At 43.7% G+C, this 561118-nt stretch overlaps 10 protein-coding genes and 7 long non-coding RNA genes across 27 annotated transcripts; 8 read left to right on the top strand and 9 right to left on the bottom strand.

The window, feature by feature from the left end:
- The first annotated feature begins 33694 nt into the window (after positions 1-33694).
- Positions 33695-41016, top strand: LOC310743817. Its single transcript, XR_014539247.1, has 3 exons — positions 33695-33735; positions 35084-35200; positions 40112-41016. It is a non-coding gene; the product is annotated as an uncharacterized lncRNA (long non-coding RNA).
- A 5122-nt stretch (positions 41017-46138) lies between these two features.
- Positions 46139-57013, top strand: ASNSD1 (asparagine synthetase domain containing 1). 2 transcript variants are annotated; one of them, XM_083629620.1, is made up of 6 exons: positions 46139-46291; positions 47854-48036; positions 49513-49566; positions 51351-52911; positions 53844-54025; positions 56437-57013. In XM_083629620.1, the coding sequence occupies exons 4-6, from the start codon at positions 51448-51450 to the stop codon at positions 56690-56692; spliced, it is 1902 nt and encodes a 633-aa protein (XP_083485746.1). In that variant the 5' UTR covers positions 46139-46291; positions 47854-48036; positions 49513-49566; positions 51351-51447; the 3' UTR covers positions 56693-57013. The 2 variants fall into 2 exon arrangements, with proteins under 2 accessions (XP_083485746.1, XP_083485747.1); XM_083629621.1 differs by lacking the exons at positions 46139-46291; positions 47854-48036; positions 49513-49566 and adding an exon at positions 50100-50175.
- LOC310743545 lies at positions 56847-60548 on the bottom strand. The gene is made up of 3 exons (XR_014539085.1): positions 60388-60548; positions 58899-59187; positions 56847-56957 (listed from the first exon to the last, which is right to left on the bottom strand). It is a non-coding gene; the product is annotated as an uncharacterized lncRNA (long non-coding RNA).
- Positions 60549-60604: 56 nt separating this feature from the next.
- Positions 60605-104975, top strand: ANKAR (ankyrin and armadillo repeat containing). Of its 3 annotated transcripts, none has more exons than XM_083626230.1 (25): positions 60605-60751; positions 62489-63124; positions 64168-64605; positions 66750-66913; positions 68842-68957; positions 71294-71471; positions 73806-74025; positions 74788-74817; positions 75352-75396; positions 76856-77063; positions 78871-79079; positions 81045-81149; positions 83071-83315; positions 84541-84709; positions 85846-86087; positions 86298-86451; positions 87142-87303; positions 87949-88055; positions 91120-91242; positions 94529-94687; positions 96081-96198; positions 97164-97273; positions 99602-99798; positions 101090-101136; positions 104546-104975. In XM_083626230.1, the coding sequence occupies exons 2-25, from the start codon at positions 62524-62526 to the stop codon at positions 104788-104790; spliced, it is 4392 nt and encodes a 1463-aa protein (XP_083482356.1). In that variant the 5' UTR covers positions 60605-60751; positions 62489-62523; the 3' UTR covers positions 104791-104975. The 3 variants fall into 3 exon arrangements, with proteins under 3 accessions (XP_083482356.1, XP_083482358.1, XP_083482357.1); XM_083626231.1 differs by having other exon boundaries at positions 60609-60751; positions 62496-63124; XM_083626232.1 differs by lacking the exon at positions 64168-64605 and having other exon boundaries at positions 60607-60751.
- Positions 104976-107558: 2583 nt separating this feature from the next.
- On the bottom strand, positions 107559-123476 carry OSGEPL1 (O-sialoglycoprotein endopeptidase like 1). 2 transcript variants are annotated; one of them, XM_083571033.1, is made up of 9 exons: positions 123345-123476; positions 116962-117055; positions 114860-115110; positions 113310-113697; positions 112333-112537; positions 112099-112247; positions 111027-111157; positions 110027-110098; positions 107559-108052 (listed from the first exon to the last, which is right to left on the bottom strand). In XM_083571033.1, exons 2-9 carry the CDS (start codon positions 116974-116976, stop codon positions 107977-107979), a joined length of 1287 nt encoding a protein of 428 aa, XP_083427159.1. In that variant the 5' UTR covers positions 116977-117055; positions 123345-123476; the 3' UTR covers positions 107559-107976. The 2 variants fall into 2 exon arrangements, with proteins under 2 accessions (XP_083427159.1, XP_083427160.1); XM_083571034.1 differs by lacking the exon at positions 123345-123476 and adding an exon at positions 123018-123039.
- Positions 123477-129982: 6506 nt separating this feature from the next.
- Positions 129983-140886, bottom strand: ORMDL1 (ORMDL sphingolipid biosynthesis regulator 1). 2 transcript variants are annotated; one of them, XM_083573368.1, is made up of 5 exons: positions 140780-140886; positions 138127-138314; positions 133714-133865; positions 131525-132113; positions 129983-131379 (listed from the first exon to the last, which is right to left on the bottom strand). In XM_083573368.1, exons 2-4 carry the CDS (start codon positions 138298-138300, stop codon positions 131978-131980), a joined length of 462 nt encoding a protein of 153 aa, XP_083429494.1. In that variant the 5' UTR covers positions 138301-138314; positions 140780-140886; the 3' UTR covers positions 129983-131379; positions 131525-131977. The 2 variants fall into 2 exon arrangements, with proteins under 2 accessions (XP_083429494.1, XP_083429493.1); XM_083573367.1 differs by having other exon boundaries at positions 140744-140879.
- Positions 140887-140941: 55 nt separating this feature from the next.
- PMS1 (PMS1 homolog 1, mismatch repair system component) lies at positions 140942-196837 on the top strand. Its single transcript, XM_083628553.1, has 13 exons — positions 140942-141063; positions 146957-147110; positions 149845-150027; positions 151820-151922; positions 159861-160024; positions 179862-179978; positions 181446-181568; positions 182936-183079; positions 183307-184187; positions 185185-185643; positions 187337-187467; positions 193985-194136; positions 196172-196837. Exons 2-13 carry the CDS (start codon positions 146979-146981, stop codon positions 196328-196330), a joined length of 2748 nt encoding a protein of 915 aa, XP_083484679.1. The 5' UTR covers positions 140942-141063; positions 146957-146978; the 3' UTR covers positions 196331-196837.
- On the bottom strand, positions 179408-188012 carry LOC310743446. Its single transcript, XR_014539025.1, has 3 exons — positions 187967-188012; positions 183287-183397; positions 179408-179644 (listed from the first exon to the last, which is right to left on the bottom strand). It is a non-coding gene; the product is annotated as an uncharacterized lncRNA (long non-coding RNA).
- A 4070-nt stretch (positions 196838-200907) lies between the features above and the next one.
- LOC310743394 lies at positions 200908-267635 on the top strand. Its single transcript, XR_014538991.1, has 5 exons — positions 200908-201468; positions 204075-204149; positions 217761-217869; positions 261604-261678; positions 267165-267635. It is a non-coding gene; the product is annotated as an uncharacterized lncRNA (long non-coding RNA).
- Positions 231391-240588, bottom strand: MSTN (myostatin). Its single transcript, XM_083572160.1, has 3 exons — positions 239998-240588; positions 235037-235410; positions 231391-234122 (listed from the first exon to the last, which is right to left on the bottom strand). Exons 1-3 carry the CDS (start codon positions 240353-240355, stop codon positions 233742-233744), a joined length of 1113 nt encoding a protein of 370 aa, XP_083428286.1. The 5' UTR covers positions 240356-240588; the 3' UTR covers positions 231391-233741.
- LOC310743758 lies at positions 243237-249393 on the bottom strand. Its single transcript, XR_014539213.1, has 2 exons — positions 249279-249393; positions 243237-243539 (listed from the first exon to the last, which is right to left on the bottom strand). It is a non-coding gene; the product is annotated as an uncharacterized lncRNA (long non-coding RNA).
- Positions 267636-271605: 3970 nt separating the features above from the next.
- Positions 271606-331541, bottom strand: HIBCH (3-hydroxyisobutyryl-CoA hydrolase). The gene is made up of 14 exons (XM_083571497.1): positions 331335-331541; positions 329498-329540; positions 328375-328515; positions 326843-326927; positions 324606-324686; positions 322067-322119; positions 301099-301177; positions 300036-300181; positions 299281-299367; positions 296910-296968; positions 295685-295766; positions 277163-277282; positions 275411-275444; positions 271606-272403 (listed from the first exon to the last, which is right to left on the bottom strand). Exons 1-14 carry the CDS (start codon positions 331379-331381, stop codon positions 272288-272290), a joined length of 1173 nt encoding a protein of 390 aa, XP_083427623.1. The 5' UTR covers positions 331382-331541; the 3' UTR covers positions 271606-272287.
- A 17546-nt stretch (positions 331542-349087) lies between these two features.
- LOC310743515 lies at positions 349088-353926 on the bottom strand. The gene is made up of 3 exons (XR_014539057.1): positions 353803-353926; positions 352348-352399; positions 349088-349727 (listed from the first exon to the last, which is right to left on the bottom strand). It is a non-coding gene; the product is annotated as an uncharacterized lncRNA (long non-coding RNA).
- MFSD6 (major facilitator superfamily domain containing 6) lies at positions 353757-397491 on the top strand. Of its 4 annotated transcripts, XM_083628659.1 has the most exons (8): positions 353826-354147; positions 366559-368131; positions 377789-377886; positions 386483-386644; positions 388337-388435; positions 390838-391118; positions 394137-394158; positions 394388-397491. In XM_083628659.1, the coding sequence occupies exons 2-8, from the start codon at positions 366615-366617 to the stop codon at positions 394399-394401; spliced, it is 2193 nt and encodes a 730-aa protein (XP_083484785.1). In that variant the 5' UTR covers positions 353826-354147; positions 366559-366614; the 3' UTR covers positions 394402-397491. The 4 variants fall into 4 exon arrangements, with proteins under 4 accessions (XP_083484782.1, XP_083484785.1, XP_083484784.1 ...); XM_083628656.1 differs by lacking the exon at positions 394137-394158 and having other exon boundaries at positions 353757-354147; XM_083628658.1 differs by lacking the exon at positions 394137-394158 and having other exon boundaries at positions 353837-354147; positions 396373-397491.
- A 1418-nt stretch (positions 397492-398909) lies between these two features.
- On the bottom strand, positions 398910-420441 carry NEMP2 (nuclear envelope integral membrane protein 2). Of its 3 annotated transcripts, none has more exons than XM_083631422.1 (9): positions 420022-420435; positions 416439-416554; positions 412722-412950; positions 412517-412589; positions 411520-411613; positions 409161-409275; positions 406441-406666; positions 404838-405014; positions 398910-400388 (listed from the first exon to the last, which is right to left on the bottom strand). In XM_083631422.1, exons 1-9 carry the CDS (start codon positions 420143-420145, stop codon positions 400172-400174), a joined length of 1371 nt encoding a protein of 456 aa, XP_083487548.1. In that variant the 5' UTR covers positions 420146-420435; the 3' UTR covers positions 398910-400171. The 3 variants fall into 3 exon arrangements, 2 of the variants coding, with proteins under 2 accessions (XP_083487548.1, XP_083487549.1); XR_014552196.1 differs by lacking the exon at positions 398910-400388 and adding an exon at positions 401432-403459 and having other exon boundaries at positions 404635-405014; positions 420022-420441; XM_083631423.1 differs by lacking the exon at positions 416439-416554 and having other exon boundaries at positions 420022-420428.
- A 13638-nt stretch (positions 420442-434079) lies between these two features.
- Positions 434080-439314, top strand: LOC310743716. The gene is made up of 3 exons (XR_014539184.1): positions 434080-434821; positions 435678-436285; positions 439221-439314. It is a non-coding gene; the product is annotated as an uncharacterized lncRNA (long non-coding RNA).
- Positions 439315-491275: 51961 nt separating this feature from the next.
- NAB1 (NGFI-A binding protein 1) lies at positions 491276-542340 on the top strand. The gene is made up of 8 exons (XM_083630820.1): positions 491276-491680; positions 505728-506561; positions 520867-521000; positions 521884-521935; positions 531550-531666; positions 536322-536463; positions 537940-538089; positions 538781-542340. The coding sequence occupies exons 2-8, from the start codon at positions 505743-505745 to the stop codon at positions 538870-538872; spliced, it is 1506 nt and encodes a 501-aa protein (XP_083486946.1). The 5' UTR covers positions 491276-491680; positions 505728-505742; the 3' UTR covers positions 538873-542340.
- The last annotated feature ends 18778 nt before the right edge of the window (positions 542341-561118 follow it).

Here is a 561118-nt window from a genome sequence, read left to right as displayed (position 1 = left end):
GGAGGGGGGACACACCAGGATTTTAGAGATGCTTAGGTGGGGCATGGACAAAAAAAAAAAGGTTGGGAACTACTGCTCTAAAGCAAACGGCCACCACTGAAAAGATGGCACCTTCGTTCTTTCTCGCTCAAAAGCCCCATCATTCCTGCTGGTTTCCCATAATTTTTTTTAAAATATAATTTTTATTTGATTTTATAAATATAAAATTATAACAGTACAGCCATGCACATCCACATTTAAAGATTCTTCCGAATCTCTAGACTTCCCACCTTCCCCCCTCCATGGGTCCTTTTTATTAACCTTTTCTACTGCATCTTTTTCAGTGATCCACATTTTATATCACTCCATTATCTCCGTAGTACTTGCTACATTACAAGTGTTATTGCAGTCCTGCTAATGTTTTCATCTGCTTACAGTGGTCTCCAAGATAAATTATAATTTCCCCCCATTCTTTGTTTTGTTTTATTTTAATTAAATATTTTCTTGGTTTACAAAAGTATGAGCAATGTCTCTCTCTCTTTTTTCCCCAAGTTACATTTTTACAGATCAGTTTCCCCCCATTCTTTGTTAAAGTTTTGGTCTTCTTGGTTCCTGAGCTTTCCGGTCAGTTTCGCTATTTCGGCATAGTCCAACAGTTTCATTTTCCATTCTTCTCTGGTAGGGACAGGTTTCCCAAAATTTTACTCAGGTCCCCCTCTGGGTTTCATTCATGCCCTTCTTTCCTGGTCTGGAAACTTCAGCGTTCAGCTCTCCCTTCTGAAAGGCTGCCATCTCTCCTTTGCCATGTGCCATTTCATAGATTTTTCCAATGAGGGCCCTGCATGCCACCAAGGATACCAATATCACCATTCCGCTTCTAATAGTGGTTGAGTGCCAATACATTTGGAAGCAAAAGACGGTCCTTTCCACACACTAAAACTGAGTGCTTTCTACAAGCTCAAGAGACATCGTTGTTAAAGATTGGATTTGAGGATGGAAGACTATGTTTGTTTACAGAAAGTGGCTTTGTTGGGTGTTATATGGGAGCGGATGAAGTGAATATTGTTTGTGTGTGTGTGTGTGTGTGTGTGTGTGTGTGTGTGTATCATGGACAGAAGAAGAATTGGAAGTCCCTTCTGAGTTTTATTTATTTCTCTCTTAACATCATCAACAACAACAAATTTTTATTACGGTCGTAGACCATCATAAGGACGGAGGGATACAATCATTTAACATCTAAAAAATGTTTTAAAAAAGTAAAAGGAGTTAAAACAGAAAGTATATATAAAACAAAAATTTTTTTCCCCTTCCAGTAGCACCTTAAAGACCAACTAAGTTAGTTCTTGGTAAGTTAGTTCTTGGCACACTTCGTGTGCATGCACACGAAAGCTCATACCAAGAACTAACTTAGTTGGTCTTTAAGGTGCTACTGGAAGGAAAAAAATTTTTTTGTTTTGACTATGGCAGACCAACACGGCTACCTATCTGTAACAGAAAGTATATATAAAAATCTAAAAGAAGCTCTCTTAACATCTTTTCTATTTCTTTTTCTTTGTTTCCCTCTCTTTCTTTATTCCCCTTTTCTTTTTATTGTATTCAAATCGAAGTCTTAGCTGAGACAAAAAGAGAGAGGAAAAGGTACTTGATACTAACTTTGTATTTTTCCTCTATAAGCACTAATAAAATCTATTTCAAAAGTGAGAGACATCGTAGGTACGATGAGGGATATCACTTTGTAAATTTAAAAGATTTAAAAACAAAAACCACACGTCCCTACAAGCACCTGTGGGACCCCAAGACTTATGAATACCGATGGCATTTTTGCTTATATTGAGCATCCTGGAGCTGGAGGTGGGCAGTTAATGGAGTTTATGGAAGCATGCTGAGAACAAACTTCAACAATAACAGGATGTTTCAGGGGGAACGAAAGGGAAAGATCCAACTTTCGCATTTTCCAAAATACTCAGGTTCAAGGCTGGCAGCCCTTTGAGCTGGAGTCAGCAAACTTTTTCAGCAGGGGGCCAGTCCACTGTCCCTCAGACCTTGTGGGGGGGTCAGACTATATTGGGGGGGGGGAATGAACGAATTCCTACGCTCCACAAGGCAAGCCCCACAAATAACCCAGAGGTGCATTTTAAATAAAAGCACACATTCTACTCATGTAAAAATATGCTGATTCCCGGACTGTCTGCGGGCCGGATTTAGAAAGCGATTGGGCTAGATCCGGCCCCCGGACCTTAGTTTGCCTACCCATGCTTTAGAGCTATAAAGAAAACATGTCCTTCTTCTCGCCGCCCAAAAATTCCTATCTGTTCCGTGAGGCCATAACCAGGACTATCAGCTTCCTATTCCAGACTGGCTGGAATCCCAAACAGAGTCACATAATTGTAGAGTTGGAAGGGTCCCAAGGGTCATCTAGTCCAACCCCCTGCAATGCAGGCATCTTCTGCACAACACGAGGATTGAACCCACAACCCTGAGATTAAGAGTCTCCTGCTCCACTGAATGAGCTATTCCAGTATTTGCCGGGCCCAGAGATCCTGAGCCCCATGACTTTTGTGCCAGATTCCAGATCTCTGGCCTCTTTCCCTCCCTTTTCAAAATAAAACAAAATAATATTTTTTTTGCTGATGGGGTTCCTGGTTGTACTGCACAGCAAAGTGCAGGTAAGATTCTAGCCAACCACCATCTGTTTTTGCACAGAGACATCTATGCACATCCATATGCAATTTTTATGTGAGTCTGTGTTTGGCCCTGTGCCCCTGAATACTTTAAATATCAATGTCCTCTCAGGCATTCTTTGGGATACACCACACCATTTTGTTGCAGGACCCGCTTGAATACAGTAGAAACAAACTCAGGTGGTTGAATGTCCTGTTGGCTTGAAAAGCACTCAGAAATAAACTAGTGTTTTCTATATACTTGAGGGACTTCCTAAGTAAGCGGAAGTCCGTAAGTTTGTAAATTAAAGCAAAAATTAAAAATTAAAAACAAACCAAAGCCTGATAAATGACTTGTGGCCTTCCAGGATGTAGTCGTCATCGCCATAACAACTTATTACCTGCCCTTCACTCTAAGTCCCAGGGCGGGTTGAAACCATTTAAAATACCATATTAAAAACAGTTTAAAACATGCAGAATGTTGATGTGCCTGTGGGAGAGGATGCTTAAGCCGCTAGCAGCTTATAAGAAGCATCCTGAAGTTTTTTGTTCTTCTGTCACTCACATTAGCATGCACCCTGTTCAGGTCCACCCATTTCTTTAAATTCGTTTCTTGTGTTTTATGTAATTTGCTCTGGTTTGTCCTTTGGGATGTGAAAAGGGAACTTTCTGCATGCTGCTATAGTGATTGGTTGCTCCTGTCCCCTGTGTGTGTATGTGTGTGTGTGTGTGTGTGTGTGTGTGTGTATATATATATATATATATATATATATATATATCTCCCAGCGCTAGCCATTTTGAGAATCCCTGTGATTGAGAAGCACTGGTGGATACAAACAGATAAATACTGTATTTTTCTGTGTATAACATGCCTCCATGTATAAAAGGTAAAGATAAAGGTACCCCTGCCCGTACGGGCCAGTCATGACAGACTCTAGGGTTGTGCGCTCATCTCACTCTAGAGGCCGGGAGCCAGCGCTGTCCGAAGACAACCGCTATTTTTTTGGACCACAACAAAAAAAATTGTGGGGGGAAATTGCCCAAAGTTGTTGAGGGTTGTTTTTTTGGGGGGTCACCTCCGCCAATCTACAGCCTGCCCGACAATGCAACTCACATGCATCACCGCAGCCAACAATTGTCTGCACGCTTGCTGCCAAAGGCCCACCTGCATGCTAGATGCAACCACAGCCGATTGCACACACGCCTCGCCGCTGCTGTAAATAGCCCGCCCAATTGCTGCAGCCCCAGGTCAATCGTCAGCAGGTCTTGCCACAGCAACCAATCACATGCCCAATCACCGCTGCCAATCTCCTGCTGGCTGCTGACACTGATCGCCCGTCCCCCCTCTGCTATCTGTGTATAAGACGACCCGAATTTTTTGCCTATTATTTCTAAGGAAAAAATATGGTCTTATACATGGAAAAATACAGTAAGTGCACAGTGTAAATGTTTCTCACCAAGGAGATTTGGTGCCTTTTCTAGGCAGTTCAGTGGCACTTTGTGATGAGCAACTATTCTGTTGAAAGGGGTCCTAGTTTTCCTCAAATAATGGGCACACACAAAAGAGTAAATGCCCAAGAGATAACCCTAGTTCTGCAATATGGAAAGAGACAGTACAGAAAAATGCATGTGATTTCTGTAATCACTAACAACCAGTGCCTTTTTTTTTTTGTTGGGTACTCAAGGGAACGCAGTACCATCGCCTGTTTGTTTTTTCTAGAAGGAGAGCACTGGTTAAAAATGTGGCACTTACTGTAACAACTTCATGGTGAGTACCACTTCTTTTTCTAGAAGAAAAGCACTGGTGACAACAGTCTTTCCCAGGCCGAAGTTCTGGCTGCTCAAGATGCAGTATAATTCCTCATTTCGAGAATGAATGAATTTTGGTCACTGACCAGTTCCAGCTCACATACAATATCAGGGAAGTCATAAAACTCAATAGGGATACATTTGAATTTGCAATTAGGTATAACAGGGTTAGGGTTAAAATATAACCTAAAATTGTCATTTAAGGCCTTAGTCATTATGGTAGCACAGCTTGTTCCCTAAGTTTTGCGGCAGTCGCACAGAATTTGGCCACCCTTAGCGTGAACTCTGGATCCTTGTCCTCTGACCTCAGTTTGAGAGTTCATGAGAGATCATTTCTTGTGCAACAAAGTTCAGTTTAATAAAATGGGAAAGAACAAGGTTAAGGCAATGCCGTCTCTGCTGCCTTTCCCCCTTCTGAAATTTAGTCCTGATGCAATGGGTGCATGTATTATCAACAGATGCCCACAAGAAAAAGGACTTAGCGAAGCCCTTTCCCTAGACAGATAGAATAACAGAAAAGAAGCAAGGCACAGAAAGAGAAGTCAGCTACAGAGTCCATGCACAAAATGATTTTTACTTAAGTTTTAGTTTCCTTGGGTGACCCTTTGGGCTCTGTCATTGATAAGATGCATGTAGATCAGGCCTGGGTCTTGGAATTGTCCCATCTCTGACCAAGCCACTTGCATGCACCTTTCTGATACTTGTAATTCATCAACCTTAAACCGCACAGATTCTTTGGTTTGGCAACAGAGTTCTAGACTTCCACTTTGGTCATGGGAAGTGATGGATTCTCCATGGATGCCTCACCTTGAAATGTGTCAATCCATTCTAGCAAGGAAGGCCCTGCATGGACCCATTAGAGAAGCCCGCAGCCTTAAGCACACTTGTTAGTAGGCTAGAACCACTGAAATCACTGTCTTCTTGTACCAAGTTAATGTGCTTGGGATGGTGGTATATTCATGTTTGAACATGCAGGTCACAATTTTAGCATCCGTCGTGAGAATAAAATAAGGGGAAACTGGTACTTATGAAAGAAAATGAAGTCTACGGTTTCTAATGTGCGATAAGGTCATATACTGTATGTCAATGTGTCAAAATAACAAAGAATCTGGAGGTGGCGCCTAATAGTGTAGGAAATTTATTGGACATCATTTTTCATGCGCCAGAGATGACCTATAAAGAATGATCGAAATAGCTGGGGAAACTGAGGCCCGACAAGAGGTAATTAAGGTGTCTTCATACGTCCGAAGACCTCCAGGAGATGGAGCAGACTTGTTGTCAGTTGCTCTAGAGCACAAAACTTGGAGTGTGTGTACACTGCAAGGAAGCAGCTTTTTTGGAGATACTTCCTAATAGTGAAAGCTGCCTGGCAGTGGGACATAGACTGCCTTGAGAGGCGATTCAAGCAGAAGTTGGGTGGCTAGCCATCAGGGAAGCTGTAGTTGAAGAGATTAGACCAGATGCGGGGCTTTTTTAAAAAAGCCGGAACTCGCCGGAACTCAGTTCTGGCACCTTTCAGGTGGGCGCCATTGCCACTATAAGAGAACAAGGGAAGTGTTCATAGTGAGTTCTGGCACCTCTTTTTCTAGAAAAATTGTTGTTGTTTAGTCATTTAGTCATCTCCGACTCTTCGTGACCCCATGGACCAGAGCACGCCAGGCACTCCTGTCTTCCACTGCCTCCCGCAGTTTGGTCAAACTCATGCTGGTAGCTTCAAGAACACTGTCCAACCATCTCGTCCTCTGTCGTCCCCTTCTCCTTGTGCCCTCCATCTTTCCCAACATCAGGGTCTTTTCCAAGGAGTCTTCTCTTCTCATCTCATGAGGTGGCCAAGGTATTGAAGTCTCAGCTTCAGGATCTGTCCTTCCAGTGAGCACTCAGGACTGATTTCCTTCAGAATGGAGAGGTTTGATCTTCTTGCAGTCCATGGGACTCTCAAGAGTCTCCTCCAGACCATAATTCAAAAGCATCAATTCTTCGGTGATCAGCCTTCTTTATGGTTCAGCTCTCACTTCCATACATCACTACTGGGAAAATCATAGATTTAACTATACGGACCTTTGTCGGCAAGGTGATGTCTCTGCTTTTTAAGATGCTGTCTAGGTTTGCCATTGCTTTTCTCCCAAGAAGCAGGCGCCTTTTAATTTCGTGACTGCTGTCACCATCTGCAGTAATCATGGAACCCAAGAAAGTAAAATCTCTCACTGTCTCCAGTTCTTCCCCTTCTATTTGTCAGGAGGTGATGGGACGAGTGGCCATGATCTTCGTTTTTTTGATGTTGATGTTTTGCGCTCTCCTCTTTCACCCTCATTAAAAGGTTCTAGAAATCTGGTGGTGGTTCCAGTACTACACAGAAAGCACGTAAAACAAGATGTGATCAGGGCCATATTCCAGCGAGCTCCACTTTTTAGTGTTCTACCAAAGTAACTCTTAATAAGGAGGGGCAGGTTTTATTTTGTATTTCTCCAGCATGATATTGCTAAGCTGGCATCATTTGTGGAAGGGCATCTTTTGCCGAATTAGGTTTATAGGTCATTGCTAGAGGCACAGCTACAAAAGCGTATGGACCACTAATTTGCTCTGCTTAGGGAAGCTCTTGTTTAAAACATTTCTGCCATTAAGCTGGCGCCTACATTTAGTATTGATGAATCACACAAATGTTATTTGCCATGAGAAGAACCTTCCCTGCTAAAGAACTTTAGCATTGGTAGGAAAGCAGCGCTTAATCGGCATTTCTATCGATACTGAACAACGCTAAATATTGTGACGTGAATTCAGTATCATATTTAAATAAAGCAAACACACACATGTTCGCAACCTTTTTCTCTGGGACTGGGATCATATTAACCATTTCGAAAAGTTATGTACATTTTGTGCCACTGTAAAGAGACAGGTCAGTCCTGTTTCATTTTGGTCTGTTCAGCCCCATTTTGTGCGTTTAAAAAAAATGTACGAGAAATTCACTTTGTTATACTCATTATTGTGTGCATTTTTTCCTCAGTGCTTTCCTCCATAAAATAAGCATTTTACACACATTTTGATGGAAAATATGTCCTGCTAAATCTGGAGAAGTGTCTGATCCAATCTGGAGCTGCATTGTAATCCACAACCAAGTTTTGGGATGACTGAATGGGGTCAAACTTTCCTCACAGCATTTTTGTGGGGCGTAATGCGTTTGCTTCCTGTGTGAGCTATACATTCTCAAGCTGCACATTAAGGCAACTCACACATTCAAATGGCTTGCGTATTATACTACCCTAAATCACACCATCCTGTGCTGGGAGTCATTGTCCCATTCATGAGCTTTCTTTCCATTTTGAGGACTCAAAAGCTGCCATTTAATTGTCATTGCGAGCACGCTTGGAATACAGTGTACCGTTCTGGCCAGCTCACCTCAGAAAGGTTATTATATAGAGCTTGAAAAGGTTCAGAAGAAGGCAAGCGAGCCTTTTCTGCATGATCTGCAAAAGTATTTTAATTTAAGGAAATCGCGAGCAGGAGTTGGGTTATCAACAGTGGACGTAAATAAAAAATAATGTTATGAGAGGGATTTTTGGACAGGTAACAGTATGATATATGAGGCAGTAGAAAACGGCGGGAACAAAAAGACCATGGAGGAAGGGTGGAAAGTTAATATATAAGGTAACGATGTAGTGAATTGGGAAGGTCATTTGTTAAAAATAACATGTTTAAATTTGAATTTGAAGTCAATTTGTTATAAAAAAGAAAATTAATAAAAAATAATTATAAAAAAGGGCAAACAAAAAGGGGATGGACCATCTCCCCTGTGAGGAAAGGTTATATCATTCATTTTAGTCCCCATGCCTCAGTACCCACATCAGAAGTACATTACGGTATAATCACTCAGGACTGGTATCTTGATATTATTTTCACAGGGAAGGAGGCTTCCATCCCAGTAGATATATCTCAGTTTCGTTTCATACATTATGAAGCCTAGCAAATCCAGCAAACATTCTCGTTAGGTCAGTACAGATCTAGTCCTCCCACAGATCTGCCATCTCAGCACTTGAGCATGTTTCTTGTCTTTCGAACCACCGAGAGTCTTCCAGATGCCTATCTCATCTCGCTGCTGGGTCATGAGTTCAATGCGCTCTTCGCAACCTCCAATTTGCAATTTCGATTTCATCCAAGGAGGAGACAATTGCTGGAAGTTGGACGAGGTGAACTTCCTGTTTTGCTTAGCGCAAGCAAGGTACAGTAAGGAGTCTTGCGACAACCATTATTTGCACAATGTTGGTACACCGCAACGGCATGTGAGTGCAGCAGGGTGGGTCCTTGGATGAGACACCCGCATGGCTTTCGATTTATATCAACCTCAATAATTCAAAGGAAACCAAGGGAGAATTCCAGCCTCCTTGGGAAGGAAGGTCCAACCCTTGTTGTGGGTGCAGGATACCACATTAGTAACAAAAAAGCTGCACACTTTAATTTATGGACTGCTGTCATGTGAGCGCTGTTGTTTTTGTTCATGAGAAGACAATTTGCACCATTTCCAAGAAGGGAAGTTTAACTATGGTTACATCCCCTTCAAAAGAAAGAAAGAAAGAAAAGAAAAGAAAAGAAACTTAGGAGCTGTAGTTTGTTAAGAGTACTGGGAATTATAATTCTGCGAGGAGTAAATTACAGTTCCCAGGATTATTGGGAGGAAACCATGGGCTTTAAATGTGTGTTAAATGTGTTTTAAAATAATGGTGTGGAAAGTAGTTGTGGACCTGGGAGACAGATTGCTAACTCTGACCAAGGACATACACTTGGTGATCTTAGGTAAAGCATAATAATAATAATAATAATAATAATAATAATAATTCATTATTTATACCCCACCCATCCGGCTGGGTTTCCCCAGCCACTCTGGGTGGCTCCCAACAGAATACTAAAAACACAATAAAACATCAAACATTAAAAACTTCCCTAAACAGGGCTGCCTTCAGATGTCTTCTAGCAGTCAGATAGTTATTTATTTCATTGATATCTGATTGAAGGGCGTTCCACAGGGCGGGCACCACTACCAAGAAGGCCCTCTGCTCCATAAGGCAGCCTTCCCATAAAAGATAACTATAGTGTACATCATCTTCTTTTTAAAAATTGGCTTTAAAATTTATTTTATCCGTTTGTATTTTGCTTAGTTGCTTTGAGACATTTCTCTCTTTTTTTGCATACAGCACCTAGCAAATACAAATGCAAATAATATTAATAATTCTGACACACTGACATGTTGTGAGGTAAATGTTGTCATGTGGTTTCAGGCTGAGGTGGTATATAAGATCACAATAAGACCTTCAGCTGAAGGGAAGCATGTACATTTAATAAATAAATTAATATTAGATATTTATTACATTAGCATCCTCCCCTTTCTCCAAGAAACTTGAGGTGGCATAGATGGGTGTTTCCCCTCCATTTTATCTAGGCTGAGAGAGAACGATTAGCCCAAGGGGGTCCCTTAAGCTTTGCGACTGAATAAATGTTCCAAACTCAGGTTCAGCTGTAACACTTAAGTCACCACATTACATTAATTCTCACATAACATTCAGATTCACAGTTTTGTTTTTGTTATTTAGGCAGTGTCTTTAATATTCAAGATTTCAGTGTGTTGTTTTTTCAAAGAGCTAGCCTTAATCTGATTAAACCATATGCACTTGTTTTATGACACAAACACATAGATACAAAACATGTGTACCGCATAATATCAAGCACTGGCATGTTTTGTGAGCATAGCTTAGCTCTCTAGAAAAGCAAGCCTCTTTACGCTAACTAAATACTTGGAAGTTTCCATGTCTTTTACGCCCATAAAATTATTTGTTTTTGTAGCACCAGTGCTGGCGCACCACAATGAAAAGCAGAGTTCCTAATATCATGCAAAATCTTTCTGAATCCCTTTTTAATCCTTGCACCTGCACTGGTCAGGTTGGGTATTTAAAACAAATCCCCTCCAGTTCTCTGAATTTGTTAAAGTTGCAAGTTCACAGCAAGCACACATAGGAATTGCTGCTGAACTGCTGTCTGCTTAAATTGACTGATTTTCTGGAAGTCATGTGACCTCGGGCTTTATTCATCCTTAGTTGTTTGTTTTCCCCCCAATCTATTGCTCAAGGATTCAGTTTCAGGACAGGAATGTTAATATCCTGCCTTATCATCAGGGATCTTGTTTTCATTACTGTACTGTCCATAATTTGCTTAGCACAACTCGGTCACTCCCTTAAACTGCACTCCATGTTGCAACACCACATCCTTTCTCCCTAAGGATGCTCACGTGTGTCGCTCCCATGTGATATATTCTGGTATTTATTTATATTCTGATATATTCTGGTATTTCTTTATTTATTATAAAAAAGGCTGTCAAAGAAACAAGAAGAAAAATCTAACAGTGTCCATGTGAAGACAAATAGCGTCTCCTCAGAAGTTAGCTCCGTTGAGTTCAATGGGACTTATGTCTAGATTAGTAGAAGGTGGGAGCTAACCTAGTGCCCTCTGCACATTGTTGGACTCCAACTCCCATCAGCCCCAGTCATTGGTCAAGGATCATGGGAGCTGGAGTCCATCACCATCTGGATGGCACATTAGTAACCCTTGACATAAAGGTTGACATCATCAACTACATTTTAACAGGTCAGAGGCGTACCTAGGTGTCAGGAGTCCAGGATCGTGGCTTGATAACACAGTAAGTGTAGGTAATTAAAAAGGAGGATTTATTGCAAAAAAAAGACACATATAGCTCCAGAAAGCTCTAACCAAGCCACCGGCATTATCACTCAAAATGACCCTTCTGAAGACTCCTTCCGGTTCCTACAGAATATATTGAACCGTCGCCCCTTACGTCTCTTGTTTTGCTTCCTGTCTAGCAGCCCTCCCATTCGCCGACTCTTCGGACTTATTGCATCAGCTCCAGCCTCCTCCTGTTCCGAAAGACTGTCTCTGTGTCTGTTCGCGCCTGTTTGAGCTTCCTGAGAGCTTCCTTCCATCCCGCTCTCAGTTGTTCCCTTGGCAATGGGGAGTTACTGCTGGCCTCTGCTCATCCTGCACCAGATCTACACCTCTCTGTTCTGCAGCCGGCTGTAAAGTTCCATTAGGAGCTGGCTCATTCCAGACACTAGGGGTTGGTGAAACTGTTGTGCAGGCCCAGGGGCACACACAAAAATCACCTATCAGAATATGGAGTGTATGACGTACATTGGTGCGGGGATGCAACACCACTGCTGCGGTGTGGTCAAAATGTGGGGGAGGCTTCCTGTCCTTCTTGCATCGCAGCACAAAGGTGTGTGTTGTTGTTTTGCCTTTCCTCCTCACCTTGCCCTCACACCAAACGATTCGAGTACCTGGGTCAGGCATCATTTCTAATGTGACTATTGCGGCAGAGGGATTTCTCATGTTGGGGTGCCTATACAGCTCCATGCCAAGGGCACAAGGGGCCCGAGATGCTGTTCTGTAACAGTCCACTCCATCTATGACCAAGCTAATATCGTACACAAAGATAAAGCTGTTGTGTCCGCTAAAACAATGGCGGTAAGTTCACTGCTGAACTTACTCCAAACCTGCTGGCATGCGAACATGTTTACAATAATTTTAAAAATAATCTACAAATACTTTCCATTCCTCCTTGAAAACTGTTTCTTTTGCTCTCTGATATTACTAGTTAAAACTTGCTAATTCTGCATATTCCATCAATTTCAACTGCCACTCCTCTTTCATGGGCATTGCCTCTTCACACCATTTGGGGGCATATAATACTTTCGCTGCAGTAGTCGCATACATAAACAAATTCCTTTGGGGTTTTTTGGTACATTTGATCCAGTTACCCCTAAAAGAAAGGATTCTGATCTTTTGGGGGGAGATATCTTAAATACCGTATTTTTCCATGTTTAACACGCCCCTCTGTATAAGACGCCCCCTATTTTTGGGGACTCAAATTTAAGAAAATGGAGGGAGATGGCCCAGAGTTTTTGAGCTTTTTTTGGGGGGGGGGGATGCAGAAAATCACTAACCCAACTGATAAATGCTGACAATTGTTTACGCTGCAGAAGCCAACAAGCGCCTGCTCACTCGCCAACAGCAGCCGGCAACTGCAGGCCCAATTGCTGCAGCGGCAGCCAATCCTAAGCAGCCCTTGCCGCAGCAACCAATCACCCACCAAATCTCCGCTGACAAGCTGCAGCTCACAGATGCAACCAATCACCCGTCCCCCGTCCCCCATGCACTATCTGTGTATAAGACGACCCCAGTTTTTTAACATTATTTTAGAGTAAAAAAAACCTCGTCTTATACACGGAAAAGTACGGTATATATTTTCTAACTAATTGTTTTTCTATAATACATTTTATTGATTTTAACATATAAATTATAATATGTACCACAAAACTTTATCACTTATACAATCTTTTTGGACTTCCATCAGCACCTCTGATGATCCACCATTTTAACCACTTCTTATGCATTTCTTAAATTTATATTACCTTTAAATTTCTTAACTAATCATCCTCCCCCTTATCCATTTTTGCAATAATTCCAATAATACTCCTCACAAAACTTCTTGCAAACCTACAAACGCCGCCTGATCTTCACAAATACTCTTCAAATAATCCGTAAATTTACTCCAGTCTTCTGTGAATCTCTGGTCCCCCCAATTTCAAATCCTTCCTGTTAGTTTATCCAGTTCTGCATAGTCCATTAATTTCGTCCTCCATTCTTCTTTCGTCGGTAATTCTTCTTGCTTCCATTTTTGGGCCAATAATATTCTTGCTGCCGTTGTTGCATATAAAAAGAGCTTACATTCCTTTCTATTTATATCACTCCCTACAATGCCCAGTAAAAATGCTTCTGGTTTCTTTATAAATGTATATTTCAACATTTTTTTCATCTCATTATATATCATCTCCCAGAAGCTTTTCACCTTTTTACATTCCCACCACATATGATAAAATGTTCCTTCTTTTTCTTTACATTTCCAACATTTATTACTAACTTTATACATTTTAGCTAACTTGATGGGTGTAATATATCATCTATACATCATTTTCATTATATTTTCTTTTAAGACATTGCATGCAGTAAATTTTAAACCTTCTTTCCATAGTTTTACCCAGTCACTCAGCTGTATATTGTCTCCCAGTATCCCTTGGCTACTTTACAGGTCCACCACATACGATGGTTTCACAAGAACTTCAAATCAGCCTTAATTGCACAGCCTGCATTTGCTGGGATGTGATTAAATCCCACCCGAAAACGGTGACAACCTGGGAACACCCTGAGACGCTGTTGTTCTGCTGCAGATCAGGTTAGCAGTGGTGGAATGTGGAATTAATTATAGACGGAAACCAGCAGGAAGAGCCTTGAAAAAGAAGAAGGGGGAAACAGCCACAAGGAACACCCACACCTGTTACATTCTTTTCTCTTGTTTTAAAGTCAGGTTTTCTGTGGGAGGAAAACAGGACGGCCACACCACGTCAACCCTCCCGTCGGATGCGAGTAAACACGACATGGTCATTCAATAAATGCCTTATCTGGAGCATTCCACGCTAAACACCTCAAGCAAGATATGCTGAGTCGTAGCACAGCACAATGGTGTTCCCAGAGTGCATTAGGACTCCACGCCATGTGCAAACCCTCCAGTCAGCGAGCGATGGGTTGGAATTATCACCTCTTTGATGCATCAGAGGCCCAGCGGGATGCAAAACAGAGAAGCAATGCAGTCCCTGTGTATTGCACAAATTCCGCTTACCACCCTAGATCTGCATTCAGGGTATTCAGACGATTTTTGTAGGATCTGACTATTTATATTCCGTAATATTGTCCCCATAGGATGCGGGTTCCCCCCCCCCTTACTGCACATTGAATTTTGGAATCTATTTTAGTAAAAAATAAATAAATTTGAATAGTTGTGGGGTTTTTTAAAGCTCTTTTGAGGGGGGCGGGGTGATGAACCAACGAGGAACATTTTTAGGATACAGTGGTACCTCAGGTTAAGAACTTAATTCATTCTGGAGGTGCATTCTTAACCTGAAACTGTTCTTAACCTGAGGTACCACTTTAGCTAATGGGGCCTCCCGCTGATGCAGCACTGCCACCGCGCGATTTCTGTTCTCAACCTGAAGCAAAGTTCTTAACCCGAGGTACTATTTCTGAGTTAGCGGAGCCTGTAACCTGAAGCGTCTGTAACCCGAAGCATCTGTAACCCGAGGTACCACTGTACTGGTCTTTTCACATTTCTTGGGATATGTAAAGCCTGGCTGGCATTTCATTAAACCTGGGTTTCAAAACTTCTCTTTTAAATGCCAGATCAATATGTGAGTACATTTTGAGGATTACAGTGGTACCTCAGGTTACAGATGCTTCAAGTTACAGACGCTTCAGGTTACAGGCTCCGCTAACTCAGAAATAGTACCTCGGGTTAAGAACTTTGCTTCAGGATGAGAACAGAAATTGCGCGGTGGCGGCAGTGGGAGGCCCCATTAGATAAAGTGGTACCTCAGGTTAAGAACAGTTTCAGGTTAAGAATGCACCTCCAGAATGAATTAAGTTCTTAACCCGAGGTACCACTGTATTACCAAAAAGCAAAGTGTTAGTGGTACAGACACTCTCTGAACATCCGTTTCTAAAAGACAAAAAGCCACCATCTTTTATTCAGGAACAGTTGGTGATTCTAGTGCCAAATGTCTTCCCAGAAGTCCTTTTTATTTTGTATTTGTTATGAATTGTGTACATGATGGTATCAGGGCAGTTATATGCAAAGCTGCTTTTAATACTGTTTGTACCTGCAGGCATACGGCTTTGTTTCCAGTTAGTCCATGTCCCATAACTTCTTGCTGAAATCCTGCAACTTTTTATGCTACAAATGTTCTGGTAGGGAACTGGGTTCCACTTTTATCAAGCTGTAGCACAAGAGTGAGCTATCAGACAGCAATTATGCAATCATATTAAGGAAGCCTTGCAGAACAACAAAGAAAGTTGCAGGGACGCTAACTATAGGGGGCCCTGGGTACAATAAATTTGTTGTGGGTGCTCAGCACCCACACCACAGAGCCTTCGATGCAACTTCAATGCTTCGCGAAACACCAAAAGTCACGTTCCAAGGCCGCAGGGCGCATGACGTCATATTCTGGAGGGGCCCTAAGTCAACAAGGCTGGCCTGAAACATTTTGCTCCCTGAGGTAAAACAAAAGAGCATTTTCAATTCCACACACATAAAAGTACTAGAGTGGCAGTTTGAATCTTACTTCAGCGTTGGCAATGAGACAATGTCCGCCGGCACAGCTGAAGGCAACAGGTTTCCTTCGAAGGCACCGTGTAGTACACACAGTTCTGTCCTCCAACACCTTACCACACAGCATCTGCCACCTGAGGCAGCTCCCTCACTCTGCCTTATGGTAGGGCCATGCCTGACTCTTGAAAAGACATCCCACATTGCCGATAAGAATCTGGTCTCAGATGGTAATGGTAGTTCTGAAAGTGGATCTTTTTCTCAACGCAGCCTAAAAACAGTAACACAAAGGAGTACACAATTTCTTTGGAGAGCCACAAAAGCGTATGAATACCAACAGGAATCCAGGTGCAATCCTTTTCCATTTTGTTCTTTGTTCTTTCCTCTTGGATAAAACTTGCTGCAATATGTTGCCTAAAGGGCATAACTGAATCATAGCCCTGAGCAATACAGTGTTTTAAAGTCCCAGTGTTTTAAAGGCCTTTTATGTGATGAATGCTTCTCTCAAGTGATGGAAATAGCTTCATTTTGAAAGGAACTTCTATCTGAACATACACTGGAAGAACCAGGAGGCTGTTCTCCATTCTTATCTGTTTAAAAAGTCAATGTTCTACTTTGAATGCTAATTAATTGCTCAGGGACTTTAGTATTAATAAAAAAAAAAGTATCTCCATAAAAAAGCACCTCCTTTATTAACAAAAGGAGGAAGGCTAAATTTCTACATAGCAAGTACTGCTACTGTCTCTCTGCTTATGGGGAGCCTAGGGCTGGCCAGCTTATTGGGCAGGGTAGTCCAGGTGCCAAAATTAAGTCCTAGAAGATGCCTTGTGGCTGACTGCTATATTCCCTTGACTACTATCACTGACAGCCCTTTTAAAATGTATTTGGGGGGGGGTGTTTTTGTTTTGATTATGTATTCTGTGTTTTTATATCATGATTTTATCCTGTGAACTGCCCCGAGACATAAAAATTAATAAATAACAACAACAAACAATGCTACAAAGCACCCACACCATTCTAAGCAACACCCCTGCCTTCTGAAGTTAGGGAGCCGTAAGTAACACAAAGGGTTTTGTTCCAGTAGTGGCACCTCCAAATGATATAATTCCCTCTGCCTGGCATCTTCATTATTATCTTTCAGGTACCAGTTGTTTGATATCTTTCAACAATATCAGTTGAAACAATTTACAGTCAGAAGAATATGATAGATCTTAAGATCTTTGTGTGCGTGTGTGTGAACGAGAGAGAGACAGCTGCAAGCAACTCCCAAGGTCGTTTGCCCGGGAATGTACAAAGACAAGGAAAGTGTCTTACCGTCCACTTTACATTCAGTATTTACAGAGAGAGAGAGACTTTGGAACACAGCCTCTTGGATAATGCCGTTGTCCCAAGGGAATTTCCACCACCACCCCATCTCTCCTACTTCCCCATTCATTGTCATCATCACCTCCTCTACGGGTACTGCTTAGGGCCCTCTGTCTTTGAGTTCTTTGCTCTCCTACCTTCAAGGCTCGCTGGGTTCTGGGAGAGGGTGGGGGTCTGGAATGCTTTCTAAAGACACTGTGCCCATCAGCTGTCGCTCCCCTGGTGCTGCTTCTTCTTCCTCCTCCTCTCCCATTATTTCCCAACTTTTCCTCTCGTCTGCCTCTGAGCTGTGATCTCCTTCAAACCCCTGTTGTAATTCTGAACTGTCTTCCTCTTCTCTGGAAGGGTCAGGCTGGGGAGGTGGTCTCCACCATTCATCCTCTGCCCTGTCCCTGACAGTGACAGTGTGTGTGTGAGAGAGAGAGTCAGGTGTCAAAAGAGGTGCATCTCCAACATACAGCAAAAGCTGTGCAATGAAAATGGCAGGTGCACCTCTGTGGGGAGGGAATTCCACAACTTACTTGGTGGATGCCAGTGGATTAAAAATTAAGAACCAGTGCTTTATCTAACCCCCTTTCAGGCATTCAAGTAGTATAATAATGCAGAAAAGGTTCCGCCTTCCCGGCCCTTTATTTTTACTTTCTTATGCCTGTCCTTCCCTCTGTTTCCTTGAGCAGAGTAATATAATAATAATAATAATAATAATAATAATAATAATAATAATAATAATAATATTTACACCCCGCCCATCTGGCTGGGCTTCCCCAGCCACTCTGGGCAGCTTCCAACAAAATATTAAAATACAGTAATCCATCAAACATTGAAAGCTTCCTTAAACAGGGCTGCCTTCAGATGTCTTCTAAAAGTCTGGTAGTTGTTGTTCTCTTTGACATCTGGTGGGAGGGCGTTCCACAGGGTGGGCGCCACTACCGAGAAGGCCCTCTGCCTGGTTTCCTGTAACTTGGCTTCTCGCAGTGAGGGAACTGCCAGAAGGCCCTCGGCGCTGGACCTCAATGTCCGGGTAGAACGATGGGGGTGGAGACGCTCCTTCAGATATAATGGACCGAGGCCGTTTAGGGCTTTAAAGGTCAGCACCAACACTTTGAATTGTGCTCAGAAACGTACTGGGAGCCAATGTAGGTCTTTCAAGACCGGTGTTATGTGGTCTCGGCAGCCGCTCCCAGTCACCAGTCTAGCTGCCGCATTCTGGATTAGTTGTAGTTTCCAGTTCATGAGGCATATGAGACCATTTTTGACCTTGGCCCAGCATACCCTTCAACAGTTCTCTGATGAAAATAGATATGTCCTATTCCATACCCTCCAAAGTTTCTCTGATAAAAATAGGGATATCCTAAGGATCAGAAACCGGGACGGCTTCTGTAAATCCAGGACTGTCCCTGGAAAACAGAGACACTTGGAGAGTCTGGCCCAGTTCAAAGAGGGATTGAGCCAAACATGAGCAGGAGGTTAACTATTCCAAGTGGTGAGGTCCCGTTTTCTAATCCTCTTGTTTCTAATGGTCAGCCCCTCTCTATTTATGTTTCCTATCATGAAACAGACTAGGGTGTGGTAAAAGGCAGGCATGCTAATATCTGTGCCTGGGTGTCCTGTATGATGCATATAGCATTTGATTATGATTGCTGCTACATATCCACAATGATATAAAACATTCCATGGGCAGAAAGAGTATGAGATAAGTTATTCCGCAGACGTTTGAGATTTGCAGGCGCACGGTAATAACGTTAAGCTGCTATTAAGCAGTTAGTTGTCATTGTGAAATTACCAATACAAAGCGGACAAGAAATGTCGTATCCGCCATCACATAGGAGGATTATTATAGGGTTCGTCCTAAAAGGGAAGAGACTGTCCCAGGGTGGTTAGAGGAAAGGGAGGAAATGAATGAATGATGCAACTTTGCTCTTCAGGATGGACTGAAGCAAACCTGAATTAGTGGGGAGATGAGCCAGAGAAAATATCTTCTCTCATAATTATATGTTGCTTTAAGCTTTGTGTTTGCTTGAGGTTAAATGCATCACTATGCCTCCTGCTCCAGTCCGACACTCTGGTTATAGCATTGCCTGGTAAACATTCTCTGCTTGTGTTTATCTGGGATCAGTTCACACCCGTTCAGACTTCCCTATATATATTTATAATCAAGATAGACTCCTACCCAGCAGAAACTCACATCTGCCTGAAAAACAAGACTGAACAAAACAATCCTCTCCTGTATTGCAGGAATTGGACCACAGATTGTTTAGCATCCCTTACTTTTCATAGCGATGTCTTTGGGTTCAGAAAGGCAATCGAGAGGCTGACCTTCCTTTAGTTGCCAAAGACTGAAAGCAAAATAAATCATTTACTTAAATGGGGGGGGGGAGTATTTGCGTGCCCAGGCTGAGACTCCCGTGAGACCACCAGAAGGAATAATCCCTCATGACAACGTGTTATGGAATTAAAAATTGGCCACAACTTTATTAAACCTTTCAGATGTAGAAAGACCTTGGCTTACGCATTGAGTATTGGGTTGCCATGTATCCCTCCCAGCCCCCCAGCCGGGAGAACTGGGGTTCCTCAGGGTGGATGGGATATGGGAGGGTGCACAGCAAGATGCTTGTGTACACTGGCAGCCCACCCCATATCCCCGCAACACAGGGGAGTTCACTGAAAACCTTTCAGTGTATAACAACAACAAAACAACAATTTATTATTTATACCCCGCCCATCTGGCTGGGCTTCCCCAGCCACTCTGGGCAGCTTCCAACAAAATATTAAAATACAGTAATCCATCAAACATTAAAAGCTTCCCTAAACAGGGCTGCCTTCAGATGTCTTCTAAAAGTCTGGTAGATGTTCTCTTTGACTTCTGGTGGGAGGGCGTTCCACAGGGCAGGTGCCACTACCAAGAAGGCCCTCTGCCTGGTTCCCTGTAACTTGGCTTCTCGCAGTGAGGGAACTGCCAGAAGGCCCTCGGTGCTGGACCTCAGTGTCTGGGTAGAACGATGGGGGTGGAGACGCTCCCTCAGTGACTCTTATATACAACCCAGAGGGGACCCTGGAATCGCCGCCGTGGGGGGGAGGTGAGTCACCACTTCACACACACCCCCATTTAGGGAAGATAGACTAAAGGATTCCGCTCAAGGCCTAAAACCACCACCCGAGACCACAAAATCGCGGTCTCATCGCCAAGACTACCTACACCTGAAAAAGAAAAACCCTTTAGGAAACTGGCAACCAATCCTGTAGGCCTTCCTTTATTTGCCAAAGACTGAAAGCAAAATAAATCATTTACTTAAATGCGGGGGGGGGGGGGGATATTTTTGGCCTTATCAGTCTAAAACTGTCTAGACCAAACTCCACATTAGGCTTAGAGCACAAAGATGGCAAGAATGTCTTAGAAACATTTTTGAGGCGGAAGCTGCTTGTTCAGAGTTAAACCACTGGTTCATCCAGCTCAGTAGTCTAGCAGTGACTCTATACAGGAGTCAGGAAACTTTTTCAGCAGGGGGCGGTCCACTGTCCTTCAGAAATTGTGGGGGGCCAGACTATATTTGGGGGGAGGAGTGAATGAATTTCTATGCCCCACAAATAACCCAGGGATGCATTTTAAATAAAAGGACACATTCTACTCGTGTAAAAACACGCTGATTCTAGGACCGTCTGTGGGCCGGATTGAGAAGGCGATTGGGCCAGAAGTGGCCCCTGGGCCTTAGTTTGCCTACCCATGCTCTATGAAGTCTTGGGCAGCAATTTTCCCCAGCCCTACTTGGAGATGCCAAGGATTGAAACTGGACCTTTTGCGTGAAAAAGCCTGTGCTCTGTCATAGAATCATAGAATTATTGAGTTGGAAGGGTCCCTGAGGATCATCTAGTCCAACCCCTGTAATGCAGCTGTCCCACACGGGGACTGAACCTGCAACCTTGGGGTTATTAGCACCACACTCTAACCAACTGAGCTGCCACCGTGCTACAGCCCATCTCCTTTAGAAGAACTTGGAACCACTTCCACTAACTAGTCAGCCAGTCAGATTTTGTTGTTTTAGGTAATGTCAACTATGATAAAAAAATCACACACGCACACACACACCCAAAAAAGATACAGTCCAACAGTAAGCTAACAGAGTATACGCTTTACATGAAGAAGTTCCTACAGCCGGTCTCTGACAGCTCTAGTTAACAGGCTTAGGTAGCAAATGAAGGACCTTGGAGATCCTTTGCTAATAGAAACAAACCACTGAGCTAGGTGGACCAATTGAGGGTGTGCACACACTATACTTCTGAAGCCCATTCACAGCCCCTCCAAGTGTCTGTATTTTTCAGGGTCAGTCTGGGATTCACAGAAGCTGTCCTGGTTTCTGTTTGGCTCCCAGAGTGTCCCACTTTTCTTCAGGACATCCCTATTTTCATCGGAGAAATGTTGGAGGGCATTGAGTTATGCAACCCCCGACCAAGGAGATAAGTACAGTCATACCTCATGTTACATTTGCTTCATGTTACGTTCTTTTAGGTTATGTCCCGTGGCAACCCGGAAGTACCGGAAAGGGTTACTTCCGGGTTTCGCCGCTCGCCACACGCATGTGCAGAAGCTGTGAATTGCAACCCGTGCATGCACAGACGCGCCGCTGCAGGTTGCGCTCTTTTTATGATGTGAACGGGCCTCCGGAACGGATCCCGTTCGCAACCAGAGGTACCATTGTAACTATACAACCTTTAGAAGACATCTGAGGGCAGCTCTGTATAGGGAAGTTTTTTTTTAATGTTTAATGTTTTATTTGTCTTATTATGTGCATTTGTTTTATTATTTGGTTTTTTTAAAAAAAAACATATGTTGGAAGCCAGCCAGAGTAGCTGGGGCAACCCAGTCAAATGGGCGGGGTATAAATAGTAAAATTGTTGTTGTTGAATAGGACATCCCTATTTTCATTGGAGAAATGTTGGAGGGTATGCATTCAAAGTGCGCGCACACATACGCACCCTCACAAAGAATTATGGGCACTGTAGTTTTAAGGGCTGCTGGGAATTGTGAGGAGTGAACTGTACCGCTCAGAATTCTTTGAGAGAAGGAATGTGTTTTGAATGTGCTTTAAAGGTATAGGCTAAACAAAGCAAGGCAGCAGCCTATATTTCAAATCTGATATATAATGATTGCCACTTGGCAAACGACACGTGAATCCAGATCACATTCTTAGCAATGTCAGTGAAGAAGCACCAACCATTAACCATTGCACGACAAACATTAGGAAAACATGGCCTATGCTAGTCATACACAACTGGGTGGTGGCCAATTACAGTCTCCGCTAATCCTATGCCTTTTTAATGTGCCTCCTGACTAGCAGTGATAAAGTTACAGGTCACTTTTTTTGCCCCCAAACACTGTTGACTGCCGAGTGGATTTAGGAAACATTACAACATTCTAATAATTTTCAGTTCTGAAAACAGAGATGTTCCCAGATGTTCTTTCCTCCATATATACAACAGTGTTATATACAGCAGACCTAAAGTAATTTCCCCCCCAATTTAAATAGGTATGTGAAGCTCAGACTCGTTATTAACCCACTGTCCCATCTGCTGCCTTGACTCCAGATAACGAAATCTCCAAAGTTATTTTTTACTGTCCTTTTCTATGCTCTTAAGAGTTAAGGCTCAGGCCTCTGCAGAAGATGGGAGTCTGTTTGGTAAAACACCTGCATTAAGGGGGCGGACTGTCTGTAAAGATCTTTGTGCACACAGCATGGCAAGAAAGAAAGAAAGGAAGGAAGGAAGGAAGGAAGGAAGGAAGGAAGGAAGGAAGGAGGAAAGAAAGAAAGAAAGAAAGAAAGAAAGAAAGAAAGAAAGAAAGAAAGAAAGAAAGAAAGAGCAAGCAAGCAAGCAAGCAAGCAAGCAAGCAAGCTGCATTATCAGATCAATGCTTGTTTCCCTGTAGACTGCAATGTGATAAAGCGTGTTCTCCTTCATGGAGCGCACGTGTTGCGGTGAGGGCCGCCAGGACACTCCAAAGTTGTGGGGCGGGCTAATTGATCGTTGGCCACTGATCCGATTGGGCTTCCCTTGTTGCTGGGATGAAGTTCATGTTGCCATTGGTTGATTGACAGCCAGAAATGCTAAAACTCTTTGCACGAGGCTAGGGCTTCCTCTTTTCGCCCATGCATCGGATTGCCCGTCCCCCCCTCCCTAGAATTAGGGTTGTTCGCTTTGACCTTGCTATGCCTGTCATGGGGTCGTCTGCTCTTGAGGCAGGGGCCTGGTAGGAATTTTGTCCATCTGGCAGATTGGCTGGGACAGTTGGTTTTTTGCCTACTGCGTAGCAATTCGTCACAACTTGTAAGGTTGCGGTTAGGCATTGGTTTATGGTTTGGTTGGTTGAGGGGCATGGATTGGCTGTGCCTGCCCCTCTAATGCTGCTGCTGCGAGGGATTCCGTTAAAGGAATCGGGGGCTAACTATTGCTTGTCCACCCTGTCAAGGGGGCTCGGGCCACTGCAAGAGCTCCTGGCTGCATTTGGGGTGGGCTGAAGGCAGGTTCCCTGCTCCGTCGCTAGCCTCAAGTGTATTCCCCTTTTCTGACTTTCGTGTGCATGCGGAATGTCAGACTGTCCCCCATGGTGGGGGCAGCTAGTCGCAACCAATGCCTAAGCAACCACTCACATGTTTGTATTTTAATAAAGTTGTGGCCAAAATTATGCCAAAACCTTAAACTAAAATTTTGGTGTGATGTGTGAGTTATTTGGGGTGGCCCTGGGGACCTCGACATGCAATTGCTGTTGACATGAGCAGGGGACACAGATATGGATGTGGAGAGAGGGACTGAAGAGCTCAGTCCATAAAAGAGGAGTTAAACAAATTATTAAGGGGCTATAATTGGTTTAAGATGTTTCTTGAGACCCAAATATAATCCTAGTCCCAGGACATGCTACTGAACGTTTGTGGGTTAACTTGTTAGTCTTCATACATTCTTCTGTTGATCTTACTATACTGTTTTGCTGACAAAACTAATTTTCTGACAGCGCTACGTTATTAGATGACTTAATTACTGCAAGATAGCATAGGGAGTGGTTTGCAGATCTGCAGGCTGGCCTTGCTGGAAATCATGTAAGTTAGGGACAACTAGCAGAAGGACACCTCTAGGCGAGAACTTTCTAACACAACTAGCTCCACTTGTAATGGTGAAGACAAGATGACACCAAGGCGTTTAATGAAGACCTCCTCTCAAGGCAGCTACAGGATAGCCTGTCTATTCCATCAACAAAGACTTGGTCAGGGCAGACTAAGAAAAGTCCAGGTTTCACTTCCATCTGAAGATCATAGGAACCAGCCTCCCCCCTTTATTTAAGACATTAAATAAAGGCCCTATATGGCCTAGGACCCTCGTACCTACAGGACTGCCTCCTGGTATGTCCCACGGAGGACCTTACGGTCTTCAAATAAAAGCATCTTGGAGAGCCCAGGCCACAGGGAGGTTAGGCTGGCCTCAACCGGAATCAGGGCTTCTTCGGCCGTGGCCCCGATCTGGTGGAACGCTCTGTCACAAGAGACTTGGACCCTGCGGGACTTGACATCTTTCCGCAGGGCATGCAAGACAGAGCTATTCCACCAGACCTTTGGCCAAGGCACAGTCTGACCCCCTCCTGTAATCCTCATAGAACTCTAGCCCAATGGTTGCCATTAATTTGACTCTGAATTGATTTTAGAATGAATTGATTTTAGAATGTATTTAATTGATTGTGATTTTATGGAAACTGTGTTATTTTTACTGTTATTAGCCGCTCTGAGCCCAGCTTCGGCTGGGGAGGGCGGGATATAAATAAAATTATTAGTATTATTATTATTATTAATTGTGCCCACAAGCAGAGGACCATCGTTGCTTGTTAATTATATTATGTTATGGTTGGAATGTGTGTTTATTTTACGGTTTAATAAAACTGAGTTGTATCTTCCTCCCTTTTATGGTCTGAATTTCTGTCTATTTCTGTTGAACCCACAGGCTGACACATGTCCATGCTTACAAGAACACACACGCCCCACTTCCTTCAGCTCCATGTCTCTGGGCTCCCATTTTCTTAGGTTCCTGACTGCCTGGATGACGAAGAGTGGTGGGTGGCACCAGCTGGGAACCCTCTAAGTCCACAGCTCAGAGCCTGGGGAGTGGTGGTGGGACACTGAGGACTGGTCCAAGGGTGAAGGCAGGGAGGAATGACTGGATACTGAAGAAGCAACAAGCTTAAGCGAGGAAGAAGAGCCAGGTGCAGAAAGCAGTGCAGACACGTGAGATGAAGCAGAAGAGGAGGGGACAGTGTCTGCAGAAGCAGCCCAGGAGCTTGCCGTTCCTACTGTTCTAAGCTCCCCTCCCCTCGTGTCTCCAAAGTCATGAGGGCTATGCGTGTAGCAGAACAAAGAGCACAGGTTCCCTCCTCTCCCCCCGACATAGTTTAAGGCTGCTTAGGAAACGTGTGGCTGAGAAGAAGGAGGAGACTTAGAGGAGAGGAGATGGTAGAGATCTTCAGTCCTAGCAACTGTTCAGTTGGAGCAGGTCCAGCCAGGAGTCATTGCTGAGCTGCCTGCCATTTTCCTGAATAAAGAATTAAATGTACTGCTGAGCTGTATTTGACACTGCCTCAGTCGTTCTAGCTCAGCTTCCTAACCTTCAGCCTCCCACACTGCCTGCTTCCGTTCCCTCACATCTATTTTACCCAACTGTACATGACAACCATCTTTTCCCTTACAGAATCTGCAATTTGTAGGCATTCTGGCTGTGAGATTTTCAGCCTGAGCAGTTGGAATATGCAAGAATATTCCATGACATTAGAGCTGCTCGTTCACAAAAAGGCAAGCTGCAATTTTTAGCCTATGACATATGCATTTAAAGAGTATATAGAAGACACCTTCCTTTGAAAGCTGCCGTTGCTTTTAATGCAAATGAGTGAAATAACATACAATGCAAACAAACAACTTAGCTATAAATGCACTAGTCACAGAATTGCAATTACGTTTAATGCAAAGGAAATGCCGAAAGGATGGTTAAGGAGGTCAGCACAACAAATGGTCCTCAAAATAACAGTCTCAACAAGAAACATGCAACGGGAAGAGTATTATAAAAACCTGATGATGAGATCATTAAGAAAGAATGAAGAAATGGTATATTATAAACCCAGTGCAGCAGAACCCAAACAGAAAGAAACTGAAGATGCATGGAAAGGGCAGATCCTGGGAACATTGAGGGAGGGAGGAAGAGGTTTGTCCTAATGATAGACCAAAGGGCAATGAGCCAGACACTCCCTAAATTTTGATTCTGGATCTGAGTGATTCATTGTGCTTGACTTGGGAGACTTGCTTAACTTCTCTCTTATTAAAATTTGTAAACAAAGATAATATTTACCCACAAGTTTTTCATCAATTAATAAGCTGATTCTAAGACTCCTTAAAGATGGGAGTTGAAATTCACCAATGATTAACAGTCCGTCGTGTTGGTATGCTCACCTGAGCACTTGGCACAATAAATGTGCAAATAAGTCAATAAATCAAGCGCACGGCATTACTGTAGAGGAACACAGGTGCTGTGTTACCCATATCTTGCTTTATTGTCCTTTTCAAGTCATTGGGCATGTTCACCTAAACCCGTTGAGTGCCCTCACGCAGGGCTGAATTAATCACTGAGCTAAACAGAGGCGCCGAGTTCCGCCCGACATTGGAGGGGCTCGGCCCGTGCGTGTGATGTCACACGTGCGACACACCAGCCCGGCCCTCCACCACCACGGGGAAGCCTGGTGGGGCCCTCTGCCAACATGGGGAGACTGGGCAGGGCCCCTCAAGATTGGGGGGAGCTCAGCCCCATCCCCACATACTTTGGGGGTGGGGTGTCCTCAGAGTTGGTGTGTATGGTGCTAAATGCATAGCAGGGGTGGGGATCCTGTGGAACACAGGCCAAATTTGACCTGCCAGGTGATTTCCCCTAAACTATACCCACCTGCCCTATGTACCTACATAGCTACAAAGCAACGACTGGGAGCTTAAATCCCGATTGCCTTCCCCTTTGCTGGAATGTGACTTGCTAGTGCTGTGGGATGGGAGCAGCACTAAGTACGGTAATCTAGCCTGTGCCGCCTAAGTCAGCTTGCTAAATCAGACGTAGGGAGGAAAGCTAACCCATCATCAGCGCTGAATCAAGGTTCAACTGCACCTCCAGTTTTTATTGTTTGGTTTTATGCTGTAAACTCTCTCTCTTTCTCTCTCTCTGTGGTATACAGTGGTACCTCAGGTTAAGTACTTAATTCGTTCCGGAGGTCCGTAATTAACCTGAAACTGTTCTTAACCTGAAGCACCACTTTAGCTAATGGGGCCTCCTGCTGCCGCTGTGCTGCCAGAGCCCGATTTCTGTTCTTATGCTGAAGCAAAGTTCTTAACCCGAGGTAATATTTCTGGGTTAGCGGAGTCTGTAACCTGAAGCATATGTAACCTGAAGCGTATGTAACCTGAGGTACCACTGTATAAATATTTTTCTTTTTAAAAAACAAAAACAAAACACCTTGTCCCATGTTCCATCTCCTGTACCCTGGAGATCTTTGCCTGCTCACAGAACTGGGGAAAACAGTTGTTGCCAGTCAGAGTAGGCATTACTAGTTTAGACAGACCAATGAGCCAGCACCGTACAGGACAACTTCATTAAGTCTGTAGGTTCTGCCATCCAAAACAAATACAGTTAATGGGGGGGGGGAGTATTCCCTTTTTTATTTAAAAGGGATTTATATTGGTAAAATGACCAATGTAAGTTTGAGGTGCAGAGTTATAGTTGCATGTTAACTGTTCAAGTTTTATTTGTAATGAATTTTACTTTCGTAAAATATTCCATTCTGCCTTCAAGAACTCAGAGCATGACATATTGGGAATCTCCCGTTCTGAGAAGGAACTCAGAGATCCTTCTCTGCCTATTGGGACATCCTTTATTTTTGTATTTCTCGCTCTTTTATTTTGAGATGCCATTCATTCATTTAAACATCCTTATTCCAAAACATAATAGCTCCTAATTCTGAAACATCATAGCTCCATAGAACCTATTTGGAATGTCTTCTTTCAGAATGAATGCACTATTTCAATTGACTAGAATTTACATTTGAGTCATCTTCCACAACCTGTCCAGCACTTAACAACAATGACACATATTTGAGATCTTAATCATATATGGAAATAAACACAACCTCCTCATAGATCACAACAAGTTGAAGAAGAACTGAAAGCAAAGCACTTGGATAAAGCTATAGTAGGTTTGTGGTGAGAGTTATTAAATGCAGCTCAGCTGTTCAGAAAGCTTATCTCTGTTTACTCAGCTTGTCTGCAAAACTGGAAAAAAAGTGGTCTGGTCCACAACAGGAATAGACACACTTCCTTGTGAATAAGTAGCGTTGAACTCAGTAGGAACAAGCACAGGATCAAGTTGCAAATCAAATTATAAAACTAACAACTTTTCTAGGTAGTTCTTTATTGGGCTGCTATAAGAAAATAGCTTCCCTATCATTCTTTTGTAAACTGTTTAGATTTTCTTTTATTAAGCAGTATATAAATCTTGTTAAATAAATAACGTGTACATCTTAACAAGAAAGAGGAGAGTGATTTGAATTAGAAGAAATTACGACACTGCACATATCGAAAATATTTGCTTCTCCTGAGTAGCTGCCAAGCCTCTCCTGAGTCTGTTTCACTGAAAAGGGGAAAAGTCCATATATGTGCACACAATTGCAAATATTGCTAATAATAGCATAGCTACTGTTTCTTCATTTATTTATAAAAGATGATAAAGCAGCTATTTTATAGGACTAGCAGAGGTTTAAAATTGACTAATCTTGATGAATCGCTTTGGAAATTTGCGAAGAAGTTTCCTGTGAGAGACTGAAGAATTATTAATCGCATTCAGGTCACATAAAGCTCAACTTTACAATAGAGATGCAGAGCAGAAACAGAAAGGGAAACAGTGAGGCCATTGTGCGAAACGCATTGCCTTAAACAATGGTCGTTATAAACAGACAAAAGAATATTAACAGACGCAAGCATCAGCAGCATCCATTGTAATATTAATGATGGCAATATACATATCGGAGTCAGCTTAGGTTTCTAGGTTATTTCCCATGCTTTCCCTCACAAAATGCATACACCCTTGTGCTAATTAACTGAAACAAACAATGTAGTTTATTGTACAAAGCTCACATATACGTGTACAAAACTCACATATACTTACATTAGTAACGGATATGACCTCCGCTATTTTAAAGAAGCATTTGAATAGAGTTTGTCATGGAGTCTACTAGTTTCGAACAGTTACTGTTGATTTTCAGATCCCTGTACCACCCTTGAATCAGCGCCTGAATGAGCTTCTCCATAGTCGTACAGTCTACAGCACGGAGGCAACTTTTGCATATAGCCCACAAATTCTCAATGGGATTTACATCTAGGGAATTCCCTGGCCAATCAAGTACCTGTATTTGCTGCTCTGCCATGAATTTCTTCACCACTTTCGATGTGTGACAGGGGGCAATATCCCAGTACCGTCAGGATACCTCTTTTCCAGCTCTGGAATAACTCTTTCGTAGAACCTCAATATATTGCGGCGAGCGCATCATTTCTTCTATTGACTGCAGGCTTCCGACACCATAATGATCAACTGACTTTTCGTGTTCGTTTTGAGTACAGGATTATGAGTAAGGTAGAAAACATGCTTTGTTTCAGTTAATTTGCACAAGGGTGTAAAGCCAAAAATTCTGAGACCAGGAGGCATAATATATATTACTGTGTCATCGCAGCTGGATAAAAGCTTCTATCAGTCACGCTATTCTAAAAGGCTGCAGTATACGCATTCTAAGTAAGGCCAAATGAACAGTGTGAGACTTATTTCAGAGTACAGTGGTACCTCGGGTTAAGTACTTAATCCGTTCCGGAGGTCTGTTCTTAACCTGAAACTGTTCTTAACCTGAAGCACCACTTTAGCTAATGGGGCCTCCTGCTGCTGCCGTGCTGCCAGAGCACAATTTCTGTTCTCATCCTGAAGCAAAGTTCTTAACCCAAGGTAATATTTCTGGGTTAGCGGAGTCTGTAACCTGAAGCGTATGTAACCTGAAGCGTATGTAACCCGAGATACCACTGTAAACATGTACAGTGTTATCTATACTGACTAAGGCAAACCCTCCAAGTGTACCCATTTTCCAGGGACAGTCCTGGATTTACAGAATTTGATCTCAGAACGTCCTGCTTTTCCTTAGGACTTCCCTATTTTCAGTGGAGAAATGTTGGAGGGTATGGAGTTATGTGACGCCTGAGCCAAGGAGATAAGTAACTATACAACTGTTAGAAGATGTCAGAAGGCAGCACTGTTTTTTTAAATGTTTAATGTTTTATTGTGTTTTTATATATATTGGAAGCTGTCCAGATGGGTGAGTAATATTAATAATAATATTATTAATAATAGAATAGGTAAAGGTAAAGGGACCCCTGACCATTAGGTCTAGTCGTGGCCGACTCTGGGGTTGCAGCGCTCATCTCACTTTATTGGCCGAGGGAGCCGGCGTACAGCTTCCAGGTCATGTGGCCAGCGTGACTAAGCCGCTTCTGGCGAACCAGAGCAGCGCACGGAAACGCCGTTTACCTTCCTGCCGGAGCGGTACCTTTTTATCTACTTGCACTTTGACGTGCTTTCGAACTGCTTAGGTGGGCAGGAGCAGGGACCGAGCAACAGGAGCTCACCCCGTTGCAGGGATTTGAACCGCCGACCTTCTGATCGGCAAGTCCTAGGCTACCCGCGCAGTGGCGTAGCGTGGGGGGTGCAGGGGGGGCCGGCCGCACCGGGCGCAAAATCTGGGGTTAGGGCAAATCCATGGGTTAGGGGGCGCAAATCCACGGGTTAGGGGGCGCAAATTTCTTGCCTTGCCCCGGGTGCTGACAACCCACACTACGCCACTGTACCCGCGTCCCAATAATAGAACAGGACATCCCTATTTTCATCACCAAAATGCTAAGGGGCTTGTCTACTCTTCTGCCTAGAAAGCACTGATTTGAGCAGTTTCCCACTAGTCTCTAGGCATGGGTCGAACCATTTTTACCTTTTCACTGCCACTCCCCGCCCCCCCAAAAAGCCACTCTTTAGCACTCAATCGAGAGATTGTTTCAACAAACAAAACTACAATTCTGCAAGGGAACCCCCTGAAAGGCTCAGGACAAGTCTGTGATGAAAGTCATTTCCCCCTTTTAATCAGCCTGCATTTATTGATATTTATTTGTTTTAATGATGTTTTAATAGCTCTGTTGTTGATTTCATCCTAATATGTTGCATTCCACCCCCCTTGCTGTGTATTTATGAATGTAGGGATTTATAGATTTAAAAATACAAAAAGAAACGAGGCAGCATGGACACAATTGCCAAGGAGTTCAACATTTGCAGTTGCCAAGGGAGCACAGCAGGACAAACCGGCTTGACCTGTCAATCACAGGATGTTGATGTAGCAATGTGGACCCAAGTATCCCTGCCACAGCTACACACCTATCCATGATATTCCTATGCGGACATTTCAGGTCAGAGCTGAGAGTACAAAAGAATGAGGAGAAACAGGCAGAGTATTTTTAATATTATGATCCAGATTTCCCCTTATCACAGAAAATACAGATAGTAACAATAACCTGCTCTGCATCTTCAAGCACGGCTGGTGTAGAAGCTCATTTGTGCATTTTATTGAGAGGTGTGTGTTGTGACACTTCGATGAGTGTTCTCTGCCACCACTTTCGTTTCTTCCTCACCTGAGCACAACCTAGTCATTTTGTTTCCAGCGACTCCCAATACCAAACAATACCTATCCCCACAGATTGCTGAACGCCAAAGGCACACCCAGTTTGTAGGCGCTATTGGCCTAGTTCGCACAAGATACCAAGCCAAACTAGGGCTCGCCTGGAATCCACAAAACATGCAGGCTCCGGGAGATGAACTTGCAGCTGTTTTGTTCCTCCCTGATTGTTTTTGGTTCTACTGAGTGTGTCATACAAATCCAGTTTGATCTTGGCTACAGCTTGCGGTTGGTGAGCACAGAGCTTCACTGTGAGTCTGTTTGGACAACACAATCTGTGTTCACACTCTCATTTACTGCGCACTCACCGTGTTTCCAGTGCCGGGTTTTTACTCTGTGTTCACATGATGTTCTCCAAAATGCATCTGCACCCTGTACTTTGTTGTGAAATACTACTGCACAGTGCACTGTTTTTCGCACCAGCTTCACACAGAGTGCTGTTTTGCGCTTTGCCTCAGGTGCCAAAATGTCTTGGACTGGCCCGAGATTGGAGTCTTCCTAATTTGTCTGCAGCCAAGGCATGAGCACCTTGGTATAAGGATAAAGACACCCCCACCCTGTCAATGCCCCCTGGTGTGTATACAAACTGAAACAGCACCTGACACTAATTTGTGTTAATGTGAACAGCTGGGGGGGAGGGTTAAGTGCTGTGAAACCGGTAAAAAAACAACTTCGCTGCACTTTAAGGTGGTAATGTGAACACGCCTTAAGTCAAACGTTGGCTTAGCTCAGTGTGTCGTGGGACAAAAAAGGACTAAGGACATAAGAACTGCAAACACCTCTCCGGGAGTCTGCATGTTTGTGCAGTCCTGGTAGACATGGTTTGGCTTACATAAGAGGGCCTTCTGGTGGTTCCCTCACTGCGAGAAGTACAGTGGTACCTCTGGATGCGAAAGGGATCCGTTCTGGAGCCCCGTTCGCATCCTGAAGCGAACGCAACTCGCGTCTGCGCGTGTCGCAATTCGCCGCTTCCGCACATGCACGTGGTGTCATTTTGAGCATCTGCACATGCCCGAGTGGCGAAACCAGGAAGTAACGCGCTCCGTTACTTTCGGGTCGCCACAAAGCGCAACCCGAAAACGCTCAACCTGAAGCTACTTCAACCTGAGGTATGACTGTAAAGCTACAGGGAACCAGGCAGAGGGTTTTCTCGGTAGTGGCGCCCATCGTGTGGAACGCCCTTCCATCAGATGTCAAGGAAATAAACAACTATCTGGCTTTTAGAAGACATCTGAAGGCAGCCCTGTTTAGGGAAGTTTTTAATGTTTGATGTTTTATCACATTTTTAATATTATTATTAATATTCTGTTGGGACTATCGAAGGCTTTTCACCAAAGCCAGACTAAACGTCTTTTCTTCTGCAGTGTTGGATGGCAGGTTGAGAGGAGTTCCCTACCAGGACAGACTTTGCTCGTGTGCTCAAGACATCCATTCCATAAAACATATTTTGTTGCATTGTGCAAAATATGAGCAAGCCAGGGCTGAACTAACGCTACCCTTGCTGGTACCTTTCCCAGGAAAATCAGAGGCTCACTATGTCAGGTTCCTATTGGAAGACCGGACAAATGCTAGAACATTAGCAGTGGCAAAGTTTTTATCGGTGGTTGCAAGAACAAATGATCCCTATATTCTGAACAAAATGCTTGTTTAACCTGGAGGTAGGCTGTATGAATTGTGTATTGCTTTGTAATGATTTGTTGGGTCTCTGGACCGTAATAAAGATTGGTGATGATATTCTGTTGGGAGTCACCCAGAGTGGCTGAGGAAACCAAGCCAGATGGGCAGGGTATAAATAATAATTATTGTTGTTGTTGTTGTTGTTGTTGTTGTTGTTGTTGTTGTTGTTGTTGTTATATTACAGACTTGTGCGAATCATGCCATCCTCTCAAGATCTCTACATGGTAAGTGTGGGGGATTATCTTGGAGGTTGTAATCACACAACAAACATCAGGCTTGATTTTTTAAAAAGTACTGAAGATTTGTGCAGGGCTTACTTATCACTCATGTGAAAGCCTTATAGCATCCCGATTACCTATTTACTGAGCGTTCGTCCCAGTTTGCTTGCACAAAGTTTGCATGGAGGTGAGATTGTCCGACGAAAATAGGGATGTCCTAAGGAAAAGCAGGATATTCTGGGATCAAATCAGAAACCGGGATGGCGTCTGTATTTTCCGGGACTTTTCCCTGGAAAATAGGGACACTTGGAAGGGCTTTTCTGAGTGACCTGCTTGAGATGTAAGGCCCCAGTCTGCATACTCTCCAACATTTATCCAATGAAAATAGGGACATCCTATTCCGTACCTTCCAACATTCTCTGATGAAAATAGGGACGTCCTAAGGAAAAGCAAGGAACACGGGTGGCACTGTGGGTTAAACCACAGAGCCTAGGACTTGCCGATCAGAAGGTCAGCGGTTCGAATCCCCGCGACAGAGTGAGCTCCCGTTGCTCGGTCCCTGCTCCTGCCAACCTAGCAGTTCGAAAGCACGTCAAAGTGCAAGTAGATAAATAGGTACTGCTCCGGCGGGAAGGTAAACGGTGTTTCCGTGCGCTTCTCTGGTTCACCAGAAGCGGCTTAGTCATGCTGGCCGCATGACCCGGAAGCTGTATGCCGGCTCCCTCAGCCAATAAAACGAGATGAGCGCCGCAACCCCAGAGTTGGTCACGACTGGACCTAATGGTCAGGGGTCCCTTTACCCTTTACCTTAAGGAAAAGCAGGACATTCTGGGATCAAATCAGAAACCAGGCTGGCTTCTGTAAATCTGGGACTATCCCTGGAAAATAGGGCAGTTGGGGGTGTCTGTGTCTGTAAGCACCTTAATGGAGACCCCCTTTCCATGCTGCTGCTCTCTTGACCCAATTTTTTCTCATAACTAATGTCCAGAACTTTGATCTGCCCTTCATGAATGTTAATGATAGCAAGCAGGCAGCGCATACTTGATTGTTCTTGTATCCTGACCTGACTCACACGTTGTAAATGAAAGAACAGCTGAAAGGTAAGCTTCCCCTCAGCCTTTCTGGGGCATGGGGCAGTGTGCAGCCAAAGCAGCCAAGAAGCTACTTTATGAGGAGGACACAGAGGAAGGTAGGAGCATGGTGTTATTGAAATGCCCTACTTCTCACGCCCAAGCAATGGAAAATTTAAAGCGCTGCTTTTTGTGCTGTAGTAAATTGTCTCAGTCTTTGGTGAAGTATATGTCTTGGTTTGATGGTAAGTTACCTAGATAGTCACATCGTTCTGTTTATGCAGACAGATCCAGGCTACGTTGCAGTATTCAGCTTGAAGAAGAAGAAAACTGCTCATACAATCATTTGCTCCATACATCCTGCTGTCCTATTCATCAGTGTCAGTTCCTACCTGTCTCTGGTAAACCACTGTATCTTTTTCATTGTTGTTGTTATAATAATAATAATAATAATACAATGGTACTTCTAGATACGAACAGTGTCCGTTCCAGAGCCCCGTTCGCATCCTGAAGTAAACGTAAGACGTGACTGCGCGTCTGGGCGTGCCGCGTTTTGCCACTTCCGCGCATGCGCGTGACGTCATTTTGAGCGTCTGCGCATGCGCAAGCAGCAAAACCTGGAAGTAACGCGCTCCGTTAATTCCGGGTCGCTGCAGAGCGCAACCTGAAAATACTTAACTTGAAGCTACTTCAACCCGAGGTATGACTGTAATAATAATAATAATATATTATTGTCATCATCATCATCATTATTATTTATACCCCGCCCATCTGGCTTGGTTTCCCCAGCCACTCTGGGCAGCTCCCAACAGAATATTAAAAACACAATTGTTGTGTTGTGAAATCCCACTATTCAATGCATGGTTATTCAAACCAGCTTCACGCCAACTGGAGCAGGGCCGGCCTACCCATTAGGCAAGGTGAGGCAACCGCCTCAGACAGCAGGATCCGCAAGGGCAGAAGATCCCAATGTATATATCTTTCTTTTTTTAAAAAAGTGAGGTCTCTACAAGTTAAATCTCAACCATGGAAGGCACTTGTATTTTGACTCTAGTGCACATGCGTGTAAATTTATGCCGCCCATGGACAAAACACGCAATCTCTGTAAACGTTGCTGGATGGGTGTCAGAGAGCCTAGGATAACTACAACCAGATCTTTTTTGGACGTTGTGCCTGAAAAAGTGCTTTTTAAAGGGGGGGGCTTGGGTGCAAAATGGCAACTGTGCTCTCTCAATAAAAAAAACGGGAAGATGGCGTCTCAGGTCTTGGCTTCAAAGTGTTGGAGGGTATGAGATTTGGGGGTGCGATTTCCCCCACACCTGGTTGTAACTTCAAAGTAACTTCAAAGCAACCCATTACAATCCATTACAGCCTAACAGCATGGCCCTTCTGGAATTTGGCACACGCACACACACCTAAACATAAATTTGTAAATCTGTCTGTGCTTTGCTACCCAGAGCTGAAATTCATGACTTTCCACATAACTCTTTTTGTGCACATGCAGTACTGTACAGCAGTACATGTAGGTCGGGGCAAAAAATAAATAAATAGGAGGGCACATTCTGCTGAGGCAGCCTTTCTCAACCTGTGGGTCCCCAGATGTTGTTGAACTACAACTCCCATCACCCCTAGCTAGCAAGGCCAGAGGTCAGGGATGATGGGAGTTGTAGTCCAACAACATCTGGGGACCCACAGGTTGAGAACCACTGTGAGGGACAAACTTTGTTCCACATGCTAAATTTCTGAAAGAGAGGAAAAGAAAGATTAGGTGGTGGGGAGGAGGATAATAATAATAATAATAATAATAATAATAATAATAATAATAATAATATATTATTTGTACCCCGCCCATCTGGCTGGGTTTCCCCAGCCACTCTGGGCAGCTTCCAACAAAACACTAAAATACAATAACCTGTTAAACATTAAAAGCTTCCCTAAACAGAGCTGCCTTTAGATGTCTTCTAAAAGTTTGGTAGTTACTTTTCTCTTTGACATCGGGTGGGAGGGCGTTCCACAGGGCGGGTGCCACTACCGAGAAGGCCCTCTGCCTGGTTCCCTGTAACTTGGCTTCTCGCAGCAAGGGAACTGCCAGAAGGCCCTCGGCACTGGATCTCATTGTCCGGGCAGAACGATGGAGGTGGAGACACTCCTTCAGGTATACTGGACCGAGGCCGTTTAGGGCTTTAAAGGTCAGCACCAACACTTTGAATTGTGCTCGGAAACATACTGGGAGCCAGTGTAGGTCTTTCAAGACCGGTGTTATATGGTCTCGGCGGCCACTCCCAGTCACCAGTCTAGCTGCTGCATTCTGGATTAGTTGTAGTTTCCGGGTCACCTTCAAAGGTAGCCCCACGTAGAGCGCGTTGCAGTAGTCCAAGCGAGAGATAACCAGAGTATGCACCATTCTGGCGAGACAGTCCGCGGGCAGGTAGGGTCTCAGCCTGCGTACTAGGTGGAGCTGATAAACAGCTGCCCTGGACACAGAATTGACCTGTGCCTCCATGGACAGCTGTGAGTCCAGAATGACTCCCAGGCTGCGCACCTGGTCCTTCAGGCCTTGTGGGAAGCTACTTCTCTCCCCCACCTTCCTCTCTCAACTACTATGCAGATAACTATGCTCATAATGGGGGCTTCTGGGCTACACTGGCACAAAACTGCTTGATTCTGGAGCCCCAGAACCTGTTGACTTCTGAGGGCTGGGGCTAAGTGTTCCCATGCTACATCTCTGTGGATGGGAACTATAAGCGACGACATGAAATCCTTGCCCTGGTTTGCTCCTCCTTGGGGGCAGGATGAGGAGAGATAGGAGGTGGGGGGGAGAGAAAAGAAAGAAGCAAGAAGGGGTTTCTCCAGCCAAGTCAGGAGCTGGGGTGGGCATTTGGAGAGGATTTCCAACTTGGCAGAAAGAGAGAGCGTCGGGAGAGGGAAAGAAGCAGCAAAATGGAAATACAGGACAAACTGCATCCTGTATTTGACTCAGTACAGGACATAGTACTTTACATTGAAATACGGGACAATCCTGTATTATACAGGACAGGTGGCAACCCTATAGCCCCTGTTGTATTACCAACACCTATATGAAACCTGGATGAGTAACGATGGTTCAACACACTATGGTCCTGAAATTATACCTACAGAAGGGGGACAGGGTGACTTAATAGCACAGTTGCACGTGTGTTGCATTGACTCATATCCTACTTAAATGGAGGGTGTGTACGGCCGCCTTAAGGCTCAAGGCCTAGAAAGGAGAAACCACTTTGCTTCAACATTGCCCTGTAGCTCAGGGAACTCTACTTGGTTATATATTGTATTTAAATAAAAAGAAGACCATTAGCTTATCACGGCTGTTTGAGGTGTGGTGATTTATGACATTTAGTCACTCATTAGAAATGCATTTATTTTAAAGACTTTCCAACCTTCCCTCTGCACTCGGAACTGTTGGAAACATCAATAAATGTGGGAATGGGAGAGACGTTAAACGACTCCTTCTCAGGTCCAGAGTCTTCGTTCCGCTTGCGGTTTGGTCATTTTTATCAGCGATGATTTATCCATTAATACACATGGGTGATGTTTATTGCCGCATGGGCGAAGAATAATGACTTGAGAAATTATACTTGGCTCCGTTGCTCCGTGGGCAACCTTTGTCATGTTTCAGCAGCAGAGCAATTCAAATACGGTAAGCCGCCGGCACAGCACGGCACATAATTGTGCCGAACACTGCCTTGGATTGACATTTCTTCCCTCAGATGCTGGTTCCATCGCTTCCAAGTCCTCTGAGGTAACCGGGGAGTGTGCAGCCACTGAATCGTCCATTCTGTTCTCTTTGCCAACCTTCTTGTCCCACACAGGTTTCTACTTCCCCATCCTCATCCCCAAACACACAGGGGAGTAGAATGGATGAAGGCACAGGAGGACAGGATGGGCAAATTCGCCCCACTTCCTTGGCACAGGAGAAAGGGCCTGCCACATTGAAGGCATAGTCCCTGGTGGTCACCATCCAAACCTCAGGGGCATCAGGGATCACGAAAAGTGCCTCAGCAGATCTTGCTGATCAAGTCAGAGCATAGGGAACCAGGGTCCCAGTTGTTTATGGCTTTGTACATAGTATCTGACATTGAAATACAGGACAATCCTGTATTATTATTATTCTGCTACTGCTACTACTACTACTACTACTACTACTAATAATAATAATAATAATAATACAGTGGTACCTCAGGTTAAGTACTTAATTCGTTCCAGAGGTCCGTCCTTAACCTGAAACTGTTCTTAACCTGAACCACCACTTTAGCTAATGGGGCCTCCTGCTGCTGCCGCACTGCCGGAGCACGATTTCTGTTCTCATCCTGAAGCAAAGTTCTTAACCCGAGGCACTATTTCTGGGTTAGCGGAGTCTGTAACCTGAAGTGTATGTAACCTGAAGTGTATGTAACCCAAGGTACTACTGTAATGACTGCTCCCCACATAAAACGGGGGGCGCCCTTTGCGTGGACGCGCGCAGCCCCTGGATCTGGAGCGGCTCCATCAGCATAGGCTTGGCTTTGCCTTCCCTCAGGTGGGATACCTGGAGGTCTCCGCCTACCTCAGTCAGTTGTCCAATCCCACCTGGGGGAAGCGTTGCCAAGGAGACCAGGCCAGGTAGGGGAGGGATTACCTGTCCACACAATACAGGGAGGATCTTACCTGGGAATCCTCACTTGGCTCCAGAGCTTCCAGAGCTGTATGTAACCTGAAGTGTATGTAACCCAAGGTACCACTGTAATAATTTATTTATACCCCACCCATCTGGCTGGGTTTCCCCAGCCACTCTGGGCAGCTTCCAACAAAAGATTAAAACTACATTAACACTTCAGTCATTAAAAACTTCCCTAAACAGGGCTGCCTTCAGATGTCTTCTCAGTCAGATGGTTGCTTATTTATTTGACAGCTGATGGTAGGGCGTTCCACAGGGCAGGCGCCTCTACTGAGAAGGCCTTCTGCCTGGTTCTCTGTAACTTTGTTTCTCGCAGAAGGCCCTCTGCACTGCACCTCACTGTCTGGGCTGAACGATGGGGTTGGAGACGCTCCTTCAGGTATACTTCAGGTATATAAATAGAATAAAGCCTTGAACTTGGACAAGCTGCAAATCAGCAACCAGTTATATTTATTGTTACAGATTTTCAGCCTTATGAGAAGTCAGGGAGATGGAGCCCGTCTCGGACAGCAGATTTAGCGTAACATTAAAGGACAACGTGGTCAGTTGTTTAATTGATTTGTTTATTTATACCACTAAGCAGGGTGCCATTAGGGTTTTATTTTTATTTTCCTCACAGGCACCAAAACACCCTCAGGATATGAAACCTCACTATAAGACATAGCCAACTGCCTCATACCAGATCAGAACATTGGTCCATTCCTAGCACAACAGTCTTTACAGAACTGACAGCAGCTCTTCAGACAGCCCTACCTGGACCCAGAGATGTCAACCTGAAGATGCTGAATATAAGACTTGAGACCTTTTCCGTTGCAATATAGATGCTCTAGTGTGGCGGTTCTACAGTCCCGTTCTTAATGTGGTTCAACATACAGCCCCGAAGTCTTTGCTTTCTCTGTTTTGCCCGAGGTTTAAATGTCTGAGTCAAGTGCTTAAATGGCAAAGTAAGGTCCATTATAGAATTTAAAACGAATTAAAGTCCTTCCTATTAGAAAGGCAAATAATCCCTTGCAAATGTGGCATGGAAACTTGTTTCTTTGCTGAGACGTTTTCTTCCACTTGACTCAAAGAAATAGATGTGTTGTTGTGAAGTTGATTTTAGCAGATCAACAACTAGTCACTGAATGATGCACTTTTCAGTTTACAAAAAAAGCTCTTAACGATATTAGATTTGCAAAGCTCCTGTAGCCTGAGAGAAAATAAAATCTAAACAGTCATCTACACTTAATTCCAGTTGTGAATAACATTATCAGAAAACCACAAAGGGTATAAATTAATCATGCTATTTTTCTTGCTGTGATTGCATAATTTCAGCGACCTGGTTCAATGTTGAACTAGAAAACTACCAGCTTTCAAAATATGTATTTTAACTTTTTGACTGTTTTGAGTGACTCTTGAAAGTATTTGCTAAGCTTTTAGATTTAAACATCATTTTCTAATTTGCAACATGAGAAGGAATTGTGTAGCTGTGTGAAAATCAACTATTCATCTGATTTGTTTTCTTTGATGCCTTACATGCCATTTTTATTTCTGTATGCTGTTTGTTCAATAAAGCTGGGGGTGGGTAAAGGTAAAGGTACCCCTGCCCGTACGGGCCAGTCTTGTCAGACTCTAGGGTTGTGCGCTCATCTCACTCTAGAGGCCGGGAGCCGGCGCCATCCGCAGACACTTCCGGGTCACGTGGCCAGTGTGACATCGCTGCTCTGGCGAGCCTGCACCAGCGCAGCACACGGAACGCCGTTTACCTTCCCGCTATAAAGCGGTACCTATTTATCTACTTGCACTTAAGGGTGCTTTCGAACTGCTAGGTGGGCAGGAGCTGGAACCGAAAGACGGGAGCTCACCCCGCCGCGGGGATTCGAACTGCCGACCATACGATCGGCAAGTCCTAGGCACTGTGGTTTTACCCACAGCGCCACCCGCGTCCCTGGGTGGGTGGGTACAATCCATTAAATGGCAGCTGTTTGCTTAATAATGCAGAACCCAGCCTTATTTTACATCCTTTTTAGTATGCTTGTTATTGCTATTTATGCTGCAAGAAGTGCTTTTTTTTTTTTTTTTAAAAACAGAAAGGCAAGGTTCTTTTTTCTTTTTTAAAATAAATTTATTTGGTTTTTCAGATTAAAATTTTACTGTCACATATCGAACATACAACATAAAAACAAGATTCCAAAGAATCTCCTGGACTTCCCTTTTCTCCTTTGTGAGTCCTATTGTTAATCATTTCCTCCTGCATCTTTTATAATAACCCAAATCTTTTACCTCTCCACTGTGTCCAAAATTCACCATTAAACCACAGGTGATATTCCAATCCTACTAACGATTTTAACTGTTTACAATAGTTTTTAAGATAAATTATAAATTTCCCCCATTCCTTATTAAAATTTTTGTCTTCCTGATTTCTGAGTCTTCCGGTCATTCTAGCCATTTCGGCATAATCCATCAACTTGATCTGCCGTTCTTCTTTGGTAGAGACTTTATCTTCTTTCCATCTCTGAGCCAATTACATCCACGCAGCCGTGGTCACATACATAAATAGTCTTTTCTGCTCCCTTGGAATTTCGGCCCCTAGAATTCCTAAAAGAAAGGCTTCGGGTTTTTTAGAAACAGAAAGGCAAGGTAAATAATAATAAATATGTCAAGTTTCCAGTTTCATAAAAGAAATAAAAAAATGGAAATACAGGGCCACACCACCACCCCTTACACAGGGGTTCTCCTCCTGGCTGTTGCAGACGTCAGCTCTGTCCCTAATAACCGAGAAGAAACTATCTAGCTGGTTGTGGCTAGGTTTCTTTCTACAAAAAGTGCAACCATCTGTACTGATATAACCTTTATGTTATATCAGTTAATTTGGATATGCAGAAGATATTAAAAATGAATTTAAGGAACTGCAGAAAGAGGGCGAAGGAAGTCAAGTTCTGAAATGTCAGAATGATTGTAAAATTAGTGGAATGTTTAAACCTGAAAAATAATAAAAAATTAAAAATCAAGACATTAAAAAAAAACAACCCATTACATTGTAATTATGTTGTAATGTTGAAATAACCACTGGTGATGCTAAATGTTTTCATCATATAAAACCAGTGCAGGAAAAACATTATGCCATGCTTAATAATATATGAATCCATAATGGGACCACCCATAAAAAGGGAGGTATCAAGTGGCTTAAGGAAACGCCTAGATTTTAAGAATAGTGTTGCACGCCACCTTAATATCTGAGTGGGGCAAGATTCCCGGCGTTCCAGGCACTTACCCATCATTTCCTTTTGGAAATGAGGCACAGCAGAGACCGTGGTGTCTTTATGATATATGGTTTATTTACACATATATACATCCTGAGCCTACGATGGAGGGGTTCACAGCATCAACACCCAAGATGGTCTTGTTGGTCCCATAGCTGCAGCCTTAGATTCAGATATGTCAACCATCTTGTTCTGACCCTCTTTCCAGCTTGCTGCCCTTTACCAGCCTGCAACCTTTTCCCCTCTAGGTCTCATCACAGCCAACCTGAAAGACATTAATTCAAGCTCTGGCTTTGTCTTCTAACTAACTCTGAGTTGATCTGTCGTCTGCCACAGGGTCTTTGATTTCTCAGTCGCTCATTACCTTTCCTTTGTTCTCGTAATGGCCCATTTCTCTGAACACAGAAAGCTGGGTCTAGCATCCAGTTTAACTCCCCAAGCCTTCTGAATTCTAACACCTACTGGACCCAGGAATTTAGGAGAGTCTGGCATCCACAAACTCATAGCAATGAAAAAAGGAGGGGGGACTAAGTCCCATCCCACTGCTAAAAAACCCATTCGAAAGAGGATTGAGCTCAGTCCCCACAGAATGTTGACTGACTGTTGAGGGAAGGAAACTGAAAACCAGAGGGTGGAGGAAGAATGGACTGGGTTGGCAGAATCCTGAACAGGGGTTAATTATGCCGCATTGCAGCACTTAAAACTTGATGTTAAGTTTGCGATACTTCGGAGTGTTGATGGAGTGGTTTTTATGTAGGTGTTTTTGGACTTTTACATGTGGTATGTTGCCTCCAAGAATGCAGTCTACTGACATTCCAGGAATCATGTTGAATAATCATTAGTTCTTAGTGTGTGTGTGTGTGTGTGTGTGTGTGTGTGTATAGATATATACACACACATACACACACGCATATATGTATATATATTACCATTAATGTGCTGGGAACTGTACAGCTTAACAACAAAAGACAGATCCTTTTTCTGAGGAATACTCTCTCTCTCTCTCTCTCTCTCACACACACACACACACACACCCCATATATAGCTTTCTTTTTCAGTGCATTCAAACTCTGTTGATGCACAGATGCCAGAACTCCCCAAAAAGGGGACATGCAGCAAGTTTCAGGGCTATGCTGAAAATAAGTAGTAACCGTACTTGCTAAAAAGAAAACCAAGATGTGTTTGATTTTGGGACAGTTTCGCTTCCACCCTTAAAGCCCCACCCATCCATCATGGCTTCGTTGCAAAGATCTCCAAGAACTTCAAGCCCAGCCTTAAGAGCTAAAATCTGACCAGATGACCACACACAAAAACACTATTAGAGAAAAGAAACGGGTCAAGTATTCTACCTGAAGTATGGGTTACACGGGCGAAGAGGCAAACGATTTAGAGCCTGCGTGTTTCCCTTGAGGGGAAGAGAGGAGAAGCAGAACTTATCCACCCTGCGTCAGAAAAAAACTCAAAAGCTTTCCTGTTTTTAGGTATGCCTGCGCACAGCTCTAAAGTTGACAGCCTGGCATGATCCCAAGGCGTCCACTAGACGGCACTGCACACTTGTATTAAGAGACGGCTAGGGATTCCTGAGCTAACTTTTCAAGTGGTTGGAAAAGGGACTTCTGCTAGCTAATTATCCCACTCCCCAAATGCTGATAGAATGCCATTAAAATCAATTAGGTACTTTAGTAGTCCTAGACTCTTTAATGATTCTTGATATCTTATTTGTAAAAGGACCCCCAAGAGAATGTTTCGTGGAACAGCACACCTGTCGAAACACAGCTGCCTCCTATTTGTAATTTCCAGGAAAAAAATTAAAAACCATTTTCTTCTGACAAACTTTTTCAGCAGGATTGGGGAGGAAAGAGTCTCTGCCTCGGGTGTTTATTTGTATTATTCCTAAACTTATTTTTAGGTGTTTTATTGTATGGTTATAAATTGCCTCGAAATGTATATGAAGTGCGATTTATTCATATTCCAAACCTCGCTCTCTTTCAAATGGTAAGCCTGTGTTTGGCTGTACCATTTCAGCCCACAGGAACACGCAGGATGCTTCACACAGAATTATAGGTGTCAGGGAGAAGGGCTTTTGCTTAGCCTGGAGGTTCAAAATATTGTTCGTACTTTATCTTTGAATTATGCTGGCTACTTTCACCGAACAAAACAGCCCACCCGCCACAACGCGTTGCGTTGCTCAAGCCTCGGGGTGGTCAGATTAAGCCTCTTCCAACTCTACGATTCCACAGCGGTTGTTTGGGATTTGCAGCCCCTACCCACCCAAAAGAGTCCCTCGCACGAAAACACACAGAAGCTAGAGCAACAAACGAATCCATTTAAAAAAGCGAAATCCGCAAGAAACCAGAGGCCTTTCTCCTGGGCATGGTGGGCCAATTGGTGGCAAGGAAAGATAGGACGTTCTTTATGTATGCTACAACAGCAGCAAGAGTTCTTTTAGCAAAGTATTGGAAGACACAAGAACTACCCACGCTGGAAGAGTGGCAGACGAAGGTGATAGACTATATGGGACTGGCTGAGATGACTGGCAGAATCCGTGACCAAGGGAAAGAGACGGTGGAAGAAGATTGGAAGAAATTTAAAGTTTATCTTAAGAACTGTTGTAAAATTAATGAGTGCTAAAATGTCATGGGTAATGTAAAACAGAATTGCAGTGATAAATAATTGGGTAAGAGGAAAAAGATTAAAGAAATTGAATTATAAGTAATTGAAATTAGGGGTTGCTGGAAAGGTTTAAAACAGGGATGCAGAAAAGGGAGGTATGGGGAAGTCGTTGAAATAAGGTTTAAGAAAAAGAGGTTAAGAAATTATACGTGTTTATATGTTTGTTTGTTTATGTGTTGTTAGTTGTTAGTTGTATTGTGTTTTAATATATGTTGGAAAATTAATAAAAATTTAATAAAAATAAATAAAAATAAAAAGGCGAAATCCGGAGCGAAGCAGCGTCAGCCACCGATTTGCATGCAAAACGCGCCGGGGTTTTTTTCCAGTAGGAAAAGCAACCCAATGTAAACGGCAGCCTGCAAGCCGGCCACATTGAAGGCGGGGATTCCTTGCAATCATCTAATCTAAAGCGAAATCCGGAGCGCTGCAGCCTTAGCCACTGATTTCCATGCAAAAACGTGCCGGGGTTTGTTCCAGAAGGAAAAGCAACCCAATGTAAACGGCAGCCTGCAAGCCGGCCACATTGCAGGCCAGGATTCCCGGCAATCATCCATCTAAAAGTCTTATAAACTGGTCCCCTCCCCAACCAGCCTGCCGCTTCCTAGCTGCGTCTCGTGCGTAAAAGCGCAGCGACCCTTTGCAGTCCTTCCTTCCGTTTGCATATTTTCTCCCTCCCTTCTCCCCCCCCCCGCTCCCTTGAGCAGATTTAAGCCGTCTTCATAGGTTCTCCAACACGCCCGTCATCCCTCCGACCCAATCGGAAGAACCACCGCGATGGCCCCACCCTGCTTCCGAGCCCAAGGAAAGAAGCGCGTCGCTGTGGGCGGAGAGGGTCGTTGGATGGCGGAAGAAGTCGAGCGCCGGGTACTCTGCACGTGTGAAAGGTAAGGTGCCCGAGGGGAAACCCTAGGGAGGTCTCAGGCCACCCTGAGCTCCTCGGATCAGATTGTGAGTTCAAGTGGGACTTGTTCCCTAGTTAACTGGGCGCAATAGGTTTGCAGCCATAGACATCAGAATCATTTGATATTGTGAGGGCTGCTGCCTCCAGCGCTCCACTCATCTGCCAAAGGCACCCGGGTTTTCCAGTGGGTTGCCCCAATTCTGCCTCCTGAGGCAGCCGCTTCAGTGTGCCTCATGGGAGGGCCGGCCCTGTGATGGAGTCCGGAAGCGATCCGGAGTTTTAGCCTGGAAGGGGAGGTGGAAAATGGATGTTCAACCTGCGGGACTGTCTCCATCCCCATCATGCAGCCTGGACACTGAGGTTCACCTACAAGGGCCTTCTGGCGGTCCCCTCACTACGAGAAGTGAAGCTACAGGGAATCAGGTGGAGGGCCTCCTTGGTAGTGGCACCCATCCTGGGGAACACCCATCAGATGTCAAGGAAATAAATAACTATACAACTTTTAGAAGACATCTGAAGACAGCCCTGTTCAGGAGGGTTTTCAATGGTGGATGTTTTATTGTGTTTTTAATATTTTGTTGGGGGCCGCCCAGAGTGGCTGGGGCAACTCAGTCAGATGGGCAGCATATAAATCATAAAATTGTTATTATTCAAAGAGCTGCATTGCCTTACTTTCCACCATGTGCAAAAAACAGTGTCATTTTCCACAGATCCAGCTTGTATAAATTGATGGGGCTACGGGGGCGGGGTCTCTTTTTGAATGTAAGAAAGGGAGCCTTAACCCATTTCTACCATAAACCAAAGTCCTCCTGCTTAATATCATCAACGGACTTTGGGCTTTCAAATTTCAGCAGCACCCTGTGCAATGCCAAAATTTGGTGCCCCCTGCCCTCACTTTCTCTTCTATATTATTGTTGCAGTGCCACCCCCCCCCCCCCCCGGCTTGGCACCCAATGTGGGTGAACCATTCACACTCCCCTAAATCTGCCTCTGTTAATCTAGTGAAGAGTTCCCGAAACTTGGGCCTCTAGCTGTCTTTTGGACTACAACTCCCATTATCCCTAGAAAGCAGGATCCGTGGTCAGGGATGATGGGAATTATAGTCCAAAAACAGCCGGAGGCCCAGGTTTTGGAAACCCTGACCTCATGGCATGAGTGCCTCTTACATCTCGTCCTTCTAGTTTAATTTTATCTTGCGTTAGTTGGCGAACTTTACTTCCCCTCAGAATTTGGGTGATACTGCTTACTTGGCCTCCCCGACACCCCTTACGGAGGCAGGAGGGGAAGAAGTGGGGCTGAGGCAGCAGCGAGGTCACTGCAGTCCAGATGCCCCTTTTGGTAACCCATCTCCCCATCCCACTGGGGGGCGCATTGTGACTCTTAAGTACCAGTTGCTGTGATTCACAGGTGTGGAGAGCGCTGCGCTGCTCGGGTCTTGCTTGTGGATTTCCTACAGGAATCTGTTTGGCCGCTGTGAGAATAGGATGCTGGACTACATGGGCCTCTGGCCTGATCCTGAAGCTTTTCCCCCTCCTTTCCCTTCAGATCTCATGATCCTGGCTGGTTTTGAGGCGCGATTTTCATCCATCGAAAAAGCAACTGCTGATCGCACTGAAAAAGAAGTGTGGGTGGCCTTGGAATAGCACGGACTTGCAGCAAATGTTGAGCCAAATACCACAAAAGGCAGAGGAGATGAAGCTGTATGACAAAGAGGAGCTCAACAGAAAGGTGAATGGGAAAGGCATAACCTTAACAGAGGGAGATGGTCATCCAACACTTTGGTTTATTATGGAATCGGTGCTGTTCATGGATGCAAGTGGGGTTTGGGGATGTGGGTTTGTTTGGTTTTGGTTTTGGTTTATTTATTTGCAGCTTTTCCCCATTTAATCAGAATTTAGCATTTTCGTTGTTGTTTTGTTTTTTGCTGCTGTTTTGAAACTTGCTGGGATTTCTGTGCAAATGGTAAACTCAGATTAAATGAGGAAATAATGAGGGGCATCATGAAGACAGCGTTGTGTGGTTCTTGCGTAAAACTTGCGTGCAGCTTCATTTCATGCCTCTGTAACAACCATGTTCTTTATAAATATATCGTGGCAATTTTCCATTGTGAGGTGGCCAGCTGCAATGGTCAGCTACCTCCACTGGTATGAATATGGCTTGAGATAGCATATTGGTGCAATATTTGTGCTCTGCTGTTTCTCTACACTTGGTTGATGTTATATTGTTAGTGGAAAACAATAACAGTTCTTTTTACAAAATAAAACTTGCATGCATGAGCAGTGTTTGAAACTCCCATTGTTCTGGGCACAATTTGCGACAGGGAAGTTCATTAGCACCAGCGGTTTCTGAGCTCTGGGCGCAGTACTGCACCTAAGATTTCAGATTAAAACTGCACAGTGTCTGCCTCCTCACTTCCAGCTACTGTCTGTAGACTGGAGAAGAGACCCTCTTAAGAATAATAGGGGGGTGGGCAGGAGAAGGACTAGACCATGTGAAAAATGAACATAATATTTTAACCGCAGTTCATTCATTTTCAGGTTTGTAAGCACACCTAGACATTTGTTTGTTGCACCCATAACCTAGGTTTAAGGTGCCATTTAGCTCCTAGCTCTTATATCTCAGTTTCTAATGCTGTTCATGAGCAGCACCAAGTCCATGGGAAACTGCCACACAGAGGCGCCCTAAATTGTTGCTGTGTTTGCATTGTTTCTGGTGGAAGAATCTTGAGCAAGCATTAAGTTCTGCTCTCAAGAGAGAGATAAAAGAACTTGCTGTGACATTTTAACGTAGTGATGTCAACAGTTTGTTATCTTACAACTGAATCCCTAAACACACATTAGAAAGAAAGCTCTGTTGTACACAGTGGGATTTACTTCTGAGGAAACATGCACTTGTGCCATCCTGTTTATGCAGCAACTATGTCTTGCAAATCATGAGAGTCTAATTCGTGGAGTTGTTAATTCTCAAGGCATAGCTGCTGCCTTCAACACAGAAACACATCAATAAAGCAGAATTTCTATTACTGTGCATTTGCAGAAAGTGCAACCACGTTGCTTCTTCCCATTAATGCTGTAAGGAAAATCAAAAGTTTGCCTTCAAGACCAGCCACATGCTGTGCTCCTGTAATGGTCAAGTGTATTGGTGGTATTGAATTTAGTAGCAGAACATTTGCATTTTCTCAGTTTCTTTTCCCTTTTGTTGCAGATTAAAGAGCAAAAAGTTGTAGTTGATGAAGTTTCCAACTTAAAGAAGAACCGGGTAATTCCTTTTGCTAAATTATAACTAACTGTATATGAAGAAACCTAGGGAGCTTTGAAAATGTGGTGTTCAGATTTGCGCATAACTGCAGCAGTGCACAGAGTAAACTGAGCTGTGTTAGCTTTCGTACCTTCCACTTTTGTTCTGAAAGATATCTGCAATGTACGTGCAAAGCGGCAACTACTTCATGGGTCCCTAGAAATGTCGAAACAGGAAATTTAATCACGCATGCATCCTTTGTGCCCGCTGAATGAGTGGGATCCTAATCAATGAAAACCATGACACGCTACTCTTGTGTCAAAGCTTTGTAAAAAAAAATAAGATAAACCTGCTTTTCGATTTCTATAATCTAGCAAGATACCCCTCCCTGAAAAATGGTAGAGAAAGAAGGTGATTTCTGATTTTATTTTTTTAAAAAAAATCAATTGTAATTTAAGACCAGAATTCAAAAACAATAACAAAAACCTCAGAAATAAGAACACTTATTTTTTCCCAGTGTAGTTAAACCTACTTGTTTTCTTCTTGTTTTGCAGAAAGTTTACAGGCAGCAGCCCAACAGCAACATATTTTTTCTAGCAGACAGAACCCAAACACTATCCGAATGCAAAAGTATGTTCCTTGGCTCTCTTAATTTTTTATTTGTGATTGGATGTAGAGAAGTTGCATGATGTTACATAGTACGGATTTTACATGGTATTACACTTGTACAGATAGCGTTCCTTTATATATGCCCAATTATGTCCTTAATATAAGTAATCATCATCATCATTAGAATGTAGGCAACCATCCAGAAATATTTATGATGATTAGTTCTATGGGGCCTGTTTTGCATGAACCAGTTAGGAATTTTTGGTCCTTGGACCCTTATAAAGTGTGTCATGCGATGGTGGGAAGCATATCACTAGTCTGAAAATAGCCATAGATAGATAAGATAGATCAGAAAGCTCAGGTTTACTGAGGATCAAAGTTGTATATTTACGGGGTTTCTGATATTAAGAAGGAAAGAAGATTAAAATATTCTTCATATGTGGTTGAGATTAAGGTTAAATCAATTAGAATGATGTTTAAATGTAGATTTAAGAAGCCAGCTTACCTCAACAAAATAAAAAGGGTGAATTGATGGATGGGTTTCGTTATAAAATGTAAATTCTTATGTAAAAGAAGCTACTGTCTTCATATCAGTTTTTAGCATGGGGGTGTGATCATAAATCATCTGAAAGGAGTTCATTACTGTAATACAGAAATATCAGTATTTGGAATATGGCAGGCTCAGATACTGCTGTTGCTAAATTTTACAGAAGTGAAATTAAACAGCTATATCTGGTGGAAAAAAATATGCTATGAAGTTATGTGATACAAGTTCCTGTTTTCCTATCCTCTTTTTTTTATTCATACCTTCGCCATGTGTTCAAAAGAGTTCTGTAACCCACAGCTCTCAATTTTCAGGTTCTGGTGTAGATGCCCATGAGAATGCTAGCAGAATGAGTCTTCTGTTGCGACTATTGTGTTACCTTCCCTGCTGTTAGCTGGGACATAGATTACATATTGGCACCCCCCCCCCATTTCCTGCTCCTACCCAGTCCATTTGATTGGAGGAGTTGTTCCCCTACTTGTTATTGCAGATTTCTGGATCATGGACGCAGTTTAAAGTGTTCATTTTAAATTTGGCAATAAGTGGACTTCTAGAGCATGCAGTTATGGACTGTTTAGAATACTTTATAACGCTTTTATTTTGCAGTTTTTAACTGATGTGCTAAATACAGGTTTTCCTCTCTTTTTTACAGACACATTAGATGAACTGAAGAAGGCACATCAGGAAATGGAGAATTTGGAGAAAGTCAAAATCAAGAAATAAGCTAAGGCCTCAAACACGCCTTTACAATGTGTGGAATTTGCTGTGTGGTCAGCTTGTCTGTACGTCCCCCTGACGGCTGTTTCTTGAAAGAGGATATTTTATGTAATCTTAGGAGAAGAGGACCCAATAGTAGTCAACAACTGATAAAGACTGTACCCCAGCTTCCATACCACTGCTTATTTTCTGGCCACGTGCTTCACTTAAGGGGACAGTTGACTCCACAGCCTATGGAAGATCCTACAAGTGGCAATGTGTTTCTTTGGAATGGGGAAATTTTCAACGGTGTTCCTGTAACGGCTGAAGAGAACGACACTCAAATTATTTTTCGGCAACTTTGCACGTGCAGCCGTGAATCGGATGTTTTGTCAGTGTTATCTTCCATTCAGGGTCCATGGTCTTTTGTTTTTTATCAGGCGTCAGAGCATTGCTTGTGGTTCGGCAGAGACTTCTTTGGCCGCCGCAGTCTGCTGTGGCAGTTCAATAAAGAGGTAGACAAAGTTCTCGTGCTTTCTTCCGTAAGTGCCGTCTCTCGTAATCCGTGGCAGGAAGTTCCAGCATCGGGAATCTTCAGATTGGATCTCAAGGCCTGCGCTGCATCCGAAGCGGTGACTTTAACGCTGTATCCTTGGAAATACCCTTCCAGACAGAATGCTACCGAGAAAACAGTCCTGGGTGACTTAAATATGGCTTCCAAATATTCCCCAAGTTATGTGTCTCTTGTGGTGAATGACTCACACACGTTGGTAGCGCCTGTCATTCCGTTAAATAAGGAGTCCCTTAACACACAGGAGGAGTCCTGGTTATTTGATTTTACCAACAATGTAGCAGATGTGGAAGTTCTGCAGATGTTTCTTGCAGAGCACCATAAGAAGGAACTCGTTCGCCAGTTTATTGACGTGTTGAGTAGAGCAGTCGAGAGACGAGTTTTATGTCTGGCTAGAGAGGCCGATCATTTAAGAGGAGAAATGTCAGGAGCAGCTCTGAGGAAACCCCATGTTGCGGTGCTGTTTTCTGGGGGCATTGATTCCATTCTCATAGCAGCCCTTGCTGACAGGCACGTTCCTTCAGAAGAACCCATTGATCTTCTCAATGTGGCCTTCAAGGTAGCAGACAAAGGAAGGCAAAGCAGTTCCACCAAGAAACACAGCAAGGAACAGAAACAGTCGCCCCCTAGTCAGGGATGCTTCGATGACACCGGTATTGTGAAATGTGGCTCTTCGTCATCTTTTAACGTGCCTGACAGGATTACCGGCAAGGCAGGGCTGGAAGAACTGAAAACCGTCAGTCCTTCCCGATCGTGGAATTTCGTGGAAATCAACGTTACGCTTGAGGAGTTAAAAGCAATGAGACGACAACACATAAGTCATTTAGTTTATCCCTTGGGCACTGTTCTGGATGATAGCATCGGTTGTGCTGTGTGGTTTGCTTCCAGAGGAGAAGGCCTGATTACCAGTCAGGGAGATATAAGGCCATATAAAAGCGTTGCGAAGGTATAAAGCTAGCTATCGATTTATGACTTAACGACTCTCTCACACACATCTATTTTTACTCCATAGTTGGTATTGCAATCCTAAGCCTACAAGGGAGTGAGCCCTCCTTATACTCCAGGCATAACTGTGCAGTTCCTTTTTATTTTATTAGCTCTTTTGCCACACATGTAAAATTGAATGTGGACAAATTAGATATGTGAAAGTAAGTTACAGGCTTACTGTCACTGATAGAAACTGAGATACGAAAGTTAGGAGCTAAATGGCACCTTAAACCTAAGTTAATGGGTACACCATCGGAATGTCTAGGCATACTTTTTTATAACAAGAATACAAACTGAAAATGAATGAACTGCAGTTAAAATACGTTCATTTTTCACATGGTTGAGTCCTTCTCCTGCCCACCCCCCGAATATTCTTAAGAGGGTCTCTTCTATATTCTTCAGAAAGTGGCTGGAAGTGGGGAGGCAGAAAAAGGCCCTCCTTTCCTTCCACTGTGCAGTTTTAATCTGAGATCTTAGGTGCAATACTGTGCCCAGAACTCAGAATCTGCTTGTGCTAATGAAATTCCCAGTTGCACCTAGAGCAATGGGAGTTTTGAACACTGCTTACTGTATTCTTTTTGTAACGATGATGGCTCTATGATTTAAATGGGATGAAAATCTGGCACAGTCATAATAGTCATCTTCTGCATATTTCCAGCTGAATAAAATGCAGTTCTGCTCCTGTCTAAATAGATTGCCAGTTGTTCATTGGAACAGAATTGAACCTTATAAAACTCTTTATTTGTAGCTCCCTTATCTAAAAAGATTTGTATGTAGCTATAATTAGATTTACCAAAGTAGATGCAAAATATTGCGGAGCAAAAGTGTTTTTTTAGGGTACAGCGGGTTAAGTAAATAAATGCTAAGACTGCATGTTGTGCTCTGTTGCAGATTGTACTTACTGGAATTGGAGCAGATGAGCAGCTTGCCGGCTATTCTAGGCACCGGGCTTGCTTTGAAAAACATGGTTTGGAGGGATTGAATGAAGAACTGGAAATGGAACTGGGGCGAATTTCATCTAGGAACCTTGGCCGAGATGATAGAGTTATTGGGGATCATGGCAAAGAAGCTAGGTAAGCTGTTTGGGGGGAGAAGTTACTGGGCTATTTCTTTTAAAATCATGATAACTGAGGATATTTTGTTAGCATTATGTCATTCAGGTGCAGCAAGTTGAAGTGATGGTGATGATGTTGATTTATTAAATTTCTATACTGCCCTTCATCTGAGGATCACAAGGCAGTTTTCAATATAAAAAGAAAAAAAATACATACCATAATAACAAACGAAATCAATTCCCCACCCCCACCAGTTTAAAAGGCCATAGATTATTTCATTAGCCAAAGGTCTGGGAGAAGAGGAATGTTTTTGCCTGGCACCTAAATACATGCGGGAACTTGTGGCGCTGTGATCTAAACCACTGAGCCTCTTGGGCTTGGCTTGCCGATTGGAAGGTTGGTGGTTTGAATCCCCATGATGGAGTGAGCTCCCGTTGCTCTGTCCCAGCTCCTGCCAACCTAGCAATTCGAAAGCAGACCAGTGCAAGTAGATAAATGGGTACTGCTGCAGCGGGAAGGTAAATGGCGTTTCTGTGCCCTCTGGTTTCCATCACAGTGTTGTGTTGCGCCAGAAGTAGTTTAGTCCTGTTGGCCACATGACCCAGAAAGCTGTCTGCGGACAAACGCTGGCTCCCTCGGCCTGTAAAGCAAGATAAGCGCCACAACCCCATAGTCAAGTTTGACTGGACTTTTACTTTTACTAACTACAGTCATACCTCGGGTTACAGACACTTGAGGTTGCGTTTTTTCAGGTTGCGAACCGCCAAAACCCAGAAGTACCGGGACGGGTTACTTCCAGGTTTTGGTGCTCGCGCATGCGCAGAAGCGCTGAATTGCAGCTCGCGCATGCGCAGACGCGCCACTGCTGGTTGCGAACATGCATCCCGCATGGATCACTTTTGCAACCCGAGCGTCCACTGTACAGTGGTAGCTTGGGTTATACGCTTCAGGTTACATACGCTTCAGGTTACAGACTCTGCTCAGCCAGAAATAGTACCTCGGGTTAAGAACTTTGCTTCAGGATGAGAACAGAAATCGCATAGTGGCGGCGCAGTAACAGTGGGAGGCCCCATTAGCTAAAGTGGTGTCTCAGATTAAGAACAGTTTCAGGTTATGAACGGACCTCCGGAACGAATTAAGTATGTAACCAGAGGTACCACTCTATATGCAATGAGGGCATCGGCTGAACCTCCTCCAGGAGAGTATTCCACAGACAGGGAGCCACCACAGAAAAAGCCTGTTCTCATGTTGCCGTCTTCCAGACCTGTTGTGAAGGAGGCACACGAAGATTGCAGGGTTCAAGATTGGTTCATATGGGGAGAGGTACCATGGTCCTGAGCCGTTTAAGGCTTTATAGGTCAAAACCAGCACACTTAATTGAACCCAGAAACTTCATTCCAGGATCAGTGTAACCATCTTGCCCTGTTGAGCAACCTGCTGCAGAATTCTGCACTAGCTGAAGTTTCCGATCCATCTTCGGAGGCAGCACCACGTATAATGTGTTGCAGTAATCTATCCTAAAGTTTACCAGAGCATGGGTGACAGAAATTAAGCTATCCCTTTCCAGATAAGGGCACAGCTGGGCCACCAGCTGAAGCTGATGGAAGGTGCTGTATGTCATCAAGACCACCTGAGCCTCAAGCAACAGAATCCAGACGTACCCCCCCCCAAACTGCGTACCCGCTCCTTAAATGGCGTGTGACTCCATCAAAAGCAGGCAATCTCCCATCCATCCGGTCTAAGGAACCGCCCACTCACAGTGCCTCTGTCTTATCTGGATTGACCTTCAGTTTACACATCTCAGAAGGATGTGTCTCTCCACAGTTTCCCACAGTATGCTTGTCTAGCTCTGAGCTGCCTGGCTTTTTTTATAGGTGTATGTATGAATACACGGGTGGTGCTGAAGTCTAAACCACTGAGCCTCTTGGGCTTGCCGATCAGAAGGTCGGCGGTTCGAATCCCTGCAACGGGATGAACGCCCGTTGCTCGGTCCCAGCTCCTGCCAACCTAGCAGTTCAAAAGCACGCCCAAAAGTGCAAGGAGATAAATAGGTACCACTTTGGTGGGAAGGTAAACGGCATTTCCATGCGCTGCTCTGGTTTCGGTGTTCCATTGCGCCAGAAGCAGCTTAGTCATTCTGGCCACATGACCTGGAAAAACTGTCTGCGGACAAACGCCAGCTCCCTCAGCCTGTAAAGCGAGATGAGTGCCGCAACCCCAGAATCGTCCGCAACTGGATTTAACTGTCATGGGTCCTTTACCTTTATGAATAATTCACACATTTGGATACTTATAGGAAACTACTAATTAGCTCTGATTGTAACCGCCAAATAAGTCGATTCAAGGATTTTTCCAAAAATATTCTTAGCAATTTATTTTTGAATTCTCTTGAAAAATAAATTTTGCTTGGCGTTCTTTTTTCGTTTTAGGTTTCCGTTTCTTGACGAAGAAGTAGTATCTTTTCTCAATTCTCTTCCCATCTGGGAGAAAGCAAACTTGACTCTACGTCGAGGCATCGGGGAGAAATTGCTTCTCCGCCTGGCAGCGGCTGAGCTTGGCTTGACAGCCTCGTCGGTCCTGCCAAAGAGGGCCATGCAGTTTGGTTCCAGGATTGCAAAAATGGAAAACAGCAGCGAAAAGGCATCTGACAAATGCACGAGACTCCAGTCACTTCCAGTCGAGTAGCTGCGTACAGGATTCTGGGAAGCCTGTTACGAACTCAATCACACGGTAGTCACAATCCAGGAAATGCCAGATACAGCCAGTGTGCTTAATTGGGAGTCAGCCCCGGTGGGATCAGCATTGGGAAATACTTTTGAGTTAATGTGTGCAGGATCAGTGCTAGAGATCCCGCTGAGAACAAACGTATGAAGTCTCACAACCCACGACGTTCTGTTGGCTTCAGTGGAACGTTGTCATGGCTAGCTAGCTAGATGGTCCCTGGTTTGTTCTGCAAGATGATTCTGTGTCATGAAAAATGAAAGAAAATAAAGGTTTTTTTAAAAAGTCTCGGACTCTGTATATTTGTTAATGTAGTCGTACATCTTAGCCAAGGGCATTGAAGTAGACACACGAGTAGATTCCTCAAAGGGAACCAGCAAGTAGTTGAAAGGTTATAGAGCTGCTCTGTGTGCAAACAGTTTAAGCTGTACCCTTGTAAAAAAAGTGTTACACAATGCCAGTGTATTAGCTCCCAAGTATCCATAAGGAGCCATTGGTCAATGCTGGCTCTGTACACTTGTACAGTTATTCCCAGTTGTCAGAGCTGCCCGAGGTCCCAGCTCACAAAGGACCAACGCCGCTTCGTTGTTAAGTACGAAAGTCTTTATTGAAGTTCAGTTCCACTTCCAGAGCCGCAGCGTGCAGCTCTACGTCTCAAACTCTAGATCGCTGATGCTCCGTCTGAATCTCCTCCCCCCAGACACCAGTTTAAGACTCTAGCCTTGCTCCACCTCTTCCTCTGTTCTTTCCGCCTCTGGTTCCGCCTGTCCGTCGGGGTCTCGCCCTTTCTAGACTCTTCTGACGCTGAATCCCCTGAGCCTTCCCCCTCCCTCCGGCGGGCTTTAGGAGCTGGTTCCCAATCCGGGTCTCCTGCTGTCCCCCGCGCCTGTACATTTGAACTTGGCGCGCGCGCCCAGCCAGCAACTTTCCTCCTGACTGTTTCACTGCTGCTGTCACTGCTTCCCCCTTCGGGGAGGCTAGCTGCAACTGACCTCCCCTCCGTTCCCCCACTCTCCGATGGAGGCGTGGTCAGCCCTGACTCATCTTCTCTCCCCGCTGGAGGAGACGCTGGTCCTGACACATGTGACTCTTCCCCCCCCCTACGCTCTGGTGGGGAAACTGGTCCTGATCCCCCGCTGCTGCTTTGGGGTTCCCCGCTGGCTCCTTGTTTCTGGTGCGTCCCCCCTGGGACCCCCCCTTGCCCTGACCATCGGCGCCCCCTTCTGGGAATCTTCTGATTCGCTGGAGAAGCTCATGGAATCTCTCGGGTCACTGTCATACTCCCCTACGCTGCCCTCGGATTCTTCCCCTTCGCTCTCCATTTCCTCTCTCCCCTGTGCTCCTGCTCCCGAGCCCCTGACATCAGTGCACATTTTTTGTTCCTGCAGAATATGTCTTTCACATAGAGCAGAGGTTTTTAACCTTTTTGAGTCCACAGCTCCCTTGACCAGCTGGCAGCCTCTCACCCTTTTTCAAACACCCTTGTGGAGTGTTCCCTCAGCCTCTCCCCTCTCCTTAGGAGTCCTCCAGGCAGTTGCTGCTGCTGTCCCTGGTCTCTGAGCTGCCCCTTCTCCAAAGAGAGGTGCCTCCCAAAGTCACCATTTGCCTAGGGAGCTTGTAGCCAGGGCTGCTTCAACAAACAACTGTGCAAGCCTTTGGGAGGCAGAGATGCAAGAGGGCATCAGAGGAGGGACCCGTGGCACCCTGACCATCCTTCAAGGCACCCCAGGGTGCCACTGGCAGAAAATACTTTTCATTTATGCAGCGGCGGCCACACGGATGCTATGAGCCCAGAGGTGGAAAGAAGATGAAAGTCCCTAGCAGATAAGAATGGCAAACTAAGCTGTTGGACTATGCCGAAATGGCAAAACTGACCGGAACACTCGGGAACCAAGAAGGCAAAAGTTTTAAGAAATAATGGAAAAGATTTATAATGTATTTAAGAGACCACTGTAAGCAAATGAAAACTCTAGGATTTTAACAACGCTTGTAACAAATACATTGGATAACATGGAGACACTTAAAATACGGATGAAGAAATAAGATGCAGTTGAAAAATATGACAGTAGTGTGTATTTGATATTGTTATAATTTTACAGTTGTAAAATCAAATAAAAATTACGAAAACCACTGGCATAAATACTTCTGTGAGTGTAGGAGCAGCATGTACCTGTGTGAAAAAGCCTATAGAGCGGGTGTGCTGAATTTTCCAATAGGACCAAAACTGCTTAGCATCTTTGCTAAAGTATACTGCCTGTAAATTTGGGCAGCCGCCCTCAGGGGCGCTAGAGGAGAAGAGTCTGATGATGGGCAGTTGCATTTTCTTCCTCTTCTCAAGGACATCATAGCTGCTTGCTGTCTTGCTCCCACCAGTTTCCTTTGCATAAGAGGGGAAGGATGGTGTTGTGGCCCGAGATCAGAGTGCATTTTTATTGGGTAGATCCATACTGCAGCTGCACCTGAAATAAAGATATGGTGCAGTTGCTGGCAGAGATGTTGATGTAAATGACAACAGAACTGGTTCAGATGCCAAGAAAACCTCAATAGAATGAATATATCAGCAAAGGTTTGCTGCAGTCATCGTATTGTTCAATGTGGATAATAAATTACTGTGATCAGGTGCCAAAATCTCTTTCCAGGTTGTTTGACCCACACTTATCCCTAAACTCCCCACTTGAGCTGGAAGAAAATTATGCAACTGATGTTTGAAGAGCAGCACAAAGGCAACTGAAAGCAGAGTTAAGAATTCCACTGTAGTAACTAATTCCAGAAGTAACCTACTAGCTAACGCAAATTCACTACAAAGCCGAGTCCAGTGTGGGCCTTGGGGGAAACACAAAGCAGATCACAACCTTTTTGTGTGCAAATGAATGCAATCTTGAATTCAAGAATTGAAAGCTACTGTTACCATACCATAGGAATAATCACTTTTGGAGGAGAGGGAATCCTGAAATGAAATTAAGATTACTCCTGATTGCAGAAACGTTTCTCTTTAAATTGTGGAATGGTTGTAAGTAATCTGAAGAGATTTGTTGATCGTAATAAAATGAATGGTTGTAAAACTGCTCATGGAACATGCTGACCCGAAGTTCTTAATATTTTTAAATGGCAGATCTGGAGTTGTTTTGTAGAACGGATTGCAATGCAGGAGGTGAAATAGGAAGAAATGCCTTGAGGATGAAGGAAATTTGCTTTTTTGTCTAGCATGAGCGGGATGGCTCCTTGCCGAAAGCTCGGGACTCCTCTGATTTTAATTTCTTGGGATTAATTTTTCAGCTTGCTAACAACAACAGTGCATTTGTTGACAGAACCACTAAGAATTTGAAGTATAAATACTGACTAGGCCAGGCATAGGCAAACTCTGCCCTCCAGATGTTTTGAGACTACAATTCCCATCATCCCTGACCACTGGTCCTGTTAGCTAGGGATGATGGGAGTTGTAGTCCCAAAACATCTGGAGGGCAGAGTTTGCCTATGCCTGGACTAGGCTGCCTAGATTAGGCCACGGAAAGTTCTAGTATGGCCACGAATATCCCTCTATTTGGAAAGGCGAGCTGTTTGGTGTGAAATAGGGAAGGGGGCATCCTTTCAGAGTCAGAAATCCCATTGGATGCAGGCAGACAAGCACAGTGAAGTTCCTTATCATACTTATTTCATACTGAACTGTGGAAGGGACACTCAGAAACAGCACATAATACCATCGACGTTGTCTGGGTTCACTGAAGAGCTGTCTGCCCCCACAGAAAAGGTGGAAATTGCCCAGTAAAAATAGTCTTTTTACTGACTCCATCCCACAGGCTCCCTCACTGTTGACTTCCCTCATTGTTCTTTGGTTTCCATGGCTACCACATCTAGTCAGCAGCCTCTCTTCCCACATTGTCTACTACACAACAGCTGAGGGAAACAAAAGTGGGTGTTCCCTAGACCTGGGTCAAGAGACAAGGCCTCACAGTTGCTGGCTGTGGTACCTGCGCAAGCTTGTCTTTTGAATGCACCGCCTGGATTTGGAAAAGCATTTTTCTGGTGATGCTTCTATTTTTCCTTCTGAGATTTTGGCAATATTGCACTTTCTCTCTAACTACGGCAATCTTCCATTTCTCTCCCCCTCTACATCAACCTCCCGCAATCCAGAAAACATACAGTTTAGAATGGGTGTTCAAGATCGCAGGTGGTTTTTTCCCTTAAGGCTTTTCAATACCTTCCTGTTCCAGTGTGGGTAGTTTAAAAACAAAAAAAACAGTAACTTTTCCTTTACCCTTACTTTTCAGGTCATGCTTAAATAGAAATGGTGATAATAATAATATTATTGTGGTAGCTTTCATAAGGGCCCAATTCAAAATGGTGTCAGGGCTAGGATTGTCATAGTTGTTGACGTATTTTTTGGAGCAGGGGGGGCAAAGTTGTCAAGCTTTTTAAAGTTTTGCCCCAAGTTGTTGAGACATTTTTTAGGTATTTTTAAGAAAGTTCGCCAAAATCTACAATACCAACAAGGCAGTTGCCTTACCTCCAGATTTTCCAGGACATTTTTGGTGATTTCTGCCTGGACGCAGTTTTTGACAGCCAAATCCCAGCTATCTAGACGTATGGCAACCCTAGTCAGGGCAGGATATCTAAGGGGACTTTCTTGTCCCATAAGAAATTGCTTAGTTATTGCAAACTTCTATTATTTATTTACTAATTGCCTGCTATCCACCCTAAACCCCCAGTGCAGATTACAGCAATTAAAAGGCAATATTGAATATTCAAATTAAAATATTAAAAACAGGTTTGTTTGTTTTTTTAAAAAAACCTTACCATCAAAGAAATAAGGTGGGGCCAAAGCTAAAGAAATGCACCTCTAGAGAGGCATTCTTCTCTAGTCTTATCTGAGTGTCCAGCTTCACCTGGCAGTAATTTCTACACTTTTATTGTTTATATGCCGCCCATCTGGCTGGGTTGCCCCAGCCACTCTGGGCAGCTCCCAACAAAGTATTAAAAGCAGGACTGTCTTAAGCATATGCGGTGCTGGGGTGCAAAGATCCGCCTGCCCCCCCCCCCCGGTTGCTCAGTCCTAGGCGCGCAGGAAGGTGGAGCTGGCCGGCCGCCTCAGCGTCTCGCAGCCTTGGTCCCCCCAAACTCACGGCACAGAGCCGCTCACAGCAGAAAAGCCCCTCGTGGCGCTCCGACTGACAGATGGGCTCTTCCCCAGACTCAACTCTCGGGCCCCGGACTCTCGGCCTGGCGCCCCTGAGAGCCCGGCGCCCGGGTGCCCTGCACCCTTAGAGCCTTTGGGTAAGACGGCCCTGATTAAAAGCACAATAAAACGTCAACCATTAAAAACCTTCCCTAAATAGGGCTGCCTTCAGATGTCTTCTAAAAGTTGTATAGTTATCTATCTCCTTGACATCTGATGGGAGGATGTTCCACAGGGTGGGTGCCACTACCAAGAAGGCCTTCTGCCTGGTTTCCTGTAGCTTCACATCTCACAGTGAGGGAACTGCCAGAAGGCCCTCAGAGGTGGACCTCAGCATCCGGGCTGGACGATGGAGGTGGAGACACTCCTTCAGGCATACTGGCCTGAGGCAGTTCAGGGCTTTAAAGGTCAACACCAACACTTTGAATTGTGCTTGGAAACGTGCCTTGTTAAAGGTCAAGGAATATACTACTCAGGCTCTGTGTTTTAGTCCTATCTTCACAGCAATATTTCTGTTCCAACAACCCATAAACCACTTGATTAACTCACATGCATTACATATTCTCTCTCCCTCTTTTTTTTTAAAGTATTTAGGAAACAATAGAACAGAAAAAGAGGCAATATGATGCTGAGACCACTGAAAAAGCAAGTGCTTAGGAATGAGCAAGCAGATGAGGCAACTTATTTAGCCCATCTAGCTGCGCAGAGAAACGCAAGTGCCTTCTTTGAGAAGTACGAGCGAAGCGAGCTTCAGGAACTACTGACCACTTCGTTTTGTAGCTGGCTGGCAACCAAAGATAACTTGCGCCAAACGTTGGACCTCCCCACTGGGCTGCTGAGACAAATGAAAAGCATAAATGTCCCAACGGCTATTTTTCTAACACCCGTGGAGCCCGACTTAGAGTTGGACTGCAGAGAAATCCATCAGATCATCAGAGAGTTGTCTGTTGGGATTTACTGTCTGAACCAAATTCCGTCCATCAGTTTGGATGCTAATTACGACCAAAGTACTTCTTGCTCCCTCCCTCCAGCATACTTTGACACGCGAATCGGACAAATGTTGATCGCCGTGGATTACATGCTGAAAGCCTTGTGGCATGGGGCATACATGCCCAAAGAAAAACGTGTCAGATTCTCTGAACTGTGGCGTTCTAGCATGGATATTGACGCAGACGGCATCCCTCAAACAGAAAGAACTGCCTGTGCAGAGTTCTGTCAAGCTGGTAAGATAGGTTGCCATATTTCAGGAGGTGAAAATCCAAAGCCCGGACAAAAAAGTTGCTGCCTAAAGTAGAAAATTGTACCTACTCATACTAGTTATAAGCCCTGTGGCACAGATGAGGAGCATCCAAATTCTTATCTGCGTTGGCAACACCCACCAAAGGGTGCCTTGGAATACTGCTTGCTAAATTTGGCTGCCTGTATTTAAAACAGAAGTAAATGGGAATTTAATAGTTTCCAAATTTCTTCTTGACGAAAATCAGCACTATTTCTCTAGAAACAGAGGTTCCAGAACTCCCCATGAATGCCTCCCTTGTTCTCTTATAATGGCAATGGCGCCCATCTGAGAGGTGCCAGAACTGAATTCTGGTGAGTTCCGGCTGAAAAAAAGCCCTGACAAAAATTAAAGTAAGGATGAGTAAGGAGTTCTCTTGACGTGCAAAGTTATCCTGTATGATTTAAAAAGCCACTTCTGTGAACTTTTATTTGTGTTAGATTTTTTTTTACATACTAATTACAGTTGTTTCACTTGCGCGCATATATATATATATACACATGTGTGTGTATATACATGTAGGTAAAAAGGTATGCGGGTGGCGCTGTGGTCTAAACCACTGAGTCTCTTGGGCTTGTCAATCAGAAGGTTGGCGGTTCGAATCCCCGCAATGGAGTGAGCTCCCATTGCTCTGTCCCAGCCCCTGCCAACCTAGCAGTTCGAAAGCACGTCAGTGCGAGTAGATAAATAGGTACCGCTGCGGCAGGAAGCTAAACGGCATTTCCGTGCGCTCTGGTTTCCATCACAGTGTTTCGTTGTGCCAGAAGCAGTTTAGTCATGCTGGCCACATAACCCGGAAAGCCATCTGTGGACAAACGCCAGCTCCCTCGGCCTGAAAGCGAGATGAGCGCCGCAACCCCATAGTCGCCTTTGACTGGACTTAACTGTCTGGTCCTTATCCATGTAGGACAGGGAATATCTGTAGTTTAACTGATCTGTTTTTATTTCATATATTTATATATCTTTTTTGTGTACATATGTATGATATAGGTCTAATGGATATTTCAAAAGAACCAGATTTCCAAGGAATCTATGAGGAAAACCTGAATGAAGATCCAACGTATGACCCTAACAGTCCAGAGGAAAAAGCATTCTTTATGCAGTTTGCAGACTACATATTTCTTAAGTTGACTTTTGCCACCACAGAGGTTCAGCAGTATGAAAATGTGTTCAAGTTTGATGCAGCATACAACCTTTGTAATGCAATAAGGATGACTGAGGACAGCCTCAGTATGCATGGATACCAGAGGCTGCAGCAGAGGCTAGCTCTTCAACAAAAACTTGTGAAGAAATACCTAGAAAAAAAGGTCGAGATCCGGAAAAACATTGCATATCTAAAGCTAATGAGTTTTCTTATTCCATTTATTATCAATTTAAAAAGGAAAAATAAAATCCCGAATTTAAGTCGGCTTCTTCAGCCATATTCAGGTAAGACTATGTTCTATCCTTTTGCTGAGAGATTGCTTTTAATCCATGAACAAGTTATAGGCCATATCTGTAAGAACAATCATACGAGCCCCTTAGGTAAAGGTAAAGGTAAAGGGACCCCTGACCATTAGGTCCAGTTGTGACCGACTCTGGGGTTGCGGAGCTCATCTCGCTTTATTGGCCGAGGGAGCCGGCGTACAGCTTCCAGGTCATGTGGCCAGCATGACAAAGCCGCTTCTGGAGAACCAGAGCAGGGCACGGAAATGCCATTTACCTTCCCGCCAGAGCGGTACCTCTTTATCTACTTGCACTTTGACGTGCTTTCGAACTGCTAGGTGGGCAGGAGCAGGGACCGAGCAACGGGAGCTCACATCGCGGGGATTTGAACTGCCGACCTTCTGATCGGCAAGCCCTATGCTCTGTGGTTTAACCCACAGTGCCACCCACGTCCCTTTACGAGCCCCTTACCAGTTGTCTAAAATGGTACAGTCCTGATTCAGGTTTAACAGCTCATTGAGAACTAGAACCGCTTTTTTAAAACAAACAAACAAACAAACAACTTTACAATCAGTCCAGCCAGCAATGATACATCACACACAATCCACATTAGACAACAGTAGCAAAAATGCAAGGAACGCTTAGTAAACAAAAACAAAAAGCCAGGCAATCGACATGACATGCTTGTATACCCTGCAGTGGACTAAAACAAATGAAATTTTGTGTTAACAAAAGCATACAAGAGGCAATGCACCTGGAACGTACCCTCCAACATTTCTCTGATAAAAGCAGGGACGTCCTTTTCCATAATAATAATTCTACTATTTATTAACCAGGCAGAGGGCCTTCACGATAGTGGTGCCTGCCCTGTGGAATGCCCTCCCATCAGATGTCAAGGAAATAAGCAACTATCTTACTTTTAAAAGACATCTGAAGGCAGCCCTGTTTAGGGAAGTTTTTAATGTTTAATGCTGTATTGTGTTTTTAATATTCGGTTGGGAGCTGCCCAGAGTGGCTGGGGAAACCCAGCCAGATGGACGGGGTAGAAATAATAAATTATTATACCCCACCCATCTGACTGCCTTGCTCCAGTCACTCTGGGCAGCTTCCAACGTATATAAAAATATATAAAAACATAAAACATTAAAAAAAACACTTCCCTATACAGGGATTTCTTCGGATGGCTCAGGGGCTGGATAACTCCAGATCCTCAAACATTTCTCTGTTGACAATAGGGACATTCTAAGGAAAAGCAGGACATTCCAAGATCAGATCAGAAACTGGGACAGTTTTCTGTAAATCCAGGACTGTACCTTGAAAATAGGGACAGTTGGAGGGTCTGCTAAAATTAAGACACCAGACTCCCTCCAAATGAATGAATAACAGTTGATTGGGGTTCCATGTGGCAAGAATTAATAAAGGAAATAAAAGGGAACCAGTCACCATGGAATTTGTTCCTAACGAACAAGAACTGGAACTACTTCTTAATCCAAAATGTCAATCTTAATGTCAAAAGAGTACACTATGGCTCTATCTCCACCATACATTTAAAGCAATATTATACCACTTCAGATAGCCATGGTTTTCCCCAAAGAATAATCAGAATTGTAGTTTGTGAAGGGTTTTGTGAGGAGACCCACGTTCCTCTCATGGAGATACAGAGTGGTTTAACAATCAACTCTTCCCAGGGAACTCTTACGTAGCATACTCTTTTTGTTAAGTTGTGGGTGAACATATCAGACGACACAGCGATTCTTCAAACAGCTCTTGTTTATTCACAGGCCAGGACAGAACTGAACTGAAGGGCTCGATCAGCCTGCTTATATAGAGCTCCAGTACCATGTTACTGTAACAACTTTCTAAAACTATCCAAACACTGAACGTCACTTTCGATCCTTCATTTGCATAACTATCTACAGTATCCCCCTGCTGGCCCAGGGTGAGAACTTCAGTACTTAACACTTTTGACACCAACCAGTCCTTATTATGTGATGAAACTACGGGAAATCTGCATTTTTGAAAGTGCTGCTTAAAGTTTGGGCATATAATTTTATATTATTAGTAATGTCATTCATTCATGTCATTCGCTGAGAGCAGTGGCAGCTGCCTTCTCCTCTGTGTTAAAAACCAGTTCTTCCTTTTTGTAGATGACAAAGTCAAAACGGAACGTGAGCTGCCTCCAATTTTGCTCGGACCAGATTTTAAGTGCCAGCATTTTGTATACACCCAGAATCAGTATTTCCATCTCCACGGTGGCATTGAATATGATGTTGGTACTCCTTCAGTTGAAGACCTTTCAGATGAGATTAAGGTACTAAATCAGAATTTTTGAAATAATTTAGCCTGCGATAAGGAGAGATTGTAGGGGTTGGGGATTTACAGCATACGCACTATACCTTTTAAAGCTCATTCGAAGCAGAGTCTCCCTCAAAAGAATTCTGGGCACTGTAGATAATGTTAAAGTTCAGCAGCTACAACCTCTCCAGAAGACAGGCCATCTAACCAGTCATCTATGCCCTGGTACCTCTTTTTCAGATTTCTGTAAAATGTTCCATCTGGGGCCGCCTTTGAAGCTGGTTTGGATGCTTCCCTTGGTACTTTCTTGTTCAGATTGTACCTCAGAAAAATGTCAGAACGGATCGGCTAGTTGCCAATTCACTTTGGAGCCTGCTTGAAAGTACTAGTGCTCCCTTTTAAAGCCCTAAGTATAACTGAAGGAGCGTCTCCACCGCCATCGTTCTGCCCAGACACTGAGGTCCAGCGCCGAGGGCCTTCTGGCGGTTCCCTCACTGCGAGAAGTGAAGTTACAGGGAACCAGGCAGAGGGCTTTCTCGGTAGTGGCACGCGCCCTGTGGAATGCCCTCCCATCAGATGTCAAGGAGATAAATAATTACACAACATTTAGAAGATATCTGATGGCAGCTCTGTTTAGGGAAGGTTTTTAATGGTTGATGTTTTATTGTGCTTTTAATACTTTGTTGGGAGCTGCCCAGAGTCAGATAGGCAGCATATAAACAATAAAATAAAGATTATTGTGGGGGCCTTCTCTCAATGCATGCAGAGGGGCCAGGGTGGTGTGCAACGGTAGATGTAGAAATTACTGCCAGTTAAAGCGGGACACTCAAATAGGACAAAAGAAGAGTGCCTATCTAGAGTTGCATTTCTTTACCCAGGGGTATAAATGAATTATTATTATTATTATTATTATTATTATTATTATTATTATTACTATTATTAGCACCTAGGATGGGTGAAAGGAACAGCTTCTCCTATATCCAACAGCCTGTACTTTGAAGTAAGCCACCGAGGCCCATTTCTCTGCACCTTCCTTGTTATATTTAGGCATTTGGCAAGTAGAGAAGGGCCTTTTGTTGTGGTGGCCCCATGATGGAAAGCATGCACATCCTCTCCTGCTAGCAACTTTACATTTTTTCAGGCATTAAGCAAAACAAAAACAAAAAAACACCTCTCAGAGATTTGAAGGGACTCTCTAAGCATTTTAAACCTTTTAGATCTGAGTACCATTTTGTCTGCTAGTTTATTATGATTATTGTTATTGTTTATTGCAATTAATTGCTTTCAGTATCAGCATTGTAAACTCCCCTGGTGTCATTCTCAAGCAAAGGCAGTATAAACATATTTAAAGTGCATAAATAATTATTAAATGACACAATGAAAGGTAAATTGTAGGGAGTGATTGTCAGCTTCCTTTTACTCAGAGCAGATCCATTGAAATTAATGGGTCTAACTTAGTCGTGTTCATGAATGCCAATGAGCCTGAGAAAAAAATAGTTTAATACCACCCTTCAGTTCTGATTTGTTTCAAGAAAATGTATTTTACAAGGGAATACATTTATTTTTATCTGTATTATTTTATTTTAAAGAGCATTTACTTTGAAGAAATTCAGCGTGTAATCAGCATGTAATCGCAAGAACAGGACTGTTGTAGAATTGTAACCTCACATGTTATGGGTTGGTAGTCAAATAACTTTGGTTCTTTGATTTTATGAAACTAAAAACCTGTTTCCACCATGTGCCCAGACAGGATTTGAACTTGTGTTTCTCTACCCATTGGGTTTTTCAGCTCTTCTCAGCTCTTAGCAGATTTTGAGCCTGCATATTTTACTGAAAATTGACAAGATGCTTTAACTACTTAAAGCAGTGCTTGGTCTTGATACAGGAAGTTTTAAGGGCTTTGCAAGCATAAATAGGGTCTGTTGTTTTTAACATTAAATATAGGCTGCCTATGACGAAATGCATACATGTGCAGCAAATCACCTCGCTCAACTGTTGGACCCAGATGCACCCTATAGAGAACATTACCCCATACCAATAATGGATTTTCAAGGCAAGAGGTAAAGAGCATGTGAGATGCTTTCGATTGAGTTTTTGGAAACGTAACACTAGTTAATGGTTGAGAGTCAAAAAGTAGCTCATACCTAAGTGCCAGTAAACACTTGTGTACGTGCAGCAGATGTTACAGTATGCAAAATAATAATTGATTAGAAATAAGTTTGCTTTAAAGACATACTGACGACTGAGCACGGATGTTTATTATTTATTCATCGAGATTTTTTAATCTGAATGCAGAATTGAGCTTTGCTGCTTTTAAAAAACAAATTATTTTGACCATAGCTCATTGTCCACTGTGCATTATCATAAAGGGAATCCAGTCACGTAGTGAAAATCTTGTAGATGGAATCCAGTCTGGCATAAAGCATGACACAATCATATTTTCTGTGCTTCCTCTTAGTCCTTTAGTCTAAACTAGGCATAGGCAAACTTGGCCCTCCAGATGTTTTGAGACTACAATTCCCATCATCCCTGACCACGGGTCCTGTTAGCTAGGGATCATGGGAGTTGTAGTCCCAAAACATCTGGAGGGCCGAGTTTGCCTACAGTGCACTTCTACTCTATCAAATGTTTCCACCCCACCCCCCAGACCCCAGCACCACCTTTGTTCCATCTTTTATGCCTAGGTTCTATTCTTTCAGGCTTAGGGAGACATAACAGAGATCTTTACAGTGCCCAGATACTAAATGGTAAAGGTAAAGGTAAAGGGACCCCTGATCATTAGGATCGACTCTGGGGTTACGGCACTCATCTTGCTTTATTGGCCGAGGGAGCTGGCGTACAGCTTCCGGGTCATGTGGCCAGCATGACTAAGCATAGCTGTCAACGTTTCCCTTTTTCCGAACGTTTATTCCGAATAGGATTTCCCTTAAAAAAAGGGAAAAGTTGACAGCTATGTGACTAAGCCACTTCTGGCGAACCAGAGCAGTGCACGGAAACACCATTTACCTTCCCACCAGAGCAGTACCTATTTATCTACCTGCACTTTGACATGCTAGGTTGGCAGGAGCTGGGACCAAGCAACGGGAGCTCACCCCGTCGAGCGGATTCGAACTGCCAAGTCCTAGGCTCTGTGGTTTAGACCACAGCGCCACCCGCGTCCCTTTTGCCCAGATACTAGAGCAATGTTAAAAGGATACTACAGTGGTACCTTGGTTCTCAAACTTAATCCATTCCGGAAGTCTGTTCCAAAACCAAAGCGTTCCAAAACCAAGGCGCGCTTTCCCATAGAAAGTAATGCAAAATGGATCAATCCGTTCCAGACTTTTAAAAACAACCGCTAAAACAGCAATTTAACGTGAATTTTACTATCTAATGAGATCATTGATCCATAAAACGAAAGCAACAAACAATGTACTGCAGTCACACAATCAATCAATCAGTAGCTGAACTGGGTTCCACACAGTCACAAAAACAAAACAAAAAGAGATGCAAAACCAAAAACACAAAATAAATACCAAAAACAGACAGACCTCAGCATAACACTCAAAACGGAAGCCTAACACTCAAAACGGAGCACATTCGGCTTCCGAAAAAAGTTCCCAAACCAGAACACTTACTCCTGGGTTTGCAGTGTTTGGGTTCCAAGTTGTTTGAGTACCAAGGCGTTCGAGAACCAAGGTACCACTGTACAAATAGTGTGGTGCAGTGGGTTGAGCGTTGGGCTAGGATGATTGTGAGACCCAAACTGACACTTTACCCATGAAGCTCACTGGGGGACCTTGGACCAGTCACACTCTCTTACCCAAACAACCAGGGCTGTTGCGAGGATAATGTTTGGGGAGGGTATGCTGCTGTATGCCATCCTGAGCTACTTAGAGGAAAGGCAGGATTAAAATGAATTATAATGGTATGCCATGGTCCAATTTAGACAGGTGTACACAACCTGCAGTCCACTGAGCTAAATGCAGCTACTACTACTTGATTTTTTTTAATAAAGTCCTATACATAAGAACCTGCTGAACCAGGTCAAAGTTGTCCACCTAGTCCAGTATCCTGTTCTCACAGTGGCTAACCAGATACCCATGGGAAGCCTGTAAACAGAACATGAGTGCAACAGCACTTGTGTCTCCCAGCAACTGATTTTGTGTATTGTGGCCTGCCTAGTGTTTAACCACGATCCCAATTTTGCAGTCTCAGAGACAGCAATAAATATATATTTATAAGCCCCTGATGGACCACCGTATTAAGCGATTGGGATGTCTTTGATTTGGTGGGTCAGAAGATTCTCAGGCTCACTTTACAGGCATTGTGAAATATAGGCTACAAAATAATGTGTTAAAATATTCCAGTTTCTACTGTGCGTGTGTGTGTTCCTCCCACCCCCTGCATTTTCCAGCTATTATGTAATCGGGATCGAACTTGAACCATTTTATCTGCTTTTTAAGAGCCAGTGGTGGGGAGCCATAAACGAAGTAGTAAGCACACTTAAACCCAAAAGGCTCCCATTAACTGATATTCAAGCAATGGACCAATTCAAGAAAAGATTTGGCTATAAGAAGGCTATTAAATGCAAGGTATGGTTTTTGGTTTTTTTTAAGGGAATGGACCCTGTGAGGTCCACCACATTTATGGTCATCTTCCTTTAAACAGCGCTTTCAGAACAGTTTTTCTCCTCTCCCTCTGTCGCTCAAAATCATGCTTCATTCCAGTTAGAGCAGCCTTTGTGGATGGAGTCAACCCGCCTGCCCTGCTTCTCAGGCCAGGTGGGAAATTTAAGGTTTCCAACCACCCTGTATGAAGCACAGGTTCCCACAAGGCAAGAAACAACGATAACAGCAAGAACATTTATTGAACTAATAGAATTGAACAGCAGGGGCAAACAACTGCTTATATACATTTCTGAAGGCCTGGGCCGCTCCCACTCCCAACGTGATTGGCTATCTAAACTTCCAAGCTGCGAATCATGACTCAGAGTTTAAGGGCCAATGGCAGAGGCCCAAATCCTGAAATGTTCTGTGATTGGATATCATGTATTGAATCAGAACACAGGAGCTCAAAATCCTTAGTCCAGACTCAAGCTCAGGCAAACACAGAACACTGAATACATAACACTGTATAATACAGGATCATCCCATATGATAGTGCAAAATACTATGCCCTGTGCTGATTCAATACAGGATGCAGTTTGTCCCGTATTTCCACTCCCCTGCCCCCCCTTTCTCTCTGCCAAGTTAGGGCTCCTCTCCAAATCTATCTATGTGAAAGGGTGTGTGAAAAGTCATGTATTTAAGCTACGGGTAGCAAAGCTCAGACAGATTTACAAGTTCATGCATATCTGTCTCTGTGCTTGTGACAAATTCCAGAGGGGCCATCCTGTTAGGCTGCCACAGATTGTAATGGATTGCTTGAGTTATGCACCAGGTGGAAAAGAAAATCGCTCCAATGCCTCTCTCTCCCCCACCCTACCCTGCCCAGTATTTTGCCAGAACAAAGGTGGCAACCTTAGAGGAAATGGCCCAAACAGCCCATTCTCCATTACTTCCCTATTTATCAGACTCCTTGCCGCTTGCCTTTGAGCTTTCTTCTCTGCTATCCTCAGCGAACGCCTGGTTTTGGAGGCGGGTACGTTTTCTGGGAGACACTCCAGTGACAGCGTCTCATTCAACTGCTGCTCAAGCTTTGCCTGTTGAATGCTTTCAAAGTCCTCCTCCTCATCTCCCATCATCTCCCAACTTTTGCCCTCATCTTCCTCTGGAATGTGCCCTCTACCAAACCACTACCGGAATATGAGGCCTCTCCCTCCGATAACAGGACTCTCATGAAGAGTTCGGCAGCAGTCCTGTATCTCAGCGACTCATATCTGCTCATATGAGCATGCAAACAGCAGAGTAAACAAAACCTTGGCTGCGGAAGTATGTAGCATCGCTAATTTTATTGCTATACGTCAAATCAAACCAAATCATAATAAGGAAAATAACAACAGCGTGAGGAGCAGCTCACACAAACATCCTGTCTGTCTGGGAGACAGAACAAAGAGCCTAAAACAAAAGCACAGAGAACGGAAATGCGGTGTCTGAGTTTCCGTTCTCACACTTCCAGAAGAATGGAATGTAAACAGTGTGGATCACGAGATCCAACAGCAATGGGGGGGATGAAAAATACTAACATGGAGGTCTAGACTAAATGCCCCTTCATCCTCTCTGGAAGACTCCTGGGGAAGTGGTCTCCACCACTTTCCTTCATCTGCCCAGTCCCTGACAGCCAGGCAGAAGCTTCCTGGGCTTTGAGAAGGATGCTGGAGCCCTGCTGCCTCCGTGATGGGAGGACTCTTGGACGTGGTCAGAGCATCATTTCTTCCACCTTAAGCTGGGCAGAAGCTTCCCAGGCTTTGAGAAGCAGGCACCAGAGTATTAATACTTTAATACTCTAATTTACTGGGAACATTTAGGGGACTAGCCTAGTCCCCCTAGTCCACTGACCACATGCCACTGGCAGGATAATAATTTGGCTAAAATTTGCTGAGGGAGGCGGGTATCTTGAAGATTCCATTAAGGGCCTCTCTACATTTCCCCCTATAATTTGAGTACCGAAACTGGCACCCAGTGGTTGGGGCCAAGTCTTCAGTGGCCTGTATACATCCTTGCCCATTCAATCTAACGAACCAGGATGGAACACATGATACAGAACAAGTACAAAATTATATAATGCAATGCAGAATAAGAGAGACCCTGTGTTTTTCCGCAGTCAGCTGGCCTCAGGAGTCAATTTATCTTGGTACAGAGTTTTAACTGTTCTCTTTCTTTCAGGACATGGTACACACAGCCCAAATCAAAGTAGCTGGAGTGTAAAATCACTGTATTACTATTCTTGTTGTTTTTCTATGTGCCTTTTGCGCGTGTGACATTTAGAGCCTGCCATTTGGCATGAGGGCTGCTGCTGAAAGAGGGTTGGCTGCCATCTTCCTCACCTTCTGCCGCAAGACATCCCTCTCCAGCCTTGCTCTTTCAGACGATCATGGCTACGGTCTTATCCACTATGCTGCTATCTACAACCGTGTGTCAATCATATGTCAGCTGATTAAATCATATCTGACAATCAACCAGAGGCGCAGCATCCCAGTTAGCCAAGGTAAGAAATAGTATCTGCTGAGAAGTTATTAGAATCACAACTCCCAGCGGTCCTTCCCACAAGGAAAGCATCTCCCCTGTCCCCTTTCTTGGTTGTAGAAAAGACTCTGTGCAAGAACCAGAGATATCTAAATCAGGCTTCCTCAAACTTGGCCCTCCAGATGTTTTGAGACTACAATTCCCATCATCCCTGGCCACTGGTCCTGCTAGCTGGGGATCATGGGAGTTGTAGGCCAAAAACATCTGGAGGGCCAAGTTTGAGGAAGCCTTCATTCACCTTTGTGGAGATCCCTCTTGATTCCAATTTTCTTTTCTGAAGTGTGTGAGCTACTTTATTGCTCCAGACATCACTGTTAGCCCTCATCTGACCTGTTACCGACTCCAGTTCAGATACCTGTGTGGGTGAGCAGGCAGAGCAATGTGGCCCCACTTGGCTCCAGTGGGGGGTCACTTTGGGCTGGGCTGGAGCAGCGGGCTCTGTCCCCCGCCTGGCATATGTGCCCACCCACCCTGGGCATCGGCAACCCACGTTATGCTGCTGTGCTGGACAACAGCTCCCACTGCAGGCTGAAATCCAGCAACATCTGGAGAGGAGAACCACAGATTCTTCATCTCTGAAATAACTGTTTGGAGGAGGCTTTTATCAATAGAGTGAGAAGCAGGATAGTGTATACCGAAAGAAAGAAAGAAAGAAAGAAAGAAAGAAAGAAAGAAAGAAAGAAAGATGCAATAGCCAAATCATAATAAATACATTTTGTTCTAGGGAAACGTCCCCAGAAATCTGATCCAAAGGGTAAGTGATAAATAATTTGTTGTCCTCTGACTTTTGTAATATATATAAGTATACGAAATAAAGTTGTGCTAGCTTTAGGAAAACTAGGGGCTATAAGTTTAAGAGCAAAGGCTTGCAGCTTCTGTAAGAGATAATGCTCTATAGTGTAACTAGAACGGTTCATTCAATGAAATATTTGAGTTAGTGGGAGCTTTGCTCTTGCCATTAAGGGGTGCACAGGTAAGCCCATTCGGAAGAAAATCTCTTCGGAATCCATTAAGGATGTTGCAGTTTTGTAATTTTGTTCCGGGAGTAAATTTAATGCAGAGATTACACTGTAAACACACACACACACACATACATATAAAATAATAATAATTAAAAAGATTGATTGCACTGAAGTCAATAGTATTTCGTCACTGGAAATTCTGCATAGCCAAGAGCTTTGGAACCTATGATATAATTAATCTTAAAATAAGAACCTATGTCTATATATCACACTGGCATGTCAGGATGTCATGCTTGGAGTGATTAAATAAATATGCTTTGTTTCAGGAACAACCAGCTTCCAAGATAAGGATATTGCAGGAGAGAAAAGTGGTGAGTTGCAAAAAACCACAGCATTACTTTTTTATAGTCTATGCTGATGAAAATTATTTAGTTTGTTGCCATTGATTTCTCTTTCTCTCTCCACTAAGGCTGGGCTATATGCTGTTCATATTCAGGGGTGGGCAGAGATTTTGCTATGTTTTCCATTTTGAATGCTACAATGCATGGCATGTTCGATGCTTGTTAAAAAATCTGATAAATTCACATGCTATTTTTCTAGTGCTGGAAAGAGAAACAATATTGATTCTGTGAAAATTCAGCGTGGTGGGGAGGTGAGAGTGTGAAACTAGGACCTTAGAGAGACTAGGTTTCAAGCTTAGTGGGTGACCTTGGGCCAGCCCCTGCCTCTCAGACTAACCTACCTTACAGGGTTGTTGTGGTTTTTAAACGAGGCGGGGAGCAAGGACATCACCTTGAGCTTTTTGGAGAAAAGGGCTATAAATTCAACACATACATACATATACAGTCGTACCTTGGAAGTCGAACAGAATCCATTCTGGAAGTCCGTTCGACTTCCAAAACATTCGGAAACCAAAGTACGGCTTCTGGTTGACTGGAGGAAGCTCCTGCAGCCAATCAGAAGCCGCCGAAGCTGCGCTGGACGTTCGGCTTCTGAAAATCGTTTGAAAACCAGAACACTCACTTCCCATTTTCAATTGTCCAGGAGCTGCAACGTATGAGTTCCAAGGCATTCAGCAACCAAGGTACGACTGTACACATAAAATAATAAAGGGGTGTTGTAGAAACAGCACTAATATAAAACTAGCAAATAATTATTCAAACACTGGGGGCTCTGCCTTAGATTTTGCCAGCTGAAGTGTACCATGTTATGTACTGAAGTTCTCACCCTGGGCCAACAGGGGGATACTGTAGATAGTTATGCAAATAAGGGATCGAAAGTGACGTTCAGTGATTGGATAGTTTTAGAAAATTGTTACAGTTACATTGTACTGGAGCTCTATATAAGCAGGCTGACTGAACCCTTCAGTTCAGTTCTGTCCTGGCCTGTGAATAAACAAGAACTGTTTGAAGAATCGCTGTGTCTTCTGATATGTTCACCCACAACTTAACATACCATGTCTGTGTAGTTCAGGGGTAGGCAACCTAAGGCCCGGGGACTGGATGCGGCCCGATTGCCTTCTAAATTCGAGCCGCAGACGGTCCAGGAATCAGTGTGTTTTTACATGAGTAGAATGTGTCCTTTGATTTAAAATGCATCTCTGGGTTATTTGTGGGGCCTGCCTGGTGTTTTTACATGAGTAGAATGTGTGCTTTTATTTAAAATGCATCTCTGGCTTATTTGTGGGGCATAGGAATTTGTTCATATTTTTTTTTCCAAAATATAGTCCGGCCCACCACATGGTCTGAGAGACGGTGGACCGTCCCACGGCTGAAAAAGGTTGCTGACCCCGGTGTAGTTCATTCTATTGCGTCTTGTTCCCTCTGTCAGGTTTTGGTCCCACTGCTTTGCACCTATCGGCTCAGTGCTCCTCCGTCGAAGCCCTCCATTTCCTCCTGGCCTTGAAAGCAGATTACGAAATACCCGATGAACATGGGTGGCTGCCTATACATTACGCTGCCTTCTATGACAATGTTACCTGCTTCACAATTCTCTACCGAAAACACCCAGCTTCGTTAGAGTCTGAAACACGAAATGAGTAAGTAAGCAGAAAACAGCATGGGAATTTACGCCGCCTTGTTTCCTTTTGGAATTCAAGTAAGGAACTCTAAGTATTGTCAAGTTTCAGAGTTCGAAGGTTAGCAATTATGCATAATGTAACACCAAATTGCCCGATCTTGGGTCAATCAATTTGAGACAAGGGTTCCTAATGTGCCCGTCAGCTGGCTACATAACTACATTTGCCTGCAAGGGAACTGGCTATTCTAGGGTGTGATCATGTTCTGAAATGTTTGCTATGTCAACTTCTAATCAATCTAAAGGTGTACTGTCCCATATCAATCCAATCCTCCTGGAAGAGTCAACTAGGAGCGTGGAGGACCTTCAGATAGCCTAAGAATGCAGTCTAGACCAACACTCACCTTCATGTTCTGGGTTCAAGCCTGGAATCCTTGATAAGAGTCCTTTTTAGAGCAATCAACTTTGCAAAGTGGGAAGGTAAAGAGAGCAAGATAGGCAGGCAAAGAAACTATCCCACCACGGTCCGGTTCAGCTCAGCTGCATTTCTTTTACATGCAATTTGTCTGGAAGGATAAAATAACAATAAATCCTATATTCCAAACAAAAAAAATTTTTTTTTCCTTCCAGTAGCACCTTAAAAGACCAACTAAGTTAGTTCTTGGTATGAGCTTTCGTGTGCATGCACACTTCTTCAGATACACACTTCTTCAGATACATACTTCAGATCCTATATTCCAGTGAGTAGATCCCAATGAACATTAGGGCTGGCCAGCATATGGTTTTCAACACTGTGATATATCCCCAGTTAAACATCACAATATACCAATATATCATGATGTCTGAAATAAGGGTGGAGCTATGTAGAGGCATTGGCTGGCTTCACGGTTTCCCCCACATTGTGATTTTCCCATCGCACACGCACACATCAAGATCCGCAATATGTTGCCAGGTCAAAAATTATGAAACCAGTATCATGATACGGACTTGAAACCAGTTTTGAGTGATATATTGCCCAGCCCTAACACATTTCGTGATTTGCAATATATTGCCAGGTCAAGAACGATGAACCCGATATCATGATATGGACCTCAGACCAGTTTTGGATGATATATCGATATCTCACCAAGCCCTAATGAACATGACAGGGCTTTCCTTATTAGAGAACATAGGGAGAGGTGCATACTTTTATTTGTTTGTTTTTGGCCACAATTCTTCATCTACTTTTCTGGGAGTGAATCTCATTGAACTCAGTAGGGCTTGCTTCTAAATAGATGTGTGCAGCATTCCACTGTCACTCAGCAGCTAACTTGCAGAAACAATGCCCTGGCTTGCACATAGCTTAGCATGAACACATGGATGTGCAGAGAGCCAGTGTGGTGTAGTGGTTAAGAGCGGTGGACTTGTAAGCTGGTGAACCGGGTTCGCTTCCCTGCTCCTCCACATGCAGCTGCTGGGTGACCTTGGGCTAGTCACACTTCTCTGAAGTCTCTCAGCCTCACTCACCTCACAGAGTGTTTGTTGTGGGGAAGGAAGGGAAAGGAGATTGTTAGCCGCTTTGAGACTCCTTTGGGTAGTGATAAAGCAGGATATCAAATCCAAACTCTTCTTCTTCTTCTTTGGGAAAGGGATCATAGCCAATTTGCTCTTCTACACTCATAGTTTGGCTTAGCATCTTGTATGACTCCAGGCCAATGGTTTAGCTCTCTCTGGACTAACCGTGAACTATGACCAAGGCTTGTCCTGTATATGAAATAAAATCCATTTCATCATCCTATTTCGCTGAGTATTTATCTGCATCGCAGTGATGTTTCTCCTCTCTCCTACAGAAAATGCTCCACCCCACTTTTGCTTGCGGCTACATCTGGGGCATTAGATACGATCCAGTATTTGTTTTCTCTCAAAGCCAACTGGTTGAAAAAGGACAGCGAAGGAAATAATATCATTCATTTGGCAGTGCTGAACTTTCACACGGAGGTTCTGAAGCATCTGGTTGAGCTGCACAACCCTGATCTTCCGGTTTGGAAAACTCTTGTTGGTAAGCACATCAGTTTGTCTCCCTGCAAAGTGGTTCTAGGTGGCCCTAACTCACTGGGATGTTTCAGTTCATGAGGATGCAACAAGGTAGCCCATGGATGCAACAGGAGGATGCAACAGCCCCCATAGCCCAGTGATAACACATCTGAAGCTGTATTATCTAGAGGCAGGATAGGAAGCTGGAGGGAACTCTGGAAAGACTTGTCCTATAGCAGCCCCCACACCATAACAGATTTGTCAGAAGGAACTTTGAACTACCACATGGTGGCAGCATAGGACTCAACAGGCTGACAAGGAAATATTGGCAGACTAAATGCTTTCTATTAACCCACTCCACCTTTTGAGGTAAAGGTAAAGGTAAAGGACCCCTGGATGGTAAAGGTAAAGGACCCCTGGACGCTTAAGTACAGTCAAAGGAGACTATGGGGTTGCGGCGCTCATCTCGCTTTCAGGCCGAGGGAGCCGGCGTTTATCCTCAGACAGCTTTCCGGGTTATGTGGCCAGCAGGACTAAACCGCAACACTTCCAAAAGTAAAACAAAATAAAAATAAAAGCACACAGTTTTAGCTGTTGAATATGTTGGCCATCAAGTCCTAAAGACCTGGGTATACTAAAATGTTGTTTGAATGAGCTGTACCGCTTCAGGATAATGGTGAAGAGGGCTCCCTCTTTTGAATGCCTCCAAGTTTTTAAAGCTTGCTCCAAGTAGAAAAGGAGCTTTATTTTAATGAAGGGGGATATTAAAAAGAAATAAAATCTGCCAACTGTAGTCTGAAATGGTATAATCTAGAGGTTTTCAGTCTGAGTCCATGGCTCCCTAAACCGACTACATTTTTTTCTGCGGCAACCCTTTAGGGCTCAGGAGCCCAGTTACGTCACCCCTTGCCTGCAGAGCTGCCAGCCTCTCACCCTTTTTCGAACACCCTCCCTTGTGGAGTGTTCCCTCAGCCTGTTCTCCCCTCTCCTTGGGAGTCCTTCAGGCAGCTGCAGCTGCAGCCCCTGGTCTCTGAACTGCCCCGCCCCTGCCCCAAAGAGAGGTGCCTCCCAGAGGCACCATTTGCCTGGGGAGCTTGTACCCAGGGCTGCTGCAATAAACAGCCGTGCAAGCCTTTGGGAGGCAGAAACACGAAAGGGCATCAGAGGAGGGAGGGAACGAAAGAGGAACAGCGGCCAGTGTTGCTCGCGGCACCCCTGACCATCATTCAGGGCAAAATGCAAAAAATAAAAAATTCACTGTTGATACCTCATTCTCGAATTGCCCCTCTGAAATATACTACGAGTCGAGAGTGGATTTCATGCTCTTTATTCAGCTCATAGTGGTGAGGAGGAATGCAAATTCCCCCAGAATGTCTGCTTTATATACATTATTTACACAATGGGCCCCACGTGATTGGCTAATTCCGGGATTCTCCTGTGGGCCAATCAGGTTGTGGATTCACTTCCACCTGGAGCTGGATTGGATGGCTCCTGTGGACCAATCAGACTGTTGCATTCTGAATCCTATTGTTCTAGGAGCAATCAGACTGCTGCATTTTGGTGTAGTGGTTAAGAGCGGTGGACTCGTAATCTGGGGAACTGGGTTCACTTCCCCGCTCCTCCACATGCAGCTGCTGGGTGACCTTGGGCCAGTCACATTTCTTTGAAGTCTCTCAGCCCCACTCACCTCACAGAGTGTTTGTTGTGGGGGAGGAAGGGAAAGGAGAATGTTAGCCGCTTTGAGACTCCTTAGGGTAGTGATAAAGCGGGATATAAAATCCAAACTCTTCTTCTCAGTACATAACAAATCCATTCTACCTAGAGCTGCGCCAGAGTTTTGAAAATGTGTTTCCTGGCCATTTATTGGCTGGATAAACTCCAACGAAAAACAATTCTGCAAACTGGAGTTATTGCAAAAAGGTTCAGCTTGGATACATCCTTTGCGGGTAACCAGCAAGTGTCTTCAAATTGCTTTGGGGATTCTCAACAGGTATGCTGGATTGCAAAGAGCAGAAAAGGAAAGAAATGGCCATACGGTGTTTGGAAGTCCTTTGTCTCGCCAAAGATAATTACTGGAAGTGCATTTTGGATGCAGGTGAGATAAGCAGAAGAAGATATGTTGCTGTCTTTATTCTATAGGTTGGGGTGGGCAGATATTGTTGAAAGACAGTTCCAGTGGTCCCTCCCACCACTGGCCTGTCTGGCTAGGGCAGATGGAGTCCAACAACAACTTGGGGTGCCAGAGGTTCCCCATTCCTGCTGTAGGTTTTCATATAAGTATCTGTGCACCAGCTACTAAATGCCCATATAAGGTGATCTCAAGCCTTATGAGGAACAGTTGAGGGAGTTGGGTATGTTTGGCCTGGATAAGAGCAGATAATGACAGCCACCTACAAATATCTAAAGAACTGTCACATGGAAGAGGGAGCAGGCTTGTCTTCTCCTGTTCTGGAGGCTAAGACCTAAAACCAATGGCTTCAAGCTATGAGAAAGGACACTCTGACTAAGCATCAGGAAGAACTTTCTGATGGTGGGAGCTGTCTGACAGTGAAATGGACTCCCTTGGAAGGGGGTGGAGGTTTTTAAGCAGAGGTTGGATGGCTATCTGCCATTGATGCTTCAGTTGAGATTCCTGCATTGCAGGGGGTTGGACTAGATGACCCTTCCAACTCTACTGTTCTACGATTCTAATAACAAGGGGGGTAACCAATAAAAGAGATTAATCCAAGCCTGATGTGAATGCATAGGAAGACATAGTACCTCTTCCTTGCATCCTTGCCTTTTTAAAGCAAACTGTACACACAGGGTTGGATCCAGACAAATGTGGTTCCCACTAAAAATCATCTATCTATCTATCTATCTATCATCTATTCTTTTCAAGTTTATACATTTCACTAATTTTACAATCATTTTGACATTTCAAAACTTGACTTCCTTCCCCCTCTTTCTGCGGTTCCTTAAATTTTGTTTTTAATATCTTCTGCAGTTCCAAATTAACTTAATTTGCTCATTTACTCATCTTCTTTAAATATATACTCTTATAAAACTGCAGGTTATCTGCCAATGTTTTCATCTGTTTATAATTTATCTAGTTCCCACTAAAAATCAAAGGACTTGAAGCTATGACAAACTTGCCCCATTGCTTTCGGTGCTATACCTAAGCCGCGTTCGGATGACTTATTTTTAAACTGTTATTTATGCAGCACCATCCGTTGCAAATCCCACAAGGGTGTACTCTAGGAAAGTTCTCTGCTCCTTTGCTCCTGGGAGTAGATCAGCTTTAAATAAAGCAAACTGTTGGAGGCAGCTCTTAACATGTTGGAAGCATCCTCTTCAAATACATTTTTAAATGAAATTGTGAAAGACTGAATGTACTTGCTGACAGAGACCACTGGGGGCAGGATTCAGCAGAATTAACAGTAGATGATAAAGCCCCAGTTCATAACTGTATGGGGGCTGTAGTATCCTCACTTTTTTGTAGATACCAGCCACATTCAGATGTAACAGTAAACCATAGTTTAGTGCTACTCTATAGTTTTCTCCTCCTCTGGCACAGCCTCCCCTAAAACCTTGCTGCTGGGAGGAGATTGGCTTGATGGATTTAAAATGGCATGACAATGGATTGAAAAGGATGTTCAAAATAACTTTTATTCAAAAAACAAAACAGAAGCTTTTCTTTTGGGAATTATAGGGACAGAACTACCTAAGTTGTATAGAAATTTATTTACGTATGCTACTACCGCAGCAGGAAACCTCCATGGGTTTGAGAGCGAGAAGTATGGTGAGGTTAGGGGTGTGAGGAGCATAAAGATCTCAATCCTACCCTGTCTTGCTCACGTGTAGGATTACATGCACAAGTAGGGCTTTTGTGATCTTCCGTACATCCCTCCCCTGCCAACACATACAGATTCTCCTATTCTCTTCTAAACAAGTCAGAAACTTTCAAGTGATTCACAGGATGTTGTGTTTGTGAAAGAAAACTGTAACTGACCCTTCGTTTGCGCTCTGCACCGCAGGTACCATACCCTCGTTAATCAACTTGTTAAAAAGTGGCATCATCTACCTGGAGTGCATCACTGTGGGAGTTCTGAGTAACATCTCAATCCACGAGTCCATCGCCAAAGCTTTTGTAGAAGCAGGAGGCATCACAGTATTAATTAAGCTACTGGCAACTCATGAACCTGAATTGCTTTCCCGTTGTGCTGTCCTTTTATATGATATTGCCCAGTTGGATAACAATCAGGTCATAATTGCTGAACAGGTAAGCCTAACCCTAAAAAAAAACACCAACCTTAGTATTGTCTTTCATTCCCTCCTTTTTAAAATGTACTATAATAATAAAAAAATGTGTTTGCTTTTACTTCAGGTGTGTTCAATTTGTAAAAGTATCCTAAGTTAGAGACCCCCCTTTCTTCCTTTGAATCATAAAACTGTAGACCTGTAAGGGACCCTGAGGATCATCTAGGTACATTGAAACTAATCTTAATTGTGCTTAAGGTTCCTAATAGTAATGTCAGGAGTCCAGGTTCCCAACTTGATAACACAGTAAGCATAGGTAATTAAAAAGGAGGATTCATTGCAAAAACAAACAGATAGCTTCGGACAGCTCTGAGAAACCTCTGGCATCATTACTCAAGATGACCCTTCTGAAGACTTCTTCCGGCGTTGACAGAAGATATTGAACTTATGACCCTTAAGTCTCTTGTGTTGCTTCCTACCTAGCAGCCCTCCCATTCGCCGACTCTTCAGACTTAGTGGATCAGATCCAACCTCTTCCTGTTCAGCGAGGCTGACTCTGAGTCTTTTCGCGCCTATTTGTTCTTCCTGCGAGCTTTGGCTGTGTTCCAGCCTGCTCTCAGCTACTACCTTATCAGCCTGCTCATCAAGGTCAGGAAGAGCCGGTCTGCAGCTGCCAGCTCTCCCCTGCCTCACTAACATCTAAGCCCCTCTGTTCCTGGCTGCTTTCTGCAGTTGGCTGCAAACCTTCGCTTGGAGCTGGCTCATTCCTGACAAGTAACTAGAGTTCTCCTCAGTGGTGGAAGCTGTTCCGACATTCTGCCGTGTTCCACCACCATGCTCCCTGGCCTCTTCCTCCTTAGTCTCAGTGTTGCCTTTGTAGAATTCAGTAGGGGGAATGGGGTCAAAACCAGAATTAGTTGGCTCTGCCTATTTCTGTCTCTGGCTCCACCTTTTGCTGTATTCCCTGCCTTCTGCCCTACCAGCCCCTATGAGCACCAGTCTCCTCTGTTCCTAAACTCAGGATTAGGAACCCATGTCAAGCCAAGAGATTCAGATCCCAGGTTAAGAGAAGTACTGGTTAGCCTTGAGAGGGGGTGAAGATGTATTTACTAATTGTGGCTAGATAAAGAGGGAACATTCTCAAAGTTGGCTTCTGATGAACAGAGAACAAGAGTTGTGTCTGCACTATTGACAGTTTGATATATGCTTTCTTCAACACTATTTTTCTTTCTTTCTTTTTCCTGCAGGGTGGAATTCCTGCGCTTGTCAATCTGTTGCAGTACAACATAGAAGACCTGCTTGTGAACGTAATAAATTGCATTCGAGTAATGTGCATTAACAACCATGAGAACCAGCTGAAAGTGAAAGATGCCAGGGGCATCGAGCCACTTGTCAACTTCTTGCAGTCGGATTCAGGTAGAGCAAAGGAACAAAATGCAGAATCACAAGTACTGCTATCCATACACAGGGGAGTGGGCACAGTGCATGTTCTCCTGGGCCCCCTTTTTGGAGGAGGGCAACAGACCATCTAAGCTGCAAGGAGTGGATACTGGGGGTACAGCAAGGGCAGATTTGGGGCAGTCCAATTGGTGCAGTCACACCAGGCGTTCAGTTGAGAAGGGTGCCTTCTCAAAGCCTGCTAAATGCTTGCCTGGCTTTGGGAAGGAGGTGTGAGGGCTCTGGCAGGGCCCTAGAATCCTCCTGTGAGCCAGCATGGTGTAGTGGTTAAGAGCGGTGGACTCGTAATCTGGTGAACCAGGTTCGCTTCCCCGCTCCTCCACATGCAGCTGCTGGGTGACCTTGGGCCAGTCACACTTCTCTGAAGTCTCTCAGCCTCACTCACCTCACAGAGTGTTTGTTGTGGGAGAGGAAGGGAAAGGAGATTGTTAGCCACTTTGAGATTCCTTAAGGGGAGTGAAAGGTGGGGTATCAAGTCCAAACACCTCCTCCTCCTCCTCTTCTTCTTCCTGCCTCCTTCCCAAAGCTGGACAAGTACTTACCGGACTTTGGGAAGGTGGGAGGAGGGCCCGAGGACCATGCCAGAACCTCGTGCCTCTTTTCTAAAGCCCAGCTTAAGCCGGTGAATGGCCTCACAGAGGGTGGCATATTACCAAGGTCTGCCCCTGAGCACAGATATAGAACTTCTAGAGAGGCTGCTTTTTAGAGGAGGGGCAAATCAAGGAGGGGTGAGGCCCAAGTAGCAAGTTTGGGTTACACATGGACATGGTTTATGGATTTTCTGGCTCGGTTGAGAGCCTAGATTGCAGGGATAAGGAACCTGTGACCTTCCATATGCTGTCAGACTACAACTCCCATCATTCTTACCATTGGCCTATCTGGTTGGGACCAATGAGAACTCCCCCATCCCTGCAGTATTGCTTAACAAACATTGTCTTAGGTAACAGAAAACTAGACGTTTGTTACTACATCAAATCTCTCATCTGCAAATGAAACGTAAAATAATAACAGCGAAAACAGTAACAGGGCTGTTATTTGCTGTGGTCTTACATGTGGCTGGCTCTTACTGTTTCGTGATCTTTTTCTGCATAAAGATGTGCTGCTGGCTGTGGCTTCGGCAGCGATTGCAGAACTTGCTCGAGGGAATTTTAGAATGCAGAACGCCATTGCTGATGCGCAAGTCATTGCCCCTCTAGTTGAACTTCTCAGAGGAAGGAAAATCAGTGTCCAAGTGAAAGGAGCAATGGCGATTGAGGCACTCGCTGAAAGGAACACTAACATCCAGATGAGATTTCTATCCAAGTCTGTGACCAAATTCCTTTTAAAGCTCCTGAAGGCAAGTATCTTCCCATCTTTTCTCTGGGATTTGTAGAGCAGCTGAGGAGGCGGATATCTGACCTCACCGGATAACTTTGTAGCTTGGTCCTTCTGAGTTCAGTGGAGCTTATTGACGATGAAGCCTGCTTGGGATTGCATCCTCTCAGACGTTAACGCTTTGAAATATAACCAGGAACATTTTTTCATTATTATTTTGCCCAATCTGCAGGCTTTTCACCTGAAAGTTAAAGAACAAGGTGCTGCCACACTTTGGGCCCTGGCAGGGCAAACCTTGAAGCAGCAGAAATACATGGCAGAACAGATTGGATACAACCTTATTATCGATATGCTGCTATCACCCTCTGATAAAATGCAGTGTGTTGGTAAGTCAACTGTCAGGTGGCTGTTGTGGTTGCTCGAGAGTAACCAGGCAGGACTCCAACCTGTGTTTTACAGGCTTTATTTTGGTGCAAACAGAAGCGGCTTAGTCATGCTTACCACATGACCCGGAAGCTGTACGCCGGCTCCCTCAGCCAATAAAGTGAGATGAGCGCCGCAACCCCAGAGTTGGTCACCACTGGACCTAATGGTCAGGGGTCCCTTTACCTTTACCTTATTTACAGTGAAGAGCCCCAAAGTTCATGTCTGGCTCAATCGCTAGCAGAATCCGGGAGTGGTCTTTTTTTGGACCTCCCCCAACATAAGAGTTTTGTTACCCTCAACCGTCTCCTCCCCTCTCTGCGCCTCAGACTACTGCACAGGATGGGCAATGGCAAGGGCATGTTTTCCTTCTGACCGGCTTGCCCAGAAGCGGTGTTAAGGCTCCCACCAGCATCCTCTGGCCCTTGCACCTCTTCCCCACTGGGGGTGGGTCTTTCCTCCTCCCCGGAAGAGGAACTGCTTCGCAAGATTGTCGGAGGCTCCCTGTAACACAACTGCCCTTCTATTCCTCGCCTCTGAGCCGATGGCAGTTCCCTGACATGACATCAACCTTTTCCATTACATTTCTGAAAGAAAAACTGGGCATGGGGCTGAAGGTTGCTAAATGTGTGTTGCTGTGGTTGTTTTGGAAGGAGGTGAAGCCGTCATAGCTCTTAGCAAGGAGAGCGAAATTCACCAGAACCAGATCTGCGAAGGGAACGGAATTTCCCCTTTGGTTCGGCTGCTAAGGAGTGGAAGGATAGCAGAGGGCACACTGCTCAGTGTCATCAGAGCCTTGGGGACCATTTGTATTGGTTTGTAGTTCCTTTTCTGTTGTACTTAGGTTATGTTATAAGAAAAAAGTCAAAGTTACAGCCTCCGTACTGTTTGCCCGTTTTGCATTTTCCAAATATGTAGGGAGGAGATAATGTAGAAAAATAAAAGCAGCAAAACACACAATGAAAGCCTAATTTTGCTATTTTGGGGAGGAAGAGAGGGCTCGTTTACACTTCACTTGTCCTGAAAGCACGGGTCAGGGCGGTTTTCTGCTTTCCCCAGGAAAACCTGCTCTTTACCGCTAAATCAGAGCAAACAGCAATTCCCAGAAAACCTGATTGACGTTTGTTCTGATTCAGCGGTAAAGAGCAGGTTTTCCCGAGCGAAAGTGGCTGGACAAGGGGAAGTATGGATGAGGCCAGGGTTTCATATGTCTGAATTCTACATAAGAAATGAAATCCCACCAAACGGCACAGAAATGTTCCAGGTCTTCCACATTCTGTGATAATGCTCCCTAGATTTGAGGTAGCCGTTTGGAACATGTTCTTGTCTAAAGAGTTAAGAACACAGAATAGTTACAAATATGAGGTTTGCTTGTACTGACATTACATTTTCTGATTATCTTTTCAATTTTTCCTGTGCTCCTTATGTGGGGCTCTCTGCCTGACTTGTTGGACCTTCAGGTGAAGCCAACATAAACAATCCGGTCAGTCAAGACAACGTAGTAGATGAAGGAGCCTTGCCAATATTGGTCCACTTACTGAAACATCATAGTTCTCTTCACATAAAGGTGGGTTTTAAGTGGTAGCCTTATTCAGTATAGAGATGAACTCCTCCAAAGCATTTCTTGAGTAGGTTTAAGTGCTGGCATCTGTCTTTCTCAGAGGACAGTGGAAAAGTGTGCCATCGGAGGAGAAGTCAAACCGTTGGAGAATTACAGCGCCTGCTGTGGCTGTAGAAACGTGTTTTGTTGCAGCTGGAGAAGATGAAGGCGTCTGATTGTGCTGCTGCAGATGAACTATGGTTTTTCTTCTCTCTGCGCTCCCCCAGTAGTCATTTTCCCTCTGGTTACTGCTGGGGATATGTGACCTGTCTATCTCCAGGCACTTTGGTCATCTGCAATGAATTCCCAGATGGTGGGGTTGATGTTGCCAGCTTTCATGTCACATTTGAAACATCTTTGTAACACAGAGTTGGTCTGCCAACAGGCCTGGTACCTGAAGCCATAAAGCAAATCCTTGGGGATAGAACACTTTTTGACAGTGCTATTTTTCTAGAAAAAGCAGTGCCAGAACTCACCATAAACTCTCTTATAATGGCAATGGCACCCATCTGAGAAGTGCCAGAACTGAGTTCCATTGAGTTCCAGCAGGGGGGGCAGGGAAAGCCCTGATTCTTGAGTAGGTTTAAGTAGTCCTTTCAGTTCAGCACATAATATAAGCTAATACATCTTTGCGCGATGCTAAAGGGCTGCAGCTCAGTCGTGACAAAGCTGGTGCTTTGCATGCAAACGCTCCCCGTAGGGTTTGGAAGCACCCTTACCTGAAACCCTGGTGAGATGCTGCCAGTCCGTGTTGGCAATGAGGATCTAGATAGACCAAGGGTCTGACTTCGTATAAGGTAGCTTCTTATGTTCCTATACAAAGAAACTAGCATGGCCGAAATATTGGGAAATATTGGAACAAGAAGGAGACAAATTGAAATTGCAGAGTTTTGAGAAATTAAAAGATAAAGTGCGAGACTGGCTTCATTATTATCAAATAAGAGAGGCCTATAATTTGGATAAAAAAATTGGCTTCCAGGTGGAAAAATCAAAATTGGAAACAGAACTGTTAGATCCCAAAACTAAGATACTTTCAAGAATGTATAACTTGCTGTTAAAATGGAATACGCAGGATGAAACGGTTAAATCTGCTATGATCAAATGGGCACAAAATATTGGTCACAACATTATGTTTGCTGACTGGGAACAGTTGTGGACCACCGGTATGAAATTTACGGCATGTAATGCCTTAAGAGAGAATATTATGAAAATGATATACAGGTGGTACATGACACCAGTCAAGCTTGCAAAAATCTATCATTTGCCCAATAATAAATGTTGGAAATGCAAAGAAAATGAAGGTACATTCTTTCACCTTTGGTGGACGTGCCCAAAGATTAAGGCTTTCTGGGAGATGATCTATAATGAAATGAAAAAGGTATTTAAATATACCTTCCTGAAGAAACCAGAGGCCTTTCTCCTGGGCATAGTCGGCCAATTGGTGCCAAAGAAGGATAGAACTTTCTTTATGTATGCAACAACAGCAGCAAGAATACTTATTGCAAAGTATTGGAAGACACAAGAGTTACCCACCCTGGAAGAGTGGCAGATGAAAATGATGGACTATATGGAATTGGTGGAAATGACTGGCAGAATCCGAGACCTGGGAGAAGAGTTGGTGGAAGAAGACTGGAAGAAATTTAAAGATTATCTTCAGAAATACTGTAAAATTAATGAATGTTAAAATGATGTTGGATTGAAAATAAGTGGCATTAGCAACAAAGTTAATAAGAATATGCAAAAATGAATTGATAATGGATGAAAATATAGAGTTATAATATGATAAGATACAGAGTTAAGATAAACGAAAGAGGGTAAGGATTTGCTGATTTGATTATTTAAATGGGAATACAAAAAGGGGAGGTGTGAGGAGGCCAAGGAAATAAGCTAATGAGTTCAAAGTTACAAAAAACGGATTTGTTTTTACTTTTTTTTTAGCTATTTGTCTTTTGTCTTTTGTATTTTTATTCTTCTTTTTTCTTTTTCATGTATTTTTCTATGTTCTCTTTTTTGTATCTTTTTCTTTTTATATGACCTTTTTTATTTTGTAAACTTATGTTTTTGTAAAACTTCAATAAATATCTTTTAAAAAAAATATACAAAGAAACTAGCTGCTGGTCACAGCCAGTTTGGAAACTGGCACCTAATTGGTTAGAGTTGTATGACGCTGACTTCACAAAAGTAACACGGCTATAATAATTTTGTTTGCTACATTCCAGTTCCTAAAAACTGGAACGGGATGTTATTGTAGACAAGGAGCTGCCAACAGCAACATCCCCATATCTGGCTTGATATCCTCACATCTTCTCTCCCCTATAATATCTAACATCTCCCCTGTGACCTCTAATCATACAACTCAACCACTAGTGGCACCCAGTTATGTGGAGTAAGGATGGGGAGATTTGCATTTTGATGACCATGTGATGACCATTTCACTAGAGGTTATGGGGAGGTTGTGGGGAGAGGGAGAGAATAAGGTACTAGGATGCTGTTTGGGGCATTGGCTATTTGGCTGGCAAAAGCCTAATTGCGTGGACAAGGAGGATACAGTTAGGGGAAGGAGAACTATGTTTATCAGTAAATATATTTGGAAACCTCAGGGCAAGACAAAAATATCCATTAAGCATTGTGGAACTGTGAGGTACAGAAAGAGTCCAGTTTGTTATATATTAAGTGCACATATTATAACAACTCTGGATGAGATTGTGGCTTTTTATGGTGTAAATATCATTGCACTGCAGCTACATGTTACTTAAAGGGATTGTTCATTGGGGACTGAGGGATAGTCAGCAAGCTCTGAAGGACGTTTGGAATGGGGCTGAAAATTTGGAATTGGGCTAAAAATAATTGAATTTAACCAGTGTGTTGAAGATCACTATTAAATCAGTAAAAATATTCTTTATATGCAGTGTATATGTCTGAATCCCATTCTGAACTTTGATGTGAATAGGATAGGATATGATCTATTATATAAAACTGATATTTTCTCTCTTTTTTTAACTTTTGCTTTTCCATCCAACTGATTGTTTAGGTTGAAGTTGCATATTCTTTGGCTTGCATTGTTCTAAAGAATGATAACCTGCAGAGTGTGTTGCGAGAGAAGGAAGGCTTTAGTTATTCTGACGTCCTTGGGCTCCTTTACGCACCAGAGAAGGTACTGGCTTTACTGGAGAACATCATTGTGCCCATTTAAGAGAAAAGATTAAATACGCTTCATGCTGTAATAAGGCACTGACATTCTTTCTTTCTTTCTTTCTTTCTTTCTTTCTTTCTTTCTTTCTTTCAATAAACGTCAGTGCCTGATTACAGGAATGGATCCTTTCCCCAAAGCTGTGAGCAAATACTCCTTTCCATGTACAGACCTGCTCCCGCCATTAGAATGGAAGAGCCAGTGTACACATACAAGAGATTAAAGGGACCTCCGAGCTCACATATGGATCAAATCAGGCTGTTTTGCAAGCACAGCATGAGAACAGTTGGCAGTTACTTGTTAATTGCACAGTTACTTGTTAATTGCACAGAATCACCTTAGAACTACACCAAAAGCTGGAGAGCCAATGAGTATATTCACTGGCCAAATGTGATGCAGCTAGGTAAATTTTAGATCCAAACTTGGGTCTCCAGCTGCTTTTGGACTATAAATCCCATCATCCCTGACCACTTTTCCTGCTAGCTATGGATGATGGTAGTTGTAGTCCAAAAACTGCTGGAGACACAAGTTTTGAGAAACCCTTTCCTAGACCCCGGGCTTAACGGTGTGGGGAACAGAGGCCTTACATGATTGTGTGTGTGTGTTAGTTCAGTTATGAAGTGCACAATTAACAAATAACCTCCACCTATGCTTTACAACTGCATCTACATTCCTGATACACTTGAGCCACAAACCATTTTAAAAACCCCAACTCTGAGCATGTGCCATTATTATTCCAATCTCACTTAAATCTCACCTGGCAGCTTCATTATACACCTTTTAGGCACCAGGCAAAAACATTCCTCTTTGACCATGCCTTTGGCTGACTGACATCCAATGCCCTTTTAAAATGTGAGTGTGTGTGGAGGGGGGTGTTGTTGGGGGTTGTTGTTGATTGTGTATTTTGTGTTTTCGTACTGTGATTTTATGTTGCAACCACCCTGAGACCTGCGGGTACAGGGCGGTATACAAGTTTTAATAATGAGGTGGTTGTTGTTGTTGTTGATGATGATGATGATGATACAGTGGTACCTCGGGTTACATACGCTTCAGGTTACAGACGCTTCAGGTTACAGACTCCGCTAACCCAGAAATATTACCTCGGGTTAAGAACTTTGCTTCAGGATGAGAACAGAAATCGTGCAGCAGCAGCGCAGCGGCAGCAGGAGACCCCATTAGCTAAAGTGGTGCTTCAGGTTAAGAACAGTTTCAGGTTAAGAACAGACCTCCAGAACGAATTAAGTTCTTAACCTGAGGTACCACTGTACATTCATCCTGACCCATAGTTTCTTAGTGAGCATGGAATTTCATGGCCTCATTTCGCCTCTTCCTTCTCCCTATCAAACTAGCTACAGACAACACTGACACACTCTAGCCATATTCAGGTGTGCTGCATTTGTATTAACACGAGTGGGAGCACTGGGGACAAGAGAGCTAGCTCTGCCCACTCCCTGCCAGCACCAGTCAAATTGCCCTCCGTGAGGGCAAACTTAAGAAGTGGGCAACCTTCTGTGCTTATGGAGGTTCCCTGTCTATTTAGGAATGCTGGAAATTTATAGTTCTGCAATGACCGCTCCCCACATCAAATGGGGGCGCCTTTTGCGTGGTCGTGCGCAGCCACCCAGATCCCAGTGCGACTCCTGGTAGTTTGGGCTGGCTTCATCCTCCCCAGGCTGGATACCTGAAGGTCTCCGCCTACCTCAGCCAATCGCCCAATCCCGCCTGGGGAGGCGTTGCCAGGGGATTGGCCAGGTAAGGGGCGGGACCGTCCTGCCCACACAACAGAAGGTGAATCTTATCTGCGAAGTGGCAGGCGGCTCCAGAGCTTCTCCACTTTCCAGGAATGCTGGAAATTTATAGTTCTGCAACATGGGCTTGCCAGTCAGAAGGTCAGTGGTTTGAATCCCCGCGACGGGGTGAGCTCCCGTTGCTCTGTCCCTGCTCCTGCCAACCTAGCAGTCCGAAAGCACATCAAAGTGCAAGGAGATAAATAGGTGCCGCTCCATCGGGAAGGTAAACGGCGTTTCCGTGTGCTGCTCTGTTTCGCCAGAAGTGGCTTAGTCATTTTGGCCACATGACCCGGAAGCTGTACACCGGCTCCCTCAGCCAATAAAGCGAGATGAGCGCCATAACCCCAGAGTCGGTCACGACTGGACCTAATGGTCAAGGGTCCCTTTACCTTTAACATGCAGATAGCCTTCACAAGCCTGCTCATTTCAGAAGATTGCCTTCCAAGTCCTGAAGGGGAATGGGGGCAGAGCTACCATGCTTGTCACCACTGTCCCTTCCCTGATGTGTAAACACAGGTACAGGATTGCCTGAAGAGCCACCGAAAAACAAACAAGTGAAACCTTATGCCGCAATAAATGTGTCAGCTTTTAAGGGTGTGCAAGATTCCATTCTTCATACTGCAACAAATTTACCCAGCCACCCTCTGGATTTTATTTTATTTTATTTTTTTATTTCAAAAAAAAAAATTATAAACATCAAATTCAAAATCCATATTCATTTTCTAACATAAGCCTATTACATAGATTACCTAAATTAAAATATATCTAATTGCTCTAGGCTTCCCTTTGCTATATGTAAATACAACACAATTAACAAATTATATTATAAATGATATTATAGGTTCCCATATACCCCCCCATTCCCCTTCACCCATGTGTGATCTCAATATTTTACTTCTTCCATCTTGTTGTGTTGTTATAATTTAATAAGTATTCAATTGATTCTTCATGCTTACCCCTGAACGTTTTACACATTCTCTATTAATATTTCAATTCCGGAACCATATTTTTTCATGTATTCCTTCACTCCATACCACTCCCTAATTATTCTCAATTTTGCCATTTCTACAAACTCACAGAGTTTGTTTTGCCATTCTAATAGTGATGGGATTTTCTCCCCCTTCCAGTTTTTTGCAATCAATATTCTGGCAGCTGCTGTTGCGTAATTCCACCCTCTGGAATTTAATAATACCACATGGAAAGTGCACCCCCTAAATCTGTCCTAAAGGTTCCCCCAATCCTCTGGAGCAGATCTGGGTATGGTGTGGGGTGCGTCCTTGAGTGTGTGTGTGTTTGTATGTCTCCCACTGCACAAGCAGAAATTCTTGCACTGACAGGACTTGTTAGCTGAATACCACCCATGGTTGTGTGTGTGTATGTGTGTTTGTGTGTACCTTATCTTTTATGTACTTTATATTTCACGGTCAATACAATTTACTTGTTTCTCTGATTGCTTTAAGGATATCTGTTTGCGAGCAGGAAATGCTATCGCCCTTTTTGCATATAATAATCCCAGCCAGCAGTTACTGATTTTAGAGAGCGGACCAATATCTGTGTCTATATTTGAACCTTTCCTGGAATCAGAAGTAGAGACAGACAGAGCAATGGCTGCCTTTCAGGTACAAAACCAGAGATCTCGCTCATAGTTCACCCAGAATGCATAAGCACGCGTGTGCCATTTTTGAAAATAGAGTTTTCCATAAAGGACTGTTTGAATGCTATGCCTCTGTCTTCTTGCTCAAATACAAAGGACTCTGCTCAGTCTACTACATTGGAGAAGGAGAGTTTCATCTTCTCCCTTTCGGCAGCAGCTTCTGATCCTTGTGGGTGTTCCATAAACATCTGGTTTGCCGCTGTGAGAATAGGGTCCTGGAAGAGAGATGGACCGTTTTCCTGATCTACAAGGGTTCTTCTTATGTTAGTTTTCTAGTATAGATTCCGTTTCTCAAATCTCTGGAAAAAATGATATATCTATCATTTTGAATACCTTTGAAAAGTTTTCAGGTGTCCTAGGTACAACCTGACACCTGCGTAGTACCCAAAAGAGCCTCATTAGACTACCTGCTACCTCCTCCCACATTTCAAGATTGTCGCAATTAAATAAAGACTCCATAGTTTCTATATGAGTCAACTTTCCCCTCCTGAATCCTACTCTGTTTACCATCTAGCCTGGTGAAGGGTTCTGGAGAGCTTGAAAACTTGCAGACTATTTTGTGACCTCTTCATTGGCCTAAGAAAGGTATATGTAGTGTGGATTTTGGATTTTTTCTTAAAGGCCACCATGGCTATTTTTGCTTTTTCTGTTATCAATGACTTGTGTCAACGTAGCCTGTCCAATTGTTCCTTCAACCATTCATCTATTGTGAAGAGTCATTTTTGCCCGAGAGGTTCAAGGCATTGCTTGGGAACCTGTGATCTCAACATTTTTAAAGTTGTGCCCAATGTCTCAATCTGTGCCCACTTCAAATACTTCTGCTATTGTTACTTCATCGGTTGCAGTTTCATATTTTTAGTTTGCAGAGAAACCTGTATACGCTAACAAGAGCATATGTACATAAACACAATAGCATATCTTTGTAAAATATAAAGAATATAGGAAAAGTGCAAGCAAGAATTTTTTTAAAGAATTGGGTTGAAATATGGAAAAAGGTGTCGTGTTTTTACTTGCAAAATGTGTATGCATGTCTTAATTTCTTGTGTAAATTCTCCCATGTATGTCTGCATATGTTTGCATCATAGACCAACAAATGCTTCTGCAAACTCAGAAGTGTAAGGGCTGAGCTTTTGTGCTTTGTCTCCATCCGCAGGTAACACAAACATATTCTCTTCCATTCCTATGATTGTGTAGCCATAAACCACATTCTCATTAAAATATGCTTGCTTTGTACTGGGACAAAAAAATAATAATAACAATTTTTGCTGGAAGCAGGAAATGCAGAGAAATGGGGGGGGGGAGTGTGAGACCTGATTAATATATTAACGCATTGTGTAAAAATGTTTCTTTTGTTTCAGATAGTTATACTAGCCAGAATTATAGTTGATAAGGATAAAGTCAGTCTGTCTGCAAAAGGAGTTTCTATTTTGGTCGACCTGCTATGTTCGGAAAAGACAGCGACTCTGGTGTTAATAGGCAAGTAATGATGCAAAGAAAAGCACTGTTTTTCAAGGCAGCATGCTTATACAACACTGAAATAGTGCAAAATCTTAAAATAGTAGGATGTGATTGTTGATATGCCTTGTCTTGGTTTCTATTACTCTCTAGAGGCAGGTGTTTATTCTGTCAAGACTATTATTATTATTATTATTATTATTATTATTATTATTATTATTGCTGTGCCACCTATCTGACTGGGTTGCCCCAGCTGACAATACAGCAAAGGGTCTTGCTTCATTTAAATTACCATATTTTTCGCTCCATAAGATGCACCTGACCATAAGACATACCTAGTTTTTAGAGGAGGAAAACAAGAAAAAAAAAATATTCTGAACAAAACAGTGGATGTATGATTTTTGTGGTTCATGCTGTGGCCACAGACATGATATGTGATTTGATGGTGAGTTTGGGGTGGCCCAATGCAAAAATCCTGAGGATCCATGTGCTTTTACCTCCCCCCTCCCAGGCAGCCTCCTTTATCGCTAGAGTCCCTTATCTCCCTCCAATCGCTTGCCGATCAGCTGCTCAGTGGCTTCATTTCAACACCCCCTTCCCTCTTTCTAAAAAAAAAAAAAAAAAAAGCACAATCTGCTTTTCGCCCCTGGGCAATTCGGCTCCAAGGACCACACATTTGATCCATAAGAAGCACAGACATTTCCCCTTACTATTTAGGAGGAGAAAAGTGTGTCTTATGGAGCAAAAAATACGGTAATTGCACATTGGAGCACACATTTTACTTAAAGCCATAAGTGTCAATATGTTCCAAGAGTGCAATAAAAAGAATACTGAAAAGTGTGGCTATAGAAATTGTACTGGGGTTCTTGAAATGTTTCAGAAATGGACACCTGCCTGCTGAATTTAATTGTACCAAAAAGCTTTTTTGTATAATTTTAGCTCAATTTACTAGTAACATCTAATCTCAGTTATCTAATTCTCTATAGGGAAGCTATTGGCTAGTTTGGCTCACACAAGAGCAGGTATCCCAGAAGCAATTACATGCTTAGGAACTGTCCAGCGTCTTTGTTATCATTTATACGCAAAGGAAGAAGAGGTACAGCTATTTTATTTTTGCAGTTCCCCCACACACATTTGATCCATTCAGTCTAACTTTCTAATGCAGCTAAACTGGCAAAATATAAAACAGCATGAAAATAAGCAATGTGGACCCTTTAATAGTATCAAAATATCATCACCTCCTTTTACCCTGAGATTATTAATCCAAAATGAACGCCATATACAGTATTGGTTTTTCAATAATGCACATTGGAAGACATATTTTGCCAATATGCGTACATTAGACGGGTGGCAGTGATGGTGAGGGAAACCCAACTTTTAAAGCCATTATTTAGCCGCTCTGCGTTAATTTCATAAAAACAAGAAATAATTAATGGGAAAGGATGGAGGGTTTTTTTTGTATATATGCTCTCAGGGTGCTTCCAGACTGTTGCTATTTTGGATTGATATTCAGTCACATAGTAGCAAATTCAGATTGCTCAATTAACGACCATCTTTTTTGTAACACGGCTTTTTAAGAAAAGAGAGATCCAGGGGAGATCATGGACTCGACAGGCTGGTTGTATTGCCGTCTTTTCCTGTAAAATTGGTGAAAACGCTGGTGTAAATACAACAACCATAAATTGTAATTAAAATATCACTGCAGCAGGAACTGTTCAATGATTAATTGTTCATTTTAAATATATCACCTCCCTCAGTTGGATGGACCCTGAGGCTACCTTGGCGGAGGAGCAAGCTGGATTTAGTCAAGGCAGATCTAGCATAGATCACTGATTTGTTTTAGCACATCTTTTTGACAAATACGCCAAGAAAACCTGTGGGGTCTTATATGCAGCCTTCATTGATTTGAAGGCTGCCTTTGATTCAATTTCACGAGTAAGACTCTGGGCCAAATTGAATACATCCAGTATAGATAAAAGATTATTATTTTTGATTAATGGCCTATATAAAGATACTGTGTTGTACGTAAGATCCTCCACAAATGGCCAACTCATAGGCCCTGTACCAGCCACCAAAGGGGTTAAGCAAGGCTGCATTTTAGCCCCAGCTTTTTTTAACCTATATCACCTTCCACCACCACTTTAAGTAGAAAACAGGTACTATGGAAGGTGGACCTCCCAGACACCATGACAGAGAATACAAGAACAGACCAGATCCAACATGGATCACACATTCCAGGGTGTGGCGTGCAAGTCTTTTGATGCAGTAAACAGGGATCTGGAAGGTCTGAATTCCCATCACTTTAATTGACTGAATATAATAATTCACCAAGGGTAGCTAGAAACCTACAAGGGACTCAGGTACATTAGTAAAAAAAAAAAAAAAAGGTTTTGAATGCATTATAAACATGCAACACCAGATGGCTCCAGAGAGCAAAAGAATTTCTATGCTATTTTTACATAGTGCTTTGTTTTGTCTTTAGTTATTACAATTTAATTTCTGACTTACTTATAGCATTTTTCCCACCCAAGGTCTCACCTTTCTTAAGAAGAACCCTGTTGGATGTCCTAGGCATCCCCAGCCAAGTCTGATAGTTAATTCTTTATTGGGAAAACATGCACTAACGGCAATTTCCATAACGCCCTAGATACAAACACACACGTGCTTCTAGGCAGCTGTTCCTGGGTCTGTGTTCTGCAGAGAAATTGTAGCAATAGTGGGACCACACACCCTCCAGGTTATGTACCCTCATCTGATGGGGTGCACCCATGCAACCTGAGGCTTCTCTTAAGTGGAAGCCATCACTGCTCTTTCCTCTTTCAAGCCCCTCAGGCCTAGAAGACAGCGGGGCAGGGGGTGGCAGGGATCCGACTGGCCTGTCCCTTACCTGAGCAGCCTCTTCCTTTGACTTGTCCTGCACACCCATCTCCATCTCTGACCATTCCTCTTACACACACACACCTGCTCAGGCTCCAGCCTTGTAGGCAGTGCCAAACCCCATAAATCTCTGGCCCCTCTCCTGGGTCAATCCCCTGGCCTCTTTCTTCTGCCCACAAAAGTCATCAGAGGCCTGCCAGTTCCTGACACTGGATCTGGCCAAAGGCCTATCTAGCCCAGTATCCTGTTCCCACATGGGCAGGGAAGTGAAGATCTCCCAGGTGAGACGGTGGGAGTCTGGAAGCAGAAAGGAAATCTCCCAGGTGAGAGCTGGGAGGATCCACCATTTAAAAAAAAAATTAAAAATTATTAGATTTTCTAATTTAATAATCCAATCAAATCTCATTAAATATTCCAAATTATACATCTACATATCAAATAGTTCAAATATTCTGCCGAATTATAAACTTTCTGTGGCGTGACAAGTTCTACTTTTGAGAGAGAACTCTCCATTTTAATTTCTCTGAAAGTGAGGTTCTTTTTTCAGGTTCGTTCATCTATGGCATGTGCTCTGGGATATTTAACATTCAACCGAACTGCATATCGCCATTTGCTAGTACAATGTAGGAATAAGCCCAAGTTGTTCAAGAGGCTAATACTGAACCTTAGCAAGGATGCAAGAATAAATTCAGACTTTGTGAGAGAATTTAAGAGGCAAAAAAGAGTTGGGCTTCCAGCTCTCAGGTAACAATTAGCAACCTTTCAATTATCTTATGGTTTGTTTGTTTTTTAAGGTTTTGAGTCCCTTACTTTTCACGTACTGAAAATCTTATTGATTTCTATTCAGTACCCCATGCAAATATCGATCAAAATATCAGTTGACTTCAAGGTAACATTGATTCCACAAATACCCCCTTTTGGGGGACAGTGGTGGAGAGGATTTTGGTGGAGCAGCTGCAAGCATTATTGAATGACACAGATTATTGGGATCAATTTCAATCTGGGTTCAGGCATGGACACAGGACTAAGGAGCTTTGGTCCCCATGGTCTCTTTCCAGAGCAGGACAGGCAGAACGCAACCTGCTTCTTGATTTCTCATGAGTTGTTGCAATTCTCTTTTAAATCCATTCAATTTGTATTGATGCTCTTAATTATGTTTTTATGGACCCTTTTTGAGTTTGTTTTTATATTCCACCTTACTGTTGTTTTTTAATGACAGTGCAGCTTATAAATTAATAAATAAATATTTTTGGGTAATCTCCAAAACCTTCAGGGAGTTTTATATTCAGTTGTATAGAGACTTGTTCCCAAAGAAATTTTTTTGTGTGAAGGGTTATTTCCTTCACAAAGTTCTCAAACTGAGAGGTATATATCAGCAATATTTGGATGTTTCTGCTTTATTTTTATCTCATTGGACACCCTCAATGTTGAAGTTTTGTGAAAATCTGTTGAAGAACAACATTCTTGTTTCCCAGAAATAGTGGGGGGGGGGAGCTATGCCCCGTAAAATGAAAACATTTTTTAATTTCCCAGTACAACCACAGAAAAAATCATAAACACAACAGCGTATTTCTAGTTTGTGTGGAAGACGATTACAGTCTAGCGCGACAATTACATATCATGATATAAATAGGAAATGGCTGTTACATAACAAGCCGTGCATAAGATTTCTTCTTTTTCTCCTGAGGTGAGGAACCTGTGGCCCTCCAGATGTTTTTGGACTACAACTCCCATCATCCCTAGCTAGCAGGACCAGTGGTCAGGGATGATGGGAGTTGTAATCCAAAAACAGCTGGAGCTTCAAGTTTGGGAAACCCTGGTCTAGATCCTTAATATATTCCCCAGCAAGAAACTCATTTAAGTAAGCAAAGTTTCTGCCATCCCAGCTGTTTGGAAATCAGAGCTGAGGTACAACATTCCGCATTTAATTGTTTAAATGCCTATTGCTTAATTGTAACACAGATCCTTTGTTGTCCTCGCTGCTTGTCATTATATGTCAAGACTACTACTAACATTCTGCCTTTTTAATTTTCAGTTTGGAGATAAACGGAGGGCCACCTGCAGTTCCTGTACACATACGAGGTAATTTATTCAGAAATAACTCTCGTTGGCTAGACAGCTCTGCCCTTTTAGCTCAGCTATATACCGTATTTTTCGCTCTATAGGACGCACCGGACCACAAGACGCACCTAGTTTTTAGAGGGGGAAATCAATTTTAAAAATATTAAAGAGGAAGCAAAGACAGCCAGCGGGATGGATCCCGCTCGCTGTTTCGGCTTCTTTAGCCGTGCGCAGCCTCTCCGGCCGGGAGAGGCTGCGCGCGGCTATGGCAATTCCCCCACCTCCCGCAAAAGCCCACAGGAGCTGCGACCCTTTCAGGAGCGCGCGGCTCCTGCGGGCTTTTCTACGAGGAGGGAGAAGGGACTGACGCGGCCAGTCAGTCCCTTCTCCCTCCTGGGGAAAAGCCCGCAAGAGCCGCGCGGAGCTTGTGTGCGGCTCTTGGGGGCTTTTCCTGCCTGCCTCCCCCCTGCATTCGCTCCATAAGCCGCACACACATTTCCCCTTACTTTTTAGGAGGGAAAAGGTCCGTCTTATGGAGCGAAAAATACGGTAATATACAGTATTATGACAAATGAAGGAAGTTCTGAATTACCCATAAAGAGCAAAGTGCAGGAGAAGCCGAGCATGTTAAATCTCACTGTATGTGTGGCAGGGGGTTGCTGATATCTATTAGCTCATCAAATACATAAAATAAAAGTTTGATTATATCTGGACAGAATCCAGAGAATTGAGGGGCCCATTCTGCCATCCAGTGGCAATCCCTCACACTTCACAAGCTGTTGTTCTGGGAGGGCCTTGATCTTTAGACATTACGTGAAGGGGACAGACACATTACCTGCGTGTAGACCAGACTTCAGGTGTGTCAGATTTTCTTTGTTTTTTCTTTAGAAACACAAGTTCTACCAAACCGAGGCAGATGCAAAAAGCCATTAAAGAACTGGGTGCAGTATGCTTGGGCTGCATCTCAATCCAAACAGTGTGTCTAAAGTAGTGTTTCCCAAACCTGGGTCTCCAGCTGTATTAGGGGTGGGGGACTACAACTCCCATCATCCCTAGCTAGCAAGACCAGCAGCCAGGGATGATGGGAATTGTAGTCCGAAAACAGCTGGAGACCCAAGTTTGGTCTGAAGCAAAGCAGTTATTTTTTTGCAAGTGAGGGGCAGTTTTTGTATGGCAAGGGTGCCAACTGCTCAGAGGGGGAAAGACAAAGACTCTCCTCTCTGGAAGAGAGGGGAGTGGTTGTGGGCGGGAGCCCGAGCACCGCCCCTAGCAGGGGGCATCAGCCCCCTGCCTCCACCTCACCTGGCTGGCGCCCACCCCCCTCGGCAGGCACCCAACCAGGTGCCTCAGAGGGGGCGTGTTCAGCAGCCTTTTGCTGCAGCGCCAGCCTTTCCCCGGCCTCATTCTTCGCCGTCGTCTCGTCGCGAGTCACCCACCCTCCACTCCCTTTGAGTTAGGGCTTAGGTCATTGGCCTTGCTATGGACCTTAGGTTGGTCGCCCTGGTTGTCCAGGGGGCCTGGTAGGAGTTTTTCCATTTGGCATTAGGCTTTTTGGTTTTTTCGCCTACCTCGTAGCAATCGTCACAACTTTTGTGGTATTGGGGGTAGGTTAGGCATTGGAATAATGTGTTGTGGTGTGTCGAAGGGCTAGGTGTGGCTATCGCCTATGCCTTCAATTTTTGGGTATTCCGTTAAAGGAATCTGGCGGTCGTGTATTCTGTCCAATGCCAGCTTGGCGGGAGGCCATAGCACGACCCTCGGTGACATCAGGGGAGAGCCTATAGTTGGATTAGCATCAACAGGCTCCACCTACTGGTGAATAAACCCACTTGTTTTAGAGATCCAATGCCTAAGCCAATACCTTTTCACTGCTGTAATCAATAAAGTTGTGGCCTTTCCTTGCCCATTAACCTTACATCACGTGTCCTTGTGTATTCATTTCACACTGCGGGGGTCGGGTCCTCGAACCACAAACAAACGCTTTACTTATGTAAGCTTAAGAATCCCTCTGTTCCATGGACTGTTAGGCTGCTGAACGGAAAATATTATAGTGCAACTGACTTTCGGGGCTGGTGTGTTGTGTGACAAGCACACAGAGTGCAATGAGATTGAGTTTTTGGAGGGTGGAGGTACACAGGTTGTACATTGACAATAAAGGTATTATTATTATTATTATTATTATACTTGCCAGTGCATAACAAGGATGCCAACTTGAATAAAATATTGGAGGGTCCCAGGTAAGCCCTGCGCCCCACAAAACTGACCACAAGACAGGGGCACACACACCATTTGAGTGGCAACGGCCATCAACCGGGTGTTGGAAAAACCCCTGGGAAGGCCGCCAACTTCCCAAGACTGTGGGGTGTCTCTCCAGTGGTCCTCCCTGGCTATAAATTTCCTTCAGTCCAGAGAGACTGGTGATAAGTGACCCCTCCCTCCTGAGAGGAACACACTCGTCTTCTGGTATATCATAGCAGAAGAAAGAATCAATCAGTAGCTCTAAACCACTTTATTTTACAGTCTATATACAGAGACTTCATCAGCATGTCTGTGCTCTCTCAGCACCAGTACAGAACAGCATCACAAACAGAAATGAAACTAACATCCAACAGTACTCCAACAGTACTGAGACTTCCTGTCTCACGCTCTCTCAGACACTCACATGATATACACAAAACTCAGGAACTTTCTACCATATGTGGTGGATATGTAGGAAAATACAGGTGTTCTGGGAGAGTATCCATGCAGAACTGCAAAAAATGCTGAAGATCTCTTTCAATAAAAAACCAGAGGCCTACCTCCTGGGAATAACTGATTTGCATATTCCGCAAAAGAGGAAGGGTATCTTTTTATATGTGACGGCGGTAGCAAGAGCTCTGATCGCGCAAAATGGAAGAGTAATGAAATCCCCTCTATACAAGATTGGATCCAAAAGCTAACAGAATATGCCGAATTAGATGGTCTATCAGAAAAAAATAAAGAATAAATCAAAACAGGAATTTGTTTCAAAATGGGAGGTTTTCAAAGAATATCTGAAAAATAAATATACTAGTTTAAATTCTGTTGCAGCATTCGAGGAACTTCAGTAATAGTTGCAAGGTAGATAAACGAAATTAGATATATTAAGATTAAGTTTGATTATGATAAAAGTGTGCATTGGCAATAAGTATTACGAAATCGAAATATGGAATAGACGGGAGGTCGGGTCTTTAGTGTGAAGACCAATATATGTTATATTGTTTGCTAAGAAAATTATGTGTTTATAGTAATACACACACACACACACACACACACAAAACATAGTGCTACTGCTGGAGCAGCACAAATGGATAAAAATCCTAACACCGGGAGCGGGGAAAGTGTAACTCCCTCAAATATTCTAGGAGTCGACTCCTCTGGTGCATAAGAAAGCAATGTTTTCATTTTGCAGACAAGTCACAGACTAGTGGCGTCAAGATATACAAAACAAAGTGTCGCCCAAAGGATTCTCTCTTCTTGGTGCCCACGGCGACTCACCTAATGGGAAGGTTCAAAACACCGGAAAAGCCCCGCGTCCCAGTATCCGGCCACATTCCCTTTCCGCACGCCACGACATCGGACCTCATTCAAGTTTCGAGACCGAGAATTGTCGATGTCTCCGCGCTCCTCAGCAACTTGTCGGGAAAGAAAGCTTGACTTTAGTGCCTGCACTGGGGCAGCAACAAAGACAGTAGTGTTTCTGCTAATACCTTTCAGATAATTAGGGTAAATATTACTGCTCTGTCCGTAACAGATTTGCACAATGAAAGTTTGTCTATTAGTAATGCAAAAAAATAAAATAATTGCTGCTGTGGTAGAGAATAGAAAGGCTGGCAATTAACTGTAAGCATTCATGTTTGATAAGAAACTTAGGTGCCGTATTGAAACAGAAGTGTTTTTTCTTGCCTCCATTGTGGCCTAGAGAAACCTAAGAGAACATTCACAATATCTCTCAATGTTGGTATCTTTTATAATAATTTAATAATAATAATTTATTATTTGTACCCCGCCCACCTGGCTGGGTTTCCCCAGCCACTCTGGGCGGCTTCCACAGAGACCAAAAATACACTAAAATGTCACACATTAAAAACTTCCCTGAACAGGGCTGCCTTAAGATGTCTTCTGAATGTCAGGTAGTTGTTTATCGCTTTGACATCTGATGGGAGGGCGTTCCACAGGGTGGGCGCCACTACCAAGAAGGCCCTCTTCCTGGTTCCCTGTAGCTTTGCGTCTCGCAATGAGGGAACTGCCAGAAGGCCCTCGGCGCTGGACCTCAGCGTCCGGGCAGAACGATGGGGGTGGAGACGCTCCTTCAGGTATACTGGGCCAAGGCCGTTTAGGTCAACACCAACACTTTGAATTGTGCTCAGAAACGTACTGGGAGCCAATGTAGCTCTTTCAAGACCGGTGTTATGTGGTCTCGGTGGCCACCCCCAGTCACCAGTCTAGCTGCCGCATTCTGGATTAGTTGTAGTTTCTGGTTCACCTTCAAAGGTAGCCCCACATAGAGCGCATTGCAGTAGTCCATATTTTAATCTTGAAATCCTAAGCACACTTGCTAGGGAGAAAGACCTTGGAAGAAAGACCTGGTGGACCTTACTGTTGGTGCCAAAACACACTCATCAAGTGTTTGGAATATGGGGAAGTTGGCAAGTTAAGATAGGCAGCCGCGCTAAGCATACTGGATCAGCCCCATTTCCTTCCAGTTGTTTTTCCAGGGTTCCAAGAGGTGCGGGGAGCCCACCCCCGAGATAAAGACAGCCCCCTGCTTATATACGCACCTTCTTCAAGCTGGAAGGCAACAGAAATAGTAAGTGTGTAGCACCATTCAGCCGCAGCCAAGCACTTTCTAAAGCATAATTGACTTCAGTGGGAGACCATCAGCACATCCTTAACCATTAGACTTAAAAGAGCTAAATGATGGCTGGATTGCACACCACATGATAATTCCAGCCTTTGCCCAATTTAACTAGTATAGCATGTGTTCAAGAGGTTGCATTTCATGTTAGAAAAATCCCAATTTTGGGAGCTGGGCTGTCTGAAGCCTTCCAGGCATGGCTAAGAAAGCGGGGGATCATTCATCGCAAATCAAACCCATTTTCACCCCAAGAAAACTCCGTTGCAGAATGCAAAATTAGATCTTTGCAGACAATGCAAGATTCTATGCTGTGCGATTCTGGTTTACCCCAGAATGTTCTGGGAAAACCAAGATCCTACAAAGCACTGTCAAGATATCCATTCCAATTTCTAACAGATTGCCGAAGCCCACAAAGCCATCTTGGGCTTTGACAATCTGCTTGGAATTGGAATGAATGTCTTGACGGTGCTTTGAAGAATATTGGTTTCAATAGAAGTATAGCTCATAATTGTATGTACACCAAAGGTACAGGTGATAAACGTGAACTGTGTCTTTCGTATGATGATGCTTCCAGTCTTGCCTCTGTGTTAACTCTCACATTTCAAGCGATCACGTTAAAATTAATTTTATGTCTTTTCTATACGGGCGTAGTAGAAGGGATGCTGGGACATCTACTGTAATAATTCAAGTCTTCTTCATAGAAAGTATCTGTCCGTGGTATGTTTTAAGGTAAGATAAAAAGGTAAAGGACCCCTGGACGGTTAAGTCCAGTCGAAATCGACTATGGGGTCTGGCGCTCATCTCCGCTTTTAGGCCGAGGGAGCCGGCGTTCGTCCGCAGACAGCTTTCCGGGTCATGTGGCCAGCATGACTAAACCACTTCTAGTGCAACGGAACACAGTGACGGAGGCCAGAGGTAAACGGCGGTATGTTTTACATCCTTCCCTTCACCTTGAAAACTGGTTTAAGCAGATGTTTTAACTTAAAATAGAGAATTACACTGTAAATGTGCTTATTAAACTACAGTGAGGTAGCTCGGTTAAATAGGGATGTATCCTATTACAGTGATTCCCCCATCTTTCTTGGTCCGTTTGAAAAGGGCTGCAGGGCCAAGAACTGTATTCCATTTGAAAGGGGCTGCAGGGCCTGCATTCCTGGATGCAATATATCAACTTTAATATCAATAACCTTCAAGGCAGGTATAACATTTCTCCCCCACTTGCAAACAGGTGGTTACTGAGTTACAAAGGGACTAAACCAAAGGACTTACTTCACTGGGTCATGATCTTAAGCAAAAGATGGTGACAGCATGCTAAAGATAAACTATACAGTAGTATCTCGGGTTAAGAACTTAATTCGTTCTGGAGGTCTGTTCTTAACCTGCAACTGTTCTTAACCTGAAGAACCACTTTAGCTAATGGGGCCTGCTGCTGCGGCGCCACTGCACGATTTCTGTTCTCATCCTGAAGCAAAGTTCTTAACCTGAGGTAATATTTCTGTGTTAGTGGAGTCTGTAACCTGAAGTGTATGTAACCCGAGGTACCATTGTATTAACAAACAGAGTAAAATTATAAACAAGTTCAGAAGGGGATTTATTCCAATTCACTTTGGTGTAGGTAGCCTCACAATCAAGAAGAGCAACTGTATTCAAGTATGCAACCACTTGGGAAAGAAAATGGCATTATCTGTCATGCAGAAACCCTTCTGCTTTTACTTCTTCTTTCCACTGGTCCTTTTGGAAACCAAAAGCCTTGTTTAACTGTTGGCAAGGGTCGATGTTGAAATTTACAGAACAGGGTAGAAAGCTTAGAAATATCTTCTTCATTTATGGCTTATAAGAAGGCCTATGCTGTTCTTGGTTTATTTTTTCATTTTGATATCCCCAGCGTAGTAATGAAAAATCTCAGCAATGGCACATTGTCATACAGAGGCTGGGGCAAATGGCATGGAGCTCCCATTGAAATGGATGGTGGCAGAATTCACTTTTCACATCTGATTTGGTGCTGGCATTTTGATGGAAGCTTTTTGGACTTCTTCTGAGATATCAGTCCCAAGCAGAGCTCTAATAAATAAGAATTAAAAAAAAATACATTTAAGACACAAGCATAGGCATACCATTATAAATTCACTATCATACAAAATAATTAGCCAGCATTATAAACCGCATACGTATTTGGCTCCTGTAGGTAATAATGAATTCTATGCTCAGTATCTGCTTTATACCATTCTTAATCTTAATTCCCATAATGAAGACTGTTGTACTATGCAAAACAATGCAGCTATAGTTTAGTATTACTACATTGTGCAGACTAACACCAAGCAGAAGTATTTGGGTTTTCTTGATCCGTATAAACAGATTTGACCTTTCGTATCTCATCTAGAATTTAAACATCTGCTAATAAATTTTAAGTTTCCTCATAAGTCTTCGGACAATTCCTCTCATAACAGTGACGTCTCTTCATAGGATTTTTGAGTTCAGTATACTTTCTTCAGGAAAAGAATTATACATTTTCCACAAGGATAAAATTATTATTTGCCCTCACCCTTCTTTTGTTCCCAAGACAAATATCAGCAGTTCATTTCCCCCCCCCTTTCTCTCCTCAACCCCAAAGAGAGGAGGAGCTACACCACAGAGATTTACTAAGTCCTGAAAGACCATATAAATAGGACAGAGAACGTCCATAAGCGGAGCACTTTGTTTATTTCCTTCAGGGCAGCAGCCACGTGAGAAATGGTAAGTTGACACTATAGCTAAAGGAACGTATTTACATGTCTTTTCTTTTCCCCACTCCCCAAATTTCTATTTCGGAAGAAATTCAGTGAGAAGGGTGGCTACTTCTGTTGCTTTTTGGGAAGAACTGTCCTCCCCAGAAATATAGAGGCTCTGAAAGTACAGTTGGAAGAGGAAGAAATTTGTTGTCCAAGCCAAAAGCTGTAGACAAAGTCACAGGGACTCGGACACAGCCATTTGTGAGTGAAAAAATTAGATACATGGCTGAGAGCCCGGAAGAGGGCATTGACAACAGCACATAGCTCAAATTCTGATGAAAAGCCAAGATGAATTTGGTCCTTAGGAAAGTGTAACTCAGTCTATGTTTAGAATTGGGATTGCAGCTGAGCCTAAAGAAAAAAAGATGCCAAGCTACAGCAAAAGAAAACAACAACACGCGACTAGTATTGCTGAACGAAATGCCACTTATTCTTTCTTTTTTATATATTAATTTAAACAATTTAAGGACCGCCCACTATATAATATCAGCAGTAGTGTGTACCCCCAAATCCAGTGAGAGGAATTATGTGCTGTCTATAATATGAAAAGGGTCAACACTGATATGGAAATCATCCATAAAAAAGCACAGCGGTGAACAAACCTGTTGAAATATCTGAGCACTGTAATTAAAATTTAAAGACATTCTTTCTGTCTCTATGAAACCCCTGATGGATTCTGAGGTCCTATAACACCTTATCCAAGGACGAATAACAGAATTCAAAAAGCTCTATGTATCCATTCAACCTCCAACATGTCAATCAGTGTGGGCCAGCTGGAATTTGCCATCAATTTTTGTTCACTACAGTGATTTCCAATGGACAGGAAATCATATTCCCAAATTTTGAGAAGAACACCTGGGTAACGTTAAAAACCTGAAATGGTCAGAGATTGGTGTTTTCTCTGTCAATATGTCCAATTTTATTCCCAACGATTGTGCAACATTTTCCTATTGTGCATTTCCCACACCTACACCCACCCACACCCACACACCCAATATATTATATTTTGCAAGGTTAAATACTACTGAACTGATTTGGGCTGCTATACAGCAAGGAAGAATACAGAGGTATAATCCTGGATATAAGGAACAAAGGAGAGGAACACAAAACTATGGCATGGGACTTCTGCCCCACCTCTCCACTCTCTCTAGGTCTCGTAAGATTTTAAAGCACTCAACAGATATTGTCTCTGTTTTTCTGGAGTGCTACAGAGATAACAGAACACAGTATATAAAACTGAGGGGAAAATATAATAAATACTACTTACTTTGGTTCGTATCTTATGCCTTCTGTGCTATATAAAACACCCAGTCCTGCACAAAGCCTTTCAATGCCATTCCTAAAGAGAGAATAATTGTGTAAAGTGTTTTCCATAAACTAGTTCATTCCCCCCCCCCCATTACAGTGAACTAAATGCAGTATTGTTGATGTAAGCTCAGCAAAGAGATTTCAGACAGAGATAATTTCTGCTAGCCTAAGAAGACTGGAGAAAACGTGGTTTGGCTGTGCTCTTTCTTCTTCTTCTTCTTCTTCTTCTTCTTCTTCTTCTTCTTCTTCTCCTCCTCCTCCTCCTCCTCCTCCTCCTCCTCCTCCTCCTCCTCCTCCTCCTCCTCCTTCTTCTTCACCCAACAATAACAGGCAGTTTTCTCTCCAAAGGACAATGCTACCAGGGTGGTTCACACTTAATGAACTTCCATGTAAGAAAGGTCAAGGTCAAGGTACCCCTGACCGTTAGGTCCAGTCGCGGACAACTCTGGGGTTGCGGCGCTCATCTCGCTTTACTGGCCAAGGGAGCCGATGTTTGTCCACAGACAGCTTCCGGGTCATGTGGCCAGCATGACTAAGCCGCTTCTGGCGAACCAGAGCAGTGCACGGAAACCCCATTTACCTTCCCACCAGAGCATTTATCTACTTGCACTTTGACGTGTTTTCGAACTGCTAGGTTGACAGGAGCAGGGACCGAGCAGCGAGAGCTCACCCCGTTGCGGGGATTCAAACTGCCGACCTTCTGATCAGCAAGCCCTAGGCTCTGTGGTTTAGACCACAGCACCACCCGCGTCCTGTAAGAAAGGTATGTGCCCCAAATATACAACGCCATCACATATACAAAACGTATACATTTATTGGCAACTAACTCCCATGGGGCTATATACAACTACACACAAACTATGTTTAGATATACCAACAAAGTGTTTTCCAATTAACTATGTTGCATTATAATTCAGAACAGAATTCCAAACAGAAGAAAAAAACACATATTTGCTTACCATGCAATCATAACACCGTTGTCAGTGCACAGTCTGGGAGGCGGACATACCAGGGCGAAATCGGTGGCATCTGTTAAAACCTGCAGAGCTTTCCGGATATACTGGTTACTTGCAACACCCCCCGAAGCCACCTGAAACCAGTGTTCGAAAGTCATGTTTATGGGAAGTCTGAGGAAGTAGGGCGGCAGGATTATGCTTATAGCAATCTGGCTCACCTTGCTGGCAGTAATCCCTGCACAGGGCAGAAACATGCCCTCTCCCCCTCTGCCATTTTGAAATTCATATAAAGATATTTGAGTAGGCACCATTAGGTATTACATACAATGGGTGTGGCAAAGCCATAGCCCCCCATGACATGTTGACTTTCCCCAAGTACATGCAAAGTCGTGTGCTCTTGGATTCAGATTTTATTTTATTTCCTTCGTGTAGTTAATAATATTTGTTACTAATTTGTGTCTCTTTGTTGATCAGGTCACCACTTCCTGGACCTAAAGGTGCAAGCGATTAATACAACTAAGCTGCTGGCCACATTGTTGGAGCTTAGGATAAGTTAACTGTGCAACACACACGTTGGGATTTCATTCCTCCCCACTGCTGATGTGTGATTGTTTTCATCACATGTCTGTGTTGACATTCCACACTGTTAAGAGTCATGAGAACGGAAGTTCGGTTACACTGTTCCGTTATGTTATGCTTCCGCATTTTCTGTTCTCTCTCAGACGAGAAGGAGAGAGAAGCCTTGATTTCTTCGTTCTGCAACACTTGATCTTGTACATAATAAATTAGCTGAGTATTCTACACCTCAAGTCCAGCTTCTGCTTTGAACTCTGCATTTGTGTGTGCAGATATCTTCGGACATATGTCGCAGTAGCAACTCAGGACAGAAGAGTGATGAATCATCCCAAGGGGTGCTTCGGAGGGAAAGACGCAGTTCCCTGGTTTGTTTTCCTGACAATACACACACACACACTGAAGAAGTGTGCATGCGCACAAAAGCTCATTCCAATAACAAACTTAGTTGGTCTCTAAGGTGCTACTGGAAGGAATTTTTAAATTTTGTTTTGACACTTACCAAAGTTGCCTTCCTCTGTGGCAAGATACCCTTCCTTCTACAGAAATGAATGGCTCGGTGTGTTCGAGCAACAATATGAGCAGTTACCGTGTGCTGGACTGCTGCAGCAAGGTCTGGTATGCAGGACAGGAGTTGTCCTTCCTGACGCCCTGCAGAAATTACAATCAAATAGGTTTCCCAAGCCTATGTGAAGCTCTTAGGCACAATTTGTATCCGTCGTATTTTGGTAAATACCTTCCTCCTTTTCTTTTTCTGCGATCGCTCTAGTGACCTGGGACTGAAGTCCAGCAAAGGAAAAGTTGCAGTTGTGATGTTGCCCCATGGGGACTTTGAATTCATAACGCCGTCTATTTCCCTGCTGAGCCAAACGTTCTATCGCTTTTCCACCGCTCAGGCCAGAGCACTCTGGGTGCTTTCGTAAAGAAAGCCTTCTGGCTACCTAAACAATCCAAATGGAAGCAGAAAATAAAGAAATGTGAACATATATTTTAAAAGTCACTGGAAAAGGCAAATGAGCACAAGGAATAGCTTTATGATTCTGAAGGACCCCAAGTCACACCTCAAATCCTTGTTGTTATGTGCTGAGGCTTGACACTGAGCCAGCCGCATGGCAGCCACATCGTTATGGTTTTATCCCAATTAGCTAAATGATCACCAAGTAAGTGGGACAATTGCACAGGGCTTTCCTCATTGGCCCTATCCTGTGGGCTGTTCTGCCAACAGAGATTCAGCAGGGGCCTTCTGTGCCAACCTTTAAACGCCTGCTGAAAACTTATCTATTCCACCAGGCCTATGCAGGCGATTAGGAATACTCAATCAAACTCAATCTGTTCCTGTAGTCCATTCAACTCCTGAAACTGTTCGAAAACCAAGGCGTGGCTTCCGATTGACTGCAGGAGCTTCCTGCACTCAAGCAGAAGCTGTGGAAGCTGTGTCGGATGTTTGGCTTCCGAAAAACGTTCACAAACTGGAACACTTCCGGGTTTATGGCGTTCGGGAGCTGATTTGTTTGGGAGCCAAGCCGTTCGAGTACCAAGGTACCACTGAACATCCTTCCACAATGGTTAATTGATGTCTGTTTTTAACTTTATAGCTGTATTGTATTGTATTGCTTTGTGTTTTTATTGTTGTAAACTGCTTTGATAGATATATATTTAGGATATAGCAGCATACAACTGTTTTAATAAATAAACACTAATTAAAAGGATTACCTTATCCAACATGTCCCCAGGTGCAATGTCCAATGTCTGTCCAAGGAGAAGGAAATCTGAAACTCCTTGCACTACCGCTAGTATACAGTGACCCCCTGAGAGCAAAAGTACCAGGAACGGGAAGTCCACACGATTGGTCAACCTAACGGTAAGAGCATGCGCCTCCATATGATGGATGGGAATGAAAGGCTTCTTGCATTTCTCCACCAGTTCCAGACTATAGGCCAACCCAACTCCGAGGCTCAAAGCAAGTCCTGGCTTCACAGTTGTTGCAATGGCTGAGAGTCCATCTGCGCTAACTCTGCTGACGGCAAGTGCTTCTTGCACTACCCTTGCAATGTTTTCTTGGTGAAGCTGTTGTGCCACCGAAGGAATAATTCCACCTGTTCTGATGAGAAACAAACATGTACATGATGCTTACATGAAAGGATAAGAAAGAGGGATTTATATCTAGATGTTAGGATAGAGATGATAACAGGAGGGCACAATGAGAGCTAAAGGAGGTGCTGTGGGATTGGTGGAAGTCAATGTCTTGTAGTTGTTGTTTTAGTGTTTATAGTATTAACTTGTAAAATATGGATTTTTTTTGTTTTTTTTTTAGTTGTTGCTTTCTTTAGTTTTTGAATGTTGGTTTTTGTGTGTTGTGTATTGTTATTTTTCGATATTTTTTGTGTTGTTGTTGTTGTGCGGAAAATACTAATAAAATTTATTTTTAAAAAAAAAAAAAAAAAAAGGTACATGATGCTTACGTTAAATCTGTTTGGCCTAGCTCAAAAACTCAAATGCAGAAGTTGATGTTCTGGCTAGTCAGCACTTCTTTCTTTTTTGGCAACCCGCAGGTCTGGCTTCCAACACAGCTGTAGTAGCAACACTAGAGATCAATTTTGTGTGTGTGTGTGTGTGTGTGTGTGTGTTTTTAAGAAATCAAAGAGATCTACCTTTCTGGGGGTTTTCCCAGACTTTTAGGAGCTTTTTGACACCACTGATCTTGGATTGTTGATACTGTGGCAGCGATCTAGATGCACTTACAGATACTGTGGCGTGACACGTGATGACAAAACAACAACATGATATTCAACGTACGTAGTGTATGGAAGTGAGAGCTGGACCATAAAGAAGGCTGATCGCCGAAGAATGGATGCTTTTGAATTATGGTGCTGGAGGAGACTCTTGAGAGTCCCATGGACTGCAAGAAGATCAAACCTATCCATTCATAAGGAAATCAGCCCTGAGTGCTCACTAGAAGGACAGATCATGAAGCTGAGGCTCCAATACTTTGGCCACCTCATGAGAAGAGAAGACTCCCTGGAAAAGACCCTGATGTTGGGAAAGATGGAGGGCACAAGGAGAAGGGGACGACAGAGGACGAGATGGCTGGACAGTGTTCTCGAAGCTACCAGCATGAGTTTGACCAAACTGCGGGAGGCAGTGGAAGACAGGAGTGCCTGGCATGTTCTGGTCCATGAGGTCACGAAGAGTCGGACATGACTAAACAACTAAACAACAAAGTACCTAAAACTATGTTTTCACCAACTGTAAGAATTACTTACTTCAAATGAACCGCACTTTGAGAATGCAGGGCTTCTCCTAAAATGTTGCCAGCTTCATCCACCACAGCTGCGGCTGTATCATCGCAGCTAGTTTCGATACCCAGAACTATTTTGGTAGAAAAGCATTTGCCACGGCAAACAGAAACTCTTCTTAAACAATAGATCCAGCAAGGTTCAGGAGGTTTCGAAATTGCTCCCCCAAAACCGCTCACTGCGAAAGATTTCTGTAGACAGGCATACCTACAAAGAAACTGTACAATAACAAAATTTAGAATTTAGAATTTAACATCTTGTAGTCACTACCATGACTAGGCTCTCTATTTTCACCCTACAGCATAACTTATGAGGGAAGCAAGTGCCTCAGTTGGCCATTTAGATGATTTTCCAAGTGAAACTAATTGGTTTTTCCCCCGTTCTCAGTGGGACATCTTGGCTGAGCTGACATTTAACCCCAAATCACCAGAACTGAGATCCTACATTCTGTTCCCTATGGACTACAAGCTATGGTTCAATGTGAACACTCAACATCCTGGAACACACTGTTCAAAAATTCCCATGGTGCTCCTCTGCTGCTTCTGCTGTTCCCATACCACTGATGAAATGAGCCAGGATCCGGCCTGTTGTGTTGTTCAAACCTGGGCTGCTGTGGACTGTTTTCCCCAAACCAACCATGAGTGGAAATCAAGGTTTGTTCTTAGATTACTGCTTGCTGTTTGTTTGGGGGAAAGCAACTGTGAGCCCTTTGAAGACGTTGTGATAAGCCAAGCTCAGGGTTCTTTCATACACGTTGTCAGTGCTTTTCTTCTAGGAAAAAATGGTACTGCATACCTTTGAGAAAACCCCAGGGGTGAAAAACACTGCATGGTGTGGCAACAGCTGGAGCAGGGGACATATACCCTGGGAATTTTTGAGCACGCTACATGCTCACATTAAAACATAGTTTAAATTTGTTTAATGCAATTTAACAATACAGCCCCCCCCCACTATTGTTTGTATACGTGTATGTGATATACACCCCCACATGTTATTTAATGCATATAGGCTTGAACAAATTCTGTTCTCTAAGCATCAAGCAACATGACAATACTTTTGCCAAGGTTTATCTATTTATTCAAAAACAAAGGCGGCCATGTTGGCCAACAAGAAAAGAATAAAAAATTCACATTAATAAAGATGTTGACCTAATATTCCCGCCCCCCCCAATATGGATTTGAAAACCTTTGGGGTGGGGGGGGGAAGAAATTGGTAAGCCTTATAATTCTCTTTATCAAAGCTGGGGTTCCAAATAAGAGCTAGATGATTATTTAAAACAAATTTAAACTGCAATACATCTTGGGGTATTTCAAAAACCCAGTGGATTCACACAATTACTCATTTGTTGGGAAAGATTCAGGCGTCTTTCCTTAACGTTTCTGGAATATCGGTTTCCTTGCACTCAGCAGTGCACTATTTTTCTACCAGGGCAAAAGCAACCCTCCTTTCTCCTAGCACAGGCATGTCCAAAGTCCTTTTCAGGGGCATAATCTGGCCCCCATGGCAGTATATGTCCTGGGGTAAAATCCTTTAAAAAGCTCAACAACTTTGGGGTTAAATCCTAAGAACCTAAGAAAAGCTCAGTAACTTTGGTCGGCCCTCATGCATGTTCACTTCATCAAATCTGGCCCCTTTTGAAAAAAAATTGGGCACCCCTGTCCTAGCACATTAATTGATTTTGAGGAATCTGTCACAGGCCTTTCATAAGCAGCACAAAGCAAACATATCCATTCTCTTGCGGTTCTGCAAACTTTTAATTTTAACAGGTTTTTTTTAATGTCTTGCCTATGTGTATAACTTGTTGGCGTATGCTGAATTAAGGGCAGCGTGAGGCTAGTGAACTATGAATAAATGTCATCGAACTATTTGGAAAACACCAATACTGTCTAGAATGACAGTCATGCTGAAGGTCAAACACTGACAGAAGAAAACAAAACACATTCTGAGGTAATGTAATGGGCTAGACATCTGGAAGCAAAGAAAGTGATCAATGTATATATATATATATACACACACACACACATACACACATACACAGAGAGAGAGAGAGTATGGGGAATGATTTTTACCTGTTTCAAAAACATTGTGTTGAAAGAGTGTTCTTTCTTTATCAATTCAGGCGTCACATTTCACAGTTTCCAAAGACACACAGTTTGAATAAATCTGGAATAAATAGAAATCATGTTTTGGTTTAATAATAATAAGAATAATAAGCCAAGATAAAAAGTAGGCCTTTGGGTAATGCTACATGTTTTGGGATTGGCTGCAGCTCTTTGCTCCTTCTCTCTTTCCACAAGCCAGCAAATATCTGCCAGCAAATGATGAAGTCTTTGATTAACTATAGTTTCCTGTTTCGTCTGAACTGGGAAACCGTGGCTAATTATTTCAGAAACAAGTCAGGATCTCAAACAATGGTTTGAAGCTGTCTTAATACCATGGATTGTTCCAAAGCCACTGACCAATGTTTCAACAAGCCAAGATTCTGGGTTGGTTTGTTGGCTTGTGCAAAGGGAAAAGCACATGAACAGACACGAGGCCCTGAATTCCTTGTGCTATTGTGTAGTACAATGCTAGGGGCTAACGGACAGAAGGGGAGGTTTCTGCTGGGGGTTTTTTTCTGCTGGGTCTTTTACTGTAGTTAAGCATAGGGCTCATTTTCACAAGAACCTTCTCTGCCCACGGCAGGCGTCAGTTACGGATAACAGGTGTTTATGAAACATAAAGTAGCTGTGTGAGTGTGGGACGTGGGTGGCGCTGTGGTCTAAACCACTGAGTCTTTTGGGCTTGCCGATCAGAAGGTTGGTGGTTCGAATCCCCACGACGGGGTGAGCTCCCATTGCTCGGTCCCAGTTCCTGCCAACCAGTTCAAAAGCACGCCAAAAAAAGTGCAAGTAGATAAATAGGTACCACTCCAACGGGAAGGTAAACGGCGTTTCCATGCGCTGCTCTGGTTTCGGCGTTCCGTTGTGCCAGAAGCAGCTTAGTCATGCTGGCCACATGACCTGGAAAAACTGTCTGCAGACAAACGCCGGCTCCCTCAGCCTGTAAAGCGAGATGAGCGCCGCAACCCCAGAGTCGTCCGCAACTGGACTTAACTGTCAGGGGTCCTTTATCTTTACCTTTTTAAAGCATAGGGCTCATTTTCACAACAACCTTCTCTGCCCATGGCAGGCATCAGTTACGGGTAACTGCTGTTTATGCAACATAAAGTAGCTGTATGAGTGTGGATGATACACAGAGAACTGAAAACAGTTTGATTCTTGGAATGCTGCAAACAAGAAGTGTGTGGCAAAAGCTAGACAGTGGTGAATTCTGTGCATTTCTTCAGGATTCATGTGACCAGTGTATTCAGATGTAGCTGGAAGTCAGTATCAATTGCCCCAAAAGTGGGAGAATAGTGAAACTGGATATTTGAGTCTTCAGCCACCTTCATTTTATGAATAAAGAATATGCCAGTGTGTTGTTTCCAAAGAATCCTCAAGATTTAAGAAAGCTAAGCGTTATGGATGGCTTCGTATGCCAAAACTAAGAGAGATGTGCTTTTGAAAGCTTTCAAACACTGAGAAATCTGTTGCGGACAACAACAGAAGGATTAAATAATTGGACAAAACTCTGTTGGCAGGTTACAGAAGGGAACACAGGTGAATGAAACGTGAGCATCTGCGTTAATCCTTTATTATAGGGATTTTCCTTCATCGCTTCTCAATAAATAATGAAAAGCTTCTAAACCTTCAGCAGTGCATCATGAACCTTACTCTTGGCTGATTTGGAGAGTCGGAAAGGCACTCAGAGAGAGGGTCCCCAGAGCCAAACCTCTGCTATAGAACATCTCAACAAATAGCACTGTGCTCTGGCAGAGCTCCCATTCATTTAAGAAAGGCTTATGCAGGAGAGCTCAGAGCAACCAGAGGCAATTTCTGCAGAGACTTCTGGTAGGTCTCTGAGTGATTTGCAGGCGATTGGAAAGAGCTTCTGGCTCTCAGTTGTCTTAACAACAGCTGCAGCTAAACAGCTCCCTCCTCTTCCACTCCCCGCCAAATTAGATTGTTCAAACAGGAATCCTGAAGGAAAGCCAGGAATGGATTTTTCATGTGAAAGGCCTTGTGAACTTGGAGAGGTCTCCAATGAAGTACCGTATTATTCGCCCTATAGGACGCACCGGCCCATAGGACGCACCTAGATTTTGGGGGGGGGGGGAAATAAAGGGGAAAAAATTATTCCCCCCCCCCACACCCAGGCACAGGGCTGGGGAAGCCCAAGCTTCCCCCGACCCCAGAATGGGTCCCAGAGCGATGCCGAAGCTGGGCGCAGCTTCGGCATTGCTTTGGGAGCTTGCGCGGCTGGGGGCGGGGGAAGCCCGAGCTTCCCCCGACCCCAGCCCCCAGAACGGGAGCCAGAGCGATATCGAAGCTGAGCGCAGCTTCAGCATCGCTCTGGGAGCTTGCGCTACCTTCGGGAGCCCGGCGCGGCTCCGCGCCAGGCTCTGGGGGGTTGCGCGGAGCTGCGCCGAGCCCGGGAGTGCAGGCAGCTCTGCACAACCTTCGGGAGCCCGGCGCGGCTTCACGCCGGGCTCCCTAGGGCTGCGCAGAGCTTTCTGAAGCCTGGAGAGGGAGAGGGGTCGGTGCGCACTGACCCCTATCGCTCACCAGGCTTCAGCAAAAGCCTGTATTCGCCCCATAGGACGCACACACATTTCCCCTTCATTTTTGGAGGGGAAAAAGTGTGTCCTATAGGGCGAAAAATATGGTAGTTCTGTTAGTGCAAGGGTTTCCATTTGCACAACAGAACTTCCTCTTCTCCCTCCCTCTCCTCTCCTTTTCTCATGTGCCCCTTTAATTGGCTCAAAGAGGTTTAAGGAGACCCACAGAACATATATACAGAATGCACAGGGAGGGGAGAGGGAGAGGAAGTTCCACTTCATAGGCAAAAGTCCTTGTGCTAACAGAACTACTCTATTGGATGCTGCCCTTGGTCCTGGTCCTGGTCCAGGTCACAAATTCCTGGGGTTTGAGCATGATCCTTAGAGCCACCTGGCTAAAGCACTACAGTCGTATCTCGGAAGTCGAACGGAACCCGTCTGGAAATCCGTTCGACTTCCAAAATATTTGGAAACCAAGGCGCAGCTTCCGATTGGCAGGAAGCCAATAGGAAGCTGCGGAACCCATGTCGGACGTTCGGATTCTTTGGAATCCGAACTTCCGGGTTTGCGACGTTAGGGAGCCAAAACGTTCGACTCGCAAGGCGTTCGACTTGCAAGGTTATGACTGTATTTCTGAAGCAACTGGAGGACCTCAAAAGCTTTAGATATCACAAGACTGGTCTGCCTATCCCGCTCCTAGAAGGGCCTAATCTAACACCCACAGGGCAGGTGTAAGGTTTAACAATGCAAAAGCAAATACACAGCCATCATTTGGATTGTAGTGGCAGCAGAACATAAAGGCCAAACAAGGGGAAAATACTTAGAAGTACTCTGATACCGTTTGTTAATTTTTTTACATTCATTTCCTTCTGTGCTGCGTCTTTATTGTTCAGCGTTACGAAGCGACAAAAGGAATGTAATATTATCTCTTCTGGTTAGTCAAGATAAGAGATTAAAATCTTGCGGAACAAGGTTTATTCTCCTTGTTGAATATGTTGCCAAACATAGCTCATGCAAAGTAAACAGTATGGCTCACAAGAAGTTATTTTGAAATACAGATGAGATGTCAATAGAAAAAGAAAGACTAGAGTAACCATAATCAGTCATTGTTCCAAGCCATATTCTGCAAATTGATTATTCATTTATTTGTTAGATTTATATACCGCCTTCCATTCAAAGATCTCAAGGTAGTTCACAAAATTGATGATTATCTGTTTGAGGATTTGAAAATAAGAAGTAGTTCTCCCTCCCGCAATTCTAGCTTACTTCCTGATCAACATGCTTAGGATCATGCTATAAGTCTGTTTTAATGCATAATCTTGTTTATAACTTCGAATGTAAATTTGGCTGTAGGTTTGACAAAATGGTGTGTTGTGACTTAAAAGACTCTGGAAGTTTGTAAGTAGCATCCCTGGAAGGTTTGATGCAGAGTTATATGAAACTCAGGTTACATATTTGTAATCTGTCATAAATAAGCCAGATAAAAAAAAGTCAGCATACATTTAGTACTATTTCCTAGAAACTGCTATTAAAATTTGGGCTGCCCTTGAAGAATGCTTAGAAGTTTCAACAGAGGCAGAATACCAGAATGTTTAACTGCCTACTGCTAGATGGAATCATATTACGCCAATTCTGAAATATCTTTTGCTTCCCACCCTAATTCAAGGGGCTGGTGCTGACCTTTAAAGCCATAAAAGTCTTAGAACCCAAATACCTAAAGGAGTGCCTCTTCCTAAACCACCTGCCCATGTCTTAAGGGATCTTTTATTTGTCCTGATGTCAGGGGAAATTCATCATGCAGCAACAATGTCATGGTGTTCCATTTGTGGAATGGAGAACGACTGGTGCCAACATTACCATCATCCCAATGCTGGGTTAAAAGCTTATTTGACCAAGCATTTGAAAGTTCAAAACCTGTTTATTATTTAGTTTCTTCTGTTTGTTTTTATATGCCTCTGTTTGTTCCTGATGACTTTTTTCAGCACGACTCTTTTATTCCATGCCTTTTGTCTTCTGCCCGGGTGTGTAGATGAAGAGCGGTTTAAAAATATTTGCCATAAAAAAATTATTTATTATTATTAAACAATCCTGAGGATGTTTTCCTGTAGAAACTGTGCACCCACCACTGAGCTGCAAGGCTTCTGCTCAATGTTTGAAACTCCCATTGTTCTAGGCACATTTTGCGATGGGGAATTTCATTAGCGCAAGCAGTTTCTGAGCTCTGGGACCGTAGAGTGGAAGGAAAGGAGGACCTTTTTCTGCCTCCCCACTTCCAGCTACTCTCTGAAGCCTGGAGAAGAGACCCTTTAAAGAATATTAGTGGGGTGAGCAGGAGAACGACTAGACCATGTGAAAAATGAACATAATATTTTAGCTGCAGTTCATTCCTTTTTTTTTATAAATATTTATTGAATTTTCCAATTTTATGCAAACACAAAAAGCAAAAGAAAAAGAAAAATATTAAAAACAAATCAATTTCAATAACAGTTTTTCAATAACATGTTTCTTTGACTTCCTCATACCTCCCCTTCTCGTTTTCTAGTTCAAATTGTTAATCCAGCAAATCCTAATCTCTTAACATTCCTTTTAATTAACACCTTATTTTCCAATCAACTTTTTAAATTTTATGACTTAAACAATTTTAATCCCTGTTTTCTTTATCATAACAGCTAGAGACCACAAAAGTTCAATCCAGCATCTTTTCAGAGTTCATTAATTTTGTAGTATTTCTGTAAATAGTCCTTAAATTTCTTCCAGTCTTCTTCTGCCGACTCTTCTCCCTGGTCGCGGATTCTACCGGTCATTTCTGCCAATCCCATACAGTCAATCAACTTCATCTGCCATTCTTCCAGAGTGGGTAGATCTTGGGTCTTCCAGTGCTTTGCTATAAGTATTCTTGCTGCCGTTGTAGCACATTCCTTTTCAGCTTTGTATCCTTGTTATTAAAAAAGCGCGCCTGGACATTCTGTTGTGGCGCCCACAACCCAGGTTTAAGGTGCTATTTAGCTCCTAGTTTTCATACCTGTTTCTAACACTACTTCTGCTGGGGAAAGCATCCAATTTACCAGCACTCAAATCAAATCGCAAACGATATCCCTGAGGTCGCAAATTGTACCCGTGACTTAATGATATACACAAAGTCACGCAGAAAACTGCCTTATGCCAAACCATTGCGGACAAGAGACAAGGCCCAGTGCTAGCACCTGGCACAGAGAGGCAAAATGGGAAACCAGTTTCTCCTATCTGCTTTTAGATATTTCACATTTTGTGACTTTCTGTTTTGTGGTTGGTGAACCCTAAGCAAATAACATCACCATTCGTACAAGGCACATTGCACACCACACTGGGGTTGTTAGTGTTGTAGGACAACATGCGTTTTCCTTTTTGTCTTTCTATGCACATCTTAGAATTGCTGCTCCTAAGTATGCACGCACAGAGAAGCAACTTTAAATAATTTTGATTTAGGCACTGCATCATTGCCATAACCTCGCCCCTTTCTTTCTGCATTTGGTTTTGGCGGCTCCGTCCACAAAAATCATAGAACTGCAGAGCTGGGTGGGATCCCGCGGGTCATCTAGTCCAACCCTCTTGCAATGCAGGAAACTCAATCTGAAGAAGTGTGCATGCACACGAAAGCTCATACCAATAACAAACTTAGTTGGTCTCTAAGGTGCTACTGGAAGGATTATTTTTTATTTTGAAGCATCCATGACAGGTAACCCCCCAAATTAAACAAGGTCCCTGCAGAGAAGGTTCCCCCACCCCTTCCCTTAATCTAAAATAACCTCCCCTTTTCCCCAGGACGAGAGTTACCTTCCGTTCGCTACCCGCCAATCGGGTACTGTACGTGTCTACGAACGGGCAACAAACAGCCTCTCCCCCATTCAAGGGCGTGCAAAGGAGCCCCCGAAAGGGTTAAACTGGCGAAATGACGCTTGGGATGGCTGTCCCCCCCCTCTCTCGCGCGGTTGGCGGGACCACGTGAGCGAGGGTAAACCAATCGAATTGGCGGGAGAGGCGGGCGCCTGCAACAACCACGTCGCTGCAGACGAGCGAAAGGGTAGAGCAGCGAGCGCCCCTCGATTTCCGGGTCGCTTTTTGAACCCTCCATTTTGGAGGGCATGGGGCCTGCGGGAGTTAGGGTTATTCTTTGTTTTCTGTGCTGTGTTTTGCATGCATGGCGCTTTTTTCTTTTTTCTTTTGGTAGGGAATCAAACAGGGAATTAAAAAGGGGGAAAACATTTCCCCCACCCTTGCTTTCTATAATGAGGGCTTTTCCAAACAATCATGCAAATTTTATAGTAGATGGTCCTAACTGCATAATAACGTTGGCCCTAATTTTATTTTATTTTTTAATCCAAAAATGGGGTATAGTTTTGGGGCAGCCAAAAATGCACACCATAATGTGCAAACCTTTGACTTCTTGAGGGCTCTTAATCAGACTATGGCAAACAAAATCATGGACGGGGGGGGGAGGGGGGAATCATCGGGTTGAAGAATTCTGGGGAACTGGAAAGCTTGCATCCTGCACCCTCATGTTAATTGGTTGGGGCAGCCACCGGACCTGAAAGAAAACTTCCCTTTTCTACAAAATAGGAACTCTGCCTTCCTTTGCCCTCTGCTTCACCCCACTCCCACAGCCATGACATTAAAAAAAACCCAAAAGCCTATGAGGTGACTCAGCATCTTTTGGAACAAAAGAGTCCATCAAGCAGCAGTCAGGAGCCCATGAATCAGAATGGTTCTGTTCTTAATCATGATGTGCGAGTCTGTAGTGTGGAGTGGTATATGCTGCTTTCTAAAATAATTCAGAGATATTCCTGGTCTCAATGCAAGCCTTGTCCTGTCCCTTTCACTCACCAAATCTTTGCCCAACAGTAAACATTGGACTAGATGAGCCTTGAACCAACAGACTCTTATATTACATTCACATGCATTGCAGGGGATTGATCGATCAACCCTATGATTTGATGATTCTATCTGTCCTTATTAAAAACTTTTTCCCCCTTTAGGCTGCATATACGCCATACACTTCGAGCATGTTTCAAGTTTCATTATGCTTTTATATGTGCTGGAAGCCGCCCAGAGTGGTTGAGGAAACCCCGTCAGATGGGCAGTGTATAAATGATAATTATTAACATAATTATTAAATTGTTATGAGCACACACACACACCCATAGAAGCCTGTGAAATGTCCAACATCCTTAATGAACCGGTTACCAGGATGGTTGGAGGTAAGTGATGCGCTCGCAATGTATGGTGGCTTTGCAGTTAGTCTGGATTTGCACAGCTGTTATCTTTTCCTTAGGAATATTATTTAAGAGGGGAAAAGAAGCTAAATGAGGCTGTTATATGATTCTTCTTTGGTCCTCCCCCTCCCATATTGCATGTACACCCTGTTATAGGAATTCATATGTTCATAAATGTACAAGGCAAACACATACGGTACATACATGTCTGAAATAGTACAGGAGAGCAATCCTGAAACCATGTTGACTCTCCCAAACTGACCTCAAATATTTCTTGGTGAGGAGGAAGGAAATGGGAAAGCCTCTCCATTGTCTTTTGCTTACTGTCTTAAGGATGTATTTGTGCATGAATAGGGTGAACCTGTGACCTGGATTCAGGAACTAAGTATTTAGCATCTCAAAAGGAATGGCCAGTCTGCCCAGTTAGAGGAATCAGTGGCTATTATCAGGTATCCTGACAAAACAGGAATTTTGTTGGAGGCCACCTCCTTCTGTGATGTACAGTGGTACCTCGGGTTAAGTACTTAATTCGTTCTGGAGGTCTGTTCTTAACCTGAAACTGTTCTTAACCTGAAACACCACTTTAGATAATGGGGCCTCCCGCTGCCGCCACGTCGCCGGAGCACAATTCTGTTCTCATCCTGAAGCAAAGTTCTTAACCTGAGGTAATATTTCTGGGTTAGCGGAGTCTGTAACCTGAAGCGTATGTAACCTGAAGCATATGTAACCCAAGGTACCACTGTATGTATGATGTTTTGGGGTTGCGGTCTTGAGCTACAGGGTGGGCAATTTTAAGTGTCTATATAAGGGCTTGTGCACCATTGCTCTGGGTTCCTCCTGCCTCCTGCGTGTGGTAGTGAGCGTAGGGATGCGGGTGGTGCTGTGGTCTAACCACTGAGCCTCTTGGACTTGCCGATCAGAAGGTTGGCAGTTCGAATCCCCGCGACCAAGTGAGCTCCCGTCGTTCTGTCCCAGCTCCTGCCAACCTAGCAGTTCTAAAGCATGCCAGTGCAAGTAGATAAATAGGTACCACTGCAGCAGGAAGGTAAATGGCGTTTCTGTGCGCTCTGGTTTCCGTCACGGTGTCCTGTTGCGCCAGAAGCAGTTTAGTCATGCTGGCCACATGACCTGGAAAGCTGTCTGTGGACAAACACCGGCTCCCTCAGACTGAAAGTGAGATAGGCGCTGCAACCCCATAGTCTCCTTTGACTGGACTTAACCGTCCAGGGGTCCTTTACCTTTTTACCTGGTAGTGAGCACTCTGTTGCAACAGTTAATAAATATCAGGCTTACTAGCTGCCTTGCTTCTCAATATTCTCTGGTTGCCTTCTGTTATTTTCTCCTTCTGCTAGGCGACCTCCTTAAGGACTCCATACAGGCTCTTGGATACCCCATAAGGGAAAAGGAGCAGTATTTTCTTATAACAACCCAAATGTCAGTTTTTTAGTACCTACTTTTTCCGTTACAGAAAAACAATATGCATATGCAAAAAACACACCCCGATACAGTATCAGAGCAAAAGCAGATTGAAAGGAATTAAGCCACAGCAGTGTAAGAAACTTCAAGAGATGGATGCAAGCGTTCAAACTCTGTTAAGTCAGGTAAGCTGTCACATGATCTCCCAAACATGAAGCTGCATAATATTCTATTTCTGGATATTTGGAAAGAAGATGTCTTGGACAAAATGAGTCACTTTGTATCCAAAATCCAGGCCAGTTCTGAATGTTGTCGCTTTCCTTGTGTTATCTCAGTGATTCAGTAGAGTCAAAAGCCTTAACAACAGCAACTGATTTAAAAACAACAACGTGGCTGTACAAAGCTTCTGTCACTCATTTTTAAAGCGTTGCTGACATTTAGCACTCGGGCACATTTCTTCCATTAAATCCTCTTTATTGATCAAACTGAAGGTAAACATTCCTTAGATATGTGTATGTATCTGGGTGGCTTAGCGTCTAATTCTAAAACCAGCTACTCCCATTTATTTTGTCCAGCTGAAACAATTGTTTAGTCCTTAAAAGGGCTTGGAATAACTTGCCCCAGAAAATACAGGAGCATGATGCATGCCACATGAAAGGGCAATCAATTGTTCCTCTAATAATTTTTAGTTACACAATTCTTGCTATGTAATTATTTAGTAAGTAAAGAATCATCCTGCATTCAAACCGGTAGTCATATTTACAGTTAACACAGTATCTGATCCACTATTGTCTAATATTGAGCTTGTGGCCGCAATGTTTTGTCTGCTTTTTTCTTTAAAAATCTTTTAATATAACTACTATAAAACTTCCTTTGAAATTTGCAGCAACTTAAAAGTGGGAACAGTATTTTAGAATTTAATTTTAAAATCAGTTGTTAGGGTTAGGAGGTATAGCCACTAAATGACTGATTTATGTCTTTAGAAATTTAATAATAATAATAATAATAATAATAATAATAATAATAATAATACCAGCCTACCCATCTGGCTGGGTTTCCCCAGCCACTCTGGGCGGCTCCCAACAGAATTAATGATAATAATATAAAAGCGATGAATCATCAGACATTAAAAACTTCCCTAAACAGTTCTTTAGAAATTACACGGAAGGCAGAATTTCATCAGGTTTGGCTCTCTCCCCATCCCCAATGGGCTATACAAGTTCTCTAGGCAACCCTAGTTGAACTATAGTCAGAAAAATTGAAAAGTTTGTCATTTGGAATATTATGCAAAAAGTTACTTCATTTAATGCTAGAAAAGTGTTATCGTATCAGATTTAAATATTGCAGTGGCTGATAATGAAACAATGTTTGCATTTAGGATCTTTTAGTCCTTAACTGCTAATTTTAAACAAACTGGTAAAGTGCACATCCAACGAATGGGCAGGAGGACATTCCCATCTGCTCCCTATTTCTGTTAGCAACTTAGTTGGTAGAGATAGGATATAGGCCAGGGGTAAGCAACTGAAGGCCCGGGGGCTGGATGCAGCCTGATCACCTTCTAAATCCGGCCCACGGACGGTCTGGGAATCAGCGTGTTTTTACAAGTAGAATGTGTCCTTTCATTTAAAATGCATCTCTGGGTTATTTGTGGGGCCTGCCTGTTTTTACATGAGTAGAATGTATGTTTTTATTTAAAATTCATCTCTGGGTTATTTGTGGGGCATAGGAATTTGTTCATATTTTTTTCCAAAATTTAGTCCGGCCCCCCACATGGTCTGAGGGACGGTGGACCGGCCCAAGGCTGAAAAAGGATGCTGACCCCTGATAATAGGCCTAGAGATGAAGGCAAAGTGCAGGCAACTTCTTACTTCATATTTCCCCCTTCAACTCTGCATGGTTACTGGGAAGGAAGGGAAAGACTACTGGTATTCAGTTCATGATCTGCCCATCACGTCTTATACTATGTATTTTGGAATAAGTTCAGCATGTTGTGCATGACCTGGACTACTTTGCCTTAAGCTTCTCAGCTTTTATTTAAATGGAATATGACTATGCAAACCAAACCCAGTGACCCAGGTTAGCTGTCTGGTTAAGAGTCACTTGATGCATGAGTAATTTCAGTGGGGTAATAGTTACTCTCCACTTCAGCTTTCATTAGTCACAGTGGAATCAAAAGCAAAATACAAGTGAAACATGGAAGAGGCAAGCCTAAATGATGACTTAAAAAGGTAAAGGGATCCCTGACCATTAGGTCCACTCGTGACCGACTCTGGGGTTGCGGCGCTCATCTCACTTTACTGGCCAAGGGAGCCGGCGTACAGTTTCTGGGTCATGCGGCCAGCATGACTAAGCCGCTTCTGGCAAACCAGAGCAGCGCACGGAAACGCTGTTTACCCTCCCACCGGAGCGGTACCTATTTATCTACTTGCACTGCCGTGCTTTCGAACTGTTAGGTTGGCAGGAGCAGGGAGTGAGAAATGGGAACTCACCCCGTCGTGGGGATTGGAACCGCCAACCTTCCGATCAGCAAGCCCTAGGCTCTGTGGCTTAACCCGCAGCGCCACCCGTGTCCCTAAATGATGACTTAAAAAGGTAAAGGGATCCCTGACCATTAGGTCTAGTAATGGACAACTCTGGGGTTGCAGCGCTCATCTCGCTTTATTGGCCAAGGGAGCCAGCGTACAGCTTCCAGGTCATGTGGCCAGCATGACTAAGCATTTACCTTCCCGCCGGAGCGGTACCTATTTATCTACTTGCACTCTGACATGCTTTTGAATTGCTAGGTTGGCAGGAGCTGGGACCGAGCAACAGGAGCTCACCCCGTCGTGGGGATTCGAACCACCGACCTTCTGATTGGCAAGTCGTAGGCTCTGTGGTTTAACCCACAGCACCAAAATGACTTAAAAGGTAAAGGTAAAGGTACCCCTGCCCGTACGGGCCAGTCGTGTCCGACTCTAGGGTTGTGCGCCCATCTCACTTAAGAGGCCGGGGGCCAGCGCTGTCCGGAGACACTTCCGGGTCACGTGGCCAGCGTGACGAAGCTGCTCTGGCGAGCCGGCACCAGCGCAGCACACGGAAACGCCGTTTACCTTCCCGCTATAAAGCGGTACCTATTTATCTACTTGCACTTAAGGGTGCTTTCGAACTGGTAGGTGGGCAGGAGCTGGGACCGAAAGACGGGAGCTCACCCCGCCGCGGGGATTCGAACCGCCAACCATGCGATCGGCAAGCCCTAGGCACTGAGGTTTTACCCACAGCGCCACCCGCGTCCCGTGCAACCCTAAAAAAAGGAGTTAAGTCATCTGTCTCCTTCTCGGGAAAATTTACTATGTAAATAAGCTACACATGCCTGGCAGAAATAAATGGGAGCATAGGAACTGTAGTGCCTGAAGACTGTAAGAAAGGTTGTGCATGAATAGCAGTAACTAGAGGGGGAAATGACTGCTGGGAGGAATGCAGAGAGAAGAGACACCGTGGTATATCTGCCCTAGCTGCAACGAAACCTATCTCTCCCTTATCAGTCTCTGCTGCCACAGCAGGCGCCGTAACCTTCCAAGAGTTTGACTTCAACCCCAAAGGCGCATTCCTCCATTGTCTCCCGAGGCAGATGGATGCTAATAGTGACCCATATCTTTCTTGCAACATCATAGGTCATCTAACATGACAATTTTCACATAAGATCAGGCATCTCACATTGTGTAAGCAAGTCTTAACCTGCCATGTTAGCTTATGGAAGGTAAGCAAAATGGTGCGTTGATTAATTCATTTTTAAAACAAATGAAAGACTTCTTAGGGCATTTTTTCTTTAATCTGAATAAATCACAGAAATCAGATTTGAGGGGAAATGTCAAAAGGCAGACAGAAAACCCTTAACACATCAATGTCTTAGATAATTGTTGAAAATGCTTCTTACTCAACTCTTCATACATTTTTAGTACGTAGTGTTTCAAACACTCGCCCTACATTACAACTATAATTCTATTTACAATTCGTTATGCTTGCTTCTTCTTATTTTGGTACAGTGAACTGTACTTAACAATGCACTGTACTGATATGATCAGTCTCAAAGTCATTCACTTTATTAATATAAAACATTGATATTTTAACAGACATTTCCAGAGTCCAAGGAAAGTATAGTTTATTGAAAGTAGCCCATTAGTGCATAATCACTACTAGCTTGAATTCACACGTCTCTGTGGGCAAGAGGCAGAGTCTTAATTGAAGCAAGGTGCTTTTCTTTGCTACCAAGTCACAGCCATTCCCCGTTCAACAGGGGGAAACACATGCCTCTTCCTTGGGTTGCACAAAATGATTTATCCAAGAGGTATTTGCCACATCAGGTTGTTTGTGCATATGCTGATACAGGGTGTGGTAGTACCAAACACTGAAACAAAGACCTTAAGCTCTTAAGGCAAAAAACCCCCCAATCCACACAGTTCTAATCAAGCCTGCAGTCCACCCTTAATTTTCACAACTTGCGTAAAGCACAAGGGGGTGGATGCGGAAATCTGGAGGCAACACATCATGGTGTCATTTGTTTCCCACCGCATGGCAATTTCCAGCCGAGTACAGGCAATGAATGTTTTGCACGTGTCCAATATGTGTGTGACTGCACACGTGCGACAAGGAAGTATCCGGAAAAGGGGGCATGGGCACAACAGAGCAGAGCGGGCTTATGCGAACTCGGCCGACGCACACTGGGGTCAGGCCCACGACCCCTGTGCAAAATGGTTGTTGCCTGTACAAGGCCAGATATTCTACTGGAGACAGCGTTTCTACTAGCTGAAACAGGGCTCTCATTTTTGCGAGCCATCTCTGGGAGTGAAAAATTATTTAGCAGTTTGCACTGAAGGCGCAATATCTCTGTCTTAATGAACCCAGCCACTAAGGTCAGCCAAAGCGGAAAAGAACCCAGTTCTACAGATCATTTTGTAAGTTTAGATACTCTGGACGTTTTAGAACGATCAGCTTTGTCTGGAAAACATTATTGATTGGTTTAAATTGGTATGAAACAAAGACTTTAAATTTGACCTCAGCCCCCTGAACCGATAAGGCATGAAATCCATTACAATGGAGTCACAGCACTTGCTAGTATAATATTAACCTGGCAACTCCTGCAGCTGGAGATAAAAGCCTGGATGTAAAATAATAACATTAAAAAACACCCAAAAAGCATTAACTGGCTACTTTACAGCAGCCTTTCTCAACCTTGGGTCCCCAGAGGTTTTTGGCCTACAACTCCCATCATCCCTGACCACTGGTCCTGTGAGCCAGGGATCATGGGAGTTGTAGGCCAAAAACATCCGGGGACCCAAGGTTGAGAACCACTGCTTTACAGCATTTAAACCATACTCATCTCTTACAATGGAGAACTTGGGCAATTCCCCTTCTTTTCCTAATGCACTTTGCATTACCACAGCTGTCTTAAGCTTGTGAAACATTATGCCTATGCTTCAATCAAATTACTCATTCTCCTTTTGAGACTCATTTATGCTAGCTTGGCATATATCCTGCCAGTGCACCTAACATAATAGAACTAGGCCTGCCTAGCTCCTTATGCAAAGCCTTTCCTCCAAAGATATACCACTTAAGTTTGATACGTCTTGAGAAAGTCTTATTCCTCTCCCGCATAGCTTTGAAAGAATAGCACACATCTTGGGAGTAGAAAGTCTTGTTGTAGATTGTTAGATAAGTGGCACTGCAAACTGTTCCTTCCGCCAAGGGAAACAAGCAGTCAATGCCACGTTTTGGTCAGATTGCTCGTAGTTTCGTTTCTCCTGCTTAATACTTGTTGATCCCAAAGATTCTGACTCCATGCAGCTGTGGCAACTTCGGAATAAGTACACTTAAGAGAGAAGCTGTGTTTAGGATGAAATGTGCCGGATCATATTTTGTGTAGAAGCTTGCCAAGAAATACCTGCAGAAAAACAAAGGGGGAGTGAATACAGGGCAGAAGGAAAGAAATTTCTTTTTAATGAAGGGCATGCATAAAGTTACCGCTTCAGAACTGACAACTGGTTCAAGGGGCAAATCTCAGCAAAGAAGATGCATTTATTACAAAATATTTCCAACTGCAGAAGTCACAGGAACTTTTAAGAGATTAGACCAGGTGTAGGACGCAGGTGGCGCTGTGGGTTAAACCACAGAGCCTAGGACTTGACGATCAGAAGGTCGGCGGTTTGAATCCCGCAATGGGGTGAGCTCCCGTTGCTTGGTCCCTGCTCCTGCCAATCTAGCAGTTCGAAAGCACGTCAAAGTGCAAATAGATAAAATAGGTACCACTCTGGCGGGAAGGTAAACGGCGTTTCCGTGCGCTGCTCTGGTTCACCAGAAGCGGCTTAGTACTCCTGTCCACATGACCCGAAAGCTGTGCGCTGGCTCCCTTGGCCAATAAAGCAAGATTAGCGCCGCAACCCCAGAGTTGGTCACGACTGGACCTAATGGTCAGGGGTCCCTTTACCTTTGGCAACCTAAGGCTCAGGGGCTGGATCGCCTTCTAAATCTGGCCCGTGGACAGTCTGGGAATCAGCGTGTTTTTACATGAGTAGAATGTGTCCTTTTATTAAAAATGCATCTCTGGGTTCTTTGTGTGGCATAGGAATTCGTTCATTTTTATTTTTATTTTTAAAATATAGTCCGGCCCACCACATGGTCTGAGGGACGGTGGACCGGCCCATGGCTGAAAAAGGTTGCTGACCGCTGGGTTAGACTTTCTGGTATGTGGCTTGCAAGACAATTTGAATCCATTCACAAAAGCACTTTCCCAAAGCACTCAAACCATCATATACAATATCTCATAAATCATTACAACGAGTAAGAAGCTAAGGGAGTGGGGATGCAGACAGACAGTGACTTACCTACAACAAATTGCAATGTTTATACTAAACGGTTTATATACTGTAGCTGAATGCCAGCAGTCTCCTTGAGCTATTTCAGGTTGTTGCATAACCTTATTTGCAATACCTACTGAGCTGCCAATGGACCAATGCATTCCTCTGTATAGTTCATGTTTCACAATCTAGGTTGCTACCTTGCTTGTTTCAGAAAACAGATGATCAACAGAGTGCCCACAGGCCATGCTTAATACTTGTGAGCATTACCAACTGTTGTAATAAGGTTGCTCAAAGTTTGACTCTGGCTTAGAATACCATGGATACTGCATTAGTTGGTGGAAACGAAAGATCCAAGAAGAGGAAAAAGCAATTAAGAGAGTCTTCACTACAGTAGGTGTGTGTATCCTGAGGGCAGGAACAGCAATAAGATTATGTTTCTAAGCAGCTAAACAGAAAAAAATGAGTTCTTTCGTTGGAGGAATTACTGAACTCAGTGGGACTTACTTCTGAGTAGACAAGTAAAGGATTGTGTAAAACATATGTGACCCCAATATTATTTTTTGCAGATTTCACACGTTGTTACCCTATGCAATAACTGATTTTTCGCACCAAATATTACTGTTTCACAATTTCCATACTACAAATACTGCCATAGTTGAACTTGAAAAAAACAAAGAAACCTACAAAATAATTGGAGAGATTGTGAAGAATTTCCGGGAAGATGTAAACTGCACGCCGTAGTCCAGCTGCTCCCAGTGCGTCAGCAGTCTTGCTTTACCTTGGTCAGGTGTTTCAAATGGTGTCCCCTTTACAGCATGCAAAAATACATACATTCCCTGTGGAAAAAAAATAAGATAAAAGAAGGCATTATTAGAAAACCACACAGAATCTCTGCGAGAAATAATCATGCCACATTAAGTACTGCTATTGAACGGAAAGAGGAATTTGTTCTGTGTTTGCATATGTACCCATGCTCGACAAATGGCGATTGTCCTCAGTGGCTGGCCTCTATGTGACACACCCCTTAGCTTATTATTTTGGAAAAGTTGAATAGTTGATAAAGAAACGGCCTGTGTGGTCTTTCTTGAAACTGTATGAGTGGGGGTGGCTAACTTCAGCCAAAGCAAAATTTTTGGCCCTGCAAGACTCCTCTGATTTTGAGCAACAACAAAAAAGGGGGGGATTAAAGTACACATAACACTGGATGAGGCGAAGGGGAGAGGTTTAAAGTTCTCTACTCTATTTAGGGTTTAATGGGGATCCAGATTGCTACTTCCTTGCCCATCAGACTGAACATGTGATGATCCCTTCTCTTCAGCTGATCTGCACAGAGGGGGGCACCTACACTAACGTTGGAAGGCAGCAATGTTAAGTACTGTATTTTTTGCTTTATAAGACTCACTTTTTCCCTCCTAAAAAGTAAGGGGAAATGTGTGTGCGTCTTATGGAGCGAATGCAGGCTGCGCAGCTATCCCAGAAGCCAGAACAGCAAGAGGGATTGCTGCTTTCACTGCGCAGCGATCCCTCTTGCTGTTCTGGCTTCTGAGATTCAGAATATTTATTTTCTTGTTTTCCTCCTCCAAAAACTAGGTGCGTCTTGTGGTCTGGTGCGTCTTATAGAGCGAAAAATACGGTAAATCCCAGGCCTTGTTTCTGAATAGAACTGCCCAGGATTGAGCTGAAAGTCACACCAATGTTGGAGAAATTCACAACTGGGGGTGCGACCCAAATAAGCTGATTTAAAGGCAATTTGAGGTAGGGGTAGTGATGCACCAGTGAGTTTCACAATAGGAGCTCTCAAGTAACAAGTCGTTTATTTATCAAGTATGTCTCTTAAGGTGTCAAGGGTGTTGAGTGTCCTCTACATTGCACTCCCTTCAATTGAAGGAGAACATAGCATTCCAACCGCCCATTTTCCAGGGGTTTCAAAGTCAAAATGGTTTTGTAAGGTTCTCCCTTCAATTTCTGTATTGGTTGTGTACAAAACAGGTTGAATTCCCAGGCTGGACCCAGTTGGGAAATTTCTGAAACGTTAAGCAGCATGTAAATGTTTTCAATAAATAAAATAATCAAGTCTGTGATACCTAAAGGGCATGGCAGGACAAGGTGGCTCCTGAATCTTCACTCTAAATCACCTTTTCCCCCTCAACCACAAACTGAAGGTGCAAATTGAAGGCAGGGCCCGAAATATGACTTTGCTGTTGTGGTCTCCCCACATGAACTCCCTTTCTTCATATATCATTTGTTCCCTTTTCAACATCAAAAAGTACAGGAAGACTATTTTAATGCTCCAGGTGCTTTTAGGAGCAGCCCTGGAGGTTTTTTTCCTCAGAGAAGAGCAAAAGAAAAGGTAGTCTATAAGCTGGTACTAGAAAGCAATAATTTTTAAAATAATGGCCAGTGTGTTTCTGGAGCTTTGTGTGTTACTCCAGTACAGTAAAAGCAGCTCACTTAAAATTATTTCCTTTCCCTACAACCTATAGGTTAATTAATAGCAGATAATGTGCAAATTATCTGAAGTCTAACATCTCACAGTTCTCCATTCATAGTGCCTGAAATTGAGCAAGTTATCTGCTTGTCACAATCGACACTTAATTCTCCAGGCAGCATTAATACTGGCCAGGAGTAATTCATCAGAGCTGAGATGTTTTATAGGTACAGCACTTAGTAATATTCCCCAAGATGCCTCTTGTGTCAGAAGTTATAAATTTGACTCTTTAAATGTGACATTTAAGGTAAACAAAATAAGAAGCCACTTTGGTTTGCTTTAATCAACCAAATGCCTCCCTGCATAACATTATTCAGAGATTTGCCTGCATCAACTAATTCTCTTGGTCCTTTCTAATGACCCCAGAGGCCTAGGCCCTGAGGAGGCACTTTGTTTATCCAGGGGAATATGGCAGTCATAGCATTTCTCATTAAGATTTTACTGCATCCTTAACCTGTTGTGCCAAACAACTGCAAAGCGTTTGCAAAATTAAACACAAGGATCAAAGCTCATCTATATGAAGGTGGTTGCTTCAGTAATGTATGGCTTGCAACCTAACCCCATCTCTGTGAAGTTAGCGCTGGACAGTCGAGAAGGAGAATGCAACAACAACAACAACAACAATTTCTTATTTATACCCTGCCCATCTGGCTGGGTTTCCCCAGCCACTCTGGGCGGCTTCCAACAAAATATTAAAATCCGTCAAACATTAAAAGCTTCCCTAAACAGGGCTGCCTTCAGATGTCTTCTAAAAGTCTGGTAGTTGTTTTTCTCTTTGACATCTGATAGGAGGGCATTCCACAGAGTGGGCACCACTACTGAGAAGGCCCTCTGCCTGGTTCCCTGTAACTTGGCTTCTCGCAGTGAGGGAACTGCCAGAAGGCCCTCGGCGCTGGACCTCAATGTCCGGGCAGAATGATGGGGGGGAGACGCTCCTTCAGATCTACTGGACCGAGGCCGTTTAGGGCTTTAAAGGTCAGCACCAACACTTTGAATTGTGCTCGGAAACGTACTGGGAGCCAATGTAGGCCTTTCAAGACTGGTGTTACATGGTCTCCACTTGCTGTCTCTGTCTAACTGATGTCCTTTCCACAAAGAATGGGAAATTATTAACCCAGAGCCCCATTATCTTCACCGAGACCTCTGCAGAACTCTCCCATTCCTCTATAGAGGAGCTAGTTGGAGAGCAGGCTTCTTTTCTTGCAGTGGTTAAGTGCCTACTCCTTCAAGAAATGCAAGAGGACCCCAGAAGCCCCCCTGGCCATTTTCAAAGGGAGAAGCGCATGCAGGCCAGTAGGGAAGTGGCCCATAGGTTCTTGAAGGACTCTATAGACTCTGCCAGTTGTGGGCAGCAAAGCGGGTTCTCCTTCATGAAGAGCATGTGTTGCGGTGGGGGCAACCATGACATCCCCTGTTGCTGGGCCATGAATTTGATAGGAAACCTCCAATTGTTGCTGGGGGGAATTTAATGTTGCAAAATTGTTTGATTGATGGGGGTGCTGTTTATTCCCTGTGTGCAGCATTGCGCTTCCTCTTTTCGCTGCGCACATCGGATTACCCGTCCACCCTCCCTATATTTAGAGTTTGTTCGTGCTGACCTTGCTATGCCTGTCATGGGGTTGTCTGCTTTGCAGCAGGGGCCTGGTAGGAATTTTTACCATTTGGCTGATTGGCTGCTGCCATTTTGAGTTTTTGCCTACCGCATAGCAAATGGTCACAACTTGTAAGGCTGCGGTTAGGCATTGGTTAATTTTGGTTGGTGGAGGGGATGGGTTGGTTGTGCATGTCCCTCCAATGCTGCTGCTGCAAGGGTCAAGGAATCGAGGGGCTCGCCACGCTCTCGTCCGCACCCCTGGCTAGGGCCACGCAAGAGCCCCTGGGAGCATTTGGGGAGAGGTGAGAGCCTGGCGCCCAGCTCTATTCTCTCCCCAAAAATGTTTACCCTTACTGACTTCCGCAGGTTTGTGGTTGTCAGTTCTGTTCCTACCTCTATATGGGAACAGATAGTCGCTAACCAATGCCTAAGCAACCACTCACATACTGTAATTCAGTATTTACATACTGCAATTTAGTTGTGGCCAAAATTATGCCAAAAACCAAAACACAGATGCTGTGTGAACTGTGTCTTTATTTGGGGTTGTCCTGGGGGGGCTCAACACGCAAGTAACGCCACCATCAGGAGGGGACCTACAACCCTCAAGCAGTTTAGCTGGGGAGAATCCAGCGCCCTGGATTGAACGCAGTTGTTGCTCTAGAGGTCCAATGAAGTCATTTAAATTCCTCACGAGTTTTCAGATGAGCAAGAGTGCTTTCAACAGCCATCTTATTTGAATATTCCTAATGTTTATTTTTGTTCCTGTTTTATGTCCTCGGGTGCGTTTAAGAGCCCGCCCCCAAATAGATCATTCTGCATCCAGACGATGAGATTAAACATTTTATTTATCGTCTTGGGAACGATTTACTCCAATGACATTTCTGTTTTGACGAATTTCAAGACAATATTCGACAGCCTCAATTGTTATCTGGGAAAGGAGCCTTGCCGGGCCTCTACCTCGTAACAGGTATCTTAGTATCACCTTTCTTTCTCCGTTGCTTTGTAGGGTACTTACCAAATTGTGAATAACATTGGTTAAGGTCCATGCAACCGGAACACTGAAGAACGGGATGCTCAGCAAGACAATATGGAGCAAGCCAACCCCAAGAGCGTACGTGAGCCACATTCCTCTGCTGTTCATTACTCTTGTGTTGGGATTTACTTCACTGTGGGCAACCCCGACGTTCATCTTCTTTTCTTATTCTGAAAAATAATATTGCGGAAAGGTTGAAAGAAAGTATGCTTTGTCAGGGATACCTGTTACATTCTACATACAGACTACAGACGTGACCATAACAAGTAATTGCTGCACGAAACACCTTTAGCATCTTTCTCATAGGTTAAAACGATATATGGCATTTCAAAACAGTGTATCACCAACTTCTGGCTTGCTTTTTAACTGTGCTGCAAAATTACATGCACAGTATCTCCATTTTTACAAGTAGACCAACCCCTACCTGGCAGCAATGTTTGTGGCTTAGTGTATAAGAAGTGCTCGAGTTCAGAGGCACTTTAGTTTCAACAGACTTTAGTTTCATTTGCCTTCAAGGCAACAAAAATTCCACATATATCACACACACACACACACCTCCCCTGCAAACAAAGAGTTAAGAATGATGGAAGTTAAATAAGTTTTTTGAATGTTTATAAGCTGTCAGTTTTAGAGGTTGCTGCAATTTTATGCAGTTAGTCAATCACAGATCAATTTTATGACCTTCCATAGAAGAAATGTCCCCCCCCCCCCCAAATTAGGGAGGGAAATAAGTTTTGCAAGGCTATTCTAGAAAGTGTAGTCAATTCCCTACACAGAAATACTCAGAATTTAAGCATAAAATGTCAACAGTAGTTAACATCACCTAAACATCAGGCTTAAAAACACACACTGAATGCTTATTTCAATGCACTTTACGCAATGTAAAATCAGTCACAGAATTCTGTACACACAAAAAGGTCAAGGACCCCTAGATTTGTTTATATTTTGGATGAAAGAAAATGAGAGGGTGTAAGATAGTCAATTTCCTAAAACTCAGCCTTCTTTTTTTAAAAAGAGAGTTCAATTGCATCTTCTTAATAATGGGATCCAGTTTTGTCATTCAAGAAATGACTGACACCAAGGATGAGAATAATTTGCATTATGTTGGGAATAGAGACTTTGTGGAAAGCCTGTGTCAGGTCCAAGTCTTATTTCCAAGGAGACACTAGCAAGTGTGTTGTCAATTTTAAGCAGAACGTTCACTCCATTTTCCCTTTTGCATTTTCCTTATTGTACTAGGAGACGCGTAATACCTGACTGGTGAAGGATGCCTCATTGAAAACAATGTTCAGTTATGCTGTGGTCCCTCCTATATGTGCACACTCACCTACCTGAGTCCCCAAATGAGAATATAGTTTAATGTAAATTGACTGCACACACACACACACACACACACACACACACAGTAACAATTATTCTCAAGACCAGGCTTCCTCAGCCCTCCAGATGTTTTTTGAGACTACATTTCCCAGCATCCCTGACTACTGGTTCTGCTAGCTAGGGATCATGGGAGTTGTAGGCCACAAAAATCTGGAGGGCCGAGGTTGAGGAAGCTGTGGGAGCAAGATCCTCAAGAAGAATGAGTACAAGACCGAAGCCACATCAGCACATAGACTTAGGGCGTTAAAAAAAATGTGCATACTTGAAAATTAATCACCGTCCCAGTAAATCAACCAGGCTCATCTAGCAATAAAACTGCATACTTTCTCGAGAGTTGAACTTTTTAGGACTGGAGATGTTTGGGTTACTAGCTCCACTAAACCCAAAGCTCTAAAACGGCTTTAGTGGCAAGTATACGGGCATGTCGCTTGCAAACAACATCTGACTATAAAAGAAAGCGGAGAAGAACTCTTTCCCAATAGTTTGCTTCCAGGGCGAGAGGCCATTATTTCACCACGTTCTTAAAATGTGCACGCCTCGGGGTGCATTCCTGCTTTGCAACAGGATACACAACTACTGTACGTCTCTCTCTATGGGGTGCAGTATATATGGGGAAAAGGTAAAGATTGTTTCCTCCTCCTCCTCCGGTTCATACCCGTGTGGGCCAAGCAAAACTGCACGCCTATTTCACACACACACACACACACACACACACACACACCCACCCAGCTCCGCACAGCTCAAGCCACTTTTTGCGTTCAGCAACTACGCACTAGCAACCACCACCACCGTGCATTTGCTTCGGCAACATCTGCATCTATTTCTCTCCCTCCTTGCCAGCAGCACACCATCGCCACCAGCCCCGACACCCTGATCAAGGCAGATGCAACGGGCTCGGCCCGAGACATGACGGCAGCTTACTGAGGATCCTTTGTCTCGAAGCGGAGAGGTGCGCCTTTGCTAAAAAAGAAGGGGCACACGCCTCTAAAGCAATTCCTGCATTTAAATACCAGCAGCAAGAAGAGGCCTCCGTGCAATGCCTATAGGACGCAGACGCAGCAGCAGCAGGGCTCTCTGCATTGTTCCCCGAAGGGTGCAGCCGCCTTTTGTTGCGCAGAGGAGCCGCGCTTGCACGGAGCGCACGGCCCCGCGCACCGCCACCAGTTGCATAACGACGGCCTTGGCGCGCGCACACACACAAAACCATCCATTCACCTACCCGCCCCGCGGCACAGCGCGCCTTCTTCGCCCTTACCGGGAGGGGAGATGCACTCGGCGACGGACCCTCCTCGGCAGCTCCGGCTCGCTTGCAAACGCTGCCCGCCCCTTCTGGCCACCGCCGTGGAACGTTGCCCTGGGAGCAGGCGGAGCAGCTGATTGGCCGGCGCGTCTCGGCCCCGCCCCCGCCGCTCCTCCGGCCGAGGTGTGCGCGCGCGTGTGCGCGAGCGGTGTGGGGAGCGGCTCGGAGCGCGCCTCGTTCCCGGAGGCGGAGAGAAGGGGGAGTTTCTTCGGCCGGCTTGCGTGGCCGCCCCGGAACAGGTAGCGGAGGGCCGGCCTGACGAGCTGCTTTTTTTGGGTGCAGGGGGGGCTGCTTCTTTGTTTGTTTGTTTTCCCTCGCCTTCCTCTGGCCTCGCGGCGCTGCATAGGAGACAGTTCCTGGGGATCGAGGTCCCTTCGCCCCAACAGCCCCCACCCCCCATATAAAATATTGCAATATCAGAGGCACTGCAATTCAGTCCGCGTGCATGCACCGCGTCATGCGATCGGTTATCTGGGGTGGGACTTAACTCCCCCCCCCCAATATTTTATTCCAGTTGGCACCCCTGCTCCGAGGACCTTCCTGCGCTTTGCTCTAGGCCTGGATTGTGGCACCGGATGCAAGCGAAGGAAGAAGTTGCGCCTTGGCGGAGAGATTATATGGAGGGTGGGTTTCGAAGCTTTCTGGGGCTAAGAAACTTCAGGTTCTGTTACTTTTGCCACATACACCCCCAGTCCAGTGGCATCTAAAAACTGACCAGCATGCAAATACAGTATTGCACATAGAATCACAGAATTGTAAAGTTGGGAGGGATCCACCAGGGTCATCTAGACCAACCCTGCAACGCACCTATCCTGCCCACAGTTGTCGCTTGAGCCATCAATTTTCTGGTTGTAGGAGTCAACTCCTAGGAGCCGAGGTCCTCTTCAGCACACCCCCCCCCCAACATGGATGTAGCCAGGAGGGGCAAGTCCGTAAATAAAAATGCTTAACTAATAATAAATAAATAAAAATACTTAACCATTGGAGATAACTCGGTTCCGCCCATCCCGCAACATAATCCTGAATATGCCCATGCCCCCCCATAAAATATTTGAGGGGGCCACCCCATTCCAATTTGATGGGCATTGCCATTCAAATGGTATGCATGCACCGTGTCTTGTGGTCAATTATGCAGGGCAGGGTTTACCTGAGCCCCCCCCCCCACCTTAGCTTCTGGTTAACAGACAGGCGCACTGACTCACTGCGCCGCGACGACCACCTTCACCTTTTTAATTTCTCTGTTGAAGGGCGGGAGGTGGAATGCCCTTTCCACATTTTTTTAAAAATGTGCTTCTAGGTAAAAGAGAGCAAAAAAGGGGAAATTTATTGTGTAGTGAACATCCAGAGCGCTGTGGGATGCTGACCTTTAAAGCCCTAAACGGCCTCGGCCCAGTATACCTGAAGGAGCGTCTCCACCTCCATCATTCTGCTCGGACACTGAGGTCCAGCGCCGAGGACCTCCTGGTGGTTCCCTCGCTACGAGAAGCCAAGTTACAGGGAACCAGGCAGAGGGTCTTCTCGGTAGTGGCACCCTCCCTGCAGAACGCCCTCCCACCAGATGTCAAAGAGAAAAACAACTACTAGACTTTTAGAAGACATCTGAAGGCTTCTTTCCTTCCCAGAGTAATAGCCCAGTTGCAAAGCATGTGCAAGTAGGGAGAAAGGGGCGCTCATCGCATGGCGTGGGTCTTGCTGTCAACAGGATTTCTTTAACAGGAGTGTTAAATTGTGCTTAGGTGCCGTTTTGGGACTTTCCATAGGCACCTGGTTGGTCACTGTGAGACCAGAATGCTGGACTAGATGGGCTGTTGGCCTGATCCAGTGGGCTCTTCTTGTGTTCTTATGCAATATCATCTGTAGATCGTAGAGTAGGCAGGGACCGCAATGGTCATCTAGTTCAACCCCCTGCAATGCAGGAATATTTTGCCCAATGTGGGGCTGGAACCAACAGCCCCGAGATTAAGAGGCTCGTTCTCTACCGTAGAGGTTTCCAACCTTTTTGAGCCCACAGCTCCCTTGACCAACTACATTCTTTCCAGTGTTAGAAACTGAGATATGAAAGCTAGAAGCTAAATGGCACCTTATACCTAGGTTATGTGCGCAACAACGGAATGTCTAGGCGTGGCTTTTTTTTAATAACAAGAATGCAAAGCTGAAAATGAATGAACTGCAGCTAAAATCTTAGGTTCATTTTTCACATGGTCTAAGTCCTCATCTGGAGACGGCAAAAACAAAACAAAACCATGTTTCCCCTGCCTGCCCCCCTAATATTCTTAAGAGGGTCTCTGGTGCTGGTTTTAACCTTTAAAGCCCTATACGGCCTAGGACCCTCGTTCCTACGGGACCGCCTCTCCTCGTATGTCCCACAGAGAAATTTACGGTCTGCAAATAAAAACATCCTGAAGATCCCAGGCCACAGAGAGGTTAGGCTGGCCTCAACTAGAGCCAGGGCTTTTTCGGCTGCGGCTCCAATCTGGTGGAACGCTCTGTCACAAGAGACTAGGGCCCTGCAGGACCTGACATCTTTCTGCAGGGCCTGCAAGACAGAGCTGTTCCACCAGGCCTTTGGTCAGGGCGCAGCCTGACTCCCTCTGGCAACCTGCACAGAATTTTGCTTAATGGTTGCCATCAACTTGATTTTAATTTGATTTTAATTAATTTTATAATGAATGTTTTTAGAATGTTGGATTATTTTTATTGTTGTTAGCCGCCCTGAGCCCAGCTTCGGCTGGGGAGGGCGGGATATAAATAAAATTTATTATTATTATTATTATTCTACCGTATTTTTCGCACTATAAGACGCACCAGACCATAAGACGCACCTAGTTTTTGGAGGAGGAAAACAAGAAAAAAAATATTCTGAATAACAGAAGCCAGAACAGCAAGAGGGATCCCTGCACAGCGAAAGCAGCGATCCCTCTTGCTGTTCTGGCTTCTGGGATAGCCGTGCAGCCTGCATTCGCTCCATAAGACGCACACACATTTCCCCTTTTTAGGAGGGAAAAAGTGCACCTTATAGAGCGAAAAATATGGTATATTCTTCAGAGAGTGGCTGGAAGTGGGGAGGCAGAAGAAGGTCCTCTTTTCCTTCCAGTGTGCAGTTTTAATCTGAAATCTTAGGCACAGTACTGCACCCAGAGCTCAGAAACTGCTCGTGCTAATAAAATTCCTTGTCGCAAAATGCACCTAGAACAAGGGGAGTTTCGAACGGTGATTCTTTCTGTGGCTCCCCTGTGGAAAAACGTGCTCTGAGTCTCAGGAGCTCAGTTATGTCACCCGAGGCCTGCCGGGCCGTCATCTCTTCACCCCTTTTTTGGGACACCCTCCCTTGTGGAGGGTTCCCTCAGCCCTGTCTCCTCTCCCCTCTCCTTGGGAATCCTCACCTGCTTACTCCAAGGCCACCTTAGCTCCTGGCCGCTGGCACCCACTGGCCAGCCGCAGAGGCACAATTTGCCAACAAACTGCTGTGCGTGCATCTAGAGGCAGAGACATGAGAGGGCAGAGGAGGAAGGGAAGGAAGGAGGGAGGGACAGAGGGACAGAGGCCGGTGCTGCTTGTGGCGCACTTGTCCAACATTCAAGGCACCCCAGGGTGCCACGGCTCACTGGTTAGAAACCACTGTTCTGCCAGCTAAGCTAATCAGGTAAAGAAAGCTAGGAAAGCAGCTTCTGGGGAGAGAGGCAAAGGTTAACCAACACTGTTCCAGGCCAGTACCAGGAGTGTGGGCAACACCTTTGAACCAGTGTGGTTGCATTCAGTCATTGGCTGGTCCAGTTTTTGCATTTAACAAGCACACAGAGGGCTGTCCTCTTCATAGAGCCAGGTTTAGGGACCTGCTATACAAAGGGTGTGTGGGTTAAACCACAGAGCCTAGGACTTGCCGATCAAAAGGTTGGCGGTTCGAATCCCCATGACGGGGTGAGCTCCCGTTTCTCGGTCCCTGCTCCTGCCAACCTAGCAGTTGGAAAGCACATCCAAGTGCAAGTAGATCAATAGGTACCGCTCCGGCGGGAAGGCAAACGGCGTTTCCGTGTGCTGCTCTGGTTCGCCAGAAGCAGCTTAGTCATGCTGACCACATGACCTGGAAGCTGTACACAATAAAGCGAGATGAGCGCCGCAACCCCAGAGTCGGTCACGACTGGACCTATTGGTCAGGGTTCCCTTTACCTATACCTATACAAGGGTGTGCTGTAAGGTTGCCCCACAGGACACCGGGCACTCATCACCCGGTCAGACACAAGGGCCACACATTGTAAGAGCACCACTGGATCAGGCCAGAGGCTCATCGAGTCCAGTAGCCAACCAGATTCCAATGCAAGCAGGAGCTGAGAGCAACAGTGCCTTGCTCTCCCCACTGATGGTTCCCAGGAGATGTTCTTCAGAGGCGTGTTGCTTCTAATACTGTCCTTCCATAGTGTTCAAATAATGGCTCCCAGCAGACAGCCCCCTCCAACTTTGCCCAACATTGGACCACTTCTGTATAGCAGGAAGGCTTGATAGCCTCGCTGTGAAAAAAAGTGGAACATGTTTCTTTTTTAGCAACCCAACCAAGATCACACTACTCATACAAAACGAGAATATAGTGCATATTCCTTCAGGGATATTCCTTCCATGTTCAGTCTAAATCACTCACCTCAACGGATGAGCTTTGTTAACTACTTTGGATTGACTGCCGGACGTCAGTGGGATTTTTTTGTGGGGGGTTGAATATACCGAAATCAGTGTTTTGTAGATCACGGTCTATAAATAATAAATTTATATTGTGATTCTGCTCTTGAAAATATAGGTAAAGGTACCCCTGCCCGACTCTAGGGTTGTGCGCTCATCTCACTTAAGAGGCCAGGAGCCAGCGCTGTCCGGAGACACTTCCGGGTCATGTGGCCAGCGTGACGAAGCTGCTCTGGCGAGCCAGTACCAGCGCAGCACACGGAAACGCCGTTTACCTTCCCGCTGTAAAGCGGTACCTATTTATCTACTTGCACTTAGGGGTGCTTTTGAACTGCTAGGTGGGTAGGAGCTGGGACCGAACGACGGGAGCTCACCCCGCCACGGGGATTCGAACCGCCGACCATACGATCAGCAAGTCCTAGGCTCTGTGGCTTTACCCACAGTGCCACCCGCGTCCCCTTGAAAATATATCTATACATTAAAATATATCTACACATTAAAAAACACCCGTACATAATCTCAGTGTCTCCAGTTACAACTGAACACAGTTGTCTCTGGGGTCTCACGCTCATGTTAACCCATGGTTTGGCTTAGCACAGGGGTTGGCAACGTTTACTGGCCATGGGGCAGATCACTCTCATGGAGATCGTCTGTGGGCCAGACTGGTGCATCACAATGCCGGAAATCGCGTCTGTACATGTCCACGGCGCCGGAAATTGCTTCTGCACATGCCTAGATGCTGAAAATTGCACCCTCGCAGACGCGATTTTCTGCATCTGGACATGCACATATGAGATTTCCGGTATCTGTGCATGCGCAGACGCGATTTCCGGCACCGCGGAAACGAGTCCCTGCGCTGGTTTAGTGCAGCGCACGGGGGACTTACCAAGTGGGTGACTTGGTTCGGGGGTGGCTCGTGTGCCAGTAAAACGGTCTTCGTGGGCTGCATCCAGCCAATGGGCCTAGCGTATCATGCAGACTGGGTCACAGTCACATTCTTAAAATGTTAAGCTATGTCTGAACTAGTCTATCAACGACAAAAGAACAGTGTGCTCTTAAAATACACAGGCTTTTTTTTTTTTTGCAACGCAAGCTTGAAAATATTCAGCAGTGGGTCTTTGGGTCATTTAACCTTTCCCTCCCCATCGGCCCACTTCCCTCAAAACCTGAAATTGGTCCCTGAAGATAAACCAAGTGTTACAAGAACACAGCTGTCTATATTTGAATGGGATGGCCTACATTTTTTCCACTAACAAATTGATATTTACTGAAGTAGGCTCTGATTATACATGCAATATGCAACAGGTACTGAGTTCAATAAAACAACACCTGCAATTTAACATCGTTCTATGCTTCTATCTTATTTTATATTTTACCCTAGTCACTTCTGTATTGGAAATGAGCAATTTTTTTTAAAAAAAAGCTATGTTCATAAAATTGTGCTATTTATATTTCCCCGTTCAGATTTGATCCTGAAAGCCTGGAAATGAAGCAATTGGCAGCAGAAACTATCCGGCTGGTTTCGAGTTCGCAGGTGATAACGTCTGTTGTCAGTGTGGTTAAAGAACTATTAGAGAATTCTTTGGATGCTAATGCAACAAATGTTGATGTTAAATTGGTAAGTCATATTAAGCTAAAACTGGAACGTGGATGGGAATACAATAATACTCATTTGTTGTTGCATGAAGGTTTGAATAGTGCATTCTTTTATATAGTTGTGCTTTAAAATTTCACAAACACATTTCTGTCAACATCTGATAATCTTTGGCGGGTTATATGGATGTATAGCTTGAATTCACGCAGGCACCATATAAATCATTCTGAAGTTTCTTAAACCTGCCAAGCGCAAGGAAATTGAACTTTGCTGAAATGCAGATCCCTTGGTTTGTGTCTATGATCTAGAGATGTTGGGTTTTGGCTGGTAAGTTCTTGATTGAAAATGTGTGCATATAATTGTAGAGCTCCCAATTGAACTCAAGATTTCATTTTGAAAGGAAATCATATTTTTGCATATGACTATTCATGTGGAGTAATTACTAACATTCAGTACATACCAAAAATAGTAATTGTTCCACTGAGTGTGCTAGAATATGATTTTCAAATTTATTTTTTTAATTCAAAGTTCCAGATGATATCAAGTCATTGAAACAAGTTTTTGGACTGGTTCTATGACTTCTGTGGGGTTAATCATTTGTTTGTTTGAGGATTACAATTTACATTTTACAGACTTTGCTCACTTGAACGCTGTTTACTTGAAGAAAGCTTCTGGTAACCTATTTAAAAACGGAGGGAGTGAATGGTTTTAGGAAGGGGTTGACAATAAATGTTTTCTGAAACATAGAGGTCTCTGCTTTGCCTAAAACATATTTTATTTTCATTTTTTAAAAAAATTCCTTGCAGCAGCAGCAACAGAATTCCTCTTAAAATACTGCACCCAGTAAGATCAAATGCTCTATTTTCTGAAGGACATATGAGGAGTCTCTATGCAGAGGCGGTAGATTTGTTGAATATTCAACTATAAAGCATAGATTTATCTCTTATTGCTTCTTTTGTCTTCCAAAACACTATTTTCAGGTTGTTTGCACTCCTCAAATACTGGAAGGGGGGGTCATATAGAACAAGGCAACGAGTTGCTGTCTGCTGCGCCATAGGTCTGGACTAGATCCAATGGGCTTACATTACAGGACGGTGGATTTTAGTTGCAAGCTGGGAGGAACATCTTGATGGCAATTTGGAAATGAACCAGTTGTCTGGATGGGGTGATGGGCTCTTCATTGCTGAAGGTCTTTAAGAAGATGTTGGATAGCTGTGTGTTGAAATTATGGCCCTTGAACCGAACAGGGTTTAGGATCAGGATGAAAGCCATGGGACCCATGTACCCGGAAAAGGGTAGCATAGAGTCCAGGCGCAAATCTACAAGGCACAGTGCGGTAACCGTGTGCCACCAGATTCTCTGCATATCTCTCTATGTTTCATAAGTAGGCAGTAGGCTTTCATGTGGGATTGATTAGCAAGGGAATACCAGTGTCAACAAATATAATGTGGAAAACAGCCCTGAGGAATTACAGATTTTGGACCCAAGGTATATACACGTGAACCTCTACAAAGAGCAGGTTTTCCAAGATTTCTCTTGTATGTTGCTGCTCCTTTTGACAATGTGGATAATCTGGTTTAACTTGCCTTCAGGACTAGCAATCGAAACCAAAGGGGATTGTTTGAGAACGCAGAAGTCTTTCCAGATACAGTGCCGGCTGATAATTTTCTGAACTTACCTTGCAGTCTTTTGCTTTGTTGAAACATTTAATAGATCGCACTTCTGCAAAAAAAAACAAGGGAAAAAAACCAAACACCTGAAGTGGGATGCAAAGCATTCTAAGAAGCACTAATGGTTTGTGTATGATTTATAATATAGGTCGTCAACCTTATTGGGCCCATGGGCCTTTTTGCAAACTGAAAAATACGTTGTGGCTACTGCCTACATGTTGCAGCCTTGTACACACAAACGCACTACAATATGCGCACTCACCTAAGCCATAAGGCTTGGAAAAACTGTTTTTGTTTCCCCCCTTCCCAAGTTTAATTAGAGGGAGTGGTTGATATTCCTGAAGAGTATGCGTGAGGAGGCAACTGCACTCTGACCACACACACACACACACACTGCAACAGTTAGACTGGGGGGGGGGGACCTTCTACTGGAACCAATTCAGTCTTACCTTGGTTGATGAATGCCTTGCGACTCAAACATTTTGGCTCCCGAACGCCGCAAACCCGGAAGTGAGTTCTCCGGTTTGCGAATGTTCTTTGGAACCCGAACGTCCTCTGCGGCTTCCGATTGGCTGCAGGAGCTTCCTGCAGCCAATCGGAAGCCACGCCTTGGTTTGCAAGCATTTTGGAAGTCCAACGACTTCGAGAACGGATTCCGTTCAACTTCCAAGGTACAACTGTATAGGACTCTCCCCAAGCCTAATTGTGGCAGGAGAGTGGTGATTTCGGGGGGGGGGGATGGGTCATATCTGGGGAGGAAAGGGTTAATTGTGACCCCCCCCCCCAATTGTCCCTCTGCAGTTGTATTTGGGTTTGGAAAACTGTTATTTTGGTTCCAGTAGAAGGATGTTGTTGTTGTTTTTTTAAAAAAAAAATTCTTGTGGAAACGGGCTAAAATTTCATCAGAATTAATGTCCGTAGAATTTGTGGTACACCATAAATTGTGTGCATGCTTACAGGCCCTGTAGCCTATAAAAGTACACATATTTTTGGAGCTCTTTGACAATTATGGATATGATATGTATTGAGAAGAGTTAAACAGTGTCCGGTTACACACCTGACGTGTTTGTGTGTGTTCTTTTAACTAGGAAAACTATGGTTTTGATAAGATTGAAATTCGAGATAACGGTGATGGGATCAAGGCAGTGGATGTTCCTGTTGCGGCAGTGAAACACTACACTTCAAAAATAAGCTCATCTGAGGACCTTGAAAACTTGGCAACATACGGTTTCCGTGGTGAAGCTTTGGGTTCAATTTGTAGCATGTCTGAGGTAAAAGCCTAACATAGTTTCAGGTGCTTATTTGTCTGTAAATTATTCTGGATTGGCCTGAGTGCAAGTGTTTCAGGTAAGGTTCTTTTAGGTTCAAATAATCCATAGTACCTTATCACATTTCTACATTTCACTCCGGGTACCATGTGTTGCCTTCAAACCTAAACTTCTGGATTCAATGTAGTAATTTAGAAGATGCTAACAAGGACACACCCATAAATGTACAACATCCGTCAACGGAACTTAACCTCCTCGCACAAAACAAGCCGACAGACTTGCTCTTAAGATTCTGTTTGTCTTAAACGACCTCAGCCCAGTGTACCTGAAGGAGCGTCTCCACCCCCATCGTTCATCCCAGACACTCAGGTCCAGCTCCGAGGGCCTTCTGGCGGTTCCCTCCACTGCGAGAAGTGAGGTTATGGGGAACCAGGCAGAGGGCCTTCTCGGTAGTGGCACCCACCCTGTGGAATGCCCTCCCACCAGATTTCAAGGAAGTAAACAACTATCTGGCTTTGAGAAGACATCTGAAAGCAGCCCTGTTTAGGGAAGTTTTTAATGTTTGATGTTTTATCATGTTTTTAATATTCTTTTGGGAGCTGCCCAGAGTGGCTGGGGAGGCCCAGCCAGATGGGCAGGGTATAAGTAATTTATTATTATTATTATTATTATTATTATTGACAAAGTAGCACGGATTAGTACATGGTGTGTGCACAAGGATGCTAAAGGAGGAGAGGAGGCGGCGGCAAGAAAATGGGTATGGTGTTTTGTGTGGAAGGGAGAGTGAGGAGAACGGAGGAGGACGGAAAAGGGGCAAAGAGGATAATGTGTGCACGTAAAAGAGTGCTGCACAAAAGCAGAGAGAATATGACTCGGACTGGGGTGATATATCAGTGTTTTGTCCAAAACTGGTTTGAAGTCCATATTGTGATGCCAGTTTTGTAATTTTTGACTTGGCAATATATCGTGAATCGTGATTTTTGCATAACACACACACACAGTGTGAGAAAAGGCTTCTCTCGATTCCTGCAGCCCCCATTAACTCTAACGGCTCAGTTCTCCCCTCCTGCCTCATGCAAGAGGCAGCAAATCACAAGAGGAGGCGCTGGCAAAAATCACGATGCAGGAAAAACCGCAAGCCCAGCCAATGTTCCGTCCTTATTGCAGACATGGTGATATATCGGTATATTGCGTCTTTTGGTTGGCAACATATTGTGAGGTTGAAAACCAGATCTCTCCCAGCCCTAGATAAGACACGGAAATAGGGGGTGATCAATGTGCATGGGAGAATTGAGGAAAACTGAGGAGGAGGGTAGAGGAAAAAGGAGTGAAGGTGAAAATGGGGCAGGGGGGAGAGGGAATAGGAGGCATGGGATTGGGTTCAAAGATAAAAGGGTCTGCGGAAGAGGAGGTGGGGGGCGACCTCACAGCTACGCAGAAGGTGAGAAGGGTGCTTAGCAGCTGCAATGTGTGGGGAGAGAAGGAGGTGGAGGATACAGGAAGCTACCATAAGGGTGGTTTGGGTGCAAGGAGGGTTGCACAGAAAGAGGGGGAGCACATGGGTATTGGCGTGAAGGCGAAAACAAGTGCACAGTGGGGCTGCAATATGGAAGAGAGAAATCGCTTTGGGATTGGCAGGGGCCAAGTGAGCTGAGTTGTTGTATGGGGTAGCCAAGGGGAAGCTCCAGGCGATTAATATGTGGGAAGATGGCAGCAGGGGTTGGCGAGCAGGAGAGCAGCCTCTACCAAATGATTTTGGAAGCTTCCGTTTGACGCCAGCACCTTCTGCTTCTAGGTCCTGATTACAACCAAGACCGCTTCTGACGATTTCAGCACCCAGTACCTGCTGGATAGAAGCGGTCACGTGACTTCTCAAAAGCCGTCTCATCTCGGTCAAGGTAGGGCCGTTAACAGCATTTATGGGGAGGAATTCAGTATCGCACTCTTTGGACCATTCCATCTGCAGGAGCGTTTCAGCTGGCCAGAGAAAACAGTCCGTTCGCTCTCTTCCCATCGCGGGCTGCCCATGAGAGGATTCTCTCAATCCTCTGGCGTGCATGGGGGGGTGGTTGCGGGAGGAGGAGATGGGGGGGAGCTATGTTGTCCTAGTGGGAGCCCTTGGGCTGGCTTCCACTTGCACTGGGTTAAATGAACCCAGGCCATTTTCTTTTTTTTTTTTTAATAAATTTTTATTGGTTTTACAACATATATTAACACACAAAAACTAACAATTCACAACATAACACATTAACAGACAAACATATAAACACGTATAATTTCTTAACCTTTTTTTCTTAGACCTTATTTCAACGACTTCCCCATACCTCCCTTTTCTGCATCCCTGTTTTAAACTTTTTCAGCAACCCCTAATTTCAATTACTTATAATTCAATTTCATTGGTCCTTTTTCTCTTACCCAATCATTTGTCGCTGCAATTCTGTTTTACACTACCCATGACATTTTAGCACTCATTAATTTTACAACAGTTCTTAAGGTAAACTTTAAATTTCTTCCAGTCTTCTTCCACCGTCTCTTTCCCTTGGTCACGGATTCTGCCAGTCATCTCAGCCAGTCCCATATAGTCAATCACCTTCGTCTGCCACTCTTCCAGCGTGGGTAGTTCTTGTGTCTTCCAATACTTTGCTAAAAGAACTCTTGCTGCTGTTGTAGCATACATGAACCCAGGCCATTTTCAATACCGTGTTGGCCTTGAATATAAGCCGCACTTTTTACCCCCAAATTCCAACCGTGAAAAGTGAAAAAGTGCAGCTTAAATTCGCGACCTTACCAAAATTGGCTTTTACGACATCGCTGCTGAAACATACATACGGTAAAACGGAACAAAATAATGTTTTGTTGCCGATTTGCGAGCTTGATGCTGTTGTGCAGTTAATTCTAATGTCCTTCATCGCTTTCAATTGCGGGTCCTCTATAGGACCCGTAGGATTTTCTTCTACATTTGCCATTTACGGGTGTGAGTGCCTGATATAAGGAGCGGCTTATATCCGGGTATTGACTTTTTTTCTCCCTCACCCACTTGAATTTTAAAGGTGAGGGCTTATTTACGGGTGTGGCTTATATTCAGGCCAATACGGTATTTGAAGGGTTCTCTCCCCATATAATAATGGTAATAATAGTAGTATCAGTAGCAGTAGTAACAACAACAACAACAACATTTGTATTTTTTTTAAAGAAATATTTATTAAGATTTTACAAAAACAGATATACAAAGACACATTAAAAAAAATAAGAATAAACACACAGAAAAAATACAAAAAATTAAAAACAATTCTTTTTCATAACTTAAAACTCATTTGCTTGTTTCTTTGACTTCCTCACACCTCCCCTTCTTGTATTCCCATTTAAATAATCAAATCAGCAAATCCTTACCCTCATTCTTTTATCTTATATATATAATTTAACATTTTATAACTCAGTATTTTCATCCGTTATCAATTCATTTTTGCATATTCTTATTAACTTTGTTACAAATACCACTTATTTCCAATCCAACATCATTTTAATTATGTTTTAACCTATTTATACCCTTTTTCCATATTCTTGAAGCATTACAGCAGGAAACCACTTAATTTCTATCCAACATCATTCTAACTTTCATTAATTTTACAATATTTCTGTAGATAGTCTTTAAATTTCTTCCAATCTTCTTCCACCGCCTCTTCTCCCTGGTCCCGGATTCTGCCAGTCATTTCTGCCAATCCCATATAGTCCATCACCTTCATCTGCCATTCTTCCAAAGTGGGTAGATCTTGTGTCTTCCTACAACAACAACATTTGTATGCCGCCCATCTGACTGAACCTATCCGAACTCTGACATCATCTTCTGAGACCCTTCTTCACGTGAGGTCTGGAGGGTGGCAACACAATAACGGGCCTTTTCTGCAGTGGCTCCCCGTCTGTGAAATGCTCTCCCCAGGGAAGTCCGCCTGGCAATTTCATTATACACTGTTAGGCACCAGGCAGAAACGTTCCTCTTTCACCAGGCCTTTGGCTGATTGACATCCAATGCCCTTTTAAAATGTGATGGGGAGAAGGGGATATTAGGTTCTTCTTTTTTTATTATTTTCATAATGTCTTTTGTGTTTTTATACAGTGGTACTTCGGGTTAAGAACTTAATTTGTTCTGGAGGACTGTTCTTAACCTGAAACTGTTCTTAACCTGAGGTACCACTTTAGAAGAGAAGAAGAAGAGTTTGGATTTGATATCCTGCTTTATCACTACCCTAAGGAGTCTCAAAGTGGCTAACATTCTCCTTTCCCTTTCTCCCCCACAACAAACACTCTGTGAGGTGAGTGGGGCTGAGAGACTTCAGAGAAGTGTGACTAGCCCAAGGTCACCCAGCAGCTGCATGTGGAGGAGTGGGGCATTGAACCCGGTTCACCAGATTATGAGTCCACCGCTCTTAACCACTACACCACACTGGCTCTCCTAGCTATAGGGGCCTCCCACTGCCACCGTGCCACCGGAACATGATTTCTATTCTCATCCTGAAGCAAAGTTCTTAACCTGAGGTACTATTTCTGGGTTAGCGGAGTCTGTAACCTGAAGCGTCTGTAACCTGAGGTACCACTGCATTGCGATTCTATCTTGTGAACTACCCTGAGACCTGCAGATCTAAGGCAGTTTGCAAATTTTAATAATCATAATCATAAAGATGTCTCCAATCTGGCATGGCTGTCATGCTGGTGGAGCTGTGCCAGTTTAGCTGCCATAAGTTTGTGCTTGTGTATCTCATGTAGTGGTAGCATTGTATCTTATGATTTCATTGGCAGAGAGGGCACTGGCGTGAGGGACTTCTGCCATATCCCATAGCCCCTCAGTCGGTGCAGCTTAAGCACAGGAGTGAAACCGTATTTTAAAATCCAGGTGCCCCCTCAACTAGTTTTTAGGGACGCAGGTGGTGCTGTGGGTTAAACCACAGAGCCTAGGGCTTGCTGATCAGAAGGTCGGCGGTTCGAATCCCCGCGACGGGGTGAGCTCCCGTTGTTTGGTCCCAGCTCCTGCCAACCTAGCAGTTCGAAAGCACGCCAGTGCAAGTAGATAAATAGGTACCGCTCCGGCGGGAAGGTAAACAGCGTTTCTGTGCGCTGCTCTGGTTCACCAGAAGCAGCTTAGTCATGCTGGCCACATGACCCGGAAGCTGTACGCCGGCTCCCTCGGCCAGTAAAGTGAGATGAGCGCCGCAACCCCAGAGTCGTCCGCGACTGGACCTAACGGTCAGGAGTCCCTTTACCTTTACCCAGGGTAAGCTAGGTGCATCTTAGTTAATAAGATGTATTCTGATAATAGCAATCAGTCATCAATCATTTCATTTCCTATGATTGTTTAATAATAATAATAGTAAAAAAACTGGCAGGATTATACTCTAAAGATGTAACGTTTGTCATCGTGTTTCTGCTACATAATCTAAATCTAAATAGATGTGTTTTGATGGCACAACACTTTGATTTTATTACTGATTGCTGGTAAAGTACCTTTTTAACAAATGAAAACCTCACCATGGTGCAATCCTAAATGTAACTTTATACATTGCATCTATAAAGGGTAGGACTTTTAAGCTGGTACAGCGTGTACTTCGTAAAATAGAGTACCATGCTGGAATTTAATCATGGTGCGTGGAGAGTCGCCTAAACAGAAATCAGAGCAGTTAAATCTTAAGAATCTTCTTGTTAAATATGATAGTGTCTCTCCTATTTTGCTTGTAAATATGTTATCGCTCTGATCATAAAACACTTGTGCAGTCATATCTGCTTGCACCTCAACTGTAAAGTCACTTATATAGCATCATGTTTTGGGGTGTTGTGCTAGCATTGCAAATGTTATCCCCCCTCCCTGAAAGATTTTCACCTGATACAGCAGTTTTAAAGATCGGCAAGTTGTTTGCTGCTTTGGAAAATTAGGACATTTTTATATCCCTTTTTTATATATAAAAGGGGGGGGGTTAAATCTTCCAAACTCTAAAATAATTGCACATTATTGCATTTAATCACGGATTTTGTAGATTTTATGCCACTCTGTTCCTAGATATTGCACTTAACATTTGATTATGCCATGGTGTTGGGATGCCAACTTTCATCTATATTTGACTTTTATAGGGGTTTGTAAAATATATAAGGCTTTGGGTCCTAAGATGTGTAAGTGAAACTTGTACAGAAATTGAATGGGGGGGATTTTGCATGAGATGTTTGACATGCACAAGGGCACATGTAAATTCAAGTCAAGATCAGTTACTGTATTAATTGTATTTCCTTTTGGTGCAGCAAATTTGAGCAACGTTTATCTCTCTCTCTCCCCCTCCCCCGCCCCTGAGCCCTATGGGCTCAAATGAGCATATAATCTCTTTAATAAGATCTGTTTTACATTCTGAATACTTTAGTCGTGTCACGAAGTTTTCCATATTATTGTTGCTTGCCGTTAACATGAAAAATAATGAGATTTAATTATATGAGACAGAGCAACCCAATATGCGTCTACACAGTTCAATGGGGCTTATTCCCAGGTGAGTCTAGAATTACAGCCCAAGATGCTATAACTCTTTGCGGCGTCAAGTCATTTGAACGTACCTGGAGACAAAGGATGGTTGTTGTTGTTGTTGTTGTTGTTTAGTCGTTTAGTCGTGTCCGACTCTTCGTGACCCCATGGACCAGAGCACGCCAGGCACTTCTGTCTTCCACTGCCTCCCGCAGTTTGGTCAGACTCATGTTTGTAGCTTCGAAGACACTATCCAACCATCTCGTCCTCTGTCGTCCCCTTCTTCTTGTGCCCTCCATCTTTCCCAACATCAGGGTCTTTTCCAGGGAGTCTTCTCTTCTCATGAGGTGGCCAAAGTATTGGAGCCTCAGCTTCAGGATCTGTCCTTCCAGTGAGCACTCAGGGCTGATTTCCTTCAGAATGGATACGTTTGATCTTCTTGCAGTCCATGGGACTCTCAAGAGTCTCCTCCAGCACCAGAATTCAAAAGCATCAATTCTTCGACGATCAGCCTTCTTTATGGTCCAGCTCTCACTTCCATACATCACTACTGGGAAAACCATAGCTTTTACTATACGGACCTTTGTTGGCAAGGTGATGTCTCTACTTTTTAAGATGCTGTCTAGGTTGGTCATTGCTTTCCTCCCAAGAAGCAGGCGTCTCTTAATTTCGTGGCTGCTGTCACCATCTGCCGTGATCATGGAGCCCAAGAAAGTAAAATCTCTCACTGCCTCCATTTCTTCTCCTTCTATTTGCCAGGAGGTGATGGGACCAGTGGCCACGATCTTTGTTTTTTTGATGTTGAGCTTCAGACCATATTTTGCGCTCTCCTCTTTTACCCTCAATAAAAGGTTCTTTAATTCCTCCTCACTTTCTGCCATCAAGGTTGTGTCATCTGCATATCTGAGGTTGTTGATATTTCTTCCAGCAATCTTAATTCCGGCTAGGGATTCATCCAGCCCAGCCTTTCGCATGATGAATTCTGCATATAAGTTAAATAACCAGGGAGACAATATACAGCCTTGTCGTACTCCTTTCCCAATTTTGAACCAATCAGTTGTTCCATATCCAGTTCTAACTGTAGCTTCTTGTCCCACATAGAGATTTCTCAGGAGACAGATGAGGTGATCAGGCACTCCCATTTCTTTAAGAACTTGCCATAGTTTGCTGTGGTCGACACAGTCAAAGGCTTTTGCATAGTCAATGAAGCAGAAGTAGATGTCTTTCTGGAACTCTCTGGCTTTCTCCATAATCCAGCGCATGTTTGCAATTTGGTCTCTGGTTCCTCTGCCTCTTCTAAATCCAGCTTGCACTTCTGGGAGTTCTCGGTCTACATACTGCTTGAGCCTTCCTTGTAGAATTTTAAGCATAACCTTGCTAGCATGTGAAATGAGTGCAATTGTGCGGTAGTTGGAGCATTCTTTAGCACTGCCCTTCTTTGGGATTGGGATGTAGACTGATCTTCTCCAATCCTCTGGCCACTGCTGAGTTTTCCAAACTTGCTGGCATATTGAGTGTAGCACCTTAACAGCATCATCTTTTAAAATTTTAAATAGCTCAGCTGGAATACCATCACTTCCACTGGCCTTGTTATTTGCAGTGCTTTCTAAGGCCCATTTGACTTCACTCTCCTCTAAGGCCCATTTGACTTCACTCTAGGTCCATTTAACTTGAGTTATGTTCATTAATTCCAATGGATCACCTCTGGAGTAAAACCCAGTTGAATACCTGCAAAGGAATTCAACATCATGCTAAAATCATTGTTCTGTCAAGGAAAGATGTTCAAACTGCCAGAAGGAATGATCCTCTCTCTTGCCTCTAGCCCTTACCCCCCCACATGCTGTTCTGGGGGTTCTCCGAACCCCTACAGCTAATTTTGGGGGGTGGGGTGGGGTGGGAGGAAGCCCTGTTGCACAAGCAAAAGTCTTTGCGCAGGGCTTCCTCTGACAGGACTCATCAATTAAATCCCCCCGAAGATAAGCACATAGCTACATAGTCTAGGTGACCTGGTCTATAGCAGGGACAGCCAACGTAGTCCGATATCTGAAGGTACCACAACTCCTGTTAAACCTGGTCAAGGATGGAGGAAATTGTTGTCCATCAACAACGAGCAGGCACCAAGTAGGTGGGCCCTGGTTTAGAGAATGCAATTGTCAGGAACTGGGCAGAGGAGGAATGGTGGAGACTGCCTCCCCATCCTGACCCTTCCAGGGAGGAGGAAGACAGTATAGATTTACAACAGGGGGTCGAGGGAGGTCACCGCTCAGAGGTAGATGAGGGGGAAAGTTGGGAAATCGTGGGAGAGCCAGAGCAGCTGGCTAACACGTTATCACTAGAAAGCATTCCAGACCCACCATCTTCCAGAACCCGGCGAGCCTTAAAAGTAGGAGAGCAAAAAGCTCAGAGACAGAGGGCACCCGTAGAGAGAGGCGATGATGATGAGGGAGAGACGGGGGGTGGGGGTGGAGATGCATTCAGGACAACGCCATTATCCAAGAGGCTGGGTTCTATAGCCTCTCTCTGTAAAGGTTGAAATAAAGGAGTATAAGAAACTTTTCCTTGTCTTTATACTTTCCTGGGCGACCAGCCAGGAGCCGCTGACAGCATCCTGATAGTCATGCTGCCTTTGCTAAGATGTTTGCTTAGCCCTAATACTGATAATCTGCGGTTCGAATCCCCGCGACGGGATGAGCTCCCGTTGCTCGGTCCCTGCTCCTGCCAACCTAGCAGTTCGAAAGCACCTCAAAGTGCAAGTAGATAAATAGGTACCGCTCCGGCGGGAAGGTAAAGGGCGTTTCCGTGCGCTGCTCTGGTTCGCCAGAAGCGGCTTAGTCATGCTGGCCACATGACCCAGAAGCTGTATGCCAGCTCCCTCGGCCAATAAAGCGAGATGAGTGCTGCAACCCCAGAGTCGGTCAGGGGTCCCTTTAATACTTTAATACTTTAATACTAATACTAATACTAATACTAATACTAATACTAATACAGTAGTACCTCAGGTTACAGACGCTTCAGGTTACAGACTCCGCTAACCCAGAAATAGTACCTCAGGTTAAGAACTTTGCTTCAGGATGAGAACAGAAATTGTGCGGCGGCGGCGCAGTGGCAGTGGGAGGCCCCATTAGCTAAAGTGGTACCTCAGGTTAAGAACAGTTGCAGATTAAGAACGGACCTCCAGAACGAATTAGGTTCTTAACCCGAGGTACCACTGTACTAATATGGGTACCAGTGGGAGGGAAATAGCATACATTGGTAGAACCATGAGCACTTGGTCATCTTTGGCTTACGTCATATATCAAGTTAATCTTACTCTGTGGTTTTCCCCCCTTTCTCCTTCTGGTAGGTACAACTGTAACTGTTCTGAAGCTGTTCAAGAATCTGCCTGTGAGAAAGCAGTTTTACTCAACAGATAAAAAACGTAAGGAAGAAATTAAAAAAATCCAGAAACTTCTGATGGCCTACGGCATCATAAAACCAGAACTGAGGATCACATTTACACACAACAAGGTAACAAACGCATTGTCTTCGAAATGACTAAGATGGCTGCACTATTACGGTTGTATTTTTCAAACCTGGAGTTCTCCAAAGTTTAGATACGGTCAGATTTCCGTGGCCCAAATCCAAAGAAAGTTAAATTAGGCACCTTATGATTTCAGCAGAGCTTGAGCACAGCAAGGTTTCCCATTTGGGCACCTATCGCCCCCATTTTGAGATGGTGGCTTGCAATCCTGGCCGGAATAAAGGGGAGAAAGGCTATTTTAATGGCTCTCTGGAGATGCAGCTGCCTTTGGTCTCTAGCACTACCCGTTTGGTCAAGCTTTGGCAATCCGGGTTGTTGCTGGGCTGCTGCCAACTCAAGAGTTTCCCCAACCTGTTGTGTTTCTTCATGCTAGCATACTATTGCCAGGAATTTGCCGCTACTTGTTGTTGTTGTTGTTTAGTCGTTTAGTCGTGTCCGACTCTTCGTGACCCCATGGACCAGAGCACGCCAGGCACTCCTGTCTTCCACTGCCTCCCGCAGTTTGGTCAGACTCATGTTTGTAGCTTCAAGAACACCGTCCAACCATCTCGCCCTCTGCGTCCCCTTCTCCGTGTGCCCTCCATCTTTCCCAACATCAGGGTCTTTTCCAGGGAGTCTTCTCTTCTCATGAGGTGGCCAAAGTATTGGAGCCTCAGCTTCAGGATCTGTCCTTCCAGTGCGCACTCAGGGCTGATTTCCTGAAGAATGGATACGTTTGATCTTCTTGCAGTCCATGCAGTCTCAAGAGTCTCCTCCAGCACCAGAATTCAAAAGCATGAATTCTTTGGCGATCAGCCTTCTTTATGGTCCAGCTCTCACTTCCATACATCACTACTGGGAAAACCATGGCTTTAACTATATGGACCTTTGTTGGTAAGGTGATGTCTTTGCTTTTTAAGATACTGTCTAGGTTTGCCATCGCCTTTCTCCCAAGGAGCAGGCGTCTTTTAATTTCGTGACTGCTGTCACCATCTGCAGTGATCATGGAGCCCAAGAGTTGCCGCTGCTACTCTTCCCTTAATATATTTTTATTATCCAAAATTTATTGTTAAAAAACAAAACACCTCTAAGCAACTGAAAATGATGCACTGCTCATACACTGCTGCTGTCCTTAACTTTCTGCAAATCTGTGCAAAGCATTTCTTAGACTTGGTACCATTTTTTAAAGGGGATTGAGATTGTGGTGTGTTTTCGGAGGGGTTATTTCTGAATAGGTAGAGGTGCCCTACCTGTAGTCCATGACCGTCACCTTTCTGGGCTTTGGTGAAGTTTTAAATAATCTTATTCTAGAATGGTAAAAGTTGCCCACAACTATCCTTGGATCTATCTTGCGTTTGGAGGAAAGAACCTTCCTGGAAATAACTGCACTGTTATTTCCAAGACGAGAGTGACATCTAATGGTCAAGCTGAATTTGTCAAAGCAACTTGATGATGTTTGGGTTATTCCTTCAGAGAAGCTGAGTGCAGCTGGCTTAAACTGGTTCTATTATCTCTTCTGTCAAGGGCATGCCAAGAGTAGGGCCAGAAGGATCCAGAGTTTCTCTTTCTGTCTCTCTTTCCTTCTGGTGTGGGGTTCTGTACATAGTTTGCTTAGTGTTAAGGTTTAGACTTATTATAAGTTATTGTAAGCTTAAGTTAAGTCTGCCACAACTGGATTTCTTATGGACAGTGCCAAACCTGAATGTATTGGATTTGTGACCATTCTGCTCATTTGCCTTCAGTAGCAGCAAAGCTCTGCTGGGTGAAATACAATTGCTTCCGGTCTATTTTGGGGGGAATACTACAATGTATTTTAAGTTTTTACTCCGCTAACTAGATGTTGGAGTTCTGCTCTGGATCGCAATTGAGTAGAATTTCATGACAGATAAATTACGATGTTGCAAATCAGGTATCGCCCAGCTCTAGCAGCCGGGCTGCCCCTATGCTTTACAAATGAGTTCTCCCCGAAGCACAGCAGTGCTAATGGGTGGCAGTCACAGCAGGTGGTGGGTTGTGTGGTTTTGTTTTGTTTTTTGATTCGCTAGCATGGCCTGGTGGTACACAGCAAGCTGGTAGCAAAAGTACAGATTGCTTTATCACTCCTTTGCCATTTCTGTTCTGACTGTAGAGGCCACGGGACTTCACTTTCTCTGCAGCCAGTGTGGATTTATGTTCTTTTTAGGGACACGGGTGGCGCGGTGGGTTAAACCACAGAGCCTAGGACTTGCCGATCAGAAGGTCGGCGGTTAGAAACCCCGCGACGGGGTGAGCTCCCGTTGCTCGCTCCCTGTTCCTGCCCACCTAGCAGTTCGAAAGCACATCAAAGTGCAAGTAGATAAATAGGTACCACTCCGGCGGGAAGGTAAACGGCATTTCCGTGCGCTGCTCTGGTTCGCCAGAAGCGGCTTAGTCATGCTGGCCACATGACCTGGAAGCTGTACGCCGGCTCCCTCGGCCAATAAAGCGAGATGAGCGCCGCAACCCCAGAGTCGGCCGCGACTGGACCTAATGGTCAGGGGTCCCTTGACCTTTACCTGTGTTCTTTTTATTTATTTTTATCATTAAAAAACATTTATAAACCGCTTAATATTTTTTAAAAATCTATTAAACGGTTATACGAGCTGCTACAATTGTGTAAAAGTAGATGCCTGCATTGAATTCCTCGTTGCCAATGGGGACCAGGTAAGTACCGTATTTTTCGCTCTATAAGACGCACCAGACCACAAGACGCACCTAATTTTTGGAGGAGGAAAACAAGAAAAAAAATATTCTGAATTTCAGAAGCCAGAACAGCAAGAGGGATCGCTGCACAGTGAAAGCAGCAATCCCTCTTGCTGTTCTGGCTTCTGGGATAGCTGTGCAGCCTGCATTCGCTCCATAAGACGCACACACATTTCCCCTTACTTTTTAGGAGGGAAAAAGTGAGTCTTATAAAGCAAAAAATACGGTAGTTAAATTCAAGACGAGAGACTCTTATTTTTCCCCACTCTTGTTTGATTACTCATACTTCTGTATGAGTAAATTGGAGTTATTTATAATAAGAAATCCTATCTGTGGGGGGAAGACATTGTACATGTTTATTGAGAGCCAAGGGGTCTTTTAAGACAAGAGTACAGCTACTCACAATTGTTTGGGGATTTTTCTGTGGTGTTGACTCACCCCAAGTGATTTCTTGGTGTGTTTGTGTGTGTGTGTGTCACAGCGTGTGAAAATCACCACTTGTTCATTTACTTTGGTCGCTTTGCGCTTGCTCTTATTGAATTTGTTTGACTCACCTGAGTAGTTGTGTAATGTCATCTGATGTGTGAACAATGGTAATTAATCGTGGACAAAGAGAAAATATTTATCCATATTGAAAGGGTTGGAATGTGTCTGTGCTAGCGGGGGGAAGCAATTGAAGTGAACGCTATTGGAATAAGGTGAATATTTTCCCAATTGAGACATTTTAGGGAAATGGCTTAACAAAAATGTCCACGTTGACCATTTCAGCTCAAAAATTTAAACCAGGGAGTATCGGATACAGCCATAACCTTCATGATAATCTTGCAGAATTGCATCCTTCTAAAATGTTGAGAATAAAACAAGCTATCTATAACAATCCTTGTCCAAATATATTTATAATGAGGGAAATCCTATATAAATCAAGAACCAGTAAGAAGGAATGTTTTCAAACAGTGATTTGCAGCAAAGTACTAAGACTCAAAATGTTTTCACAGGTCAATAGATTCTGTAACAGGGTCTAAGCAAAAAGCCACATAATATGAATTCAGCTCTCTGTGGTGAGAATTGCATTTCTAAGTGTTAAATTGGAACTTTTGACAGGGCAGCTGTTAGTATTCAAAGCATTGCCCTTGAGACTTTTCAGCACTAGAGGGCAATCATTAGCTACAGCATGAGTGGGAACAAGGCAAAAACAAATCACTAGAATCCACTGGCCTCTTCATTAGCCAGTACATATATATATATTGTAAGGTAAAGGTAAGGTAAAGGTACCCCTGCCCTTACGGGCCAGTCTTGCCAGACTCTAGGGTTGTGCGCTCATCTCACTCTATAGGCCGAGAGCCAGCGCTGTCCGCAGACACTTCCGGGTCACGTGGCCAGTGTGACAAGCTGCATCTGGCGAGCCAGCGCAGCACACGGAAACGCCGTTTACCTTCCCGCTGGTAAGCGGTCCCTATTTATCTACTTGCACCCGGGGGTGCTTTCGAACTGCTAGGTTGGCAGGTGCTGGGACCGAACGACCGGAGCGCACCCCGCCGCGGGGATTCAAACCGCCAACCTTTCGATCGGCAAGCCCTAGTCGCTGAGGTTTTACCCACAGCGCCACCCTATATATATTTTACATATATATATATATATATTGAGACAGGTGTGCAGCCTAAAAGCCTATCCTGAAGGCCAAGGAATCTATAAAGGTTGAGAGGGTGCTATTGGGAGAATCAGCAGGTGCACAGACCTCAATCTTTGGATTCTCATGTTTAAAACCAGCCTCATTTTTCATATACTTTGGTTCTCAAATGCCTTGCGACTCGAACATTTGGGCTCCCAAATGCCACAAACTCGGAAGTAAGTGTTCCGGTTTGCAAACTTTTTGGGGAAGCTGAACGTCCGACGTGGCTTCTGCGGCTTCCAGTTGATTGCAGGATGCTCCTGCAGCCTATCAGAAGCCGCGCCTTGGTTTCCGAACATTTTCGGAAGTCGAACGGACTTCCAGAACGGATTCCGTTCAAGAACCAAGGTACGACTGTGTTAGGAAGTTTTGTGTGCAGTGAATAATTCCGTTGTGGGCCACAGGAGCTGTGAGAGATACAGAAAAATGCCACTAGCAGTAAGCTCAAATTCCAGGCAAGAATAAGTGATTATGTTGAGCTGCCTTTGTGTATTGATTATTGATTGGCTTTATGTGTTGTGTCTTGTCCATGATTGCGACAGAAGAGTCCCGTGAGCTCGGGGAGGCAGCTTCTAAAAACTAAAGAGCAGGAAGAAATGGCTTATGAGATAAATTATGAGGTGAAACAGGTAGCATAAAGTATTTTCAGGTAATGGGTACTTTAATAGCTAACTGAGGTGGTAGCCTGGTAGAAACCTTTAGCCCAGGGGTCAGCAGCGTGCGGCCTATGGGCCAGATGTGGCCCAGGAAGACCGTTTTACTGGCCTACTCGGCGAGTCCCCTGTGCGCTGCACTAAACCAGCACAGCACGGGACTCGCTGAGGGGTGCTGGAAATCACGTCTGCGCATGTGCAGATACTGGAATTCGCGTCAGCGCATGTCCAGACGCCGGAAATCGCTTCTGCGGAGGCGCAATTTTTGGCGCCTGGGCATGCGCAGAAGCGATTTCCGGTATCTGGACATGCGCAGATGCCATTTCCGGCATCGTGCTGCTCCAGTCCGGCCCCCGGATGATCTCCGTGAGAGTGATCCAGCCCATGGCCGGTAAACCTTGCCGACCCCTGCTTTAGCCCAAAAACTTAGTGATTGTGTGAAGAAAATTAATAAATTCACTTGTTGAAGCGTTATGAGAGAAGCGTGAGGGAATCCTTCCTTAAACAGTGAGGCTCCCCATAGAAACCTTGTGGGTTTTGAAGAATGAGGTCTCTCTGGAATAACATGGGAGAATTGGAAGAATTTGGGGGGTTGCTTTGTGTGACCAGAAGTGCCTTTCTGCTCTGCTCAAACATCACGCCTTCAGACCCATCCCTATAACTACTGTGAAAATTTATCACAGCTCTTTTAAAAGGATTTCCCACCCCCATCCTGTGGTCAAAGATATTCTGGTAAGAAAGTCTCTTTTTGGGTGTCTAATCGTACAGTGGCATCTGAGCTCAATGCAAATAAGTAGGTGCAGTGCTTTTTCCCCTAAAAAAAATATTTAGGGGTACTCTCATTTTCCTACTCATATTGAAATACTGCCCTTCAATGAGGCCAAACTTAGATTCACAAAATGTTTAGGGGTATGCGAACCCCTGCATACCCCCCAGAGAAAAAGCACTGAGTAGGTGTATTTTATAACACGCTGAAAATAACGACAAGAAAATTAACAAACCTCTTGGTTCTTTTCAACCCCCCTGCGCATTTTCTGTGTTGCCGAACAATATCAGTCAAATTACCTCTTTCATTTCTTGACATTTTATTGTCACGTACTGAAAGAACCGTCCGTTTTGTTTACGTGTTCAATGAAGACTTTATATTTTTGCACAATCAATCGGTGTTGCCACATGCTTACATTTTATTTATTTATTTCCAGACAAAAGTGGATATATAGGCTTAGCAGTCTTCCTTGGAAGTTTCCTGATCGCTGCCCTTTACAAACTTAGGATGATTTTTCATTTTGTTTTTGTTTGAAATGTTTTGTTTGCATTAGCAGTAAATAATGGCTTGCTTAACAGATCAACCCTTGACGGGACTATTGCTATTTTGACAACTTGGATTAGCTTGTGCCTCATGTGTTTATGAAGGTTTATCCTGCCAAGACATTCTTTGAATGCTGATAATGTTGATACTCCTGCCAGTATGGTTATGTTAGAAAGAGGTATTTTCCCTCTTTCGTCACCATGTTCCTTGAAAGCCAACTGAATATTGAGGTGGCCACAGGGAGATAATTTACTGAAGTAATTGTTAGTTAGTTTGTGGTTTTTTTTTTTTTAAAAAAATCGATGTTCTTGTGGACAACAGAAAGTTGAGAATATTGGGTGTTTAAAAGGCAAGAATTAAAGAATGTTAAAAAAAATTAGCTTGCCATGTTCTAGATACCTGGAAATGACTAATTTAACCCTATGAAAGAGTGCTGCACCTTGAAATCTGAGCTCTCTCATTGGTTTTTGGTAAAAATAGCTTCAAATTCTTTGCTATTTAAAATCTTTGGAATAATTTATGCACATCTACTATATTAGCTATGTAGGCATTTTAGTTCTAATGGTATTTATTTTGTTGTCTTGTGACCGTTGTAGTGAATGGCAGCATGGAAGTAACTTCCGTCAGTCCATCTCAAATCTTCGGTCTGCAGAATTCTTTAATCTGCTGTAAGGAAATACTATATATAGCACACATAGCACAAACTCTAATTGATAATTCCATTCCAGCTATTTGTAACACTTCAGAAATAGCACTGAAAATAATACGAGATTGTGTTGCTACCTAGGAAGCGCTAACAGTTGTAGAGGCATTTGGAAAGTGATAATGAGCTGTCGCCTGTGCCAACCTGCTCACATTTTGCAGTAAAACATCTTCGGGAAATAAATTAGACCACTCAGTAGCTGGAAAGTTTGAGCTCCTGTTGCCTGTGTTTACCAGGTGTAAGGTAAAAGGTAAAGGACCCCTTGACAGTTAAGTCCAGTCAAAGGTGACTATGGGGTTGCGGCGCTCATCTCGCTTTCAGGCTGAAGGAGCCAGCGTTTGTTCACAGACAGCTTTCCAGGTCATGTGGCCAGCATGACTAAACCGCTTCTGGCGCAACAGGACACCGTGACGGAAACCAGAGCGCACGGAAACGCAGTTTACCTTCCCACCGGAGCGGTACCTATTTATCTACAGTGGTACCTCGGGTTAAGAACTTAATTCGTTCTGGAGGTCCGTTCTTAACCTGAAACTGTTCTTAACCTGAAGCACCATTTTAGCTAATGGGGTCTCCCGCTGCCGCTGCACTGCTGCCACACGATTTTTGTTCTCATCCTGAAGCAAAGTTCTTAACCCGAGGTACTATTTCTGGGTTAGCAGAGTCTGTAACCTGAAGCGTCTGTAACCCGAGGTACCACTGTACTTGCACTTTGGCGTGCTTTTGAACTGCTAGGTTGGCAGGAGCTGGGACGGAGCCAACGGGAGCTCACCCCGTTGCGGGGATTCGAACTGCCAACCTTCCAATCGGCAAGCCCAAGAGGCTTAGTGGTTTAGACCACAGCGCCATCCATGTCCTACCAGGTGTATGGGGTGTTAGGGGAAGGGTAGTACCTCTGGTGGGGGACATGTCATGGTCCTTCTGGGATAGTTCGTCCTCCTTTCATCCCCACCCTGCCCTCAGCTCTCACCTGTGGCTCCTAGAAGCTGTGAGCATGTGATAGTAGCCACACCCTGGGAAACAGCTTCGACTGGCTGCCTACACCAGGTGAGGTTAGCTGATGGGTGTCAACCCCTCAGTGAGTTAGGGACTTACCCTGCATGGGAAGATAGGCTTTGGTGGATTGAGTGGACGAGATTGATAGTGGGCTCAACGGTCAGGAAAGAAGCTTCTGCTCGTGTGTAGAGGGAAGTGAGGGGGAGGTTGGGCTCATCAACCTAGGAGAAGGTGTAGTGGTTAAGAGCGGTAGACTCGTAATCTGGTGAACCGGGTTTGCCTCCCCGCTCCTCCACATGCAGCTGCTGAGTGACCTTGGGCCAGTCACACTTCTCTGAAGTCTCTCAGCCCCACTCACCTCACAGAGTGTTTGTTATGGGGGAGGAAGGGAAAGGAGAATGTTAGCCACTTTGAGACTCCTTCGGGTAGTGATAAAGCGGGATATCAAATCCAAACTCTTCACATCCTAAACCTCCACTGCGTGGCGTGATATCTCTGGGAGAAGAAAGGCCAAGGAGGAAACCCTACACAAATCTGGAGCAAAGTCCCCTAAGAGGGTTGGGTGGCACCTTGTACGCTTCCTTCCAGCAACTCCTGCCACCAAGCTGGTGCCAAACGTATCGCTCTGCTTTCCTTTGGATCGACATCAGTGAGGTGAGGCCTTGTCGTCTGGGGAGGCCAGGACCTCCATACAAACTGCCCAGGCTTGTGCCTCACGGAGGTCCCTTTGGTGCTGTTTGACTTCACCCCTGGAGGTGCACTCCATTTTTATCTTAAGGCAGTTTAAGTGCAAGGAACTGACTTTGAAGAGGTGGAGAGAACAAGGAAGGGCCTGTTCATACAATTCGCTGGCCCTGTAAGCAAGTGACCAGAGGAGGCTGCTGAGCTGAAGGCCAGAAACAAACATGTCTACCTGAGGAGTAAAGGTAAAGGGAACCCTGACCATTAGGTCCAGTCGTGGCCGACTCTGGGGTTGTGGCGCTCATCTCGCTTTATTGGCCGCGGGAGCCGGTGTACAGCTTCTGGGTCATGTGGCCAGCATGACTAAGCTGCTTCTGGCGAACCAGAGCAGTGCACGGAAACGCTGTTTACCTTCCCGCCGGAGCGGTACCTATTTATCTACTTGCACTTTGACGTGCTTTTGAACTGCTAGGTTGGGGGGAGCTCATCCCGTCACGGGGATTTGAACCGCTGACCTTCTGATCGGCAAGTCCTAGGCTCTGTGGTTTAACCCACAGCGCCACCTGCGTCCCACCTGAGGAGTAGTTTGTGCTAGTATGGCAGATTAGAAAAATGCCTCCATAATGGCCGCACCCTGGCAGCTGCATGTACAGACTCCTCCTACATGCGTGCAATAGTTCATCCACATAGCATCTCTGTGGGCGTTTTCTGGTTTCATTCTTGGTGAAACCTCTGGCTAGCCTGAAGAGGCCTATCTTAGCAATCTTGCTGAAGCTAAGCAGCCCTGGATCTGCTCAGTCACCTGGCTAGTGAACTGCTTGGAGGCCACATGTGTGCTGTCTTGGCTTCGATGGCAGAAGGGCGGTGGGATAAAGAACATGTAAAAACAGTACAAGCATTGGCTCTCAAAGGCTGCACAGCTATATATCTAGCAGCTTTTGTTGGTTGATGGTTGGTTTGACAAAAACAGGATACTTTCACTGCATTGTGGTTATTGAGGACCGTGAATGTCGCAATTCCCTTCAACTTCATGCTCAATAGGACTTCCAATTGTTTCATTCTTTCTTTCTTTTAGCATTATTCTTTTTATTTGTTTATTTAGATTGTTTCTTAGGAGAGCTGAGGTGGAGAAACTAGGTGCTCTGGAACATCTGCCTCTCTGTGTGGCTTCTTTTAACTCTGCCATTTCTCATATTAGCATGTTCCGATCTTTTGGACCTTTTCACTCCCCTCTCTCGAGTTTGTGAAGAAAGGAGGCGATCATTTCTTGACGCCCAGGAGTGGCTCATTTTCCCTGCAGCAGGGGAGCAGACTGTTTTCAGCCAATGTTTCTGCCTTGGAACTTGCTCTGCAAAGGTCCCTTCCAAGGCAGTATGAATGGAGGGAAATGTTTTGCGTAGGAAAAAAAGACCTGTGCATACCCATGTGAAAAAGGAGAAAGGGAGCATGTTTAATAGAACCAGAAAATAACTTATTGATTGGTTAGTAAATGTGCGAGAGATGGGCACCTGTCTACTAGGAAATGACTGAGACCAACTCATCTTACTCTCCCAGCTGTTCAATATTCGATGTAACAACTCCCCCCACCCCCACCCAAAAAACAGGTTGAATTTGAAGTGCTGACCTAAAGGTGGAATGTTTTGTATCATGTTACCAATTCCTTGAGTCATCTAGTTTCTCATCCATTGCATTTTTCAGATGACAGCACATCATTTATAGCAGAAATGTGGTATCAGCTGCTTGCATATATAGTATGCGGTACCTGTTGAAATTCTTGTCTCCAGGTCTTATAGGTCATAGTCAGACATGACGGGCAGGGACTGCGTAGATTTGAGTCCTGTGAGTGGGTTTTGCAATTTTGCGAAAGGGAGCGGACTCGCTTTCCATCAGTGTCCAGGAGAATCGGAGGGAGCTGCAGAAACGTCCAATGACGCCTTTGTTTTACTGCTTGCTTGCTTGCTTGCAGTGTCACTGCTGGACACAAAGATCTGTCCTCCATTGCTCCCCCAGAAAACAAAACAGTTGCTCTCGGAGTGGTTGAGGCAAAGCTCAGTTGCTGTGTTGGCTGCCCATTTAAAAAACCCAATCAGTATGCATGACATGAGTGCTTCTTCCCCCTTTGTGCAGGAAAATGCAAGCAGCAAACTATCTTGCCCCTCTACATTTTCCCTGTTCTTTCTGATTTTACTGGATCCTATTCTGTAGGAGTCCAAATTGTTTCTCCTTCCCACAGATGCACACCATGTATAGGCTAATGTGAATCCGCACACACCTCTTGCCTGTTTTCAGCTATAGAGTTATTTGGGGACATTCAGGAAATGTTTTAAAAAAGACAAATGGACCAGGGCAGTATTTCCTTGGACACAAGCGGCACTTAGGGTAGAGCGCAAAGCATCTAAATGGGTTGGGTTCAGACATTCACCATTTGGACTTTCAGCTTGGGCCAGATTGTTCTTTCCTCTGGCAATTCCACTAAAAGTAGTAGAATTATAGAGTTGGAAAGGGGCCACTAGGCTCATCTATTCCAAACCCCCTGAAATGTGGGAATATTTTGCTCAGTGTGGGGCTCAAACCCACAACCCTGAAATTAAGAGAGTCTCATGCTCTTATTAGCTGAGCTAATAATAATAATGATAATAATAATAATAATAATAATAATAATAATAATACAGTGGTACCTCGGGTTACATACGCTTCAGGTTACAGACTCCGCTAACCCAGAAATAGTGCTTCAGGTTAAGAACTTTGCTTCAGGATAAGAACAGAAATCAGGCTCCGGTGGCGTGGCGGCAGCAGAAGGCCCCATTAGCTAAAGTGGTGCTTCAGGTTAAGAACAGTTTCAGGTTAAGTACGGACCTCCGGAACGAATTAAGTACTTAACCCGAGGTACCACTGTAATCAAATCTTCTTCATCTTATCAGAAGAATGAAACCTGACACCTAACAATACAACCTGCTTTTGAACTGTATGATCTTCAGTGGCAGATACATAATAATTGGCAGAAATTGCGGGTCATCTTATACACAGAAAGCAGAGGTGTGACGGGCGATTGGTGGCATCAGGAGATTTGCAGCAGCGATTGGTCGTGTGATTTGTTGCTGTGGCAAGGCCTGCTGGCGATTGGCTGTGGTGTGCAGATGATTGGTGGTTGTGGCGATCTCCCCCCCCCAAAAAAAAAGCTCAACAACTTTGCTGACCCCCAAAATAGGGGTCATCTTATACATGGGGGCATGTTATACACGAACAAATATGGTATATGCACACTTTCTCTCACACTTCTTTGCAGATTTGAGATGCTTGCATAGATTTGTCAGACTGTGTCTCTTGCATTTCGTGACTTGTTTACAATTCCCTGCTGTAAGCCCATAGGTGCATTATTTAATATATTATCTGCTAACTAAGCAAAACTCTTTGTGCATCCGGGGGGTGGTGGTGGTCTTTAATCCATGAAAGCTAATGCCACAGAAAGACTGTTAGTCTTTTAAAATGCCGCAAGATGCTTCACCGTTCAAAATAAGAAATGTCTTTAGCTAACTCAAACAAGCGGACGTGTGGAGGGAAACCTTTTTCGTGTCGTGTTCTTCAGTCTGTTTCATATGTAGTGGAACAAGGGAATCATAGCTTCCTTGCTAAGATTTGTATGGTTGGGCTTTTTTTTGCTAAACTTCGCTAGAGGGAAGACCTCGCTGTCTGGAGGCTCAGTACTCTCCCAACACTTCATTTTCAGATTTTTGGCAGTCCCTTTCAGTAGCTAGCTACCCTGCCAAAGGCTTCTCCGTCACCTGCTCCCCCAGAATACCTCCCCCTTTGAGAGGAAAGGTTTAGATGAGCAAGGAGAAATTTGAGTATGACAATGTTGACAGAATTTGCTCTGAAGACTGACAGTGGGGAAATCTAATAGAAAACAGATCTTCCCGAGGCCTGCAAGAGAGTGCGGGTGATGCTGAGAAGGTGTCCATAAAGAATAAAATGTGACTCACCTGATTAGTAATGCACTCTTCAGTGAGCTGGGATTTGTAATTGAGCACCATTCAGGTAAACAACAAATAATTTTTTAAAAAGCAACCACTGCTTGTTAATTGAGGGTGCGGAATTCCTTATCTCTGGAATTTACAAGTACTTTCAGTGCTTCTGTAGGACCAAGCAAACTCCTGATGGAGGTATTATTTTTCACCCGGCATTAGCTTTCAGTACTAGACATGGCTGCATCTGCTTGTAACTTTTTAACACAGGATTCTAAAGTTAGGCTCTTTAAAACAGGGGAGGCCATCTGGCAAGCCCGTAAGCCAGATCCTGGGCCCTGAAGCGGCCTACCTTGGCTAGAAACGGTGGTCGTCCCCCCCATGTAAATGTGTGAAGGTATTTTTACACTGGAACTCCTTGCAGGCTGAGGAGGGTTCAGCGTTCATACAATTATTTGCATTTGCATAATGGGCCTACAGGACGAAGTAAGCCGTACAAAAAAAAAGTCTCTGCAAACGTTTGTTCGTCTTCTGTGGAACCACTCACGGGACAATGATCTATGTGGAGATAGAACGACTGCCAAAATCATTTCCTTAAGGGAGAGGCAACAGTTGATCTTCCATGTTTGTGTTCAGTAGTAGCATACATATCCTGAAACAAATTCGTTTTACAGTGGTACCTCAGGTTACATATGCTTCAGGTTACATTCGCTTCAGGTTACAGACTCTGCTAACCCAGAAATAGTGCTTCAGGTTAAGAACTTTGCTTCAGGATGAGAACAGAATTTGTGCTCCGGCGGCAGCGGGAGGCCCCATTAGCAAAGTGGTGCTTCAGGTTAAGAACAGTTTCAGGTTAAGTATGGACCTCGGAATGAATTAAGTACTTAACCTGAGATACCACTATACTTGAACAAGTATAGAGTTCCATGAGGTAAAAGGTAAAGGTAAATGACCCCTGGACGGTTAAGTGGATTCAAAGGCGACAGTGGGGTTGCGGCGCTCATCTCGCTTTCAGGCTGAGGGAGCCGACGTTTATCCACAGAGAACTTTCTGGGTCATGTGGCCAGCAGGACTAAACCGCTTCTGGCACAACGGAACACAATGACGGAAACCAGAGTGCACGGAAACACCGTTTACCTTCCTGTCACAGTGGTACCTATTTATCTATTTGCACTGGCGAGCCTTTGAACTGCAGGAGCTGGGACAGAGCAATGGGAGCTCCCTCCATCACAGGGATTCAAACTGATGGCCTTCCAATCGGCACACCCAAGTGGCTCAGTGTTTTAGACCACAGCACCACCCGCTCCTGGAGAATTCCATGAATTGTGACATGATTAAGGGGAAGACACATTTTACATAATGAATAAGCGAACGAGCTGTGCTTTCTCTTCTTACACTTCCAAGGTTTCTTCAGATATGCAGAGTAATTCATCTCCCCTCTGGAGAAAAGTATGAACGCATGATGCAATTTTCTATGCACTAGCGTGATGTTTACCTGGGATAGATTTACTGCATGGGAAAAGCTAGATTTTTCTGTCTGGGGAGAAAACTAACAAATGAATTAGGCCTAGCAGGAGATATTAACACAGCCTCTTCTATAATTGTTTTCTCAATGCATAGGACATTGAGCTTGTTTACACATACAGTGCTACTTTAGTTTACAACCATAATCCGTTCCAGAGGTCTGTTTGTAAACCAAAACAGGTTGTAACCTAAGGTGTGCTTTCGCCAATGGGGCTTCCAAAATAAATTTGTTCATAATCCAAAAAAAAAAGGCTTGTAATCCAAAAAAAGGTTGCAAACTGGGACACACACTTTTGGGTTTGATGTGTTTGTAATCCAAAACGTATGCAAACCAAGGTACTACTGTACTGCTAACCATGGTTTAGCAGCTAAACGTTAGCACTACATAGACAAGACTCAGGGGGCCTAGACAAAGTGTTCTTGTACACAATCCCTTCCTTCTGCTGTCTGTGAAGATTACTTTCAGTTTCAAGGGCACTTTGTTTGTTGTGTACAAACCAAGAATCCTGGTTTCAAACAAGCAATAGTTAAGCCAGCTCTATAACCTGTGATTTGTAACTTGGGTTTAGTAACTAAACATTGTTCGTTTTAAATCAGGATTCTTAGTTTACCCACTATTAAACCATGATTCTTTGAAACTGGAGGTAATTTTGGCAGAAGGTCCTCATTTATATAGGAAGAAGGAAGAACATGCAACCCTGATGTTTTCTGTCTCACTGAGGGTTGTCCATTAAACCATGGCTTAGTGCTACTTGAGACCCGGCCATTGCCACAGAAACAAATACTTGATAGGCAACGAAAACTGAATTGTGCAAGTAATATAAAGAAACGAGAATAGATTCTATTCTGTCATTCAGTACTGAACAGTTAGCATTGCCTCAGTGGCCTGGTATGCACCTAATACTAAGCCAAACTTTGACTTATTGTGAACAAGCAAGCGTGCTGGTGCACATGGAGAAAATTGCAGCTGTTTTGCTCCTTCCCTGCTCTTGGTACTGCCATGCAACCATGAGCTAAGCCATGGTTTGCCTTAATGTTGTGCCCAAACTTGCTTGTAGTGAGACAAACCATACATCCAGGTTTGGACATAGCACTTAAGTAAACTATGGCTCAGCTTTTGCGAACATGGCAGCAGGAGAGAGGGAAGAGGAGACTTGTGACAGTTTTTTCCCTGTGCACAAGTAAGCTTGCTTGTTCATGGTAAACCATACTTTGATTTTGTGTTACATGTGAACTAGGCCTTTGTATATGCTTTTGCTTTTAATATGGGTTTTTCTAATATTATATCAGTGTTTGCTTCTTCAGAGCATGATTCTGGTACTTGCAAATTCCTTGCAGAAGTCATAATTGGTTCCCATTTTTCTCTGTTATTTCCATTTTTTATGTTATTATTATATATTTACATTTCATGCCACTTACTCAAAAATGTCTTCTGGGTGGTTCACAAAGCATGTGTACTCAAACCACAAAGCTTACATAAAAATTATATTAAGACAAACCAGGACACCTGGAAACAAAGTCTTACGAAGGGCAGTTGAGGGAGTTGGGTATGTTTAGCTTGGAAAAGACGAAGAGGTGGTAGCCATCTTCAAATAACTGAAGGGCTGCCACATGGAAGATGGAGCAAGCTTGTTTTCTACTGCTCCAGAGTGCAGGACCTGGGCCAATGGATTCAAATTACAAGAAATGAGATTCTGACTAAACATTAGAAAGAACTTTCTGACAGTAAGAGCTGTCAAAACAGGGGAATGGTCTACCTTGGAAAGTCTACCTTTGAAAGTTTTTAAGCAAAGGTTGAGAGGGACGCGGGTGGCGCTGTGGGTTAAACCACAGAGCCTAGGACTTGCCGATCAGAAGGTTGGCGGTTCGAATCCCCGCGACGGGGTGAGCTCCCGTTGCTCGATCCCTGCTCCTGCCAACCTAGCAGTTCGAAAGCACATCAAAGTGCAAGTAGATAAATAGGTACCGCTCTGGCGGGAAGGTAAACTGCATTTCCATGCACTGCTCTGGTTCACCAGAAGCGGCTTAGGAATGTTGTCCACATGACCCGGAAGCTCCCTTGGCCAATAAAGCGAGATGAGTGCCGCAACCCCAGAGTCGGCCACAACTGGACCTAATGGTCAGGGGTCCCTTTACCTTTACCTTAAGCAAAGGTTGGATAACCATCTGTCAGGGATTCCTTAGCTGTGATTCTTGCATTGTGGGGGACTGGACTAGATGACTCTTGAGGTCATTTCCAACACTACATTCTATCAGAAATAAGCATCAGCATAAAAATAGTTCAATCCCCACAAGACATCCTCCTTTTCACAAGTGTGAAGTTGTGTCTGTTTTGAGATGAACTTCCATGCTCATCTCTAAGATTTTGTTTTACAATGTTTGCATCTACTTAAGGATCTAAAATTGAATTCCGCCAGGACACAGTTGTCCTAGGTGGCAAGCATCTCTCTCTTTTTGCCCTGCTTGTAAATATACTATTTCTTTATCTCCTCTCTTGTTATTATTTTAGTCTCCTTAATCTAGGAAGGAAGAGTGCAGTGCCTACAAAATATAGTTCGGTTATTCTCTTCTGGATTGAAAAGGGACAGACAAATAACTTTGATATGTCAAACAAGTGCAAAACAGTTTATGCTGTTAACTAATTGGCAGCTTAAAAAACGTACTTTGAAACAGCAAAAGTTTTCAAGGGGTGGAGGGAACAGCTGGAAAACGGAACATTACTGGTTTGTATCATGGGAGTTCACCAGCCCTGGAATCACCGCTCTGTGTATATATTTTTTTTAAAGCAAATTTTCTCAGTGGCAGCCCATAGGAAGCAGTATCATTCGAATAGGTCTAGCAGGCATTTGTTCTGTGTAAGGTGGGCTGGTTCTCCAGCACCCCACATAGAACAGATCTGGGCAAAAGCGATGTCAAAGACTTCGTAGTCTTTCGATTCATGCAGTACTCTTCAATGAAACAGAGAGGAGTCAAGATATATTTGGCCAGCTCTGTCAAAACCTAAGATGGTCTGTATGTAATAATATATTTTGATAGGGTACTTTCGCAGTGTCATCATACTGCCCAGAGTCATATTCTTTCTTGGCTCATCCTAGGCCCCAGGTTTATGTGACCTAGAAAATACATGGGGGTGTGTGATATATTTATAGCACGATTTCAGAGTATAATCAAGATTATAAAGTAGTGCAAGGAAGCTTGCTTGGGAAATCAAGTTGCTTTCAGAAGTAAAGAAATGTAAAAGTTAACAAGGCTTTTTGGGCTTGGTGCATTTGATTTTTTAAAAAATCAGTTTGGGAGGTTTCCCCTACTGATTCCAGTTCCTAAGGAAAAGTAAATAAGAAATTCCTCCGGTGATTAGCTGTTACCTGCTTTTACAAACTTTGCATTTAGTAAGTTCTCATGTTCCAGAGCTCTCTTAAAACTTTTTTTAACTGATCTTTTGAAGAGTTATGTATATCAGACATTCAGCAGGTCAGGCAATGTAATAACATCCTTGCATTAATCAGCAACTAAGATTTATATCTGCGGCGTCACATTGATAGAAGCTAAAATAAGCACCGTGATGTTTATATCAGTTGTGTCAAAAGCATCTTGGTCTAGATGTAATCATTTGCTTTAAATGTTTAAAAAAATACTTTTTAACAAAACTAGTGAAAATAATGCCTTGCAAATATAACCTCTCTCTTTTTTTAAATGCTATTAAAAAACTGCTTTGTTGGAAGAAACAAGACCCAATCAGAAAAGTGAAAAACTATTGAAAGTGTCTCTACAAACAACAATTCCACAATTTGGGGGACAACAGTGTTTGGGTCTCTGGTTGATTTCTTAGGCACTGTTTGCAGTCACATTACGGGGAATGTAGGTCTGGGAAAGATACTTTCAGAGGATATTTAGCTTCTCTGCGGTCTGTAGAACATAGACTTTTAATCTCAGGGCTGTGGATTTTGGCCCCATGTCGTAGTTCCCTTCTAGCACTACAATTCTGTGATTCTATGTGCAGCACTGCATTTGCATACTGAAGTCAGCTTTTAGATGCCATTGCATTGGGTGGGGGGCAGAAATAACAGAACCAGAAGTTTGTCCTTTGTGTATATTCTGGACGGTGCTGTGTGCAGGAAAACTGCTTGGATTGATCAGGTCCACTAGACTCCGTAGATGCAACTATTGCCAAACCCATTGAATTTGCGGACCTCTGAACATAATATAGTTATGTTGCTCCTGAATCCGGGTGTAATTTTCCAATCCATCTCTGAGTGTGGGTACAAGTGCAGAGCCGTAGCTAATACAGTGGTACCTGAGGTTACAAACACTTCGGGTTACAGACTCCACTAACCCAGAAGTAGTACCTTGGGTTAAGAACTTTACCTCAGGAAAAGAACAGAAATCGCGTGGCGGCAGCGAGAGACCCCATTAGCTATAGTGGTACCTCAAGTTAAGAACAAATTTAGGTTAAGAACGGACTTCCAGAACAAATTAAGTTTGTAACCAGAGGTACCACTGTAACTGCTGCTGTGAATGGAACATACTGCAGTAAGCAGCCTTTTATATGCATATCTAGATAAAGGCCGTTTTCTGTTCTCTCTGCAGCGGTAGGTTAATTGAGCATTTTAAAGTTTGATGGAAAGTGCCTATTTTGAACAGGATTATAATGAGGTAAAGGTAAAGAACCCCTGGACGGTTAAGTCCAGTCAAAAGCGACTATTGGGTTGCGGCGCTCATGTCGCTTTCAGGCTGAGGGAGCTGGCGCTTGCCACAGACAGCTTTCCGGGTCATGTGGCCAGCATGACTAAACCGCTTCTGGCGCAACAGGACACCGTGACAGAAACCAGAGCGAATGGAAACGCCGTTTACCTTCCCGCCACAGTGGTACCTGTTTATCTACTTGCACTGGCATGCTTTCAAACTGCAGGAGCTGGCAGGAGCTGGGATTGAGCAACAGGAGCTCACCCCATCACGACAATTTGAACTGCCAATCTTCCGATCAGCAAGCCCAAGAGGCTCAGTGGTTTAGACCACAGCGTCACCCGCTTCTCTAGGATTATAATGAACACTTAAAGGAAGAATGGATTCTAATGCTCCTGTGTCTTCGCTAATTGCTGCTTTAGTTATTTTATACTTTTTGGGGAAAGGTTTTATAAAGATAACCAATAACTTCCTACTTACATACATACATACATGTATCCCATATGCACCAGTGAGCCTATTTATTAACCTGTTTTGCAACTTTCCCTTAAGTCTGTTAATTGCATTGTTGGGCTTTGTGAGTGAAGAAGCAGATATCAGTGGTAGAATCCTGCATTTTCATATTTCACAGTGGTTAAAAATAAAGCCCAAATCCTCAATCTGGAAGACAGGCAGCTCAGCCAGTCATGCCCCCTGCACTCAGATAGACAGCCCAGTTGCTTCAGCATAGCTCATTGTGTACAAAAGAAGAAAGAAAGTGTTCTGTATTAGATACTAAATCATAAGAAAATAATGGGTTCACATTGGTGTCTAGGAACAGAATGTTAAACACACTGTTTGAAGTGTAGTGTTGCGCACAAATATCTGTGGGCATGTCATGTCCCTGTTGAATAAATCTAAACCTAATGTCAAAATTTTGACACAAAGTCTATGCTATATTGTTTCAGACAGTTATGTGGCAGAAGACCAGGGTGTCCGATCACAAAATGGCTTTCATGGCAGTAGTGGGAACGGCCGTTATGAGTGGCATGGTACCTTTTCAACACCATAGTGAAGATCCTGAGGTAAGTTTCTAATTATCTATATGTTTCCCCCACCTGTTATTTCATCAGTTGAACCAGCATGAGTTCTTCACTTTTTAAATAAGGATATAAAATCGAGCACCGTGCTTCTATTTTGGGTTGCTATTGTGTTAAATTCCATTCCTTTCCGTCTGCATGTGTTTTGTTTCGACAACAAAAAACACGCTTAATTTTTCTCTCAGTAAGGTGTAGTTTATAGCTAAAGAACTTTTTATGCTTGGACCATCAATGGGTATATCATAAGAATGGCTTTGGAGTTTACCTGTTTGTCACTGGTTCACACAGTGAATTTCTAACATCACATTAAAGGGGAACAAAGTTCGCACTTCTTAGACTATAATCCTAACTAGATTTCCATGACAGTACAGGGGTACCTCGGTTTTCGAACGTCTCCATTGACAAACATTTCGGTTTTCGAACGCTGTAAACCTGGAAGTAAATGCTTCGGTTTTTGAACGCACCTCGGAAGTTGAACATGCCACGCGATTTCTGCTGAGTGCAAGATCCTGAGGCCTAGCTGTCGGCTATTGAGTTTTCGGTTTTCGAACGTTTCAGAACTCAAATGGACTTCCAGAATGGATTACATTCGAAAACCGAGGTACCACTGTACATTCCCATTAAATCAATATGGCTACCTTCCAAGTAACTGTAATTAGGAATGAGGTAAAGATATTCCTATAAAAAGGATGTAAAAATACTTAAGTGCTTCACATGCAGTGCTTTTGTGATTGTGGTTGGTTTGCTCTGTATCTTTTAAGGATTCTTCATTGCTTCTTTTTAACATTAGTGGAGGTGGGTGAGATCTCTCTCACCTGCCTTGGATTAGCTTGGAAATTATCCGAGTCCCTCCCTCCCTCAGTTGAGAAGAACTTGATTGTTTCTTGAATTATCTTAGCAGGGCTGTTCTTCAAAACGCCCCATTAGGCAGAGCAGCGGAAAAATTACTGGGGGGTGGGGTGCAAAAGAACATTTTTGTAGAAGGCCCTTAGGACAGGAAGAGCTACTGTGGGGGCTTCGAGCCTCCAGCAGCTTTTCAAATTCAGGCTTAACTCCAGAAATCTACGCTAGTTCAGAATTAAATCTCAGTTGGAGATGAATTCATGGTTAACTTCAATGTCTGGTAAGTGCTGACCAGGAGAGAGAGAGAACCACCTGGTGAGGTTATGAATGACATCTAGGGTTACCCGGTGACCTTCAAACCTGGATGAGATTTGAACTTGGCTTTTCAACATCCAAATTTAGTGCTCTGTCGACAGCCTCACACTAACTCTTGATCTCATTCATCGTCATCTGCCTTGATTTAATTTCAATGAAAGCGAAGCAGGAGACTTCTAAATGCCATGAAAATCTGGAGTCATTTCTTCTTTCTGATCTGAACCTTCTAGTTTTTGTGAACCGATTGTCATGGGAAACGGTGGTTTTTAATGGCCAGTTTAATTGCAATTCTAGGTGTTTCTCAGCGGCTTTCTTCCAAAGCCCAGTTCAGATGGTTGTTTGACAAGTCATTCAAGTGCAGAAAGGAGCTTCATCTTTGTAAACAATCGACCAGTGCACCAGAAGGAAATTCTAAAGGTACGGTTTTTCTCAGCTCCTTGTCCCAGCAGATTATAAAATATTTGCCAGGTTTGAAAGAGCTTCATTAGCTGCACACAATGGCTAGGTTGCGCCAGCAGGGTTTTTAATTTTGTCAAGCAGGCCACATCATTTGAAATTCCCTTCAGTTTCAGAGTTGGTTAGTATGAGATAGAGATGGCAATGCCAAATCCCACTCTAAATGTAAAGGACCCCTGACAGTTAAGTCTAGTCGTGAACGACTTTGGGGTTGCGGCGCTCATCTCGCTTTACTGGCTGTGGGAGCCGACATTTGTCCGCAGACAGTTTTTCTGGGTCATGTGGCCAGCATGACTAAGCAGCTTCTGGCGAAACCAGAGCAGTGCACGGAAACGCCGTTTACCTTCCCGCCGGAGCGGTACCTGTTTATCTACTTGCACTTTGACTTGCTTTCAAACTGCTAGGTTGGGAGGAGCTGCGACTGAGCAATGGGAGCTCACCCCGTCGCGGGGATTTGAACCGCCGACCTTCTCATTGGCAAGCCCAAGGCTCAGTGGTTTAAACCACAGCACCACCGCGTCCTAGTTTGTGTAATTAGTTGCATGGCTTTTTGGATCCTGGCCATGAATTTTTGCCTTTTATATATCATAAAATTGAGAGAGATGCAATCTTTGTTAATAAGATAACGATAAAGGACCCCTGGACGGTTAAGTCCAGTCAAAGGCGACTATGGGGTTGTGGTGCTCATGTCACTTTCAGGCTGAGGGAGCTGGCATTTGTCCACAGACAGCTTTCTGGGTCATGTTGCCAGCAGGTGCAGCAGAACACCATGACGGAAACCAGAGTGCACGGAAACGCCATTTACCTTCCCGCCGCACCAGTACCTACTTATCTACTTGCACTGGCGAGCTTTCGAACTGCTAGGTTGGCAGGAGCTGGGTTCAGAGCAACGGGAGCTCACCCCGTTGCAGGGATTCGAACCGTTGACCTTCTGATCGGCAAACCGAAGAGACTACTAATGGACAATTAATTAGTGCATTAGTTAACTCTTGTAAGTGTAGAATAGTAATGAGCCAATTTTATTGACTCTCACATCCATTTACAATGCTTAAAGAAAAATTGTAGGTCAATACCGTTGTGTTATGGTAACATTTCAACAATTCTGGTAACAAGGTTTTTTACAAAAATTTCACAACTCTTTGAAAGCTGATTTCTTCCTACTAATGGGGGACTCCCCGCAAGATGTTATAGAAAAATTCATGCTCTGCATGCACATAAAATGTTGCTACTTGCACACATAGAAGATAAGTATATGTCATATTAAAGTTTTGTATTGTATTCATTTCTAATTGGAAAGTAAATTTAAATGCTATTCTTTTTGGTTTTAGCTGGTTCAACAATACTATAACCAGAAGTCAAACAAGGATTCTAATCGTTCACACCCTGTTTTCTTTATCAACATTGCTGTTCCTCCATCTGCTGTGGATGTCAATTTAACACCAGATAAATCTCAAGTGTTTCTGCATAATAAGGTACAGCGTGTCCATTTATATATAAATGAGCAGTCTAATAATGTTGTTTTGCTACAATTACAGTTAAAAATATGTTTAGATTTTTTTAAAATAATAATGCTTCTATGCATAACTTTAGGTTTAAAAATAAGCTTAGCAGAATCCATTTTCAATTGACTTAATTATGCTGTAGCTAGCTAGCATAAGTTATTTATCACAATAATGTACTTACCATTTTTCTGCTTTAGGAGTCAGTCTGTCTTGCTGTTGAAAATGTCTTGACCTCACTCTATGGACCTCTACCTGGGACTGCTTCTTGTGAAACTGATTCATCAGGTGCTGCTTCAGGAGACATCTTTGTTAATGAAGCAGAACAAATGAATGTGTCTGTAAATGAAGCTGAACCCAGGAACATTGGTTCACATGCACGCACTCAATTGATTTCATTGAGTAATGCACAAAATAGTGGAATGGAAAAACCCACAGAGGTTTGTTTGGAGAATCAAATGTTGTATAATAATTCAGCTGTAGGATTTTCTACCAAAAATGAGCTATCTGGCTGCGAGACAGCTGCATCTGATAGATTTTTGTGTGAGCACCAACAGAATAAGTCTAAGGTGATATTTAACCTAGATGGCAATCCCTTAGTGAACACAAATTCTAAAAATGGCCTTGATGATGATTTGAGAAATGACCATGTCCAGGAAGCAATAGAGAGAACAACAACCCTGAAAGCTTCTTCTGAAGTAACTGCTGACAAATGGAGTTTGGGGAACGCATTTAGGAATACCAGAGGAGAGAACATTGAACCTGTTCGGATTTTGGTTCCTGAAATGGAACGTGCAAGGCCTCAAGAGAGAAGAAATGATGATGGCCAACAAACATTTCAAGAGGGAAGTAGCATTCAAAGTCTGAAAAAAACAAACGTGGTAAATGATAAACTGGGACAGATTACAGCCTATGACATAATAAAAAATCGGATAATAAAGAAAGCCATGTCAGCATTTGACTTTTTTACTCAAGACCATCGCCCACGATTGTTAGCTGAAAATACCAAAGTGAGCATGGAAGAACTAATGCTGAAATTGGAAGAAATGTGGGAAACACTGAATGAAGAAGAGAAAAAGAAGTAAGTTTGTAAACTTCACTTCTGCTCACTAAAACTGGACTGTAGTTTCCATCTTGTGTGTGACTCATGTTCAAAAACAAGTTTTATCCATATTAATTTCAAAACCAGAATGGGAAATGCTTTTGGCTTGATAAGTGTAACATCTTGCATAGATCATTTAATTCTAATTATCTACCGCTTGCTGATTTATAAACTTAGATGTTGCTCCCTCCGTCCCCTGGTTTTCCATTAAATGTATTCACAAATCTGTATGGAACAGCTTAATGCCTGTACAGCTCATAAATTCCCATAATCTTGTATACAGTGCATATAGTTTGTATATCATATTTTGCATTTGGCGTTAATACTTGCCAGATTAAAGGACACGGGTGGCGCTGTGGGTTAAACCACAGAGCCTAGGACTTGCCGATCAGAAGGTCGGCGGTTCGAATCCCCGCGACGGGGTGAGCTCCCGTTGCTCAGTCCCTGCTCCTGCCAACCTAGCAGTTCAATAGCACATCAAAGTGCAAGTAGATAAATAGGTACTGCTCCGGTGGGAAGGTAGACGGCGTTTCCGTGCACTGCTCTGGTTCGCCAAAAGCGGCTTAGTCATGCTGGCCACATGACCCAGAAGCTGTACGCCGGCTCCCTCGGCCAATAAAGCGAGATGAGCGCCGCAACCCCAGAGTCGGCCACGACTGGACCTAATGGTCAGGGGTCCCTTTACCTTTACCTTTACTTGCCGGATTAGTAGTGGTAAACAATACAAACATCAGATCTGTAAAGTAATGTGTTGATAAGCACTACTACAAACAGAACTGGCTGCTGAATATGGGGTACTTATAAGAGACAATATATTAACTAAGATGATAAAATAGCGTGGGAGAATGACATTTATTTTTCTTCCAACAATTAATTTTGAGAGAAAACATATTTTATAGGTGGATATATAATGACTGAAACATTGCTAGTTTTTCATATGTTCCTTCTCTTCCCCCTTCTTCCCCTCTTCATTAAGATATGAAGAAAAGGCTGAAAGAGACTTGGAGCGATACAACAAGCAGAGCAGAAAAGCTGCAGATCAGAGTATACAAAGATCAACAAGGGAGAGAGAGAGAAAACATAAGTCCAAACTTAAAGACTGTCTAATTAATCAGCAGAAACTTGATAAACTTTTTCATTCTCAAATGGAGGAGAAACCAAATAGTTGCAAAGCAATAAAAATTGTTCAAGTGCCCTTCTCTATGGATTCATTCAGACATAAACTTCATGTGCTTAAACAGAAAGAGGCTGTTAAGGATGATCCTTGCCTAATTCGTCTTCCGAATTTTCCTGATGCGTGGATAATTGCCTCTGAGAAAAAGATAATGATGTTGAATCCGTACAGAGTAGAAGAATCCCTTCTGTTTAAAAAACTGCTTGAAAACCATAAACTTCCTATAAAGAAACTGGACAACCCGATTATGTTAACTGATAGGTAAGGTGAAAGCCATTTCAAAAGCAGATCATATAAAGGACCACAAGCAAATGACTGGTTTTATTTTACTTTTTATTTTACGACAGTGTAATAAAAGTGATTCCACCTTCCTGTGTTCCCTCCCAAATCCAGTACAGACCCAGCTTATGTAGTTACAATCTAACAGAGATCCTAAGTTCTCCAGCTTCATTTTGCTTGTTCTAAATGTGCCTGTGGCCTATTTTGGACATTACATTCCAAGCTTCCCAAACCGTGGTTTTATTAAACTCAAAATGCGCCTCAGGCCTGCTCACCAGCTTCTACACTGCCGGCCTGGTCTCTTCCCCGTTATGTCTGAAATAGGAAACCGTTGTTTAATACCGTTTCCCTCATCAGGGTCCTTAGTCCATGGCTTGACCCTGGTTGGTAAATTGACAGCAAACCATGGTCCTGTGTTTCAGACACAATAGGAATCAATGTTGAAGCCAGAAAATAACAGACGGCAGGGTACTGGACATTAAAGCTTGACATTACAGCTGAATTGGCCCTATGATTGTCGTATGCATTGAGGTATAATTATATTCCAGTATCAAACAAATTCAGTTAAGGAGATTTGATAAGTATAAGATATGTATAGATACCTACAGAGACTACTGGTTCAGACAGCCAGTACAAGACACATGTAGTCCAAGAGTTAGACCAGATTTTATTTACCCTTGAATGCCAAAAGCGCCCTGGTGATTTTTTGAAAGCCTACTACCTATACAAACAAAATATGGCAGTCTTAGTAAATATCAGTGGTGGGGGTATGAAATATGACATCATCAATATGGCCACCATTTTGTGAATCGCCTTTTAGCTGTGCTGTGCTTTCTCCAAGGAAAGGCTTGCTGTTGCCTGGTCGCCATAATGTTTTGACTGAGTAGAGGGAACAAGGAAACCTTTGCTTTCCTTGCTTTCTCTAGCATTGTCTGTTCTTGTCTTAAGTTGAGAGGGGAAAGAGCAGGAAACACTGGATGCCAGAGAGAAAAGAACTGTGCAGTTACTTCCTTTGTTCCTGTGGGCCTTTGCTCTTCGCCCAACTATATGTGACGGCATTTAAATATCTTTAATATTAGGGGGGTGATTTCTAGCAGGATTTCTGCATGCGGGGAAGGGAGGTTTTGTCCTTCTCTCCTCAGCTGTGATCCCAATGGGAAAGCCCCACATGTGCTTCAGTTGGCAAAAATAAAAGTATCTCGATGGTTTTCCCTACATCACTTAACTAGAAGAATTAAGATTGCAACTGCAATGATTTAAAATGGACAGCAGCTACTGTGGCTCTCTCCTTGTGGGGTAACACAGGACAATGGATAGCTGGGAAGATGTGTTCTAACAGTGTATATGTTTTTGTAGTTGCTATCTGAGCTGGCATCCTCAGAAATACAGTGGTACCTCGGGTTACATACGCTTCAGGTTACATATGCTTCAGGTTACAGACTCCGCTAACCCACAAATATTACCTCGGGTTAAGAACTTTGCTTCAGGATGAGAACAGAAATCATGCTCAGGCGACGCGGCTAAGGTTAAGAACGGACCTCCGGAACGAATTAAGTACTTAACCCGAGGCACCACTGTAAAGCAGTTCTAAAATTTCATTGACGTGTGCTTTGATTGTGGGACACTATTAAAATTTGATTCTGTCTCATAAAAGTGATTAATGATTGATTTTCAGTCTTTTTAGTGATTCACGTTATAAAGAAGTTCTTTGCAATATGCCCAAGGAAAGCATAAGATTTGATGGGTCATCCTATTTGTCGGATACAAGACTTACAGCAAACGGATTTCAGATAAAGATAATACCAGGTATGGTGTGGCTTCATATTTTGTTTTAATTCAGCACCTGTAGTTCTCATTACTTGCTTGCCTCTTTTTCATAGTACTGTATATCAAAAACAATACTTGTGTTTCATTACCACATTTGTGTCTAGAAAAAAACAGCCCCTATTATCCACTATGGGCCCCTCCGGACTTCCCTTTTACTGAGCATTCATTATGATTTTTTGCTTATATCGTAGGTAATTGAGCAGGTTATATGCAACCAGTTGTGCCTGCAGAAGTTTTGGGCTTGTCGTAGTCCTTCGTTTGCAATCAGTGCATATCCTGTTACTTCCTGCGAAAATCCTGTAACGTTTCATACCACAAATGTTCTGCCCTGAGCCCAGTTTTAAAGAGGAAGAATGGACTCTCTCTCTTGAAAAGGACATATGAATTGGTGCCGCCTCATAGCTTGACCAATCACAGCTTGCAAGCAGCTCGTAGCTAGGTCAAACCATAGATTTTTTTAAAAATAGTGTAGACTCACACACCAGCCAGCTTCCATTTTGACTTGAAATGCTCATTTTGGGCTTTAATTGTTATTATTATTATTATTATTATTATTATTATTATTATTAATACCCTGCACTCCCCAGCCAAGGCCGGGCTCAGGGCGGCTAACAAGCAGTAATAAAAACAAGTTGAATGAATACAACTTAAAAACAAGATTAAAATATTGAAACATTAAAATATTAAAATGCAGCCTCATCACAGGAGGAGAAAGGAAAAAGAAAGAGGGGGAGGGAATCAAATTGGCTCCAAGCCAAAGGCCAGGTGGAACAACTCTGTCTTACAGGCCCTGCGGAAAGAAATCAGATCCTGCAGGGCCCTGGTCTCATGAGGCAGAGCGTTCCACCAGGCCGGAGCCAGAGTTGAAAAGGCCCTGGCTCTGGTTGAGGCCAATCTAACTTCCTTAGGGCCCGGGACCTCTAGGGTGTTGTTATTTATGGACCTTGAGGCTCTCCGTGGGGCATACCAGGAGAGGCGGTCCCATAGGTACGAGGGTCCCAGGCCGTGAAGGGCTTTAAAGGTTGAAAGCAGCACCTTAAATCTGACCCTGTGCTCCACCGGGAGCCACTGCAGCTTGAAAAGCACTGGGTGAATATGCTCCCATGGCAGAGACCCCGTGAGGAGCCTCGCTGCAGCATTCTGCACCCGCTGCAGTTTCTGGGACAGCTTCAAGGGCAGCCCCGCGTAGAGCGAATTACAGTAGTCAAGCCTAGAGGTGACTGTAGTCATGACTCTGAAATACATAAAGACAAGAAGCAGACAGGGGGAGCGCTGGCCTGCAATGGCACCCTTTAGAGAGGTGCTGGAACTATGCTCTGGCTGAGAAAAAGCACTGATTTTAAGTACTTAATATTGATTGGATTATTTCCACTGTTCACAGAGGTACGCATAGCATGAAGCAGAGTCTTCAAATGTAAGGACTTGGAGAAATAAACCAGCAGGTCTCTTGGGTGACCAGCAACCCTTGCCCTGCTCATCTTCATTCACTCAAAATCATTTAATTTCTCAGGGTTGTATTCTATACTATTCCTACTCAGAGTAGACCCATTGGAATTAATGCGTGACTAATTTAGGACCATTAATTCCAGTGGTTCTACTCTGAAAAGGGCTAGCATTGACTACAACCCTCATTTTCCATGAAATTTTGCTGGCCTCCTTTTTAAATTCATCTCTGTAATCCTGCGGATTAGAGAATAGGGAGAAAAGAAGGTGTCATGCAGTATGAAGGAGACATGTGGCACACCCGAGCTTAGCACATAATTCATGCTCTCATTTAGATGTTCAGAGAATATAATGTTACGTTCCCAGTGGCACAAATGTGTTGACATATTTTGCTAGTCTCTAATAAGTAAGGCCCACATAGGCCATGTGTGATTAGTTTCCTGTGTAAAAACTTCCTTGTTTGTGAATAAAAGTAATTTCTGTTTGTTTACACATTTCAAGCTTTTTTCATAATAATAATAATAATAATAATAATAATAATAATAATAATAATAATAATAATTCTATTATTTATACCCCACCCATCTGGCTGGGTTGCCCCAAACACCCTGGGTAGCTTTCAACACAAAATAAAACATGAAACATTAAAAACTTCTTGATACAGGGGTGTCTTCAGGTGTCTTCTAAAATTTGTGTAGTTTTTTTTTTTTATCACCTTGACATCTGATGGGAGGGCATTCCACAGGGAGGGCGCCCCTATCGAGAATGCCTCTGCCTGGATCCCACTAAGTTCACTTCTCACAGTGAGGGAGCCGTCAGGAGGTCCTCAGAGCTGGACCTCAGTGTCTGGGCTGAATGATGGGCGTGGAGACGCTCCTTCAGGTATACAGGTATTGCTTACCTCACAAAGTCAAGAAATGGATTGTACCACTCAAAGAATTGTAGAGTTCGAAGGTACCCCAAGGTTCATCTAACCCAGGCATGGCCAAACTTGGCCCTCCAGCTGTTTTGGGACTACAGTTCGCACCATCCCTGACCACTGGTCCTGTTAGCTAGGGATGATGGGTGTTGTAGTGCTAAAACAGCTGGAGGGCCAAGTTTGGCCATGCCTGATCTAACCCAACCTCCTGCTATTCAGGTATCTCAACTAGAGCATCCAGGACAGATGGCCATCCAACCTCTGCTGAAAAATCTCCAATGAAGAAGAGACCACCACCTTCCATGACAGTCCGTTCCGCTATTGAACCGCTCTTACCCTCAGTGCTGTACAATAATATTCAGTTCTCCTCATCTTAGTGTGGTTTTGCCTAGATTGCTAAACTGGTGGAAGAGTGGCATTGTCCAGAGTGCAAGCCGGACATTGTCACAGCCAGGCCTTTGGGCTGTCCTGCTCTTACACCAGACGTGCTGAAGACCTTCTGCTTGTGCCTTAGATTAGCCACATGTTTTAACAGCCTCTCATTGTTTTAACAGCTAAAGTACAAATAAGATGTGTCGGTCAGTATTGTGGGGAAGCGAGCTTTAATTGCAATATGATGCCAAGCTGGTAATTCGCTAGGTCCAAGCAAAGATTTGCTGTGACTTTTGAGAAACGCTATAGCTTCATGTGTTACCATTTCAGCCTCGTATGTAGAGGACTGCTGACAGATCTGCCATAACATATGGGCATCTCAAAGGATAGGTCTTTAAAAAGAAAAAGGGCGGGGGAAAGATAGAACCTTGGAACCGTGTCTTGATGAAAAACCAATTCCCTCCAAGAAGAGTGTTTTCCTTTCTTAACCACCCACAAGTCTGGTGAATGCAGGCTGATTTTAAATTCAGTTTATAAATAAGTCTCCAATTAGCATATTCTGTAATCCCAACTACATGTGTTGCTGTAGAAACACAGTTTGTGTTTGATTTTAAACTCTTTAGCTTGACTTCCCAAATGTCTATCCCTGCATCAAAGTTTATAGTTTCTGATCAATACTCTCTTGTACTTCTGGGGAGCGGAACCTGTTTTTGGGTGCCAAGATTTATACCCAGAAAAACAGGATACGGTATAGAGCACAATTTATCTACTGGCGCTTGTCCCACTCCAAGGGGGGAAATGATGTTAACGTATATGCAGTTTTAGGGACGTGGGTGGCGCTGTGGGTTAAACCACAGAGCCTAGGACTTGCCGATCAGAAGGTCGGCGGTTCGAATCTCCGTGACGGGGTGAGCTCCCGTTGCTCGGTCCCTGCTCCTGCCTACCTAGCAGTTCGAAAGCACGTCAAGTGCAAGTAGATAAATAGGTACCACTCCGGCGGGAAGGTAAACGGTGTTTCCGTGCGCTGCTCTGGTTCGCCAGAAGCGGCTTAGTCATGCTGGCCACATGACCCGGAAGCTGTACGCCGGCTCCCTCAGCCAATAAAGCGAGATGAGCGCTGCAACCCCAGAGTCGGCCACGACTGGACCTAATGGTCAGGAGTCCCTTACCTATATGGAGTTTTGTTAAATGCTATATAACAATAATAAAAAAGAACAGTGCCTGCTCAAAAGCAAAACCTGTTAAGTTCAGTTTGTCTTACTGCCAGGTAAGTAGGTATAGGATTACAGCTTTAATTATTGTAGAATCCTTCCTCCTGATCAGGAAGCTGTAAGGTGGAAAGGCGGTTCTTTCTTGTTTGTTTTTTGCTGTGCCAGCTCCAGACAGATCAGTGGGTTACCCAACTCCCATAATCTCCCCGACTCCCATAATACTCTGTTTTGGGGTAATCCAGCACAAGTAGGGTTGCCTCCACTTCACTCATCTGTAGCTGGAGACTTTCCTATGGTGGAAGCCAGCGGACAGGGATATCTCCTGACTGCTACCCTCTCAGAAGTGCTGATCGGAGGATGAGATATAATTCAGGGTTGACTACGTACACACTGACCCAGACTACTTTGCTCCCCTGCCAGCACGTGAGAAAAACAAAACTGCGACCCCTAGCTTAGATGTCCAGACTTGGGGGATCATTGTATGTTTTGCTCGAAATAAGAGAATCATATTGGCTCCTAGTACGTTTCCGAGCACAATTCAAAGTGTTGGTGCTGACCTTTAAAGCCCTAAATGGCCTCGGTCCAGTATACCTGAAGGAGCGTCTCCACCCCCATCATTCTGCCCGGACACTGAGGTCCAGCGCCGAGGGCCTTCTGGCGGTTCCCTCATTGCGAGAAGCAAAGCTACAGGGAACCAGGCAGAGGGCCTTCTCGGTAGTGGTGCCCGCCCTGTGGAACGCCCTTCCAGCAGATGTCAAAGCGATAAACAACTACCTGACATTCAGAAGACATCTTAAGGCAGCCCTGTTCAGGGACGTTTTTAACGTGTGATATTTTACTGTATTTTTGGTTTCTATGGAAGCCGTCCAGAGTGGCTGGGGAGGCCCAGCCAGATGGGCGGGGTATAAATAATAAATTATTATTATTATTATAGAATTGTAGTTGGAAGGGGCCACATCTAGTCCAACCCCCCACAAGGCAGGAATCTTTCTCCCAATCTGAGGCTCGAACCCATGTCCCTGGGATTAAGAGTCTCATGCTCAAACCATTTGAGCTATAAGCTACAATGTGTAGCCAAGTAGTGCTAGTGAAGGGGAAGGGATTCTCCTCCCCATACGTACCATTTCCCCTACCTATCATCTGCAGAACTCTTTTTAGCTCTATGCTGCATAAATTTGTATAGATTGTCCCGCTTTGCAGTGGTGTACATTGGGTCAAGGCTGTCATTCTGTTGCCGGTTGCTACCTCCCTGTTCATCCCAGATATGTTATGGATAGTATCAGCCTTAGTATAAATAATTGTGGGGATCCCAACAGCTTTATTCTCTCCATTATGAAAACTATCTTTTTGCTCTACCCTATGTGATTCTTATTTATATCTATCATCTATCTGTCTATCTATCTACACACACACACACACACACACACACACGTAAAAGGACTGGCATTAAGAGATTGAAGGTTTAATTGTGATCTAAATTTAGCACAGGATCTGGAAGGTTAATAAAGTTCAGTACTTGAGCATTTGGAGAATTAGGGAAGTTTTTAATGCTTGATGTTTGATCGCATTATTACTACTATTATTAATATTCTATTGGAAGCTGCCCATAGTGGCTGGGGAAACCCAGTCAGATGGGCAGGGTATAAATATGTTGTTGTTGTTGTTATTTTATTAAGTGATTGATTGATTGATTATGAACCAATGTAGTGCAAGCAGTGTTGACTTGTGCAACTGGGCTTCTTCATTCCAAAATATTTTACTGATATATCTGCAAGATAATTTTTTTAAGATAAAATGTATTCATGTATTTTACACCTTTTAGACTGCAGAACTGTACAAGCTGTCAAATGTTGAAGGTGCGGTTGGGATTAGGCTTATATGGTAGATGTGTTACTTTTTAAAAAAATGATAATTGGGACCATTTTGAACATAATGGGATTTATGTTACCTTGAGAACCTATGACTCCTTTATTAGAGAGGCTGGTAAATAAATAAAGCAAAAACCAAATCCATGTTGTTAGCACATTAGACTTTAGAGGCCAAATGCCAGGAGGGGGGCTTTTCAAAATAGGCATCAAGCATTCTACAGAAAAGAGCTAGGTACCATATGAAATTATTCTAACATCATTTTTCACTCATACATATATATATAGGATTAAAGCTTTGTTTCAAACATTGAAATACTAACAAAAATTTAAATAAGCATTTAGCCAGTGCTTTCCAAAGTTGAACTTGAATAAACTGAAGCACTCTCACTGTGCAAGTAACTAATAATGGAATATTTTAAGTTGTGTTTTTCATTTTAAGAAAATTAAAAATGTGTAGCTCTGGGGATCTATAATTGCAACTTTACAGCACAGTTCTATGCATGTTTACTCAAAAGTAAGTCTCGATGAGCTTAGCCCCTAGCGTGTCTAGGATTGCAGCTGCAACAACAATTTTCAATGTGAATATTTTGTTGTGTAAATCAAAACAGTATTTAAAACACACTCGGTAACTCCAGGTATCATTGTGTTCAGTTTATTCATTTGTTTACTATTTGGTGTTTCAGCTATGGGAAATCGGCTGGAAATAGAAGGAATGGCAAACTGCCTGCCGTACTATGGGATACCTGATCTGAAAGAAATTCTGAGTGCTGTGGTAGATTGCAATGCAAAAGAAGTTCATGAGTGTCGACCTCTTAAAGTCATGAACTACCTGGAGGTAAGTATTGCTTTATGGTTTGCAAGCTCTTCTTTAGCATGCTGCTTTTAATGCCACTGTCCTATCAAAAGATACAGCTTGATGCTTAAATATAAAGCATTGCTACCTAAAAGGAGAAATTAATACCAGACGCAATCACAATACAGATCAGGCCTGGATGACTGTTATTTGCATTACAATAAAAGGTTCCATTGGCACAAATGGGTGCCCTTCTTCCAATACAGTTAGCAGATTTGGGTTTCCTGATCTGGAACGCACAAGCGGTCAGAGTGTTTAAAGCTCTACTCCTGTGCCCCAGTCCAGATCGCTTTCCTCCACCACCCATCTGGTGGTTGTTGTTTAGTCGTGTCCGACTCTTCGTGACCCCATGGACCAGAGCACGCCAGGCACTCCTGTCTTCCACTGCCTCCTGCAGTTTGGCAAGCTCCTGCTGGTAGCTTCGAGAACACTGTCCAACCATCTCGTCCTCTGTCATCCCCTTCTCCTTGTGCCCTCCATCTTTCCCAACATCAGGGTCTTTTCCAGGGAGTCTTCTCTTCTCATGAGGTGGCCAAAGTATTGGAGCCTCAGCTTCAGGATCTGTCCTTCCAGTGAGCACTCAGGGCTGATTTCCTTAAGAATGGATAGGTTTGATCTTCTTGCAGTCCATGGGACTCTCAAGCGTCTCCTCCAGCACCATAATTCAAAAGCATCAATTCTTCGGCGATCAGCCTTCTTTATGGTCCAGCTCTCACTTCCATACATCACTACTGGGAAAACCCATCTGGTATCAACTTCTAAAAAGCTATTCATGTAGTTGCTAAGCCAGGAGTGCCCAAACTGTGGTCTGCAAAATGTCTGGATTTGTGGTGGAAGATGGAAGATGGCCCATCAGATACCCATATAGATTTTAAAACTGTGTTTTTAATGGCCATTTTTATTTCTTATATATTGCATTTTATTGTTTTACAGTTTGAATCCTGTGGAATTGAAACGGTAAGACAATAAAATGCAACGCGTAAGAAATGAAACAACAAAAATATAGTTAGAAATCATACGGCCTCTAAAATAGAGCATTGCAATCAGAAAAATCTTTAAGTGGTCCATCGAGACACTCAGCAATTTTCAAGTGTTCTGTGGAGGAGAAAGTTTTGGAGCCACTGCCCTGAGCCATTTGAGTCTCCAGAATGTGGAATATATGAGCTAAAGGAAGGGAGGAGAGTGAAGAAAGGTCCCTTTCTTAATTTGAGCCAGCTCATGTATCAAATTCCATTCCTGCCTCTTTCCTTCAATGGCAACTTCTGAGCAGAATAATTTAGCTGCAGTATATCTGTAGGTCACCTATCTGAATCTGTACAGTGGTACCTTGGATTACATACGCTTCAGGTTACATACGCTTCAGGTTACAGACTCTGCTAATCCAGAAATAGAACCTTGGGTTAAGAACTTTGCTTCAGGATGAGAACAGAAATCATGCTCTGGCGGCGCGGCAGCAGCAGCCGGAAGCCCCATTAGCTAAAGTAGTGTTTCAGGTTAAGAACAGTTTCAGGTTAAGAACAGACCTCCAGAACGAATTAAGTACTTAACCTGAGGTACCACTGTACTTCAATTTATGGCAGGATCTTTTCCACACAGAAAAGTAACCTACTTACACATTGGGATTTGGGAAACTGGACTGCAGGGCAAATTTGTTCTAAAGTAAGCCTCACTGAGCTTGTTTCTGAATAACAGCCTGATCTTATTTCTGCAGCAAAAAGGAAAAAAAGAATGTGGTTAAGAATGAGCCACTCCTTAAGCCCTTCTTATGATGGTTAACTGTTGCTTGGGAGCTGCACCACATTTTGTTGGCAAAATTTCTTCTTTCATGGATTAGATTTGGGAAAAACCAAAGATACCTAATTCAGTTGCTTGGCCAAAGAAGATTGGAATATGATTTTCTATGAGAAAGTATAGTAGTAAAAAATGTTCAGTGGAGAAGTTTGCACCCTATATAATTTATTGGATTTTATTGTGGCCTCAGGTTAATGTCTAAATGTAAACATTTTTGTTCCCATAGGGAGAAGCAGTAAGACTGTGTCGGCAGCTACCTTTGTATATATCCAAGGAAGATGTACAAGACACCATCCACAAAATGGAGACACAACTTGGAAATCAACATAAAGGCTGTGTTCATGGTCGTCCATTTCTTCATTATTTAACAAATATTCCAGAGTAACTAGCAAGGAAAAACCTCGTCCTGCAGTCACATTTCACACGATTACAAACAAAACTACTTTTTTTGCATAATTTATTAAGAAATTATTTGTAACTGTCTTGTGTTTTGATCTCTAGGAAGTGGAAGATTGCTATTTTTTTAAATGAACATGAGCATTGAATTAATGGTATTGAAATGTGTTTTTGAATAATTCATTGTTTCTAAGAAAATATACTGAAGGACAATCCACGTTCTGAAAGTGTAAGATCAGCTGATGGAAATTGATTTCCAAATAACTATTTTTACATTATTTTTCTACTGGACAAGTTTGTAGTTCATGATAAAAAAGTACAAAAGAAGACCGCTCACAGCAAGAAGAAAATGGAATATAATGTTTAATGCTGATTTGTCTCCATTAAACTAAATGGATACTCAGGGTTGAAGTGTATGGCTCTATTTACAGATGCATTTTCTACAAGTGAACAATATGTGGATACATCCAAATAAAAATTTGTATTTCTCTTGTGTTATTTCTTATTCTAATTTCTCAAAATTTATGAGATGGCTATTACTCAAAGCCACTGAAGCATGTGCAGAATCTGCTTCTGCTTGGGGATTGTTTTGCTGAATTAGGAGCTCTACAGATAATATTCAGATGTATATTCAAACATGAAACCTGGGCTGGATCTAGACACATCAAAGAAGTGTTTCAGTTAAGCGCATTGTAAACCTTGCATGAGAAACCCGTTTGGCAAAAATGAAACTCCACAGTGCCAACTGTTGTCACCGTGTTGTAATGAATATACAGGACACAGGTGGTTCTGTGGTCTAAACCACTGAGCCTCTTGGACTTGCTGATCAGAAGGTCGGCGGTTTGAATCCCCATGATGGGGTGACCTCCTGTTGCTCTGCCCAAGCTCCTGCCAACCTAGCAGTTCAAAAGCATGCCAGTGCAAGTAGATAAACAGGCAGCGCTGCGGCCGGAAAGTAAATGGTGTTTACATGCGCTCTGGTTTCCATCAACGGGGTTCTGTTGCGCCAGAAGCGATTTAGTCATGCTGGCCACATGACCCGGAAAGCTGTTTGTGGACAAACGCCAGCTTCCTCGGCCTGAAGCTCAACCCCGTAGTCATCTTTCACTGGACTTAACCGTCCAGGGGTCCTTTATTTTTTACCTAATGCATATACAACACATACGGTATATCTTTATCTAGCTGAGTCCTTGTTGAGTCTTCACTGGTGTAGTGCTTTGAAAAATTAATCTGTGGACTCTTGCACTCAGCATAAGGTTCACAAGATCCAGTTTTAATATTTCAAATTATAGTAGTGAACTAACATTGCAGCATGTGGCTGTTTTTAAGAAAATACAGCCATCTGAGAAATGCACATTAGCAATCGAAGCAGCTGATTTGTGAACAATGGCAAAGTAGTCATTGCAGTCGATATGTTGCAATAGATTTTTATGTCGCTAATCAGTTCCGCAGTAATCATGAGACACACCAGACATAATCAGATTTCACTGCCTTTTCCATAACTTCAGAATCTGGATATGACATTCTGGGCCACATTTGAAAGATAGGACTTTTGGTTATTGCCACAGGCCAGGCTTGCTTGTGTAGAGGATCTGCAGTGCTCTATGACTTCCCTTTATCTTGACACTATACTTCTGTTGATGCAGCCTAGAATAGCATTAGCTTTTTTTTTTTGCTGCTGCATCACACTGTTGACCAGGCTTCCTCAACTTTGGCCCTCCAGATGTTTTGAGACTACAATTCCCATCATCCTTAACCACTGGTCCTGCTAGCTAGGGATCATGGGAGTTGTAGGCCAAAAACATCTGGAGGGCCGAGGTTGAGGAAGCCTGCTGTTGACGATGCCTTATGAGAAACGGCTAAGGGAGCTGGACATGTTTAGCCTGGAGAAGAGGAGGTTAAGGGGTGATATGATAGCCATGTTCAAATATATAAAAGGATGTCACATAGAGGAGGGAGAAAGGTTGTTTTCTGCTGCTCCAGAGAAGCGGACACGGAGCAATGGATCCAAACTACAAGAAAGAAGATTCCACCTAAACATTAGGAAGAACTTCCTGACAGTAAGAGCTGTTCGACAGTGGAATTTGCTGCCAAGGAGTGTGGTGGAGTCTCCTTCTTTGGAGGTCTTTAAGCAGAGGCTTGACAACCATATGTCAGGAGTGCTCTGATGGTGTTTCCTGCTTGGCAGGGGGTTGGACTCGATGGCCCTTGTGGTCTCTTCCAACTCTATGATTCTATGATTCTATGACTCATATTAAGCTTGTCTACGAAGACTCCTAGATCCTTTTCACACATACTACTGGAAGCCAGATGGCCCTATCTTATATTTCATAGAATTGTGGAATTGTAGACTTGGAAGTGACCATGAGGATCATTTAGTCCAACTCCCTGCAATGAATGCATCTTTTGCCCAACATGGGGCTTGAACCCACAACCGTGAGATTAAAAGTTGCATGCTCTACATTTGTGCAGCTGGTTCTTCCTGCCTAAATATGTCCCGCAAGGCAGCGGGTCTGGATTTTTCCTTGGGGGTTTATTTCCGAAGCCGCCTAATGTATGAGTAGAGCTGCAAAGCAGTGGAGGTTTAGGATGAGAGTTTTCCTTTTAGATGAGTGCAAAACAACAACTACTACTGTTTTTGTAATAATGTGAAGTTTCAACGAGCCTGTTGACAAGATCCATTAAAAAAGCAACTGTACCAAAAGGAATTATATAGAAAATAAGGATTTGGGGTGGGGGCAATTTTTTGCCCTCTCTCAAAGTGCCAACAAAGCTGGTGGGGCTTTCCTCTGGCTAAATTCTGCAAACATACGAGGTCACGGAGACCCCCAAGTGTCCCTATTTTCCAGGGACTGTCCCAGATTTACAGAAATCGTGCCGGTCTCTGATTTGATCCCAGAATGTCCCACTTTTCCTTAAGATGCCCCTATTTTCACTGGAGAAATGTTGGAGGGTATGGAGTTATGTGACTCCAGAGTCAAGGAGATGTAACTATACAGTCTTTAGAAAACACCTGAAGGCAGCCCTGTATAGGGAAGTTTAATGTTTTATTATGTTTTTATTTATTTTGGAAGCCACCCAGAGTGGCTGGGGCAACCTAGTCATGAAGGAAGGTGAGGACAGGTGACCTCACCTAGGCCCGAAGTCACCCCCCACCAAAGCAGGCTCAAAGCTTCTCAAAGCTTTCCAAAATCATTTTCTCAGCAGCTAAGCATCAGAAACATTCTGCTCTGCTGTAACAAAGGTAGAGAACAGCCCATTGTTTCTCAGGCCTTTCTCATGCCTTCTGGCCTTGCTAAAGAACCACATTGCAACTTGCTTTCTGTCCGGGAACCATGCCAGAACAAGAGATTGAAACATATCTGAACACTCTGAAACCCCTTTCCTGGGAAGGGCGCCAAGAGTCCAATAGTCCCAAGACAGCTTTCTGTTCATGCTCAGAGGAACTCATGGGCAGGACTCCTGAGGGAGGAGAAAAGGGGAGGGATCTGGAAGGCTATATATGTTTGTGCACATGACTGTGAACTTTGTGCATGCTTTTGTGGACTTATCACACTTGCTCCTTCTACCAGTTCATGGATGGTAGAAATAAAACCTTTTTCTCCAAAACTATTCCTTGAGTGTCTGTTGACTCCCACTTCCCTTTCCCAGGCGCAATATTTTTCCCACCCAAGGGCAAAGCCTCATAAGGCTACAGTCAGATGGGTGGGGTATAAAGATGGTGATGATTACGAAATAGGACATCCCTAGTTTCATTGGAGAAATGTTGGATGGTATGGAGTTATGCAAGCTGGAGCCAAGGAGATAAGTAACTATACAACCTGTAGAAGGCAGCCCCAAATAGGGAAGTTTTTTTAAAAAAAATGTTTAATGTTTTATTCTGTTTTTTATGGTTCCCATATTTCAAAAGTAAAATTCCTGACACCCCACGCAAAGTTGTTGAGCTTTTTTAAGGAAACTGCCAAAGTTTTGGGAATAAACCCAAAATTGTTGAGCTTTTTTGGGGATAACTAACCTCCAAATAGTGATTTTTAAGCTTTTGGAGCGCTTTCTGCTGGTTTTTCCCATCCATCCAAGTTTTCCCAGACATTTAAGCAAAATTCCTGCCTGACACCCATATTTACACCCCAAAAGCCTACCTCCTTATATATGTTGGAAGCCGCCCAGAGTGGCTGGGGCAACCCAGTCAAACAGATGGGGTATAAATAATAAAATGATGATGTTACCATGGTCAATATGGTCAAATACAAAATACGGATTATGCAATAATATGCCGTTGAAAATGTTGACAATAGGACCCATGAAGGGGGGGGAGGGAGTCCCGAGATTCAGAGTAACCTCTAGATATGGAAATGCATTTGGATTGTTATAACTTTATATTTGTAAAATCAAATAAAAATGATTTTAACAAATAATACTAATAAGATGATGATAGAATAGGATGCCCCTATTTTCACGGGATAAATGTTGGAGGATATGCACACAAGTGTCACCCCCCCCATCCCACCCACACACCGAAGGTCTCTCGCTCTCTCACAGTCCCCCCGCCTCGGTTCCTTCCGTTGTGACTCCAACCGCCATTCCAACGGCCGCAGAACGTTGCCTCCGTTCGAAACGAGCTCGTGGCCCCAGCTTGGCCAGAGAGCGAGTAAGAGAGCGAGAGAGAGGCGCGTCGCGGCCTTCCTCATCCCCTCACCATCATCCTCCTCTCTCCTCTCCCGGCGGGGGAAAAAAAAAAAACCTCTCTCCGTCCCCCAATAAATACTTAAAGGAACACCGACGAAAAGCGGGAAAAAGAAGGGAATGTTGTATGGAAACGTTGCGCTGGGGCGCCTAGATCCGAGTCCTGCCCGGCTTTCCCGCCTCGTTTGTGCGCCTCGAGTCCCGCCGAGTTGACTCGGGTTGCCTCCTCAGGCCTTGCTGGCGGTGATTGTAGTTGTGGTGTGTATGTTTTTAACAACGACACACGCACACACCCCGTCCGCTTTAACTCATTGCCTCAGTCTCTCAGCAAGTGAAGGAGAAGGGCGCCGATAGGAACCCCCGCCATTTTCTCTAAAAACGGGCAAACGGGCTTAGTCGGGTTTCGAAAAAGCAGAGATGCCATTTCGGGTTTGGGAGCAGGAGGTGAGAGTCGCAGAAATGTCCCCAGGTTAAATTGCAAACACCCACCCACACCCAAACCAGCCTGTTTTAAGAGCCTATGCTCTTAAACCACCAAAAATACTCATTATAATTAGAAATAAGTTCTTGGTTCATGAATTGGTTTAAACAAGAAGAAGAAGAAAGGGGGGAAGAGGGGGACATTGACCACTAATAATGAAACATACGTTGTAGATATTTTTTCCACATTTATTATGCTATTTTTGGGATATACAGATGACATGAGAAAACTTGGTGCACTTATTTGTACAACATTCTTCTTGTTTATAGAACCCAGTAAATAATAATAATAATAAATAAATTAGGCCCTGAGGAATAATGCATGCGCGGCTCTAAAACACACCTTTCTAAATCGGTGCGATTTGCAAACCGCTTTGGGAGTGGCTACTTTATTACTATTATTTATTGCATTTATATACCGCCCTATACCCGGGGGTCTCAGGGTGGTTCACAGAATACATAATAAAAATAAAAACAACAACAACAACCCAATAACCCCCCCCCCCATTGGCAGTGCCTCTCTCAGGCAGCACTTGTCTGCCTGTTGAGGCCTAAGCTTGCCAAAAGAAGCCTTTGGAGACCTGCTTCTTAATTATGTGTTTTTATGATATTAGTGCTGTGGTTGCAGTCTTAGGTCAGATTTAGGCCCTATGATGGGTTCTGCCAGTGTCTTAGGGGTACCCCCCGGGTATTTCTGCCATTACCTTTCATCCTGAGGTCCCAGGCAGGTTGCTTAATAGAGTCTGAGGAGGTTAGAAGAGTTGCTTCTAAAATTTCTTTTAAAAATACTGTGATGCAGTGGGGAAATGAACAAGGACTGGAAAATCCCTTGTATTGCATAGTACAGTGGTACCTTGGGATGCAAATGGGATCCGTTCCGGAGCCCCGTTCGCATCCCGAACAGAACACAAGATGCGACGGCGCGTGCGCGGGTCGCGTTTTGCCGCTTCCGCGCATGCGCATGACGTCATTTTGAGCGTTCGCGCATGCACGAGCGGCGAAACCTGGAAGTAACGCGCTCCGTTGCTTCCGGGTTGCCGCGGAGCGCAACTCGAACATGCTCAACCCAAAGCACATTCAACTCGAGGTATGACTGTAGTAGCATGTGACGGCTGAGGTCTAGCCCTGAGCATCAGCAAAGCAACTCCAGCACAGTGGTACCTAGGCTCTCGAACGTAATCCTTTCCAGAAGTCCACTCGACTTCAGAAACGTTCGAAAACCAAGGCGCAGCTTCTGATTGGCGCAGGCGCCCCAGAAACAATAGCTGGCAGCTGCATCCGACATTCATCTTCCGAAAAATGTTTGAAAACCGGAACCCTTAGTTCCGGGTTTTCGGCGTTTGGGAGCTGAAATGCTCGAGTACCAGGGCTTCAAAACCAAGGTTCCACTGTACTGTACATTGTTATGAACAGAAATTTAGCTAGTATTTCTGTAATAATATTTGTATTAGAAGAAGGAAAAAGTGTAATATAGCATGGCTTGATTTCAACAAGGCTTCTGACAAGTTCTTCCATATTTTTGCCAGCAAGTTGGTACAATGTGGGCTAGATGATGTTTATATTAGGTGGATTTGTAGCTGGCAGGTGAGCCATACTAAAGGGTGCTAGCCAATGGCTGCTCATCAACCTGAAGAAAAGGGACTGATGGGATGTCCCTGGGTTGTGTCCTGGACCTGGTGTTGTTTAACACATTTATAAATTGTTTGGTTAAGGAGCAAATGGCACCAAACTGAGTCAGCGAACACCGACAGAAACAGGATCCAAGATGATTTTGACATAATGGGAGACCTGGGCCAAAACTAACAAAATGAATTTCAATGTTATGTGTAAGTTCTGTATTTATATGGCAACTTAAAAAGTAGCTGCTGTTTGAACTTTTATGTTGGACCTTTGGAATTAGTTCCACTGAATGCAAAACCAGCAAATTTGGTATGTATTGGCTTAGGTCAGTGTTCTTAAACTCAGTAAGTATGGCAGTACAGTGGTACCTCGCAAGACGAATGCCTCGTAAGACGAAAAACTCGCAAGACGAAAGAGTTTTTCGTTTTTTGAGTTGCTTCGCAAGACGAATTTCCCTATGGGCTTGCTTCGCAAGACGAAAACATCTTGCAAGTTTGTTTCCTTTTTCTTAAAACCGTTAATACCCAGGTGCATTGCTTGAAGAGGTGCAGTTCCGTGCTTCGCAAGACGAAAAAACTCGCAGAACGAATTAATTTCGTCTTGCGAGGCACCACTGTACAGTGGTACCTCGGGTTAAGTACTTAATTTGTTCCGGAGGTCTGTTCTTAACCTGAAACTGTTCTTAACCTGAAGTACCACTTTAGCTAATGGGGCCTCCTGCTGCCGCTGTGCCGCCGGAGCACAATTTCTGTTCTCATCCTGAAGCAAAGTTCTTAATCCAAGGTACTATTTCTGGGTTAGCGGAGTCTGTAGCCTGAAGTGAATGTAACCTGAAGCATATGTAACCCGAGGTACCACTGTCCCTTCTTTAACAGGCTTCCAGCTTAACTTATATAAAATGAATAACCATTTCTTGATATAAAATAGTTTAATTTTACTTTCAATTGCAGGAGACTTATATTGCAAGAAAAAGCTTGATATATGACGTCTCTGTGTGTAAAGTTGAGGCCCGTTAAGTAATTGAAGTAAGTGGAATTATCACATCTGTTAAAAAATACTTATAAGCATTTTCATACTGATAAGTGGATTTCTTTTTACTCTTTAAAAGGATACCCAGAGGAGTTCATAATTATTACAAGTAATATGATTTATTGCTTAATACAAATCATTCTATGGCATTTCTTTAACCAAAGCCAGCCACTGCTTAGATTAGTTTAAAGGATTTTCTTTTTACTTTTGTTCAAGTGCTGTAAGACCTAGAGTCGTGATAATACGTTTAGCACTACTGAGTGTTTAAAAGTGAAAATATTTATCACATTTTGCGAAGCGCACATCGTTGCAAATGATACAGAAAACTGATTTTAAATAAATATACGATTTCAAGCTTGATGATCATTTATAGCTTAACTAAGATAGAGATATATTACTGCTATGAATTTGATCCTCTGTTACTTCATAATTATCATGGTTTTCTGCAGTGAATTTGATATATAACAGTTGGCGAAGAAAAGCTGCTCAGTTGTGTGACTAAAGATTTTATAGAAAACATCTGACATAATTAGTTCAGCATGTGCACAGTATAAGCATAAGATTTTGAATTAAACTTTGAAGAAAAGTTATTTCATATATGTTACATATGAATCAAAGTCCATACAAATTAACTGTTTATAATATTGTAAATGGTGTTTGGAATATAATTTCAAAACATTCAACAAGGAAATTGAATTTAGCTTCTGTTTAAAGGCTTGAATGAACTGTTCGCACCTGTTAGTTTAAAACAGCTGCTTCTTTTATTATCAGTAAGCAGATGCAGAAAGTAATGGAATGTAATAAGATAATCCTCACTACAAAATATCCTCAGAGCATAATGATTCAGTATTTAAATGTAATGCAGCTGTAATTTACAATTGTAGAATTTATGCCTTTTTCTTTTTATTCAAAATGCATATATAGTTGACAACCATTTCTCATGGGGGTTCTGTTCCTGGCTCCTGCAGACGCTGGCAGAGCGCGTATAAGCATATTCCTCCCTGCCCCCGTTCCGCCCTTTTAGTGATGCATTCAGTGACGTTTTTGGGTAATTTCTGGGTTTGGCACCATGCATGCTTGTGCAATTGCACGTCATTCAGACGTGTGTTAATCAGCCGTTGCCTGTACTTGAAGTCTAAAAATGTAAGCAATCCTATTGGATTCTTTTTCATATCCTCCAGGCCTGATCCTGCATCTATTGTGCATATGACTTTGCTTTTAAGTTCATGTGACAGGATAACTGACTGAATAACTGCTGCATCGGCTCTGGATCCATTCCAGTCCGGCTTCCGCGCTGGTCATGGGACCGAGACGGCTCTGGTCGCCCTAACAGATGATCTCCGCAGGCAGCTGGATCGAGGCGGGTCGGGGCTGCTGATTCTTCTAGACCTGTTAGCAGCCTTCGACACGGTCGATCACGAACTCCTGGACCACCGCCTTGCCGACGTGGGGATCCAGGGCACAGTCCTTCAATGGCTGCGCTCGTTTCTCTCTGGTCGGGGACAGAGGGTGGCGCTTGGGGGGAATTGTCATCCCGCCATTCCTTGGTGTGTGGAGTGCCCCAGGGTGTGATACTCTCCCCGATGCTTTTTAACATCTTTATGCGCCCCCTCGCCCAGCTTGTCCGGAGTTTTGGGCTGGGCTGCCATCAGTATGCTGATGACACCCAACTCTATCTGTTGATGGATGGCCATCCTGACTCAGCCCCAGACACACTGATCAGATGCTTGGAAGCTGTGGCTGGATGGTTACGTGGGAGCCGGTTGAAGTTAAATCCTTCGAAGACAGAGGTCCTCTGGCTGGGACGGGACGATATGGGATTGAGGGGGCAACTCCCATCTCTTGCGGGGGTGCAATTAGTGCCAGCACCGTCCGTTAAGAGTTTGGGTGTAATCTTCAATACCTCCCTTTCCATGGAGGCGCAGATTGCAGCTATAACAAAGGCGGCATTTTTTCATCTCCGCCAAGCTAAGCAGTTGGCTCCTTACCTCTCTCGCCCTGACCTAGCCACTGTGATCCACGCGACGGTCACCTCCAGACTGGATTATTGTAACTCGCTCTACGTGGGGCTGCCCTTGAGACTGACCCAGAAACTCCAGCGGGTGTAGAATGCCGCAGCGAGACTCCTTACGGGGTCTTCGCTGCGAGGTCACATTCATCCGGTGCTATACCAGCTGCACTGGCTCCCGGTGGAGTACAGGATCAGGTTTAAGGTGCTGGTTTTAACCTTCAAAGCCCTATACGGCCTAGGACCCTCGTACCTACGGGACCGCCTCTCCTGGTATGCCCCACAGAGGGACTTACGGTCTTCAAATAAAAACATCTTGAAGGTCCCAGGCCACAGAGAGGTTAGGCTGGCCTCAACTAGAGCCAGGGCTTTTTCGGCTGTGGCTCCAACCTGGTGGAACGCTCTGTCACAAGAGACAAGGGCCCTGCAGGACTTGACATCTTTCCGCAGGGCCTGCAAGACAGAGCTGTTCCACCAGGCCTTTGGTCAGGGCGCAGCCTGACTCCCTCCTTTGGCAATCTTTACAAAACTTTAGTTTATGGTTGCCATCAATTTTGATTTTAATTAATTTTTATAATGTTTTTATAATGTTGCACTATTTTAGTTAGCCGCCCTGAGCCCGGCTTCTGCTGGGGAGGGCGGGATTTACATAAAATTTATTATTATTATTATTATTATTATTATTATTATTATTATTATTATTTTCTCTGTTTATTGTAGTTTTATGTTTCAAAGTGGGCTTTCAACTATTGAGTCCCATAAGCGGAAGCCCTGTGCAAAGACTTTTGCCTGCCCAATAAGGTTCTCCCCTCCAGCCAATTGAATCTGTGGGGGTCTGGAGAACCCCTGGAATATATACTGTGGGTGGGAAAAGGGAGATTGTTTTGGTAAGCCAAAATGCTTGTGCTGATCGAACATTCGGAAGAGCACAGTGTTGAATTCTTCCCAACAAACGGACATTTTAGAGAAAAAATATTATCCTAGAGTAGGAGCAAGCCAGAAATATATGCTTTGACTGTGCACAGTATTCATGAGAATACATTCAAGGTGAAGCAAGATGTTAAAGTGGTAGTCTGTGACCCAATCCAGATTTTGTCAAGAAGATAATAGGAAAGTGGGAAGGGCAGAAGGCACTTTAAAGGATGGATTTACAGATAGGAGTGACAGTGTTTAATCTGCAAATTCCATCCCAAGGTTAATTTTTCCTCAGCTGAGTTTACTTGGAGTTTTGGCATTTTCTTGGTGGTGGGAATGTTGTAAAACTGTTTGAACAGCATTTGCACAGGGAACTAATGGAGCTGGGGGTATATCTAAGCACTGCTTTCCAGCCAGAAAATTCTTTCCTACAAGGAGGGCTATTCAAATATATTTAACTGCCTGAGAACAGCAAATAGCACCACACTAGTCAAGGTGTGTAGTACCTGAGGCGGCCAAGATAGCATGGCATCCATATCAGAAAAAACCCACAAGCTCCTCTCCCTAGGAATGAAAATACTTTAAGTAACATTTTGTTGCTTTTTCATGACTTCTGAATTCAGCCGATAAAGGGAGCCACCTTGTTCTGTCTAATGGTAACACTAGCCCTGTGCCCCCCAGCAGTAGCATTACCATGGAAATACAAGTTAGAAACTCTGTATTTCCTTCTAGCTTTGCTTAGACTAAGTAGAAGTGGAATGGAGTAGCCAAGTACCGTAGTTAAATAATTTCATTTTGCTCTGCATGTTGTAGATTGACTTGAAGTCCAATCCTTAACATATTATGTGAAGATACATTTCTGTTATTGAATAAATTTGATGATTAGCTCTGGATCCAAGTGGGTGTGTTTGGAAATAAGGATTATGTAAAAAAAAATTTATACTATACAAGTAATAATGGTCTATTATATTAGTATATTTATGGCATGCCAATCACTGTTCCTCTGGTATGGGAGCCTCAGCCAAGCAACAGAGGCTTTCTCCATGCTAGTGTTGCTTCAGATTTAGGAAAGGATGATGTTTTTTGGCGTGGAACTGGAGTAGATGCATTTTAGGCTTTTCCCATATGGGTCAAGCTACATGTCTGATGTTATCAGAGTATGATGAAAGGTAGCTAATGCTGTTAAGATATAACTGCAGGCACATTTGATTTACTTTGGCTTCATTATGGCTTGAGGTGGAAAAAGGTTTTGTTCCATAATTAAGAGGGATGAACACTATTGCACTCCCCTTATAAACTGCAGGTGGGGGACCTGGTGGCAGATATTTTTTCTTCCTAGGGAATTGCCTCATACTGTGATACCATGTTTAGCTTCCTGGAGTCAAGCATGCATTTCATTTCACAGTGTCCCTAGGAAAATGACATTGTCTAGAGCAGGCATAGGCAAATTCGGCCCTCCAGATGTTTTGGGACTGCAACTCCCATGATCCCTAGCTAACAGGACCAGTGGTCAGGGATGATGGGAATTGTAGTCCCAAAACATCTGGTGGGCTGAGTTTGCCTATGCCTGGTCTAGAGATGTCTTAATATAAAAAAGAAAGATGACCCCCCCCACCCGATACCACTCATCCTTAGCATTGTGAGAATGCAGTGATTAACTTGGATTGCTTGAAAAGAGGATCCAGAGAAGTGTGTTCAGAATTCAGCTTGCAGGGTGAGGATTTTGTGTCTCCTCTCCCTTCATAGCCTTTTTGCTTCATAGCCTTTTGAGTTTAAGTAGGGTGAGGAAATAAGAATTCAGTGGAGCTACCTTGTACAAGCAGAAGTATATTTCCTTTTGTACAATACATCCTTGGATTGCTTTAAACACTGAATTACATAACTTTCATTTGTCACTATTGTCTGTTCATTTGTCACGACAATCTTATCAGGTATAATGTATTTAGACTGTTATGTCGGCTACACTATAACTGAATGTAATTTAAGCATAAAGTGTTGATGTTATGTTATAAATTGAATTAGGTATTCATTAGCATTGCATTAAGAACCCTTGTATGAACATGCAATCATAATTTACTTATAAAACAGCATTTATTCATTTTAATTTGGGATATTGGCAGATATTTTCATATTTTAAGTAGCGTTGTTAATGAAATGTCATGCAACTGTGAAGCATTATTAAGTCATCACTCAGAACAGAATAGAAGCATAGTAGTTGAGTGTTGTAACTTACGTAGGAGATTAGTTTCCGGAAACATAGAGACTAATGAACATGGCAGCTGCATTATTAAAATATTGTACTCCAGCCCAGAACAGTTTCTTAATTCATGCATACAGGAATTTAACATTAATTCATTCACTGTGTTTTTTGAGTCATCTATCTTCCATGTTTTTAGCAAATTGTGAGCGGAAGCCCTGGCCTATGAGGAACTAACATCTGGCTGCTTCAGCCATTTCCAGGCCAGGAGATTCAGCTGCAGAGTAAAAATTGAAATGCTAGAGAACTTCTTCTAACACCATTGCTTCCCCCAATCTCCTTTTGCAGCTGCCAGCAGATGCAAAAGGCAAGGAGACATCAGCAGTAGCCCAGTGACAAAATCCCTGGCCTGTCTGCTTCTGTAGACATATCCAGGCTGGGAGTTTCAGCTGCAGAGTGTTAATTAGAATATCAGAGGGCAAGGGGAAGACCTCTAACACCATGACTCTCCATCACATTCTGCATCTACCACCAGTACCAGTAGCTCAGCAATGGCCCAGTGGGAAAGCCATGGCTTGTTAATTATTTTCATCCATCTGCTTTGGTACCATAGTAGAAAAGGCGCTTTCCTGTGACTTAACTAGCTGGCTCTCTAAAGGAGGTGCAACACACATCCAAGTCCTTTGAGCACAGTGGACAGGCAGAATCATATGGGAGGGCACAATATTCTTCAAATATCCTGATCCTGTACTATTTAGGACTTTATAGGTAAGAAGCTGCACTTTAAATTGTGCCAGGAAATTAATTGGAAGCCATTGTTGATGCAATCAGGAAAGTAGAAAAGAGAGCAATTTGGCCACTCCAGTTTGCAGTGACTAAAATGTCTAAATTCTTTTCAAGGGTTACTCTATGTAGAGTACATTACAGTAATCCAGTTGGCTGTGACAAAGGCATGCATGGCAGTGGCAATATCTGCTTTATCACAGTCAAAGCTCTACAAAAGCACCTTCCTAGCTATGGCAGCCACCTGGGAATCCAGCAGCAATGGCAGATACAGAAACACCCCCAAACTACAGACCCTGGTTTTCAAAAAGGAGTGCAGCCCCATTCAAGACAGAACAAATTCCCACTTTAGTTTCAGCTCTCCTGCTGGCTAACAGCACCTCTATCCTTTCTGATTTAAAGCTGAATTTATAAACTTGATCCAATCTGTGATGGCACAACTGCACCCTTATAACACTTCAAAACCTCCACTGCTTCCTTGTCATTTGATGGAAAATATCTATATAGAGAAATTGTTAAAACAGATTTAAGGATAATTATTTTGTTAAGCTGTTTTCTGGTTATCCAGCCTTTCAGCCATAGTTTTAAAAAAAATCCAGAGCAACTATTTTGGCATAGGACAGTTTGTTGGAAGGAAGATTTCATAGCTTGTTATGCTCTATTTATACAAACATAAGTCACTTGGAGTTCAGGAGATATATTTAGGATCAGCATTTGTGCATGGTGTTGCAGCTAAATAAAGTAATGCTAGAGCAGCTTATTAGAAATGCATGAAACCAGAAATGCAAAATTGTCATTTATTAGTAATCAAATATAATTTGAAGATTCAATAATGGAATCTGAATAAATAGACCATACCTAGACTTCGTATTTTGTTCATTTAAAAAATGATAAATATCATTTACAAACAATTACCACAATCAATATATTCATATAATATAATATTTATTTACAGATACTACTGTGCAATGTTTCTCTGTTATCATATGTAATTACATTGGTTCTGTTATTGTAGTTTCTAGGCAAATCCTGTGTAATTGTGAGAATTTGCCAGAAGGATTAACATTTTGAGAGGTCTGTTATGCTTTATGCATGATGTATCAGACTGTTAACAGAGATTACAGAATGATTTCTAATCTGTTTTCTGATTTGAAGACTTAGTGTCTATAATATCTGAAAAAGTATGCTAACCTGTCAGTTTATCATATGAATTTTATAGCATATGGTAAACTAAAACCATATTGACCTTTTGGTCTTGTTGATCACATGGATGAAGATGATCATCTGATGATCTGTACTAATCACTTTGAAATAACACCTGTGCAGAAGGCACCATAATACTGTTTGTTTCTGCTGTATTTCCTCTTCTAGAAATCCTTTATATTTAAAAACAATTTAGTGCACCTAGCTTAATATAAAAAGAATCAGAATATGCTTAATGCAGTGGTTTTATTTTATATTTGACTGTAATTTAAATTCATTTTATAATCATTTTAATTATTTATTTTAACATTTATATCCCGTCTTTCCTCCAAGTAGTTGAAGGTGGCATACATAGTTCTTTCACCTCCTATGAGATAGGTTTGGCTGGGAAACTGTGAACAGCCCAAGTCACCCAGTCAGCTTCATGGCTGAGTGGGAATTAGAATGCTGCTTTCCCAAATTCTAGCCTGACACTAATCCTAGGACACTTTACATTCTTAATACAAAAATCCTTAAAAATACAACATCTGATGGGAGGGCAGGCGCCACTACCGAGAAGGCACTCTGCCTGGTTCCTGGTAACCTTACTTCTTGTGGTGAGGGAACCACCAGAAGGCCCTCGAAGCTGGACCTCACTGTCTGGGCAGAACGATAGTTACACTACATTATGCTTTTTGTAAAGGGAAAAACAGGTAGTTGGGCTATGGCACTGTGTACATACTGTTATGAGTTTGGTCAGTCTGGATGATACCTGTGGGTACCTTCCACATCTGTATATGTGGAGGTAGAGGAGACAAATGAGTGGATGTTGGGTGATCCCAGGATGAAAAGTAAACACCAGCCAGTAGCTCATGGACTAGAGGAGCAGGGAAGGCTGAGAAATGGGGGAATAAGGGTTGAAGGGTGTGCAACTCAAGATCAAGAGACAGAAAGACTGATGATGGCGGACCATTATAGATTTTGGTGCTGAACCTTAAAAACTTTCATTTGAGCTTCTAAACTTAATGGATGCTAATGCATTAATGGTATTGTTCTACCAGAGGGTTTCATGGTGCTCCCTGCACGGTGCCTTCTACCTCTAAAATGCCATGTGACTTGACCTAAGTAGAAAAGTTTCGATTGTAAGGAGTAAGGCATTTACTCATTCTCAGTGCTTTTTTTCTAGAAAAATAGATGCCGGTACCATGAAGTTGTTACAGTAAGTGCCACACTTTTTAACAACAAAAAGAGGTGCCATTACTGCGTACATTTGAGTACCCCCTGAAAAAAGCACGCTCATTCTGGAAGTCCAGATGCTTGGTGGGGAAATTCTTCCTGTCCATTCCAAAAGAGGACAGGTATACTTTTCTGCTGTTTGTAACCACTCCTAGATTCCCTCACCTTCCAAAGCAAAACAAAGGTTTTGAAGTAAAGGTGCTGGGAAAACCTCTCAAAACAGCAATGAGACATGCTCCTTAGGCTAAAGCAGTTTCTGTTTCATATGTTCCAAGCCATGTACAGCTATTTTTCCACACTTACAGTCTTGGAAGACAACATTTCAATAATGCTAAACTTACATCCTGAGATACAAATGTTTCTATTGACAAATGACTTTTGTAGGATTTTGCTGAGTAAAGCTATTCTTGTATATGAGCAATTGGCCACCTGCAACTGTTTGTCATATAGCCTTGTTTGGGAAATACTGGTAGTAACTGAAAACTTAGGAATGTGTGAAAGCTAGAAGCCAGCTGTGCCTTCCTCAGCTTCTTCCAGGTGTTAAGATACATGGTTACTTTGCTTCACTTTTGGCTATGTAGGCATAATAAACTCTTAACCCTTTCATTGATGTGGAATTGTTTTGGTCAAATATAGGGCAGTAATGGGTGAAATAAAAAGCAATTGGATGCCCAGATAACTTCGCTACCTCCTGTACCCTCAATGTACTCATTGATTCATTCCTTTGTGTGGCAGAAACAGGATGCAACTTCTTGGGGTGGCAGGAATAAGTAAATCCAAGCACAGTCTTGTATAGGTCAAAATGGGACATGGAGGGGGAAACTGGCTCCTCAAGTACCACACTGCATTTAGCATGCATTTTCTTAACTAAAAGAATAGGTTTGCTGATTTTGAAACCCTTGTTTAAAAAGCCACATGCAGAATAAGAATTTGAGGGACTAGGGCCAAGAATGGGGAAAGGCGGCTGCATGGAACATCTGCATGAACCTGGCTGGTTCAGTTAGTAGAACATGGCACTCTTTATCCTAGAGTGTTGGGTTCTCTGCCCTATGTTGGATGTATATGATTTTCCATATGATTGTAACTTTTTTTCTAACAACAAAAACAAAAAAAACCTTACGCTGATTGTTGAGACAATCCTGCATAAACTCTTTTGTGAGTTCTGCGAACTGCCCTGAGACCTCTGGGTATAGGATGGTATATAAATTCAAATAATAATAATTTAAGATGGTAATAGATTGTTTGGGTTTGGGTGAATCCTATGAATATTAAGGTTGTTATGTTCTTCTATGTATCCACATCACACATTTTGACATATGATACCATCTTGATGAAATGTTATGCAGCCTGCTTAGATGTTTATACACTAATGTTGTATCTACATGATTCACACAAACTCCTGTACTTTGTACTTGCTACAGAACATTTTTTTCAACACTGAAGCATCAGCCACTAAATCAGTAACTCAAACTATTGTCTAGAAGGTTGCTAATCCTTCATTTCACATAGCTGCTTAGATCCTTGTAGACCTTTGCACTCTTTATGTTAAGCTAATATAATATAGAAGCAAAAGGCTTTGTCTTGATGACAGATAGTTGGATGGTAAACCTCTAAGGAATAATCTAAATGGTGTAGGAACTTGTGAGGCATATCTCACCCTTCCATTTAATTCCTGCATAAGCCAAAGCCAAGCCTTATGTTTTAGAGCTTCTGTAGACTGAGATGTAAAACCAAGGTCCTGACCACTTGTAGCTGTTAAAATTCCTATGGGACTCATCATAGAAGTATAAGATGTTAATCTTAATATCCTGGCCAAATTCCAAAAGGGATAATTGCATTCTTCCTACCTAAATTCTCCCTGCAATTTCAATTAGTTCTGGTATTCTTCTTCACTTCCTTTTCTATGATGGGATGCATTCTATACTATGAAGCAGTTGTTGCATTTCATTCCAGAAGTGGCTGTATTTCAGTAACTGATTAAGTGATCACTGTGTATAAACTGTAGGCACTATTGAAGGAAGTGGAACATTTGATTATACAGCTGTAAATTATTTACATTTTCAAGTAAAAGAACAAGGTAGCAATGATAAAGTGCAAAATTAGCAGTAGCAGATAAAACAATAGAGTGGGAGTAAGAAACTGTTTTATAGTTCCATCCTCCTCATTTGCTTGCTGCTAGCTGGACCAAGCAGGATAGCCAGCAGGAATCAGTGTACATAACACCACCTGGATAAGATGGAGGTACTATTCCTGCTGTAAAAAATATGTCTTATTTTTAAGCACTGCTGACTTTAATTCACCTGTCCTGCCACCCATTTCTCCTTCTTGCAGCTACCAGCAAAACTTGAGCTACTGTGCTTTGAGGTGGGAATTGCCCTCTGACAATGTGGTGCTAAACTGCTCACTTTTACAAACTCAACGTAGAAAGCTGAAATTAGACAAGCAACCCTCCTCACTGCTGGTCATAAGTTTGAAAGGCCTAAAAGCGATCAAGAGATACAAGAAACAGTTACTCATTTTAAATAATGTGTGTGTGCATGTGCATATGTTTTAGAAAGCCACGGACTGGTAATCTCACAGTGCTCAGAATACAGTAGTGCAAGAATCCTAAGCTCCAGGGGGAGATGGATAACTTACTGCTCACTCAACCTTGTGCAACAGCACACTTGTCCTGTAGCGCTGACTTTGTTCCAATCTTGCCATGTATGGCAACATCCACAGGTTTTGGTGTTACACTTGGGAGGCAAAGATTTGGGGTTATTGAAGGGCCCTTAGTCTTACAAGCCGCATGGACATCATGTTGATTCAGCAGTGATGACCTGGGGTGGTCATCTTAAGGTTGAAAATGTCTCCCCTAGAGGTTATGGAAAGGTGGTATTGAAACTAAAAGTTCAAATAAAGCAATCCACAAAATAAGCAGGGAACTGCAGCTGGCCCTGGATAGGTCTGATGGTGCAATGGTACCTCACCCCAATGTTACAACAGCCTGGAAATGAATTTCCAGCAAGTGAGTGTAGAGGAATTAAGCAGAAGCTTGACCCACTTCTGTGGCAGGTAAGTTTGGGAAACGTTAATGGGAGATAAGGGAACAGGTGATGACCCTTAGACACATTTGCAGGTGAAGGGTTTTTCTGGGGGCCAGAAATATTATTGAGGCCAACCTGCCGCACCTGCAGAGATGGGAAGGCCTGGCAAAAACCGGAAAAATTTGGGCGGGGCAGGTTTTCCCCCCCAAAGCCATTTTTTACCAGAAAAAAAAGTCTGGAATATTCAAACTATATCAAACTGTTTTTTTCAATTTTTCTGGAAACTAGATCTTCCCATCTCTAGTTGTGGAGCCCAGGAACGTGGGGTAGGAAGGCCTTTCTACTCATAAGGTTGGGCCCAGGCTTTGGAGCTGGGCTTCTTTTTTGTCACTTGGCAAGGCATGATTTCGTTTATCCAAGGTTCCCACACTTGTCATTTCTCCTGCAGATGTTCTTAATAAGATGTGGCCCCAGTTTAAGCCATTTCATTCAACCCATCTCTATATCCAGTTGCAATTGTCCTGTGGTTCTTGCAGCTGAGGTTTGAGGCTGGATGAGTGTAAGCTTCTCTTCTAGATGTGTAATCTCAGCCTAGGTAGGGCTTCACTTGTGCTTGATCTGGAAGCTGCAGTTACAGGAGTGGGAAAGACTCGTGTCAGCATATAACACCTGTGCTCAAAGATCTGTACTAGTTGCCAATTTGCTACTGGGACAAGTTCAAGGTGTTACTATTAGTTTCTAAAGCCCTTAATAACTTGGGCCCAGTTTACCTGCGAGATTGCTTTACCCCATATGTGCCCACTCAGCCACAACGGTCTGCAGAACTACAGGTGCCGCATAATGCTCATTCTGCATTTGTAAGAAATTGATCTTAGTGTGGCTGTAGCCACACTTTGGAACTCCCTGCCTATTGACATCAGACAGGTATCTTCACTATGTTGTTTTCAGAGCCTGCTAAAAACATTTTTGTTTAAAACAATCCTACTCAAATATGTAGAATATTTACATTTATTTACATATTTACAAGGATCTGCTTCCATTATCAACCTCTTATAGTTTGTAATATTGAGCAGTATTCAGTTATTAAATGAATGAATGAATGAATGAATGAATGAAAATGAAGTAATTATTACTTGTTTTCTCTGAATTGGGAACCATAGCCAGCACAACCCAGTTTTTCAGTTCTTGTCAAGTAAGCATGAAAGCTCTGCCCACTATGATGGTCCAAACACTCTAGCCATGCTCAGTGCCAGTCAACAAGCTTGAGACTGAGAACCCTCGCAAGGAAAAGTGTTGAATTAGAAAAAAATAATAGGATATTCAAAACTAGCTAAACACAGACAGTGTCAAAGGGAACAAAGCTCAGTGCTGAACAATATTGTAGAGATGGATTCAGAAGGACTGTGAATGTCTATGTTTATGTGTTACTAATGTTATGTTCCAAATATATTGAAGTACAAATGCTGATATAAAATATCATTTCATTGAAAGAAAGTGACAGGAAATGTTTGTATTGCTTACTTAATATGAAAATAAAGATCTTGACATTTAAGAAATAGCGAAGTCATCAAGGGTTTACAGTGGTACCTTGGGTTAAGAACTTAATTTGTTCTGGAGGTCTGTTCTTAACCTGAAACTGTTCTTAACCTGAAGCACCACTTTAGCTAATGGGGCCTCCCGCTGCCGTTGCGCCATGGCGGCGTAATTTCTGTTCTCATCCTGAAGCAAAGTTCTTAACCTGAGGTAATATTTCTGGGTTAGTGGAGTCTGTAACCTGAAGCGTATGTAACCCGAGGTACCACTGTATTTGCAGCTAGAAAATCATATGGAATTTGTGTGTGTCCCCCTCCAGTATGTCTTCATCGTTTCAATGTGATATAAAGCATTTATACATTCTTTACAACCTAGTTCTATTTAATTCCCTCTTATTGTAATTATTCACAACCACTTCATTGGGTTCTCATAAAGAATAGCTTACTGAAATTACGGAGACTTGTTCTTATGGAGAGCTAGTGATCGTCTTACTGTTTTTATTGCTTGTTCCTTCATCTACTTCTACTTTTTAAACTGCAATCCTGAATAAATAGGGAGGATGTAATCCCCAGTGAACACAATAAGACTTCCTTCCATACCTGGAGCTCTGTGGTTATCTTGGCTCTCTTTTTAGTTCTTTGCATTTTATGGCAGTTTCCCTCTGTTTTCTTTTTGTTCTGTACAAATACATGCTTCCAAATGGGGATTTCTTATTCATAATTTTCAGATCTGACACCTTCCAAAGGAGTAAGACAAAGCGCTATGATCTACTATCACGGTGTGAGCTGTGGAAATCTTTGCAGTCCATTGCCAAGAATGAGCATCACAGGAAGCAGGTACTTTCAGTTGAACTAAATTTAGTAAAATGCACGTTGAAATTAGTATTGAAATACAGCAGTTAATAATATTTTAGGAAGGTGTAAGGAATAGATTCAGAGCAACTGGAAGGACAGCTCTGAAGCATGTACTGTTGAACTTGGGTGATGCCCAATATGTTGCTTGCTGCTTGGCACTGATAGTAACTGAATAAGGTCAAAAGTTCTGTATGTTTTTTCTTCTCATCTGAGGCCATCGGCCAGCAGCCGTAATAGCTGTCAGCTGTGATGAGAAGTAGGGGCTGTAGGAAGAGTACATCAGTACAGACCCATCCCAAATCCTAGAATAGGCTACTCTACTTAGTCATTTATACTTTACTTCTTGAAGCACTGCAGGACGGTGGGAATTTTCACCTTCACTGGAACCTCAGAGCCAATTCATGACATCATATTAAACATATGACTTCTCACAGAAGTGCCAAAAGTTACAACTTGCTGGCCATAGCTCTGTAAAGTTAGAGTCATGCTACATATGATTTATACTATGCAAATCTCCAATCAAACTCCCCAAACATTATGATAATAGCAAGAGCGAGAACTAGAATTTACTAAACAAATTGGTGATTTTTTAAAAGAGGGTTTGTTTCTCAGGATTTAGAATTATGTCTTGAAGTACATGTGTTTGTCTCTCTGAGAGAGAGAGAGAGAAAACAAAAAAATGTGGATAGGAGTGTATTATAAGAACAGAGCATATAAGTACCGGTAGGTTTTTTGAAAGCCATATAACTCAGTGTTGGAAATCACACCTATCCCAGACCACTATTGTTGTGTCTGTTTTTAGGAGCAGTGGCTTATACATTAATCTTCGGTCACCTAGAGAGCAAACCTAACTTCTGGGTGGGGAGCAATGGAGTTCAAATCTGAAGCCCGACACTTGCATTGGTCAGAGCAGAAGGGGGGGCAGTATTTTACTTTTTTACTTTTTTTTGCTTTACCAGTACCAAACTGACACTGCAGAGAAATTGAAATTGGGTCCCCTCTGGCTGCTGGACCGTCTTAACACCCAGTAGATTCATGGGTGACTCAGCTCTACCTCTTTCCAGTTCTTGCTCTACCCTGCTTTGGGGGCCTTACACTTGCTACATGTGGCAGTAGTCTGTCCAGAGCCCGCATTATTGGTGGATGTAGGAAAGACTTCTGTCCGCTGTTAGCAGAGCTAATCAAAGATGGATGAAGACTGATGGAAAAAATCTGTCTCCACAAAATGCTCTGCCCCAAAGTGTTTCTCCTGCATTGCTAATATGTCAGTCTTAGTTTTCCACAATTTATAACTGAGAGTAAATTACAATCAATGAGCATTGAACATTGTCAACAACTGATGGTGTTAAAAACTGTGTCTTTCATTCTTTATCAGTTCAATGCCACAGATGCATTACTTTACGTTATAGAAAATAAAAATAAAATATTTCTGAGTAAAGATCTAATGGACCATTCATAAAACCCACAGTTAATAATACAATGCAAGTATTTGCTAAAATAGGGGCATTCTGGTTCAGGTATACATGCAGCCAGGATTTCATCTGTGCTGTAAAAGGAATAGTATTTCCACTTCAAACTTGATATGAATTATACGCTTTTTGTACTACATTTCCCACTCTTTGGCAATCAGGACTGCATCAGTCTTCCCACATGCTATTGACTGGTAAAGCTATTTCATACATATCTGCTTGCAGAGCAATGATGTTACTCCAATTCTTTAGTAATGTTTCTTGTTTACTGACGTCTTCCCAGAACAACTTTTAGCCAATTCAATTTTACAGTTATGGATGCTAAATGTTTTAAATCACTCTCAAATACTTCATCATGTGCTGTTCAACTGTGTCTTAAGCTCCCAGACTGATTCCAAAACTAACAGTTGGATCTGGAGTTGGTCAGCTGTTGAACAAGTTATTTACACATGTCAGCATCAAAGCACCTCGGCCAATAATTAGCCACTTCTTTTAAAATTTATGTGTAGAATCCTTACATTGTAATTGAAGAGGAAGGTTGTGATTAGTAGATATTTAGCTTATTTTTAAAGAATATTTAGCTTCTTCCAGTTGGAAGATAGTAGAAAATGAATTACTAGATAGGGACAGACATTCCTATAATGTGCATAATATGAACTGCATTTATCAAACAACAACCTTAAACCCTTTTGCTGATAGGTATGAAGTCAATGATAGTCATAAAAGGCAGGCTCGATAGTGAGAAAAGCGTGTAGTATTAGGAGGATTATAGACTCAGTTGTTTAGAAAGCAGAAATTTAAGAAGACCTTTTGTGGACATAGTGATAGCCATGGTGGGAAGTGCTTCTGGCACGAATGTGTACTGCAGCAAAAGTAGGGTGAAGGTAAATATGAATAATAGCTAAGCACTTATAAACAGGTGCAGCACATTTTGTCTTCCCTGGAGGCTTGCCACTGTTATGTGATAGCTCAGCTTCTGTACAGCTGGGGTGGCAGTGATATTGAATGCACATCACTCTGCATAAGGCACATAAACGAATATGTCCTGATAAAGTCACATTAGAAGTGCTGAATGCTCATTCAGTAGTTAACAGGATAATATTGTAACATTATTTAATATTAATACGGAATTTCTCTACCTTTTGCATGTTTGTCCCAGAAAATCAACCTGGTATTTAGGTGAAATTAAAAGCTATCTTGATAAAATTATTACCATACCTCTTTTCTACTGGCTACAATCTTGGTAGCTCTCCAGAGGTGCACTTTGCATTGTTGGAGATACAAACATTTTCCCCACATCCAGAGTTCATTTTCAACCCACTAATCTACAGTATTGATGCACTTTTTTTTTTCCTTTTATTGCCAGGTTTCTCAGTTTTCCTCCTCCTGTTTCTTGCCACCCCCCACTTTTTTCTTTCTCCTGCATTTTCCTCACCCCACATCTCTCTAATTTTCTTAAAATCCTTGGTATTATTATCACTTCCTGTATATCTGTGTTTTGCTCATTTTAATGGATGTCTTGCATGCGATACATAATGATTTTATAAGCCACCCTGAGATAGCTTGATAAAGGGTTTGCTTATAAATTGATGGTGTTGATAGTTGTAGTAATAATAATAATATTAAACACTTTGCTTCTTTCAAGGCTTAATTTGTGTCAGAGTCAACCCCATAACCTATTTAATATCAGGGTTGCGTTCTGAGATATAAGAGAAGTTTCTATGTGCATAGGGATTTCTCCTCAAGACCAAGTAAATCACCACATGCCTGTTTCTATACATTTAGGATTAAGAGAGTATTACTTCTAGAGTAGGTAACATTCCTTCCAGCCCAAGGAAATAGCACACTTTCTTTTTACAAATCATTCATACCCAATTCAAATATTCTTTACCCATCATTAAATAAACATTAGGGATGGGAAAGATATTCCGTTCAGTTTGCATTTAAAGGTGAACCTCCCTAATTCACTTTACAAAATAACACAGGAACTGAAACAGCCATTGCACTTTTTGGAATTTTGCAGTGAAAGTTTCCAGGCAAGTAATACGTACAAAAATGCATATAGTAGAGTAAAGTGTGCAGAAAATGCATATATTAGTAAAAACAACATACCAAACGTCTTATAATAGGGAGAAATGCTTTCCAAAAAGTGCATATTAGGCAAAATTCCATACTAAAATTTATATGTTAGGAGAAGTTCACACTAAAATGCTGCTGTATTTCCAAGAGGACATTTTTTAAAAAAAATTTAAACTGCTGTGAATTTAAGACTGGAAAAATGAGAAATTATTATGATTATTATTATTAAGCATTACTGAAAAAAGTCAAATACAAAGTATACATTCAAAGCAACATAATTAACAGGAAACTAAAAATATTATCTTAAGTATTACAAAATATTTCAAAATAAAACATTACAAAGGAGGTCAACTACACAATGAAGCAGCAAAGTTAACAAAAAAAGACCAAAACCAAACCCTTCAGGACTTCCTGTTTGCTTCTGATTGGAATGGCGGCGGATTCTGTGTTGTCCACTTAGCAGCAACTGTTTCGGAGCTGGATCAGGCTGAGGGGAGAGTGTGAAGACCCCACACTCCCCTAAAAAAACCCATGGATGAGTGGGGCACCAAGGGTTCCTGCAGAGCGAGAAAACTCGCCGTGATCTCCCTGTAACCTGCCGCTGACTCTGGCAGCAAGGGGGGGGGGGGAGAAGCGGCTTGAGTTGGCTCAAAGGCAAAATTGCACCCGCCAGGAAGTCAAATATAAAATGTAGATTTAAAACAGCTTAATTAACAAGAGAATAAAATATTATCATAAACATAGAATTGAGAGAAACCAAAATTGACAGATTTGCCCATCAATAGAGACCTTATCTAGTCTATGTACCTTCGGAATTGGGTGCATTTGCCAAAACAATTATGATTTAAAACACAAAGGAAGATCAGATAGATGAGAAGAAAACCTTTCCTGGGATTACCGTTTGTTTGTTTTTAAATTATTATTCTTTTTAAAAAATTGTTTCAATACTTTAAATAATATGTATACTGCTTTCAGGTGGATCTCACAAAGCAGTTTACATGAGATTATCGCAGCAATAATAATAATATTCTTCTAAAAAGTTGCAATAAAATGGAAAGGACAACTGTTTAGAAGAAGCTGTTGCTGCTGCTGCTTACTTGCCTCAGGGCTAAATGTTTCTCTCATCCTGTAGAGACAATTGACGGAATGAGGAACCATTACTGGGAGCCCTTACAATTTTAATTTTTGAGGTACCAGTAAAGTTAACAGCTTTAACAGCTATTTCCATTCGTGCAAGAATATTTCACAGCCAAATGTGAATACTTAGCTCTATCAGGTTTGCCTATTTACCTTCCTATGAAAATGCATAGGATTAGGCTACATGCCTTCCTTACCTCCTCCAAGCAGACTCAGCACAATGGGACCCAGTGTACTGAGGAAGGCCTGTTCAGTATACCAGCTCTGGGGTGCTTGCACAAAGTCTTGTGGGACCATCTAAGTACCCATGAGATTTCCCAGAGCATCCCTTGCCCCTCAGACAAGGTAGAGAGTTTAAAAGCTCTTTTCACGTCTGGTCCGCTTGGGTTACTGGCAGTAGGGAGGTGAGGGAGGATATATTTTCCTCAGTTCCACCCTCACCCTTTGTTAGAGAGTCTTCCAGACCTCTAGAACCTATTTTCAGGGTAGGGGCTGCAAGAAGAATGAAGAATCCCACTTCCACTGGTGTGAGTGCCCTGTGGGTGTAGTCTGCTCAGTGAATGCTTCCTTCAGTGGGAACAAACTAAGGATCTTAAGTGGCTTATGTTAAGGCTTATAAAATTATGCATGGTACATTCATTATACTAGAACTTGGGATTGCTCAATGAAGTTGATTGTTAGTAGATTTGGGACAACTAAATGAAGTACTTTTTCACACAACACAGCTAATAGAATAGCTTAGCAAATTCTAAGGCTTAAAATCATGAATTATAGGTGATGGATCCATGTAGATGGTGACTCCATGCGTCAAAGAGAATTACCATCACTTTTATGCTCTGCTTGGAAGCTTCCAGAGGCACCTAGGTGTCCGCCCCTGGAAACAGAATGGCGTACTGTGATCTAATCCAGCAAGGCAGTTATACTAAAAATTAAAAAGAACCCTACAGTTTCTTCCAGAACCAGGTCTTTTTTTCAGCCAGAACTCACTGGAACTAAGTTTCAGCACCTCTCAGGTGAGCGCCATTGCCATTCTAAGAGGGAGATGTTTGTGGTGGGTTCTGGTACCTCTTTTTCTAGAGAATTAGCACTGCCCAGAACTGTAGTGTTAAAAAAAGTTGGAAGCAGAAAACAAATTAGAAGGCTTAATATTTCTGTTAACCTAAAACCACCAAATTCCTTTTCCACCAAATTTCACAAAAGCAGTTTGAGAACCCCAGATGCCTGGACTGCAGTCCCAAATTGATATTGTTGTTGAGGGAAGCAGAAGGACCTAGAATCATTCTGTTGTCCCAGCAAGTGGTTAGATTTGTGACAATCAGATATGTTGCAGTTTGTTTCTAGCACTGTGCAAGCTCCTCCTCCTTTTTGCTGGATGCAGGCTTCTTTCCCTTCCTGCAGCACATATTTTTGTATAAGGCACTGAATAAAGAAGGGCCATTCAGTTGTGGAAACCTGTTTCTGCACATGGATTGCCATGTGCTGCTTTGATCTATATACATTCAGAAGCAAAGAAAACTGCCAGAGATTGAGAGAAGAGAGGGAGCTACATCACTGCTGGGAGAAATGTGGTTGGAAAAACTGTTAATAGCAGTTAAAGCTGAAAATCACTTACAATGTAGTATTTTACATTCATAACATAGTTATTAGAATGATTTCCATGGATACACATCCTAGAAAACCTTCCATTGGAAAGGTTCAACCATGCAACTTACTGGAAGATTATCTTGTGAAATGAAACCATCCAGCCTCATCTCACAGTATCATCTTTGAGCAAATTGCATTCTGTTGAAATGTTTTCATACGTATACATCTCTTGGATGCCAAACATTATGAGAGGATTGACCTCTATATCTCTCCCTACTATGGAATGTTCCAAACTGCTGTCAAAATCAGAGGTATTAATAGCTTTAGAATTAAATGTCATATGCATTATCTTCAACTGTCAGGCAAAACTGCAACTTGACTCATATATCAACATTGTTCAATGGCTGTATTGTTTGATCCAACACAGAAAGGTATTACAAGATCCTTCAGAATAGAAAAACAAGACCTAATCTAAACCAAGAACTAGTTATCTGTACATTTCCCCACAAACATTCTTTGTGCATGGTCTAAGATTTTCATTGATAGAAGAGTGATGGTGAAAAACAGGGGTTGTCTTCAAGATTGTGCAAGTAGAGTAGACTTCTGTTGACACATCCCTCCCCCTGCAGCCCCCTGCACAACCTAAAAATCTAATAGAAGCTCTGGAGCAGATTTTGTGGGTATGTAGGGGGCTGCAGGGCAGAAGAAAGAAATTCTGTTGCACTTGCAGTATGTTGGCTACAACCCTATGTCTTTATCATTTTTCTATTTTCTTTTCTCTGGAGTCAACATAGCAACTAGGCATACTCTTTCACATTATTTTAGACCAACAGCGCATGATTTTATGAAAGAGAAATGTTCCTGAATTATATTTTGAATTATAGTAATGAATGTGACTGCCAGTCACGTAATAATGAATATTAAAGTACAACATAACAAAACAAAATATTTTTGATATAAGATCTTGGAGGAACGGACCATAACATTGTGTGTTTTTGTATCAGAATTCACTTTAAGAAACTTATCTGTTGCTATCTGATTAGTTGAAGATACAAGTGGTTAATATGCAGGAGGGTTGATTTATGCTGCAATCCTAGCTCTACTTACTTGTGAGTAAACCCTATTAAATTCAGTGGGACATACTTCTTAATAGAGTTGATTAAAATTCTTTTGCAAAAATACTCTCCCCCGGGTAGGGCTGCAGCACCACAACTCGGGTAGGTGGCGCCATTACAGAACTTGTCACTTGTGGGTGGAGCTTGGCAGAATCCAAATTGACTTTCTGGCAGAACATGCAATTTTTCATTCAATTTTGTATATTTAGTTTTTATGAGCTGTGTATATTTGTGTGTGTCCTTTTATTTATTTCCTGTCATTCGATTTCTAATTCATCATCAGAACTGTGTTTACATTTTAAAAATTATTAATATTATATAGAAAAAGTAATCTATATAATTATTATTTCCAATGTAATTATTAGTCTATTGAAGACACATTGAGATGCATTAATCCCAGACGGCATACTGAATGCATCAGCAGAAACTTTAGGAAGATGAGAAGCTCCTTCTGTTTCCTGCAGAGGGTTACAGATGCCTCAAAATATCACATTCACAAGCTTAGCACGTATATTAGGTTTTAGGCATTTATAGATTTCATTCTTTATATATAGCCTATGTATGTCTTGAAAATAATTCTGCAGTGGAATCTTTTTTTATTAAGCTGAGATCGTCAGTGCAAATGTAATAAACGAAAAGGCAATTAATTAATTTCTTAATCAAGCATTGCCTTGGCCAAGCATAGTTACCATAGTGAGAGGCAAGTTTCCAGGTCTCAACATTCCAGACATGTTAATCTAATGGAAACTAACGGAAAATCTTAAGTAAGAGTATTTTAGTGATGCCATTAAGATGTGATCTATTACACTTTGGTTTCAAGTTTCAAATGATCGTATTATCTTGATCTCAAAACTTGTTTGCAAAATGAATTGTAGTGGTGGTAGTACTAGTTGGAAACTGAGAAAAACATTTTAACATGTCATATCAAACTGATACACCTTTGTGTTACATTTTATCAGGATTTTTAAATTGCAAATAATGTTTAAGACTGATCTACCATTTTACACACCTTAATTGATTAGCTCTATCATCTGATTTCCTCTTCGTTTTTCTGATGGTTTACTTGAAACAACAATGCTACTTAAGCTGATTTGCAAAAGTGTTTATTCCAGCCCCCCTGGATAACTGCATGGTATTGCATATTTAGACCTTGTGATATTCAGATAGCCAACTGGTATTGTATATTGATTGGTACTGCACACTGACATACATTCACACAGAACCAAAGACCTGCCTCCTGGCCAGGATAAATATTTACATAGGTGTAAGGGAATGAGATGTTAAGGAAACGAGGAGCAGAGGGAGAGCAAATGTTGTGTTGGAGCCTTGAACTGCTGTGCACAGGGTTGAGAAACTAGCACTGAATATACCACATGTTCATCTTCTTTCTGCACTAGCCATCAATGAAAACTTTTCTATTTTAAATGTTTGCATAGATTGCCTTATTTCTACATATAGTACTTGATATAGCTCTGCTAACATTAGCACCACAATTGCACTATGATCCTTCAGGCAGCTGGCAATACTCTAATGCTTTTGGATAGTGACATAAAAGGGAAAGGGATATATCTTCTTTCAGTGTGCATGTGTAACTGCAATTAGTGTTAATAGGAGTTACGTGCTCACATTGGGAGGAAAACATATCCCTGAAATATGTAACTATATTTACAATTGGAAAATAAATATACCCTACCGGCGCTGCGTATTACTTTTAGAGTAAACATCTGTTCTCAAGGAAAAATATGCACTCTTATAATGTCCTTGCCTTTATTTATTTTTATATTCTTTCTGCTTTAGAATACTTGATTGGCACACAGATTATGTGAAAATTTCAGTTTCCTTCACCTTTGTGATCCTATCCACAATGTAATCAGTGTACTTTTACTTAATTTTTTGGGAAGAAAATAGGTTTATAATTTTAAGTGTTTTCTATAATTAATATTTGACCCATCATCATTTATCCTTTGTGATTCTTAAATTCAGTTTAAAGTAAATGTTAGATCCTTAATCTGCTTGACCCTTTCAGCTGCTTTGCCTCAAATAGTGGCATAGATATTGTGCAGTTCTATGCTGCATGCTATTTTATGATTATTCCCATGGAAATGTGGCCTTTCAGGAAAATTATAGTTGCACAGGCTCAGAGATGGCAGTGGCCTGAGATAAAGGGTCAGAGAAAGTGAACAACAGCAAGGGGATTAAATAAAGAAGAAATAAAGCAAACAAGTTTCCTAGGAAGGAAAGTGTGGAAGTGTGAAGAAAGAAACTTGGTTAAGAAAATGTGAAAACCGCTCAAGGGAAAGAAGCAGAAGTAGCAGGTGTCTGAGCTAGAACACAGAAGAATGGAAAAAGCAGAGGTACAATTTCAATTTACAGATGTGGCCGATTTTCAGCTATTCGGTTTCTGGAAATATTGGCGCACTTCAGGTACATGAATGGATACTGGAAAGCCCAAGGGTGGAGGAATATTTTATCCCTCAGCCTAATGACATGCAGGATAGATGTAATCAAAAGATGGAAGGGGAAAGGCAGGGGCCCTCTGCAAGTAAGCTGTTCAGATCTCTGGCAAGAGAGTCCGGTCCCTCTGCTTGGGCATATCTAGGAGTTGGTGAGGTTGGCAACCACCAAAGGCACAAGCTCGGGGAAGTGGTGCAAAATTGGCACCTCTCCACTGTGGTTCAGAGTGGCTATGAGCCCCTCTGCCCATCCGTATGCTCCCTTTTGCTCTGGGCTGCTCCCTGTTGCTCTGGGCCATTGAGAAAGTCACGGTGGAGTGCGAAAGGTGACGAAAAGCAAAATTTCTGAGTTTCTGGTCCATGGTCTGGGGTGGATGGGTGGGTGGCAATACAGCTCTTTGAAAAGGGTGCAATGGAACCTAGGTACGTGAGAAGAGAGAAACCTGGGATGGTGAGAGTGTGTGAAGGGGAAGTCAGAGGAAGGAGAAGAAGGGAGTTTAAGAAAACAGGGTGGTAGAAAGAGTGAAATAGGGGTGTTGCAGAAAGACTTGGTTTTAGCACCACCACTACCAGCATATGACCCCTTGCAGATTGCTCCCAAGATAATGTAGCCCTTGATAGAAAAAGTTTCCCATTCCTTCTGTATGCATTTATGTAATAATTGCATGAGGATGATTGACTAAGATGTGAAGTTTCATAGATTCTTGATGCAATTGATGTTGAAAGTAAATTTTCTTGCCTGGGTACTGTAGCTTGGAAATTAGGGAGTCTGCTTTTTTTCTTCGTCTTTTATTACAAACTGTAGAAAAGGTTAGAAAGCCTTGGAGTGTGTTCAATGTGAACTATAGAAAATAATTTTGACATTATTAAAAACATTTTCAAATAAAAACTTACACTGAACTAGCAAGTTGTTTTTGCCATATTGCTTGTAAGAAATCACATGGAAAATGTAAAATGTTTTTAGGATATGAGATAAGATGCTGCGTTTTGTGCCATGTATCAGTATCAATGAAATGAGTGGTATTTTCTCTATGGCCCATCACCCAGGCTGTGTAGTAATACCACACGGCAATAGCATCATGACACAGCAAACATCTTATCACAGCCAAAAAGCATCTATGTAATATTCCTTCACTGCCATTGAGATTGTTTGGCACAGTTCTACTGAATCATGCTGAATAGTAGTGTAATGAAAATGAAGCAGTGCTTGTGTGTATTGTTTTGATTTATGAAACTCAGTATGTCAAGTATATTGGCTATAACTGGCAGTGAAAACACCAATAAATCTTTCTTAGGCCCATCTTTTGAGCAAATCAAAGAAAAATTGTCTTATCCAAGCTTATCAGCATGGAAATGTTTTGGTTGGTTTTTTTTTCATTTCCATAATATGGAATATTTTTCACCACATACTTCTTGTGTTATTTATGATAAGTGATCAGTGGATAAACTGGGTCCAAGACAAAACATATGGAACATAGTTTTAGACTAGCTGATTTATTGAAATATTGATCAAAACTGTTCATTGCTGCTGCTGCTAGTTGAGGTGTTGCTTATGATCTCTGGGTGAATGTTGTACATCAGTAAGTAATATTTTTTCTGAGAACAAAGTGAAGTATTCAGAAACAAAGCGACCCTTTAAAACCTGACTTATTGCCAATCTGTGTGAATATTCTCTTTCAAAAAGTGCAACAGAACTTGATCCAAACGTTGCAAGCATTGAATGTAATAGGATTTTAAAGAATTGTATTATTTAAAATTATTTGGTAGGACAATATTTTGAAGGACTCCTGTTCCCCAGTTCAGGCAAAGCCCATCAAAACATGCTATTTGGGCAGAGTGAGGCAGCCATGTATGGCAGCAGAATTTGGGTATGTTAACAGGGCAGTAAATTTTATATATTGGTGAATTTTAATCCAAAGGGGAAACATTTGTGGACTTTTTATCCTGAGGTGCCAAATAACTTTGTTGGCCCTGAAAACTATTGTTGTTGACTTGGCGAAAGCACAGTTATGCACAAAATATTAGGGCTTTAGTGCTTCGAAGAGAAACTTCTCTTAAAGGCATAAATTGGAGAATGTGGTGCATGCAATTTAATGTGAAGCTAGCTATTTTAAAAATATTTCTTCAGCATTAGAAGAGACATGTGTAAATCTTGTCATTTGTGTGAGTTTTAAGAAAAGGACCTATTTTAATATCATAGATTGTATATATAATTTATTTCAACAGCAGCTACCATTGTATCCAGGACCTGTGCTATGTATTGAATCCACTTGATCAAAATGTTGCTAGTTCTTTAAACAAATTCCTAGCTGCTAACGTGCTTTCTAGAAAATCAGATTTGCGTTATCTAGTCACCTGAGATCTGCCAAGATTTCTTACGCATTCTTTCTATGTTTAGCTTTAAGGGCCTATTCCTTAAGAATGTCTATAAAAGGGGGCTAGACCAAAACGATGGCTAAGGCACACATGAATGTTAAACATGAGAGTCACACGATTGTTAAACATGGCCCCTTCTCACAGGGATGTGGGCTTGACACTTTACACAAAATGGAGCATGTGAGGGAAGTGATATTAAAGCACTCTCGTGTTATCTTGCTGTATTTTGTAGCTTTTAAGCAATCTTTCTTAGCTTGGCCTCGGTACTAGAAGCGAACCAGGTAGGGAACACAGCAAAGTACAGTGGTACCTCGCAAGACGAAATTAATTCGTTCTGCGAGTTTTTTCGTCTTGCGAATTTTTCGTCTTGCGAAGCACAGAACTGCACCTCTTCAAGCAATGCACCCTGGTATTAACGGTTTTAAGAAAAAGGAAACAAACTTGCAAGACGTTTTCGTCTTGCGAAGCAAGCTCATAGGGAAATTCGTCTTGCGAAGCAACTCAAAAAACGAAAAACTCTTTCGTCTTGCAAGTTTTTCGTCTTACGAGGCATTCGTCTTGCGAGGTACCACTGTAAGGCCAGGTGAGGGGTTGGTTTTGTTCCTTGTACTCCATTTTATGTACTACAAGAGTATTTAATGCCCTCCAGATTTGGGGGAAGTACAACTGTCATTGTCTGTGACATCAGTTAAGTTGGCAGGACTGACATGAGTTGTAGCCCAACAATATCTAGAGGGCCACAGGTTAACTACCCATGGTGTAAAGAGCAGGCCGCCCAAACATGTTTTATACGTGTATGGGAAAATGTGTGTTTTCCATGTCTCACCTAACATTGTATTGTAATATACCTAATATTCTCCAATATTGCATACACATTCTGGCTTCAGTACACTACAGGGTTAGACATACCTAAGTCTCACTGATTTCTATGACTGCCATGTGTGACCTTCCATACGTGTGCAAGGACTTCTCAGTCATGCCATTCCTAATTTAGCCCCTCCCATGTAGATAGCTATGCACAAGGTCAGGGGACCTTCCATAGTGACATTCTGTTATGCTTGAGGAGGTGCTGTTGCGAGTAGAGAAAATAATTAGGCTCACTGTGTACAAGGGGAAGTGCTTTGCATGTATGCATTATATTTCATGGATTCTGATAGTGGATCTTAACTGCACTGAACTGTGGCCTCTTTGTGCAACCCACAAAACTGTTTAAATCCCACTGAAATAAAAATAAATAGAAAATTGGCATTTTAGCTATTTCACAGCTGGGGGAAAAGAAGAAAACCCAGAGACTGATATTCTGCTGTAATTTCACACAAAATGATAAGTTGAAATCCAGTATACAACAAATAGAGTTTTGATATTATACAAAAGTGAAAATATTTTAACAGAAATTATAGTGGTTATTGAACAATGTTTGTATTTTCAATTGTTTTTCACATTTGAAAATAAAGTTTCTTAATAGGAAATAGATTTCTAAACTTTGTTTTGATTAAAAATTACTGATTATGCTGAGCAAAATATACAGTAATACATGAAAATTAAAGTTTATTACATACTTATAAAATGAAAGTAATAAAATATTTTGCAAGATTCTAGCTCATAAGAAAAATACAGTTAGTGAAAATATATGGGTTTGTGCTGTTAACAGTATGTTGATATATTGCTAAGAATTTAACTGAATCAACGATATGTTGAATGCAAATAATGTTGAGTGAAGGAAAGCAGCCACTAGTGCTGTTCTGCAAAAGTTTGTACAGAAGCTTATGCCACAGTTCACACAATGCTATTAACAGGTAATTTTTTTTACCCATTCTCATACTTTTTACATGAGAGGCTGTTCATGCTGTTGTGCAAGTGAAGGAACATTTGGGACTTAGTTTCTCTTTTCTCATGCAGTGCTTAAACACAAAGTAAATAGCCCTTCCCTTCCATCCCTGAAAGGTTATCTTTGGATCCAGCCCACAATATCTCCTGACATATACTGCTAACATAGTTGATCTGGCAATAATAGTTGGTTGCAGCAGACTACTACTCAGATTAGGCCCACTGAATTTACTGGACATAACTTAGTCATGTTGATTAATTTCATGGCATTTGTGTTTAATATGGATACCATTGTTTACAAGCTTATGTCTGCCATCGCTCTGATCCACTAATTCAGGTGAAGCCACTTGATGTTGTTGGACTCCCATCAGACCTGACTGGTATGGCCAATGATCAGGGATGATGGGAGTTGGAGACCAACAAATATCTGGAGGGCACCAAGCTGGCAAACCCTGCACTAAGGCATGTGCATATGAAACTCTTACATGTAGCCTCACTCATTAATTTTAAAAGAAAGAAAAAACAGAACCCATATAAGCAACAAGTATACAACAAGTGGGTAGAGCAGTCATTGATTAGGGTGATTTCATTTATATAACAGTGTTCTCAAGAGCATTAGAATAAATACTGAATCTTGGTATATTTGTTGCAAAATAATAAAATAACTTATTTATATCATTGACGGAAGTGTAATTTTAATCTGAGTTATTCCAAATTTGTTGCATCATATATATGGTATAGTCATAGTAACTAAAAAAAACACATTTATTTACATTATAATATTGTGTGTATATAATATATATATATATTATATTACACAAATATTCATGTTTTATTTTTACAGTACTGTACTTATGAATTCTCTCAATTGGTTTATCATAGTGCAAACTGTAATGTTGCAATATGGGTTATAACAATTGTACAATAAAGAACAATTTCTTGCCATTTATCATTTGTAATACAGCTGTCTGCTAAAGTAATTTTAAAAAATTCTTGTGAATGACAAACTGTAGTTTAGGAGAGGGAGATTCATTGTAATGTGTGCACTTAAAGCTGTCAGAACCTCAGTTCTCCTGGTGTCTGCAGTTCCAATACAATATCCAGTTTTGTGACAATATTGTAATCTAGCTGTTGGTACATCCCATCCAAAATACTTATTGCTTCCTGCAGCAACTCTTGGGACTGGATTGTAAGTCTACTATGATAGCACCATTGGCAGAAAGTAATGTACATACTAATTATAAAAGGAATGGAAACAAAATGTACCTACCCTAATTTGTGAACTTATCTGTTTTGTGGAATTTCATCTTATCAGTTTTTATACTCTAAACTCAATTCAAGTGTTTGAGAAAAATTCACTGGTACTCTGTTCACTCTATACGTCACAAATATATCCTCTAATGCAAGTACAACAGTGAATTCAACTGTTCAGACTATATTTAATAGCCTGCTCCTTTTCATTCTCTGGAATATAAGGAGGTTGCCTTTTTCTACTTCTATCTGCTGAAACTTGTATATGATTATGTTGTTTGCATAAATGAAAAAATACCTTCCCAGAATAAGAAATTCATTGTGAAATCCTGTGAGTTTGATTGTAGCTTATCTTTTTCACTGGTTTGTAACCAGCCCTTGCATAAAAATGTCTTTCAATTCACATACTGTAGCTTGTCTGGTACGAAATCTTTATAATAGCCTAGAGTATAGCCTATCAGAGGTAGGCCTATTGTACAAAAATTCACAGTTTCAAAAAATGCTCAAGGGAAATACTTTTCATAGATTCCATATTTTATGAAGTGGCAAACCTAATGAAGAACTCATGAGCACCCACAACGATCTACCACCATAGCTGGTATCTTTCCATATATTATCTGTTCTTTTCCATTGAAATACAGCATATTTATTGGGGACATCTTAGTAGGTGTGCAGCATGGGCCTGCTGAACCTCTTGGATTTGCTTGGTGTACAAGATGAGTGTGTGGATACTTTTGTAAAAATACAAATTCACATTCTCCAGAGCAGTAATTTGCTTTGTATCTTTTGGGTGCAATTATCCAGTCCCATCCAAAAGCTTCAAAATCCACAGTCAGCGGGTAACGGCAACATCGAGATTCTGTTGAGTGTTCATCACAGTCCAGACCAAAATCTCTGCGTGATCTTTTTGGTGTATCTGTAATCCTGACCTCTAAAAATGGGTTCTATGGATAAAGAAAAAGGAATAGTATTTTGGTAGAGTGATTGACATTTGACACACAAAATATATTTTTCTAAACGGATAGCATTCAAGAGCTGTAATGATAATGATGATGATGTAACCAGCCTTGTTACAAAAAAACCAAAACCAACCTTGTATTGGGAGGGGCTTTTATGTGTAAGGAGAAGAGTGGTAAAAATAAAATAAAGTCCAGAAGAATTGCAGCAGCTACAATGTTACATGGCAATCCATTTTTTAAAAAAACCTAGGATGGTTTTGAAAACAATTTGTTATATAGTGCAGTGGCTTAGCGTGGGGGTGCAGGGGGGGGCGGCCGCACCGGGCGCAACATCTGGGGGTTAGGGTTAGGGGGTGCAAATCCACGGGTTGGGGGCGCAAATTACTTGCCTTGCCCCGGGTGCTGACAACCCACGCTACGCCACTGATACAGTGTACTGCCCAAAGGACAACATTTTAAAATGTCACTGTGAATCCTCAACCTCTTGGACACATACAAAGAGGAACTCTTTGGCTCCTAGTCATAAACCTTTTCATTGTCCTGTTAGAAAGCATTAAGACATCAAACACCCAAATTGTTGGTGTTATTAATTTTTAGCTATTAAAAATGGCCTATATAACCACCTTCCATATAGCACTCAGCTTGAGGAACTGAAACATAAGTGTTAATAATTCCAGTTACAGGCAAACAACTACATGAAGTTTATGTACAATTCTGGTTTAATTGTTCTGCTGGAGCACGGAGGACATTTTCCAGCTCCTGGTAATATTAATTTGCTGGAGCTTTCACACTGCATTAATAATCACAGCTTTTGTAAATTCCTCTTTCATTTGTCTGAAACATCCTTTTCAGCAATGAATTACAATTAAGTTCTTGCAAAATTTCCAAGTGAAACTTACCAAACCATCTTCCCCTGGTCCTGGATAAGTTACTGCAAGATCTCTTCCTTTTTCATCCAAAGCTTTGATTTCAATACCCAAGTTAGATTCAGGTTGTTTGAGCCAATTTTGCAACACAGTCTTCACATCAATGCTCTGCCAAATACCAGTGCCTGGGTTCATGTCAAGTTTCAAAGATCGAATTGCAGTAGAGGTTGTACCATCTTTCATGGGTCTGATGAGTCTCAAGATCTGTACAAATACTGTTGTAGGCCTCTGGACTGGTCTTAAGTATATCCACAACTGAGCCTTCACTACTTTATTATACTGTATTTTGGAGCTAAACTTAAAGAAGCAACATTTGGGTTTTCCTTCCACTGGCATAGGGAAATCAGCTATAAACAAATGGATAGAAAATATTACTTGTTTGCAAACATCAGAAAACATGTAAACATTTTATAATATCTTCAGACAATTTCTTAGCAGTGACTTACAATTTGCAGTGGAAACGGTTGCTCAGATCTCATGTAACCATCTAAGATGTATACCACTTTTATTTTTTTAACCATCACAAGTGCCTCACACTTTGCCCCATTTTAATCAGTATTCAATACTTCCAACAACATTTTGCTATCCCCCTCCCACAACCTCTTGATGTGCAGCAAACATTTATGGCCTATCTGAGTGAGTGCATATCCAGTAATAAGGAGCACATAATAAATCCTTATCGAATAGAGATCCCCATTCACAGTTTGTATAGTTCCATGTATAATGTCTGCTGTTCCAGTGGTATTTTGGAGTAGGTCCAGTCACTTTTTACATTTAAAATTCTCCCTTGTCAATAGATGGTGGCCTTGGATCCAGTATTTATTTGTACTTATTTAATTTGAATTCCACCACCTTCTGGAGTCTCTAAAGCACCTCACAGTTTCCATAGGATTGGGTCCAGAGTCCAGACTAAATTAGTTGCACCTAGATTCTGTTGATTTCAGTGGGCTCTAAGTCATAACTAAGTTTTCATATTGATTTGAATGATACCTACATGCAGCTAACTAAATCTGGATCTACCAATAAAACACAATGATTCCATTAGCTTGCAATAAAAAGGAGAAACATAATCACAAAATAAGTGACCATATGAAAGCAGATCGTAGGAAGAAAAGAAAAGGGGGAAAATATTGAACATAGATTAAGAAAGAAACTTAATGAAACAAAAAAGCTTGGATTTTATTTTATTTTTAATTTCCAGTACTCAAAAGACCTTTCTTGGAGGAAATCCGCTGAAATCTTAAGGAATTGCTTGTTCATTTGAGGACTTAGGTGAAAATGATGCATGTGTATATATAATTTCACTGTTTGCTTTTTCTGTGTTGTGTTTTATGTTTTGATCTTGTACCATTTACCTGGGAGTAAATACCATTGAATTCCATGGACTGCTAAGTGGATATGATGAATATGATGTAATGTTTATACTACGTGATTACGCTGATTTCTGCTGAAAAGGACAGGCTGAACTTATAAAATTATACTGATTATTAAAAAGAAAACAAATAATAAGGGAATATACCCTGAGAATCTTGGAGAGTCTGTGTAGTTATACTAACTGTCCAGCTGTACAAATCACTCTCTGAAATAAAGTCTCTCTCTCTCCCCCCACCCCCTAGTCAAAATTACCAAGGGTACTGAACACATTGTACAGTGTACTCAGCCTGAAAGTGGCTGTGACCTATAACTTCCACTTAAAACACAATGAATGGCAAACATTCAAGTTATGTTAGTGTTATTTCTATTTTAATTACATACAGTGGTACCTCGGGTTACATACGCTTCAGGTTACAGACTCCGCTAACTCAGAAATAGTACCTCGGGTTAAGAACTTTGCTTCAGGATGAGAACAGAAATCGTGTGGCGGCAGCGCAGAAGCAGCGGGAGGCCCCATTAACTAAAGTGGTGCTTCAGGTTAAGAACAGCTTTAGATTAAGAACGGACCTCCGGAACGAATTAAGTACGTAACCAGAGGTACCACAGTATAGTAGAGTTGTGAATAAGCTATAACAGAGTAAGTACAGCAGAAACCAAGTTGCTTTCATTTGCATTGCAACAAAATGTATTGTTAATAACTTTATTTTAATTTTTTGATTTTTAATTTGCCATATCTGACTTACTTTGTGAGACTAGGAATTGCAGTATAGTAGGAAATCTTATTTTAGCATACAGTGAGATTATATAAGCTGTTAGATACATTTTAACTCTCCATACATCTAGTGTAAAATAATATCACATATTGATATATTCTAGCACTCATGTACCACAAAGAACCCCTATATGAGTGGCTTTTTCCAGAGACAGCAATATAAAGGACAGATTTACAATAGCATTCTTTTCTGTGCATGGGCCTGCTTCTAATTGGGATGTGGTTGCAGACCCAAGATCCTGTGCCTGAAGTAAAAATGTGTTAAGGCTGCAATCCTAATCACAGGGGATTTACTTCTGAGTAGACATGTACTCTTAAGTCATTTTCATATTAAGTTACCAAAAAAGTTTTTGCATTTTTTAAATGCCGTCAATGAAGAGTGAAATAAATAGAATAAAAGTATTTTCTACAATGTTTTTGATAAGTCAGCACAAATAATTAAATCATGTTTCTTTAAATATGAATTTCTAAAACATAAATTCTTGATTATTCTTTCCAAAAGAAATGTTAAAATAACCATTTCACTCCTTTTGAATATTTTAAACCACTGTTGCTGGTAGCAAATCTAAGTCGTGTGTGCTCAAGCTGTCCTTTTACTTTATTTTATCATCGCCTTAAGTGTTATTCTGAAAACAGCTGCCATAGCCAAATACTTCAGCTAATGAAGAACATAAGATACTATAATATAAGCTGTGCAAAAGATACTTGATAGGAGCCATGGCAGATGCTCAGCACTAAGAAGATAACTAAGAATCTGCTCATTCAGTAAATATCTTCATTCCTTCTTAACACAACTAATAGAATTCCTAGAGCTGTGCATGAACATTTCATTATTTAAAATATAGCACCATTGGCATTTATTAAGTGCTACATTAATGAATGCATTAGATTAATAATGTGGTTAATATAGATTGTATTAATTAACAGTTGTGGACAAAGTAATTAGATTAGGAGAAAGCAAATGTATGCTAGAGCTAAGCACAGAGACTGAGTGTTGTGAACATTTTTGCCACTCAGAAAGTACTTGTCATGTTTAGTGTTTTGCGGGGACGCAAAATGGCATGAAAACGTTTGTTGGAGAGAGAGTATGTGGCTCTGGATGTATTGACAACTCAACCAAGCCTTCCTGTCTGGTAACATTTTCGCCGCAGAACACACCTTGGCAGAAAAGGAACGTTGTCTCTCAGTACTATGTTACCTCAACAGGACACATGTTTGAATGAGTATTGACTTGGTGACTCGGAAACTAAAACTAATCCAGAATGCGGCAGCTAGATTGGTGACTGGGAGTGACAGCCGGGACCATATCACCATATAATTCATATAATTCACTGGTTCCCAGTACATTTCCAGGCACAATTCAAAGTGTTGATGCTGACCTTTAAAGCCCTAAACCACCTCAGCCCAGTATACCTGCAGGAGCATGTCCACCCCCATTGTTCAGCCCAGACACTGAGGTCCAGCTCTGAGGTACTTCTGGCAGTTCCCTTACTGCGAGAAGTGAGATTACAGGGAACTAGGCAGAGGGCCTTCTTGGCAGTGGCACCCTCTCTGTGGAACGCACTCCCATCAGATGTCAAAAGAGATAAATAACTATACAACTTTTAGAAGACATCTGAAGGCAGTACTATAGTGGGAAGTGTTTAATGTTTGACCTGGGCTCCTTCCAGTACATTAATTCAATCAATTACTTTGGGGTGCAGCTAGAGCTGAGTTTGGGGTTCCGGATGGATTTTTTTGCCCTCACTGACAACATTAGGTAAAGGTTGGTCAGGTAAACCCCTGACCATTAGGTCCAGTCGTGACCGACTCTGGGGTTGCGGTGCTCATCTCGCTTTATTGGCCGAGGGAGCCGGCGTTCAGCTTCCAGGTCATGTGGCCAGCATGACTAAGCTGCTTCTGGTGAACCAGAGCAGCGCACGGAAACGCCATTTACCTTCCCGCCGGAGCGGTACCTATTTATCTACTTGCACTTTGACATGTTTTTGAACTGCTAGGTTGGCAGCAGCAGGGACCGAGCAACGGGAGCTCACCCCGTCGCAGGGATTCGAACCGCCGACCTTCTGATTGGCAAGCCCTAGTCTCTGTGGTTTAACCCACAGTGCCACCCGCATCCCATGACAACATTAGGTAGCCAAATCTAATTGGTTCTATGATGCTATCAAATTCACTATGTGATACATGATTGGCTGAGATAGTGTAAGGAAGAAGAAACGAAAGCTCTGCTATAATTTAAAAATTGTGCCAGTGCAACAGAAGATCAGAAGAATGATTGTGAATAAGCACCAAAATTCAAAAAGTAGGAGTTTGGGGAATTTTCACACAGAATTTTTGGCATAGTTATAATTTATATATCTGTTTGTGAAAACATGTAAAAATATATTAGTACATTGAAGCTTAGTGTTTTATTTTGTCAGTTACATGGATGTTCCCCTTACTCCCTGTTTTCTGGAACTCCTAAAAACAAGTGTCCCTAGAAGATTTGCTAATGCAAACTGATGCATTAATATGCCTTTTTTACTTTTGCACAATAAATTACTGAAATAATAAGGTTGATTAACTAAATAACTTATTTACATACCAACAGCAATAAACAAGTTAATTGTTAGTTTGTATATAAAGGGGGGAATACCATTAAAAGAAAAATTACTAGTCAGTAGAACATGATTCAATTAAAAAATGCTTTTCTCTTTTTTAGTTGCATGCTTCCACAAGCAGTTTGTTAGATGAGATCAAAAGGAGATTGTTGGTCTCTAGTGCTATCTTATAAAGCAATAAACGTACTTACACTCTGTAGGCATTGTAATAATAGTTTCAGTTGTAGCATGATAATCATCATCTTCCAAAGAGCCATCACTGCTGTCATCTCTCTGGACATCATATTGATCAATCAGTTCTTGCAGTGGCGGAGCTTTAGGTAAAAGTTGCCTTATAGCATCCCGGCTAATGTTAGGTGCTTGCTCCAGACGCAGTTTACTGAGGATCTGAATTTTTATAGCTTCTATTCTTGAAGATTTTGTACTTTGCCTCCATGTACATGCGTTGCACAGTCCATCTTTTTCCATGTTTTCATTTGCCTGGTTACTTTCATTAAGATCCACTGGACCAGGTATGATTAACATGAAAAGGTAAATATAAAGATACATTTTTAATTTCTGCAGGATCTCACATTCAGTGCAGTGCTTTCCCTTCCTTCCTTTCTCCTTCCTTTGGTTCCTTTTTTAATCTTTCCGTACTGTGTGAATCACTGAAGGCAAATGCAATCTGAGACAACTCACCACTCTGGTGAATCATGTATATTCCAAGAGGGCTTTTTATATTCCAACCTTCATTAGACTTGTGTCGTCAAAACCAATGATTGGCTGCTAAACCAACAATGAATCTAACTGTCAGATGTTAAAGCCATGTCCCTCATAAGTTGCTAGACCGCATTTTGTTACTGCCAAGGGTGAGCTGATTTTCTGACTATTCCATAGAGAGTATCTCCTCACAGGCTGTAAGAATATTTCCAAGGAGCATGGCCAGCAGTATCAAAAGATAGTATTACCATTCTTAAATGTGAATCAGCTGCTGCTTTTATTATGAATCAGTCTATGTATCCTTCCCATTTCTAAAAAGGCTGGCCAATAATTAAAAAAGAAAACATTTAATAAGTGTAAAGACTGTCACTATTATAAATTAAAATTGTTCTTAAATATTTTATTTAACATTATGGATTTTTAAAAATGAAATGTGAAATACACCACTGAAAAGACAATAGCTAAGAATTTAAAGCCAAAATCTTAACCAGTCTACATATGCATGTTTTATTAATTTGATTATGTTTGAGTTCAGGTGGTATAAGTAATTAAGGAGATAGAATCTTATTTACATCCTAATACTAAATACATTACAGGGAACAAACACATAATGACCACTCTACACAGGTCATTGAGTGCAGTAGTAGACAAGACATGTACTGTTGAGAAGGAATCTCCTTGTGCATATATCCAGGACAGCTGGCTTGTGTGGTATCCTTTGACAGCACACCAGTCACCTGTTTAGGGGTGGCAGTGTGGAGGACTAGATTCAGTATCTCTGCCCAACCCAAACAGAGATGCATATGCTGACATAACTCTGAAACCAAGCAGTTACCCTGTGGAACACACGTTTGAAAGTTTGAATAGTATCATCATACATAGGATCCTGCTTCAACATTCACATCATCTTTCCTCGATTGAGGTGAACAGATTTAGGATCAAGGTGCAAATAGCTGCAATTAGGGCTGGGAAGAAACACCATTGCCACCAATAATTTGATACATTGGCCCAGTAATTTGAGGAGAAATGGTTTTGTGATATCATTCTGCTCCTAGCATTGTTTCTCTGGATCATTTCATTAATACTTCAGCTTGTTTTTTTTGGATTTAACCCACTGAATTTATATCTTCTGGTTTATTCAGAATTCATTGTTACTCTTGAATCCCACCTCCCCCCATCCCCTCCCGGCATGCGACCTTCTAAAACCTCAAATAAAACATCTTTACATGGGGGCATGGTTATTGATTGTTGTAATATTTTGTGTTTATTTTTCTGTTTGACACTTTGGGCTTTCCCTAGTAAGGAAACATGGGATATAAACAATAGACAAAATTAAATTAAATCTCTCACCATTGGCCATGCTGATTGTGGGTGAGGGGAGTTGGAATCCAATGACATCAGGAAGGCCCACAGATTCACCGTCCCTCATTTAAGCCTTTGCTGAAATATCATCCCAAAGTCAACTAGCAGGAATTGCTGGGAACTGCCCAGGGTCCTGCTTCATCCATGTACAGGAAGAGGCTCATTACTACTTTTTCACAGGTTCCAAGCCTCAGCAGAATAAGATAAGGACCTCAGAATCTCCCACAAAGAGAACTTTAAGCTCTATGTAGCTCAAATAGGTCGTGAAAGATGCAGTTGCACCTGTTGGGCAGCATGAGTAGCACAATTTGATAGAAATAGGTGTGAGTTAGGTGAGTCATGGATCACAAAGACATGAGGATCGGATCATCTCCTGTCCTTGGTTTCCAACCAACAATTGGCAGTTAGGTGCATCTCTGCTCAAACATTGGTGGACAACATAATTCACTGCTGAACATCCCATTTTTGAGATGACATTCAGAGTCGGTAAGAACTAAAAAACGCTTGCACCCAAATGTGCATTTTATTTTATTATAATCACAGCCCAGCATATAGTAGATACCATTGAAAATATTTAAAATTACAGAAAATCAATAACAACCTTCAAAACAGCACCAGGCAGTAAAAAGTCTGGGGAAATACATATGGCACCTAAATGTCAGCAATGCAGGGGAAATTCTGATGTCCGTCAGGAATGTGTTCCAGACATTGTGAACCATTGCCAAGAATGCCATGACCCATGCCAGTGCTGTGCCCATCAACAGACCATGACCAGGACTTACCCTGCAGATATCTGAAAGTATCAGAGGTAGTGTGCCTTTAAGTATTTTGCTAGGTTGTATTGGGCTTTGTACACCATTACTAATACCTTGAACTGGGCCTGGTCCATTAGTGGAAACAAAATTGCAGACTACAAATCCTACACCACTTTTAGAGGCAGCCATCTATTTCATATCCCTCATCCCTTGACCTCGTATTGGAGGGAAGTGACCACAGTTGATCGAATTATGCATCAATTTTACCTAATTATCATTTGTGAAAAGAGCAGTTTCCTACCAAGGATTATCACTTTAGTCTTTACATAATTGATTTTGAGAAGGCCCGTGTTTTCCATGCCTTTCTAATCTGACTCTCAAATTTTGTAGGATAAAAATCATTACTAATATAAATATTACCATTTGTTCACATGGGGTGATATGTGTTATGTGTCAGGCTATGAGTATGTAGAGCAGACCCACTGAAACCAGTGGCCTTAAGTTATTTACTTTATAAGCATAAAATACATTTTATAATGTCTACTTTATAAGCAAAAAATACATTTTCTTACCAATAACATGTTTATCAGTGAAATTATGTAGAGTGAAACTGTGATAAATTTTTGATTATCCACCTAGTCCGTTCTTCCCCAAATCAGTAATTGCCCTTGCTTTCAAAAGGTTGAGAAGAAATTTTTTCTCATATGGCTTGGTCTCCAGTTTTTCCACTATCCTTGTTGCTTGCCTCTGGAGTTGTTCCAGTTTGTCAGTATCCTTCTTAAACTGTAATGCCCAGGACTGGACATAGTACTCTTGATGCTTCACCAAAGCAGAATAGAGTGGTTGTTGACTGATATGCAAAGTTACAGCACAGCTTGGAGGCTTTCAGCTTGTGAATCCTTGTTAGGAGAGAGCTGGAAAAATAAGAAAGAGGTTTATTATTGGAAATACATACTTGGGTGGTAAAGAATTATCTAGCTTGGGTGGTAAAGAATTCTCTACCCATTCTCTAGCTTGGGTGGTAAAGAATTCTCTAACTAACTAAGTTGGAGTTCAAAGGAGCTATGTCCCTTGGTTTGTTTATTCCTTTGTTGTGGGCTGAGTCACAGTGCTGCCCCAAACCCGGGTCAGTGCCAACTGCGCTGAGGCAGGATGGTGCTGCCAGCTTTTGTGCCTCACTGGCTGCGAGGACATGCATGCAGCCAATACCCTCTCAGCCTGCAAGGCACACCACTCCCCGAAAGGCGACTCATTGGCTAATTTGGGGTGCAGCATCTGGCGGCAACTCAAGCCAGGCGGCCAGGGGAAATTCCCCCAAAGGCTACCCAGCCATGTGCACTATGTTCTCACTGCCTGGGGATGGTGACCAAGCATGAGAGCCCGCAACTGCTGCCCACCCAGAGAAAGAGGTAAGCGTCTATTTTCAGCAGAGAGAGTTTCAAAATGATGTCTCTGAATAAGGTAAAAAAAAAAAAAGTGGGAGGGGAAACGGAAGCAAAAACATGCAAGCTTAAGAGTATCAGTCTAAGATTTTGAAGAAAGGGTCAGCATAGAGATCAAAGGCACAGAAACAGTTTAGGAAAATGAAGGTTCCATACACTGTCTGCTTTAACACCATGCAAACCTTTCTCAGAAGTTAACAGTTGTACTTTTCATGATCTGGTTTCTATAAGTCTGTTGCCGCAGTCTAGAATCTTTTCTCATAGTCTTTGTAGCTGCTGCATCACACTGCTTACTATGTTTGTAGTCTGCTAAAACTCTTTCTCACATACCACTGCTACATCATGTGTCACCTATAATCTCTCTCAGTAAAATTGTGCACTCGACAGAAAAATATTCACATTCAAACACAAATACTATGATCAATGTTGCACCAAATTTTAGCTTGAAAGAAAGGATGCAAAATGGATGTGGGAAAGGGTGGAATGCTCTCACAAACTGAAACTTACCATTTTCAAATTTTAGGAGGCTACATTAAACCCCCTTTTCTTCCCTTTGTTTTCCCCTCAACATCATTTTCTTCTCCCATAATCTCAGCCAATTCGCAGGTAGGGAGAGGTAACCTACTGTTTGCCACCAAGAGAAGACAAGATTGCTGCGCTAAATAAGACAGTTGGCCTGATCTAACACATCAATTCTTATATTCTAAAGCATTTTGTGCACAAATTCATTGCTCTTCTAGTTGATCACAGTAGCCATTCCACAAGCAAATTCTATTCATGCCATACTCCCAAGAGTATTGGGAGTATTGGGACTCAATGAGAACCCTACAGTATCCTCTCCATCTTTTATTTATCTTCTTAGTATAGAAATATGCATACATGCATTTATATCTCATTCATTGCTTATAGTATATTGAGAATTGTGGAAGGATTAAAATGCTTTAAAATGTCCTTCAGATTTATATAACTTTGTAAAAGTCAAAGTGATTTAAACATAACAATTTATAAATTAGATTTTGGTCCTTGTCGTCTTTGTGTGCCAGGTTTTAAACTAGAGGAAGTGTTACACAATGTTTAAAAAGAAACAAGATTTACAGTGGAAACAAATGTACAAATATTAAGCATCATTGTAATAAAATGCTGGAAAAAATGTGAGTATGCTGACGTTCATATCTGAGCTAATATTTTCACTGAAAAAGGTCCATGTTCAGCCAACTTTCTGATGCTAGCAAAAGACTTTGGATGGGAATCATCATGGCCACACTTAACACTTTATCATTCATCATAAAAATGATGACAGTTACATCTTAGTTGTAAAGATATATGTGCTAATGTTACTGCAACAGTGTCCTAAACAGACCACATGCAGCAAGTCAGTCAAGCTATGTTGCCTATAATTTCCAGTGCCACTATAATAGGTTAATGCCATGTATAAAGTGTGAGTTGTTGCTGAATTAAATTGGTGGGTGGTGACTAAAAATATCATTTAGATGCTGCATCAGTGAAATAACTTCAATCCCTTTCTGCAATTGCCCATTTCTGTGCCATATGACAACTTTACAATAGTGTATTATACCTTATCATGCAATCGGGACAATTCATGCTTTATTGGTGCTGCCATTCCTGGTTTTATATGATGTCATTTTACTTATAGGGAAGTTTTAAATGCTTGACGTTTTATTATGTTTTTATATGTGTTGGAAGCCACCCTGAGTGGCTGGGGCAACCCAGCCAGATGGGCAGGGTATTAATAATAATAATAATAATAATAATAATAATAATAATAATAATAATAATAATAATAATAAATGAAAACAAGGTGAATGTTACTAATAAAAAGAAGCAAGTTTGCATGGCTGTTACTATGATAGTTATATTTTAATATCCCAGTGTCAACTGGCACTTGCTGAAAGAGTTGTGTAAACTATCTACCTTCAGAACATAACCCACTTCAACTGGGCCACTTGGTATCATATGACAGTTTTAGCAACCTTAGGCAATTTCCTATCCCTGGGACTCATGTTTCTCTATTTCTCTCATTATAGAAGCATACAAGATAGGACCTGGAAGGGTTCCCCAATGTCATCTAGTTCAGCCTCCTGCCCTTTAATAGAAAACTAGCCAAGACTGCTTGAAGACATTGCTTGTTTAAACAGAAACTCCAATATGATGGTGGTGGTGAGTGGACATGTGGCTGTCATGCTGTGTGATATTGTCCACTTGTACCTGTGCACAAACATGGTAATATGGGAGGAGGGGATTATAGCAACCTCCATTATTTCCCATGGTGGGATTAAGCCTATCAGGTCAGGTTGGGTTCTGTGATCCCACCAAGCAGTCAAGGGCAGGCACAACGTACTGGGATGCAGGCGACTCCCATAACCTGTTCTGCCTTTGCAAATGCAATCACGTATCCGTCTTCAATTCCTGTATCTTTGCTGTGTTTTCTCTCGGGCATTTCTTCTTCAGGCTTGTTTCTTGATATTTTGTCGTTTGTCTTGTTGTTCTGGTCGCCATTTTAGCTTTTTCCCAGTCACCATCTTGTTGCCTTCCTGCACACTCTCCTGATCTCTGCCTCTCTCTTAAGAAAAGATCATTGTGTTTGCCCTCCCCTCTTCCCCTCTTCACTTGAGTTTCCAATGTTGCTTTCCAAGGGAGATGGATCTAAAGCTACATTCTGAAGCACTGGAGCAGTAGTGCTCCATCCCGATCTTTTGATCAGCTGTATGACGGGGTTCTGAACAGTCAGCCCCTTACTGCATCAATTTTTATGGCTTTCCTCCTTTACAACCGTTGAGTTTACTACATCTTAGGCATGTATACTGTATGTTAGACCTGCATACCAGTTGGACACATAAATGCAACAGAGATGGCTTCCGAGGACCCTGCCTCAGTGGCAATAGGTGTCCTGGAGAGAGCAACAGCCGCAAGGCCACAAAAAAGATTAAGCAGTTGGAGTAGCAGCAGCGTTATACCCAGAGCACTCACTAGCAGAGGTGTAGAGCTCCTACTGATGTCAGAAGGGCCCAATACCACCAGATGTCAGAAGGGCCCAATACATTGGTAAGGCATCAGTGGTCCTTTCAGCTCCTGTGGATGGGGAGGGTGGTTGGGTCCCTGTTTAAGGGGTTACTAGTCAGCAGCCTATGGATACACAGTTCTCAGTGCAGCCAGAACAACTTATGGTCTCCCCCCACCCTTCAGCCTACTCCAGCTGCAATGGATTTTCAGCACAGTAATGATCAGATCTCCTCTAACTTTAATCTAGTGGTTGCCCCTTATTGTAATGCCCCACTACTTCAGTCCACTAACCCTGTACAGCTGAACACAGAACTGGTTCCTCCCAAAGGAGCCTTTTTAAGGGTCTACTTCTTCATCATCTTCATCCTGAAGAAATAGCCAGGCTCCTAAAGTGCAGTTCTTTTTTGTTCCAAGTCATCTCTAGGTTTCATAGGCAACCAAAACTTGTTTCAAACAGCTTCCAGGGCACGTTTCTCCATTTTTTAAAAGGAATTTGCCAACCAGTAATTACGCCTCAGTTGTCGAACGTTTGGGAAGTCGAACTGTCTTCCGGAATGGATTATGTTCAGCAACCAAGGTCCTACCGTACAACTATTAAGCATCATTATAATAAAATGGTGAAAAAAATATTCACTTATAGTGTTGATTTATTGCCTAAGGCTTTTTTAAAAGTAACCACCCCTTTACATAGCATCATGAATCCTTTGGATTTTGAAATACACCTTTCCACCAAAAAGATAAAAGGGGGGAAAAGTTTTCTTTAACTGTAGAGCTTTTCAGCACAGTGGTACCTTGGGTTAAGTACTTAATTCATTCCGGAGGTCCGTTCTTAACCTGAAACTGTTCTTAACCTGAAGCACCACTTTAGCTAATGGGGCCTCCTGCTGCTGCTGCGCCGCCGGAGCACAATTTCTGTTCTCATCCTGAAGCAAAGTTCTTAACCTGAAGCACTATTTCTGGGTTAGCGGAGTCTGTAACCTGAAGCGTATGTAACCTGAAGCGTATTTAACCCGAGGTACCACTGTATTATAATCTGTGCATTTCTTGCATTTCTTCTGATACTGAAGATTTCCTATAAAGCACATTATCAAAAGGAGACCATTGAGTTGTGTAGTACTGTGTATATATACTGACCTCTGCTGGAATTTTTGGTTCCTATATGCATTAGTTAGAAAATCTCTGGATTTCCCTCACTAAATTTTAAACTTTGTAAAAATAAAATACAGTAAAAATGCATGCTCAATTTTAAATAACATCATTGAACATAGCCCTTTCCACCACTCCTTTTTTCTGGGGGGAGGATTGGATAAAACTCCCTGCGGCACAATTCGTTAGTGGCTTTGGCTGCTAATTGAAAGATTTTGCTACTTTATTTTCTCCCTTCATATCTTGGAGAGGATGCAAAGACACAAGGGATTTGAGGAGACATCTCTTGGCAGAATTTATTGGAAAATAATATTTAATTTAATTTATTAATTTCCCCCCTGAGTGAGACTTGAACCCTGGTCTCCCAAGTCCTTGTGTGACATCATCTGCTACACCACAAGCCCTATTTTGTGTATTAAATGTGTTGCTTACCCTATTCCTTAGGCTCAGAATTTAAAGGTTCGGCTTATTTGTGGGTGCGGCTTATATTTGGGCCAATACAGTACCTCCACATGTTGCATTTATGAGCTCTTCCAAGTGGTTTGAAAATACCTTTATAAGGAGAAAGAAAGAAAAAGGTGTTCCACCTTGTAAGGACTTTAAAAAATTGCTTTCACTAAAGCTTCTGGGTTTCTTTTTAATTTTTCTTTAAAAATCTACACAGAAGTGGAATGGAACTGACTTGCCAGTGAACATGTATGAAAAGTACACAAACCAGATGAAGTGTGTTCCCTCCATCCTCTTTAGATATGGAAAGTCTGCCCGGTGCAACTAGTAAGAAGGACGAAATACTTGTAAATTGCAGTGATTCCCTTTCTCTGCCCCTGTGTCAGCTAGGGCTGAACCAAGAACTTCGCCGGGCACAATGGAACCCATGTGGGAGCCTTTGCCTTGCCCAGCCTAGTTGGCAAGGAATAAGTTTTTGCACATCTACATGTTCTGTGCTTTGATAACTCCTTCATCTCTATGGCAGACATGCAGAAGCTGAAAGCTATAATTGAATTCACAAATAGATATATTAAATCCCTCAGGGGCTAATATTACCTTTCATGGGCTCTGCTTCCAGTGGTTCTCAACCTGTGGGTCCCCGGATGTTGGACTACAACTTCCACCATCCCTGAGCTCTGGCCTTGCTAGCTAGGGGTGATGGGAGTTGTAGTTCAACAACGTTTGGGGATCCACAGGTTGAGAAAGGCTGTAAGCTCTTAAACACAGAAACTCATCCTAAAATGCCCTGAAGCTAGCAATTGTGTCACAATGGCTGTATAAACAATGCTTGCCTAGGAAACCTTTCCTGTCTAGTCAAGAGATGACAGTTAGTGGTGGCAAGAGGTTGTCAGAGATCAGAACTGTTACCAGCAACAAAAATTGTTTGAAAAGTTACTACAGCTCTTGTTTAAGGTACAGCTTTTTAAAATCACCAGTCACTATAGTCATTTGGAGTGTGCATATTTGTATACGTGCATGTGTGTGTATGCGCACCAAATAATGGAAATGTTTGTTTTGAGCAGATGACTGCTGAAAGCAAAATGTGAATGGAAAGGAAAGGAACTAGATCCAGTTCTATTAGTCATTGTATCTAGAGATAATTAGTTTCTCTATTCTGAAGGACCAGCCTACTCTTCTAGGCACTTGTTTGGGAGCTGCAATAATCCAACACCATCTTGGATTATCAAGTTTTATAAACAAAGGTCCCATTATCTAGTAGTAAAGGTTTGCTTGTTTTCACAGTGTACCCCTGGTACACTAAGATCTTCATTAAAGACCCTTCTCCAAGTTCACATCTGAAGTGTGTGGCAGGATTACCTGGGAAGGGTCTTAGTGGTAGCTCCTACAAAAGCAGCCAGCATTGCTGCCTAGATGGACCAATGGTCTTATTTGGTGTTAGTCAGCTTCCTCAAGTAGTTTCATATAGATGTTAATATGCCTGGAGGATACCATAGAACCCATAGCAATTTTCCAAGTTCCATATTTAGGAAACAGTCCTGCAGGTAGGATCAGAATCATCATGTCCCCTATAACACTATGCCCCCAACCCCTTTTCACTATATAGTGGTACCTCGGGTTACATACGCTTCAGTTTACAGACTTCGCTAACCCAGAAATAGTACCTCGGGTTAAGAACTTTGCTTCAGGATGAGAACAGAAATCGCGTGGCAGCGAGAGGCCCCATTAGCTAAAGTGTTCTTAACACTTTCAGGTTAAGAACAGACCTCCAGAACGAATTAAGTTCTTAACCAGAGGTACCACTGTACCCTTAATCAGCTATTTGAGAGGCAGTGCCCCCAAGAAACTGCCTCCCTCTGCCTGTTGGTAGAACTAGCCCTGACATGGGGTCTGCTGCTCAAGGGGAAGGGGGGATTACAGTTATGACACCTAAAGTAGCTCTAGGAATCTAAGTCAGTATTTATCAATAATATGTTTGCTTCTATATTATTAAGAGTGTTGAAACAGATCTCATATATTCAATTGCTTTACTTCTAAGTCCAAACACCGATTTTACTTTTCTGGATTCCATGATCACTGCAGATGGTGACAGCAGTCATGAAATTAGAAGACGCCTGCTTCTTGGGAGAAAAGCAATGGCAAACCTAGACAGCATCTTAAAAAGCAGAGACATCACCTTGCCAGGGCCAATGTAGCTTGTTCCTCCCTCAACTGCCTGCATGGGCAAACAGGTCCTTTAAACTTCATTGAGGTCTGGCCCTCATACTAGTTCACACAGGCCTATCAACCAGTTGATTCCTGATTTTTTTAAAACAGCTGTGAGTCTGATTTCTTGACTATTTATGTTCCTAGTTTCTGATTTCTCAGTCATAAATCACTTTGATCCTCTTTGGAGTATTTTAATGGCCTCTGCACAGTTAATCCCTTTGCTGTTTGGCAGATAACATGCCATATACTCTCTTTAACCTAAAACAATTCTGTAAATTGCACACAAAATATGGTTAAAATACTGCAAAATGAGTAATTAAAATGCTACAGGATCTGTCTCAAGCTTTGATTGCAGTTATACTTTTTAATGCTTTTTGTTTATAATAAATTGAAGTGTGCATGCAAGGATTTGCATTGTAGTTCTAGGATGGTATCCAAGGCAAGGGGCAGAGTCTATATGCTTGTTAGTAATCTGCTACTAGCAAATGAGATCCCCACGATACCTGTGAGGAAAGCACTGCAGCTCTGTGCTTGAAGCAGAAGATTCAGCTTTCTCCTTGTATAAATGGATTACTGGGTAAAACATCCAATCTGCCATTCACAACATTTGGCTGAGATCCTTCCTTTACAAATAGACCTGTTTCAGAGGGAAACATTACCCTGCCTCTTCAATGGAAGTGACATTGCAAAGTACTGTGTTGCAATTAGATATTTGTGCAGGGAATTGCTCCAGCTTGCTGCTTCACATAAACAGAACAAATGGGCAGTGTGTCTTGTAATGTCCATTTGTATTTAATGCAGTAATTACTTACTTGTAACAATGGAAGTGGGAGTCTAATAATTAATACCAATGACAACCAGATTGCTATTCCTGTTACTTTCTGGTATGTCCTGAGACACAACCTAGGTAAAACAGCTGGTGCATATATGCTGTGCCTTACAGTCATGTTTGTTCAGGTCTCATACTATTATTTCTTAAGAAAAACAGAAAAGACTGCTGTAAGGAACAGACAACAGCAAGCTCCAGTTGAAAAGCAACCATAAAAGAGTTATTAAATTTAATGTTTAATGCTGATCAGCATCAAGTATTTGGCACCTTCCAGTAAATGATATGCCATAAACATTAGTGATAATTGATCTTATAAATTTGTAATGTTGCAGCATAGCTATTGCAATTTATACTTCAATTCCTAAACTCTGCTTCCCAAGTTCCTGAAATGCAAGCACCAAGCAAATCAATACACCATGTGATATCTGTAGTAGTTATTGGGGGGGGGGACGGACACCACTGTAAATCTCAGTTTTATTCTTCACCTTAACTAACATTTTTATATAGCAAAATCAATCATCACTTGGACCTTGTGAGTTAAATTACCCTTGAAGGACTACTGCTGCTTTAGGCTTGTTTCTTTTAAACAACTTGAATGCTTTCTGCATCATCCATTTGTAGGCATACATTGCATCTAACCAATTTTTAAGTGAGAAGAATTGGCTGCTCCAAAATAACTGGGTCTAGAGATCAATTATGTGCCCCTAGGTTTGTCGCTACTATGTAAGAGACAATTACTGTCTGTATCTCATTAAAATGGTTCTAAATTAGGGCACTACTGAATAACTTAAACACAATATGCCAACAGTGAACCAAACTTGTTTTGTATCGCCACAGTGCTAACATGAAATGGTGTTCAAAGAGAATATTGGATTTTTAAAAAGAGTAAATGTCTTTTAAGGCCCAGCTAGGCAAGTTTGGCCATATATGTTTGCTGCTGTTATTTTTAACAATTAGCTAGTACAGGGAACACAAGGTGGATAATAACTGGGATTTGTGCAGTGGTGCTGGTGCCCACCAGAACTGGTAGCCAATGAGCAGTAAGGGGGGGTCTGGCCAAGTTGTTCTAGTTTTATCCCCATCCTCCCTTGTAAAGCTACTGTGGACATGCAAGCATTATGATTTGACAAATAGCTAAACTGAAAAGTGTCTTGCTTTGGTTAAGAAGGGATCCCAATTCTAATGTGGGTTGATGGTAAAGAAGCTGTACATTAAATGAAAGTAAGCCCCACTGGCTTCCATGGGGATTGCTCCCTAAGACGTGATTGCAGCCTGAACTGGTTAATATTAAAGGTGCTAGCAAGAGAATCCATGAGTTTCCAGACTTATAGGAAGAGATTATACCCCTCCCTCAGTTTATTCACTTCTACATCTATTTTCCAGAATGAGGAATAAGGTGAAGGGATATTAAGTGGACCTGAAAGACCAAAGTTAAAATCAGCCACAACCTCATTGTCTGACTTTGGGCCCAATTGCTGTCTCTTTGCCTAACCTCCATCACAGGATTAAGATGGAGAAAATGGCACCTTGAGCTCCCTAGAGGAAGTACAAATGCAATATTGCTATATAAGGAACAAACGAAATCTGAGTCTCTCCAGCCAGCCAGTCCCCAATTTTGAACTGGAGAAGGGTTTGGAATCATGAAAAAAGCCTAACCTAAAAATAAATTTAAAAATCAGGGACACAATCAGGATCCTCAGGCCTACAAACATTGGACTTTACATGTAGGTCTTCATCAAATCCAGTGTGAGACTGTCTGCTAGGACAAGCTTGCCTGGGTGGGGTGTGCAGGCAGGTGCAAACTTTGATTCCATACTACATACATATAGGCTCTGCACACCGCATTCTTATCAGAACCAGCATGGAGCTCACTCCTTATTGAGATCAGGCTGTCTCCTGCACTATTTCTGGATCCTTCTGGAATTGCTTTAATTTCATTGATGACTGTTATTGCTGCATTGTATTTTATGTTACTTTGGATTGTAATTTTAATACTTATTTTTAAAGATTTTATTTCTGTGAGCCAGCTTAGACTACAGCTGAGGAAGGCTGGGGTAAAAGGAGTTAATTAGTAGTAGTAGTAGTAGTAGTAGTAGTAGTAGTAGTAGTAGTAGTAAAGCCAACAGATATAAATATATAATTGAACTAGATTGCAACTAACTACAGGTGAAATGTTGCACACTGTCTACCCCCCACACAGAGAAATGGAATGTTAGCTTTCAAAATATATCTCTGGAAAGTGTGACCACTCTTCTCTAATTTTATTTGCCTTTCTCTGACAAACCTCTTGCTAACAAATTGATTTTTTTAAACAACAGCAACAACCGGGCTCCTCCTTGAATTGTCAGTTTCATTAGAGGAAGCTTCTTAGCTCGACCTCCAGGTGTCGCCGCAGTGCTGTGTGATTGGCGGGATTTGGCGACTGGGCGGTTAATCGTGCAGGTCAAGCGCAATAAGGGGCGGATGAATTGCACGGAGGTGGTTGGGGTTTTCTGAACAACCGGCAGTTTCAATTGCTGATCTGACTAGTCTATAGGATCTATTAAAATCTGTTGCATTGGAGTGAGCCCGAACTTGGGCCCGCAGTATACTTGTAAAAGATGCATTCCCTTGTCTCCAGGCAAGCGGCGTTTGGAGCTGCAGCAACAGCCTCGAAGACGAGAGTGAGTAGCCTAAGCAGAAGGACGCCCTGTCCTCCAAATCCCTGCTCTTTTCCATAAGCTATCCACTACGGGAGGGGCTGCTGCTGCCGCTGCCCTTTCGGGAATGTGGGTGATTGGCAAAGCAGAGTTGGAGGATTGCATTCTTTCAGCCCAGCTCCGCAGCATGCGTGCATCTCCCCGGGAAGCAATCTCTCTGCCGAGCAACGTGAGTGACACCGAGGAGGAAGGGAGTTGGGCGGGGAGGAGAGGAGAGGAGAGGGCGCTGCCCCCAAAATAAGGCTGTAAGGCGTTCCTGGGCCACCAGGGGGTGAAGAGTGATCTGCGCGGTTTGATCGGGTACAGCTGACGTGTTTTCTGCATAGATATTGCCCATCACGATAAAAGTATCCGGGAAGCTGTTTGCGTTCACAGGGTTGCCCCAGCCCCACCCATGGTGCTTAATTTCTAATCCACTCCATTCCTCCCCCTCCCCCCACCAAGTAGTTGAAAGGGAACAAACCACCTACTTCCCTTAGCTTCTCTGAAGCCAACAAAACTAAGGCGGGGTAAGTGGTTTCAGTAAGAATGGCAACCCTCCGTTGCAAAAGGTGGGCTTTGGAGTCGTCTGCAGGCTGGAAGTAATGGCTTAGTGACTTGTGCAGCCCTGTGTTTTCGGGAGGAGCCGGTGGGGCTAGCCATCCTTCAGTCTCTGCTAGATAGATGCAAAACACCCTACGTCAAAGGGCTTTGATGCCTGTTAAGCTGTCCATCAGGCTTAGGACTGGAGGCTCCAGCCGTGCAGTTCCTCGCCCGCTTTTTCTGTGCTGCGGTGAAAAGCAGACATCTGGTACTGGGCTGGCTGAGCCTGACACTTGTTTCTTGTCACCAGTTTATTGGTGGGGCTTCATTGATTCCACCTGTCACCACTCCCTTTTAAAAAAAATAGCGACGGAATTAGGAAAGGAAGAATTCATGAAGGGAAAGCCAGCAAAATGTGACGCTGGCTAAGCAAACGTGGCTAAAGGCGGACTGGGGGCACTACAAAATCCCAAATCAGTAGCTTGCAAGTGCAACCACTCCCCAAGCTGTGTAACCAAGGATAGGCAGGTAGTCCAGCTAGAAAGTTTTGTGCTTTTCTTAGAAGCTTAAATTCTTCCTTTAAAAGTGGTTCAAATTGTAGTGGCAAGTTGTATCATTTCTTGCTTGTTTCTAGGGTGGGAAAATGAAGTACACCTGTAACAACTTGTGTGAGAAGTCTCACTAAATTTAATAAATTGTGCATAGGACTAGGTTGATTGGTGACCCATTCCAGCTTCATATTAATTTCTGATTAAATAATTGGCCGCTTTACACTTGTGCAACTAGAAGTTCTGGAGGTTGCACAGGTGTTGCTGAGGCATATGTGAATATGCAGAAAATACACAGATAAGGGCAGAGTCTTTCAGCTGCTTGATTTGAAGTCACTTGGAAACCAAGGACAAGTGCGTCTTACACAGAGCTGTGTTTGAAATTATCATCAGAGACTATGTGATATGCCACTGTGAGACCAGGATACTGGACTTGATAGGTTTTTAGCTTCTTAAGTTCATGTAAACATTTTCCTTGGACACAGTTGCTTATGGGCACATTGAAATGGAACAGGATAGTTTGGTTAAAAATGGGAGGCATTGCCAGATTTAGGGCATTGTGGGTGGTTCCTTGCACAGGGCACCAAGCTGAGGGGAAGCAAAATAATAATTGTGAAAATAATAGCAGTAAATTGTGAAAATAACAGTAAAGTGGCGGGATTAGGTTGCTGTTTGTGTTAAGCCTGGCTAGTATTTAGTTAGCTGTGGAGCACCTGTCTAAATGTTAGTGCTTTTAGTACACTGCTCTAAGGGCCAAGAAAATGTGTAAGGAGAAGCTGAGAGCTTATTGATCAGTTTCAAAAAATACAAATGCCAATGCTCTTGCCTTGGAAATCAATGGGTTGAAGAGTCTGGGAAGCTTGTTCAGTCTGTTAAGTCAGTAGACCAGTCCAGTTACCTAACATAGGCTGTTTCAGCCGAATAGCGCAGTATTGTCAACACACTAGGAAGATACTGGCATTAGTGGCAACTCTTGGGCAGTTTGTTTGTTTGTTTGTTGTTATATTTTCTTGGTTTACAAAAGTACATTCATTGTCTCTTTTTTCAGGTTGTAAAGTCTTTTCTATGTATCAGTTACATATGATGCGAGACATTAGTGTTCTATACAGAATAAGGTTGGGGCACTGTTATGCAGAATTGAGAGAATAAAAAGCACTAAACCTGAGGGTTTATCATGGGCATCTTTGCCTTTGTAGGTGAATAATTCCTGAATCAATCCCTGAGACAGGATAAAGCAGAGTCTTCTTGTACTGAAATGTTCATTTCACTTCTCAGGTGTGAGATGTCAATGTTGAACTGACTGGAAGCTGGGTTGCCATCAGTTGAGTGGAAAAGTACCAAGAAAGTTTAGCATGGCTACTGTTGATTTCAAAGGGGTCATTTTATTTTAAAAAGAAAATGATGGATTTAGTTACAAGGAAGTGGAAAGGGGAGAGTCAACTTCCTCCATGAGTGAAAGGTTATTGAAGGTTATTTAAATAGCTTAGCTAGAATGTATATCAAAGAGCAGGAAAAGTACCTATAAATCCAAGGGGATGCCAGCATGGTTAAGAAGTAGATTAAAAGAAGCTATAAGCAGCAAGGTTGTCTTCAGAAATAGAATTCTTGTCCAAATGAGAAGAAAGAGTCCAAGATCTGGCACAACATATGCAAGATAGCAAGACGCTGCAAGTGAAAAAAGAATTTGAAGAGTATATGGCTAAAAATATCAAATCAGCGATACAGATCTCTTTAATTGTATCAGAAATAGGAAACCAGCTAGAGAGGCAATTAAACATGAGAAGATAAAATGAGTGGTAAAGGGGGATGTGGAGACTGCAGAGAAGCTGAATCAAAATCTTGGCAACTCTTTACTGTAGAAAATGTAGGACATAGATGTGCTTGGATCTGGGGGTTTTTTGTTTGTTTGTTTTGTTTTAAGATGGATGCCTAAAAGATGAGTCCAAGAGATGAGAAAAAGTTTTAGAGTTCACTGATAAATTATCAAGTCATCTATCTAGATGGAATCTAGGCAAGAATTCTTAAAGAATTCAGATTTAAAATGTATATTGTAACAAAAATAAGCAGCCTGTCCCTAAGGATTTGGATTGAAGAATTGGAAAATACATGATGTAAAACCAGTAATAATTGTTAAAGAGATTAGGTGTATGGGATGACAGGCCAGTTAGTTTAATCTCTGTTCCAGGGAAATTGGTGGAAAGCATTATTAAGTACAGGATTATTAAAGTAAAAAGTCTTGCTGAGGAGAAAATTCCTTGCTCCTGCAAAAGGAAGTTCTGCATTTCCATCCTTTTATATGTCTTTGGTGGCATCAACATGTATATAGGTGTGGCCCAATAGAAACGGTATAGTTCCAGTTTTCTTTTTAATGAAAGACTTCTCTCCCCAAAGGCTCCTTACCAATTATTGGAAATGAGAATGTCAGGGGCTCGGGAGCAGGAGCACAGGGGAGAGAGGAAATGGAGAGCGAAGGGGAAGAATCCGAGGGCAGCGTAGGGGAGTATGACAGTGACCCGAGAGATTCCATGAGCTTCTCCAGCGAATCAGAAGATTCCCAGAAGGGGGCGTCGATGGTCAGGGCAAGGGGGGTCCCAGGGGGGACGCACCAGAAACAAGGAGCCAGCGGGGAACCCCAAGGCAGCAGCGGGGGATCAGGACCAGTTTCCCCACCAGAGCGTAGTGGGGGGGAAGAGTCACAGGTGTCAGGACCAGCGTCTCCTCCAGCGGGGAGAGAAGACGAGTCAGGGCTGACCACGCCTCCATCGGAGAGTGGGGGAACGGAGGGGAGGTCAGTTGCAGCTAGCCTCCCCGAAGGGGGAAGCAGTGACAGCAGCAGTGAAACGGTCAGGAGGAAAGTTGCTGGCTGGGCGCGCGCGCCAAGTTCAAATGTACAGGCGCGGGGGACAGCAGGAGACCCGGATTGGGAACCAGCTCCTAAAGCCCGCCGGAGGGAGGGGGAAGGCTCAGGGGATTCAGCGTCAGAAGAGTCTAGAAAGGGCGAGACCCCGACGGACAGGCGGAACCAGAGGCGGAAAGAACAGAGGAAGAGGTGGAGCAAGGCTAGAGTCTTAAACTGGTGTCTGGGGGGAGGAGATTCAGACGGAGCATCAGCGATCTAGATTTTGAGACGTAGAGCTGCACGCTGTGGCTCTGGAAGTGAAACTGAACTTCAATAAAGACTTTCATACTTAACAACGAAGCGGCGTTGGTCCTTTGTGAGCTGGGACCTCGGGCAGCTCTGACAGAGAATTATTATGGGTTGGTAGCAGCTTCAACAGCAAGAGAGTGGGAATGATTTTCATAATCTAGAGGAATAGGAAGTGGGGTCCTTCCTATTCGATGCTTTTTTACTTAATAATAAATGATCTGGATTTAGAGGTGAGCCTTTAGGTAACCAAATCACTCAGGGTGTTGAAAACCAAAGCAAACTGCAAAGACCTTCTAAAGGATTTCTTCAAACTAAGTGAATGGGTAACAAAATGGCAAAGGCAGCTCAGTGTGTCTAATTAAGCCAAACTTCTTAATGTCATATATACAATGATGGCTTCTGAGCTGCTAGTGACTAAGTAGGGGAAACACACTAGGATAGTGGTAGGTAACTTAAAGCACCAACCCAATGTGTGGTAGCTGTGAAAAATGTAAAATCCATGTGAGGAATTATGAGTGATCAAGTTCATAGTGCCCTAATACAAATCCATGGTGCAGCCATACTTGGAATAATGTGTGCAGCTCTGGTTTCCCCACTTCATAAAGAATATTGTAGATTAGTGAAAGGCATAGAATACTACAGTCAAAATAAACACTTGCCCTGTGGCAAAAGTCTACAAGCTTTAGAACTTTTTAGTTTAGAAAAGTAACTAAAGGGGGACATGATAGATACTGGCAGCATTATGCATGGTGTAGCGAAAGTAGGCAGAGCAATGTTTTTCCCCTCTCCCATAATATCAGAACACAGGTTAATCAAATGTTATTGATAGCCAGGAAATTCAGGACATAAGAAGGAAGTACTTCTTCACACAGCCCATAATTAATTTTATGGAATTTGCTTTCACATGATATGGTGATGACACAAAACTTAGATGAATTTAAAAGGGGATTAGACAAATTCATCAAAGATAAATCTATCAGTGACTATCAGTCATGAACTCTGTATGGATCTTCCAAGTTCAGAAGCGGTATGGAAGTGAATGCCAGTTGCAGGGGGAGGGGTGTAGAGTGGACAGTTACTTTCAGTTATTGATTGTGGGAAACAGAATGCTTGACTTGGTGAATCTTTGGCCTGATGTGGCACGGCTGCTTCTATCTTCCCAAGATTGTGCAGTATGTTTGGAGTATCTCTGATATGAAAATAGTTGCTAAATCCATGTAGATTGCAGATTAGAGAGAGATTGTGCAAGCCAACAGAAAGTAAAGTTGGTTTAGAAGCCAAGGCCATGGAATTTAGTACAGACTTTCCTGTTCAAAGTACAATAAACTTCACTGTTTTGCACTTTACAGAGTACTAAAGAATAGAATAGTTTGGCAAAATAAAATACCGTATACTGCTTTATAAAAGTATACAGAAATATTTACATACTACGACTACTCTAAAAATGCTGTTGATAACCACACAATTTGGAAACGTTAATACCAAGTGGAAATATCGGGGCCAAGAATGAAATAATACTTTTCACACCAAAGATGTGAACACATTTTCCACTATCACACATTTCCAAATGCTGTCTTCTGCCTCTTATAAGCTCTACTCATTTTCTTGTCGATAGCTCATCATCCATAGTTTCTCAAATGGGTTGTGTTCATTAAGTCAGTGCTTTTCAACCAGTGTGCCGTGGCACCCTGGAGTGTCTTGAATGATGGTCAGGGATGCTGCGGGCAACACTGGCCTCTGTCCCTCTTTCTTTCCCTCCTTCCTCTGATACCCTTTCACGCCTCTGCCTACCAAAGGCTTGCACAGCTGTTTATTGCAACAGCCCTGGCTATAAGCTCCACAAGCGAATTTTGCCTTTAGGAGGCACCTCTCTTTGGGGCGGTGGGGCTCAGAGACTGCCCAGAGGACTCCCAAGGAGAGGGGAGGAGGTTGAGGGAACACTACACAAGGGTGGGTGTTCGGGAAAGGGTGAGAGGCTGGTAGCTCTGCAGGCAAGGGGTGACATAACTGGGCTCCTGAGCCCCACAGAGGTGCTTCAGAAAGAAGGTAGTTGATTAAGGGAGCTGTGGACTCAAAAAGGCTTAAAACCTCTGCATTAAGTGATTGTGACCATTTCTTACTATTGTTTAATATGGCAATAGATCTAGTTCTCCTTACTACTCTAAAATAGCTATAATCTCAACACATGACAGGTTTTCTATCTGGATAGGTGGTGATGGTAGGTGTGTGCTAAAATCAAAATGCATCTTCCCACCACTTAAAACACTGTCACATGTAACTTCTAGATATTCTGAGAAGATGCAGTTCTATTTAAAAGGCAACCCGAACATCCTTCCTAAAACTGTATTTTACCAGAGAAACACACAGAAGATTTAGAGACTAGCTCCGGGACAGTAAGGTAGAATGTTACCATAGATTTGTCATTGGACATATGATGCTGTATGTAAATATGCAAGCTACCGTTTTAATGCTGAAAGATTAAAAAAAGCTAGCATACTGATAAAAGCATTTCTGTAGCATAGTTCAAGGCAAACCTCATAAATTCTTGGTGTACACTGTACATGGGAAAAATATGTCTATTGTAGGCATAATCTTAAAAGATAACAGTGGTGTTATTTTCTAAAATGCAATAGTACAATTATACTATAAGGTGCAAGCATGGTGAGATAGAATCAAAGGCTTAGTAATTAATACACTGATGTGCTTTGGCTCTTCTGGACTGTACTGTACTTTAAAAGCAAAACACATTTCTGGTTAAAATGCTTGCCAAATTAAAACTGCAATCACAAACATACATTCCAAGAAGTAAATCCCATTTAACTTGGTGGGACTTGCATCTGAATAAACATGAATAGAGTTGACCTGTCAGAACTGTTAGGGCAAAGAGGTAAGGAGTTGTGGTAGGGCAGCTTTGTTCATTTGAGGCTGCTTAGTTTTAACAAGAACAAATTCTCTATTTGTTACACAGGAACCTAGACTGCGAGTTGTGCCTCTTATTCTGTGGATCATTTGGAGAAATACACTCAAAGCAAGATACTAATTGGTAAGTGGCCTCCATAAACGCTTAAGGAAAAGGTTGTAGCTAGATTTTTCCTTTTCAAAAGAGGTATTTGGCACATCTAACTGTAGTCTTAGGACAGAGTATTCTGGCAAAGACAAGGCCTTGTTTAGGAGCTGTAAATCATAATGAGAGAAATGTTTCATGCCCAGCTGGTCAATTAGGCTTCAGTATGCTTAATTTAATGAAGTGAAATAAGCAGGGGTAGAAAAACTGTATGGCACAGAATGTAGAACATAGCAGCCTGAACAGAATGTTCAGATTCTTGGCTTTTGTCATTTTAGACTGCATGTTGCTTCCAGTCACATAGTTGTATAGAAAGAATGTGGAAATGTGAGACAACCGTTGCTCAAAACATGAGCCAAATTCAAGCCTACACCCCATGGAATCAGTAAAAGATTTTATCTGCAATCCTATACAAACACTTACCTGGGAGCAAGGCCTTTCGAATCCATAGGATTTATTGAGTAGATGTAACTGAAATTTGTGATGACATAGTTCTACTAACCTAAAGCTAAGGAATTACTGGCCATACTTCCACAATTGTAGCCTGCTCTTGAATGCCTATTGCCCTCTCTTCAGTAGTTCCTGTATCAGTTTGGGTTCCCCTCCCCCTTCAAAGTCCTCAAAAAGAAGGACCTAGTCCAGCATCCTGTTCTCACAGTGGCCAAATGCCCATGGGAACCCTGCAGGCAGAACCTCATCTGCATTTCCCAGCAACTGTTATTTGTATTGCCTCCATCAGTGGGAGCAGTACACAGCCTTTGTGTCTAGCAGCCATTAATACTCTTCTCCATGAATTTCTCCAATCCTCCTGAAGGCATTCAAGTTGGTGGCCATCATCACTACATCTTGTGGGACCAAATTCCGTTGTTGCAGGGTGGGGGAAAAGTGCTTTGTTTTGTCTGTCCTGAATCATCCAGTACTCAGCTTCATTGTTTTTGTATTATGTGAGGGAGGAAAACCTCCCTGTCCACTTTCTCCACACTCTGTACAACCTTGTACACCTTTATCAGGTTCCCCTTTACTCACACTATTTCTAAACTAAAACGCCCCTAATGTTGTAACCTTTTCTCGTAGGGAAGTTGCTTTTCCCCCTTGATCATTCCATTTGCCCTTTCCTGAACTTTTCCCAGCTCTACAAATTTCTTTTTCAGGTGAGGTGATTAGTACTATACACAGTATTCCAAGTGCGCTTGCACCCTAGTTTGTGTAGTGGCATTATAACATTGGGAGTTTTATTGCTCAATCTCCTTCTGCATGATCCACCATGTGGAATTCACCTTTGTCTGCAGTTGCCACATACTGAATTGACATCTTCATTGAGCTATCCACTATGATGCCAATGTCTCATTCCTGGTCAGTCACTGACAGTTAAGACCCAATTAGCTCATATGTGAAATTAGGATCTCCCCCCCTTCTAAAAAACATGCATCTCTTAACATTTGCTTTCACTGAATTGCATGTGCCATTTTACTGTCCATTTACTCAGTTTGGACAGATACTTTTGGAGCTCCTGTCTTTTTTTTTGCTTTAACCATCCTGAACAATTTGGCATCAGCAAACTTGGCCAACTCATTGCTCACCTCTAACTCTAGCTCATATATGAACGAGTTAAAAAGCATAGATCCCAATAACAATCCGTGGAGGGACTCTACTTTCTATATGCTTCCACAGAGGACTTTCTGTTTTCTGTTCCTTGTTAATGATCCATTAGAGGGTCTCTTCCCTTACCCCTTCGTCTGCTAAGTCTACCCAGGAGTCTTTGGCATGGGATATTCTCAACAGCTTTTTAGAAGTTTTAAGTACACAATGTACACCAGGAATTAAAGTTCTAAATATCCTCCTTTCATGTGCAATCTTGAAGTTTGTAACAGCAAACCAGTGTTTGTGGATTACATCAGTATCAGGCCATTGTGTGAAGCATTATAATTTGAGTCAAGTTGTGGAGAAGTGGTGTATTTGCAGAATACCAATCATAGGATTTTATCTGATATACTTTTGAGTTCTTGGTGGCCTTAGTACAAAATCCCAAAATCTAACTGGCCTTTTTTAGTATATAGTACAGATGCAGTTTTTGGAGGTTAGTACTTGGGAGTAGAGGGACACGGGTGGCGCTGTGGGTTAAACCACAGAGCCTAGGACTTGCCGATCAGAAGTCGGCGGTTCGAGTCCCCGCAACGGGGTGAGCTCCCGTTGCTCGGTCCCTGCTCCTGCCAACCTAGCAGTTCGAAAGCACCTCAAAGTGCAAGTAGATAAATAGGTACCGCTCCGGCGGGAAGGTAAATGGCATTTCCGTGCGCTGCTCTGGTTCGCCAGAAGCGGCTTAGTCATGCTGGCCACATGACCCGGAAGCTGTATGCCAGCTCCCTCGGCCAGTAAAGCGAGATGAGCGCCGCAACCCTATGTTAATTTACTAATCCTGGAGTTGCTGTATGATAAGTAGAAGGTGCACTGATTAGCCACTCTGCTTTAGGAGGCTGAAGACATGTCAGAAAATATTGAACATGGACTGACAGTTTGATTGACAACTTAGTGCTGCAAATTCCCTTGTTATCTGTTAAATGCACCTGGACTTAAATTGGCTAAGACTGTATTTTTCTATGCCACAGAAAAGTATCTATTATAAACTATATATAAGATTCATTCATGTTTAAAAACCTATGCATCCATCAACACTATAGGTCCTGAGAGCATGACTGGTGCACAAGCAGTACATGCATTAGGAGTTTTGCACATGGTAAAGGGCTTTTAAACATTACCCTATATGATCAGGACAGTGATAGACTTTCCTACAGCTTGCATATGGAGTCAGTTTTTTTTAGCCAAATTTTAGTACAGGATTTCCCAAACTTGGGTCTACACTTGTTTTTGGGACTACAACTTCCATCATCCAGAGGTCAGGAGTGGTGGGGATTGTAGTCCAAACCCAGCTGGAGACCCAGGTTTTGGGAAACCCTGCCTTAATACATTAGTTGGACTACAATTCCCATCAGCCCCAGCTAGCATAACCAGTGTCAAGGATATTCGGAATTTTAGTACAAGTGTAGTTTCTGGAGGGCCATAGGTTTGCCACGCCTGCCTTAGTTCATCAGCTTTGTATGCTGAGGATCATGGCTGGGAATGTCTCACGTTCGAAACCCTGGAGAACCATTGCCACTCAGATGGACAAATGGTCTGACTTGTCATAAGACAGCTTTCAATGTTCTGTAGTGCTGAATATGTAAAGGACAGTTTTTCTTCAGGTGCAGTTTCTGTCCAAGAAATTCCTTTAATGCCTACCATGAAATACTTCTGAACTGGGATATTTCATTAACAATTACCTGACAAAGTTGAGGTGATCATTGTCTTTTAATGGATGTCCATCTTTTCTTCATCTCTACTTTGCTGCTCTCATTCTCTGGGACATATATGACAATAGCTGCTTGTATCTAGTTAACTGTTAGAGCCTGCTGTTGAGCTTTCTGGTCTGAGTATTGTACTGTGTGTTTAAAATACTAGGTGTTAGCTTTTAAAATTCTGGCTATAGTTGTGGAACAGGTGTGTGTGCCAGACAGTGGAAGCAAGAGATGAGTGGAAACCTGTAGGTACACAGATGGTAACTTTATTAGGCCAAATGCATTTAAGACAATCTTCTTCAGGAACTCTATGCAATATAAATGGTTGGGGATTTTTTGTTATTTTAACTGCATAGTGCCCCTGAAAAAGTTCCTAATTCAAAATGCATTGATCCTAATAAAGTACATACCTATGAATGAAGAAGCCTGTTTCACCCACAATTGGTGCTTTCATACCTTTCCTTTCTTGCCAGAAACTGCAGCCAGTTCTTAAAATTCATATGCAAGTTCATTAGCAACACAAACTTATTATTAAATTTCTATACCATCTTTCATCCAAGGATCACATGGCAGTTCACAATTTAAAAATGCAAAAATAACTAACATAGTAACAAACAAAAACCCCTCCCCCCCACAGTTTAAAAGGCCATAGATTATTTAATTAGCCAAAGGCCTGGGATAACTTGGTTAGATACAATCCTTTAAACCAGGGGTGGGGATCTGATTGTGCTCACTACTCTTACTTTGCAGCCCTGACTTTAATTTGATTTCAAGTCAGAGCTCCAAAGATCCCTGCCAAAAGCAGGTTTTGCAGTCAGCACGCAATTTAAATCTATGGCTGAGTGCAAGTTCCATTTGGCAGGGATCCACTCCCAAGAGGATCTGATCCCAGCAGTGCATGCATTGAGTTCAGCATCAAAAGCAAGCTCTGTTTTCCATACCAGTCAATAATAATAATAATAAGGACCTCCCCACCAGGCCAAATTCAAGCCAGAGGTTCCTCATCCCTCCTTTAATAAGAGGTCATTAATAGTCTAGCATTGCCAGAGGTTTGCAAAATCCCAACTCCGTAGTAGTGTTGGACATTGCTGAGCCTTCTGTATTTTCAGGATGCTAGTGGCTGCTAATGGCACTTGCAAGTGCTAGTGTTGTCATCTCCTAGTTGGTTGTCCTGCCTCTTAAGTCTTCTGAGGGAGGAATTCGCTGCTGGGCAGTGTGCTAAATGAAATTCTTTTTTGCTTTACAAGGATAAAAAGTTAGAGGGGCATAAAGACCAGTAAGGTGGCAGCACATATGGCTGTTTCAAACACACTTTAATGTTGAACGCACTCCAAAAGTTGTGCTTGAGAGTAATTTCACGTGGCTTCATAAAGTTTCGGAAAGTACTTGAGATGTTGAGTCTTTCTTTTGTGATTAGTTTCTCCAATACTTGTCTGTCTGCTCTTTCCATCCAACTGCGTTTGTCAAAGTTCTTGTGTAAGTTGTTACCCTGCTGTGTTGTATTTTGGAGGTTCTGAACATGCAGGCTGGCTGCCAAAGTTCCCTGCCCCATTTTTAAAAAGTCCTTCTGGCCATACAGGACAGGGGAGGAGTTTGTGAGCCTGATGCTACTCTTAACCATGAAGGTTTATCCAGGTACCACTAAACTGTCATTAGCATTAATTGTATCCTAAAGCAGTCTAAACCCAGTTAGGCTAAAATTATGCCCGTGGGTGGTATTCCAACACATCCTAAGAATAGAGCCATTTAAATTAATGGGCATTAATTTTAGTGGGCCTACTCTGAGTAGGGCTAGCACTAAATACAATCCTATATTCATATCCAGGACCAGCCTTAGAGGTGTGCTGAGCAACTCGGGCTAAACTTGAAAATAACATTTAGCTAGTGTGGGTAACAGTTATGAAACTAAACTATTTAGCATTTATGTTCTAAATTGGGGAGGGGGTGTTTGGAGAGAGTCCTTTGTTATAAGTGGTTGCCATTTGCCTAAAACCTTTCAAGGCCTAAATAGAAAACAAATTATATTTTTCTTAAACTGTCTAGCAAATCTGTCTTTTAAAAATCCGCTTTTAGAGTAGAACCCAAAAACAAGAACCTATCTAAACCCTACCATGTAAAATGTTTTCTCCACAGATATTGGGAGAGAGACATACTCTGATCTCTGCTTTCAAAAAAAGTGGCATTCTCGAGCCCTCTGAAGGACAGTACTTCAAGGTTGACCGAGCAGCTAAATTGAACTTCCATTTACTGTTATTGTACCATGGGCTGTATTAAATCCAAAAGCCCCTTCCCACACACTATTCTAGATGATGGAAGCCGGGAAGTCAGCGAATATAGTGGAGGTAACGTAGATAAATCTTCCCAATTCCAGACAAAGTCTGGGATGTCGTCTTCAGCAAGCCCTGCAGTGATGGACTTTGCTCACCGTCTCTCCCTAGAGATTCTGGATCAAGCTGTGAAGCAATGGTCAATGATTGAAAGCAAATATAGTGACATCCCCTACATAGAAAGTGACGATTCATGAATTGCAAGGCTTGGCTCCTCTCACTTTGTCAGGCGTCTCTTGTTTTTGGTGCTAGTGCAAATAAAGCGACATTCATACAACAGCAGTTGTGATTTTAAGACACCGGTTGTACAGATGCAGCTAGCCTTGATTCTGGTAATGTAACGCCTTGCCTTTACTATTCAGTTTTTAACAGAACCACACACAGTAGCATCAAATGGTTCATCAACTTGTGTGTAACTCAGTGCTTCAATCAGTTGTGTTCAGTATTGGCGGCAGCACTAAAGGTGCACAAGAACAAATGCATTAAGTGCTCGTGTTTCTGAAATCTCTGGAACAGTGGGTATAGTTGAATTAAGATTGAGCCAGGGTTTAAGAAATAAGGTTATAACTATTAGTTGTGATGGTGAAGTAGGCATGTGAATTGCTAACTCCACCTAAGAGAAAATTGTAAATGTAAGCACTGAATACAGTGTTGCCAAAGTTAAAGAGTTTTAAGTCCCATTTATAGGAGAGTTAGCTAAGTGTTTAACTCTACCAGGGATACAAGTGCTTATACCACCATCAGAGCTGCTTTTTCTAGACATATCTGATCATTTTGATGTACTAGGGCTAGTTGTTTGGAACTTTGTTCAGTTGAGTACACAAATCGTATGTCAGACCAAAGACTTGCTGCTGTAAGGGAGATGAATTAACACTGAATGTTGATGGTTAAGAAACAAATTACACTGACAACAAATAGTGAAAATTCCTGGGTAATGTTGAAAAAGCATTCCAGCCTATTTTTTGGTGGTAAAGTAAACAGCAGGGCCGCATACCTTTAAAAATATCACATTTTAATCTGAATACCCTTTGTCGAGACCACAATATTCCAGTTTAAAACGCTATTTGAGAGAGAAAAAGGGAAATGGAGCAGACAGAATGAAAGGCAGAACTGGAAGAGGTGAGAACTAGGTAAGTTATTTGATGATTTAGTCAAACGATCAACAGTTTTGCTGAAAATGTTTGGGGTATGTCCTCAATATTATTTTCAGATAAGCACAAGACAAATGAAATGCAGGTTACGTCCAAGGCAACATAGGAGTCCCACTCTTTAGTTATGCTGGCAATATGAATTGCTGGTGAAAAGAAATTTAATTATGAATGTAATGAACTTTTACTTGTTCTTGGACCAACCATGGTATGCAATATCATTTCCGAACACTAAATTTCCATTTAGTAAAATTTCAGTACTGAAATGGTGGGGGTGGAGGGGAGGGTGATCTCCAAGCAGTGCTGTCATTCCTTCTGGTGTATCTTATTGTAGTAGAAATAGCAGCCACCTGTGAGACGCCACCTGTCCCAGATGCTGCATTGTTTCTCCTGCCACAGTCCTTTCTTTGGTAGTGCCAAGAGGCATATTGCAAAGATACAATCTTAAGAGCCCTGGAGTAATAGCAGGGGAAGAGCTTGACTTCTCCAGATCTTCAACACCAGGTGAAGTTCTTAATATTTCTAAAAATATTTCATTTCTACGTAAATCAATATCACTAAAGTGGATGCTAACCAAAAATAAAACTGAATGCGACCCCTATTATACTTTATAAAAGATATATTACTGCCAGTGTTCTATCAATGTATCACAAAAGATTTAGCTTCTATTTGATACTGTATAATATGGACATTAGCAATACACTTTATTTGAGCATATTTTTTATTTTAAAATCAGGAAAATGACCAACTAAATATGGCAAAAGCCATGCTTTAAAGCACTATCTACAGCACAACTTTGTAAATCTGGTACTTCTGTAGCACAAGGAAGTGGTAACCTAAACTATAGCTTATTACAATATATTTTTTACAGTATATGTTATGTTTTCTTTCTACCCAAATGACTAATCACTTTCAACTGTGTTTGAATAAAAAAAAATCATACTTTTGTGTATTTATTTGGAAACTGAGTAAGAGCGATAAAAATACATACAACGGCTTGAATGGGTGCACGAGGGAAGAACAGGCATGACACATCAATGTGGAAATACACCGTGATTACATTGCCTGTGTTGTTTTCTCTCATTTTCCAAAAACTTAATTACAAATATCGAGCCTGAAATCTGGTTGAAAAACTTTAAATTTGAACTTAAAACCTGGGTAGCTGCCATTGTGTGGCAATGGAATTTTGCTTTCTAGCACAGAATGGTGGTTTAGCAGAATCCAAATACTAGATGTTTAAGATATAAGGCCAATTGATGTCCCTGGTCCAGTACTGTACCAAAGGCCTCAAATAAGAACCAAGATGGGAGATGGTTCAAGAAGAGAACAAGGCGGCGGCGGTGGCCCTTCCACTTACATGAGGTGTAGAGATGGAAGAACACAAGTTGAGAAATCCTGCCCCCCTCAAATCTTGGTTATAGAACAGTAGACTGGTCTGTATGTGTATTTGCTTCCAATTTATGGAAATCGGGAAATCACAGTTCCTAAATATCTTAAGGGGCAACTGATGAATAATGCGGCTTTGTATTTCCTTTTCGTTATTCCATCCAGTTTCTCATTAACTATTACTAAAAATGTTTCTTTTCAAAAGAGCTTTCTCATTTTCTAACAATTTTTTAGCTATCTTGATTCTTCAGAGAAATAGAAATTCTGAAATTGTGACATTATCATCTATTACCATGGAAACAAGTAGAAGAGTGGCTTGACCTGCCTTACTATAAAAAGCCTATAGAAGGAAGATCGACAGCCAGCTGTGGCATGTAAATGTTCATTAACTAACCACCACAGTAACTAAAATCAATAGAATCTAGTTGCAGGGCAGCCCAAGAAACAGAAGAACTATTTAAATGCCAGCGAAATTTATATCACGGCAGAGCAGGGAATGTGCAGACAGAGTACAGGAAAAAGTCTGTGTCCACACAAAACTTAAATATGCACATTGCAGCTTCCCCAGCCCTCAGGAACTCAGGGCTCACTCTATCTCTAGCCTCTTATTTTCCTCTACAGAACTCAGTGGAAGTTCCTGAGAACTGAACTAGCTGTGTATAGTCCAAAACCTGAAAATGACATACCATTCTCATGTACGGTGGTAAAACTCAATTATGATTTTCCCAAGGGATCCTGGTAGGCAGTCACGAGGCTGGGATGTCTCCTCCCACCAGCTGCACAGGCAGGGACCAAATGGCTGATCCTACATGGGGGTGGAACCTTCTCACCGACGCCTTTTGTTTGGGACAGCTGGGCTTTTCTTACCTTTTAAAAAGTGAAGAAATTCTCCATTGCTGCAACTTTCCAAGCAGACGCTGCGTGGGATGCAGTGAAGTCCAATGCCAGGGCTATGGCAGCAACCATCTTCGCTAGATGTAACATCTGGCTTTGCAACTGGGACATCAATGCCACAGAGCCAGCTTGCTAACTCACAGCAGGTGGACGCTCTTTGAGGAGCTACTGGAGCTGCTAGTGGAGACACATGACAAACAGAAGGCACTCCTGCGCTTTAAGAAGGGTGATCACAATACGATGAGCAACATTCCTCAAGCATCTACAAATCATGCTGGAACCACACACAGCGAGCCACAGCCCCCTCTTCTGCTTGGCCACAGTCCAACTCGGGGTATTCCTCGCCCATGAAATTTCAGAAGGGAACCGAAAAGCAGTTTGCATGATGCCAGGTCTCCGGGCCTCCAGAAGGCAGACTTCTCCACATCTGACAGGTGAGTGATTGATGCCATTTCCTCTGACTACTCGCTGGATTTTTCAGACAGCCAAGAGATAAATTTATCAATACTCATTAGTCCAGGGAGCTAGACAAGCACAGCCACTAACCATCTCTTAGCTATTCAGGTAATGGAGCCAGTGCCGAAATGAGACAGGAACCACAAGGTGTACTTATTATTCTTCCTGGCTAAAAACAAAGAGGGAGATTCGAGCAATCCTTGACCTAAAGTGGCTGAACAAGAGGATGGCCTAAAAAGAATTCAAGATGGAGACCTTTAAGTCAACATTAGAGGCCATTCAATGAGGTGATTGGTTGGTGTTGATAGACCTGTTGGAGACTTGCCTCCATACACCTAGCAACAAAAACACAGGAAGTACATGTTTTCTATCAGATCTTATTTTTATGTACCGTAAATATTCAAGCAGGTTTAATCAATTAAGTCATATATCTAATAGCCCTCCAAAAATACAATCATAGGTTTTCACGTATCTCACATGTACTGTCCATTCAGCGACAAATCAGCTCCTGACTCATCAGGACAAACTAGTTAGCTGTGGCTAAGATATCTTGGTTAGAACACTTTTTGTCCACTTCAAGTCTTTGGATCACAGCTCAACAGCTCATCCATCTGGATTGATTAAGTTTCCATACATTATGATAAAGGTAATTGTGATTATTTTAAATTCTTGTTTCATCTCATAAAATAAAACATATTTTAAAGAAAGGCATATATTTTAAAAAACAACCCAATATGCAGACAACATTTAGTTGATTCAAGGAGATCTGAGTCTTTATATGAAATAATCTTGTTCATTTTACATGGAAAAGTAAAAATGCAAACACACAGGTGATAAAGCTCTAGGATGGATATCTGGCTAACCCCTGGATAGCACTGCCCCAACAATTCCCTCTAGACCAATATTTGACCCCAGTACTTGATACAACAGCGATGAGCATTTCACTCAATGCCAGTTATCCCAAATATGTCAAATTCAAAATTATTCATTTGTTGCTTTAAGTAAAAGCTAGAGCTAAAAGAGGCACAGCATTAGTCCAAATCTTTTATAATTTGAGATCACCGCTTCCAAGAGACTTAAAGCATGAGTCCAAATATTCATCTGTTACTTCTTCCAAAACGGCTGGCTTCCACTTTGGAGACTGATCTTTGTCAATTAGCACTACCAGAGAAAACAAAAATAATAATGTTCTCATTAAGATACCTTCCTTAATATTTGAAACAGGTGTTACCCTTGTGCCAATGAATATTGAGAACAAACTGTTATAGTACATCAGGATGGAACAGGTGGTCTGGGCATTCTCTACAGAGAATGGAGAAGTAACTATTGCTTTAACTCCTATCTCCAGGAATAGAATGGCTGAGAACGAAACAGTCAGCAAAAAAACCCAGCAGCCTGTGATGCAGGCATTGTAACGATGAACTTCTGCCATACAAAGTGTCAGACCAAGTGATCCTAATGGGTTCTCCTTTTCACTCCTAATATCCACATGTTTTGATCATTTTATGTTTGCTTTTCAAAAACTTGCTATGCTTCGTGGGCATTAACCTTCTTTCAAGTCCGTATCTGTGCAAAGGGCCCAAGGATCCTTGCTGATTTATGTTTCAAAAGAAAGTCAAACAAGAGGCCTCTTAGTTATGACACCTGCCACAGGAAAAGCGGGGAGAAGCTTCCCCCAAAATGTAAAATGTCACAAAGCTTATTATGCTTAGCTAGCAAGGAAGACTCGTCTACCCAACACCAAGTAGGAGACCAAACCCTCTTTAAAGTGCACAGCACTCATTACAGGGGGCTGCACTGCTCTTGCCAAAGAATGGGGGAAATGTGACCTTCCGGGTGCTGCTGCTCTCCAAATCCCATCGCAAAGGCTTCCCAGCTCTGCTATATTATTAGATTATAAGACTGCCTGCCTGCCTGCCAATTGCCTGATATCACAGTGATGTCAAGTGACCCGTTTTCCTTTGGCGAGGAATTTGAAATCAAACGGCAAAGGCACGAGGCTTTTCATGTGCCAGTGATCAGCAGTGCCTGCAAACCATGCTTTGGCTGAGTGAGCCGCATCTATACCTGCTCACATCTGCCATATATAACATCAGGTGCAGGGCAGGTAAGTATGGATTGGCCAAAACAGTCTTGCGGGCCAAATGGGGAAGCCTGGCTGGCCGAATTAGGCTCACGGGTTGAAGGTTCATCACTGCTGTATCAATGTATGTTAAAATCAAGTGCCAATAACTTTATTGTGAGGGGAGGGGTTTTACTAGCCAATCTTCCTCGCATGAGCACAGTGTAATAAGGTTAGAAATTGTACTGACCTAGTGACGATTTGAGAGTGAAAGCAGACACTTATAACCCTAGTTTGGTAGCAGTCAACCTTCAGGTCAAAAAGAGCCAAGCTATTCAAATAGAAAATGGATTATCTACAGCTGCTCTGAATGTTTATTTCTCAGTCAGCACTTCACGGGGCTATGCAGATCAGCACGACGAGTAATCTGGTTCTGCCCTCTGTCTGACTCCTAGATGGTTTTAATAACCTGGCACATTAGCAATAAGAATCACAGTTATTGGTATTTCTGTCTGCTTTGAATGAGGACTCCAGCTTCCATCTTGTCACTGCTTGCATTCCCCCCGCCCTCTGTCTTAGTGGCTAATGCAGTAAGTTACATGCTAGTAGCCTGAGAAGTAGAACAACAGCTTTAGAAACACTTTCATTATTAATCCTTTAACACAATACTTGCACATAATTTTTTGCTTTATCCACAGTTGGTAAGCAGATTGATAAACTTAGCAAAACGGAAATTAAAATAAAATTCAAAGTACAGTGTATCCTGTAACTATGTCCCATTTCCTCATTTGTGTTAGGCAATCTCATCATCAATGTATGTTTGCAAAGCAGAGAAACTTATAAACACCCCGCACACCACAAGCAATGCTTCTTTCAAGCCTGGCAGGCTCTCCAGCCCTACATCCACAATTCATCTTGGGGGGAAATCTGAGGCTGAGAAGAGTTAAGGGAGGCTTATTTCAGAAATAGTTAAGAATTAATTAAAACAAATTAATTGGGTCATCTGCTTATTTCTTAGAATGACTGGCCATGTAAAACAATGGCGTAAGCAATTCTGCCTGGAGCACTCAATACCTGTTTTAACATCATTGGTATTGGCATCATTAAAAAGTTAAACCGTATGTCAGGTAGGTAAGGTCACGGAATATTCACATTTCACAACTATTCTAGAGAAATTTCCGACTCAAGACGGCTTACTGCATTTGCTGTGGGACTTGATATTGGTGCAATTTCTGAAAGAACTGCACTAGCAGTTCAATCTCATTTTTAAAATAAGGTCCAAAAGCATTTGACTGATGTTCCTAAACACAGCAATCCAAGTCAACACTCTGGCTGGTATTAGCATTCAAATCTCAGTTGCCGGCCTGCTTCTGCTTCCCATTCTCGTCTGCCTTGCATGAGCAAAGAGGCTATGCAACAAGAGTGCTTCACTGTGCCCTTTCTCCCTCATAGGTGTCTTGAAATATAATAGTTAAGGAACAGCAAAATGCAATTTTGGTGCTACAAATATCGAGTCCTGCTAACTGTTACACCTTTAGTTTTTTCCCAGTGTATGTTCAATCGGGAATGAAGACCTCCAAGTAGTCCCTTGTCACTGGTCTGTGATGCAGTCTTGAGAGTTGTGCTGGCATTCTGACAAGTTTACTAGGAGCCGGGCACCTAACCGAACTAACTGCCATCAGCCTTACGTGCTGCTGGGTTCTAGATTATCTGCGCCAAGCCTGCATGCCTTGGGTTAATCTTTCAGGATGCTTAACTCACAAAACATTGTGTGTGACAGCTGTCGCTAATGATGAAAGGAGAATGTTAAGTGAGAGAGTATGATGGCTGTAGTTCACCACAAAATATAGACTATGATAAGGCAAACTGCTACCCACAAAGCAAGGATTCAGAGAGATACCCAACAGGCCTGGGGATTGCAGGGGTCAGGAAGCAGGTTTTCTAAGTTTTGCAAACATTTTGCAAACCTTCCTACAAAGGGTTTGCAGCACAAGAAGTCAATGTCAAATGGGCTACTACTTGTATACCAACAATACAAAAGCAAAAAAAGAAGCGTGGGGGACGAAAGCTAGGAAGTTGAAATGGCCTCTCTAGCCTTCACTTTACCTGCTCGGACGCCTTCATAGAAGTCATGGCCTCGCTGGAAGAAAAAAAAACTCATAATACAGTAATTCCCTAGCACACTTTGAGATATAAAGTCCTATATTTTGCTCCCATTGCAATTAAAATTCAAATTAAATGTAGTCTAGATAGCATGTGTAAGCCAAATTTCAGCATGGTGTTCATTTATTTAAATTATATCCCACCTTTCTCCCAATGCAGGGCCCAAAGCAGCTCACAGAACCCAAGGTCTGACTGAACAAAAAAGACTTTGCTTGCCAGCAAAAAGAAAAGCAGAGAGGAGGAGAGCCTGGGCTTATGTGGAAGGAAGTTCCACAATCTGGGAGCAGTCACTGAGAAGGCCCTCTCTCGTGTCCTCGCCAAACATGTCTGTGAAAGGCGATGGGATTAAGAGAGCTTCATAGGTCATAACCAGCACTTTGAATTTTGCTGGGAAATGGACAATAGCCAGTGAAGCTATTGTAACTAACAGTGTAACTACTGGTCAGCAATCTGGCTGCAGCATTTGGGGCTCACTGCAGTTTCCAACACTTTCCACAAACAGTGCATTACAGTAATCCAAACAGAATGTAAGTCTCACCACTTCTTTAACATTAAATATAAATATCTGCAGCATCAAAGCTTATTTTAATAAGCGTTTCCTATACCCCAAACATGCCCTTGGTAACTAACTAGTGAAGGAGCGTCTCCACCCCCATCATTCTGCCCAGACACTCGGGTCCTGCGCCAAGGGCCTTCTGGTGGTTCCCTCGCTATGAGAAGCCAAGTTACAGGGAACCAGGCAGAGGGCCTTCTCGGTAGTGGCACCCGCCCTGTGGAACGCCCTCCCACCAGATGTCAAAGAGAAGAACAACTACCAGACTTTTAGAAGACATCTGAAGGCAGCCCTGTTTAGGGAAACTTTTAATGTTTAACAGACCACTGTAATTTAATATTTTGTTGGAAGCTGCCCAGAGTGGCTGGGGAAACCCAGCCAGATGGGCGGGGTATAAATAAATTATTACCACCACCACCACTACTGAATTCTTTCTGGATCTTCTCCTGCTCAAATGCTGACATCTACTTTGGAGAAGGGGCAGAGAGAGAAATGTACCACCGTCTACATTCCCAAGTCTCTTTCCCCCATTTTCTCGAAGAATGTTCTATAGATAAGTCTATCTATCCATTCTGTGCCATGAAAGCGGAATAAATCTGGAATACACATCCTTCCCTGGAAACAAAGCAATGGACTGAAGTGGCACAGACACCATTTGGCATTATGCAGTTTGTCAGAAGATTGTACAGTGGTACCTCGGGTTAAGTACTTAATTCGTTCCGGAGGTCCGTTCTTAACCTGAAACTGTTGTAACCTGAAGCACCACTTTAGCTAATGGGGCCTCCTGCTGCTGCCGCGCCGCCGGAGCACGATTTCTGTTCTCATCCTGAAGCAAAGTTCTTAACCCAAGGTACTATTTCTGGGTTAGCGGAGTCTGTAACCTGAAGCTTCTGTAACCTGAAGCGTATGTAACCCGAGGTACCACTGTACATGTTAGTCATACTCAGAGGAGACTCACTGAAATCCACGGACTTAAGGCCATTGATTTCAATGAGTTTACTCTGTATGACTAAGGGTTGGCTATTACTCAAACCCTGAGCACCAAGATAAGCTGGAATCACCCTTCTGAACCAGGAAGCTAGGTGCATGACCCTATTTACCTGAGTTATGAATGCATGACACTGCTCTGTAAGCTGCCTTACCATGCAAGCTTGGCTCAGCCTGTACTCCATGGTGAACACATCCTGCAGGCTCAGGGAAGCTCCTTCTCTAAGCTGCCTCAAGGTCATCTTTAAAGACGTTGGAGACATTTTTGTAATGGTCTGTGGAAATTAAAAAACATTTCCAAGGTAAATTTTCAGTTTAGGAGGAGCTGCACATCGCAGGAACCCGGAAACAAAAAATACTGCCTTTCCGCGTTAACGCTACACAAGTAATTGTAAAGGTCACATAGTATGTGATAGTATAAGTTCACTAGGTGCGCTGTTCCCTTTCAAAATACTTGACCGGAATAAATCCAACCAATGTTTCATTCATGAAAGCTAATCATTGTTCTTTGACATTCCACATACACCCCGCCCCCAAAGACGGCACTTCTGAAGAGTGACACTGAATACTTCTCCAAGTTCTCCTGCCCTCCCTTCTAAAGCTTTTTGTTCCATTATTATTTTTCTCCTCCTGGTGGGCTTTGCAAATGCTGAAACTATACTCACACCTTTAGACAGGTCTTGGATCCAGTCCTGTATAAAACTGGCAAGAGGGCCATTTCACAAGAAATACAAGATACAGCAGGCTAGAACGACTAGTTAACAGACTTCTGCGATCATGTTGGTTTACATACCTAGGACTGGGCATTTCCAATTACCGTATTTTTTTGCTCTATAAGACTCACTTTTTCCCTCCTAAAAAGTAAGGGGAAATGTGTGTGCGTCTTATGGAGCGAATGCAGGCTGCGCAGCTATCCCAGAAGCCAGAACAGCAAGAGGGATTGCTGCTTTCACTGCGCAGTGATCCCTCTTGCTGTTCTGGCTTCTGAGATTCAGAATATTTTTTTTCTTGTTTTCCTCCTCCAAAAACTAGGTGCGTCTTGTGGTCTGGTGTGTCTTATAGAGCGAAAAATACGGTAACTGAATTTGCACTGTTCCCATTTTAGAGGCTCTGCTTGCTCTTTGAACTAAATGACTACAGTGTGTCTTAATATCAGGTTATGTATTATTATACATTTATTACATTTATATCACACCTTTCCTCAGAACAGCTCAAAGTGGCATACTTGACTATCCCTCCTACCCTCTCCACTTTATCTTCACAGCAACCCTGTGAGGAGGATTAGGCTGTGTGACAATGACTGGCTCAAGGTCATCCAATCAGCTTCATGGCTTAGTGGGGATCTGGATCCTGGTCTCCGGTCCAAGTCTGCTCCAGGTCTGACACTCTGAATAAATGTGCATGCACACGAAAGCTCATACCAATGACAAATCTAGACAGCATCTTAAAAAGTAGAGATATCACCTTGCCAACGAAGGTCCGTATAGTAAAAGCTATGGTTTTCCCAGTAGTGATGTATGGAAGTGAGAGCTGGACCATGAAGAAGGCTGATCGCCAAAGAATTGATGCTTTTGAATTATGGTGCTGGAGGAGACTCTTGAGAGTCCCATGGACTGCAAGAAGAACAAACCTATCCATTCTTAAGGAAATCAGCCCTGAGTGCTCACTAGAAGGACAGATCCTGGGACTTCCGGAGGCGGCGCGACCGGTAATGGCTGCCTTCTCCGAGTAAGGAGAAGGGAGCTCCGCTGTAAACGGGTCGTCCGCTACGGCGAAGCGGAGACCCATTCAGGAAAACCACAGGTGGCAGAAGCCTGTGGTCTCGGGACCCGGCGGGCGCCAGAAGCAGCCCCCAAAACGTTGAAGGGACCCCGTAAGGGGCTCCGGATCGCGGAGGGGGTAGCGGCGCTGTGGGTCGTTGCGCAAACAGCGAAGTGAAGCCGCATTGCTGTTGCCGGTCAGCGCTGTCCTTTCTTCCTGCAACTTTTCTGAACTTTGGAAACTACAACCCGTGAGTAAATTTGGACATTGAAAACTTTCTGAAACTTTTGTCAACTTTCTGAAACTTTTTGAGAACTTTATGAAACTTTTAAAACTTTTTTAAAAAGTTGAAATCTGGCTGAAAACGGAGTGAGGATAAGCAGGAAGCCCATCTCCCGCTATACTGAACTTTAAGCAAAGAGCAGGAGGAGTGGAGACAAAAAGTTATGCGTTAACTAAATGCTGGCACCCTGTTAAAGCAGTTTTCTGAGTGAAAGACTTTGAGCTATTGACTTTTGCTGGTCATATTCGGGGTGCACTGATATTCTTCTTCTGTGGCACCAGTGGATTATAAAATAAATAAGAATCTCTGGTGCTGGAGCTGCCTGGATGAGCACCAGTTTGCAACTTTGGATACATTGAATTTAGGTTTTGAAACATTCTGAGTTGGAACTGGATACTTTGAAACTGTTGCAGTCAAGGCACTGTAAGAAACACTGTTTTGCTTTAAGTTTTACTCTGCTAAAAATAATACATTGTGGAGGCGATAGACATGGATTTAAATTTATAAGTTTAACTTGGATTTGATCTTTTCCCTGAAGACGTATTAAGCTCCCTCTAGAGGATTTTGGACTTACAGCAGTGACTTTGTTTTACTTTCCCTTTCCCGGCCTCTGTTTGACTATTGCATCTGGGACTCTGCTTTCTCATGGGAACAACTTGGATTGACCTTGGATTACAGATAACTTTGGAATGAGTGGCGCAAGGAGAAGAGGAAGGACTAAACAAACAACTCTAACTTTATCTGCAGCCTCACAGCGTAGATCTTCTGTGCCGGCCTTGCCTTCCACTTTGCCTCCAGACATAGAGGCGGCCTCCCTAATACAGGCAGGGGAGGGTGAGACAGAGGAGCTGCACCTGGGAGATATGGCTTCAGGGACAAGTAGCTCTGTCTTGGAGAAAATTTTGGAGAAACTGGAGGCTCTGGACAAGAAGGCTGATTTGCATACAGCTAAAATTGAACAGAACACAGAAAGCTTGAATAAGCTGACTGGACAAGTTGCACAGAATGCCCAGTCTATTGGAGAATTAAAGGAGGCTGTAGGTGAAAATCGTAAACTGGCTGAAGATACTAGTCAAAGATTGGAAGAACTTGAGAAAGAAGTAAGACCACTCAGCAAACAAGTTGGAGAACATCAGATTTACTTTTTGATGACAGAACTGCGAAACAGGGAGACCAACTTGAGGATACGGTCAATACCAGAGGTGGAAGAAGATAATTTTATTGAATTTCTAACTAAGGAATTTGCCAAGTTTTGGAAGTTAGAGGAAAAAGACTTTAAAATTGTATCTGCTTTCAGGCTTGGCAGAGTCAGAAGGACAGAGAAGCCCAGAGATTGTTTGATAACACTGAGATCAAAGGAGGAAAGGGACAAGATTTTGGGCCTGCACTACGAAAAGTCACTAGACATTTTGGGCAAGAGAATTGAAATCTACAAGGACATTCCTAAGCAGTTGCTGGACCTTAGATCTAACTACACGGAATTGGCAAGACTGTTGAGAAGCAACGCAATTATCTTCAGGTGGGAGTTTCCACAAGGATTATCCTTTACCTACAGAGGGAGAAAGATCAAAATCAAAACAGTGGAAGATAGAGACAAGTTTTTGGGAGCACACGGAGAAGACCTCCACAAAGGACTTGGATTGCCAGCGCCAGAACTTCCAGGGGAGCCCGCCCCCTCGGATCCTCAAGGACCGGAGAACAAGGTACCACCCCAGAAAGAATAACCAGACTTATCCAGGATGTCTCTGCAGCTTTTGAGTTGGAACATAAATGGCTGTAACAGTCCCGAAAAAAGGTCTAAAATTTTTCATATTTTAAAAAAGGAACAATTGGACATTATATGCTTACAAGAAACACATGTGATTAGGCTCCATAGAAAGGTGTTAATAAATAAAAGGCTTGGTCAAGAATTTATATCATCGGATACAGTTAAAAAGAGAGGTGTAGTGATCTATGCAAAAGAGAGCCTTTCACCAAAATTTCTCTTTAAAGATGAAAGTGGAAGAATCCTCGCAATAGAAGTACAGTATCAAGGAGAAAAAATTTTGATATTAGGAATTTATGCTCCAAATGAAGGAAAATCGGATTTTTATAAGAAGTTGCACGAGATCATGCTGGATTATCTGGATTATAACAACGTCATCATGATGGGGGACATGAACGGGGTCGTATCAACAAATATGGATAAGTCACAGAACCAGAACATTACTAAAGAGGGAAGACTACCTAAGACCTTTTTTGAAATGACTGACAATATGGACTGGGTTGACATCTGGAGAGTTAGAAACCCCCTGGGAAGAGAAGGAACATTCTTTTCTGAAGCTCAACTGACTTGGACACGAATCGACCAAATATGGATAACTAGAAGTCTGGCACCTAAGGTGAGGAAGGTGGAAATCTGCCCCAAAACATGCTCCGACCATAACGCCTTGAGAATGGATATGACATTGATCCCAATCGGCTCCTTTAGATGGAAGATGAATGATGGCCTGTTTAGAGATCAAAGAATTGTAAAGAAGGCCCAAAAAACCTTAAAGGACTATTTTGAGATTAATTTGAACACTACGGTGGAAAAAAGAACTATCTGGGATGCAAGTAAAGCTGTGATGAGAGGGTTCTTGATTCAACAGAATTCCTTAAAGAAAAGACTGCAAAATGAAAAGAAAGATAAAATTCTGGAAAGTATCAAAGAGTTGGAGAAGAAGTTAAGATCTAACCCGAAGTCCCAACCGATTCTGAGAGAAATTAAACTTTATCAGGCGCAATATTCCAAGCTGATAAATCAGGAAATAGAATGGAAGATTAAAACAATGAAACAAAAAACTTTTGAATCGGCAAATAAATGTGGGAAACTGCTAGCTTGGCAGTTGAAAAGGAGACAAAGATTAAATACAGTAACAAACTTAGAGGTTGAAGGAAGGAACATTCAGAACCCGGGAGAGATTAGAAAGTGCTTCCAGAGGTATTTTAAAAAGTTATATACTCAAGGGCCACAAGATGAAATAGAGATTACACAATTTTTGGAGAGAAATGGATTAGCAAAGCTGTCAGAAGAAAATAGAACAATTTTAAATGGCAAAATAACACGACAAGAGATTGAACAGGCCATCCTGAGTCTGAAACAGGGCAAATCACCAGGGCCAGATGGACTGACCTCTAACTACTATAAGATATTGAAGGATTATTTGATACAACCTTTGTTGGAGATCAGTAATGAAATAATGGAGGGGAAGAAGGTGCCTGAATCGTGGAAAGAAGCATTTATCACATTGATTCCAAAGTCAGAAACTGAAAAGACACAACTCAAGAATTACCGTCCCATCTCCCTTTTAAATGTGGATTACAAAATATTTGCAGATGTTTTGGCACGAAGATTTAAGAAAGTTTTAAGTGAGATAATCCATAAAGACCAGGCAGGCTTTCTCCCGGGCAGACATATGTTTACTAACACAAGGAACATCATAGATATATTGGAACTTTTACAAACAAACATAAACACTAAAGCAGTTTTAATTTTTATAGACGCGGAGAAAGCCTTTGACAACATTTCTTGGAAATTTATGAAGGGGAATTTAAAAGAAATGGGAGTGGGACGGGGGTTTGAGAACGGGATTGAGGCAATATATTCAGAACAAAAGGCTAAACTGATAGTTAACAATGTGGTTACAGAAGAGTTTAAAATTGAAAAAGGTACACGACAAGGCTGCCCGATTTCCCCATTACTGTTTATTTCGGTTCTGGAAGTGCTCCTGAATATGATTAGGGGGGACCGGTTGGTGGAAGGGATTCAGGTCGGAGCGAAACAATATAAACTTAAAGCTTTTGCAGATGACCTAGTTCTGACATTACAGGAGCCGGAGTCTAGTTTGAAAAGAGTACTACAACTGATTCAAAACTTTGGTCGAGTGGCAGGATTTAAGCTAAATAAGCAAAAAACTAAAGTTTTGGGGAAAAACATGACAGATATTGAGTTGGAACAGCTTCAGAAAGAGACAGAACTAAATGTGGTTAAAAAAGTTAAATACCTAGGGGTAAACATAACAGCAAAAAATCTGAGTTTATTTAAAGATAATTATGAAAAATGTTGGTCAGAGATTAAGAGAGACTTGGATAGTTGGTCAAGATTAAAACTTTCTTTGTTAGGCCGAATAGCTGCCATCAAGATGAATGTATTGCCAAAAATGTTATTTTTGTTTCAGACATTGCAGATTGTAGACAAGACAGAGTGCTTCCGGAAGTGGCAGAAAGATATTTCTAAATTTGTCTGGCAGGGCAAAAAGCCCAGAATCAAATTTAAAATATTAACAGATGCGAAAGAAAGAGGGGGCTTTGCCCTGCCAGATTTAAAGTTGTATTATGAAGCTGCAGCTTTCTGCTGGTTAAAAGATTGGTTACTTCTTGAAGATACGGATGTCTTGGATTTGGAAGGTTTTAATAATGCGTTTGGATGGCATGCATATTTATGGTATGATAAAGCTAAGATAAATAAGGCCTTCAAGAACCATATTGTCAGAAAATCAGTTTTTAATGTCTGGATAAAATATAAAGACTTACTGGAGAATAAAACTCCGAGGTGGCTGTCACCCCTGGAGGCTAAGGCTCGGAAAAGAGCCAATATGGAGGCCAACTGGCCAAAATATTGGGAGATAATAGAAAAGGATGGTGACAACTGGAAATTGCAGAGTTTAGAAAAGATGAGAGACAAAGTGCGAGACTGGTTACACTATGCTCAGATTAAAGAAGTGTTTAAAAATGACAAAAAGCTAGGATTCCAAGTGGAAAAGTCAAAGTTAGAAACTGAACTGTTAGAACCTAAGACTAAGGTACTTTCAAGAATGTATAACTTGCTGCTGAAATGGAACACACATGACGAAATGGTAAAATCAACAATGATAAAATGGGCGCAGGATATTGGGTATAATATTATGTTTGAAGATTGGGAAAGGTTGTGGACCTCTGGGCTGAACTTCACTGCATGTAATGCGTTGAAGGAAAATGTGATGAAAATGATGTATAGATGGTACATGACCCCTGTTAAACTGGCTAAAATATACCATTCGTCTGATAGCAAATGTTGGAAATGTAAGGAAAATGAAGGAACATTTTTTCACCTCTGGTGGACCTGCCCTAGAGTGAAGGCCTTTTGGGAGAAGATATATAATGAATTAAAAAAGGTGTTTAAATACACCTTTACTAAGAAATCAGAGGCCTTTCTCCTGGGTATTGTCGGCCAGAGTGTGTTAAAAGAGGACAGAACATTCTTTTTGTACGCAACAACAGCAGCAAGAATATTAATTGCCAAGAATTGGAAAACTCAGGAGCTACCCACTGTGGAAGAATGGCAGATGCAACTGATGGACTATATGCAATTAGCCGAGATGACCGGCAGAATTCGAGACCAGGGAGAAGAAAGGATGGAAGAAGACTGGAGGAAATTTAAGATTTATTTACAAAAATATTGTAATTTGGCTGAGTGCTGAATTGGATGCCAGTGCAGACAATTGTCTACCATTAAATTAGATTTAAGGCTGAATTATATGTCAAACCAAATTAAGATTATTAATTAAGATGACTTAAATGATAATTTGTTTGAAATTAATTTAATAATGATGTAAGTGTATGCGGGAGGTGTGGGGGAGTCCCATGTAACAATTGAGAGATGTTAAATGGACAATGATAAGTGCTTATCTAATATATGCTTTATTTGAAAACTTTAATAAATATATTATAAAAAAAAATAGAAGGACAGATCCTGAAGCTGAGGCTCCAATACTTTGGCCACCTCATGAGAAGAGAAGACTCCTTGGAAAAGACCCTGATGTTGGGAAAGATGGAGGGCACAAGGAGAAGGGGACGACAGAGGATGAGATGGTTGGACAGTGTTCTCAAAGCTGCCAGCATGAGTTTGACCAAACTGCAGGAGGCAGTGGAAGACAGGAGTGCCTGGTGTGCTCTGGTCCATGGGGTCACGAAGAGTCGGACACGACTAAACAACAACAAAGGTGCTAATGGAAGAATTTTTTTTATTTTCTTTTGACTACGGCAGACCAACGCAGCTACCTTCCTGTAGCTCTAGCCAATAGAAAGCTTGAGGATATAGCCTTACAAAGGGCTGTACACTTTTTTTTTGTTATCAGGAGCCAAAAGGTTGTTGGAAGAACTACTAAGATGTATACCACTGTGAGCACTTAGGAAGAAAAGCTTTCTAGAAGTATTAAAGCCTAGATCCAGAATTCTGCACAATTAGTTCTGCCACTCAAGGCGGGGTGTGTGTGTCCCCTGAGCACATCTTAAGTAGTTCTTTGGATTTCTGCCTATGTATCATTAATTATAATTTACTACTACTTTATTCAGTCATGTGACACAGCCAGCACATCTGACTACTAGTGACATAGCCTAATAAATCAAGTTTGTTTCCCCATTTGCTGTGAAAACATGTACATCATTAATCAAAGCTGCTAAAGGAAAATCATACATTTTATTTATGAGAGGAGAAAAGCCGTGGGTGTGTGGGTGTGGCTGAATTTTTTCAGAAAATGAGATATTGTCTTTATCTGGTGAATCTCCTTTATGGAGATGAGCAGAGGGACATTCTGGAATTGGAAAGTTCCCATCCACAGGACCAGGATGAAGAAAGCCGAAACAGGCCTCAAATGGGGGACTCCCTACCGTCACTCAGGAACAGCAAAATATTAGAACATGGAACTTTTAGTGAAGTACCATTTTTTTGCTCCATAAGATGCACTTTTTTCCTCCTAAAAAGTAAGGGGAAATGTCTGTGCGTCTTATGGAGCGAATGTGTGGTCCCTGGAGCCGAATTGCCCAGGGGTGAAAAGCAGATCGTGTTCTTTTTTTTTTTTTTAGAAAGAGGGAAGTGGGTGTTGAAACAATGCCGCTAAGCAGCTGATTGGCAAGAGATCGGAGGGAGATAAGGGACACTAGCGATAAAGGAGGCTGCCTGGGAGGGGGGAGGTAAAGACAGTGAACTTGTAAGGAGAGGAGACAGGAAGACTAAAGGAATGAGGAGAGAAATTTGAAGAAAAGGAGGAGCAAAAAACTGCTCCCGTTAAGGAAAAGACACTAAGGGAAACAAGAAGAAAGGGAGTGTTGAAAGGAAGCAGCTGATCAGCAAGCGATAGGGAAGGAAGATAAGGGACGCTAGAGATAAATGAGGCCGCCTGGGAGGGGGGAGGTAAAAGCCCATGGAACCTCAGGATTTTTGCATTGGGTCACCCCAAATTCACCATCAGATCACATAGCATGTCCATGGCTACAGCCTGCATAAAAAAAAAATCACGCACCCACTGTTGTGTGGGGCCGCAATGGCGCAAAGCACGGATCCACATGGATCCTCAGAATTTTTGCATTGGGCTACCGCAAACTCACTGTCAAATCACATATCATGTCTGTGGCCACAGCATGGACCACAAAAATCATACATCCACCATTTTGTTCAGAATATTTTTTATTCTTGTTTTCCTCCTCTAAAAACTAGGTGCATCTTATGGTCAGGTGCGTCTTATGGAGCGAAAAATATGGTAGTATAAACAGAACAAGATACCTATGCGGGAAACTACACACCTAAGAATTTTTAAAACGAGTGGGAAAAGAATGTTTCTCCGCTAATATTCAGAAAAGTCACCACTTAAAGAAACATCTTCTCTCAAGGTATGGGCAGAGGGAAATTCTGGGGTATGCCATATACAAAAGAGCCCCCAAGAGGGATAAACTGATTCAGAGTTGATGCCCCCAAAATCCTCTGGAGAAACTCTACAACCAGAGGCTGCAAGATTGGCTACTGACAAAGGTTGAATCCTGAATACTCAGCCAATGAATGAAACTTCTCTCAGGCAACACATCTTCTTCCATAGGAAAATGACACCATGATGCTACTGCAGGACTAGAACTTCCATACGAAAGGGCAAGACTTCTGCTAGCAGTGTCTTCAAACCTCTAAATTCAGCTGGCTAGCACTGTTCGAAACCTTAGCCCTCCAGGGACCCTGGCCTATGAGAAACAAAATGGACTTTCAGCATACAACAAGGAATGCGCTCCATTTAACATTCTAACATTCCTCTCCTGGAGGAGAGGAGTCAGAGATGAGCCTTGGAGACCAAACTGGGCTTCTTCCTTTCAGCCTTCATCTCAACTGGCACTTCCTCCCCAACTCTCCTAGCTAGGGAGAAAAGAGACTAATTAAGAGGATAGTCGGAGCAGAGGAATGGAGTACTGCCTTAAGCCTGTTTCCTAGCTGAGCTAGGAACAGAGATCAGGGAATGAATCTCCTCTCTTGGGTAAGACAAATTAAAAACTTCACTGCCTCCTGATCCTAAAGAAGGTGACTTGCCCCTCTGCTTATGACAAGAATGTAAGAAACAGAGAAACTGGAAAGATCCAAGCGAACAGCATTCAACATTGAAAGATACACAAAATGGGAACCGGCAGATGGTGAGTTTCACCTATTGCTGCTGTTTTCAATGGGGATATTAAATACTTAACCTACAGGGGCAAATGGCAGATTTCCAACCAGCCTCAGCATCAAGTGTGTTTCTGGCTCCTGATCGCGCAGGGCTCTCCCTCCCTCCAGACGCCAGCGGATAAAAGCAGTGACCCATTTTGCCCGCGTCCTTACATCTGCTAACTCCCACAAGCACTAGCAGTACAGTTCTGTGCCTCTGGTTTTGTATACATGAATCACCACCAGCTGGCTTGATAGCAGAGACAAGGAAAGAACAAGCACTGGGGGGGGGGGGGGACAAACCCCAGTTAACAGCATCTGCTTCCAACCTCTCTTTAACGTTCCAGTTGCTTCCTAACCAGGAATTTTCAAAAGTCACTGATGAGGAGCATGTATGTGCTATTTCTTCATGTCTCAAATCGGGAAAGTATTACAAAGCTGTGCCAAGTGGTAACTTGAGGTAGCTGCAAGCCTGTCCTACGCATTGTCCAGAGTTAAACCCCTAGAGGCCTGCAGGATCTGATTTCCTTCCGCAGGGCCTGTAAGACAGAGTTGTTCTGCCTGGCCTTTGGCTTGGAGCCAATTTGATTCCCTCCCCCTCTTTCTTTTTTCTTTCTCCTCCTGTGATGAGGCTGCATTTTAATATTTTAATGTTTCAATATTTTAATGTTGTATTTTAATCTTGTTTTTAAGTTGTATTCATTCAACTTGTTTTTATTATTGCTTGTTGGCCGCCCTGAGCCCGGCCTTTGCTGGGGAAGGTAGAGTATAAATAAAAATTATTATTATGATGATTATATAATGTGGGATGGAGGAAGTTGGCCGCAACCTGAGAATGCTGCCCCACCTCCCAGAAAATTGCAGTACATACAAAAAGCCATGAGTCTTAAGAGATGCACTCACAAAGTTCACCAAACTCAGGCCTGGGGAATGAGCTTTAAGGGCTCTGTGGTGTTTGCATCAGAAGAGCTCTCAAATTCTCCAGGTCAAAGAAGACTTCCGAGTTTACCACCACCCTGGAAGTCAAAAACGCCCAGTGGAGGGCAAACACTAACCCACCACTGAAGGTTGATGGAGGAGAGAATCTTCTGAAGTCAGCTATTATTCCCCCCCACCCAAGCTGTTTGCAGGAAAATAGCCTCTTTAACTCTCCCTATTGAAATAATTGGAAACGTCGTTTCACTGATTATCCTCAGAATAACAGCACCCAGGCAGGACTTTCTACCTCCCTGCACCCAGCCACAGTTTTCCTAGGTGCAGTCTTCCAAAGCACCCCATGCGAGGGGTGGGAAAACTGTGGCCTCCAATGTTTCTAGACTCAGACTCCCATCAACCCTAGCCAGCATGGCCAACAGACAGGGATGATGGGAGCTGTAGTCCAACAGCATAGGGTAGACCAAAGTTTAGCCACTCCTGCACTCCGCAATTTTGCAAAGGGGTTACTCTGAACAGCTGCAACCAGAAAAACGGTCAGCAAACTTGGATTGGTTCAGAAATTAGCCTGGCCTTTTCTCCATATTTGGAGGGGAAATAGTTTGCCTCATTTCCGAGCCCACGTGACATTAAGTCAGGGGACACTGGCCCATCTGTGATCTTAATGATGTAACATCTACACTACTTTCCAGGGCAAGGGATCCCTGACGAGTTAACAAGTTTGAAAACTTCCAGTATGCAGAATCCCGAAGAGGTTCAAGGTGGAGGGATCTAACGGTAGTAGACAGGAAGGAGAAAAATGCTGAAAGCGAAAAGAGCATCAGTGGTAGGTATGCTGTAGAAAAGTGAGTCACTGAGCCTTAAGAACATATGACAAGATTGCTGGATCAGGAGAGTGACCCACCTGGTCCAGCATAGTGGCAGCAGACCAGATACCTGTGGAAAGCCTGCAAGCTAGACATGATCACGGCAGCAACGTAACAGAGATATTGTGCCAAGAGGAAATGATCGGGCCTAGCAGATGAATGCAGTATGCAGAAAAAAACTGGTCAGTCAGTGGAACATAAGGAAGACTGGAAGCTACCCAGAGAGAATGCATCTCTCAAGTGAGATTAGTCTGCCTCCTACAGCACTGTGCTGATAAATGCTTTCTGCTGGGCGAGTTTGAATTCTGGTGAGAAACAGCATACCAAGTTTAAAAACCCCAGCACACACCAAGTGGGGGACTCTGAAAATTCAGCATGCGAAGCGTTATCCAGGCACACAGGAACAATCCAATCACAATACTTGGTCAAACTGCATATCCCAATTCCCGCTTCCCCTCTCATTGAGGAAAGAAGCATCCGGATTAATGACAGATGAACAGCTGTGGTTTCAAGGGAGGGGTAGAACTGACGTTGCCCCAGATTAAGGGATCCTCCTGGAAAACAGCAGCTTTACTAATCAATGGTTTCTTCTGTTTACAGTGTTTATTAACTGAAAGATGAAAGCTAGGAAACTCCTAGGACACAGCTACAATACGTGAGGCGACTAGCTTGAAGCAAACAATACTATCACATACCCATGGTTCAGAAAAATGCCTCCATGGGGGAATATGACTGGAAAGCCTCCAAACTGGCAAATCCCTGCAAGCTTACTCAGTAATGACATCATGCTGGCTGTCATCCACCAACTTTTGTCAAGCCAAAAACTCAGCTTTACATTTTCCAGTCCAAAATATTTACAGTGACGTTCATTTCTTTTTAGCAATCAACTGAATTCAAGTCTGGAGTGACAATACATAATGTGTTATGGGCGACCAAGGAAGCTTAAATTTTAAAAAAAGCCTGGGCAATGGTAATACAAATTTTATTCACTTGCCTCATGATGGCCACTTATAAACTCACAGAACAACAATTTCGTCTACATTAAGCAGCAGGACAAATTTTATCAAATCTCTTGTGGGGTATATAGTAAAATCCTCATCTGGCTGGAAGTTGGGAATAAACGGATGTTGGCTCTGCACCACAGTGAGTTTAAAAATTGGAAGAAGCATCAGCATCCAACTTTAAGGTGACATTATACAGAAACCACAACATGTCTCCTCAAAACTAAGTCTCAAAGTGGGTATAACAGGAACGAGAGAACGATCCCAACTCTGCTTAGCTCACGTATATAAAATCGTTTTTTATTATCAGTGCCAGAGCTATAACTGCTAGCTCCTGTAGTGAGCACACACATATCCAAGCATTGTACAAACTAATATCTTTCACAGTGAAGAAGAAGAGGAGTTTGGATTTGATATCCCGCCTTTCACTCCCCTTCAGGAGTCTCAAAGCGGCTAACATTCTCCTTTCCCTTCCTCCCCCACAACAAACACTCTGTGAGGTGAGTGAGGCTGAGAGAATTCAGAGAAGTGTGACTGGCCCAAAGTCACCCAGCAGCTGCATGTGGAGGAGCGGGGAAGCGAACCCAGTTCCCCAGATTACGAGACTACCACTCTTAACCACTACACCACACTGGCTCAGTGGTTGTAACTTCTCAAAAACACCATACATACAAAACAAATCCCAATATTGCTACTCCACTAATGGCATTAACCTTTGCATGAGCCCTTCTACAACCAGTGCCTTCAATTATATTTCAGCTGTACACAAGATAAAGAATTATACCACTTGACCTACTGAAATAAAAGCCCCAAATAATACAGAGTGGGGGAGCCCCCTTCAGCCTGTAAAAGTCCTTGCCTGGGGCTTCCACTGATGGGATTCATTAGTTCAATCTGACCCGCTGTGTTTTACATATCTATAAAATCATTGTAATAATTTCTATGAGTCTATAAAGGCACCGTGGATTTTTACTAACTGCTCCAAATTCCATCCTATGTTGAGGCTAGACAAGTCTCCACTAAACAGAATCACGGCCTTCTCTTTAACAGACTGGATTTTCTACAATTCTGTTCTTATGAGGACCCTCACAGCCTCCTGCCTGCTTTCTACAGCCATTTTTATATTCAGAGAGAATTTTGGAAATTCTGAGAGAGACCCCTTGACGGCTACTGCTCCTTGCTACCCCCTAGTTTGTTGGTCTGTTTATTTTACTTTAAATTACTTTTATTTGGATTGGTTTGTTTTAGCCTATTGCTAATTGTATCAGCAGTACTGGGTGAGCTTTTTCAATACCAGCAGCACATATTTTAAAAGACATAAATTAATAGTCTTTATACTGCTTCTAAACAAAATTTGATTCAAGTGAAGTATAGACTCAGATAGATAGTTTTGTTATGTTCTGGACAGCCAAGGGCAAAAACATCAGAGCCACTGTTTCTCTACTAAGGTGCATGTTTAAAATTAGCTCAGGTGTCAAAAATGTATGTGATGGCTTTCAACACTTCTTCATATGTGTCACCAGAATAAACCATATTTCAATATACACTGAACAAACTTATTTTATAATAGTTCCAAGGAAGTTCAACACTGCTTTTAAACTAGCCACTCCAACCCAAGCCTAGTCACCATTTTTGAAGGTATTTAGATGTGACAAGTTCTGAAATGGGGATGCCACACAGATGGCCCATTTCTGCACAAATCAGATTTGCACACATGGTCCCTGATCCAGCCACTGATCCATGTGTCAATGTCCTTAAATAAATCAAGGCCAGTGGCTACTACTTACAAACAATACCGTGCATTCATACAAAATATGTACCTTTTTGCCCACACTTTTTCAACTGGATTTTATTGCAAAGGCAGAAAGCAATGCATATATTCCATTACCTGTTATATTTATCAGTGGCAACTATACTGGGGAGGAACTACAGCTGTTCTGATTAACAACTCGGTGTGTGTACACAGAGAGAAAGAGAACAAACTTTGCAGGCTTTTAGACTTTTCAGTGGGGGGCAGCAGGAATGACCTCCAGTTTCAGCACCTTTGTTTTAGCAAAGCTACATAGAATCAAAGAATTGTAGAGTTGGAGGGGGTCACAAGGGTCATCTAGTCCAACCCCCTGGAATGCAGGAATCTTTCACCCAATGTGGGGCTCAAACCCACAAGCCTGAGATTAAGGGTCTCATGTTCTACTAACTGAGCTATTCATCACCTCATTTTCCTAAAAACAGGGGGTGAGAGCCTGCATGTTACTGGTTCAATTAAATGGACAGTAAATAGGACTTAGGCTTACAAATTGCATGGCCTTGTCTAGACGTGGATTTAAAGGTATCATCATCTAAGTTAATTAGCATCTGCTAAAAGCCAACTTTTATTTTGAACTTGAACTGACTCTACCCACCTGATCCAATCTCAGACCTTCTCTACAGTAAAGAAAGGGTTATTTTAGAACCAAAGATTAATTCATTATTGACATGCGTAAATTAATCGAAAACTAAGTTGGAGTGAACCTCTATAAGCTACAGGGAGGCTAACATTCATTCATTCATTATTTTTTTTCAATTGTAGAGTTTAAAGGTGCTTTAAAACGGCCTCGGCCTAGTATACCTCAAGGAGCGTCTACACCCCCATTGTTCAGCCCCAGACACTGAGGTCCAGCGCCGACGGCCTTCTGGCAGTTCCCTCACTGCAAGAAGCGAGGTTACAGGGAACCAGGCAGAGGGCCTTCTCGGTAGTGGAACACCCTCCCATCAGATGTCAAGGAAATCGACAATTATCTGACTTTTAGAAGACATCTGAAAGAAGCCCTGTTTAGGGAAGTTTTTTAATGTTTGATGTTTTATTGTGTTTTTAATATTCTGTTGGGAGATGCCCATGGTGTCTGGGGAGACCCAGCCAGATGGGCATGGTATAAATAAATAAATAAACAAATTTCAAGTAAGCTATATTGGCCGAATACAACACACACATACATCCCAGGAAATGCACACACGCCCCATTTGTTAGCCAAAGGACTACAGGGTCACTGAGAAGTTGGGGCATCTGCCTCCCAAGAAGAGCAATGTGGCAAGGAGGAGACTAGCCTAGTCCCATCCAGCATCTATCCAAGCAGTTGCACAAAGCTTGTTTGTTTCTCCCTTGCTCTGGGACTGCGGAAGTACAGGAAAGGGCCCTCAAGCCCAGGCATAGTCCAACTCAGCCCTCCATATGTTTTGGGACTACAACTCCCATCATCCCTGACCACTGGGCCCTGTTAGCTAGGGATGATGGGAGTTGTAGTCCCAAAACATCTGGAGGGCCGAGTTTGCCTATGCCTGCTCAAGCCCTTCCTACAGCCAGCAGAATAATGGCTGCTGTGTGCATACACACTTTGTTTGTTCCACTGTGTGCTGCCTTGTTATGTTGTGAGCTGCACTGAGGATCAAAAGGCAGGGTATAAATCTTCAAAAAAGGTCAACAGAAAATCAAGGCCATCAAACCATTAGTGAAGTCTAGGAATTTTCTTATCAGCAATTGAAGAACAGAAGGGCTTGAGAACAAGAATAAACAGGCAGTAGCTCTAAGTTAATCATTACCTAATCTATATACTGTGATATAACTTTTGGACACACAGAATGTGGATTCTTGGAGCAGGTTGCGGGACAAGTATTCACCTGCTTGATCTCCATTATTTCAGCTTCAGAAACACCATCCAGCAGGGCAACACTGAGCAAACGCTGAAAACCAAATCAACTGTGCTGATAGTTTTAAAACACAGCAATGAATGTTTTCCCCTCTAACATACCAAGTCTATATCCAGCAGTGTTTTTACACCTGCTGCCTTCGGCTGTGTGATTCAAGACAAACAGCAATTTCACACCTGTGACATCAGCAGATGTTTGCACATGTTAATAGATTCTGCCACCTAAGCCAAGCAAAAATCTGGTGCCGCAGCTACTTTTAAAAACAGCCCAAAATTTCTCAATCGTTTGAATAAACGCCATTTGATTATGGAAGAGATTTAAAATTTCATGCTGCCCTTTTCAATTAAGGACGCCCTTGATACCTCTGAACAGGTCCATACTCATTTTCAACAACTACATTCAAAAGTCCTTGATCCAGATTGAAACAGATTCCTCTCTGCAAATGCACCTGACTAAATAAACCTAAACACTCAAAACACCTATTTTAAGTTAAAATGCGTACTTCAATTTGGTTATACTTATAGTTTCCGTGGGTCAAAATTAATATAATACAAAATCTAAACATTAAAATGTTAGCGAATGTAAGCCTAAACCCCAGCCATATAAGGTTCTATAGACAATAACTTTGAATTGTGTGGACCACTCACCAGTGGCTCAATTGTGACAAGGAATTTTGGTTCTCCCTATTTACATTAGTCAACAAATGGTTATTGTTGTTGATGACGACGACGGTGTTATTTAATGGATCTGTCAGGTAAGCTGCCATTTTTCTAACCTGAGAGTTAAGGTTGTATCTATGTTGTGCAAGCAGCTTTCTACTCACACAGTGAGTGGAAACTTTCCTTTCCTCTCCTCTTCCCACAATCTGCTCCAGAGTGTCCCCCAACTCTTTGGAACAGATTCTGAGGGTGCGGGGGGGGGGGTTGCCAAGGAGAGGAGATGGAAGCTGTGAAACTCTCTCCCCAGAGAGGCTCGCCTGGCTCCTTCATGACATATCTTTAGGTGCCAGGCAAACACATTCCTCTTCTCTCAGGCCTTTGGCTAATTAAACAATCTATGGCCTTTTAAACTGTGTGTGGGTTGTTTGTTGCTATGGTATGTATTTTTGTGCTTTTATATTGCAAACCACCCTGTGATTCTCGTATGAAAGGCAGTATATACATTTAAATAAGAAGAAGAATAAGAAGAAGTTTAACTGCACAAGTGGAAGTCTGTTGCCAGAGCTAGATACATCCCATTGTGGTTTGCCCTGTCCTACGCGGGTGGCACTGTGGGTTAAACCACAGAGCCTGGGACTTGCCGATCAGAAGGTCAGCGGTTCAAATCCCCGCGACGGGGTGAGCTCCCGTTTCTCAGTCCCTGCTCCTGCCAACCTAGCAGTTCGAAAGCACGTCAAAGTGCAAGTAGATAAATAGGTACTGCTCCGGCGGGAAGGTAAACAGCGTTTCCGTGCGCTGCTCTGGTTCGCCAGAAGCGGCTTAGTCATGCTGGCCACATGACCCGGAAGCTGTACGCCGGCTCCCTCAGCCCATAAAGTGAGATGAGCGCCGCAACCCTAGAGTCGTCCGCGACTGGACCTAATGGTCAGGGGTCCCTTTACCTTTACCTTTACACTCATGGCAGTATGGCAGGCTTAAAAGTGGTAGCTTACATACGCAACCCTAAAATAAGATAAAAATCTAATACCTCACCTCTAGCTGCTTAAGTGCAAAAGGGGAGCCATCCTTCTTCAGGTTCTGAACAATTTCTTCCATGCTGTTTGCTGAAAATAAGCTGAAACAGAAAATATATCACACTTCAGTCAAGAGGAGAAATATTTTGTCAAGAGTCAGAAAAATTACAGGGATTTTTGGAAGCAATTATAATATTCCCAAGCTATATACCTTATTTACATATTTATAATACTTGGTGGTATGACTGGTGTATGTATACCTGAAAGTTGCAGAATACATGTACCATCAGCTAAAATACGCTAAAATATAATATAATAGATATGCTAAAATAGCCACACTGTGAAGCCTTTGACCCTTTCAAGAAAATGTCCTTGGCAAGATTTTTCCCATTTGAAAAAGAGATCTTAAAAGAGATTAAATCACAGTCCTTCATGTTTGTGCCAAAGAGGCCACAATAACATATAAAACAATGTACCTGAATCCTAAAGAATTGTTGGCACACCATGTTTTAGCAAGAACTACCTGGGCAGCAATGATTAACATGGTCAAAGTAGTATTCAGATAACACTTTTTTAAAAAACAAAAATCCTCATAGGCATTTCTGGTTTTATACATGGCAATTATTACTTACACAAGCCATGGTTATCATTCCTTTCTGTCAACTAATCAGTTAAAAAGATTTTGGTAGCACCTGCCTTATTCCAGCGTTTTTCTGGAAATTCAAGTACCTGAATCTGGCCTAACAAACCCGTGTCACCCTTCCACTGGGGAAGGAAGGGGTGTCACACAATTTAACTCATGTTTGCACAGTGATGTTGAATCCTCTCTCCTTCCCTGAGCTTCCAACCCAATGGAGGGTCCTTCCTCTCTAGCCAAGCTCACTTCCAGTATTGGAGGAAGACCAACAAACTGCAGAGGAAAAGGAGGAGGAGGGAGATTGAGAACTCGGCACACACACATCCCACCCCTGTGCTCCTCCTGCTTTGGGGACGGCTCTATACATGATAGCAACGGGCCTGTATAGAAAGAAATCTAGTTTCTTTTTGCTATGTGCAGTTTGGCCCTCAGTGAGGAACCACAATTATTTAAGAGCTACTGAATCAAAGGAGCTCTATCACATAAATATTTTTGCAAAAGAGGTCTATTGGATAAATATTTTTGCAAGAATCTCAACAAAAAGTAACCAAAAAGTTTACTGAACCCAATCCATAGCTCCCGCTAAACATGAATGAATGGTAAGTACCTGTTAATCTTGTCCATGTGCTCGCCAAGCATGAATTCTTTTTCTTGATCAATTTTGCACTGTTACAAAAAGCAGAACACACCAACACCTTTCATATCCGTATCCCAAACGCTAAAATGCAACAAAGCAGCTATTTGCTCTTTTCTCTTTTAAAAAAGAAATGAAATAATTGAAATATCATTTTGAGTTTGAGCGACTTTTCTAAAATTATAGCTAACCTGTTTTTGTTTCTCGGTTTGCTTATTACACTTCTATTTTGATTTTGCATGGTCTCCCATTCAAATTTACAACCAAGCCCTGAACTACTTTATCATTCAGTGCTGCACCCTCAGGTGGGCTCAGACTGTAACTAAAACAATGTCCATGATTCCAGAATCATTTTCAAATGGCTGATGGAACACAAAGCTGTCTCTTTTGTGCTTCTGAAAGCAAAGTGCATCACACGTTCTAGCTATGCTTTGAAGATAAAAGTTTATCTACCGTTTTAAAAGCTTATCTACTTTTACACAGTGTGGAGTATAAGAACAGTGCACAAAAGAACAGGATGGCCTGATATAAAGAACAACCGGCCTCAGAAACTCTGATGCTGCAATGGTACTGACACTTAAGTAGGCATGGACGTGATCAGCCCTTTGGATGGGAGACTGCTAGGAGCCCATGACATTACAATATACAGCCGTACCTTGGTTTTCAAACAGCTTAGTTCTCGAACGTTTTGGCTCCCAAACGCCACAAACCTGAAAGTGACTGCTGCGTGAGCTTCCTGCAGCCAATCAGAAGCTGCCCTTTTTTCCCCGAACGTTTTGGAAGTCGAATGGACTTCCAGAACGGATGTCGTTCGACTTTCAAGGTCGACTGTATGCCCAGATAGCTCAGTTGGTAGAACATGAGACATAATCTCAGGGTTCTGGGTTCATGTTCCACATCGGGCAGAAAGATTCCTGCATTGCAGGAGGTTGGACTAGATGATCCTTATGGACCCTTACAATTCTATGTTCTGTAGGAGGGGGAATTTTGTCAAATGCAGCATGGCACGTCGTCAGGGTCAGCAAACCTACAAACTAAAGAAGGGCTCCCCTCTGTGCTAAAAGCTGTTCCTTGTGACATTATTTCAATGTATGAGAGGCGCTCCTTGCCACCCTGCAAATTAACCTTCCCTTCTCTATCTCCAGCAACACACAGTGCTACTAGAACTATATTTATACACATTTCGATTGAAAGGAACGTCAATTAGGTGATTGATATTGACTATTCCCGGCCAAGCAGAGGGGCCCTGCACGACATGAAGCGTTCAAATTGTGGCTCGTGACAAATGCCTTGAACCTGCTGGCGCTGCAGGGGCCAAGGTTAAGCTACAAACATGTGTTTCAGTTACAACGGCATCAGCTGTGGATCAAAAACTAACGCCTGTCATTTGTATTCTGGTGGCTCCCTGTGCACAGCTTCCACTCCATTAGCGCTCAGCTTGCACATCACTATTCTCTCTCCCAATTTGCTGAAAATTTACTCATTCCATTAATATTTGTCTGTTGATCGGAGAAGCTTGGTACAGAAAGAAGCAGCCATATTGGAGAAAGAGAATCAACCTTTCATGTGTCCAACTTCTTCAAAGACAGCAAAATTTCAAACATACAGAGGCAAGAGTTAGACTTCATTCCTTTCCATCTAAGGAAGTACTCTGTGAAACTCATTAGGTTGCATACATTACATCTGTTAAACAGAAGATTAGCGTCTTACAACACAATCATAGCCATGTCTACTCAGAAGTAAGACCCAATTATCATAGAATCGTAAAATTGGAAGGGGTCACAAGGGTCCTCTAGTCCAACTCCCTGTAATGCAGGAATCTTTTGCCCAGTGTGGTGCTCAAACCCACGGTCTTGAGATTAAGGGTCTCAATGGGACTTTCTCCCGGGTAAGTGTACATAGGATTGCAGCCACATACATTTTTAAAAGATAATAGGCAAAGCAAGAAAAACTAAAGCAAATCCATAAAGTGTCCCATATAGGAATAACACCAAATAGGTTATTCTAGCAATTACAGCAAGTAATTTTTGGCACTCGTATTTTTCGAACACTATCAAAACAAAACAAAAATTATGTTCAGCGCTCTGACACTAACAGCTGCTTTAGCTGACAACATTTCAAACAAAAAGTGACCTTGTGAACAGCAACAACCAGGGAGGGGGAGAATTGCAAAGAGAACAGGCCATAAGTGGGTGCAGTTTATGATCGATTGTCAAACTTGATTTTATAACATGCCACTGAGGTGCTGGGGGGGAAATCAATTAGCAACACTTACAGAGACTCAGTGTCCTGTATGAAGGTTCTCCTTTTCGCAGTCTTCTATTATTGTTAGCTATCCATTTACCTTCTTGTGATACGAATCCAATATATCAGCAACGTTTTCCTTTGATGGGGACTTTAATTCCGTCAAATCCTTTTCTAGGGCAGCCATCTGCAAATGAAAATACAATTGCCAAATGCATTATTTCACGAGATGCTGATATAATTTCAATATATTCCCTTGCAAAGAACTCGTGGCAATCAAATGGGGTAGGGCAACCCCCACTAGCAAGCATATTCTTTTCCCCACTTCTCTCAGCAAAAGTGAAGGTGGCATTCTTCACAAATACACAACAAGGAGATCAAAAGACTTAAATACAGTAGCCATGTTCAGATTACCACGTCTCTAATCAACCGGCCAACATGATTGAGTGCACAACAGCAGTCCAGTTTCCATTAACTATCATCTCCTGTTTGAACCAGGAAACTGCAATTAACAGCTTCAGAATGAGCCAGGATATTATTAAAATGGAAGAACTCTATACAAGGCCACGTAACTCTGAAGTCTCAGTGTAGCTTAAGAGTAGGCTGTGCTAAAGTCCACTGAAATACATAGGCTTTAGTGTGCCTAATTCAGTGTTGCAGTGTGTCCTGGAAATTTGCTTTGAGAGCCAGGATACCTCTAGAAGCATTAGCAGGGGAAAGGAGGACTTGTTCTCCTTCTCAGGAAGCGAAAAGATGCCTGAGAAGACCCCCCCCCCAAATCCAGCAGCCCCAAGCTAGGCCCCAGTGTTCACCTGGGATTACAGCATGGCCAGGTACCTGCTCAGGTAGATTTACCTTCTCTGCTTCTATGAAGTGAGTAGCAATTCCCGCTTTGTGAACATCTTTTCCTTTCAACCTGAATCCAGTCATGGCAAGAAAATATCCTAGCTTCCCTGAAAGCCTTGGCAAGAAGTAGCCTCCACCTACATCAGGAAAAAGACCTGCAATTGAAGAAAGCAAAATAAAAAATAAAATTATGAAGGTGGGAAACTATTCCTCTCATTAAAACATACTGCTGCTCTTTTGTCTTTTCCAAACCTTCCCCAGGCCTTGTAGCTGGTCCCTTTCATCTGAAATTAAGATCTCTGCCTCCTTTTTTTCACCCACTACCAAAAAAACACATTAATGCTCAGTCATTCTGCTACTGCCTGATTTCCATGGCCATTATGCTTCATAGACCTGTGTTTTAATTGGCAAAACTACTTTTTACGAATGATGCTGACCCTGGACTTTATGTTTTCTTCTTGTATATATTCCTCACACTGCCCTCTCTTCTTGCAAATGTCTTGGTTCCCTGACATTTCAGACCCTGAATTACCCCTCCATGAATGATCAAAAATTGCCTCTCCTTTCCACCAGGAGCCTCCACTGAATCAAAGTCCTTTTCATTCATTAAAAAAACAAAACAAAACAGTGTTCCATTAATGGAAAGATAGAGATCAGACCATTATTATTATTAATTTCAGATAATGATGATGATGATGATATGCAAGGACATCTATTGACAGCTGCCTCAGAAATACAGAAAGCATGAGGTGTTATACATAATTTGTTTATTTGGTGTCTCTGTTTCCTGTATGTAAGGTCTTTGGAAATCCTGCAGCGGGGTGGGAGGGTAGTGATATTACAATAAACACATTATATTCCACTTTTCTTCCTCCGTTGACCTTAGAACAGCATACATGGAGGCAGGTCAGTCTGAAAGAGTGTAACCAAGGTCTCCAGCAAACTTCATGCAAAGACAGGGATTTGAACCCATTCCCCGCTAAAGTCAACAATCTTAACTGCTACACCCCACTGCTTCTCTATCAAAAGTCTTAAGGTAGCACAATGGAAAACGTTAACATGCAGTCTTTACCTATGGCTGTCTCTGGCATTGCAAAAACCGTCTTCTCTGTAGCGACTCTGAAGTGCCCATGAACAGACACACCGACACCCTACCAAAAAGAAAAAGAAAAACGGAAAGGCAGAAGTTATACTAAAAATCTGCAACATACCGGTATGCACACGCATTTACAAACACAAATCAACTACTTATCAAAATTTCTTAATACATATCCCTCCTTTTCTTCAAAATGGCATACTTGGCTCTCCCCAACCCCTGTATTTTTTAGCTATTGTTTAAAATCCTTATATACCCCATTTTACAGCCCCAAGAGGTGTTCACTGAAGCTTAAAATAATAATCCAAACTTAACATTATACCCCAAACTAGTACAAGGACAAATATCACACAGTATTGATACAGAATCAGAATTAGCCAGGTAGCATCTTCTGCCCCCATCCTTGTTATTTCTAGTTAACAACTTCCTCCAAAATTCCCTGAGGCAAAGGAGCAGCTAGAAGTTGGCTCAGCGCATGATGGAAACAATTCCCCTTTGCTTCCAGCCAACAGCATTCACTGAGCTGTTATCTTCAGCAATCCTGTGAGTTGGTTAGGCCAGGCTGAGAGTTAGCTATGTCGCCAAGTGGAGAGATCGGAACCCATGTGGAATTAAGATGCAACAACCAAGTTGTGATCAAAGAATACCGCCCCCCCAAAAAATAATTTAATTTCAATTACAAGAACTACCGCCAACGGAACAATTCCAAGCATTTTACGTTTTTTTGTTTGCTCTTCTCCTTTTCCTTGGTAACGTAACTTCACTTGATGGCACCACACTCCTGTCAAGCAACCTGGGACCATATTAAGCTTGTCCACTTAATACGCCTTTCTCTCTGCTAGTGGAAGTTCAAACCGTTTTTCTTCCTGGCGTAGCAAGAGGCTACCTCTAATATGGAGCTACCTTCAAATACACATTTAAAAGCTATTCTTCTCCAAGAAAGGGCAGGGCTTCCTGAGAAGCTGGGAGATGTTCCCAGCAGCGGCCTCAACTCCACCACCACTCAGTTCCTGTGTAACTCCTGGCTGAGCCAGGACTCCACGGAAAACCCTGACCTCACCCCCACACACTCAACAGAGCAACACAGTGAGCTACGAGACTGTTAACTGGCAGCGATGGGAGCCAACATGCGCTATTCCCTCTCCTCGGTGAGCCTTCTGAACGACGCACAGGCCCGCCTAACCCTATGTCCTCCCCTTTGCATTTGAGCCAAATGCCTGCCCCCGCCCAAAACAAATATGGCTGCCAGCAGCTGAGTCAACATCAACTCTCTTTCTTCACCTCTGAGAGAGTGCATGATAGCTCCGTTTTATGAGGGCTGCAAGCTTTAAATTGTTTCATTGTATGCTTTTAAAAATCAACTAAGAAGGTGCTCCTCCTTAGGTCAGATATCAAGGAGATACAGTCGTACCTTGGAAGTCAAACAGAATCCGTTCTGGAAGTCCGTTTGACTTCCAAAATTTTCGGAAGCCAACGTGCGGCTTCTGATTGGCTGCAGGAAGCTCCTGCAGCCAATCGGAAGCCGTTGGGACGTTCGGCTTCCAAAAATAGTTTGCAAACCAGAACAGTCACTTCCAGGTTTGCGGCATTCGAACATTCGAGAACTAAGCTGTTTGAAAACCAAGGTACGACTGCACAATCTTTAGAAGCCATCTGAAGACAGCCCTGCATAGCGAAGTTTTTAATGTTTGATGTTTTATTATGTTTCTGTACATGCTGGAAGCCACCCAGTGTGGCTGGGGCATCTCAGTCAGATGGGCAAGGTACAAACAATAAAATATAATCAGCATCTTCATCGGGTAGCAGATAACTAATATATGTTTCTTAACTACAAGCTTATAAAAGAACAGCCAACGGTATACAACATCTTAAGATCTCACTTCTTTCACGCATGCAGGAGAAATGCTTCTGCTAACATGGTGTCTGTTACTAAAATGTAAGGTAAAGGTCCCCTGGATGGTTAAGTCCAGTCAAAGGCAACTATGGGGTGCGGCGTTCATCTCACTTTTCAGGCTCAGGGAGCCGGCATTTGTTCACAGACAGCTTTCCGGGTCATGTGGCCAGCAGGACTAAACCACTTCTGGCATAATGGAACACCGTGACAGAAACCAGAGCGCATGGAAATGCCATTTACCTTCCTGCCGCAGCAATACTTATTTATCTACTTGCACTGCTATGCTTTTGAACTGCTAGGTTGGCAGAAGCTGGGACAGAGCCTGTTACTATTGCCCATGAGAGAATAATTTAAAAAGGAGAGTTGTGCTTTGGAAATACTGGGTTTCAAATCAATCTACATAAAACAGTAATAATTAAACTGATCAACGCTGCTTGAAGTTTTTATTTAGGGAAGCCAACACATAGGCTGCACCGGCCTTTTCTATTTCCTGACATCTGTCAGCAAGTTAAAGTGGCTCTCGAGGAACAGCCTCAAGAGCGAAGCATCTGCAGAGACATTCGCTTCCCCTGGCACCAGCACACACCACCTCCGCTGGGCTGCCAGAGCCCATGGTGATTATGACCTTCAAAATACAATAAAAGGCTAATTAATTCACTTACGCTGTTCCCTTGCAGTGCATCTCTGTGGGGAAACCAGATTATTTGAAGATATGGGTTCCCTTACTTCAAGGCTGCTACATAAATGAACCCCTTTAGCAGGCAATCAAGTCTCCAGATGCGCATCATGTGAACAGCAGAAGGATGGTGAGGTTTACTGTGGCTAAATAGAAGGCAATTCTGGTAAGGATAAGCGGTTTTAAATACGTACACATTTCTATCTATATATGGCCAGGAACAAGAAATGAACCACAAATGCATGATCAAACCAACTATTTGATGAAAGCTAAATATATGGCTAATTTAAAGAAAAAGGAGTGTGCTCTGCTGTGAGAAGAAGAGCAATTAAGCATTCATAACTGGAGTCCGACTTAATGTAAAGACACATGAAGAAGTACCTCTGTCTTGACAACAAAGGTCTGAACAAGGTTCGATTGTGATTTTTTTACTTGCCAGCATCACCATATCACATAATATCGACACAGGGACCAGCTCCTGCATCAGACCCAGATGCAAACTCTGTCGCCATAGTATTCTGGCAATACCATTTCAGGAGGACCTGATAATGTTATCCACAGAATCAAGAGTTTCAATATGATATATGCTAACATCTGCCAAAAACAGGGCCCCTGCCTCCAGGATCCAGAGCCTAAGGCTGGCCAACATCACTACTGGCCATCTTCCTCCTCTCCAATGAGCTTGGGATCTGCTGCTCCTGCTACTGCTGCATATCAGGTGTGCAGGAAGGGGACTGAAAGCAGTTGCCGGGCTGCCTAGTAATCTGCAAATGAAGTCACCGAACACAATGAAGAGGCAGCCTTCTGAGGCCACCTGGCCACGGCTTCTGGCCTCCCCCCCATGCTCCTCTCTTCCCACCATTGGGCCAGTTCTTCATCCCATTTGGCTGTAGCAGCAGCCTGAGGTGGAAAGGGGCAGGTCTTAGGAACACGCCTACTCAAGGAGGGAGATTTCCATTTAATGCTCTTTGAAGATGCTCCGAAAGGAAGCTCTGAAAACTCACTGCGATCACACACACACACCACACCGCTTCTCCATGCATCTGAAAAGCAGGGATGGTTGCAAAAGCCCTTTTTATGCAGCAGGAGGGCTGCACGCCCCATTTCAACCTCCAATGTTGCACAGGCAACAAGGCTGCTGCTGCCATTGCCATCACAAAAAGCAAGAAAGAAACCCACATTTCAAAATGCAGCCTTCTTTCTGGCATCGCTCAGCAGAAGCTTCAGAACCCCACAAGGGATTTTGACAGGTTGGTGGAAAAACACACCTATCAATTATGTGATATTATAAAGATTACATGTGATGGATAAGTGACTTGCCTTGTCCACCAGTCTGTGGTGGCCTGTGGGGTAGGAGCTAACAGTTCCCCACTCCTGGGTTAGTGGTAGTGGAGCAATGAGAGCAGGGGCACACCCCCTAGAATTACAATATAGGTTCAATGACTGATGTATTGTTTTGTCTGCAAGTCAGTTCAAGCACCTGCCAGACTCAGCATTCGGGCAAAAAGACGTTTGTACTTTGTGCTGGATTCCTACTTGTGAAAGATGCCAACAAGTATCTCTCTTATTGACATCTGGTGGGAAGCAGACTGCAACACAAACTGAGAAAAATCTCAAATCGTTCCATTCAGGCTGCGCTGGGAACTGTCATTTGCTAGGACTTTTGTAAATGTCAGGGGTAACATGCAGGACACAATGAATCAGGCGAAAATGGGAATGTGCCAAGAAGCGACGGGTTTATGGGTTTAGACTAATGCAGTGTAACGGAACAGGGAGGGAGCTGTGGGTATTGCTCCATGCTCTAATCCCCCAAAAAGTCAATGACTTGCTACACAACTGCTTTTCCAATCTGATGCATAACAGGGAGCAACACATGCCTTATAAGCTGAGTGTCAAAAGTTCAATTCCCCTAGTGAATGGCCTGGGATCACCTGACGCTGCGCAGTATTGATGAAACTAAATATATGAGGACTTCTCATTAGCCCCCTGGATGCGAGGGAGCCTCTTATCAGAAATAGTTGTGATTAAGAAATGTTTGAAAAATTATCTCGGGTACCCGTAAACTGTATTGGGCTAGATTATCTAACACGGCATAATGCAGCATCATAGGTTCAAAAGGGGAGGAGCGGTAACAGCGAGTGGCAGAAACCGCAATTACATAGATTCATAGAATTGTAGAGTTGGAAGGGACCCTGACGATCATCTAGTCCAACCCCCTGCAATGAAGGAATATGCCGTTGTTCCAAACGGGGATCAAACCTGCGACCTTGGCATTATCAGCATCACGCTCTAAGCAACTGAGCTGCCCAGACTTCAAGGATTGGCAAATGGATCTACGTGGGCCACAGAACATGATTTATTTTTAGCTTGGCTGTCCCAGGTGCTCGGGCAGCCAGAACAGCAACCCTGTGAGGTAGCTTGGGCTGGAGTGAGTGGCCCAAAGTAATTCTTGCCCAGCTTCATGGCTGGGGTGGGGAATGTGAACCCTGATCTCCCCTGTCCTGCCTAGCCAGTCAGTCTAAGCCAGGGGTCAGCAAACTTTTTCAGCAGGGGGCCGGTCCACTGTCCCTCAGACCTTGTGGGGGGCCGGACTATCTTTTGGAGAAAAAATAAAAAATGAACGAATTCCTATGCCCCACAAATAACCCAGAGATGCATTTTAAATAAAAGCACACATTCTACTCATGTAAAAACACCAGGCAGGCCCCACAAATAACCCAGAGATGCATTTTAAATAAAGGACACATTCTACTCATGTAAAAACACACTGATTCCTGGACCATCCTCAGGCCGGATTTAGAAGGTGATTGGACCTGATCCGGCCCCTAGTTTGTCTACTCATGGTCTAAGCGCTTAGGCAGGTGAGCTGTCAAAAATTTTCAAGAACAAGAGATGCACACACTTCTCCACAGTACCTTGCCGAAACACAAGTGCACAACAATTTGCATGCTTAGGATCTCAAAGAATACCAGGCCTACTTTAACAGCGCCTTTATGCTCTAAATTTCTTACGTTGATCTGACATTGCCTACATATAAGATTAAAGTAGGCATCTTCTGTTGAATAATGAGTGGGTTCCATCAAATTATGAGTGGCAATTTACCTTATAAAACTTTATTTTCAATATGTATTTTATTTCATTTCATATCATTTTTTAAAAACTATTCCAACTCCCAAGAAGAACAGAATTAAAGTATTTGACACATTACAGTAACGTAAAACCCTGTTCAAGAGATTCCAAATTTTGCCAGTGCCTTAAACCTTCCACAGAAGTCTACTTCCACACCTACAGAATTCTTCGCTTGAGGAACAATGTACGTTTGATTGACTACACAAATACAAGCATTCCGTGAATCAACGGGCTAACACCATTTTTATCCATTACCAGGAATTACTACGTATAGCCAGAGATTAGCTCGGAAACTAACTGCACCATTTGTCTGCAGGATAATATTCAGGGACTTAACGGTCGAGCCAATATGCCAGATGGGAAATATACTGCAGCATCAGCAAAGATACAATCCTTCTCAGTCTTGATTCAAGGCTGCTTTCAACATTTTCAGTCGTGAGCGCAAAATCGTATGCAGGTCAATCCTGTACAAATTCTATCATGGAGATTAGAATCTCCAGCACATCCGGGGTATTTTAGGGTTCTCTAAACAAAGACTCAGGAACACAGAGCTGGAAGTTTATATATCTGTATGCACAGAACATCTGTCAGAACAGGGAAGGAAGAAAAGAGATCAACAAGCAGCTACTTGAATCTAGTTTTTGGATGGCAGCAACTTCTAGGCAGGTGTAGGAAGAACCGAGCGTTTGTAGCATCTGTGAGTTTGAGCTGCTCTAAATATTGCCCTCGTGACAAGTCATTCAGCTCCTTTTTGATAAAGTCTGCTTTAGCAACCTATGCGATAAATGGAAAAGGGCTTAAAATCAACACAGTGTGACATTTGCCCACAAGGATTTTACAAAATGCAGGATGTGATTCTGCTAATAATTAAATTTGTTATTTCTGTTAGATAAAACTTGCTCCTCATTAGCCTGTGCCATCATCCATTTGTCCAAAGCAATTCAGTATTCAAGCACCTACATGTCAGCCTACTTATCTTTTAAACCTGCATTCTTATTCCATTAACTGATGATAGCTCCCACACACTATGTGCTTCTAAATTTACACAGTCACATTCCATTATTCTGGCACTAAACAGTCTGATGCAGTTAAAGGTTATATTTAGCATGGAACTAGGTGTTCAAAATGATACACCAGTAATTAGCAAAAGCTCCATAAGACTATGCAATTCTCACAGGCATGGCCCCCGATCCTTATGGATAAATTAACTGCACTGCAGCAAGAATGCCTCAATAGGCCAGTAGGTAAAGCATGAGACTCTTAATCTCAGTGTTATGGGTGTTGTAAACAAAATCTGCCCTTTTTCCCTTATGGGGTATCCAAGAGCCGGTATAGAGTCCTTACATGGGTTCCCTATTGGTAGGAGAAAATAACAGAGGCCAACCAGAGAATATTGAGAAGCAAAGCAGCTAGTAAGCCTGATTTTTATTAAAGCTGTTGTAACAGGGTGCTCCCCTCACACGCAGGAAGGAGGAAGACCCAGAACAAAGGTGTGCCTGCCCTTATATAGACATTTTAAATTGCCCGCCCTGGAGTCCAAGACCACCCCCAGAAACATCATACATATATCACAGAAGGAGTGTAGCCCAAGACCACCACCACCCCGATACATCATACCTACATCATAGAAAAGGCGGTCTACAACAGAAATCTGAGTGTGTTCTTTATCTCCTGTCTGGCAGGTTACCTGTTAATGGTCACTTGATTGGATTACCTGGGAAGCCTGGCCATTCTTTTGTAATGACAAATACCGTATTTTTCGCTCTATAAGACGCACCAGACCATAAGATGCACCTAGTTTCTGGAGGAGGAAAACAAGACAAAAAAATATTTTGAATCCCAGAAGCCAGAACAGCAAGAGGGATCGCTGCTTTCGCTGTGCAGCGATCCCTCTTGCTGTTCTGGCTTCTGGGATAGCTGCGCAGCCTGCATTCGCTCCATAAGACGCACACACATTTCCCCTTACTTTTTAGGAGAGAAAAAATGCGTCTCATTGAGCAAAAAATACGGTACTTAGTTCCTGAGCCAGGTCACAGGCTCACCCTATTCATACACAGACATACCCTTAAGACAGGATTTGTGAATGAAAAGACAACGGGGAGGCTTTCTTTTCCATTTCATGGGTTGACTTTACTGAATATGTGCAATCTGTTGAACATGGCTTCCATCCACCAGCTTCTCATGGAGCATTGTGGAACGATACATTTGTTTAAATTTAATTTGTGGCAAACACTTCAGGCTCTGCAGAAGATATATCTACATCTAATACTGACTCTGCACTTCGGGTAGGAGGGGGATATCACCACTATTGATCCATTTGGTTCTGTTCACAGCCGGAAAATTAATAAAAAAGAATACACAGCTCAAAAGCTGATGCAGGGAGACACATTCCCCTGTATGGTGAAGAAATGATCAGGGCCTATAGAACCATATGCAGAGTTCCACACGACAACATCAGGCTTGCGTTTCTTCAGCAACAGCTTTCTCTCTCACACACAAAAAGTCAAATCTTTCAAAGGCAGTTGGCAATAAGGCACTCTTCACAAAAGTAAAAAACTGAGCTGACCAAAAGGACACACATGTACCAACCAGTTGGATCCTCCAGACCACTGAAGTATAATTTGGAGAGATCACTGAGAGTTATAAACACACCTTTGCTTGCATAATAAAAAGCAGAAATAATACTTAGTTGAAGTAGGCTTCAATGGCCGATTCTACGTTTGACACCCCCCCTCCAAAAAAACTCAAAAACCTCTAGGTAATTAATTAAATTGTGCAGCACACGTTTCCTAAAGTGTATCCCAACATACTGTAGATGCTCTTTATGAACCTTTTCACTGCAAAAAAGACTGGTAAGAAAACCGGACGTGATTTACAAACATGTATTTTGGTAAACACGGTTGCTGGGATCCAACTTCTGATCAGCTAAATCTGGGGCACTTGTATATTTAAAAGTTTCCAGAGAAGCAACACTAGCTGGGATGCACAGAGCTACTGTAGGAGCACCTAAGAGTTTGGACAAGATGAGTGGTTCCTTAAAACTTTTTTGTTCTTTGAACAGGACACACACACACACACACACACACACACACACACACACACCCTAGCTATTCAATATTTTCTCAGTACTATTTGAGACACACACTGTATCATAAACTTTTTGCAAGCATCTGTTCAATTTCAGAAGTGACTTGGCTTCTGGTATTCATAGAGAATACGGCTTAAGTACCAAAGGTACAGAGTCCCTCCACCTTGGGCACACAGCACTTTAGATCTCAGCACTTTAGAACTCAGCGGCACAATATTTTTTAATGGATATGGAGGAAATTATTCCAGTGATTTATTTGGATATTTGGACAAGCACATTAAAAAAATAGCAAGTTAATAAGACCATCAAGATTAGCACTTTGTTTCTGAACTAATTTGATATGTCAACGCTCTCTCACCTCTATTCTGTAGGCAAAATTATTTGGGATTATGCATACAAATTGTTAAATTATACCTCCATTTAAAGTGTTACGTAAAATCTCACGATGGCAATCTTTTGTTCCTCTTTTGTACTGGAAAAGACAAAAGCCTGGCAAAACTACAATGATTCATACCCCCCCACCTCTCTGGTTGGTATCCTCATCATGGAAGTGCTTCTGTGCATACAAGAATACATGGGTAAAGGACCAATATTTCTTCCAGAAACTGCCCCATGTGTCTTACAGGGTGCTACTTATCCAACCTTGAAAGGGAGGAGATGCCACTCGAAGCAAGGCAATGTAAAGTCCCTGTGCATGAACAGAAAGCTACCTACTGCATCGTAGATCTTCTCCATCTTTAAAGATGACAAAGTAAACAGCAGTAGCTCAGGGGAAGCATCTTAAAAGCTGTTTACATACAGTTAGATCCAGACTGAATCATGCTGAGAGTAGATCCACTGAAATCAATGGAACAAGTCCCACTGATTGTAGTGAGTCCACTTTCGGCATGAATAATTCTAGATCAAATCCATACTATTTACATTTCCAACCATTACCCACCCCTAAAGCCATGCAATTATTGATTTTTAGTATGCGTGTATCATGTCAGTGTCAATGAATAATAAATGTTGACATATAATTAAGATTTTGAGACCAGCAGGAAATCCTGACACTTTTTTATAAAACCTCAAAGCTTACCCTTAATTCTGTCATTTATAATGACTTGGTGGGTAAATGTCAAAAACAAGCTTCAATTTTGACATTCACCAATTTAAAAAACACCAAGCAAAGGAAAAACTGAGCTAGCAAAAGACTGAGCGCTGATGACCAGTAAATGAGGGAAATTATGGACAAATGTGCTTCTTTATTCAAGGTACATGACTAGACTTACCAAGAAATTCTGACATTTTTCTGAAGCCTCCCAAAAGCTTAAGAATTATTGGTAAGCATAAAGGTTCAGTAAGTTTCACATTTTGATAACCTGTCTGCCAACCGTTTCTCAGAAACAGAAATTTATGGACCATACCTCTGAACACTGTTTTATTCAGAATTGTTTCAAAATCACATTATAAACCCTTAGAAATGATAGAATGGGAGCAAATGAGACCTCAGTGTCCAGGAATGTGTTTTCCTAGCAATATATTATCAATAACTTGTGAAACAGTTATTGTTTACAGGAGCAGAAATCAGCAGCATGACAGGTTATTACTCTGCAAACTTCGCCAACCCATGCTAAATATTTTATCATTCATAAAGGACTTCATATGATCCCAGAATGAGGTCATTGCTACGCAAAACGAGACTTGAGAACTTGCATCCTGGCTAGTAGCTGTCTTGATAAACTGGGCATTCATACATCATCTTATTTGGAACAGAAGGTGGAAAAAAATCATTTGCCGCTGCCCTAAATCAGGCGCAGAGAATTTGTTCTGAAATGCATGGCAAAGCTCAATATTGGAAAATAGCAACAGGAAGGATCTAGACGAAGGGGGTGATGGAAGATTACTTCTTATACCTATAACCCACAACCCTTAAAGTACTCCTACATGGGCCTCCTCGTACCTTCAGCTATGCTGAGGAAGGCTCACTGAAAACTGATCCTAAGCAAACTACAGACATTCTAGTAAGCGAACGAATATACTCCTGCCAAAAAACAAAACAAAACTGCAGGTGATTAAAATTCTGCTCATTGCCTCTGTGAAGTAGGAAACCACAATCAATACCAGAAACTCAAGAACAGATATTGTCGAAACCCAGCAGCAGCTCAGTAGCATTTTTCCAAGTAGGAAGTCATCTATAGAGCAATATGCAAGGGGAGAGTATACCAGAAAGGGACAGTTCATCAAATAAATCCTAAACATCAGTACTGGAGTCTTGAAGAAGATAGTAAAATCCTCCAAGACACATCAACAGTCTGAGGCAGAGTGCTTTTTAATGCAGGCAGTTCGAATCCCCGCGACGGGGTGAGCTCCCGTTGCTCGGTTCCTGCTCCTGCCAACCTAGCAGTTCGAAAGCACGTCAAAGTGCAAGTAGATAAATAGGTACCGCTCCGGTGGGAAGGTAAACGGTGTTTCCGTGCGCTGCTCTGGTTCGCCAGAAGCGGCTTACTCATGCTGGCCACATGACCCGGAAGCTGTAGGCCGGCTCCCTCGGCCAATAAAGCGAGATGAGCGCCGCAACCCCAGAGTCATCTGCGACTGGACCTAATGGTCAGGGGTCCCTTTACCTTAAAGACATTGGCCATTTATGTAATTGTGCCTTTCTTATTGGGGCAGGGGGAGAAACGGTACACTCCTTCTATCTGGGATGGTCGTCCTCTTCCACCGCGCGCGCAGCTTCGGGAGGGACGCACATGGAGCGGTGAGGGAGGAAGGGGACACCCGCCTAGCCAGCCAGATCAGCCGAATCAACCCTGGCGATCAATGGGGTGACAGATGTCGCAGCCAGATCGCCCTCACATCCAGAAATGCCAACCATTCTATCTCATCGTAAGTCATCCATGTTCCCTTACTGGCAGATGATGCTGGGCATCAAACTGGTGCATCTTACGCGTATAACACGTTCAGACAGTCCCTATATCTGCATTTTCCCAATAACCAATTTATGACAGTTTGGAGATTCTACCTTTTTGGAACTAGCTCCTTGTTTTGCAAACAGCCTCCCATGTTAGAATGTCCCCCGTGCCCTTTTAAAAATACTCCACCACTTGGTAACTAAATACTTTCCAGTAATAAATCTTTTAGGAGTGACGTTTCATTATATACTTGACAAAGAAGGTGAAATATTTTTAAAAAAGATTTTGCAACATCCAAGGTCTCCCAGCAGTACATTTGCCAGAAGTCAAAGAACCACAGTCAGGGTTTGGTTTTGTTGTTTGCTTCTCTGAAATCTTCCCGTGTTCTATTATCTACAACTAATAATACGCAGCAGGTGTTACGCCAAGGTTTGTGGGCCAACAGATTTGCCTTCTGCAGTCAGAGAGCAGTAAGGGGCTTCCTGTAAGACAAAAATGCATTTTTGTCTTTCCCTATGGTTTAGATGCACAAATTACATTGAGTTTCCAAGGAAACACCCAACACTGGCTCTAATCTATTCATTTTGGGGCAACATTAGACATTTGAAGCAAAAGTAGGCGTAACTTAGATTTTGCTACAGCATTAACTATCAATGGGACGGAGACTAGCAGATATACTCCCTCCTCACAGTGTTGTAGGAACCCCCCCCCCCATCATTCAGTTTGTACAAACACGACACACACACTCACACACGACATATGCGACATTTCTGTTATAAATTCATAGTAAATCAACCGTACATCGGATTTACACTTTTTGCTCCATGAAGGAAGGACTATCAAAGGGGGACGGTTTGATACAGGATGGCCATAATCCCTTAACCGTACCAACATGTACTCAGGAGCCCTGCCCAGTTGGCATGGCAACCTTGATGGTCCCAGACAGAAGACCATCAAGGACACAACGGACCTTGCATATGGGAGTGGATTCAACACGGACTGGAACAAAGGACAATGATCAGATCTTCCCTCTGGGGGGCAGGAAACTGCCAATTCCCCTTTGTCCTCTGGAAATGACTCATGGGGGGGGGGAGGAACCAGCCAGGTGACAAGATACTCAGGTTACTTCCACAACCCCTCCCTCAAACCCTCCTTTTTGTGATGTGTCAATGATCTAGTCATGATGTAGTTGTGATGTAGTTCTAGGGGTGTAGCTTGGGGGATTAGTAGCTAATAAAAGTTGGGGTCTTCTTTTGTTCTGGGCTTCCATTTTGTTTCACCTGGTGGCAGGTAGGAGTCCTGCCGCGACAGTCTTCAATAAAGACCACGCCTACTGGCTGCTGTTTTGCTCTGGTATTCCTGGCTGGTGTCCTTGTTTTTTTGTCCAAGGGAGCCCTCGGATTTCTCCGCTAACAACAGCAAACAGTTACATGCTATCATAAAGCTCCCAAGCTTTAGAGCCTGAGTTTTCAACTCTTCCTGGGTTGGGCAGAGACACCCAGGCTTCGTATCTCCAACTCCAGAGGAGCAACCCACCTCCAATATCTGCAAAGCCCTCTGGCTCCACCTTCTCTCAAGCACACAAGATGCTACTCATCTGTTGGACAAAACGCAGCCGTCTTTCCTTCCGAGTGAGGGATGTCACATTTTCCCAGGAACATTCTATACTGGGGAAATTTCCATTTCCCTTGCAGGCAATGAAACTTGTTTCTACTACAGCTGCTGTGCAGATTGTAGCTGCACTAAGTATTACAGGCATGGAATGGATTTGACACATGGCAAGAAAAATGAGAAGTAGCAGAAAACACACACAAACACACATCCCAACCATCTTTTAACTGTTTCATGCAAATTTTATGTCTCCAGCACTGGAACACACCTCCGATTAAGAAAAATAAATGGCACATTAGAAAGGCTACCTTTTTGCCCATCATTCTTTGATGGTTTCCCTTCTTATTTTTAATTTCAAAGAACTGCCTCCATGTTCCCTAGCAAAACTATTGACTCCCACATTAGAGTGCTTTGCAGAGTCATGTGGAAAGGTCTTTCTGTTTTTGACTCACTCGCTGTTGGCCTGACGATAGAATGTATGCTGTGTTTATACTAAGCCATAAACCTGTGGAGATAACTCACATTGTTCCACAGATAGAGTAGTTCCTGATCCCTTCAGTTCAGCTTAAAAACTTTTCCACTTTACATCACACCTAGCTGGGATGACAAACAGAACTTTGACCTGTTAAACAGTGAAAGGCTTTCCCCTTCCAAAAGGGGCGTAGACAACCTCGGCTTCAAATTTGCTTTCTTGCCAACTTCTGAGAGACTGGGGCAATTGCAACTTGCGTGAACTTAATGTAGGACTTCAAAGCAGCATAAAACTGGACCTCTGCAATCAGCAAACATTCAGCGTTTTCAAAGGGTCTGTGCCACTTTTCTAGTGAAATGCAAATGTAAATATTCTTATAAACTAATCTTCGTTACTTAAGCTGCAGCAGCCTGCCCTACAGCCTGCCAAAGGAATAATTCTTCAAACCTGCTTTAAAATACAGCTTTAATTTGGAGTCTGTCTTTCAAACCATCAAAATCAAGAAAGAAGTCTGCATCTCTAGAATTGTGTGACACTTTTTTTCAGACACTTTTTTCTCATGGCTAAAGGGAGCACTGGGGAAACCCAGGCTGCAATGCCCCCCCCCCCCGTTTTCTATTAAACAAGCTACTGCAGGATTGGATTAGAGACAGAATGGTTTTCCAAAGAGAAAAGCTTAAACAAATCAGTTCAGCCTGTAGAAAATGAACTTGTGCTCCAGACATGTCTGCATTAGGGACTTTCAACCCTCAAATTGCCTCGTTAGCAGCGCCAAAACACCATTACGCCTAGTGGTACTGAGACAGGTCGCCATAATCTGTGCCAGTCCTTTTAAAGTTCAAGTGTATTGTGTGAACTCATTTCCCCCTTCTCCTTATGAACTGAACAACTTGTTCTGAAGCCATTACACAAACAAAATGGTATTCAAATGAGAAACTGCATGCTGCTGAAAGAACTGTTTTCGAAGGGCGTAAAAGAGAAGCTCTACACCCCCATCTATTGGATGCTTAGCTTAGAACTTATTGAAGAGCAAACCAGCACCATACCTGCTGGAGGACTGATAAACAATGAATTATGCATTCACCCTTTTCTATGCATTTTAAGTACCACCAATGATGGTATGATATCTCTACAATATTCAAGCTTTATGTGCAAAAGTGAACTGCAGTTCCCACGGCCATTCAATGGAAGCCTTCTTCAACCTGGCTCCCTCCAACTGTTTTGAACTACAAGTCCAGTCATCCCTAGCCAGCATGGAATGATGGCAGCTGTAGTGCAAAATCATAGAGTTGGAAGGAACCCTGAGGATTATCTAGTCCGCCCCCGTGCAATGCAGGACTATGCAGCTGTCCCATACAGGAATTGCACCTGCAACCTTGGCGTCATCCGCACCACACTCAAACCAACTGAGCTATCCTCCCATAAATGTCTGAAGGGCATCAGGTTGAGAAGGCTGAGCAGACAATACTGACCCATGACTGGACTTGGCATAGGAAGCATTCTATGATCCTATGATCTTACTTTGGAGTAGGGCTGAAACTGAGCTGCCTAATTCAGTTTTGGCTTCATTCGCCCTCAGCTGTATGTCTGCTCCGGCCAGTTTGGTGCTTTTTCTTTTTAAGCATAATAAAGTCCCCCCCCCCTTAAACTGTACATACTTTATTTGCACTTTTTACATAAAATATGCACGCCTCAATGCTTTTCAATGCACTTTCCTGTAAACCACGCATTTTTTGTATTTGCTTTTTGCACATCAAAACAACGTCGCAGAATCCTGAGAAATGTGTGATCTATCAAAGAGTTGCATTCTGATCTGCACAAATTCTTGGCAGCATCAGATCAAGCCAGCTCCCTGTAAAAAGCAGGCCAAGCAAGGTCCTCCTATGAACATCTTCCTAGTAGCATACTGGGTTCTGGCTCATGCTGTGGAACCAGAGTGTCGAATGCTACTAAGGATATCCAGAGTTCCACAACGTGCATATAATTGAGGATCTGCAGAAAATTCCAACAAGTTAAAATGTCTGCTCCATATTGACCCTAATTTCTTACCATTGCCAAATGCATCAGTAAAAGATCAACTGCACACAGGCTGAGTGTTTTACCAAGCCTAGAAAGACCCAGTTGAAATGGTATAATTTGTGTTAGTAGCTGTTTACTGAAATGTGCAGGCAACAACTGAATCATTAGCATTGCAGCTCCTACCTGCTGACAGATAATGCCAGCAGGAACATTCAGCTAAGTGCTCATCAAAAGATGCTAAACTGCATTTACCTGTATGTCATGATCACAACAACTGAACAGTTACATTCATAGTTCTAGAAAAGTGTGAAATGAATTCACTTAGCACAGCAAAGGAGAACTTGGCTAATTGTACATTACTCAGCTCTGAATGCATTAATACCTATATTCACTGTTACATTTAAGTGTGCAAAATCCTCTCTGAAGAACAACCACAAACATCCTTTCATTCCTACTTTCAACATCCTTCTTTCCCCACCACAATTTGAAGGTGGAGGAAACAGGACTGAGGGAACAGCATTCTGCCCAAGACCACTGTTGGACAGAGGCAGAGAAAAGGGATACATGGCTAAAGCCTGGTCATCAATACCCAATCCAAGTTCAATCATATTGGCTGTCAACAACCTACAAAGCTGCAAAAATAAACCTACAAAATCTACCTTTTGGGTTCACTTTGCTTATGATTCAATGGTACACAGCTGCTCTCACTCTCCCCTACTTAAGTTAGGGGTGGGAAACCTGCTGCCCTGCAGATGTTGTCTGATTACAACTACCATCATCCCAGAACACTAGTCATTGTTGACTAGGGTTGATGGGAGTTGGAGTCTAAGAACATGTGAAAGCCCAAAAGGTTCCCCAGCCGATTTAGATGCATAACCTGTAAAGCTGTCTCCCCCAAACTGCGAACCAGGGTATGCTAATTGCAGTAAGGGAGAACTGTTCATGTGTCAATAATTAAAGCAGACATAGGCAAACCCAGCCTTCCAGATGTTTTTGGCCTACAACTCCCATCATCCCTAGCTAACAGGACCAGTGGTCAGGGATGATGGGAGTTGTAGTCCCAAAACATATGGAGGGCTGAGTTTGCCTATGCCTGAATTAAAGGCTCCCATGAACTCAAAGAACCCACCCATGGAGGCAGCTCTCTGCTGCATCTTCACGTGGTTCTCTGACCTTCGTTCTTTTCAATCAGCCTCCTCAGACACAGGCAGTTTAGTTGAGTCTCCGCGCTGGGATAAACTGGAGTATTCAAATCCAACAGAAACAGACAGAAGAATCACATTACATCTCCCAATGAGTTTGTTCTGATATTGGCCTCTCTGCAGCCAGAGGCACGCACAGAAGCACACAAAAGTGGGTGATTCTGACTCACATGCTAGAGTAAAGACTCTGGAGGCAGACCAGTGCTCAGACGAAGGTATAGCTAAGTCAGTAGAGCATGAGACTCTGAATGTCAGGGTCGCAAGTTTGAGCCCCTTGTTGGGCAAAAGATTCCTAGAGGGTTGGACTAGATGACCCTCATGATCCCTTCCAACTCTACAATTCTATAAGAATAGAGGGTTGCACTATCTGGCGAGCACAAGCGTCCCAAATGCCAGATGGAATGATCCAACCTCATCTCCCCAACCAAACCCATTTTGGGGGTGCAAGGAGAAAGCCCTGCTGTACAAGTGGGAGCCTTTGTTCACAGCTTGGGATTCATTAGGTGGATCCCTCTGAGAAACTCTCCAATTTTAATTCAGAAGTTGAGGTTGCTATTTTTGTGGAGCCAGGAAAAATAGAGACATTCACATGGTGGAAGTAATGAGGCCTACAGGAGAAGGGCCATTTGGGTCTATGGTCACATTCATATTGCACATTTAAAGCATGTGACCTTACCCCCCCAAGCCCCCCCCCCAAGAATCCTGGGAACTGTAGTTTACGCCTTACAGGGCTAGACTTCCCAGCACCCTTAATTTCCCAGAATTCTCTGGGGGAAGTAATGAGCTTCAAATATATGGTGTAGATATGACCAAAGGATGGTATCTAGTTAAACAGTTCCACTACTGCTAGGATGTTTAGCTGTGTAATGGAACTTTCCCAGCCTCTCCTCTCACTGTGTTACCCTAAATATAGTCCAGGGGTTCCTCTAACCCTATGCATAGAACATCCTTGCACTAGTGCGCCTGTTTAGCTGAATACCACCTACGTTAGCAGGCTTACTGGTCATCCCCCTTTCACACCATGCCAACCCCCAATGAACCATTTTTTAGATGTGGTTGTAAAAAGTATCTTCCACAAACTCCAGAAACATCTTTTACGAAGTCATTTTGAAATGCAGCAACATGGGTGCACATGTCAAGCAGCCTCTGAAATGACTTCGTACTTTTTACGAATGAATGATATGCTCCTTTTATTATTCTCAAGAAGAGACAAGTCCAATTACTGGTCCGTGGGACAATCCACTCTTTCCACCAATAGAAGAAACCACATGTAGAAACCACAAACCTGTTATACTTTTGCTCAAAAATCAATGTTCTGAAATGTTCCTTAAATGACCCTCTTTAATATAGCTTTTACTGCATAGCATGAAAAGTACTAAGCTTGTTGTTAACAGATTTATTTTGCTTTTTAGATCGATTTAGAAGAGGGGGATAATAGAATAACATTTAATATAACCCTCTGCAAAATTAGGAATACACACCTTCTAGAAAGGATTTTTAAAGTCTCAAACACTTCACACATGTTTGCTCTGGATCTCAGAAGGATGCAGTTAACTTGCCGATCGCATGGTCGGGAGTTTGAATCCCCGCGGTGGGGTGCGCTCCCGTCGTTCGGTCCCAGCACCTGCCAACCTAGCAGTTCGAAAGCACCCCCGGGTGCAAGTAGATAAATAGGGACCGCTTACTAGCGGGAAGGTAAACGGCGTTCCATGTGCTGCGCTGCCTCGCCAGATGCAGCTTGTCACACTGGCCATGTGACCCGGAAGTGTCTGCGGACAGCGCTGGCTCCCGGCCTATAGAGTGAGATGAGCGCACAACCCTAGAGTCTGGCAAGACTGGCCCGTATGGGCAGGGGTACCTTTACCTTTATATTCAGCAGTAATAACAGAACATTATCACTGTCGAAAAGCAGACACTGGAATATTTGAAGAAGAAAAAATATTCTCAGAAATCCCCAAACTGTACAAACTATACAAAAGGATAAATATACCCAAGCTACACTCACTTCCCTGCACTTAGCTTACAAAATGCTAGCATAAACCAAGTCACTAATGACTTTATGGCACACCAGCTTTAAAAAAACACCCTAAAAACCAACTTCATAAATATTTGTAGGAGGTCACATTAGGCTACCAGATATTCAAACCTCCATTAATTCCATGTACGTGAATTCTGATGAAACCATGGCCTCTAAGCTAATGCAATGTTCTTAAAAGCACCCTGATGCCTGACAAGTGGAAGCAGTCTGTTTTCCATCCTTTCGTACCTCACAATATTTTATCTTGACAGATGTTTGCCTTTTTCTGCCTCACTTCCATTCTGGCATATGTCATCCAAAGACAGATGGTTTAAACAAGGAAACATCTGCAGGACTGATTCAATAACTGAGGAAAAGGACGATTAAATCATCTAATATTCCATGATGCACTTTAGATATGCGAGACCCTTAAGCATTAGCAGTTAAAAATGTGACATATTTGTTTTTAAATTCAGATATACTGGGCTGTATTCAGTGGTGCACTTTGGCAAATGGAAGGACTCCTTTTATTTGCATAACAGTGTCTTTGATCCGGCAGACATCTTCACTAACTGAACGGGAGAGGATGACATTTTGCCAATTTCCATCCTTCTGTCTGCACTACTGTTCTGTCCCCACAACCCCCTGAAGATAAGGAGGGCAGATGGGAACTACAGGGAGAAAGACCAAATCATCAAAAACCATATCCCCACTTCCTCCAATAGCAAAAGCAAGAATGGATTAAAAAAATTCACAATTGGATCAAACCCAGTAGATTGTGCATTTGCAATGAGTACTTTATAACTTTTTGATGCTGTCTGGCATTCGCAGATAACCAAAATATTTAACGTACAGAATTTTGTAATGGATACGCTAACTATACATATCTTCACAATGAGAATCACATCATAAATATTCTGAATTATTTTTAAAGCATAAACAAACACACTCTGTCTGTGTTTGATAAGCAGCTTTGGCTTTAATTCAGCAGTTACTGTCAACAACTACATTTCAAGGTCCCATCCAATTATGAGTCAAGGAACACCAACACAGAAGGAAAAACATCAACGTACACAAACTATGACGTGGATTCTGAAATAAATACAAAGCATAACTTCTACAAATGTGCTGAATTATTCTGCATTGTTCAACAGTATACAGAACTTACTATTTCTTGGGCACACAAACATCCTTGAAACCAAGAGTGAGTTCACACATTACTTAACACTTGATGGCTAGAAGCTACATGTGAACCAACTCCAATTCAACTCCCATCAGACTTAGCCAAATATCTTCATCTTCCCTTACCCTCAAGCCCACACACCCATCCCCAAGTCTGCATGGAGATCCTTCTCAGTCATACACAGTACTAAAGGGGGTGAATAAGCACCCACCCCCCAAAAACAAGGAACTTGCTCCCCACCCCCAATTGCTGGACTCCTGCCATTAACATTTGCTGCTATTTTGCTTTGAGTTTTTACTGTGTGTGACACAACTCAACCACTAAGAATTATACTTTGCCCCTTCTGTGCCCCCTTTTTCTGGTGCTGCCACTGTTCTCAGCGAAAAGGTGCTTTTCTTTCAGCTCACAGGGAGCGGGATGTTGTAAACGTTCTAAGACTGAAAACTGCCCTCAGAAAATAAGGTGCTCAAGAACATTTCACAAATGCTAAAAATATAATATCACAGAATTGTAGAGTTGGAAGGGATGCCAAGGGTCTCCAGCCCAACCCCCTGCAATGCAGGAATCTTTTGCCCAATGTGGGGCTCAAACCCACAACCCCGAGATTAAGAGTCTTGTGCTCTACCGACTGAGCTATCCCTGGTCAATGTTATTCTCACACATCTCTCTTCGAAACCCCTGTAGTCACTTCACTGGCGACTTTAAAACAGAATGAAAGCACAAGCCAAGCCAATTGCCTTAGAAAATATTTCTACTTACACCTCCCATTGTAATTCCATCAATAAGCGCCACGTATGGCTTCTGGCAGGTGCCTGTCAGGACGGAAACAACACATTTCGTGAGGAGAGAGAGACTTTGTGCTGGCCACCAGGCAATGGCTTTTTCCACCTGCCTTGCCCCAGCTGGAGTCTTCATAAGAGAGTTGTTTCCAGGTGAAGAACTGTGAGGGCAGAGTGACTCTGTGTTGGCCATCAGACAATAGTCTTTCCACCTGCCTTGGCCCACCCTCCTAGGAGCCTTTCCCAGACCATGACTTTAAGAATAGCAGAAACAGCTGTGAAGAGAGGAGTTCAGGGATTTATTTATTTTTAAAAAAAAAATATGTTGTGTGTCCTTGTTCTCAATTTGATCTTTTCATGTGCTTTTTGTATGTTTTGAGGTATTTCATGCATTGTGACTTGCTGTTATTTTTACAGATTATAGTTTAGTAATTATTTATTGTAACAGTTAAGTATAAACTGTTTCATTACCATTTTCTGATATTTAATTTTACTGTTTACCATTATATTCTAATGGATTATTGAGTATTGCTTCATTTGATGTAAGCTGTTTATTTTAAAGTTATGTTTTTATTATGGCTTTTTTGGTATTGGATCAGATTGTTATCAGGTGTGTGATCTTTGCTGTCTATTTTGTTGTTTCTTCAGCTTGCAAACCTATGCTGGTAATATAGGAGGGTGGTATACAAATTAAAAGTGAAATGAAAAGACATATATGTGTTTAAAACAGCACAAAGCACACTTCTGCAAGGAAAGACCTTGTGAAGCCTGATAATATAACTTGGAATATTCAAATTGTTGACCAAATTATAATTATTCCACTCTGAATTCCAAGATTAGCCATGTTAGTCCATTGCAGCAAAGAGCCAAGAGTTTTACAGCATCTTAAACATCAGCAGACAAAAGCATATGCCGTAATAAACCTGTTAACCTTTAAAGTAGGCCCAGGGACCCTTTTTCAGTCTGAGCACTGCATTCCCTTCAAAGCACCCTTTCCAGGTGCAACAAGTCATTGGTGGGTATGGCTAGGCAAGTGGATGGAGCAACAAATGCTAATTTTACCCTAGCACACTATGATGATTTCTACACAAGCCCCTCTCTATCACCCATCCAGCAGCAAGAGGCATTATCAGAGTTGGGAGACACACTGCACTCGGGCAAAAACATTCAGGGTGGGAAGCAGAACCAGTGAAGGGGGTGGCCTGGGGAGACTTCAGAGGGCCACACAGAGAGATGTGGAGGGCCGCATTTAGCCTGAGAGTCCCCATCCATGCTTTAAAGTGCTGTGGTGCCTCCTCTCTTTCTGAATACAGTGGTACCTCAGGTTACATATGCTTCAGGTTACATACGCTTCAGGTTACAGACTCCGCTAACCCAGAAATAGTGCTTCAGGTTAAGAACTTTGCTTCAGGATCAGAACAGAAATCGTGCTCCAGCGGCGCGGCAGCAGCAGGAGGCCCCATTAGCTAAATAGTGATTCAGGTTAAGTACGGACCTCCAGAATGAATTAAGTACTTAACCCAAGGTACCACTGTATAAGATTTGGATATTTAAAATGTTCTTATGCCACCATTCCGTTAAAAAACCCCCACACAGGGCAGCTCACAACAGTGATAAAATAAGGAATGAACAAGAGAACAGTAAAACCGAAGCAACCCCCCGCCCCCAAACCTAGCAATACCAGGGATGGGATGTGGGGGGGAGGGGGAAATCAACTGATTAAGAAGAGCTTAGTGGTGAGCCTGGGTAATAAAAAGTTATTTGCCTGGCACAAAGAGTATCTGAAGCTAGACGCCAGGCAGGTCTACCTATACAAAGCATTCCACAGAATATAGCAGCATAATAGATCAGGTGTGGGGAAGCTCAGGGCCAAGGGGCCAAGGAGAGCCCAGGCTTCTTGCATCTCTCACCAGGCCACACTTCCTCACCCGCTGTGCTTCACTCCCAGAGTGCTATTGTTCTCAAACAACACCACCTCTTGTTTCTCAGGATAAAGGCTAGTGGGGAGCGTGGGAGCATGTGCAGAAACTACCTTACTGCACAAGAGGAAAATGTAAGTGTGTTGCTCCACCTACTTTTGCTCCTGGCCTCACCGATCCCGGCACATGGCCCTTGGAAGGTTGTAAATAAAGGAATGCAGCCCTCAGACTGAAAAAGGTTCCTTCCAGTGTATGAAAGAAACACTGTAGAGAATTGGTGTAAACTGTGGAAACTGGCAATACTATTCTTAGAACAATTTTTAAAACGAATGGTGACGTGTTACCAACCACATAGGTACCAGTGTGAAAATGCGGGGTAGGGAAGGGGTTTAAGAAGGGTTACGTCTAGCTCAGTTGGTTAGCGTGTGGTGTTGATAATGCCAAGGTTGCGGGTTCGATCTCCATATGGGGAGCTGCATATGCCTGCATGGCAGAAGGTTGGACAAGAGAATCCTCAGGCTCCCTTCCATTCTACGCCTACTCAAATTAAGCCTGTACTTTTAAATTACTAAAATACTTTTAAATTACTGGTATACACACCGATAGCATTGTTCAAGGCGTACTCTTCTCTGAAGAAATATTGTGGCATCCCTTCTCCCGCTCTTCCTGCTTCAACGATAGCTAGCAAACAAAACAAGTGTCAAATTTAGCTACAAAACACTCAACTGTCTGGAATACCAAGAAATGTGACTGCAGCAAACTTTCATGATCACAATATATGCAATCCAAGTTGGTGGACATCCAAATTCTGTAATTTAACTAGGTGCGATGTAAAGAAGCACTTTCTTTTGTCTGTCCTGAATTTCCCAACATTCAGCTTCATTGGATGGCACCAGATTCTAGAATTAGGATAGGGGAATAGAAAAACAACAACCCTCTGTTCACTTTCTCCATACCACAGATAATCTTATACACCTCTGTCATGTCTCCCTCTGCTCTCCCTTTTCGTTAACTAAAAACCCACAAATGCCTTTTCTCTACAAAAAAACCTTTCCCTATAAGGGAGTCTCCACCCCTTGATCATCTTGGTTTCCCTTTCCTGAAACTATTCCAGCGCTACAATATCCCTTTTGAGGCGAGGCAACCAGAACTGTACAGAGTATTCCAAGCGCAGTCGCCCCACAAGTCTGTATAACAAATCAAATCAAATCCATTTATTGTGAGGACCATGCCTGTGCACAAACATCAACACTACAATAGTTAAAAATATTAAAATTCATTACATACTATGCCAACAAAACCTTCTTCCCACAGAATAGAAAAGGAGGGAAAACGAGCAACGAGTTAAACAGACGATGAAGGGGTCTTTACATTGTCGTCCATAAATCTTTCCCTGGCTTTCATGGCCTTCATCACAAAAACCGCTACCACATGGGTAATGCGTGGGTTTGCATCAACTAACAAAAATTTTACTCTATCTTCAGGACTGGTTATAGAATTGGGTATAATTTGCAGCAATGCGTCTCTAAAGCCCGAGTAAATGGGGCAATAGAGGAGGTAATGTGTAAGATCCTCTTTAATTTTCATAAGGCAAGGACATAAACAGTGTTTTACTGGGGTTTTTGTGTATCTACCGGTCAAATAAGCAGTTGGCAATGTTTGGAACCGTGCCATAGTAAAAGCTCTCCGAAGGGTGGGATCAGTGATCTCCACCAAGTAGTTGGCACAGATTTTGACTGCTTTTACTCGAGGGAACCAGTAAAGTCTGTATAACAGCATTACTACATGGGCAGTTTCATTTTCAGTACCTTTTCTAATGATCGCCAATATGGAATTTATCTTTTCCCAGCCGCTGTAAACTGAGACAACTTCACTGACCTATCAACTACATGGCCAGTTGTTCCTGGTTAGTCACTGCCAGTTCAGACTCCAAAAGCATATACCATATTTTTCACTCTATAAGATGCACTTTTCCCCTCCTAAAAAGTAAGGGGAAATGTGTGTGCGTCTTATGGAGCGAATGCAGGCTCCATCTCTGAAGCCAGGCTCTGAAGCGAATGCAGGCTCCATCTCTGAAGCCAGGCTCTGAAGCGAATGCAGGCTCCATCTCTGAAGCCAGGAGAGCAAGAGGGATCGGTGTGCACCGATCCCTCTTGCTCTCCTGGCTTCGCTTCGCTGGAGAGGCGCTGCGCAGCTTTCCCTCTCTGCGCAGCTCCCCTTCAGCAAAGCAGGAGGAGAAATGGAAGGGGCTCCATTTCTCCTGCCGCTTCACTGAAGGGACGCTGCGCAGAGAGGGAGAGAATTTTTTTTCTTGTTCTCCTCCTCTAAAACTAGGCGCGTCTTATGGTCGGGTGCGTCTTATAGAGTGAAAAATACGGTACGTGAAATTAGAATTCATTGCCACAATGTGCCTGACTTTACACTTTCTGACAATTAAATGCATTTTACTGTCCATTAACCTAGTTTTGAAAGATCCTTTTGGAGCTTCTCCCAATTTATTTTAAGTACCTTGAATATTTTGGTATCAGCAGCAAACTTGGCTAACTTAATGCTCATCCCAACTCTAGATAATAATTTATGAACCTGTTAAAAAGCACAGGTCCAGCACTGATCCTCAGGGACTCCATCCCTCCAATGGGAGGACAATCCATTTATTCCTATTCTCTTCTTCCCATTTCTGAACCAATTCCTGGTCCATAACAGAACCTCCCCCTTATCTTGTGACAGCTAAGCTTACCCAGGTGTCTTTGCTGAGGGACATCATCAAAAAGCTTTTGAAATTTTAAGTACTCAATGATAACTGAAACTCTCAACTTTTTGAATACGCAAAACCTTACCTTTGATATCACCTCCTGCACAGAAAGCTTTGTCTCCAGCTCCCTTTATTATTATTAAAAAGGTGTCAGGGTCCTTCTCCCATTTCTACAAAAGATAAAACATGTTGGATGTGGGCTCTGATAACAGAAATAAACCAGGCTAAGGAAAAACAGCAGGGAACAGTTCAGCATTTCTGTCTCATTGGCTGCTTCTACACTGGAAGCTGCTTCCACTCTCGTTATATCTGTATGGTAGAAATACATATTTTTGGGGGAAACAAAAGGCATCATATAGTTTCACCCTAATTTCCTTGGGCCAAAGCCACATGCTCTATGAGGCTCCATACCACCTCTCTCTTCTTGAAGACAGAACGGCCACCTTTGACCCATTCCCTTTTTCAGAGCAGTGTCAGCACTAAAAGGGGTGTGGGGAGAACCCCAACAGCTCTCTAGCATATGCTTTGCCTCTTCCTCCTTTCGATACAGACGGCAGCAATGCCACACCTTCGGGATGAATCTCAGCAACCTGTCAAAACCTTGAATCCACATGCACTGCACTTCCCCCTCCTGAGCCATGGCTGAACCAGGTGATAGACTAGAAGTCCAGGAGAGCGATAAAAGGCCCTGGCTTCTTAGCATCCTAGTGAAGTTTGTTTATTTGATTTACAGCCTGCCCTTCCTCCAGAGGAAGTCCGGGGAAGCCACATCTCATCTCCCCCTGCCTAACTTAAGGAAAGCTGCAAAGCCAAGGAAACCCCCAGCCAGCCTGAGCCTTTTCCTATAATGTTGACTCTGCAGACGGCAAGGAGAAATATCCATTCCCATCACTTCCCACCTTGCACAGGAATCCCCCTTGAGACATTTCCTTTTTCCAGAGGGAGCGGTCACACTCATTCTTCTCCCTCCCTTGAAGCAATATTCACTTGTTTTCAGTACTGCCTTTCTTGGCCCTGCTTCCAGGCTTCCCCCTCCCCTTCCTACTACTCTGCCATTCAAATAGGGATTTCTGTTTGGCTGTGGGACACCACAGGGTACGGTTGCTGCCACTAAGACCACCAGTATAATTCTGTAAATATGGTGAAGATGAACATGGTGTGTGTGTGTCTCAGTACTGCCTGTTACTTATTTAGTGAGCGTAGATAAAATCCACTACCGGTAACAGCATTTCTGCTGTTCTTGTTTTCAGGTCCTTCCCCACTCCCCAGTACATCCCCAATTAAATCAGAAGGATGGCCATAAAATTAATCTGATTGCTGGTTCATCCAGAGCCCTTGGCTTGGTTTGCACATGAATGCTCATTGCCGAATGAATGTGTGGTCAAGACATGGCTTTTGTTAGTGAATGAGCCATCACAGATCATACGTTGCATACCGAACTTTCGCACCACCTCAAACCCAATGGTTTTCAACAGAGGCAGTTCACACATTCAGCTGCTGAAGTGTAGAAAAAAAGTGATGGGCTATAGTCGCTGCTCGAGGTGCTGCCCTTGAATGGTCTCCTCTGTCAATCCACACACTGTGCCCACAGCACTGATATAAAAGAAAATCACCAACCTTCAGTTGTGGATACATCTGTCGAATCATGGATATATTTAATGCATTCAGAGCCTTGGGTCTGTTCAAGGTTATAACACCAGCACACCCCTTTTTTTCCAAGAGAACCTCAGAGGAAGAAGCTGCCGTCTTGGACATACTCTGCATATTTGAAACAAGAACAAACAAAACAAAACAAAAATCAAGGGACTCAGCCACATTCGTCAAAAAACAACATTCTAAATGTGTTATAAACACGTAACACCAGATGGCGCCAGAGAGCAAAAAACAATTGATGCAATTTTTACATAGCGGGTTTTTTTCTTTCGTTACGACGATTTAATTTCTGACTTATTTATAGCGGCGGGGGGGGGGGGGTTTCCTATGTGTAGAACCACCCAAGGTTTTTAACAAGCTGCTAATTTGCAAGTTGGTTCCAGCAAGCAAATTCTTTAGAGCAGGGGAGGGAAAACTGCCTCTCCAGATGTTACTACTACTCCCATTCTATATGGCCATTCTGGCTGGAGCTCATAGGAGCTGGAATCCAAAAGCATCTAGTTTTCAAGCAGAAGGTCCAAGGTTCAATCCTGGGCACCACCAGCTGGGACGGACTCCCTGTCTGAAACTCCAGAAAGCCACTGCCAGATAATGCAGAGCTCGATGGACCAATAGTTTGGCTTGGTATAAGGCAGCTCCCTATGTTCCTATCTAACAAACTACTTTAGGCTCATGTATGAGCTTATGCACGCCCACAAGTGCTTGTCTCCTGCCTTTCCCCCATGTGAACAGTATACAGGAAGCCCACAACTTACGCACATTTGACTTGTATGCATTCAGCTTTATACGCTTGGCAAAATAATTTTTTAAACATTAAAAAGGGGGTGGGCGTTCAGGAAAAGACTTTTGCAATCCCACCAGCCATTACACCCAATGCAATTTTGGCTTTAGGTGAGATCCCCGGAACATAAGTTGTGGGCTTGCTGTATCATAAATTGCCTTTGAAACTTGTGTTTTTGCTTTCTGGAGACGTTGTTGGAGGAGCACAATTCAAAAGCCCCCATGGGCTTGCTGAAAACAGTTTACATATTGAACCTTACCAAACCCACATTAGCCTCCCCAACCTGAAAGAGACCGCCACACTTACCAAATGTTCTACAATGACCTGTAACCTGTTGAATGGCTTCAATCTGAAACAAGAAAATCAAGTTCAGCCATATCTTCTGCCACAGCCTATGTAAAAATGTCAAGCAAATCAAGCACGTGCTTTTGTCAGCCACACCTACACTATACATTTAAAGCAGAAACAGCAGGGGAAAAACTTTCTCGAGCAGTTCATGAATCGACCCAGGGAACTCTGGGAATTGTAGGCTTGTGCGGGGAGTTCTCCATATTTATTAACATGGGTCCCCCCCGCCATCTATTTTATATTGTGTTCTAAGTGCCAGACAGAAGCTTTTCTCTTCAACCAGGTGTTGGCTGATTAACATTATATGGCTTTTAAAATGTGTTTGTGGGATAGGGGCTATTGGTTTGTTTTTGTTTTATTATGTATGTTTTATTATGTATGTCGTATTTTGATGTTTAGAACTGTCCTGTGATCTTCGGATGAAGGGTGGTATACTGAATGAACAAACGAATAAGCATCATTCATGTGCAAACTTTAGAACAAATGGATCAGCTTTCTGGAAAAAAATACATCTTCCCTACATTACCTTTCCTGTGGTGTGCTTTTGGTACACCTTAACATAAACACAAACATGTCCAAAAATTAAATTTGAAATGATTTTCAGCCAAGAAGGAAGCATTCCACATAGCAGGATAAGCCTTCCTGAACTCCAAACTTTTTTCTTCTCACTGGGCTCATTTAGCTACTTGGTCCCTCTTTAAAGCTCAAACTTTAAATTCAGCCAATGAGCTGAGCTGACATCGCCCTTGACCTTGGATCACCTTAATATGACCTTAACATGCAGCAATGGGACACTTGCTGGAACCCACAGGGAGAGCAAGTACCTGTTGCCGCACACACACCTGTCGAAAAACAAAGGGCATGAACCACATTTTTTTCATTTAAAAAGAGATTTTGTTCCTGAATCTTGGCAGCCCAAAGCACCTGTTCCCGTCTTCCATAAGTTTCCTTCTCCGCTTTCGTGACCTAGAAAAGAGTTTCTGCTCTTAACACTGTCCACTCCCCTCTGGGGCATTCATGGTCAGAAGCACTGTTGGGAGGCACTCCTTATGGCTGAAAGGGCAATTGTAAACCCACTGAACCTCTTGGGCTTGCCGATCAGAAGGTCGGCGGTTCGAATCCACACAATGGAGTGAGCTCCTGTTGCTCTGTCCTACCTTCTGTCAACCTAGCAGATCGAAAGCACACCAGCGCAAGTAGATAAATAGGTACCGCTGCAGCGGGAAGGTAAACGGCATTTCCGTGCACTCTGGTTTCCGTCACGGTGTTCTGTTGCGCCAGAGGCGGTTTAGTCATGCTGGCCACATGACCAGGAAAGCTGTCTGCAGACAAATGCCGGCTCCCTCGGCCTGAAAGCGGAGATCAGTGCCACACCCCATAATCGCCTTGGACTGTACTTAACTGTCCAGGGGTCCTTTACCTTTTATATTATTATTATTATTATTACTTATTCAATCTGTATACTTCCCTTCATCCTAAGATCTCAGGGCGGTTCATGGAATAAAACCACAAAAATGCGTAGTAAAAACAAAGGACAAAAACAGAAGAAAAAATACACACACACACTTCCCTCAAACACATTTAACTGCTAGTAATCCAATGGCCTGGTTGAAGTTTATAGCGTCAGCCAGTACGGTAATAATTTCAGCGAAAGCTACGCAGCGCAGGCCCCGCTACTCGGGAGTAAGCTCCCACTGCGTTCAAGGCTACTCCTGAGGAAAGGTAGGCGGGGCTGCGCTTCTCGACGCCGCTCTCGGCCCTCGCCCCACTCGTAGGGCCGCCGGCCTCGTCTAACCTGGGAAGCCTCCGCCTCAACACCGGAGCCATAGCCGGCAGCCCCATCCTGCCACCGCCGCTCTCTCTCGCCCACTAACGTACGGCTTCGACGGGTATGAGGAGAGGAGGCCGGCAGGGCGCGAGGTGATGACATCACGTGGCTGCGCCGCTATGCACGCGCGCGCAGCTGACTCTTAGCGCGTCAACGGTTTGGGAAACTTTTAAGAGCACAGAGTTCGCGCGGCCTAGAGAGGCCGGGGAGTGGGAAGGAAGCAAGAGATCAAGTAAAAGGAAGAGCCGCATCGCATACACGGATGCGGCGTTTCCGAGTTCCCTTTGACAACATAATCCTGACCGTGAGAGCTGCCCATAGGTATCAATGGGGGGAACCTTATGACGTAGCTGCGACTGGACAGCGGCAATGGGTCTTACTTTGCGCGATTTTTTATTTTTTTAAGGCTTTAAATATTTTTGCAAGCGAGTTATGGCCATGACCGCAGGAACGGTTTACGACAACCCTGCCGTGTAGTCCATTCTTAATACACTACAACCAAGTCCCATTGAACCCAGATGCGCTTAATAAGATTGCACGGGAAGCTGCACACAACAACAACCCTTCAGTGTAGCCCATGCTGTTGCCTCCACGTTGCTGTGGACAGGCAGAGGCTCACGGCCGCCCTGCAATGGAGCCCACTGCTCACACTGCAGGTGGAATACATTGGTTTGTTTGCTTTTCCAGCCAACCCCCCCCCCAAAAAACCCCCACCCCACTCTCATTAGATTGCAGCAAAGGTTGATCTATTGCCCACTCTTTAGTAGCCATTCCTGCACTGCAGAGGGTTGGACTAGATGGCCCTTGGGCAGGGGTAGGCAAACTAAGGCCCAGGGGCCGGATCAGGCCCAATGGCCTTCTCAATCCGGCCCGCGGACGGTCCGGGAATCAGCGTGTTTTTACATGAGTAGAATGTGTCCTTTTATTTAAAATGCATCTCTGGGTTATTTGTGGGGCATAGGAATTTGTTCATTTCCCCCCCAAAAAAATATAGTCCGGCCCACCACATGGTCTGAGGAACGGTGGACCGGCCCACAGCTGAAAAAGTTTGCTGACCCCTGCCCTTGGGGATCCCTTCCCACTCCATGATTCTTCCCCGCCCTAATCCGCAGTAGTTCAGCTGCGCGCAGAAGTGTTATCCCTGAAACCGGAAAGTGGAATAATGCCTTACTTGTTGGGAAAGCGAGTAGAAACATTTTTCTCCATCACCTGCTTTCCCTTTCTCTATGACGTAGGAGGCCTCCTTGTTTCTTGGCATTACCGCCACCTGGAGGCCTCTCTGATAAACGACTGTCTCCCTTCTCCCCCCTGATTCCCATCTCCGCCTCCCAGGACTCTCTACCTTCCTGCCCCCACCAGCCTCCAGAATTATAGAGTTGGAAGGGATGCCAAGGGTCATCTAAGTCCAACCTTCTCAACAATGCAGTCCCCCATCCAGTTTGAAACCAGACCAGACCCTGCTTAGCTTTGCAAATGTGCTAGTGGTTTTCTTTGGGGGTGGGAGTGGGGGTTTATAAACTAGAATAATGTCACACAAATAAGTATACCAAGTTTTCTCGTGTCATTTGTATATCACAAAAATAGCATAATGAATGTGGAGTGATATCTACAACATATGGTTCATTATTAGTGGTCAATGTATAAGTTGTTATTATTACAGTGGTACCTCGGGTTAAGAACTTAATTTGTTCCGGAGGTCCGTTCTTAACCTGAAACTGTTCTTAACCTGAGGTACCACTTTAGCTAATAGGGTCTCCCGCACCGCTACCGTGCGATTTCTGTTCTCAACCTGAAGCAAAGTTCTTAACCCGATGTACTATTTCTGGGTTAGCGGAGTCTGTAACCTGAAGCGTCTGTAACCTGAAGCATCTGTAACCCGAGGTACCACTGTAATTTCATTTCTATACCGCTTTACATTTTTAAGAAAAATCTCAAAGCGGCTTACAGAATATTAAAACATCAATAACACAATCTGAAGAAAGTCAAATATAGAGTATACAATTAACAGAAAACTAAAATATTATCTTAAAAGATTTCAAAATAAAACATTACAAAGGAGGTCAACTACAAAAGGAGGTTATTGGTTCATGAATTGGTTTAAACCATTAGGAGAAAAGAGGGGGAAGACTGGGGGGATGGTAAGTTGGGTGGGGTCGGGTGGTTATGCTTCTATTATTCTACTTAGTGAATGTGTGGGGTTTCGTGTCAGTGTTACTTGTATGGGTGATTCAAAAATACACACATGCACACACACACCCCGCTCACACACAAAAACAATTTTCACTACAACCAAAGACAACCAACCACACCCTAAGCCACCACCAATCTCTCTCACCACCAACGAAATACAACAAGCGAATGTTCTAGTGGTTTTATCGCTGCACCACTAAGCTGTTGCCCCATTGGCAGTGCCCACGGATGGTGTGTGCAACACTTGCATCACAGAGTCGTGCAGTGGACAGACTGAAAGGGCTGTCGTCCCCCCCCCCCCGAAAGCTATATCTTTTAACTCTATCATAGCATCAGAAATTCAACAGCAGGTCTTTCCCGTCTTGCAGTGATGGAGAAAGTTGCACCTGCTGAATTTCTGCTTGCAACGCAGCTGTTAAATGCAAATGGTATCCTACAAGTTATGTGTGTGTGTACGCAGTGCTGGGATTTCTGTGGATTAGATGGACACTAATACACCGGAGAACATAAATGCTTTTATTGTATTAATATATATTTTTATGAAGTGCGTACAATGCTGCTGGCTTCTACACAGAGATTAAAAACCATACAGTACATCTGTGTACTATTAATAACTGTTGCTAATGGCTGACATAGGTTGTATGATAACGCATGAATAGGGTTTTAAGGGGATTTTCAGCTATTAACCTATATATGGTGGGGATGAGGCAGAGCACCAGAGGAAGCAGCTCCCCGATGAGTGAGATCTTGCAGACCTCTCTCGCACAACCCCAGTAAGCGGTGGGGTGGTGGTGGCAGGAGGGGCACACTCCCATTTCAACCCAGGCGGCAAAATTGGATGTGCCGATCTCTTATCAAAGCAAAGAGTGTAGTTAGCATATCGGCCTGAGCTGGAAAAAAGCACTCCTGTCCACAGCACATCATCAGAATACAGCAGCTCTCCTAAATCACACATCCCCTGAAAACCTATATGTGAAAAAAGCTAAACTGAAAAGCTTTCAAGTGCTGCATAATAATCCATTCAGAATAGATGACTCCCATATTGCCTTATCAAGAAGTACCATCAAATGTCTCATTTGAATTCTATGCCAAAGATGGAAATAAGAAACCGTCCCAACAAAAGAAGATTGGCAATTAAAACTGATGGAATATGTAGAGATGTTGAAACTTACCAGAAGAATAAGAGATCAAGATGAGAGACCTTTTTTAACAGACGGCGGGGAAATTGTTTAATATATGTAGACAAATTGTAAACAATTAAAAACGTTGGCAGGATTGACATAAACACAAGCAGTAAAAAACCAAAAACTTACATAGAGTAAAAAGATTAAATTCACAAATAGGTTGGAATTGGTTTTGCAGTAAATAAGAAACCGCAGCGGGGAGGGGAGGGAAGTTGAAGAGAAGGTTGGTTTTTGTTTAGATTTAATTTTTGTTGTAGAAACATTGTAAAAAGAACAATAGGAAAGAGAAATTTAATTTTATTTTTAATAGGGTTGGGCATGCTATACTGGAACGTTCATGATGACACACTTCAATCGTCTGGAGAATCTAGCCCAGCGACTTCATCTAAATGTTAGTTAGCATAAGAGAGATTGAGTCCTGCAACACCCTACTAAATAGTTCCTGGGGCTGGAGCTGCAAAGTCCTAATGACTCCCTCTGGAACAGGCTGTGAAATCGAAGGACCAAAACACTGCAAGGCAACATCCCGTATTACAGCCTCACTTCTACACAGCTGGTCCTATTCCCATAAAATTTTGGTAGCTATGTGGTTCTGATATTTATTTTACCCATCCGGGGCACAAAATTACACCTTCCAAATAGTATCTACATGCCGGGAGGAAGAATCAAAATCAGAACCTACATCCTAAACTTCTGCTCGATTAAAACCTCGAACAGCTGTTATGTCTCGGAAATGCTCGCGGCAGACCCCAGATGGCAACCTTGTTCTTCCCTTAAAAACAGAGCTCCTCCATCTGGCTCATTTGGAATCCCTTTGGTAAAATTCAACACAGCCACTGCTAGCTTTCTTTTATCATTCTCAGATTATCAGTTGTACAGCTGAAGCAAAACTTGTGTCAGAAAAGGATTCTACTGTTAATGAGTCTCCCACGGTAGCTGGTATGAAGACCCTGAGGCTAGACAATGTACAGTGGTACCTCAGGTTACAAACACTTCGGGTTACAAACTCCGCTAACCTGGAAGTAGTACCTCGGGTTGAGAACTTTGCCCAGGGTGAGAACAGAAATCGCACGCCAGTGGCACGCCGGCAACAGGAGGCCCCATTAGCAAAAGCACGCCTCAGGTTAAGAATGGTTTCGGGTTAAGAACGGACCTCCGGAACAAATTAAGTTCGTAACCCGAGATACCACTGTATTGATAAAGAGGAGACAACTTCCCTCCCCAGCCTTGATCTGGCCTCTATTGTCAGCAGTGAATTTTTTTTCTGGGGGTACTCATAGGTAAAAAAAGTTAAAGGACCCCTGTACCGCAACCTCAGTCAAAGACGACTATAGGGTTGCGGTGCTCATCTTGCTTTCAGGCTGAGGGAGCCGGCGTTTGTCTGCAGACAGCTTTCCTGGTCATGTGGCCAGCATGACTAAACTGCTTCTGGCACAACAGGACACTGTGACGGAAGCCAGAGCGCACGGAAACACCGTTTACCTTCCCGCCGCAGCAGTACCCATTTATCTACTTGCACTGGTCTGCTTTCGAACTGCTAGGTTGGCAGGAGCTGGGACAGAGCAACAGGAGCTCACCCCGTTGCGGGGATGCGAACCGACGACCTTCCGATCGGCAAGCCCAAGAGGCTCAGGGGTTTAGACCACAGCGCCACCTGTGTCCCCTGGTTCTCAAGGGTACACAGTACCGGCACCTCCCCCCCCCCAAAAAATGTTAAAAGTGGAGGCCCACAGATTCCATGTTATAAATAATCCACATTTATATTTAAGGGATGGTCATCTTTGAAGCCATATTAATTAATTTATTGCATTTATATCCCTCCTTTCTTCTCCATGGAGCACATTTGTGAACAGTGCAATAAACAACCATCCTTCCTTTTTAATACTATTTTTAGAAATATATATTTATTTTTCTTTTCTTTTTACACAACAGAAACAGGAATTGGGAAGAGAGGAAGGAACAAGTGAGGAAGACCAGTGTGGTGCAGTGGTTAGAGCGCTGGACTCGGACCTGGGAGACCAGAGTTCAAATCCCCACCCAGCCTGGGTGACCTTGGGTAAGTCACATTCTCTTTGCCTAATCTACCTCACAGGATTGTTCTGAAGATAAAATGGCGATGGGGAGAACTCTGCAGCTTTGAGCTCCTCGGAGGAAGAGAAGGATCTAAATGTAATCATGAACAAACCCAACAATGATTCTTTTGAATAAGGGAAGGAATGTACGCAGACATTTATTTATTTTTGCTAATTTTGAGTGGCAGAATTTCTGTCACGCCCTGCCTTGCAGCATCCTGTTCCTGGATCTTTGCCCAACTTTAGCCTGGTAGCATTTTGGAACAGCAGCCGCTGTATTCTGACTCATATGGTTCTAGGCTGCAAAGCATCTCTCTCCCTCCCTCCCCCTCTCTCCCCCTCTCTAACTTGGCTTGCTTGACATTAGCTGGACACCGATAGGCATAAATTCACACTGATGAACAATTAGGATGCTTTTTGTCTGATGCTCTCTTGGAAATGTACCCAGGGGCACCACAACCCTGCGGAATTAGAAGAGTCCGAAACCAGGTTTGCTTAGCGCGAGCAAGGAGAGCTGGGAAAAGGAGCAGGTTTTGGATTTCACAGCCCTCCTGGCCCCTAGTTGGATTTTAGGACTCTTCCCTGGGCTGCCCTCCCCACCAGCCATGAACTTAGGCATCCCCTGAAGTGATTTTGCCTGGCTGGAATGTGTCCCTGAACCACACCTGTTATGTATTCCGTGGTCTGTGTTTGCCTGAGCTTGAGTCTGGACTAAGGATTCTGAGCCCCTGTGTTCCGAATAAAAAATGGGGCCAAGCAAGTAATAATAATCCCAAAACCAAACCCCAAGCAAGCAAGCCACCATCGCAAGTGGCTCACACTCCCTTTTCTCTGTAAACAAAGCCACAGATTGTTGAACGGTGTGTGGGAAGAGCTATAAAGAACGGCATAAGGCGAGTTGGAAAACGAACTCTCCTTACAGTAAGATTCTCTGCACATTGACGCAACAGAAGTCCCGCTGAACTCGCTGATGCCAACTCCCAAGTGAATACACATAACAACACCTGACACCGCAACCTTATGCATGTTTACTCAGAAAGGAGTCCCACTGCATTCAACTGGGGCTTACTCCCAGATATGTTTGCCTAGGATTGGAGCTTCAGGAACAATGGAGGTTTATTATTACGGAGGGCCATAAATCAATTTGTTGCAATGTCGCAGGCAAGCCCTATGCATACTATGAAATCCAATAACTAGAATGGGACTTTATCTCCGGCAACCAGGGACGGGATTGCAGCTTTACGCGGGGCTGCCCTTGAAGCTGACCCAGAAACTCCAGCGGGTGCAGAATGCTCCTTACGGGGTCCTTGCCATGGGATCACATTCATCCAGTGCTTTACCAGCTGCACTGGCTCCCGGTGGAGTACAGGGTCAGGTTTAAGGTGCTGGTTTTGACCTTTAAAGCTCTATGCGGCCTAGGACCCTCGTACCTACAGGACGCCTCTCCTGGTATGCCCCGCGGAGGACCTTAAGGTCCACAAATGACAACATTTTGGAGGTCCCAAGTCACAAGGTGGTTAGATTGGTCTCAACTAGGGCCAGGGCCTTTTCAGTACTGGCCCCGACTTGGTGGAATGCTCTGTCACAAGAGACTAGGGCCCTGCGGGACTTGACATCTTTCCGCTGGGCCTGCAAGACAGAGCTGTTCCGCCTGGCCTTTGGTTTGGACTCAGACTGACCCTTATGTTTTCCCTCCCCTTACTGTTTTGATGTATGGGCTACTTTTAAAATGAGGCTGCATTTTAAACTGCATTTTAACCTGTATTTTAAATTGGGGTTTTAGGTCGTCCCCCCCATTATGTTTTTATTGTAATTTTACTGGTGTTAGCTGTCCTGAGCCTGGCTCTGGCCGGGGAGGTCAGGGTATAAATAACATTTATTATTATTATTATTATTATTATAAGCCCAGTTGCTCATAATGTTTCTGATTTGCATAGAGATGGGATACTTATAATGCATGTCCCCTCAGGAATAAGTCCTAATTGGGCTTGCTCTTAAGCAAGTGGGTACAGGGCCCGCAACCTTTAAAGTCCTCTCTTTTTGAGACTGGGGAAAAACATGTTTTAGCGACTGTCCTTTCATATTTCAAAAAGTTTGTGCAGGTGAGAGAAATTTAAGACACAGAAAGCAGAAGTTAAACCCAATCCTATTTTATATTGCTTTAGAGAGCCATGGATGGAGAGAGATGTATCCTTTCACATTTCAGCTCTGCATGTGTTCTGCGTAATTTTCCACATTGATTAATTGAGACTGACATGTGTTTGGGAGCAGGAAAAGCAGGACTGGCCAGAGGACAGAAAGATTCACTAATTATCCTAAGTGCCTGCATAATTTGTATGTATTAAAAAGTAAGGATTTAAAATAGAACAGATTTGCTGCAGTGCCCAGGTCTAACAAAATTAATTTGTACTAGGTGTAGACTTAGAAGTTGTGAGTTGGAGGAGCCGGACTTGGTCATGCTTAGAGTAAGTTCTCTTGTCTTCAGCATTAACTTATTCTACGCATGGCTTATGTTTCTTGCAATTATTTGAATATTTTAAAAAAGATTTTATATATGTATATAGCTCTAATTTTATCTATGTTTTACAATGGTACCTCGGGTTAAGAACTTAATTCATTCCAGAGGTCCATTCTTAACCTGAAACTGTTCTTAACCTGAGGTACCACTTTAGCTAATGGGGCCTCCCGCACCGCCGCCATGCGATTTCTGTTCTTATCCTGAAGCAAAGTTCTTAACCCGGGGTACTATTTCTGGGTTAGCGGAGTCTGTAACCTGAAGCGTCTGTAACCTGAAGCGTCTGTAGCCCAAGGTACCACTGTATTGTATTTTAATGGTTGATGTTTCCATGTTTTTAGTGGGTTTTGGTTTTCTTTGTAAACTGCCTTGAGTCCCAACAGGGAACTTTTCAAAGCTTACTGGTTTATATTGCAATTTTCTACTTTTACCATCAGAAATGTTCTCAGTCCTGTTCGGCTAAATTGGTTTTAACTGAAAAGCCACATAACAAGCCAGCTACTTATTTGCTTAGCAGGGACACGGATGGCGCTGTGGCCTAAACCACTGAGCCTCTTGGGCTTGCCGATCCGAAGGTGGGCAGTTTGAATCTGTGTGATGGCGTGAGCTCCCATTGTTCTGTCCCAGCTCCTGCCAACCTAGCAGTTTGAAAGCATACCAGTGCAAGTAGATAAATAGGTACCACTGCAGCGGGAAGGTAAACGCCGTTTCCATGCACTTGGCACTCATCACAGTGTCCCCTTCTGCCAGAAGCGGTTTAGTCATGCTGGCGACATGGTCTGGAAAAGCTGTCTGTGGACAAACACCAGCTCCCTCAGCCTGAAAAGTGAGATAAGCGCTGCAACCCATAGTCGCCTTTGACTGGACTTAACTGTCCAGGGATCCTTTACCTTTTGCCTTATTTATTTAGCAATAACCTTTTATCCCATTTGTAGTTTAAATTAATGAGCACTTTAATCTGCAGGTAACCTGCATGTTGCCAGTAAATATGGCTTTATTGTCCAATAATATGCCTGGCAAAATAGTATGTCCTGTCTTTTGTGTATTAGTCTGCATTAGGTAAACAGTGAATTAACAAATCCATGGCCTCTTAGAAGACAGACTTCACCTTGGAAAAAATAACCTTATTCACCTTACTGTTGAGAAACACATTTCATAGGAAAATTAGTACTAATCATTTAAAATTGCCTCATATCCATTCTACAGAAAGCAAGTTTGAAGGCAGCGGGTGTTAATGGCTTGTGGTTTCTTTTGTTCCTGTTTTTATTATACATTTTGTGTTTTTATGTTGTGAACTGCCCTGAGATTTACAGAGGAAGGGCAGTAGATAAATTTACTAAATAAAATAAATCACACAGGACGTTCTCCTGCCATCTGTGTGTGTGTGTTTTGAACAAGATCGTCCTGACAGCTCTTGATCGACTCTTCAGGATTGCTGAGGCATAGCAGGCAGAAGCACGGTCGATCCCACAAGGAGTGCCACATAAATTATGGTTACCAGATGTCCCCGGGTTTACAAATCTGTCCCCGGACAAAATCTGTCCCCGGAATGTCCCCGGATTTCATTTAATGTCCCCGGATTTATATTTTAAGTGTTGTAGATTTATTAGTAGGGAATGAATGTTGTGTGATTGGTTCAATGGCACAAGAAACATCACATGGGGACTTCTGGTGAGGCAAAAAGGTGGGCGCCACAGCACCGAGCAGCTCCTGAAGCCAGCCAGAGCAAACTGCGCTACCAGGCTGGCTCCTGGCTGCTGAGACTGCTGCTGCTGCCGCCGCCACTGCCAAGGGGGAACCGGGGATGCCCGGCGTGTCAACTCGGGGAACCATTGACACCCCCCTGCGACCCAAATCGAGCCAGGCGCAAGAGCTCCCAGCCAACTGCCCAGCGGCTCTCAGGGGCCAGGACAACCCCGTAGCCGACGAAGGGAGAAGGAGGAGAGGAGGAGGAGAAGGAAGAGAGAGAAAGAGGAAGGAGAAAAAAGAGGAGAGCCCCGACCTTGCAGCGCCGCTGCTGCCACTCAGGAGGAGAGGTAGGAGGGCAAGGACACATGGCTGAGCCCAGGTCCGACCCCAGCCTACTCCACAGCAGCTAGCACCCCAAGAAAGCAGGCCGGGGCCCAGAGGAAGGCCATGTGACAGAGGAGACCACAGAAGAGAAGATATTACTTCTTGATTTTTTAAAATAACTTTTAAAAAATATATTCTCCCTCTCTCTTTTTTTTAAAGTGTCCCTGGATTCTTTGAAAAAAATCTGTTAAGGTTAACATAATTGTGGTAGATAATACAACAAATAAATACTCTGCTGCTTGGATGGAGGACCTCCTACTGGACGTTGTTGGGACTATGTGGCCAATGGACAGCGATGATGGGAGTCGTAGTCCAACAAAATCTGGATGATGGCGGATTCCCCACCCCTTGCTAATGTCTGCATGAGGCACACCTGCAGGAACCAATGGAGGGAGGAACAGTAACCCTGTCATAAAATGCTGATAATCTGATGAAATTCCCCCCTTTTCCATAGCTATGAAGAGTACAGACATTGTGTTCTTTGTTGTCCCTGGTTACTCTGCCTGCACTGGGTTCTGATTTACAGATTGTCAGCGACATTTTAGCCATTGTAGGAGTATGAAAAGCTGCAAATAAACTGTCAAATCCCCTCTTCTAGTTACATAACGATCACATGTACAGGAGGCCTGCTTTCCTTTGCAGCTGGCCACTCTAGAATCTCCAGGTATAAAACCGTCCCTTACCTGTAAATATATCATCTGTTAAATAAATGCTCTGACGTTGTAGGCAAGTTGCTTACTCAACATGATCACCAATTTCCGTAGGGCGCCCTCTAATTCTGTGCCCCATATTTTATTTCCATGCCAGGAAAAGCTTCACCTGCTACATTTCTCCATGCGAGGCTGTGGTTAAAAAGTACAGAAGCATGGCCTAGGATTGGCATATCTAAAGTCTGTTTCTGGGGTGTAATTCAGCCCGCCGGTCAGTTTAATCCGGCCTCAACAACTTTGGGGTAATTTTTTTTAAAAAAGCTCAACAACTTTGCGGTATAATTGCATGGCAGTTTATTTTCTGGGGTAGTAAAATCCCCCCCACCCAAAAGCTCAACAACTTCAATCCTAAAAAAAGCTCAGTACAGTGGTACCTCAGGTTGCATACACTTCAGGTTACATACGCTTCAGGTTACAGACTCCGCTAACCCAGATATAGTGCTTCAGGTTAAGAACTTTGCTTCAGGATGAAAACAGAAATCGTGCTCCGGCGGCGCGGCAGCAGCGGGAGGCCCCATTAGCTAAAGTGGTGTTTCAGGTTAAGAACAGTTTCAGGTTAAGTATGGACCTCCGGAACAAATTATGTACTTAACCTGAGGTACCACTGTAACTTTGGTTGGCCCTCATACATGTTCACTTCATCAAATCTGGTCCTCTTTGAAAAAAGTTTGGACACCCCTGGCCTAGGATAAGTAATTAACAGGTAACACTGACTGTGATCTCCTACAATACGTTCCTGCATTCAAAATAAACATCTGTCCCTAATGATAATTTCTAGCATCAACGGGCTATGTGTAAATTGATCTGCATCCCCATTTAAGGAGAGGTTCCCTTTTGTCTTTCCAATGCAAGCGGTAGCTAAAGCCAATAATGGATTAGGCTTCCAGTACAGTCGACCACATTGTGATGAGTCTTTTCCCATCCCCATTTCACAGACAAAAACAAAAGCCCAGAGGCAGGTGACTTATGCAGGCCCGTGGAGCAAATCCTCCGTACAAATACAAAGGATGCAATTCCACCCTATGCCCTTTTAGTTAAAGTAGAATATGGATGCCCTCTCTAAGGACAGAAGTTAGTAATAATATGCCGTGCACAGAGCAGGGTTGTTACCTTGCATGGCGAGTCCCCCGCCCCCCCCCCCCCGGGAAACAAAGGCACAAGACGCAAGAGTTTAAGGTTAATGGGTCGAATTAGGCCACAACTTTATTGATTACAGGAATTGAGGGGTATTGGCTTAGGCATTGGTCCTATCAGCTAACTGGCTTCAGGCCGCTTGGATGAAGACCGGCAAGGGTTAACCACCAGTAGGTCCTGCTGAGGCACGTCAACTAGGAGTTCCCCCGGGTCACCGCTTTGGGGCATGCCATTGGCCCACACCTCCATAGGCTTAGGACGAGGCCACGCCCCCCGGAATCGTTTACCGGACTACCCTTTGATTTTGGGGGGAGGTGATGGCGCTTCCTCCCCCCCCCATGTAACAATACCCCTACCAATTCCTAACCGCCCATGCCCCGAAAGTTGTGACGATTGCTACGAGGTAGGCAAAAAAAGCAGATGGCCGGTGCCAATTTGCCAAATGGAAAAATTCCTACCAGGCCCCTTGACGGCGACCAACCGGAGTCCATAGCAAGGTTGGAGAAACCTAACCTAAGGGTGGGCGGGGAGGGAAAAAACCCGATCAGCTGTAGCGCGGCGATAAAAAGAGGGCAGTCCTCGGCTGTGCCGGCCCTAAATAGGGCCAGGCCACACCCCCAGACCAGCCGATTGACGAATTTCCTTAACAATAGGTAAAAAAAAAAGAAAGAGCTCAACAACTTTTGTGTCTGGATTTTCGCTTTTTGAAATATGGCAACCCTATGTTACGGGGGCAAAATTAGAGGAAGTCTTCCTTGTACAATTTGCAAGGCGAAATGTGATTAGGAAGGGAGTTCAGTTGGAAAGCAGGAGGGGAAGATTGGCTACGGCGGTCTAGCTGGGTAACTATTTTTATTTTTTAATTTAATGGAAGAAAAGCAGAAGAAGTGGGGGAAAGTAAATGGAATGCTCAGCAAACAGAACTAGTTGTGTGGGGCAGACTGACTGAACTATGGCTGCACCCCATCCTAATTTGCCTACTGGTGTGAAGAGAGAAACAACAGAATGAGGCCAAAGGAATTAAAATCTGCCACTGGTGTGGGAAATTCCGCTGCAAATCCTCAAACAACAACAACATTATGAGGAAGGGACTCTATACCAGATAGCGAATGGGTTGGGCTCTTCCTCCCTCTCTTAGATAGGACAAAGCCAAAATTGAGAGTTGGTTGTAATGGGACCTAGAAGAAAAGCTGCAGGCTGAAAGCTGGAGAGGAAGAACACAATGTTTGATTTCTGTCTGAATCCAAGGCTGCAGCTATGGGAGAAACAAGACCCTTTTGGGATGTTAATGCTGTGAACCCCTCCACAGTAGGCTTGGGTTGTGTATATGTGTAAATAAACCATACATCATAAAGACACCACGGTCTCTGCTGTGCCTCATTTCCAAAAGGAAACATAAACCCTGGGTAAGTGTCCAGGATCCCTGGAATCTCACAGCGCTCAGAGATTGGGGTGGTTTACAATATGCAGCAGTACCTCGGATGTCGAATGGAATCCGTTCCAGAAGTCCGTTCGACTTCCAAAACATTTGGAAACCAAGGCGCGGCTTCCAATTGGCTGCAGGAAGCTCCTGCAACCAATCAGAAGCTGCGGAAGCAGTGTCAGACGTTCAGGTTCCAAAGAAGGTTCGCAAACCAGAAGACTCACTTCCGGGTTTGCGGCATTCGTGAGCCAAAACATTTGAGTAGCAAGGCGTTTGTCAACCAAGGTACGACTATATAGGCACTGAAATTATGTCAAAGGGCGTAGTCCTGTTTCTTTCCCACTGAGAGTCAAATGTGTTTTTGTAGGAACAAAGGAAGAGCAGCCCACCTTCTAGCTATAATTCAGCAACCTAATTTAAAAAGTTAGGTCAGGGGGAAAAACCCGCTTAACCAAAAATAGCCTGTTTCTGCCTTGTTTACATTTTGTCTGTCTGGAGTGTTTTCATTTCAGTAACTAGCTAGGCAGGTTCTAAAGTTGCATTGTATTCTGGAAATAGGATCTTTTCTGATGGTATCTAGAATTAGCACAATTGCTGAAATGGTTGGGGAAACAGGTGCCCTAAAACGAAGCCCCAACTTAAAAACAGGGTTGCCAACCTTTTCTCTGCTGAGCTGCTGGGCCTTTTAACAGCTTTCCAGCAATTCATCTGTTTTTATCCTCTATGGGATTAAATGCAGTCTTTACATTCCTTTATATTCAGCTTTTTTTTTTGGAATGTGAAACAAATGGAGGCCGGAATCCAGTTTTCCAAATATTGTGCCAAAATCGTCCTTATTCCACTACCCCATAAATGGATGTTATTTCTGATTTAATGTTAGTAATAACCCATGTGCCCTCAAAATACTCCTCCTTAATCTGGGTTTCAAAATAATTTGTTGTTTGAGTCCTGTTCACTTGCAGAATTCCGTTTCTCACAATGTCTCCTTTACAATACGTTTTCCTTTAAAATATTTGAAAGAGATGTATTCCTTTGCCTCCAGTCATTGTGTTGTTACCTGTCCTGGGCCCGGTTCTGGCCAGGGAAGGCAGGATATAAATAAAATTTATTATTATTATTATTATTATTATTAAATCGTATGCCCCTACAGTTGACAAATTCTTCCCCTTTTCAAAGTTCTACCCATGTTTCTAAATTTCGCTTATGCCAGCCACTCATCTATATTCCTAGATACTGGATAGATTCAATGGGAAAATCATTCGTGGTTACAAAAATAAATGAATGAATGACAAGTGATTCTTTTTTTTAATAGCACAGCAGCCCTGCCAGGGGAAAAAGGTGGCAGCCAAACTTAACAGTTAAAACACTTAAGTGATAGATTTTAACCAGTGAAATTTTTGCTGTCTGCTCAACACATGTTTAAAGCACATTCCTGGTAAAGGAATTTTACCAGGAAAAGGTAAAAGGGAATCCTAGACGGTTAAGTCCAATCAAAGGCGACTATGGGGTTGTGGCTCTCATTTCGCTTTTCAGGCCAAGGGAGCATGGCGTTTGTCCACAGATATCTTTGTGGGTCACGTGGCCAGCATGACTAAACCGCTTCTGGTGCAACGGGACACCGTGACGGAAACAAGAGCGCATGGAAATGCCATTTACCTACCCACCACAGTGGTACCTATTTATCTACTTGCACTGGTGTGCTTTCGAACTGCTGGGTTGGCAGGAGCTGGGACAGAGCAACGGAAGCTCACTGCGTTGCGGGGATTTGAACCGCCGACCTTCTGATTGTCAAGCCCAAGAGGCTCAGTGGTTTAGAGCACAGTGCCACCTGCGTCCCAGATCAGGACAGCCTGCTCATCAATGTTTGCTCCAGGTTTTGGGCAGCCCTTGGTCAAGACACTCTCCATAGCCCTTTACCCTTGGGTGAGTCTGCCTCCTCCTCGCTGCCCTTGTCGCTTGCTACTGGCTCATCATCACTCCCACTGGCTTACTTGCCAGGCAGGAAGTGGCACCTACTGAACTTCCTTCGCATTGCCACTGTTGTCTGGGATAGAGAGCTAAGGGGCAGGTGAACAAGAGGAGGAGCAGGTCAAGGGTGGTGCGATCCCTGGGAGATGCCCAGCCATGCTGACCTTTGATGCTGGTCCTGCTGCCCATTTTTTTCAAGCAGGTGTCCTCAAGTTTCTTACGAAGGAAAAATCCTGAATGGCTTCAGTGCCTCTTTGTGGTGCAAGATGGACTTTTGTAATCATTGTGAAGGCATTTTGAAGAACTCCAATTTAAATAATTGCTGGTTTATATGATGTGGATCAGGCAAATGAACTGGCAAATGCTTATTCCTCCCACGAACATGTCCATTTCCCCCCCCAGTGTTTCTGCCCACTAGCTACCAAACCAAAAGTAACTGAGACTGCAGTCCCACCTCCTCCACTTACCAGGAAGTAAGCCTCATCGTTAAACTCAATGGGAATGACTTATTGAGGATCCAAGCACTGGATTGCACTGTGAGTCATTCATTGATGTCATAATCCGAGGTTCGTGGCAACTCTCAGTTTGCTTCTATAATTATAAACCGGGACATCCATTAAAGATTTAATCAATAAGACCGAATTAATATTTCAAAAGGCATTTTCTGCTTTTGACACCAGGAAGCTTGGATTCTGAAGCCGTATCTACAAGTTTATATCATATAGAATTGTAGAGGTGGAAGGGACCTTGAGGACCATGTAGTCCAAAACCCTGCAATGCAGGAATATGCAGCTGTCTCATACAAGGATCGAATCTGAATTTCAGACTTCTCTAAGGACCAAACGATGTGCAGCCTTAGCGATCTGTGACAGATTTCGTGGCTTTGTAAAAAAGCAACCTGCTATAGCAGAGGACAAGTTGGAGGACTGGGTGTGTGTGGTGCAGCTCTTTAACCCTTTCTTTGCTGAAATAGCTCCCCTGAAGCTGCTGCTTAATTTAGCCCCACCCCCACAATAGCTTTTTGGGGAGAACAGTATTTCTTGGAAGCTGAGCCAGAGATAACTAAACACCGGCACCAAACTACAACTCCATGGATCATTTGGAGGAAGCAACGGCTGGGCTAATCATAGCAGCTTAAGGGGGGATTTTGATGTGGAAAGGGTTAAACGCCCTCTTTCTACACCACAGATTTCCACATCAAGTGGCCATTTTCAGAAGAAAGAAAATATACCCAAAGAAGGTTGTTGTTCATATAACGGTTAAGTCCAGGCAAAGGCGACTATGGGGTTGCAGCGCTCATCTTGCTTTCATGCTAAGGGAGCCGGCGTTTGTTCACAGACAGCTTTCCAAGTCATGTGGCCAGCATGATTAAACCACTTCTGGTGCAACGGGACACCGTGACGGAAACAGAGCACACAAAAACGCCGTTTACCTTCCCGCCGGAGCAGTACCTATTTATCTACTTGCTTTGGTGTGCTTTTGAACTGCTAGGTTGGCAGGAGCTGGGACAGAGCAATGGGTGCTAACCCTGTTGAGGGGATTTGAACTGCTGACCTTCTGATCAGCAAGCCCAAGAGGCTCAGAGGTTTAGACCACAGTGCCACCTGCTAATTTAATGCCAATGGCATGAATAATGAACAGGACTGATTTGAGTTAAATGAAGTAGAGAGCAGTCTCCTACGCAGTTCTGCCAACACACACTAGCTCTGACCCCTGGCCACCTTCCCACAGCCTTCCTCCTGAGCCTCTCTTGCATGGAAATACGGAGTAAGCTCTATGAGCTGGTAAGAGCAACTAAAGAGAAACGGCAAAGAGGGACTGCAGTGAGAAAAGCCAGGAGTAGAATTCTTTCTGTTTACACACACGATACATTTAAAGCACATTCAAACCACACCCTCCCGCCCCCAAATAATGGGAACTGTATTTTAAGAGTGGTGTTGAATTCTTTAGCTCTGTATAGCTCTGTAAATTGCAGTTCCCATGATTTTTTGGAGTAAGCAATGTGCTTTAAATGTATGACGTCTATGCAGCTAAGTCACCTTTCTGTATGATAAAAATATGTTTACTGAAGTGTAGGTGGGTTCCCATGAGGCAAGACACGGTGATAACAGCAAGAACCTTTATTGAACTACATAACTGGGAAACAGGGGCAAAGCAACTGCTTATATACATTCCTGAAAGCATGGGCCACTCCCACTCCCAACATGACTGGCTGTCTAAACTTCCAAGCTGCAAATCACAACTCAGAGTTCAAGGACCAATGGCAGAGGCCCAAATCCTGAAACGTTCTGTGATTGGACATCATGTATCGAATCGGAACACAGGATCTCAGATTCCTTAGTCCAGACTCAAGCTCAGGCAAACACAAACCACTGAATACATGACATTTACAATGGGCAAAACGATATCCTTTATCGTCTGAGTTTGGTACAACACAGTTCTTTATTAAACAAAATAACAACCGGCCTTCATATTTCACTAACATTTGAAGCATCTGAAGATTTACAGAATGCCATCACCTTGACTACTACAGTTCCCCCCCCCCCCCAGCCATCCTTGTTGCAGAGCCATCTCCTCACATTTACAAAGGATAGATATATTTCAGGTTCCGGTGGAGGAATTAACAATTGTATTGTCCGCCTCACGGGACATATGGGCTTCTATGAGAGCACCACCCTTGGTAGCTGATGCTGTGTGAGCACAACGTACAGTTGTGTAGCACAGCTTTCATTTGACGTACCACCCAGTATTACAAAGGCACTTCCTATACAGGAAAACAAAGCTTATTTTCTGCTTCTCACAGCACCACCCAACATCCTAGGCAAAGAACCAGCAACCACCCTTCCTTGGCAACCAAGCCGCTCCCAACGTTTATTTAGTAAGGGTGGATGTCTCTGGCTTGCTACACAAATAGAGCAAACTCTGCCCTTCCTCAGAGACAAATTCCAGAAGAGCTAGTCTGTAGCAGCAAAGAGAGCGAGTCTAGTCATATCTTTAAGGACCAACTGGTACCCCTCTGTATATTGTGCCATGACGTTTTGCAACTACTTCCACCGATGGACTGAGAAGATGGTGTCCGAGTGCCCATGGGCTGAGATTTACAATGGGAGAAAAAGCAAGTTATGAGGTGTTTTATCTTCCGGTGTGCATGTGTACAGTAAGCATGCCTACTCCGGAGAGATGGGTGGCGCTGTGTTCTAAACCCCTGAGTCTTTTGGGCTTGCCAATCGTAAGGTCGGTTGTTTGAATCCGTGCGACAGAGTGAGCTCCCATGGCTCTCCCCCAGCTCCTGCCAACCTAGCAGTTCGAAAGCGCACCAGTGCAAGTAGATAAACAGATAAACATTGCATTAAGCAATTGTTATCTCACACGTTCCAGTGCATTTTCCTGTCACTTTCCTTATTGCAAAAGTCTGGGGTGAATTGGGTGAGGGTCGTTGTTGTTGTGCAAGAGCTCCAAATCGGTTTTAATTGCGCAACTTGAATTTGCCAGTGTGCGGCTGAATCCCATCCAAAAACAGCAATAGTCTTGAAGCACTGTAAAAAGGAAACTAAAAAAACAACATTATTTTTGTAGCATCGCTTTGAAAAAAAATTTATCCACAGAAGGACTTGTGAGAAGCAACGTGATTAATCGAATAAGAATGTTTTACACATTACTGTCTTAAAATGCAGGTGAGTCTATCATTCTCAATTCGGATCAAAGCTGGTTTCGGGGGAAATGCAGAAAAATGTAGTATTTCCTCCTAAGAAACAACAAGATAGATATGGATTACGGTCAACATTGTGCACATGACTCTACCCAAATGTGGGAATATGGTAGTAAATGGGAGTGTGTTCATTGAAGTGAGAACAAATGAGATTGAAAAAACACTTTTTATTAGTCTTGAACGAGGAGCAGGGGAAAATGCAGGGAGAGGAGCAACTCTATGGTTATTTGTAACAAATTGAAAAAAAATGTTTAAAAGCACCTTTCAAAAAAACAACAAAAAAAACAGAGTCCTTTTTGTTGGGGATAATTCAGATGGAAATTCCCAGGTGTCAAAAAAGGTTATTTATGTATGCCACTTCAGCGGTCCGTGATTTGTTAGCCCAAAAATGGAAAACGAGTGAGGTTCCGACCAAAGAAGAATGAGAACTTAAACTGATGGAATAGGTAAAAGGTAAAGGACCCCTGGACGGTTAAGTCCAGTCAAAGGCGACTATGGGGTGCAGTGCTCATCTCGCTTTCAGGCTGAGAGAGCCAACGTTTGTCCGCAGACAGCTTTCCGGGTCATGTGGCCAGCAGGACTAAACTGCTTCTGGCGCAATGGAACACCATGATGGAAACCAGAGCACACAGAAACGCCATACACCTTCCCACCAGAGCGGTACCTATTTTTCTACTTGCACTAGCATGCTTTCAAACTGCTAGGTTGGCAGGAGCTGAGACAGAGCAACAGGAGCTCACCCCGTTGAGGGGATTCGAACCGCCGATCTTCTGATCGGCAAGCCCATGAGGCTCAGTGGTTTAGAACACAGCAGCTTGTGGATCTAATTTATAGAATAAGAGAACAAGAAGAACATACGTTTAAAGAAGACTGGAAAATGTTTATTGAATATATGGGGGGGGGGAATTGTGTACACTTGAAAATGTTGCCAGCATTAAGATAGATTCAACAGTGTAAATAAGTTTTGATGGAAGTAATAATGGAACACTGAATGGTTTAGTTTATGTAAAATATGTAGGGATTTATGCCATGCAAAATGAACCATGGAAAGGGAAGAAGGGAAGTCACTGATATTTTAAGGTTGTTTAAATGAATTTTCTAAATTGTGAAACAGAAAATTTAATACAAATTATTATTAAAAAAAATACAAAAACCCTATGGTTGTGAGCATCAGTTCCCTAAAATGGTTCAAAAGTGGAGGAAATAATAATAATAATGGGAATAAAATTGGGGATCCAAACATTCCTCCATGCCACCTGCTTTCATCATTCCAGCCACAGGGAAATGGGCAGGCTGTAGCCAGTAATCTGAAGCTGTATCCAATCAAGACTGATATATTCTGGGTGGGTGGTTCGTCTGTCTAAGCACGTGGTGTTCATTCTACGCTACATAGGACTACATAGAATAGATCTGCAGCTTGGGAGCAGGTGTGACTTGATTCATTTTTTTGTTACCAGAAGCCTTGAATGCAAACATTCAGTAAACAGAAGCTGGAAGCTATGTGCCTGGATTTTTTTCTCACTTAATGATACCACTCGGGCACCTTGTGCTTCTAATTATCAGCCAACTGTCATTACCTCTCCAACGTGATCACACACACCATGTGCAGCTTGGAAGCTTCAGGGGAAAGTCTGTCTTGGCTATCTCATCCCGCCAACTTCTAGCCATGCAAGGTGGGAAGGGAAACGATTGCCCCCCGCCCCTTCTTCCCTCACGCTGCCTTCCTGATAAGGATTCCCCCCTCTGCCTGTAATTAAGTCAGAAAAAATGTAGATACGTAGCTGTATGCTGCCTATCAAATAAGTGTTTACTTTGGGCCTTAGCTGCATCCCCACTTGGACAAACGTAGCCTGGGGTTAGCTATCTGGGCTTGGTAACCTCCAAATTAGACTACTGTAGTACACTATTGTGAGGCTGCCTTTGAAAACAGTTCAGAAACTTCATTTACTACGGAACACAACTGTTAGATTAACTGAGGGGCTCTGTGTTTTAAACATGTTACCTATGTACTATGCCGACAGCTCCCAGTCCTTTTCTTGGTCCAATGCGAAGTACTAAAAAAAAGAAAAAAGTAACATTTAAATTACCATGTGTTGAGATTCTTGCATTGCAGGGGGTTGGACTAGATGACCCCTGGGAACCCTTCCAACTCTACAATTCTATGATTCTACTTATGGTTTAAGGGTTAAACCACAGAGCCTAGGACTTGCCGATCAGAAGGTCGGCAGTTCGAATCCCTGCGACGGGGTGAGCTCCCATTGCTCGGTCCCTGCTCCTGCCAACCTAGCAGTTCAAAAGCATGTCAAAGTGCAAGTAGATAAATAGATAACGCTCTGGTGGGAAGGTAAACGGTGTTTTCGTGCACTTCTCTGGTTCATCAGAAGCGGCTTAGTCATGCTGGCCACATGACCCGGAAGCTGTATGCCGGCTCCCTCAGCCAATAAAGCAAGATGAGCGCTGTAACCCCAGAGTCGGCCACGACTCGACCTAATGGTCAGGAGTCCCTTTACCTTTACTCATGGTTTAGATCAGGTTAGGATACTCAAAGAACCATCTGTTTCCACACATTAAGACCTTCCGTGGGGAGGGGCTAATGTATCTGAGAAATGTTGCCAGTGGAGTTTATGGAATGAATTATGGAATGAACTCCACAGAAAAACTCACTTTATTGTCTTTTTGAGGCCTTGCATCTTTTGTAATTCCACAAACCTCTACGTTTATATCCTTTTTGTAAAAATACAGTTGTAAAACAGTAAAAAAAAACTGTTTCTGTTTCTCTTTTCCTTTCATTTACATCTCACCATGCTTAGTGCATTATGTACTTTTTGAACTTTCAATAAAGATGTTAAAAAAATACTGGGTTTTTTTTATTTTTTTTAAGTTCAGTATTCCACAATACCTTTAGAAAGAAAGCATACTTTTTTTGCATATCTGAAGGGCTGCAAACACCCATCAGCTCCCGCTTTCTCTCCCGTGGGTCACTCGCCGAGTCGGACTATGTTGTCAATCATGACAACAAGCAAAGCTTTATGAACCAGTGTGGAGATGTGATACCTTCAAAGAAGGCCTTGTGCATGTTTAAGTTAAATTTCATAAAAATTGGGATTTGGAAAACCGTTAAAAGAACATGCAATGAAATTCAACCAAGGGGAAGCGAGGAAGTCACTTAACAAGGTTAATAACTGTAATTTTCAATAAGGCTATGATCTATGTTTGTTTGTCTTGTGTGTTTGTTTATAATATTGTGAAAACTAATAAAAAATTTTGGGGGGAAAAGAAGGCCTTGTGCATGAAATTGGATGGATGAAAAATATTATAAACACCCGGAAAAGGCGAAGAAGAAGAAGGAGCCGCTAGACTCTAGACTAGAGGAAGGTAAGGAAGAGCGGCAGGAGGAGGAAAAGCTGCGCAAGGAAGAGGCGCGGCGCGGCGAAGGCGGAGCGCTGCTGGGCTGCACCTGGCGCGCCTGGGTCCTGCCTTTTCCTCCCCGGCGGGTCCCCCGAGAGACGGGCGGACGAGGCGGTGCTCCGGCAGCCGGCGAAGCCTCCTCCTCCTCCAGCATCAGCGTGCAGCAGCCCGGGGAGGCGGGCCCTGCAGGGCGCCGGTGTTCTGGGGCGCGACCGGGGTCAGCCAGCCAGCCAGACGCGCCGAGGCGAGCAGGAGATGGTGCGCCACGCTCGCCATCCGCCGCCGTCCAGCAACAGCAGCACTCGAGGCGCCGACGCTAGGGCTGCCAGGGCCGTCGCCGCCGCCGCCCCAACCCCCAGCTGCAGTCGCCTAGCGCCCCCCTCGCCCAGCCGAGGTGAGTCTCTGCCTCCGCGCGCCCCTCCCCGCCTCTCCGCCTCCTCTTCCCCGGCGAAGGCGAGCGCGGGGAGGCGCGCGCTGCCCTCGCGCCTTGCGGAGAAGGAACAAAAGGCTGAGAGAAGGGCTGGCGGGTGGAGCTGCTCCCCAGCTGCTGCTGCTGCTATTATTATTATTATTATTATTATTATTATTATTATTATTATTATTATTATTAGAACGGCAGAGGCGTGGCGTCGAGGAACCCAAATTAATCTCTCTCTCTCTCCCCGTGTGAAATAGAAATAGTAATTTGGGGAGGCCATACCTTCCCATAAGGGACCCCTGGCAAACTCTAGGGTGGGCTCCTTCTGTGGGTTTGGAACATAGGTGCCATCCCACGCCGAAGATTGTGGATGCCTGCAACTTTACCCATTGACTTTTTTTTTGGGTGGGGGTGCCAAGTCCCCACAAATATATTATTGTGGGTGCGGGAGCACCCACGGCCCCCTGGAGTTGGCTTCTGTGGTTTATTATTATTATTATTATTATTATTGGAATGGCAGAGGCGTGTCATGGAGGAACTCAAATGTGTATGTGGTCTCTGTGTGAAAGAGAAATAGTAATCTGGGGAGGCCATACCTTCCAATAAGGGACCCCTGGCAAACTCTAGGACGGGCTCCTTTTTGTTTTGTTTTGTTATTTTGACAAAGTAATAATAATATAAAAATAAAAATGTACACCCCCACCCCTAAGAGACCATTCCATTGGAGCTATCCAACCTCCCAAAATTTCAACACCTTTTGATGGTTTGACCCCTTTCCCTTTTAACAGTACAAAATTCTACAAACACCTTCCATATCTCCTCAAAATCGTTACTCCTGCATAGTCAGGGTGTGCTCCTTCTGTGGGTTTGGAACATAGGTGCCACCCCATGCCGAAGATTATGGATGCCTGCAACTTTTCCCGTTGACTTTTTTCTGGGGGGGGGGAAGGTTCCCAGTCCCCACAAATATATTATTATGGTGAAGCACCCACAGCCCCCTGGAGTTGGCTCCTGTGGTTTGAAAGGAAGATGGGTGCATAGGAGGCAGCCCCTAAGGCCTGAGAGGTCTTTGTCCCCCCCCTAAAATATTTGAGGGGGCCAGCCTCCCCAAAGTTAATGGGCATTCCCGTTCAAATAGGGTGTGTGCACCGTGTCATGTGATTGATTATGTGGGGCATGGCTTACCTGGGCACCCCCAATATTTTATTAAAGTTGGCACCCCTGGTGTGTCTGTGATGGGTGTTTGTGACATTATTTAAGTTCCTTAGAAAATAATTTGACATGCGTTGAAAGCCTCACTATATGTCCTGGGAACGCAGCACAGGGCAGAGTGGTTGAATTCACACGCACAGACGTACACGGGAGTTAATAATCAAGCCTGCCCACTGTCTCCTCAGAAGGAAAACTCATTTGAGTGCTGTGGGACTTGCCTCCAGGTCAAGTGTGTACAGTCCTGGCGTTACGCTCTACGTACAATTTGTGTTCTCGTTTTGTCTTTTTCCGTTGTGAACCGCTCAATGATCTTTGGATGAAGGACAATATGCAAATATAATAAATCATAATAATAATGACAATGCAAGCTCTATGTGCCTGAATTCTGGCTTATTGCTCCTGCTGCTGTTATCCTTGGCCCTCTGCTTCTGTGTTAAGTGCTTAAGTTTTAAGGTGCAGAGGGAGAATTGAAAAAACAAAACATTAAATGAGTACCAAAATTAAATTATTTAAGAAGAAGAGGATCAGACGGGCATCATTTCCCACTGCTCCACCAGGTCCTCTGGATGTTTGAGGGACTGCGGGGCTGTTAATAAACCCGACTCCTGTTTGTTTTTGTGATGTGCCAGGGAGCCGGCGTTTTCCTGCCGGGGACTTCCGCAAATGTAATTGCCACTGGAAAGAGAAAACGTTGCAAAAGCAACTGGGCGGTTGTTAACATGGGAAGAGAGGGCTAGTTAGAGAGAGGCAGCCAATCGTGTGCTTGCATTTACTAAAAGGAAACAACATCTCTCTGTGTGTCATCCTTGCTGTTACCGGTGTCATTTGCAAAACTGGTGTTGCTTGTAAAAGCAGCTAAAATATCGAAGGGCTTTTGTGCACAAAAGTAAAACACTTTCATGAGACTTTGCCTGCATTCTCACTATCGCACTCACCCACCTTAGTTTTATTTTAGCTGCATAATAGCCACTGTAGTGTTTTTTATTGCCGCAACGTTCAACTAGGTCGGCTCTAATGAGTTTTATTTTTAACAAGCTGAATGGCTTTCCCCCTGCCCCTCAGCAGGGCATCAGAAGTCAGTAGGTTAGAGTCATTTGTGTTTTGAAAACAAGCACATGAGGCTGAAAGGAGGTTGTATCTCTTTTAATTAACATAATATTTTTAAAAAAATGATTAGGAAGACTGACCAAACTGGCCGTGTTAGTTCACATTTGTGAGTGTTGTGGTTCCAACTTCAGTGAATTGGCATTTCAGTCCAGATGTTTGCTGAATGGTGTTTTTTCTTGAAGGAGAGACACTGGAGAATCTCTTTGTCATTACCTGTTGTATTGCAATTATGCGTTTGGGATAGGGGACCAAGCAAGCGCCGGGAATAGACAACACTAGGAAATTGGAATCCTAGCTATACCTAGAGAGTCACAGGTCCCCCACCTGTAGCCTAAAGTTTTGAAGAGGAACGATGGACAGTTTTTCCGTCAAATATTATTCCTGAAGTAGCCACCACCCATCCTACATTGCTGAAGGCTAAGGCCACATCTGCACCCAGCGTTCGAAACTCCCATTGTTCTGGGTGCATTTTGAAACAGGGTATTTCATTAGTGCGAGCAGTTTCTGAGCTCTGGGCGCAGTGCTGCGCCTAAGATTTCAGATTAAAACTTCAGAGTGGAAGGAAAAGAGGACCCTTTTCTGCCTCCCCACTTCTAGCTACTCTCTGCTGACTGGAGAAGAGACCCTCTTAAGAATATTAGGGGGGACAGGGGAAGGACTAGACCATTTGAAAATGAACATAATATTTTAGCTGCAGTTCATTCATTTTTAGCTTTGTTTTTTTTGTTATTTAAAAAAGCGCGCCTAGGCATTCTGCTGTTGCACCTGTAAGCTAGGTTTAAGGTGCCATTTAGCTCCTAGCTTTCGTATCTCAGTTTCTAACACTGTCTGGACCATTCAGTTAAAGTGCTCTGATGCAGTCCTGGCTTTCCCCCAAAAGAATTCTGGGAGATGTAGTTTTTTAGGAGTGCTGTGAGTTGTTAGGAAAGTTCTGTTCCCTTCACAGCACTGCAGTTTCCAGAGTGGTTTAACAATCGGCCCCTCTTCACAGGGAATTCAGGGAATTGTAGCTCGGTGAGGGAAACAGGGTGTTTCCTAACAGCCCAGGATGTGGTGGTGGGACAACGATATGTGATAAGAGGGAGAAGAATGGGAGGAGGTGTTGGAAGCTGAAGAGGTAACAGGGCTTAGTGAGTTCGGAGAGTCTGTGGCAGAGAAAAGTCCAGAATCGGAGGCAGAAGCTGAAGAGGGAGGAGAGAGGCCAAGAAGCAGAGATGAGTCAGACTGGTGAAGAGTCAGGGTGTCTCCCTTCCCTCTGATCTCCCAGAACCAGAAAAGGCATGAAAAGGGTGGAGGACAGGTTGGCTTCAAGCAGGCACAGTCTCTGGTTGCTTGCAAAAAAGCCCTGGAGAGGAGGAAATTTAGACGGCTTTGGGCGGGGGGGGGGGGGACTTTCAGTCTCAGCAACCGCTTCATAGGGGCAAGACCTACTAGGGATGAACTGCTGTGCTCATTAGGCCTGACACTCCACCCAGTCTGTGCAGATCATGTTCTTGCTAATATACTCCAACTTGATCAGTGTGATTTGCTGCCGGCTGGCTTCTGACACTGGTTGGTCACTGTTGGAAACCGAATGCTGGTTTAAATTGCACCTGTAAATGGTTTAAATGGATGCTTTTATTTCTGATCTACCTCTTTCGCACCCCTTCATAACGCGAGCCTTTCGCTGGGATTATGCTCTATGTTGTTGTTTAGGGTGGAAAATTTCCCTCAAGCTTTCTCTTCAACCCTTGGCAGTTTTGCATGCATAATTGTTCCATCAAGTCATGCTAGAGGCAGCGCCATTGGCTGTGTTGTAACGTCTAGGTATTTCCTAATGTGCAGGGAAGAGCTTTTCTTATCTTGATTTAGCTCGAAGCATTTCCTTAGGATGAAAACTGGTGGTTAAGAAAATAACCTAGTCCCACCTGCGAGTTCCCAGAAGTTTCTCACTTTAATTTCACACCAATGCTGTAAAATGCTGTGCGAAGCCTAGGTGGGCTGCGAAAACAATCTAGCAGCAATATCGTAAAATATATCCAACCCGGTGTGACATATGTTGAATTTGTCACCAGGGATATTTCCTATATTCCAGTTCCTGTCTCTGGTTAAAATATTATTTTGTGCCACTTATAAACCCTTGTTTTTTCCCCTTTTTGAATAAAACAGAGAACCTTTTTTTAGAGAGAGATGCTTTTCCGAAATCTAGTTAGTAAAGCTGCAACATTTATTCAGGCTGCAATCCTATACCCAGTTACCTGAGAGTAGGCATGTTAATTGGTGACTGATATTTAATTTTAATTTTAATTATTTTTTTTAAAAGTCATGACGTGAGCGCTCCTGATCATCTCATTTGTGGTTCATGTACTTGGAGGTCAAGCTTGCCTAAGGGGCTGTTGACTTCATACCCCTGCCTTCAACCTGACAAGTCACCTGTACCCACTGACCAGAGGCAAATGGGGGGATGAGATGGTGGGCTGTGAGGTAATAATAGATGTCACAGTACTGGCCGATGGGCAAATCACTAAATTTCAGACACAGGTGGCTTGAAGAAGTCAAAGCTAAGGTAGGCTTTCATGAATCACTTAACTTGTGGATTTGTATGTGTTGCTAGAAAGACCCACATGGTTGTGCTAATGAATAGCAGTGCTTTTATAACGCAGAGCGTTCGTAATGGCAGTTCAGATGGGAAATTAATTTTCTGGAAGGCTAGAAGCCGAACGGCCCATAAAACTGTCTTTTAAACTCTTTTTTATTTGTTAGGAATTAAGCCCCAGAGTGGAGGTCGAGTTCTTTAAGAATGATAATTTGTGCTGATGTGATCGTGCTGACTTTCAGCGAGGCTACACTACCATTGTAAGCAGCGAGGGTATAATTATTTCCATTGAGCGAGGCTTCAGTCTGAAGCACGTATATTAGGAAGAAAAACCCTACAGAGCTCGCAGGGACTTCCTTTTGAGTCAACAAGGTTGTGCTTCCAAGTCCCTTGAAGGATCATCTAAAACTAACGTGAATAATAGGTTCTGCTGTTAAGTGTCGGTGGTGCTCAGTCGCAGATTTATGTATAAGCTAAACAAGCTATAGCTTAGGGCCACACTCTCTTGGGGGCCCCAAAAAAATTTAAAGGAAAAAAACCAGTGATGTACATTTCCGAAATATAAGATAAAAACAAACAAACCTACATAAAGCAACAGTGTTTTGTGTTGTGTAGGCTCCTATGATGCAAGTAATGGGCCCCGCCTGCTAGCCTGCTCCCTAAAATATCACTGGTTTGCTCATTTCTATATATAGGGTGCCTACATTCTGCATGGACTGGTTGCATGGCAACATGTGCAAATGGCTTTAGATACCTATTACAGTAATACCTCTGCGAACGTCCACCTTGTCTAGCATCCATTCCGGCGAACGTCCGTGGCAAACCCGGAAGTACCAGAATGGGTTACTTCCGGGTTTGCCACTTGTGCATGCGCAGAAGCACAAACAGCTCCGCACGCATGTGCAAACGCGGCCCTTTCCCCTGCGTTCTTTTCGGCTAGTGGCCGGGGCTCCAAAACGGATCCCGGTCGCAAAACAAGGTACGACTGTAGGTCCATAAATTACCATATAGCATATATTCAACACACACAAGAACAGCAACAATTTGTTGTTGACAAAGGACAGCTGGACGTATAAAGGGCCCCATTACCTTCAGTAGCTTAGGGGCTCATCAAACCTAAATCCGGTCCTAGTGCTGCTGGTCCCAATTTTTGCTCCTTCCATACGGATATTTACACATACTGCAACACGTCCTCCCTTTTATTAAGTAGATGTCAGTGCCCGGTTGACATTTAGTAATGCACACTGGTTTCATTTGCTCAGCGTAGTTCTTCCTTCACTGCTTACTCTTGCAGAAGAATCTGTGGGTGAGCTTATGGCCAGGTGTGCTGGCTAAACAGCACCATTTCTGGGGTTCCCCCCTGTTATGTACTGAGTTGAATAGGATCCAAACTGCAGCAGTCTGATTGGTCCTAGAACAATAGGATCCAAAAGGCAGCAGTCTGATTGGTCCTAGAACAATAGGATTCAGAATGCAGCAGTCTGATTGGTCCTAGAACAATGCAGCAGTATGATTGGTTGGCAGGAACCACCCAATCATGCTCCAGATAGAAGTGAATCCACAACCTGATTGGCTTACAGTAGAATTCCGGAATTAGCCAATCATGTGCAGCCCATTGTGTAAATAATGTATATAAAGCAGATACTTTGAGGGGACTTCGATTCATTCCTCCTCACCACTATGAGCTGAATAAAGAGCATGAAATCCACTCTCGACTCTGAGTATATTTCACCCCCCATAGTTGCTGTTCACCAGGCTTCCTCGGTTTCTGTGACCTCAGCAGCTCTGAAAGGTGCAAGGGACAGTTTCGCATGTTGGGGGAGGGGGTAAGCTCTCTGCTGAAGCTCATCTGCATGCAACCAGTAAGCCCAAAAGGCACCTGGAAATCGATAAGTTCAAAAGGCAAATATTTGTTGACTGTGCATTTTAAGTTGCTGGGTTCAACCTGACCTAAACTTCAGGGCGATCGGGGTAGATAAGAGATATTGCTACTTTAGTATCTTGAGCATGGGTAAGCAAACAGGCCTGGAGGCCAGATCCGGCCCAATTGCCTTCTAAATCTGGCCCTGGGAATCAGTGTGTTTTTACATGACTAGAATGTGTCCTTCTATTTAAAATGCCTTTCTGGGTTATTTATGGGGCCTGCCTGTTGTTTTTACATGAGTAGAATGTGTGCTTTTTTAAAAAATGCATCTCTGGGTTATTTGTGGGGCATAGGAATTTGTTCATTCCCCCCCAAAAAATGTAGTCTAGCCCCCCACAGGGTCTGAGGGACAGTGGACCGGCCCCCTGCTGAAAAAGTTTGCTGACCCCTGATCTTGAGGATGAAGATCAGTGATGGTGGGCATTCCCGCCCCCCACCCATTGCCTGTGGTGAAAATGACTGCAAGGTTTGGTTTTACCTAGAATGTAAGAAAAAGCGCCTTATGGTAAAGTGCAATAAAATAAATAAATACAACTATATATAATCAGAAACTTCAGTATCACCGTATTTGCTGTTAATAAGATTGTTCCAGCGATTAAACTTGCCTCATCCTTACAAATCCTGAATTTTCATTAAAAAACCCCACACAGTTATGCAAATGCATGCATTGCAAAGAAAAGTTTGCACAGCAAGTATTAAGACAACTTAGGCAACCTCACTCTGTATCTGATATTCACCTTAGGTTTAGGAAAGTTTTTTGTGTTTGATGTTTTATTGTGTTTTTAATATTCTGTTGGGAGCCACCCAGAGTGGCTGGGGAAACCCAACCAGATGGGCGGGGTATAAATAAACTATGATGATGATGATGATGATGATGATGATGATGATGATGATGGAACTAGTGACTTAGGTTTAGCAGCAAGAGCTCATTCACAAATGTATAATGGCTTTAAAATAAGGCAGGGGGTCTCTACTCAAGGCTTCTAATGGTTTTTCAATCATCCAATATCAGCAGAACAGTCATATCTCGGGTTGCAAATGCTGTGGGTTGTGTGTTTTCGGGTTATGGACCGTGCTGAACCTGGAAGTACCAGAACGGGTTACTTCTGGGTTTCAGCGCATGCGCAGAAGCGCTAAATCACACTTTGCACATGTGCAGAAGCGCCGAATCGCGTTACACGCATGCGCAGACGCAGCACTGCAGGTTGCGAACGTGCCTCCCACACGGATCACGTTCGCAATCCGAGGTATGACTGTATTCCCCTAATTTTTTCAGTTCCTTTACAGAAACTTCTGAGAAATCATAATTTCCTTCAGAGGTTTAGGGAGTTGTATTTCAGCGCATGTAGAAAACCACACTGTCATCGGTAACCGGGGTAGATGTTAAGAAATAGAAACCGTATGGTTTCCTGGAAGAGTTGAGCAAAACTCTCAGTAGTTTTAGCTTTCTAAGAGAATCTATAGAAGGAATTTTATTTGGTCAATTTACCAGTCAAATATTGGCCGTTGAGCAGTTAGTTAACTACTTAATATTTGATTGCAGTCAACTCCTCGCAAATATTCTACAAAGCCAAGAATACCATGGTATAGCTTTTTTCAGCTTCCTTTAAAATGGTTGCTGTATTTTGCATTATTTCTGTTCTTTTTTAATTTCATTTTTTAAAAACAACAACAACATGCAATTATAGGCCAAGCTTCTGTGCAACATGCAATTATAGGCCAGTGTGCAACCTGGCACAATGAAGTTTTTCTGTACTTAACAACTCTGATCAGTTGAACATGACATGGCTGTGCAAAAATGGATTTAAAGGGAATTGTAGTCTCTGGAGAGCACGAGGTTGGGAAACGATAGATTGACCTGGTGTTCCTGTATAAAATAAAAATGTTTGGTAATTGGTTAGCATTTATAGAAATCTTCCTAGCACTGTAGAAAGTAAAAAGAATTCATTATAATATTTATTTTTATTTAATCAAAACATATCATTCTGTAACACATAACATTAACTTATAACATATACAAAATAAGGAAACGAAGCAGAAAATAGACAATTGAATTAAAATGAAACATACCCAAATAATACAAATTGGGGTTGTTGCATTAACAGTCCCTGGGGAGAAGGATAATTATTGCTATTGGAGGGTAGTAGTATGCCTTTTATTTAAAAATAAAATGTTTGATTTGTAATATCAGGATATTGTCCTCAAAGTTTTATGATATTCTCACTTGAAGCTGAAGAGTTATTAAGAATTCAAAATAGTGCCATATTTCCCTTGAGGCATTTAAACGTTGTCATAAAATAATTTTTTGCCTAGTTGTTGAAAATGAATATTATATTTTTTTTCCTACTCTACTATATCTTAATATTTTAGTTAATTTGTCATCAGTAGCCATGGGCCAGATTTTACCGTCCTTATTTAGCTCTTCTAAATATGTCTTGCGATAAACATTCAGGTAGCGAACAAAAAAATAATAGAATCAATACTTTATCCAATCCGCCTTCATTTTGCCCATCCCATAATAATACTAGTGAAGAGATTACCATCGGTTCTTGTTTTGTGATTAAACTAATTTATACATCTCCAGAAAGCTTGCCAGTTGAATGACATTCCCACATTATGATGTTATAAAAGCTAATTTGATTGTTTCAATTTACTATTAAGGAGTTGGCAGAAATACCAAGGCCCTTGAAGACTTAAGCACTAATTCTTTTTTGTTGTTGCTGTTCTAATAAAGTTAATGCTTTTTTTTAAAAAAAAAACCCTGACTCAGTATTTGAGCCATATTTGACTGATCTGTTAGCCTAATCTTTATTGACCAATCTTGTGAAGAACTGAGGATCTAGTGCCTAAAACACATAGATCTAAATTAAAAGGAAGCGGTATAGGCTTCATGGTTTTGCCACGGATTTTGGATAGTACAGCAAAATCTATTCGGATTTTGGATTTGTACTTCATAATAATGCGTCATTCGTCTCATCATGGTACCAAGTCCTGCATCATAATTGCAACTGATTTTAACCTGCCCGTGTTCATAAGGGGCTTTGGGATACTGTGGGTTCTGGCCCTGAAAACTTATTCTGAAATTTTGATTTTTATGGAGTTTGTGGGAGGCTGTAGGATTCCTTTCATGGGATTGTGGTTGTGAGGAGGGCAAAGTCAGGCTTTGAAGGAAATAAGCCACCATCTGACTTTTAGAAGACATCTGAAGGCAGCTCTGTTTAGGGGAGGTTTTTAATGTCAGATGTTTCGTCGTGTTCTTAAATATTCTGTTGGGAGCTGCCCAGGGTGGCTGGGGAAACCCAGCCAGATGGGCAGGGTATAAATAAATTATTATTATTATTATTATTATTATTATTAATTGAGTGTGATGTAACAGGAAATTTGTCCCTATGGGCACACTCCCTTTTTTTGCAATGGTTCCTCAGAAAATGAATGCGACAGCAACAAAAGAGTGGCATTTGAACCCAGACCTTGTTCAACTTTTCATCTACTAGACGTATCTCTATCATCACTCTTGGTACAGTGAAAGACACCGCAGTGTGTTTATGTGTGATTCTGCCTCCGTTAACTCTTTTAATTGCCTCCCGACTCTCATCGCCGTCTGAACTGTAATCTTTTTGATATATTTGCACAAAGTTCTTCCGGCTGTGACGCTGTTTTACTAGGGCATTCTGAATAGTCGTCTACCATTTTGATTTTTCTGATGTGCCCCAAAGTCCAAGAAGTACGGATCCAGTAATTTTGTATAGGAATGTGGAAAGGACTGAAAAAGCTCGCGAAAGCTGCATGGTTATTGACTCGGGCTCTTATGCTCCCTTCTCCTGAGGTGAAAAGCCCTCCCAGATTTCTAGGAACCAGTAAGACTTGATTTAAATCTTTTTTTTTTTTACAGAAAGACCATTCCTGCTGGTATAATCTTAATATTTACAACCAGATGAAGGTTTCATTTCTGGAATAAGAACTTTCCAGAGTAGTTTTTACATTTTTATATCAAAAATTACTGATTTGGTTATACTATTAGAAATACATAGATAATTATTGTGAGGTTTAATAAGTTAGCTGTTTATATTTGGACAACTTTTCCTCTGTGCTTTATTGGAAGGAGAAAAATAATCATTTCCTGAATAACAATTTAAACAATTTATTTAACTAAGACAAAGACATTACAGCATATGTATCCATGTTTGCTAACTGATGTGGTTTAACCTTTTTTTAAAAAACAAAAAAAACTTAGAGTTTCAGCACACAGGAAAAACTTAAAACAAATCCTTATTTCCTGATGAATAGCCTTTGGACTATAATGTAACTTAAATTGAAAACTGTCTTTAGAAATATTTTTTTCCTCCAAAAGCATCTAATTTTAAAAATCTAATTTAAATTTAAAAAAATCCATTTAAATAAAAAAAATCCTTGATTTTTATCCACCCTGCTAGGAACTGTTCCCTACTGAACACCTGTGAGTTTTGTAGAAGCAGAGCCAACACTGTTAACTGTCACTAAAAATAAATAAATCAGGCCCCAACCTGAGACTCACTGATATTATTAATAGGCCTTGCTTCTGTGGTATCCTCCAGAACAGCCTTCAGTGTGGCACAGAGGGTTGTAGCCAGAAGAGGTAATGCCATCCCTCCAAAATCCTGACTGATAATACCTGAAAGATCATATCATCCCTTCATTGTACTCTGCACAGTATGGCTTCCTGTGAATAACAACTTAACAGTAGGTCTATTCTGCAAAATGTAAGAACGGGGCCTTTAGAGTGGTAGCACCTACCCTGTTGTTGATTATTATTATTATTATTATTATTTGAATTTATATAGTAGACCGGTGCCATCTCTGTTGTCTTTTCGTCACCTACTGAAAACCTTTCTCTTTCAACAAGCCTTCTAGGTTGAGATGTTTCCCAGACTGCATCTGTATTGAAATTGTTTAAAAGACATTTTTTTATGGTGATTTTAATGTTTTATCCCTTGTTGGTTGCTGCGCTGGGCTCCTTTGAAAGGAAGGTGGGCAAACAGAAATTTAATAAGTAATTAATGATACATAAATAAACTTTGGCATTAATTTCTCATAGAGACACCTATCTTTAATAATCCTTTGTCCTTATTGGAGTACTCTCATTCATATAATAAGAACTGGAGATTTTTTGACAATTGCATGCAGACGTTTATTAGTTCTGTATTTATGGATGTTGCAAGGGTCTTATGTTACTGTAGGAAGGATCAAAGTTGTTAGTAAAAAATCGAGTTATTCATTGCTGCCATATCTCTGTAAATAAGGGCTAATACTCCTAAAGTCCTGTTTAGATCCTGAACTGTAGCCATAAATGATAAAAGACATATTTTATTCCATAGGAAATGAGTATATCACAATGGGGAGCCTGTGCCCCCCTGGAAATTATTGGACTACATTTCCCAAAATCCATGACTGTTGGCCATTTTGGCTGGGACTGATGGGAGTTGTAGTCCAGCAACGTCTGGCCGTGGCCATGTTCTCCATCCCTGGTCTATATTTTAGCCTATATTTAAGCATGGTGTTTTAACGTGGTAATTCTTGTGTGTTTCCACAGGCTACTTGAATTAAAGTTTGGAGATCTGGGCACGTAGCTCATGCTGACAGTAAGCCATGGCAGCCGACGACAAAGTAGCCATTTTAACCGACGACGAAGAGGAGCAAAAGAGGAAGTATGTGCTCGCTGACCCTTTCAACGGGCTTTCGAAGGAGCCAGACCCCCAAACCCAAAGCGATACACCTTCGACAGAGACCACCACCACCATTCCGGACGAGGAGCTGGATTGGCTCGAAAAGCACTGTGTCAAAGTGAACAACGATCTCCTGATCTCCAAAGTCTTTTATTTTTTCTTTTATGCTGCTTACGGTTCGCTCTACCCGCTGCTTCCCGTGTATTACAAGCAACTGGGCATGACGCCCAGCCAGAGCGGGCTGCTGGTGGGCATCAGGTACTTCATTGAGTTCTGCAGCGCTCCGTTCTGGGGCGTGGTGGCGGACCGCTTCAAAAAAGGGAAAGTCGTCCTCCTCTTCTCCCTCCTATGTTGGGTGCTGTTCAATTTGGGAATCGGGTTCGTCAAGCCGGCTACCTTGAGGTGCGTACCAAAGTTCCCGCCGCCAGTCTCTCCCACCAACGCCAGCCACCTCTCGACGGCAACCACGCAAAACGTCTCCCTTCCTTCGGCGATTCCTACCGCCCGGGCTGCGTCGCCGGAGGGCCGGAGGAAAAGAGACGTTTCTCCTTATAGCTTGGCGGCGGTGAGCTCAACTCCTCCTGAAACCACATTCCCTCTGACCACGCGGAACGTGTTGAGGGCCGAAGAGAGCGTGGTTCCTCCCAGTACTCCGAAAGGCATCGTTACTGCCGGGTCGTTGGGGAATTTGACCCGTCCGACAGCGCCTCCCGCTGCCACCACCGGGGCTGCCACTCTCGTCTACGACCACCAGGAAGTGGAGGCCATCTTCCTGCTCATCCTCATGGTTGTTATCATAGGGGAGTTTTTCAGCGCGTCGTCGGTCACGATTGTGGACACGGTGACCCTGCAGTACCTTGGCAAGCACCGAGATCGCTACGGGCTCCAGCGCATGTGGGGCTCTCTGGGCTGGGGCCTGGCCATGCTCTCCGTAGGAATCGGCATCGACGCCACCCGCATCAATGTGCTCATCGAAGGGCAAGGCTGCAAAGCCCCGGAGTACAAGAACTACAGGATTGTTTTCATCGTCTTTGGCGTGCTGATGACGCTCTCCTTGATCGTGGCCACCCAGTTCCGGTTCCACTACAACCACTACAAACAAGAGGAGAACCAAAGCAAAGAAGGGGACGTCTCCCAGGCGGACAGGAACTCCTCCCACGACTCCTCCAACGAGACCCCGAGTGACACGAGCCAGTCGCCCTCCTTTAGTTTCTGGGACTTGATAAAGCTGCTCTGCAGTATCCAATATGGCTCCGTGCTCTTTGTAGCTTGGTTCATGGGCTTTGGGTACGGATTTGTCTTCACCTTCCTTTACTGGCACTTGGAGGACCTGAATGGCACCACCACTCTCTTCGGGGTCTGCTCCGTCCTGAGTCACGTGTCCGAACTGACCGCTTATTTCTTCAGCCACAAGTTGATCGAGCTAATTGGACACATCAGGTAAGCAAACGGTACGGTGGTGGTTGACTAGCCGTAGTCAGTGTTGCGCCAAGCATAGATATACATGTTAGTTTCTGTTCTTATCACTGAGCAGCTGCTGGGAGTGACAGGACTCTGTTTACATTCCAGAGACCTTCAAGTCTCACGGGAAGGGAGACGGGATGTGACATTAGTGGTTTCCTGTTTTCTTTGTTCCTTTGTTCTGTTGCTCTCTGCTCTCACAGGGAGAGGATGTATATTTCTTTGCTCTCTGCGTACCTAGAAAATAAAGCATAGCAATGTAGCTCATACTATCTCATCCTTCCGTGCTGCTTTGAAGTTCTGCTGGGACAACGTGCCTGAGGCCTTATCAAAGGATCAGGTCCTCAATTAATCGGCGGGAGGCGATTCCAAAGATGAGCCTTATCAGCTTGGTCGAACGGAGTTCCGACAATACAGCCTTACCTTGGAAGTCGAATGGAATCCGTTTGACTTCCAAAATGTTTGGAAACCAAAGCGTGGCTTCTGATTGGCTGCAGGAAGCTCCTGCAGCCAATCGGAAGCCCCGTTGGATGTTTGGGTTCCAAAGAACGTTCGCAAACCAGAACACTTGCTTCCGGGTTTGTGGTGTTCGGGAGCCAAAACGTTTGACTCGCAAGGCATTCGGCATCCAAGGTACGAATGTAATAGTGCAAGGAAACCTTGGCCCTCCATATGTTGCTGGATTAGAGCTCCCGTCAATCCTGATTCCTGTCCATGCTGCCTGGGGCTGCTGGGAGTTGAATCATTTGGAGAGCCAAAGATTTGCCGCCGCATCTGAAGGTGCAAAAGAATTGTCATGGCAAAACGGTGCAGTCCTAAGCATATCTGCAAAGAACCAAGTTATATTAAAGTGAGTGGGACTTACTCCCGAGTAAGTGGGTTTAAGATTGCAGCCCAGGGGAGTGAAGCTGCATATACATTTAAAGCACCTCTGTCCCTCCCTCCTCTAGGAAGAATAATGGGAACTATAGTTTAAGTGTGTTGGGAATTGCAGCTCTTTTGGGGGAAACTACAGTTCCAAAAATTATTGGCGGGTGTGCACGTGCTTTAAAATGTACCGTGTGTACATAGCTTAAGGTGTGAATCGGGATAGTCCCTCATTCAAATTTCACATGTGGCAAAACCGCACTAGGTGGTCTTAAGCAAGCCACTCTTTCTAAGCCTCATTCTTCTGATGTGCAATTTGAAGCATAATAATTACTTGGCTTAAAGAGCTCTTGTAAGGGTTATACTTGAAAATACATTCTTTGAATGGTTAAGAGAACTATGTAAATGTTCAGTATTATTATATCTGATCTATTAGATACGTCAGTATTTGAGGAGCTATTTTCTGGATTTTCCCAGTATTTGCTAGACTGACTGATTGATTGATTGATTGATTGATTGATTGATTTTTTAAAAAAACATTTTAACCTGTTGATGGTTTCATTTCTCCCACATAACATGGTACCAGCCACTGTTAGGATTACAGATTAATAAATTGCTCTGCATAACAACTGTCAGCCTGAAGCCAGTTCAAGAAACTGCATGAGAAAGGCTTGTTTTTTGGTGACAGCCGTTATTTGGCATAAAACCAGACACTGGAGATGTTTTGAACAGGGTAGGGTAAATGATTAGGACTTTCAAATGCATTAACATGTGGTAACCACACAAGAAATGCATGCATGCAAACCGGCTGTTAAGGAAGGCCGTGAGTGGACCAGCTGGAATTGCCTGAGTCATATTTGGTGTGATTTCAGTGGGCCCCACCCTGAGTGTAATTTACTTGGATATAGCCACCTGTACCTTAACAGTATAGGGACGCGGGTGGCGCTGTGGGTAAAACCTCAGCGCCTAGGACTTGCCGATTGTCAGGTCGGCGGTTCGAATCCCCGCGGCGGGGTGCGCTCCCGTCGTTCGGTCCCAGCGCCTGCCAACCTAGCAGTTCGAAAGTACCCCCGGGTACAAGTAGATAAATAGGGACCGCTTACTAGCGGGAAGGTAAACGGCGTTTCCGTGTGCTGCGCTGGCTCGCCAGATGCAGCTTGTCACGCTGGCCACGTGACCCAGAAGTGTCTCCGGACAGCGCTGGCCCCCGGCCTCTTAAGTGAGATGGGCGCACAACCCCAGAGTCGGACACGACTGGCCCGTACGGGCAGGGGTAATAATAATAATAATAATAATAATAATAATAATAATAATAATTTATTATTTATACCCCGCCCATCTGGCTGGGCCTCCCCAGCCACTCTGGGCGGCTTCCATAAAAACCAAAAATACAATAAAATATCACGCGTTAAAAACTTCCCTGAACAGGGCTGCCTTAAGATGTCTTCTGAATGTCAGGTAGTTGTTTATCGCTTTGACATCTGCTGGAAGGGCGTTCCACAGGGCGGGCGCCACTACCGAGAAGGCCCTCTGCCTGGTTCCCTGTAGCTTTGCTTCTCCCAATGAGGGAACCGCCAGAAGGCCCTCAGCGCTGGACCTCAGCGTCCGGGCAGAATGATGGGGGTGGAGACGCTCCTTCAGGTATACTGGACCGAGGCCGTTTAGGGCTTTAAAGGTCAGCACCAACACTTTGAATTGTGCTCGGAAACGTACTGGGAGCCAATGTAGCTCTTTCAAGACTGGTGTTATATGGTCTCGGCGGCCGCCCCCAGTCACCAGTCTAGCTGCCGCATTCTGGATTAGTTGTAGTTTCCGAGTCACCTTCAAAGGTAGCCCCACGTAGAGTGCATTGCAGTAGTCCAAGCGGGAGATAACCAGAGCATGCACCACTCTGGCGAGACAGTCTGCAGGCAGATAGGGTCTCAGCCTACGTACCAGATGGAGCTGGTAAACAGCTGCCCTGGACACAGATTTGACCTGTGCCTCCATGGACAGCTGTGAGTCCAAAATGTACCTTTACCTTTACCTTTTTACCTTAACAGTGCAAGCCTGTATGTGAGTACTCAGACGTGAGCCCTTTTGCAATCTCCCCATTGAGTTTAACAAAGCCTATTCACAGGAAAGTGGGTATAGGATTATAGCCTCGGGCTTAGATTTTACTGGCGCAAACGCATTGTTCTCCATAGCATGGATAATAACCGTCGGTGGGGTCAAATAGAGTTCCCAGTGCCTAACCTTGAAAGATGATCTTTCAAAAGCTGCCACAGGGGAAACATTTGGCAGCTGGGACTTTGCCCCGGACAGCACTGTAATGCAGGGTGACATCACATAGACTCCATATCTCTCTGCCATGCTGCCATAAATGAAATAAGAGTACCTTTCAAGGGAAAGTCCTGGCAAAACTAATGACTGAACTGTCATTTTTTGCAAGTTTTGCTTGAAAAAACACAAGTATGCCTTTAAAGCAATGCCACCGTTAAGAAAACCCAGTTTGGGGAGGTTGCTTTAAAAGAACTTTGGTTTCTGATGTAGTAGAAATGTTTGGTCCACAAAATTCATCTGCTCCTCTTCAAATTTCCAACATAACACTCCTTCCCCCCCCCCCCACATCCCAGGAAAGATATTTATGACCTTTCATCTCTGAATTATTTTATGCATGCCATTTTGTTCTGCCAAATAAATGAGGAAGGTTTTCTGCCTTAGGTAACAAAATATTCTGGGGCACAGAGGTAGGTCAGTTGCTGCTTATTTATCTTATTTTTTTGGTAGCAACATAATATACAATAATCTTCCAGTCTGGGTAACTCTAGCAGCTGAGAAAGTGCATGATTGTCGAATCGGAGGTACCATACTATGAGAAGTTTGCCCCGCTGCAAGAATTCAATTTTTTCTTCATTTAAATACAGTTTCACTTTAGAGTTGTTATAGAGATACGTGTACTGTGTATTGTTTATTTATATTTTTCATTTATTGAGTTTATATAGCGCCCTGTACCCAAAGGTCTCAGGGTGGTTCACAGAAAATATCACAACATATATAATCAGAATAAAAACAACAACCCAATAGCACCCCCCCCAGAAAAGAGCCACATTTTAAAAGGGTATAGGACGTCAAATAGAGCAACCAAAGGCCTGGTTAAAAAGCGACGCTTTTTCCTGGTGCCTGAAGGTGTATAATGAAGGGGCCAGGAGAACTTCCCTGGGGAGAGCATTCCACAGACGGGGAGCCACTGCAGAGAAGGCCCCGTTCTCGTGTTGTCACGCTCTGAACCTCTAAAGGAGGAGGCACATGGAGGAGGGCCTTAGAAGATGATCTCAGGGTCCGGGTAGGTTCATATGGGAAGAGGTAGTCCTTGAGGCAGTGCAGTCCTGAGCTGTTTAAGGCTTTATAGGTTAAAGCCAGCACTTTGAATCGGGCCCGGAAACTAACTGGTAGCCAAGGCAGTCGGACCAGGATCGGTCTAATATGCTCAAACCGTCTTGCTCCTGTGAGCAACCTTTTCAAAGTTTGCTGTTCATAGCAATCTTCATTAGGAGGCTACGCTGTTGGCAGTTAACCAAGCGAATAGCAAGATTGCACCAATCCACGCCATAGTTGAAATGGATTTCTGTAGCTCAGCGGTAGAGTTATGTGCTTGAATGGAAAAAAATCCCAGGTTCAATCTCTCCAAATAGGGCTGCGAATATCCCCTTTTCTGAAACCCTTCAGAGTCGCTGTCACTCAGCGCAGTGAACTAGATGTACCAATGGCCTTGACTTGATGAAAAACATCTTATGTTCCTACGTGGCGAGCTGCATTCTTTTTTCACTTAAGACTATCACATATATCTGCATTGGGCTTCCTGTTTCTGCTTTACCCGTTCATGATCTGAAAAGGGAAATGAATGAGGTAACTGATCTTGGTTATGGTTTGATGGCACACATGTCTAGGCCTTGCTAGTGCCTGCATAGCAGACCACCTGGGAACCATAGAATCTTAGAACTGTAGAGCTGGAAGGGATTTTGACCCTTGACCCAACCCCCTGCAAAGCAGAAATATTTCGCCCAACATTGGCTTTGAACCCATGAGATTAAGGTTGTCTCATGCCCTGAGCCAATTATTATTATTATTATTATTATTATTATTATTATTATTATTATTTTATTATTTATACCCTGCCCATCTGGGCTGCTCCCAGCAGAATTTTAATAATAATGATAAAAAAGTGATAAAACATCTAGCATGAAAAACTTCCCTAAAAAGGGATGGCTTCAGATGGCTTCTAAAAGTCAGATAGTTGTTTATTTCCTTGACATCTGATGGGAGGGCGTTCCACAATGCGGGCGCCACTACCGAGAAGTCCCTCTGCCTGGTTGTCTGTAACCTCACTTCTTTCACTGAGGGAACCGCCAGAAGACCCTCGGAGCTGGACCTCAGTGTCCAGGCTGAACGCTGGGGGTGGAGATGCTCCTTCAGGTATACTGGGCCAAGGCCGTTTAGGCTTTAGAGGTCAGCACCAACACTTTAAATTGTGCTCTGAGCCAATGTAGGTCTTTCAGGACCGATGTTATATGGTCTTGGCGGCCACACAGTCGCCAGTCTAGCTGCCGCATTCTGGATTAGTTGTAGTTTTCGGGTCACCTTCAAAGGTAGCCCCACGTAGAGCGCATGGGCAGAAAGCTGCTAAGGTTTCAAAGCATATTGAAGTTGCAAAAAAAGGGATAGCGACTGCCCTCTTCTCATTCAGTTCCACATGTTCCACCATGGAAGGTGGCAAACGTATGCTAGAAAACAAATACACATTGGAATGTTCTCATGATAACAATATTTCAAAATCTTTAGCTCTAATGCAGGTCTGGAGACATTTCAGAAAATGGCTCAACATTGGGACGATGTTTAGTGGAGTGCGGAGCTAAGCGCAACATGTGGAAAAACAAAACCATATTTATTTATTTATTGCTGGCACGAAAAAATCATTTATTTGGAAATGGGATAGATGCAGCATATGTCATTATGCCCTCTTAGAAATCATGTCACACTTGGTGTTTGCATACACTTAAGCTATCCTAATACAAAAGAAATATAGAAGAACCAGAAAAGGTGGAACGGAAAAGTAACAGAAATACAAGTTGTGCAGGTATAATAATGCCCTTGACACACAAAGACCGCTCAATATATTTTGCGTGAAATCTAAAAAAAATAAGGATGCACACTTGTGTAAGACTTGACAGTATTGGTGGGGGTAGTGTTATTTATGACATAGGAGAGAACTACGCGCCAAGAATGTAGCCATGCGATACGGCTAATGAATTGAGTCTGCAGGAAACTGAATGTGAATATGTAGTTCAGCAGATTCACGAAGAGGCAAGGGACAACAATGAATAGCCACTTCTTTGGGAATACAGTGGTACCTCGGGTTAAGTACTTAATTTGTTCCGGAGGTTCGTACTTAACCTGAAACTGTTCTTAACCTGAAGCACCACTTTAGCTTAATGGGGCCTCCTGCTGCCGCCGCGCTGCCGGAGCACGATTTCTGTTCTCCTCCTGAAGCAAAGTTCTTAACCTGAAGCACTATTTCTGGGTTAGCGGAGTCTATAACCTGAAGCCTATGTAACCTGAAGCGTATGTAACCCGAGGTACCACTGTACAGAGGGAATACAGAGGGCTTTTTTTCCCAGCTGGAACTCAGTTCTGGCACCTCTCAGGTGGGCACCATTGCCATTACAGTGGTACCTCGGGTTACATACGCTTCAGGTTACAGACTCCGCTAACCCAGAAGTAGTGCTTCAGGTTAAGAACTTTGCTTCAGGATAAGAACAGAAATTGTGCTCCAGCGGCGCGGTGGCAGCAGCAGGCCCCATTAGCTAAAGTGATGCTTCAGGTTAAGAACAGTTTCAGGTTAAGAACGGACCTCTGGAACGACTTAAGTACTTAACCTTGGTTCTCGAACTTAATCCGTTCCGGGAGTCCGTTTGACTCCTGAAACCGTTCGAAAACCAAGGCGCGGCTTCCAGTTGGCTGCAGGAGCTTCCTGCACTTAAAGCAGAAGCCACGTCGGACGTTCGGCTTCTGAAAACCATTTGCAAACCAGAACACTTGCTTCTGGGTTTGCGGCATTTGGGAGCCGATTTGTTCGACAACTAAGCCATTCGGGAACCAAGGTACCGCTGTATAGAGAACAAGGGAGGCGTGAGTTCCGGCACTCATTTTTTTAGAAAAATAGCACTGTATAGAGTAATATTTGACCGATTGCTTTTTTCTCTTTTGTGTGTGTAAATTATTTCTTCGGATGGACTTCCTTTGGAATTCTGCAGATAGAAAAGAGCTGAGTAAACAAGGGCATTATGGGATGCACATAAATCAGAAATGACCGGGGGGGGGGGAGTGAATAATTCATCCTCCGTTTCTCACAATAGTTGAACTACATATCACCAGAGAAAATTTTGTTCTTTTAAAAAAGAATTGAAAGCTCTCCTGCACACAGTGGGTCAATGTATACAAAAAGGAGGCAGTCTTGGCAAGCATACATCTAAAAGTGACTTTACACATTATTATTATTATTATTATTATTATTATTATTATTATTATTATTATTATTTATATACCACCCTATACCCGAAGGTCTCAGCGCGGTTTTTCATCGGCATTATGATTATCAGTGGCTGCTGTCTGAGTATTCTAGAATATTCCAGTATTAACTTCAGAAGTCTTTTTTTTTTTAATGAAGAGACGTTTGCTACAAATGAAATGTTTGAAAATAATTAATTTCAGTTGATGAAACTGATTATGTATTGTATCCACCTTGTTTAGCCAGGAATTTTGCTAAGTGTTTTATTGTCTTCTTCGGAGAGCTTTGTTAGCAATGACTACAAGCAAATAAAGAGTCCATTCTTGGTAACTAGTTGGATATGCTTCCTAGTCTGTTGTTTATACTAGACACTTGAGATGCTATAAACTTAGAGACTACCAGAGCTGGATCAATCTCAGTTTGAGAAATGTGTAAATAGCATGTGAATGCCATAAACTGTGTCTCTAAAGACTGGAAACAGTTTTAAAATATTTCATTCTGCCACCTCCCAAATACATTTTATGAAACGTTTTTAAACAAAACATTTTTTAAAAAACCCTGCATAACTTGTTATGCTTAATTGTACTTTTTCACTGGCTGATTTGTGTCCTCCTCATACAGTCATACCTCGGGTTACCTCGGGTTTTTGGGTTGCGGACTGTGCCAAACCCGGAAGTACCAAAACGGGTTATTTCCGGGTTTTGGCACATGTGCAGAAGTGCCGAATCGCATCATGCGCATGTGCAGACACGGCGCTTCAGGCTGTGAACACTGCAGGTTGTGAACGTGCCTTCCGCATGGATCACGTTCGCAACCCGAGGTATGACTGTATAATACAATTCCTCCATGCCAACCAGCTGTCAGCACGTAATGGCTAAAAGTTGTGTTTTTAAAATTTTTATTAAAGATTTTCACATTTGCAGCTGTTTTTCTTCTGTCTCAGGTGATCCAGGTATTCGCAAATCCCCTTTCAGTGACAGTACTTGCTTTCTAACTTCTTATTTATTATATATTTTACATTCACACCCCACATTTCCTCAGAGGAGGTCAAGGTGGTAGTGTACATGCCTCTCCCCAATCCTCATTTTATCTTCACAACAACCTACCTGTGAGGTAGGTTAGGCTGGCAGACAGTGACTGGCCAAGGATCACGAAGTGGGCTTCATGGCAGAGTGAGAATTTGAACCCGGGTCTCCCAGGTTTCCCCTTGAACATTATACCACACTGGGCTCTCGATACTTTTTGAAAGTTATATTCTTCATGTTAGTTTGGGGGAGGAACCTTTCAGGGCGCAAGGAACTCTTTAGAAACAACAGGTGGCAAGTCTAGGAAAGGTACCTTCCTAGGCAACAATTCCTGACCATTTCATTCATGCTTCATCTTACTTTATTTCAGTCCTTTGCAGACTGTACACTCCCCCCCCTCCCCACTATAGAACTACACATCTCCCCTTGCATAATGGTTAAGTTGATCCCTCTGCAGAGACCTGGTTTCGGTTCCTCCAGTTCGGTACATGAAACACAGCAGCCTCTTTTTTATAAGAGTCTTGGAGGTGGGGGCAGGAGACGGTACTAACGTTGAAGCTTGCCTGCCCCCTATTTTTTAAAAAAATCACTTGAGAGAGCGGTCATTCCTAACTTGAAAATGGCTGGGTCCATATTAATGCAAGGAAGCACAATGAACCAGTATCTCAGAAAAGGAGCTATATGGGAGGAACTGTTATAGAGCAGTAGCTGGGTCTAAACCACTGGGCCTAGGGCTTGCTGATCGGAAGGTCGGCGGTTTGAATCCCCGTGACGGGGTGCGCTCCCGTTGCTCTGTCCCAGCTCCTGCCAACCTAGCAGGTCGAAAGCACGCCAGTGCAAGTAGATAAATAGGTACCACTGCGGCGGGAAGCGTTTCCGTGCGCTGCTCTGGTTTCGCCAGAAGCGGCTCAGTCATGCTGGCCACATGACCCGGAAAAACTGTCTGCGGAGAAATGTTGGCTCCCTCGGCCAGTAAAGCAAGATGAGCGCCACAACCCCAGAGTCGTTCGTGACTGGACTTGACTGTCAGGGGTCCTTTACCTTTTTTACATTCATTTATTTAAACTCTACCTTGTATAAAACTGCCAGAAAATTGCTCTAAGCCAGCCTAGTAACTGTTTGTTTGTTTGTTACTATGTGCAAGACATGGCAAACGTTAAACTAGCCCATGTCGTTTTCTTTCTTTCCTACCTTTAGAGTCCTGTATATCGGCCTTGCTTGTAACACAGCTCGTTACATTTACATCTCCTACCTGGAAAATGCTTGGACAGTTTTGCCTATGGAAGTTCTTCAAGGTAAGGAGGTGGTGTACTTCTGATCCTGGGTTGCATCATTACCAGGTACATAAATTCTTCATCTGGGCCATGATGAACTAAAAGTCCGTCTATGTTCTTGTACCTATCAGTAAATAACCCAAGGGATCCTTTTTTAAAAAAGCTCTGTGCAAGTTTAATATCTGGAGGTGGTTTCTTCAGTTGACCTCAAATTCTGTGGCTTTTCACCTAAGCAAACAGTGAAATGGCAGAACACACCTTGATCCCTAAACAAAGGGGACAGGAGCTCAAACGGAAGCTTGTGTCTTCTGCAAATAAGCCTTTGTTGCTGGCAGACTCCAGCCTATTCCTGTCTAGAAGGCATTCATATCCCTGAAATTTTCTGATTTTCTCACATTCTGCAACAGAAAGGAGTCCATTGTTTTTTAGCATTGGATCTTAAAACAAAAACACCCAGGTAAATGTTTAGGAATAACCGGTTCTCTTCAGTGTTCCCCAGTTATCAGTGACGTTTTGTGAATCATGATGAAGGTCAATGAAGTCTGGAAAGAAATGACTGGTGTGGAAAATAATTGGACAGATTGCATGCAAAGAGAAGCAAAAAGACTTGTGCTTTCAAGATATTTTGCCAGCGCTTCCTCATCCTAGAATGCCCTTTCAAATGTTGTCAGACTCCAAACTCCCACCAGCCCCAGAAAGCATGGTCAGTGAGGATGTGGAGTCCTTGCCCAAAAACATCTAGAGGACACCAGGTTGAGGAAGACTTTTCTAATGGTGCTTTTCACACAAGAGTTGCTGTTTGACGTTTTATAAACATAACCTTGTTAGATTTGCACTCACATGCTGCAAATCCCAAAACACGTTGCGATTCCCAAAAATTGCACTCACACGTTCAATCCCAAAACTCAGCGCTCAGAATAATCAGTCCTCATTTGTACAAATTCCTTTAATCTGTCTGTTCGTTTGAATTGCAACTGTGTCATAATGAACACTGAAACCAACCTAGACAAGAAATACAGTGGTACCTTGGTTCTCAAACGCCCTGGTACTCAAACAGCTTGGAACCCAAACACTGCAAACCTGTGTTCCGGTTTGTGAACTTTTTTCGGAAGCCAAACATGCCTCGTTTTGAGTATTACACTTCCAATTTGAGTGCCACACTTCTGTTTTGAGTGTTAAGCTGAGGTCTGTCTGTTTTTGCTATTGATTTTGCGTTTTCGTTTTTGCGGCTCTTTTTTTTTTGTGACTGTGTGGAACCCAGTTCAACTACTGATTGATTGATTGTGTGACGGCAGTACATTGTTTATTGCTTTCATTTTATGGATCAATGATCTCGCTAGATAGCAAAAATCATGTTAAATTGCTGTTTTAGGGGTTGTTTTTAAACGTCTGGAACGGATTAATCCGTTTTGCATTACTTTCTATGGGAAAGTGTGCCTTGGTTTTGGAACGCTTTGGTTTTGGAACGGACTTCCGGAACGGATTAAGTTTGAGAACCAAGGTACCACTGTAGTTAAGGCAGCAAGGGCCAGAACGGAAGAGTGTTTGACTCAAGAAGAAAAATATGGTGTAGGTTGCAGGAACTTGGCCTTGGGTGTGTGCATGTACACAAACAAACACACACACACACACCTTTTTGGCTACAGGAACCCTTTATTTGACTCCTGCTGCTGCTCCCCCCATCCTGCCACTTTTGATTCTGAGTTTCTAGACGGTACTGTACTTTCCAGGTCTCCTCTCCAACCATGAGATCTTGGCTTGCGCTTAGACCAGTGATGGCCAAACTTGGCCCTCCAGCTGTTTTGGGACTACAATTCCCATCATCCCTGACCACTGGCCCTGTTAGCTAGGGATGATGGGAGTTGTAGTCTCAAAACAGCTGGAGGGCCAAGTTTGGCCATCACTGACTTAGACAAACAAAACCCTGAGATGTCTCTCTTTGCGCAAGCGCTGCCAATTTCACGCGCATTGAATATGCCCGGCTGCACATGTTAACGACCCTGCAAACTGGATGACAGCTTTTAATTGGCTCAGGAAGAATTCAGCGCATGGGAGTTGCTGGAGGTGGGTGGGTGGAACCTACACTTGCCTCCACACCCAGATTAAATCGAATCAGCTGCGGAGAAAGTTATTTTGATGACTGTTTTCATCTTGTGTAGGCAGAAAACACTCAGGGAAGAGACGGAAGGCAGAAGCCAGGGGAAAGGAAGTAGGCATGGGGATTGCTGGTACAGTTTATGAGATTTTCCAGCCCTTCAATCTGCAATCTGAATGGTGGTGCAGTCATGGGCTGCAACTGAATCCCAGCCAGGTGGACACCCAATTGAGGTGCGGTTCCCAGGTCTGAGAACTGAATTGTGTACCTATACTGGACAGAGTTGCGCTCCCTCTCAAGGAGCAGGTGCAATGTTTTTTGGAAGGGGTGTTCTCCTAGATCAGCGTTTCCCAAACTTGGATCTCCAGCTGTTTTCGGACTACAGTTGACTAGGGGTGATGGGAGTTGTAGTTCAAAAAACCCCACAGCTGGAGCCCCAAGGTTGGGGGAAACTGCCCAAATCAATGTCACTGTTTTCTTTATTGCAAGATTTATTATCTACTGTGCATTCAGAGAACGCTGGAGTGTACAAAACGAGAATAGAAGTGAATCTCAGTGGCTCAGGGTCCCCATTTTCCAACTTCCATCTGTGTGGCAGCTAACCTTGCCATGGTGGTCCATGCATTGGTCACCTCCCATGGTGGATAGCAGCAGCTATTGTAAGACGAAGCTGCCAGTGCCTAACTTTATGCACATGGCTGAGAGATCTGGACTGGTGTGCCAAGCCAAGTTCGAGGTACGGCCGCTGACATTTAAAGACCTAAACAGTTTGGGACCAAGAAACCTGCTGGGCAGGTCACCCCTGTACAGAGCAATCTGATCATTAGGATCTTCTGGGGAGACCCTCTGGAGCAGGTGCCAGGCATTGTCTTCCCCTCTTTCCCTCCATCTCCTGGCATCTTTTTGAAGGTCTTTGAAGAGGACCTTCTTGCAGGGGCAGGTGCCTCGGATTGTCTTATTCCCCCACTCCCCTTCCCCTGGAATCCCAGTTTATTTTCCTCCCTTTCCCCCTGGAATCTCAGCTTATTTTCCTCCCTCTTCCCCTGGAATCCCAGTTTATTTTCCTCCCTCTCCCCCTGGAATCTCAGCTTATTTTCCTCCCTCTTCCCCTGGAATCCCAGCTTATTTCCCTCCCTCTTCCCCTGGAATCTCAGCTTATTTTCGTCCCTTTTCCCCTGGAATCCCAGCTTATTTTCCTCCCTCTTCCCTTGGACTCCCAGGGCAGTTGGTGTTACATGGCATGCCTTACTTCCATTTGGGAGGAGTAGCAGGTTTGTTGATTGAGAGCACTAAATCAGCTTTAATTCTACAACCTGAATTTGCCAGGATGTGATAGAACCTCACCTGAAATATGGCAAATGGCCCTTAATATGTGCCTTGATTTTTAACTGCAGGCGTCTGTCGTCCCCCCCACCCCAATAACGTGGGGGTTATGTTCTGGGGGCCCACACACATATTTTCCCTCGTAACGTGTCCTTCCTTCTTAAATCCCTTGTGGCAGAAGCTGTCTTTGTCTTACACACACGCTGAGAGCCTTCAGCTAAGGAGGTTGGCCTTGTAAATAGAAATAATTATTTTCTCCTGAACTTGATATGAACATTTCCCTTGGATATGAGACTACTTCTTTTCAAGTGGGAGCGATAAAAGTACCCAGGAGATTGCATATGGCTCCAGATCCGTTTTTACAGCTCCTAAGCCGTTCTCCTTTGAGTTGCTGCCCTTTATTTATGCCCACAGAGCGTGCCGTTTGGGCTCCTTATGAAATCAGTGGGAGTTTTCCTCGTCCGTGGAATGAGATCAGTTGCCGTCTGAGAGTCAGCCACTTCCCTTCATTGCTGCCTCCCTTTCATTTCTAGGTACATTCTGTTCAGGCAGAAGCGATCAGATAATGAAATGTAATTTAATACGCGCAAGATCCAAACGATGCCATCTCTATGATTTCCAGATGCCCTTGAGAAGCAGCTATGAGGACTGGAGCATTTTATGCAAGGCCTTTTCAAATGATCTCAGGGGAGGGAGGAGTCTTGCCGCTCAGTGGCATTGAGGTCCAGTCCCTGCTATCGGCGCTTTTCAAGGATTCGGGGGAAAACATTTGCCGGGGACCCAGAAGAAATGTTGCCGGTCAAAGCAGACCGCAATAGGCTAGGCTGGGGGGAACGGACGTAGTTTTCTGTGTATTAGACGAGGTTTTTTTTTACTCCAAAATAATGTTTAAAAATGGGGCTAGTCTTATACATGGGCAGTGCATTGGGGGACCGGGTGATTGGTTGCAGCTGTGAGCTGCAGCTTGTAAGCGGCGATTTGGTGAATGATTGGTTGCTGCGTCAAGGGCTGCTTTGGATTGGCTGCTCCTGCGTTAATTGGGCGGGTGATTGGTCACTGCGTCAAGGGCTGCGTTGGATTGGCTGCTCCTGCGTTAATTGGGCGGGTGATTGGTCACTGCGTCAAGGGCTGCTTTGGATTGGCTGCTCCTGCGTTAATTGGGCGGGTGATTGGTCACTGCGTCAAGGGCTGCGTTGGATTGGCTGCTGCTGCGTTAATTGGGCGGGTGATTGGTCACTGCGTCAAGGGCTGCTTTGGATTGGCTGCTCCTGCGTTAATTGGGCGGGTGATTGGTCACTGCGTCAAGGGCTGCTTTGGATTGGCTGCTCCTGCGTTAATTGGGTGGGTGATTGGTCACTGCGTCAAGGGCTGCTTTGGATTGGCTGCTCCTGCGTTAATTGGGCGGGTGATTGGTCACTGCGTCAAGGGCTGCTTTGGATTGGCTGCTCCTGCGTTAATTGGGCGGGTGATTGGTCGCTGCGTCAAGGGCTGCTTTGGATTGGCTGCTCCTGCATTAATTGGGCAGGTGATTGGTTGCTGCGTCAAGGGCTGCCTTGGATTGGCTGACACTGCGGCAATTGGGTGTTTGGTTTCCAGCTTGTGTTTGCGAATGGGCAGACACTTGTCAGCTTCTGCAATGCAAACAGTTCTGAGCTCCTGTCTTTAGGGTTAGTGATTTTCTGCATCTCCCCCCCCCCCACAAAAAGCTCAAGAACCTTGGGCAACCCCCCCCCCCAAAAAAAAGCCCAACAACTCTGCACAATCTTTCCCAAAAACAACCCTCCCCAAACAACTCTGGCAATATAGCCACCTCCCCCATTTTATTAAATTTCAGTCCCCCAAAATAGGGAGCATCTTATACATGGGGTCGTCTTATAGACGGAAAAGTACAGTAGCTTCCTATCTAGCCTTTGGCTTGCTGCTCCTATGCTCTAGCTAACTCTTTGCGCCTCTGCAAATTACTTGGTATGTTTCTGAACATGCCTAGTTGCCATCCTCTCTACTTTGCATAGTCCTTTTGCACTGTTCAGTTACGCTCACCACCCATGCTGTTTCCACAGAGACTTCACAGTGCTATCCTGCCGTATTCCCGCCAATTGGCATTGACGTTTTTGAAGGCTGCAGTTCACACAAGTGCCATTTGTTGGGGCCTGTTTGCAGGCTGTGTTTGGAATGCTTGTGTATCTGGCTGGGTGTGTATTTGTGGGGTGGGCTTGTGCCTTTGGGGCTAGTACTTGGCACGAGTCTTGGGCTTTCCGTTCACATCCCCCTTGTCCCACGTCTACCAAACTGAAATCTCTGCAAGGAGACCGCCTCCTTTCCTTGCAACAGACATGGCTTCTCAATGCACCAGTTACCAAGGATGTACTAAGCCCCTTTGCCCCTGAGCGTCCATGTTAATATATGGGCTGTAGCTAGCGATGTTTATATGAGATGTTGTCAGACTGTGGCTCCCAATATTCCTGACCGTTGGCCATACTGACTGAGTCTTGCAGGAGATGAGGTCCTGCAACATCTCAAGCACCACCAGCTCCCCATTCCTGGTTTATATGATCAAAACTATGTGGGCTCATTGGATACACATGGCTTCTAGCCAAACTAGCTTCCCTGTGTCTCAGCTCATGAAATCTCTTATCCTTATCATCCAACTTGAGGGAAAATTGGCTAATGAGGCTTCTGATCTAATTCTGTAGCAGTAATAAAATAATAATTATAATTTATTATTTCTACCCTGCCCACCTGGCTGGGTTTCCCCAGCCACTCTGGGTGGCTCCCAACCAAATATTAAAAACACGATAAAACATCAAACATTAAACACGTTCTTAAACAGGGCTGCCTTCAGATGTCTTTTAAAAGTATGATAGTTGTTTATTTCCTTGACATCTGATGGGAGGGCATTCCACAGGGCAGGCACCACTACCAAGGAGGCCCTCTGCCTGATTCCCTGTAACTTCACTTCTCACAGTGAGGGAACTGCCAGAAGGCCCTCGGAGCTGGACCTCAGTGTTCGGGTAGAACAATGGGGGGTGGAGACGCTCCTTCAGGTATACTGGGCCGAGGCCGTTTAGGGCTTTAAAAGTCAGCACCAACACTTTGACTTGTGCTCGGAAATGTACTGGGAGCCAATGCAGGCCTCTCAGGATCTGTGACACAGAAGTATTTTAATTTTGTTATTAAATTTGTCTCTCGCTTGATCTTGCCCGGGGCAATCCAGAGTGACATAACAACCATACAAATGGACAGTAACCCCCCCCCCCCCATTAAAACCGAGAGGAAAGAGAAATACATTAAATGCAGCCCACTTGCTTCTAAAAGGCCACAGATAGTTAACGGCCAAAGTAGATATTTACCTGGGACTTTTGCCAGCGCCAAGGGTGGAGAAGGCGGTGTCACCTGACAGTTAAGTAAAGACAGCTTGTAAAGACATGATTAGTCGAAACAGGTTTTCGCCCAGCGAATGGCGTTCCTTATATATATCTGGCTCAAGGCAGTAGCAGCAAAGCGTCCCTGTGCTTTGTCATCGTGACATTTTGACATGTTTGACATTTTGTTAAGTGAAGGTTGGAATGCTGTAGAGAAACAGCAGGTGCTCTCGATAAACTAAAGTTGCGTGAAAGCAGCCTATGCCACGTTAAGCCTGATGTATAAACTTAAAAGCACAGGTGATGCAAAACAAGGCAGTAAACTTTAATGGGAGAGCTGTAACTGCAGATTTGTGCTATCTCTCTCTCTCTGTGTGTACAGTTTTAACTAGTAGAGTTGAGATCAAAGGCATGTCACCTTGCAGGCAGCAGCAGAAATGCCTTGGCAGCCTTTGACCTGACTCTCGGAATCAATGAATTAGAAACCCGGATAACTCTAGTTTGCATCTAATGCATTTCAGAATGTAATAATAGCTGGGTCCCCCTTCTAGCAACAAGAATCGCAGGCAGCTGAAGCTTAGCAGTGCTGATTTGAAATTAGTGTACACACCAATTACATGTGAATCTTTTACAATATTGATGAGATTGGAACCGAATTGTGGGTTGTTGTTGTTTTAGCCTTTCTGATCCTGCAGTTTTGAAAATAGGAAATAGTTCCTTTTCCAAAATTGGTTTTTAAAAAGAAGAAAACAGTTAAAGAGAGCTTTTGCTTGCAACAAGGAGCAAGCAGCCCCTCCCAAAAACACGCCGTTTGGAAATTTATATTATTTGTTTGTTTGCTGGATTTAATAACAAATGATTCAAACAATTAAAATAGTGTAGAACAGCTGGTAGAAAATGTGTTTTTGGATGGCAGCATTCAGGACTACGATTCTTACCATGGCCACTTCTATACTTTGGCCATGTGACCCTCTTTACCATGTGACCCTCCTGAGGGGGCACCATGGTCATTGTGGCCCTCGGTACAAAACAAAGGTTAACCACCCCTGTTTGGGGAGACTGGGTCAACCCCATCCATAACAGTTTGAAGGCCGCCTAACTAGGCAGATGAACCTCCCATTAACCATGCCTTTGTTTTGTCTGGCTTGAGTCTCGGTTTATTGGGCCTCATCCAGTCCTTCTGTTCCCAAGCACTGTTTCAAAACAGCCCCTGCCTCTCCTGATTTGATAAAAGAGAGATACAGAGCTGGTGCCCCCTGCATCTTAATGATGCCTCACCTCACAGTCATGACAGTTTCATGTGGATGTTGAGTAGAATTGGCAATAAAATGGATCTCTATGGGGAAGTCCATAGCATAAGTGCTGTAGGGTCATCCGCCAGCACCATCTTCTGCATTCAGCCATCTAAGTAGGAAAGGGAGCATTAAGAACCAGGGTCTCCCACCTCTAAACCAGACAGCCCATCAACACTGATACCATGGTCGCTGGTGACAAAAGTCCTAGAGCAGGCATGGCCAAACTTGGCCATCCAGCTGTTTTGGGACTACAACTCCCATCATCCCTTGCTAACAGGACCAGTGGTCAAGGATGATGGGAACTGTAGTCCCAAAACACCTGGAGGGCCAAGTTTGGCCATGCCTGCCCTAGAGAATCAACAGGGTCTCACACTCCCTCATCTCATCCAGTAGAGTAAGCAAGCAACTTCTGTCCTTGAAGCCCAGCCTAAAACCCATTTCATCCAAGACAACCTGAATCTGGCTGAAGAAGAAGAAAGAAACAAAAACCAATTTTCAGGAGCATAAGGCACTGAATTCTGAAACATCTTCCTTTTCTGCAGGTGTGACCCATGCAGCCATCTGGGCAGCTTGCATTTCCTACCTAAGTGCTGCTGTTCCTCCCGAATTAAGAACTTCCGCTCAGGGTATTCTGCAGGGCCTCCACCTTGGCCTGGGCAGAGGGTGCGGAGCAATGGTTGGAGGAGTGCTGGTCAACTATTTCGGTAAGAGAAACATGTTGGATAGTTCCATTAGCAATTTGCTCTCCTTTCATGCATTTTGGATGCTGCTTTATTAAATGTTTCCCAGCCCTTCGCTTCCCTATGCTTAAGTTATGTTAGCCAAATGCTGATATCATGCTTGTGTTTTCTTTGGGGGGGGGGTTGTGTTATGTATGAAATTGTGTGGATACTTGACACACCAAATTAGAAGGACCTGTATCTTTAAGACATTTCTTTTACCTGTCATCTTCAAAACACCTAATAATAATAATGACAATATATTATTATTATTATTATCATCATCATCATCATCATCATCATCATCATCATCATCATCATCCCACCCATCTGGCTGGGTTTCCCCAGCCACTCTGGGCAGCTCCCAACAGAATATTATTAATAATAAAGCGATCAAACATTAAAAACTTACCTAAACAGGGCTGCCTTCAGATGCCTTCGAAAAGTCAGATACAGTGCTACCTCTGGTTGCACACAGGATCCGTTCCGGAGCTTCGGTCGGATCCTGAGGAATTTGCAACCGGAGGTGCCGCTTCTGCGCATGCATGCAGTTTAGCTCTTCTACGCATGCGCACAGTGAAACCTGGAAAAATACTTCCAGGTTTGCTGCGTACGTATCCTGAAGGATACGTAACCGGAGGTGAACCTAAATAGAGGTACCACTGTAGTTGTTTATTTCCTTGACATCTGATGGGAGGGCGTTCCACAGGGCGGGCGCCACCACCAAGAAGGCCTTAACAGTTGTATTCAAATGAAGAACAGAACGGGAGATGATCCCATACTTTTAAAATATTTGCAAGTCCCGATACACACAGGTGTGGGCACACATCAAAGGTTCTGAACATCAATCCCCAACTCTCCATATCTGTCCCTTGCTGAGTACTCTTTTAGTTTCATGCAGGAATTTAGAGACTTTAATCATGCATGCATGGTCAGAGGAGAAAGCCTGCCCGCCAGTTGTTAGCATAAATTCAATGCTTTGAGCATCGTGAGCAAATTTTATTCACTTTAAGTTAGCCATGCCAAAAGGGAAAGGGAAAGGACCCCTGGATGGTTTAGTCCAGTCGAAATCGACTATGGGGTGCAGCCTTTGTCCGCAGACAGCTTTTCTGGGTCATGTGGCCAGCATGACTAAACCGCTTCTGGCGCAACAGAAGCCAGAGCACACAGAAACGCTGTTTACCTTCCTGCCACAGTGGTACCTACTTATCTCCCTGCACTGGTACGCTTTTGATCTGCTAGGTTGGCAGGAGTTGGGACAGAGCAACGGGAACTCACCCCGTCACGGGGATTCGAACCGCCGACCTTCTGATCGGCAAGCCCAAGAGGCTCAGTGGTTTAGACCACAGCGCCACCCGCGTCCTTAGACACGCCGTAGTTCCACTCTAAATCCAAGCTATGGTGTTTTAAATGCTTCTACAACTTCTCTCCTAATGTTTTCATCCAAAGGGTGTGATCTAACTGGCTTAAAGTAGACCACGTTAAAAGTGCAATCCTTAGAGGTGCCTCAGAAGATAATTATATATATAAAAATAAATAAAAATAAACCTATAAAGATGCAAATCTGCCTTACTTTTGAGCCAGACCTTTCGTCCATCTACTTCATCACAAGTCTGGCTAGAAATCGCTCTTTGCATGATTGAATTGGGTCTCACTCTTCCCTGCTTCTCTCCACAGGAGCTGCTTCGACATTCAGAGGGATAGGAATGGCCTGTCTTGTGATCCTATTGCTTTTTGCTTTGATCCAGTGGGTGGCAGTTCCTGATGAGAAAGAAGGTAGGTAGATTATTCCCATGTATTCAGAGGCACCCAACCTAACAGCATTTTCCTCTGCCTCTTGGGGTGATCTCATCTGCTTTGAACTCTTTTCCTCTCGTGCCCATTTAGTCTCATTGATCATTTGACTCGAGTCATAACCTTAATGCTATAGGGCCGGGCTTACTTTTAAATGACCTCGTGTTTTCTTCTGTTTAAAGCAGAACTTTCCACACTGGGCACACAGGGGCTTTTTCAATAGAAGCCATCCTTAATAAGCAAAAATGTCAGGTCCTCTGTCTACAAGACAAACTGATCCAGAGACAAGGGAAAGACAGCAGCATTTGGACATTATTATTATTATTGGATGTCTCTGGGAATGGGGCTCTAAGAGTGAAAGAGCTTGCTAAGGATAACCACTGCCCCATAGTTCAATTTGTCTTGCTACCTTACGTATAATTCATTTTAAAGCATGAGCAGATTCTTGATCAACTGAGCTGCAGTAAGAAAATAGCGCTCTATCTGAGTCAGGGGTAGGCAACCTAAGGCCCGTGGGCCAGATGCAGCCCAATTGCCTTCTCAATCCGGCCTACAGATGGTCTGGGAATCAGTGTGTTTTTACATGAGTAGAATGTGTGCTTTTACAGTGGTGCCCCGCAAGACGAATGCCTCGCAAGACGGAAAACCCGCTAGACGAAAGGGTTTTCCGTTTTGGAGGTGCTTCGCAAAACGAATTTCCTATGGGCTTGCTTCGCAAGACGAAAATGTCTTGCGAGTTCCTGCGGGGGTTTTTTCCTCCCCCCCCTTTTTCCCAAGCCGCTAAGCCGCTTAACAGCTGATCCGCTAAGCCGCTAAGCCGCTTATCAGCTGATCCGCTAAGCCCACTAAGCCGCTAATAGCGCTAATCCGCTAAGCCGCTAATGGGCTTGCTTCGCAAGACGAAAAAACCGCAAGACGAAGAGACTCGCGGAACGGATTCTTTTCGTCTTGCGAGGCACCACTGTATTTAAAATGCATCTCTGGGTTATTTGTAGGGCATAGGAATTCGTTCATCCCCCCCCCCCAATAGTCCGGCCCACCACATGGTCTGAGGGACGGTGGAACCGGCCCACGGCTGAAAAAGGTTGCTGACCCCTGATCTGAGTTATTCTTAGCAGCAAGTGGGCCTAGGGAAGCCACTGTGGTGTTTTGGACTACCACAACTGCAAGCTGCACTGTGTCCGTCAGCTGGTTACCCCCGGGGCTTCCTCCTCTCCCGTTATTTCCCAACTTTCCCCCTCATCTGCCTCTGAGCTGTGACCTTCCTCAACCCCCTGTTGTAAATCTAAACTGTCTTCCTCTTCCTCCTCCCTGGAAGGGTCAGGATGGGGAGGCGTTCTCCCCCATTCCTCTTCTGCCCAGTCCCTGACAATTACAGGGGGCTGCACTAAGTGTGTTCCTCTCCATGAAAGAATCATCGAACAGTGGATTCTATTATTCTTTCCATACAGAGCTTAAGGGTTTGGGGGTTCTGAAAAGTGCCCTTGATTGCTCAGAAGTAAATTTTATAGGGCAACAGGGTGGATTTGGTTTAAATCACGATTTAAATTCACTAGTCAGTAAGACTTGATTTAAATCATTTTTTATTTTACAGAAAGACTGATTCTCGCTAGTGTAAGCTGAATATTTACAATCAGATGAAGGTTTCATTTTTGGAATAATAAATTTTCAGAGCCGTTTTTACAGTTCTATCAGAAATTACTGATTTGGTTATACTATTAGAAATACATAGACCGATCATTATGAAATTATTGTGAGGTTTAATAAGGTAACTGTTTATATTTGGACAATCTTTCTTCTGTACTTTATTGGAAGGAGAAAAATAATAATTTCCTTAATAACAATTTAAACAATTTATTTAACTAAAACAGTAACGTTATAGCATATGTATCCATGTTTGTTTACTGATGCGGTTGAACAATTTTATTTAAAAAAAAACCCCTTAAGACTGGGTTTTAGCACACATGAAAAACTTATTTCCTGATGAATAGCCCTTGGACTGTAATGTAACTTAAATAGAAAACTTATCTATAGAAATATTTTTCCTCCAAATGCATTTTATTTTAAAAATCCGATTTACATTTTTTTAAAAATCTGATTTTTTATATTTTTTATTGATTTTTATCCACCCTGTACGGCAGGGGTCGGCAGCCTAAGGCCCATGGGCAACAAGTGGCCCCCGGGGGTCGTTTAACCAGCCCACGAGCCGCCCCCTCGGCCAGTACCCGCGTGCTGCACATGTGCAAACGCCGGAAATCGCACACGCGATCAGGCCCACGGAGGAATCTCCGCTGGAGTAAACTGGCCCAGGCGAGGTAAACCTTGCTGACCCCTGCTGTACGGCAACAAATACTGACCTTCCAAACGGTTATTTCAAACTTCAGAAAAAACCATGCTGGCCGAAAGGATCCCAGTGCCTTCTAGCCCTGTGCCCATAGCCACCATTGACCTGGTACAGCAGCAGACGGAAGATATCATGCCTCGGCCAGAGCCCAAGCTTCCTCCCAAGAAAACAAAGCACCAGGAAGAGCAGGAAGACGTCACCAAGCCTGCCTGGAGTGTCAGCTCTTCCCCCTGGGTCACTCTCGCCTATGCTCTCTATCAGATCAAGGAAATGGTCCAGCTCTCCAAAAGCAACCAGGTGCTCGAGAACCAGCCTTTGCAGGTAACCCACGCTTTGCTGCCTAAAAGGTGTTTTTAGGAGGAGAAATCGGATATGTGGTTTTTAGGGTTCCAAGGAAACGTTCTTGGGGTGGATGTGATCATTGGTACCTGCCATCCCTTTCTTAATTCGGACAGCAGAGAAACGGGCAACCCCATCCAATAAGTGGGAAATGGCTCAACTCATTTCCTAGCTTATTCTTCTGTTTTGACAGGTGTGCTTACCTGACAGGCGAAGGTCTCTTGCAAGCCTCCCTGAATTCCTAGCTGTTAAGCTTTGCATTCCAAAAGAAATAGCAGTGGGGGTATCTCAACCACGCAGATCTGTCCGTTGGGGTGTTTAGGGCAGTCTGGGAGTGGTGTACACAGGGGGTTCTGGAGAAGAATTATGGGGCTTGCAGTGCTTTTCTCTTCTTTGAGGTAAACAATACAAGCCCCAGAAGGTTGTATTTGGGGGCTTGAGCCCATAAACTCCACGGGTTGTCTCCATATACAACATGGAAGCTCCTCCGATTGTGGTTATTCAACAAAACTTATTAGCTGTTGCTTGAATACTGACTAGAGAGAGTTCTGCTTTGTGCAACCACAGATTTAATCTACGGAATGCTTTACCACAAGAGGAGATAATGTGTCTATCTTACAAGGGTGGGTTTTTTGGTGTTTTTCTTTTTTCTTGGAAAGGGCAGATAATCAGTAGAAATTACCGTATTTTTTGCTCTATAAGACTCACTTTTTCCTTCCTAAAAAGTAAGGGGAAATGTGTGTGCGTCTTATGGAGCGAATGCAGGCTGCGCAGCTATTCCAGAAGCCAGGACAGCAAGCGGGATTGCTGCTTTTACTGCGCAGCGATCCCTCTTGCTGTTCTGGCTTCTGAAATTCAGAATATTTTTTTTCTTGTTTTCCTCCTCCAAAAACTAGGTGCGTCTTGTGGTCTGGTGCGTCTTAGAGAGCGAAAAATACGGTAGCCACAACAGCTATATGCAGCCTCCAAGCATCAAATATTTGCGGCAGGTTGATGCAGAGCAAGGCTGGAAACAAAGCCAGTCTTAAAAGTACCTGGATTTTGGGAAGAAGGTTCTGTCTCTCTCTCACACACACACATATATGGGGTTCCCTTTAAATATGGACTCTCACTGACTTGATCATATATATATATATATATATATATATATATATATATATATATATATAGTTGGTTAATCAAATGATGTTTAATTCACTGAATCTTAAAATGCATAAATATGTGTGCAAGGAAAAAGAATCCGAAGAAAATAGCATTACAGTCGTACCTTGGTTCTCGAACAGAATCTGTTCCAGAAGTCCATCCGACTTCTGAAAACGTTCGAAAACCAAGGCGCGGCTTCCGATTGGCTGCAGGAGCTTCCTGCACTCAATCGGAAGCCGCCTCGGATATCCAGCTTCCAAAAAACATTTGCAAACCTAAACACTCACTTCCGGGTTTGTGGCATTCAGGATCCAAAACAGATGAGTACCAAGGCGTTCGAGAACCAAGGTACGACTGTATTTGTCTTAATTGATGTGCACCCTAGAAAACGCATGATCCCTTCTCAACATTGGAGAGGATGCTTCTTATAAGATAGCACCTATCACTTTTTAAAAACTTACTTTTTAAAAAAGAACAACCCCCCCCCAAACTAATGAGAATCTCCTGGTTAATCAGGTACATATTTGTGATCAAGTAATTGGATTGTTGACAGTGTCAATTGCCCCACTTTGGACCGAGGTATAGCCAGCCTCCTATGTCAGGCTTCCTCAATCTCGGCCCTCCAGATGTTTTGAGATTACAATTCCCATCATCCCTGACCACTGGTCCTGCTAGCTAGGAATCATGGGCGTTGTAGGCCAAAAAACATCTGGTGGGCCGAGGTTGAGGAAGCCTGTCCTATGTGATTTGCTGCAATGATGCACAGGGGCCAAAATTTGGAGCAAAAGTCCTGCCCCCCCCAACACAACAGGGTGGTCATTGCGTTTTGAAATAAGTGAATAGACATTGCCATCTATAGAGCTCCCCTCACTCTACAAGGCCAGAGTTTAAAATTACCAAATTCCACTAGTAATTTGCATGCGGGCTTCAGCAACAAAAGAAGGAAAACATTCACATTGTTCTAAGGCAGTGGGGGAGCCTATCAACACTGCTGTTGAATCCAAAGTTTTGAAAAACCTGGTGTGTGTTTGCCTGAAAGTACACTGCACTAACTACTTCTTTAATGTGCTGTTACACTCAAGCAACATTGGCCTTTAATTCCACCAAGATCTTCACAAGCAGCTTAACCGGCTAATGACAAAATTATTAATTTTGTCATCAAGAGGAGTCTCTGCCTCATAAAGCAGCTGTCTTAAAAATGAGATTAAATGTGTCCCTTCAGAGGTTGGCACTAATGATAGCTCATTGATACTTTTGCCCAAGAATCTGTTCCACTACTATCTAAAGCACCCAGGGAGAAGCATCTCAGCCCTTGAATGATAGATGTCACCCACATTAGAGTCAGGAAAGAATATGGCCCCTTTGCAGCCATCGGACCCAAGCTAGCAGGGAGATCTGAATACATAAGCTTGCTGCCATGTTCCAATTGGGCCGCAATGGTCTGTGGGATTTGTTTAGTGTTTGGATTTGGGGGGGGGGGTCGTGTTAACTTTCAGCTTTAGCTTCATGTTTGCATATTGTAGAAACGGAACTCGTTAAAAATACCTGAGAAAATGTTACATTCTCCCCTCCCCCACACACTTTTTTCCATGAGTAGGAAAATGGCCTGCTGCTTAGTAAGTCTCCTGAAATATTCATAGCTCAGCTCCAGAAATAGCAAACTCTAACTTGCTGTGGCGCTAATGCAAAGGATTACATGGAAAATATGTCAAGCAAAGTATGTGCACAGGAGCGCCAAAATGTGTTAACGAGCCGTAGGGATGTGCTGCGTTATTGCCTATGTAACATTTCGAGAGAACGTTTTTTGCCTTAAAATACAACAAGTTTTTTTCATGCATGCTTCTTGGGGAAGAGCAGTTAGGAAAAGATAATAAGCAAGGTAAGTTTTTTTGACATCTTGCTGTCCAACGTTTTTACCTGGATATGATCGCGCTTCCCCATAATTGCTTTTATTGCTTATGTGCTGTGCTGTGTATGATTTTTCCGTTGCTGCTGTTGTTCTGACAAGGCTGCCTGGCTTACCTGCAGTAGAAGAATATGTGCGCTTTCCTGAGCAGCGGGAAAACCGCAAGTATGCATTTTTACATGGGATCCTTTCTCTTTCCTAGAAAGCCAACAATAGTCATGACTCTGTACCAAGCGTCCCTCAGAATCAAAGCAGTGATGCGTCTGCAGAGACTTCTGTACCTACGGCAGCTCCTGAAACTCATCTCAGCCCAGGCTGCACCGATCCAGACCCAGCTCCTGCAGATTGCAGTGCTCAGCCTCCTGAGGCAGGGCAGGAATAGGCCTTTGCTGCCTGTCGTCATCTTGCTGCACTGGATCCTGCTCTTTGGGGGGAGCTGAGGAATGCTGAAACGAAAAGCTTGAAACTGCAGCTCCCTTCATCTCCGCGATGGTAACCTGACACAGCACGCGTTTTTAAATATTTAAGGCCTTTTTCTGTGTCAAAGCCCAATAGGCCTGTGGCAGGAAGGACTAAAAACCTAGGAAGGCTAGGCCAGAAGAGGCCGGTGTCAAAATAACTAACTAGAGTTAAAATATTCCACACAAAACGCTTTTCAACCTTTGCGGGAACGAGGTTTGGGGTCCATTTGTGCGTAAACAAAACGGAAATCTAACTTGGTAGTGGATTTAATTTATGAAAGTCTGCTTTGGTTCCGAAAGAGGAATGCTGCCTTGCATTCTCTCTTGCTCGAGACAATGAATTATTATTATTTTTAAAATCAGTTCTTAGGGAAGGGGAAAAGAGAATTCATAGGTATTTCTCTCCACCCACCCACCCTAAATCTATGTTAATTTATTGGGAGGCATATTAGTTTCCCAAGGAGAGATGCATAAACTACTGAAACTCTAGAGAGAGACTACGCTAGTTAAATACCTAAATGAAGGAGCGGCTTAGAATTCTGTCTTTTGTAAAGACTTTTCAGGAACTTTGAATAGCTTTGGGCCAGTTGAGTTCTGTGTTAAAAATGAGCCTTGGAACCTTTTGAACTGGCCAGGTTGCTGTTCACTGCTCTCTGGCCAGGCCGCAGGGAATTGGTAAGGGCATTTAGACTGAATCCAAACTATTTGGCTGCCTACAACCCTTCGTTTACGAGGCTGTGGGTTAGGGCTTGCGTTTGTGTTGTGTAGGTTCGGCGTTATGCATAAAAACCCCCCACTTGACTGCAATTGTTCCGTTTGTGAGAATATGGGACCCTGTTGACCCAACCCAACGCGGGGAGAAACAGTCTGTGGAGGTGAATCTTTCCTTTCTAACCCTGTTGTAGTCAGCTGTGGGGTATTTGCGTTCATGCTCAGAGGCAGGAGCCACATATGCACATCTGGGACCGATGGCTGTTCTCCTAGCTCACATAGGATGTCAGAATCCTTTTTTGGACTTGGGGGACACCCAGGTCTTGCCAGGGAAAACCCATAACAGGATTCACGTGTGGTTCGTGCTGACAGCGCCTTTTGTTTGGTGCAAGAGAGGGGATCCTTGTGAGCTCGGCCGCTTTACTTCTTGATCAGGGCCAATATGTTTTATCTCACGATAGTGTAAAATTTATTTTATTGGGGGGCGTGGTTATATTTATTTATAGCAGGGGTGAGGAGCCTGCGGTTCGCTAGATGTTGCTAGGACTACACATACCATGATTCCTGACCATGGGCGGTGGCTGATGGGAGGTGGAGTCCAGCAACATGGGTTTTTTTGGGTGGGGGGGACAGACTGCCAGTTCCCCACTCGATGTGTGGGGTACATTTAAAGTGCCTGTGGGCTGCCAAAAGGGGTGGGACACAACTCCTAATGGTTCTTGGTTAGGAAAAGGTGAAATCATTAATATAAACACAGCTGGAATGACAGGCGAGCCATCCTACGTAAATGAAAAATGGGCACAGTACGTTTTGAGCTGTCGCGACAACACTTTCTGTTGCTTGTCAAATACACTGGCAGATTCAGGTTTCTTTTTCTTTTCATGTTTCCCAAATGTTAGTTGAACCCGATTTTGCCGATTATAACTGAGAAAAGAAATGTTATGGTGGCTGGGACAACCCAGCCAGACAGGTGGTGTATAGGTAATACAATTATTAACATTATTATTTATTCCAGGCCGAAGCCTTGAGGCTCAAGAGGGTTGCTAAAAGCTTTCTCTCCTGAGGAACAGCTGCTTAAAAAGGGCAGGGGTGCCTTCATACTGAAAGGCAGCACAGAACCAAAACACTGTTGTCTTCTGGCAGCCAAGCGACGTGGCAAATGGCTGTGTTTGCCCCCCACCCCAGCACTTACACCCCTGGGCAGACCAGCCTGTATACTAAGATTCATTTCCTGAACTGGCTTTTGGTTGGCGACGGGGAGAGACATTCCATTCCATGTAATCGAGACAAGCGATGGCCGCAGGCGATCAATCCTTTTAAAAGGTGGACGGAAATGTACAGCCTGGTGTCCACCACCCAGGTGTTTTGGACTACATCTCCCATCAGCCCCAAACACAACACTGTGACCCTGAGACTTCTGGGAGTTGTAGTCCCAAAAGGCTGGAGTGGGGCTCCAGGCTTGGCGAAAGCTGCTTGCAAGGAAGCATGTCAGATTTTTAGATCTGTTCTAGGCAAAGCTGCGTGGGGGGTCACACTTGGCTCGAATGCAGACCACGTAACGGAATACCTCAAGCTAGGTTGTGAGGAAGGCAAAAGAGCCCCTCAGATTTCCGCATGGAATACTATGGGGTCTTCCCAATGCATAAGCCTTACAGAATCTAGACGTGGACACCTGGGACCAAACAACAGAGAGTAGTTGATAAGTGTTTTGGGTTTTTTTGCACTTCCACTTAAATGTACTGTAAATTTCTCATGACTTGTTTAAGTGTCCTTTAAAAGAGAGAGAGAGAATCAGAATTGTATTTATTATGTTACAGCTGGGGTACGTGTGTGTGGAGGTTAGGAAACAACCAAGCAGATGACAGGCTAAAAACAGTTTAAAAATAAAATATTAAACCCTCTCTTTAGCTAATTCGTAGAGAGATTCACATGGCTAACATTGCCAACAACACCTTAATGTGCAGCAGCTGCGTTGTAACGCTTCGAGCTTACGCGTTAACGTTTACACGTCTGAATTGTCTGTTGAACCTGTTCCTTCGTTACACGCGGGCGATGAGACCGTACACGGGTTTTCGTATTTGTGAAAATTGTTAAGATGTAGTGAGAGAAATAAAATTTCACTGTATATGTAAAACAGATCTCTGGCAATGCTCAATTATTATTACGTCCAGGCTCATACAACTGCATGGAGTTGGCACAGGTAACTATATTTTTATGGACAGTGGGACTGTAAACTTTTAAAATTGTGGACAGTGGGATTGTGTGCTTTTAAAAAAATGGAAAAACCATGAAGGGACACAGCTGCTTTTTTATTTTTTGCATACGCCTCATTAGGGGAGCGAAGCTGGGCCCCATGTTATGGGTGCCCATGACGTCATGATGTCACACTGCGACATCATGATCTCACACTGCGACATCCTGATGTCACACTGCGATGTGATGTCATGACATCACACACCCCCCCTGGCCTTGGAACCTGACTTCCAGTGCCACCAGAAGTCAGGTTCCGAGGTCTTGTGAGGCCTCGGACGTGACTTCCGGTGTTTCCCAAGGCACCGGACATTGTGTTGGGGGCCCTGTGATGCGGCTGCTGAGCACCCACAACGAAAATTTTGTGGGAGCTTGGATACCCAGAGCCCCCTATAGTTGGCACCCCTTTGCCTCTTTCACTAGAAATTCATTAATTGCCAAAAACGACTCATAGAGGCACCTTTGTGCAACAAACAATCTTATTGACTTATTGGGGAGTCATTTTGCTCATCCTTGATATTTAATAGCACAAAATGGTATGTCTGCTGCTCTCCAGACCCACCGTTTACCCATCCCAACTCTAGCCCTACAGGGAGCAGGCAGAATATCATCTTTGCTTCCTTGCCCATTCAAAATCTCACTGCTCTGCATCCTCGGCTGTTGCTACAGATGTGCTTTGCAAGGCTCCCCTCCTGGCGACAGCGTTGGGAGTCTTCCAGCTCATGCTTCTGCTTCCTCTACTTTTAAGACAATGTTGTGCCTGAGCAGCCCCTGCCTTTCGAAGTCCCCTTGGGCGGTCGAGCTCAGCTTTAAAAGCTGTCTTGTGTGAGCAGCGTAGCCATTCGTACTGATTTGAATCTTGGTTGTGATATCTCTCTCCTCTCCCCCTCCCCAGGCTCCCGAGATTTCAGGATGTACTTAACTATATCTTTCCCTTCGTTTTTTTAGCTTTGCAAATAATCCTTGTGAGGTAGAAAGATAAAGACTTTGAACCGGATTATCCACCCGAGAAAGGGAAAATAAAGGGATCGGCTCAGCATGCAGTATATTGAATACACACCACCAAAAGCTCTCAAGATCGCACACCCCACCCCTACAAGAATCTCTCCTAACCCATATCAAATGCTCCTTTGCAGAGTGTTCCATTAGTTCCATACAATCACATAATAATTATAATAATATAATAATAATTTATTATTATTTTTATCCCGCCTATCTGGCTGGGTTTCCCCAGCCACTGGGCGGCTTCCATCAAAAGATTAAAAGTACATTAAGAGAATTTAAAACACACCCTGCATGTGATATACAGACAGGCTTGTTTTATTTAAAATAAAACATTCAACACCACTTGTGATAAACCAGAGACCAAGCTGTGCACTTCTACGCCACAGTGTATGTTTTTTCTATAAATTGTTTTTATTTGCTTTTTACAATACAAAATTACCAAAAAAATTTAAAAATCAATTACAGATCCATATAGATTCCTCTGAATCTCAGAACTTCACCCCTTCCCTGGAGTCCCCTTTTAATCGTTTAAAACTGCATCTTCTCCAGACTCTAACTATCACATCATTCCATATTTTCCATGACAATTGTTACACTACAAGTGAAACCAAAACCCTGCCAATGTTTCCATCTGCTTACCGTGGTCTCTTAAATAAGTTGTGAATTTCCCCCATTCTTTATTATAAAATTCTTGTCCTCTTGGTTCCTGAGTTTTCTGGTCAACTTTGCTATTTCAGCATAGTCCGTCGGCTTGGTTTGCCATTCTTCTCTGGTAGGGACTGCGTCCCTAAGAGTCCCCACGGTGTATGTTTGGAAGGAAGAACAAGACCCCACTTGCTGGCCTGCCCACAGCTGCCCTAGACATCCAGATATTCAGTAGAAAGTTGGGGAGGCAAGCCTTGTGCCCACAGTTGAATGGATGTGGGGCCCGTAAGATGCTGTGGACTTCCACACACACCATGCGGTAGTGGAAATTCTGCCCTCCCTCTACCACAGGATACATACTTATTCCAAACCAGGATATGTAAATAGGGAAGAGGATAATTGCAGCAGAGCTACAACTCCCTCTTAAACATCAGCACCATGTTAAAACCAAAGACTGACAACTTTGGTTCATCCTCGCCTTTCGAAAATAATAAAAAATAGTTTTTTATTAGGCTTTAAACTCTTGCTCGTTTTCTGAGCTCAGCACCCCAGAAGTTGAGTCTTTTGACAATCGGGCAAACAAACCATATAAAAGTGGTCCTCTTTTTTTTTTATAATCGGCAGAGAGGAGATTTTCCTGCAAGCCTCTGATTCGGAATAAAAAACAAAAGCCTTGTCAAACTTCTGGTTAAAGCCAGTACCTTTGGGGAGCACGCGTGTTCTCCGATAAATCTCTGCAACCTTAAAAGGTTGCAAAAAGAGACCTGAAGCGGCAGAAGAGACTCCTTCGGAAAATCTTGGCTGCCCCCTGCAGTGCAGTTCAGAAAGCAGAACCTTCCAAGGTCCGTTCTGCGAATTCTCACTCACTTGCAAAACTGCGGTGCGTTTCCCTCGCTACCTCCAGACAGTGTGACTCAGAGAACATCTTTACTGAAAAAGTTTTGCTTTTGTTCCTCTTCCTTGAGGTCTTCCTCCACCTCGCAGGGCTCCGTTTGGCGGTCTGGCTCCGCCTCGGCCTCTGGATTAAAAAGTTGCTCTTCTAAGGCGGCCCCTCCCAAGCCGTACTGCTCGTCGTGGGCGGCCACTTCCTCAGGCGACACGTGTGGAAGCCCCAGGACAAATTTTGCAAATCTAGGAGTGGGGCAGGAGAGATCATAAAGCATAGCTGTCAACTTACAGATTTGAAAATAAGGGACCAGCAGCCAAAATAAGGGATTTTAGTCAACCAGCTGAAATAATAATAATAATAATAATAATAATAATTTTTATTTATACCCCGCCCTCCCCAGCCAAGGCCGGGCTCAGAGCGGCTTACAAGCAATAATAAAAACAAGTTGAATGATTACAACTTAAAAACAAAATTAAAATACAACATTAAAATATTAAAATGTAGCCTCATCGCAGGAGGAGAAGGACAGGAAAAAAGAAAGAGAGGGAGGGAATCAAATTGGCTCCAAGCCAAAGGCCAGGCGGAACAACTCTGTCTTACAGGCCCTACGGAAAGAAATCAGATCCTGCAGGGCCCTGGTCTCATGAGGCAGAGCGTTCCACCAGAGTTGAAAAGGCCCTGGCTCTGGTTGAAGCCAATCTAACTTCCTTAGGGCCCGGGACCACTAGGGTGTTGCTATTTATGGACCTTGAGGCTCTCCATGGGGCATACCAGGAGAGGCGGTCCCGTAGGTACGAGGGTCCTAGGCCGTGAAGTGCTTTAAAGGTCGAAAGCAGCACCTTAAATCTGACCCTGTACTCTACCGGGAGCCAGTGCAGCTTGAAAAGCACTGGGTGAATATGCTCCCATGGCAGAGACCCCGTGAGGAGCCTCGCTGCAGCATTCTGCACCCGCTGCAGTTTCTGGGACAGCTTCAAGGGCAGCCCCGCGTAGAGCGAATTACAGTAGTCAAGCCTGGAGATGAAAGTTAAAGTTAAAAGGGACCAGATAATTTGGGAGAGCAGCGGCGGTTTTTAGCCCTTCGTTTCCAGAGGTTGCTGCTGAAGACACCAGCCGATGAAACACTGCAATTAAATAACTACAAGCAGCAACCACTTTTCGCGCAAAACGAAGTCCAAGCCACGAAGATGCTGCTGCAGTTCTGTATCTTTTCTCTCGTGCTCCATCTGCAGCTCTCAGTTCCATCAGGCAGGCCGGAAGGTGGGGTGGTGGTGGAAATAGTTCTCGAAGTAAACCCGCAGATCAGACCATCTATGCTAGTCTACCACTACAAATCTATGGGAGAAGCGCTTGCGGTCCTTCCTCCGCTTTCCCCCTCTATGGTTAGCCCTTGGAACACCTGCCCGTGCCTCCGCCTCCTCCTCCTCTCTCTGAACTGCTTTCTCTAGGGTTGCCCTCGCTCTCCTCTCAAGGTTCCTCAGTCCCGGCGGGGAGGGGCTCCTGGGGGCCGAGGCTGGTGAGAGGAGGCCGGAGGGGGGCGGGCCGGGCAGCCAAGCAACACAGTTGGAGCTTCCCTCCTCCCTGGCCGGCAGGGAGGGAGGGAGAGGAGCTGCTTCCTTTGAAACCTGGGAAATTTAAGGGACATCATCAAAAAGGGACAGCAGCGGGACACAGCGCTGGGATAAGGGAGTTTCCCACCAAATAAGGGACGGTCGACAGCTAAGTCATAAAGCGCTATATATAAAAGTGCCGCTCAGAAACTCTTGTCCACCACACCCACTGCGTTCTTAGCACCGGCAATATCTCCCACATCTTTCAAGACACGTTTGTGTCTTTGCATTTCAAGTGGGGGGGAAATGGGCAAAGCAAGCATAAGCTAGCACTGGTCGCCAGTTATACATGATACCTGGACTATGATGAGGAATACTTGCTGGCATAACTAACAGATGGATGGTAGGAAGTTGCTCTCAACCTTCTTTCCATCTCTTTCTGTTTTGTTACCATTCTTATTTTCTCCTCTCTAAGTATTTTACTATTATATTTCTTAATTATTTTATCTTACTGAATTTGGGTAAGAATTGCACGCGGGTGAAGGTGATGTCCCTGTGTGAGAGGCAGCAAAGGGGAAGTCTCTCAGTAGTAGTAGTGATAATAATACAGTGGTACCTCTGGTTACGTACTTAATTCGTTCCGGAGGTCCGTTCTTAACCTGAAACTGTTCTTAACCTGAAGCACCACTTTAGCTAATGGGGCCTCCTGCTGTCGCGGCGCGATTTCTGTTCTCATCCTGAGGCAAAGTTCTTAACTCAAGGTACTATTTCTGGGTTAGCGGAGTCTGTAACCTGAAGCGTATGTAACCTGAAGCGTATGTAACCCGAGGTACCACTGTAATAATAATACAATCATACCTCGGGTTATATGTGCTTCAGGTTGAGTGTTTTCAGGTTACGCTCCGCGGCGACCTGGAAGTAACGGAGCACGTTACTTCCTGGTTTCACCACTTGCACATGCGCAGATGCTCAAAATGACATCATGCGTGGAAGGGGCAAATCGCGACCCACGCAGATGTGGGTTGCGTTCACTTCAGGATATGAACAGGGCTCTGGAACGTATCCCGTTCACATCCAGAGGTACCACTGTAATAATAATAATAATAATAATAATAAAATAAATAAATTACACCCTGCCCATCTGGCTAGGTTTCCCCAGCCACTCTGGGCAGCTCCCAACAGAATATTAAAAACACGATAAAAAAGCAAGCATTAAAAATTTCCCTAAATGGGTGAGAGGCTGAGAGATGAAAGTTATGAGCTGGAAGGACACACCCTTGTCTGTATGGGACAAAAGATATATCTGTGAGAGAGGATTCTGTACTTACCTGTCTCTACGACCTTTTCTCTGTTCTTTTATTCTTTTGCTTTTTTGTGTGCATTATTAGTTTGTTTTTTATTGCAATGAGAAAAGTTAATAAAACTTTCTCCCAACACCCCCCCCCCCCAAATAATAATAATCCTGTTGCAGAAGGGCAGTTTATAACTTGATTAAAACTCAACAACTCAGCTTAGTAAACGGCTCCTAGATTCAGCCTACACCAGGGATGGGGAACCAGTGTCCTTGCCCCCAGATGCTGTTGGACTCCATCTTCCATCAGCCCCAGCCCTATGGCCAATAGGGATGATGGGAATTGTAGTCCAACAACATCCAAAGGGCCACAGCTTCCCCGCACCCCTGGCCTAAAGCAAACGAATGCTTCCTTAACTTCCTTCTCATACAGACTCGCTTTGGGGGAAAGCCACCCTTTTCCTTTAGAAAGCTACCACCAGGGGGCGCATTGGAAGATGGCCGACAATAACATCTCTCTGATCCACACGAGGTAATTAAGAGGCTGCTATGGGAAGTATGCAGCCTTCCTTGCCCCCCCAAGGGGATGGGGGGGACTGCCTTGCCAGCGGTGTCCATAATGCACCCCCGGATTTGAAACAAGGGTGTGTGGACACTTGGCACGAAGCCCTCGAGTGAAGTCGGCTCTTCCTGACGCTGTCTCCAATCAGCGCACTGGTTCGCATTAGCTCGAAATATTTAATTGGAAATATATAATTGGAAAGAAGCTAATGCACATACATCAAGTGAAGATCGGGAGTAAAGACTGCTGATTAATGGGATCTCTGCGAGCGGAGCGACGGGCGTGAAAATAAATCAAGTGAAGAACCAACATCAAGAGATTGGTATGTTGGAGTGAAACGGAAAGGGAGGGGAGGAAAAAACTTTTCTTTTTTTGCCTTCAGTGAATACCAATAACCCTCCCCTCCAGACAGAGAGAAGAATCGTTGCTATTATTAATCACAAGCAGGAGACTAAGAACTGTGTGGGAGTGGATTATTGATTGAAGAGAGGACTGGTGGAAATACCGGGGAATGAAAGGAAACTTTTATGACGCAGTTAAAAATGGAGTTTCGTGAAGACAGGCTTGCCTAAGGTGGACGAGAGGGAGGAGGACCAGGGTCATTGGAATGTGAATGTATGGTTATCGGGACGTTATCTTAACCTGGCAGAGCCCTCTGAGATATATATTCGTAAGCCTGTGAATCAACGGACAGACAGTGGGAATGTTTTTAACGGAGGTGTGGAAATGGCGTCTGTCCTGTATGGGATATGATTTTTGGAGAGTATAAAACCCACACAGGAGTGTTTGTTTTTCACCCGCTTGTGAAGATTATCAGATATCACAAAGAAAGGAATATATGATAACAACAAGAAGATGAAGAAAATAACAAAAAGACTATCTGGACAGAACTGGATAGAACTGTTTGATCAAGGCAGCAGCAAGAGTGATGTTTTGTCCCCTTTTGGAACTTGAAGTATGGGTACCCCCAACAAAAATTTTAAAAATCTGGCTGTATAATTTGGATTTAATGTGATTTGGAATTAATGTGATTTGATTGGCCTGTTAATAAAAATTATATATATATATTTTAAAAAATAGAAAGCTACTTTGTGAATAAATTCTGCCTCAAGACTCTCACCAGCTGCAGTCCTGTGGCACTGCCATCAGCTAAGATCCACACTTACACCTCCCCTGCTGCTTTGATGAAGAGTTCTGTGGAACTCTGATAAAGAGTTCTGTGGAACTCAAAAGCTGGCATGCTATTCTGTGAAATTTTGATTGGCCTAAAGAAGAAGAAAGTTCCTACCTTTGCGGTGACTGCAGCTTCACCACTGCTACCCACGAGGGGAAATCGGGGCGACGGCAGAAGGTTCGTAGGTCCTCCAAGGCCTTGAGGGTCTCCTGTTCACCCTGTTCCCGATACTCTTCTTCAGTCAGGTAATGAACCTCCAACTTTCCTGATGTGAAGAGCCGGCTGGCTTTTCTGAAAAGGAGAAAACAAAAGGCCACAGCTGGTGGATCGAATGCTGCTCTGTGGATTTGAAATACAAAAAAAGTGTGTGACAAGGGGGAATCAGAACTTGTTTGTAGCTGCACTGTACAGTGGTATCTCAGGTTACATACACTTCAGGTTACAGACTCTTCAGGTTACAGACTCTGCTAACCCAGAAATAGTACCTTGGGTTAAGAACTTTGCTTCAGGATGAGAACAGAAATCGTGCTCCGGCGGTGTGGCGGCAGCGGGAGGACCCATTAGCTAAAGTGGTGCTTCAGGTTAAGAACAGTTTCAGGTTAAGAACGGACCTCCAGAACGAATTAAGTACGTAACCAGAGGTACCACTGTAATTAATCCTAAACAAGACTGTGCTCTCCCCACCAGGCTGCAGACCATATATAGAACACTAGGGAACAGGGAGGGAAGGAATGTTTTCAAATAACAAATACTACGAGGCAAAAAACTCCCAAGCTTCCCCTTCTCCTTAGCCCTGCATTTGCAAATTAAAACACCGATTAACTTTTCAATTATATTTTAATCTAATTAAAATTAATTAAAATACTGCTTGACTTTTGGGGAGGAATTCAACATGGTGCTACGTTGGCTGTTCTATCTGAATGGGGTAAGTCCTCTTCTTTAATGTTCTTTAATGTTTTAATTGTTTTAATGTTGTATTTTAATCTTGTTTTTAAAGTTGTATTTCAATCAACTTGTTTTTATTATTGGTTGTTAGCCTGAGCCCGGTCTTAGCTGGGGAGGGCGGGGTATAAATAAAATTTATATTATTATCATTATTATCATTATTATTATTATTCCCCTCTCTGGAGCCAATTTGGGGAAGGCACAGGGGCCAGAGAGGTTGAGGGAAAGCCCCATTGTGGAAGCCAAGGTCCTTCTGTGAAGGGAGCTTATTCACTGGCTCATGCCCAATATTCCTATTTTTATATGTGTGCTAAAACAGCACCTGCCTTTAAACAACTCACAATATCCTTTGCTGGGCACCTTCTTTAAAAGGCAGAGTGGAAAACAAACAGCCCCTTTTTGCGAGTCGTGAAAGCAGCTGCACTTAACAGGGATGCCATCAAAGGGAAGATGTGCTGGAAAAGGTGAGCTTGTGCTTTATTTTAGAATGCACTGTTTGTGCAATCTTGTGTATTATCGACAAGAGAAGCGTACTGCCAAGGTATACATAGAATATAACAGATGGAGGCCTGTATTAGAGGATGGCCAACTCCCACCCAAGTCCCTTCCAACACATGCTTTCTCCAGAGCCAATAAAAATAATATTTCTTAAGTGACGTGATCCAAGCCAATACATGTGGGCAGATCCTGCATTCCATACACGGTGGGAGGAAACATGTCCATTAAAGCGGGTTGTTCATCCAGTGGTTTAACAGCCCAAAAGGATACTAACCTGCCAATGTAGCCGAATACTCTAAGAGGATAACGCAGGATTTTTGAACACAGCATGGTGACAATGACTGCATAGGCAACCACTGGAACGGAAATGCCAGCATAAATGAAAACCAAGCCTATAAATTGTAGCGTCCACATCAGAAGGTTCATACTTTGTTCACTCTTGAGCGGCCCATGCTTGTGACAAAAACCGAAACTGATGGATCCGACTATCAGGCAATACCCTAGAAAAGCAAACAACAAAACCATACAAAGATCAACAAGGAAGGAACTCTACTATCTTAGCTTATTTCAAGCTAGTAAATTGCCCCTTGCCCTATTATTTGTGGTAAGAATCAGTTCTAGGAGACCAGGCGAAATGACTTCAACTGCAAGGGAGCTTCCATGGTGCTGCAATGTCGCACATGACCGTACGAAAGGCAGGCAAGCTGATAAATTTACAGTGGTACCTCGGGTTAAGTACTTAATTCGTTCTGAGGGTCCGTTCTTAACCTGAAACTGTTCTCAACCTGAAGCACCACTTTAGCTAATGGGGCCTCCCGCTGCCGCCAGAGCACGATTTCTGTTCTCATCCTGAAGCCAAGTTCTTAACCTGAAGCACTATTTCTGGGTTAGCGGAGACTGTAACCTGAAGCGTATTGTCAGGCAGTGAGTTGTGAGTGTTTAATGAAGATAAGAGTCCGGGAATCCAACCATATTTACAAGATTTATTGCCTCTTTGAAGCTATATACAAGCAGTTCAAAAGTGCAACTTCATCATGGTCGGTTAGTTGTCCTGACTGGCTTCTTTCCGCTTTTGGGCCAGCATAACCAATGTCTAAGCCCAGCTCCCCTTCTTCCTCTCTGATGAGAGGTGCTTGGTCCAGGAAGTACCTCCTCCCTCTCAGAGTCACTCCCCTCTGATCCCCCTTCATCTTCTCTCTCATCCGAAGACGAAGAGCTGCTTATTAAAGGAACCTTCTCCCGGTAAGTTCCCATTCCCTCCCCCTTCTCTGTCTCCAGTTCCCTGACACGTATGTAACCTGCAGCGTATGTAACTTGAGGTACCACTGTATTTGCAAAGTCTGCTTTCCACCTCGTGGAATAAAGAGACCCTTGTGGGCAAGTTCACACATTCGGTTTCTGGTGTAACCTCTTTATGTGGATAAAAAAGCTGAGGTGCACATTCATTTCAAAAAAAAAACCCTAAGGGAAAATTTTAGAATCTCATTTGGACAAAACTTTAAAAAGAAACTGAAGTGAGCTCAATTACGAAGCCCGATACCTTCCCTATTTACTGGAAGCAAGTCCCTACTGCCTTCAGCGGAGCTTACCCCCAATGTAAGTGTGCACAGGATTTCAGCCTAATTGCAAGGTCCCACAACAATGGCCATTGTTTATCAGGCACCCTGCTCGTCACGGTAAACCGTGGGCAATGGTTTACTGTGACTCTATTGGTCTCACCCCCTTTGCTCTTTCCTGCTATTGCCAGGGACAAACAAACCACAATCGCTGGCTTAGGGTTACATCCAAACAAACCGCAATCAGTAAGACAAGTGCAAACTTTGGTTACAGGTCGTGGTTTGGGGTGAAACAAAGCCATGACCCGCAGTTTAGATGTAGTGCTAAGCTAGAGGAGAGAACAGTGGTACCTCGGGTTAAGTACTTAATTCATTCCGGAGGTCTGTTCTTAACCTGAAACTGTTCTTAACCTGAAGCACCACTTTAGCTAATGGGGCCTCCTGCTGCCACCGCGCCGCCAGAGCACGATTTCTGTTCTCATCCTGAAGCAAAGTTCTTAACCCGAGGTACTATTTCTGGGTTAGTGGAGTCTAACCTGAAGCATATGTAACCCGAGGTACCATTGTACAGTTGTGCTCATGTCCTGCTTATAGGCTTCCCATAGATCTCTGTTTGGCCATTGTGAAAAGCTGGTGCTGAACTTCTTGTTATTGTTACTATTATTATTAATAATAATAATATACCCAGAGGCCTCAGGGCAGTTCACAAAAAAGATCACAACATATATAATCAGAATAAAAACAACAACTTAATAGCACCCCGCCCCCTCAGAAAAGAGCCACATTTTAAAGGGTATAGGATGTCAAACAGATCAACTAAAGGCCTGGTTAAAAAGCGATGCTTTTTCCTGGCGCCTAAAGGTGTATAATGAAGGCACCAGGCGAACTTCCCTGGGGAGAGCATTTCACAGACGGGGAGCCACTGCAGAGAAGGCCTCGTGTTGCCACCCTCTGGACCTCTCAAGGAGGAGGCACATGAAGAAGGGCCTCAGAAGATGATCTCAGGGTCTGGGTAGGTTCATATGGGAAGAGATGGTCCTTGAGGTATTGCGGTCCTGGGCCGTTTAAGGCTTTATAGGTCAAAACAAGCACTTTGAATCGGCCCCAGAAACTAATTGGTAGCCAGTGCAGTCGGACCAGGATTGGTCTAATATGCTCAAACCGTCTTATTCCCATCAGCAAACCTGGCTTGCGTCCAAGCCAGGACAACTTCTCTTACGTTTCTTAGATATTGCGGCAAGGAGCAAAATAAGCAAGATTGCTGCATTCACAAGGAACCATTAACTATGACTTGTGAACAAAGCCAGTGGCTGCAACTTTAAAACCTTAGAGGGGAAAGTGCCATTTTAGAAATCTTCTGTTTTATGAATGACAATGCCTTCTGTGTGACACAGCCTAATGTTCACTTTCAGTTTTCTGTTTCTATACATTCTCTTACCTAGTACATAGTGCGTGCAGTGATGCCACAGCCATTTCAAATCCTCTTTCCACGTGTAAAGAAAATAGAGGGAAGAGAACCAGCAGCCGCTCATTAAAATCCAGAAAGTGCTTACCTAACGATGGTGAGAGAAGATAAAAAGGGAGGCAGATGAACAAAAATGGCAATTTGTTTGTACATAAACTAGTGGCCAAAATTGTCAAAACCTTTTGGAGAAAGTGTATTTCCGAGCTTTGATGGCTCATAACACCACTTTTTTTGGGAGTAATACCATAAAATTATATATCAATGGAAAGATATATAATTCTTCATTAAATTATCTTTCCATTGATAAATAATTTTATGGTATTACTCCCCCAAAAAAGTGGTGTTATGAGCCATCATTGCCAAAACAAGATGGCACCTGATTGACTCTCTAAACACTCCTTTTCATGGTTATTTGGCTATAACATTTGATAGAATACAGATAATTGAACAAACCTTGTTGCATTACATTCTTCATTAAATTATATTTCCATTGATATATAATTTTATGGTATTACTCCCCCCCTAAAAAGTGGTGTTATGAACCATCAAACCTCAGAAATATACTTCCACAATTTTGGCCACTAGTGTACATATAGGTTCATGCGCACAGAGCCCACCGTTTGCTAGATACAACAACCTCCCCTCCACCCAAAATAAAAACCTGACACAAAACGCAGGCCATTAGTCCAACAGTACGTTTCAAACAACCGTCTCGTAAATCAGAAGTCAAGTGAACAGGGACGTCTTATCACATTTCCTAAAGGCTGTGTGAATGTGCGACAGAGCTGTCACAATCATGTCAGCACCCATGTCAACACATTAACATAATCGGGGGCAAGCGGGTTTCCTGCAGCCAATCAGAAGCCCGCTTTGGTTTCCGGACGTTTTGGAAGTCAAACGGACTTCTGGAACGGATTCTGTTTGACTTCCAAGGCACGACTGTACTTTTAATTCTTACTGGTGTGTTAACTACATCCAGGTACCAGGCTGAGCCTATAAAGTACGAAAAGGGACGAAGACTCTTTTACAAACCCACTCAACACCCCTATAATTTCTCAACACTCCTCTAAGGTCTCTTACGCAACGCAAACTTCCTGCTGCCGTTTCCCTTTAAGTCACACGTAAAATATGCTGGCAGTTTGCTAATATTCTTCCCCAATCTAATACCAGGATGAAGCTACTGGATTGCAACTTCCCATCATCTCTGCCCCATCGGCCATGCTGGTTGTGGGCTGCTGGGAGTTGCATGAAGGGGGAGGTGAAGCTGCACGCACAAAACCTGCTCTGAGCATCCACCCTGAGTGGGAAGCTTTGAAGGGGCATTGTAAGAGAATTTCCTACTCCACGCAGGAAGTTGAAGGATGGAGTAGACCAGGTGTCAGCAAACTTTCTCAGCAAGGGGCTGGTCCATTGTCCCTCAGACCTTGTGGGGGGCCAAACTATATTTTTGTTTGGGGGGGGGGAAATGAATGAATTCCTATGCCCCACAAATAACCCAGAGATGCATTTTAAATAAAAGCACGCATTCTACTCTTGTCAAAACACCAGGCAGGCCCCACAAATAACCCAGAGATGCATTTTAAATAAAAGGACACATTCTACTCCTGTGAAAACACGCTGATTCCCGGACCGTCCGCAGGCTGGATTTAGAAGGCCATTGGGCCAGATCCGGCCCCTGGGCCTTAGTTTGCCTACCCATGGAGTAGATGAAGCCAGGGATTTGGGGTTCAGGGGCAAAGCACACACTGGGATTCCAGGCTAGAGTGACCAGGCTATTGCTTGCAGAATCGTTTGTCCCATGATGAAAAACAAAACTATGTCAAGAATTATACAAAGGCTTCATTTACCACTTGCTCCTGCCTTAGACCCGCCCACTAAGCCAAGCCCCCCAATCGTTGAAGGACCACAACTTCCATCATTCCTGATTGTTGATTAGCTCGGTTGGTTAGAGCATGGCGCTGATAACGCCAAGGTTGCAGGTTCAATCCCTTCCAACTCTACAATTCTATGATCCTATGACTTGCTATCTTGGCAGGGCTGATGAGAGTTGAAGTCCGCCAACATCTGCAGGGCTACCGGTTCCTCCAAGAAGAGGTTGGATCAAAGGAAAGAACCATTATTTCAGAGCTTCTTGGAAGGACAGAATAATTAATTGCACAAATAATGTCAGAAATTCAGCTGCGACGTGTTGCTGTTTAAAGGAATCATATGTCGATAACATCATTTCTTTTGGGAGCCCGGGAATGGATGAAAAGCAAACTGACACTGAAAAGCAGAGTTTAGCATCAATATACTTATCTGGCCTGTTTTATGTTATCAGCGGTACACTCACCTTGGGAATAAATCTTTTAAGCATCAAAAGGAGAAAGACAAGAGTGGCAAGGACACCGAATGTGACTCCAGCAGAATAATAGAATGTGATACTCCTGTTTTGAGAGCAGAGGAGTGCTGTTAGAACTTTTGTGGATGGACAGGTGGTTTCAGACACACAGAAATGCAAAAACACAATTTTACTAAAACTTTAGAGACCTATGGGTGAGGATACCTATACATAGCACATTATTTGACCTTCCCCGAATATACCATACGGAGCACCCTCAATCTCTCTCTCTCTCTTTGGGTCCCTGCATAGTCTCAGCTCACAACCCCCATTTTTTTCCTCCTCCTAAGCTCCGCTCGGGAAATATTTACATAAGTTAGAGGCGTGGGGTGACTGGCTGACTCCAATCCACCAGTCCCACCCCCTCCATTTCCAACCATCCCATGCAAGGATCCCAATCGTACGGAGCCTTCTCCCTGTGTTCAAGCAAACAGGTATAACGCTCCCCCTTCAGACTTTCCCTGCTCAACATGGAAGGCTGGAAAGCCAAAAAGCGAGGCTAGCTAATTTTTTGTCTCTCATCTCTCTCTTCCTCAATGGATGAGCTGTCTAGCTGTTTCTCCCCAGCAGGTACACTGTTTGCAAAAAGGTTTCAAAAACTGCCACGGCTACTATATGTTTCTTAGATCAAATTGTGTGTGACGGAAGGGGGAAGCTCTGTGCAAACAGATTTCCTGCAACTCTGGATCAAACTCTGTGCAATAGAAGCCAACATATTTAAGGCACAGGTCTCCCCCGATCATATATATATACAGGGAGAGACGAGTGGTTGGTTTTTCAGAGCAAAAGTGGTGCATGGGAGAGAAGACCTCAACCTTTCCCTATGCCCACTAACAAGGGTTTATGTCTCCAAAGCCTCTTCTCCACTGCAACCCAAGTGCTTTTCTTCCAGCCAACAGATCACCACTTTTTTCGTGAACAGCAAGTTAAAGTCATAACTGAATCTCACCTGCTCAGATTATGTGCAAAATGAAAGAGAAGGATTCCGGTGAGAAACAGCAGAAAGAGTGTCCGATCCAACACTAAAACAGAACAGAATGGAAAAAATGGAGGAAAGTCCACATTGCTTCATTTTTAAGCTAGTCGCTTCCTTGTTGTGCATCCTTCCAATAACACAAGCGCACTTTACAAACAGATTAAATAAAGTGACTCACTGTTTAGTTTTGTGTGTACAGTGAAGGGTGCTTTGTTCATAGGCTGCACCCAGAAACAGGTTTTCTCTCCATACAGGCTCGCTGATATTGTGGTTTCATTAGACACGCCCGAATGGCAAATATTGTTAAACAGGCACTTGAAAAAGGCAAGCAGATTTTCAGAGCTTTGGCAATTCCGTTCCTCTGGGATGGACATCACCTCAAATGTTTCGGCGCTGCTTATCTTCACCTATAAAGGAGATACCTGAATTATTCCTCTTGGCTTAGGACAGGAGGAAATAACAGAGCAGGGATGAGCAACAATCACATAACTCAGGGTTTCCCAAACTTGGGTCTCCATCTGTTTTTTGGACTACGACTCCCGACGCCCCTAGCTGGCAGGACCAGTGGTCAGGGATTATGGGAGTTGTAGTCCAAAAAAAAAAAAACAACCACAGATGGAGACCCAAGTTTGGGAAACTCTGAGATAACTTTTCCAATTTGATTTTGCCTATAGCAGGAATGTACAGCTAAATCTGGGGAACTTGGGGAACTTTTGCTATAGGCAAAATCTGGATGGGGAACTTCCAGATGTTGTTGGTACTCTAACTCCCATCATTCCCTGCCAGGGCAGCAAATGACAAGGGATGATGGGAGTTGTAGATCAATAATAATAATAATAATAATAATAATAATAATAATAATAATAATTTATTATTTATACCCTGCCCATCTGGCTGAGTTTCCCCAGCCACTCTGGGCGGCTCCCAATCAAGTATTAAAAACAATGCAGCGTTAAATATTAAAAACTTCCCTGAACAGGGCTGCCTTCAGATGTCTTTTAAAAACAGGATAGCTACTTATTTCCTTCACATCTGAAGGGAGGGTGTTCCACAGGGTGGGTGCCACTACTGAGAAGGCCCTCTGTCTGGTTCCCTGTAACCTCACTTCTCGCAATGAGGGAACCGCCAGAAGGCCCTCGGCGCTGGATCTCCGTGTCCAGGCTGAACAATGGGGGTGGAGACGCTCTTTCAGGTATACAGGACCGAGGCTGTTTAGGGCTTTAAAGGTCAGCACCGTCGATAGATAGATAGATAGATAGATAGATAGATAGATAATCATAGATCTGACTGCATAGGAGCAGAGTGAATGAGGATGAATGTCCTAAACCCCATTTCCCCCTGTGCTGCTGTCTCCATCACCCTCCATGAGCTGGAGGGTGCAAAATAAGAGAGAAGCAGAACATAAAAGAGAAACAGAGCCAGTGGCCTATCGAGAACAGCATCCTGTTCTCACAGCGGCCAACCACATGGCTGAACTTAAAAATGAAAAGCGTAATGCTGGTGGTCAACAAAAGAGGTTTAAAGACTCTCTCAAGGCAAATCTTTAAAAATGTCGTATAAACACCGACAACTGGGAAACACTGGCCTGCGAGCGCTCCAGTTGGAGAACAGCCTTTACCAAAGGTGTCATGTGGGCTTTGAAGAAGCTCAAACTCAGGACGAAAGGGAGAAAGGTGCTAAGAGGAAGGCACACTTGGCAAATCCACACCATGATCAACTTCCGCTCGGAAACCAATGTCCCCACTGTGGAAGGACATGTGGGTCCAGAACTGGCCTTCACAGTCTCTTACGGTCTCACTGTTAAAACCGTGTTCATGGAAGACAATCTTACTCGGCTACGAGTGATCACCAAAGAAGAAAGAAGAAACCTCTGGGAAGCCCCATGACCACAAGCAGACCTGAGCACAACAGCACTCTCCCCTGCCACTGTTTCCAGCAACCTCCTGGGGTTGGAGGGGAAAATCTGAAGCATGGAGTCTCTGCTCCACAAGTCGTGGAGGTTCCTACTTCAGCTTCCAAGTTGTGGAGCAGGAGGAGAATAGAAATAGAGGGGAAGCAACTTAAGGTGCTTCTTTCTCCTTGCTCACGTGTAGGAGCTACGTACAAGCGGCATGCCCCAATAAGGCTTCTGTGAGGGTCCAGGATAAGCTGGTTTGATTTCCAAGCCTTCCTTTTCGTCCGTTCTCTCTTAACGCAAATAGCAGAGCTGAAGAAGAGAACCTTGGATCAAAATACCTTGGGGGTGGAGAGCTTTCGCCTTTTGCAGCAGGGATAGGTAGGCTGCGACCCTTCGCTTGTTGCTAGTCTATGGTTCCCATCATGCCTGATCGCTGGCCATCCTGCCAGAGGCTCATGGGAGTTGGGAGTCCAACAATATCTGGAGAGCCACATCGCTATATTCCCGCTCTTTTCAGAAAGTCTATGTGTTGAAGGCACTCTGATTGAGCCCAGAGGGACAGATCTATCCGACAACCTGATTTATTAGTTATTCTGTCTCTCCAGAGGAGCTTGGGAACTTTAGATCTGCGGCACGGGGCAGATCTCCCTCACCAAAACTAAAATTCCCAAGATTCTGAGTACAAAATCAGCCTAGGCTTGCAGTGGAGATATCTACATGCCGTGCAGTCCTGTACATATCTAGTCTGAGGTAAGTCCTATTGAGTACAATGGGACTCCCAGGAAAGTATTTGGGATTTCAGCCTTAAGACGCGCACCAGAACATACATACTGGGAAGTTAAGTCCCATTAAACACAACGCCCTAAATCCCATTGTCCAAAATTTCTGCTCGATGACCTGCAACAAAGACTCCCAAAAGCAGATTTAGCTGTACATCTGCATTTCCTCTTCTTTTTATTGCTTTATTAGTTTTTTTTAAAAAAAGAAAAAATAGTCAACTAACGAAAAACCAAAAGGTAATACAAATTCCAAAAAGTAAGTGGATTTCTTACAACACAACTTCTATTATGACTTCCAGTCGCACCATCGAGGGCCCTGGGTTACTTTTATGTAACACACTTTTCGTTAAAACAAAAAAAATTTTTTTCCTTCCAGTAGCACCTTAAAGACCAACTAAGTTAGTTCTTGGTATGAGCTTTCGTGTGCATGCACACTTCTTCAGATACAGGTATCTGAAGAAGTGTGCATGCACACGAAAGCTCATACCAAGAACTAACTTAGTTGGTCTTTAAGGTGCTACTGGAAGGAAATTTTTTTTTGTTTTGACTATGGCAGACCAACATGGCTACCTATCTGTAACTGGAACTATGGAAGACACTTTTCGTTATCACTCCAGTCTTATCCCGTATCATTAATTCTATACAATTTTCTATGTTTCTACAGGCGTCCTTCTAAGCCTGCCAGAGAATTCACATTTTTACAATGCTCTTTAAGATATTTTCTGTGAATATCCCACTCTCTAATAAACGTTTGGTCTGTATTATCTCTAATTCTTCCCGTTATCTTTGCTAATTCTGTAAATTCTAGTAATTTTGTCTGCCAGCCCCTTTGGTTGGGATAGAAAACTAAGATTCTTGCTGCCACCTTTCCTCTCAATATATTGTTTTGCTGTTAGAGAAAGACACTCGTTGCTGAGAAATATTTATACCATATGCTGCCGCTGATTTTTACATTTGTTCCTGCGCTTGTCTTGCAAAGAGGCCCACTCAAAAGAAAGGTGTTGATATGTCACAAAAGTTCCCTACCCACAATAGAAAGGAAAGCACGTCACACCTTCCAAATTCTCCTACACAACACCCCTTCTGGCATTTCCGAATGCCAACATGTGACAGTTGTCTTCCAATACATTAGTCTCCCATCGTGAGAACTGTATTCTTTAGGGAGAAGAACAGTCACCACGTTCCCTTGGGATGATTGAGTCATGGGCTGGGGCTGTACCTGAATAGTTGACCAAATATTTTTCAGCTGTATCTTTCCATGCGGAATGTAGCAGTAGCAATCCGGTTTTAAACTACGGCTGACGTCCATCGTCTCCAAGTGCCTACAGTTATTCTCTAGACAGAGAAAGAAGAAGGCGTCACAAAGTTTGGAGATGCATGCAAGTCGCTCGAACATTTTTCTGCTGCAATATGTAATCTGCAGTATACACCGATTTTCCCAGTTACAAACCTTGATTGGCAGCGTATTTTTAATAGGTGTGATATGCTGGCACTGCAAAATCCACTGCTAAACCCCCAAATTCTTACCGCTGAGACTGTTCCAACAGAGAAGCTGTTGTGAGTCTTCCTGTCCAATCCTCAACAGGTGGCCAGAATCATATGATTCCAGTTTCTCTCCCCCCTTACCCCTCTCAGCAAAAAATAGACGAATGTGCTTTACTGTGTTAGGCTGCAGGCATGCAGCCCATGAAAAATTGCATTGGTGCAACTGCCTGGCCTGCAGCCCCACTATAAGGCTGGGAGTAAACCTGGAATTGGCTTTTCATGTCGTAACTTGAAATCATGCTACACTATTCAGGCTACAATCCTAAGGTCCCAGGGGCCATAAGATCTGTGTGTGGAGAGTGTTTCTGAAGATGAGAAGATGCATTGCTCTTGCTACTGTGGAATAACATTCAGCTTCTGCATACAGTGGTACCTCGGGTTACAGACGCTTCAGGTTACAGACTCCGCTAACCCAGAAATTATACCTCAGGTTAAGAACTTTGCTTCAGGATGAGAACAGAAATCACGGCACGTCGGCAGCGGGAGGCCCCATTAGCTAAAGTGGTGCTTCAGGTTAAGAACAGTTTCAGGTTAAGAACGGACCTCCGGAACGAATTAAGTACTTAACCCGAGGTACCACTGTATCTGGACTTAGGAGAAAGTACTGCAACATGACTGGAAACAGCAGTTGAACAGATTAAAATATTTGGATCTCATCTTACTGATTTCGTTAGCGAAGGGGTTGTTACTTTTTAAATTGCTCTCCTTGGCTGATAAGTATCCCTAAACGCAGCACCCACCGCACAAACTAAAGTGTAAATGACTCTGGAAGTACTGTAAATATTTCGACAAATTCCACATTAATAGGGCCATTACATGTTTATTTTTTTTTGCTTTGGTGCCACACATGCTGCTTGAAAACAGGCAAGCTTGCAGTTAAAATGCATGAACCCAGCAACTGCCAAAGACCTAAGGCATGGGTAGGCAAACTAAGGCCCGGGGACTGGATCCGGCCCAACTGCCTTCTCAATCCAGCCTGTGGACGGTCCGGGAATCAGCGTGTTTTTAAATGAGTAGAATGTGTCCTTTTATTTGAAATACATCTCTGGGTTATTTGTGGGGCCTGCCTGGTGTTTTTACATGAGTAGAATGTGTGCCTTTATTTGAAATGCGTCTCTGGGTTATTTGTGGGGCATAGGAATTTGTTCTTTCTTTTCTTTTTCTTTTTCAAAATATAGTCCTGCCCCCTACAAGGTCTGAGGGACAGTGGACCTGCTGAAAAAGTTTGCTGACCCCTGACCTAAGGTGTAATTTCAAATGACAATAAATGGATGCATATGAGGTAAATTGGGATTTGTGGGTCACCATACCAAACCATTTGGGAACCACTGCTCTAAGTCTTCCGTAACATCAGCCAACCCTTCTCGGGCACAAGTTCATATTGTCATGGGATTCTACCCAATATTGATCCAGAGCAGATTCCAATGTATAGTTAGCAGAGTAAAAACTTACAACACATTGCAGGATTCCCGCCCCCCCAATAGATCAGAGGCAATTGTATTTCATCCAGCAGAGCTTTGCTGCTACTGAAGACAAATGAGCATAATGGTCACAAATCCAATACATTCAGGATTGGAACTGTCTATAAGAAATCCAGTTGCAGCAGACTTAACTTAAGCTTACAATAACTTATAGTAAGTCTAAACTTTAACACTAAGCAAACTATGTACAGAACCCCACACCAGAAGGAAGAGAGATAGAAAGTGAAACCCAGGCTCCTTCCGGCCCTACTTTTATAGTCAGCATGACCTTGACAGAAAAGGTAAGAAGAGAACCAGTTTAAACCAGCTGTACTCAAACACCATGAAACTTCTGCTTCCTTCTTTCACACAGAGAAGCCTCTTGAATTAATTACAATAGGAAAGATCTCTACACATCAGATCAATACTTTCTGTACTAAGAAATGCAAGCTGACACATATATCTTAGATCAAGATCATTGTGCCCTGAGAATTGTTTTGAAGCACCTGATGATGCAGAACTGAATCTCAAAGTTACAAACCAGCACAAAACTTTGGGAGAGACTTTGAGGGGATACCAGCCTTTAGGCTTGCGGTTAACAGAGCTTCTGATCAGTAGTGTGGATGGGAGATCACAGGGTGCCTCACACAAACATGTACATAAAGGTAAAGGGTAAAGGGACCCCTGACCATTAGGCCCAGTCGTGGACGACGGTGGGGTTGCGGCACTCAGCTCACTTTATTGGCTAAGGGAGCCGGCATACAGCTTCCGGGTCATGTGGCCAGCATGACTAAGCCGCTTCTGGCGAACCAGAGCAACGCACGGAAACGCAGTTTACCTCCCCGCCGGAGTGGTACCTATTTATCTACTTGCACTTTGACGTGCTTTCAAACTGCTAGGTTGCTAGGAGCAGGGACCGAGCAACGGGAGCTCACCCCGTGGTGGGGATTCAAATCACCAACCTTCTGATTGGCAAGCCCTAGGCTCTGTGGTTTAGACCACAGCACCACCATGAAGCTATTTAGTCTCCCATATTCTGGTTACCGGATCACAGGCCAAGGGTTGATTGGCATTTGCACACAACTGGAATATTTATGGGCAGCAAAGTACTGCCAAGACAAAGTACTGAACGCACAACCAGAGAGAAAAAGTAAACACACGAGCCTATCCCATGTTTACACAAATTACATAAATTCCTACTGAATGGCAGTAGCAGGTATGGGGAACCTGTGGACCTTCAGAACCAAAGAATCATAGTGTTGGAAGGTATCCCTAGGGTCATCAATTAGTCCAACCCCCATTTAGTCCAACAACGTCTGGGAGCACTACAGCTTCTCCTGTCCCCAACGTCACAGGCAGGAGTGGCAACTTGGATACAAGATTGGAGGGGGGGCCAAGTCCAGATAAGCCCTGCTCCACTTGAACATGACGCAGCACAAGCACACCATTTGACCATTTGAATGGCAAGGCCCATCTACTTTCGGGGGGCCCCGGTCCCCCCACAAATATTTGGGGGGCAAAGGGACCTCAGCCCCCTCGGAGTTGGCTCCTATGGTCCTAGGACTGCAGCCTAGCCCTGAATCGGATGCATGTTTACTCAGAGGTAAATCCGACCACCTTTCTCAACCTTGGGTCCCCAAGAGGTTTGGTTGGACTACAACTCCCATCATCCCTGGCTGGCAGGACCAGTGGCGAGGGACGATGGGAGCTGTAGTCCATCAACCTCTAGGGACCCAAAGCTGAGAAAGGCAGTTCAGGATCGCTGCCCAACAGCGCGTTAGCCTCCAGCCGCTTTACCTGCGAGCAATGCCGGCGCGCCACCGGACCGGACCGGCCGAACCGCCGCTGGGGCGCACAGCAGCGGTAGGAGCACCAAATACGGCAGCAGCCACTGCCGGGTCGCGCCGGATCCCAGCTGCATTGCCCGCCGCTGTTTGAACAAAGCGATGCCTCGGGAAGCGCCGAGAGCCGCGGCGGCCGATGCCTGGATGCAGAGAACCGACTTGCCCAGCGCTTGTGTTGTGCGCGCAATTGCGCATTGGTAGCGCCCCGGCGATGGGGGATCGGCTAGCCGGGGCTGGAGGGGGCGGAGGAGATCAAGGCGCTCCTCCCTACCGCGGGGGAAGGAAGTCGCTTCCTCCAGGGCGGTAGGAGGAGATCTCACACCGCAGTGGGAGTTTGGGAAAAGCAGTTCAAGACTATGAAATTAAACGCGCCCCGAGGCGGTGGAGAGGGAGGCAGGAAAACGGGGAGGAAAGTGGCTCCCCGGGACTGCCCTGGGGGAATCCCCTCTGACAGCTCACTGGGTGACCTTTGGCCCGTCTCCTCATAGAATATGCAGAGTTGGAAGGGATCCCCCAGGATCATCTAGTCCAACCCCCTTGCAATGCAGGGAACTTTTTGCCTAATAATAATAATTATTATTATTTATACCCCCAGCTCCCAACAGAATATTAAAAACACAATAAAACATCAAGCATCAAAAACAGGGCTGCCTTCAGATGTCTCCTAAAAGACCTCTGCCTGGTTGCCTGTAACCTCACTTCTCGCAGTGAGGGAACTGCTAGAAGGCCCTCGGAGCTGGACCTTTGCGTCCGGAATGAATGGTGGGGGTGGAGACGCTCCTTCAGGTATACTGGGCGGAGGCCGTTTAGGCTTTAAAGGTCAGCACCAACACTTTGAATTGTGCTGGGAAACGTACTGGGAGCGAATGTAGGTCTTTCAGGACCGGTTTTATATAGTCTCGGCGGCCACTCCCAGTCACCAGTCTAGCGGCCGCATTCTGGATTAGTTGTAGTTTCCGGGTCACCTTCAAAGGTAGCCCCACGTAGAGTGCATTGCAGTAGTCCAAGCAGGAGATAACCAGAGCATGTACCAGTCCGACGAGACAGTCTGCAGGCAGGTAGGGTCTCAGCCAGCGTGGAGCTGGTAGACAGCTGCCCTGGACACAATTGATCTGCACCTCCATGGACGGCTGTGAGTCCAAAATGACTCCCAGGCTGCGCACCTGGTCCCTCAGGGGCACAGTTACTCCATTCAGGACTAAGGAGTCCTCCACACCCACCCACCTCCTGTCCCCCAAAAACAGTACTTCTGTCTTGTCAGGATTCAACCTCAATCTGTTAGGCACCATCCCTCCTCAAACCACCTCCAGACACTCACACAGGATATTCACCGCTTTCACTGGCTCTGATTTAAAAGAGAGGTAGAGTTGGGTATCATCTACATACTGATGAACACCCAGCCCCAACCCCCTGATGATCTCTTCCTTCATATAGATGTTAAAAAGCATGGGGGAGAGGACGGAGCCCTGAGGCACCCCACAAGTGAGAGCCCAGGGGTCTGAAAACTCATCCTCCAACACCACTTTCTGGACATGGCCCAAGAGGAAGGAGCATAACCAGTGTATAACAGTGCTCCCAGCTCCTCCAGACGGTCCAGAAGGATGTAATGATCAGTGGTGTCAAAGGCTGCTGAGATATCCAGCAGAACTAGGAAACAGCTTTCACCTTTGTCCCTAGCCCACCAGAGAACATCAACCAGCACAACCAAGGCAGTTTCAGTCCCATGATGAGGCCTGAATCCCGATTGGAAGGAATCCAAGTGGTCTGCATCCTCCACGCATCCCTGGAGTTGTTCAGCAACCACCCACTCAGTCACCTTTCCCAAGAATGGAAGATATGAGACTGGACGATAGTTGGCCATATTGGCCGCATCTAAAGATGTTTTTTTGAGATACGGTTTGATACCCGCCTCTTTCAGTGGGTCTGGGAAGGCTCCCTCACAGAGGGAAGCATTCACCACCCCGCGGAGCCCATCGCCTAGCCCTTCCCGGCTTGCTTTTATGAGCCAGGATGGGCAAGAATCAAGGAGACCGGTGATCGGCTTCACTCGTCCAAGCAGCCTGTCCACATCCTCGGAGATAACAGATTAGAATTGATCCCACACAACTTGACTAGACAAGACCCTAGCACTCTCCTGGCCCGGCCCAGCCCTGCTCCCATGATGGAGCTTACCTCTTTCCGAATCTGAGTGATTTTATCTGCAAAAAAATTGCAAACTTATTGTAGGAGATTTTTTTAAAAATTATTCATTTTTCTTCTTCATTCATTACACACATCTCATATTCATAACATTTACTATGCATCCCTTCCTCCCTCCCCACCTGGGCTTCCCCCAACTTCCGCTTCTGGTTTGTTTCTCCTTTCACCCACTTTGCTCCCTCCTAAAAGAAAAAAGCTACTAATAACATATTTATACAATAACATTAAACCTAAAAACATAAAAATAACAATGAGTACACCACATTATTTCTCTATCTTCTACACATTTTCTAATACAATGGTACCTCGGGTTACATATGCTTCAGGTTACATACGCTTCAGGTTACAGACTCCGCTAACCCAGAAATATTACCTTGGGTTAAGAACTTTGCTTCAGGATGAGAACAGAAATCGTGCTCCGGCGGCGCAGCGGCAGTGGGAGGCTCCGTTAGCTAAAGTGGTGCTTCAGGTTAAGAACAGTTTCAGGTTAAGAACAGACCTCCAGAACGAATTAAGTACTTAACCCGAGGTACCACTGTACTAACAATGTGAATGTTTATTTAAATCCTGCACTGCAGAGCCTGTTTGTTTTGTGTTACAAAGATGTCTGCAAACGACCAGGTGGGAATCTCTTGCATACAGCCACAGTGCGCTGGAAACAGAAGGGGAAATGCATCCATAGCAGTGACCCGAGGAGAAATGACCTCTGAGAGGAGCACAGAGAGAAGAAACGCCATAGTGTAATCTGCATCTGCGGCAGCACAACCAGATGCCTTCATCTGCCCCGGCTGCAACAAAATATGTCTCTCCTGTATCAGTCTCTGCTGCCACAGCAGGAACTTTAACTCTCCAACTGCTTGACTTCACCCCCAATGGCACACTCCTTCATTGTCTCCGCAGATAGACAGATGCCAACACGTGTGACCACCGCACCCTGTTGTTTGTTTTCACTGCAACAGATTAATACAGCTACCTCTGGGAGATGAAAGGGGATGGAGCCCTGCCCTCCTCCCCACTGAGTCATCTTCATTTCACTTGCTGTTGCCCTCACCACAAATGGCTGCTTCTCTACCCCCGCCCCCCCCCCCCCCAAGTCAGCAAGCCTACATTCACTTATCTGGAAATACGTATCATTGCGCCCAGTGGGACCTGCTTCTGAGTAAATAAGCGTAGGATTGTGCTGTTACTCTTGCAGGCTAAACACTCGGAAAGCTAGAAGGCAGATCTCCAGGGATTGTTAGTGCAGAGGTTGTTTCTCCTCTTTAATTTGCCTGCAATTAATATGTGACACATGGATGATGCAATTAATAAAGTGCTTTCAGCATTAGGTATGTTGTGTTTGTGACCGCAGGCAGGATCAGTCCGTGTAGAACTGAGCGTCAAGAGGCCAAATTTTGCCCTTTGGGGAATACATGGAGCTGAACTGATTGAAACTGCAGGGTCCAGCTGCACACATGAATCTGGACTGGTTTACAGTGGAGTTAAGGCTCTGAGAGCTCATATTTGCAGGTGTTTGGCACCGTTTTCAAGTGAATCGGATGATGTCGGAATTTAGGTGAAATTGTGACCTTGCGCAATAGGGCACTGAGGGCTCATTTTATGTCCTACAATGGGACTCTGGCCTGGCCAGGATGCAGGTCTTCCTGTTATATCCTCTGGGCTTTATGAGGCATCTGACCCTCACCTGAGCCTTCTCCAGCTGAGGCATCACACACCTGCTTCCCAAGCTACCAAGCCCCACCTGGGATATTTCACCATTCAGGTCAACTTTACAAGGTTTCATATCCATTCCTCTCACCAAACCTTTTCTTCTTTTTCTTTTTTATAATTTATAGCCAGCTAAAATGTTATGTACTGAAGTTCTCACCCTGGGCCAGCAGGGGGATACTGTAGATAGTTATGCAAATAAGGGATCGAAAGTGACATTCAGTGATTGGATAGTTTTAGAAAATTGTTACAGTTACGTCGTACTGGAGCTCTATATAAGCAGGCTGACTGAACCCTTCAGTTCAGTTCTGTTCTGGCCTGTGAATAAACAAGAGCTGTTTGAAGAATCGCTGTGTCGTCTGATATGTTCACCCACAACTTAACATAAAACACACCACCCATAAACTCCTAGAAATATAATTGATTGAGGACAATTAGTTCATCCACTTAGATCCCCACACCCCCGCCTGCAAGAATTAATATTATATGCCCCCTTTTTTGCAGGTCTGCTATAATCCTGATTCCGGAGCAAAGCACACAAGCTGCCCCCCAACAGATCCATTGTTTTCAAAATTTTGTCCGTACAAAACACCATCTTTGGCAACTGCACGTTTGTTGTGATTCAAATTTGCATTAAAACCACGTTTGGTCAGGGTTGTCGCACTCAGCAAACTGTTAATTCGGGCAAGTAAACTCCATCTCTCACTTCTCTTACAGTTTTTCTACTTGCACACACTTAAGCGAACCTGCTCCTTTTCCTTGCACAGATATTTTGTTGCCATTTGCAACTGTAACTGTCTCTGATGAGTTTTCACTTAACTCTGACGTCATTCGATTCTCTCCAAAGCGGCTGCAAATGTTGGCACGAGTCCCACTGCAACGCTTAGCGGTTAAACAACACGTTTCACAGCGCCCTACAAAATGATCCCCGCGGCACCCTAATCCATGGCATCAAGATTTAAAACCCAGCATCGTCCGATTCACACGAAAGTGGATCCAAACACTGGCACAAGCTCCCTCCGAGGTTTGTTTGGCAAAACATTTGGTTGGTCAAACCATGATCAGGGTCAGGGTGCAGAGGGCTCATTTTTTGGCGTGCCTGAAACATGATGTTTGCACCACCAAGTGTTACAGGGTGTTTGGCACCATTTGCAGGTGTTTGGCACCATTTTCGAGTGAATCGGATGACGTCGGGATTTTGGCGAAACCGTGATTCCGCAGGTTCTGAACTTAAACTCTGAAGTTAATCTGATATTCAGCTGATTAATTGTATAACTTTGAAATACAAGGTTTTATTTTTAAACAGCTTTTTCTATGCTGCTTAATCCCCCCAAAAAACCTCTACGTGGTTCACATAAACCCCAAAGCAGTTTATACACTTCCAAACATCATTGCTAATTCATGTGAGGTAAAAACAAAAAAAAAAATTTTCTTTCCAGTAGCACCTTAAAGACCAACTAAGTTAGTTCTTGGTATGAGCTTTCGTGTGCATGCACACGAAAGCTCATACCAAGAACTAACTTAGTTGGTCTTTAAGGTGCTACTGGAAAGAAAAAATTTTTTTTTGTTTTGACTATGGCAGACCAACACGGCTACCTATCTGTAACTGGAATCATGTGAGGTAAGTTTAAATTAGGGACACGGGTGGCGCTGTGGGTTAAACCACAGAGCCTGGGACTTGCCGATCACAAGGTCAGCGGTTCGAATCCCCGCGATGGGGTGAGCTCCCGTTGCTCGGTCCCTGCTCCTGCTAACCTAGCAGTTCGAAAGCACACCAGTGCAAGTAGATAAATAGGTACTGCTCTGGCGGGAAGGTAAACGGCGTTTCCATGCCCTGCTCTGGTTCGCCAGAAGCAGCTTAGTCATGCTGGCCACATGACCAGCTGTACGCCGGCTCCCTCGGCCTATAGAGTGAGATGAGCGCCGCAACCCCAGAGTCGGCCACGACTGGACCTAATGGTCAGGGGTCCCTTTACCTTTACCTAAGTTTAAATTAAACAAATGCAGCCTAGCACATGCTGTTGGAAGGAAAAAACCTCTTTAATGTTTTCGTGTCTTCTGAGAGTATGGGATATTACCTGTAATTATAATTTGCCAGGGCCAAGAGGAGCTTCACAAATAAATAGATTCGAGTAAAGTTACCAAAAGGACAGAGCCTGGCCAGCTCTCCTGCATTTAGCAGTAGTTCGATCTTCACAAATCAGCAGATAAATCTTTTCACTCACTGCATGGAGATAAAATATCATCTGCAATATGTTTGCAACCCACTGTGAAGGGCACAGCTATAGTGGTTGGCTGAAAAGCTGGAAATCCTAACTTCAAAATCAATTTTAAAACTGAGATGGGTCAGATATGGCCCTCCAGATGTAACCTGCCTGTGGTACGTATGATTCTTAGCACTTCCTTTCTTTTTGGACATCGTTCCACTTTCTCATCATGTTCAAATCTGCCTTGAAAAGGTTTGTGGTTTGTGGCTTGTTCCTGCTCATTAGGATTAAAATAACTTGCCAGCTTGGTAAATATCACTTTCACAAACCCCCACAGGTTATCCTACAAGCCATGGGAGTTTATCAGTGCCAGGATTATTTCCACCCATGTGGGTCACAGAGGGTAGCATATATGCACTTTAAACAGAGAATGCGTGAGTCACTCATTGCTGTGCAATGTGCAGTGAAGATGCCCGAGCTTCTCTTCCATTAACTACCAGGTGAGGGCGATAAAGAGCTTTTTTACCAGGTGTTCGAAAACTCAGAATAGTTACAATGGACAAGAAACTTACAGTGGTACCTTGGTTCTCAAACTTAATTCATTCCGGAAGTCCATTCCAAAACCAAGGCGCTCTTTCCCATAGAAAGTAATGCAAAATGGATAAATCCATTCCAAACTTTTAAAAACAATCCCTAAAACAGCAATTTGACATGAATTTTACTATGTAACGAGACCACTGATCCGTAAAATGAAAGCAATAATCAATGCATTGTACTATAAAATAAATAAGACAGTATTGTAGATTATAAAAATTAAAAGTATTTTCCCCCCTTACCTGCACTGATGATAGTCATTGTTTGGATGGGAGTGTGTGTGGCTTTTATCCATTTCCACAGTCACACAATCAATCAATCAATCAATCAATCAGTAGCTGAACTGAGCTCCACACAGTCACAAAAACAAATTAACTGAAAAAGCCTCAAAAACAAAAACGCAAAATAAATAGCAAAAACAAAAGCACCAAACTTAATCTGTTCCGGAAGTCCGTTTGACTTCTGAAATGTTTTAAAACCAAGGCACAGTTTCTGATTGGTACAGGGCCCCCGGAAACAATAGCCGACAGCTGCATCAGATGTTCTGCTTCCGAAAAACATTCAAAAACCAGAACACTTACTTCCGGGTTTTTGGCGTTTGGGAACCAAGGCGCCTGAGAACCAAGGTACCACTGTACTCCTCTCATACAAGCAACATGTGTTAAAAGCTTCCAAACAAAGGGTGGTTGGAAAACTTGTGGTTTTTTACACATTCAAAAAAATTGCATTTATTTGAGGGCATGATCAATTAAAACCTGATTTCTATAGAAATCATGAAAATCTGCTTCAGGCATGGCCAGTTCAGAACCTATAAGAAGAAACAATTGTTCATTTCTTGCACACAAGAGTTTGTCTAAGATGTGGAAGTAACTAACCCAATATGGAACAGTGTTCCTAAGTCCATATTACATGGAAAAATAGAGAGTACTGCTATTGAAGCTCTCATGCTGATCTGGGAAATCTGAGGCAGATGTTGCCTCAGTCCCCATCCATCATCATCATCATCATCATTATTTGTACCTCACCCAGCTGACTGGGCTTCCAACATATATAAAAACATAACAAAGCATTACACATTTCCTATACAGCGCTGCCTTCAGATGTCTTCTAAAAGTTGTATAGTTATTTATTTCCTTGACATCTGATGGGAGGGCATTCCACAAGATGGGTGCCACTAACAAGAAGTCCCTTTGCCTGGTTCCCTGTAGCTTTACTTCTTGCAGGGAGGGAACCGCCAGAAGGCCCTCGGAGCTGGACCTCAGTGTCTGGGCTTAACGACGGGGGTGGAGATGCTCCTTCAGGTATACTGGGCCAAGGCTGTTTAGAGCTTTAAAGGTCAGCACCAACACTTCGAATTGTGCTCGGAAACGTACTGGGAGCCAATGTAGGTCTTTCAGGACCGGTGTTATATAGTCTCGGTGGCCACTCCCAGGCACCAGTCTAGCTGCTGAATTCTGGATTAGTTGTAGTTTCTGGGTCACCTTCAAAGGTAGCCCCACGTAGAGCATGTTTCAGTAGTCCAAGCAGGAGATAACTAGAGAAAACTGGTAAGACAGTCTACAGGCAGGTAAGGTCTCAAGCGGCGTACCAGATGGAGCTGGTATACAGCTGCCCTGGACACAGAATTGACCTGCGCCTCCATGGACAGCTGTGAGTCCAAAATTAGTTGTAGCATGGCCAATCATCAGGGATGATGGAAGTTGTAGTCCCACAACTTCTGAGAGCCCTCAAATTCCTCATCCCTGCTGTAATGTTTTCCGTTCCTGTTGGAGAAGAATCAACTCTTAAGGCTCTCCTGCTACTTTTAGAAGCCTGTTTATCAAGGAACTCTGTACAGACACAAGCCAGTTCCCTACAGCTATTATAAACTGCTTGATGGAGCTCCCTCCTTGGAATTCAGGCAAAGCCTTCTAATCGTTCTTGATAGGCCACCGTCCCCTAGAGCTACATTCTCCTCTTAATTGAGAGAAGCAAAGTGCAGCTCTCTGACAGTTACTGCAGATCGCATTGATAGCAAAGTGCAAACATTTAGGCAAGAAAAACAGTGAGGCAGGAAGTTCAGCGCCACTCAACAGAAGTGCCACCATGTCAGGAGTCACAAACTGTAAAAACAGAGCAAGCAAGCACGAAGGAAGCATTGAATTGCGCACAAAACATCTCCAACGTTCCTGAATTGCATGGGTGGAAATGAGGCTTTGAGATACAAAAATATCCCCCACATATTGAACTTTTGGCAATCTGTCCCACAGTACTTGTACGGGTGTCGGAAAATAACACTTCCCTCTTCGTGTCAGCAAATGCCGAGGGGGAAATCATGATAAAGTGTATTTGAGGAGGTGGACATAAAGACCAAATGATTAGGTCACTTCAGCCTAGTTAACAAACCAGAAGTCTCCTTCTGACTTGCAGTTAATTAGTTGTTCCTGACAAATTTCTTTTATTTACTTCTCAATATTTTACTCCATTCTCTCAAAAGGCAGAGTGGTTTCAGGTTTATTGAAAGTAAGGGACACATTTAAGGGGGTGGGACTTCACTATTATATCATCCCTATATTGACAGAGGTGGTGGAACTGTGGACGTCTAGATTTTGTTATAAGAATTTTAAGGTCTCAAATATAGAATAAATATTCACAAAGGCACACATATCTAAATATATGAACCATGTGTCTGAAATGGTATGGGAGAGCAATCCTGAAGCCATTTTGACTCTCCCAATGACCACAAATATTGCTCTGCAGTAAGGGAGGCAAATGGGGAAAGCCTTCCCACTGTCCTTTTCCTCGCAAATCCTGTCTTAAGGGCGTATTTGTGCATGAGTAGGGTGAGCCTGTGACCTGGATTCAGGAACTAAAGCATTAACCATCACAAAAGAACGGCCAGGCTGCCCAGGTAATGCAATCAGTGACCATTATCAGGTATACTGGCAGGCAGGCTTTCTGCTGTAGACCGCCTCCTTCTGTGATGTATGTATGATGTTTCAGGGAGGGGGGGTCTTGGGCTACAGGGTGGGCAATTTCAAAAGTCTATATAAGGGCTTGCGCACCATTGTTCAGGGTTCTCCTCTCTACTGCGCATGGTGAGTGGGGATCCTGTTGCAACAGTTCCTTTAATAAAGATCAGGCTTACTAGCCGCTTTGCTTCTCAATATACTCTGGTTGGCCTCTGTTTTCTCCTACCGATAGGGAACCCACTTAAGGACTCTATACAGGCTCTGCAATACCCCATAAGGGAAAGGGAGCAGTTTTTCTTATAACAATTTCATTGTAATTCCCATTAGCGCCCAGCCAGCTTGGCTGATAGTGAAGGGCGATAAAGAACCATAGTTTATCAACCTCTAAAGTGCCTGCAGCAGGTCCCTCATCTCTGTGGAAAACTTTAACCTGTAGAATAACGATCCAACTAGGTTATGCAGGTTAAGACAAAGCCAGGAAGCTATTGTCAATAAATAATAACCATTTTGGAAGAAAGAGGCTCTTATAAGTTAAAATATAAGTATTCAGTAAAAGTGAGAGAGAGAAAGAGGGAGATGGAAAGAAGACAAAGTCCCTACCAGAGAAGAATGGCAGATCAAGTTGATGGACTATGACGAGATGGCAAAAATGACTGGAAAAATCAGAAATCAGGAAGACCAAAACTTTAATAAGGAATGGGGGAAATTTATAACTTACCTTAAAGACAACTGTAAACAGTTAAAATTGTTTGTGGGATTGCAATAACACTTGTAATGTAACAAGAACCAGTGCTTTTTTCCTTAAAAAAATGTTTAGGGGTACTCTCATTTTGACTTAAGAAAATCACCATTTTATAGTTCAAATCGAGAAAAACAAATACAGTAGATGGACAAAAGTACAAAGATTCACAAAATGTTTAGGGGTATGCGTCCCCCCAGAAAAAAAGCACTGACAAGGACTATGGATATAAAATTTTGGACTATTAAAAGATGCAGTAAGAAAGGTTTAACAAAAAGAACCACAAAGGGGAGGAGGGAAGTTCAGAGGATTCGTGAGAATCCTGTTTTTATATAATATGTTGTGGTGTGAGTGTAATTTTTTCTATGGAAAATCAAATATATAAAGTTGAAAAAAATAAAAATAAAATATAAACATTCAGGGTGAGGCTTTGTTTTTGTAAGCTGTTCTCTATGTTGTGTGACAGGTTTTTCCAGCTTGTTTGGCAGGAAAATGGTAGACAGTCTCAAAGCAGGTGTCAGATTAACTCAGACGCTCAAATCCCCTAAACCCAAACCAGACACAGCGTCTATTCTTGCACAAATAATGAAAGCTTTGAAATACTTATTTTGACCTTGTTAAAGAGAAACAGTTAGCACGACAGACCAGCAAGTTCTTCCTTCTGCCAAGATTCCTTCTTCTCAGATAAGCAACTTGAAGCTCCTTGGCTATTTTCAAACTCACGAGCCAGTTTTTCAAAGCGAGAGAAATGTGAAATCCCACTTTATTCCAAACACATATCAGAAAGTATAATTAATTAGCACTTGAGATTTTTGATAGCACGTCTTTGTAACGTCTGGCCACATATGGTTTCTAAAGTAGCTATTGTTTGTATTTTATCTGTCTCCACTAAATGTTGCTAAACTTACGCCGCTTTAATGGTAAAAATAGGGGCTTAATCAAAATCAAAGAAAATTGCTGCATTAATTGTAATCAGGCTGGGACATGAAAAAGGAAATGTGATAACATTTGGAAAATGCATTGCAACTTACCGTTTTATCTTTATGGAAAAATTCTCTGTGGTTGTGGGTCTGGTATGCCATCATATATTTTTTACGTGTTGCTATTATTACTATTAATAATAATTAAACTTATTAGTTGCTTGCTACCTAGAAGGTCCCCAAATGACTTACATTTAGAAACATAAACAGCATTTTAAAATTGCTGTAACTCATCCAGGGACAAGGATGGGTAATAATAATAATAATAATAATAATAATAATAATAATAGCATTCAATCCCAAGAACAGTCATAGAAAGCTGTGCAGCACACTCACAATACAACAGAATCACTACAGCCCATCTAAGGATTGGAGAAAAAGGTAATTCTTTACCTGGCGCCAAAAAGAAGTTGGCATTCCACAGGTGAGGAGCCATACCTGGAAAGACCTCTTATTATTTCTGTAACCTATATTAAAGAAAAGGCTTGCTATCAAAATGTAAACAGTGCCATGATGCTATGTGACTGTACCGATTTCCTTTTTATTTTGTACTTTAGGGTATAAATAGTAAAATTATTATTATCATTATTAATTCCTGCTTAGTAAAATAAAATAACTTGGTTTGGATTTTTTTTTTTTAATCTATGTTCCCGCATATCCTGTTTCTTAGGTAAGACACACAGTTATCTAAAGAAGGCAGCTGCCTGGGAAGCTGATACACTGAAGTAAAACAAAGTCTATTCCAAGTATTCAAAATGAAGACTTCAAAGTACAGGAATATAAATAAGGAAATTCTCACACCGGGCTTAATCTGCCACAGTTGCAAATTGAATTATGTATCCTCCTCCTGCTCCACTTTTCTGTTTTATTTTTTACTTAAAGGTGCTCAGAGCACCTTAAAGACAATTTAATATAATGAAATATTAAACAACACAGTTCCAGTTAAACAGAAACAATGCAGTAAAACAATTAACAATGCAATCCTATGCATGGTCCACAGTCTTCAATGGGGCATATTTCCTAATAAATATGTCTAAAATACATAAATAAGTACAAGAACCATTGAAACAAAAATTTCTTCTTAAAGACCAGTAAAGTAAGAGCTTGGCTGAACAGAAGCATCTTAACCAGATGCTAGAAGGACCATAAATATGACGCCAAAAAAAAGCTATTCTAGGCTGCATCAATAGAAGTCTACCATCCACATCAAGGGAAGTAATAGTTCCACTCTATTGTGCCTTGGGCAGAGCACACCTGGAGTACTGTGCCCAATTCTGGGCACCACAATTTAAGAAGGATGTTGACAGGCTAGAACATGTGCAAAGGAGGGCAACCAAGATGATCAAGGGTCTGGAAACCAAGCCTTATGAGGAACGGTTGAAGGAGCTGGGTATGTTTAGCCTACAAAAGAGGAGACTGAGAGGAGATATGATAGCCATCTTCAAATATCTCAAGGGCTGTCACATGAAAGAGGGAGCAAGCTTCTTTTCTCCTGCTCTGGAGGGTAGGACTTGAACCGATGGCTTCAAGTTACAAGAAAGGAGATTCCGACTAAACTATGGTGACCAGATGTCCCCGTTTCCCGGGGACAGTCCCCGGATTTACAAATCTGTCCCTGGACAAAATCCGTCCCCGGAATGTCCCCGGATTTCATTTAATGTCCCCGGATTTATATTTTAAGTGCTGTAGATTTATTAGTAGGGAATGAATGTTGTGTGATTGGTTCAACGGCACAAGGCACATCATATGGGGATTTCCAGCGAGGCAAAAAGGTGGGCGCCACGGCAGAGAGCAGCTCCTGAAGCCAGACAGAGCCAACTGCACTACCAGGATGGCTCCGAGCTGCTGAGACTGCTGCTGCCATTGCCACTGCCAAGGGGGAACCAGGGACGCCCAGCGTGTCAACTGGGGGAACTGCTGACCCCCTGTGACCCAAATTGAGCCAGGAACAAGAGTGCCTGGCCACCCAGCCGACTGCCCAGTGGCGCTCAGGGGCCAGGAAAACCCCGGAGCCGACGCAGGGAGAAGGAGGAGAGGAGAAGGAGAAGGAAGAGATAGAAAGAGGAAGGAGAAAAAAGAGGGGAGCCCTGACCTTGCTGCACCACTGCTGCCACCACCACTGAGGAGGAGAGGTAGGAGAGCACCAGGAGGGCAAGGACACGTGGCCGAGCCCAGGCCCAGCCCGAGCCTACTCCACGGCAGCTAGCGCTCGAAGAGAGCAGGCCGGGGCCCAGAGGAAGGCTGTGCAACAGAGGAGACCACAGAAGAGAAGATATTACTTCTTAATTGTTATTATTTTAAATAACTTTTTTTTTCTCTTTTCAAAAACAAAAAGTGTCTCCGGATTCTTTGGAAAAAATCTGGTAACCTTAGACTAAACATTCAGAATAAAAAACTTTCTGACAGGAAGAGCTGTTTGACAGTGGAACAGTCACCCACAGGAGGTTGTGGGCTCTCCTTCCTTGGAGGTTTTTAAGCAGCGGTGGGAGGCCATCTGTCGTGGATGCTTTAGCTGATCTTCCTGCATTGCAAGGGGCTTGGACTAGATGACCCTTGGGTCCTCTATGATTCCATGAGACCAGATGCGACTCAAGAGCCACTACTGAAAAGACCCTGCGGTTACCAGCCTCACTTTGTTTTGTGGGGTTGCTGTATGTAAGCTCCAGGTTCAAAGGCAATAGGCCTCTAAATACCGGTTGTTGGGAAGCAACAATGGGAGATGGCTATTGCCTTCCTGATCTCCTAGTGGGCTCCACAAAAAACATCTGATTGGCCACTGTGGGGAACGGGATGCTACACTTGGTTGGATGTTGGGAACTTGAATCGCCATGACGACTCAACTAACCCTGGTCCATTATGGCCATAAGAGAGCTGCCATCTCCCTCTTTTCTTAATGTGTTGTTGAACCCAAAGCCTAGCCAGTCGATTCTTGCCACAGCTAAATGGGTGGTGTGTTCTGGAACGAAGTGAAGTGATTTATGTCACCGCTGGGCTTTCCCTTCCATTTCAAATAACCACGTTCCCATTATGGTTTCAGCCTGGCTCTCCCACCCAAAGAAATATTGCCCATTGTTTAGCGTTTGAAAGTGAATAATAACAGATAAATACAAAAGCAAGCAAAATTGCTGCATAGCCTCCTGATGACTAAGGACTTTCTCTCTTGGTTTCTCTCCCCCCCCTTTCCTTTTTACGTAAGCGCTCATTATATTTGCTTTGTGAGCTGCGGGGCGTTTTATCTTTGGCTGGAAGGAAAGTGGATGCAGGTTTTGTAGATGTTTCTCAGGGTTGGTAGGTGGGTGTTAGATTGTGTGTCATTCGTGGGAGGTGAACGTCAAAGGAAGTGGGCTTGACTTTTCGGAGCAGTTTTGTAACCCAGGTACTTAATATTTGGTTTCCTAAAAACGAAAGAGTAAAGGACAACTAAGAAGGCCTTGCTGGTTATGTCTTTTTTTCACCTGCCCTATATGACAAAATTGGGCACTGGAATCAGCACTTACCTAATCAAGTTTCTTGCTGCTGCTGCTGCTGCTGCTGTTTTGCTTTAATTGACCAACCACTGGTAATTAACCACCTTCCAGATCCCCCTCCAACTTCAGGGAGAGGGTTCCTTCTGTCGTATCCTGATTCTAAGAATGAAACTCTCAAAATAAGTAGCATTAAGCAATACAAAAGAGAGTGCTTGTACAGTGGTACCTCGGGTAAAGAACTTAATTTGTTCTGGAGGTCCGTTCTTAACCTGAAACTGTTCTTAACCTGAGGTACCACTTTAGCTAACGGGGCTTCCCGCTGCCGCCGCACGATTTCTGTTCTCATCCTGAAGCAAAGTTCTTAACCCAAGGTACTATTTCTGGGTTAGTGGAGTCTGTAACCTGAAGCGTCTGTAACCCAAGGTACCACTGTATATATTTGTATTTGTATTTGTGTGTGTGTGTGTATCTGCATCTATGGGTATATAGACATCAAATCCTTTTATGTGGAATGTTAAACGACTTGCATTGAACGACAGAGTTAAAATTAGGCCAAGTAATTTCACAACATGTTCATTTCTTGCTGAGAAGCACATTAGAGGGAAATATTTTGCCGATAAAATAACGCAGGGCTTGCTTTTTATGTTCCTTTTGCTGGGGGTGGGGGTGGGGAAACCCACAGGGTGATTTGCAAGAAAATAGGCAGCTGTGCTTACCCTTATAGTATTCTTATGCTAAACTTTATGTTTTCTTTGACATTAATAGATACCAGGATGAAGACTCTTCTGTTGTTGGGAACACTTATCCTAATCTACTGTAATAACTCAGGTGGGCTGGTGCTGCACTCCCCTTGCGAAATGCTGGAGCAGAACAATGAGAGGTTATTTGAAAGCTGAGCGATGCAGCAGCAGTTTTGAAATGGGTTGTAAAATGTTTTGTGAGAATAGAAGCCATGAAGCCCTGGGCCTAGGCAGCTTCTATTCATTCCGCTAAAGATTTGTATGCAAATGCAGCGTTTTGCAGATGGCACTCAGTTCTCTCTTCACTTGTTTCTGTTTCTTTCCTTCTGTTAACCCCGATGATGTAGTCCATTATAGTGCCTGGGTAGCTAGGCCAACGCTGCATTTGAAAAGCAACACCTCAGAATGTGTGACAGATTGGCTGCGTAAGTGTTGGACCCTAGGAATTGCCTCACACCAGCACACCTGCTAAGGTTCTGAGATCTTCAAGGGAGGCCCCTTGCTTGGTTCATCCACCCTCACAGATACGCTTGGTTGGTAGGGATGTGGGACAGGACCTTCTCAGCAGCTGCTCCCAGACCTTGGACCTCCCTCCCTGGAGAAGCTCCTTCCTTGTTGTCTTTCCACCACCAGGTAAAGCTTTCTTGTTCCAACAGGCTTTGGGGAACTAACTGCTTTTAATGAAAGGGCTGGTACCATGCTATTTTTATTGTATTATCTGTTTGATTGTAATTGATTTTGGGGGCGTGGTGGGCACTGTGCTCTAAACCACTGAGCCTCTTGGGCTTGCCGATCAGAAGGTTGGCGGTTCAAATCCCCACAATGGGGTGAGCTCCCGTCACTCTGTCCCAGCTCCTGCCAATCTAGCAGTTCGAAAGCACACCAGCGCAAATAGATAAATAGGCACCACTCCGGTGGGAAGGTAAACAGTGTTTCTGTGCACTCTGACTTCCATCACGGTGTCCCATTGCGCCAGAAGCGGTTTAGTCATGCTGGCCACATAACCCGGAAAGCTGTCTGTGGACAAACGCCGGCTCCCTCAGCCTGAAAGCGAGATGAGTGTTGCAACCCCATAGTCGCCTTTGACTGGACTTAACCATCCAGGAGTCCTTTACCTTACTTTTTAAACTGATTTTACACACACACACACACACACACATACACACACACACACACACACACACACACACAGAGAGAGAGAGAGAGAGCGCGCTTTAATTCTATTTATGTTAAATTGTTTTGTTTTTTTTACTTATTGGGCTTTGTTTTCAGCTGCCCCTATTTAATCCCTAAGCCAACTTGAGTCCCTGTCAGGGCAAAAGGTGGGATATAGATAAATACATGTTGACTGACAGCTCTGAAGAGTGCAGAAACCATAAATCCCAGGGGACTATATATAGTGTTCACATGGAGGTGCTACATCATATACGTGGCTCCCCGCTGCCAGAGCCCCTGATTTCACAGCCTCGGTGCCATAGAACATCTTCCCATTGTGAATATGAGGGTTACGCTGCAGTCCTGCAGTTAACAGAGGCCAGGGTCTTGATACTCAGTTAAATTATAAAAGGGGTCGGTTGCTCATTCCTCAGAAACAGAGCCGTTGGGTGCCAGACAGTTGTGACAGACTGCTGCTGACTTTGTGCGAAAGCCCCCAGGGCAGCTCCAGATCTGTCAGGAAGAATTCCTTCCGAAATTGTTTATTGCCTCCCAGAAATAACGTGTGTCTGTTTCAGAGATTCATGGCTGCTTCCAAACACGAGGAGCAGAACAAAACAAAGGCAGGGGTTTCTTAATTAGCAACTTGGGCCTTCTTACTATCAGTGCACATTAACCTGCAAACAGATCCCTGAAGGTTTAAAACATTATTCTAAGGAATCAACAGACTGATGTTGAGTCTAAATTCTGCCATCTATAATTTGCTTGTGATGCTGTGAGGACTTTTAACAGCTTGCCTGGCTATGTGAAAGGAAAAGGGAGCTGCATTCTAGACATTTAGACATGCATTATAGCATGGTCCTATAATGCAGAGGAACTATTTCCTGGAAGAAGCAAATTCCAGGATATATGTGTGTGCTGATTTATAGCAGCCGTTAGTTCCTTATGTCCTGCTGTAGTTTGCAGAAATTTCAGCTCCTGGCTACAGACATGCAGCCACTGTGAAATCACCTTAGTTGCCTTTCATCTAAGTCAGTGTTAGGGACCCTCAAGCTCTCCAAGTCCCATCCGTCATAGGCAGAGGTGGCTCAAGACATTTTGCTGCCTGAGGCCAACAACAAGATGGCACACACCTACCCCAATTACCACATATAGAACCAGATTAGACTGGCAGTGAAGAATCTTGTTTTGACATTGGTGATGGGTCACTGTTCCTCCAATGTACATGAGGCAGGATGAGGCCACTGCCTCAAGCAGCAGAAGCCCCGCCCCCCAAACAACATGCTCACGGGTACCCCACTGGTTCCGCCAGCAGCAGAGAAACACCGCTACTATCTGAGCTGATTTTGCAGAAGATGGCACCTATTTTGGGCAAGATCTTGCCTGAAATCAGCACAACCAGACCATTGAAAGATTAAAATTGAAAAAGTTTGAGGAAATTAGAAAATACTTAACTGATCGGTTACAATTCCATCAGCTGAATGATATATTTAAATTAGATAAAAGAAAAGGGTTCACCACTGAAATACTGAAACTTGAGAAAGACTCACTACAAAGCGAGGATAAACTACTTTCCAAGAAGTATAGGCTCCTGTTGGATTGGGAGGTGATGAAGGAGGTTAAATCAGTAATGATCCAGTGATCTAAAGATTTTGGTTATAAGATACAAATGGCATCTTGGGAAAGACTTTGGAGAAAGGGCTTGAAGTTCACAGCTTGCTATACTTTAAAAGAAAATAACATGGTTGTTTTATTGATGGTACATTACACCAAGCAAGCTGGCGAACATAAAGAATCTGAGGAACAAAGTAACACATGTGGTGGAAATGTGATAAGATAAAAAAACTTTCGGGAAATTATAATGAGCTAAAAAAAATGTTCAAACTAACTTTTATCAAAAGACCAGAAGCCTTTCTTTTAGTCATCATAGCTGCAGATATTTCGAAGGAACAGAGAAAGGTATTCATGTATGCAACTACTGCCGCAAGAATGTTAATAGCTAAAGGGTGGAAGGGAGAAAAAATGGAGTGGCAGGTGAAACTAAAATGGAGTGGCAGGTGAAACTATTTGAATATGGCAAAGATGACAGGAAAAATCAGGAATCAGACAAGCCAAAAGTTCAACAAAGAATGGGAATTATTCAGATTATATTTAAAAGAACATTGTTCTCCTTTTGAAATCTCTGACATGCTTTGATTAACTTCTGCAATGTTACCGTATATGCTACAAAGATTATGACGAATTTATGATAAGTTAAAGGATATATAAATATGCAGTCAACAAGGAAACGTAGGACTCATACTGAAGATGATGGAAGTCTTAACATATGGGAAAAAATTATTTTATAAGTTACATTTTCTTTGTATTTGATGTGATCTGATCTGTTTTTTCTTTCATTCTGTTTGTGGTGAAGGGACTTAATATGTAAAATAATAAGGATTAAAATGCAAGAAAGAAAGAAAGATGTGGCAAGGTGTACAGCAGCGGCAGAGCAGGTGAGAAGTGAGGTTGGTTTATTATTATTATTATTATTATTATTATTATTATTATTATTATTAGACTCATGCACAGTCATTTGTCCCAAAACAATGTATGTCTTATGCCAGAACGATTATTGCAAAGTTGTCTTTGGGTTTCTGGTTATGCTTTATTGGCATTTCGTCTGAACATTCCATTCTTCGTAGTAACGGGCCGAGAAAGTACTGTACACAGACTTTTTTTAAAGGCTTTCAATTTAATGGGCATGATATAAAAAGAAAAGTGACTAGGGAGGGAAGAGGAAAGCAAGCTAAATCAGGTACCTTTAAAAAACATGAAATAAGAGTGGCAGCTGGACCGGCCACTGCAGAGACAGATCAGAGAGCAGAGGAGGCAAATGGCAACTGGTCCATCTATGTTTTCATGGTGGTGTGAGCCTTGATGTCTGTCCCCTCCGGATGCAGTCGGGTAAAAATAGAAAGTGACAGAATTATTATTTTGTATGCGGGGTAGAAATCTGTCGTCATATCTTTAGCCCAGAAGTTGTAACGTGCTCTCTGTAAACAGTACTATATGAGAGATGGGCAAATATGATGGACAGGGAGAGATGTCCTGGAATTAATTTAGAGAGGGATTCAATTTTGTGAGGGGTTTTTCTGCTTGTTCCGTAAGTGCATGCATTTTTGCTTGCCCTATGGAACGATCCCCTGTCGTCATCCCCCCGGTACTGTTTTCGGGGATGGGGGTCTCTTGAGCTTCCAGAGTGAAGCTGGGGGCAGCGCTGGGTACACAGGAGGAAAAGGTGGAGGGAAGCCCAACCCATTGTACTAGCAGGTGCAGCATAGGTATTTATGCTCGCTTTCTTTCTTTCTTTCTTTCTTTCTTTCTTTCTTTCTTTCTTTCTTTCTCTCTTCCTCTCTTCCTCTCTTCCTCTCTTCCTCTCTTCCTCTCTTGTTTATTTATTGATATCTCAATACATATACAAAATGTTTACATAATATTACATATACATCATACCTGCAAATTCACATTTTTCATTTCGTTAAGTACCAACATTTAGTCACTTCTTACTTACTTCTTGGACGCGAGTGGTGCTGTGGTCTAAATCACAGAGCCTAGGACTTGCCGATCAGAAGGTTGGCGGTTTGAATCCCCGCGACGGGGTGAGTTCCCGTTGCTTGGTCCCTGCTCCTGCCAACCTAGCAGTTCGAAAGCACGTCAAAGTGCAAGTAGATAAATAGGTACCACTCCGGCGGGAAGGTAAATGGCGTTTCCGTGCGCTGCTCTGGTTTGCCAGAAGTGGCTTAGTCATGCTGGCCACGTGACCCGGGAGCTGTACGCCGGCCCCCTCGGCCAATAAAGCGAGATGAGCGCTGCAACCCCAGAGTCGTTCACGACTGGACCTAATGGTCAGGGGTCCCTTTACCTTTACCTTTTACTTACTTCTTGTCTTACCCTATGTCTTCCCTCCATCCGTGCGTGACTTCGTAATTTTTTTAAAATAACTTTATTATTGTGATTGTATTCTTGTATCTTAATCATTAAACATACATTCTTGTATATCTATTTAAATTCACTTTGTGAGATCAGTCTATACATATCAATCAATTTTTGTTGGAGCATCTTTTAATCATGTATTCATCCACACACTTCCATTCCTGTTTGAGATTTTGGTTAGATTGCCTTCTAATTGTTGCCATCATTTTTGCTAATTCAGTCATTTCAAAAAAATTATGTTGCCAATCTGCCACAGATGGTACTTCTTCCGATTTCCAATTTTTAGCAACCAATAACTTAGCGGCGGCCATTGCCTTTATGCATGCATTTTCTTGAACCTGTAGACTGGCACCTTAGTTAATGACCGAGGCAGAAAGTCTTTGCCAATCATCCCTTCCAGGGAGCACTGATGAAATGAAATCCAGCATCCACTGAAAGCAGTGACAAAAATAATCCGGTGTCCCAAGAATACGTGCTTGATTTTTATCCTATGTATCCCTTCTTTTCTTTTCTTTTTTAATGAAGCATCTGACAAGCAAATCTAAATCAACATTGCCCGCTCCATGGGATTTGCCATGTGTGTGTCTTTCTTCAACACAACGTTGGTATTCCTTCAACACATATCTGCTCTTTTCTCTGCATTGCACTTCCACATTTGCATTTTAATAAATTGTAGCTGCTTATTATTGTCATGTCTGTGTCAGTAGTTGCTGTTGATAATTTGAGGGCATGTGCTTGGAAATTTCATTTCTAACACTGTTAAAGATGGGGAAAGATAATTGCAGTTTGAAAATGTCCTTTTTTTTTTTTTAGAATTATAGTTTAGCCCCAATGTGTTGAGGTAGCCTAACGATTAAGCTCTACATGCTCAAAGGAAGCTGTCAACCTCTCTGAGATGAGAGTAGGCCTCTTTTTTGTGCTCATGAAGTGCCAATAATGACTTTCTGTTATTTTGAAATAATACTTTATAATTACCGCTGGGGTTGTTGGTTCATCAGAACACATTTTTTTGGGGGGCGGGGAGCCACAGGGGAGTCATGGCAACGATGTTATGAACAGTAGAAGCCATGACAGGAATTATGAAAAAGCCACAGACGTGTTTGCAGGTACCAAGAACTCTCTCTCTCCCCCTATATTTGCAGCTGTTCCAGAATGTTCCTGCTTTAGAAGACAGGGCTCTCCTTTGGTCCCCAACCAAAATGGATTAATGGACAGCTTTTCTCAGTTTGGGATATTCTCCTCCATCCTTGAATTTGGTGTAGCCTGAAGTGGCACAATTGAAAAGCAGGTTTATCATTTCATTTGCTGTTTGAACAGAAAATGTATAGCTGACCTCAGAGTGTGTTGCATTTGTGTGTGTATGTATGTGTACATATACAGACACAGATAGCAAGCTTGCTAGCTAGCTAGATGGTTGGTAGATAGATAGATAGATAGATAGATAGATAGATAGAGTGCTATTTTCTAAAAAAAAATTTTTAGGGGTACTCTCATTTTGACTCAATAAAATCACCATTTTATAGTTCAAATTGGGGAAAATAAATAAAGTAAATGGACAAAAGTACAAAGTTATTTAGGGATATGCTCCTGGGGTTACATGTGTTTACATGGAAGGAAATCCCATTTGAGTTGAGTAGAGCTTATCGCCAACAAATGGCACACTGAATTGCTAAAATTAGGGCTAACGTTTGAGGGACTGCAACCTCTGTTTTTAGGAAAGAAATAACCAGTAGCACATCTGACCAACAGAGGGAGAAAGAGAAACTCTTTTCAATGGAAGGGCAGAAGAGCCTCAGGTTAAAAAGTCCTTTTCATTGGACATAATTCAGACAGAAGTTCCCAGGTGTCAAAAAAGGCTATTTATGTATGCCACTACTACAGACCATGTTTTGTTAGCCCCAAAATGGAAAACGAGCCAAGTCCTGACTAAAGAAGAATGGCAACTTAAACTGGTGGAATATGCGCAGCTTGTGGACCTAACATATAGAATAAGAGAACAAGAAGAACATATGTTTAAAGAAAATTGGGAAATGTTTATTGAATATATGGGGGGCGGGAATTGTGTATATTTGAAAACGTGGGCAGCATTAAGATAAATTCAACAGTGTAAATGAGTTTTGATGGATGTAATAATGGAATACTCAATGGTTTAGTTTATATAAAATACGCAGGGATTTATGTTATGCAAAATGAACCATGGAAAGAGAAGAAGGGAAGTCATTGATATTTTAAGGTGGTTTAAACGAATATTCTAAAATGTAAAACAGAAAATTTAATAAAAATTATGGGGTGGAGGGGGGGAAGCGAAATATACAAAGGACACAAAATATACAAAGACATTCCTTGGCGTGGAATGCCTTCTAGTCAACTAAATTTGGGAGGATGCAGAAGGGAAAGGTCAGTTGTCTCTCATAAAAGGTAGCCCTGCAATTTTATCGCCTCAAATATGTGTTTGGCCTCAGCAAGGTGTGTCCACCACACTCCTCGAATTAGGAATCCCAGCAGGAGAGAATTCATTTCCATATCCACAAAAATCAAAACAAAGATAGTGACGGGTACCAAATATTTTGCATTTCTAGCTTTCTAATTCTGTGTATGATCCATTCTTATTCTCTCTCCCCCTCCTTTGATTCTCACACTTCCACCAAATTTTCGTGGTTCAGAAACTGATAGATGCAGAACTAAAACTGGAAATAAGATGCCTATTAAAATTAAAACACATTTGAAAGAAAGTAGGAGAGGAAGATATTAGATCTTTTATGAACGGTGCATCCAAGTAGAAAGAAGATTCCACCTAAACATTAGGAAGAACTTCCTGACAGTAAGAGCTGTTCGACAGTGGAATTTGCTGCCAAGGAGTGTGGTGGAGTCTCCTTCTTTGGAGGTCTTTAAGCAGAGGCTTGACAACCATATGTCAGGAGTGCTCTGATGGTGTTTCCTGCTTGGCAGGGGGTTGGACTCGATGGCCCTTGTGGTCTCTTCCAACTCTATGATTCTATGATTCTAAGTATCTTGAGAAAATGTAAGCCCCCCATGAGAAGTTTACTGTTAAGAGGACCAAAAGAGGTAGCTGAGGTAATCTATCTCTCGCAAGTTTTTCCCCCCTTTTCCTTCATAGTAAAAATAAAGTGTCTGAGTGACAGCGGCAGGAGAGGGAGAGTAGCAGACAAGAGAGCAAATTAGCAAAGAAAACAAGTCTGGTAGCAAACCAAATCCTGTGTGTTGTTGATTAGACAAGCTAATTATTTTGGTTTATTCCGTAAATGAATACAGAATGCATCAGTTGAGATGCAAGCTGTCAAAAAACACACAAATGTGAACAGTTGTCAAGGCTAAGATAAACAAGCTAGGGCTGCATTTATTTCTTCGGGACAAAATACCGGTATATTGCACTTCGCGTTCCCCATCTTTCTGTAATTTCTGAGGTAGATCACAGCTTAGGCACACATGGGATACATCCTAAGAATCCCCTTCGAATGGAAGGTGGGGTTATAAATAAATAAAATGTATCTATCCCCCACTCCCACTTTGTTTCCTAAGACTTGCACAAAACCAGAAAACAACGCAAGCAAATCACAAATTTCTATACCACTTTTAACCTAAACATGCAATCGGGGATCCATTTCTTTTTTTATTATTTATTTATATTTAATCATTTTTTCAATAACAACAACCACAAAAAACACATACAACAAAAACCGCAATAACACTAATAACACAATTTAACATTTCGGATTTGAGTACCGATATACCTATGACTACACCTTTTTAACAATATTTCCATTTCTTAACCTTTCACCATATATTTGCCTGGTGGTAGATCTTCTGGAGGCGGTTGAAGGATGGATGGCGGCTAACAGATTGAAGTAGAATCCTGACAAGACAGAAGTACTGTATTTGGGGACCAGGGGGCGGGTGGGTGTGGAGGACTCCCTGGTCCTGAATGGGCTAACTGTGCCCCTGAAGGACCAGGTGCGCAGCCTGGGAGTCATTTTGGACTCGCAGCTGTGCACGGAGGCGCAGGTCATTTCTGTGTCCAGCACAGCTGTCTACCAGCTCCATCTGGTATGCAGGCTGAACCCCTACCTGCCTGCGGACTGTCTCACCAGAGTGGTGCATGCTCTAGTTGCCGTATTTTTCGCTCTATTAGATGCACCGGACCATGAGACGCACCTAGTTTTTAGGAGAGGAAAACAAGAAATAAGAAAGCAACGCAAAGCCTCCTGAGCTAAGAGAGAGCGCTCCTCCCTCTTCGCTCAGGAGGCTTTGTGGGGCTATCCCTGAAGCCAGGAGAGCAAGTGGGATCGGTGTGCACTGATCCCTCTTGCCCTCCTGGCTTCAGCGAAAGCAAGCCTGGCTTTCCCCCCTGCTCCTGCAAGAGCCGCACGCTCTTTAGAGGGAGTGTGGCTCTTGGGGGCTTTTCTTGGGGGCTTTTCTCCCGCAAAAGCCAGGGATAGCCATGCGAAGCCTCCGCAGGGCAGCGGGATGAAGGCTCCCTGTGCCCTGCGGAAGCTAGAACAGCAAGAGGGAGTGCTGTTCTGGCTTCTGGCTTAGCCTCGCAGCTGGCATTCGCTCCATAAGACGCACGCACATTTCCCCTTACTTTTTAGGAGGGGAAAACTGTGTCTTATCTGCCTTCATGGCTTGTCAACATGAGATGTGTGGAATTCTACACACATATGAAGAACGTCATGAAAATTCCTTTTTTTAAAAAAAGCACATTTTGAAAAATATATTGGATTTGCCATAGCTCACCATCGCCATCTAGTGTCATATTTATACATTGCACTTTACAACACACTTAAAACCTTTTATTTGTAGCTGTGTAGCTGAGTCCATGGAGTCTTCATACCACCATCCAAAATTCTGGGTTCAATTCTGACAGAGCCAGCTCTACCATTTAGGCAGAGTGAGAAAGCTGCCTCAGGCATCTAATTTTGTGTGTCATGTTGTTGCATAATTTTTACTGCCAAGGAGGGGGAGTTTCTGCTTCAGGTGCCAACATAACTTGGCTGGTTTTTGGTACTTGATTTTCTGCTCTGCTTCAGGCAATAATCACCTGTCTTGGGCTGGCCATGGGTGTTGATGGTGTTGTGAAAACTCTTCTCATGATGGTAGTGATCTAGGTAGGAGGCAGCTCACAGCACAGCTCATTAGATGTGGAACAGTTGCCACGTGGAGGCTTTTTCAAGCAGTTTCACTGTGAGAGCTGTAATTTGTAGATTGGCCTTGGAAATAAAAGTTTTTTATGATGAATTATCATCAGATGAACCAAGAAAGCAGTAAACCATATATATCTGAGAATCATCCAAGATCATAAAAGGAGCTCTACAAAGGCAAATTCCATACCAGGGGTCATTGGGAAAAGTTCTGAAAATAAGACTGTTGACATCAGAATGCCATTATACTAAGGTTTCCATATGTCCTCTTTTCCCTGGACATTTTCAGGATCAAAATGTCTGTCCAGGCAGATTTTTAAAATTTGGCGAAATGTCCAGGGTTTTTTAAAAAATTATTTTCAAATTTTCAGAACAACAACAACCATTTTCTGCACACACACACTTCTTCACATTAATACCATAGTACATACCAATACATTTATGGGGTTCCCTGAACCCCCGGACTTGCCTCTACCCGTCCCATGGCTTCCAAAAATTTCCTTCCTTTTTTTCTGCATCTAATTGCATTTATCTAACATTACATTTCCATTTTTTATCTGTTATCATTTTAAATTACAAGCGCTATATCAATCCTGCTGATGTTTTTTAAATGTTTACAGTGACCTTTAATATATTCTATAAAGTTATGCCATTCTTTGCTAAATTTGTTGTCCTCTTGGTGCCTGATTTTCCCGGTCAGCTTCGCCATTTCTGCATAGGCCATCATTTTCATTATCCAAAACTTCCGGGTTTTTGGGTTTGGGCTCAGATCTAAGGGTAAGCTGGTCTGCAGAACACGAGGGGCTGGGCCTTGGGGGTGCCAACCTCTCCTCCTGTCCTGTTCTCCAGCCACTAAAAGCTGCCCAAGGGAGGAGGTCAGCGGTGGTGGCCATGGAGAAGTCCTCACAGCCGTAGCTGCCACCACTGCCACCACATGAAACAAACACTGGCTCATCCTCCCTCCTGAGCTGGGCAGCAGCAGCCCTGGCAGGGGAAATAGGGGCATTCTGGGATCAAATCAGAACCCAGGACAGCTTCTATAATTCTGGAGCTGTCCCTGGAAAACTGGGACATTTGGAGGGTTCTGATTCAGAATGGCTCTCCTTAGCTTGTTATTGTAACAGGATCTGTTAGTGAAATGGTAGAAATTAATAAGCGGTAGCATTTAGATAACATTTGAAGCATTGAAGGGAAGATTCTAGGCCAGTGGGAATATGCAGGCTAAGCTTCCCTTCCAAGCCACAGCTTCACCTGGGATAAGACAAAAGGTGTTGGTGGCCTGGCCCAGAGAAATCCTTGCATCTGTGCAAAACAGAGTTGCCATGTGGGCGGAAAAAGGTTCAGGATTGAAAGCAGGAGAGGGGGAGGCTGTGCTCGCAGGAAAAAATGTTCCTTTTAAAAACTAGGCAGGCAGATGGCGAGGAGTTGCGTGGAGCAGGGGGTTTTTGGGAACAAGAAAGGAAGTTGGGGGGGTACGTTAAATCACCCAGTAATCTACCAGTATAAGACTCGGTGGTCCTGAGTTCTTTATGCCCTGGTTCCTGCCCCAAACAGAAACTTAGCACAATCATGGCAACTTATTCCACAGACAGACCGACTAATAGGAGCAGCAGGAACAAGTGGGGGCTTGCACCCTATATTGGGGGTCTGAGAGCAAGCCTTTATTTTCAGCAACAGTTGTTTAGCCCTTGGAAAAGGTACTCATTGTCAGGACTCTGCTATTATTTGTGTGATCTCTTTGCCCTTTGAGCATGTGCAGAGTGCCTTTCCCTCGCCACTGAATGACCACGGCCAGCCTTCCCTTCTCTTATCTATGGTTACCAATAAGGGCTTCCAAGCCAAAGGCCGGACAAGCAGGGACATGTCTCTTTTTCAAAAACACACCCAACCCTGAGATCAATTAGCCACAGGAGATAATCTTCTCTACAGATCTTATCTGGAAATCTCCTTCCTCTCTCTCTAGTTTTATATAGAGTTAAATAATTGTTCAGTCAATCTCCCCTGGGGTAAGATCATTCCATGGAAGAGGTTCAGGGACAAAGAATATTTTTGGAGCCCAAGAACACAATACAATTCATTCTTTCCCAACAGTTCAGTTGCATACATGGTTTCTGATTATGCATTCCACTCTCAGGGGGTTCCCACAACACACAAGGCCCTCCCCAAACATGAACCATTCTGACTACAGGGTATACAAGCTTTAATCTTAAACTACCAGTAACTAAAGAGACAGACAGACAGATAAATCCTCTTCAGCCATTCTAAATTTGAAGCGAGAGCCATTCATACCTGCTGCACCCTGGGTTGACCAGGAAGGTCTGGAGTGAGATTTTAAGTGTGCATTGAATGTATACTTGAATGTATTTATAATCTCCCACATGCATGGATTTGTGCAATCAGAAGGTAAAGGTAAAGGGACCCCTGACCATTAGGTCCAGTCGTGACCGACTCTGGGGTTGCAGTGCTCATCTCGTTTACTGGCCGAGGGAGCTGGCTTACAGCTTCTGGGTCATGTGGCCAGCATGACTAAGCCGCTTCTGTCGAACCAGAGCAGTGCATGGAAACGCCGTTTACCTTCCCATCGGAGTGGTACCTATTTATCTACTTGCACTTTGATGTGCTTTCGAACTGCTAGGTTGGCAGGAGCAGGGACCGAGCAACGGGAGCTCACCCCGTCGCGGGGATTCGAACCGCCGACCTCCTGATCGGCAAGTCCTAGGCTCTGTGGTTTAACCCACAGCACCACCCGTGTCCCTTTTTGTGCAATCAGTAGGGGCCAGCAAATCTATCCATTTTTGTTTCTTTCAGTTTCTCATTTCTTGCTATCTTAAGTTCAATTCTCTACATTTCCACATCAGTTTGTGATTATTGTTATTCTTAAATGAGTCGTTATGAAAATTCACCAGCATTTTAATGAGATCCCACCCCCCAAATACATGTTTTTGTTTCAACACACATTCCTCCCTTCCCCGAAGCAATTTCTCCAATAGAATACATGTGCGTAATTTCACGAATATACAGTTGTACCTTAGAAGTCAAACAGTATCCATTCCGGAAGTCCGTTCGACTTCCAAAACATTCGGAAACCAAAGCAAATTTAAACTCAGTTTCCTTTTAATGATCTGCATGTGGTTTCTTCTTGCCAATTTTGAACGGGTCTCAGCACAGCATCACCATATTCAGGACCCCCAGTCTGGGAACTTCCTTCACACACCATGCAAATTAGATGTAAACTTTATGCAAATCAGAGCCATGGCATTACCATACTTCATTTATACAATTGCAAACACATCCTTCATATCTGCTTGCACAATTTACGGGGGCGGGAGGGGGCAGCAAAGGAAGGGGAGAGATAATCTGGCAATTTTTCACTGCCAAAGGCTATAAACGGGTTTAATCATCATTCCTTCTTCCTAATGAACCTGCTGGGGACTGTAATTTTGTGAGAACGGGGCAAGGAAACCTAACAGAATTCGGAAAAGCCTGTCATACTTATCTAGATCATTATTTGGGGGAAGCTGTGGCTTATACTACTTAGCTGGTATGGCACTCCCCCCCCCCACAAGAATACAGTGGTACCTCGGGTTAAGTATTTAATTCGTTCTGGAGGTCCGTTCTTAACCTGAAATTGTTCTTAACCTGAGGTACCACTTTAGCTAATGGGGCCTCCTGCTGCTGCCGTGCCGCCGGAGCACAATTTCTGTTCTCATCCTGAAGCAAAGTTCTTAACCTGAGGTAATATTTCTGGGTTAGCTGAGTCTGTAACCTGAAGTGTATGTAACCTGAAGCGTATGTAACCTGAGGTACCACTGTACTGGGAACTGAAACAAAACTGATAGAACTTTGTAGTATAATATGCCCTCATTCGGGTTTCTCACTTACCTTCTCTTCAGACAGGCCCCTGACTCATTTGACACCTTGACGCTTTGCCACTGGGGGTGAGATATTTCATCAACTCTGCCTCCCCAGCACTTGTCACCCTCGGGCAATTGGCGAGCCCCATGGGAGGCAGATCTGCCATTTCAAATTTCCCACAACGCCGTGGAGTGATCAGAACACTAGGATATTAAAAACGTGGCTCACATCCACTCTCCAAAACCACCAAGTGAGTTTGGAAGGGCATAGTTGCGGCATTCCCTCTGTTGTGTCCCTCCCTGTTGTTAATATTGCTACGAAAGTTGGGTGCCATCCCCACTTTCTGCCGAATGGTAGCGAAATCCGGGGGGAGGGGGCGGTTCCGGGCTCTCACGCAGAGTCTATGTTCCTTTTGAGAAATTAGGCACGATGGGGGCTAACATGTCTTAATGATATGTGGTTTATTTGACACCTACATACAACCTTGAGTCTTCAGTGGAGGGGTGCACAGCAGCCCCCTCTCCAAGCTTATCCTTACAGCAACATCACCAGCATCCTTTTTGCTCTGCCAGATACAAACATTCTTGCTTCTCTGATTCCGGGTACCATTTGGTGTTCCAAAAAAACTAAGCCTCCTTTATTCGTTTGCATTCGAATGGTCAGTTATTTTGATACTTTGAAGTACTAATCATTAATTCCGCCCGCCCCCCAGTTGTCAAGGGGGTGGTCAAGGGTGGTCAAGGATGCTGAGAGCGGTCAGCAAATCCCTCACAATGACCAGCACCCTTAACCAACTACAGTTCCCAGAATTCTTTGGTGGAAGCCAACAGTGGTGTGCGGTCGGTGTACTAGGGGGACTCAGTTATATTGTTGTAACTCCATTGTAAAGATGCGGCACCAGATGGCGCTGTAGAGCACAAAACTTTGTCTATGCGACTTTACATAGGGTTTTTTCTTTCCTTTTGTTATAACAATCTAATTTATGACTTATTCATAGTGGGTCCCCACCCACCCCATGTGCAGACCCCCTACGCTAGTCCCCTTAATGTTCCTCTGGTGCCTCCTTCCTAAAGCCTAGGAAGCTTCTGCCCAGCTTAGGGAGGGAGGCACGAAGCTCTGATGGGTCCATGAGCCCTCCTGCCACCTACCCAAGCCTACCTGGCCTTGGAAAGGAGGCAGGAGGGCTCTAGCATCCTGCCAGAGCCGTGACGCCTCCTTCCCAAAACCCAGGAAGCTTCTGCCCGGCATAAGGAGGAAGGCACGATACTCGTACATGCGACATCAGGACATCACAACATCTTGCAAGCTGGCACCTCTGGCCGTAACTGTTCCCCTATGAAAACATTCACTGAACATCATTGGAAGCCAGGACTATTGCAGTGGCATAAGAGTCCTTCAGATGTATGGTATGGATTGTGTTAGACCTAGGTCCAAAAAGTGAAAGCTCAAATCCCAGCACAGCCATGGGTAACCATGATCACAAGAGATACCATTTCGCACCTCTTTGGATGAAGCTTCACAACCCAGTGGCACACTCGCCCTTCCTGGTTAAGTAGGTACACGCAGAACACGTTGGGATTGGTTATCAAGGAAGATTCTGTTTTGCTTCTGCCTCCTACTCTGTGCTGGGTAGAATGTGAGGCTGCTGGAACAGCGCCCGTGACGTTGTTTGATCTTTATCCCGCCTGTAATTATCAGAGCATCATCTTTTTATAAGCGGAATAAAACAAGACTTATTGCAAAGCCGCTGCAAAGCTGGGTTCCTTCTCAAGCCGAGCGTAGGAATCAGGTTGGCGTTAGTGAGGTTCCCACATCATCGCGTGCTTGGACGCCTTCCAGTCGAAGCTGGAAGAAATGCTGAGTTTCATTTTCAGCCGTGGCAAGTCTTTGGTTGTCCTTTGGCATTTGATCGTTTGCAACATTCAGAGTCTTTGTTTACTGTATTTTTCCGTGTTTAAGATGCCTCCTGTGTATAAGACATCCCTGTGTATAAGAACCCCCTATTTTGGGGGACTCCAAATTAAAAAATGGGGGTAGATTGCCCAGAGTTGTTGAGCTTTTTTAGGGGGGGAGGATGGCCCAGAGTTGTGGAGCCTTTTTTATGGGGGATTGCCAAAAATCACTCACTTGCCTCACCTACGCTGCCACTTGCACGCGTCGCCAAAACCACCTATTGTCTGTCCCCTCGCGAAAGAACCCTCATGAATTGCCTGTCCATTGCAGTGGGAGGAGGGGAGAGTGCGGAGATTGGGAACCACTCAATGTTTTTATCTCACTTTTCCCTCCCTTTGTTGTTGTTGTTTAGTCATTTAGTCGTGTCCAACTCTTCGTGACCCCATGGGCCAAAGCACGCCAGGCACTCCTGTCTTCCACTGCCTCCTACAGTTTGGTCAGGCTCATGTTTGTAGCTTCAAGAACACTGTCCAACCATCTCATCCTCTGTCGTCCCCTTCGCCTTGTGCCCTCAAACTTTCCCAACATCAGGGTCTTTTCCAGGGAGTCTTCTCTTCTCAGGAGGTGGCCAAAGTATTGGAGCCTCAGCTTCACGATCTGTCCTTCCAGTCAGCACTCAGGGCTGATTTCCCTCCCTAAGGAAGCCCAAAGCAGCTAGTGTCAACATTCAACAATGAATCGGATATTTTCAGAAGACAATCAAACAATATAAATCCTTGTCTCACTGGGTTCCCATAGGCAACAGGAAATTCTATGCAGGTGAGCAGGCTGCCTGGGAAAGGAGGGGTAGAGTTCTCCATCCTTGTCTTGCCATCCTACTGCCACAGAAGAGAGGGTGTTTCTTATGTCACACCCAGCTTGGAAATAAAACAATTGCTTCTATGCTAACCAGCTTGGTTTACATGCTGGCTGCAATCAGCACAGACACCGTGGGCACTTAGGCTAGTCCCCCACCCCACCCCCAGGGCTGGTAAATGTTGTGGGTGTATCTACAAGACTGGACTAGTTAATGACTAGTCAGTCGATACAAAGCCACAGCTTCTCGTTCTCAGTTGTTTGTCTGCTTTGGTTTCTCTCAGATCTGCTCAGGATTCCGCTTTCTAAGTTCATATGTTCCTTCCCAGCTCCTTGGTGTGGCAGCCTCTTGAATGCAGAGCAATGGCCCCATATATGGCTTTTCAATGGTCCAGGAATTCAGTGATAACAGCAGCTTAACTATGCTTAGCAGCAGCTGAGCTTCACAAACCAGCTTCAAACTCTGACTTCAAGATCCTGGTTTGCTGGCACCAAAGAAACCATGGTCAGGTCAATGTGCTAAAACAAACCATGGTTTCATATTATAGCTGGATATGGGATATCCGAGCACAATTCAAAGTGTTGGTGCTGACCCTTGAAGCCCTAAACAGCCTCAGTCCAGTATACCTGAAGGAGCATCTCCACCTCCTTCGCTCAGCCCAGACATTGAGGTCCAGCTCCGAGGGCCTTCTGGCGGCTCCCTCACTGTGAGAAGTGAGGTTACAGGGAACAAGGCAGAGGGCCTTCTTGGTAGTGGTGCCCACCCCGTGGAATCCCCTCCCATCAGATGTCAAAGAAATAAACACCTAACTTTTAGAAGACACCTGTAGGGAAGTTTTTAATGTTTGATGTTTTATCGTGTTTTTAATATTCTGTTGGAAGCTGCCCAGAATGGCTGGGGAGACCCAGCCAAATGGGCTGGGTATAAAATTATTATTATTATTATTATTATTATTATTATGATGATGATGATGATGATGCTACCACTTTCTGTTCTAATCATGATATTTTATTGTTATCTAGACAAGACCTAAAGGAATTTTCACAAGTGAGGCTTCCATATCCAAGCATCTGTGCTGAATGTAATGTTTCTGTTGATGTTACAAATGCGTCGGCAACAGGGGTGGAATTTTTGCCAGTCCACATTCTATCCTGGGAACATTCTGGGGGTCACATGGAAGTGCTGGTCAGGGCCAGAGACAAAAGTGGATGAACCGATCGATGCTATTCTTCCTTCTGTTCTAGCCACATATAAATCAAAGGTTTCTACACACATACATGTTTCCATCCTGCATCCAAGCGACGGAGAAGCATCTTCACAGTTCTGCAGCACATTCTGGCCAGACTTAGCAATACTAAAGCAAAGCTCTGTGTGCTATTTTAATTCCATCACTGCACAACTGGAAGTTAGCCCCGTGGTGCTAAAGGGGTTCATTCCAGGTTTGCTTCAAATCTATCCAGTTGCATAGCATAGGTTGCTAGTGCCCGGGGCCACACAGAGGGTGGGAGAGAGGGAAACAGCTGGAGTACGCATGCACATTCAACTGCCTAATGGCACCCGTGTCACCCAGGAGATTGCAGCCACAGAGATAAGAAGAGTTTTTCTGTCATCTGGAGGGGTCACATGGAGAAGGAGCTTTAAACGGAGTTCAGCGACAGAAAGGAGCAGCTATATTGAGGCAGCACCAGGTGTTGGATTTTTGTGCCCCTAACAATTTTGCACCTGGGGCAACCACCCCTGTGGCCCCCCACCATGTTATGCCACTGACGCTATCATCGCTTACCTGGGAGTAAACCCCACAGAGCTCCCTGTGACTTTTACACAGATGTATACAGTATAGGATTTCAAAGCGCTTAATCTATCACTAATCCTTACCGCTACCCTTTAAGATAGGCCAGTATTCGCATTTCCATACTGCTGATTGCAGGGGAGAAGAGTGGCTATGAGCGACCAAGACTCGCCAAAGGCCGCCCACTAAATTCATAGCTCGGATAAAGTTTGAAAGAAGAACTTTCTGATTTACAGCTCATTCCCTTATCCACTACATCACCCTAGCTGGCTGTTCTTTCATAGTCACTAAGAAAACACAATGCTGATTGTCCACCCCTCTGTTTCCACCCACTCTCAGTCGTGTATCAGCTTCTTGGTAGTGAAATCACGTTTGGGAAATTTGCAGTTTTGTCCTTGCAATGTTTTACGAACCATTTTATTTAACACCTAATGCTTTACTCCTGAAGGAGGGAGTGGCGGTACTAATTACGAGTGTTTTTCTTCTTCTGAAAACCATAGCAGCCTTCAGTGAGCTGTTCCGTAATTTACTATGACCCAAGTTGCCTTTAAATGCTAAGCCAGACTTTAGCAAGAATGAACAAACAGGCAGATTCTCAGAGTAGAGGGTGGCAACGGACGCTTTCCTTCTCTGCTCCTACTGTTGCCACGCTACTTGTGGCTAAGCCATGGTTTGGTTGAATGTGCTCTGTCCAAACTCAGACTGATGGTTTGTCTAGTTCCAGAATAAAACCAGAACCTGTAAAAAATGTTCGTTCTTGGTCTGCCACTTGTGGTTTGTCTGGAGAAAGACAAGGCACGAGCTCAAATTTGGACATAATAACACTAAACCAAATTTTGGTTTAGCCCTGGAAGCAAAAGGACTGAGGGAGACTGCAGGAGCCACAATCTATTCTCTTGGGGTTTTTTTTAAGATTTCTCATTGCCTGTTCAAGTTTCTAGTCCCTAAGTGGGTGAGATTCCTGCATTGCAGGGGGTTGGGCTAGATGACCATGAGGGTCCCTTAAAACTCTGCAGTTCTATCATTCTAAGTCCTTCTGAGCTTTCCATCCACCTTGGAAACAGCATCATTTTTTATCAGAGCAACTGACGAAGGTGGAAGCTGAAACGTTTTGCTATAAGGATTTAAAATTTCTGCTTTGTTCATTGCTTTGAGAGTCTCTGGGCCCAAAAGTGTTAAGTACATACATATATACAGTGCTTTTTTTAAAAAAAAAATGTTTAGGGGTACTCTCATTTTCCTACACATATTGAAATACTGATCCTCAATGAGGCCAAACTTAGATTCACAAAATGTTTAGGGGTACGCGTCCCCCTGCGTCCCCCCCAAAAAAGCACGACATATACATACATATACATACACTGCATATACATACATATATACATAAAACATCTGCACCCAGAAAATCACATGCAGTAAGGGCAGAGCTAAACACAGGAAAAACACATGCTATAATTAAGTTAGAAATTAGATTGTTAGAACAAAAGAAAAAACCTCTATGAAAAATCACTTTTTAAATTTGACTGCTCTCTGGTGCCATCTAGTGTTGCATGTTTATAGTGCATTCAGATCGCTATTTCAGTACTAATGTAGCTGAGCCCTAAGTAATATACTTATGGGCAGACAGGGGAAAAGAAACCAGTAATGGCACGATTCAGCGTGATTTCCGATATTGGATGCCTTGTCATCATTGAAACTTTCCACCAGCTTTTGCAAGTGTTCTTTGTCTTTCTGAGCGCTGAAGAAGTGATTAGAGTCCATGCAGATGATTGCAGATGGCTCAGACATTAAATATGTTGTTTAGCAACTGCTGATATTTCTATTATATGTTTGCAGGGTATGGCTGATTGTGTAACAGGAAGCATGAATCACCTGGATAAAGACAAATCAGCTAGATAAAGAGATAAGTACTGTCTTGGGTATGGGAAAAATGAGATTTTGCAAATGGCCCAATCTGTTTGGTATAATAGGTTAGCACAGACTCTTTTATAAGCTGTTTGCATGCACTGTCATATTCAGTATTCTGCTGTTTTGGAATAAAGCCTGCTTGAAGTGTAGCTCTTATTCCTTTTTTTTTTTTAAATAGTGATGCTGAAGAACATCTTCAAATGGGCATTCTGTGGGTGGAGAACATGAAGATCATGAGAAATGAGGAGACTGCTGAATCCCTGCGTGGAGCTAGCTGTGTGGTAAACAACAGCCATTTTAGTCACACACACAAAATTGCTAATCATGATCAACTGGTTAGAATAAGCATATGCAGAACTTTGACGTAGGTTTTATCAGGCTCTGTTTTTAAGAAGAGGTCTGTGTTTTTACTAAAACCTTTTTGAGGGAACATCACTATTACAACACCTATCTGCTGATGTGTTAAGCTTTGCATAAGGCTCTATGTGCAGCAGGGGTATTCAACAGATGATTGACGGATGAATTGTCCTGCCCATTTCATACTTGAGTTCTGAACATGCTCAGAGCTGTTTCCTTGAAGGTCACACCTACAAACAGTTCATAGCCCAGTTCATATGATACGCAGGCAGGCGGGAGGGTGTGTTTGCTGCTTTGAACAGCTTTCCCCTTTGTTTTGTGACTCTGCTACAGAGAAAGCGCAACAGTGAACACCCTGTGTCTCTTTCTGTAATAAACATTCTTTACTTAATACTTTTGCCTTTATTTGTGTGAAAGGGGGATTGGGTGGAGATATTGTGGATGACTTTTTGTGTGTGGCAGCAGATTGTGTGGGTCAATGGCAATATACCAAGTGTTTGGGGAAACCATTAGAGTCTCCTTGCTCTGTCCTCTAGGGATCAGAAAGCCATATAGGCCAGCAATGACTATGTTACTTGGACCAGGGGGGAAAGAATTGAGATTGGTGAGTGAGAAATGTCTAGGGTTAAGCCATTCATTTGCCCTCCCTTCTATCTGTCTGATTCCTTGCATTCACTCAGTAAAAAGTGCTGCAGCTGTTAGGTGGGTCATAAGTACCGTATTTTTCGCTCTATAGGACGCACTTCCCCCCCTCCAAAAATTAAAGGGAAATGTGTGTGCGTCCTATGGAGTGAACGCAAAGCCTCCGAAGTGCAGAGGGAGAGCTCCCCCCGTGCTCCGGAGGCTTCGCGTTGCTTTCGCTGAAGCCGCCTGAAGCCCCTGGAGCGCAGCGGGAACTCCCACTCGCTGCGCTCCGAAGGCTTGCGGATAGCCGCCTGAAGCCCGAAGCCCCTTGAGTGCAGTGCAAACTCCCACTGCGCTCCGGGGGCTTCAGGCAGATAGCTGCAAGCCTTCGGAGCGCAGCAGGAGCTCCTGCTGCGCTCCGAAGGCTTGCGGATAGCCGTCTGAAGCCTGGAGAGGCGCTGCACAGTTTTCCCTCTCTGCATAGTGCCCCTTCAGCGAAGCGGGAGGAGAAATGGAAGGGGCTCTGTTTCTCTTGCCGCTTCGCTGAAGGTGCGCTGAGTAGAGAGGGGGAGATTTTTCCCCCCCCTGTTCTCCCCCTCCTATGGTCCGGTGTGTCCTATGGACCAGTGCGTCCTATAGAGCGAAAAATACGGTAGTTGGTGTGAGCAATTCTAGAGTATTTTTGTAAGAAGCTGTATTTATGCAGAGATCTCGTCCCAACAGCCTAACACCCAAACATTAGCTGGGGGGGGGCTAGGGTTAGGGTTACAAAACAGCAGATATGGGGGCTGATTGAACTTTCAAGGCTCCAAAGCCCCTTCCTCTCCTTTAGTTTAAGTTCAGAACATCTTGCGTTCTGAACACTTTGTTACTATGATTTCCAAATGGCTCGGCAGTTAATTAAAAGTTTCCTGCTTGTAGTTGCTTGCCTGTTTCTACAGATCCCTCTTTATCCCTTTAATAAAAGAGATTTGTCTATAATTTACTCATTGAATATTTTCTCTTAATTGTTCTAGCGACAGTTTCTGTTCCCAGTAGAGCTGCATGGCGGTGGGCAGGCCAGGCTTTAATTGATTTATTCCACCTGAGTTTTTATGTTCATCCTTACATCAAAACATAGGAGAGGCACTGCAAGCGAGGAACTTGTCACGAAAGAGACAAGAGCTTGGGAAAGTCTCAGTAGTACCGTACTTTTCCTGGATGAGCTAGTGCCACAATCATGTCTTACAATTTGCATTTATAATCCATTCTGGGGTGCGGGAAATTTTTGTAAAGAATTGTGGGCACTGTAGTTTGTTCAAAGCTGTTAGGCATTGCAACTTTATGAAGGGTAAACTACGGTGCTCAGAATTTTTTACAGAGAAGAATGTGCTTTGATTGTGCTTTAAAGAGGTATGTGTTTGCTAAAATGTATAGAACAAGTTCTAAAAAGTGTTGGAAATGCAGAGAAAAGGAGGGTACATTCCATCATATGTGGTGGGAATGTAAGATTATTAAAAGCTTCTGGGGAATGATTTATAATGAACTGAAGGAAATGTTTAAAATAACTTTTGTTTAGAAAACTGGAAGCTTTTTTACTTGGATTGATAGGAACTGAACTCCCTAAAGAACAGAAGAAAATATTTATGTATGCTTCAGGTAAAGGGAAAGGGTAAAGGGACCCCTGACCATTAGGTCCAGTCATGACCGACTCTGGGGTTGCGGTGCTCATCTCACTTTATTGGCTGAGGGAGCCGGCGTACAGCTTCCGGGTCATGTGGCCAGCATGACTAAGCCACTTCTGGCGAAACAGAGCAGCGCATGGAAACACCATTTACCTTCCCGCTGGAGCAGTACCTATTTATCTACTTGCACTTTGACGTGCTTTCGAACTGCTAGGTTGGCAGGAGCAGGGACCGAGCAATGGGAGCTCACCCCGTTGCAGGGATTCGAACTGCCGACCTTCTGATCGGCAAGTCCTAGGCTCTGTGGTTTAACCCACAGTGCCACCAGTGTTCCAGTGTATGCTTCAACAGCCGCCCAAATACTGTTAGCCCAAAGGTGGAAGGAAGAAAGGAGGCCGACGAAAGAAGAATGGCAAATCAAGCTAATAAATTATGCAGAGATGGCAAAACTAATGGCAAAGCTCAGAGACTATAATAAGAAGTTTAAAAAAGAGTGGGAATCGTTCATTGTTTATGTGCAAAAATACTGTAAACAGAATGACACATTGGCAGGATTTTAAGTAAATGCTTGCAACTAGCAGAAAATTAGAAAAAAAAATTACCGTAAGGGAAATAATAATTAGAAAAGTATAAGTATGGAAATGCACAAGAATTTGGTTGATATAAATAAGGAATCAGAAGAGGGTATGGAGGGAAGTCCAGAGATTCAAAGAATCTCAAAGAGAAGGTTCGTGAAAATGTATTTGTAAAAATCTAATCTGGTAGAAATGTGAATTAATTTTTGTTTTTGATTGTGAAAACGTAACTGTGGAAGATTAATTTAAAAATATTTACGGGGGGAAAGAAAAAAAAGAAATATATTCTGGGATGGGGAAAATTTCGTAAAGAATTCTGAGCACTGTAGTTTGTTCAAATCTTCTGGGCATTGCAACTCTACGGAGGGTAAATTACAATGCTCAGAATTCTTTATGGAGAAGAATGTGCTTTGATCGTGCTTTAAAGAAATGTGTGTTTGTGAAGCCAATATGCATTCTATGGATACCTCAATCCACCAGTAGACAATCTTGTTAGTTTTTTAAATGCTGTGCTCCTTATATGACTGAGGCTGCTCTTGTTTATCCCTGAAATCCTCGTGGGATATTTTCCTCATGACATTTTTAACAATGACCCATTTGGGCCCTTCTCTTCCTCTCCAGTCACCAATGCAAATCTAACAATTAACCAAGGGTAAATATAGCAGCATGACACATTGTGTTCTCTTTAACACCCCCTCAAGGGTTAGATTGTGGTGTTTGGGCCTGAGCTGAAGCTATTTGGAGACTGTAGTAAGCCTGCAGGAGAAAAATGGAAGGATTTTTGTTGCTAAACAACACTCACTTTCTAGTCCCTGACACTGGGGAGCACTGAGGAGCCGCTTCACGTGGCCTTATTCTGATATTCAGTTAGGCTGATTGAATGTTGAACTGGTAGCAATGGTCTGCATAACGAAGGCAAACGAGTTAATTTGGAAAAGCAAGATAATAATGATGACCTGAGTCATGGTGGTCTCTTTCTTTCTACCCATAGAATAGGATTACTTGTACAGAAATTGAAATATACTCGGAGTCGAGAGTGGATTTCATGCTCTTTATTCAGCTCATAGTGGTGAGGAGGAATGGAAGTTCCCCCAGAATGTCTGCCTTATATACATTATTTACACAATGGGCTCTACATGATTCGCTAATTCCGGGATTCTCCTGTAGGCCAATCAGGTTGCAGATTCCCTTCCACCTGGAGCTGGATTGGGTGGCTCCTGTGGACCAATCAGACTGCTGCATTCTGGGTCCTATTGTTCTAGGACCAATCAGACTGCTGCATCCGGAATCCTATTGTTCTAGGACCAATAAGGCTGCTGCATTTTGGATCCTATTCAACTCAGTACATAACCGTACTGAGAGATTTCTTTACCTCGCAGGGGGTCGACCTGGCTTGTGTGACGGAGACCTGGGTGCGCGAAGGGGAAACTGTTACCTTACGAGAGATGGCGCCCCCGGGTTTCTCCGTCCTCCACCAGTCACGGACTGTGGGCCGGGGGGGAGGGGTGGCATTATTAATCCGGGAAATTGTTGTTTCAGGGCTCTACCATCGCCATCGATCCTTGGCATTTAATGTGTTGGCTTAGTGTGGGTCTCTGAGGTGAACTTGGCTGTCTGGCTGGTATACCGGCCACCTAGCGCACCAGCAGCCACCCTGTCAGGCCTGCTGGAGGCGGTGGCCGGCTGGGCCTTGGAGTTCCCAAACCTATTGGTATTGGGGGACTTCAACATCCATGCTGATGCCACTCCCTCCTCACAGGCTCTGGATCTGGTGTCTTCCATGGCGACACTAGGGCTCTCCCAGTTTGTTTCAGGCCCCACACATCAAGCAGGCCACACGCTGGATTTGATCTTTGGCGTAGGTATAGATGTGATCATGTCTCCTTCGATGAAGGTGCCATGGTCTGATCACTACGCTCTGAAAGCCAGGATTGACTTTCCACCCCCACCCTGCTTAGGTGGTGAGCCGATTTGGGCTCGCCCGCAGAGGCTGATGGACCCCGATAGATTCCGTCAAGCCTTGCGGGACCTTGCTCCCCCTGGCGACTCATTGACTGAGCTTGTTGAGGGCTGGAATATCCAGCTCCTGGTAGCCATCGATGAGATTGCACCTAAGCGCCCTCTTCGACCCTGCAGAAACCGGGCTCCCTGGTTTACCGAGGAGCTTCGGAAAATGAAGCGGGACCTCAGACGGCTAGAGCGAGTATGGCGGGGTGCCCGTGACGGAGCCTCAAGAACATCTTATAGGGTTTTTATGAAAACCTATGAGATGGCAGTGAAGGCCGCTAAGAAGTCTTACTTCTCGGCCTCCATTGCATCTGCTAGCTCTCGCCCGGCGCTATTATTTAGTATAATTAGGTCTTTAACGTCCCTTGAAGGACAGCCAAATTTAAATAACAATCTGACACACAGCTGTGAGGCATTTGCGAGCTTTTTTGCGGAGAAGGTCCTGTTGTTCCGCCATGACCTCCCTGCCAATTTGGATACAATAAAGGAACTGGAGGCCCCTCGACTGTCCTCGGGTCCAGTATTGGACCACTTTGACCAGATATCCCCAGCCGATGTGGACAGACTCCTCCGAGCTGGAAAGCCCACCACTTGTCCTCTTGACCCGTGCCCGTCTTGGCTGATTACAGCGTGTCCAGACGAGGTGTGGGCCCCCCTGGGGGATATCATCAATTTGTCCCTTGGCACCGGGATATTTCCAGGGGAATTGAAGGAGGCAGTGGTGCGCCCGCTCTTAAAGAAAACATCATTAGATCCCTTAGATCTATCCAATTACCGCCCGGTTTCGAATCTTCCATTCCTGGGTAAGGTGATTGAGAGAGCGGTTGCTGAACAGCTTGGTAGGTTTCTGGATGAAACATCGGCTCTGGATCCATTCCAGTCCGGCTTCCGCACTGGTCATTGGACCGAGACGGCTCTGGTCGCCCTAACAGATGATCTCCGCAGGCAGCTGGATCGAGGCGGGTCGGGGCTGCTGATTCTTCTAGACCTGTCAGCAGCCTTCGACATGGTCGATCACGAACTCCTGGACCACCGCCTTGCCGACGTGGGGATCCAGGGCACAGTCCTTCAATGGCTGCGCTCGTTTCTCTCTGGTCGGGGACAGAGGGTGGCGCTTGGGGGGGAATTGTCATCGCGCCACTCCTTGGTGTGTGGAGTGCCTCGGTGCGATACTCTCCCCGATGCTTTTTAACATCTTTCCTCGCTCAGCTTGTCCGGAGTTTTGGGCTGGGTTGCCATCAGTATGCCGATGACACCCAACTCTATCTGTTGATGGATGGCCATCCTGACTCGGCCCCAGACACACTGACCAGATGTTTGGAAGCTGTGGCTGGATGGTTACGTGGGAGCCGGTTGAAGTTAAATCCTTCGAAGACAGAGGTCCTCTGGCTGGGACGGGACGATATGGGATTGGGGAGGCAACTCCCATCTCTTGCGGGGGTGCAATTAGTGCCAGCACCGTCCGTTAAGAGTTTGGGTGTAATCTTCGATACCTCCCTCTCTATGGAGGCGCAGATTACAGCTATAACAAAGGTGGCATTTTTTCATCTCCGCCAAGCTAAGCAGTTGGCCCCTTATCTCTCTCGCCCTGACCTAGCCACTGTGATCCACGCGACGGTCACCTCCAGACTGGATTATTGTAACTCGCTCTATGTGGGGCTGCCCTTGAGACTGACCCAGAAACTCCAGCGGGTGCAGAATGCCGCGGCGAGACTCCTTATGGGGTCTTCGCTGCGAGATCACATTCATCCAGTACTATACCAGCTGCACTGGCTCCCGGTGGAGTACAGGATCAGGTTTAAGGTGCTGGTTTTAACCTTTAAAGCCCTATACGGCCTAGGACCCTCGTACCTACGGGACCGCCTCTCCTGGTATGCCCCACAGAGGAACCTACGGTCTGCAAATAAAAACATCTTGAAGGTCCCAGGCCTCAGAGAGGTTAGGCTGCCCTCAACTAGAGCCAGGGCTTTCTCAGCTGCGGCTCCAATCTGGTGGAACGTTCTGTCACAAGAGACTAGGGCCCTGCGGGACCTGACATCTTTCTGCAAGGCCTGCAAGACAGAGTTGTTCCACCAGGCCTTTGGTCAGGGTCCAGCCTGACTCCCTCCTCTGGCAACCTGCACAGAATTTTGCTTAACGGTTGCCATTAATTTGATTTTAATTAATTTTTATAATGAAATGTTTTTAGAATGTTGGATTATTTGATTGTTTGATTATTTGATTGTTGTTAGCCGCCCTGAACCCGGCTTCGGCTGGGGAGGGCGGGATATAAATAAATTTTATTATTATTATTATTATTATTATAACAACGCTGGACGCATGCACCATTTTTCACCAAACACTTTTCAATGGTGCTACTACCTATGCTGCTGCATACCCTCCAACATCCCCTTTCACTCCCCCTTTTTTCTTGCCTAGGGTGGCCCTACCCTCTGCCTGCCCCTCAGAGCTTGTGTCTCACACAGGGCTGGGCCTTGGCCGCTGCAGCTTCTCTTTCTTCTCCTCACCCGCTCTCCAGCATCTGCTAAAGGCAGATGGAGCTTGCCGGAGCTTGCCGGGCTGAGGGCGGGGGAAGCCCGAACTTCCCCCGACCCCAGCCCCCAGAACGGGTCCGGGAGCGATGGCGAGGTTGTGCGCAACCTCGCCTTCGCTCCCGGAGCTTGCTGCTATCCGCAAGCATTCTGAGCCCGGTGGGAACTCCTGCCAGGCTCCGAAGGCTTGCGGATAGCTGCCCAAAGCCCGGGGTGCACAGCACTGCTCTCCCCGGGCTTTGGGCTGCAGGCTTGCGGATAGCTTCTTGAAGCCTGGAGAGCGAGAGGGGTCGGTGCGCACCGACCCCTCTCACTCTCCAGGCTTCAGCGAAAGCCTGCATTCACTCCATAGGACGCACACACATTTCCCCTTCATTTTTGGAGGGGAAAAAGTGTGCCCTATAGAGCGAAAAATATGGTACTTCTATTACTTTGTTTCAACCATAGACTTATTATACTTCTACGGACTTTCAAAGATTGACAGACGTGTGTTCAGTTGATTTCAAATATATTAGAGAATTGACAAGTGCACACATTTTGTTTTTGTTACTAAATCATGTATGTTATGCAATAAGAATTACAGTGCTATCTAGAATACTGGTCTGCGTGTTGCTTGTATTGTTTGTTGTGTTAAGTTTGCAACACAGGGGTTTGTTGTTCTGTACAAAGGAGGAGGCCGCAACCGCTGGCGGCCATAGAGATGCCGTAACCACCGCCACAGTCGTAACTCGGGACAAGTGCCGGTTCATCCTCTTTCCTGAGCTCGGCAGCGCTGGCGCTGGCAAGGGAAATAGGGGCATTCCGGAAGGTATGGAAAGAAACACGGCACTCAGACACACATAAATGTCCTCCTACCCCCGAAAGACAATATAAATGTCAGAAATCACTCCATAAAAGTATACTTTGGATTCCTCCCACATAGCTGTTGTCAACAAAAACTGCTCCCTTTCTCTTATGGGGTACACAAGAGCCCTTATAGAGCCTTATGTAGGTTTTCCATCAGTAGGAGAAAATAACAGAGGCCAAGCAGAGAATACAGTGGTACCTCGGGTTAAGTACTTAATTCGTTCTGGAGGTCCGTTCTTAACCTGAAACCGTTCTTAATCTGAAGCACCACTTTAGCTAATGGGGCCTCCTGCTGCTGCCGCGCCACCGGAGCACGATTTCTGTTCTCATCCTGAAGCAAAGTTCTTAACCTGAAGCACTATTTCTGGGTTAGCGGGGTATGTAACCTGAAGCGTATGTAACTTGAAGCGAATGTAACCCGAGGTACCACTGTATTGAGACGCAAAGCAGCTAGTAAGCCTGATCTTCATTAAAGCTGTTGCAACAGGGTGCTCCCCTCACACGCAGGAAGGAGGAAGACCCAGAACAAAGGTGTGCCTGCCCTTATATAGACTTTTGAACTGCCCACCCTGAAGCCCAGGAGCACCCCCAGAAACATCATACTTACTTCAGAGAAGGGGCGGACTACAACAGAAATCTGAGTGCGTTGTTTTTATCCTGTCTGCCCGGTTACCTGATTGGATTACCTGGGCATCCTGGCCACTCTTTTGTTATGATAACTACTCAGTTCCTGAATCCAGGACACAGGCTCACCCTATTCATACCTTAAATGTGCCCATGAGACAGGATTTGTGAGCAAAGGAACAATGGGGAAGCTTTCCATTTCCTTCGACCTTGCAGAGGAATAAAGGTAAAGGGAACCCTGACCATTAGGTCCAGTCATGACCGAACTCTGGGGTTGCGGCGCTCATCTCGCTTTATTGGCCGAGGAAGCCAGCGTACAGCTTCCGGGTCATGTGGCCAGCATGACTAAGCCGGTTCTGGCGAACCAGAGCAGCGCACGGAAATGCCGTTTACCTTCCCGCTGGAGCAGTACCTAGAATCATAGAATCATAGAATCATAGAATCATAGAATCATAGAGTTGGAAGAGACCACAAGGGCCATTGAGTCCAACCCCCTGCCAAGCAGGAAACACCATCAGAGCACCCCTGACATATGGTTGTCAAGCCTCTGCTTAAAGACTTCCAAAGAAGGAGACTCCACCACACTCCTTGGCAGTAAATTCCACTGTCGAACAGCTCTTACTGTCAGGAAGTTCTTCCTTATGTTTAGGTGGAATCTTCTTTCTTGTAGCTTGGATCCATTGCTCCGTGTCCGCTTCTCTGGAGCAGCAGAAAACAACCTTTCTCCCTCCTCTATGTGACATCCTTTTATATATTTGAACATGGCTATCATATCACCCCTTAACCTCCTCTTCTCCAGGCTAAACATGCCCAGCTCCCGATTTATCTACTTGCACTTTGACGTGCTTTCGAACTGCTAGGTTGGCAGGAGCAGGGACTGAGCAACGGGAGCTCACCCCGTCGCAGGGATTCGAACCGCCAACCTTCTGATTGGCAAGTCCTAGGCTCTATGGTTTAACCCACAGCGCCACCGAATATTTGAGGTCAATTTGGAAGAGACAAATGGTCTCAGGACCTTTTCTGTGGGTCTCAGACGTGTGGTCTATACATTTATGTATTTGCTTGCTTGGTACATTTATGAACATTTATATATTTGTCTTTATATATATAAGACATTAAAATTCTTATAACATAGCAAAAAGCAAATCAATTCCAGCGTTACAATCTATTTTGCTCCCAACAATTATTTGCTACATTTGAACTTCGCCTTTCCTTGAAAAAGCTGAAGGCAGTGAAAAAGAAACAGGTCTGATTTCATCTTCTCAACAACTCTGTGAGGTTTGCTGGGCCAGGAAAGAGGACAACGGACCCAGAAGCCACCCTGGAAGCTTTCTTGCTGAAATGAGAATTTGAACACAAGCCTCTCCAATCCAACACAGCACTGTGGGCCACACTGGCTCTCTATTACCTGCTGGTGAACCCGCCAGGATTACAAAACAATCTGTTCAATGGTATATTTCTTCCTCATTTAAATAATCACAAATATTGCCTGCTTATGTTTTCCCTGTTAATGTCAACAGCAGCAATGAAATCCCTTTAATCCATCTGGCCTGCCATCCAGCCTGCAGCGAAGGCTATATCTGATGCCCTAGAAATATTCAGGTTTATCCAGTTTTATCTTTAAGAACTAGCACTGGCAGTTAGAAGAAGGATGTTGCTGGACTCCTTTCCATCAGCTTCAGCTAGCATGGCCAATGGTCAGGAATGATGGGAGTTTGTAGTCCAATGTCTGGAGGGCCTAAAGCATAGCTGTCAACCGTCCCTTATTTGGCGGGAAACTCCCTTATCCCAGCGCCGTGTCCCGCTGATGTCCCTTAAATTTCCCGGGTTGCATGCTCGCCCGGCTTGAGAGGGAAGCAGCGGCTAGGGGTCCTCCGCCACGAGAGAGCGCATGCGCACGAGCTGCCGCATCTCCCTTTTCCCCCTCAGGGACGCATCGTGAGGAGACGGGTGGTGGTGGGCGGGCAGGCAGCCCCTCTCTTGCGAGACTTCCACCGCGCTGCCAGGGGAAGCTGGAGGCAGCAGCGGCGGCGGCTGAGGAGGCGGCCTGAGGGAGGAGGAAGAGGAGGGGATGGGGAGGGACGCAGAAGGGCGGCGCTTCAGCGGCCGTGGCGCCGCTGCGGGCAGCGTGGGTGAGAGTCTCTCTCCCTCCCTCCATCTCTCTCGGGCCGATGGAACTCCTCGCGCCAGGACGACAGCAGCCCCAACGTGCTGCTTGGCATCCCCTCCAACCAGTGCAGCATCTTAATGTAGTGATTTCCCCCTCTGCATCCCTTTCATAACTCTATTTTTATAAATCATTTTCCATCCATAGTTCAAATTTTTACTACAAGTTTTCTGTCAATCCTACCAATGTATGTAACTCCCTGCAAAACACAGTCAGTGGCAGCAAAAGCAGCATGGCTCCATGAGTGCCGGATTTCTGTACAGTGGTACCTCAGGTTAAGTACTTAATTCGTTCCGGAGGTCCGTTCTTAACTTGAAACTGTTCTTAACCTGAAGCATCACTTTAGCTAATGGGGCCTCCTGCTGCTGCCGCGCCGCTGGAGCCCGATTTCTGTTCTTATCCTGAAGCAAAGTTCTTAACCTGAAGCACTATTTCTGGGTTAGCGGAGTCTGTAACCTGAAGCGTATGTAACCTGAAGCGTATGTAACCTGAGGTACCACTGTATAAGCTAAGCATAAACCCTTATTTTGGCTGCTGATCCCTTATTTTCGAGGCTGCTGGCCCCTTATTTTCAAATCTGTAAGTTGACAGCTATGGCCTAAAGTTGCCCACCCTTTGTTTGAATAATAGTTCAGTGTCTCTTCATAGAATCATAGATTTGGAAGGGACCCAAGGGTCATGTAGTCTAACCCCCTGCAATGCAGGAATCTCAACTAGATCATACATGACAGATGACCAATTTCTGCTTAAAAACCTCCAAGGAAGGAGAGTCTGTCACCTCTTGTGAGAATCAGAAAGTTCTTCCTGGTGTTTAGACATATTAACATAACAAACTTTCATCTAACATGAGAAAAGATAAGTTTTACAAACCTATTAAAACTTGTAAAAATAAATAAATGCAAGACTTCAGATGGGGTTATTAAGGCTTAGCTTCCGTCAATATAAAGAATTGTCATGTTTTCATCTTATTGTACCTCAAAGAATGAAATCTGAATAAATCCATATACTTTAGGACACATGCCGTATTTTTATTGAGTTTTACTTGGCCAACTTTGAAAACGCATGTCGATTCACCACTAACATTTGATCGTTACTGGGGGAAAAGAAACCAAAGAGTTATCGACTAGAATTCCAATCCTACCCAGACACAAAAGATTCACCGGCAAAATTACAGTTACGATTTTCACAAGGCCATGAGAAATACATTACTTTACATAAAAAAAACGGACGTAGTGTTAGAATAGTGCTATCCAAACAATAACCCTGCTTGAATTTATTTGACTAGTTATTTTCATTTTCTGAATAGCAAATGATGGGGTGGAAACAGAAGAAGAAGAAGAAGAAGAAGAAGAAGAAGAAGAAGAAGAAGAAGAAATGGTACTTTGCGAGGAGTAAAGCAGTTGTGTTTAGTCAAGGTCTCTAATGCCTCAGCTATATCATTTTGCCCACCCAGAATAACCTCAAAGCTGTTTTATTAGGTAACCTTTTTCCAGTTGCCACAAATTTGATGAAAAGGCCCATTTGGCCACAGCAGGACTTGCTAGTCCAAGTAGGGAAGGGAATTATATTCCTATTATCCTCTTATTATCGGTGTATGAATCTACAGAGGGCAACCTGTCGTCGGTCAGTTTAGAGTTATTTAATCTGTATATCAATATGAGGAAACGATTTATCTCACAAACCTGGGGGAAAAATAATTTTGCATGATAATAATAAAGTTTTCATTGAATCTAACAGTGTCAAAAATGTAGAGGAATGGCAGAATACAAAACACTTCCATATATTAACAGACAAGCCACCCCCACCCAAAATCCCCATTCAGTAGTTTTCCCTTTTGTGGATTCCTAGTTTAATACTTATGGTCAAAACCAAAGTTACTGTATTTTTCCATCTATAAGACACCCATGTATAAGACGCCCCCTATTTTTTGGGACTCCAAATTAAGAAAACATCCCTCAGCACTACCCTTGTATAAGATGAGTCCCAATTTTAAACCTAATTTTTTGGTAAAAAAAACCCCATGTCTTATACACGGAAAAATACGGTATATATTCTACCTCTTTCTTGTTGTTTAGTTGTTTAGTCGTGACCCCATGGACCAGAGCACGTCAGGCACTCCTGTCTTCCACTGCCTCCTGCAGTTTGGTCAAACTCATGTTAGTAGCTTCGAAAACACTGTCCAACCATCCCGTCCTCTGTCGTCCCCTTCTCCTTGCGCCCTCAATCTTTCCCAACATCAGGGTCTTTTCGAGGGAGTCTTCTCTTCTCATGAGGTGGCCAAAGTATTAGAGCCTCAGCTTCAGGATCTGTCCTTCCAGTGAGCACTCAGGGCTGATTTCCTTCAGAATGGATAGGTTTGATCTTCTTGCAGTCCATGGGACTCTCAAGAGCACCAGAATTCAAAAGAATCAATTCTTTGGTGATCAGCCTTCGTTATGTCCAGCTCTCACTTCTCACTACTGGGAAAACCATAGCTTTAACTATACGGACCTTTGTCGGCAAGGTCCTCTTTCTAGAGGAGCACAATTGCAGTTTTGAGGAAAGAGTGGGGAATAATCATCAAAATTCAAAGTATCACCATTTGAAACAGGGCACTGTTGGAGTGCCATTGACTCATTTGGAAATGGTACCCAGAAACAGCCATTTCTGGTATTTAAGAGTTCCAGTTCCTTTGAGGGAATGTTAATTTGCCATTTTTCACCTTTTCCTTTACTGACATTTGGGATTTCAATGACTTATAAAAATAATAATCTTCCCACAATCTCCCCTAATTATAACATATATATTTGCCCTTAGACAATCGCAATCTAACAGTGACACCAATGCTTTTCACACCTCCTCTCCCTTTCTTCGTATACTTAGCTGGTTTTGAACAGACAGACATTCTGGCTTCGGTCCAAAAGTGCTCTTCTAGAAATAGAAAGCCTCATCTACTCATATAAGGGCTGTTTCGGACTTTCGGAGTGTTGTGGAAAAACCATCAACAGAAATCCAGAGTTCTTCCATTTGCTCCTGCCCTTTGCATAACTGTTTGCATGGAATAGGTTGCTAATTTTTCTCTGGATTCCATAACCTGGGGTGTATTAGCTCCCAGCTCCTGAGGGTAGGGGAGGGTGGGCATTGGGGGGGTGGAGAAAACATTGCATCATCATCATCATCATCAGTGCTTTTTTCTGAGGATACACAGAGGTACGCATACTCCTAAACATTTTGTGAATCTTTGTACTTTTGTCCATTTACTGTATCTATTTTCCCCAATTTGAACTACAAAATAGTGATTTTCTTGAGTCAAAATAAGAGTACTCCTAAACATTCTTTTAGAAAAAATCACTTCTTCTTCTTCTTCTTCTTCTTCTTCTTCTTCTTCTTCTTCTTCTTCTTCTTCTTCTTCTTCCATCCTTTTCACAAGATCTCAGCACAGTTCACTGGATAAAAATACAAGTAAATTTACTTGTAAAAATACAAGTAAATAGTTAAAACAAAACAAAACACAGAACAACCTTCCCATCCCACAAACACATTTGAAAGTCTGTTAGTCTATTATTCTATTAATCAGTCGTATAAAACCAAAGAAATACAAAATACAAATTAACACATAACACTTAAGAACAGTTTTTTAAAAAACCCTCCCCAAACAAACAACAGCCACCCAAGTTAAAAAGGTAAAAAAAAGAAAAGAAAAGAAAAAGGTAAAGGACCTCTGGACAGTTTAGTCCAGTCAAAGGCGACTATGGGGTTGCGGCACTTATCTCGCTTTCAGGCTGAGGGAGCCGGCGTTTGTCCACAGACAGCTTTCCGGGTCATGTGGCCAGCGTGACTAAACCGCTTCTGGTGCAACGGGACACCGTGAAAGAAACCAGAGCGCATAGAAATGCCGTTTACCTTCCCGCCACAGCAGTACCTATTTATCTACTTGCACTGGTGTGCTTTTGAACTGCTAGGTTGGCAGGAGCTGGGACAGAGCAACGGGAGTTCACTCCATCTTGGGGATTGGAACCGCCGACCTTCCGATCAGCAAGCCCAAGAGGCTCAGTGGTTTTGACCACAGCGCCACCCGCGTCCCTTACCCAAGATAAAACTCCACCCCAATTAAAAGCATAATTGTAGCACAAGGGAGCTGGCCCGTGCCCTTGTTCCATCCCCAAAATGTTGCCCCTCTTGCTGGCATCCCTGCCGACAGCCTCAACTTCATTGCAGTTGGAAACAGGCAGTGGCAAAAACTGTTGATCAAAGAATAAGAGAACCATCAACTTGTAGAGTTAGAAGGGAGATGAGGGTCATCCAGTCCAACTCTCTGCGATGCAAGAAGCCTCTTTCTACTTGTGCAGAAGATCTTGAGATCCAAGTTTGTACCTTTAACTGTTTCAATCCCTTATAGTTGTCAAAGCAAGTCCTATGGCTCGCGTGCATCGTGTGGTTCCCTCTTGCAGCGCAAGGTCCAATGGCTGGAATAATAATAATAATAATAATAATAATAATAATAATAATAATTTATTATTTGTACCCCGCCCATCTGGCTGGGTTTCCCCAGCCACTCTGGGCGGCTTCCACAGAGACCAAAAATACACTAAAAGCAGCTCACTGAAAGAATGGAAGGCACACGTTGTGCTTGGGGTTTGGCAGTCGCTGCTGCAAGCACCTTCCTATTGGAACGGTTTGCACCCCAGACATGAAGGATTCCTTTGCAATGAGCTTGTTTTCCAGTGGATGATTTGGGGGCTTGTTGCAGCAGGCACACAGCGATGCAAGTTGCAGATACTTTGTCCCATGATCTTCCACTAGCACTTGCGCAACAGTTTCTACCAATGGGTTATAGGCTGCATATGCACAATACGCTGAAAGCACAGGGCTTCCCGCAAAGAATTCTGGAAACTGTAGTTTACCCCTTAAAGGTAAAGGGACCCCTGACCATTAGGTCCAGTCGTGGCCAACTCTGGGGTTGCAGCGCTCATCTCGCTTTACTGGCCGAGGGAGCTGGTGTACAGCTTCCGGGTCATGTGGCCAGCATGACTAAGCCGCTTCTGGTGAACCAGAAATGCCGTTTACCTTCCCGCCGGAGCGGTACCTATTTATCTACTTGCACTTTGACATACTTTTGAACTGCTAGGTTGGCAGGAGCAGGGACCAAACAAAGGGGGCTCACCCCGTTGCAGGGATTCAAACTGCCAACCTTCTGATTGGCAAGCCCAAGGCTCAGTGGTTTAGACTAACCACTAAAGAAGCCATAGCCACGTGCAGCCTCTCCCTGAAGCCTGGAGAGCGAGAGGGGTTAGTGCGCACCGATGCCTCTCGCTCTCCAGGCTTCAGCGAAAGCAACGCGAAGCCTTTGGAGCACGGAGGGAGCGCTCCCTCTGTGCTTTGGAGGCTTCGCGTTGCTATCGCTGAAGCCAAGGAGCCTGCATTCGCTCCATAGGACGCACACACATTTCCCCTCAATTTTTGGAGGGGAAAAAGTGTGTCCTATAGAGCGAAAAATACGGTACCTCCCAGTTCTTCGCTATGTATTTCAGTCTTCTAGGTTTAGATAATCATTTATTTACCCAGGCAATCTGGTTCAGACAGCCATTTACTTACATGGAACAGCGTTATAAAACAGGTGGGTAGGCAAGCTAGTTCTCCTTTATAAGCTCTGAAATTTATTGGCAAACTGCTTTGCAAAACTAGTCAAAATGCCACTTTGGAAAAGAAATGAAATTCCAGGAAAATGTGCAAGCAAGTAACAGGGCAGTCTTGGATATCTTTACTGAGAAGTCAGCCCCATAGAGTTCGATGGGACTTACTCCCAGCTAAGTCTACATAGGATAGGGGTTTTTTGAGCTATTTTAAAGGAGATTTGGCAAAATACAGACTTCTGACATGGGTTGCCATACGTCCTGATTTTCCCGGGCATATGGCAACCCTAGCATAGGATTGTAGTCGAAGTCCATTTTCCTTGTGTTCTTCTGGACATGAACGGCTGGTTGTCTTGGCTGGAATCAGATTGGCACAGGTGGTGTTGCCAGCTGTAAACTGGGGGAGTCGCTTCCTGATAATGACCAATGCCTACGCTGAAAAAGAAGGAAGGTGCCAGAATGTGAAATGCCTTTTCCTGACTTAGAAAAGGCCCCCGGTACATATTAAATAGCCTAACAACTGCAGCTCTTGGAGATTTCAAGGTCTTTGAGGTTTATTATCTTTTGCAACTCCCTGGGAGGCAGGGATGGGAGAAATTTTGACAGTGGAAACTCCTCATGTTCTCAAATATTTAGGCTGCAATCCTAACTCCACTTTCTTGGAAGTAAGCCCCACTGAATTCGGTAGAATTTACATCTGAGTAGACATGAATAGGACTGCAATAACCATGCTGTGCAAAATGCAAATGCTGTTTTAAAAACATGGTTTGTAGGGCAGGGCTTTTTGAAAAGGAAAATTAAAAAGCAGTGGTATGCGATTATAATTTGCAAGCAAAGCATGCATTGCCGTAAAATACCTGGGCTGATGACTCCAAGGTTGCAGGTTCGATCCCTGAATGGGACAGCTGCATATTCCTGCATTGCAGGGGGTTGGACTAGATGATCCTTAGGATCCCTTCCAACTCCCCAATTCTACGATTCTATGATTTTCTTTGTACAGTATGTGCATGCGGGACATGCTTTCCTGCTTAGAGTCATGTTCCATGACATTTAGAAGCCCACGTAGAGTGGGAGAAATTCCTTAGAATTGGGATTTTGACAACACCAACGCAGAGGAGTGTTACAGTCAAGATTCACACAAGAGGCATCTTGAAAGAGGCCAAAAAAATCTTTATTTGGAGTGAGGATTTTTTAAAAGAGTAATAGAGGAAGCCACAGATGCATACACACACACACACACACCCCACAGCTCACACCCATCTTAGTATGCAGCATGGGTCGGCAAACTAAGGCCTGCAGGCCGGATCAGGCCCAATTGCCTTCTAGATCCAGCCCGCAGACGGTGTGGGAAACCAGGCATGGCCGTAGCGCATGCGCGCGATGGTTTTTGCGACTCAGCCAGGCTTGGGGGTCAAATGTGAGGCAGGCGGCTGCTCAAGACAAGCCCCTTATTCATCCATCGTGCATGCGCAGCAATCTTTATTTCCAGGGTGGGGAAGAAGGAAAAGGAGTCACAGTTCAGATTTCCACCATTGAGCTGCTGGCAATTGACCTCAGGAAGGGCAGTTGTGGGGCAGGGGCTCAGAGGCCCTTGGGAGTGATGCCCGCAGGTGTCTGTGGCGGCGGTGCTCCCCGCCAGAGAAAGCGGGGAGTGCCTGGGCGGTTGCACTCTGAAGCCATTCTGCGCTCTGCTGGGGAGGCCGCTTGTTAGCTACACGGTGTGAGCCATGGAAAGGTAAATAGCCGCTGCCGCCTCATCTTCCCTCACACAGGGAAAAGAACGTTTTTGCTTGAGCGGTGCCGGCCTGACTTAGCGTGGCCAACGGCTTTTCCCTTCACCCACGCATGCGCACACGCTCTCCAGGGCTAACAGGAACATAGCTGTCAACTTACAGATTTGAAAATAAGGGACCAGCAGCCTCGAAAATAAGGGATCAGCAGCCGAAATAAGGGATTTTCTGGGCACAGGTATGTTCAGCTTCTGAGCGCCTCCGAGCCAAAGGCAGAAAGCCCAGCCAGCAGCCAAACGAAGCCTCAAGCAGTGGTTCCAACCGTCACCTCTCCGCTGGGAAGCGCTGAGCAAAGGCGAGTCCCCAGGCAATGCGCACGATTTGATCGGCACAAGGCATGCAAGCTCCACCTCCCAGTCGTTCTTAGACTCCTTACTGGGTGAGCAACGCAGCCAAGCAACCCAGTTGGAGCCTCCCTCCTCCCTGGCCGGCAGGGAGGGAGGGAGAGGAAGTGCTTCCTTTGAAACCTGGGAAATTTAAGGGACATCATCAATAAAGGACAGCAGTGGGAAACGTCGCTGGGATAAGGGAGTTTCCCGCCAAATAAGGGACGGTTGACAGCTATGAACAGGAATGGCGTGCTTACCTCAGCCCCCCAGCCCTCCTTATGAGAGAAACAATAACTGTCAACGCGTAAAACGCAAAGGATGCAGCGTGGGTTTATGAGGGAACAACCCCCCCCCCAAAAAAAACCACATTTGGGCAACGTTGGGGTTGGTCCCAATAAGGTTTTTTTTTGCCAAAAATGTGGGTCATTATCAAGGCAACATATAGTCCGGCCCCCCACAAGGTCTGAGGAACAGTGGACTGGCCCCCTGCTGAAAACGTTTGCTGACCCCTGGTATACAGAAGAGAAGATTGTTGTCTATGTCTCAGTTACTTTGTAGTTAACACAAGGACTGCGTGTGCACACGATACGTAGGAAGGCAGGGGCTGCAGAACTTTCACACCAGTGTGCACTGCTCTCCCACACGCAAGGGGAGGGGGAGAATTATAAGATTAGCCTTACAAACTAAAAAGGCTCCTGGGGAACCGAGGAGATCTAAGTGACTGGCTGCTAAGCCAAACACCCACTTCTCGAGTTCACAGCCACACTTGCCGTCAGTCAAACCAGTTTTCCTGTCCTCCTCTGTTGCCACCTCCAGCATTTTTATTTTTTTAAACAGATCAAGCATTTTCACAGAAAACAAATACTTCTAGCACTGAGAGGGACACTTAAAAAACTCCAAAGATTAGATTATCGTAAGGGGCTTGAAGGCAGTCCGAGTGTTTGATCCAGAATTCAGCTGCAATGGAACTGCCTGTGCAGATCGTCTGTTGGCTTCTCTTGCTACCAGTTTGCTCCTGGGCTCAGTCCAATCTGTTGTCTTTGGCCTTTAAAGATCTACAACCGCCGAGGACCAGAGTCCTTCATTCCCCTTGCCAGCCATTGGAAGGGAGACCTTCATGATGTTTCAGAGGCGGCCAGGATTTTGAATGGGCTCCTTGGGGATGGGCCCATCAATGCTTGTTTTTAAGTGGGCACCAAAGACGATTGTAGGAAGCTTCTCTACAATTCTGAAGGCAAGGAGAATTTTTGCTGCTGTTTTTATAAGATGGTTGTGCCTTAACCCGGTTGTAAGCATCTTGATCACCTCCAGGGCTGAAAGGCAGCTTAGAAATTAATAATAGTCTTGCAAATGTTTGGGGACAACCCCCACTCTCTGCAATATTTCAGGGAGTTCCAGACGCTCACCCAGAGCGTCTCCTTCGGAGAATTGAGACGCGGCAGAGACTGTTGTAGCTTTAAGAAATATGGTTTGTTCACCTATTTACACCTTCAGCCTGCATGGAGGAAGTCCAGATCTTACAGTATGGTCATTTCAAGAGGGGCTCTTCCAGCCTGCCCAAGATGGATCTCAGCCTTTTCCCCACCTTCTTCTTGCCAGCACACCTTGCTAACAACTCTCCCTTCCTGTCACTTCAAACACAAAACCCTGTCTTCCAAGCCCAAAGGATTCATCGCAGATGGCCCATCAATCCATTTTGTCATCTTAACAGAATTGCTCTTCCCTAGGCTGGTTTGCATAAACTAGCCTTGCCTAGCAGAGTTCTACAGCAGGCATAGGCAAACTCGGCCCTCCAGATGTTTTTTGGGACTACAACTCCCATCACCCCTAGCTAACAGGACCAGTGGTCAGGGATGATGGGAGTTGTAGTCCCAAAACATCTGGCGGGCCGAGTATGCCTATGCCTGTTCTACAGCTTCTGTTTTCATCCATATCTCAATTAATCAAAATTCCACCATTTATTAATTTCTATGGTTTAACGGGTTCTCCCCAATCTATAACACCAGTAAAAATAAGGAAGGTAGATTGTGTTTAGGCTTAACGGGAGGGGGACACACACAATTTTACCTCCTCAAAACATGGCATGGTGTACACAAAATACATATAAAGCACATTCTCTCCCCACCCACCCTAATCCTGGAAGCTGTCATTTATCCATCAAAGAGCTATAATTCCCGACACCCTTAAAAAACTACTGTTCCCACGGTTCTTGAGCAGGGGAATGTACTTTAAATGTGAATACAGGCAGAATTCCGCTCCTGGCTTTTCTTGCTGCAATCCCTCTTTGCCATTTCTCTTTAGTTGCTCTTACCGGCTCATAGAGCTACTCCTGTTTCCATGCAAGAGGCTCAGGAGGAAGGCTGTGGGAAGGTGGCCAGAGGTCAGAGCTGAAGTGTGTTGGCAGAACTGCGTAGGAGTCTGTGCTCCACTTCATTTAGCTGAAACCAGTCCTGTTCATTATTCATGCCATCGGCATTAAATTAGCAGCTTTAATGGGAAAAAACAAAACCGTTCTTTTTTCAGGTTTTCTTCTGAAAATGGCCACCAAATAAGGATTTGAAAGGTGAGATCTGGGCCTTTTCCTGATGTGAAAGGTAAAGCTAAAAGGTAAAGGACCTCTGGGCAGTAAGACCAGTCAAAGGCGACTATAAGACCAGTAAGACCAGTCAAAGGCGACTCGCTTTCAGGCAGAAATTCAGGAAGAAATTTCAGGCTGAGGGAGCCGGCGTTTGTCCACAGACAGCTTTCTGGGTCATGACACCAGCATGACTAACTGTTTCTGGTGCAATGGGACACCGTGATGGAAGCCAGAGTGCACGGAAATGCCGTTTACCTTCCCACCACAGCAGTACCTATTTATCTACTTGCGCTGGTGTGCTTTCGAAATGCTAGGTTGGCAGGAGCTGGGACAGAGCAACGGGAGCTCACCCCGGGGATTTGAACTGCTGACCTTCTGATCGGCAAGCCCCAGAGGCTCCGTGGTTTAGACCACAGCCCCACCCGCGTCCCATTCCTGATGTTACTATGGCAGCTACAAAGGGCTGGTGGAAGGCCAGTGCAAAAAGATCTGGGCAGGGGCAACTCATCACAGTAAGGTGAGACATTGTGATAACCCCCTTTTAAAATTTTTGCATCCTTCTCTTTTGCATCTGAAAGCTATGGCAGGAAGTGTTACAGACATTTCCAGAAACCGAAAGAGTCCTTGGGGCAATTTGCATGACCCCAGAGCGACCTTCTTGCATGTCGCAGATGGTCAGGAAGAAAAAACATCTTCACTGATGAGGTGAATGGACCAACAACAAAGATCGTCTTCTACAGCCGGGCAGGAATGTGTACCATGCTCTGGACTGCTGCGTGAGAAAGCCAATTTTGGTCCTATGAATCAGCCTTAAGTCATTAGGTTGTAGACATGGAAACCAGGGCAGAAGACCAGGTTTTTGTCATTAGAGAACTCCAGGTTTTATTAAAAACAAGGGTCCCTCTCCAAATGCTGTAACCAGAATAGATTGTGCCATTTAAGTTCACTGCGTACGTAGACTCCAACTATAACTCTGCAGAAGGAATTCTGCCTGGCTATCAGTCATGGTTGCTGTAAAATGTGGGGATAAAATGTGGGAGAAAGAAAACATGTGTGCCATCTTGAGCTCCTTGGGGAGAAGGTGAGATATAAATGAAATAAAGGTAAAATATTGTGATAGATTAGGGGACTGGGTGGCGCTGTGGGTTAAACCACAGAGCGTAGGGCTTGTCGATCAGAAGGTCGACAGTTCGAATCCCCGCGACAAGGTGAGCTCCCGTTGCTCGGTCCCAGCTCCTGCCAACCTAGCATTTCGAAAGCACATCAAAGTGCAAGTAGATAAATAGGTACCACTCCGGTGGGAAGGTAAATGGCATTTCCGTGCGCTGCTCTGGTTCGCCAGAAGCGGCTCAGTCGTGCTGGCCACATGACCCAGAAGCTGTACGCTGGCTCCCTCGGCCAATAAAGCGAGATGAGCGCCGCAACCCCAGAGTCGGTCACGACTGGACCTAATGGTCAGGGGTCCCTTTACCTTTATTGTGATAGATATGGCAGGTGGACCCCTCCCCCAACCTTGAAATTAATAAATGGTAGGATTTTGATTATTTGGGTTGTGAAGGGAGAAATACAAGCTGCAGAGGAATTCTTGGGCTAGCCTATACAAAATGACCTGGCCAAGCTAGGGCCATTAAGAAACAAAAGAAGGCCATTGAGGGTCATGGGCGATGAGAACTGTCCTTTCTCCCTGCTCTGAGGTGTGAACAGAGACAAGGGTTTGGAAGGTTGCCATGGTAACTGGCTGTGAGGGGACAGGAAAAGGGAGTTTTTAGCAGGGTGTTCTGGGAAGAAAATGGAGGTAGAAAGACTGGGATCCATCTTGGGAAGGCAGGCTGAAGGCTGGCTGCATTGCTGTGGGGTACAAGCCCCTCTTAAAACGACCATGCTGTAAGATCTGGACTCCATGCAGACTGAAGGTACAAATAGGTGAATAAACTATATTTCTTAATGCTTAAGGCCTCTTGCCACCACACGGCAGAGAGAGGGGGAGGCACCCAACTCTCGTAACAATATATATATGTATTTTTAGAGGGTTGACAGTGTCGGCCCCAGTGGATCCTTCAAAACTCATGGTCCCCGGCATTTGGCCACCAAGATGGATGCTAATGTCAGACATACCATCTGCCAGTCATGCATTATGGCCTGTGAGGTGTTTCACATGCAGAACCTTTGGCTTTTGCAGCCCTAGATATGTTCCAAAAGCAAGTGGTTTGTCAAATTGTTGTACAGAGCTGCTTTGGCACCTGAATACGTGGCTGCTTGCCCGTTGAGTTGCATGGGCTTTATTCGCACATAAATCTGCAGTTTAGCATTCAACTAACCGTAAACTCTTCGTCGGAACCCGTTATTTGTTCAGCACATTGTACCAATGCCAAAACATCCTGGGCGCTATTTTTAAAATGCTACTTTTGAGTACACCAAGATGCATATGTAAAGTCTCATCAACCTTCAGTGTTAAAAAGCAAACAGTTGGAAGTGTTTTCTTCACAGGCGTCGATAGCGTCTTCAGGAAATATGGCTAAGCATACACTTTTAATGTAATAATTCTGTTTGTGTTGTGACCTTTCCTAGCCTGCAGAACTAAACAGACTGTACTGAGGGGGTGAGGCAACTGCATGCTTGTTTAGTGCTATATCTTCTTCCTCCTCCTCTTCGTCCTCCTCTAAGGAGCAAGACGTGGGAGACGTGTGCTTCAAGAATCTCCTCCGCAGGGAGCGACATCAGCTGTTCTGTTGGCACGCATGGTACTGCCTCTGGATCCTTCTTGCAGCTTTTGCCTTTCAGACAATTGCTTGCTGTCGACTTTTCTTTAATTTCAAGGCTCTTCTATGCAGATCCTCCAAATGTCCCCGTTTTCCAAGGACAGTCCCGGATTTACAGAAGCCGTCCCAGTTTCTGATTTGATCCCGGAATGTCCCACTTTTCCTTGTTGTTGTTGTTTAGTCGTATCCAACTCTTCGTGACCCCATGGACCAGAGCACGCCAGGCACTCCTGTCTTCCACTGCCTCCCGCAGTTTGGTCAAACTCATGTTGGTATCTTCGAGAACACTGTCCAACCATCTCGCCCTCTGTCGTCCCCTTCTTCTTGTGCCCTCAATCTTTCCCAACATAAGGGTCTTTTCTAGGGAGCCTTCTCTTCTCATGAGGTGGCCAAAGTCTTGGAGCCTCAGCTTCAGGATCTGTCCTTCCAGGGAGCACTCAGGGCCGATTTCCTTCAGAATGGATAGGTTTGATCTTCTTGCAGTCCATGGGACTCTCGAGAGTCTCCTCCAGCACCATAATTCAAAAGCATCAATTCTTTGGCAATCAGCCTTCTTCATGGTCCAGCTCTCACTTCCATACATCACTTTGTTGTTCTTGTTGTTTAATCGTTTAGTCGTGTCCGACTCTTAGTGACCCCATGGACCAGAGCACGCCAGGCACTCCTGTCTTCCACTGCCTCCCACAGTTTGGTCAAACTCATGCTGGTAGCTTCGAGAACACTGTCCAACCATCTCGTCCTCTGTCGTCCCATTCGCCAGCTCTCACTTCCATACATCACTAGGACGTCCCTATTTTCATTGGGGAAATGATGGATATGGAGTTATGTGACCCCCGAACAAAGGAGATAACTACCATACATAACCTTTAGCAGGCATCTGAAGGCAGACCTGTATAGGGAAGTTTTGAAATGTTTAGTGTTTATTATGTTTTTATATATGTTGGAAGCCACCCAGAGTGGAAGGGGCAACCCAGTCAGATGAGTGGGGTATAAATAGTAAAATTATTAAGATTATGGAATAGGATGTCCATATTTTCATCAGATAAATGTTGAGGGTATGCTGTTCTTCATCTCTGCATGGTAGGCTTAATCATGTTAGGTATAACCATTAAACAATTTTAGCAGGATGCATGTGCAGAATTTCTGCACAAGCTTTTTTTCCCTTTAGTGAACTACTTGATTTTTCTTACACCATTGGGATTCCCCTTAAAAAAAAAATTCATTAAACTTTTAGATTTACATTTTCCACCATTAAATATATAACAGTACATACAACAACTTCCCTTCCTCTGCTTCCATGGTTCCTCGTACAGTCGTACCTTGGTTTTCGAACAGCTTAGTTCTCGAACGTTTTGGCTCCCAAACGCTACAACCCTGGAAGTGATTGTGCCGGTTTGCAAACTATTTTTGGAGGCTGAACGTCCGACAGGGCTTCCGTGGCTTCAGATTGGCTGCAGGAGCTTCCTGCAGCCAATCAGAAGCTGTGCTTTGGTTTCCGAACATTTTGGAAGTGGAACGGACTTCTGGAATGGATTCCGTTCGACTTCTGAGGTATGACCGTACTTCCAAAATTGGCTGCAAATTTTATTTCCTCATTCTAGTTTTCCCTTTTCTATTATGTCTTAATCTACATTATACTGTCAAATTTGCAATAATTTCCATTCCTCTTAATAGACCCGTTCTTCTTGTTCTCTTACCTTGCTGGTTAGGCCTGCTAGCTCTGTGTATTCCATCGTTTTCAGCGGCCATCCCTCCTTATTTGAAACCTCTCCCCCCTTCCATTTCTTAACTAACAAAATCTTAGCTGCTGTCGTTGCACACAAAAATAGCTTTTTCTGCCCCCTGGGTACCTCTATACGTACCATACTCAAAATAAATGCCTCTGGGGTTTTTTTTGGGGGGGGGAACGTTCTTTTAAACAATTTTTTCATTTCATTATAAAGCATTTCCCAATAATCCTTAACTTTTTGTCATTGCTAGTTACAGGTACAAAGCTCCACTAAACATTTCCAAAAGGGCAGATATCTATGTATTTTTCGCTCTAGAAGACGCATCAGATCATAAGACGCACCTAGTTTTTGGGGGAGGAAAACAAGAAAAAATAATATTCTGAATCTCAGAAGCCAGAACAGCAAGAGGGATCACTGCGCAGCGATCCCTCTTGCTGTTCTGGCTTCTGGGATAGCTGCGCAGCCTGTATTCGCTCCATAAGACGCACACACATTTCCCCTTACTTTTTGGGAGGGAAAAAGTGAGTCTTATAGAGCAAAAAATACGGTAAATATCTGCAGGATAGCAGTCATTCCACCCATTACGACTCTAAAACCAATAGCCCTGCTGATTAGAATTTGGCTGGGCATCTGCAGGCCTCCAGTTTGCTAAGATAAATAAAGGGGAAGCAAAAGTTGGAATGGTGGAGCAAGGTGTTTGTCTAATGCTCCAGAAATTACGTCTTCCCGAGGGTTCCATCCATCATTAGACAGGACTATGGGATTACGCAGAGCCACGCTGACACATTTTGCCACCTCAGGCAAAGGACGAAACGGTTCATCCCCCCCCCCCGCCATTTCACAAGCAGAAGCTGCCTGCATTTGCAGTTTAAATACAGCAGCACGACTTAATGGAAAGTGCTTGGTTTTGGGTTTTAAATAAAAATTTAAAAGTACATTGAGGCTTCATAGGGAGTTTTGCCTTGGTGCTTTTCAATCTCAATTTGTAGACCCCTTCCCCTTTTTGCTAGATTCCCCTACCCTTGGGTAATGCATGCTGTATATCTTGAGGATGAAAGGGCCGTAGACCATAATGGTATTTTGCAGCTCTAATTATCATTACTGTACTGCCTGAGGGTATGGAGTGGGGGAAAATGAGTGGGAGGCGAGATGGCAGCTTTGTGAAGATTTCTATGGCTTTGTAGGGTAGCACATTGCCACATTTTCTCATGGGAAAATGTTGCGGGGGGGCGGAATGCTGCCTAAACCTTCAAGGTTACTCATTTGGCGCCCTGGAAACGAGTCATGAAAAGAATGCTCTTGTGTGTATTCCTTGCTCCCATATCAGATCTCTGAATGGATAGTCAGTACTTTTATGGGCCACTGGTAAGAGCTAAGGGATCTACACTGGTTCCCAGTACGTTTCCGAGCACAATTCAAAGTGTTGGTGTTGACCTTTAAAGCCCCAATTGGCCTCGGCCCTGTGTAGCTAAAGGAGTGTCTCCATCTCCATTGTCCAGTCCAGGGACATGGGTGGCGCTGTGGTCTAAACCACTGAGCCTCGGGCTTGCCGATCAGAAGGTTGGCAGTTTGAATCCTCACGACGGGGTGAGCTCCCGTTGCTCTGCTCCAGCTCCTGCCAACCTAGCAGTTCGAAAGCACACCAGTGCAAGTAGATAAATAGGTACCACGGCGGTGGGAAAGTAAACAGCGTTTCCGTGTGCTCTGGCTTCCGTCATGGTGTCCCGCTGCGCCAGAAGCGGTTTAGTCATGCTGGCCACATGACCCAGAAAGCTGTCTGTGGACAAATGCCGGCTCCCTCAGCCTAAAAAGTGAGATGAGCGCTGCAACCCCATAGTCACCTTTGACTGTACTTAATTGTCCAGGGGTCCTTTACCTTTTTACCTGTCCAGACCATGCCCATTTGAGATCCACCTCCGAGGGCTTTCCAACAGTTCCCTCACTGAGAAGTGAAGCTACAGGAAACCGGGCAGAGGGCCTTCTTGGTAGTGGCACCCACCTCCTAGCAGATGTCAAGGAGATAAATAACTACACAACTTTTAGAACACATCTGAAGGCAGCCCTGTATAGAGAAGATTTTAATGTTTGATGTTTTACTGTGTTCTCATGTTCTGTTGGAAGCTGCCCAGAGCGGCTGGGGCAACCCAGTCAGATGGAGATACTACTACTACTAAGAACTTCAATGTGCATAACATACAAAGAAGGACTGGGTACTCTTGGAGTCTGTATTTACTATTATTTCTCCAATGCATTCATAAATTGCCTTTCTGCCAACACACCCAAGGGGATTTGCAAATTTAGAGAAATGATATAAACATGCAAAATGGGGAGCAGCAGGTCAGGAAATGGGGAAGTCTCACTAGAGGAGGCCCAGATAACAGGCAGTCCTCTTGCCCCAGATCACACTGATAGAGATTGCTGTACCTTCAATATTTTTTTTACAGTAGGCATATCAGCAAAACCCACAAATGATAAAAGGCATTTTCTTTGACAAATTTGTTATATTTATCATTCTCTCTTGCTGTTGTGTAAGAAGTACACCATCAGCTGGGGAGGGCATAGTTCTGTTCCACTGTGGTGCTGTATTTTCACAGAAATAAGATTAATTATAATCCCTGCACCATTTCTGTCCATATTGCCTTTGCCTTCTTGAAAGGATCAACTGGAAGTTAATACCCAGCAATTTGTTAAATATCAAATGGTGCAAAGCAGCCCAAACGTCTGATTTCCTAGCATCTCCAACATATTTTCATATAATTCTATGTAGTTGGCTGTTAACACCAGCAATAATCGTGAGACAAAAACCGTAAGTCAATTTTAATTCAAAGGAGTTGCGTACCACTGATGTAACAAGTTTAAAAGGTGTGTTTTAAGTTCATCACAATGAATTCTCCCCACAATGAATATATATGGCGTATATGTACGCCATATAGCAACTATCAGTGTTTGGTAGTGGTGTTCCGGGTTTATCTCTTCCCTATTTATTCTGAAAATGCCATCAGATCGAATACTTGAGAGTATTCCATCTGTCTTGTCTGCCGGTGTTTTACTGGTTAGGGAAAGCAATAAATTTTCCACTTGCACTCTCTAATTGGGCCATTTCTCCAATAATGGCATGGCTAATTTCAAGAAGAAAAAACCAGCAATTTAGGACTATAGGGATTCATTTTCTGCGCCCCTTGTTCAAATGTTAAGAGAGTTTATCCTGAGATAAACTCCTCCAAAACACTTAAGATTCTCCTTTCCCCAGTATGAAATATCCCTTAAAACATCTTAATTATGAGTTTGTTCATTATAGTAACACGATGTACATGCAGATACTGCCAGAGCCGATTTGAAATTATATTTAGCCCAAACTGTGTAAATTGCCTTGACAGATGGTGTTTCCATGATTTTTTTAAACTACTTCTGTCCTTTCGGGCAGAGAAATTATTGCAGCATCTGTCATACATTTCATGAAAATCTGCACTTCCACTCCATTTTTTTAAAAAGCCAGAAACCACCTTTCTGCCATGTGAGCTTTCCATAGACTAGGAGGTCTTGGTGTGAGACCATGCAACCGTGCATCTCCCCACCCTGCCTCTGGAGTGACACAGTCCAAAAAAAGGAGGACTGTTACCATATGATATTTCTGAATGTGCAGTTTGGTTCCTTCTGGCTTATTGCAGAATAAGCCTAGGCAAGAGTCTTATTTTGCATTGGATTTATGGACTGAAAAGATGCCAAGTGTCTGGAAGAACAGTGAGGTGGCGGAAGAATTTTCTAAAGGAAAAGGGACACATAATTAAAAATCACGTGCACTGTATCTCTCTAGTTTATCAAGCTGCAACTCCCATCTCTCTCAAACCAAAAGGCCATGCCTACTTAACCTGTTTTTAGAAGAAGCACGAGGTCTTTCTTATTTCAGCAAGATTTTATGTGAGAAGCTAGTGAGAGTGCTTTGGGATGTTGGGGAGAGAGGCTAATTTGTTGCTTATTATTATTAATTTAAAATGCTAATATTATTGTTATTCTATGTTTTATTTGTACATTGGTACTGCATATTGATTTATTAAAAGCAAAGCAAAGCCTCTATAATCTCTATTTTTTTTTAAGAAAGACACCCAGATCATGTATGTTGGCCTAGATAGGTCAGTTAGTTAGAGCATGGTGCTGATAAAATGCTAAGGTTGCAGGTTCAATCCCCATATTCTGGCATTGCAGAGGCTTGGACTAGATGATCCTCAGGGTTCCTTCCAGTGCTACAATTCTGTGATTCCTGTTCTATATAGAGCTAGCAAATCTAGATCAGTCTGCCAGCACCTCTGTAGTGAAAGAGAACTCGCAGAAGAATGCTGGGAAAAAGTCTCTCTCTGTCCAAGTTCCTAGGCAACTGCTGCCATCCAACTGCTGAATACACACCATACATCTAAAGCCCATAGGCATTCCCCACAATCACGGGAACTATAGTTTACCCCTTCACAGAACTGCAATTCCCAGCACCCTTAACAAATCAGTTCCCACGATTCTTTGCGGGGGGGGGGGAAGTCATGTGCTTTTCAATGTGTACAACAGGACGGACAATCAATAATTGGGCAATACATTTGTTAGTAAAGGTAAAGGGACCCCTGACCAGTCATGGATGACTCTGGGGTTGCAGCGCTCATTTCGCTTTACTGGCCAAGGGAGCTGGCGTACAGCTTCCGGGTCATGTGGCCAGCATGACTAAGCCGCTTCTGGCGAACCAGAGCAGCACACGGAAACACCGTTTACCTTCCTGCCGGAGCGGTACCTATTTATCTACTTGCACTTTGATGTGCTTTCGAACTGCTAGGTTGGCAGGAGCAGGGACCGAGCAACGGGAGCTCACCCCGTTGTGGGGATTTGAACCGCCAACCTTCTGATCAGCAAGCCCTAGCCACCCGCTGTGTTTGTTAGGATCGACCCAAATACCGGCAAGCTGTCAAGTTCTTCAGATGTTGCACAAAGTTGGGGGGAAAGGGATGAGTGGTGGGAGGAAACAAATGCAAATATGAAGACTGGATGTTGCAGCCGTGAGATCAGCTTTTGCAGTCAATTCCAAGATGGAACTGTTAGAATCTGTCAAGTGCCATAGATATCAGGTTATACACCTAGGATTTTGGGAGAAATGGAGCAATGGCTGCCGCTGCCCCCACCCCCCTTTTGAAAGGATAGAGTCTGCCTTCTACTCAGATCTGAGCATTGCTTTATTTCAAAGATGTGGAACCTGCAGCTCGCCAGATGTCATGGAATCATAGAATTGTAGAAGGGATCCCAACGGTCATCTAGTCTAACACCCTGCATGGCAGAGGCAAGATTTGCCGCTAGCATCCATACTAATTCCGTGGAAGCTTTGCTGAAAAGAGGGGAAAGGAACTGAGGCAAAATAAAAATGGTGGATTTGTGGGACGGTGGGTTTGCTCCACTGCAGAAGATAAGCTTGTGCAAAGGGCACAGGATTTGCAGCTTGCATCTGCATGGGCGTGTCGTTGGACTACAACTCCTAGCAGCCAGTGGCCAGAAATGATGGGAGTTGTAGTCCAGAAATATATGGAGGTCCTCAGGTTCGCCACACCTACTATATGTTTCCATTTAGGCTGGTCCTAATAAAAGGTCCAAATATGGCTTTTGGGGGTTTATACAGATGGTGCCCAACACCTCCGCCGCCCACTTCAAGCTTCTGACAAAGTACCGTATATTTTGCTCTATAAGAAGCACCAGACCACAAAACGCACCTAGTTTTTGGAGGAGGAAAACAAGAAAAGAAATATTCTGAATCTCAGAAGCCAGAACAGCAAGAGGGATCGCTGCGCAGTGAAAAGAGCTCTCCCTCTTGTTGTTCTGGCTTCTGTGATAGCTGTGCAGCCTGCATTCGCTCCATAAGACGCACACGCATTTCCCCTTACTTTTTAGGAGGGAAAAAGTGAGTCTTATAGAGCAAAAAATACGGTAGGTTATTGCCTTCAGAACCTCGTGTTACTATAAACAACTTATACCCGGAACACCCACCAATTTCAGTTCAACCTCCTGAGGACTTAGGTAGAAGTCATTTAAGGCAGGTACAGCCCCAGTACAGATAAGTACACTTATCTGAGAGTAAGCCCCATTGAAATCACTTCGGATTAAAATGTTTTAGGATTGAGATCCGCGATGGGTGGAGAGCATTTTTCTGGTTCCCACTGCTAGTCTCAATGAGATCAGCTTGAATAATGTATTTTTAATGCAGTAATATTCATTTACAGGAACAATGGAATACTTCTGGTTCTTTCAATGCTTGGGGAGGCTATGTGTTTTGAAAAGAAAGTTTCCAGGAAACCATTGTCACACAAGGCATGCTACAAACCGGAGCCCACGTCGCTTGTTCAGAATGAGAGATAAGTTCCTTAACAGCTTTCCCCACTAGAAGTCTAGTGAGCTGGAGTGTCTCTCCACTCGAAAAGGGCAAATATGTATGTAGTTTCTGGGGTTTCCCCCCCAAGAAAGTTTAATTGGAGGAGGATGCATTTCATAGAATGGCATATTATAAGAGACAACATTGAAAAGGAGAAGGAAATAAGAGGCTCTAAGTACATGAAAAGGGCAAGCTGACACAAGGAAAGAATTAAAATGCACAGAACTGTTGAAGCTAGCAGGTAGCATAATAAAGGAACAGCCCTTTATTCATTTAAAAAACTTATCTTCTTAAATTGCAAAATAAGCTCAAGGTGCCTAAGTAATCAAAATCTTAACAACAACAATAACAATAATACATTTTATTTATACCCCACCCTCCCTGGCCAAAACCGGGCTCGGAGTGGCTAACATCAAATATATAACATATTACCATAAAATCAAGCAATCAATTAAAATACATCCTAAAATCAAATCAGAATCAAAGTGGAATAAGGATGTAAAGCTCAGTCCACAACACAGACCCCAAACAAATAATAAATCCGGGAGGTGGGGGGTATTAGGACATCCTTCCTAACCACAATAGTGATTCCAAAGCAGACACCAGGGATAACACACACAATGGAAATGTTTGAGTGTGTTTTGCTGGGTCGGGTATGGTTTTGGTACTGTGCAGTTAGCAAAGGGCTTGAGTCACTGACTCGCTTCAGTGCAAGTCCCTCTGGGCGCAGTTCAGCCTTGCATTCAGAGGATCGGGCTACATCTAGAGCGGCAGACCCCTCGGCTGCCCACCCCACTTGCCTCCAGAGCTCCGAAGAAGTGCTCCAGAGACCCGGCAAAGGCGGAAGATGGCTGCAAAAAACAACTGCAAAACTTGGGCACAGGTTGGGAGGGGGTCCCAAATTTTGGGGTTCCGAGTCAATTAAGCTACCCTTTGAGGTTGGATGGCCAGGGGTGCTTTCATTGCCATTCCTGCACTGCACGGGGTTGGACTAGATGAGCCCCAGGATCTCTTCCAACGCTGCAGTTCTATGGCAGAAACCACGCTGAGCTCCTGGTTGAAAAGCGGGCGCAGGCTTGCAGCCTTTTACACAGGGGTGGGAGAATAGCAGGGAAGCTGTGACGGACAACTCACTTTGTTAAGTGCCAAATAACAACAACAAGAAGAGCTATTTTTCTACCAAAAGAGGGGCTGCAGCTCACCACAAACTTCTCCCTTACTCCCTTAGAATGGCAATGACTCTGGCTGGGAAAAAGCCCAAAAAAGTCCATCTGGAAAACTTGTGGGAGCGCAGAATGCATAATAATAATAATAATAATAATAATAATAATAATAAACAACTTCAATGAAGTCCATCTGGAAAACCTGTGGGAATGAGGAGCACAGAATAATAATAATAATAATCAGTGCTTTTTTCTGGGGGTACTCAAGGGTACACCGAAGAAAACTTCTGATAATAACAGTAGTAGCAGCAGCAGATAATTACATTTTTATACAGCTCCTCATCCATAGATCTCAGGGTGGTTCACAGAACGGGCTCCCGATAAGCTTGCCTTTAAAGCACAGGCAGGGATGGATGGGATCACTTCATATAACATTCTGTGCCCCGGAATGAAAGAGAAAGAAAAAGAAAGCTAGAGAGAGAAAGAGGAGAGAAGCAGAAAGGAAAAAAAGAAAGAGAAATAGAAAGGGAGAAAGAGAAAAGAAAAGAGAGAGAGAAAGAAAGAAAGAAAGAGAAAGACAGAGAGGAAAAAGAGAGAAAGAAAGAAAGAAAGAAAGAAAGAAGAGAGAGAAAGGGAGAGAGACAGAAAGAGAAAAGAAGGGAGAAAGAGAAAGAAAGGGAGAGAGGGAAGGAAAGAAAGAAAGAAAGAAAGAAAGAAAGAAAGGGGGAGAGAGTTAGATAAAGGACAGGAGAAAGAGAAAGAGGAAAAGAGAAAGAGAGAAAGAAAGGGAAAGAGGGAGAGAAAGAGGAAAAAAGAGAAAGAGAGAAAGAACGAGAGAAAGAGAGAAAGAGAAAGAGGAAAAGCGAAAGAGAGAGAAAGAAAGAAAGAAAGAAAGAAAGGGAAAGAGGGAGAGAAAGAGAACGAGAAAGGGGAGGGAAGAGGGAGAGAAAGAGAACGGGGGGAGAGGGAAAGAAAGAAAGAAAGAAAGAAAGAAAGAAAGAAAGAAAGAAAGAAAGAAAGAAAAGGAGAGCTTTCCAACCTCCCAACGAGCCTCCCTTTCCCTTCCGACGACTAAAGCTTTGCCCCGCGAGCAGCGCAGCGGGCGCGCGCGAGGAGGCGCCTCCTTCCCCCTTCCGCGCTCCTTGCTTCCCTTTCGCCGCCGCCGCCGCCGGGCCGGGCGCTCCTCCGTCCCATTCCTTCCTCCCTCCTTCGCCGCCGCGCTCTCTCCGCCGCCGTGTCGTTCCGCCCCCCCCTCCCCGCTCTGCGTCACGCGGCCTCGCGTGGGAGGTGGGCCCGGCGCAGGCTCGTCGGCGGGCGGGCGGGCGGGCGCGCGGAATCTCCCCACGTGACGGCGGCGGCGCGGGAGGGGGGCCCTGGATGTGCGCGCGGGCGGGAAGGCCAGGAGGAGGCGGCGGTGGAGGAGGAGGTGGAGGCAAGGCGAGGCTGCTGCTGCCGCCGCCGCCGCCGGTGCCTCCCTGCAGCCCTGCCGCCGCCAGTGCTGGGTTGTCGCGGGGCTGCCGGGCAGAGCTGGGCCGAGGGGGCGGGAGGCAGCTCGCCCACCCATGGGAAGGCGGCAGCAGCAGCAGAAGAAGGACGAGGCCGGCCGCAGGCGACCCTGGCCATAACTTCGCGCCCGCCGGGAGAAGGGAAGAGCCGGGCAGGCAGCGGCAGCAGCGTCCTGCGGGGAAGAAGTAAGTCGGGGACCCTCGTGGGCACTGGATCGCGCGCAGGACCTGGGGGGGGGGGCGAGACGCGCGAGGGGCTGTGCGGGCGCGATCGCGGGGATCCTTTCTCTCTTCCTGGCTGCCGAGGAAGCGTATGGAGAGACGGGGCTGCGAAATGTTGGCGCCTGGCGAACAGGTTGCCGTCGAGTTATCTTAAAAGAGGGGCGCGCCTTTGCTTCCCGGCAAAGCGAGATCTTCGGCATGGGATCCATTCTTCGGGTTGAAAGCTGCAGCTTTTGCAGAGTTGGAAAGGGACCCTCCGAGGGTCATCCAGTCCAGCCCCCTCTGCAATGCAGGACCTAAGTTTTCTCCCCGCGCCCCTTCTAACCCACACACAAAAAAAGGCTTTCTGGAGAGACCGCAATGGATTTTGTTTTTCTTGCTCGCGATTCGGGAGGCATTTCCCCCCCGGCTTGGCTTTTCAGCGGCCGAAACTTGCCTCGTCGAGAAGTCAACATCGCGCGTCAAAAACGCACGTGTGAATGCGAGTGTAAGGCCTCCGCGTGTTGGTGCGGTAGGCGAGTATCTTAAGAATGCTAGCTGCGCGCGAGGCTTCTACTGCAAGTTCTGGTTCAGCCTCGCTGGCGCTCTGAGGCTGCGATGGTGGTAAAGTGGGGGGGTGTAACTGGGAGAAACTGAGGCAGGGGTGGAGTCCCCAACCACATCTGGAGGTATCCAGGTTCCCCAACACCACATCACACTACTTGACCTTTGGCCATGCTGCCTTGAGGCTGATGCGACGAATGGGATAAAGGGAAAATAGGAGAAGTTTCTGCCCCGTCCCGGAGGGTGTTTTCTTAGCTGCTGCTTGGTACAATTCATTCTGCTGCTGCAGATTGCCGGAAGGAGAGGGCGGATTCGTGTATATGTAGGCGGAGTGTGGATGATTCCCAGAGAAATCCAGAGCAGAAAAGGGTGAGGGCGTGGGAGGAAAGTACTGAAACGTCCATGTATTGTCTTCGCTTAAAAGTTTGGGGGATGGAGTGCAAATCCAAACACTACATTGGGTGGGATTTTTTTTTTTACTATGTTTTCTCTACGTCTGTGAACTTTTTTGAAGTGCTGGGAAAATTTATTATGCTACAGATTTTTGAGACTTTTTTTTTTAGCGGTTGCTCCTTGTCCCTCTTAGACACTTGTCCTCACGATATTTGCCCTCCAGCAAATATATTTTAACAGCTTCCCTTCATTTGGCTGCAGGCATACTCCCATGTGTGTGGAAATACTGTACATGATGTGTGGTTTTGGGGTTTTTTTTTTTTGCACAGACACACCCTAGTTGTAAACTAAAGTCAGCTTAATATTTTTGAATGGGAGGATTCCTGTTTCTTTCTGCCGCCCCCTCAAAAGAATGATGCACTTTGTAGGGTTTTGAAAGCGTAGGTAGGTGATCCAAATTATTTTACTGAAAGCAACAATTTGTTTTAATAAAGGACTTAGGTTTATTTACCAACTTTGATGAGAGGCTGTTTTGCTTTGTAACTTAATAATTCAGCTGCCTCCAAGGTGGTGGTGGTGGGGGGGAGTGCTGAAGATATTCTACTACCAAAACATAATACTGTACTGAAAAACTGGTGGATTGTCAGAACAAAACATAATAAATTTAAGGTAGAGATCCTTAATAAACCATCAGTAGATCTTAAATGCCATTTTGGTAGGGGAGCAGAACTGATTGCATATTTTGAAAGAAATGCTAGTTTGGGAAAGAAAAAAACCAAACACCATCCTTGTTGTTTAGTTAGCAAAAAAAAAAAAAAAAGTTCTAAATAGCTGGTTGTTTGGGAAAATATTGGGATTGTATTGTTAGCACTCTCATCTTGAATTTGGAAAGAAGCCCTGTTGATTTTAACATTTCTTACCGGTACATCAAGGAAGGCAGTAAACCATAAATAAAGTAAATCTGCATCAAATTAGAATGGACTTACATCAGAGCAAACAGAGTTTAGCATCAAGATGCCACTGATAAAGTTGTTTATTTAAGCCCTGCTTCTAAAAAAGAAATAGCCATCTACGAATGTTTCGTACCGGAACGCTAGGCTTCAGAAAGATACAGAGCCTTTCAAAATAAATTGAGTGTTGTTGAAAATGCAGTGATTCTGTGAGCTGCACAAATCTTCGTTCAGTCGTTTTTGAAGAAATCTTTTGGAAAGTCTAGTGGCTGGGCAGTCTTTCAGGATGTACTTTGTTTTTTCTAGAAACCCCTGAGATCCGTACATTTAGAATGAAAGAATTAACAAGCCCAGGAACTGAGCTCACATTCCTTCCACACCAAATCCGCTCCTGGTGTCTCCCAGTCCCTTAGGTTTCATGATTTCAGCATTATAATAAGAAGGGAGGCGGGTCACAAACACACTCTCATTTGGGTTGCTTCCATTTTGTTAATGACTGGAAGCCATAAATCCCTTGCTGACCTACATAAAATAACCCAGAGGTCCGCTAGCAGATCCCAGTCTGAACTTATGCCCACTTCTGGAATGTCTGAAGAGATCGTTTTAGAATGTATTCTATTGCTTTTCCTGCAAGTGAGAGATCTAAACATGTGCCCAGTGGCAGTGGGAATGGCGAGAGATGTTACCCCTCACCCCACCCCATTCTGTCTTAATATAGGCAGTCCTCTGTACCTATAGAATTCTCACCATTGCTGGCTTTTGAGATCTGTGCTACTGCAACCCAGTTTTCAAGCCTGGGATTTCCTTTTTCTCTTTTGTGGCGGGGGCCAGGAAGGAATTGCTGACACTCAAAACCTAAAAAGAAGCCCCGCACCAACTCCTGAATTAACCTTCTGTTGCATACAACCCACTTTAACCGTATCTGAAAATGTGCACAAGAAGCTGGCGCCCCTGTTACTAGATCATTTTTTATATTTATTTTTGCTTTTCATTCCTTGCCATTTAACTTTCGCTGAATGGGAGCGCTCCTTAGCCATGTGAAGAGAGACAGAAAGAGAACTTAAAATGGAGGGGGGCATTGAAAACCAAGCAACGTCTGTGCAAATATAGGGGTACGGGTGGCCCTTCACCGTGGTGACTGACCACAAGCCGTTGCTTGGCTTGTTGGCCCCCGAAAAGCAGACCCCCCAAGTGCTGTCTCCTCGCGTCCTCAGGTGGTCAATTTTCCTTGCCAGCTACCAGTATGCACTGATTCACCGCCCTGGGAAGGCGATGGGCCATGCGGACGCCCTCAGCAGGCTACCACTACCGGAAACAGGCCCGACCCAGCACCTGCACAAGAGGTTATGAGTCTGGAGCTGCTTCCCGACCGCCCCATTCAGGCACAAGAAGTTGCACACCATTCCAAAAAAGATAGGGTCATCTCCCGGGTCCTGGACTGGGTGTGGAGGGGATGGCCCAGCAGCAGCCCCGGGCCAGAATTCGCCGGCTACAGAACCCGCAAACATGAACTGTCGGCCCACAAGGGGTGCCTGTTATGGGGAAGCAGGGTCGTTGTTCCCCAGCCCCTCCGCAAAAGGGTCCTCACAGCCCTACACGAGACACACCCAGGGGTAGTAAGAATGAAGGCCCTTGCCAGGAGTTATGTGTGGTGGCCGGGGATCGACGGAGAGATAGAGGCCTGGGTCAAACACTGCCAGGCCTGCCAAGAATCCCGCCCAGATCCCCCAAGGGCCCCAGTCCAGTCCTGGGAGTCCGCCCAAGCACCATGGTCACGCCTGCATGTGGACTTCGCTGGCCCCTTTCAGGGGAAAACATTCTTCATAGTGGTGGACTCCTACACCAAATGGCTGGAAGTCGCACTGGTACCGTCCACTTCTACGTCCGCAGCCATCCGGGTACTACGCAGGCTGTTTGCAACCCACGGGCTCCCTGACACTCTTGTCTCAGACAACGGGACTGCATTTACGTCAGGAGAATTCCAAACCTTCACAGCGCAGAACGCCATCCGCCACATCCGTTCGGCGCCATTCCACCCTGCCACCAATGGCCAAGCAGAACGCATGGTGTGGACCACCAAGGACACCCTTCGCCGCATGACGCAAGGGGATTGGGAGTACCGCCTTGCCACATTCCTTCTAGCACAGCACAGCACCCCCACCTCAACGACTGGCCGGAGCCCTGCTGAACTACTAATGGGTCAGCGCATTGCAATCAGATTGGACCGCCTTCACCCCGATAGAGCTCAGGATGAGGTAGTGGTGGGGAAAGGCAGGAACCCCCGGACCTTCGAGGCCCAGGACCCAGTGTACGCAAAGAATTTTGGGGCAGGCCCTGCATGGGTACCCGCCACAGTCACCAGGGTCACGGGCCCCGTGTCGTACGAGGTGCTAACAGATGGGGGGCAATGCTGGCGCCGCCACTGCGACCAGATACGGCGACGATTCCCGGGAGAAAACCAGGAGGAGGAGGACAGGTCAGAGGAGTCCCAAGGGAACAGTGGGGCAGTGAGGCCCATAGAGCAGCAGGGGCAAGCAGGAGAGGCAGAATCAGTAAATACAGAGAGGACCCGTGAGGCCAAAAGGACACCGGAACCAGAACCACGACTGAGCGAGCCGGTTGCGCCAGACCAAACAGCCCCATCACAGCCAGCATCCTTGGAACACGAGCCAGAACCTGAACCCCGGACCAGGGAACACCCAAGGCCGCAATGCACACGTAGGCCGCCGGCGTACCTTGAGGACTATGAATGCGACCTCCCGGGCAGGACTGGAACTTAAGAGGGGAGGGGTGTTATGTACTGAGTTGAATAGGATTCAAACTGCAGCAGTCTGATTGGTCCTAGAACAATAGGATTCAGAATGCAGCAGTCTGATTGGTCCTAGAACAATGCAGCAGTATGATTGGTTGGCAGGAACCACCCAATCATGCTCCAGATAGAAGTGAATCCACAACCTGATTGGCTTACAGTAGAATTCCGGAATTAGCCAATCATGTGCAGCCCATTGTGTAAATAATGTATATAAAGCAGATACTTTGAGGGGACTTTCATTCCTTCCTTCTCACCACTATGAGCTGAATAAAGAGCATGAAATCACTTTGCGACTCTGAGTATATTTTAGGGGGAAATGTAAAACAGTTATCTTCCTCTTCCTTCCCCTTCTTTTTCCAAGGTATCCCCCGCTAGTCATTTGTCTTACAGATGTGGGTGGGAGTCTCGTGTGAAAACACCCCATAATGCCAGAGTATCGCTGCTGAAAAAAATACAGCAAGGCTTGCTGTTTCAATTCAGCCTTAATTGGGGCAAGGAGGGGTGTTTTGTGAGGGCACGGAGTGTGCCTTAAAAGGCGACAATTTGGGTCTTTGCTGGTTCCCCTCTGCGCAGCATGCCCAGAGATTGACTGTGAAATTTTGATTGCTCAGTTCCATACAGCATCTCTCCAGGCGAACGTTCGTACCCAGTTGCCTTTGCTACCAAGGCAGCCTGCAGACAGCCTGGGAAGGAACTGGTTAATGCATGCTAAGCCCACCCTCACAGCCCACACTTTCTTGACTTCTCCTCTTATCCTGCTTCGCCTACATGAACAACATTCGCAGCAGCAGCAGCAGAAACGCCTCCTCTCTGTAACCTTCACAGAAAACCTGCAATTTCCATCTTCTGCTCTGGGCAGGAATTTCTATTTTAAAAGTTGGTCATCCCAAGATGTTGACTTGGAGAGGGAGATGTTGAAGATTTCTGGCCCGTCATTTGTTTGATAGTTAAAACAACTACTGTACAGTAATTCCACACTTCTTAGCATTTCTGTAGCATTCCCCAGGCTGTTCCTCTAATGCCTGCCACATATCACATCTTGTAATTGTAAGTTAAAACAATTGGCTTTACAGTGTGACCATAACCATGCCTGCTTGCCAGTAAATCCTATTTAGTTCAGTGGGGCTTACTCCAAGGTAATTGGTGTTAGGATTGCAGTCTTAGTAGCACTGTGCTTTTGTTATTAAGGATGCAAACTCATCTGGTGCTGTGGAAAACAAAGTCTTTCTTTCTTGCTACTCCCTTTCCAATCCCATTTAGAAAAATGCCCCCCCCCCAATTCTTAGTAACTGGCCTTAGTAACTTATTTTTTATTTAGGGGATTAAAACCCTGCTATGAAGTTCAGCCTGCCATTTACTTCCCAGACTACCAGCATAAAATCGAATAGCAACAATTATTTAAGAAATGGCACAAAACAGAAGCAGGAAATGGAAGACGTGTACTTAGGGGGGAAATGGCGAATAATCCCTGGATATAAAAGGTGCCTGGTGTTTTCCACCATCACTCTAGACCCTACTTGAAAAATCAAAATATTGAAAATGTATTGAAAATTTTCTCTCTCACACGCTTCCCCCCTGGTATCACTGTTTCTACCAGAAGGTTTTTACAACTTTCAAAGTTAAGGCTGCACTCACCCTGATGATTCAGTGAGAGGATTCAACATATGTAGTTTATCATTCAGTTTCCCTGTCATCAGATCTGGCTTCAACTCCTCAGACAACTTAAAGCTTGTTGAGGGAATTTTAAAAGCCTCTTGAGGCTGGTTGCATGTTCATACGTGCAAACCTGTAGGTGCTGAAAGGGAAATATCTGAACAGCCGCTTATTCACATGTGCCAGTTAATAATTTGATGGTGGACGACTCACAGCTAAATATGTCTTTAGCTTCTATTGACCGGCATTCCCCCAGAGATGATACCCAGAATTCGACCCGTGCCTTTTGATCTGTGAAGCTGTGGCCGTTGAACAACAACAACAACAAAAATGCATTGTATGCAGTGTTTGAAAGTGAGATAGAAAAGCTAAGAGCCAAATGGCTCCTGCGACCTGGGTTGTGGGTGACAAAACAGAATGTCTAGTTGCCCTGGGTAGGCGGTCGGCAAAATTTTTTATTTATTATTTTGATAGGCATGAACTAGTACAGTGGTACCTCAGGTTACATACGCTTCAGGTTACAGGCGCTTCAGGTTACAGACTCCGCTAACCCAGAAATAGTGCTTCAGGTTAAGAACTTTGCTTCAGGATAAGAACAGAAATCGGGCTCTGGCAGCGCGGCAGCAGCAGGAAGCCCCATTAGCTAAAGTGGTGCTTCAGGTTAAGAACAGTTTCAGGTTAAGTACGGACCTCTGGAACGAATTAAGTACTTAACCTGAGGTACCACTGTACACAATTCACATAAGTGACACATTGTTAGGATCACATTTTTAGCAGAAATGGTTAATAAATGTTTAATTTGGTGTTTACAATAAAAATATTGGCACCGTACTTCAAATTTCAAAACACTCTAGTTTTTCTTGTTAGACTCCTTAGCATACTGTTTATCCTTAACATATACTTTGAGGCGTCAAAGCACATACCTTTCAGAAAAAAAATGGCACCCAGACCTTTTGAAGTGCTTGCAAATGGAGAATCCATAGGTGCGAAATGCGCCTGGTGCCCTGCTAATTTCGAACCATGATTGTAGGAACTGTTCTTTAGTGCACGGGAGCCATTTGCAGACAGGCCACGCTCCATCCGGAGTATCTGCTTCCCTCCCTCCCTGTTAAGTCTCAGGTGGCAGGGTGAAATCTTGGATTTCCACTTGGTGCATGGTTTCACGTGAGCCCTGTCGCTTGGAATTTGGATTAGCCGCCGTGCGGCTGTTGTTGGGCCTTGATCAGATGTAAGTGGTTATGGGAGCACATGCGGCCTTGGTGATCTCAGAAACGTGCAAGGCCATACATGTACAACACTAATTAATATGTTGTATGCAAAGGAGAAGCTTGTTGGATTGGCGAGGAAAAAAAGTGGGAGGCAAACTATAAGTACGTACTGAGGTGCAGCTTGAGTTCGAATTGCTCCCCTGTTCTTTGCTGCCTCCTGTCTTGTGCTGCACTTTCCACTGGAAAGGTGTTTGTTATGAGCGGAATCAGAGTTTGGTACAGTGGTACCTTGGTTCTCAAACTGAATCCATTCCGGAAATCCGTTCCAAAACCAAAGCGTTCCAAAACCAAGGCACGCTTTCCCATGGAAAGATATGCAAAACGGATTAATCCGTTCCAGACTTTTAAAAACAACCCTTAAAACAGCAATTTAACATGAATTTTACTATCTAACGAGACCACTGATCCATAAAATGAAAGCAATAAACAATGTACTGCAGACACACAATCAGTAGCTAAACTGGGTTCCACACAGTCACAAAAATAAAACACAAAGAGCCGCAAAAACAGACAGACCTCAGCGTAACACTCAAAATGGAAGTGTGGCACTCAAATCGTAAGCGTAAAAATTAAAACAGAGCATGTTCGGCTTCCAAAAAAAGGTTGCAAACTGGAACACTTCTGGGTTTGCAGTGTTTGGGTTCCAAGTTGTTTGAGTACCAAGGCATTTGAGAACCAAGGTACCACTGTACTAGCAACACATCATTTAGAATTCGATCTGCGATATTTTAATCTGCACAATCGGGACGAATTTTAGGAACCCAAATGTCCTATTGAAAATCACCACCTTTGAGCTGCCTGGCCCCTAAATGGCAACTAGACATTCCATTTTGGCACCTGTAACCCTGGTTTAAGGAGCCATTTGGCACCTAGCTTTATATATCTGAGTTTCTAACACTGAGTGGAAGACTAGCAATCGGCCTCCGAGAGGGCATGGAGTGATAATGAAATGAAACCCAGGCCCCAAAATCTGGGGAAGCTCAGGCCCGGTAGGGTAGTAGTGTTGTTTAAAGTTGCTCAGAGTATTGCATTGTGCCAGGCTCCTTAAGGGATGTAAACTGGACAATCCTACTGGTGTTTACTGATTGCAGCTGGGCTCCCCCACCCTGAAAGTAGCTATTCAGAAGTTTGCAGACTTGCAATGCCGTCCTCCCTAGATTTGCTTAAAAGTGTGATTGAATCCAGGGAGACGTATTTTGGAAACTTGGCATTGGTTTTTCCTTAGTGTGTTGGGAGTTCTAGCTACTGTGATATACTCACTGGCATGCATTTGGTTCCTATAATAATGTCAGTTGTGGCCTTGACACCCCCAGAGTCCCCACATAGAACACAGCTACTTTATAATATGATCATGGGACATCCACAAAGTATAAAGCAATGCAGCTCTACATAAGGCCATGAACCATTCCCACCGTATAATTATAAGCGAGCCGCTTGCATAAATACATTTAAGTGTGTCTACAAACTCAATGAGAGGTGTGAGCTTGCTTCTGCTGGCTAATCTCATTTGCATTTGCACTTGAGGCAAGCAGAATCTCATCTCATCAACACAAGGAAGCCTTTCTCTTTTTTCATATTTCATACTTGTCAAGAGTTGAAAATCTCCATTCACAATATATTGTGCCATGGAGAACTGTAGAATAATAGCCAATGCTCTTGAAGAGAAGCATGGATACTGTTTCTAGCTTGTGTGTGTGTGTGTGTGTGTGTGTGTGTGTACACAAACATACACTATACTTTACTGCACTGATATGTTTAAATGTTTATTTGATTCTTCTTGAACTTCCCCGCCACACTTGCCGTCCGCTCTTGCCACACCAGTGTGGCGTGCCACACCCTTTGAGAAAAGCCATTCTGACTTAATACTTTGCGAGACCAAAACAACAGGTGGAGATCTTTTGGCTTGTGAACAGGTTCAGGTTTAGCACATTAATAATTGGGGTCATGATGGAGTCAGGCCTAGGCACAGTGTGGCCAACTTCTGAGCAGACGTCTATAGAATTGCACCATTCACATTTTCGTTGTTTGCAGTAGGGAAACTAAGCACAAGCTTTAAGACTTTCCCACGGGAGTCACTTTTTATTTAAAATAGACCTACTTTGCCTTTCCGGACACCTGAGGCAGTGTACCAAAAAAAAATTAAAGTTGAAAAGTTCAGAGATGAGCATGCAAAGCTGGCTGGTAGAAGTAGACTTTCTTATATCCGATCCCCAGTCACCTTCCCATGCTCCTTCTAAGTGTTGGGCAGGTGGGTTGGGAAAGTCACCTTCTGCTAGTCCCATACAGCTCATGTATTTCTGGACCCAACCCATATTCAGGGATGGTGGGTGTTTGGAGAAAAGGTTGGATAATGGTGAATCCCTGGAGTCTGCCTATGTTTACAGTCTTAAGGTGAAATGTGTGTGTTGTGGTGGCCACCATCTTTTGTTGTTTAGTCGTGTCCGAATCTTTGTGACCCCATGGACCAGAGCACGCCAGGCACTCCTGTCTTGCACTGCCTCATGCTGGTAGCTTCGAGAACACTGTCCAGCCATCTTGTCCTCTGTCGTCCCCTTCTCCTTGTGCCCTCAATCTTTCCCAGCATCAGGGTCTTTTCCAGGGAGTCTTCTCTTCTCATGAGGTGGCCAAAGTCTTGGAGCCTCAGCTTCAGGATCTGTCCTTCCAGTGAGCACTCAGGGCTGATTTCCTTCAGAATGGATAGGTTTGATCTTCTTGCAGTCCATGGGACTCTCAAGAGCTTCCTCCAGCACCATAATTCAAAAGCATCAATGGCGATCAGCCTTCTTGATGGTCCAGGTCTCACTTCCATACATCACCAACTTAGATGGCTCTAAAAGACTGTTGGACAAATTCAAGGAGGGTGAAGTTATCAATAGGTACAAACCAAAACAGGTAGGTTCTGCCTCCACTTCTGGAAGCAGTGTGGGACTCATAAGTGGGGAGAGTGCTGTTGCCCTTGGGCCCACCTTCTTGGCTTCCCATCAATCTCTAGTTGGCCACTGTGGGAAAGGTATGCAGGACTACATGGGCCATCGGCTAGCTTTTTTTCTGTTCTTATGGGAAGAGGTAGCAGACCTCCAAACGGGACTCATTTAGGTGCTATGTGGGCTTCAGGTTATACCTAGAACCCAAGACCAAACGTGGAATCTGCATAGCACCTAAGAGAACTGTTGGTATGTGTCATTTGGTTTCCTGTGTGTGTGTGTGTGTGTGTGTGTCCGCGCACACACACACACACACACACACACAGCCAGAAACAAGAGTTCAGAAGTAATCGAAGACCCTCACAACATCCAGCTCGATTTTACTTACTTTCTATATACAAATATACTTACTAATAATTTTATGTAGCAGTGGTTAGTCCCCAGCTCCCCATTTTTAGCTTTAGTTTGCAAAAGGGCATCTCTTGGGAGGGGGTTATGCCTTTTATGGCAGAACCACTCTGTTGCCACCTTGATCTAAAATTGTAAATATTAATAAATGTTAACGTTTCACTGAAAGCGGCCTGTTACGATTTGTCTTGGTCAGATATAGTGTGTAGCTCAGGCACATCCAAAGTCCAGCTCGGGGGCCTAATCTGGCCCGCCGGTATATTTAATCCTGCTCCTGTGGTAGTTTATTTATTGGGGTAAAATTATAAAAAAAAGCTGAACCACTTAAATTCCACAAAAAGCTCAACAACTTCAGTCCTAAAAAAAGGCCATCAACTTTGGTCGGCCCTCATGCATGTTCACTTCATCAAATCTGGCCCTCTGAAAAAAGTTAGGACACCCCTGGTGTAGCTTTTAGAAATAGGCAGTTAATGTATCAGTGATGAGCTGAAAATGGGCTTAATTTAACTTGTTCATGTCTTTTTAATTTAATGTATTAGTTTCATTAGTTTTCTTGTGTGATTTTTGGAGATCTGTAGGAGCCGGAGACTATTTAAAGCTTAACAGATACATCCTTGTCTTAAAAAAATTCAGGTTTAACCGTTCGATTTACATTCTGTGCTTGCTTCAGAAAGTTTTCTGTTGATCTAAAAGTTCACAGGCAGCAAAACTACTTTTGTGTGTGGGAATCAGCCAGAGCTCTTCGTGCTTTTGCACGTGGGCGAAGCAACAAATCTTTAATTTTACCTTTGCACAGTGGGCTACTTGTACACAAACTCTCTCAAACGCCCATCTTCTCTCCATCTGGACAGGCAAGGAGCATTATCCTCAGCCCAAGGGCACATTTCAGCCAGGCAAAAACACTTGGGTTGTGAAGCGGCAGGGCTAATGAAGGATATGGTTTCCGGGGAGTTCTCGAGTCAGATAGCGGGGCCACATTCATCACTTGGGCATAAGGTTCTCTACCCTTAGTTTAAATGGTCAAAAAGTTAAAGGAATAGCCCTTCAGTAAAGGTAAAGGGACCCCTGACCATTAGGTCCAGTCTTGACCGACTCTGGGGTTGCGGCACTCATCTCGCTTTATCGGCCGAGGGAGCCGGCGTACAGCTTCCGGGTCATGTGACCAGCATGACTAAGCAGCTTCTGGCGAACCAGAGCAGCGCACGGAAACGCCGTTTACCTTCCCGCCGGAGTGGTACCTATTTATCTACTTGCACTTTGACGTGCTTTCGAAATGCTAGGTTGGCAGGAGCTGGGACCGAGTAACAGGAGCTCACCCCATCGCGGGGATTCGAACCGCCGACCTTGTGATCAGCAAGTCCTAGGCTCTGTGGTTTAACCCATAGCACCACCCGCGTCCCTAGCCCTTAAGTTAAATTGAAGTGGTTCAAAGTAGCTGTTGATCAGTGTTTTGAAATCAGCTAGGCACGTTTTTCACCTGGCTATCGACCACTTGCAACCTGACTCCAGGCTGGCGCCTGACATTTCCACAATCTGGAAGGGCATGGCTGGGGGAATCATTGGATCTCGCTTGTTTTCACACACTAACACCACATCCTGTAGAATTCTATCAGTTATATTTTATCTGCACAGTTAGAATGAATTTCTGGAACCAAAGATGCTTTTTTCTGTGCAGCCTGAGCAGATGACAACCTTGAACTGGGTTAAGAACTTGGAGAACTTAAAGAGGAAAAGTCACTTGATTCAGGGACAGTAAGAGAACTGTTGTTACGTGTCATTTGGTTTCCTGTGTGTGCGTGTGCGTGCGTGCGCGTACACACACACAGAGAGAAACAAGAGTTCAGAAGTAATCGAAGACCCTCACAATATGCAGCTCGATTTTACTTTCTGTATACAGTAATATAGTATATACAGTATATAGTACTTCAGGTTACATACGCTTCAGGTTACAGACTCTGCTAACCCAGAAATAGTGCTTCAGGTTAAGAACTTTCCTTCAGGTTGAGAACAGAAATCATGCTCCGGCGGTGTGGCAGCAGCAGGAAGCCCCATTAGCTAAAGTGGTGCTTCAGGTTAAGAACAGTTTCAGGTTAAGAACGGACCTCCGGAACAAATTAAGTACTTAACCCGAGGTACCACTGTACAAATACACTTATTAATAATTTTACGTAGCAGCGATTAGTCCCCAGCTCCCTGTTTTTAACATTAGTTTGCAAAAGGGGTATCTATTTTTTTGGGGGGGGGATTTATGCCTTTTATGGCAGAACCAGTCTGTTGCCACCTTGATCTAAAATTGTAAATATTATTAAAGGTTAATGTTTCACAGAAAGCGGCCTGTTACGATTTGACTTGGGCAGATACTACATACATATTGGCCTATTCTGACCACTTTTTCTTAACGGTGACTGCTCAGAATTGCACAGGAAAGGCATTTTGCTTCCTGAAATTCATTCCGATTATGCGGATAGGCATAAACCTCCATATGGTGATGTCAGACGCCATCCTCGCACCTAGGCATCTTTGCTTGGTCGCATGTGGTCAATAGCCAGGTGCAAAATGCGCCTGGCTCCTGGCTAATTTCAAACACTGAAGATGATTAGGGGTTTTTGGATTTTTTTAACATTGAACCAGGTCCCGGTCCAGTACTCTCTTTGTTGTACCATGCAAGATCCTGTAACTACAGTGGTACCTCAGGTTACATACGCTTCAGGTTACATAAGCTTCAGGTTACAGACTCCGCTAACCCAGAAATAGTGCTTCAGGTTAAGAACTTTGCTTCAGGATGAGAACAGAAATCATGCTCCGGTGGCGCGGCGGCAGCAGGAGGCCCCATTAGCTAAAGTGGCGCTTCAGATTAATAACAGTTTCAGGTTAAGAACAGACCTCCAGAACGAATTAAGTACTTAACCCGAGGTACCACTGTAATAAGTTTGTTCACCAGCAAACCTCCCTCGCCATCCAAAGCACAGACATTTTGTAAGAACCAACGAGGGTTGGAAAAGGCATCTGGAAGTGGACATTCATTTTGTTACCCTTATTCTACTTCTACTTCTTTTGCAGGGCTCTCCACCCACCATGGCCACAGCGTTACCCAGAACCCTTGGAGAATTGCAGCTGTACCGAATCTTGCAGAAAGCCAACCTCTTGTTCTACTTTGATGCCTTCATTCAGCAGGGAGGGGATGACGTCCAGCAGTTGTGCGAAGCCGGGGAAGAGGAGTTCCTGGAGATCATGGCGCTCGTCGGCATGGCCAGCAAACCTCTTCACGTCCGAAGACTGCAGAAGGCTTTGAGAGACTGGGTGACAAACCCAGGCCTTTTTAACCAGCCTCTTACTTCCTTACCGGTCAGTAGCATCCCAATATATAAGTTACCGGAAGGATCTCCTGCTTGGTTGGGAATCTCATGCAATAGTTACGAAAGGAATAGTAATACCCGGGAGCCTCACTTGAAGATTCCAAAATGTGCCGCCACCACCTGCGTTCAGAGCGTTGGTGCGGGCAAATCCGACGGGGTGGGGAACTTGACGCTGCAGAGCAGCAGCGAAACGAGACTTTGGCAAGGCCACCACACTACAGAAAGCGAACACAGCCTTTCCCCAGCCGACGTCGGCTCTCCGGCCTCACCAAAGGAAAACACGGAAACCCTGGACGCGGCGGCGGCCCTATCGGTCACCGAGTGCGTCGAGCGCATGGTCCCCACCCTCCCCAAAAGTGACTTGAACGAAGTGAAGGAACTGCTGAAAATCAACAAAAAGCTGGCCAAGATGGTGGGCCACATCTTTGAGATGAGCGACGAGGACCCTCACAAAGAGGAGGAGATCAGGAAGTTCAGTGCAATATATGGCAGGTTTGACTCGAAAAGGAAAGATGGCAAGCATCTCACCCTCCACGAGGTAAAATGGCGTGAGCAAGAATCAGTTTTCCCTGTTCTTTTCCAGTCTTCTTCTCAGAGGTTCTCTCGTCCTCAGGCCGCACCAGCCCAGATACTACATTTTTCTTAGGGGAAGCACAGAAAATCCAAATCTTGTCAGGCCAGTAATTATTGTTAAGGCAGCAAGCAAGACCTTATAACATAATATTTGTACTTCTTTGTGTGCCTCCTTCACAAGAGGTCCAGAGGGTGGTAACATGAGAACGGGGCCTTTTCTGCAGTGGCTCCCCGTCTGTGGAATGCTCTCCCCAGGGAGGTTCGCCTGGCGCCTTCATTATACACCTTTAGGTGCCAGGCAAGAACAAACTCTTTAACCAGGCCTTTGGCTGATTCACATCCAGTGCCCTTTTAAAATGTGTTGGGTGTTATTGGGTTAGGTTTTTTAAAAAAATATTGATTATGTATTTTGTGTTTTTATATTTTGGTTTTATCTTGTGAGACCTGTGAGTATAGGGCAGTATAGTAATAATAATAATAATAATAATAATAATAATAATAATAATAATAATACTTGGGCGCATTTTAAAAGATGCATCATCTAACCTGAAAGTTGTCAGGTGTCTTTCTGAAGAACAGGCTGCATAGCTAACATGACATTTTAAATGGAAAGCTGCTGTTTTTATTCTGTGCAATTATTTATGTGTTGCCTTTTAACCCAAAGAAGGTCCCCACTTTAGCTTAAAAATAATAATGTGAGAAACAGATTAAAAACCGAGGCAGGTGTGGGTCACCTTTAAAAACAGTCTGGAATTAATGGATTATATAACTATACGACCAGCAGTATTAATGGCCTTAAAGATAGGCATGGCTTAAGTCAATTTGTCTCCTGCGTTCTGCTGGATGCCTTTAAAAACTGACCCCAAACTGGGTGTTATAAGAAGGTTTCAGTAGCCTTCCTAAAGCTAAACAAAGATGAAGTCAGTCTAAATTTCCTAGGAAGGGGGATCCATAACAAGGGTGCCAACACAAAAAAGACTCTGCCCCTGTTTTCACCAACAGAAACTCTTGGTGGGGCATAACAGCTAGATCTTAAATCAGCTTTATTTGGGAGAAGGCAGTCTTTCAGATATCCTGGCCCAAAATTGTTGAATGTTGATGTGCGATCTTGCAGAGTCTGACCTCTTAACTAAAGTGATATTGCCTAGACTAAACATTTTGTTTCCTGCTCTGGTTGGTTGGTAAAGATTGGCAGTGCAAGTAGCCTGTTCCGTTAAGCTAGACCAGAGTTTCCAAACTTGAGCCTCCAGCTGTTTAATTTTTAGACTACAAATCCCATCATCCCTAGCTAACAGAACCAGTGGTTACGGCTCATGGAACCTGTAGTCCAAAAACAGCTGGAGACCCAAGTTTAGGAAACTCTGAGTTTAACCAAAGGAACTGTGTGCACTTAAGGAAAGGCCTAATACACGAGTCTTAAAATTAATCTTGATCATTGTCCAAGCAAAGAACAGTTGCATCTCCAAGGAAGGCTCTAGCGGACTATAGGCCGAATTCTCTAAATTATAAAGTCCCTCAGTTCACAAAGGAATGAATCTAGTCATTCGCTTCAGGAGTATCTCTTTACCAAATTGCATGTTTCTGTGTTGCACGTTGTAGCTTTAAATTCCAGGCTTAACCATCCTTGTTTGTTTGGGTACTATTGATGAACAGTTACAGTACATGCAACACAAAGCAAATATTGTGTCAGCATTTCTTCATTTTACAGTTGATGCAACATTTCCCCCCTCACAATTTGGGGAACACTTAGCGAAGTATTTCCTTTCAGAAAATGCAAGATGAAAAAAGAAGGGCGTTGTAATAGTACTTCCATCCACCAGAGTTAAATTACTGACAGGAGCTCTGTGAAAATCAGTGGTCCTCTGACTTTAAAGCTGCAAAACTCGTTTCTTCTCGACGAAAAACTTCCTGAGCAGCTTTGCGGATTTAAAAAAACCTCATTTAGACAAACACATTTTCTCCTGTACCACATGATGGATATAAATTTATTGTGTCAATGTGTGTACTATAGTCTAAAACGAAAGAGATCCTCTCTTTTACCTTCAGATAAAACAAATGTCTGAATAGTAATGTGGCCATTTCAGGGATGCAGACAAATTGCACAGTGATGTGAAACGCTAATCCAATGCTATTAAAAGATTTTGCTTCCCTTATAAGGAAGGTACAAAAGCTGGGTTCAAAGCCATGATTTCCTTAAGATAAAAAAAAAGGTTTTGATTTGTGCACCACCTAAAAATTTAGCACTTTTTTTTTTAAGAGCATGAGCTATAGTCAGATGCTGAAATGGATTGAACAGAAGGAAGCATATTTTGAGTTGTGGTTGCTTAGATTGTAGAAGAAAACTTTGAGGTGGAATCTTCATCCGGTGATGCGTTTTTGTTTCTTCCATCAAGTTTTTAAATGAGAGTGAAATCCATAGTTGAAACAAATAGGCTTTGCACATAGGTTTTTCTATTTTGTTCCAATTTCCCACCTAAATTGATTTGGTTAGGACAGGGGTGGCCAACTCCCGAGAGACTGTGATCTACTTTCAGAATTAAAATCTGGCAATGATCTACCTCCGCTTTTTTTTTAGAGAGAAGAAAAGCCCCGTTTTTGAGGGGTTCAGGTCTAAGTTGTTGAGCTTTTTTTAGATAGAAGGATAGCCCCGTTTTTATACAAATACTTTCTTAGGAGGGATGTTCTGTTTTTGGTGGGGGTTAAAGGCAAGGGTCAAAGGAAAAGTGTCACTCTCAATAATATAGCTTTGAATGAAAATAGCCACAGAGAGAAAGCTCCATCTTCCCTTCTACTGATCAGACAACAATGGAGGGCAGAGCAGGAGTCAGTTTCAACGACGCTGAGGAAAGGGAGCCAGAGATCGACCCGCAATCTACCAAAACCTCGCGGGGATCTACCAGTAGCATGGCCAGGAAGGTTAAAGTGTTCATCTGTGGATTTGGTGGCGTTGTGGGTTAAACTACAGAGCCTAGGACTTGCCAGTCAGAAGGTCGGTGGTTCGAATCCCCACGATGGGGTGAGCTCCCGTTGCTCGGTCCCTGCTCCTGCCAACCTAGCAGTTCAAAAGCACGTTAAAGTGCAAGTGGATAAATAGGTACCGCTCCGTCAGGAAGGTAAATGGCATTTCTGTGTGCTGCTCTGGTTTGCCAGAAGTGGCTTAGTCATGCTGGCCACATGACCCGGAAGCTGTATGCCGGCTCCCTTGGCCAATAAAGTGAGATGAGCGCCCCAACCCCAGAGTCGGCCACGACTGGACCTAATGGTCAGGGGTCCCTTTATCTTTACTTATTCTTTTGGTCAGATTTAGGTTAGACAGTGCTACCTTGGTTCTCAAACTTAATCCATTCCGGGAGTCCATTCAACTCCCGAAACCGTTTGAAAACCAAGACGCGGCTTCTGATTGGCAGCAGGAGTTTCCTACACTCACGCTGCGTTGGATGTTTGGCTTCCGGAAAATTTTCACAAACCGGAACACTTACTTCCGGGTTTGCAGCGTTCGGAAGCCGATTTATTTGACAACTAAGCTGTTCGGGAACCAAAGTACCACTGTAATCGGTTTGACTGGCCAAAGATAAATCAATTGACTGCCTATTACTTGATTGCAGTCAAATACTCAATTAAGCAAAGAATGCCAATGTTTATGTGGATCTTACTTACCCCTCCCCCTTCATGATGTTGTAATTGACTAACAAGGGCAGCAATGACAGCAACACAGCAAATTTCTTCCATCGCCTACCTGCAGTGATTGCCTATACCTCCCAAGTTGGAATGCAAAGCTGTCATTGGTGCGAAAGGTCTCTCCCTAGGGCAGCCTAGGTGAAAAACCAGTGAAAGTTGACTCAGACGCTGCTTAAATTTGGCTTGCTAACTAATTAGAACAGCTGCCTTCAAGAGCCGACACACGTTTTTAATAGTTGGTGGTATTTTCTTCATTTCTGCTTTTCAATTTATTTTTTTCTTAATTCTAACTGTAGACTTAACTGGTGTTCAATGGAAAAAAGCCAAAGAGAAGAACTGTTCATATTTATAGAAACCTTCTTAGCACCGTAAAAACTTTTGATGCATTGTAATGAATGGTATAGAAAGTTTGTCTGATTGTTTCGTGGTTTCTTAACTTGTTTTTATAAGTCAACATAACCACCCAACTTGTGGATGACCAACTTTTTTTGTCCTAATAAAATTAACGCTTTAAGATGCAATCCTATATGCTTTTGCTTGGGACTGTGTCCTTGACCTTGGTGGAACTTCCTACTTAGAGTTCCAGGGCAATATTTCGAAAGAGACTAAAATCTTTATTGTCTTGTAAAATGGCAAACCTCAGCCAGATCATCCTCTCCCTTAAGCAGGTTATGTCTGGCAGATGTTGGCAACTGCTGATAGTACTCAGTGTTGCATAAAACATCATGTTGAGTTGCAGGTGCAGGAATCTTGTGTGTCATAGGTTCTATCGCTAAGACCTATAAGAAAGTAGCCAGTGTTATTCAAAGGGCATACAGGCTGCTTTGGTTTGTCGTAAGCCAGCGTTCACAATTAGCCGGGTGCCTGGTGCATTTTGCGACAGGCAACCCGCCTTTTGCGAGGAAGTGGAGATGTTTGGGGCCTAACATCATCTGGATGACATGGTTGCAATGCCTTGCCAATCAGCTGGTCTGCAGGGCAGTGTGGCACCAAAATATCAGAGTTGGGCTACCTTCCCAGGTTAGTGAGCCCCATCTGCCCCTCCCTTCCCTCTTGTGACATGTGCAGAAAACTGCCTTCTTGGCCATTGGACCCACTAAATAATAATTTATTATTTATACCCCCGCCCATTTGGCTGGGTTTCCCCATCCACTCTGGGCGGCTCCCAGCAGAATATTAAAAACACGACCAAACACCAGACATTAAAAACTTCCCTAAACAGGGCTGCCTTCTAAAAGTCAGATACAGTGGTACCTTGGGTTACATATGCTTCAGGTTACACACGCTTCAGGTTACAGACTCCGCTAACTCAGAAATAGTACCTTGGGTTTGCTTCAGGATGAGAACAGAAGATTTGCTTCAGGATGAGAACAGAAATCGCACGGCGGCAGCAGGAGGCCCCATTAGCTAAAGTGGTGCTTCAGGTTAAGAACAGTTTCAGGTTAAGAACGGACCTCCGGAACGAATTAAGTACTTAACCCAAGGTACCACTGTAGTTGTTTATTTCCTTGACATCTGATGAGAGGGTGTTCCACAGGGCGGGCGCCGCTACCGAGAAGGCCCTCTGCAGTAACGCCAATGGCAAAAGACGAGGACTTAAGCTGGCACTGACCCATGCAACATGCCTCAGATCACCTGGCTCACGTAGCACTAGAGTGGTTCATGCTTTTCAAGAAGAAGAATAAAAAAAAGTGACTAGATATTTTGTTTTGGCGCCTGAAAAACGTCAGGAGCCATGTGGTGAATAGCTTTTCTATCTCAGTTTCTAACGCTTGACTGTTGTAAGGTCTTCTGTCCCTCGAGTGGGAATGCAGAAACTCCAACATAATAAGGTCTGCCAGCTGATGTCATATATGATGGGACAGGCAATAGTGGGGCTTGCATGGAAGGCAGTCAGCTGATTCGCAGCGCTTGGGAAGCGCTGTGCCCACAATTGCCAAGTCCTGTGCGTAACAACCACAATCACAACCACAACCACAACAACAACAACAATAATAATAATATTTCCCCAGCCACTCTGGGTGGCTTCCAACAAGAGATAAAAATACATTAAAACATCAGTCATTAAAAACATCCCTAAACAGGGCTGCCTTCAGATGTCTTCTAAACGTCAGAGGGTTGTTTATTTCTTTGACATCTGATGGGAGGGCGTTCCACAGGGCGGGCGCCACTACTGAGAAGGCCCTCTGCCTGGTTCCCTGTAACATCACTTCTCACAGTGAGGGAACCGCCAGAAGGTCCTTGGCGCTGGACCTCAGTGTCCGGGCTGAACAATGGGGGTGGAGCCGCTCCTTCAGGTATACTGGGCCGAGGCTGTATACCCTAGGGCAAGCAAACAACTGTTTGTTTGCTCTTCTGGAGTGCTGTGCCTGACGTGGCATGTTCTGAGGTTCGCAGGCTATGCCTTTGAGTGAACTGGCTGATTGAGAATTGTGTGGGCAAAATAGATGTTTTTGGCAATATCTCTGGATACACTATAAACTGGTCCAAATCGGGAGTTGATGTTAATAGGAAACAACTTTTTGGTTCAAACATTTAAACAATACCAGGTTTATATTTGCAATGGCAACATTAAATATCTAGGCATGTTAATGCCACGAGACTTATCTAAATTAGTGTCATGAAACGTCAACAAAATATATCATGAGGTATCAGTAGATTGACAGATGGGAGTCATTGAACCTGACCATGTGGGGAAAAGCCAATGCTCTTAAAATGAATGTGATACCTAGACTAGTTTATATTTTATCCCTCTTATATCTGAAGAGGAATTCCAGTTCACGTACCGAGCAAATACTTTCGCAAAATTAAATCATTGTTTAGAAAATGCCTTTGGGGCTCTTCAATTCCAAAAATATCTAGGCAAAAAAAATGCAAATACCGATAAAAGGAGGAGCATTTGGCTGATCGAGAATTGTGTGGGCAAAATGAGTTACTTAAGTCCTTGTGACATCAAGTGTGTGGCAGGAGGGTGGCCCCACACATCAGTCAGGCTTTGCCCAGGTGGATCTGCCAGCCAGATCCAGATTCCCCACCTCTGCTCTGGATCTTGGGTGTCTGCAATCATTTGATTCCTAGAGAGAAGTTCCTTGGTGACTGACTGACTGTCTAAAACAGGACTGTGGCCCTCCAGATGTTACTAAACTACAACTCCCATAATTCCTGATTCTTGGCCATGCTGACTAGGGCTGATGGGAGTCTGAAGGGCCACAGGTTCCCCAGTCCTGGTCTAAAGGCTATTGTGAGTGTTTCACCCGCTGCTTCACTCATGAGTGCCATCACTCATAATGATCGCCTTTGGGCTGATCAAGAACTGCAGTAACAAGATAAATCATCACCATCATCAGTAAGTTTATTGTACTAGCCGAAGGGTGTGACAATTTCATAACAGTTTGCCGGATTACAAACCATAATTAAAACACACCAATAATATATCAGTGATAAGAAGAAAGAGAAATCCAAAAGACCGTCACCCCAGCTGGTAAGAATTCAGTATCAACAACCTTGTATTTTTTTTATTCTTTACTATTTTTGGAGGTAGTGGAGCTTATTTTTTGCGTATCCTGTGTATAGCACTCTAGAGCCCCACAAACATCACTTGCACTCCATTTTTAAAACTATAAATGCTACGGTTATTTATAAAACAACCCCACTACCAGCATCTTATCACCCAGCTGTGAGGTGCAAAATTTCACTGGTAAGAGCAGTGAAATGCGTTTTAACTTGCTCATGTTTTATTTGAAAAAAGTATCCTCCGAATTATAGCATTTAATTTGTCACATGACTGGATTACTTGTGGGTTTATGGCAGGAGTGACGAACCTCTGGGCCGCAAGCCACTCTTGGTCCGTCAGGGGGAACAGTTTGGCCCCCAATGCCGTTTCCCTCAAGCTGTGTCCACCCACTCCTCAGCTGACATCACTGGTGATGTCATCTGATGGGTGGGAGGTTAAGGTTTAATCCTGCATTGGCCAGTAGAGAACAAGATCACATAGCCAAGGCAGCAGGATTTAGTCCCCGCTCATCAGCTGTGGGGGGATTGAAGCTGTGCAAAAGCACCTTTTGAAGCAGCTCTCTTGTGTGAGCTACTTCAAAGATGCTTTTGCAATGTTCTAAGATGGCTTCTGTGAGACATGCAAAGCGTGTGGGATTCCACCAGATGGGTGCACCTACCCACCTGTCAGATTTGCCTTGCAGAGCCAGAAAGGATTCTCTACCCTCTATTTATGGCATTGTAAGTCTAAGCTGGTGGTAGTTCAATTTCCATCTCCTTTCCTTTTTTTTGAGGCACCAATCAACCTACAAGAGTTTTGCATTAATAATAATAATAATAATAATAATTTTTATTTATATCCCGCCCTCCCCAGCCGAAGCCGGGCTCAGGGCGGCTAACAACAATAAAACAGTACAACAGTACAACACAACACAACACTCTAAAATCATTCATTATAAAATTAATTCAAATCAAACCAATGGCAAGCATTGGGCCAGAGCTCCGCGAAGATTGCCGAAGGAGGGAGTCAGGCTGTGCCCTGGCCAAAGGCCTGGTGGAACAGCTCTGTCTTGCAGGCCCTGCGGAAAGATGTCAAGTCCCGCAGGGCCCTAGTAACTGCATGCATTACTCTGGTATAAGATCTAATGTAAATGAAACTAGATCACATTCCTGTTATATATTTGAATGTTGTGGCTCTTAATAGAATGAGTCAGATCTATGGTTTGATTATTTGTGGTACTAGTTTCGTCCTTTCATGGCAGCATGTGAAAACCAAATCTTCCTTACTCAAGGAAGCAATAAAATCTATCTGACCTAAACAGATTCTTTGTTTTTGTATGGATTTGTGTTCTGATGAGAGACGTTTAAAAGATAGGATACGAAATGCCCTGACATATTGAAATAAAAGTAAGTGATTTTAAATCAACAACCATAATGTTTGTGTGTGTTTAAGATGCGTTGCATCCACGGAGAAAGGAGATATGTAATTAGTCTGACCTAAAAAGGATGTATGTCAGTGAATAGGACTAAATCTTATATCCACTTTTTTATATTGAGACAATACCTTCATTTGGAGGTGAATCCCACTGATTTAAATGTTGTTTTATGATTGCAGGCAATGGAGGATATGCAGAAATAAGATCTGCCCAAGGCAGCAGAATTTAGTCCCCGCTTGTCAGCTTTGAGGGAACTGAAGCTATGCAAAAGCACCTTTTGAAGCAGATCTCTTGTGTGAGCTACTTCAAAGATCCTTTTGCAGTGTTCTAAGACAGTTTCTGCTGGGTAAGCAAGAGTTTTGCCATAGTGTTAATTCATATGAAATCCATTCTTTCTGAAGTTCTCAGTGTTCAGAGACTTTTATAATACCTGCTTGATTCTCCAAATCTTATCTTCTTGTAGACTGACAGAACAATGTGTAGCGAATGTCAGCATAAGCCACCACATTCTCACTTCATTTAGCTTTTGTTCCTGATGCGAAGATTCATTCCAAGGTCTTTGTAGTCACTGAGAGGAATTCATGCCTGGTGGTCTTGAGTGTGGCACTTTGGAAATTGTGAAGAGGGGAAAGAATATTGGGCTCAGCCTTGGCTAATGTAATTTCTTTATGTTGCAGTGGGACAAGGTTTCGGGCTGCTGGGTCCGTAAAATTTAGAATCCTCTAGCTCTGTGCATTGCTGCATGTACATAGGCATTTGACGTGTTGAATATTATAAAGTTTAAAGAGGGGAGAATGACTTTGTCACAGGGCAGGGGGATTTGATTTAAATCCAATTGATCCAATCCAATCAGTAAGACTTGATTTAAATCGTGTGTTTTTTTACAGAAAGACTCATTATTAATATTTACAACCAGATGAAGGTTTCCGATTGTGCAAATGAAATAGAACTGATAGTTAATTCTACAGATGGGGCATTAGCGTGTGAAAACAGTCCCGATCCAATGATCCCCAGATGGTGGAGGTGTCAGGTGCCATCCTGACGCCCAGGTATCTTCACTTAGTCGCAAGTGGTCATAAGCCAAGTGCAAAATTTCGCCTGGTGCCTGGGGTCTCCACCTTACAGTGGTATGGAGAACTGCTGTCTTTCTGGGGTCACCCACCTTGGGAAATCATCTCCCCCTAGAGATCAGGTGGGCACCAACAGCTGGGTGCTTCTGCCAGCCATTAAAAGCATTCCTCTTTACCCTAAGCTTTTCCTGGTTATTAATCCCTGCTCCTGCCATCTCTGGCTACCAAAACCTCACTGTTTTATTGATAAGACTTTTCTTGTTATATTTTGGTATACAGTTGTACCTTGGAAGTCAAACAGAATACGTTCCGGAAGTCCGTTCGACTTCCAAAACGTTTGATAACCAAATCACGGCTTCAATCAGAAGCCACGAAAGCCCTGTCGTACATTTGGCTTCCAAAAGAACGTTCGAAAACAGGAACACTCACTTCTGGGAGCTGATTTGTTTGGGAGCCAAGGCGTTCAAGATCCAAGGTACGACTGTACAGAGGTACCTCTCTTTACATTCACCTCTGGTTCTGTATCCTTCGGGATACGCACATGGCAAACCCAGAAGTATTTTTCCGAGTTTCGCAGCATGCGCAGAAGTGCTTTACGTGTCGTGCACATGTGCAGAAGCGCTCTACACGCTGTGCGCTTGCACAGAAGTGCTAAACCATGCCATGTGCATGTGCAGAAGCAGCACCTCCAGATACACACAGCTCAGGATCCGACTGGAGCTCCGGAACGGATCCTGTGCACAACCAGAGGTACCACTGTACATTGTTGTATTTTGTTGAAATGAAAATACTGTACACTGTATTTTGTTGAAATGAAAGGGCCATATCATTTTAGTAGCCAGCAATGAAATAAACCTCAGCATTTATCATATATGACAGGTGTGGCCAACTCCTGAGAGACTGCGATCTACTTTCAAAATTAAAATCTGGCAGTGATCTACCCCCATTTGGGGGGGGGAGGTTCAGCTCAAAGTTGTTGACCCCCCGCTTCTTAGTGGGTCAGGGAATTTTCGGCAGCTCTTCTGAGGGAGGAGGAACAGAAGCAGGCACTAACTTTACGATTGCTGGCCAGATAACAGCCTCCTTTTCTAAACTCAGGCTTCCCTTCTGCGATAATAGAGGCCAGCGCAGGGAGATAGGGCAGGGCCGGAAAGGGGCCAGCGATCGACCGCAATCTACAAAAACCTCGTAGAGATCGACCAGTAGATCGCGATCGACATGTTGGACATCCCTGATATATGAGACCTCAGAGGAAAATTTGGCAGTCTTCTATTGGGATTTTTTTTTTTAAAATACTCATTTCTTTTGCTTGAGAACGTCTATTTGTGGAAGTTCAGTTATAACCTAGGCCTAGGGGATGTTGGCCTGAATAACCTTGAGGAATTTTGCTCGCCTTATGGAGATACTTTGGACTTCCCTCAAAATTCCTCAGGTGTTTTGCCTAACCAGGGAACCCCAAATCTGTTTTGAACTACTTCAGGTGAAATTTTGATGGCAACCCTAGTTGACACCAGTTCTCTCTCATGCATGAGGTTACTTAACATCAGGCAAATGTAGAGCATGTTGTGACTTGGAACTGGCAGCTATAGTGTCAGTCTTAATCCAGCGAGTGAATGCAGATAATATGTCAGGAGCCAGTCTGTGACATTATATTCTGTTTTTCATTCACAGAGAAGTGGTTAGATGGGGAAAGGTGGGACACACACACACACACACACACACACACACACACACACCCCAGTTGGGAATGTCATAACAGAAAGTGTACATCTGGCAACTTTCACTTCTCCATTTTTAATAATACAGGTTATATTGGCTTGGATCCAAAAGTTATATGCACACAGTGCAATGGGCGTTGTGTTAAAAGAATGAAAAATATGGCAAATAAGGAATATATAGGCCATAGCATATGAACTCTAGCAGCCCGTATAAAATCTTGCACAACACCTTGTGCAAATGGAAACTTAATCTGAATTTGGAGCGTTTTTCTCACGCAACATTCCTATTCCAGCTCACAAACAGCCCTCTCGTAAGCAGAACAGGGAGTATGATAACTGGGCATCTTTAGACCCAAGCTGCTCCTCTTCCTTCTCCTTTTATCATCATCATCTATCCATCCATCCATCCATCCATCCATCCATCACTGTCTTCTGAGGAGACGACGAAGGCTGAGGGTGAAGTCTCCCATTTCTATGGGAATCTCAGACCAGTAAAAACCAGCCTCTTGATGGATACGGATTGGTTTTTGGAACAGTAGCTCCATCTCTGATATAAATGGTCTGGGCAACCCATCAGAAACTTACTTAGAGGTTCGTTCCACCTGCTTAATGATTCCGAGCTCCCATTAGTCTGTTTAGGCCAGTGGTTTTCAACCAGTGTGCCGTGGCACCCTGGGGTGCCTTGAATGATGGTCAGGGGTGCCATGGACAACCCTGGCCTCTGTCCCTCTTTCTTTTCCTCCTTCCTCTGATGCTCTTTTGCGTCTGTGCCTCCCAAAGGCTTGCACAGCTGTTTATTGCAGCAGCCCTGGCTATAAGCTCCGCAAGCGAACGGTGCCTCTGGGAGGCTTCTGTCTTTGGGGCAGGGGTGGGGCAGACCAGAGACCAGTGTGTGTGGTTTGGGAGCTGCATGGTCAGGGGAAAAACAATGTTGTCCAGGGTTGTAAAGACTGCAGAGAGAATAATTGGCTGCACTATCCCTAAAGATAAAGGGACCACTGACCATTAGGTCCAGTTGTGGCCGACTCTGGGGTTGCGGCACTCATCTCGCTTTATTGGCCAAGGGAGCCGGCGTACAGCTTCCGGGTCATGTGGCCAGCATGACTAAGCCGCTTCTGGTGAACCAGAGCAGCGCATGGAAACACTGTTTACCTTCCCGCTGAAGTGGTACCTATTTATCTACTTGCACTTTGACGTGCTTTCGAACTGCTAGTTTGGCAGGAGCAGGGACCGAGCAACGGGAGCTCACCTCGTCGCGGGGATTCGAACCGCCGACCTTCTGATCAGCAAGTTCTAGGCTCTGTGGTTTAACCCACAGCGCCACCCGCGTCCCTACCTTGGATCAAATCTATGCTTCCAGGTGCCATAAGAAAGCTGCAGAGATAGTGCAGGATAGTGCGCACCCCGGAAATGATCTCTTTCAGCTTCTGCTTTCTGGAAGAAGGTACAGGGTTATAAAGACTAGGACTAGCCGCCTGAGAAAGTTTCTATTCAAATGCGATTTTGGTTTTAAATGCAGTGTAAGGTAGTCTCTATGGGCGTATATTGTATTTAATTATGGGGTATCAGAGTTTTTTAGGGGGCTAACCAGGCTGGGATAGCAGGCTTGTTGGTTTCTGAATGTCTGCTGTAGATTTTCAGTTTCGTTGTTCTTTATGGGACAGTGACAATAAAGATTATCGTAGAGATGGCAGCAGCTGCTGCCCAGAGGACTCCCAAACGAGAGGAGGCTGAGGGAACCCTCCACAAGGGTGTCCAAAAAAAGGGGTGAGAGGCTGGCAGCTCTGCAGGCAAGGGGTGACGTAACTGGGCTCCTGAGCCCTACAGGGGTGCAGCAGAACGAATGTAGTTGGTTAAGGGAGCCGTGGATTCAGCAAGGTTGAAAACCTCTGGTTTAGGCCACTTGGCCATTTTGTGCAAACACTATTAACTTGAGATGGTTCGCTCAGAAATAAAACCCAAGTTTTAAAGCTTCGCTGCAGAGGAAGCTAAATCTCCAGACACTCTGGGGGGATCGCATTAGATCACACCAAAATGTAGGAGTTTGTCATAGCAGATCATCCCAGTGGGTGCTCGCAGGGCGCAGTAAGGGATTGGCTACACAGCCAGCCCCCTGAGTCGACCTCAGGACCATTCTTCTTCTTCTTCTTCTTCTTCTTCTTCTTCTTCTTCTTCTTCTTCTTCTTCTTCTTCTTCTTCTAGCAGAATCCCTGAGGTCTGCCTGAGTTCATTTTAAAAGCATGCATTGATTTTAAACAAAATAGTTTGTCCCTGATCTAATAACTGTTTTTTAAAAGTACCAACTTACTTCTGAGGGAATTTAGGTATCTTCAAATTTTTTTTGGGGGGGGAATCAAAGGTACCTAGCAGCATTTAAAAACTTGGTTGTTTTCCTTTTGCGGGGTGTGTGCGTGTGCGTATCTTTATAAAACTGTGGCAACTGTGTTGAGCATGATGCCAGAAATCTGAAGAAAGCCCTCCAGATTTCTCTGTGAAACTCTATAATGTTGTTTATGTACCGTATTTTTCGCTCTATAAGACGCACCAGACCACAGGACGCACCTAGTTTTTGGAGGAGGAAAACAAGAAAAATAATATTCTGAATCTCGAAAGCCAGAACAGCAAGAGGGATCGCTGCGCAGTGAAAGCAGCAATCCCTTCTTGCTGTTCTGGCTTCTGGGATAGCTGCGCAGCCTGCATTCACTCCATAAGACGCACACACATTTCCCCTCACTTTTTAGAAGTGAAAAAGTGAGTCTTATAGAGCAAAAAGTACAGTACATTGCAACAGTAATGGGAGATACATAGGGTTTCATGTTCCTCAAAAGAGTGATACAGCTAAGGCAACAAAGCATCCCTTGTCTTTTGTTTTCCAGCTCACAGTTAACGAAGCCGCTGCTCAATTGTGTGTGAAGGATAATGCACTGCTAACCCGGAGGGACGAACTCTTTGCACTGGCGCGACAAATATCCCGAGAAGTTACCTACAAATACACTTACCGGACTACCAAGTAAGCTGCTTTTTAAAAAAAAAAAAAAAAAAAAGGGAGGGGGAGATCCTAATTGCTTTAATGAGGTTTATTGTATCAGAAAACCTGTTTTTATTTTTCTTGTTCTGCAGTCAGGGTCATAGAATCATAGAAATCTAAAGTTGGAAGGGACCCTGTCATCTAGTCCAACCCCCACGACCCTGACATCAAGAGTCCCATTCCCTCCCTAACTCATAGTCCTGATCTGGCCCAATTGCCTTCTAAATCCGGCCTGCAGACGGTCCGGGAATCAGCGTGTTTTTACATGAGTAGAATGTGTGCTTTTATTTAAAATGCATCTCTGGGTTATTTGTGGGGCATAGGAATTCGTTCACCCCCCCCCCAAAAAATATAGTCTGGCCCCCCACCATGTCTGAGGGACAGTGGACCGGCCCCCTGCTGAAAAAGTTTGCTGACCCTGAATTGTGCACACCCCACCCCACCTATTGGGAGCCCATGAGTCTTGACATTTCCACACCACATTTTCCCTAGTTGTTGCAGAAAATTGTACTTTTCGTAGATCAGGTGGCTTCAACAGGGTTGAAGTTAAAAATCTGACCCCAACACCGACACGCTAGCTTCCTTTGTACAGGGAGGTTTTTTTATACAAAGGAACATTTAAACATTCAATTCCTTCTCCACCGCCCATAATCTCTAATAGTGGTCCAGCAAGATTGAACCTTACGTCAGGTTCTTAAACTACAGGACATGCTTTGTGAACCTATCTAGAAATCGAGGCTTAAATGAGAAATTTCAGTTTCTATCTCTCTGTTGCAGGCAAGGATTTTTCCAAGGTGTTTCTTTTTCTGAAGATAAGTGTGCGCTACCTAGTAAAAACAAAAATAAATTTGTTTTCATCCCCTAGGTCTAAATGTGGAGAAAGGGATGAACTGTCACCAAAGAGAATTAAGATAGAGGTACTGTATTTTAATTTGTTCTGTTTAGTTGTAATTGCTAAAACCGACTTGCGTGAGAGAGGAAAGAACCATTAAGGCTTCATTTGGTGAACGGCTATGTTCTGCCTCACTCTCCCAACTGAAAAACAAATCCCTTAAAATACAATGCGTTCTGAATAAATATGGTCCGGTTTATCAAAGGTTCTGTAGTAGTCACTTAAAATATGAGGGCAGTTGAAACAATATAGTGGAGCTTGTGAAGTTGTGAGTTTGGAGAGGAAAAGTTGACCAGTAATCAGGATAAAATACATATATGTTCCATCTCCCCCTTCACTGCCCCAGTTTTATTTATTTATTGCTTTCAATGGGCAGTTTGAAATTGGTGTTCACCCTTTTCACAGCATTTCTACAGTAGAACAGGCGCAATAAATTCCTGCATATATAGATTTTCTTTTACATTTAGTTATAGTAGCAGTAAAACACACACAGCTGGCCTTTTGCACAGTTACACATGTTCTTCCCTGAAATAAGTAAAATGAAAATACCAGCCCATGAGGATGGGGGAGAGCTTTTCCCCAAAAAGCTTACGAGACCAGGATGTCTCTACTTAATTTTTTTTTTCATTGAGAAGATCAGCAGGTATTATTTCAGCAGAATACCAGGGGGAGAAAACACCGATCTGAATTTAAATATTTCACTTTATAAATATCGGGCTCATTTTACTGGAGAATATTTTTAGGAGTGGAATTTGACTGATGTTACATCCTCATCATAAGGCTCCTGTCTAGCTTCAGCTGTAGATCAGTTAATTGAAGCACAATCTTGTGCATGTTTGCTTATTCCGTTGTGTTAAATGGGGCTTGCTGAGTGCAGCCTCAGTGCCATGCTAGATAAACACTCAATGTTTATCAGGCTTGGTTGTTGTTGTTGTTATTAAAAAATTGATTTCTATACTGCCCTTTATTAAAGATCTCAAGAGTGGTGTACAACATTAAAATTGTATTTTATGGAGCATAATAATAAAAACATAATTAAAAAGCATAGTAGTACAGTGGTACCTCGTAAGTTGAACAGGATCCATTCCGGAAGTTTGTTCAACTTCCCAAACGTTCGGAAGCCATGTCGGAGGTGTGGGTTCCAGAGAACGTTCGCAAACTGGAACACTCAAGTGTACAGTACAGTGGTACCTCTGGTTGCGAACGGGATCCGTTCTGGAGCCCCATTCGCAACCTGAGCAGAATGCAACACGCGTATGCGTGGGTCGCGATTCACCGCTTCTGCACATGCGCGTGACGTCATTTTGAGTGCATGCGCATAGCTGTTAACCTTCCCTTTTTGGCGGGAAATTCCCTTATTCCAGCGCCATTTCCCGCTGCTATCCCGGATTGTTAGATATCCCGTAGACTGTCCCCGGGACAGGTGAGGCTGCTGATCCCTTATTTTCAAATCTGAAAGTTGACAGCTATGTGCATGCCTGAGCGGCAAAACCCAGAAGTAACCCATTCCGGTACTTCCGGGTCGCCGCGGGACGCAACCTGAAAAGATTTAACCCGAAGCGTCTTTAACCCGAGGTATGACTGTGTTCTTGTATAGTATATAGTTTGCGTAGTATACAGCATAATAATAAAAATGATCATAACGACAGTCCCCTTTCTTTAACAGACAATAGATTATTCAATGGCTGAAGGCCTCAGTAAAGGGGGATGTTTTGCCTAATGCCTAAAGACATATAATGATGGCGCCAGGCGAGCCTCTCTGGGGAGAGCATTCAACAGATTAGGAGCCACCACAGAGAAGACCTGTTCCCGTTATGCTCATAGTAAATCTATTGAAATAAATTAAGCCTCACTTAAGTGTGACTGACATTGGATGTTGCCCTTTATTCCATCATGGTTTTCTTCAGGCAAATCATGATCCTCTCTACCTCCATTTGAGGAGCACTGGCAACAATTTTCTGCACGTCTTGCTCAGTTATACGGTTTGGGTCTTTTTTTGCGCTAGAGCATCGTTTGGCCTAAACACAAATAATTTTGTTGAGTAGGTGGAATTTTTATTTTATTTTTGGCTGTTTTCAGATGCCTCATAAACTGTGTTTTGTTGTTCGGATCTTCCTAATGGAGGGAAATAGCACGGAGAGAAACTCCTGCCAGTAGCTTTGGAATGTTCTTGCCCTGGCTAATGGATCTTGTTGCCATTAGGGAACAATTTCCTGATAGTCAGAAAAATGAACACATGTATACACACACTCTGGCTTATGGAGGTAATGACTAAACCTAGCAAAAACATGGAAATATATTCAGTATTTTTTCATTTGGTATTTTTTAAAAAATAGATCCAGTTTTAAATAATGTAGCTTGCTGACTAAGTAAATAGGCTGTCAATTTTACCATAATTTCCCTTCTGTGTTGAGGGATATGTGATGTAGCAGGCCAGTAGTTATTTGGATGCATATATTTCCCTGTAAAGGAACATTTCAGGAAATGGTCCCTTTGGATGCAAAAATTCCTTTGTACAATTCTATTTTTTTTTGTGTGTGTGTTTAAACTACCCTGGGAAAATGTCGAGGGCACATTTTTATTCTGTAACTGCTTGTTTTGGGTGGACTAAAAGTGAAGAGACAGGGCGAGGGAATAATTAGCGACTTACACGTTCCTATAAAAGCCAGTGAGAATTTTGCAAGGGGACTTTGAAAGTCTTGTTCCTTTTTGTGCAGCAGGAAGAGGAAGGTAATTGCTGCGATCCGTTCTTGTACACATAGCCCTGTCCCAAAACTAGTAAAGGTAAAGGTACCCCTGCCCGTACGGGCCAGTCGTGTCCGACTCTAGGGTTGTGCGCCCATCTCACTTAAGAGACCGGGGGCCAGCGCTGTCTGGAGACACTTCCGGGTCACGTGGCCAGCGTGACGAAGCTGCTCTGGCGAGCCGGCACCTGCGCAGCGCACGGAAACGCCGTTTACCTTCCCGCTATAAAGCGGTACCTATTTATCTACTTGCACTTAGGGGTGTTTTCGAACTGCTAGGTGGGCAGGAGCTGGGACCAAAAGACGGGAGCTCACCCCGCCGCGGGGATTCGAACCGCCGACCATGCGATCGGCAAGCCCTAGGCGCTGAGGTTTTACCCACAGCGCCACCAGCGTCCCTGCGTCCCAAAACTACACCCTAGTACAAGGTTGCAAAATGTACCTGGTGTTAGTCATACTCAGAGCAGACCCACTGAAATTGATGGCTAGGAGTAACTTAAGCCCATTATTTCCTGTGGCTTGATTGTACAGTCGTACCTCGGAAGTCGAACGGAATCTGTTCCGGGAGTCCGTTCGACTTCCAAAACGTTCGGAAACCAAGGCGCGGCTTCCGATTGACTGCAGGAAGCTCCAAAGGAAAGCAGAGCAATACGTTTGGCACCAGCTTGGCTGCAGGAGTTGCTGGCAGGAGGCGTACAAGGCGCCACCCAACCATCTTAGGGACTCTACTCTGGATTTGTGTAGGATTTATTCCTTAGCCTTTTCTTCTCCTGAAGATCTCCTACAAGGTAGCAGAGGTTTATGTCCAGAGTTTTTTCCTTCTCCTAGATGGGCTAGGGACGTGGGTGGCGCTGTGGGTTAAACCACAGAGCCTAGGACTTGCTGATCAGAAGGTCGCCGGTTCAAATCTCCGCGACGGGGTGAGCTCCCATTGCTCGGTCCCTGCTCCTGCCAACCTAGCAGTTCGAAAGCACGTCAAAGTGCAAGTAGATAAATAGGTACTGCTCCAGCGGGAAGGTAAACGGCGTTTCTGTGCCCTGCTCTGGTTCGCCAGAAGCGGCTTAGTCATGCTGGCCACATGACCTGGAAGCTGTATGCCGGCTCCCTCGGCCAATAAAGCGAGATGAGCGCCGTAACCCCAGAGTCGTCCAAGACTGGACTTAACTGTCAGGGGTCCCTTTACCTTTACTAGATGGGCTACCTTCCTAGGTTGAGGAGCCCCATTTGCCCCTCACTTCCCTCTACGGCATGTGCAGAGTCTGCCTTCTTGACTATTGGACCAACTATTGATCTCGCCCGCTCAATCTGCCAATACCTGTCTCTATGGAGCAAGCAAGCAAATAATCCTTACCCCTGGTAATGCTTGAAACAAAGAATGTTGCTGTTTGTTTGTTAAACAGTAAAACAATAAACAGGGCGGTGATGCAACGACTACTGCAATCAACACAGGAGGAGGAGGTTTAACAGACTGAAGGACCCTGTCCTCTTTCTATGTTTCTCCCGATGGAAACATGCAGATGGGGACAGATATACCCTGCTTTAAGTCATTTACATACCGCCTTCTCTTGTATATTATTTACAAAGCTCGATGACTAAGCTCTTTAGCAACGAAACATCGGATTACCAGAACGATGTCCAAGCACTGAACCAGTGATTGATATCACAAGTGGACTCTTTATTACTGCATTTGCAATTGTTCGAGATAATATCTATTTTGGAATGAGAAGAAATGAGCACTGAACCACTGATATATTACAAGCGAACTCTTTACTTGCTTGCTATTGCTTAAGAAAAAACTTATTTGGGAAAGAAATTACTTTTGCCATTTTTATGGATGTTCAGTGTTTGTTTACAGATAGTGATATTGTGCCGTTTGTTTGCTAAAGACAAGGGGAAATATGGTTTTCCTCATTGAGGCATAGTAACTTTTCAAGATTTCAGCCTGGCTGGTATTGTTCTTGCAAACACCTCCCATACAGCAGCAGGTGGTGGTCCCCCCCCCTTTTTTTTAAAAAAACTTAAGTTCTTGAAGTGCTATACAGCTTGCTGAAGCATGAGCCAGAAACTTTTATAGATGGCTCCTTAACCCTTACACCAAACTATTTTTTCTCTTGCCACCTCAGTTCTCCTGCTTAGATGAGGACTGAAATGCAGGAGCCCAGATTGTCACCACAGTCATACCTTGGTTTTCGAACAGCCTAGTTCTCGAACATTCGGCTCCCAAACGCCGCAAACCCAGAAGTGACTGTTCCAGTTTGCGAACTACTTTTGGAAGCCAAACGTCCGACACGGCCTTCCGCGGCTTCCGATTGGCTGCAGGGTTTCCTGCAGCCAATCGGAAGCTGCGCTTTGGTTTCCCAACGCTTTGGAAGTCGAATGGACTTCCGGAACGGATTCCATTTGACTTCCAAGGTATGACTGTACTGTTGATTCCCCTTCTGCCTTTCCACCGACGTCAGTGCGTGTAAAACACTGCCATTTTGATCTTGGGAGGCGTTTACCGCCTCTTTTCTGCAGGTGGAAATGATTGCCACCCCCCCCCCGGGGCGTGATGTGAAATCGTTTTTCTCCAGTATAATAAAGAGGAGGGTTTTCCTCCCTCCCTCTCGGAGATGGAGGCGTCTGAGAGCAGGACTGCGTGGGCAAGCAAACCTATGGACGGTGTTGCAAACATCACCTCTGCAGGGGGAAGGAGTTTTGCATAAGCAGCACAAAAGAAAGAGGGTGGAGGATGTGTGTTACACCCGATTACCTGTGAAAGCCTCCCCCCCTTCCCTCATGTGACCTCTCCCTTTTCTCGATGGAGTGGGTGGGTAAGTTTGCAGGGAGAGACGGGGGCGGAATCCCGGGAAAATGACAAGCGCTGGGAGCCGAGTGGGCGGGAGAAGGAATGCAGCAATTAGGTTCGGATTTGGGAGTAGCTATTAATGAGTTGCGGCGAGGTCCCTGAGTGCCTTCTCACGTGCGACGAAACAAAAGCAATATTTTAGTTACATGAAGTTCCCACACCCTCCCTCTTCAGCAGCTGCCTTGATCCGTGGGTGTGTGTAAGTGTGGACTTGATGTGGGCGCCCCCTCACTTCCCACCCCCTTGAGTCCGTGACACCAACAGCACACAAAGGTTTGTGTCTTTGTCCCGGAGGAAGCACAGCAAAATCACTGGTGATTGAAGGAAAGCTCTGCTCTCTCTCCAGCGCTGTTATTTTGTGCAGGAAAGGGTGTGTAGCTAGGGGTGTTCCCCCCCCCAAAAAAATACAGGATTGAGAGTTGGCAGGGCATGTGAGACAGACAACAGAGCCATTACAGTCCTATGGACTGAGCAGTACAAAGGCATTCTGCCGCCAAGCAGCACATCCGTAAGCGGAGGTGGCGGGAAGATGGATGAGAGGGCGAAACTTGAAAGATTCAGTGGGAGTAAGAGACCTAGAGGGAAATGGAAGGGGTGGGTGGGTAGCTGGGAGGGCTGGAGGGTGGGGGGGGGGGAGAGGTTCAGCGTTCATGTCAGCATGAGTTATAAGGTGGGAGAGAAAGAACGAGGGGAAAAGAACGAGGGTATGCCCACGCCGCTGCCAAGCAGGGTTGAAAAGCAAGAGAGTGTGGGATTTCTTTCTCTCCCCGAAGATCACAAAGAACAGAAGCGGTGCAATCTGGTGTTCGTGTAGGAGAAGTGTTTGGCGGAGGGGAAGAAAGCGCCTGTGGGGCTTGGGAACATCTGCTCAAAGAAATCGCTTTAAGTACAGCCAAGTTGGAAGGGAGCACGCTGGGTGTGTTTGATAGAGCAGGCCACAGAGAGCAACGGGGAGAAAGGAACATTTGGCTATCAAGACACTCTTCACCCCCTTTTCATAGATTTTTAATTTTTTTTTTTAAAAAAATCAATTTTATTAAAGGTTTTCAACATATAATACAGTCATGCCTTGGATCTCAAACGCCTTGGCTCCCGAACAGATCGGCTCCCAAACTATCAAAACCCGGAAGTGAGTGTTCCGGTTTGCGAACGTTCTTTGGAAACCGAATGTCTAGCGGGGCTTCTGATTGGCTGCAGGAGCTTCCTGCAGCCAATCGGAAGCCGCGCTTCGGTTTCCAAACGTTTTGGAAGTCAAACAGACTTCCGGAACAGATTCCGTTTGACTTCCAAGGCATGACTGTACAATATTTTAAAAAAACAAGCAAAGCTGATACCTTAAAAGATCAAAATAATAAAAAGGAAAAGAAAAGAGTGAGAAACCACACCCACACAAAAACAACATTGTATATTCTATCAACCTTCTATCTTAATATTCAGTTCACAAACATGAGATCCACGTCTTCCCAGCTCCTATCTTTCTCAGCCTCACACGTGACAAAAAACACTCTGTCTCTCACACAGATATTTTCTATCCATCTTCTCTCTGCATTCATCTTCGTATCATCTTCATATCATACTTATAAGAAATATTAATTAATATTAATTTTTAAAACCTATCAAAAACCTAATAAGAAAGAGAAAAAATTAGGTACTCTTTTTTTTTTAACATACACTTTTCTTTCAAAGTGACATCCCAGGAAGAAGTAGGCGGGTTACAGATTTTACTTCTTTCTCTCTCTTTTTTTGCGGGGTGGTTGTGATGCAGCGCAAAAGCATGTTAAGTAGTTGCCACTCGGACTTAGGGCTTGTAGTGGCATTTCTGGGTGATGAGCCGCAATGCTTGCTCCAGGCCACTTGAGCTCGGAAGGAAGAGTCATATACAACCCTGGGCGGCTTCCAAAAAAGCAGGGGTAGAAGAGACCAGCTGGGTAGGAGTGGGTATAGGAAATTCCAGTCACGTTCATCCCAGACCTCTGTGTTTGCTTTCATTCTTCCTCCAAATAAGCAGTGCTATCGTTGTGCAATTATCAGTGAAACGTGGTTGAAGCAGTGGTTTGAATGGTGCCTTGAATGGTGGTCAGGGGTGCCATGGGCAACACTGGCCTCTGTCCCTCTTTCCTTCCCTCCCTCCTCTGATGCCCTCTTGCGTCTCTGCCTCCCGAAGGCTTGCACGGTTGTTTGTTGCAGCAGCCCTGGCTACAAGCTCTCCAGGCGAATGGTGCCTCTGGGGCTGTCCGGGGGGTGCTTCCCAGGCCCCTGTGGGGCAGTGTGAGGAGGCACCTCTCTTTAGGGCAGTGGGGAGCAGCTTAGAGCCCAGGGGCGGCAGCTGCAGCTGCCCAGAGGACTCCCAAGGAGAGGTGGCTGAGGGAACCCTCCACAAGGGTGGGTGTTCGAAAAAGGGTGTAAAGGCAAAGGTACCCCTGACCGTTAGGTCCAGTCGTGGACAACTCTGAGGTTGCGCGCTCATCTCGTTCTATAGGCCGAGGGAGCCAGCGTTTGTCCGCAGACAGCTTCCGGGTCATGTGGCCAGCATGACTAAGCCGCTTCTGGCGAACCAGAGCAGCGCATGGAAACGCTGTTTACCTTCCCGCCGGAGCAGTACCTATTTATCTACTTGCACTTTGACGTGCTTTCGAAGTGCTAAGTGGGCAGGAGCTGGGACCAAACAACGGGAGCTCACCCTGTCGTGGGGATTTGAACTGCCGACCTTCTGATCGGCAAGCCCTAGGCTCTTTGGTTTAGACCGCAGCGCCACTCATGTCCCTTCAAGAAAGGGTGGGAGGCTGCTAACTCTGCAGGCAAGAGGGTGACGTAACTGGGCTCCTGAGCCCCACAGGGGTGCTGCAGAAAGAATGCAGTTGGTCAAGAGAGTCATGGACTTTAAAAAGTTGAAAAGCTCTGGGTTAAATGTTTAAATACCGCTGGTCACCACCTTCCTCCTCTCCTCTCTGCCGCTGCAGCCGCGGTGGGGATGGAAAGTCATAGAAGCTCTGCCTCGCCACTTAGGACAACTGTGTTCACAGTGCTGTGAGCAAGACTGCAGCGCTCTTCAGGCATTTATAGCGAATTCACGTAAAGGTGGCAGTAGAGTCACTAGTGCAAGCCCTGCTCTCAGCAAAGCCTTCCCCCATTGAGCGGGGAAATCTGAAGAAAGCTTCTAACCACATCAGTTCATTCAGCAATGGAAGCTTTGGGCAGCACCCATGATTTTGGGGCAGGGCGGGGCATCCACGATCCCCTCCCCACCTGTTGCTTGAGCACCCAAATGAGGCTTGTCGCAGGTGCCTGTTTTGCGAAAGCTGCCCTTGTAGGCTGATGAGCACCACGCATATTTAAACCACGTCTTCTTAAATGTGAGCTTATGGTAATCAGGAATTTCTAGGGAGCAAACTTTGCAGCTTTTCGCTCTGTGAGGGACAGCTGATTTCGGTCCACTTTGCTTCCTGTTACAGTTCCAAGCCTTTCAGGGGGTGAGGGTTTAGCAATGGCTCACCAGCGGTACTGGTTTGTCATTCAGAAAAAGGAGTTGTAATTTGATGTCCCTGTGACGTTATGCAACATGGGCTTCCGTTTTGTTGTACGTTTTCGTGCTTTCACAACAGAATGAAAGCACCGTGGCTGCGTCTGGAAACTGCTTGCTGATAAGGTTACTTATTTATTTCCCTTCCATCCTAATGTCTTAACTTGCACAAAGCAGACCTTTTGATATTCCTGATTGAAATTCCTAAATAAAACTTCAAGGAGTCTTTTGCTACCTTAAAAGCCAGCACATTTATTGTGCCACAAGCTTTCATTTAGGTAGAACAACTTGCACTCAAAGCATTTCTTTGTGCCTTTAAAAGAACCTACTTTTGTTCTGCACTTGCTCAGCTTCAAAACCTTGAAACGTTTATTTTTGCCCTTAAAATAACTGCGAAAGAAGTATTCTCTCTCTCTCTCCACACACACCATTGGCTGTAGTGATGATTTAAGACTGGGAAAATATCTTGTGAATCGAAACATTCTGAAATAGTAACAGCTCCTTTCCCTGCTTTTTCATGTTTGCAGGATGGCTTCCCTGACTTCCACGACGCAGTCCAGAGTTTTTACCAGCAGGATTCAGTCAAAATACAACAGGCATTGTCAAAAGGAAAGTGTGAAGACCTGGCAGCGCTTGGCTCACAGGTAAACAACCTAGGGGCTGCAATAAAAGGCTTCCTCGTATTAATGCTTCTTACAGAACAATCACAGTTCTTTCCTTACAGGACACTCTGTCCCCGTTCTGCAGATCAAGGGGTCCTTCTGACCTGGCTGCGATCGTTTCACTTCCAGTGTAGGTGGTATGACTCACAACTGGTGTGTGTGTTTTTTTGAAAATGGCATGCTCATACGAACACACACTCGTAACGGCTACAGCTTTATCTTCATTCATAGTAAGGGGATGAAGATTTTAAATGACCGGAGCAAGGGGCATCTTTCAGTGTTTTCTGCCTCTTTGTCAGTACAGAGTTTGGCATCTGGGCAGATAACCGCACCAGATCCCCCATAATCACCTGTCTAAGCTGTGCTGCCTTCGACTTTATGGAGGAAACTTGAGACTGAGAGCTCTCATTCTTCACCCCCTATTGTCCTTCCTCCCCGACTGCTCAGACTCTGCCTCTTCTAAGGCTGGTGTGCTAGAACTTATCACCTGCTCACCTGCTTCGTGAAGTGTAGGCAGGTGACATAGCGCAGATCTTGTGCAGCCTCGAAAGTGTGTTGTGCTGATACTTCAGTGGAGACCCAGCCGCTCCCTGGGCCATTGCAAGATGAGCAGTGCAGATAGCAGAGGGGATAATCCCTACCAGAGTGCTGCTGCCTTGCTAGAGGGAACTCTCCGCGCTGCTGAACATGGTGATATCCTCTACAATTATGCTTCTCTGAGATCTCCTCTACTTCAGCCTCTACACCTGACTAGCTAGCCCTCGTCAGAAGCCCTCCAGTCTCAAATGCTGCCTGCTGCGATTGTGCAGTGTGAGATACATTTTTTGCGTGGGATTTAAAAAGGAACTAAGCAATCCCTTGAAAAAGGAACAGATGAGAAAAGATAAAAATAAATAGGAAATGAAGATAAATACTGGCTCCTTTCAAATCTTCATAACCTTGCATCAATACACAGTTCTTTTTTATGGAAAAAATGTGGGGGAACTCGTCACAAAGTTTGTTTGTTTGTCTGTTGTGGGCCCAGCTGCAGTGCCACACGCCCCGGGCAGTGGCTAAATGTAAGATGTGATGAATAAACCCAAGCAGACAATGATCTGGATTAAAAAATGCCCACGACTTCATTGATTACAGATATAGGTGGATTTTGGAACAGGCATTGGGTGTTTATCTCGTTCAACCTCCCAGACAAAAAAATATTATTTAATTTTAAAAAGGTAAGGGAACTTACTTCCCCCGAATTTCTGCTCAAACCCGCCCCCCCCCCGATCAACACAGTATATTATGAGGACTAATTACTTGGCCAGTCCAAGGCATTTATTGATTCAAATTGAACTACGGGACTGCCTCTCCTGGTATGTCCCACAGAGGAACTTATGGTCTTCAAACAAAAACATCTTGAAGGTCCCAGGCCACAGAGAGGTTAGGCTGGCCTCAACTAGAGCCAGGGCTTTTTCGGCTGTGGCTCCCATCTGGTGGAACACTCTGTCACAAGAGACTAGGGCCCTGCGGGACTTGATATCTTTCCGCAGGGCCTGCACGACAGAGCTGTTCCACCAGGCCTTTGGTCAGGGCACAGCCTGACTCCCTCCTTTGGCAATCTTCACAGAACTCTAGCCCAATGGTTGCCATCAATTTGATTTGAATTAATTTTATAATGAAATGATTTTAGAATGTTGTATTATTTTATTGTTATTAGCCGCCCTGAGCCCGGCTTCCTCGGAGGGGATCCGAGGATATCAGTGCTCCTATGGATTAAAAAATGTAAGCGCAGAACCCACGACATGGCTAAACCAAGAGAGCAGGTGTGGTTTCAGGCTGTGCCCTGGCAAAAGGCCTGGTGGAACAGCTCGGTCTTGCAGGCCCTGCGGAAAGTCCCGCAGGGCCCTAGTCTCTTGTGACAGAGCGTTCCACCAGATCGGAGCCACAGCCCAAAAAGCCCTGGCTCTAGTTGAGGCCAGCCTAACCTCTCTGTGGCCTGGGACCTTCAAGATGTTTTTGTTTGAAGACCGTAAGTTCCTCTGTGGGACATGCCAGGAGAGGCGGTCCCGTAGGTACAGTATGGCAACATATTGTGGTAGTTATATGGAGGCATTTGTTTTCTGAATCAGCGGTGACTCTGTTTCTGTTGATGGACTTCCAAGGTCACCCTTGAGATGTTCAGCATCAGTATTATGAGGCTCGGCTGCCACAAGATGTGCTGTGAGTGTTGTGACATGTCTCTGTGCATCGGATAATGCGAGAAAATGAACCAAACAGGACAGTGTCTCCTTGTGAACATCGCTGACGTTGTACAAGGGAAAGTTGTGCTAGATCAAAAAGCCTGCACCTAGCACCATGTGAACTTATACCTGGTTTCCAATAGGTGGCAAGCGGCTTCACGGCAAGCAACAGATTGGTATCAAAACATTTATTTAAGAAGTTATCAAGTGAGTCAGCCACTTCATTACAGACAGCACCAATGTGTCTCCTATCAGATTCATACTGATGGCATTTCTTGCATTGGGTTTGTGAGCTCTCTCTCCTCAGCTGAGTTTCTTCTACCATCACAGTTCTATCTGGTTGTGCAATGGCTTCATCCTTGAAAGCACTGGCGCACTCACCAATTGAATGCCGTTCTTTCAGTGCTGAGAGCTTCAATTTTTACTGGTGTAGCTTTTTCATGTGGAGGATGCTGAGCTCATCTCCTTGTAGCTGCTTCCTGTACCTGCTGAAGACCATAATTACATCAGCTAGAAAAGTCCCAAGGAAGAGTTTTTCCTCATCAAGGAGGAACGCAAGAAATCCGCATGCCAGTTTCTATTCATACTTCTTGAAGGAGAGGCCTAGAGAATGCCAGGAAGCTAGTACAGTGGAACCTTGGTTCTCGAACTTAATCCGTTCCAGGTTTCCGTGCGACTCCTGAAACGGTTCGAAAACCGAGGCACGGCTTCCAATTGGCTGCAGGAGCTTCCTGCACTCAATTGGAAGCCGCGCCGGACATTCGGCTTCCAAAAAACGTTTGCAAAGCGGAAGATTCACTTCCGGGTTTGAGGTGTCTGGGAGCTGATTTGTTCAGGAACCAAGGTACCACTGTATTGTATTCACAGGTGAGAAGGAAAACTCGGTCCACCTGACCTCAGAAAGCTTGGGGAGTGCAATGAGACAGCTGTTACTGGATCTGAAGCCTGGTGTGTGGAAATACATAGAGAGCTTGTGCAAAGACCATTGCACCTGTGGCTGCAGATTAAACCAGATTGGTGTATGCACTGGAGATGTGGATCTGAAGGGAGAGATAAAGAAAAAATACCAGCCACCAAGAGAAACAGTTATGCTATAGGTATGGGTAGGAGTGTAACTAACCCCTTGGAAAGGGAACATTCAGTGATAGAGGATGAGATGGTCCTGCAGCAAAAGTGCTAAAGCACTTCCACCACCTGTGGAAACGTGATGACTTCTACGGGAAAAGCAAAATCTGAAAGCTTGCTTTGACTTTGATTAAGGACTCATCTAAATCCCGTGCACACATTTAACCTACACATTTTCAAAATTACAATTCTGCCTTTTTCCAAATGATCTACATCACAGTAATGGAAATAGATCACATTCAGAGTTTATAATTCTCTTGGTATTGATAATTTTGCACTCTCTTTTAGCAGGTTGTTAATTATCTTTCTCCTGTAGTGCATAAGGCCCTGGTCTTTTTCCAGGCGAAACTTTCACACTGTTTCCCCCCACAATCATACTGCCATGCTACACTTTTCAGAATGGCAGAATGCTGGCATTAAAAAAAAAAAAGGATAGTGCTATTTCCAAAAATAAAGCTTGAGGGAAATCTTGCCATAATTGTATTTGCAATTTTTCAAAGAAGGAAAAAAAAAGTTGCTGCTGAAATATTAATTGATTGATTGATTAGAAATAGGCACCCAAAATGGGCAGGGGCTCATTCTGAAGGGTCATAAAGATGTCAAAATATTTAAGTGGGTTGAAAATAGCTGTAGATTTGTTTTCCTTTCCGTTTTTTCTTTGATTTTGGTACCCCAGTAGGATGGGAGGGAGAAATTTGGAACAGAGTAGTGAATTCTGATTAACTTTGAGAATTTCCCCCAGTCAAATTCTGAATTGAAGCAGCTTGCTGTAGATTTCAGCTAATTGTTATTTTCTCTCAAGTCTGCAAAAACAACAACAACCCAACAACCATGATGTGACCAAATGTACAAGTGTACTGAGATTCTTCTTGCCTTGTGTTCTACCTGTGTTCCCGAGTGCTGGTACAACACCAAAAGAAAAGAATCCTGACTATCGCATTATGATTGCTTTTTTGGAGTGTTTTATCAGTCAGCGTTGAGAGGGATTAATAACCAGGCAACAACTCTCGGATCCTGTCATCCTTACCTTTTGCTGGCTCCCTGATTTCTTTTTGCTTGGAGATCACCAGCTCCACTACTGGTTGTCAGTCTCCTCCTTCCATGATTCAGCCTTTCGTAGATAATTCAGTCTCTTCCCTCCATAATTCAGCCTTTGTAGGATTCCTGGCCGAGACTATGCCATTTCAGTGTACAGTACTTCACTTGGCATCTGATTGGTGTAAAACGACTGTACTTAGTAATCGTAATTGTAATTGTGGCAAGTCCCTAAATCTGCCTTTGTCTCAGTTGCAGCCTGAGAAGATGATGGCCAAGCAGATGGAGTTCCTCTGCAGCCAAGCTGGCTTGGAGAGACGCCTTTCCACGGGCCTCTACAGACAAAATTCAGAAGAGCATTGTGCCAATGGCTTGACATCGGATTATGGTGTTGGGCAAGGTACAGTAGCTTCCAGGCATGTATTTGCCATCACACATCTGTTTTAGAATTGTCAGCGTTTGTGAGACTGGTGCAACAGCGACGATTGCTAAATTATGACGAAATGAAATTTCCTGTGGTTAATGATTTCTTGGGAGAATATTGTGGGGGCAGAAATGTAGTCTGTGTACATACTGTGTTAGGAGAAATAAACCCTCTGAGACCTAGATTCCTTCGTGGTTGCCTCTCCTGCAGTTGTTCCCACCTGGCTTGGGTCATCCACATGATCTCGCAAGCATTTTGCTAGTTCCAGACCATGCCTACAATGGCTGCTATGAAAAGAGCTTCATGTTTCCATGCCACACGCCATATGGAAGCAGTCAAGCCACATGGGTGGAAGATTTTTAAGTTGCCCTTAGGATTGCAAGAGGAGCAGGGGCTACTACAGCTCTGAGATATTGTTTATTGACTTACATTTCCCCAAAAGAAGACCCTGGACAGTGAACTGTAAGGGAGATGCGGAGATCTAAAAATAGTCCATAATTTCTGGCACAACAAGCCTTTTGCTTATATTTATTTTTGATTCAGATTTGCCATGGCCAGTGGCTAGTACAATAAAGTTAATTGGAACGGATTGGACTTACATTTATTTATTTACAGTTGCCCTGTCCCAGCTCCTGCCAACCTAGCAGCTCGAAAGCACACCAGTGCAAGTAGATAAATAGGTACCACTGTGGTGGGAAGGTAAAGGGCGTTTCCATGTGCTCTGGCACTCGTCACAGTCCTCCGTGTGCCAATAGCAGTTTAGTTATGCCGGCTACATGATCCAGAAAGCTGTATGTGTACAAACACCGGCTCCCTTGGCCTGAAGCGAGATGAGTGCCACACCCCATAGTCGCCTTTGGACCTAACTGTCCAGGGGTCCTTTACCTTTCTACCTTTTACAATGTCTTGTTTTTACGATGTAAGTCACTTTGAGGCACTTGAGTGCAAATATTTCGGAAATCTTTAAGTGGTATAGAGTCTGAAAGACAGCAATAGATCATTAAAATGAAAACAAATACAATGGAACCTCGGTTGTCGAACATAATCCGTTGGGAAGACTGTTCAACTTCAGAAACGTTTGACAACCAAGGCGCAATGGGTGGTCAGCAAAGTCAATGGAGAGAATGGAGAAACTCGCCTTGGAAGCCGTTTGACTTCTGAGGAGCGTTCGAAAACGGAAGCATTCGCTTCTGGGTTTTTGGTGTTCGGGTTCTGAATAATTTGGCTTTTGAGGTGCTCGGAAACCGAGGTTCCACTGTACACACTAAAATCAGGAAAACGGCAACATAAAAACACACACACGAAAGCACATACAAATTAATAAAATAGAGATCATATTAAGTTATGATCATATCATGGTGACATGGGCTGTTGGGGCTACCATTAGCACTGTGCGTGAACTGCCTCTCGGTTATAGTATTGAATGGATATCTCTTTGTCAATATATTTTAGGGGAAAGGCCTTTAAATCTACGCATGTCGAGTCTACCAAATAGGCATATGCCTCACATTTCATTAGATGATGAGCCTCACGTCGTGAAGCCTCTCTGCAGTGACTTGAGCAGATTGTATGCCAGTGCTGAAGCAAAGTCACAGCCTTCAGGTAAAAATCTTTCCTGCTCATAACAACTATGACCAGGGCCGGCCCACCCATGAGGCAAAGTGAGGTGACTGCCTCAGGCAGCAGGTTTCACAGGGGCAGCAGATCCCAATGGAGATCTTCCAGATGTAGATCTTCCCTCACCCCTTCTTTCCTGCTGGTGAGGGGACACCACTTTATGGTTTACCTCAGGTGCCAAAATGTCTTGGGGCCAACTCTATCATGTGAAATTTGTGGGGCACTTTCTTTCAGGAGAGGGAAAATAATTTGCAGGCATCTTGTATAGCCTTTTAAGTGCTTAGTGATATTTCGGGCCTCATTCAAGTGTTATTTCTCCATTTCTCCAGCATGCCTCAGGGTTTATATCACAGCAGAAATATCTGCAAGGCCAACCACATGGGGTGCTAGAACTGCATGCCACATCAGTATTGTTTATAATTTCGTTTTTTGCTTATAACTTTTTATAATCTTATTGTTTGGTTTTATGTTTTTACATTGTCGTAAACCGCTGGCGGTACATTACGACGGAAAGCAGATATAGCCTAGTGGTTAAACTGGATTTATTGCTGTTTGGTACTAGAAGGGTACATTTGTGTAAGATTTTATATGCTGTGTATTGACTACAACTGGTCGAAAAGAACACTGTTGTTTCGGGTCGATATTTTTCTAAAAGGAATCCATTTTGTTGTTGCAGAAGGCCTTGGTATCTTAAAAGATTTTCCTCACTCTGCTTTCAACAGCCTTGAAAGGAAGGTGATAAAGACAGAGCCTGAAGATACAAGATAGCCATGCTCCCTTTTTGGTTTTTTTTAAAAAATGTTAAAATAAAGCTTTGAATGAGAAACGGAAACATGCCTTAATAACCAGCGTTGCCTCATTGAAATAAGCGATTTCATAGCCAAAGCCTAAGGACTGGGACTGTCATGTTGTGGAACTGACGTACGAAATAACCAGCTGGAAACTGCAGCTGCAACGAGAAGTGGGTGCAAACATTTATGAAATGAAAAAGCGGCTTTGTAATTTGGGAAAGGCTCACAAACTAATAATACTGTGGGCCCTTGTTATTTAAGAATGTATTGTGTATTTGTATAACTTAAAAGTTTAGAAACACACAGACCCACAACCCCAACAACTAATAGGTGTCATAGATTTGTATTACGTCCAGTAGATGTGGCTGCCATTATTTTTACTTGAAGTTTTCAATGTCTACTTTAAATGTAGAGATATAACAATAACTGAGGTGGGTTTAAAGAAGAAAAATCCTTACTTTGAAGCAGTTGGACAGAAGACCTAAGGAGGGGAGAACAGCTTCTTAAGAAAGCATTTTAACAGCAGGTTTTCAATGTTTTAAGTTTTAGAAGCAAAAAACAAAAACCAATTACATACGATTTTATAGGGAAATAGCACTCGCAAGAGCTGACTGTATGATAACTGGCGTTTTTATGCTTATTGATGTAAGGTCATTCTCAAGCACTTCCTGGACACATTTCTGTATTTATCTACATTGTGTTCCTGTCCGCTATTAGGGAATTATGGGTAGAAGCAGCAGCACACTGTTGCTTCATATTGTACACTTCAAACAGGGTAACAAATGCATCTGCATTTATTAAGACACTCTGGTTAAGCCTGCCAGGGCAACTGCTGCAATGCTGGCAACATTTTGGAATGATCCTTAGAGTCGTTCTCATTTTCTCAAGCCGGAATGTTCCAGATAACAGAAGAGTTGGGAAAGCACTGCAAGACATTTGTATTGTCCGAAGCAACCAATACTCACAGGAGAAATAAGAGGAGGAATATGTTACTGTTATAGGAGTAGCTTACTCCTATATAATATAATATAATATAAACCACATACAGCAGGTGTAGCCAATCTGATGCTTCAGAAAATGCTGGACTGCAGCTCTCCTAAATCCCAGGGAGCAAGGTCAATGGTCAGGGATTAGTCCAGCAAAAACTAGAAGGCAGCATATTGGCTACAGTCTCACGGAAATGTATGTATGAACAACTGTACTCATTATTTATTTTCTGGAGGAGTTTTTGCTGTGCAGGATGATTCGATTCTTAAGGGTGCCATTTTGTCCATAATGTAACAACTGGCTAATGCAGAGACATTTCCGGGGTATTTCAATGTGGTGTCTGCATGTTATGCACAACATCATTGTGACATGTGGACCTACCTAATAATAGCCTCCTCTCTTTCATTCCTTCGGATCGTGTGTTTGCATTTAAAAATGGGGTTTTCAAAACTATAATTTATTTATTTTTTTGAAGTGCTGAATTTGCCTATAGTACTTTTGGAGGGGGGGGTGATGAAAACGCCACCGGTTCTTGTCGATTTGCCATAATAGGATATTGCTCTTCATATCTGAAGATTTTGCTCCGTGTAATAGTGATTTACCGAGTCATTCCATATGCCATATTGAAACTCTGTGTAAAGTGTAAGGTGACATGTCCACACAACTATCTGGTATCATTGTAAAATGTGTTTAATAACTGTTTATCACTTGATTTGTGGAGCAAAGCTTTATAGTAGAAACACCAGTGCACATGTTTTTAATATTATAGACAGGGGAAAAAATTCTTTTTTTAAAAAAAAGAGAGAGAAAATACTGATTTTGGAATTTTGTTGTACTACTACTTTACTGACGAAGAAATGTATTCAACAGAGTAGAATCTTCAGCTTAATGGATCAAAACAGATGGATTAATGTGTAGTTTAAAATTGGGTCATTTTATTGTTTTGTGAATTAATAACGTGTGTTTTCATGTTAACTAAGGTTTCAAGTAGCAGATACCTGAGCAGTTTCATAATTTCTGACAGTAATTACAAGCAAAGAAAGCACATACCACTTACCCATAGTATATAGCATCTTGTTTTATAAAGGCCAATGTAATGTAAATTTATATCTGTGGTACAGATCTATTTTTTTATTTTCAGTTGTAAATGACCTGAGACAGCTGTGTTGTAAGTACTAAGGTACTTTTACTTTTTTTAAAAAAAACAGTCCTGCAAATCATTTCAGTCCCAATAAGCAGGGCTTTTACATTTTGTTTTGTGTGTTAAACAACCTTTAAAAAAAAAGCCTAACAAAGTAAGCTGAAGCAGCTATGCAGTGTTCCCCAAACTCGTGTCTTCAGCTGTATTTGGACTGCAAGTCTCATAATCCGTGGCTAGCAGGACCAGTGGTCAGGGATGATGGGAATTGTAGTACAAAAACAGCCAGAGACCCATGTTCGGGAAACACTGAAAGGCACTCTTAAACATCTTACCTACCTACCTTTGACAGTCCAGATATTGCTGTACGCTAAATCCCATCATCCCTGGCTATTCACCAAGCTCGCTAGGAGCTGATGGGAGTTGTAGTGCTGGAAGGCCAGAAGTTCCATGCCGCTTTTCTACTGTAGAAATAAGAGCTGATTTCAGGGGTACAGAAGGGCACACAGTACATTCACCTCAGAGAGCACATGGGAAACTGGAAGTACCGCTGTGGGTTAAACCACAGAGCCTAGGACTTGCCGATCAGAAGGTTGGCGGTTCGAATCCCCGCGACGGGGTGAGCTCCCGTTGCTCGGTCCCAGCTCCTGCCAACCTAGCAGTTCAATAGCACGTCAAAGTACAAGTAGATAAATAGGTACCCCTCCGGCGGGAAGGTAAACGGCGTTTCCGTGCGCTGCTCTGGTTCGCCACATGACCCGGAAGCTGTGCGCTGGCTCACTCGGCCAATAAAGCGAGATGAGCGCCGCAACCCCAGAGTCGGCCACGACGGGACCTAATGGTCAGGGGTCCCTTTACCTTTACCCCTTTCTCCCACATGGTAAACTCATCTCACCCGAAGAAGCCTAGTCAATCCTTGTAGCTTGGGCTGCTTCATGAATTATAGAACTTTACACATGGAGAGAGATTCATGCAAAATGCCCTCTCCTGCCATGCACAGATGCGTTTGATTTCATCACACGCCCTTCTGACTTACCTCACGACGTTTCCAAGATGCAGATCTCGCCTATCTTGCAATCAGTACACAGGCTTCTTCTAGAATGCTAATAAATAAGACTCACCGATTGTCAGCAATACAGGCAGAAAAAAGTCTTGTCTCTATAACTTTCGAATGGGGGGCGGGATATTAAGCAAGCCTGGCTGTTAGCTTCAGCAGGGTTATTTTGACCAAAGTGTGATCTTTGTCTGCATTTGTGTTCTTGTCTGTCTGCGTTTGTGTGCCTCGTTGGATACAAAATAAAAAGTCTCATTGGCAAAGAATTCCCTCCCCTTGTCTTACTTTAAACAGAAGGAGAAAAGAGGTAATTCTGCTACAAGAGTAATAAAGACTGCATATTTGTCCTTGTTTCTTCTGGTAATTCTGGTTTGCATACCGGTTTACAGGAACTACCGTATTTTTTTGCTCTATAAGACTCACTTTTTCCCTCCTAAAAAGTAAGGGGAAATGTGTGTGCGTCTTATGGAGCGAATGCAGGCTGCGCAGCTATCACAGAAGCCAGAACAGCAGGAGAGATTGCTGCTTTTGCTGCGCAGCGATCCCTCTTGCTGTTCTGGCTTCTGAGATTCAGAATATTTTTTTTCTTGTTTTCCTCCTGCAAAAACTAGGTGCGTCTTGTGGTCTGGTGCGTCTTATAAAGCGAAAAATACGGTACTCAGTTCTGGGCTCGAGCTGAAGATGAACTATTTATGGCGCCAGATAGCACAAATTTCCCCGATGTGCCTTGCTGTGTGTTGTTACTGAGGAGCAAGTAACTTCCATACAGTGTTGGCGCAAAGAAGGTGGGGGAGAAGCTTAACTTGAGTGTGAATTTGAAGTTTATGACTTCACATGTTACACTGAACACGGGCACAAGTTGTCTCTGCACATTCGTAAGTGTTTGTAACACCCATCTGCACCATCCATTTTAAGCAGTATCATACCACTTTAAACAGTCATGGTTTCCCCCAAAGAATCCTGGGAACTGTAGTTTATTAAGGGTTCTGAAATTTGTTAGCTCCCTCCTGCCCTCAAACATTCCCAGTGTCTTAACGATCAGTCCTTTTGCCAAGGGGAATCTAGGAACTATAGCTCTCTGAAGGGAATAGCGGTTCCCTAACAACTCGTAAGTACCCATAACAAACTATACTTCCCAGGGGATGGCACTAGGTTTTTGAGGACCATATTTTCCTGGAACATTGGCTTTGTCAGCCACAATGGGCAGGGTGCATGGTTCCAGTAAAATTGATTACCTGCCAGGTAAAAATGTAAGTAGGTACCAGTTTAAGGCTTTGATATTTCCAATTTCAGTACCGTTCAATGAATACATCTCACATGGCTTGGGATTACAGTTCAGTTTTATTTACATAGTCAGACTCTGATTCTACAGAACATTAGATGCATAAATTATACTTGGATTTATGCACATAAATACAACCGGTAGAAATGTTGGCATGTAATTTTTATGCTGCATAATTTCTACCTGGCTCGCTTGTGTTCTTTTTCTTAAAGGTATATTTGTGGGGAAATCTGTGGACAACATATGGGTCATTTGGTTTAGCAGTATTATTTTTTTAGGAACTGTGTTTCCACCCCCCCCCCTCCAGAACTGCATATTTGCAAACACCAGACGTTATTGGTAGTTCTAATCTTGCTGTCATTTCCCCCCTGCATTTTACAAAATCAGCCTGTGTCTCCCTTTCCTCCTTTAAAATGTATGCCCCACTTTCCCCACTTAATCCCTTTAATTATTATTATTATTTATACTCTGCCCATCTGGCTGGGTTTCCCCAGCCACTCTGGGCAGCTCCCAACCGAATATTAAAAACACAATACAGCATTAAACATTTAAAAACTTCCCTAAACAAGGCTGCCTTCAGACGTCTTTTAAAAATAAGATAGTTGCTTATTGCCTTGGCATCTGATGGGAGGGCGTTCCACAAGGCAGGTGCCACTACCAAGGAGGCCCTCTGCCTGGTTCCCTGTAACCTCACTTCTTGCAGTGAGGGAATATATGAGATTTATTACTTTTTTTATTTAAAAAAATGCATATAAAGGGAAAACCAATTATTCATATGTGTCAATGCCCACTTTGTCTGATGCACTATGTAAGGTATTTGGTACCTGGGCATTAGCAACAAAAAATTGGGTAAGCAGTTGCCTTGTTCCTTATTATCTTAATATTTGAGTTTTCCAAGGTAAAATACAAGAAAAAAGAAACTGCTGGTAAATAGTAAGTGTTGGCATCTATCCAAAACTTTCCTCCGCTATTAAATTCCACTGCCTGTCCATCCTCAGGTCTGGAGGGTTACCTGTGGTGAGGTGCAGATGGAAGGGTAGGAGACCAGGTGGTTCGTCTTGTATGAATGGTAATCTTATTCTGAAATTATTTAAAAAGGAGTAAACAAACTAGAGAGAGTTCACCAGTACAAGATAATGTGGTTGATAGAACAGGGGCTCCCAAACTGTGGTCTGTGGACCACCAGTGGTCTGTGAGCTTCATTCATGTGGTCCACGACATGTCTATGGAATTGTAGCTGAAGATGAGAGACAACACCTCCATCCCACTGAATATTCATAAGGATTTTCAATCATCTTTTTGTTGCTTCTTTTGTTTCTTATATTGTATTTTATTGTACAGTCGTACCGCGGAAGTCAAACACCTTGCGAGACAAACGTTTTGGCTCCCAAACGCCGCAAACCCGGAAGTGATTGTCCCAGTTTGTGAACGTTCTTTGGAACCTGAACGTCCATCGCGGCTTCCGATTGGTTGCAGGAGCTTCCTGCAGCCAATCGGAAGCCACGTCTTGCTTCCCAAACGTTTTGGAAGTCCGGACTTCCGGAACAGATTCCGTTTGACTTCTGAGGTACAACTGTATTACAATTTGGATTCTGTAGAATGACTATTGCTACAACATGCGGAGAAATCGTTAAATGGGTCCACCAAGACTCTTAGTGATTTTCAAGTGCTCTGTGGGTTGGGAGTGGGGAGTTTAGGAACCTGTAACATTCGCAAGGTTGCAGATTTCTGAAAAAGAACAGACCAGGTGAAACAAGAAGCCATCACTTGTACTGTAGGTTACATAGCAAAATACTCCATACTCCAGATTAAAAACTGGTTTCAATCCTCACCACCTGCCAGTAAATGGATTTATTTTTCCCCACAACATGCAGTAGAAGCAAGTTATCTTATTCATCTTTCCTCTTTAGAAGGATTTACTCAACCATTCATTAGCTGAGAGAATAACATCCTCTTTCCAGTTCCTGCTGACTCCTTATAAAAGCTGCCATCAACAAGATTTCTAGCAAGATAAAGGGCTGCAATCCTATGCACACTTTCCCAGGGATAATCTCCAATTAACACAGTGGGACTTATTTTTCGGAATAAACACGCATAGGATTGCACCCATCCGAGCCCCACAGAACGTAACCCTTTTGTGTACTTTAATCAGGAAGCAGAACTTACCATAATATAGCCTATTGTTTCATCATTTAGTAATTAAGCAGAAGACGGTTGCACACATTTCCAACACACAAATGCACACAACTGCCAAGATACAACCCACAACCAGGCATCTTAATCCTTAAATAAAACTTGCATAGAATACTTAATTGGAATAATTGGAATTCTTGGCCCTCTGGCTCAGTTATAATTACACTTTCAGTTGTAATTGCTTGGTTTACAAGCATGCTCTCATCAACCCATTATCTATATCTGTCTCCTAATAAAAGGTGGGAAATAAAACCTGGGAAAGTGGACCTTTGCAAATGGAAGCATCCTTGAGAATCTGTAGGGAAATTGTTACTGTGTTAACATCAAGAAAGGGGGCCCTCTTTGTACCTCTATTGCCCTTAAATGCCCAGAGAAGAGGGTGGTCCCCACAAGAGAGGACATTTTCTCCATAGCCCCTAAGTTGTGGAATCCCCTCCCCACAAAAGTGTCTCTGGTACCTTCATTGTGAGGTTTCTGACACACACTGACCCCTATTCTCACTGTAGTTTGCTTTGATGTATTTTTGATTTGCCGAAGCCTGGCGAAGGGCAGGCAAGAAATGGAATTTATAATAAAATAAATACCCAGGTTATTTTGGGGGACCCTGTAACAAGATAAAGCATCCTTTTTGCAGAAATAGGTATGCTGTACTCTCTCTCACACACAATATCTGATTTTGGAATGTCTTTTATTATGTGGTTTTAAACCACTCTGTAGTAGAACCTAGAATTCCAGAGTCTCTTGACAAAGAGTGGCATATAATTTTTTTAAAATAAACAAATCAGAAGAGATTCCAACTCTCCACACTGCATTCAAAAGGAGACTTCCTGAAGGCCCTTTGCCAAATTTATATCATATATATCCTGTCATTTATCCACATACAAATTACATGGTAGGTTTGGGATGCGGGTGGCGCTGTGGTCTAAACCACAGAGCCTCTTGGGCTTGCCGATCAGAAGGTTGGTGGTTCGAATCCCCGCAATAGGGTGAGCTCCCGTTGCTCTGTCCCAGCTCCTGCCAACCTAGCAGTTCGAAAGCACACCAGTGCAAGTAGATAAATAGGTACCGCTGCGGCGGGAAGGTAAACAGCGTTTCCGTGCGCTCTGGTTTCCATCACGGTGTTCTGTTGTGCCAGAAGCTGGCCACATGACCCGGGAAGCTGTCTGTGGACAAAGGCCGGCTCCCTCGGTCTGAAGCAAGATGAGCGTCGCAACCCCATAGTCGCCTTTGACTGGACTTAACTGTCCAGGGATCTTTTACCTGAGAGATGGTGACTAGACCATGGTCACCTGGTTTTTTCATTGCTCAGTAGAAACCGCAACTAGAACCCTAGTCTGCCAGGTTTAATCCAGACCACTACTGGCTCTCACACTGGCTTTGGGACATTCTGTGGGAAGTAATTCATATTTGAAATTAAAAAAACAACAACCTGTGTGCAAATAGCTGCACCCATGTGGGGAGGGTTGCCCTCCCCCTCTTTATCCTATTTTATGAATCAGCCTACAGAGGAGAAGCCCTGTTCAATTAATTGATGTATGCTAGTCTGCTTCAAATTTAGCACAACTGCCGCAGTGTCTTCTGTTTCGTCAAGCAGATGACTCTTGAGACAGGGGGAGGAGGGCAGACATAGAGAAACATTAGATCCTTTTGTGCTGCGGTGAATCAGTGGGGAGAAAGTATACATTCCCCCATGTACTCCTCCTACTTGCTGTGTCAAGCATGCAAAATATGGCACGCCTAAGAATAGGAGCATTCTGGCCCACCAGGTGTTGGAAATGGGGAAAAATGGGAGGGGGATATGGTTATAAGTTGGCAGGGGAGACCCCCCCTAAACTCAAGAAATTAATGAATGTCAGAATACTGGAGCAGGCTAGGAAGGGAAAATTCAAGCTACAGAACTGTGCCAAACAAGGAATCCCTGGGCTGGCTTACATAAATCAGCCTCGCTAGCCATTATGAAACAATGGCCAGGTATTTTACACATTTTATAAGGTTCTCAGGTCTGTGCAAAAGAGCATACCCTCCAGCATTTTTCCAATAAATATAAGGACGTCCTTAATAATAATGTAGGGACACGGGTGGCGCTGTGGTCTAAACCACTGAGCCTCTTGGGCTTGCCGATCAGAAGGTCGGCGGTTCGAATCCCCACGACGGAGTGAACTCCCGTTGCTCTGTCCCAGCTCCTGCCAACCTAGCAGTTCGAAAGCACGCCAGTCCAAGTAGATAAATAGGTACCGCTGTGGCAGGAAGGTGAACGGCGTTTCCGTGCGCTCTGGTTTCCGTCATGGTGTCCCGTTGCACCAGAAGCGGTTTAGTCATGCTGGCCACATGACCCGGAAAGCTGTCTGTGGACAAACGCCGGCTCCCTCGGCCTGAAAGCTAGATGAGCGTCACAACCCCATAGTCGCCTTTGACTAGACTTAACCGTCCAGGTGTATTTTACCTTTTCAATTAATAATAATAATAATAATAATAATAATAATAATAATAATAATAACTTTATTATTTATACCATGCCCATCTGAATGTGTTGGCCCAGTCACTCTGGCCAGCTTCCAACATATATAAAAACACAACAAAACATTAAACATTGAAAATCTTCCCTATACAGGGCTTGCCTTCTTGGCAAGAGGCATGCTGGGAAGAAAAAGGAGAACAAAGGCCACTAGTTGCTGGGCAGGCCAGGAGCATCTTGGGTAGCAATGAAAAACATTACTGGGGTATAACGTTCTGCACCCCCTCCACTGCACATTTCAATGTGTAAATATGTATTAATAAACCATATTTCTTAAAGACACTTCCCTCCACTGTGCCTTAATGTTCCCACAACTCTAGATAAGTGCCTGAAACCCCAGCAAACTTGCGGAGATTAGGGTGGCATGTCACAATATTCTTCAGAAGCATATAGCTAGGCATCTGTGCCTACTCATTATTAACTTCTGTATTTGAAACAACCTGAGCTCTTTTCAACTGGCTGATATAAATATAGTGGCTTGGATAAAGAAGTCACCCGGTCAAGTTGAGATTTGCCCATTTTCTACAATCCAGTTTCCAAACAGTGTCACATATACATCGGCACCTCTCCATTCAGCTCAATGCAGACATTCAAACATTTGCGTTTTTCCTCTTTTAGTCACACATAAGTGGTGCTAATTGAATTGTGTTTGCTGTCTTAAATATCTTAAATTTATTTCTTAAGTCTATTATGTCTCTAAATTATATGTGATTTAAACTTCTTCTTACTTCTGGGATTCCAGAATGGCTTAATTCTCTTTGCTATGTAGAAAATTAGAGATAATTGCTTTGGCAGGGAGAGAAGGGGACAGAACCTGAATTCAAATAAATCCTTGCATTAATCCCCCCCCCCATTTTCTTCTTGTCCTCGGAAGAAGACGAGTCACCATTTCAGAAGTAAACAGATTACTTTCTGAACTCAGAATATAGAAAATTTATTAACTATTCACATGCCAGTTTCAGAAGGCAGGGAAATCTTGTGAGGTTTTTTTAAGGCAAGAAAGAAAAAGGAGGATTCTTGTCATAATTCGAAAGTGCTTCTCAACAAATTAGTATTAAGCTATTTGAGAGGAGCTGAATTAGGAGGTGCATCCTATTTGCACATTTTGAAATCCTGCAGTGACTCATTTATCTGCCATTAAAAGTTTACACTTCATACATTTCGAGTTCAGCTGCTTCAAAAAGTGCTGTGTTACCCACCCACGGGATCCTGGGAAGGCAGAGCTGTTCTTGTATTACTTTTGGTGTTCACTGACTGATAGGGTCACTCAGGAACAAGCACGTAGGACGACGTCAAGTGGTGTTCATGTAGGTGGAATCTCATTGCTCCCCACAGTCGTTTCGGATGGGCATTTGCGAGGCACACAAATAGCTGCTGAACACAGGGAGGGTCTGTGAATAAAGTTGGGGTGGGTGTTTAAAGGAGCGCACAGAACTACTCCCTCCCAAGGTTCTGGGAAAAACATCGGAAGAGCGATCTGAAGTTTACAGCATGTTATTCCCTGAAGGAGAACTACCTGAAAATGATTTACAGATGTTATTTAACTCCGAGTAGACTTGCTAAGATGTGTAAGATTGAAAAGAAGTGCTGGAGGTGCAATGAGGTAGAGGGTACGTTTTTCATATGTGGTAGACTTGTAAAATGGTAAAAGAGTATTGGGAAATAATTTACAATGAATTGAAAAAAAATGTTTACTTTCCTCAAAAAAGCAGAATCCCTTTTGTTGGGGATAATTTAAACGGAAATTTCCAGGTGTCAAAAAAAGGCTATTTACCGGTACGTATGCCACTACATACATACGCAGGTGGCGCTGTGGGTTAAACCACAGAGCCTAGGACCTGCCGATCGAAAGGTCAGCGGTTCGAATCCCCGCGGCGGGGTGAGCTCCCGTCGTTCGGTCCCAGCTCCTGCCTACCTAGCAGTTCGAAAGCACCCCTAAGTGCAAGTAGATAAACAGGGACCGCTTTCTAGCGGGAAGGTAAACGGCGTTTCCGTGTGCGGCGCTGGTGCTGGCTCGCCAGATGCAGCTTCGTCACGCTGGCCACGTGACCCGGAAGTGTCTTCGGACGGCTCCCGGCCTCTTGAGCGAGATGAGCGCGCAACCCTCGAGTCACGACTGGCCCTGATGGGCAAGGGTACCTTTATCTTTACCTTATGCCACTACTACGGCCTGGGTTTGGTTAGCCATAAAATGGAAAATGACTGAGGTCCCAACTAAAGAAGAATGGCGACTTAAACTGATGGAATATGCACAGCTTGTGGACCTAACATATAGAACAAGAAAACAAGAACATACATTTAGAGAAGATTGGAAAATGTTTATTGAATATATGGGGGGGAATTATGTAGACTTGGAAATGTTGGCAGCATTAAGATAGATTCAACAGTGTAAATAAGTTTTGATGGATGTAATAATGGAATACTGAATAGTTTAGTTTATGTAAAATATGCAGGGATTTATGTTATGCAAAATGAACCATGGAAAGAGAAGAAGGGAAGTCATCGATATTTTAAGGTTGTTTAAATGAATATGCTAAAATGTAAAACGGAAATGTTAATGACAATTACATAAAAAAAGAACTCTTCCCTCCCAGAGACAATGGATTTGTATGTTGCGAAGGGTTAGCTACTCAATACAGATCTCAAATTATGTAATGCAGCAAGACAACAACTGCTTACCTGAATCCTGACAAGACAGAAGTACTGTTTTTGGGGGACAGAGGGCGGGCAGGTGTGGAGGACTCCCTGATCCTGAATGAGGTAACTGTGCCCCTGAAGGACCAGGTGCGCAGCCTGGGAGTCATTTTGGACTCACAGCTGTCCAATTTCCAGAGTGGTTTACAGGGGAAACCTTTTTGCCCATCAGCTCTGGAAATTGTAGCTCTTTGAGAGAAATAGAGGTCTCCTAACAAATCTCAGCATCCATAACGAACAACAGATTCTCCACACACAGAGCGGCAAGCTGAGGGGGTGCAAAATTGAGACGATCCGTAATTGAGAAGATCCATTTTGGGGCACCAAATTTTGGCCTCGCACAGGGCACCATATTATGAGAGATTATACGTCTGTCTATGCCACAACTGCCTATATTATGTCTCTCTGTGTGTGTACACACCTGAATTTATCACCTGAAGATGCAGTATGTTTTACTTCATATTCATTTCTTTGCCATATACATCAGCCCACACACATATTAGAATCAAATCTTTCTCCTTTTTTTGCTTCTTGCTTTATTAGGCAGCGGCTGTGAGCCCTGACATGCTGCATGTTTTGACAGATACTGACAGGTCTCTGATGCTGTCAGGAATTGCCTGAGAGCCCAGAACTGCAGAATCTCCCCACAGTGTTCTAGTATGATCATAAAACAGTTGTAATGTTTTTTTCCTCCTAAAAAAATACAAAAATACAAATGTGCCAAGTACTGTAGAACATCTTTTTCTACCCTATTGGTGAGGGTGATAATGCGCCTCGCTAGAATCATAAAATATGCAAGTCTTCCACTGACATGGAATCAGGTATCTCAACATTTTTCATAAGTCGAGAAGAGCAAATGCAATTCTACTGATACTTTGGGAGTTCCTTGGCCCCTCCCACTGCAGCCCTCCTCCAATAGGGTTCCTTAGACTTTCATAGTTGTGCGACAAATAGAAATCCAGACAGGGAGCCTTTCCCTGCCCACAGATGGACAATGTTTGCCTGCTTCATTTTTGCAAATATTTCCAATATAAATATTACAAATATTTCCAAATAATATCACCTTCGTATACACCATGCATTTAAAGTACCCGCCGCCCTGATCCACAGGCCCAAAGGAAGGCATTTGCAAGTGGTTTGGTGCAGGGATATCAAAAAAGGATATCAAAAACACCAGAACGTCCAGTTTATTAAAGAGAAGTGTAAACTTGCAACCCAGCCTGCAGAGCCCTGCTGCCATTATGGGCTCTGCACATACTTGCCTGTGAGGTGCTAATACGTTAAGCGTTACTTATACAAAACACAAGCTACTAAGTCGGCATCAATAGCCCCATTAACTCAACCGGCTTAGAGGCCCTTCATAACTCTTATCCATCTCTTAGATAAGGGAGTAACTGAACCAAAGCTTAAAGCTTCAAAGCAGATAAGCATATGTGAGATCATTCTAGGGTTACTATATTTTGAAGAGCAAAAAAGAGGGCACTATGATTGTTAAGTTGAACATATCAGGCGACACAGCGATTCTTCAAACAGCTCTTGTTTATTCACAGGCCCAGAACAGAACTGGGCTGAAGGGTTCAGCCAACATGCTTGTATAGAGCTCAACTACAAAGCAACAATAACAACTTTCTGTAACTATCCAATCATTGAACATCACTTTCAATTCCTTATTTGCATATGTTGACCTGAGTGAAAACTATCTACAGTATCCCCCTACTGGCTCAGGGTGAGAACTTCAGTACATAACAATGATGACTCTCGTTTTAAATACCCCTACTATATGTAGGCTGTGGAAGTTGTGATATATTGCTGAGGGGGGCAGGGGAAGAGAAGAGGAAAGCAAGTCTTCAACCACCAGTTATGTCCATGTGTCATCGAGAAAGTATAGCCAGCGGCATTTCGGCAAATTTTAAAAATCCATCCGGATGGAAATCTTACCCCTGAAAAAGAGGACATGTCCTAGAAAAAGAGGGCACATGGCAACCCTACTTGCAGCAAATAAAAATTAGTCCTGGGGTAATATTGACTACCAAAATGGCATTTACAGGCCTTCTGCCACATTTTCACGGTGTGGTTCAACCTCACCTCAAGGAATCCTGGGAACTCTGGTTTGTTAAGAGTGCTGGGAATTGCTGCTCTGTAAGGCTAAACTACATTTCCCAGGATTCAACAGGAAGGTTGAAATCGTGTATGCGCAGCCTTGTGAGTTCGAATATGCATTGTTTCATCTTGTTTGTTTGTTTGATTTTAATTTAATGTGTGTGCCTGTGTTGTTTTATTGGACCCTGACGTTGCTTGCAATGAAAGGTGGGGCATGCATTTTTATAAATAAAATAAAATGTTAAACGCCTCAGTCCCAGTCTGTGCTTTTCAAAGGGTCCGCTTCTTGCTATGAACCTTCCCACTCTTGTCCTAGTGCCATCCCCAGTCCCGTTGCTGAGCATGCAGGGACTAGGAGCAGAATCCGCATACAGTCCAGAAGTCAGGGAATCCAGATGATCACAGAGCTAAGGGTCCACAGATCAGGGAATCCAGATGATCACAGAGCCAAGGGTCCAGGTGATGAGCAGAGAGCAGAAAGGTAGAGTCCGGAACCACAGGCATTGTTTCCAGCATCTGATGGCTGCTGAGAGCTCTGCTTAAGAAGGCTGAAGCCAGAAGATTCTCATCAGTGCCTTCTCCTCCTGGCCTTGAAGGCTGATCAGCTGCAGGTGGAGTCACTCCCCCTTCTCCCCCTTCAGGCTGCTGTTCCGCAGGTGAAGCTGACTCCTGGCCCATGACAACTCTTCACTCACCTCCTGCTCATTGAAAATCCAAAACGGGTACTCTTAGTATATATACTTTTTAATTAAATTTTCTGTTTTATAAGTTAGAGCATTCATTTAAACAACCTTAAAGACTGATGAATTCCGTTCTTCTCTTTCCATGGTTCATTTTGCACACTGTACATTCCTGCATATTTTACATGAACGAAACCATTCAGTATTCCATTGTTACATCCATCAAAACTTATTTACACTGTTGAATTTATCTTAATGCTACCAGCGTTTTTAAATGTGCACAATTTTCACCCATATTTTCAGTAAACATTTTCCAATCATCTTTAAACGTATGTTCTTCTTGTTCTCTTGTTCTATATGTTAGTTCTGCAAGCTGCGCATATTCCATCAGTTTAAGTTGCCATTCTTCTTTCATTGGGACTTCGCTCACTTTCCTTTTGGGGGCTAACAAAACATGGGCTGCAGTAGTGGCATACATAAATAGCCTTTTTTGACACCTGGGAATTTCTGTCTGAATTATCCCCAACGAAAAAGACTCTGGTGTGGGGTTTTTTGGAAAGGTACTTTTAAACATTTTTTTCAATTCATTATATATCATTTCCCAATATTCTTTTACCCTTTTACAAGTCCACCACATACGATAAAATGTACCCTTAACCTCATTACATTTCCAGCACTTATCTGATTTGGACTTATACCTTTTAGCAAGCCTTTAACTCGGAGTTAAATACCATCTGTAAATCATTTTCAAGTAGTTGTCCTTCAAGAAATAACATGCTGTAAACTTCAGATCGCTCTTCCAACATTTTCCCCAGGGATTAAAATCTATATTATGTCCTATATCTATTGCCCAATGTGTCATAGATGCTTTGACATGCTCATCAAAATGGGTACTCTTCGTTTACCCATTGTGTGCTCTAGAAATGGCATTTAATGATGCACCCAAGTTCTGAGCAATTTGGTCCTGTGTGCCATTCTGCTGCTTAGCCATTCTCCTTCTCAGCATATGTGCTATTTCATGTTTAAACCTACTAATTCCATAAAACGGATGGCTCCAGCTCAACAGATGGTGAGGACCTGTGTGAAGTGTCAAGGCTAGAGAAAAGCCATGAATTCAAGCCCAAAGCCTTTTAAATTAGCACCAAAGATTAAATCAACAAAAGATTGCAACAGGTGGCCGAGTCTTCCTGCTCCCCTACCATAAGAGCACACTTTGTTTTTGTATTCCGACATGTAAATAGATTTTTGTTTTCTTCTTACACAGTCAACAAGACACCTTAAGGTAAATCATTGAATTTTAGCACCACATACGGTGCTAGCGAGCGCTGCATAAATGAATTTAGCTGGCAAGGTATTTTCCCAAAGCAGATGGAGAAGCAGGCCTCAGCCCTGTGAAATGTGTTTGGAGCTGCCTTAGATTACAGTGGGGCAGCCATGTGAGAGCATTTACTGTAGTGTTTGAGGTCCGGGACATTTGCAGGGAAACCAAAATGCTTATTTACAAAGCTATTGTACTACCAACCTTACTGTCTGCTTGTGAAATGTGGACCACTTATAAACGCCATCTCCAACTCCATCAACAGTGTCTCCGAAAAAATTTACACATCACTTGGGAAGACAGGCGAACTAATGCCAGTGTACTGAAAGAAGCAAAGATCACCAGTGTTGAAGCAATAATTCTTCAACATCAACTTCGTTGGACTGGTCATGTTGTGCAGATGCCTGGCTATTGTCTTCCAAAGCAACTACAGTGGTACCTCGGGTTACAGACACTTCAGGTTACAGACGCTTCAGGTTACAGACTCAGCTAACCCAGAAATAGTACCTCGGGTTAAGAACTTTGCTTCAGGATGAGAACAGAAATCGTGCGGTGACGGTGCGGTGGCAGCGGGAGGCCCCATTAGCTAAAGTGGTACCTCAGGTTAAGATCAGTTTCAGGTTAAGAACGGAGCTTCAGAACAAATTAGGTTCTTAACCCGAGGTGCCACTGTACTCTATTCTGAACTTAAAAATGGAAAGCATAATGCTGGTGGTCAACAAAAGAAGTTTAAAGACTCTCTCAAGGCAAATCTAAAAAAAAGTAATATAAACACCCACAACTGGGAAACACTAGCCTGCAAGTGCTCCAGTTGGAGAACAGCCTTTACCAAAGGTGCCATGGGCTTTGAAGAAGCTCGAACTCAGGACGAAAGGGAGAAACGTGCTAAGAGGAAGGCATGCTTGGCAAACCTCACCACAATCAACTCCCACCCAGAAACCTATGTCCCCACTGTGGAAGGACGTGTGGATCCCGAATCGGCCTCCACAGTCACTTACGGACTCATTGTTAAAACTGTGTTTATGGAAGACAATCTTTCTCGGCTAGGAGTGATCGCCAAAGAAGAAGAAGAAGACTTACTGTAGGTAAGCTTTAAACCAGGGATGCCATTTAGGGAGGCCTGTTCCCCTCGCCCGCCCTCCCTCAAATATTTCAGACCATGTTAGCATACCCTCCAACAATCCTCAGATGAAAATAGGGATGTTTTCATCTGAGGAATGTTGGAGGGTGTGCTGCCCCTTCCACACCTACATTTCTGCTGCACCCCAAAGAGTTATCACACCCCCCAACTGACTCTCATTGACCCCCGCCCTTTTTCGGTGCCCCTCCTGAGCCCCCATGCAGAGCATTTCCTACCAGAGGAAAAGTGAGTGCCGGTCCATTTGCAAGCGCCCTTCAAAGGGTCAGTCTAATAGTCAGGACTCTGTTATCTGCGTCCGAATACCCTGGAGGTGAAATATATTATATTGTAAACCACCCCATGATCTTCAGATGGAGGGTGGCATAGAAATTTAATAAATAATAAAAATAGACAGGGCTGCTTTTGAATTTACTCAGAAACTGCAATTGATTCAGAATATGGTTTGCAGGCTGACTGTCTTGGGAACTCGCGACTGGGTAATAGTATGCAGCTAATGCATTCATATTAAGGACTAGAATTGTGTGGAATCCCCTCCGCTGGGAAATATCACTACAGTGGTACCTCACAAGACGAATGCCTCGGAAGACGAAAAACTCGCAAGACGAAAGTGTTTTTCGTTTTTTGAGTTGCTTCGCAAGACGATTTCCCCTATGGGCTTGCTTTGCAAGACGAAACGTCTTGCGAGTTTGTTTCCTTTTTCTTAAAACCGTTATTACCAGGGTGCATCCGTGCTTCGCAAGACGAAAAATCCGCAAGACGAAGAAACTCGCAGAACGAATTAATTTCGTCTTGTGAGGTACGACTGTAGTCCAGTAAAATCTCCTTCCTTTGAGGTTTTTAAGCAGAGGCTGGATGGCCATCTATCACGGATGCTTTAGCTGAGATTCCTGCATTGCAGGGAGTTGGACTAGATGACCCTTGGGTCCCTTCCAACTCTAAGATTCGATGATTCTGTGAAAATATTTCATCCTCCATCCCTCTTTCTTTTACACACACACACACACACACACACTTTTTTGCTTTGGTGAACTTTTGTGGCATTCATAGGTATTGTTGTGGGTGGTCCAAGGGATCTGAGCATATTATTATTATTATTATTATTATTATTATTATTATTATTATTATATGCACTCTTGGCAGCTCCCAACAGAATATTAAAAACATGATAAAACATCAAACATTAAAAACAGGGCTCCCTTCAGATAATATGCCCCTTTCCCTTCTTTTTTAACGTTGTCTACAGGACAGCAGGGACGCGGGTTGCACTTTGGGTTAAACCACAGAGACTAGGGCTTGCCGATTGGAAGGCTGGCGGTTCGAATCCCCGTGACGGGGTGAGCTCCCGTTGCTCGGTCCCTGCTCCTGCCAACTTAGCAGTATGAAAGCACGTCAAAGTGCAAGTAGATAAATAGGTACGGGAATCGCTGCTTCGGTGCATGCACGAACAGCGATGGCCACTCCTGCACATGCACGAACGGTGGCAAACTTGCCAGTTACTTCTGGGTTTGCCACGGACGTTGGGCGAAATGGACGCGAGCGGAGGCGGATGTAAGAAGAGGTTTGACTATCCCCTGCTTTCACTCAAGCCATTGAAAGACAGCTCAGATTGAGAGAGCGAGAGGCACAACAGCAGTCAATTCTAAATGATACTTGGAAGATTTGGCAAGTCTCCAAGGAACGGAAGTATTTATCTTAGGCAGTAACGCAGTCAATTACTTCTATGGCCCAATTAAACATATCTTACATGTGAGCTGGCCTTTGGCAATTTTCTATTGAACATAGCTGTCCTAGGCTTTGAATTTAGATTTTGGTTTCCTGCAACAGTTTGATCTGTATTTCTCATAAACAAGTTGGGTAATGAATAAATCATCTTCCTCTGAGCAATTATTTCCCCCCTCTCCCAAAGGGCTCCCGGGGTAAGAGTCTGTAATCATAACTTTCCTTGCAATCCTTTGCTATCTGTGGCCACACCCAGCCCCATCACTGCCAAGGGCAAGTGGTTTCCTAATGTGGTTTACAACTCAGCTTGGTGGTTTATTTTAACTGTTGGCTGTTTGTAGAGAGCCATTCCAAACTGAAAGGAGCAAGGAGATAGATCTGCCTGGATTATAGAATCATAGGGTTGCAAGGGATCCAAGGGTCATCTAGTCCAACCCCTTGCAATGCAGGAATCTCAGCTAAAGCATCCAGGACAGACGGCTATCCAACCTCTGCTTGAAAACCTCCAAGGAAGGAGAGATCACAACCTCCAGAGGGAGACTGTTCCAATGTCCAACAGCTCTTACTGTTGGAAATCTTTTCTTGATGTTTGGTTGGAATCTCCTTTCTTCTAACTTGAAGCCATTGCCTCGAGTCCTACCCTCAAGAGCAGGAGAAAACAAGCATGCTCCCTCTTCCATGTGACAGCCTGAAATATACTCGGAGTCCTGTAGTGATTTCATGCTCTTTATTGCAGCTTGTAAAACAGTGATTGAATTGCCCCCCAAACCTCAGGCTTTTATATACATTATTTACACAATGAGTCCCGTCTGACTGGCTGATTCTGCTTCCCTCCTGGAGCCTGACTCGTCTTTTCCTGCAGGCCAATCAGTTTTTGCATTCTACGATCCTACCAGCCTAATAGGCTGATTAACTTCCTCCTGGAGCCTGACTGGTCTTTTCCTGCAGGCCAATCAGTTGTTGCATTCTAGGATCTTACTTGCCTATTGTTCTAGAATCCAAGCTTAGTACATAACACAGCCCTTAAGATATTTGAAGATGGCTATCATATCTCCTCTCAGTCTCCTCTTTTCCAGGCCAAACATACCCAGCTCCTTCAAGCGTTCCTCATAAGGCTTAGTTTCCAGACCCTTGATCGTCTTGCTGACCTGTGTTGTCTGCTGTGTGATACCTTGCACACTATAGAACTAATCAGAGTGATAAATGCAAAGCTAACATTTTTATATGTTTCAGCTACTCTTGCCGATTGTAACAAGCATTCCAAGAGATTGCTTTGCCAGCCTAAAGGATGATACTCGTAAGAGAACGATCCTAAACCCTCTGCTGCTGATGGCTAGAGGGGATCAGGATGACACACTGATGCCTCTGTTGGACCAAAAAACCCCAGCTGTGCTCAGACAGGTGGAAAGCTATCGCTGGCTATTCCCCCACTGGTGGCAGCATCAAAAACTGAAGAATGAGGGTTTGGGTGCCAGGGAGCCAGAGGCTTTGAATCTGCTTGATCCAATGCCTGAGCTCTCTCCCCAAGGGGCTCAGTCCTCAAGCCCCTCCACTACGCCAGCCTCGACTTGGCAAACCGAGAACGGAAGTAACCCCCCCCCCCCGCTTGTTTGCTGCATGAGCCATCTCCATTTGAACCTGACTCATAAATACTTACGCAGGCAGCTCCGGGGGGCAATTATGAAACAGCGGTCCTTTGGAATGTGATACCAGGATGCCTAAAGTGTTGACTGCTCCGAAAGATAATAAGAGTAGTCATTCCTTCGCTGCAAAAGAACTTTGTCTTCCTTGCACGCCTTTCCCCAACATAGCTCCGTGCAAATGAACCTTGCACTAAACTGTTTTTGTTTGTTTTTGTTTTACAGTTGTAAGGTCACAGGTAGGATTTTGTTCAGAGAGAAAGATTCGTTTATTTCAGTTTCTCTTCGGGTGCACACACCACATGGTGCTGAAGGGTGTGGTTGAGGAAAAGAAGCACAAATTGGAGAATATCTGAAGCCAGTAAGTGCCATCATGTTTTCCCCAGGGCTGCATCAGAGTTTCCTCTGCACTGCCTCCAACTACAAGCCTGAACATATTGGGAAGCTCCAAATTGCCCCTCCTCCCATGATTACAAGACTTCCTGTACAAACTGGAAACATTCAGATCAGCGTATATACAGTTTTCACTAAAGCCCCCAGCTCTGTCATTCTGTCCAAATCCATACAGTTCCATACAGTTGTTGTTGTTGTTGTTGTTGTTGTTGTTGTTGTTGTTGTTGTTGTTGTTGTTGTTATGAAATAAAGGTAAAGGGACCCCTGACCATTAGGTCCAGTTGTGACCGTGAAATATACTCAGAGTCGCAAAGTGATTTCATGCTCTTTATTCAGCTCATAGTGGTGAGGAGGAATGAATGAAAGTCCCCTCAAAGCATCTGCTTTATATACATTATTTACACAATGGGCTGCACATGATTGGCTAATTCCGGAATTCTACTGTAAGCCAATCAGGTTGTGGCTATCTGGAGCATGATTGGGTGGTTCCTTCCAACCAATCATACTGCTGCATTGTTCTAGGACCAATCAGACTGCTGCATTCTGAATCCTATTGTTCTAGGACCAATCAGACTGCTGCCTTTTGGATCCTATTCTTCTAGGACCAATCAGACTGCTGCGGTTTGGATCCTATTCAACTCAGTACATAACAGACCGACTCTGGGGTTGCGGCGCTCATCTTGGTTTACTGGTCAAGGGATCCGGCGTACAGCTTCCAGGTCATGTGGCCAGCATGACTAAGCTGCTTCTGGCGAACCAGAGCAGCGCACGGAAACGCCGTTTACCTTCCCGCTGGAGCGGTACCTATTTATCTACTTGCACTTTGACGTGCTTTCGAACTGCTAGGTTGGCAGGAGCAGGGACCGAGCAAAGGGAGCTCACCCCATCGCGGGGATTCGAACCGCCGACCTTCTGATCGGCAAGTCCTAGGCTCTGTGGTTTAACACACAGCGCCACCCGCGTCCCTATTGTTATGAAATAAGACGTCCCTATTTTCATCAGAGAAATGTTGGTAGGTATATTGCAACCTCCAGCATCTCCAGGTAGGTCTGGGCCAGGTCTCCCTGTCTGAAACCTTGCAGAGTTGCAACCACTCAGCATCTAGGCCAATACTGAGCTGGGTGGACCAATGGTTTGTATAAGGCAGATTCCTAAATATTGCCATTGTGGGGAAAGCACCGGCAATTGTTGTAACAGCAAAGCATGCTGCTTAGAGAGATTGGCCGAACTAATTTCTTGCAGGACTGTCCAGAGAGGAGTAGCAAGGGACAGGTATTGTGCCTGTGACGTGGGGAAACATGTTGGACTGTATCGTTTCATTTATCCATCCCAGCGCAATGTCTCGATTTCCACATATCCCTGCAGCCTG

The sequence above is a fragment of the Podarcis filfolensis genome, assembly GCF_964270895.1.
Source record: "Podarcis filfolensis genome assembly, chromosome: 1".
In the NCBI taxonomy this organism is placed as follows: domain Eukaryota; kingdom Metazoa; phylum Chordata; class Lepidosauria; order Squamata; family Lacertidae; genus Podarcis; species Podarcis filfolensis.
Note: the sequence above shows the minus strand (reverse complement) of the source record. Positions and strands in the feature narration are given on the sequence as shown.

Excerpts from the sequence above, each read along its gene's own strand:
- PMS1 (XM_083628553.1), top strand. The coding sequence starts at position 146,979 with ATGAAGCAATTGGCAGCAGAAACTATCCGGCTGGTTTCGAGTTCGCAG. Across the intron at positions 181,569-182,935 it reads ACCAGAAGGAAATTCTAAAG|CTGGTTCAACAATACTATAA; the intron begins GTACGGTTTTTC and ends TTTTGGTTTTAG. Across the intron at positions 184,188-185,184 it reads AATGAAGAAGAGAAAAAGAA|ATATGAAGAAAAGGCTGAAA; the intron begins GTAAGTTTGTAA and ends CTCTTCATTAAG.
- NAB1 (XM_083630820.1), top strand. The coding sequence starts at position 505,743 with ATGGCCACAGCGTTACCCAGAACCCTTGGAGAATTGCAGCTGTACCGA. Across the intron at positions 506,562-520,866 it reads AGCATCTCACCCTCCACGAG|CTCACAGTTAACGAAGCCGC; the intron begins GTAAAATGGCGT and ends TTTGTTTTCCAG. Across the intron at positions 531,667-536,321 it reads TGGCAGCGCTTGGCTCACAG|CCTGAGAAGATGATGGCCAA; the intron begins GTAAACAACCTA and ends TCTCAGTTGCAG.
- ORMDL1 (XM_083573368.1), bottom strand. The coding sequence starts at position 138,300 with ATGAACGTCGGGGTTGCCCACAGTGAAGTAAATCCCAACACAAGAGTA. Across the intron at positions 133,866-138,126 it reads CCAATGTTATTCACAATTTG|GGAATGTATGTATTTTTGCA; the intron begins GTAAGTACCCTA and ends TTTTTTCCACAG. Across the intron at positions 132,114-133,713 it reads ACAATCTCTCCAATTATTTT|GTATTTCTTGGCAAGCTTCT; the intron begins GTAGGTTTCTTT and ends GTTTTTCTGCAG.
- NEMP2 (XM_083631422.1), bottom strand. The coding sequence starts at position 420,145 with ATGCAGCTGGGATCCGGCGCGACCCGGCAGTGGCTGCTGCCGTATTTG. Across the intron at positions 412,951-416,438 it reads ATATTTGGTCAACTATTCAG|GTGAAGATAAGCAGCGCCGA; the intron begins GTACAGCCCCAG and ends TCTCCTTTATAG. Across the intron at positions 405,015-406,440 it reads GTATTCGGCTACATTGGCAG|AAAAGCCAGCCGGCTCTTCA; the intron begins GTTAGTATCCTT and ends TCTCCTTTTCAG.
- MSTN (XM_083572160.1), bottom strand. The coding sequence starts at position 240,355 with ATGTATCTTTATATTTACCTTTTCATGTTAATCATACCTGGTCCAGTG. Across the intron at positions 235,411-239,997 it reads TATTACAATGCCTACAGAGT|CTGATTTCCCTATGCCAGTG; the intron begins GTAAGTACGTTT and ends ATTTGTTTATAG. Across the intron at positions 234,123-235,036 it reads GACCAGGGGAAGATGGTTTG|AACCCATTTTTAGAGGTCAG; the intron begins GTAAGTTTCACT and ends CTTTATCCATAG.
- HIBCH (XM_083571497.1), bottom strand. The coding sequence starts at position 331,381 with ATGGGGCTGCCGGCTATGGCTCCGGTGTTGAGGCGGAGGCTTCCCAG. Across the intron at positions 326,928-328,374 it reads AGATGTATCCACAACTGAAG|AAATGGGAGAAGGACCCTGA; the intron begins GTTGGTGATTTT and ends TATCTTTTGTAG. Across the intron at positions 296,969-299,280 it reads TGGATTCGTATCACAAGAAG|TGCAAAATTGATCAAGAAAA; the intron begins GTAAATGGATAG and ends TTTTTGTAACAG.
- OSGEPL1 (XM_083571033.1), bottom strand. Across the intron at positions 111,158-112,098 it reads CACAGAGGAAGGCAACTTTG|GTGGCTTCGGGGGGTGTTGC; the intron begins GTAAGTGTCAAA and ends CACTGGTTTCAG. Across the intron at positions 110,099-111,026 it reads AACGGTGTTATGATTGCATG|GAATGGCATTGAAAGGCTTT; the intron begins GTAAGCAAATAT and ends TTCTCTCTTTAG.
- ASNSD1 (XM_083629620.1), top strand. The coding sequence starts at position 51,448 with ATGTGTGGAATTTGCTGTGTGGTCAGCTTGTCTGTACGTCCCCCTGAC. Across the intron at positions 52,912-53,843 it reads CATATAAAAGCGTTGCGAAG|ATTGTACTTACTGGAATTGG; the intron begins GTATAAAGCTAG and ends GCTCTGTTGCAG. Across the intron at positions 54,026-56,436 it reads GATCATGGCAAAGAAGCTAG|GTTTCCGTTTCTTGACGAAG; the intron begins GTAAGCTGTTTG and ends TTTTCGTTTTAG.
- MFSD6 (XM_083628656.1), top strand. The coding sequence starts at position 366,615 with ATGGCAGCCGACGACAAAGTAGCCATTTTAACCGACGACGAAGAGGAG. Across the intron at positions 368,132-377,788 it reads GAGCTAATTGGACACATCAG|AGTCCTGTATATCGGCCTTG; the intron begins GTAAGCAAACGG and ends TCCTACCTTTAG. Across the intron at positions 388,436-390,837 it reads AGTTCCTGATGAGAAAGAAG|AAAAAACCATGCTGGCCGAA; the intron begins GTAGGTAGATTA and ends TTCAAACTTCAG.
- ANKAR (XM_083626230.1), top strand. The coding sequence starts at position 62,524 with ATGATGCTGAGACCACTGAAAAAGCAAGTGCTTAGGAATGAGCAAGCA. Across the intron at positions 74,026-74,787 it reads CAGCATCCCAGTTAGCCAAG|GGAAACGTCCCCAGAAATCT; the intron begins GTAAGAAATAGT and ends ATTTTGTTCTAG. Across the intron at positions 77,064-78,870 it reads GAGTCTGAAACACGAAATGA|AAAATGCTCCACCCCACTTT; the intron begins GTAAGTAAGCAG and ends TCTCTCCTACAG.